The sequence below is a fragment of the Pelobates fuscus genome, chromosome 13 (genome assembly GCF_036172605.1).
Source record: "Pelobates fuscus isolate aPelFus1 chromosome 13, aPelFus1.pri, whole genome shotgun sequence".
NCBI classification, from domain to species: domain Eukaryota; kingdom Metazoa; phylum Chordata; class Amphibia; order Anura; family Pelobatidae; genus Pelobates; species Pelobates fuscus.
In genome coordinates this window covers 58162590-58698331 of record NC_086329.1, presented here as the reverse complement: position 1 = coordinate 58698331, position 535742 = coordinate 58162590, and the positions used below count along the sequence as shown (strand labels likewise).

General features: G+C 42.2%; 663 pseudogenes; 433 read left to right on the top strand and 230 right to left on the bottom strand.

The window, feature by feature from the left end:
• The first annotated feature begins 207032 nt into the window (after positions 1-207032).
• LOC134584488 (5S ribosomal RNA) lies at positions 207033-207151 on the top strand (annotated as a pseudogene).
• A 134-nt stretch (positions 207152-207285) lies between these two features.
• LOC134584245 (5S ribosomal RNA) lies at positions 207286-207404 on the top strand (annotated as a pseudogene).
• Positions 207405-213777: 6373 nt separating this feature from the next.
• LOC134584335 (5S ribosomal RNA) lies at positions 213778-213896 on the top strand (annotated as a pseudogene).
• Positions 213897-215018: 1122 nt separating this feature from the next.
• LOC134584468 (5S ribosomal RNA) lies at positions 215019-215137 on the top strand (annotated as a pseudogene).
• Positions 215138-215271: 134 nt separating this feature from the next.
• Positions 215272-215390, top strand: LOC134583866 (5S ribosomal RNA; annotated as a pseudogene).
• Positions 215391-215767: 377 nt separating this feature from the next.
• Positions 215768-215886, top strand: LOC134583749 (5S ribosomal RNA; annotated as a pseudogene).
• Positions 215887-216527: 641 nt separating this feature from the next.
• LOC134583736 (5S ribosomal RNA) lies at positions 216528-216646 on the top strand (annotated as a pseudogene).
• A 386-nt stretch (positions 216647-217032) lies between these two features.
• LOC134583939 (5S ribosomal RNA) lies at positions 217033-217151 on the top strand (annotated as a pseudogene).
• Positions 217152-219202: 2051 nt separating this feature from the next.
• LOC134584632 (5S ribosomal RNA) lies at positions 219203-219321 on the top strand (annotated as a pseudogene).
• A 134-nt stretch (positions 219322-219455) lies between these two features.
• Positions 219456-219574, top strand: LOC134584425 (5S ribosomal RNA; annotated as a pseudogene).
• Positions 219575-220204: 630 nt separating this feature from the next.
• On the top strand, positions 220205-220323 carry LOC134583636 (5S ribosomal RNA; annotated as a pseudogene).
• Positions 220324-220457: 134 nt separating this feature from the next.
• On the top strand, positions 220458-220576 carry LOC134584254 (5S ribosomal RNA; annotated as a pseudogene).
• Positions 220577-220709: 133 nt separating this feature from the next.
• Positions 220710-220828, top strand: LOC134584407 (5S ribosomal RNA; annotated as a pseudogene).
• Positions 220829-220962: 134 nt separating this feature from the next.
• On the top strand, positions 220963-221081 carry LOC134584651 (5S ribosomal RNA; annotated as a pseudogene).
• Positions 221082-221721: 640 nt separating this feature from the next.
• Positions 221722-221840, top strand: LOC134584253 (5S ribosomal RNA; annotated as a pseudogene).
• Positions 221841-221973: 133 nt separating this feature from the next.
• LOC134584242 (5S ribosomal RNA) lies at positions 221974-222092 on the top strand (annotated as a pseudogene).
• An 886-nt stretch (positions 222093-222978) lies between these two features.
• Positions 222979-223097, top strand: LOC134584294 (5S ribosomal RNA; annotated as a pseudogene).
• A 387-nt stretch (positions 223098-223484) lies between these two features.
• LOC134584490 (5S ribosomal RNA) lies at positions 223485-223603 on the top strand (annotated as a pseudogene).
• Positions 223604-223990: 387 nt separating this feature from the next.
• Positions 223991-224109, top strand: LOC134584436 (5S ribosomal RNA; annotated as a pseudogene).
• Positions 224110-224495: 386 nt separating this feature from the next.
• LOC134584589 (5S ribosomal RNA) lies at positions 224496-224614 on the top strand (annotated as a pseudogene).
• Positions 224615-224747: 133 nt separating this feature from the next.
• LOC134584533 (5S ribosomal RNA) lies at positions 224748-224866 on the top strand (annotated as a pseudogene).
• Positions 224867-225000: 134 nt separating this feature from the next.
• Positions 225001-225119, top strand: LOC134584567 (5S ribosomal RNA; annotated as a pseudogene).
• Positions 225120-225252: 133 nt separating this feature from the next.
• LOC134584552 (5S ribosomal RNA) lies at positions 225253-225371 on the top strand (annotated as a pseudogene).
• Positions 225372-225758: 387 nt separating this feature from the next.
• LOC134584403 (5S ribosomal RNA) lies at positions 225759-225877 on the top strand (annotated as a pseudogene).
• A 133-nt stretch (positions 225878-226010) lies between these two features.
• LOC134584282 (5S ribosomal RNA) lies at positions 226011-226129 on the top strand (annotated as a pseudogene).
• A 134-nt stretch (positions 226130-226263) lies between these two features.
• LOC134583937 (5S ribosomal RNA) lies at positions 226264-226382 on the top strand (annotated as a pseudogene).
• A 134-nt stretch (positions 226383-226516) lies between these two features.
• On the top strand, positions 226517-226635 carry LOC134584532 (5S ribosomal RNA; annotated as a pseudogene).
• Positions 226636-226769: 134 nt separating this feature from the next.
• Positions 226770-226888, top strand: LOC134584566 (5S ribosomal RNA; annotated as a pseudogene).
• A 133-nt stretch (positions 226889-227021) lies between these two features.
• LOC134584540 (5S ribosomal RNA) lies at positions 227022-227140 on the top strand (annotated as a pseudogene).
• Positions 227141-227527: 387 nt separating this feature from the next.
• On the top strand, positions 227528-227646 carry LOC134584402 (5S ribosomal RNA; annotated as a pseudogene).
• Positions 227647-227779: 133 nt separating this feature from the next.
• On the top strand, positions 227780-227898 carry LOC134584270 (5S ribosomal RNA; annotated as a pseudogene).
• A 134-nt stretch (positions 227899-228032) lies between these two features.
• On the top strand, positions 228033-228151 carry LOC134583936 (5S ribosomal RNA; annotated as a pseudogene).
• A 630-nt stretch (positions 228152-228781) lies between these two features.
• Positions 228782-228900, top strand: LOC134584348 (5S ribosomal RNA; annotated as a pseudogene).
• Positions 228901-229519: 619 nt separating this feature from the next.
• LOC134583650 (5S ribosomal RNA) lies at positions 229520-229638 on the top strand (annotated as a pseudogene).
• Positions 229639-229772: 134 nt separating this feature from the next.
• On the top strand, positions 229773-229891 carry LOC134584347 (5S ribosomal RNA; annotated as a pseudogene).
• A 133-nt stretch (positions 229892-230024) lies between these two features.
• Positions 230025-230143, top strand: LOC134584033 (5S ribosomal RNA; annotated as a pseudogene).
• Positions 230144-232997: 2854 nt separating this feature from the next.
• On the top strand, positions 232998-233116 carry LOC134584296 (5S ribosomal RNA; annotated as a pseudogene).
• Positions 233117-233250: 134 nt separating this feature from the next.
• LOC134583891 (5S ribosomal RNA) lies at positions 233251-233369 on the top strand (annotated as a pseudogene).
• A 387-nt stretch (positions 233370-233756) lies between these two features.
• Positions 233757-233875, top strand: LOC134584550 (5S ribosomal RNA; annotated as a pseudogene).
• A 387-nt stretch (positions 233876-234262) lies between these two features.
• Positions 234263-234381, top strand: LOC134584489 (5S ribosomal RNA; annotated as a pseudogene).
• A 376-nt stretch (positions 234382-234757) lies between these two features.
• Positions 234758-234876, top strand: LOC134584478 (5S ribosomal RNA; annotated as a pseudogene).
• A 387-nt stretch (positions 234877-235263) lies between these two features.
• On the top strand, positions 235264-235382 carry LOC134584340 (5S ribosomal RNA; annotated as a pseudogene).
• A 134-nt stretch (positions 235383-235516) lies between these two features.
• Positions 235517-235635, top strand: LOC134583948 (5S ribosomal RNA; annotated as a pseudogene).
• Positions 235636-236022: 387 nt separating this feature from the next.
• On the top strand, positions 236023-236141 carry LOC134584346 (5S ribosomal RNA; annotated as a pseudogene).
• A 134-nt stretch (positions 236142-236275) lies between these two features.
• On the top strand, positions 236276-236394 carry LOC134584417 (5S ribosomal RNA; annotated as a pseudogene).
• An 892-nt stretch (positions 236395-237286) lies between these two features.
• On the top strand, positions 237287-237405 carry LOC134584638 (5S ribosomal RNA; annotated as a pseudogene).
• A 134-nt stretch (positions 237406-237539) lies between these two features.
• Positions 237540-237658, top strand: LOC134584258 (5S ribosomal RNA; annotated as a pseudogene).
• Positions 237659-237792: 134 nt separating this feature from the next.
• On the top strand, positions 237793-237911 carry LOC134584485 (5S ribosomal RNA; annotated as a pseudogene).
• A 134-nt stretch (positions 237912-238045) lies between these two features.
• Positions 238046-238164, top strand: LOC134584362 (5S ribosomal RNA; annotated as a pseudogene).
• Positions 238165-238551: 387 nt separating this feature from the next.
• LOC134584435 (5S ribosomal RNA) lies at positions 238552-238670 on the top strand (annotated as a pseudogene).
• Positions 238671-239309: 639 nt separating this feature from the next.
• LOC134584307 (5S ribosomal RNA) lies at positions 239310-239428 on the top strand (annotated as a pseudogene).
• A 133-nt stretch (positions 239429-239561) lies between these two features.
• On the top strand, positions 239562-239680 carry LOC134584343 (5S ribosomal RNA; annotated as a pseudogene).
• A 134-nt stretch (positions 239681-239814) lies between these two features.
• Positions 239815-239933, top strand: LOC134584404 (5S ribosomal RNA; annotated as a pseudogene).
• Positions 239934-240320: 387 nt separating this feature from the next.
• On the top strand, positions 240321-240439 carry LOC134584353 (5S ribosomal RNA; annotated as a pseudogene).
• A 1126-nt stretch (positions 240440-241565) lies between these two features.
• LOC134584578 (5S ribosomal RNA) lies at positions 241566-241684 on the top strand (annotated as a pseudogene).
• Positions 241685-241818: 134 nt separating this feature from the next.
• LOC134584625 (5S ribosomal RNA) lies at positions 241819-241937 on the top strand (annotated as a pseudogene).
• A 134-nt stretch (positions 241938-242071) lies between these two features.
• On the top strand, positions 242072-242190 carry LOC134584297 (5S ribosomal RNA; annotated as a pseudogene).
• Positions 242191-243818: 1628 nt separating this feature from the next.
• Positions 243819-243937, top strand: LOC134584357 (5S ribosomal RNA; annotated as a pseudogene).
• A 134-nt stretch (positions 243938-244071) lies between these two features.
• On the top strand, positions 244072-244190 carry LOC134583845 (5S ribosomal RNA; annotated as a pseudogene).
• Positions 244191-244324: 134 nt separating this feature from the next.
• LOC134584368 (5S ribosomal RNA) lies at positions 244325-244443 on the top strand (annotated as a pseudogene).
• A 640-nt stretch (positions 244444-245083) lies between these two features.
• On the top strand, positions 245084-245202 carry LOC134584609 (5S ribosomal RNA; annotated as a pseudogene).
• A 134-nt stretch (positions 245203-245336) lies between these two features.
• LOC134583844 (5S ribosomal RNA) lies at positions 245337-245455 on the top strand (annotated as a pseudogene).
• Positions 245456-245589: 134 nt separating this feature from the next.
• On the top strand, positions 245590-245708 carry LOC134584355 (5S ribosomal RNA; annotated as a pseudogene).
• A 387-nt stretch (positions 245709-246095) lies between these two features.
• LOC134583664 (5S ribosomal RNA) lies at positions 246096-246214 on the top strand (annotated as a pseudogene).
• A 638-nt stretch (positions 246215-246852) lies between these two features.
• LOC134584325 (5S ribosomal RNA) lies at positions 246853-246971 on the top strand (annotated as a pseudogene).
• A 134-nt stretch (positions 246972-247105) lies between these two features.
• Positions 247106-247224, top strand: LOC134584385 (5S ribosomal RNA; annotated as a pseudogene).
• Positions 247225-248864: 1640 nt separating this feature from the next.
• Positions 248865-248983, top strand: LOC134584376 (5S ribosomal RNA; annotated as a pseudogene).
• Positions 248984-249368: 385 nt separating this feature from the next.
• Positions 249369-249487, top strand: LOC134583863 (5S ribosomal RNA; annotated as a pseudogene).
• Positions 249488-250126: 639 nt separating this feature from the next.
• Positions 250127-250245, top strand: LOC134583951 (5S ribosomal RNA; annotated as a pseudogene).
• A 134-nt stretch (positions 250246-250379) lies between these two features.
• Positions 250380-250498, top strand: LOC134583927 (5S ribosomal RNA; annotated as a pseudogene).
• Positions 250499-250885: 387 nt separating this feature from the next.
• On the top strand, positions 250886-251004 carry LOC134584434 (5S ribosomal RNA; annotated as a pseudogene).
• A 629-nt stretch (positions 251005-251633) lies between these two features.
• On the top strand, positions 251634-251752 carry LOC134584246 (5S ribosomal RNA; annotated as a pseudogene).
• Positions 251753-251886: 134 nt separating this feature from the next.
• LOC134584252 (5S ribosomal RNA) lies at positions 251887-252005 on the top strand (annotated as a pseudogene).
• An 882-nt stretch (positions 252006-252887) lies between these two features.
• Positions 252888-253006, top strand: LOC134583803 (5S ribosomal RNA; annotated as a pseudogene).
• Positions 253007-254151: 1145 nt separating this feature from the next.
• LOC134583791 (5S ribosomal RNA) lies at positions 254152-254270 on the top strand (annotated as a pseudogene).
• Positions 254271-254404: 134 nt separating this feature from the next.
• On the top strand, positions 254405-254523 carry LOC134584392 (5S ribosomal RNA; annotated as a pseudogene).
• Positions 254524-254657: 134 nt separating this feature from the next.
• LOC134584250 (5S ribosomal RNA) lies at positions 254658-254776 on the top strand (annotated as a pseudogene).
• Positions 254777-255152: 376 nt separating this feature from the next.
• Positions 255153-255271, top strand: LOC134583915 (5S ribosomal RNA; annotated as a pseudogene).
• Positions 255272-255658: 387 nt separating this feature from the next.
• On the top strand, positions 255659-255777 carry LOC134584433 (5S ribosomal RNA; annotated as a pseudogene).
• Positions 255778-256416: 639 nt separating this feature from the next.
• On the top strand, positions 256417-256535 carry LOC134584233 (5S ribosomal RNA; annotated as a pseudogene).
• Positions 256536-256669: 134 nt separating this feature from the next.
• On the top strand, positions 256670-256788 carry LOC134584249 (5S ribosomal RNA; annotated as a pseudogene).
• Positions 256789-259148: 2360 nt separating this feature from the next.
• Positions 259149-259267, top strand: LOC134583815 (5S ribosomal RNA; annotated as a pseudogene).
• An 892-nt stretch (positions 259268-260159) lies between these two features.
• On the top strand, positions 260160-260278 carry LOC134583842 (5S ribosomal RNA; annotated as a pseudogene).
• Positions 260279-260412: 134 nt separating this feature from the next.
• LOC134583949 (5S ribosomal RNA) lies at positions 260413-260531 on the top strand (annotated as a pseudogene).
• A 387-nt stretch (positions 260532-260918) lies between these two features.
• Positions 260919-261037, top strand: LOC134583663 (5S ribosomal RNA; annotated as a pseudogene).
• A 638-nt stretch (positions 261038-261675) lies between these two features.
• On the top strand, positions 261676-261794 carry LOC134583914 (5S ribosomal RNA; annotated as a pseudogene).
• Positions 261795-261928: 134 nt separating this feature from the next.
• On the top strand, positions 261929-262047 carry LOC134584156 (5S ribosomal RNA; annotated as a pseudogene).
• A 629-nt stretch (positions 262048-262676) lies between these two features.
• Positions 262677-262795, top strand: LOC134584248 (5S ribosomal RNA; annotated as a pseudogene).
• An 880-nt stretch (positions 262796-263675) lies between these two features.
• Positions 263676-263794, top strand: LOC134584298 (5S ribosomal RNA; annotated as a pseudogene).
• A 1367-nt stretch (positions 263795-265161) lies between these two features.
• On the top strand, positions 265162-265280 carry LOC134584569 (5S ribosomal RNA; annotated as a pseudogene).
• Positions 265281-265413: 133 nt separating this feature from the next.
• On the top strand, positions 265414-265532 carry LOC134583893 (5S ribosomal RNA; annotated as a pseudogene).
• Positions 265533-265665: 133 nt separating this feature from the next.
• LOC134583820 (5S ribosomal RNA) lies at positions 265666-265784 on the top strand (annotated as a pseudogene).
• Positions 265785-265918: 134 nt separating this feature from the next.
• On the top strand, positions 265919-266037 carry LOC134583635 (5S ribosomal RNA; annotated as a pseudogene).
• A 386-nt stretch (positions 266038-266423) lies between these two features.
• LOC134584460 (5S ribosomal RNA) lies at positions 266424-266542 on the top strand (annotated as a pseudogene).
• A 134-nt stretch (positions 266543-266676) lies between these two features.
• LOC134583720 (5S ribosomal RNA) lies at positions 266677-266795 on the top strand (annotated as a pseudogene).
• A 134-nt stretch (positions 266796-266929) lies between these two features.
• On the top strand, positions 266930-267048 carry LOC134584459 (5S ribosomal RNA; annotated as a pseudogene).
• Positions 267049-267182: 134 nt separating this feature from the next.
• LOC134583839 (5S ribosomal RNA) lies at positions 267183-267301 on the top strand (annotated as a pseudogene).
• Positions 267302-267434: 133 nt separating this feature from the next.
• Positions 267435-267553, top strand: LOC134584039 (5S ribosomal RNA; annotated as a pseudogene).
• Positions 267554-267938: 385 nt separating this feature from the next.
• Positions 267939-268057, top strand: LOC134583819 (5S ribosomal RNA; annotated as a pseudogene).
• A 134-nt stretch (positions 268058-268191) lies between these two features.
• Positions 268192-268310, top strand: LOC134584458 (5S ribosomal RNA; annotated as a pseudogene).
• Positions 268311-268444: 134 nt separating this feature from the next.
• On the top strand, positions 268445-268563 carry LOC134583827 (5S ribosomal RNA; annotated as a pseudogene).
• A 133-nt stretch (positions 268564-268696) lies between these two features.
• Positions 268697-268815, top strand: LOC134584026 (5S ribosomal RNA; annotated as a pseudogene).
• Positions 268816-269200: 385 nt separating this feature from the next.
• LOC134583818 (5S ribosomal RNA) lies at positions 269201-269319 on the top strand (annotated as a pseudogene).
• Positions 269320-269452: 133 nt separating this feature from the next.
• LOC134583892 (5S ribosomal RNA) lies at positions 269453-269571 on the top strand (annotated as a pseudogene).
• A 386-nt stretch (positions 269572-269957) lies between these two features.
• LOC134584457 (5S ribosomal RNA) lies at positions 269958-270076 on the top strand (annotated as a pseudogene).
• A 387-nt stretch (positions 270077-270463) lies between these two features.
• LOC134584616 (5S ribosomal RNA) lies at positions 270464-270582 on the top strand (annotated as a pseudogene).
• A 134-nt stretch (positions 270583-270716) lies between these two features.
• Positions 270717-270835, top strand: LOC134583738 (5S ribosomal RNA; annotated as a pseudogene).
• A 134-nt stretch (positions 270836-270969) lies between these two features.
• Positions 270970-271088, top strand: LOC134583956 (5S ribosomal RNA; annotated as a pseudogene).
• A 134-nt stretch (positions 271089-271222) lies between these two features.
• LOC134583620 (5S ribosomal RNA) lies at positions 271223-271341 on the top strand (annotated as a pseudogene).
• A 134-nt stretch (positions 271342-271475) lies between these two features.
• Positions 271476-271594, top strand: LOC134584456 (5S ribosomal RNA; annotated as a pseudogene).
• A 134-nt stretch (positions 271595-271728) lies between these two features.
• LOC134584384 (5S ribosomal RNA) lies at positions 271729-271847 on the top strand (annotated as a pseudogene).
• A 134-nt stretch (positions 271848-271981) lies between these two features.
• On the top strand, positions 271982-272100 carry LOC134583737 (5S ribosomal RNA; annotated as a pseudogene).
• Positions 272101-272234: 134 nt separating this feature from the next.
• LOC134583955 (5S ribosomal RNA) lies at positions 272235-272353 on the top strand (annotated as a pseudogene).
• A 134-nt stretch (positions 272354-272487) lies between these two features.
• On the top strand, positions 272488-272606 carry LOC134583618 (5S ribosomal RNA; annotated as a pseudogene).
• Positions 272607-272740: 134 nt separating this feature from the next.
• On the top strand, positions 272741-272859 carry LOC134584455 (5S ribosomal RNA; annotated as a pseudogene).
• A 134-nt stretch (positions 272860-272993) lies between these two features.
• LOC134584612 (5S ribosomal RNA) lies at positions 272994-273112 on the top strand (annotated as a pseudogene).
• Positions 273113-273246: 134 nt separating this feature from the next.
• LOC134583644 (5S ribosomal RNA) lies at positions 273247-273365 on the top strand (annotated as a pseudogene).
• A 134-nt stretch (positions 273366-273499) lies between these two features.
• Positions 273500-273618, top strand: LOC134583696 (5S ribosomal RNA; annotated as a pseudogene).
• Positions 273619-273752: 134 nt separating this feature from the next.
• LOC134583793 (5S ribosomal RNA) lies at positions 273753-273871 on the top strand (annotated as a pseudogene).
• A 133-nt stretch (positions 273872-274004) lies between these two features.
• On the top strand, positions 274005-274123 carry LOC134584323 (5S ribosomal RNA; annotated as a pseudogene).
• A 134-nt stretch (positions 274124-274257) lies between these two features.
• On the top strand, positions 274258-274376 carry LOC134584288 (5S ribosomal RNA; annotated as a pseudogene).
• Positions 274377-274510: 134 nt separating this feature from the next.
• Positions 274511-274629, top strand: LOC134583628 (5S ribosomal RNA; annotated as a pseudogene).
• Positions 274630-274763: 134 nt separating this feature from the next.
• LOC134584561 (5S ribosomal RNA) lies at positions 274764-274882 on the top strand (annotated as a pseudogene).
• Positions 274883-275016: 134 nt separating this feature from the next.
• LOC134584453 (5S ribosomal RNA) lies at positions 275017-275135 on the top strand (annotated as a pseudogene).
• Positions 275136-275269: 134 nt separating this feature from the next.
• Positions 275270-275388, top strand: LOC134584611 (5S ribosomal RNA; annotated as a pseudogene).
• A 134-nt stretch (positions 275389-275522) lies between these two features.
• Positions 275523-275641, top strand: LOC134583631 (5S ribosomal RNA; annotated as a pseudogene).
• A 134-nt stretch (positions 275642-275775) lies between these two features.
• LOC134583695 (5S ribosomal RNA) lies at positions 275776-275894 on the top strand (annotated as a pseudogene).
• Positions 275895-276028: 134 nt separating this feature from the next.
• LOC134583792 (5S ribosomal RNA) lies at positions 276029-276147 on the top strand (annotated as a pseudogene).
• A 134-nt stretch (positions 276148-276281) lies between these two features.
• On the top strand, positions 276282-276400 carry LOC134583627 (5S ribosomal RNA; annotated as a pseudogene).
• A 134-nt stretch (positions 276401-276534) lies between these two features.
• LOC134584559 (5S ribosomal RNA) lies at positions 276535-276653 on the top strand (annotated as a pseudogene).
• Positions 276654-276787: 134 nt separating this feature from the next.
• On the top strand, positions 276788-276906 carry LOC134584452 (5S ribosomal RNA; annotated as a pseudogene).
• A 134-nt stretch (positions 276907-277040) lies between these two features.
• LOC134584610 (5S ribosomal RNA) lies at positions 277041-277159 on the top strand (annotated as a pseudogene).
• A 134-nt stretch (positions 277160-277293) lies between these two features.
• LOC134583619 (5S ribosomal RNA) lies at positions 277294-277412 on the top strand (annotated as a pseudogene).
• A 134-nt stretch (positions 277413-277546) lies between these two features.
• On the top strand, positions 277547-277665 carry LOC134583694 (5S ribosomal RNA; annotated as a pseudogene).
• A 134-nt stretch (positions 277666-277799) lies between these two features.
• On the top strand, positions 277800-277918 carry LOC134583790 (5S ribosomal RNA; annotated as a pseudogene).
• A 134-nt stretch (positions 277919-278052) lies between these two features.
• Positions 278053-278171, top strand: LOC134584322 (5S ribosomal RNA; annotated as a pseudogene).
• A 134-nt stretch (positions 278172-278305) lies between these two features.
• Positions 278306-278424, top strand: LOC134584287 (5S ribosomal RNA; annotated as a pseudogene).
• Positions 278425-278558: 134 nt separating this feature from the next.
• LOC134583626 (5S ribosomal RNA) lies at positions 278559-278677 on the top strand (annotated as a pseudogene).
• Positions 278678-278811: 134 nt separating this feature from the next.
• Positions 278812-278930, top strand: LOC134583765 (5S ribosomal RNA; annotated as a pseudogene).
• A 134-nt stretch (positions 278931-279064) lies between these two features.
• Positions 279065-279183, top strand: LOC134584565 (5S ribosomal RNA; annotated as a pseudogene).
• A 387-nt stretch (positions 279184-279570) lies between these two features.
• On the top strand, positions 279571-279689 carry LOC134583587 (5S ribosomal RNA; annotated as a pseudogene).
• Positions 279690-279823: 134 nt separating this feature from the next.
• LOC134584481 (5S ribosomal RNA) lies at positions 279824-279942 on the top strand (annotated as a pseudogene).
• A 134-nt stretch (positions 279943-280076) lies between these two features.
• Positions 280077-280195, top strand: LOC134584445 (5S ribosomal RNA; annotated as a pseudogene).
• A 134-nt stretch (positions 280196-280329) lies between these two features.
• On the top strand, positions 280330-280448 carry LOC134584570 (5S ribosomal RNA; annotated as a pseudogene).
• A 387-nt stretch (positions 280449-280835) lies between these two features.
• Positions 280836-280954, top strand: LOC134583802 (5S ribosomal RNA; annotated as a pseudogene).
• Positions 280955-281088: 134 nt separating this feature from the next.
• Positions 281089-281207, top strand: LOC134584497 (5S ribosomal RNA; annotated as a pseudogene).
• A 385-nt stretch (positions 281208-281592) lies between these two features.
• LOC134584597 (5S ribosomal RNA) lies at positions 281593-281711 on the top strand (annotated as a pseudogene).
• Positions 281712-281845: 134 nt separating this feature from the next.
• LOC134584596 (5S ribosomal RNA) lies at positions 281846-281964 on the top strand (annotated as a pseudogene).
• A 134-nt stretch (positions 281965-282098) lies between these two features.
• LOC134584480 (5S ribosomal RNA) lies at positions 282099-282217 on the top strand (annotated as a pseudogene).
• A 134-nt stretch (positions 282218-282351) lies between these two features.
• Positions 282352-282470, top strand: LOC134584444 (5S ribosomal RNA; annotated as a pseudogene).
• A 134-nt stretch (positions 282471-282604) lies between these two features.
• On the top strand, positions 282605-282723 carry LOC134584563 (5S ribosomal RNA; annotated as a pseudogene).
• Positions 282724-283110: 387 nt separating this feature from the next.
• Positions 283111-283229, top strand: LOC134583752 (5S ribosomal RNA; annotated as a pseudogene).
• A 134-nt stretch (positions 283230-283363) lies between these two features.
• LOC134584443 (5S ribosomal RNA) lies at positions 283364-283482 on the top strand (annotated as a pseudogene).
• A 385-nt stretch (positions 283483-283867) lies between these two features.
• On the top strand, positions 283868-283986 carry LOC134583919 (5S ribosomal RNA; annotated as a pseudogene).
• Positions 283987-284624: 638 nt separating this feature from the next.
• Positions 284625-284743, top strand: LOC134583849 (5S ribosomal RNA; annotated as a pseudogene).
• Positions 284744-284877: 134 nt separating this feature from the next.
• Positions 284878-284996, top strand: LOC134584496 (5S ribosomal RNA; annotated as a pseudogene).
• Positions 284997-285130: 134 nt separating this feature from the next.
• Positions 285131-285249, top strand: LOC134583762 (5S ribosomal RNA; annotated as a pseudogene).
• Positions 285250-285383: 134 nt separating this feature from the next.
• Positions 285384-285502, top strand: LOC134584237 (5S ribosomal RNA; annotated as a pseudogene).
• A 134-nt stretch (positions 285503-285636) lies between these two features.
• LOC134583780 (5S ribosomal RNA) lies at positions 285637-285755 on the top strand (annotated as a pseudogene).
• Positions 285756-285889: 134 nt separating this feature from the next.
• LOC134583625 (5S ribosomal RNA) lies at positions 285890-286008 on the top strand (annotated as a pseudogene).
• A 134-nt stretch (positions 286009-286142) lies between these two features.
• Positions 286143-286261, top strand: LOC134584352 (5S ribosomal RNA; annotated as a pseudogene).
• A 134-nt stretch (positions 286262-286395) lies between these two features.
• Positions 286396-286514, top strand: LOC134583897 (5S ribosomal RNA; annotated as a pseudogene).
• Positions 286515-286901: 387 nt separating this feature from the next.
• On the top strand, positions 286902-287020 carry LOC134583731 (5S ribosomal RNA; annotated as a pseudogene).
• Positions 287021-287154: 134 nt separating this feature from the next.
• Positions 287155-287273, top strand: LOC134584235 (5S ribosomal RNA; annotated as a pseudogene).
• Positions 287274-287406: 133 nt separating this feature from the next.
• Positions 287407-287525, top strand: LOC134584334 (5S ribosomal RNA; annotated as a pseudogene).
• Positions 287526-287911: 386 nt separating this feature from the next.
• On the top strand, positions 287912-288030 carry LOC134584556 (5S ribosomal RNA; annotated as a pseudogene).
• A 134-nt stretch (positions 288031-288164) lies between these two features.
• LOC134584535 (5S ribosomal RNA) lies at positions 288165-288283 on the top strand (annotated as a pseudogene).
• A 135-nt stretch (positions 288284-288418) lies between these two features.
• Positions 288419-288537, top strand: LOC134583778 (5S ribosomal RNA; annotated as a pseudogene).
• A 387-nt stretch (positions 288538-288924) lies between these two features.
• LOC134583801 (5S ribosomal RNA) lies at positions 288925-289043 on the top strand (annotated as a pseudogene).
• Positions 289044-289177: 134 nt separating this feature from the next.
• On the top strand, positions 289178-289296 carry LOC134584413 (5S ribosomal RNA; annotated as a pseudogene).
• A 134-nt stretch (positions 289297-289430) lies between these two features.
• LOC134583861 (5S ribosomal RNA) lies at positions 289431-289549 on the top strand (annotated as a pseudogene).
• A 134-nt stretch (positions 289550-289683) lies between these two features.
• On the top strand, positions 289684-289802 carry LOC134584639 (5S ribosomal RNA; annotated as a pseudogene).
• A 134-nt stretch (positions 289803-289936) lies between these two features.
• Positions 289937-290055, top strand: LOC134584345 (5S ribosomal RNA; annotated as a pseudogene).
• A 134-nt stretch (positions 290056-290189) lies between these two features.
• LOC134583614 (5S ribosomal RNA) lies at positions 290190-290308 on the top strand (annotated as a pseudogene).
• Positions 290309-301715: 11407 nt separating this feature from the next.
• Positions 301716-301834, top strand: LOC134584263 (5S ribosomal RNA; annotated as a pseudogene).
• Positions 301835-301968: 134 nt separating this feature from the next.
• On the top strand, positions 301969-302087 carry LOC134584665 (5S ribosomal RNA; annotated as a pseudogene).
• A 640-nt stretch (positions 302088-302727) lies between these two features.
• Positions 302728-302846, top strand: LOC134584429 (5S ribosomal RNA; annotated as a pseudogene).
• A 133-nt stretch (positions 302847-302979) lies between these two features.
• On the top strand, positions 302980-303098 carry LOC134584300 (5S ribosomal RNA; annotated as a pseudogene).
• A 387-nt stretch (positions 303099-303485) lies between these two features.
• Positions 303486-303604, top strand: LOC134583691 (5S ribosomal RNA; annotated as a pseudogene).
• Positions 303605-303738: 134 nt separating this feature from the next.
• LOC134583603 (5S ribosomal RNA) lies at positions 303739-303857 on the top strand (annotated as a pseudogene).
• A 640-nt stretch (positions 303858-304497) lies between these two features.
• Positions 304498-304616, top strand: LOC134584581 (5S ribosomal RNA; annotated as a pseudogene).
• Positions 304617-304750: 134 nt separating this feature from the next.
• LOC134583607 (5S ribosomal RNA) lies at positions 304751-304869 on the top strand (annotated as a pseudogene).
• Positions 304870-305002: 133 nt separating this feature from the next.
• LOC134583918 (5S ribosomal RNA) lies at positions 305003-305121 on the top strand (annotated as a pseudogene).
• A 387-nt stretch (positions 305122-305508) lies between these two features.
• LOC134584595 (5S ribosomal RNA) lies at positions 305509-305627 on the top strand (annotated as a pseudogene).
• Positions 305628-305761: 134 nt separating this feature from the next.
• Positions 305762-305880, top strand: LOC134583905 (5S ribosomal RNA; annotated as a pseudogene).
• Positions 305881-306014: 134 nt separating this feature from the next.
• On the top strand, positions 306015-306133 carry LOC134584664 (5S ribosomal RNA; annotated as a pseudogene).
• A 386-nt stretch (positions 306134-306519) lies between these two features.
• Positions 306520-306638, top strand: LOC134583633 (5S ribosomal RNA; annotated as a pseudogene).
• Positions 306639-307064: 426 nt separating this feature from the next.
• Positions 307065-307183, top strand: LOC134583795 (5S ribosomal RNA; annotated as a pseudogene).
• Positions 307184-307317: 134 nt separating this feature from the next.
• On the top strand, positions 307318-307436 carry LOC134584327 (5S ribosomal RNA; annotated as a pseudogene).
• A 387-nt stretch (positions 307437-307823) lies between these two features.
• On the top strand, positions 307824-307942 carry LOC134583632 (5S ribosomal RNA; annotated as a pseudogene).
• A 428-nt stretch (positions 307943-308370) lies between these two features.
• On the top strand, positions 308371-308489 carry LOC134583774 (5S ribosomal RNA; annotated as a pseudogene).
• Positions 308490-308622: 133 nt separating this feature from the next.
• On the top strand, positions 308623-308741 carry LOC134584613 (5S ribosomal RNA; annotated as a pseudogene).
• Positions 308742-309117: 376 nt separating this feature from the next.
• LOC134583873 (5S ribosomal RNA) lies at positions 309118-309236 on the top strand (annotated as a pseudogene).
• Positions 309237-309370: 134 nt separating this feature from the next.
• LOC134584428 (5S ribosomal RNA) lies at positions 309371-309489 on the top strand (annotated as a pseudogene).
• A 134-nt stretch (positions 309490-309623) lies between these two features.
• On the top strand, positions 309624-309742 carry LOC134583719 (5S ribosomal RNA; annotated as a pseudogene).
• A 376-nt stretch (positions 309743-310118) lies between these two features.
• LOC134583906 (5S ribosomal RNA) lies at positions 310119-310237 on the top strand (annotated as a pseudogene).
• Positions 310238-310623: 386 nt separating this feature from the next.
• Positions 310624-310742, top strand: LOC134583870 (5S ribosomal RNA; annotated as a pseudogene).
• Positions 310743-310876: 134 nt separating this feature from the next.
• LOC134583581 (5S ribosomal RNA) lies at positions 310877-310995 on the top strand (annotated as a pseudogene).
• Positions 310996-311129: 134 nt separating this feature from the next.
• LOC134584646 (5S ribosomal RNA) lies at positions 311130-311248 on the top strand (annotated as a pseudogene).
• Positions 311249-311929: 681 nt separating this feature from the next.
• LOC134584600 (5S ribosomal RNA) lies at positions 311930-312048 on the top strand (annotated as a pseudogene).
• A 134-nt stretch (positions 312049-312182) lies between these two features.
• Positions 312183-312301, top strand: LOC134584244 (5S ribosomal RNA; annotated as a pseudogene).
• A 428-nt stretch (positions 312302-312729) lies between these two features.
• On the top strand, positions 312730-312848 carry LOC134583716 (5S ribosomal RNA; annotated as a pseudogene).
• Positions 312849-313234: 386 nt separating this feature from the next.
• LOC134584484 (5S ribosomal RNA) lies at positions 313235-313353 on the top strand (annotated as a pseudogene).
• A 134-nt stretch (positions 313354-313487) lies between these two features.
• Positions 313488-313606, top strand: LOC134583855 (5S ribosomal RNA; annotated as a pseudogene).
• Positions 313607-314529: 923 nt separating this feature from the next.
• On the top strand, positions 314530-314648 carry LOC134583826 (5S ribosomal RNA; annotated as a pseudogene).
• Positions 314649-314782: 134 nt separating this feature from the next.
• Positions 314783-314901, top strand: LOC134583882 (5S ribosomal RNA; annotated as a pseudogene).
• Positions 314902-315035: 134 nt separating this feature from the next.
• LOC134583715 (5S ribosomal RNA) lies at positions 315036-315154 on the top strand (annotated as a pseudogene).
• Positions 315155-315540: 386 nt separating this feature from the next.
• Positions 315541-315659, top strand: LOC134583888 (5S ribosomal RNA; annotated as a pseudogene).
• A 134-nt stretch (positions 315660-315793) lies between these two features.
• On the top strand, positions 315794-315912 carry LOC134583930 (5S ribosomal RNA; annotated as a pseudogene).
• A 133-nt stretch (positions 315913-316045) lies between these two features.
• LOC134584515 (5S ribosomal RNA) lies at positions 316046-316164 on the top strand (annotated as a pseudogene).
• A 385-nt stretch (positions 316165-316549) lies between these two features.
• On the top strand, positions 316550-316668 carry LOC134583789 (5S ribosomal RNA; annotated as a pseudogene).
• Positions 316669-316802: 134 nt separating this feature from the next.
• LOC134584546 (5S ribosomal RNA) lies at positions 316803-316921 on the top strand (annotated as a pseudogene).
• Positions 316922-317055: 134 nt separating this feature from the next.
• On the top strand, positions 317056-317174 carry LOC134584531 (5S ribosomal RNA; annotated as a pseudogene).
• Positions 317175-317560: 386 nt separating this feature from the next.
• On the top strand, positions 317561-317679 carry LOC134583611 (5S ribosomal RNA; annotated as a pseudogene).
• A 134-nt stretch (positions 317680-317813) lies between these two features.
• Positions 317814-317932, top strand: LOC134584100 (5S ribosomal RNA; annotated as a pseudogene).
• A 133-nt stretch (positions 317933-318065) lies between these two features.
• Positions 318066-318184, top strand: LOC134583913 (5S ribosomal RNA; annotated as a pseudogene).
• A 134-nt stretch (positions 318185-318318) lies between these two features.
• LOC134583869 (5S ribosomal RNA) lies at positions 318319-318437 on the top strand (annotated as a pseudogene).
• Positions 318438-318571: 134 nt separating this feature from the next.
• On the top strand, positions 318572-318690 carry LOC134583760 (5S ribosomal RNA; annotated as a pseudogene).
• Positions 318691-318824: 134 nt separating this feature from the next.
• Positions 318825-318943, top strand: LOC134583669 (5S ribosomal RNA; annotated as a pseudogene).
• A 385-nt stretch (positions 318944-319328) lies between these two features.
• Positions 319329-319447, top strand: LOC134583787 (5S ribosomal RNA; annotated as a pseudogene).
• A 134-nt stretch (positions 319448-319581) lies between these two features.
• LOC134583745 (5S ribosomal RNA) lies at positions 319582-319699 on the top strand (annotated as a pseudogene).
• A 133-nt stretch (positions 319700-319832) lies between these two features.
• LOC134584594 (5S ribosomal RNA) lies at positions 319833-319951 on the top strand (annotated as a pseudogene).
• Positions 319952-320085: 134 nt separating this feature from the next.
• On the top strand, positions 320086-320204 carry LOC134584592 (5S ribosomal RNA; annotated as a pseudogene).
• Positions 320205-320338: 134 nt separating this feature from the next.
• On the top strand, positions 320339-320457 carry LOC134584479 (5S ribosomal RNA; annotated as a pseudogene).
• Positions 320458-320591: 134 nt separating this feature from the next.
• LOC134584441 (5S ribosomal RNA) lies at positions 320592-320710 on the top strand (annotated as a pseudogene).
• A 134-nt stretch (positions 320711-320844) lies between these two features.
• On the top strand, positions 320845-320963 carry LOC134584562 (5S ribosomal RNA; annotated as a pseudogene).
• Positions 320964-321350: 387 nt separating this feature from the next.
• On the top strand, positions 321351-321469 carry LOC134583751 (5S ribosomal RNA; annotated as a pseudogene).
• A 134-nt stretch (positions 321470-321603) lies between these two features.
• On the top strand, positions 321604-321722 carry LOC134584440 (5S ribosomal RNA; annotated as a pseudogene).
• Positions 321723-322107: 385 nt separating this feature from the next.
• Positions 322108-322226, top strand: LOC134583917 (5S ribosomal RNA; annotated as a pseudogene).
• A 638-nt stretch (positions 322227-322864) lies between these two features.
• LOC134583848 (5S ribosomal RNA) lies at positions 322865-322983 on the top strand (annotated as a pseudogene).
• Positions 322984-323117: 134 nt separating this feature from the next.
• LOC134584495 (5S ribosomal RNA) lies at positions 323118-323236 on the top strand (annotated as a pseudogene).
• Positions 323237-323370: 134 nt separating this feature from the next.
• On the top strand, positions 323371-323489 carry LOC134583761 (5S ribosomal RNA; annotated as a pseudogene).
• A 134-nt stretch (positions 323490-323623) lies between these two features.
• On the top strand, positions 323624-323742 carry LOC134584236 (5S ribosomal RNA; annotated as a pseudogene).
• A 134-nt stretch (positions 323743-323876) lies between these two features.
• LOC134583776 (5S ribosomal RNA) lies at positions 323877-323995 on the top strand (annotated as a pseudogene).
• A 134-nt stretch (positions 323996-324129) lies between these two features.
• LOC134583624 (5S ribosomal RNA) lies at positions 324130-324248 on the top strand (annotated as a pseudogene).
• Positions 324249-324382: 134 nt separating this feature from the next.
• LOC134584351 (5S ribosomal RNA) lies at positions 324383-324501 on the top strand (annotated as a pseudogene).
• A 134-nt stretch (positions 324502-324635) lies between these two features.
• Positions 324636-324754, top strand: LOC134583896 (5S ribosomal RNA; annotated as a pseudogene).
• Positions 324755-325141: 387 nt separating this feature from the next.
• LOC134583730 (5S ribosomal RNA) lies at positions 325142-325260 on the top strand (annotated as a pseudogene).
• A 134-nt stretch (positions 325261-325394) lies between these two features.
• Positions 325395-325513, top strand: LOC134584234 (5S ribosomal RNA; annotated as a pseudogene).
• Positions 325514-325646: 133 nt separating this feature from the next.
• LOC134584333 (5S ribosomal RNA) lies at positions 325647-325765 on the top strand (annotated as a pseudogene).
• Positions 325766-326151: 386 nt separating this feature from the next.
• Positions 326152-326270, top strand: LOC134584555 (5S ribosomal RNA; annotated as a pseudogene).
• A 134-nt stretch (positions 326271-326404) lies between these two features.
• On the top strand, positions 326405-326523 carry LOC134584534 (5S ribosomal RNA; annotated as a pseudogene).
• Positions 326524-326658: 135 nt separating this feature from the next.
• Positions 326659-326777, top strand: LOC134583775 (5S ribosomal RNA; annotated as a pseudogene).
• A 387-nt stretch (positions 326778-327164) lies between these two features.
• Positions 327165-327283, top strand: LOC134583800 (5S ribosomal RNA; annotated as a pseudogene).
• Positions 327284-327417: 134 nt separating this feature from the next.
• Positions 327418-327536, top strand: LOC134584330 (5S ribosomal RNA; annotated as a pseudogene).
• Positions 327537-327670: 134 nt separating this feature from the next.
• On the top strand, positions 327671-327789 carry LOC134583860 (5S ribosomal RNA; annotated as a pseudogene).
• A 387-nt stretch (positions 327790-328176) lies between these two features.
• LOC134583798 (5S ribosomal RNA) lies at positions 328177-328295 on the top strand (annotated as a pseudogene).
• Positions 328296-328429: 134 nt separating this feature from the next.
• On the top strand, positions 328430-328548 carry LOC134584329 (5S ribosomal RNA; annotated as a pseudogene).
• Positions 328549-328682: 134 nt separating this feature from the next.
• LOC134583859 (5S ribosomal RNA) lies at positions 328683-328801 on the top strand (annotated as a pseudogene).
• Positions 328802-328935: 134 nt separating this feature from the next.
• On the top strand, positions 328936-329054 carry LOC134584636 (5S ribosomal RNA; annotated as a pseudogene).
• Positions 329055-329188: 134 nt separating this feature from the next.
• Positions 329189-329307, top strand: LOC134584344 (5S ribosomal RNA; annotated as a pseudogene).
• Positions 329308-329441: 134 nt separating this feature from the next.
• On the top strand, positions 329442-329560 carry LOC134583613 (5S ribosomal RNA; annotated as a pseudogene).
• An 11407-nt stretch (positions 329561-340967) lies between these two features.
• Positions 340968-341086, top strand: LOC134584261 (5S ribosomal RNA; annotated as a pseudogene).
• A 134-nt stretch (positions 341087-341220) lies between these two features.
• LOC134584663 (5S ribosomal RNA) lies at positions 341221-341339 on the top strand (annotated as a pseudogene).
• Positions 341340-341979: 640 nt separating this feature from the next.
• On the top strand, positions 341980-342098 carry LOC134584239 (5S ribosomal RNA; annotated as a pseudogene).
• Positions 342099-342231: 133 nt separating this feature from the next.
• Positions 342232-342350, top strand: LOC134584299 (5S ribosomal RNA; annotated as a pseudogene).
• Positions 342351-342737: 387 nt separating this feature from the next.
• LOC134583690 (5S ribosomal RNA) lies at positions 342738-342856 on the top strand (annotated as a pseudogene).
• A 134-nt stretch (positions 342857-342990) lies between these two features.
• LOC134584302 (5S ribosomal RNA) lies at positions 342991-343109 on the top strand (annotated as a pseudogene).
• A 134-nt stretch (positions 343110-343243) lies between these two features.
• On the top strand, positions 343244-343362 carry LOC134583602 (5S ribosomal RNA; annotated as a pseudogene).
• A 640-nt stretch (positions 343363-344002) lies between these two features.
• On the top strand, positions 344003-344121 carry LOC134584580 (5S ribosomal RNA; annotated as a pseudogene).
• Positions 344122-344255: 134 nt separating this feature from the next.
• On the top strand, positions 344256-344374 carry LOC134583595 (5S ribosomal RNA; annotated as a pseudogene).
• A 133-nt stretch (positions 344375-344507) lies between these two features.
• LOC134583916 (5S ribosomal RNA) lies at positions 344508-344626 on the top strand (annotated as a pseudogene).
• Positions 344627-345013: 387 nt separating this feature from the next.
• LOC134584591 (5S ribosomal RNA) lies at positions 345014-345132 on the top strand (annotated as a pseudogene).
• A 134-nt stretch (positions 345133-345266) lies between these two features.
• On the top strand, positions 345267-345385 carry LOC134583904 (5S ribosomal RNA; annotated as a pseudogene).
• A 134-nt stretch (positions 345386-345519) lies between these two features.
• LOC134584661 (5S ribosomal RNA) lies at positions 345520-345638 on the top strand (annotated as a pseudogene).
• A 386-nt stretch (positions 345639-346024) lies between these two features.
• LOC134583630 (5S ribosomal RNA) lies at positions 346025-346143 on the top strand (annotated as a pseudogene).
• A 426-nt stretch (positions 346144-346569) lies between these two features.
• On the top strand, positions 346570-346688 carry LOC134583794 (5S ribosomal RNA; annotated as a pseudogene).
• A 134-nt stretch (positions 346689-346822) lies between these two features.
• LOC134584326 (5S ribosomal RNA) lies at positions 346823-346941 on the top strand (annotated as a pseudogene).
• A 387-nt stretch (positions 346942-347328) lies between these two features.
• Positions 347329-347447, top strand: LOC134583629 (5S ribosomal RNA; annotated as a pseudogene).
• A 428-nt stretch (positions 347448-347875) lies between these two features.
• Positions 347876-347994, top strand: LOC134583773 (5S ribosomal RNA; annotated as a pseudogene).
• Positions 347995-348663: 669 nt separating this feature from the next.
• LOC134583872 (5S ribosomal RNA) lies at positions 348664-348782 on the top strand (annotated as a pseudogene).
• A 134-nt stretch (positions 348783-348916) lies between these two features.
• Positions 348917-349035, top strand: LOC134584426 (5S ribosomal RNA; annotated as a pseudogene).
• Positions 349036-349169: 134 nt separating this feature from the next.
• On the top strand, positions 349170-349288 carry LOC134583718 (5S ribosomal RNA; annotated as a pseudogene).
• A 376-nt stretch (positions 349289-349664) lies between these two features.
• Positions 349665-349783, top strand: LOC134583901 (5S ribosomal RNA; annotated as a pseudogene).
• Positions 349784-350169: 386 nt separating this feature from the next.
• Positions 350170-350288, top strand: LOC134583868 (5S ribosomal RNA; annotated as a pseudogene).
• A 134-nt stretch (positions 350289-350422) lies between these two features.
• On the top strand, positions 350423-350541 carry LOC134583580 (5S ribosomal RNA; annotated as a pseudogene).
• Positions 350542-350675: 134 nt separating this feature from the next.
• Positions 350676-350794, top strand: LOC134584645 (5S ribosomal RNA; annotated as a pseudogene).
• Positions 350795-351475: 681 nt separating this feature from the next.
• LOC134584588 (5S ribosomal RNA) lies at positions 351476-351594 on the top strand (annotated as a pseudogene).
• Positions 351595-351728: 134 nt separating this feature from the next.
• LOC134584243 (5S ribosomal RNA) lies at positions 351729-351847 on the top strand (annotated as a pseudogene).
• Positions 351848-352275: 428 nt separating this feature from the next.
• LOC134583714 (5S ribosomal RNA) lies at positions 352276-352394 on the top strand (annotated as a pseudogene).
• Positions 352395-353033: 639 nt separating this feature from the next.
• LOC134584482 (5S ribosomal RNA) lies at positions 353034-353152 on the top strand (annotated as a pseudogene).
• Positions 353153-353286: 134 nt separating this feature from the next.
• LOC134583853 (5S ribosomal RNA) lies at positions 353287-353405 on the top strand (annotated as a pseudogene).
• Positions 353406-354328: 923 nt separating this feature from the next.
• Positions 354329-354447, top strand: LOC134583825 (5S ribosomal RNA; annotated as a pseudogene).
• A 134-nt stretch (positions 354448-354581) lies between these two features.
• On the top strand, positions 354582-354700 carry LOC134583638 (5S ribosomal RNA; annotated as a pseudogene).
• Positions 354701-354834: 134 nt separating this feature from the next.
• Positions 354835-354953, top strand: LOC134583713 (5S ribosomal RNA; annotated as a pseudogene).
• A 386-nt stretch (positions 354954-355339) lies between these two features.
• LOC134583886 (5S ribosomal RNA) lies at positions 355340-355458 on the top strand (annotated as a pseudogene).
• A 134-nt stretch (positions 355459-355592) lies between these two features.
• Positions 355593-355711, top strand: LOC134583929 (5S ribosomal RNA; annotated as a pseudogene).
• A 133-nt stretch (positions 355712-355844) lies between these two features.
• Positions 355845-355963, top strand: LOC134584503 (5S ribosomal RNA; annotated as a pseudogene).
• A 385-nt stretch (positions 355964-356348) lies between these two features.
• Positions 356349-356467, top strand: LOC134583786 (5S ribosomal RNA; annotated as a pseudogene).
• A 134-nt stretch (positions 356468-356601) lies between these two features.
• Positions 356602-356720, top strand: LOC134584545 (5S ribosomal RNA; annotated as a pseudogene).
• A 134-nt stretch (positions 356721-356854) lies between these two features.
• LOC134584530 (5S ribosomal RNA) lies at positions 356855-356973 on the top strand (annotated as a pseudogene).
• A 386-nt stretch (positions 356974-357359) lies between these two features.
• On the top strand, positions 357360-357478 carry LOC134583610 (5S ribosomal RNA; annotated as a pseudogene).
• A 134-nt stretch (positions 357479-357612) lies between these two features.
• On the top strand, positions 357613-357731 carry LOC134584088 (5S ribosomal RNA; annotated as a pseudogene).
• Positions 357732-357864: 133 nt separating this feature from the next.
• Positions 357865-357983, top strand: LOC134583912 (5S ribosomal RNA; annotated as a pseudogene).
• A 134-nt stretch (positions 357984-358117) lies between these two features.
• LOC134583867 (5S ribosomal RNA) lies at positions 358118-358236 on the top strand (annotated as a pseudogene).
• A 134-nt stretch (positions 358237-358370) lies between these two features.
• On the top strand, positions 358371-358489 carry LOC134584607 (5S ribosomal RNA; annotated as a pseudogene).
• A 134-nt stretch (positions 358490-358623) lies between these two features.
• On the top strand, positions 358624-358742 carry LOC134583657 (5S ribosomal RNA; annotated as a pseudogene).
• Positions 358743-359127: 385 nt separating this feature from the next.
• On the top strand, positions 359128-359246 carry LOC134583785 (5S ribosomal RNA; annotated as a pseudogene).
• A 134-nt stretch (positions 359247-359380) lies between these two features.
• Positions 359381-359499, top strand: LOC134584544 (5S ribosomal RNA; annotated as a pseudogene).
• Positions 359500-359633: 134 nt separating this feature from the next.
• Positions 359634-359752, top strand: LOC134584529 (5S ribosomal RNA; annotated as a pseudogene).
• A 387-nt stretch (positions 359753-360139) lies between these two features.
• LOC134583877 (5S ribosomal RNA) lies at positions 360140-360258 on the top strand (annotated as a pseudogene).
• A 388-nt stretch (positions 360259-360646) lies between these two features.
• LOC134583609 (5S ribosomal RNA) lies at positions 360647-360765 on the top strand (annotated as a pseudogene).
• A 134-nt stretch (positions 360766-360899) lies between these two features.
• On the top strand, positions 360900-361018 carry LOC134583978 (5S ribosomal RNA; annotated as a pseudogene).
• A 134-nt stretch (positions 361019-361152) lies between these two features.
• On the top strand, positions 361153-361271 carry LOC134583829 (5S ribosomal RNA; annotated as a pseudogene).
• Positions 361272-361405: 134 nt separating this feature from the next.
• Positions 361406-361524, top strand: LOC134583864 (5S ribosomal RNA; annotated as a pseudogene).
• A 134-nt stretch (positions 361525-361658) lies between these two features.
• On the top strand, positions 361659-361777 carry LOC134583739 (5S ribosomal RNA; annotated as a pseudogene).
• Positions 361778-361911: 134 nt separating this feature from the next.
• On the top strand, positions 361912-362030 carry LOC134583828 (5S ribosomal RNA; annotated as a pseudogene).
• Positions 362031-362964: 934 nt separating this feature from the next.
• LOC134583654 (5S ribosomal RNA) lies at positions 362965-363083 on the top strand (annotated as a pseudogene).
• Positions 363084-363754: 671 nt separating this feature from the next.
• On the top strand, positions 363755-363873 carry LOC134584657 (5S ribosomal RNA; annotated as a pseudogene).
• Positions 363874-364007: 134 nt separating this feature from the next.
• Positions 364008-364126, top strand: LOC134584358 (5S ribosomal RNA; annotated as a pseudogene).
• Positions 364127-364513: 387 nt separating this feature from the next.
• Positions 364514-364632, top strand: LOC134583862 (5S ribosomal RNA; annotated as a pseudogene).
• Positions 364633-365019: 387 nt separating this feature from the next.
• Positions 365020-365138, top strand: LOC134584291 (5S ribosomal RNA; annotated as a pseudogene).
• A 134-nt stretch (positions 365139-365272) lies between these two features.
• LOC134584399 (5S ribosomal RNA) lies at positions 365273-365391 on the top strand (annotated as a pseudogene).
• Positions 365392-365524: 133 nt separating this feature from the next.
• Positions 365525-365643, top strand: LOC134583911 (5S ribosomal RNA; annotated as a pseudogene).
• A 387-nt stretch (positions 365644-366030) lies between these two features.
• LOC134584660 (5S ribosomal RNA) lies at positions 366031-366149 on the top strand (annotated as a pseudogene).
• A 134-nt stretch (positions 366150-366283) lies between these two features.
• Positions 366284-366402, top strand: LOC134584342 (5S ribosomal RNA; annotated as a pseudogene).
• Positions 366403-367083: 681 nt separating this feature from the next.
• LOC134584451 (5S ribosomal RNA) lies at positions 367084-367202 on the top strand (annotated as a pseudogene).
• Positions 367203-367873: 671 nt separating this feature from the next.
• LOC134584548 (5S ribosomal RNA) lies at positions 367874-367992 on the top strand (annotated as a pseudogene).
• A 387-nt stretch (positions 367993-368379) lies between these two features.
• Positions 368380-368498, top strand: LOC134584076 (5S ribosomal RNA; annotated as a pseudogene).
• Positions 368499-368632: 134 nt separating this feature from the next.
• On the top strand, positions 368633-368751 carry LOC134583910 (5S ribosomal RNA; annotated as a pseudogene).
• A 134-nt stretch (positions 368752-368885) lies between these two features.
• LOC134584547 (5S ribosomal RNA) lies at positions 368886-369004 on the top strand (annotated as a pseudogene).
• A 134-nt stretch (positions 369005-369138) lies between these two features.
• LOC134584341 (5S ribosomal RNA) lies at positions 369139-369257 on the top strand (annotated as a pseudogene).
• A 925-nt stretch (positions 369258-370182) lies between these two features.
• On the top strand, positions 370183-370301 carry LOC134583950 (5S ribosomal RNA; annotated as a pseudogene).
• A 134-nt stretch (positions 370302-370435) lies between these two features.
• On the top strand, positions 370436-370554 carry LOC134584598 (5S ribosomal RNA; annotated as a pseudogene).
• A 387-nt stretch (positions 370555-370941) lies between these two features.
• On the top strand, positions 370942-371060 carry LOC134583806 (5S ribosomal RNA; annotated as a pseudogene).
• Positions 371061-372034: 974 nt separating this feature from the next.
• LOC134583895 (5S ribosomal RNA) lies at positions 372035-372153 on the top strand (annotated as a pseudogene).
• Positions 372154-372792: 639 nt separating this feature from the next.
• On the top strand, positions 372793-372911 carry LOC134583885 (5S ribosomal RNA; annotated as a pseudogene).
• Positions 372912-373339: 428 nt separating this feature from the next.
• Positions 373340-373458, top strand: LOC134584620 (5S ribosomal RNA; annotated as a pseudogene).
• A 1399-nt stretch (positions 373459-374857) lies between these two features.
• On the top strand, positions 374858-374976 carry LOC134583702 (5S ribosomal RNA; annotated as a pseudogene).
• Positions 374977-375405: 429 nt separating this feature from the next.
• On the top strand, positions 375406-375524 carry LOC134583772 (5S ribosomal RNA; annotated as a pseudogene).
• A 134-nt stretch (positions 375525-375658) lies between these two features.
• On the top strand, positions 375659-375777 carry LOC134584241 (5S ribosomal RNA; annotated as a pseudogene).
• A 134-nt stretch (positions 375778-375911) lies between these two features.
• LOC134584320 (5S ribosomal RNA) lies at positions 375912-376030 on the top strand (annotated as a pseudogene).
• A 428-nt stretch (positions 376031-376458) lies between these two features.
• Positions 376459-376577, top strand: LOC134584619 (5S ribosomal RNA; annotated as a pseudogene).
• A 134-nt stretch (positions 376578-376711) lies between these two features.
• LOC134583712 (5S ribosomal RNA) lies at positions 376712-376830 on the top strand (annotated as a pseudogene).
• Positions 376831-378260: 1430 nt separating this feature from the next.
• Positions 378261-378379, top strand: LOC134583831 (5S ribosomal RNA; annotated as a pseudogene).
• Positions 378380-379809: 1430 nt separating this feature from the next.
• Positions 379810-379928, top strand: LOC134583830 (5S ribosomal RNA; annotated as a pseudogene).
• Positions 379929-380568: 640 nt separating this feature from the next.
• Positions 380569-380687, top strand: LOC134584319 (5S ribosomal RNA; annotated as a pseudogene).
• A 134-nt stretch (positions 380688-380821) lies between these two features.
• Positions 380822-380940, top strand: LOC134584658 (5S ribosomal RNA; annotated as a pseudogene).
• A 134-nt stretch (positions 380941-381074) lies between these two features.
• Positions 381075-381193, top strand: LOC134583838 (5S ribosomal RNA; annotated as a pseudogene).
• A 429-nt stretch (positions 381194-381622) lies between these two features.
• LOC134583771 (5S ribosomal RNA) lies at positions 381623-381741 on the top strand (annotated as a pseudogene).
• Positions 381742-381875: 134 nt separating this feature from the next.
• On the top strand, positions 381876-381994 carry LOC134584575 (5S ribosomal RNA; annotated as a pseudogene).
• Positions 381995-382422: 428 nt separating this feature from the next.
• LOC134583797 (5S ribosomal RNA) lies at positions 382423-382541 on the top strand (annotated as a pseudogene).
• A 640-nt stretch (positions 382542-383181) lies between these two features.
• LOC134583835 (5S ribosomal RNA) lies at positions 383182-383300 on the top strand (annotated as a pseudogene).
• A 134-nt stretch (positions 383301-383434) lies between these two features.
• On the top strand, positions 383435-383553 carry LOC134583750 (5S ribosomal RNA; annotated as a pseudogene).
• A 428-nt stretch (positions 383554-383981) lies between these two features.
• LOC134584411 (5S ribosomal RNA) lies at positions 383982-384100 on the top strand (annotated as a pseudogene).
• Positions 384101-384234: 134 nt separating this feature from the next.
• LOC134583727 (5S ribosomal RNA) lies at positions 384235-384353 on the top strand (annotated as a pseudogene).
• A 134-nt stretch (positions 384354-384487) lies between these two features.
• Positions 384488-384606, top strand: LOC134584408 (5S ribosomal RNA; annotated as a pseudogene).
• A 134-nt stretch (positions 384607-384740) lies between these two features.
• On the top strand, positions 384741-384859 carry LOC134583725 (5S ribosomal RNA; annotated as a pseudogene).
• A 134-nt stretch (positions 384860-384993) lies between these two features.
• On the top strand, positions 384994-385112 carry LOC134583871 (5S ribosomal RNA; annotated as a pseudogene).
• A 387-nt stretch (positions 385113-385499) lies between these two features.
• Positions 385500-385618, top strand: LOC134583589 (5S ribosomal RNA; annotated as a pseudogene).
• A 134-nt stretch (positions 385619-385752) lies between these two features.
• LOC134583816 (5S ribosomal RNA) lies at positions 385753-385871 on the top strand (annotated as a pseudogene).
• A 134-nt stretch (positions 385872-386005) lies between these two features.
• Positions 386006-386124, top strand: LOC134583817 (5S ribosomal RNA; annotated as a pseudogene).
• Positions 386125-388034: 1910 nt separating this feature from the next.
• On the top strand, positions 388035-388153 carry LOC134584618 (5S ribosomal RNA; annotated as a pseudogene).
• A 134-nt stretch (positions 388154-388287) lies between these two features.
• On the top strand, positions 388288-388406 carry LOC134584541 (5S ribosomal RNA; annotated as a pseudogene).
• A 134-nt stretch (positions 388407-388540) lies between these two features.
• Positions 388541-388659, top strand: LOC134583710 (5S ribosomal RNA; annotated as a pseudogene).
• A 387-nt stretch (positions 388660-389046) lies between these two features.
• Positions 389047-389165, top strand: LOC134584406 (5S ribosomal RNA; annotated as a pseudogene).
• A 428-nt stretch (positions 389166-389593) lies between these two features.
• Positions 389594-389712, top strand: LOC134583770 (5S ribosomal RNA; annotated as a pseudogene).
• A 102-nt stretch (positions 389713-389814) lies between these two features.
• On the top strand, positions 389815-389933 carry LOC134583599 (5S ribosomal RNA; annotated as a pseudogene).
• A 134-nt stretch (positions 389934-390067) lies between these two features.
• On the top strand, positions 390068-390186 carry LOC134584412 (5S ribosomal RNA; annotated as a pseudogene).
• Positions 390187-390563: 377 nt separating this feature from the next.
• On the top strand, positions 390564-390682 carry LOC134584635 (5S ribosomal RNA; annotated as a pseudogene).
• Positions 390683-391322: 640 nt separating this feature from the next.
• Positions 391323-391441, top strand: LOC134584373 (5S ribosomal RNA; annotated as a pseudogene).
• A 387-nt stretch (positions 391442-391828) lies between these two features.
• LOC134584633 (5S ribosomal RNA) lies at positions 391829-391947 on the top strand (annotated as a pseudogene).
• Positions 391948-392334: 387 nt separating this feature from the next.
• On the top strand, positions 392335-392453 carry LOC134583884 (5S ribosomal RNA; annotated as a pseudogene).
• Positions 392454-392830: 377 nt separating this feature from the next.
• On the top strand, positions 392831-392949 carry LOC134584430 (5S ribosomal RNA; annotated as a pseudogene).
• Positions 392950-393336: 387 nt separating this feature from the next.
• LOC134584395 (5S ribosomal RNA) lies at positions 393337-393455 on the top strand (annotated as a pseudogene).
• Positions 393456-393589: 134 nt separating this feature from the next.
• On the top strand, positions 393590-393708 carry LOC134583621 (5S ribosomal RNA; annotated as a pseudogene).
• A 133-nt stretch (positions 393709-393841) lies between these two features.
• On the top strand, positions 393842-393960 carry LOC134584662 (5S ribosomal RNA; annotated as a pseudogene).
• Positions 393961-394094: 134 nt separating this feature from the next.
• Positions 394095-394213, top strand: LOC134584634 (5S ribosomal RNA; annotated as a pseudogene).
• Positions 394214-394600: 387 nt separating this feature from the next.
• Positions 394601-394719, top strand: LOC134583586 (5S ribosomal RNA; annotated as a pseudogene).
• Positions 394720-394852: 133 nt separating this feature from the next.
• On the top strand, positions 394853-394971 carry LOC134584380 (5S ribosomal RNA; annotated as a pseudogene).
• Positions 394972-395106: 135 nt separating this feature from the next.
• On the top strand, positions 395107-395225 carry LOC134583687 (5S ribosomal RNA; annotated as a pseudogene).
• A 133-nt stretch (positions 395226-395358) lies between these two features.
• LOC134583588 (5S ribosomal RNA) lies at positions 395359-395477 on the top strand (annotated as a pseudogene).
• Positions 395478-396117: 640 nt separating this feature from the next.
• Positions 396118-396236, top strand: LOC134583741 (5S ribosomal RNA; annotated as a pseudogene).
• A 134-nt stretch (positions 396237-396370) lies between these two features.
• Positions 396371-396489, top strand: LOC134583608 (5S ribosomal RNA; annotated as a pseudogene).
• A 3518-nt stretch (positions 396490-400007) lies between these two features.
• LOC134583840 (5S ribosomal RNA) lies at positions 400008-400126 on the top strand (annotated as a pseudogene).
• A 134-nt stretch (positions 400127-400260) lies between these two features.
• On the top strand, positions 400261-400379 carry LOC134583724 (5S ribosomal RNA; annotated as a pseudogene).
• A 134-nt stretch (positions 400380-400513) lies between these two features.
• Positions 400514-400632, top strand: LOC134583874 (5S ribosomal RNA; annotated as a pseudogene).
• A 134-nt stretch (positions 400633-400766) lies between these two features.
• On the top strand, positions 400767-400885 carry LOC134583753 (5S ribosomal RNA; annotated as a pseudogene).
• Positions 400886-401605: 720 nt separating this feature from the next.
• On the top strand, positions 401606-401724 carry LOC134583583 (5S ribosomal RNA; annotated as a pseudogene).
• A 387-nt stretch (positions 401725-402111) lies between these two features.
• On the top strand, positions 402112-402230 carry LOC134584360 (5S ribosomal RNA; annotated as a pseudogene).
• Positions 402231-402361: 131 nt separating this feature from the next.
• On the top strand, positions 402362-402480 carry LOC134584238 (5S ribosomal RNA; annotated as a pseudogene).
• A 134-nt stretch (positions 402481-402614) lies between these two features.
• Positions 402615-402733, top strand: LOC134584257 (5S ribosomal RNA; annotated as a pseudogene).
• Positions 402734-402867: 134 nt separating this feature from the next.
• On the top strand, positions 402868-402986 carry LOC134583935 (5S ribosomal RNA; annotated as a pseudogene).
• Positions 402987-403120: 134 nt separating this feature from the next.
• On the top strand, positions 403121-403239 carry LOC134584617 (5S ribosomal RNA; annotated as a pseudogene).
• A 134-nt stretch (positions 403240-403373) lies between these two features.
• Positions 403374-403492, top strand: LOC134583783 (5S ribosomal RNA; annotated as a pseudogene).
• Positions 403493-403626: 134 nt separating this feature from the next.
• Positions 403627-403745, top strand: LOC134583954 (5S ribosomal RNA; annotated as a pseudogene).
• A 134-nt stretch (positions 403746-403879) lies between these two features.
• On the top strand, positions 403880-403998 carry LOC134584331 (5S ribosomal RNA; annotated as a pseudogene).
• Positions 403999-404132: 134 nt separating this feature from the next.
• Positions 404133-404251, top strand: LOC134584621 (5S ribosomal RNA; annotated as a pseudogene).
• Positions 404252-404385: 134 nt separating this feature from the next.
• Positions 404386-404504, top strand: LOC134584381 (5S ribosomal RNA; annotated as a pseudogene).
• A 135-nt stretch (positions 404505-404639) lies between these two features.
• Positions 404640-404758, top strand: LOC134583692 (5S ribosomal RNA; annotated as a pseudogene).
• Positions 404759-404892: 134 nt separating this feature from the next.
• Positions 404893-405011, top strand: LOC134584390 (5S ribosomal RNA; annotated as a pseudogene).
• A 377-nt stretch (positions 405012-405388) lies between these two features.
• On the top strand, positions 405389-405507 carry LOC134584558 (5S ribosomal RNA; annotated as a pseudogene).
• Positions 405508-405641: 134 nt separating this feature from the next.
• On the top strand, positions 405642-405760 carry LOC134583665 (5S ribosomal RNA; annotated as a pseudogene).
• A 133-nt stretch (positions 405761-405893) lies between these two features.
• Positions 405894-406012, top strand: LOC134583852 (5S ribosomal RNA; annotated as a pseudogene).
• A 134-nt stretch (positions 406013-406146) lies between these two features.
• On the top strand, positions 406147-406265 carry LOC134583622 (5S ribosomal RNA; annotated as a pseudogene).
• A 134-nt stretch (positions 406266-406399) lies between these two features.
• Positions 406400-406518, top strand: LOC134583947 (5S ribosomal RNA; annotated as a pseudogene).
• Positions 406519-406652: 134 nt separating this feature from the next.
• LOC134584577 (5S ribosomal RNA) lies at positions 406653-406771 on the top strand (annotated as a pseudogene).
• Positions 406772-406905: 134 nt separating this feature from the next.
• On the top strand, positions 406906-407024 carry LOC134583708 (5S ribosomal RNA; annotated as a pseudogene).
• A 134-nt stretch (positions 407025-407158) lies between these two features.
• On the top strand, positions 407159-407277 carry LOC134583706 (5S ribosomal RNA; annotated as a pseudogene).
• A 134-nt stretch (positions 407278-407411) lies between these two features.
• Positions 407412-407530, top strand: LOC134584523 (5S ribosomal RNA; annotated as a pseudogene).
• A 134-nt stretch (positions 407531-407664) lies between these two features.
• On the top strand, positions 407665-407783 carry LOC134583856 (5S ribosomal RNA; annotated as a pseudogene).
• A 133-nt stretch (positions 407784-407916) lies between these two features.
• On the top strand, positions 407917-408035 carry LOC134583990 (5S ribosomal RNA; annotated as a pseudogene).
• Positions 408036-408169: 134 nt separating this feature from the next.
• Positions 408170-408288, top strand: LOC134584356 (5S ribosomal RNA; annotated as a pseudogene).
• Positions 408289-408422: 134 nt separating this feature from the next.
• Positions 408423-408541, top strand: LOC134584437 (5S ribosomal RNA; annotated as a pseudogene).
• Positions 408542-408928: 387 nt separating this feature from the next.
• On the top strand, positions 408929-409047 carry LOC134583593 (5S ribosomal RNA; annotated as a pseudogene).
• Positions 409048-409423: 376 nt separating this feature from the next.
• On the top strand, positions 409424-409542 carry LOC134584231 (5S ribosomal RNA; annotated as a pseudogene).
• Positions 409543-409676: 134 nt separating this feature from the next.
• Positions 409677-409795, top strand: LOC134583804 (5S ribosomal RNA; annotated as a pseudogene).
• Positions 409796-409929: 134 nt separating this feature from the next.
• Positions 409930-410048, top strand: LOC134584285 (5S ribosomal RNA; annotated as a pseudogene).
• Positions 410049-410182: 134 nt separating this feature from the next.
• Positions 410183-410301, top strand: LOC134584292 (5S ribosomal RNA; annotated as a pseudogene).
• A 134-nt stretch (positions 410302-410435) lies between these two features.
• LOC134584256 (5S ribosomal RNA) lies at positions 410436-410554 on the top strand (annotated as a pseudogene).
• A 377-nt stretch (positions 410555-410931) lies between these two features.
• LOC134583709 (5S ribosomal RNA) lies at positions 410932-411050 on the top strand (annotated as a pseudogene).
• A 132-nt stretch (positions 411051-411182) lies between these two features.
• LOC134583604 (5S ribosomal RNA) lies at positions 411183-411301 on the top strand (annotated as a pseudogene).
• Positions 411302-411435: 134 nt separating this feature from the next.
• On the top strand, positions 411436-411554 carry LOC134583763 (5S ribosomal RNA; annotated as a pseudogene).
• A 620-nt stretch (positions 411555-412174) lies between these two features.
• LOC134583899 (5S ribosomal RNA) lies at positions 412175-412289 on the top strand (annotated as a pseudogene).
• A 134-nt stretch (positions 412290-412423) lies between these two features.
• LOC134584371 (5S ribosomal RNA) lies at positions 412424-412542 on the top strand (annotated as a pseudogene).
• Positions 412543-412675: 133 nt separating this feature from the next.
• On the top strand, positions 412676-412794 carry LOC134583878 (5S ribosomal RNA; annotated as a pseudogene).
• Positions 412795-412928: 134 nt separating this feature from the next.
• On the top strand, positions 412929-413047 carry LOC134584655 (5S ribosomal RNA; annotated as a pseudogene).
• Positions 413048-413181: 134 nt separating this feature from the next.
• On the top strand, positions 413182-413300 carry LOC134584573 (5S ribosomal RNA; annotated as a pseudogene).
• Positions 413301-413434: 134 nt separating this feature from the next.
• LOC134583940 (5S ribosomal RNA) lies at positions 413435-413553 on the top strand (annotated as a pseudogene).
• A 376-nt stretch (positions 413554-413929) lies between these two features.
• Positions 413930-414048, top strand: LOC134584359 (5S ribosomal RNA; annotated as a pseudogene).
• A 620-nt stretch (positions 414049-414668) lies between these two features.
• Positions 414669-414787, top strand: LOC134583945 (5S ribosomal RNA; annotated as a pseudogene).
• Positions 414788-414921: 134 nt separating this feature from the next.
• LOC134583944 (5S ribosomal RNA) lies at positions 414922-415040 on the top strand (annotated as a pseudogene).
• Positions 415041-415417: 377 nt separating this feature from the next.
• Positions 415418-415536, top strand: LOC134583943 (5S ribosomal RNA; annotated as a pseudogene).
• A 377-nt stretch (positions 415537-415913) lies between these two features.
• On the top strand, positions 415914-416032 carry LOC134584572 (5S ribosomal RNA; annotated as a pseudogene).
• Positions 416033-416166: 134 nt separating this feature from the next.
• Positions 416167-416285, top strand: LOC134583938 (5S ribosomal RNA; annotated as a pseudogene).
• A 376-nt stretch (positions 416286-416661) lies between these two features.
• Positions 416662-416780, top strand: LOC134584431 (5S ribosomal RNA; annotated as a pseudogene).
• Positions 416781-416914: 134 nt separating this feature from the next.
• On the top strand, positions 416915-417032 carry LOC134583796 (5S ribosomal RNA; annotated as a pseudogene).
• Positions 417033-417166: 134 nt separating this feature from the next.
• On the top strand, positions 417167-417285 carry LOC134583576 (5S ribosomal RNA; annotated as a pseudogene).
• Positions 417286-417419: 134 nt separating this feature from the next.
• Positions 417420-417538, top strand: LOC134584289 (5S ribosomal RNA; annotated as a pseudogene).
• Positions 417539-417670: 132 nt separating this feature from the next.
• LOC134583578 (5S ribosomal RNA) lies at positions 417671-417789 on the top strand (annotated as a pseudogene).
• Positions 417790-417923: 134 nt separating this feature from the next.
• Positions 417924-418042, top strand: LOC134584667 (5S ribosomal RNA; annotated as a pseudogene).
• Positions 418043-418419: 377 nt separating this feature from the next.
• LOC134583647 (5S ribosomal RNA) lies at positions 418420-418538 on the top strand (annotated as a pseudogene).
• A 134-nt stretch (positions 418539-418672) lies between these two features.
• Positions 418673-418791, top strand: LOC134584542 (5S ribosomal RNA; annotated as a pseudogene).
• Positions 418792-419249: 458 nt separating this feature from the next.
• On the bottom strand, positions 419250-419368 carry LOC134583764 (5S ribosomal RNA; annotated as a pseudogene).
• Positions 419369-419502: 134 nt separating this feature from the next.
• LOC134583952 (5S ribosomal RNA) lies at positions 419503-419621 on the bottom strand (annotated as a pseudogene).
• A 134-nt stretch (positions 419622-419755) lies between these two features.
• LOC134584363 (5S ribosomal RNA) lies at positions 419756-419874 on the bottom strand (annotated as a pseudogene).
• Positions 419875-420008: 134 nt separating this feature from the next.
• LOC134583805 (5S ribosomal RNA) lies at positions 420009-420127 on the bottom strand (annotated as a pseudogene).
• Positions 420128-420967: 840 nt separating this feature from the next.
• LOC134584386 (5S ribosomal RNA) lies at positions 420968-421086 on the bottom strand (annotated as a pseudogene).
• Positions 421087-421463: 377 nt separating this feature from the next.
• On the bottom strand, positions 421464-421582 carry LOC134583900 (5S ribosomal RNA; annotated as a pseudogene).
• Positions 421583-421716: 134 nt separating this feature from the next.
• LOC134584526 (5S ribosomal RNA) lies at positions 421717-421835 on the bottom strand (annotated as a pseudogene).
• A 640-nt stretch (positions 421836-422475) lies between these two features.
• On the bottom strand, positions 422476-422594 carry LOC134583784 (5S ribosomal RNA; annotated as a pseudogene).
• Positions 422595-422728: 134 nt separating this feature from the next.
• On the bottom strand, positions 422729-422847 carry LOC134584666 (5S ribosomal RNA; annotated as a pseudogene).
• A 386-nt stretch (positions 422848-423233) lies between these two features.
• On the bottom strand, positions 423234-423352 carry LOC134584553 (5S ribosomal RNA; annotated as a pseudogene).
• A 134-nt stretch (positions 423353-423486) lies between these two features.
• On the bottom strand, positions 423487-423605 carry LOC134584513 (5S ribosomal RNA; annotated as a pseudogene).
• Positions 423606-423739: 134 nt separating this feature from the next.
• Positions 423740-423858, bottom strand: LOC134583781 (5S ribosomal RNA; annotated as a pseudogene).
• Positions 423859-423992: 134 nt separating this feature from the next.
• Positions 423993-424111, bottom strand: LOC134584321 (5S ribosomal RNA; annotated as a pseudogene).
• Positions 424112-425004: 893 nt separating this feature from the next.
• Positions 425005-425123, bottom strand: LOC134583966 (5S ribosomal RNA; annotated as a pseudogene).
• Positions 425124-425510: 387 nt separating this feature from the next.
• Positions 425511-425629, bottom strand: LOC134584336 (5S ribosomal RNA; annotated as a pseudogene).
• Positions 425630-425763: 134 nt separating this feature from the next.
• On the bottom strand, positions 425764-425882 carry LOC134584409 (5S ribosomal RNA; annotated as a pseudogene).
• A 134-nt stretch (positions 425883-426016) lies between these two features.
• Positions 426017-426135, bottom strand: LOC134583660 (5S ribosomal RNA; annotated as a pseudogene).
• Positions 426136-426269: 134 nt separating this feature from the next.
• Positions 426270-426388, bottom strand: LOC134584401 (5S ribosomal RNA; annotated as a pseudogene).
• Positions 426389-426522: 134 nt separating this feature from the next.
• On the bottom strand, positions 426523-426641 carry LOC134584491 (5S ribosomal RNA; annotated as a pseudogene).
• Positions 426642-426775: 134 nt separating this feature from the next.
• On the bottom strand, positions 426776-426894 carry LOC134583676 (5S ribosomal RNA; annotated as a pseudogene).
• Positions 426895-427028: 134 nt separating this feature from the next.
• Positions 427029-427147, bottom strand: LOC134584492 (5S ribosomal RNA; annotated as a pseudogene).
• A 376-nt stretch (positions 427148-427523) lies between these two features.
• LOC134584293 (5S ribosomal RNA) lies at positions 427524-427642 on the bottom strand (annotated as a pseudogene).
• Positions 427643-427776: 134 nt separating this feature from the next.
• On the bottom strand, positions 427777-427895 carry LOC134584400 (5S ribosomal RNA; annotated as a pseudogene).
• Positions 427896-428029: 134 nt separating this feature from the next.
• Positions 428030-428148, bottom strand: LOC134584649 (5S ribosomal RNA; annotated as a pseudogene).
• A 134-nt stretch (positions 428149-428282) lies between these two features.
• LOC134583732 (5S ribosomal RNA) lies at positions 428283-428401 on the bottom strand (annotated as a pseudogene).
• Positions 428402-428535: 134 nt separating this feature from the next.
• On the bottom strand, positions 428536-428654 carry LOC134583615 (5S ribosomal RNA; annotated as a pseudogene).
• A 133-nt stretch (positions 428655-428787) lies between these two features.
• On the bottom strand, positions 428788-428906 carry LOC134583932 (5S ribosomal RNA; annotated as a pseudogene).
• A 134-nt stretch (positions 428907-429040) lies between these two features.
• On the bottom strand, positions 429041-429159 carry LOC134583675 (5S ribosomal RNA; annotated as a pseudogene).
• Positions 429160-429293: 134 nt separating this feature from the next.
• On the bottom strand, positions 429294-429412 carry LOC134583688 (5S ribosomal RNA; annotated as a pseudogene).
• A 375-nt stretch (positions 429413-429787) lies between these two features.
• LOC134583813 (5S ribosomal RNA) lies at positions 429788-429906 on the bottom strand (annotated as a pseudogene).
• A 387-nt stretch (positions 429907-430293) lies between these two features.
• On the bottom strand, positions 430294-430412 carry LOC134583735 (5S ribosomal RNA; annotated as a pseudogene).
• Positions 430413-430546: 134 nt separating this feature from the next.
• On the bottom strand, positions 430547-430665 carry LOC134583672 (5S ribosomal RNA; annotated as a pseudogene).
• A 134-nt stretch (positions 430666-430799) lies between these two features.
• Positions 430800-430918, bottom strand: LOC134583670 (5S ribosomal RNA; annotated as a pseudogene).
• Positions 430919-431052: 134 nt separating this feature from the next.
• LOC134584313 (5S ribosomal RNA) lies at positions 431053-431171 on the bottom strand (annotated as a pseudogene).
• Positions 431172-431305: 134 nt separating this feature from the next.
• LOC134583837 (5S ribosomal RNA) lies at positions 431306-431424 on the bottom strand (annotated as a pseudogene).
• A 132-nt stretch (positions 431425-431556) lies between these two features.
• On the bottom strand, positions 431557-431675 carry LOC134583823 (5S ribosomal RNA; annotated as a pseudogene).
• A 134-nt stretch (positions 431676-431809) lies between these two features.
• On the bottom strand, positions 431810-431928 carry LOC134584277 (5S ribosomal RNA; annotated as a pseudogene).
• Positions 431929-432062: 134 nt separating this feature from the next.
• Positions 432063-432181, bottom strand: LOC134583880 (5S ribosomal RNA; annotated as a pseudogene).
• Positions 432182-432568: 387 nt separating this feature from the next.
• LOC134584654 (5S ribosomal RNA) lies at positions 432569-432687 on the bottom strand (annotated as a pseudogene).
• Positions 432688-432821: 134 nt separating this feature from the next.
• LOC134583769 (5S ribosomal RNA) lies at positions 432822-432940 on the bottom strand (annotated as a pseudogene).
• A 126-nt stretch (positions 432941-433066) lies between these two features.
• LOC134583782 (5S ribosomal RNA) lies at positions 433067-433185 on the bottom strand (annotated as a pseudogene).
• Positions 433186-433319: 134 nt separating this feature from the next.
• On the bottom strand, positions 433320-433438 carry LOC134583671 (5S ribosomal RNA; annotated as a pseudogene).
• Positions 433439-433572: 134 nt separating this feature from the next.
• On the bottom strand, positions 433573-433691 carry LOC134583668 (5S ribosomal RNA; annotated as a pseudogene).
• A 377-nt stretch (positions 433692-434068) lies between these two features.
• On the bottom strand, positions 434069-434187 carry LOC134584551 (5S ribosomal RNA; annotated as a pseudogene).
• Positions 434188-434321: 134 nt separating this feature from the next.
• Positions 434322-434440, bottom strand: LOC134583836 (5S ribosomal RNA; annotated as a pseudogene).
• Positions 434441-434572: 132 nt separating this feature from the next.
• On the bottom strand, positions 434573-434691 carry LOC134583616 (5S ribosomal RNA; annotated as a pseudogene).
• Positions 434692-435068: 377 nt separating this feature from the next.
• LOC134583833 (5S ribosomal RNA) lies at positions 435069-435187 on the bottom strand (annotated as a pseudogene).
• Positions 435188-435824: 637 nt separating this feature from the next.
• LOC134584606 (5S ribosomal RNA) lies at positions 435825-435942 on the bottom strand (annotated as a pseudogene).
• Positions 435943-436073: 131 nt separating this feature from the next.
• On the bottom strand, positions 436074-436192 carry LOC134584602 (5S ribosomal RNA; annotated as a pseudogene).
• Positions 436193-436326: 134 nt separating this feature from the next.
• LOC134583902 (5S ribosomal RNA) lies at positions 436327-436444 on the bottom strand (annotated as a pseudogene).
• Positions 436445-436576: 132 nt separating this feature from the next.
• LOC134583758 (5S ribosomal RNA) lies at positions 436577-436695 on the bottom strand (annotated as a pseudogene).
• A 470-nt stretch (positions 436696-437165) lies between these two features.
• On the bottom strand, positions 437166-437283 carry LOC134584640 (5S ribosomal RNA; annotated as a pseudogene).
• A 629-nt stretch (positions 437284-437912) lies between these two features.
• Positions 437913-438031, bottom strand: LOC134584312 (5S ribosomal RNA; annotated as a pseudogene).
• Positions 438032-438661: 630 nt separating this feature from the next.
• LOC134584379 (5S ribosomal RNA) lies at positions 438662-438780 on the bottom strand (annotated as a pseudogene).
• Positions 438781-439157: 377 nt separating this feature from the next.
• Positions 439158-439276, bottom strand: LOC134584432 (5S ribosomal RNA; annotated as a pseudogene).
• A 629-nt stretch (positions 439277-439905) lies between these two features.
• LOC134583703 (5S ribosomal RNA) lies at positions 439906-440024 on the bottom strand (annotated as a pseudogene).
• Positions 440025-440155: 131 nt separating this feature from the next.
• Positions 440156-440274, bottom strand: LOC134584554 (5S ribosomal RNA; annotated as a pseudogene).
• Positions 440275-440408: 134 nt separating this feature from the next.
• On the bottom strand, positions 440409-440527 carry LOC134583577 (5S ribosomal RNA; annotated as a pseudogene).
• Positions 440528-440661: 134 nt separating this feature from the next.
• Positions 440662-440780, bottom strand: LOC134584301 (5S ribosomal RNA; annotated as a pseudogene).
• Positions 440781-441164: 384 nt separating this feature from the next.
• On the bottom strand, positions 441165-441283 carry LOC134583655 (5S ribosomal RNA; annotated as a pseudogene).
• Positions 441284-441499: 216 nt separating this feature from the next.
• LOC134583811 (5S ribosomal RNA) lies at positions 441500-441618 on the bottom strand (annotated as a pseudogene).
• A 134-nt stretch (positions 441619-441752) lies between these two features.
• LOC134584656 (5S ribosomal RNA) lies at positions 441753-441871 on the bottom strand (annotated as a pseudogene).
• Positions 441872-442005: 134 nt separating this feature from the next.
• Positions 442006-442124, bottom strand: LOC134584364 (5S ribosomal RNA; annotated as a pseudogene).
• A 134-nt stretch (positions 442125-442258) lies between these two features.
• On the bottom strand, positions 442259-442377 carry LOC134584228 (5S ribosomal RNA; annotated as a pseudogene).
• Positions 442378-442511: 134 nt separating this feature from the next.
• LOC134584557 (5S ribosomal RNA) lies at positions 442512-442630 on the bottom strand (annotated as a pseudogene).
• A 134-nt stretch (positions 442631-442764) lies between these two features.
• On the bottom strand, positions 442765-442883 carry LOC134584387 (5S ribosomal RNA; annotated as a pseudogene).
• A 387-nt stretch (positions 442884-443270) lies between these two features.
• LOC134584247 (5S ribosomal RNA) lies at positions 443271-443389 on the bottom strand (annotated as a pseudogene).
• Positions 443390-444260: 871 nt separating this feature from the next.
• On the bottom strand, positions 444261-444379 carry LOC134584642 (5S ribosomal RNA; annotated as a pseudogene).
• An 863-nt stretch (positions 444380-445242) lies between these two features.
• On the bottom strand, positions 445243-445361 carry LOC134583847 (5S ribosomal RNA; annotated as a pseudogene).
• Positions 445362-445492: 131 nt separating this feature from the next.
• On the bottom strand, positions 445493-445611 carry LOC134584576 (5S ribosomal RNA; annotated as a pseudogene).
• A 377-nt stretch (positions 445612-445988) lies between these two features.
• LOC134584641 (5S ribosomal RNA) lies at positions 445989-446107 on the bottom strand (annotated as a pseudogene).
• An 863-nt stretch (positions 446108-446970) lies between these two features.
• On the bottom strand, positions 446971-447089 carry LOC134583846 (5S ribosomal RNA; annotated as a pseudogene).
• Positions 447090-447220: 131 nt separating this feature from the next.
• LOC134584564 (5S ribosomal RNA) lies at positions 447221-447339 on the bottom strand (annotated as a pseudogene).
• Positions 447340-448230: 891 nt separating this feature from the next.
• LOC134584354 (5S ribosomal RNA) lies at positions 448231-448349 on the bottom strand (annotated as a pseudogene).
• A 134-nt stretch (positions 448350-448483) lies between these two features.
• LOC134583600 (5S ribosomal RNA) lies at positions 448484-448602 on the bottom strand (annotated as a pseudogene).
• A 134-nt stretch (positions 448603-448736) lies between these two features.
• Positions 448737-448855, bottom strand: LOC134583894 (5S ribosomal RNA; annotated as a pseudogene).
• Positions 448856-448990: 135 nt separating this feature from the next.
• Positions 448991-449109, bottom strand: LOC134583598 (5S ribosomal RNA; annotated as a pseudogene).
• A 134-nt stretch (positions 449110-449243) lies between these two features.
• LOC134584382 (5S ribosomal RNA) lies at positions 449244-449362 on the bottom strand (annotated as a pseudogene).
• Positions 449363-449493: 131 nt separating this feature from the next.
• LOC134584614 (5S ribosomal RNA) lies at positions 449494-449612 on the bottom strand (annotated as a pseudogene).
• A 387-nt stretch (positions 449613-449999) lies between these two features.
• On the bottom strand, positions 450000-450118 carry LOC134583651 (5S ribosomal RNA; annotated as a pseudogene).
• Positions 450119-450252: 134 nt separating this feature from the next.
• LOC134584064 (5S ribosomal RNA) lies at positions 450253-450371 on the bottom strand (annotated as a pseudogene).
• An 883-nt stretch (positions 450372-451254) lies between these two features.
• Positions 451255-451373, bottom strand: LOC134584391 (5S ribosomal RNA; annotated as a pseudogene).
• Positions 451374-451761: 388 nt separating this feature from the next.
• Positions 451762-451880, bottom strand: LOC134584601 (5S ribosomal RNA; annotated as a pseudogene).
• A 139-nt stretch (positions 451881-452019) lies between these two features.
• Positions 452020-452138, bottom strand: LOC134584599 (5S ribosomal RNA; annotated as a pseudogene).
• Positions 452139-452524: 386 nt separating this feature from the next.
• On the bottom strand, positions 452525-452643 carry LOC134584290 (5S ribosomal RNA; annotated as a pseudogene).
• A 131-nt stretch (positions 452644-452774) lies between these two features.
• LOC134584587 (5S ribosomal RNA) lies at positions 452775-452893 on the bottom strand (annotated as a pseudogene).
• A 134-nt stretch (positions 452894-453027) lies between these two features.
• LOC134584608 (5S ribosomal RNA) lies at positions 453028-453146 on the bottom strand (annotated as a pseudogene).
• A 139-nt stretch (positions 453147-453285) lies between these two features.
• Positions 453286-453404, bottom strand: LOC134583757 (5S ribosomal RNA; annotated as a pseudogene).
• A 134-nt stretch (positions 453405-453538) lies between these two features.
• LOC134584308 (5S ribosomal RNA) lies at positions 453539-453657 on the bottom strand (annotated as a pseudogene).
• Positions 453658-454043: 386 nt separating this feature from the next.
• On the bottom strand, positions 454044-454162 carry LOC134583934 (5S ribosomal RNA; annotated as a pseudogene).
• Positions 454163-454293: 131 nt separating this feature from the next.
• On the bottom strand, positions 454294-454412 carry LOC134583585 (5S ribosomal RNA; annotated as a pseudogene).
• Positions 454413-454546: 134 nt separating this feature from the next.
• LOC134584512 (5S ribosomal RNA) lies at positions 454547-454665 on the bottom strand (annotated as a pseudogene).
• Positions 454666-454799: 134 nt separating this feature from the next.
• On the bottom strand, positions 454800-454918 carry LOC134584187 (5S ribosomal RNA; annotated as a pseudogene).
• A 387-nt stretch (positions 454919-455305) lies between these two features.
• Positions 455306-455424, bottom strand: LOC134584586 (5S ribosomal RNA; annotated as a pseudogene).
• A 134-nt stretch (positions 455425-455558) lies between these two features.
• On the bottom strand, positions 455559-455677 carry LOC134584311 (5S ribosomal RNA; annotated as a pseudogene).
• Positions 455678-456069: 392 nt separating this feature from the next.
• On the bottom strand, positions 456070-456188 carry LOC134584305 (5S ribosomal RNA; annotated as a pseudogene).
• A 385-nt stretch (positions 456189-456573) lies between these two features.
• Positions 456574-456692, bottom strand: LOC134584014 (5S ribosomal RNA; annotated as a pseudogene).
• A 131-nt stretch (positions 456693-456823) lies between these two features.
• LOC134583666 (5S ribosomal RNA) lies at positions 456824-456942 on the bottom strand (annotated as a pseudogene).
• Positions 456943-457076: 134 nt separating this feature from the next.
• Positions 457077-457195, bottom strand: LOC134583606 (5S ribosomal RNA; annotated as a pseudogene).
• A 387-nt stretch (positions 457196-457582) lies between these two features.
• On the bottom strand, positions 457583-457701 carry LOC134584644 (5S ribosomal RNA; annotated as a pseudogene).
• A 134-nt stretch (positions 457702-457835) lies between these two features.
• Positions 457836-457954, bottom strand: LOC134584378 (5S ribosomal RNA; annotated as a pseudogene).
• A 640-nt stretch (positions 457955-458594) lies between these two features.
• LOC134584499 (5S ribosomal RNA) lies at positions 458595-458713 on the bottom strand (annotated as a pseudogene).
• Positions 458714-458847: 134 nt separating this feature from the next.
• LOC134584398 (5S ribosomal RNA) lies at positions 458848-458966 on the bottom strand (annotated as a pseudogene).
• Positions 458967-459099: 133 nt separating this feature from the next.
• On the bottom strand, positions 459100-459218 carry LOC134584448 (5S ribosomal RNA; annotated as a pseudogene).
• Positions 459219-459351: 133 nt separating this feature from the next.
• LOC134584424 (5S ribosomal RNA) lies at positions 459352-459470 on the bottom strand (annotated as a pseudogene).
• Positions 459471-459604: 134 nt separating this feature from the next.
• Positions 459605-459723, bottom strand: LOC134584653 (5S ribosomal RNA; annotated as a pseudogene).
• Positions 459724-459857: 134 nt separating this feature from the next.
• On the bottom strand, positions 459858-459976 carry LOC134584125 (5S ribosomal RNA; annotated as a pseudogene).
• Positions 459977-460363: 387 nt separating this feature from the next.
• LOC134584624 (5S ribosomal RNA) lies at positions 460364-460482 on the bottom strand (annotated as a pseudogene).
• Positions 460483-460617: 135 nt separating this feature from the next.
• LOC134584338 (5S ribosomal RNA) lies at positions 460618-460736 on the bottom strand (annotated as a pseudogene).
• A 134-nt stretch (positions 460737-460870) lies between these two features.
• Positions 460871-460989, bottom strand: LOC134584477 (5S ribosomal RNA; annotated as a pseudogene).
• A 133-nt stretch (positions 460990-461122) lies between these two features.
• LOC134584283 (5S ribosomal RNA) lies at positions 461123-461241 on the bottom strand (annotated as a pseudogene).
• A 130-nt stretch (positions 461242-461371) lies between these two features.
• Positions 461372-461490, bottom strand: LOC134583674 (5S ribosomal RNA; annotated as a pseudogene).
• A 134-nt stretch (positions 461491-461624) lies between these two features.
• Positions 461625-461743, bottom strand: LOC134584628 (5S ribosomal RNA; annotated as a pseudogene).
• Positions 461744-461877: 134 nt separating this feature from the next.
• On the bottom strand, positions 461878-461996 carry LOC134584539 (5S ribosomal RNA; annotated as a pseudogene).
• A 134-nt stretch (positions 461997-462130) lies between these two features.
• On the bottom strand, positions 462131-462249 carry LOC134583658 (5S ribosomal RNA; annotated as a pseudogene).
• Positions 462250-462636: 387 nt separating this feature from the next.
• Positions 462637-462755, bottom strand: LOC134584605 (5S ribosomal RNA; annotated as a pseudogene).
• A 139-nt stretch (positions 462756-462894) lies between these two features.
• Positions 462895-463013, bottom strand: LOC134583756 (5S ribosomal RNA; annotated as a pseudogene).
• A 134-nt stretch (positions 463014-463147) lies between these two features.
• Positions 463148-463266, bottom strand: LOC134584304 (5S ribosomal RNA; annotated as a pseudogene).
• Positions 463267-463652: 386 nt separating this feature from the next.
• LOC134583933 (5S ribosomal RNA) lies at positions 463653-463771 on the bottom strand (annotated as a pseudogene).
• A 131-nt stretch (positions 463772-463902) lies between these two features.
• LOC134583584 (5S ribosomal RNA) lies at positions 463903-464021 on the bottom strand (annotated as a pseudogene).
• Positions 464022-464155: 134 nt separating this feature from the next.
• Positions 464156-464274, bottom strand: LOC134584511 (5S ribosomal RNA; annotated as a pseudogene).
• Positions 464275-464408: 134 nt separating this feature from the next.
• Positions 464409-464527, bottom strand: LOC134584175 (5S ribosomal RNA; annotated as a pseudogene).
• Positions 464528-464914: 387 nt separating this feature from the next.
• Positions 464915-465033, bottom strand: LOC134584585 (5S ribosomal RNA; annotated as a pseudogene).
• Positions 465034-465167: 134 nt separating this feature from the next.
• Positions 465168-465286, bottom strand: LOC134584310 (5S ribosomal RNA; annotated as a pseudogene).
• A 392-nt stretch (positions 465287-465678) lies between these two features.
• LOC134584303 (5S ribosomal RNA) lies at positions 465679-465797 on the bottom strand (annotated as a pseudogene).
• Positions 465798-466182: 385 nt separating this feature from the next.
• On the bottom strand, positions 466183-466301 carry LOC134584002 (5S ribosomal RNA; annotated as a pseudogene).
• A 131-nt stretch (positions 466302-466432) lies between these two features.
• On the bottom strand, positions 466433-466551 carry LOC134583605 (5S ribosomal RNA; annotated as a pseudogene).
• Positions 466552-466938: 387 nt separating this feature from the next.
• LOC134584643 (5S ribosomal RNA) lies at positions 466939-467057 on the bottom strand (annotated as a pseudogene).
• Positions 467058-467191: 134 nt separating this feature from the next.
• On the bottom strand, positions 467192-467310 carry LOC134584377 (5S ribosomal RNA; annotated as a pseudogene).
• Positions 467311-467950: 640 nt separating this feature from the next.
• LOC134584498 (5S ribosomal RNA) lies at positions 467951-468069 on the bottom strand (annotated as a pseudogene).
• Positions 468070-468203: 134 nt separating this feature from the next.
• Positions 468204-468322, bottom strand: LOC134584397 (5S ribosomal RNA; annotated as a pseudogene).
• Positions 468323-468455: 133 nt separating this feature from the next.
• LOC134584447 (5S ribosomal RNA) lies at positions 468456-468574 on the bottom strand (annotated as a pseudogene).
• A 133-nt stretch (positions 468575-468707) lies between these two features.
• Positions 468708-468826, bottom strand: LOC134584423 (5S ribosomal RNA; annotated as a pseudogene).
• A 134-nt stretch (positions 468827-468960) lies between these two features.
• Positions 468961-469079, bottom strand: LOC134584652 (5S ribosomal RNA; annotated as a pseudogene).
• Positions 469080-469213: 134 nt separating this feature from the next.
• LOC134584113 (5S ribosomal RNA) lies at positions 469214-469332 on the bottom strand (annotated as a pseudogene).
• A 387-nt stretch (positions 469333-469719) lies between these two features.
• Positions 469720-469838, bottom strand: LOC134584623 (5S ribosomal RNA; annotated as a pseudogene).
• Positions 469839-469973: 135 nt separating this feature from the next.
• LOC134584337 (5S ribosomal RNA) lies at positions 469974-470092 on the bottom strand (annotated as a pseudogene).
• Positions 470093-470226: 134 nt separating this feature from the next.
• LOC134584476 (5S ribosomal RNA) lies at positions 470227-470345 on the bottom strand (annotated as a pseudogene).
• A 133-nt stretch (positions 470346-470478) lies between these two features.
• Positions 470479-470597, bottom strand: LOC134584281 (5S ribosomal RNA; annotated as a pseudogene).
• A 130-nt stretch (positions 470598-470727) lies between these two features.
• LOC134583673 (5S ribosomal RNA) lies at positions 470728-470846 on the bottom strand (annotated as a pseudogene).
• Positions 470847-470980: 134 nt separating this feature from the next.
• Positions 470981-471099, bottom strand: LOC134584627 (5S ribosomal RNA; annotated as a pseudogene).
• A 134-nt stretch (positions 471100-471233) lies between these two features.
• On the bottom strand, positions 471234-471352 carry LOC134584537 (5S ribosomal RNA; annotated as a pseudogene).
• Positions 471353-471486: 134 nt separating this feature from the next.
• Positions 471487-471605, bottom strand: LOC134583649 (5S ribosomal RNA; annotated as a pseudogene).
• A 134-nt stretch (positions 471606-471739) lies between these two features.
• Positions 471740-471858, bottom strand: LOC134584510 (5S ribosomal RNA; annotated as a pseudogene).
• A 134-nt stretch (positions 471859-471992) lies between these two features.
• LOC134583729 (5S ribosomal RNA) lies at positions 471993-472111 on the bottom strand (annotated as a pseudogene).
• A 134-nt stretch (positions 472112-472245) lies between these two features.
• Positions 472246-472364, bottom strand: LOC134584521 (5S ribosomal RNA; annotated as a pseudogene).
• Positions 472365-472498: 134 nt separating this feature from the next.
• On the bottom strand, positions 472499-472617 carry LOC134584475 (5S ribosomal RNA; annotated as a pseudogene).
• A 133-nt stretch (positions 472618-472750) lies between these two features.
• On the bottom strand, positions 472751-472869 carry LOC134583928 (5S ribosomal RNA; annotated as a pseudogene).
• Positions 472870-472999: 130 nt separating this feature from the next.
• Positions 473000-473118, bottom strand: LOC134584465 (5S ribosomal RNA; annotated as a pseudogene).
• Positions 473119-473252: 134 nt separating this feature from the next.
• LOC134584509 (5S ribosomal RNA) lies at positions 473253-473371 on the bottom strand (annotated as a pseudogene).
• A 134-nt stretch (positions 473372-473505) lies between these two features.
• On the bottom strand, positions 473506-473624 carry LOC134584232 (5S ribosomal RNA; annotated as a pseudogene).
• A 134-nt stretch (positions 473625-473758) lies between these two features.
• LOC134583759 (5S ribosomal RNA) lies at positions 473759-473877 on the bottom strand (annotated as a pseudogene).
• A 133-nt stretch (positions 473878-474010) lies between these two features.
• LOC134583926 (5S ribosomal RNA) lies at positions 474011-474129 on the bottom strand (annotated as a pseudogene).
• A 129-nt stretch (positions 474130-474258) lies between these two features.
• On the bottom strand, positions 474259-474377 carry LOC134583686 (5S ribosomal RNA; annotated as a pseudogene).
• Positions 474378-474511: 134 nt separating this feature from the next.
• On the bottom strand, positions 474512-474630 carry LOC134584508 (5S ribosomal RNA; annotated as a pseudogene).
• A 136-nt stretch (positions 474631-474766) lies between these two features.
• LOC134584536 (5S ribosomal RNA) lies at positions 474767-474885 on the bottom strand (annotated as a pseudogene).
• Positions 474886-475019: 134 nt separating this feature from the next.
• On the bottom strand, positions 475020-475138 carry LOC134583680 (5S ribosomal RNA; annotated as a pseudogene).
• A 134-nt stretch (positions 475139-475272) lies between these two features.
• LOC134584574 (5S ribosomal RNA) lies at positions 475273-475391 on the bottom strand (annotated as a pseudogene).
• Positions 475392-475525: 134 nt separating this feature from the next.
• LOC134584264 (5S ribosomal RNA) lies at positions 475526-475644 on the bottom strand (annotated as a pseudogene).
• Positions 475645-475777: 133 nt separating this feature from the next.
• LOC134583617 (5S ribosomal RNA) lies at positions 475778-475896 on the bottom strand (annotated as a pseudogene).
• Positions 475897-476030: 134 nt separating this feature from the next.
• On the bottom strand, positions 476031-476149 carry LOC134584507 (5S ribosomal RNA; annotated as a pseudogene).
• A 134-nt stretch (positions 476150-476283) lies between these two features.
• Positions 476284-476402, bottom strand: LOC134584370 (5S ribosomal RNA; annotated as a pseudogene).
• Positions 476403-476536: 134 nt separating this feature from the next.
• LOC134584584 (5S ribosomal RNA) lies at positions 476537-476655 on the bottom strand (annotated as a pseudogene).
• Positions 476656-476789: 134 nt separating this feature from the next.
• LOC134583822 (5S ribosomal RNA) lies at positions 476790-476908 on the bottom strand (annotated as a pseudogene).
• A 134-nt stretch (positions 476909-477042) lies between these two features.
• LOC134583717 (5S ribosomal RNA) lies at positions 477043-477161 on the bottom strand (annotated as a pseudogene).
• A 134-nt stretch (positions 477162-477295) lies between these two features.
• LOC134584520 (5S ribosomal RNA) lies at positions 477296-477414 on the bottom strand (annotated as a pseudogene).
• A 134-nt stretch (positions 477415-477548) lies between these two features.
• On the bottom strand, positions 477549-477667 carry LOC134584474 (5S ribosomal RNA; annotated as a pseudogene).
• A 133-nt stretch (positions 477668-477800) lies between these two features.
• LOC134583925 (5S ribosomal RNA) lies at positions 477801-477919 on the bottom strand (annotated as a pseudogene).
• A 130-nt stretch (positions 477920-478049) lies between these two features.
• Positions 478050-478168, bottom strand: LOC134584464 (5S ribosomal RNA; annotated as a pseudogene).
• A 134-nt stretch (positions 478169-478302) lies between these two features.
• On the bottom strand, positions 478303-478421 carry LOC134584568 (5S ribosomal RNA; annotated as a pseudogene).
• Positions 478422-478555: 134 nt separating this feature from the next.
• LOC134583834 (5S ribosomal RNA) lies at positions 478556-478674 on the bottom strand (annotated as a pseudogene).
• Positions 478675-478808: 134 nt separating this feature from the next.
• On the bottom strand, positions 478809-478927 carry LOC134584506 (5S ribosomal RNA; annotated as a pseudogene).
• A 134-nt stretch (positions 478928-479061) lies between these two features.
• Positions 479062-479180, bottom strand: LOC134583705 (5S ribosomal RNA; annotated as a pseudogene).
• A 134-nt stretch (positions 479181-479314) lies between these two features.
• On the bottom strand, positions 479315-479433 carry LOC134584519 (5S ribosomal RNA; annotated as a pseudogene).
• A 134-nt stretch (positions 479434-479567) lies between these two features.
• LOC134584473 (5S ribosomal RNA) lies at positions 479568-479686 on the bottom strand (annotated as a pseudogene).
• Positions 479687-479819: 133 nt separating this feature from the next.
• Positions 479820-479938, bottom strand: LOC134583924 (5S ribosomal RNA; annotated as a pseudogene).
• Positions 479939-480068: 130 nt separating this feature from the next.
• LOC134584493 (5S ribosomal RNA) lies at positions 480069-480187 on the bottom strand (annotated as a pseudogene).
• A 133-nt stretch (positions 480188-480320) lies between these two features.
• LOC134584369 (5S ribosomal RNA) lies at positions 480321-480439 on the bottom strand (annotated as a pseudogene).
• A 134-nt stretch (positions 480440-480573) lies between these two features.
• On the bottom strand, positions 480574-480692 carry LOC134583734 (5S ribosomal RNA; annotated as a pseudogene).
• Positions 480693-480826: 134 nt separating this feature from the next.
• LOC134584504 (5S ribosomal RNA) lies at positions 480827-480945 on the bottom strand (annotated as a pseudogene).
• Positions 480946-481079: 134 nt separating this feature from the next.
• Positions 481080-481198, bottom strand: LOC134584272 (5S ribosomal RNA; annotated as a pseudogene).
• Positions 481199-481332: 134 nt separating this feature from the next.
• LOC134584518 (5S ribosomal RNA) lies at positions 481333-481451 on the bottom strand (annotated as a pseudogene).
• Positions 481452-481585: 134 nt separating this feature from the next.
• On the bottom strand, positions 481586-481704 carry LOC134584471 (5S ribosomal RNA; annotated as a pseudogene).
• A 133-nt stretch (positions 481705-481837) lies between these two features.
• On the bottom strand, positions 481838-481956 carry LOC134583923 (5S ribosomal RNA; annotated as a pseudogene).
• A 130-nt stretch (positions 481957-482086) lies between these two features.
• LOC134584463 (5S ribosomal RNA) lies at positions 482087-482205 on the bottom strand (annotated as a pseudogene).
• A 376-nt stretch (positions 482206-482581) lies between these two features.
• On the bottom strand, positions 482582-482700 carry LOC134584583 (5S ribosomal RNA; annotated as a pseudogene).
• Positions 482701-482834: 134 nt separating this feature from the next.
• Positions 482835-482953, bottom strand: LOC134584502 (5S ribosomal RNA; annotated as a pseudogene).
• A 134-nt stretch (positions 482954-483087) lies between these two features.
• Positions 483088-483206, bottom strand: LOC134583693 (5S ribosomal RNA; annotated as a pseudogene).
• A 134-nt stretch (positions 483207-483340) lies between these two features.
• LOC134584517 (5S ribosomal RNA) lies at positions 483341-483459 on the bottom strand (annotated as a pseudogene).
• A 134-nt stretch (positions 483460-483593) lies between these two features.
• On the bottom strand, positions 483594-483712 carry LOC134584470 (5S ribosomal RNA; annotated as a pseudogene).
• Positions 483713-483845: 133 nt separating this feature from the next.
• On the bottom strand, positions 483846-483964 carry LOC134583922 (5S ribosomal RNA; annotated as a pseudogene).
• Positions 483965-484094: 130 nt separating this feature from the next.
• On the bottom strand, positions 484095-484213 carry LOC134584462 (5S ribosomal RNA; annotated as a pseudogene).
• A 134-nt stretch (positions 484214-484347) lies between these two features.
• On the bottom strand, positions 484348-484466 carry LOC134584622 (5S ribosomal RNA; annotated as a pseudogene).
• A 134-nt stretch (positions 484467-484600) lies between these two features.
• Positions 484601-484719, bottom strand: LOC134584514 (5S ribosomal RNA; annotated as a pseudogene).
• Positions 484720-484853: 134 nt separating this feature from the next.
• Positions 484854-484972, bottom strand: LOC134584469 (5S ribosomal RNA; annotated as a pseudogene).
• Positions 484973-485105: 133 nt separating this feature from the next.
• On the bottom strand, positions 485106-485224 carry LOC134583921 (5S ribosomal RNA; annotated as a pseudogene).
• Positions 485225-485607: 383 nt separating this feature from the next.
• LOC134584501 (5S ribosomal RNA) lies at positions 485608-485726 on the bottom strand (annotated as a pseudogene).
• Positions 485727-485860: 134 nt separating this feature from the next.
• Positions 485861-485979, bottom strand: LOC134584367 (5S ribosomal RNA; annotated as a pseudogene).
• Positions 485980-486113: 134 nt separating this feature from the next.
• LOC134584396 (5S ribosomal RNA) lies at positions 486114-486232 on the bottom strand (annotated as a pseudogene).
• Positions 486233-486365: 133 nt separating this feature from the next.
• LOC134584051 (5S ribosomal RNA) lies at positions 486366-486484 on the bottom strand (annotated as a pseudogene).
• Positions 486485-486615: 131 nt separating this feature from the next.
• Positions 486616-486734, bottom strand: LOC134584286 (5S ribosomal RNA; annotated as a pseudogene).
• Positions 486735-486868: 134 nt separating this feature from the next.
• Positions 486869-486987, bottom strand: LOC134584500 (5S ribosomal RNA; annotated as a pseudogene).
• Positions 486988-487121: 134 nt separating this feature from the next.
• LOC134583681 (5S ribosomal RNA) lies at positions 487122-487240 on the bottom strand (annotated as a pseudogene).
• A 387-nt stretch (positions 487241-487627) lies between these two features.
• On the bottom strand, positions 487628-487746 carry LOC134583768 (5S ribosomal RNA; annotated as a pseudogene).
• A 387-nt stretch (positions 487747-488133) lies between these two features.
• Positions 488134-488252, bottom strand: LOC134583850 (5S ribosomal RNA; annotated as a pseudogene).
• Positions 488253-488883: 631 nt separating this feature from the next.
• Positions 488884-489002, bottom strand: LOC134583685 (5S ribosomal RNA; annotated as a pseudogene).
• A 134-nt stretch (positions 489003-489136) lies between these two features.
• On the bottom strand, positions 489137-489255 carry LOC134584271 (5S ribosomal RNA; annotated as a pseudogene).
• A 376-nt stretch (positions 489256-489631) lies between these two features.
• LOC134583594 (5S ribosomal RNA) lies at positions 489632-489750 on the bottom strand (annotated as a pseudogene).
• A 629-nt stretch (positions 489751-490379) lies between these two features.
• On the bottom strand, positions 490380-490498 carry LOC134583684 (5S ribosomal RNA; annotated as a pseudogene).
• Positions 490499-490632: 134 nt separating this feature from the next.
• On the bottom strand, positions 490633-490751 carry LOC134584274 (5S ribosomal RNA; annotated as a pseudogene).
• A 134-nt stretch (positions 490752-490885) lies between these two features.
• On the bottom strand, positions 490886-491004 carry LOC134583875 (5S ribosomal RNA; annotated as a pseudogene).
• A 133-nt stretch (positions 491005-491137) lies between these two features.
• Positions 491138-491256, bottom strand: LOC134584543 (5S ribosomal RNA; annotated as a pseudogene).
• A 376-nt stretch (positions 491257-491632) lies between these two features.
• Positions 491633-491751, bottom strand: LOC134584349 (5S ribosomal RNA; annotated as a pseudogene).
• Positions 491752-491882: 131 nt separating this feature from the next.
• LOC134583754 (5S ribosomal RNA) lies at positions 491883-492000 on the bottom strand (annotated as a pseudogene).
• A 134-nt stretch (positions 492001-492134) lies between these two features.
• On the bottom strand, positions 492135-492253 carry LOC134584332 (5S ribosomal RNA; annotated as a pseudogene).
• A 630-nt stretch (positions 492254-492883) lies between these two features.
• On the bottom strand, positions 492884-493002 carry LOC134584525 (5S ribosomal RNA; annotated as a pseudogene).
• Positions 493003-493632: 630 nt separating this feature from the next.
• On the bottom strand, positions 493633-493751 carry LOC134583683 (5S ribosomal RNA; annotated as a pseudogene).
• Positions 493752-494137: 386 nt separating this feature from the next.
• On the bottom strand, positions 494138-494256 carry LOC134583851 (5S ribosomal RNA; annotated as a pseudogene).
• A 134-nt stretch (positions 494257-494390) lies between these two features.
• LOC134583767 (5S ribosomal RNA) lies at positions 494391-494509 on the bottom strand (annotated as a pseudogene).
• A 133-nt stretch (positions 494510-494642) lies between these two features.
• On the bottom strand, positions 494643-494761 carry LOC134583591 (5S ribosomal RNA; annotated as a pseudogene).
• Positions 494762-495387: 626 nt separating this feature from the next.
• On the bottom strand, positions 495388-495506 carry LOC134583652 (5S ribosomal RNA; annotated as a pseudogene).
• Positions 495507-495640: 134 nt separating this feature from the next.
• LOC134583682 (5S ribosomal RNA) lies at positions 495641-495759 on the bottom strand (annotated as a pseudogene).
• Positions 495760-496136: 377 nt separating this feature from the next.
• LOC134584259 (5S ribosomal RNA) lies at positions 496137-496255 on the bottom strand (annotated as a pseudogene).
• A 387-nt stretch (positions 496256-496642) lies between these two features.
• Positions 496643-496761, bottom strand: LOC134584211 (5S ribosomal RNA; annotated as a pseudogene).
• A 631-nt stretch (positions 496762-497392) lies between these two features.
• On the bottom strand, positions 497393-497511 carry LOC134584260 (5S ribosomal RNA; annotated as a pseudogene).
• Positions 497512-497645: 134 nt separating this feature from the next.
• LOC134583648 (5S ribosomal RNA) lies at positions 497646-497764 on the bottom strand (annotated as a pseudogene).
• Positions 497765-497898: 134 nt separating this feature from the next.
• LOC134584467 (5S ribosomal RNA) lies at positions 497899-498017 on the bottom strand (annotated as a pseudogene).
• A 377-nt stretch (positions 498018-498394) lies between these two features.
• On the bottom strand, positions 498395-498513 carry LOC134583740 (5S ribosomal RNA; annotated as a pseudogene).
• A 134-nt stretch (positions 498514-498647) lies between these two features.
• LOC134583779 (5S ribosomal RNA) lies at positions 498648-498766 on the bottom strand (annotated as a pseudogene).
• Positions 498767-499153: 387 nt separating this feature from the next.
• LOC134584199 (5S ribosomal RNA) lies at positions 499154-499272 on the bottom strand (annotated as a pseudogene).
• Between the last annotated feature and the right edge of the window lie 36470 nt (positions 499273-535742).

The following is a 535742-nucleotide window of genomic DNA, read 5'->3' as shown; positions in this document are numbered from 1 at the left end:
TTCCAAGTCGTGTAAGTCACACAGCCTCTCGAAATCTTGTAAATACCCGTCAATCTCATCTTTTTCTTCACAAAACACTTTAAATGCGTGATGTGGGATTTTGGGTTTTACCTGTCCGTATATGGAGGCAGTAACAGACTCTGCCCTGGGCGGTTTCTCCGGGGTGCGGTTTGCCGTCAGATAATCCTGTACATCTGACATCAGCACGGTCAATATCTCCAAGGGTACTGGCTGCGGCAGAAACTCCATCCTGGTTCTCAGCTTTCTCTGGTATAGGGTCTCTTCCATGGCTGGTGGAGGTGTAGCGCTGCGAGCTCTGTCTCCCTCCATCAGTTCAATGATCAGCACAGCTTTGGATTTGTTGCTGGCTATCTTACCCCTGGCTTCCAGTAGCTCCTTTAATGTCTGCCGTTTCAGTACGGTATAATCAATCTCCATACGAATTGCCCTTGCTTTCCTTGTTCGGTAGTTTCAGCTTACACGAACCCTGCTTTTCGGCTGTAAGGTTGGATCCCGTCGCTTGCCACCAATTGTAACGGAATGCAGTAGTATAGTCTACGGTTTCCGTTGGTATCACAGGTAATCCACAGTCAGAGTTAGAAAGCAAGGCAATATCCCCAATCCTCCCAATAACCGGACGAAACACAGTTTGGGAGTCAACTAACTGGCTTTATTCACAGCTGGCATATTTATACAGTTCCCCATGCAAGGGGTTTCCATACAGTCATTTCAGGGGATTTCTCCCATCATGCAGTGTAATTCTCCCAACAGGCTTTGCTGCACGAGAAGGATACTCCCACTAAAATGGACGATTAAGTGGATTATCCCCTCGTGCAGCAGAACTGACAATCTATATTAAAATAAGTTTTTTGAGTTTCATTCGGTAGATTAACGTGACCGAACATTCGGTAGATAGCTGGGGTCTGAGTGCATCTTTTGGGAGAATACCGCTCAGCTCCCAGCTGAATTGACCGAACGCCGCATGAAATACATTTAACCATCGAGTTCGGTTTAAAACTACCGAACACCGATGGGGAACGAAATGCGATGAGAGCGGAACTCCCGAACGCTCTGGAAGTCCAGCAGTGTTCGTATCATTGAGTAGCCGTTTTTAGTACCAGGCACTCGACGACCGAACACCGCTGGAGAGACAAAGGATCCAAGATGGCCGACCGCCGCATGGTCGGTAGTCGAACGACGGCCACCTAGGAGAGCCTTTAATTACCAATTGCAACATTGTTGCAATCGGTTAATGAGCGCCACACGACTCTAAGCGTGTGGTCCACCTGGGGAGCCCGTATTCGTTTGGCGAACGGCCCGGATAGCCGCAATTCGTCAAATTAAGCGTTTGCATGCTGGTAGCTTAGGGCTGCCAGCATGCGAACGGCCATAGATAATACACACGTAATACAAAATATACAGTCCCCCTTACAGTCTACGGACAACCTTGGTACAGCATATTCCAGAAGTGGCTAGGTTTGCCACAGAGATTGATTATACTGTATTGAAACGGCAGACATTAAAGGAGCTACTGGAAGCCAGGGGTAAAATAGCCAGCAATAAATCCAAAGCTGTGCTGATCGCTGAACTGATGGAGGGAGACAGAGCCCGCAGCGCTACACCTCCACCAGCCAAGGAAGAGACCCCATACCAGAGAGAGCTGAGAACCAGGATGGAGTTTTTGCCGCAGCCAGTACCCATGGAGATAATGACCGTGCTGATGTCAGATGTGCATGATTATCTGATGGCAAACCGCACACCGGAACCACCGTCCAGGGCAGAGTCCGTTACTGCCTCCATTTAGGGACAGGTAAAGCCCCAAATCCCATATCACGCATTTAAGGTGTTTTGTGAAGAAAAAGATGAGATTGACGGGTATTTACAAGATTTCGAGAGGCTGTGTGATCTGCATGACTTGGAACCGACTTACACGACTTGGAACCCGCAGTATGGGTACCCCTACTGGCAGGCAAACTATCGGGTAGGGCAGCGGAAGCCTACCGCGCTGTACCCCGAGAGGACAGCAAAGATTATGCAAAAGTAAAAAGGGCGATTTTAGAGAGGTATGCCATTACCCCGGAGGCATACCGGCGCAAGTTCAGAGGCTTGCGCAAACCAGAAAAACATTCCCATGCAGAGTGGGCACACAAGCTGGACCAAGCATCACAAGGGTGGATACAAGCCAGCAACGCCACTACTATGGAAGAACTGAGGCAGTTAAGGCTGCTGGAACAATTCTTTAATGGCTTGTCCCCAGAGGCACAAGAATGGGTGAGAGATCAGAAACCTCTCACTCTAACGGAAGCGGCTCGACTAGCTGACCAGCATTTTGATACCAGGAGACATCACGGACCCCTAACTAGGACTTATCCTCGACCCACCGTGTCACCCAGTAATTTTACGCCTACCGGCCTCACAGTACCACTGTCTAGATCACTGCAAGGTAATCCACCGATATAACGGCCGGGCTAACATCCAGTGTCACACCTGCAAACAGTGGGGACATATTTCCCGAGAGTGCACTCAGAACCGGAGCAGACAAGCATGGAACCAAATCCGACAAAATTTGGCACCAAGGGCCGCTGCTCATCATTATCAAGTAGCACCAGCCACCCAGGAAATATTGAGCACTCAGACCGAGGAACCTCTAGGAGTACTACACGAGATGATGTCGGTTCGAGCCACCGACAACAGGCAGCATCATCGCCAGCTAGTGACCCTGGAGGGGAATGAGGTACAAGGGCTCCGAGATTCCGGGGCCACTCTAACTTTGGTAGCACCTCATTTAGTCCCAGGTTCAACACACACTGGCGGATCAGTGGCAGTACGAGTGGCAGGGGGAGCAGTGTACCGACTATCCACTGCCAAGGTACATTTGGATTGGGGTGTGGGAGAGGGGACTGTGGAAGTGGGCCTCATGCAAAATTTACCAGCGGATGTTGTACTGGGGAATGACTTGGGCCAGATGACTTCTGCTTTTATACCACAGGCTCCACACCAGGAAGCCCATCCAGTGACTACACGGCAACAGGCTCGCACCACGGCTCCACCAATACACTCTGAGGCTCAGGTAAGAGACCATGACCCCCACATGACACACATGTCCTGGGATACCCCAACTACATTTGAGGCAGAGGTGAAGTCAGACCCCACCCTACAGGTATAAAGGGACAGAGTACACACCGACCAGGCAGGGTTAGAGGGGGAGCGGTACACATGGGAGAAAGGGCTACTGTACCGCATTGCGGAAAGAGAAGTAGGAGGGTCAGTCACAGTGACAACCAAGCAGCTAGTAGTTCCCCAGAAGTATCGTCAGGAGCTACTTAGGATTGCTCACGATATCCCCTTGTCTGGGCATCTAGGGATGACCCGTACCCGGTACCGGTTAACCCATGCATTCTTCTGGCCCGGGATTTCTAAAGATGTGCTACAGTATTGCACCTCCTATGACGTTTGCCAACGAGTAGGCAAACGAGGTGACCGCCACAAAGCCAAACTATGTCCCCTCCCTATTATTGCAGAACCTTTCAGTAGGGTAGCTGTAGACATAGTGGGCCCCTTACCAAAACCCAGTCCCTCTGGGAAAAGATATATACTAACTGTAGTAGACTGCGCCACCCGGTACCCCGAGGTCATAGCCCTCACTAATATTCATGCCGAAACGGTGGCTGAGGCTTTAATGAAGATATTTTCCCGGGTGGGGTTTCCCCAAGAAATAATATCTGATAGGGGCACCCAATTCACCGCCGAGGTCACCCAACAACTGTGGAAGGTAAATGGCATTAAGCCAATAGTAAATTCTGCCTACCACCCCCAGTCCAATGGGCTATGCGAGAGATTCAATGGTACGCTGAAGCAGATGCTCCGTACGTTTGGAGAAACACATAAAGATTGGGAGCGTTTTTTACCCCACCTGCTCTTTGCGTATAGGGAGGTACCCCAGGAATCGACAGGATTCTCCCCGTTTGAATTACTGTTTGGAAGGAGGGTACGAGGCCCATTAGATCTAATTAGGGAGCACTGGGAAGGAGAGAGTAGCTCAGATGGAACCCCTATTGTATCATACGTACTGGAGTTCCGGGACCGTCTGGAGGCGCTGACTCAGACTGTGCGCACCAACCTCCAGGCAGCCCAACAACGCCAGTGCCGCTGGTACGATAGGGGAGCCAGAGACCGCAGCTTTCAAGTGGGACAGAAGGTGTTGATTTTAAAACCCGTCCGCACAGACAAGCTGCAGGCCATCTGGCAAGGCCCATACCAGGTGGTGGAACAGAGATGTGACACCACCTATGTGATTGGCCCCTGCTCAGGGGTAGGGAAGAGATGCATGCTCCATGTGAACATGCTCAAACCCTACCATGAGAGGATAGAGGACGTGACGGCGATATGCGCCTCAGCCTCAGAGGATCAGGAGAACCTGCCCCTACCTGACCTATTAGAGCCAGAAGAGCAGATAGAGCCCTGCCGGGGGGTTCAGCTGGGGGAGCGGCTAAGCCCTCAGGAACGTGCCCAGGTACAAGAGCTGATCGTAGCTAAAGGGGCTACCTTCTCCAATTTGCCTGGATACACTCCACTGGCCACCCACCGAGTCGAAACCCCGGGACAGCTACCTATGCGACAGGCTCCATATCGTGTCCCTGAATCAGTCAGGACACATATGAAGGCTGAGCTAGACGAGATGTTACAGCTAGGGGTTATCGAGCCTTCGGATAGCCCCTGGGCATCGCCGGTAGTGCTGGTACCCAAGAAGGATGGCACGACACGTTTCTGTGTCGACTACCGGAGGCTAAACGGCAAAACGGTGTCGGATGCCTACCCGATGCCCCGGATAGACGAGCTGTTGGATAAGATGGCACGGGGCCAGTATCTCACTACCATAGATTTGTGTAAGGGATACTGGCAAATTCCACTAGCCGATGATGCCATCCCCAAGTAGGCGTTTGTCACCCCGTTTGGCCTGTACCAATTCCGGGTCATGCCATTCGGGATGAAAAATGCTCCGGCAACCTTTCAGCGGATGGTAGATCGGCTACTGGACGGCTTCCAAGGTTATGCCTGTGCGTACTTAGACGACATTGCCATATTTAGCCAGACCTGGGAAGAGCACCTACAACATATAGGGGCTATTCTAGATCGTATTGGGGAGGCAGGGTTAACACTCAAACCCAGCAAGTGTCACATAGGGATGGCCGAAGTGCAGTACTTGGGCCACCGGGTGGGGTGTGGGCAACAGAAACCCGAGCCAGCCAAGATTGAAGCCGTAGCAAAGTGGCCCACCCCAAGGACCAAAACCCAAGTGCTAGCCTTTCTAGGTACTGCAGGGTATTATACAAAATTCGTGCACAATTACAGTGCCCTGGCCAAACCCCTGACTGACTTGACCCGCAAGAACCTTCCCCGACAGGTTGTCTGGGCCCCCGAGTGTGAGCAGGCATTCCAACAACTCAAGACTGCTTTAACTAATGCTCCTGTACTTGCCGCTCCTGATCCAACTAAAAGATTTCTTGTCCACACAGACGCTTCAATGTTTGGATTGGGAGCAGTGCTGAGCCAAGTTGGAGCAGATGGCGGAGAACATCCCGTAGCTTACTTGAGCCGAAAGTTGTTGCCCCGTGAAGTAAGCTACGCCGCCATTGAAAAAGAATGCCTGGCCATGGTGTGGGCCCTCAAAAAGTTACAGCCTTATTTGTATGGACAACCTTTTTCCCTACTCACAGATCACAACCCGTTGGTGTGGCTGAACCGTGTGGCTGGGGACAATGCCAGGCTGCTGCGCTGGAGTTTGGCGCAGCAGCCCTTCGACTTTACAATCCATTACCGCCCAGGGAAACAAAACGGTAACGCCGACGGGTTATCTAGACAAACTGAACTTGAAAAGTAATCTGTGAGTACTCTCCCGGACATCCCCAAGCCGATCCGTTGGGATCAGACTGTGTATGCCGGCTTGGTTCTGGGGGAGCATTGTGGCAAACCCAGCCACTTCTGGACTATAATGTAGGAAAGGTTGTCTGTAGGTTGTGCTATGTGCTATATTGTATTTTGCTATGTGTATTGGGCTGTGGTAATTCGCATGTTGGCAGCCGTAAGCATGCAAGTGCTTCGTTTGACGAACAGCGGCTATCCGGGCTGTTCGTCAAACGAATACGGGCTCCCCTGATAGACCACACACTTAGAGGCATGTGGCGCTTGTTAACCGATTGCAACAATGTTACAATCGGTAATTAGAGGCTCTCCTAGGTGGCCGTCGTTCGACTACCGACCATGCGGTGGTCGGCCATCTTGGATCCTCTATTCTTCAGCGGTGTTTGGTCATCGAGCGCCTGGAACTGAAAACAGCTACTTGACGACACGAACACCGCTGGACTTCCAGACCGTTCGGGAGCCCGGTGTTCGGTAAGATCGTTCCCCTAAGTACAATCGACAGATTGAGGGGAACTTCAATGCAGAACCGTATTTGTTGCGGCGTTCGGTCATTTCAGCTGGGAGCTGAGCGGTATTCTCACAAAAGATGTGCTCAGACCCCAGCTATCTACCGAACGTTCGGTTGTGTCAATGTACCGAATAAAACCCAGAAAATGTATTTTAATGTAAATTGTCGGTTTTTGCTGCACGAGGGGATAATCCACTTAACCGTCCATTTTAGTGGGAGTATCCCTCTCGTGCAGCAATGCCTGTTGGGAGAATTATACTGCATGATGGGATAAATCCCCTGAAACATCTGTGAGGAAACCCCTTGCATGGGGAACTTTATAAATATACAAGCCTGTGAATAAAGCCAGTTAGTTGACTCCCAGACTGTGTTTCGTCCGGTTATTGGGAGGATTGGGATATTGCCTTGCTTTTTAGCGCTGACTGTGGATTTACCTGTGATACCAGCGGAGATCGTGGATTATACTACTGCACTCCGCTACACTACCTGTTTACCAACTGATTGGACATACTATCAGGTCTCTAGCGTGGGGAAACCTCTGAAAACATAGATTCAATGGATTCCCTTCACTAGAGAGTTGGTCTATTTTGGGGGGAATTTCCCATAAACATAGATTCAAAGTATTCCCTGTGCTAGTGAGCTAGTCTATGTTCGGGGGAATTTCTCAAACATAAACCTGTTTTTTAGTGCATGCGAGACTTGGTTGTCTCACTGTCATGAGGCATCCTAGTTTACCGACCAATTTTGTTTTACGACCTTGTCGTAGGAACAGAACCAGCTGTAAAACAAAAACTTCATGATGACAAAAAGTATAAGTAAGTTTGAATCACTTACATTCTTTTATCATTGTAATAAGTGAAAAATTGAATTTCCCTAGATGATAATAATCAGATAATCTACACTATTTCAGCAACATCAAATAGTAAATATGCTCACATGTGGTTTATATTAGATCCATTATTCACTAAATATTAAAAGCTATGCAAAGATTTATAAGAACAAACAGAAGACTATGGATCAAGTCTGGGAATGAAAACATGTAGCCAGTCTGGATTAAGCATACTACGCTGATTTTGAATGTTTGCCCACCGACAAAGAAATTATCAGTCTATAATTTTAAAGGTAGGTGTATTTTAACAGTGAGAGACAGAATAACAAAAAATAAAATCCAGCCCATATGGTTTAGCTTTCTGCTTCACATAAAGGCATCTGCTCTGCTAGTGTTTTGCACTTAGTTATGTCTAAAGGGAGATCTCATTTCTTATAATCATTGTCCTTTTATTTCATGCAAAATGCTCTAAGCTAACAGAAAACATTAAAGCAGAGATGGCTGGTGTTTTATCTCTGAACATCTTGTATGACATCCCTTGTTACTATCAAATGCACTTTTTGTGTTCAAATTTCATGGCCTCATGAGATGCCTTTAAAAAGTATATGTGCATGGTTCAAAGGCACTGTTGGTCAGAGAAATAATCCCTTTTTGCATCATCATAAATAAACAAAAAGAGGTATTATTTTATTTCCTTTCTTCATCATTTACTGTGGTGAAATGTATCCTAAAATATGACAAACATGTTTTTCTAAGATGATGTATTTTGCTTTTATGTCTATTAAAAAGTTAGTCCACTACATGGAGTAAAATCTACTGTTCGTTGCAAAATTTAAAATGCCTAGAGCCATTGAAATGATCTAAAAGTATATATTTTTTTAATTCTTTATTTTTCTTGTGCATAGATTGACAACAGGTGTGCAGAGCTACGACAGCATCTACATGCATTTCCTTAACATTTCACATTGTGACCGTTTAGACGGCACATTTGTTTATTATATGAAAATATCAAGCTATTAAACATAAATTTTATGGTATAACATGCTAAACTAGACATGCATAGAGCAGTGCTAGTTGCACTTAAGATATGAAGTGGACTAGTTGTTTAAATGTATGCCTTTGCAGCGCATTAAAAATAATAAGGAAAGAGATAAACAAAAAGAAAAGTAAATGCTAGACTATCTGTTTGTTACTTGTTAATTGCTGGCATGAACATTTTTACTGTGTTGGCTAGTCTACATGTTATGTGTGTGTGTGTGTGTGTGTGTGTGTGTGATTACCGCTGGGCATTTATGTAAACTAAGTAAATTATTAAAGACAGAATATATGATGTTCGTCAATGCTGGGTTATTTAGAATAGCATGGTTTTAAATTAGTAGCTTGTGTTATGTTGTAGCCGAAGTTGGTCTATATGTGGTGCTTGGACATAGTGTGCTGTGCATACATAGGCTGCAAGGTACTGCAAGGTACTGTAGTATACATAACATTGCTATGTCTTACCTAGCATTCAAGGTGGCATTCTTACTTAGTCCAAGCATGGTTATTAACTGCTTTGTCAAATTTTAACTGTCCATGGGACCATCAGGAACGGGTTTCATCAGTGTTAATATTATTACCACCAGTCCATGAGGATGTATGAGCATAGTCCATTCGTGGCTTGTGTTATGCTTTAGGGTTCGGGTACTCAGCTGGATTGTGTGCTCGAAACAGTCCAGGATATATTCACCTGTGTGAAGCAGTGTGGTAGGCACTTCATCCTATGCCCAGCGCTGTTAGGACCCGTGGGCTCTTGCTATTATTCTCGTTATAGCGGTCATAGGGCCCGGTATCTCCATTTCAGGGGTCAGCTCCAGGATGTCTCTCAGTGGTGTGCAGTTTCTCGGTCGCTTGTATTGCAGTGTTGGTTGGGGAGTGACGCTTGATGCTGTGCTGGTAGCCGGGAGTAAGATCAGGTGCTTTAGTGCCGTTCGTCACTGTATTTGAGATCTCTGCTTTGCTTGTGTGCGGATGAGAGCGTGTGTCCGAGAGGCCTGGCGCCGAGCCCCGCCTCAAGGCCCTCCGGTATCTATTTTGCCTGACGGCCATCCTGGATGCTCGGGGTACCTGTATGTAGTGCCTGCGTCGCGCTGCTGGTCACATCCATGAGGCCACCATCTGGTCAGCTTGGTGGTGAGTTGCTCCTCGGTTTTGCAGTGCTGCCCTGAGACCAGCGCAGGTCCGGTCAAATATTGTCATGGGGACGTGTGTGTCCCGGAGCGGGTGCTCCGCTTAGGTTAGGTGCCCATTTTGGTTGTACCTCGTGGGTCTGTTGCCCTGCCATATCTCGTAGTCGGTGTGCTCTTGTTCCCTGCTGGTCCGCGTGTGCATCGGAGACCGGGATGTCCACCACCGGTCCAAAAGGGGGGTGTATGCTGAGGTGTAGTTGCTCGTGGGTTCTTGCACCGAGGGGTGCGACCACCTCCCCTCTGCTTCAGCCCCAGTAGGCCGCAAGTGGAACTCAGCTTTCCCGGCATCTACAGGCACCGGCGTGGTGTCGTTGTACTCAGTGGGGCACCCACAATGTGGTTAGTGCACCCTCCGATGGTTGTGGGGTTGTTAGCCATCGCTTGTACCCCGGATTCCGCCCGCTGTATCGGAGCTCGTGGCAGATGCATCTGCACGGCAAGGTGGTCAAACTCCACCCCTCGATGTAAAAGTATTTTAAACCAATAGATGTAATTAATACTATATATTTTAATTGTCATTAGATATTAGGAAGAAATTGTAATATTCCAGACTTTTATTTTCTTTTGCATCCATAAGTCTTTTTTTTTTCAAAAAAATATAATTTAGAAACTGATAGTGAGGAATTTTCTCAGTCCTTTTCCCCTTGCCATGGTCTTTTGTATCAATATGCAAGTCTCTGTATTTCTCCTTGTCCCCAAACCATATATTGAGGAGCCCCAATGAATGAGACAAGACAAAGTAAGGTTCAAGGTGACTTCTGACATTTAATAGACTGTGTAACAGGTTATATTCAGCAGGAAAAAGGGGTGGTTTTTACAAACATTATCCAATCCTAATTAAATCATATTTCTTATCTTAACATCTTAGCCTATAGCAAGCTTGCAGGCATATCTTCATGTTCGGGCCTTGCACAAAAGCTAAGTTTCAATTGATACACATATGCACTTAGAATTACAGATATTAACTACACAGTTCTAAATAACACATTACTAAGCAGTTATGATCAAAGGGAGGAATACATGAAATAAGGCCAGCAGCAGAAACACACAGGATATAACACCTGTTACACAATGTTCTGTAGCTCTTGTCTAGAGTATTTTCACTAAGCATTGGATATAAAGTATATTATTTCAAATAGCCTATATGTTCCAAGTTAGCCAATTTTAAACAGATTGAGCATTCAGTCATCTGTAGATTGAACCTTGGGTCAATATAGGCAAAGTGTATTAGTCCCAACAGTTTCCCTCCTTCGTTCACAACATGAATGCAAATAGTCAAAGTGGTAATAATACCTATCCCCAGGCCAGGTCAAAAACCCAGTGGCAAAAACTCATATGTGAGGGAAAAGCACATCTGGGGAAACCCTGAGTGGGGACCTCGACCATGTAGACATGTCCTTCCCTCACGTTGACACCACTTGTGACTTATAATACCCGCACCTGTGAGTACATAGCTCGGGTATCAGGAGGAATTTGGAAACACTTCTTGATAATGGTGGAGAAAGCCCATTTGCATATTATGATCATAAGGTATATTATCATCAGACTCGCAATTATTACAGTAATTGCAACCAGGACCTTGCGTCCTTTATCTCCTAACCAATTCTCTATTCTAAAGGTCAAATCAAACCCAGTCATACATAGAAACATAGATCTATGTTTCTATGTTTCTATGTTTCTATGACTGACCGGTCGGGCACTTCGGACATGGTCCGAGGGCCCGGCCGGGAGGGGGGCCCGCCGCCAGGGCCGCCATCAGGGGGCCCGGCGGCAGGGCCGGATTGCCCCACCGCGGCCGCGGCATCTGGGGACTGAGCACAATTCCCAGCACAGGATGTTGGAACCGCAAAGGAGCATGAGAGAGAGACATGCTCCTCCCTCCTTCCGTCCTCAGCGTTAGTGACAGACTGACAGGAGTGCCGCCGGACCGGCGAGGCTGCCACCCGGCCCGGCGGCTCCAGCATGTACCGCGGCCGGCCCCTTCTGTCGGTAAATGGGAGGGGGGAATAAAACAGAGAGGGAGAATAGATAGAGGCAGGGGAAGAAACAGACAGTGGGAAAATAGAGAGACAGGGGGAGGGGAAGGAAAGAGACAGAGGGGAGGAGAGAGTGACACAGGGAAATGAGGGAGAAAGAGACAGGGGGAAGAGTGAGACACAGGGGTAGAAAGAAGGGGAATAGAGAGATGGTGGAGGGGGGACTAAGAGACAGAGGGGAAGAGAGATGTGGGGTAGAGAGAGATACAGGGAAAGGAGGGAGAAAGAGACAGGGGGGAAGAGAGATGTGGGGTAGAGAGAGACACAGGGAAAGGAGGGAGAAAAAGACAGAGGGGAAGAGTGAGACACAGGGGGATAAAGAAGGGGAATAGAGAGATGGTGGAGGGGGGAGAAAGAGACAGAGGGGAAGAGAGATGTGGGGTAGAGAGAGACACAGGGATAGAAGGGAGAAAGAGACAGGGGGTAGAGAGAGACACAGGGAAATGGGGGAGAAAGAGACAGAGGGGAAGAGAGATGTGGGGTAGAGAGAGACACAGGGAAAGGAGGGAGAAAGAGACAGGGGGGAAGAGTGAGACACAGGGGGAGAAAGAAGGGGAATAGAGAGATGGTGGAGGGGGGAGAAAGAGACAGAGGGGAAGAGAGATGTGGGGTAAAGAGAGACACAGGGAAAGGGGGGAGAAAGAGACAGAGGGGAAGAGAGATGTGGGGTAGAGAGAGACAGAGGGAAAGGGGGGAGAAAGAGACAGAAGGGACGAGAGATGTGGGGTAGAGAGAGACACAGGGAAAGGGGGGAGAAAGAGACAGAAGGGACGAGAGATGTGGGGTAGAGAGATACACAGGGAAAGGGGGAGAAAGAGACAGAGGGGACGAGAGATGTGGGGTAGAGAGAGACACAGGGAAAGGGGGGAGAAAGAGACAGAGGGGACGAGAGATGTGGGGTAGAGAGAGACACAGGGAAAGGGGGGAGGAAGAGACAGAGGGGACAAGAGATGTGGGGTAGAGAGAGACACAGGGAAAGGGGGAGAAAGAGACAGAGGGGACGAGAGACACAGGGAGAAAGGAGAGAGACACACAAGGGGAGGGGGAGAAAGAGGCAGAGGGGATGAGAGACTGGGAAGGAGAGGGGAGACATGGACACAGAGGAACAGTGAGGGGGAGAAAGAAACATACAGAGGAACTGGGGGAGACAAAAAGGCACACAGAGGGGCTGTAGATATCATTGGTGGGTCCCCCCAGCCGATCTCTCTCCCCGGTCTGCAGGCACCGTGCAGGCAGCCGGCAGGGGAGGGAAGAAGAGAGGACCCGGGAGCTTAGCCTGCAGCTCCTCTAGGTCCTTCTCACGCGAGCACAGAGCATTGCAGTTACCACGGCAACGCTCCGGCTCTCGCAAGAGTGAACTCTAGCCCTGGAGCTATGGGCTAGAGTTCACTCTCAACACTGCGACCACCAGGGATTCCTGGTGGTCGCAGTAGTGAGAGTGAACTCTAGCTCCATAAACACACTGCCCACCCACACACACACCATACACATTCACTCACTGCCCCCATACACACACTGTCCCCACACACACCATACACATGTACACACATTGCCTCACACAAACACATACACTGCCCACCCATACACACACAGACCCCCATACACACAGAGACCCCCATACACAGCCCCCATACTAATATTGCCACACACCCTACACATTCACACACTACACCCCCCCTCACAAACACACACTGAACCTTTCACACACACTGCACCCCTCACACATTGCACCACTGCTCCTATACCCTACTACAGCCCCATATCCCAGCAGACCCCAGGTAAGTTTTCAAACTTTTCTTAAATGGTTTTACTACTTACTCTGGGAGGGGGTCCCGGCCCTCCTGGCACCATAACCACTACACAGAGCTGCAGTGGTTATTGTGCATGAATTATTTCTTTAAAAGTGCCCCCGTAGCCAGCCAGCCAGCCCAAAGGCCGGCCAGCCCGCCCGCCCACAGGCCAACCAGGCCACCAGCCAGCCCACAGGCCAGCCAGGCCATTAGCCAGCCCACAGACCTACAGCAAGCCACATGCTTACAGCCAGCAAGCCCACAGCCTGCCAGTCATAGCCAGCAAGCCCACAGCCTGCCAGCCACAACCAGCAAGCCCACAGCCTGCCGGCAGTAGCCAGCAAGCCCACAGCCTGCCGGCAGTAGCCAGCAAGCCCACAGCCTACTGGCAGTAGCCAGCAAGTGCACAGCCTGCCGGCAGTAGCCAGCAAGCCCACAGCCTGCCGGCAGTAGCCAGCAAGCCCACAGCCTGCCGGCAGTAGCCAGCAAGCCCACAGCCTGCCAGCCACAGCCAGCAAGCCCACAGCCTGCCGGCAGTAGCCAGCAAGTCCACAGCCTGCCGGCTGTAGCCAGCAAGCCCACAGCCTGCCGGCATTAGCCAGCAAGCCCACAGCCTGCCGGCAGTAGCCAGCAAGCCCACAGCCTGCCGGGAAGCCACAGCCTGCCAGCCACAGCCAGCAATCCCACAGCCTTCCAGCAAGCCCACAGACTGCCAGCCAGCAACAGTAATTAAGGTAAGAGGAGCCAACTTGGCCTAGGTATCCGAAAGCTATGTTGTGTTGCTATATTGTAAATAGGAACCAGAGTGTTGGAGAGACCCCCCTCCAGGCCCCCATTAGACTCAATTGTAGTCTCTAATGGCTCCTGGAGTAGATTCTTTCTAACACTCTCTAAAGGACACTGAGATAGCCTCTGCTAGAAAGACCTCCCCTCCATGGCCCATTAGCCCTCAATTGTAGTCTCTACTGGGGCCTGGAGGCGACTGTTTCCAGCAGAGGCTATCTAATGGACGCTGAGATGGCCTCTGCTAGAAAGACCCCCTTCCAAGCCCTCAATTGTAGTCTCTACTGGGGCCTCGAGGGGATTATTGCACTTTTGTTCCTTGTGTCTAAAGATTGTGTAGGGTGTGGCTGGAGGCGGGACAACAGTGGGGCTTGCTGCGGAGCATGGGTGGGGCCTGTAAGGGGACCCTTGATTTATTTTGCCCGTGGGCCCTGAGGGTTCTCAGTCCGCCCCTGAGTGACAGCACCTCCATATCTTTGAATCCCACAATACCAGCCTCAGAAATGGCAATGCAAAGGATGATGCATGAATTACAGCATAATTTACAAACAGAATTTTCCAAGCTTGCCAGGGATGTGCGCCCAGATATTAAAGCCATATGTGAACGCACCACCCAACTGGAAGAAAAAACGGAGGAAATAATATCAGCACACAATAACCTTGCAGCAGGGTATGAAACATTTGAATCACGGCTAACTACCCTTGCGGCAAAAGTGGCCGATCATGAGGATCGCGACAGGCAAAACAACATCCGCCTGCGCGGAATCCCAGAAGAAATCAAGACCGCTGACCTCCAGGAATATGCCACAAAGCTGTTCAAAGCTATATGCCCTGATCTCAAAGATGGAGAATTACACCTAGACAGAATACATCGGTTACCGCGCCCTAAATTCCTTGCACCTTCCACCCCAAGGGATGTGCTGACGCGGGTTTACAACTTCACAACAAAAGAAAAGATCATGAGAACAGCAAGAAACCCAAATGCAATACCAGGAGAATTCACCGGAATACAACTATTCACAGATCTATCAGCAATGACGCTAGCGAAACGTAAGGAGTTTGCGCTCATCACCAAAACTCTGCGGGATGCAGGACTTCAATACAAATGGGGCTACCCCACCTGCCTCATAATCAGGAGAAATGGAGTGGAACACCAAGTCCACACAGAACAAGAAGGAGTCCATCTTCTTACCGATTGGAATCTTCATATCCCCACCCAAGACAAAGACACGGAAGCTGAGACACGACGTAAACCACCAACAATGGTGTCTAAAGACTGCATTACAGTCTCTGGCTATAAGTGAAGGACAGTTCAACAGACAGCCCAGCACAGATGTGCCGGACTCTTTACACCCATCAACTGATGATACGTGAGCATACCTCAATACATATTTGCAGTTAGCATATATGGGAACTGTTTTACTTTAAATTGTTATGCCTTTTTTTTTGTTTTATACTATGTTGATGTAACGTAATCTACTGCAAGGGCTAAACTAAGTTTATGACCACAATGGTCTCGAGAAACAAGGGTAATCTAGGCACCCTAATACCCTCCCCCCACTTAGGCTCAATAGGGCCGTTAAAATACTACCTGACGAAAGACACTTTAGATCTGTACGTCCTCATGTATATAGTTGCCTTCGGGCACCCGACCCACCCAATTCTTCCCCTGTTCCCCAACACCCCCCGAGGTATCGGAAAGTAACTAAAGACAGCTACGTCTACCAATCACTCACACAAACTAAACATGACAATTATATTTATCAGTCGCATAGCTCTGTGACAAAGAATGGCAAACTTTACAATACTATGTTAATATGAAACCCAAGTACAACATACTTTCAGGGACTTGTTGCAACTAGTAGAATCAACACGTGGTGCAAATGAAAGCGAACGAGACAAGCAGGCACGAACACATTACAATGTAGACCGCTGGTGGCTGATGCTCAACCGAGATCTACAGATTAGCAATCACTACCTAGCAGACACTATAACACGCCAATAATGACACTGAACATAATGTCGCTTAATGCGAAAGGTCTTAACTCCCCTCACAAAAGGAGACTTGCTCTGGCTGAAGCCACTAAGATGAAAGCCCAAATTGCGTTTTTCCAGGAAACTCATTTTCTTAAAACTAACATGCCTAAATTTACCTCAAGACAATTCCCCATAGGCTTCCACGCAGGGTATACAAAGAAAAAGAGAGGGGTATCTTTATTGATCAACAAAAATGTCTCATTTAAGCTCCATAAGAAAATAGGGGACAAGGAAGGCAGATTTCTCCTGGTACAATGCACTTTAAATAACGACCCCTACAAGCTATTAAATGTGTATGGCCCGCATGACAATCAAAACGACTTTATCGCCAAAATAATCACCTTGGCCACTAAATATACATGTGACAATTTGATCATAGGGGGAGACACCAACGTTATCCTAGACAGTGCTATAGACACAACCTCCATTCACACTGTGACCCATACGACATCACAAAAGCGCACTAACATAGCAAACCAAATTCGACAGACAATACACAACGCAGGTCTACTAGATATATGGAGAATATTACACCCATCTGAAAAATATTTTACCTTCCACTCGCAAATCCATAATTCATACTCCAGAATAGACAGATTTTTAATACCCACCGCTCTGACCCGTAAAATACATTCTACCCAGATAGGATTAATAACATGGTTGGACCATGCCCCGATACTACTCACACTTCAGGAACATTTCCCAAATAAGGGTCAAGGCACATGGAGGATCAATGAGTCCTTATTGAGAGACCCCCGCATAGTTCATAGTATTAGAGAGGACATCCGCACTTTCTTTGAAATCAACAACACAAGAGACACCTCTGTTGCAACACTATGGCAAGCACATAAAACCGTGATTAGAGGGAGCCTGATTAAATACGCCAGTTATAAGAAAAAACAAAGAACTGCAAAGTACAACGACCTCATCAAACAGATAACAGATTTAACCCATGCAAACAAACAAAGCCCATCCCAAATACAAAGCGAAATTATCAGAACATTACAAACTCAATTGAGAGAAATAGAGACAGAAAAAAACAATTACATTTTACACAAATATAAACATAGATTTTTCGCACATGGTAACAAGTCAGGTGCCGTACTTGCAGCAAAACTTAAAGCACGCATGCCCAACTCTAAGGTAGCATACCTCCTATTCGCTGACAAACACAAAATCCTACACCCGCAACACATTGTAGAAGAATTTTCACGTTATTATAGTACATTATATAACCTCAAAGAGGACAGGAATACACATGTTCCAACCCCTACCCAGATCCAAGATTTCCTAGCGAACGTCAATCTGCCTAAACTCAAGGAGACGGAAATAGAACAGATCACTAGCAAAATAACAGAAACAGAAGTGGCCACAGTCATAGCTAAACTGCCTTTACATAAATCCCCGGGGCCTGACGGCTTCACAAACTTGTACTACCAGACATTCTCAGGAGCAGTAACACCGCACCTGACACATCTTATCAATCACTGCTTCTCCACAGGCACCATGCCGAAAGATATGCTACAAGCACATATATCTACACTGCCAAAACCAGGCAAATCTGCTGACATGTGCCAAAACTTTAGACCCATATCCCTACTGAACTGTGATACAAAGATATATGCCAAAATAATAGCGGAGAGATTAAAAGAGATATTAATGTGCATAGTACATAATGACCAATCAGGTTTTATTAAACAGAGACAAGGGTCAGACAATACCAGAAAAATACTTAATAGCCCATATGGAGTCCCACAACATGGACGCAGAGAAGGCCTTCGACAGACTAAATTGGCAATACATGGAACAGGTTCTGCTCAAATTTGGGTTCCCAACGGCTTTTATTAAAGGGGTCATGGCACTGTATATGCAACCCTCAGCCAGAGTTACAAATGCAGGCTTCGTATCAAGCCCATTCTCTATCATAAATGGGACACGGCAAGGCTGCCCACTGTCACCCTTGTTATTTGTACTCTCCCTCGAACCTCTAGCGCATATAATCAGACACCAAGCAGACATCAAGGGAATACAGATAGGAGTCACCGACTTCAAATTAGCTATGTTTGCGGATGACATATTCATAATCTTATCAAACCCGGACAAATCCCTACCATGTCTCCTAGAAGTCCTCAATGACTATAGAAAGATATCATATTATAAACTTAACCAACTAAAAACACAAGCACTGCCAATCAGACTAAAGACAACAGCAGTACAATCACTAAAGACTAAACATACCTTTGACTGGAGAAATACCCATATAACATACCTAGGGGTGAAAATAGCGGCAACAATCAGAGATATTAACACGCTCAACTTTTCCTCACTCCCACAAATCTGTAAACAGCTTCTGCACAAATGGAAAGATGTATTATTGACATGGTTAGGGAGGATTAATGCTGTGAAAATGGTGATTCTTCCCAAACTCCTATACATGTTTAGAATGCTCCCTCTCCCCCTGTCCACCTCACTGGGCAAGCAAATCCAAAACCTTATATCTACCTATGTTTGGGACAACAAGAAACCACGCCTCCCGAGCACACTTCTCCAAACACTAGTGAGTAGGGGAGGGACAGGCCTCCCTAATATCATACACTATCATAACGCTGCAATATTAGAAACAGCAATCAAACTGCACGCTCCCAAATTTACATTCCAATGGGTAGACATGGAGAACGAATACTATCTAAACAACTCAGTGGTGGACCACATGTGGACGCCCAAACACCTCAGGGAAAAAAATACCCCGCTGCTTCCCACGTCCAAACTCACAGTCCTAATATGGGACTACCTGCACAAACAGCACACAAATACTTAGAAGTTCTCACCATGGGCACCCATAACTACACTGAACTCCATATCCCCGTGGTTATCTCTACACAAATGGAGGGAAAAGGGCATCACCCATATCACGGATATCTGTACACAGGGGACCATAATGCCTTTCCCTGAACTACAACTCAAATTCACCTTACCACCCAACTTCATATTCCCATATCACCAGCTCGAGTATTATTGCAGAAATGGTACAAACTCCAATTCAGCACACATCTATACTAAACCTTGACCTTATCGCATTATACAATAGGTGCCAGAGAGCACCAATTAAAGCTAAGGCTTTGTCCCTAGGATACGCCGCCATAAGGCAATACCCACTACCACTAGAATTTGCTTTTTTGTTTTTTAATCATTCTTTATTTGTCGGATTTTTTGTGTATTTAAATAAACATAGCAATATTCGGGAGAGGGGGTACAGAAAAGAAAAGAGGGAAAGGGTTGGGGTGGGGGCATAACATTTGCATCCGTTCAGATTTGTACCATCGCAGGGTACGCATAAGAATATTATAAAGCAAGCGATGGTATACAGTGATGTATCGGTATTGATTGGTGGTCAGGAATCCATGCGTTCATTCTCGCTCTTTTGGGAGCCAGTAATTGTGTATACCAATATCGTCGCGGTGGGGGGTTAACTTTAGGTTAAGGGGGGGGGTGGGGGTCTGGTCAGGTCGTGAGTCCAGCCAGGGTTAGAGTGTCTAGTCCCGTCGGGGACGTTGTTTGGTTCCTATCTGTCGTGTCCGTCGGGGGTGATTCGTTTAGGGTTGCGTCAGTGAGCTTGCCTGGTTGATCGCCCAGTTGGTATTGGGTGGTGAGGGTGTTGGGGACTCGTGCTGAGGGTAGTCCTGCTGTAGATCCATATGTCGGGTTTGTCCATCTCTTGTCGTTTGTGATAGGCTGTGCGTGGTCTCTACAGTGCCCCATCTGTAGGGTCACAGTAATGGTCTGTACTTGTCGGGTTCGGTAATGTGTATGTTGGTGGGGTGGTCGTCTGTGCGTCCCTCTGATGCGTGGGTGTGCTGTGTGTCTGTTTGTGTTGTGTTAGGGGACGTCATGATGGTGGGATTAGGTAGGTGGGTTGATATCCCTGCAGGTGGTCTTATATGGGTGAGTTGGGATATAGGAAGGGGTTACAGCCTGTGGACCGCCTGGGGCGTTGGGCCCCCCCGCCCGAGCCCCGGGAGGGCCTAGAGTGTGTAATGTGGAGTATGAGTTTTGTGGTGAGCCAGTGTTGTGGTGGAGTGTTGGCGGTTCAGTCTTTACTTATGATGTTGATCGTGTCCCTGTCTGTGTGTGCGAGTCACCAGGGGATAGTCGTGTCCCCCTCCAGCCATGGGTCCCATATTTTGTGGAACTGTTTAGGGGTGTCTCGAATTAGTGCCGTCAATTTGTCCATTTGCGAGCACTCTACTATTTTTCGTGTGATCATGTCTTGTGGTGGGATACGGGGCGTGGACCAGAGTTCTGCAATGGATCTGCGGATGGCCAGTGCGATACGGGCAATTAGTTTGTTTTCTGATCTTGTGAATGGTTCTATGGGTTTGGATAGCAACAGGGCCCAAGGGTCCACCGGGCACGGTTTGTGTAACAGTTTGGTGATTAATTGGGTGGCGCTTTGCCACAGCGGGCGGAGTTTCGGGCACGTCCACCAGCAGTGTAGGAATGTCCCCGTCTCCCCGCACTGTTTCCAGCATGTGTTAGTTGGCGTCTGGTGCATGGTGGCTAGGCGTTGTGGTGTGAGGTACCACCGGAATAGCATTTTATATGCTTGTTCTGAGTGGGTTACGCATATGGACACTGAGGCTATTGCCTCCCAGATGTCGGGCCAGTCCGTCGACTCAGTTGGTGGGCCTAGGTCTCTTTCCCATGCTAAAATGTATGGGAGGGAGCGTTGTGTGGGGTGGTTGGCGATGGTCATGTATAGGTCTGATATTTGGCCTTTTCTGTTTGGGCGGGTTGTGCATTCACGTTCGAATTTGGTGAGCGGAGCCGTCCCCGCTTGCTTGATGCTCGGTGTAGCCGCGAAGCTTCGCAGTTGGATATACCTGAAGTGGTCAAATGTTGTTAGGGAAGAAGATTCTGGGATGTCCGCGAATTGGATGGTAGAGATGTCCCTGATAGAGATGTCCTATTCTGGATATATCTCTTTGCTCAAAGTTGGCAAAGTGTTTGGGGGTGAGACCTGGGGGGAACAGTTTGTTCCTCCAGATGGGGGTCATCGGGGATAGGAAATAGGAGAGGTCATATTTGTCCCTCGTCTTGTCCCACCGGTCCAGTGCGTGGTTAATCGCGGGAGCCGTTGGCGGTGGTAGGGGTCTATGAGGTCTGGGTGTCCACATGTATAGGGACGGGTGGTCGCGTCCAAAGATCAGGTGTTCCAGGTCCACCCATCTTTTCTTTCCAGGCGGGATATGCCATTGCTGGATCTGGGCTAAATGTGCTGCCGTATGGTAGTGTAAAAAGTTAGGTAGGCCCAGACCTCCTGTTTTCTTTGGCACGTATAGTGTGCTCCTTCGCACCCTTGGTCTACGTCCGTTCCATATGAACGTGTCAATAGCTGATTGGAGGGCTTTGAAATCTGGTTTATGTAGCGGGATGGGTAGGGTTTGGAAGAGGTAGAGGAACCTAGGGAGGAGATTCATTTTAATGGAGGTCACGCGCCCTAACCATGATATCCCCAGGGGTCTCCATTTGATGAGGTCCTCATGTGCTTTAAGGAGTATGGGGGTGTAGTTCTTGGCATATAGGGAGGAGACGTCAGCTGGCAATTGGATTCCGAGGTAGGAAATAGCCAGGTGGCAGATCCTAAGTGGGAATGTTTGGCGTAGCCTTTCTAGGCTCGCGGGGTCTAACTGCACGGGAAGGAGTTCAGATTTGTTTAAATTGAGCTTGTAGCCCGAGATGTCGGAGTATTCCTGTACGATGCTTAGAAAGTGCCCTAGGGAGTGTTCCGGGTTGGTCAGAGTCAGGAGAATGTCGTCGGCGTACGCCGAGATCTTGAATGTCTCCCCCCTTACAGTGATCCCCTCCACCTCCCCGCTGGCTCGCACCGCCTGGAGTAAGGGTTCCAGGGAGAGGGCAAACAACAGGGGTGATAGAGGGCACCCCTGGCGTGTGCCGTTGGTGATGGGAAAGCGCGGGGGCGGTATGTGGGGCAGTAGGAGTGCCCCTTGAGGATCGTGGTATACCGCCTGCAAGAATGAGGTGAATTCCGGTGGTAGTCCTATGTGCGTTAGGGTGTGGTGTAAAAAGGGCCATGTCAGGCGGTCAAAGGCCTTTTCGGCGTCGAGTGATATTACTGCAGTTGGAATCTGTCTATGGTTAGCGAGCCATATAAGGTCCACCGCTCGTCGGGTGTTGTCCGCGGCCTGTCTGTGGGGGATAAATCCCACTTGATCTGGGTGGATCAGGGATCCTAGGTACGGGTTCAGTCTATTTGCCATGACCTTAGTCATGAGTTTGAGGTCTACGTTAAGTAGAGATATTGGCCTATAGTGAGAGGGCTCTAGGTGGTCCTTACCGGGTTTGGGCAGGAGGCAGATGTTCGCGCTAGTCATGTCCGGTGGGAGGGTTTCTCCCCTAAGTGTAGCGTTAAATACCCTGCACAGGTGGGGGAGCAGTAGTGGGCTAAATTCCTTATAATATAAGGCAGAGTAGCCATCTGGGCCCGGGCTTTTGTTGGGCTTGAAGGAGCCAAGGACTAACGCCATCTCTTCCATCGTCACATCTTGCCCCATTGAGGCCTTTGCCTCCTGGGTCATCGTGGGTAGGGACACGTCGTTCAGGAATTTATCTATACGGGCGTGTAAGGAGTCTAGGTTGTTCTGGGAATGTCGGGAGTGGTTATAGAGGTCAGTGTAGTAGTCTTGGAAGATACGACCTATGTGTGTCGGGCAATTGCTTGTATCACCTTTTTCGGTGCGTATAGCGGAAATCCGTTTAGCTTCGATTCGTTGCTTGAGGCGGCGGGCCAGCATTGTGTCCGCCTTGTTCCCTTTTTCGTAAAAAGTGCGTTTTAGCCACATCAAGGCTTTGGCGGTGTCTTTTTGCGTAAGGCTTTTGAGTAAGTCCCGAAGCGCTGTTAATTTAGTTAGCGTGTTGGGGTGTGGGTTCTTTTTGTGCATGGTTTCTAGGTGACGGAGCTCCGTCATTGCGTCTGTGATTTGCTGTTGCGATCGTTTTTTCTTATGTGAAGCTAAGCTAATAAGGGTGCCTCTAATGACCGTTTTGTGCGCGGCCCATATCATCGCGGGAGTGGTGTCTGCCCGTGTATTGAGGTCGAAGTAGTCCTTTAATTCCTTTGTGATTTTGTCTTTGATTAGGTCGTCGTGTAAGAGGAGAGGGTTTAGCCTCCATGTCCAATGTTTGTGGATGGTCGGCAGGGTCAAAGTAATAGCGATCTCAGCATGGTCTGACCATGATATGGAGCCTATTTCCGATCTAGTGACCTGGGGTACTAGGTTAGGGGTCACTAAGAAGTGGTCTATACGGGAATACGTGCCGTGTGGGTGGGAGTAAAATGTGTAGTCCCTGATTGTTGGGTGTTGTGCCCTCCATATGTCGATCCGGTTTTGTGACGTTAGGAATTGGTGGAATAAAGCGTCATTTTGCGATGGGCGGGTGCGCGTGTTATGGGGATGCGTCCTGTCGATGGCCGGAGTATGGACTGCATTGCAGTCTCCTCCCACGATGAGGCGTGCAGTGGAATAGGTGTTGAAGTGTGTCGTTAATTGTTGCCAAAATGATGTATCTGGTATTGTAGGTGCATAAACTGAAGAGAAGGCATAGGCCGTGGTGCCCACCCTCCCTTGTATCGTGACGTAGCGTCCCTGTGGGTCCCTGTTGCATACTATATCAGAGAGGGGGCAATTGGCTTTTAGTAAAATGGCAACTCCTTTTGTTTTGGAGTCTGGGGACGTAGCCATATAGCTTTTCGTGTAGTATCTATTTGTTAAGGGGAAGGCTCGTTGGGTTGTGAAATGAGTTTCTTGAATAAGCAGGATGTCTATGTTTTGTTTATGTGCCCATCTGAGTATGCTGTGGCGTTTGGTGGGTGAGTTTAGGCCTTTTGCGTTAATGGATACGCAGCGTAGGTGTGTGGGCATTGTGCTAGTGGTGCTCGTGAACGGTAGCTAGGTGTGGAGTGTGAGCGGGCGTGGGGCCCGCGCCCGGGCGGTCCAAGGCTGTGGGGCTGAGGGGAAGGGAGAGAGGGAGAGATGGGGGGGGGCTCTAGTCCTCGGTTCCCGAAAGGGGAAAAGGGAGAGGGGGGGAAGCCGGGGAGGAAGGGACGGTAAAGGGTAAGCGAAAAGTCGGGGGGGGCGAGCTACTGGGCTTATAGTGTGGCCAGTAGGGAATGGGGGTGAGCGTCTAGCCGCTCCGTGGGTATTCTTACCCTGGTGGTGTTGTGTCGTCTGGGGTTGGCGGTCTCTCTAACAGAGTCGCCGGCAGGCATGTAAGCTGGTGATGCGTATACCTTAGTGTGTGGTGGTCGGTCCGTGTCACTGGTGGTTCCGTAAGGTCTGTAATGTCTTACCTTATGCCAAGGCGTAAGTGTCGTAGGTCAGTGCTGTCAGGTCGTTGGGAAGTTGGTACAGTATCTTGGAGTTGTCGATCAGGTAGCTGTCCGTGTCGTCCTTTGTGCGTCGGTGGGTCCAGTCTTCCATGTTGCTTACGCTAAGTCTAGAGGGGAGGCAGCGTCACAGTGAATAAGACATATAACAATCAAAACATTGAAAACATGGCATGCATAACATAAACAGCTTGAATGTTCCCTAATGCGGTTTAGCTTCATATACACTAAGTCCTGATCTCTAAGAGACCCTGCGCGGGGTTGCAGGCATGGGGAGAAGGGGATGCCAATCATTTGGTGACGGTTTCCCTGTATTTCGCGCCTCCGAGGTCAGGCGAGGTGGCATCCAGTGAGCGTGGAATAAAGCGGGGTGGCCATGGGTCTTGGATTACTCGTATGTCACCCCCCAGGGGCAATGGAAAGTTGCTTGCCTATCCTTTCTTGAGCATCCCCTACATCACCTATTCCCTGTGATGCAGTCATAGGGGTTTAAAGTCAGCTCGAGCGGCTATAGGTGAGGATCTAAGCTATAGGGTTAGGCAATCATGAATACTTTTTTTTTTGTTTGTTTTTTTTTGTTTTGTTTTTTATATCTTATTAGTATTTTAGCATTTTTTTTTTGTATCTTTTCCCTTTTTTTTTTTTTTTCGGTTTCTAAATGTGGGGGGGGGGGGAGGGGGAGGGGGGAGTGTAGCGGGTTGCGCTCAGGGCCAGCGGCTAAGGTCGAGGCTGGTGTTTTATCGTGCCCCTCTAGCCTGTCATAGGGGCAAGGGCTAGGTGTACATGTTCAGGACAAAGTCATATCTTATCTGGTTCTTGTCGACAATTGGCCGGGAAAATGTTGTCTTCTGGTGAGCGTGTCCGTGGGTTCGGCAATCTCACGGATACAGTCCTTATAGTCCTGGTGGCTTATTGATGGTGAGGTTTGTGGAGGAAGTGGTTGTCTAGTTCCTGATGTCTCTCGCATATAATCGTGGTTAGTTGGTGGTTGGGGGACGAGGTCCTCCGGGCGCTGGGTTTCCTGCTAGATTTGGGTGTGGGCCTCTGGCTGCTGGCCTTCCAATGGGTCGCCTGTCTGTCGATTCCGCAGAGAAGTAAATGGCGGGTAGGCCCAGACGTTCTGCGAATTCAGCGGCCTCCGAAATATTGTGCAAGGTGTGGGTTCTGTCATTCCGCCTGACCTGCAGCTTGAAGGGGTGTCCCCTGTTATACCTAATATGTCTTCTGGACAGTTCCAGGGTGAGGGGCCGCAGTTCTCGCCTTTTGCGTAGAGTGCTCGGGGCTAGATCTTGGTAGAAGGATATCTGATGCCCCTCTATCTGCAGTGGGTTGTCTCTAGCCGCCCTCATGAGTGCTTCCTTGATGTGGAAGTAATGCATGCGGATAATAATGTCCCTGGGCTGGGTTGCATTGGGGAGGGGGGCTTTGAGGGCCCTGTGTGCCCTGTCTAGCAGGAGTTCGGCTGGTGAGGCTTCGGGTAGTAGGCCGCAGAATAGTTCCCGTAGCGTGGATGCTAGCGTGTCAATTCCCACTGACTCTGGCACCCCTCTAATCCGTATGTTATTACGGCGGGAGCGGTTATTAAGGTCTTCTTGGGCCTCTTCTAATTGGTGTACCTGCTCTTGTAGTGCAGCAATGGCGGTCTCGTTCGCCTGGGTCCGCGAGGATGTGCGGTCCATTTGATCTTCAATGGCTGTGGTTCTGTGTGTCAAGTCATTGAGGCTCGCAGTGATAGGTGCCAGGTGCCTGGTGAACTCAGCGGCCATGTTAGTGTTGATCTCCTGTAGCAGGTGCCGGAGGTCGTCCTTTGTGAGGGGTTTTGCGGCTGCTGTGCGGCTTGTATCACTTGCCGCGGAGTCAGAGTCCTCATCGCGGCCATCTTCCCCGCGTGTGGAGCTCTCTGCCCTGCGGGCGCGGAATATCGGCGCCACCTCCGTGCCGTGTTTCGATTTTCGTCCTCCACCCATGTCAGGTCGGTCAGGGGCGTTGTGGGGATGTTGTGGACCGAGTGTGGGGGAATTTCGTCGGGTATACTTGCGGTTAGTTGTGCTTAAGAAGCCTGCCGGTACGGAGCTCTAGCAGAAAGCAGCCATCTGCACCGGAAGTCAGGCGCCGCCCCTAGAATTTGCTTTTACAACCCAATGGAACAAAGAAGGTCACTCAAATATTACTGGCGACCAATGGCTAAAATCACTGGGGGCACTAAAATTCATGACCTCATGCTATACACACGTAGAGGCACACAAGAAACTTGTGTACCGATGGTACCTCACCCCAGACAAATTGAGTAAAATATACCCGACAACCCCAAACACTTGTTGGAGGTGCAGCAAAGCTAAAGGCACCATGAGTCACATTTGGTGGGAATGCCCAACTATTATCCCACTATGGACGTAAGTCCAGCAACTAGGCAACTCTATAGGAATGGTAAAAGGTGCGCTCACACCTGCAATCAGTCTTTTCCTACTAATACCAACCCAGACTCCCCTACAGGATAAACAACTATTAATATTGGTGGTACTAGCGGCACGCAATCTCATAGCGTGTCACTGGAAACAAAAGGTCTGTCCAGCACCGACGGTGTTATATCACAAAATACAACAATACCTTCAATACAAGATGCTAACCACATCAACGCCCAAACATAGAGACCTCACTCACAAGAATTGGCAACGATGGTGCGACTACACAGCAAACATCACACACCCACCATAGCCTACTTCGCACAAATAGACAACTATGCACAACCAGGGGACTATACGACGGTACACAATGTATAAGGTGGAGACAGGTGATAAACAAAAATGTATAAAATTGTGAAGTCGAAACACAAAAAGTTTGTAATTACTGGAATGTAGCTGTCTAAAGAACCATATGATTTATGCATACCTTTTTGTACCCCACCCCTTCTTTCCTTCTGTACCCCCCACAAAGTTAATTAGAAAATTAAATAAAACACGAATAAAAAAAAAAAAAAGGTTCTTTGAGATTCACAAATGTCAAGAGAAGAAAATTGAGGGGACACATACGACTCTTAAGGGCAAGTAAAATTTGTACCCTAGAGCAGGGATAGGCAACCTTCGGCTCTCCAGATGTTTTGGACTACACCTCCTATGATGCTTTGCCAGCATTATGTGTGTAAGAGCATTATGGGGGATGTAGTCCACAACATCTGGAGAGCCGAAGGTTGCCTATCCTTGCCCTAGAGCATATAGATCAAGTGCAATAAATATTTTTGAAAAATCGGTAACTGAGGATTTTAAAATATTAGAACAAAATAAAAAAATATTCAAGCAATTTAAGTAAAATGGAATGGAAGGCTTTACAGGATTTAAGAAAAAAATAAATAAATTGTTATAAAGTCATACAAGATACTAAGGACTATTTAGAAGAATGTTTAAAACAATTGAAGGAAGAAAAAGTTTATAATGAATTAAAAGCAGACCCTACTGATAAAATGATTCAGTCTCTCACTGGTCTCTAGAATAAAGGTAAAGAGAAGGGCATACTAAATGAGAACAAATATCCATTTTTGTTACAAGAATACCCTTAAGTGCCTACATTCTATACCCTGCCCAAGATACATAAAGATGTGCAACATCCCCCAGGTAGACCTATCATTTTGGGTATAGGTTCATTGTTTGCAAAACTCTTAAAATATTTAGATGTTTGGCTACAAGATTTGGTGAAATCTATGCCTTCATACGTTCGAGACATCACAGATGTTATAAAGAACATAAAATGGGAGGAGTCATATATTTTAGTGACTAGTGATGTCTCTTTGATATATACATCCATCCTCCATTCTCTCGGATGTAAGGTGGTACGTGACATCTTAATTGAGTCTAAAAAAAATTTGGAGGAACATGTGAATTTTTTAATTGATAGTATCACATGGATTTTAAATAATAACTTTTTTGTTTTTAACTCCAAATTTTATTTGCAACGCCAGGGAACAGCAATGCAGAACAGGTTTACCCCCAGTTATGCTAATATGTACATGTCAGGCTGGGAATCCAAGTATATATATATATATATATATATGAAAGCCAGTCATAGGGGACACACCTGATCTCCTATTGTAGGTGCATTAACGATTTGTTTTTTGTATGGAAAAGTCCAGAAGCTGTTTTAAGAGAATTTTTAACCTAATTAAATACAAATAATTGGGGAATAAGGATAACTAGTGACTGGAGTACCTCTAATATAAATTTTATAGATCTAAATATTTATATTGAAAATGGCATTTTAAAAACAAAAAATATTTTAAAAAAGTAGATGCCAATAGCTATGTATTGTACAACAGCGGTCATTACTCAGCTTGGCTTAATAATATTCCCAAAGGACAATTTAGAAGGATTTGTAGAAATTGTACAGAGGTAGATATATTTAAGGATTAGGTGACTGTATTAAAAGAAACATTTAAAAGGAAGGAATATCCTATGAAACTTATAGATGAGGCATATGAAGAAGCCCTGAAACAAAATCAAGATGACCTGATTTTAAATACTAATAAGAAAACTATAGATTCTAAACATAGGGATAACATAGCTCCTGTGGTATTTGACTATAATAGTGACTGTAGAAAGATCAAATTGATTATAAGAAAGCATTGGCATATTTAATATTAACAATATTGAAATCCAAATGTAACGATTGTAGTAAGATTATGGATGAGCCTTCTATGTGCAACAGTGTCAAAGACCTTACTGAAATCTAGGTAAGCAATGTCTAATGCACCACCATCATCTATTATTTTAGTTACCCAGTCAAATTTTTTTTAAAAGATTAGTTTGGCATGATCTTCCTAAAGTAAACCCATGTTGTCTATAATCTTGCAATCCATGTGATTTTAGATGTCCAACAATCCTATCCTTTAACATGGTTTCCACCACTTTCCCCACTAAGGCTTACTGGCCTATTGTTTCCCGACTCCTCCCTAGTACCTTTTTTGTAAATTGGCACAACATCTGATAATATCCAATCTTTTGGGACTACTTCTGTTAACAATGATTGGTTAAATAAATCAGTTTTGCTAGTACACCACTAAGCGCTTTTAATAACTTTAGGTGTATCCCATCAGGCCCTATCGATTTCATCAGTTATACTAGATAGAAAAAAAAATAATGTGCAGTAATATTAGAAAGTCTGTGAGTATAGTCAAACATACATGGTTGGAAGAGAAGTGTCTCGGTAAAGCGCTTATATAAAAAGTAATAGATATAAAACAGTCTTTGGTGTAGTTACAGAATAACCCCGTATAAAAGGGTATACCTTTAAAATGATATTCTCTTTATAGAGGTACCAGTATTTCTGTATATTCCTTTAAATACAAAACATAAGAATACAAATCATAGTGCAAACTGTATGGTATAATGAATGTGTGATTGATAGTGTCAAATGCCAACTCACAATTTTCTGAGCTAATAAACTTAGCTCAAGTTCTTGCACCTTAGGGTTAGGGCGACCCTCTCCCTCCTTTACGTCCATACTTTCTTAGGATTTTGTCCTAGGTGGTTGGTGTAGAGGAAAGATATATAGTGTAATATATTTTATGTAAAAAATAGGTAATAGAAAGGTACAAATGTGTACTCACAAACCCAGAGCCTTCCAAAAGGCTCACTTCAAACCACATATGTGGTTAAGGACCACAATCCTTCTTTATGCAAGCAGGAAAAAGTAGTGCCGTGTTAAAAAGTATATGCTTTATTACTATATAAAAAACTTTTAATAAGCATATGATACTTAAAAATTACACTTTACGGCTATAGTGCAAAAATAGAGTTTTAAAGGCTCAATGTTCCTCCAGGACGCGTTTCGCCAATAGGCTTCCTCAGCTGGAAAGAAAGTTCTGTGTAAGCTCTTTGGACCTTTTCCTGCTTTAAATATCCTTTTAATTGAAGAATCTTGGTGTGTTGGCTTTAATTGTCACGGGCAATCTCCATAGAAATGGAGACACCCTGAATATCAAGCCTCCTATCGATTCAATCACTTCCGCGTTGTGTGCCGATATGTCACTTCTGGTTTCGGCATTTTCGTGTTTTTGCGTTCCACAGTGCGTTTCAGCGGCCATTAAGTCTATTCTTTCGATGAGCGGCACATTTCCCATAACATATCATATAACTAAGGAGATGCATAGTATCAATAGTGTTCTAACACATCTAGAATGATAGTTTTGTACATAGGACAGATGCACTGCATATCAGGAAAAATTGATTTCTTATTAAAGCTTATAAAAACCTCTAAAAATCTGTGCATATTTCTACATTCTTAAACTGTTTGATTAATAGAAGGGATTATAACTATTACAACTGTTATAAATCTGCTAGTATTTTTTCATTTTCAGATCATTAAAGGAAATTATTTTCACACAACATATTGCTAGATATTTTACAGTTAATAAATAGAATGAGATTATTGATCTATTACTAATCTTAGTAAAAAGAGAGGAAATTCTTTAGTACACATCTAAAAGGTATAGCATTCCCTTTAGATCCTAAAAATTAAGAATATAAAATACGGGTAGATTAAATGGTAGAACTGGTAGAAATGGTAGAATGGTAGAATTAAGGGAGACAAAGAAATATATTAAAAGCTCTATAATAATTTATAAATGTGAGGAGTGGGAAGAAATAAATATGCTGTGAATTAAAAAAGAAAGGGTCTTTTACCATGAAGAGTATAATTAATAAAGAAATAAGTTATCATATTAAGAAGTGACACATTTCAAAATCTTTAGTTTAGACCACAGGGGCACTGTATAAGGTAAATTATATTTTTAGAATAGCAAGTTATGAATTCCTTAATTTGATATTCCGTCCCTTCATTAGATTTGATCTTTTTTACTTGTCTTTTTTTGTTTTCTGTTCTTTTACAGGCTAAACATTGTCCACAACCAAAGAATCCTTTTTCTGTGTTAAAAAAGGTAGCGCTAGAATTAGGTTTTTCTTTTATAAAACTTGAAGTTAGGGATTTACGTAGATTGCTGACTCCCCTATGAATAAAACAGGGATTTTCTGAAAGGAAAGTTCTTGTAGGATAATGGGCCAATATTTGGAGACCGTTTTATTAACTTTATAATTGTCCGAACTTAAATTGCATATAAATGGTGTCTCACTAGTTTTATTTTCTCCTTTATCTTCATATTTCATAAGGCTTTTTCTCTATCTCTTTAATTTCTTGTCATGATTTTTCTAATTTTTCTTATCTAGGTCTGTGCAGTTCCTCCTAATCGTTCAAAATTGTCGACTTGGAGCATTCTCTAACCGTGGAGAAAAAATGCATCTATCCCTACCTATAAAACTAATAGCTTCCACGGTTTTAAAATGATTATGAGTTTTAATAAAATTGTCTTCAATGTATATATGTAGGTCTAAAAAAAACATTTCCTGTTTGCTCCAGTTGCATGTAAGCTGAATTCCCCATGTATTGGAGTTTAAGTAATTTAAAAAGATAGATAGTGTAACTGAGCTCCTAGTACTTCGACCGAGTACCTCTGTTGATTGATTCTCTTAGTGCTTCCTGAGGGCTCCAAGTGCTTCTCCAGACACCATAAGCACTGCAGACCGAACCTCTCTTCCGGCTAGAACGTGAAGCTAGAACAAGCTCTTAAAAGAGCTCAGTGATTATAGCTAGGGGAGTATACAGAGTATAGCAATCCCCCGGTGTAGATGCAGTCGTATCCCCTTAATCATGTTGAGGGTCAAACAGGAACAGACAAAGTTGTGGCTTTGTTGTTCTTATATACACATTTTACACATAAAGTACTACCCACAGGGTTTTGTGGAACAGTCAAGCAAACACGTAAAATACAGTAAAACACTCCCAGTCATTCCAGCAAAATCCTCCCCTCTGCCTGTGATATAATTACTGAACACAATGGGCTAACGTAATTATCACAGGCAGGAAAATACACAGTTTTACACAATATTCATAACTTTAAAAGTATACATCACATTCACTTACATTTTCAGAACCAGCATACTCCAAATACAAGCATACTCAAAAATCAGACAATTCCCTCTAGTGGTTTAAAAGTTAGGTCGAAGTCCTTTGTGACCAACTGCATGCATGGCTTTTCAGCCTAAACCAGTTCCACAGAGTTAGGCTGTGCGAGATAATTGGCTTAACTGGGTGTGGTAAGCCAACTATCTCCAGGTACAGAAAATATCTTTATTCACAACAGCAAAAATACACAAAAATACATAACTCCTATCATACTGAACAGAACCCCCACATTCAACCTATCCCCAGATGGCTTCAATCTGAGCGCTCAATATATCCAAACAGCGCTCAGATCCCACAAACACAGTCAAATCGCCATGGGGTTTAAGTTTAGCATGGGCTGATGAGAGGGGGCCATAGTCATGAGGCAGGAGACTGGCAATCAGTCTTCTCTATAACACATAAGAGAAAATAGGGACAAAAGGCGTTTTTTTAACACAGGCTTCTCCAGGACCCAGTGGCGGGGTTAGTTTTGCCACAGATAGATCTTTTTCTTTCCCCTACCATATTAAGAAGATATCATCTATATAACGACCATAGGTGATCAATTTCTCCACCCAGCTATGCTGGCCATATATAAACTCATTTTCCCAATGGGCCATAAATAGATTGGCATAGCTGGGGGCTAACTTGGTCCCCATGGCCGTACCTTTAATCTGGTGGAAGAATTCTTCATTGTACCAAAATAAGTTATTGTTGAGTATGAGCTCTATCCCCTCTAGAAGGAATTCTATTTTAATAGGAGGCTGATCTGAATAGTTATATAAAAACTGTTTAATCACTTTGTGTACATAGTTGTGTGTGATGTTGCTATATAAAGTCGTAACAAGGAAGCAATTTTCGTTCCATCTACAATTTTCTAAAAGATTTAAAACCATCATAGTATCTTTAATATAGGCTTTGGTACTTTTTACTATAGGTTGTAGATGAACATCAACATACTGTGACAATCTGCTAGATATAGCATCAATCCCTACCACAATAGGTCTTCCAGGTGGATTATTGATTTCTTTATGAACTTTAGGAAGAAAATAAAAAAACTGGAATTTTTGGATATAAATTATTAAAAAAATATTAATTTCCTTCTGGTTTAAAATCTCTAAACTGAATCCTTTATTAAAATAAATGTTGTAAAAATCCTATTGATTTCATTACTAGGGTTGATGGTTAGTTTCTTATAAGTATTTACCGTATATACTCGAGTATAAGACGAGTTTTTCAGCACATTTTTTGTGCTGAAAAACCCCCACTCGTCTTATACTCGAGTCAGTTGTCTGTATTATGGCAAGTTACATTGCCATAATACAGACATGGACCGGGGGCTGTCAGGAAGCTGTAACTTACCTTCACAGCAGCTCCTGTCAGCTCCCTTCTCTCTTCTCCGGTGCGTGCAGCTCCCAGGTCAGCTCCCTCTGCAACTCTCGCGAGAGCTGCGGGGTCAGAGCGTTGCCACGGGTTACCGTGGCAACGCTCCGCGCGGCCGCGAGAGTTGCAGAGGGAGCTGACCTGGGAGCTGCACGCACCGGAGAAGAGAGAAGGGAGCTGACAGGAGCTGCTGTGAAGGTAAGTTACAGCTTCCTGACAGCCCCCTCCTACAGCCCATCCACTGGACCACCAGGGAGTACGAGCCCCCCTCCCTGGCCAGCTAACAAGCATGGAGGGGGGACGAAAACATATTAATAATAAAACAAATAATAATAAGAAAAAAAAAATTAAAATAATAACATAAAAAAATACAATTAATAATAAAATAAAAAAAATAGTTACCTAAAAAAAAAAAAATAACATTAAAAAAAATATTAAAATAATAATTAAATCATAATTAATAAAATGCCCACCCCCCACCAATGCTCTGCACTCACACACACACACACTGCACACACACACACTGCACTCACACATACACACACTGCATTCATACACACACTGCACTGCATTCATTATATACACACTGCATTCATACACACTGCACTCACACACACTGCACTCATATACACACACTGCACTGCATTCATTATACACACACTGCACTCATTATATACACACTGAATTCATACACACACTGCACTGCATTCATTATATACACACTGCATTCATACACACACACTGCACTCATACACACACTGCACTCATACATACACACTGCACTCATACACACACACAGCACTCATACACACACACGGCACTCATACACACACACGGCACTCCATTCATATATACACACTGCACTCATACACACTGCACTCATACACACACACTGCATACATACACTGCATTCATTATATACACACACTGTAAATAAATATTCAGTTAATATATTTTTTTTAGGATCTAATTTTATTTAGAAATGTACCAGTAGCTGCTGCATTTCCCACCCTAGTCTTATACTCGAGTCAATAAGTTTTCCCAGTTTTTGGGGGTAAAATTAGGGGCCTCGGCTTATATTCGGGTCGGCTTATACTCGAGTATATATGGTACATCCATTAAAATTATTTCCGCTTCTTTGTGATAAAATTCTTTAGACATTAAAACTATGCCCCCCCTCCACCCCCTCCTTTATCCGCTGGTTTTATAACGAGATCAGGGTCTTCTTTTAAATCTTTAAGTGCTTCACGTTCTAGTGCGGTTAGGTTTTGATTAAAAGCATCTCTCTCATGACCATGGTTTCAAAGGTTGTCATTTTTTCAGAGACCATTTGTTTTGGATAAAATTGTGATTTTAATTTTAGATTAGTATGTGTATTGTTTTCTTTATCCAGTTGATGTTCTATGGTTTTTTTTTATGAAATAACATTTTTAAACATAGATTTCTTTTGAATCTATTCAAATCTACATAAAACTCAAATTTATTTAGGGGTTTATTAGGAGCGAATTTAAGCCCTTTTCTTAACACTTTTTTATGGTCTTCTGTAAGGACTTTGTTACTTAGATTATGGATACCCTTCATTGATGTTGGTTCCTGTGCAATCTTTCTCGTCTTTCTTTTTTGGGCGTATTTTCCTCCTCTTGTGCCTCTTTGCTTGAATTCCTTCTTCTTTTGGAATGGGTTGTAGTTGTATAATCTTCCTCCCTCTTGTCTCTGTCCTTTCCTCTGCTCCTCTAAAAATCCTGGTCTTCAAACTCATCTAGTACCTGGAACAGATTGCTTAATTTAATTCCTTTCTATATTGGTTATAGGGCCTATACTCTCTTCTTTCATGTCTATATTCAGGTCTTCTTTCTTGTCTTTCATTTTCTATAGATCGGTCTCCTTTCTTGTCTTTCATTTTCTATAGATCGGTCTCCTTTCTTGTCTATCTCTATCATAATATTCTCTTTTCCTCTGTTCTTATTGTAGTTGCGGTTATTGTAATTAGTATAATTATTCTCTTTGTGTCTGAAATTATAACTTTTTTTATTTTTGGGTGTCTGTGTGTTTCTGATGGGTGTCTCTGTATATTCTTATCTCTTAGGTATTTTGGGTATTGCCTCTCTCTCTTCAGGTTTTTTTTTTCTCACTTTCTTCATGGTAGCTTTCAAAATTTGTATTATTATATTTAGAGAAGGTTCTAACTTGATTAATTTTGTAATCTCTAGTATCTCTATGATATTTATATTTTTTTGTTTCTATTACATCTTTTTCCAATTTATCTAAATTACCCTTAATATCCTGAGTTACATCATCAAACTATTCTTGATTTAGGGAATTTAAAATCTCATTTTGGCATTTGCTAATTTCTATATCTAGTTCTTTCACGTTTTCGAATGTGGCCTTAAACCCCTAGGGGTGATACCTTCTTTTAAATCTTTTTCTAATGTCGCTATTTCCCATTTTATTTTTAATTCCCTTTGAAATAGTTTCAAATTTTTTACAACTTTTATCTTGCTCTCTTTTCCTTCTATTCAATGGTTTGTCCTATCAGTTAGCAAATTCTGTTTCCATATCTATTAATGCATTATTTCTCTTATCAAACAGGGACAATTTTAAAACAATTTCTCAGCTGCTAAGTACAGAAGTAAAATATAAAAAATACTTAAAAGATACAGATAAAAATTGTGATGTACTAGCGTTAATTGAGTAATACGTTTTCAATTAATCTTTATATTCTCCATGCTTAAAGAATGCTCCAAGAGGACAATTTTTAAGGATTAGGAGGAACTGCACAGACCTAGATACTTTTGAAATACAGTCCAAAAAAATCAAACACGATTTCATGGAAAAGGGCTATGAAGAAGAAAAATTAGAAAAATCATGACAAGAAATTAAAGAGAGAGAGAGAAAAATCCTTCTGAAATATAAAGATAAAGAAGAAAATAAAACTAGTGAGACACCATTTATATGCAATTTAAGTTTGGACAATTATAAAGTTAGAAAAATGGTCTCCAAATATTGGCCCATTCTCCTACAAGATCCTACCCTTAAAACGTTCCTTCCAGAAAAAACCCGCTTTATTCATAGGGGAGTCAGCAATCTACGTAAATCCCTAACTTCAAGTTTTATAAAAGAAAAACCTAATTCCAGCGCTACCTTTTTTAACACAGAAAAAGGATTATTTGGTTGTGGACAATGTTTAGCCTGTAAAAGAACAGAAAACAAAAAAACACAAGTAAAAAAGTTCAAATCTAATGAAGGGACGGAATTTCAAATTAAGGAATTCATAACTTGCTATTCTAAAAATATAATTTACCTTATACAGTGCCCCTGTGGTCTAAAACTATATTGGTAAAACTACAAGAGTCTTGCATACAAGAATAGAAAAACATGACCGTAACATTAGTAAAGGTTTTGAAAAACATAGCGTCTCCTTGCATTATAAACAATACCATAATTGTGAATTAAAAGGTACTAATGTCCTAGGTATAAATAAAATGAAAAAAAACTGGAGAGGAGGGAATTTTAATTTAAAATTAAGCAGAATAATATATTTCTTTGTCTCCCTTAATGTTTGTTCTACCATTTAATTTACCCGTATTTTATATTCTTAATTTTTAGGATCTAAAAGGGAATGCTATACCTTTAAAATGTGTACTAAAGAATTCCCTCTCTTTTGACTAAGATTAGTAATAGATCAATAATCTCATTTATTAACTGTAAAATATCTAGCAATATGTTGTGTGAAAATAATTTCCTTTAATGATTTGAAAATGAAAAAATACTAGCAGATTTATAACAGTTTTAATAGTTATAATCCCTTCTATTAATCAAACAGTTTAAGAATGTAGAAATATGCACCAATTTTTAGAGGTTTTTATAAGCTTTAATAAGAAATCCATTTTGCCTGATATGCAGTGCATTTGTCCTATGTAGAAAAATATAATTCTAGATGTGTTAGAACACTATTGATACTATGTATCTCCTTTGTTATATGATATATTATGGGAAATGTGCCACTCGTCGAAAGAATAGACTTAATGGCCACTGAAATGCACTGTGGAATGCAAAAATCTAGATATGCTGAAACTGGAAGTGACATATCGGCACACAACGCGGAAGTGATTGAATTAATAGGAGGCTTGATAATCCCGGTGTCTCCATTTCTATGAAGATTGCCTGCGAAAATTAAAGCCAACACACCAAGATTCTTCAATTAAAAGGATATTTAGAGCAGGAAAAGGTCCATTTGAGACACAGCCGTTCTTTTTTTTTTCTAACTTTAAAGTTTTACGCTGTGTCCATGTTCCAATTTGGAGTAGTCTAGACGGTTGGTTATTGAAACCTCCCCACAAACACATACTATTTATTAAAGAATACACCCTGGGGTAATTCAAAAGGCATATTTTGAACCTTAGCGTGGGATCATTTTTTTCTCTAGCTTGTTCCAGGTGTAGTGGTAATGAGCGTTTTTAAATGTATTTTTTTACTTTTTGAAACCTTTTTTACTTTTAAAAACTAATTTTTTTACTTTTGTTTTGCTTATTAATTTTTTTTAAACTTTCCTAAACTTTCTTAAAACCTTTTTTTTTACAGATTAGACATTTTTCCAAGCTTTTTTTTTTACCGTTAACCCCTAACTAGCAGTAAGCAGCACTAACAGTAAATTCCCCATTTTCTCATAACTCCCACCCACCCCAGCTAGCAAAATGTATAATTATAAAATATTTAAATTAATTAATTGATTAAATAAATTGACACCCTGAGGATTAAAAAAATATATAAAAGTTAATCCTCAGGGGTTAAAAAAAAAATCAGATCAGCTGCTTCTCTCCCTACTCCAGAGCCAGTTTAGCAGGATGGCGGTGGAAGGAGGCATGAAATGTGTGAAATACTTAATGTTTATCTTTAACTTCATATTTTGGATCTGTGGAGTTGCTCTGATTGCCCTGGGAATCTACGTTCAGGTTCAGCTAAATCACTCCATATTGATAAAAAAAATGCTTCCTCTTCAGGTGCTCCAATAGTAATCATTTCAGTGGGAGTTTTCATTTTCTTCATCTCCTTCTTTGGGTGCTGTGGTGCCATTAAGGAGAACTACTGCATAATGACAACATTTGCTGTTCTCCTTGTCTTGATTTTCCTGGTAGAGATCGCTGCTGCCATTGCTGGATATGTCCTGAGGGATAAGGCTAGTATGACTCACGACTTCACGAACCCACAAACTACCGAACAACAGCAAGAGTCGAACATAAGGACAACTACCGAACGTCCCCTCGCACCGACTTCAGAGCCCCAGTGCACGCTGGGCCCATACGGTACTCAGGACCACCCAGTAACAACACCTCTGACCGTCCTAGACTAACGTGCTTCCGTTGCAAACAACCTGGGCATCTCATGGCAAGCTGCCCTCTCAACACCCACCAGACCTCCCGGAATTATAACTCCTCTTCTGGTCCCTCTCGTCCTGCCAGGGCACTCTGTGTCAACCAGGAAACCCCTATGGAGGAATATTTGGGACCGCTCCATGAAGCAGACCCGGTATACGCCGCTTCGGATAACCGCCAACACCATCGACAAAAGGTATGGCTCGAGGGTCACCCCACAGAGGGACTAAGGGACACTGGTGCTACGATTACGCTGGTTCAGAGCCATTTGGTGCCGGAGCACAAGCGATCAGGACAGACTGTGGCTGCTAGAGTGGCGGGGGGATGTATATAAAATTCCTACCGCTAAAGTGCATCTTGATTGGGGAGCGGGAAAAGGGTCCGTGAACGTGAGCATAATGGACAATTTGCCTGCTGAACTGTTACTGGGCAACGATTTGGGCACCATGACTTCTGCCTATGCTCCATCATATAACACTGAGGCTAATCCGGTGACTACTCGAGCACAAGCCCAGACGCAGCGAGAACCCTCACCAGTGCGGGAGACACAGGTAAGACTTACCCCAACCTGGACTGACCCCTTGGGTCCCATACCACGGGACACCCCAGCCACTTTTGATACTGAGTCTATGTCCGACCCGACCTTACAAAGATACCGAGAAAGTGCAGAGACTGGAGGGGGCGGGTTAGATAATGAAACATTTTTATGGGAGAAAGGGAGAAAAGGGACAGCGTAGACGACAGCCTCACAAGTACTGACAAGCGTAGACGACTGCCTCACAAGTACTGACAAGAAATACTAAAAGTAGGACATGATATCCCCTTAGCAGGCCACCTAGCTGTGACTCGCACTCTACACCGCATCACTCACACCTTTTTCTGGCCGGGGGTACACGCTGATGTTAGAACATATTGCAACACCTGCGATGTGTGTCAGCGAGTGGGGAGGAGAGGCAATCATCCTAAGGCACACCTGGTGAATATGTCCATTGTAGAGGAGCCGTTCAGCAGGGTTGCCATAGACTTAGTGGGGACACTGGCTACTCCTTGTCCCTCCAGTAAGTGCTACATTCTTACCATAGTGGACTACGCTACCAGGTGCCCAAAAGCTGTGGCCCCATCTAACATCCAAGCAGATACGGTAGCCAATGCACTAGTTCAGGTGTTCTCTCGAGTGGGATTCCCAAAAGAAATCCTGTCTGACCGAGGCACCCAATTTACAGTCGAATTGACGCAACAGCTATGGCAGGTCTGCAAGATTAAGTCTCTCCTGAGCTCCCCCTATCATCCCCAGACTAATGGGCTTTGTGAGAGGTTTAACGGGACACTCAAACAAATGCTCAAAACTTTCACACAGGAGTATAGGGACTGGGAACGCTTCCTTCCGCACCTCCTGTTTGCATATCGGGAGGTGCCCCAGGAAACAACAGGGTTCTCTCCCTTCGAGCTGCTCTATGGACGCAAGGTACGGGGACCCCTAAACCTGATCCGGGAGCACTGGGAGGGAGAGGCTGAGAATGACGGAGTCCCCATTGTACCATACGTTCTAGAACTCCGGGACCGAATGGAGGAATTAGCCAAATCCGTTCAAGCTAACCTCCAGTCGGCCCAGAAGAGACAGAAAGTATGGTATGGACGGGGGGCACGAAAAATAACTTTTGCCGTAGGACAAAAGGTACTGGTACTTAAACCGTTTGAGACCGATAAACTACAGGCCTCCTGGCAGGGTCCATACCAGGTTGTAGAAAGGAGGGGAGACACCACGTATGTTATCGCTAGCTGCCACGACGACAATCTTAGGAAAACCTTCCACATTAACATGCCCAAAGAGTACTTAGAGCGACCCGAAAACGTGACAGCTGTATGTTGTCCCCCACATGAAGACCCGGACAGCTTACCGATCCCGGACTTACTAGAACAGAGTCCTTCACTTGGATCTAGTGACCCAGGTCAAGATAGGGGACTGACTTAGTCAAGATAGGGGACTGACCACAGAGAGGGAGCAGCTCAACCAGCTGCTCCAAACCAAAGGCTCAACCTTTTCCCAAAAACCTGGGTACACTACCTTGACAACCCACCAGGGTTGACAGCCCCCTTACAGAATTCCAGAGGCAGTTAGGACTGAAATGAAGAAGGAGATCGATGAGATGCTCCAACTATGAGTTATTGAAACTTCCAATAGTCCATGGGATTATCGGAAGCTCAATGATAAGACAGTGACGGACGCCTACCCTATGCTCAGGGTAGGCGAGCTACTTGATCGTATAGCCAGGGGAATTACCTTACCACCATTGACCTCTGTAAAGGTTATTGGCAAATTCCCCTAGCCCAGGAGGCTATCCCCAAGTCGGCATTCGTCACCCCGTTCGGCTTATACCCTGGGCACAGCAGGGTACTACAGACGCTTCGTACCGGACTACAGCACTATTGCCAAACCATTGACCGACCTGACTAAGAAAAACCTTCCCCGACAGGTCCTGTGGTCTCCTCACTGTGAAACTGCTTTTCAGGCTCTTAAAACTGCACTTGTTAACGCTCCTGTCTTGGCGGCCCCAGCCCTTAACAAACGTTTTATCGTCCATACAGACGCTTCCATGTTCGGGCTGGGGGCCATCCTCAGCCAAGTAGGCAAAGATGGAAGGGAGCACCCGATTGCCTACATCAGCTGTAAGCTCCTACCATGCGAGGTCAGCTATGCCGCAGTGGAAAAAGAGTGTTTGGCCCTGGTGTGAGCACTAAAGAAACTGACTCCCTATTTGTATGGACAAGAGTTCACTCTGGTTACAGACCATAACCCGTTGGTGTGGCTAAACCGGGTCTCTAGGGATAATGGCAGACTTTTACGGTGGAGCTTATCGTTACAACCATTTAACTTCACTATTACCTACAGACCTGGAAAGCAGAATGGCAATGCTGACGGGTTGTCCAGACAAACGGACTTCAGCCCAGCATAACCACCGGTCTGGACAGCCTTAGTCTGCCCCGAAAAGGGGTCAGACGGTGTCTGCCAGAGTGTTCCACAAAGAGGGAGCACTGTTATGAAACCGCTACAAACAGTTACAACATTGCTCTTCCCTATGTTTCACACAAAACCTTGCTTCGGTACTATAATTTTGTACCCCAACTCCCGAACTGGTTGCCTGCTACTCATTCATTATACGAACAACGGACCACCCGGCCCCTGGCGTGTGCCGCCACTTAACCCCGGCCACCTTTCCAATAACTGAACGGCTGACCACCCTACAAGTGGAACGTGTCTCTAATTAATCACCCAGAGAATTGCGGTCTGCGGTTAACCGCAACCTAATTGATGGCCTCAGTGCATTTACGTTCGTGCCCTATCTCCCGAACTCAAACTACCAAAAGGTTCACGAACAAAGACCACCTACGGACTGGTGTGTGGCCTCAATTCGACCGTTGTTTTTTGCGGTTAACCGCAGGTTAAGTACCCCTTCCCGGTGGTCTCCGTTCATCTCCCGAACAGCGTGGACAACCAGCAAAAGAGCAGGGATTCGTGCAAACCTCTAGCCGTTACTCGTTCCACGAGTGTGAGGTCGAGGTCCTGCTGCCTATTAACGTACTTAAAAACATGGCCGCCATCTCAAGCCGGGACAAAAGACACGAACAGACTTTATAATGAGGAAACTAAGCGTACAGTTGCTGAAGTATTAAAGCTCAATTACCAATTTGAATGCATAAAAAAACATAGCAGCGCACAAAAGCCAACCTGAGGAGAGATACACTCAAACCCCAGACTGGATATTAAAAGGACACTATAGTCACCATAACAACTACAGTTACAGAATCATTCCCTTTAGGCTTTTTGCAGGAAACACTGTCTTTTGAGAGAAAATGCAGTGTTCATATTGCAGCCTAGGGATAACTCCACTGGCCACTCCTCAGATGGCTATTAAAGGCGATTCCTGGGACACTGTGCAGTACTGCCATTACGTGTCACCACCCTCTTCATGCAGAAACTGAACTTTCCTCATAGAGATGCATTGACTCAATTAATCTCTAGGATGAGGCAATGTTTGGCCAGGGCTGTGTTTGACTTGTGCTGGTTCTGCCCCTGATCTTGACAGTCTCAGCCAATCCTATGGCAAAGCATTGTGATTGGCTAACAGAATCACTTCTGATAATGTCAGTAGGCAGTTCAGGGGCAGAGGTAGCAGCTGCAGACTTGAATACATGTAAGATGTTACTATATTTTAGGGGATAAGGGTGGCTAGATTGTGTTTTTTCTAACCCAATAGGGTCAGGAATATATGTTTGTGTTCCTGACCCCATAATATTCATTTTATCATGTTATGAAGAGTTCAAATAAAGGAAGATTCCTTTTGGATGTAAGAAGTCCTAAGAATTCTCCAGTTGTTCATATATAGTGTTTTTTTTTTCTTTTAAATAAGAGCAATGTCTTTTTTTTGGGGGGGGGGGGGAGGGGAGGTGGGAGTAAATATAAACTGATGTCTCCTACCTCTCCAAACAGATGTCTCCTCACTATGACACGTTACCAAATTTTGTGTTTAGTAAATAACTAGGTTGGCATCTATTAATGGTGAAGTGCTCTTGCATGAGATAAAGTCCCTGTATTTGTTCTGAGCAGTTCAAGTGGGTTTAATGACACGTTTGCTCTGCGTTTGCTTATAACTTTTCTGGTGTCTCAAGAAGTAGGATACCAGAGGACAAATGGACCATGAAATAGTATTGTGCATGTGTTTGGAGGATTCTTGTGGGATTGTGTATATATAGAGTAAGCTGATTGTAATGTGTTTTGTGTAAATAGGTCAGTTTCAGTTGTGTCGCATTAGTGGTGTAATATGGGTGTCTAGAGATCATGTGCATATACAGTTATGCTCTGGGAAGCCATGGCCTCACTCACGATATGTGTTAACCACAAGGAGCAAGCCCACAAGACGATGCTCCGGTGGTGTCTCACACCCCTGAGACTGAAACAAATGGGACACGCAGACGGGAATACATGCAGGAAAGGTTGCGAACTCAGGGGTACATATATCCACCTGTTACAAACTGCTATTTGTAACTGGCCCTTTAAATGATACATTGCCCTGCTTCCCTGGATTGTGGAGAAGCCTATTTGCCAGCCTCCTCCCGCATGACTATGGCCCTGGGAGATTGGGCCCTTTAAAAACAGTATTCGGCCATGCCAGAGTGTATGTCACTCATTCTGGCCCTTTAACTACTGTGGGGAAGGATTGGTACTTTGTATGCAGCCAGGTGCAGCCGAAGTGCCGAAGTCGTCGAAGTGGCCGCCATTCGACAAAGGAACACGTGGCGGCGGCCATTTTAATTTAGTTGAACGCGGTCAGCGGTGTATGCTAAATAATCTATGGAACTAAAATCGGCTACGCAAATACACGAACATCGCTGACCCTTACCATCACCTCCACCTCGACACTTCGGTTAAAGTCGAAGTACGTTCGACAATTCGAACATCCTGTTACAATGTGCTATTTGCATGAACGGACCGGTTCGTGCATTCGAAGGGGACTTTTGGGCAGGAAAATGTGCTTGCGGTCGGTCATAAAGGACTTCCGTCTAACTTTTTATCCACTGGATGGATTTGTGTGATTTTTGGTTATGTTTATATATAAATTGTGTTGATTAATAATATGTTATTTTTTATGGAGATTGGATGTATGGTTTTAAAGTTACAGTGTATGTGTAAAAACTGTATTTTTACTGTCTGTGATAATTATGTTAACCCATTGTGTAACATAATTATATCACAGGCAGAGGGAAGGATTTTGTGTGTAATTGCTGGGAGTGTTTTCGGTAATGTACATGTATGATTGGTTGTTTTGTAAAACCCTGTGGGTGGTCCTATCTAAGGGAAACCTGCATAAAAGAAGGTTCTTTTGGTGCCAATAAACAGAATGACTTGACCCTCTAACTTGCAGCCCTGACTCATGTTTTTAGGGGACAGCTATAATCACTACAGGGATTGCTATGCTCTTCATACTCCCTTAGCTACTGAGCTCTTGTAAGAGCTCTTGTTCCTGATAATGTTTCCCTCTACAGAAGGAAGAGGTTCACCTACTGGAACCTGGAGCCTGGTCGTAGGTCCAGGGCGCAGAGCCTGGTTCGTGGAGCCTGCAGTACTTATGGTGGCTACGCAGTAGTTATGGTGTCTACGGTGCTGATGGTCCTTTGGTGAGCGCTAGGAGAATTCTTTCTACGATCCAACTTCCAGCCAGCCTGGAGGCAACCTTAACACCACCCATGTTGGGAGTGCCCCCAGATCTCCCAACTATGTGTTGAGGTCTCCAAACTGGTGGCAAGGCAAGCACTGGCCACCAGACGCATGATCGGGGAAAAATGGGGCAACCTCTGCTTATGGTGATGCTCCAAAAAGCTACAGAAACCATGGTGATGGATATACTGTCGGGCCAGTACATTAGAGAAGGGCCCAGGGATGGGCAACCACCCCCAAAGGAAAACCCTCCCCACGCCCTCACCCCCCAACCCTAACATCCCCAATCCCACCTCTACATAGAATGCATATTTGCTACACTCACTGATAGCAAGTGGGGCAACAGATAGATTGCACCATCCGACAACACAAGAATACCAAAACCCAATATCCAAACCCAGCTAACGGTGACCCATTGGCGACCACGATACACCACCCAAGACACGTGGAAAGTGGTACAGCCCCGGGTACACTACCCATCCACGACATGGGCACCCAACACAATATACTCCACCCCTGATCCGAACTCCCCATGCCTTAACTGACACCCACCAACCCATAACCCAGACACCGTTACACAAATGACTAGAACACAAAAAAAGGCTCACATAGCATATGGAGCTTAATCTCCACCATTAAATATAACGATGCATTTCAAATATCCCAAAGTGGACACCATATATGGAAAAGGCACTTTGGCTATGATAATAAATAGAATAAATGATAAATGTGGAAAGAACTAATGTTATGCACTCAATGCCAAATCTCTTCACTGAGTCTTACCTGAAATGTACAAACAAATAAAAACACTTCTATAGTTCTATCTTATCGAAAATGAAACTAGTTTTCATGCAGGCTGTGTGAGTCACAACCAGGGAAGGTGTAGCTAGGGCTGCAGCAACAAAATTATTTAATTCCGAAATGTCAGAAAATTGGGAAGTGAGTCTGAAGGTCATGATTTATACAACAAAAAAACTGATTTATTAAGCTAATGTTGTTTTGGTGCCTATAGTATCCCTTTAAAAAAAATAAAATAATAAAGAAGATACATTTATGTTCTGTCCTTAATTATTCATTTCTCTACCTGGAAACCATTTTATGCTCTGTTTGGGTAATTGGTTCAATTATTCCAACCATTTCCCACATTAATGATGCTCTACAGAACACAAAGTTTACGCTTTTTATTTTGGGAACATCTTCAGTACATTATTCACTGTCATGGTTTTGCATAGTACTTTTTTGATTTGAGTTAAATGATCGCTGGCGGAAATCCCAAGAAAACACAAAACAGTGTGAAATGAAATTTATCATATACAAATGCTGCATAAAATGTGGTATTTAAATTAATAAATGGTAAGAACAAATAGTAAACTCGGCACTCTTCACAAGCAGGGAAAGTAGAAATATGACCAAAATGTATATTTTATTGATCTTATAAAGGCAATGACAACAGCTAAGTGGTATTGCAGAAATAGTCCATACATAAAGAATGCTCTAATAAAAAATAAATGTTTAAGCAGGTACTGTCACTTCTCACATTTTACAATTGCCCCTGCAATAAACAAATGTGTGCTTGTAAACAATAAAACTAAATGTAGAAATACATGCCTCCATATCTTGCAATTGGGTGCACCCACATTACCTCCTTATCAATCATTGTTAGAAGCTATGTTCTTTTTACCTGGCAGACAGTATAAAGAAAATCTTCAGAGCAGAGTTGTGATTAGTATTTATATAGCCCAACATATGTCATAGTAATATGCAATCATAGAAAGGGAATATATGAAGGACCTGCTCAAACAAGCTAACACTCTATGCAGTGGATAGATTTATGCCACAGAAAACACACTGGTAGAGTGGACTGACTGGAATTTAAATCTGAGTTTCCCCAGTTCTTACCATGGCTCTAACCAATATATACACAATGTCTCTCTTTCTTCTTTTCTTTTGCAGTGTTTCCCTTGCTATGTCTTGTCTGAACTAGATAATGTACTCTGCTAAATCTTTAAAGGAACACATCAAGAACAATAACCACTACAAGATGCTGCAATAGTTATGGTGCAAACAGTGCCTTGGCTCAGGGATGTGTCTATCGCAAGGCAAACAAGGCATTTGCCTTGGGCGGCAATTTCCAGGGGGCGGCAAAAAACGCCGCCCCCAAATTCCCAGGAAAATACCTTGTTTGGCTCAATTTATGGGAGTCCAAGAGCTGGCTGGCTGGCACCCTTTGGGATCCCCCGGGCGGGTGGCGAGGGAGAACTTTCCCCTGAGCTCTCTGCTCAGCTCCCTCGTGCGACCCACAGTAATGCCGGGAGCCGGAATATGACGTCTAGGGCAGCACAAATCCTAAATACACCACTGCCTTGGCTTATAAAATGGTTTGACTTTTTATCTGTAATTTGTCAGGTACCACTTCCATCCTTTGCTACCTCAGCCAGAGGGCCACAACTTGAGCTATTTGGCTATGGTAGTGGAGGCAGGGATCAGCCTTCAGTGTATCCTAGGTAAGAAGTCAAACTCTTACAATGGGGGACTCCTGGCTCAATAACCACTACATACACTTAAAGTGACACTCAGGACCAATAACGCACTTCAGCTTGATGAAAAGCTTTATGTGAGAAGATCGTGTTCTTTTTTTTTATTTTACAAAAAAGTGTAAATTTTAATTGAAATTTACACGTTTGTAATTTAATCTTGTTTTTGAATTTTTTATTTGTAAAAGTGAGTTAAGAAATCACTCAGATACAATATTGAAGGTATTTATATTTTAACTCTACCTTTGTAAGTGGTTTTAACACTATTTTTTTTAAAATAATAGAATCTGTTGTAACTATAACTGGTTTAAGTAGGTGTATGTTGCAATCAGAATATGAATCATAATAATATGTATGATGTATTTATTAAACAATCAATAGATGTGGCAGGATTATTACCACAAAGTATATGTACCTTTAATCATCACAAACCAAATAAAATTTTCTTGGTATTTGAAAACAGATAAAATAATAAAATATTTGATTACATGTATTTTAATATATACATACATATAGTGGTATGGATGTTGAATTTATATCTTTGACATCTTTTCACCTGTTTGCAATAGGTGACCTAAGTTATAAATTTCCAAAGTCATCATGTATATCACCTGGAAGGGTTAATCCATAATACTCTTTTACCTTTCATTGACTAACATTAGCTCTGGCAGACTGAACATGTTTATCATTGTAAATAAAGGTTTGTGATAAGTGAAATAAAGTTTTACTTCACTTATATTAATTAGATTATATTATTATACCAATCTGCAAATTTAAATGAATATCAAGTAGTTTCTGATTTAATAAAAAACATTTTACATTTTCTTTAAAGGTTAAAACATTATTTATTATTGCAGTTGTTACTGCAATCATATGATCTTTAACTATCATGATTCAATTATGTAAAGATACATTGTTAAAATCAGATAATCTGGCCACTGCTTGGATTTTATTTACAAGTACATGTCCAGTAGATATAAAGGAATCTGCATTGTTTAGCTATTTCTTTTTGCTGCAAGACACAGGCATTAATGTATATTCATCTGGATAATCAGCTGTTATGCTCTTATACTTTATGTCTAATGTGTTTGTTTGTAGGCCAGACTGCAGCTGCATATGGAATTTTAGCAATAATTTTCAATTACATTTCAGATACTCACAAAGTCTATCCACCTTTGCAATTAACACATTATATGTTTATTTTATACCATTAATATATTGTCACTGACACATTTCTGATACAGGGAAAAAAATAGCATGATTGCTTTAGTAATTATAATTTGTCTGTCCATGCACCACATTCCTGGAAGTTCAAAATACAGCAAGAATCCTTTGTCTATGGTTCTATGGAGCCATTTAACGTTTTGATTGGTATAGTTATACTAAAAGAGCAAGGAGTACATCAGTAGATTGCATCTGCAACAGAACCATTACAGATTCCTTGTTGTATCAATGTCTCTGTGTTTATGTTTACACTTCTTTTCAGGTATGTACATAATATGTAGAGCTTAAGAAAAGATGCAAATCGTGCTTTAGTACAAGTGTCCCATGATGTCAAGTTTCTGAAAGGTTTTGCTGGCCTTTTATATTCCAATCTCTTGGCAGGGCTTCTGCTCTTAGTAGGCCTGTTTTGTTATTATTTATTAATTGCATCAAGGTTTTTTTAAGTAATTGATGTGTTTTTCTAAATTCAAATTCACATGCCACCAAATGTCATTGTAAAGTTCATTATTACAGAATATGGTTCCAGTATGGTTTTCACTCTAAGCTCTAAGTTTCCTTTAAGCACAGGGCAATACATGATTCCAAGTTAGCCAATTTTAATACAGGACAACACTTATGGGGCCTACAAGCTTGAGCCTTGGAATCAGGGTTCATTCCTTTACAGTCAATCAGGTATGCCAGTACTATGTTTCATCTTGAGAAATAGCTGGGTGTTGACAGTTGTAACGGAACTCCCCGTACTCCGACCAAGTACCTTCCGTTGAACGACGCTTCCTAGCTTGTGCCGAGGACCACAAGCATCGCACCGGACACCACAACCACCACAGACTCCACAACCGCCGTAGCTTAACTGGAGTCTCCCTGTCTTTTGTCCACCCTGGATCAGCTTCTGTCCTCCAGGACCATGTGGGAAAGACCTCTCCTCCAGGAGAGCGTATCAGGAACAAGCTCTTTAAAGAGCTAAGTGATTAAAGTTCAGGGGAGTATGCAGAGCATAGCAATCCCCAGTGTGAGTATAGCTGTCCCCTCCAATCACGAGACAAGACTACCTGTTGAGGGTCAAGAAGAACTGTCTCCACTGAGCATTTAATGCTGTTTTTATGCAGAATTTTACAGGTTAGACACCACCCACTGGACCTTGTGGGACACCGACAATACAGTTACAGCAACCAATCATACACAAGATGACAATAGAGCACACCCAGCAGTTACAGTGAATTCCTCCCCTCTGCTTAGGAGATAATTGAGTTAATTAACTGAATCTACTTAATTATAACCAAGCTGAAAAGTTACACTTTTTATATATTTTCATAACTTTGTGAGTTTACATAACCAGTTTTATAACCAGCATAATTGGGGGACAAACATATCCAAAATTCACTTGAATTGGTTAAGTGGTTCAGGAGATAGGTGGAAGTCATATTTTGACCGAGGAGGGACAAAACAGCCAGTTCCAATTGGTTTGTCAGTGTCTCTGGGACAACGACCTGCTGGAGAACAATGGGACAGGGGTAGGGGAAGAGGCACACCTTCCCCTGGATTCAAAGGGCAGAAAAAGTGTCCCAAAAGATTTAATATGTCCACACACTGTTTTTAAAGGGCCATACACCCCAGGACCATAGTCATGTGGCAGGAGGCTGGCAATCAGTCCTCTCCAATGCCCAGTGGCAAATGGCAGTTTGTCACAACAGTTATCAGTCTTTATTTCTTTTTCCGGTCATCTTCTGTCTGGAAACATAATAGCAATGTCCAGAATTAGGCTGTTTGCGGTACTCATTCAATGATAAACTATATGGCAAAGTATTTTCTTGCATCACCTTCATAGGTGCATCCAAAGTCATTCACAAGCATCTGTCCTGTCTTTTCTGATTTCAGCATGCTTTGCCATCATCGTTGAGTCCATTATTAGGATTTGAAATAGTCCAATCACATCTTTCTCATGTATAATTGTTTTTTGGAATGATCTTCAATAGAGAGTTCTTGGAGGTCGTCCTCACGATCATAGGACTTGTATTATGTACAGTCCAATTCAGATCAGATGCTTCTTGCTTGTTAACATAATCCCAATGCAGTTTTAAAACGACAGCTAGGGTTGATGTTATGATAATGCTGCAGATTGTAAGAAGGAGCCACCATAACCAATTTTCTAGCATCCTTTTGCTTCCATATTTGCATTTCTTTCTTACTGTATAAGATAATTCAGGTACAGTCTGTTTTCTCCAGAGTCTTTCTGATAATGATGTTGATGATTCATTTTTCCTATATTCCATGTATCACGTCTGTCTGTTCATCCTTCTCCTTCACATTTGCAGGTTCAGATGTCAGATCATGATTCAGTCTGTTACGTGGCTATGATTCTAGTGGCTGTGTTCTGGTGGCATTTCTGTCGTCCTCTCTTTGTTTTATCTTGCTTTTTCTTAACAGTATCCATTATGTCAGTCAGTGGTTCTGTGAACATCTTGGAAGTATTTAGCAGGTTTTAAAATATAAAAACGTACTGTTATCTCTTGGCTTGTTCTCCGTAGTTGTGACGAAGTGCCCTTGGCCACTTGTGCTTGGATAGGACTAATAGCTAGCCTTTTGCCTTGTGACTATGGCCCTTGGGAGTTATTGCCATTGAAAAGCCTTTATTTATGTCTATTGTACCTTGGAGACTGTTTCTGGCCCTTTAAATTGTATTGCTTGAATTCTGCTTGAATTGCTTGAATTTTGAAGTGGCACTTCAGATGCAGCCGAAGTGCGAAGTAGTCGTAGTGGCCGCCATTTGACATACCAACACGTGGCAGCGGCCATTTTAATTTAGCCAAACGTGGTAAGTGGTGTTTTCCTGTTGAGCTCATGGAACTAAAATCAGATACTCGACGGCACGAACACTGCTGAACTTTTTAAAAAAAATTTTTTAATATTGCCAGACCAAAGATTTTAAGTTATTCTTGCTTAATTCCTTTTATATTGCACTTATTAATATCTGCTACATGCTAGACGAGAGAATGATATATCGGACGAGCGAAGTGGAACGCAAAGATGCGTTCCACTATACAGAAAATAGAGTTGTGACACACGCGTTCCATCGATGGAACGCAAAACCCGGAAGCGGAATTGCCGTCCGACCGCCCGAGATGAGGTCATCAAAAAAGCGTGAATTATGGACTATTTAAATGGACATTCGCAGAAAGCAACTTAACAGCAACTGAGGAAGCCTCTAAACGAGGCGAAACGCATTTTGCATCAAGAACTATTTCTACAATTTACCTTCATTACTGTAAGGTCTTGTTTTTTATACTTATTACTATTTGTGCACTTTCAATAAAGCACTTTATACATTATACTTACCTTGGAGAGGACATTTGACTACTTGCAATCGCTTGGCAGCATAATGAATGTAGTGGGGACCTAGATATCCCACAACGCTGGAATATTGAGCATTATCCAAAGGCTCCTTCTTTGTGAGTGATATTCCACCCATTTCCTGCACTTTAAATATTATACAGGAAGTATATTGCACTATTATGTGTTTTATTTTGTTTTATCTCTAGGAATATCAATCATTACCATCTGTATTATTAAGAAGATACTCCACCTTATACTGTATGTAATTTCTGTTTGTTGTGAGGTAAAGGGTAACTCACTAAGGTGTTTTGAGTATCTCTTATTTTCTGTGTGTCTCACTGGAATACTGTTACCATTTACCGCTGAACTTCTACCTTATCTGTGACTTCAATGCTTCAACAGTAGTCGAACTGCGTTTTGGATATATTGGTTCCCTAATTATGCTGGTTCAGAAAATGTTTTATGCGAATGTGATGTATAATTTTGTAGTTATAGAAATTGTGTAAAAAGTTTATTTTTTCGCTTGGAGATAATTGAGCTGATACAGTAATTAGCCTAATTATCTCCCTAAGCAGAGTGGAGGAATTTACGGTAATAAATGGGAGTGTTTAACTGCGTGTCTGTAAATGATTGGTTGTTGAGGTTGTGTTTTCAGTACCCAACAAGGTCCACGTGGGTGGTAACCTTGTGGGGAAATGTGTATATAAGAAGCAATAAAGCCTCAGTGCATTCTGTTCCTGCTTAACCCTCAATCTAGAGTCTTGTCTCTTACTGGGGGAATAGCTATATCACTACAAGGGATTGCTATGCTCTGCATACTCCCTTGGATAATCACTACTAAGTTCTGTTAAGAGCTTGTTCCTGCTTCACCCTCTTGGAAGAGAGGTCCACCCACTGGAACCTGGAGCCTTGTCGTAGGTCCAGGGTGAGTAGGAGACAGCGAGACCCCAACCAAGCGTTTTGTGTGGTCTGTGGTGGTTATGGTGTCTGGTGGAGTGCTTGGAGCCCTCTGGAAGCACTAGGACCATCCATCAACGGAGGTACACAGTCGGGGTGCCAGGTGGTCCGTTACAGTAGTAAAAGTTCTTGGAGTCACCCTCTCCAGGACAAACTGGCCAACAGTAAGAAATAGGTGGTGGTGCATAGTGAAGTGGGCTGGAACCCCCCCCCCCCCCCCAATTTCTCTAATAGAACCAATGTTTCTAAGCTCTCCCTGGTGGAGAAATATGATTGTCAGTGAAAAATGTGCAACATTTCATATGGTGTCTCACCATTTGTTTAGTCCAGTATGTTGTGAATGATGATCTGTACCATAGGAATAAGTAGATACCACTGTGTGGGGGCAAACAACTAGTAACTTGGTTAATAGTCATTTACCTCAACATTCCCCGACCACAACCCCACTACTTAGGGTGTGGTTGGGCGCACTGAATTCCCAAAGTAACCCAAATATGGTTGCCCAGTTTTGGATTTCCTTTGCAGTAACTGCAGGACCACCATCCAAGTGGATGGTCCTGGGATAACCAAATGCATACTAAGGAAGTGAGACTAGCAAATGTGGTATCAGAGGTTGCATCTATAAACCTGGTACATGCATCAACACATACAAAAACATATTTATAACCACAAAATGTTGGCAAACTTTCAATATATAGTAATTCAAAAAGTATGTTAGCTATTAATATTTTGCATCAACACATACAAAAACATATTTATAACCACAAAATGTTGGCAAACTTTCAATATATAGTAATTCAAAAAGTATGTTAGCTATTAATATTTTAACAGTATATCAGTAATGTGGCAATAAGCAAATGCTTACGATTACTAAACACATGAACTACAGCATTTCCCATATTGGGCCACCAATATTCCTTTACAGGAGTCAGAAGTACAATACCTCTATCTATATGAGCTTGTCCTAGCCATGAATAAGCTTTTAGGGCAAGTCTCTCTTTCCTTTACAGGAAGAACAACCAACTTATTACCATCAATGGTTATTATATAATTTTATAACATGACAGGAGGCTTCATATTTGCTTAAGTCTCTCTCTTTACTAGAACTCCACAACAGCACAGAAAAAACAACCAATCCGAAAAAAACTCCCCTTGATAGTTCACTACTACAGGGCTACCCACCTACTACGGCTGGTGGACTGGCACACATTAAACTCAGACAAACTTTGGAGGGAATTGGAGAACAACCAAGTGGCCCGCCCGTTACCATCCGCAGTATGGAAAACGCACCCCTTAAAGGACCCCAGAATGACCCAAAATCCGTTTATCCGGGCCACGATGCAAATATGGATTTCCACTCGATTGACAGACGGACTCACCACGAAGCCAGGCCCTCTGACAGCTATAACCCACAACCCTGATATCGTAGGAGGCCTACGACCTGAGGACGTGGTGGGACTCCGGGGCTCAGACTGGACCTATATGAAGCGCGTATGCTCCACAACGGGACTGAAAACACTAAGGGAGCTGATCCCAGAAGGCACCATCTCACTAATGAATAGGTTCCGCTACCATCAGATCCAGCACTTTCACCAAACCACGACGGACAAACACCTGTTCCATAGAGAACTAACCGCCTTTGAACACATGTGCGTAGCCAGAGATCGACCATTGAAAGGAATCACGCAACTTTACTCTATGCTGCTCACAACCATGCCACGCGCACCACCGCCATACATGTCCCACTGGGAACAAGCTACAGACCAAACAATAACAGACCAACAATGGGAGAAGATCCACGTACTAACACACCAAGGCACACTCAGCTCAAAAATCCAGGAACTTAACTACAAAATTATGGTCAACAGGTATAGGACCCCAGCGAAGCTACATCGCATGAACAGAGAAATCCCTGACATCTGCTGGAGATGCGGAGCCGAGGGAGGGACAGATCTCCACATCTGGTGTTCGTGCCCCAAAATCAAGCAGTACTGGAAGCAAATTCACTCCAAAATCAAGAGCATAGCAAACCCGTACCTACCGTTCCAGCCCCTACCGATGCTACTCCACTACACCACACTCCCCATAGCCACCAACAAATGGTCACTAACCAAACACTTGCTTAATGCAGCGAAATCTCTCATCCCTACCAAATGGTGCGCGGCGGAGCCACCAACCGTGGAGCAATGGATGGACCGGGTAGAGGACATATATAGCATGGAATCCCTCACGGCGTCGCTGCACGGCACAGGAGACAAATGCGCTATCACCTGGTTCCCCTGGTGCACCTATATAGCTCGGAGACAAACCGCAGTGGCCAGGGACGGACGCCACCCAGAAGCGGAGAACTAGGAAGGCACTTGATCCCCCCCCCATCCCACAGAGACCACAAAAGATACAGGCACCCTCATACTCCCTCCCCCCTTTTTTTCTCTCTCTTTCTTTCTTCTTCTCTCTTTACTCCCTCTTTCCTATCTCTTCCTTTTCCCCCTGCCTCCTATCCCCACCCCGACCCTTAAACCCCCTCCCCCACCTCCAGTTGGGAGGTCATATGCCCTGCGGGGACGGAACAGGGACGCAGAGGGAGATGAGAACCCAGGGTCCAAATAGGCGTACCTATGGGGAACATAGGGGGGGAGGGGCACACCAGGGAGGGACAGTCAGGGGGGACGGTCACTGAAGTTGGACCCCTGGGCCGGGAACAAAGCTATAACTGATGGGTGGGACGGACAGACGTAACTAACAGGTATCCTGACCAGCCCGGACGTACACACAACCAATCGAAAACCGATCTGAGGGGCTGATCCCTGGGTTGCCCCACCCACCACCAACATGTCTTAGATGGCTCCCCATGACCGCAACAACCAACGACCCCTAGGCATGCTACAACTTGGGAAACACCTCTCCAACCCAATGAAGTAGAGATAACCTTCCCTACGACACTAACCTAACCCCTGACATACACTACTATATCGACCAAACATCCTACAACCATGCACGTAGCCTACGACTATGCTTAACCAGAGGACAACATGACTCAAGGATAGCGGGCCACTAGGAAGTCAGCTCACAACTAGAGGACTTCTCAAATAAGTGCTTTAATGTATTTCATGTTATACTTGGTTACACGATATTAGTTCCCTATGCTCACTAAAAAAGGTGGCCAGCAGAAGTTCTATGAAGAGGTATATCGCATGAGGCCACACCTGATGTGTATAAATTCTAATGTTTCCTTTTTTTCATTCTGTACCCCATACACTTTATTGTCTCAATAAAAAAGTGATTGGTAAAAAACAAACAAAACATTTGTCTAATTGTTCCCATAAACTGTACTGAAATACGTTATTCACCATACGAACACAAACTACCGAACACCGGACCGCCTTGATGCATAAGTGTGACTTCAATTAACCTCCCTGTTCACTTCATTGAATTCCCCATTGAAAAGCACAAACTTATTGTTAAAGTCCTTGGGTGGCTGCAATTTCAGGAGCCGAACACGTGGCGGCGGCCGTGGAGTGTCTGGAACTAAAATTGGACACTCGACTAAGCGAACAACGCTGAGACCTCAGGAGCTATGGAAGAGACTGATAGAAACTCCTGAACGGCCTGCCGTTCGGTAGTTTGAATCCTACGAACAAGGGGATTCATCCGAATGTAAACACAGCTCTGGATGGCATTGAGTTCGGGACTTTTTAGCCACAGAAAAGAGACCGACCGCAAGGCCAAAACTCATGGAACTGTTTTTGGCTTCTGTTGCCTGTGCGGTCGGTCAAAGCTTTACACCTCCATAACTCCCGAACCCATGGTCCGGTTTGGGTGATTTTTGAGTATGTTGCTCACCCAGATCAGGGCTATCAGGGGATACCATATTTAGGGGTGTACCTTATGTATCTGGGGCACATCTAGAACTTGGGGAAAATTGTGTACCTTTTTAATTATGTTAAATGTTTATCTGAGGGGAGGAGATGTGTGGGTTGTACCTTGTACCCGATTGGTTATTGTAATAATTATGGTGGATGTCTCCCTTGCATGGGAAGATTGCATAAAAGCAGGGGTTGTGTAATTAAAGATCAGTTCTACTCCTGATACTGTGTGTTGTCCAGTTATTGGGAAAGGTGATGGGATATTCTTGGGTTATATTACTGATTGTGCCTGCTACTCTATTGGATTTACTACTTGTTCCTTAGCTATTCTAGGATACCAGCGGAAATAGGCTGTGGGAGATCAGCTCTCCGCTACAACAGGAGGCAAGTATTTTCCCTCCCTGCTTCACTACGCACCCTATCTGTTCATTTCCTTTGTATGTCAAAGGTAGGTTTGGCTCTCAATGTTTTGTGCTTATGTTGATGATTGTATTCCCATTAATCTAGAATTCTTACATTATAGTTATTCAGTTATCAGATTGTAGTTTACAATATTCTTCTATGGGATGATGTATACGGTACGTTACTTGGATTTACATGTTCATGACTTTGTGTCTAAACCTGTCACACATTCTCTTTTCAGTTTGATTTATCCCTGAAGACATTTGGTTGTTTGTGTGAAACTCTCTCGAATTTTGATCCTTCGTATTTGATTTGTCCCTAAACACAGTTTTGTTTGTGTAGAATTCACGAAGAAGTTTGCTCCTTCGGATGTTGAACTTAAGAGTTATTGTTTTGCTTGTTATATGTTTACTTCTGCTTGATCTCGCTTTTTGAAAGAGGTCACTATGCCTTATGTACATCCTAATCTCTTGTGATTGGTTCTTTTTTCTATATGTTTTCTTTGCTGCTGTGTAGAACTAGTAAAGATAAATTATGCAAAATACTCGCCTCCTGTCATTACTAAACTTAAGATTATTAGTACACTAAAGCTAGCATAATCTTCAATTGTGCACTTTAAATAGTAGAATACTTATGCTAGTCTAGTGAATTTGGCTGGCTGCTTAACACATCATTTAGTATATTTTGGTTACATTTAAAGCTGTATATGTATTTAACATTTTATTTAAATAACCCTTTCAACAATTTCAGTTTAAAAGTTATCAGAGATCCTGTATAGTTACAATTTTATGTTGTCCTGGTTTATCTTACATATATATTATTTTTACCTATTTTATAAATATTTATTTTTGCAGAACATTTAGAGAAGCAAAGGATGTATAACAACCTGTTACCCTTCTGTTATATATATATTTTTTTATATTAACAGATTTTCTAGGTGGATAGTATAATTTCAAATCTGTTTAGGAAAAAATATGAGCTAGATAGCATATATTACATAAAATAGATGCTGCAGTGTACTGCATTGTACTGCAATGATTTTTTTAAAAGCCATGTCTTTCTCTTTATGGCTGTATGCTATAAAGTTGTTCATAATTTGGAATATAAAAAAAAAACTGACTTCTCAATTCATTGGAATGGAAGTAATGTTTATCTGTCTCTGTATCTCTGCAACCTTGGCTGGAAACTCTAGACTCCAAAAATAGTTATGCAGTTATAATTTCCAGATTTTTAAATCAACTGACATTGTAACTGACAATATGGAAATTAACACTGTTTTATAAAACTTTTCATGTATAGTGGATATTACAATCCAGAAGGCAGTAATGCAATAATTAAAAATCCTGTCTGTCTGTTGCTTCTGTGGCATAAATGTTTTCATTAAGCCATAATGCAATTTTCTTTGCATTCTTGGAATTAGACTTCGAAATCTATTAGTAATATAATAGCAAGTCTTTCATCGCTCTGTCTTATCACTTTTCTTTTGACAACATCTTGCATTATTCTTTCTTTCTGCGCATGCATGCTAAGCAGCTACAAAGAGAACATATCCCCCCTGCCTACAACCCACTGTCTTGGAACTAACAGACCATGCTGTACTGGTGTAATAGGCATATTAGGGAGTTTACCAAATATGTATATTTGTTCTCTTATGATATTAATTAAGATCCACAAATTCAGCATTGTATGATAATTACAATGTACCTGGCACCTGAACTTAAAGTGTATTGGTTGTAGAGTCCAATTATACACATATTTGGCTAGAATGGGTTGCAGATATTGAATCAGCATCATCTGTTAGCACCAACATTGTAAACGCGGCTCGTTCCCTTATTTACCACTATCCTGTCTTAAAGCATAGAACTTAGCAGGGCTAACCATACAGATATCTTAGCCATAATTGTATATAGTTAGTAAGAGATCATCTATTTAACATATATAAAAAATTGAGAATACAATATAAAATAAGGATTGTATTGGAAGCAATAAAGTTTTGTCTTTTAGATATTTATTATATAAAAATATAACTATAGACATATAAAAACCATTACAATAAGTTATAGCAGAGTTTATAAGATTAAACTAAATGCTTGCAGATATCAACAATAGATTAACATACCCTCCTGAACATGTCATCATGTCAGCCTCTCTGTCATTTTAAGATAGAGCATCTGTCTCCAAATCTCTCCTCTGTCTGTGTCTTAACATTTAAAGTACACCTATTTATACCTTAGGTGTCTTCATTTTAGGGTTACTGTAGTTCATATATGAAAAAAACTTCTTTTACTTCTATTTATTTTAGGACCTCCCTTAACTTGGCAAAAATGCAAGGCCATAACTAAAAGGTGTACACGTCATGGAAATTTCCCTGAATTTAGGTCAAGATGGCATCTTAAATTCTGAACATCTGTATCTACTTAGGGTTACCGCAGTATATTATGTACTGAAAGAGTTGTATCATAGCCTTGAAGCTTGTTTATGCATTATTGTAATTTGTCTGGGTTAAAATGTTGTAAACATAATATGCACTGGAGGTAAGTAAGAAGTAATTGCTTAAAGAAACATGTATGAAAAACAATATGTTACATTTTTAACACCTTGCCAATTTGTAATATATCTTAAAGACAAAGGTTGAGGAATAAAATATTTGCATTTGCCCATAACAGCACAGTTAATTAAATCACCATTATGGGGTAGGCAGAGGGAGCTCTAGTGCCATGAATGCAGCTTTGTATTCCTAGCACTATAGTAATATCAGTAAAATTCAAGAACACATTTCTCTAAAGTCAACTAAGTTGCAATTGCCAAGCTGATAATCATGGGAGTCATGGTCCACAGCATTTTAAAGGTTATATTGCTGTACTCAATTATGTAAACACCTCCTAACCCTAAGTACTCCAGACACTAACCCCAACTCTAATGAATAACCCCTACATCTAACCTTCACCATTTTTAACCTTATGCTAAACTCACCTTAAAATTAACTTAATTAACTGACCAGGGAGGAACTTGCAACTGTTACCCTGTTGGTCAAAACAAAAGAGGATGGTGGTTGCACACACAATGAATGATATCCTTGGTATAAAATGAGATCCCTAGGTTCTGTAAGTATAAAAGACATCATAGGGTAATATACCGTATTTCAGAATAAATACAATATAAGAAAACTTGGAAAACTCACAATATTTAGAGCCTTTCTGAGTTGGCTCTAAACTGTTAAAGCAGATGTATCAATCTGGTGCAGGTATTGGAGTGTAGGTCCCTTGGAAACCATCAGAGGTCTTCTTTGTATATAAATCAGGAACCAGGATCACCAGATAAATAAAATGTAAATACTTTTATTAAAGAAAAGAATAAAAATAAAGTGCTTTGTTTTTAGTCTTTTCTTTAATAAAAGTATTAAAGTGTTATAAAGTGACTATACACTTGGGTGGTTTTCTATGTGTGCTGCACTGGTTTTATATATGATATTTTAATATACAAAATTTCTAGCGCCATCTTTTATCTCTGTTTTTTATTTGTACCCTGTTGGTCATGTGCAATCAAATAGATCTGCAGGAGATTATGGTTATGATATCAAATATTTCTGAATGCTCTCTGAGTGTAACTGACACAGGATACTGGAACATTTCCAAAGCTATGCAGATGCTTCATGCATACTGTTTTTGTGACTCCATTGCTATGGATGGCAACTGTCATATATAATTAATGCTATTAGGGTCGTTTATTCTTACACTGTAAACACTTATATACACCTGCACCACAGTGCACGGTTCATGCCCTATGTAATATTGTAGACAGACTAACATTAATTTGTTAAAACAGTAGTGGAGAATTTTAACTTAAATACCATCCAGCAGAAGAAAGAGAAAAAAAATATTTCCAGATGTTTTTGGTAAAGGATTGTCCTCTGATGCATTTTTTTCTATTAACTAATTTGCAGCATAACTATGAGAATAATTCATTAGAATAGATTATAGTCTTTGAGTCACTTTCAAGGATTAGTTAGAAATATGTTCTGTCATGCCATCTAGTGGAACCAGCGAAGAATTATATTATATAATAGAAAAAAAAATAGAAAAAAAAAGAAATTAACAGTAAATTCTTGCCTTTTTCATAAATACCATGACATAGTCATAGTATTGCCTATATATTTTTCTGTTAAGATGGTTAGCAAGTGTTTAGTATTTAAGATGTAAGAAAACATGTATATCTTTAGGATATATTAAAATATATATGTCAAATAATATATTTATATAAAATCATGTCCCCAACTGGCAGCATGTCTGCGTCTCAGCTGATATCCTCTCTGATTTGATCCAAAACCGTTTGCTTTTAGATTAGTGAGAATAATCACAAACCAGATCATATTTTTGTCGGCTAGATGGAGCACATATTTAAAATAGTGTTTCAATGGAATGCATATTACTATTATTGTTAATACTATTATTGTCTAAATAGGCATGAAAAGTTACATTACCTGTATTTTTACAACCAACTTGAAGATATGCAAGATATGCAATAAATAATGGTAGATTTGTGCACAGTGAGAACTCATTTTAAAGAAACCAGTTTTTCTGAAAATATATTTTTCTTGACGACCAAATTTCTGCCATATTGCTGTTAGGTTCATCAGAATTTATGTAACAAAAAATAATTCAGGAAACAAAATTGATGAATAAATAGGGAGTTAAAATTGGCCAATCAATGTATACAGTTGTAATCAACATTATTCAACCCCCATTGAAAATCAGGTTTCAGTTAATTCAATTGAAAATTTACAGAATTTCAGCGGTTTGCAATGAACAAAATAAGTTTAAATAACTCAACACACTTAATTTTTCAAGTGTTTTCTTTCTTAAGGACCAAACTTCTGGAATAAAAGGGAATCATGACATGTCACACATGTCATGTGTCCTTAAGGGGTTAAGCTGTGTGTTACAAAAAGTGAATACAAATAAAAAAAAAATCACAAGTCCTGTGTTTGGGAGTGAGCACATGACTTTTTTTTGTATTTGTATTCACTTTTTGTATCACACAGCTTTGTTACAATGCTGCCGCCCACCCCATGTGTTCCATATTAAGTGTTAATAAGTATCTCATTAGAGATATCTTTGCCAGAAGCTCAAGGAAGCAAGGTGACAGGTCAGAGTAGGACCCACCTGAAGGGGGTCTGCCTTGACTTGTGCAGGCGGGCATTCCCTCCAATGGCCAGTGGAGTAACTAAATTACCTCCATTTGTTTAAATATACATAGGGATTTAGGAGAGAGCGCAGGTAACTTTTTTTTTAAGTCTTATTGCTTGACTGGTGTGCATATTTTTGTTTCACATTGTGTGTATATATATATATATATATATATATATATATGTAACGGATCGACGGGCACCAGTGGTGTATCCTGGTTTTGTGCTGCCCTAGGCAGGACAAAACTCAGGCACCCCCTCCCGCCCACGCCACCCCCATTCAACCCTTCCCCCCGCCCGCACCACCCCACCCTTCCCCTGCCCCACCTTCCAAATACACACACACACATTCACTTACAGATACGCATACACTAGCTAACAGAAACACACACTCGCTAACAGAAACACACACACACTTACAGATACACTCACACTCACTAACAGACACACACTCACTAGCAGATACACACACACGCACTAACAGACACACACTAACAGACATACATACACACACACTAACAGACATACACACTAACAGACATACATAAACACACACACACACACTAACAGACACATACACACACACACACACACTAACAGACATACACAGACACACTAACAGACATACACAGACACACTAACAGACATACACACACACACACACTAACATACATTCACACACACACACTAACAGACATACACACACACACACACTGACATACACAGACACACTAACAGACATTCACACACACACACTAACAGACATACACAGACACACTAACAGACAGACACACACACTAACAGACAGACACACACACACACACACTAACAGACATACACACACACACTAACAGACATACACACACACACACACACACACTAACACACACTAACAGACATTCACACAGACATACACACATACTCACTCACTCACATATTTAACACATTTTTTTTTTTTTTTTAAATTTACCCCCCCCCAGCCTCCTTACCTTTGGGAATGCTGGGGGGGAGGGTCCCATTTCTCCCTGGTGGTCCAGTGGCTGCTGGGCAGTGCTGGCGGGCGGGCGGCCGGCGAGGGAGCACTTCCTCTGAGCTGTCTGCTCAGCTCCCTCGCGCGCTGCACAGTGAGGCTGGGAGGCGGAGCCGGAATATGACGTCATATTCCGGCTCCTAGCCTCACTCTGCGGCGCGCGAGGGAGCTGAGCAGACAGCTCAGAGGAAGTGCTCCCTCGCCGGCCGCCCGCCCGACCGCCCGCCCGACCGCCCGCCCGACCGCCCACCCACCCAGACGGCATGTCAGTTAGCCGCAAGGCTAACAAGGCATTTGCCCTGGGCGTTTGGGGGCGGCTTTTTTTGCCGCCCCCTGGAAAATGACGCCCAAGGCAAATGCCTTGTTTGCCTCGCGGCTAATACGCCCCTGACGGGCACCCCGACTGAGTACCTCCGTTGAAGGATGCTCCTAGCGCTTCCTGAGGACTCCAAGCACTGCAGCAGACACCACAACCACCGAACCGGATAAACATATAAATTCTCTCAAGCATATGAATGCTGTATATAGCCTATTGGACAAATCATGCAAATAGGTTTACACTCCTAGCAGTCAAACTGGAACAGCATACAATAAATCCTCCCCCAATAATGAGACGACACTTCCCTTTGAGGGTTAAGCAGGAACTGGCTGTACTGGCACATACAATCTCTTTAATTCCCAATCCACAAACATAGTACAGCCCACAGGGTTTTACAGAACAACCAATCAATCCGTACAATACACACAGACACTCCCACACAAAATCGAATGGTAAGTTGTTTTTTTCTATTTTTTTTACAGGTTCTTAGTTAAAGGTCCCCCCCTCATTATTTTTAGGGTGAGGGGGGTAGGTAGGGGGATAATTTATTTTTGGGGGTGTAATTTGTATTTAGGGCCCCCACCCACCGCTTAGGTCCCCCCCTCATTATTTTTATGGCCCCCACCCAACGCTCACGGGTGGGGCGTGGGGAGGACAGTAGGTCCCCGCATTGTGATTTATGGCCCCCACCCACTGCGCAGCGGTGGGGGCCGGGGGTAGGACAGTAGGTCCACCCCTTATTGTTTTTTTAGGGCCTTCACCCACCGCTCAGGGGTGGGGGCCGGGGGGGGGAACATTCTTATATAGGGGAATATTCACTAAATGCAAAACATTGTTATATAGGGGAATATTCACTAAATGCAAAACATGTTATATAGGGGAATATTCACTAAATGCCAAACATTGTTATACAGGGGAATATTCACTAAATGCAAAACATTGTTATTTAGGGGAATATTCACTAAATGCCAAACATTGTTATATAGGGGAATATACCAATGTTTGGCATTTAGTGAATATTCCCCTATATACCAATGTTTTGCATTTATAATAAAAAATAAAAATAATAATAATAAAAAAATAAAAATAAAATAATTGCAGCTTCCGAATGAATCTAAAATGGATGCTGTCCAGTAGGTGGGAGGGTCTGCTAGGGAGGGTCTGCTGCTGATTGGCTGTAATGTGTCTGCTGACTGTGAGGTACAGGGTCAAAGTTTACTCAATGATGACGAATAGGGGCGGACCGAACATCGCATGTGTTTGCCCGCGGTGGCGAACGCGAACATGCTATGTTCGCCAGGAACTATTCGCCAGTGAATAGTTCGGGACATCACTAGTCTTTAACACTTAGAGCTAGCCTTGGGCGGTGTAGTGGTTTTAGAGCACATTTGTTCAAATTCTGGACTGTCTCTATTGCCGCTATGTGGGAGGCAGGGTGTCTTCAGGAAGTGTTTTAATTGGAAGATCTGTGATGATTGTGCTACGGTCGGGATTCTTGGTGCCATCAAGTCCTGTATTGTCTTCAATCCTGATTCATCTCATATACTTTCTAGAGGTATGTATGATTTGTTTTCCAAGTTATTTTTTACCGGCAATAGCAGGCCCTGTTAGACAGCCGGAAAGAGCACGTTGGGAGAGATGGGGTATCTAGATGAGGGGAAAGGTGAAATTCCCCCTAGTACCTTCCTCCATACCTGTAAGGGGGCAGAGATTGTAGGATGGTTGGGGGTGATGTAGTCCCCAGAAACAGTGATTTCCAGGGTAGAGCTTGTAGAGGGGTGTCAGAAAAGGATTGTTCAATCGGGATCCATAGTTTGGATATAGGTGGTACAGACCAATCTATGCTCCATGACAAATGTATTGCATTGTAGTAGTGTACTATATGAGGGAGGCCTACTCCTCCCCTGTCTTTAGGGCGTGTGAGAATATTGTACGCTAACCTAGGTTTTTTAACCTGCCCAAACGAGGTTTGAGATGAAGGATTGGAGTGTGTTAAAAAACTTCCCGGGTTGTTGAACAGGGGTTGTATTTAGCAGATAAAGTATGCGAGGAAGGATATTCATTGAAATGATATTTACTCTATCCAGCCACCAGAAATTGGTTTTATTCCACAGCTTTAGGTCAGAGGCAATGTAATGTACCAGTTTAGGAAAGTTTTCCTCGTCTAGATCCCCAGGTGAGGGAGTGATGTTTACACCTAAATATTTGATGGACTTAGCTGCCCATTGGAAAGGGAATGTTCATTTCAAGGATTTCATCTCCCTTTCCCAGACTGTTTATGTTGAGGATTTCACATTTCTCCACAAGTTAGATAATTTACTGTATGCAGTGAGTTCGGACATGAGATGTGGGAGTGAATGTGTTGGGTTGGTTATTGTAAAGAGAAGGTAGTCTGCGACAACAGAGACCTTATTTTTCATCTGTCCTATTTCCATTCCTGTAATCATTTCATTACGTGCCGCCAGCATTAGGGGTTCCAGAAATAGTATAAATAACAGTGGACATAGGGGGCACCCCTGGCAGGTAGCATTTGCAATAAGAATGGGTTGGGAGAGAATGCCATTTTCCTTGACTCGAGCTGTAGGCCTTGAGTAGATGGCTTGAACCCAAGATAGCCATCTCCTACCAAACCCCAAGGATTCTAGTGTCAACATGAGAAAGGACCAGTCCACCCTGTCGAAGACCTTCTCCGCGTCAATTGCCATTATAATGGCTGGTTCGCCCAATTTACGGGACCAATGTGCTAGGTTGATGATTTTTGTTGTATTATCTTTTGCTTCCCATGTGGGAACAAACCCTGCCTGATCAGGATGGACTACCCCTATAATAGAGGTCTTAATCTGGTCACTAGCATTTTAGTAAACAGTTTCATGTCGACATTGACTAGCGAAATGTGGCGGTAGTTCCCACAGTGTTCAGGATCAGCGTAATGATTGCCTCTAAACTCGAATCAGGGATGGGATGAGAATTGGATATGGAGTTAAGTGCCTCCAAGAAGTGTGGCGCTAGTGCGAATGCCTTATAGTAAATGGAAGGGAATCAGTCAGGGCCAGGGGCCTTGTTGGTAGAGGTTGTGCGGACGGCGTTAGCCAATTCCTCCGCTGAAAAGGGTTAACCTAAAGAATAAGATATGGTCTGTGTTACTTTACAGTCTAGGTGTTTGTTTAAACATGTGGTGACGTAATCCGCATTAAGTGGCCCATGTGGTAAATTATATAAAGAGCTGTAAAAGTCTCAGAACGCGTCTGCGATACCCTCAGCCGTGTATACCTTTTCCCCTTTTATGTTTCTAATTTTGGGTAAATACATTTTTTGTTGCTATTTTTCAAAACAGAGGCAAGTAATCTTCCACATCTGTCCCCCTGAGAATAGTATTGTTGTTTAGCCCATAGCATGGATTTTTTAGTGTTGTCATTTAAGAGAATGTTAAGGTCGGTTCTGAGGAATGGGAGTTTATGATAGTCTGTGTCTGATATTGTGTCTTTATGGATGTCTTCTAATCGTTTGATGTCAGCAAGAAAGGTATCTCTAATTTTAGACCATGCTTTGAGGAACGAGCCCCATTTCATCAGCTCTCCCTGTACTACGCATTTATGTGCTTCCCACTGTGTTAAAGGGGAGGTATCACGTGTTTTAATGTCCAGGAAGTAGTGCGCGATAGTCGTGGAAATAGCTTGCTAAATAGATGCATCCTGTAACAAGGACTGGTTTAATTACCAGTTGTACTGCGTAAGTACACAAAATACAAAAGCATACGGTGAAAATAATGAACACTCTGGTGCTTCAATCACCTTAGTGGGCCACAATAAACCACTAAAATAGACACAAGTGATAAAATACAATATAAATTGGTGAGAGCACTCAAAAAGAAAAAAGAGAAAATATTACCCACTTTGAGGATAACACTAAAAGAGAAAAAAAAAGAAAAAAAAATCACAATATAGGGTAATAACGTCAAATAAACGGAAATAAAAAATGAGTAAATTGCACTCACAAACACAGAGCCACTTAGAAGCTGGCTCAAGCTAGGTGCCTTGAACAGAAAAAATCCCAGGGACTGGAACAGGAACAATTCTTGATGGGTGTCTTCCCAAAATTGGTGCAAGAAACAGGAAAGCAGGTTGTAAATTGCACACCAAATTTAATATATATTTATTAAAACAAAACAAAATTGCTTCAAACAAATAGTTAAAATTAGGAAAGTCACAAAAGTCTGGAAAAATGTCTCAAAATGTCCTTAGGGCCCACCTTTTGGCCCAGGAACAGGAACAAGCTCTTAACCCCTTCAGGACGGAGTCAATAGTGCACGTTCTGATCAAAAACAAAACGTAAACAAAAACTAGAATTTGCACTAAATGTCTGTTCACCCGTAGTTCCCCTCTTTCATATTATATGCACCCACACTTATTATATATCATTTTGTTCAGGAGAAACAGTGCTTTAATTTAACATTAACTATTCATATATGGAACATAATTTATTATGAATAAAATAAAAAAAAACTGTGAGAAATTTAATTTAATTTTTAAAAATGTGTAGTTCCGCCTCACATTTTAGCTGTAAATGTCATAATACTGTTAGGTTTTACTGCAACAAAATGCACATATTTGTAATCAGCGATGTCTCACAAGTACAACAGTACCCCCCATTAACAGGTTTTATGGTGTTTTGGAAAGTTGCAGGGTCAAATATAGAACATTCCATTTTCAAATTGAAATTTGCCAGATTAGTAATGTTACCTTTGAGACGGTGTGGTAGCCCAGGAATGAGAATTACCCCCATAATGGCATACCATTTAAAAAAAGTAGACAAGCCAAGGTATTGAAAGTGGGGTATGTTTAGTCGTTTTTAGTAGCCACTTAGTCACAAACACTGGCCAAAGTTAGCGTTCATATTTGTTTTTGTGTGAAAAAAGCAAAAAAACTAATATTTGGCCAGTGTTTGTGACTAAGTGGCTTCTAAGAAAGCCTGGACATACCCCACTTGCAATACCTCGGGTTGTCTACTTTTGCAAATGGTATGCCATCATGGGGGTAATTCTCATTCCTGGGCTACCATACGCTCTCAAAGGCAACATAACCAATCTGGCAAATTTCAATGTGAAAAAAATGAAATGCAAGCCTTATATGTGACTCTCTAACTTTCCAAAACACCATAAAACCTGTACATGGGGGGTACTGTTATTCTCGGGAGACTTCACTAAACACAAATATTAGTGTTTTAAAACAGTAAAACATATTACAACAATAATATAGTCCATAAAAGTTCAGTTAGTTTGTAAAAAATTCAAAAAACGTCACTTTTACTTAAAATCTCATCGTTGTAATACAATTTACCAGTTTGAAACACTAATATTTGAGTTCAGCGAAGTCTCCTGAGTAAAACAGTACCCCCTATGTACAGGTTTTATGGTGTCCTCCCTCTGACGAGCCAGGTCGGGCGAAACGCGCGCGTCAGGGTGTCCTTCAGTACTTCTCCTATGATTTAGTGGGAAGCACTGTAACTAGCGACCACACTATTTTCTAACTATACTTAATTTCGCCTGTATTCGGAGGCTTGGAGTGTGCCTATTTGAGCTATTCTGCAGCGCACCAGTAGTTAGAACCCTCTATTAGTTCCTCGCTACTCTGAGGATAGACATCTCTTCCAGGTGGTGTTAGTTTTGAGGTGCCCTCGAAGGCACAGTTTTCCAGCGTAACGGCAGAGTGACTCTGTTACAGAAGCAGTCCTGCTTTTTACCTAGCGATAACGACCTCCGATATTTACTATCTGTTTTGGTACATCCAAGATACTCTTAGCGACCAAGTGGGATTACTGTTAGGTGCCCATGAAGGCACGGGGACTAGCAATTTCCTCTCTTAATAAGACAACTAACCAACTCCGCTTTATTTACCATATATAACAAATATATATCAAAGTATACTTTATACTCTGTTTGTTCGAGCGGGTTGGGTGTTAGGTGCCCTTGAAGGCACGGGGATTGGCTGTTCCTTTCTCTAGACCATTTATTAACATGGCTTGGTTTTTGCACTAAGTTATTATACACTTAAGAATACTTCAAGATATTCTGTTTGTTAAGTGGAAGTATCGCTAGGTGCCCATGTAGGCACGGGGAGGAACCTCTTTTCTTCCTTAAAACAACTGCTCTGTTTACCGCACTAAACAAGTGTTCATTTGAGGAGTCCGCTATGGTACAAATAGCCGATAATTTATGCTATATCTGACTACCTATGACTTTAGGCTGCTGTTATCATATGGACAGCTCTACCACTGCCACTGTTATAATATATGCTTAAAACAGGAGGTCACAAACTATCTAACAACTAGACCATTAATAACTTACTAATCCAGCTACACTGTGGCAGTTTATACAATCGTGACCGTCACTATCTTCCCGTTGGTACGGTGAGAAAGCGCCTGTTTCCTCTGTCTATCCCTACCTATATATTCCCAATTCAGGACGGAGCCTTATCATATTGGCCTACAATATACGTATTTTTCCCTGTGTTACCGCAAGAAGGGTTTGAGGTTTTTCACACACCTACCCAGCGGCCTGGGGATAACTCAACAGTCCTGATATTCTCCACTATATAGATATATAGGTCCTGGAAGAGACTGTTTTCTTCTATTCATTTCTTTTACTTATTACACCTATGTTGGGATTTCAGGTTATCACTAATTTAGGTTTACACTTTTGTACACTAGCACGTTGTGGTTTTAACATTTTTGATTAAAATTTATTTGTTTTTCTTTGCTTTAATTTGCCGAGCATTTTACCTAAGGTAGACGTTGTCCTACAGTTGAATACTCTGTATAGCTCACCTTAGTCTTCTCTGCATTTACGTATCTTAGAGCAACTACTCAATATACATAGGTACACTTTTGCCCTCTCCTTTTGCTATGTTACTTTTGGGGTTACCCCCCGTTCTCTAAAAAGTGTACTTCCCCTGTGGCTCTTTCGTTACTCCCTGTTGTACTAATATTTGAGTTCAGCGAAGTCTCCTGAGTAAAACAGTACCCCCTATGTACAGGTTTTATGGTGTCGTGGAGAGTTACAGGGTCAAATACAGTGCTTGCGAATTAAATTCTCTGCACTTTCTCCCTGTGTTGTCAGGCATGTCAATCAAATTTTAATTAATCAAATCACATAATTATGTTAAAAGATTACTTAAATATACATGTAGAATTTTAATATATATACATATATATGTATTTAAATTCTACGTGTATACTAATGTAATCTTTTATGTAATTATATGTATTTATCTTTATATATATATTTGCAGTTATTTGTATTTTATATATAGATATATATATATATATATATATATAAATATATATATATATAGAATGTCATTCTAAGTGTATTTTGTTACCAATATATATATATATTAATAACAAAATACAGTTAGAATGAAATTACATATGAATATATAATTTATATTAAATTTTGTTTCAATATTTTATTTATTTATTTTATTATTTTATTTATTTATTATTTTAATTATACGTATATATATATATATATATATATATATATAATATATATATGTAGATCTATTATATATAATATATATTCATATTATATATATGTAACGTCATTCTAAGTGTATTTTAATGCTAATATATATACTTATATTAATATTAAAATACACTTTGTATGACGTTACATATATATAATATGTATATATATATATATATATATTGTATATATATATATATATATATATATATATATATATATATATATATATATATATATACATATTATATATATATATATATATATATATATATATATAAAAATATTTTAAATTAATTTTTTAACATGTTTAATTTATTTTTTTATACTTTCTTACCAGCAGGGGGACTGTCTGATATTTTAGACAGTCCCCCTGCTGGCAGGTCCATAGCCAGCTATAGGGGGCCATGTGATCGCTCTTTGAGAGCGATCACATGGCCCCCAGGGGTCCTCATTTGCTGTGGGAGGGCTGCCTGGGCTGTCAGGCAGCCCCCCAGAAGAGGATCGCGGCGGAGGTAAGTATAACTTACCTCCTGGGGCTCAAAGCCGTTACGACGTTCCATGCCGCCGCAACGGCTTTAAAGCCCATTATAATGGGGATGGCATGGAACGCCGTAACGGCGTTAATGGGTTAAAAGACCTTATAAGTGATTATCCAAGGGAGCATGCAGAGCATAGCAATCCCTTGTAGTGATATAGCTGGTTACCCCCATTAAGAGACAGGACTCTAGATTGAGGGTGAAGAAGAACTGACTCCAATGAGCATTTATTCCTGCTTATATACAACTTTCCCAGCAAGGTTACAACCAACGTGGACCTTGTGGGGCACTGGAACTGTAAATTTAACAACCAATAAAATAAAGGCACATGGGTAAGCACAACCACTTTTTACAATGAGAATCCTCCCCTCTGCTTGGGAGATAATTGAGTTAATTACTGTATCAACTCAATTATCTCCAAGCTAAAAAACATACCGTATATACTCGAGTATAAGCCGACCCGAATATAAGCCGAGGCCCCTAATTTTACCCAAAAAAACTGGGAAAACTTATTGACTAGAGTATAAGACTAGGGTGGGAAATGCAGCAGCTACTGGTAAATTTCTAAATAAAATTAGATCCTAAAAAAAATTATATTAATTGAATATTTATTTACAGTGTGTGTATATAATGAATGCAGTGTGTGCGTATGAGTGCAGTGCGTGTATGAGTGCAGTGCGTGTATGAGTGCAGTGCGTGTATGAGTGCAGTGCGTGTATGAGTGCAGTGTGAGTGCGTATATATTAATTGAATATTTATTTCCAGTGTGTGTATATAATGAATGCAGTGTGTGTGTATGAGTGCAGTGTGTGTGAGTGCAGTGTGTGTGTGTGAGTGCAGTGTGTGTGTGAGTGCAGTGTGTGTATGAATGCAGTGTGTGTGAGTGCAGTGTGTGTGAGTGCAGTGTGTGTGAGTGCAGTGTGTGTATATGAATGAAGTGTGAGTGTGTGTGATGCAGTGTGTGTGATGCAGTGTGTGTGATGCAGTGTGTGTGAGTGCAGTGTGTGTATATGAATGAAGTGTGAGTGTGTGTGATGCAGTGTGTGTTTGTGTATGTGTTGGTGGGGGTGGGCATTTCATATATTATTAATTATTATTTTTAAAAAAATTTTATATTATTATTTTTTTTATATTATTATTTATTATTTAATTATTATTATTATTATTTGTTATTATATTTTAAAAAAAAAAATCGTCCCCCCTCCCTGCTTGATACATGGCAGGGAGGGGGGCTCCTTCCCTGGTGGTCCAGTGTCATTGGTAGTTCAGTGGGGGGGAGAGGGGGGCTGTCAGAGAGTTTACTTACCTTTCCTGCAGCTCCTGTCAGCTCCCTCCTCCTCCGCGCGGTCTGTGCAGCTCCCTCTGTCAGCTCCCAGTGTAAGTCTCGCGAGAGCCGCGGCTCTCGCGAGACTTACACTGGGAGCTGACAGAGGGAGCTGCACAGACCGCGCGGAGGAGGAGGGAGCTGACAGGAGCTGCAGGAAAGGTAAGTATAGCTCTGCCAACCCCCCTCTCCCCCCTGTCTGTATTATGGCAATGCAAATTGCCATAATACAGACTATGACTCGAGTATAAGCCGAGTTGGGGTTTTTCAGCACAAAAAATGTGCTGAAAAACTCGGCTTATACTCGAGTATATACGGTACTTTTATGCCATGTTTGTAACTTTGTGAGTTTACATGCAATATCAATAAAACTTATATTTATTATAACCAGCATAATTTGGGGACAAACATATTCATATTGAATCGATTAAGTGGTTCAGGAGATAGGTGGAAGTCCTATTTTGACCCAGGAGGGACAAAACAGCCAGTTCCAACTGGTCTGGCAGTGTCCCTGGGACAACGCCCTGCTTCCAGGGGAGCAGAACAAGAGGCTTCCAGGGGAGCAGAACAGTTTGGCACATAGAACGCCAGTGGCAAATGGCAGTTAGTCACAGGCTTTATGAGAGGGTAATGTTTTTTTATCACCGTTTCTACTTCTGTGAGCTGTACCGGCATTATTAGAGTGTCCTTCTGTAGGTCAGACAAGGAGGGTAGTTTTACAGTCGCTAAGAATACATCTATCTCTTCTTTGGTAGGTTGGTGAACCTGCGGGTCTTTATTGAGGTTGTATAGCGTACTATAAAACTCTGCAAATTTATTACTGATCTCTTGGGTTTTTACTACTTTTCTCCCATCATTGGACAAGATGTGAGAGATTTTTAAATGAGTTTGCAGGTCCCTAACCCTGCTTGCCAAAAGGGAACTTGCTTCATTGCCTTGCCTTCATTTCCTTCATTGCCTTCATTGCCTTGTCCTCAGTTTGAGAAGGGTTTGTGCAATATTGGCCATATTCAAATAATTGTTCTCTTTTTGGATCTGAACAATGAGTCAGTAAGTGGGAAGCCAATGTATCCTGCAATTTACGCAGGGGGTCCAATGTTTTTGTTTGAGAGAGTTTCTTGAGGAGGGAGGACTGTTTAATAAAGACACCATGGATGACGGCCTTATGAGTCTGCCACACTTAGGGCATGGGCATCTCGAGAGACGTTAAGAGTGAAGTATGTCAACAGCTCAGATTCGATAGTCTTACAAAATTTACCATCATTTAGCATAGTTTCATTGAGCTTCCATTGGTTACCACCTTCGAAATTTTAAGTTGTCTTTGAACGTAGTGACAAGCGGGGCGTGGTCAAACCAATTATGTCCCCCAAGGTACAGGACATAAGTAGGTTTGAGGGGCCCGTCCAAAGTAGCACGTCAATTCTGGAGTATGCTTGTGTTACATCCTGTTCTGTTCTGCGGAGATGTCTGGCCTTGGTTACTGGTATCCAGTACTCTATTTACAATTCTTGTTTAGTTTTTTTGGTTTTCTATTCTATGTCTGGTTTTCTTTATGCTGGGTTTTCTGGGTTCATTCCTTTATTAATTCCTAGTCTCTTGGATTCCTTTAAATGTTTATTTTTTTATTTTTGCCACACCTGTTCCTTTCCCATTAATCCTTTTTGTTTCAGTTTGTTCCTGCAGGCAGTGGCTTCATGTCCGCTGCCCCTTTCTTTGCAGGTAAGTACTGTGTGTGTTTTATTGTTGTTTATTTAGTCATGCATATCTAGGCAGTTAGGACCCACCGTAATTGGAGTACTTTGACACAGTGGTGGGCTGCATGCATCTTGGCCATTTATGTATGTCAAAATCTCCAATGTTTTACATATATAGTACTTAGTTATGTCTCCTCTTGTTTTGCCTTGTATCTCTTGTCTTGTTTTATTTTGTCTTGTATTCCCAGTTTATGTACAGTCCTGTCCTGTCCTGTTCATGTTTCCCTCATGTCTTGTGTACATGTTCTGGGTTCTGCTTTCTGTCCTGCTCTGGTTCTGGGTTCTTCTAGTCTTGCCTTGTTATCTTGTTAGGTGCCTGTTCTAGTCTTGCCTTGTTTCTAGTACTGGATACATTTCTGCTGCAGAGCCTCCCTATCCACTTCCTGGGAGGTCTGCATATCATCAAGCTCCTAGCTCTTGGGATCCGCAGTAGCTGCATCAGGGCCCTGGTATGTGGCCACTCAAACGCTGGTGCTCAACACCAGGGGGCGTGTGTGTGACAAGACCAATCTCGCCACTGTGCATTGGAGGAGCCTGGTTGCCCGCCTGCTGCCTTTAGACTATGGCCCCATGTGTAAATTCTTAATTTTCCCCTGCAAAGACATGAAAGCCGGGTCATTCGGTGCTTGCCCTGTTTGAGCGGTGATAACCCAGATAGCTATGCCATGGAGCCCATTCGTATAATGAAAGACTATGGGAAAGACTTTAGCTCCATGGCAATTGAACTGTATGTATGTGATCTGAGAGCCATTCAGTAATAATGTGCGCTCAGATCTGAGCTATCTGGGGATATGTTGAATGTGCCTGCAGAGGAGAGGATTTTGTGTGGGAGTGTCTGAGTGTATTGTACGTGTTTATTGGTTGTTTTCCAAAACCCTGTGGGTGGTACTAATGTGTATATAAGAACAATAAACACACAGCTCTGTCTGTTCACTGCTTGACCCTCAACACAGAGCTTTGTCACGTTCTTGGAGGGATTTACTATATGCTGTTCCAGTTTGACTGCTAGGAGTGTAAACCCATTTGTATGTTTTTTCCTATTCAGCTGTTTACAGCATTCGTATGGTTCCGGTTCAGCTGTTTACAGCATTCATATGCTTCTCCCGTTCAGTGTTTTGGTGTCTACAGTAGCTGTGCCTGTGTCTCTGGAAGGGAAGATCTACTAAACGGCAGTTTAACCCTTTTATGCCTGGGGGTGCTGTTACAGTCTGGTTACCCTGAACCAGGCCCTGATAGTCCATTTCCATGCTGAGACTCCCATCATCAGGCACTCAGGGGTCCCGGTCTCTGTACCGCCGCCGTGACAGTTTGGTGGCTTTGGGAGTAGACAGAATAGTTTCTATCAGAGGGGTGGGACATCCTCCAGCTGTGATACAATTTAAATTAGAGTAACAGTTGTGTTAACGTCTTACATTGAGTTTTGAATAATTTGTGCCGACCTGTATTTTTTGGCAAAGATGTATCTAATAGTTGGTCTAAAAATGTGATTAATGTCTCTGCAGACAATTAAAGTACCTCACTGTACAGCTGCCACCCTAGACAGTACACCGTGCAAAAAAATGTCTCTGGTTATAGTTGGGAGCGTAAACATTCACTAAAGTAGTAGAAGTAACACCCTGATTTTGGTGTAATTGATCCAGGAGCTGATTCACTAAAAATGGCTATTTGTTGCAATATCACTGGTATAAAAATGTGGATATAATAATACCTATGTTTGAATAAAAGTAAATCACGTATTCCAGGAAAAAAATGTGCAGCAACTATATATGGTGTGTACGTCTTTAAATCTGCTAAAAACAGAATCAATTGAGTACACGCCAAATGTTATACTTTGTGCAAAAAGATATAAATCATATAGAAGAACAGTATTAGGAACTGTTTCCTATAACATAATGAAATTGAATGTGTATAGTATCACAACTATATGTGGTGTGTACGTCTTCTATAGTGCAATAAAATTAGGTATCGCTTAAAACCACTTAAATCAAATAGATTAAAAAGGATGGATAAAAGTGAAAAAAAAATCACAGTTTATTAAACATATTAAATATATAAGAATACTAAAAATACAAGCCAGGAATGGTATGCAAGAATATTACCAGCAGTATTGTTGTCCTTATTCTGAATTAACCACAGGGACCGGCTAGGATTGATGTGGATAGTTCGTAACAGAAAAAGATTTCTCTAGCTGTCGGCTGTCAGTGAGGTTAGCGTGCGTCTCAGACTATGAGCCAATCGGTCCCCAGATGGTGGGATGTTATTCGGTAGATGTAAAATTCTTACTGCTGGTTCAGAGACTGCGTCCGTATCCTGCTCAATCAATTTCAGTCTAACGCGTTTCGTGGGTGTCAGCCCACTTCTTCAGAGACGGAATAGAGCTTTGTTGATCTGCAGTGGTTTAAATATGCATCTGGCTAATTGCCAATAAATTACATTTCCTATATACAACAATTCATTATGATAATTAAATACTAATTCATTAATACTTGATGCACAATAAAAACATAAAGAATATTTATAAAACATATATATATAATATATATATATATATATATATACATATATATATATATATATATATATATATATATATATATATATATATATATATAAAACAATATATATATATATATAAAATGTATATATAAAAAAGGTTGTGTGATGATTTCAATTTAGGATACCTAAAATGTATTACTATACTGCACAACAATATGGAAATGGTGTATTAATTTATATATGCACGTATTGGTTATAATGTGAATATCTCAGAGTTAATACTTTGTTACACATTTATATAACAAGCTTTAAGCAATTATATTTTTTAGATACAGATAGCACAGAAACAACTATATAGAAGGAATAGTACTTAGAGAATGTAAACATTAAAATTTGATTAAAATTAGAAGTTAGAATTCAATTACAATTAAAAAATTAAAAAATTAAACAATTTCATTATTTAACTATATTCAATGCCCAGCTTGGGGATAAGAAAGCAGGGGGAGGTGGGAAGGAAAAAGAGAAAACAAAATTAGTTAAATATTAGTTAAGAATTATTATAAATGTATGAATATATCTGAAGGGTGATAAAAATATATATTAGTGGATAATACAAGTCAATACAGTAAGATATTATAAAGCATTATTAAAAACCTAATCAATTCATACCGAGTTGAGAGCCTATGGTTGTATAATGTAACTTGATACAATGTGTCACACGTAAATAAAAATAAATTTTCTTACATATGTGTGGATATGTTACGGCCATGTCTCAGATAGTCTGTGGATCATTAGGTGAATTATTAAGATACACAGGATTGTGTTGTGATGTTGTAGTGTATCAATTACTGGATATGTTTTAATAATACTACCATCAAATTAATGTTGTATTTACATAATCTATGCTTGGAATCAAGAGAGAGCGATATAGTGAAAGCATCTCTCATGTTTTGTATGGTCCTGGTGTTGTTAGTGGTCGAAAAGGCCATTAAGTGAAATATTCCTAAATTTTAGGAGAAAACTCTAATACAAATTAGAGTAGAATGAAATAAAATAAAAATAAGAATAAAAATCAGAATAGAAATAACTATGTTATCGTCCGATAGATATATCGGCTAGTTATGGTACTCTCTCTGAATTATTTTTGTGTAACATAAACGAGTGGGCACAGGTGTATACAAGTTAACATATATGCAACATGGATGGACACCTAGAGCATATATAGAGATTAGGACAAGTTTTGAAATAGTATTAAAAATGGACTCATGGTGTATAATATATACTCAGGTGAAATAGGATCAAACAGTGTGTGTGAATCTAGAAGTGTGTGTGTAAATATATAAAGATATAAAGATATGCAAATCTTATAGGGGTAATATTTACAGATTATGGAAAGTACAAAGATTAGGAATAAATGTGTTATTTATGTTGACAAGTTCTTGATTACATAAAAAAGTGGATATTGTGAATATTTGAAGGAAGGTGTCTAAGTTAGAAAAGTGCAGCTGTGTACAGTAACATAATTAGAAACATAATTAGAAAACATGGTTAAAAAACATGGATACATCAGGATTTTAACTAAGAGAAAAATAGCAATAAAAATTCCATAAACTTCCAGTAAAAAGCGGATATAAAAAGCGAACTATAAAAGAACGGACTGTTCAAGAGGTATTCCATAGATGAAAAAATACATTCTATGAAAAGGCATTGAGCTCAAAATCTATGTTCAGACCTTTGGGAACTAGAGTCTCTAAGTTGAATATCCACCTTGCTTCAATTTGATCTAGGTTTCTTTCCATGTCCCCACCTCTCCAATGTACATTCACTTTCTCAATGGGTAGAAATTTCAGTCCCGTAGGGTCTCCTCCATGAAATTCCTGAAAGTGTTTGGAGAGATTGTGTGTTTGGAGTCCCCTTTTGATATTGCGGACATGTTCCGCTATTCTGGTTTTCAATGGTCTTTTTGTTTGTCCCACATATTGTTTGGGACAGGGACATGTGATGAGGTAGATTATTCCTACTGTGTCACAACTCATATTGGTTTTCAAATTATATTCCTCCATGTTGTTTGTGGATATACATTTTGTGATTTCCAATTCCAAGGAAGGATTGTTCTTGCATGCTATGCATTTCGTACATCTTCTGAAGCCCCCAGTTGTTGCTTTGTCCTGGATGTTGCAGGAAGATTTCAAAGTTGGGGCCAGCATGAGTTGTAAATTGGGTGCTTTAGTAAAGATAATTTGTGGTTTGGATTCTAAAATTTGTGGGATCATTTCTGAGGATATCCCAATGTTTCTTTAAGATTTTCTCTATGGTGCGGGATTGGTGGTTACATTTTGTTATAAAAGCAGGTGCTGATTTGTATGTCTCAATGGTCTTAGTCTTGTTTTTCAGAGTGTCCTCTCTTGGGATAATCAAGGCTTTCTTTTTGTCTTCAGTCAATAATGTTGTAGGGTATCCTTTGACTAGGAATCTCTGTTCCTTTTTATAGAATGTTCTCTATTTTTTCATCTATGGAATACCTCTTGGACAGTCCGTTCTTTATATCCCCTTTTTACTGGAAGTTTATGGAATTTTTATTGCTATTTTTCTCTTAGTTAAAATCCTGATGTATCAATGTTTTAAATCATGTTTTCTAATTATGTTTCTAATTATGTTTCTTAATATTGTTTTTAACCATGGTTTTAAAACATTTTTAAATATTTTTGCATACACATATTCTTACTGTACACAGCTGCACTTTTCTAACTTAGACACCTTCCTTCAAATATTCACAATATCCACTTTTTTTATGTAATCAAGAACTTGTCAACATAAATAACACATTTATTCCTAATGTTTGTACTTTCCATCATCTGTAAATATCACCCCTATAAGATTTACATATCTTTATATATATATACATACATACATACATACATACATACATACATATATATATATATATATATATATATATATATATATATATGTATATATATACACACACACACTTCTAGATTCACATACACTGTTTGATCCTATTTCACCTGAGTATATATTATACACCATGAGTTCATTTTTAATACTATTTCAAAACTGGTCCTAATCTCTATATATGCTCTAGGTGTCCATCCATGTTACATATATGTTCATTTGTATACACCTGTGCCCACTCATTTATGTTACACAAAAAGAATTCAGAGAGAGTACCATAACTAGCCGATATATCTATCGGACGATAACATAGTTATTTCTATTCCGATTTTTATTCTTTTTTCATTCTACTCTAATTTGTATTCAAGTTCTCTCCTACCATTTAGGAATATTTCCCTTAATGGCCTTTTCGACCACTAACAACACCAGGACCATACAAAACATGAGAGATGCTTTCACTATATAACTCTCTCTTGATGCCAAGCATAGATTATGTAATACAACATTAATTTGATGGTAGTATTATTAAAACATATCCAGTAATTGATACACTACAACATCACAACACAATCCTGTGTATCTTAATAATTCACCTAATGATCCACAGACTATCTGAGACACGGCCGTAACATATCCACACATATGTAAGAAAATGTATTTTTATTTACGTGTGACACATTGTATCAAGTTACATTATACAACCATAGGCTCTCAACTCGGCATGAATTGATTAGGTTTTTAATAATACTTTATAATATCTTACTGTATTGACTTGTATTATCCACTAATATATATTTTTATCACCCTTCAGATATATTCATACATTTATAATAATTTTTAACTAATATTTAACTAATTTTGTTTTCTCTTTTTCCTTCCCCCCTCCCCCTTCTTTCTTATCCCCAACGCTGGGCATTGAATAGAGTTAAATAATGAAATCGTTCAATTTTTTAATTTTTTAATTTTTTAATTGTAATTGAATTCTAACTTCTAATTTTATTCAAATTTTAATGTATAAATTCTCTAAGTACTATTCCTTCTATATAGTTGTTTCTGTGCTATCTGTATCTAAAAATATCATTGCTTAAAGCTTGTTATATAAATGCGTAAAAAAGTATTAACTCTGAGATATTCACATTATAACCAATACGTGCATATATAAATTAATACACCATTTCCATATTGTTGTGCAGTATAGTAATACATTTTAGGTATCCTAAATTGAAATCATCACACAACCTTTTTTATATATACAAATTTTTTTTTTAGACATTCTTTATTTTTAGTTTTTCATTTAAAGGTACACATATTATCGATTTAGTACAACGTTAGCGAAGTGCAGAATTGCGACAATATTATTCACAATCAAACCATTAGATATCACACTAAGGTACCCAAATCAAGGGTTCTAACAAAATGAACAATTGTTTGAGGTGCGTGATTAAATTGTGCGATGTGGGTTGGAGACGTGGTCTATCTTTTTTCGACATTCTGTAGTTTTCATTTTCGTTACATATGATACTTATTTGCGTTTCAATACAGCGGTTGCAAGTTCTGCAGTTAGCAACAATATTTAGTACAGTCACATCAATAATTATTACCACAGGGTGTTCGCTATGAGGGCTCAGGTATGTTATTCAACAGTTTCATGTGTGTTTTGAGGCCATAGTGGCTCGTCTGTAATCAGGGCCGTTCCTATCTCATGTGGGGTTTGCCGAGTGTCGGCCTAGGCGTTTGCGTCCGTGTGGACCGCTAAGTCAGTTTAGTTCGGTCTCGGAAGCCTGTGTCACTGTATAACGATGTCGGAATTCCCTTACCGGTGGGCTGGGGATGCCAATTATCTTTATGGCCGCTATATCTCGGTCATTAATGGTTGTAACGTCGTGAGGTCTATATATATGTTTGTACTGTTTGGTGGGTCTGCTCACCTCATCGTTTCTAGCTGTTCTAGCTCTATCTAGGGTTCGTCCGTCATGTGCTATCTTGGTTGTGCATGCCTCTCGGCAGCCTAGAAGCTGTGTGCCCGGTTTAAGGTTGGTTCTTGTCACCTGGCGCCTCCGCCCTTGTTGTAGCTTGTGTATTTAGTGTAACTATGTGTGTAGCCCTGTTGTTATTTTCTCTTTGCCTTTCATGGCAGCTCCATGTCTGTCTCTATCTACCCTTGTAAAGTATTGTGGTCTAGTTTCTCTTAGTGTAGAGCTATGGATTGGTGTGGGTGCCGTCGGGAGAAGCATCGCCCTGAGTCTCTTATATTTTCGGTTCTTTGTGGGGTGTGAGGGGGTGTATGGATCAGAAGCATGTGGTAGGGTCATATGAGTCAAGCATCCCTATTACTGTCTATTTGTCTGTCGGGGTGGTTGTGCCGGCGCAGGAGCGTCCCCATGTTCTGCCGGAGAGGCCCTTGCTGCTCTTTGCGAAGTGTACTCCATCCAAGGAAACCAGGTAAGGGCACATTTGTCTGATCGTCCCTGCAGGGAGGCAGTCATCATCTCCATGCTGAAGATCGTTTCCACTTTCTCTATCCAATGTTGCAGAGTGGGTACTGCTGTGCTCTTTCACAGTAGTGGGATAAGTGATTTTGCTACTGTGAGGAGGTGTATGATGAGACCCTTTTTATAGACCTTCAGGGGCGTGTGTGTGTGGTTGAGCAGCATTGGCATCGGTTGAAAGGGGATGTCAGTACCTGTGATGTCCTTGATCGCTCGATGTATCATTCGCCAGAACGGTTCAATTTGGGAGCAAGTCCACCATATGTGGATACCGGTGCCCTCCTCTGAGCCACATCTCCAACACTCGCCCGAGATTGTGTCGTGGACATGTCTGAGGATATCCGGCGTTCTGTACCAGCCTGTTAATATTTTATAGTTGCATTCCTGGAACTTCGTGCTTATAGTCCCTTTGTGTGTCAGCTGGAAGATTTTAAGCCATTCCGGTTCTGTGAGTTCCATCCCCGTCTCTCTTTCCCATTTTTCAGTGAAGCCTAGTGGGCTTTTGTCCCCGTTGTTTTGTAGCGCCGCGTATAGGTGCAAGACCCCGTGTGTTAGGTGCTGCCTGGACGAGCATAGGTGTTCCAGGGGAAACAATGGGCGGTGTAAGTGGGCTTTGCCCGTTATGGAGGTCAGGTAGGCTTTCACTTGGTGATAGCGGAATATATCAAGGCCGCTAGGTCTGCGGTCCTGTATTAACATTGCCAGGGGTTTGAGCGCCGCTCTGTTGCACCACTGGTGAGTGTGTACCCAGTCCGCTGCTCCAAAATTCCTGAGGTCTGTGGGTGTCAGTCCCCCTGCTAGCTTGGGGTTATGGGTTATGGGCGTGAGTGGGTTAGGTGACGTGGTGAGCTTCTTAGAGTAGCGGATTCCGCACCATACCCTCAGTGTCGCGTCTATCATCGGGTTTCCCGTATTCAATTCCCTGTATGTTGTTTCCCCGAGCCATAGCATGGCGGGGATCCTTCCCTGGGCTTGTTGTTTTTCCAGGTCTACCCACTGTTTAGCGTTGGGGTAGGCATGCCAGTCGACTAACCTGTGTAGGTGTGTTGCATGGTAGTAGGTGAGGATTGACGGTAAGCCCATGCCTCCTTCCCTCTTTGGGCGTTCCAAGGTAGTTTTCCTGATGCGGGCCGGCTTCTGATTCCATATGAACTGTCTAATGGACGTCGTGAGTGACTGGAAGAACGAACGCGGAAGACTCGTGGGTAGCGTCTGAAACAGGTATAACAGCCGGGGCATGGCATTCATCTTTATGGCATTGATACGGCCGAACCATGATATATATTGGGTTGTCCAGCGTTTCATGTCCTGCTGCAGGGTTGTGAGTAGGGGCGTGAAGCTCGTTTGGTATATTTGCGTTAGGTCTTTCGGAAGCCATACCCCAAGGTAGTGTAGTTTGGTTGGGCATATCCTGAAGGGGAATTGGGTTCGGACATGTCGCTGAAGTGCTGCGTTCTGTATGAGCATCATCGCTTCTGACTTGTCAAGGTTGAGTGTCAAGTTGGATACCTCTTTGTATCGCCGGAATGCATCTAGGAGGCTTGGAATGGATGTTCTGGGCTGCTCCAAGAAAAAGAGCATGTCATCGGCATACGCCGCAACACGGTGTTCCCTTGTGCCTATGCAACTCCCCGTAATACCCCTGTCCTGTCTGACCGCCTCCAGAAAGGGTTCTAGAGTGAGGGCAAACAGGAGTGGGGACAGGGGGCAGACTTGGCGAGTTCCGTTTTTAATGTGAAACGAGCCAGTTAATGCTCCATTAACCCGTATACGGGCTGTAGGTGAGGAGTAGAGCGCTGCTACCCAGGTCCGTAGGTGTGGTCCGTATCCCATGTGTCTCAAAGTTTCTGACATATAGACCCAGTCCACCCTATCGAACGCTTTTTCGGCGTCTGTGGATAGCAGCACCAGTTCCGTCTCGCCAGAGTTGGTGACATGGATGATGTTAAGGGCCCGTATGGTGTTGTCTCTGGCTTCCCTCCCGGGGATAAACCCGACCTGGTCTGGGTGTATCAGGTCTGGGAGCGACCAGGCCATCCTGAGCGCCAGCGCTTTGGCGAAGAGTTTCAGGTCTGCGTTCAACAGGGAGATGGGTCTATAGCTGGCGCAGTTCGTTGGGTCCTTACCGTCCTTGGGTATGATCTTGGGTGTCCTCGTGGTATCGGCCCCCATCTCGTATTGAGTTAACACCTATCAGGAGACGTGGTAGTAGGATGTCTTTGAAGGAGCGCAGGTACGAGGCTGGCAGTCCATCTGGGCCTGGGGCCCGGTGTGTTTTCGTCAATTTCAGAGCCCCTGTTAGTTCCTCGATTGTCAGAGGTAGCTCTAGATCCACTTCTTGATCTGGGGTGAGCTTTCGGGCGACATGTCTTTGTAAGTATGTGGTGATTCGGTCCCGATGTTGTTTCTCCTCTTGTTCGCCTTGCCGTTGTGTCTGGTCATAGAGCTCCGCGTAGTATTTCTGGAAAGCAGCCAGTATGCCGTCGGGGAGTCGTGTGATGGCCCCACCATTTGCGCGTATTTTGTGGACGTGTCGGGCCGTCCGTTTCTCCTGTAGCATCCTCGCTAGCATCCGACCACTTTTGTCTGAGTGTTCGTAATATAACCTGGATGCTTTCCTAGCGGTGTGTAGAATACCTTGCGACAGTATGGCTCTCAGTTCTCGGCGAGCCTCCGTCAGGCGGAGATACGTGCCCTCATCTAGGTCGGCTTTGTGTTCCTGTTCGAGCCCGGCAATTCGTTGTGTGAGGTTCGTGATATGGATCTTTCGGTCCTTCTTGCATTTAGTGCTCACGGCGATAAAATGGCCTCGGATAACACATTTGTGAGCCTCCCAAAGCGTTAGTGGTGCTGTTTCAGGGTTTTCGTTAGTCGCAAAGTATTCGGTCAGGATGTGGGCCGACGACGTCTTTAGTTCCAGGTCGTCCAGTAGGGATTTGTTTAATTTCCATTGTCTCTCATGTGGTTTGTATAGCGGGGAGCTCGTGCGGATCAACAGTGGTGCGTGGTCTGTGTGGTCCATTATGCCTATTTGCGCCTCGTGGAGGAGGTTTAGATACTCTTGTGCCAGGAAGATATAGTCTATGCGGCTATATTGTACGTGGACAGCCGAGTAGTGGGTATAGTCTCGCACTTCCGGGTTGCACGCCCTCCAGCAGTCCACGACTCCTAGTTTGTGCAAGGAGCGTTGTGCCGCTCGTATGCAGTGTGCGGGAATCGCGGTCCTGCCTCTGGAAGTGTCTACACGCGGGTCCAGTGGTATATTTAGATCTCCCGCCAGGACTAGAAGTCCCTCTCTAAATTTCCCTAGTTTGGTCAGTGTCTGGGAAAGGAAGGTGTGTTGCTTCTTGTTTGGGCTATAGAGGCAGGCAAAGGTGTAGGTATGCTCTGCGATGGTGCCCTTTACGAAGAGGTACCTACCGTTGGGGTCTACCTGGCATGCCTTAAGATAGGAAGGTGTTGTCTGGGCAAATAGTATCGCCACTCCCGCTTTTTTGGCGTCTGGATGGTTCGCGTAAAATCCCTGTGGGAATCGTCGGTTCTCCAGCTTGGGTGTGTCTCCCCCCCTGAAATGTGTCTCCTGCAGGAACGCTACAGAAGCTCTTGCAGCCCATAGTCTCCTCGTCAGGTGCGACCGCTTTTCAGGTGCATTGAGACCCTGGACGTTGTTAGACCAATAGGTCAGTTGGGCCGGGGTAAATCCCCGTTGGGCTGTCATATCGACGGTGAGGTGGTGCTCCCACTACGGCACAGGGAGTAGGGGGTACTGGACGTCGGTGAGTGTGAAGTCGTCTAATAGTCGTGTGGTGGTGTACAGTCCGTTCGACCTGTCAGGTGTGTGGGTGTGACGTCGACCCTAGACCGGGTGTTGTTGTTCCCACGTCAGGTTTTTGTCTCTAACGTCGGGAACACCGGTTTTATTTACAGTGTGGGTCTGTCCCAGTGGGGTCCTGTATTGTCACGAACAGTGGTGGTTGTAACGGCTACCCAGATAGAGAGAGGGTTTCTGCCGTTGGAGACGTCCTTTTTCCCTGCAAGCTGCTGTGGAGAAGTAGGCTGATATAATCCCATCCACGATATCCAGAGCGAAAATCAGGTTCAGCTGCAACAGGAACAGAATAACCTTCCCAAACAATCCCCTTTCAAGAACGAGACGAGGCTACGTTATGAAGGGTCAAGATGAACTGAGGACTGGGACACCCAGCCTGCTTTTTATTAGAAAAGGGTACACACAGGACACTCCCAGGGGGAGGATGAAAACAACCAATTATGCACAGGGTAACACCCCCACGTCTCCTCCCCTCAGATAACCACATAATACAATTAGAACATACAATATTTTGCCCCAGTTCTGGATGTACCCCAAAAACAGGGGGTACACCTTTAAATCCGGCACCGCTTGAGAGATCTTCGTTCGGGGAATACTCTGTCCAAAAATCAGCCCGATTGGGTGAACGGTTCGGGAGTTACAGAGTTTCAAAGTTTTGACCGACCGCACAGACCAACTAGCCGAAAATAGTTCCATGAGTTTTGGCCTTGCGGTCGGTCTCTGTTCGCACGGTAAAACGGTATGAAAATCGTGTCATCCATCCGAATCGCGGGGTTCGCTGAAATCCCCATAGGTGACTGAGTGTAACTACCGAATGGTGGGGTGTTCGGTAGTTTCTGTGCGAACTTGTGGAGGTCTGGAGGACTCAGCGGTGTTCGCCTGTTTGCGTATCCGTTTTTAGTTCCATGCGGTTACAGGCAAACACCGCTGTTCGCACACAAGATGGCCGCGACCACGTGTAAAGTCCTGAAATGGCGGCCACCTATATTTCACATACGGACTTCGCACGAAATCAGGCGAACAGAGGCATGAACCGAACAAAAGAAAAGACTAAGTTGGAAGGATCTGTTACACTGCTCCCCTTTTGTGGAACACTCCGGCAGACCCGGATTGATCCTTTTCGGGTCAACTTGGGGCTGTCCGATTCCTTGTTAGGGTAATAGTTCTGTTTGTCTGGACAGACCATCGGCATTCCCGTTAAACCTGCCCGGGCGGTATTGAATGGAAAAGTTGTAGGGTTGCAGTGCTAGGCTCCATCTCAACAAGCGTCCATTATCTCCAGCTACTCTGTTTAACCACACCAGGGGGTTATGGTCGGTGATTAATGTAAATTCCTGTCCGTACAAATATGGGGTGAGTTTCTTTAATGCCCAGACCAGGGCTAAGCATTCCTTTTCCACTGCCGCGTAGCTCACTTCTCTAGGTAACAGTTTCCTACTGAGATACGCGACAGGGTGCTCGCCTCCATCTTCTCCGACCTGGCTTAGAACTGCCCCCAGTCCATACATGGATGCATCTGTATGAACGACAAATCTTTTGTTAGGGACGGGGGCAGACAGGACAGGTGCATGAATCAGAGCATTCTTTAGGGCCTGAAAGGCTGTTTCACAGGCGGGAGACCACAGGACTATCCTAGGCAAGTTCTTTTTGGTTAGGTCTGTTAATGGTTTTGCGATGGTACTATAGTCAGGGACAAACCTCCTATAATATCCTGCGGTTCCCAAAAATGCTAATACTTGAGTTTTGGTGTGGGGTGTGGGCCAGTTAGCTACAGCTTCAATTTTAGCGGGTTCTGGGCGCTGCTTCCCACATCCCACTCGATGTCCCAGGTACTGGACTTCTGCCATGCCGAAGTTACACTTTTCTGGTTTCAGAGTCAACCCTGCGGCCCGAATCTGATCCAGTACGGCCTCTACATGCCTTAAGTGCTCTCCCCAGGTTTCGCTATAAATCGCAATGTCATCCAGGTACGCGCAGGCGAAATCCTGGAAGCCATCAAGGAGGCGGTCCACTAAGCGCTGAAATGTAGCCGGGGCGTTTTTCATCCCAAATGGCATGACCTTAAATTGGTACAAGCCAAATGGGGTGACAAAGGCCGACTTAGGGATAGCCTCCTTGGCCAGGGGAATCTGCCAATACCCTTTACACAAATCGATGGTGGTCAGATAACGTCCCCTGGCAATACGATCTAATAGCTCGTCTACTCGGGGCATGGGATATGCGTCTGTCAGGGTTTTGTCATTGAGACGTCGATAATCGACACAGAACCGGGTAGTCCCATCCTTTTTGGGGACTAGGACCACCGGTGAGGCCCACGGGCTGTCAGATGGCTCTATCACTCCTAGTCTTAGCATCTCCTGGATTTCCTTCCTCATCTCATCTTTTACTGCCTCAGGGATCCTATAGGGAGTTTGCCGGAGAGGGGGTTGACCTGGGGTCTCTACATAGTGAGTTGCTAAGGGGGTGTATCCGGGCTCTTGGGAGAATGTCAACCTCTTTTCAGTCAGCAGTTGTCGGATCTGTCCCTTTTCAGCGGGGGTTAGTCGCTCCCCTAGCTGTATGGTATTGAGCAGGGTCTTAGGTTCCGAGTTAGCTAAAAGGTCGGGTATGGGCAAGCTGTCAGGGTCTTCAGTGGCTGGTATACATATGGCTGCTATATCCTCGGGCCTTTCTTGATATTCTTTTAATAAATTTACGTGAAAGGACTTCTGGATCCTTTCATCTTTGCTGCTGGCAATTACATAGGTGGTGTCACATACCTGTGCTACCACTTTGTAAGGGCCCTGCCAGGAGGTCTGGAGCTTATTCCCTTTGACAGGTCTAAGCACCAGCACCTTCTGGCCTACTTGGAACGTTCGCTGGCGGGCGCCCTGATCGTACCAACGTTTCTGCCGGCCCTGGGCCGCATGGAGGTGGTCCCGTGCCATCCGGGCTAACTGTTCCATGCGGTCCCGCATTTCTAGTACATACGGTACGATGGGGACACCCTCATGTTCTGTCTCTCCCTCCCAGTGCTCTCGGATGAGGTCGAGAGGGCCTCGTACTCTCCGGCCATAGAGCAGTTCAAAGGGAGAGAACCCTGTGGATTCCTGTGGCACCTCCCGATAAGCGAACAGGAGGTGCGGCAAGAATCGTTCCCAATCTTTGTATTCCGCTGTAAAGGTCCGTAGCAATTGCTTTAGGGTACCGTTAAAACGTTCACAGAGACCGTTAGTCTGAGGGTGGTACGGGGAACTAAGTAGGGGTTTAATACTACAAACCTTCCATAGCTGCTGGGTTAGGTCTGCGGTAAACTGGGTCCCTCTATCGGACAAGATTTCCTGAGGAAATCCCACTCGGGTGAATATCCCGACTAGAGCACTGGCGACAGTGTCAGCCTGGATATTCGTCAGAGCGACAGCTTCCGGGTAGCGAGTAGCATAGTCCACTACGGTAAGTATGTATTTCTTACCAGAGGGACTGGGGTTAGGTAGGGGTCCCACTAGGTCGACTGCCACCCTGCTAAATGGTTCCTCGATCACAGGCATAGGTAACAGTCGAGCTTTAGGGTGATCTCCTCTCTTCCCTACCCGTTGGCATACGTCACAAGTGCTGCAGTAACGTCGTACATCCTTTGAGATCCCCGGCCAAAAGAAGGTCTGGGTGATCCGGAAGGTGGTACGGTTACCCCCTAGATGCCCTGCCAACGGAATGTCGTGGCCGATTCGGAGAAGCTCCAACCGGTACTTTCTGGGTACCACTAGTTGGCGCTTCTGTGAAGGGGGACAGCCTCTCTTTTTCCCTTCCGTCAGTCTGTACAACCTGTCCCCATCCCATAGGAAACGTTCCTGTTTGCCCTCCCTACTGTCTGCTAATTCTCGATACTTTTGGAGGGTGGGGTCCTCTCTAGTTTCCCTCCCAAACTCCTCTGGGGTGTCCCAAGCTATGGGCCTGCTTGTTGTAGTGGGGTTACATGTGGGTGCTTGGCTTACCTGGGTCTCCCGGCCTGTATTAGGGTCATCTGTGACACGGGCCTGTGAGCGGGTGGTTACGGGACAAGCGGCAGCAGGTGTGGGCAAATATGCTGAGGTTAAGGGGCCAATGTCATTTCCCAAGACGACCTCGGCAGGCAAGTTGTCCATGATGCCAACTGTAGTTTTCCCCGATCCGACTCCCCAGTCTAAGTGTACTCGGGCAGTGGGCAAGCGAAAAACAGCGCCCCCTGCGACCCGAACAGCAACAGTGCGGGTAGACACATTCTCTGGCTTTACTAGGTGTTTTTGGATCAACGTGATGGTAGCCCCGGTGTCTCTTAGGCCTTGTGCTGTTTGTCCATTCACCCGAACTTCCTGCCGATGATGCTGTCGGTTATCTGGCGAAGCAGCTTGTATGGGATCTGCTTCATACAAAATCCCCAGGCATTCCTCAGGGCCCATTTCAGCTTCCACACAGTGAGCTGCAGAGGGTCGTGATGCAGGGGCCTCCGCGTTGGGAGTTGTGCGTCTCCAATTGTTACTAGTGGATCTTAGGGGACAATATCGAGCAATATGTCCGAGGTTGCCGCAGTGATGGCACGTCACTTTCGACAAATCTCGGGGGTAGTTGGTAGGTCCCTGAGGACAGGGTGGTCCTGGTGGGACTGGAGCTCGAAACTCTGGGCGTGAGACAGTGGCTGGGGTACGTGGCTCTATCTTATGAGCTGGTCGTGGAGTACCCTGGCTTACTCTCCTTGTCTCGGCGTATTCATCGGCCAGCCGAGCCGCCTCATTTAAATTAGCGGGGCGCCGGTCTCGTACCCAGTCTTGTAGGTCCGCAGCCAAATTTTGAAAGAAATGTTCCATTAAGAATAATTGTAATATCTCCTCTCCGGTGTTGGCCTTACATCCTTGGACCCAATGTGATGCCACTCTTTGTAGTCGGTTGGCCCATTCCATGTGGGAGTCCACAGCTTTCTTTTTGGACTCCCGGAAGCGGCGACGGTAGGCTTCTGGGGTTACCGCATACCTGGTGAGCAGTGCCTCTTTTACTGTTTGGTACTGCGTGATCTCCTCTGTAGTGAGCGCTCGAAAAGCCTCACTAGCTTTTCCTGATAGTTTTCCCGCCAGGATAGTGACCCATTGCCCTGGCGGTATTTGATGTAGCGAGCACTGTCTTTCAAAGTCCGCCAAATACCCATCAATTTCCTCTTCATTTTCTGCAAAGGTTTTAAATGCATTGAAGGGAATTTTCGTTACTGTAGTAGTGGGTAGCGGGGTAGGAACTGTCTGTGTAGTGAGCTGTCTGGCTCTTACCAGTTCCATTTCTTGATCCCTCTTGGTTTGGATCTCTTCCCTTGTTTCCCGGAGTAGTTGGGTTATTAGCTCTGTAGACGTGACTGGATACAACGCTAATCTCCGCTGCACAATTGCCGTAATCACATCGTCCTCACTGATGGGTGCCCTGGGTTCCGTTACCTCCATGGACCTATCCATCTCGTCCAGCTCCAGCAGGTCAGCTATCAGCTCCCTCCGTGGTCTGTTGCTGGCACTTCTACCACGATTCTCCAATAAATCCTTTAGTGTGGGTCTTTTCAGCTTAGCATACTGAGACTCCATTCAGCACTTGCTCCTTGGATAAAAGGACCATCCCACCGCTTGCCACCAATGTAACGGCTACCCAGATAGAGAGAGGGTTTCTGCCGTTGGAGACGTCCTTTTTCCCTGCAAGCTGCTGTGGAGAAGTAGGCTGATATAATCCCATCCACGATATCCAGAGCGAAAATCAGGTTCAGCTGCAACAGGAACAGAATAACCTTCCCAAACAATCCCCTTTCAAGAACGAGACGAGGCTACGTTATGAAGGGTCAAGATGAACTGAGGACTGGGACACCCAGCCTGCTTTTTATTAGAAAAGGGTACACACAGGACACTCCCAGGGGGAGGATGAAAACAACCAATTATGCACAGGGTAACACCCCCACGTCTCCTCCCCTCAGATAACCACATAATACAATTAGAACATACAATATTTTGCCCCAGTTCTGGATGTACCCCAAAAACAGGGGGTACACCTTTAAATCCGGTACCGCTTGAGAGATCTTCGTTCGGGGAATACTCTGTCCAAAAATCAGCCCGATTGGGTGAACGGTTCGGGAGTTACAGAGTTTCAAAGTTTTGACCGACCGCACAGACCAACTAGCCGAAAATAGTTCCATGAGTTTTGGCCTTGCGGTCGGTCTCTGTTCGCACGGTAAAACGGTATGAAAATCGTGTCATCCATCCGAATCGCGGGGTTCGCTGAAATCCCCATAGGTGACTGAGTGTAACTACCGAATGGTGGGGTGTTCGGTAGTTTCTGTGCGAACTTGTGGAGGTCTGGAGGACTCAGCGGTGTTCGCCTGTTTGCGTATCCGTTTTTAGTTCCATGCGGTTACAGGCAAACACCGCTGTTCGCACACAAGATGGCCGCGACCACGTGTAAAGTCCTGAAATGGCGGCCACCTATATTTCACATACGGACTTCGCACGAAATCAGGCGAACAGAGGCATGAACCGAACAAAAGAAAAGACTAAGTTGGAAGGATCTGTTACAGTGGTGTTGTCCGGTTTGTAGAGATCGGTACCCGCTTCCCTCCATCGGCACCCAACCTGTATGTTGTGAGTGTAATTGTCCCCACTATGCGTGTTCGGATCGGGGTGGGCATTTGTCGCCCAGGCATCCCCCGTGTGATGTGGCGTGTCGTGCCCTTTCGGTTGAACCTTAGCTCTGAGTGTGCTAGTGTGTCATGGGCCCGTGGTTGCCACTTCTAGTGTCCCCTGCGGCTCCCTCCCCTCAGGTCCTACAGCCTGATTTCTGCACCCGGGTCCTCTTGGTCATTTGGGAAGTCAGCCTGGTCTACTTCCCGTTCTGCGTCAGTTGGGTGTTTTGTCTCTCTCTACCCCTCCTAGCGTGTCTTGCTTGCTGGGGTGGTCCGGGACCAAGGTTTGAGGGTTCCCTGACTAGGGGCTATTGCAGCCACCCTGGGCAATATCAGACCATAGATGTCACTAGTCGTTTTGTGGCATGATGTGTCTGCCCATGTAGTTACGTCTGAATAGTAGATCATATCATTGTTGGTGAGGGTATAGCGCTAGGTGTCCGCCATGTCTGCACTGCTCACGCCTTGTAGTGAGTTTGTTCGGTAATTATAATGTGGTCTGGGGCTACCAGTGGGTGGCCGCTCTCAGGCCCAGGGAGGGGAGGGGAGGGGGTGGGGGGGGCGTCAGTTGCTAAACATTAAACTTTAAACTTTATACATAAGGCATTGCAGACAGAAAACTGCCCACCCGATGGGGCATACCCGATAACATCTCCCCGCCTCCCCCTGCCCCATCCCGTCCACCCCCCAACAGACCTCCCCGACCCCTCAGTCCCCCACCCCACCCAAAGTCGAGTATCATGGCATCAGTTCATGTGGCCAGTTGCTGTTGGCCTCTGGTGGTTCCCTGAGGAGTAGCCATATATTCTCTTCCGCATGTGGCCACCCTCCCCCACCCAACCTGTTGGATACCCCCATGCTCCCCCCATGATAATCGGGCCTTCTAGGTGGGACATTTCCCCTGGTTGCTTCCCTTGTGTGAAGCCCGAACTTACTCCACCTGTCAACTGTCCGCCCACACCCCTCATCTACGACTATCTAGTAACAGTGCATAACAGTACATACCCCCATCTTGGTGCTGTCGGGTGTTTTGTGGTTCGGTGTTCAGCAGAGTCAGGGTGTCCCCAAAGGCTGCACCAGCTAGGTCTGTTGTATCTCGGTGGGCCTGGGGCCGGCGTCTCGTGGCGGCAATTACTCCTCCGGGCCCTCCGGGCCTCCCCTGCGTCTTTGTGGCCTCGGGTCCGGATGTAGGTTGTGTGCCACTTCTGTTGGGCGTACTGCTCTCGCCGGGGGGTCCTCTAAGATCCAATTCGGCACTGTGACTGCGGGCAGGTTGGCTGACTGGAGAAAGCGGGGCACGTCATTTGGCCAGCGGATGGTGTGCCAGATGTTCCCCACACGGGCCTGCAGGCTAAACGGGAATCCCCACTTATATTGGATTCTTTTCTCTTGCAGTAGTCGGGTAAGCGGTCTCAGGGCCCGTCGGGCGTCCAGAGTGATCGTGGACAGGTCCTGGTATAGTGATGTCTCGTGGTAGGCCGTCACGCCTAGGAGTGCGTAGCGCTCTATGGGCTCTTTCGATGCCATATTCGCCTGGGGCAGTTGTTCCAAGCAGGTGTGTAAATAAGCCTGCAAGGAGCTCTTGTGGTATTTCTCCCTCTGCCTCTGGTATTCCCCTCACCCTGATGTTGTTTCGTCGTCCGCGTTTGTCGAGGTCCTCTACCTGGCGGCGGAGGTCCAGGAGGATATTACCCTGCCGCGTGGTCGCCAGGTCTGTGGCCTGCTGGCATTGTGCATTTTGCAGGCGGTCTACCTCTAGGGCATCTACCCTCTGCTCCAGAGCTGTAAGGTCTGTGCGTACCGCCGTAATCTCCTCCCTTATTATGGCCCTGAGTTCAGCCACCATTTCACCTTTGTCCTTGCGGGTCATCATGCTGGCAGATATCGCGGCTATGTCCGCGGAGATTTGGGAGAGGGTTCCGGGCGTCGCTATGTCCCGGTTCGGGTCTGCTATGCTGGAACCTGGGGATTCAGGAGCCGACAGGCTTGTGTCTCCGGTGTCGCGGAGGCCATGCGGCATGGTGAGAAACTCATCCATCGGTCCGGGCTGCTGCTTTAGCGGGGTTGCAGCGGAAAGGCTGGTGGATGTTTGCCGTTTGTTTTTCCCCATGTTTTGGCCCGTATTTGCAGTTGTGGGGCGCTAGTATATTGGGGCTTTACAGGTTGGGGCCTAGGAGCTCGTGCAGCGTGCGTCTCACTCCATTAACAGCCAGGCCACGCCCCTACACATTTTTTATATATATGTTGTTTTATATACAATAAAACATCTAAACTGTATATAATGAGTGATATAAAATAGTACAGTGATGTAGAATAAATTATAAAATAAATAGTTGGCAAAAGTCCAAAACACTTATCATAAGTCCATAATGGTAGATGCCATGTGTAAGAACAGGAATCCTGAAACGTAAAATAGAGTATGTCTTCACAGTAGAGTGCTTGAAATCCAGTAGAGTAAATATGTGGAGAAAAAACAAAAGGAACTCCAATGGCACAGTATATAGATTCATCTATATACTGTGCCATTGGAGTTCCTTTTGGCAACTCCAATGGAACTCCAATGGCACAGTATATAGATGAATCTATATACTGTGCCATTGGAGTTCCTTTTGTTTTTTCTCCACATATTTACTCTACTGGATTTCAAGCACTCTACTGTGAAGACATACTCTATTTTACGTTTCAGGATTCCTGTTCTTACACATGGCATCTACCATTATGGACTTATGATAAGTGTTTTGGACTTTTGCCAACTATTTATTTTATAATTTATTCTACATCACTGTACTATTTTATTTCAGTCATTATATACATTTTATATGTTTTATTGTATATCTTAGGCGCAACCTTATTCTGTTTTGCTCTGTATCTCTTCTTTCCATTAGGGGATTATAGGGGACTCCCCTTTGAGGATTGCAGCCTTATTATCATTACCTTTTTGTGTGGCAACCTAGTGCTGATTTCTCTTTCTCTATTGTTTTATATATATATATATATATTTTATATATATGTTTTATAAATATTCTTTATGTTTTTATTGTGCATCAAGTATTAATGAATTAGTATTTAATTATCATAATGAATTGTTGTATATAGGAAATGTCATTTATTGGCAATTAGCCAGATGCATATTTAAACCACTGCGGATCAACAAAGCTCTATTCCGTCTCTGAAGAAGTGGGGCTGACACCCACGAAACGCGTTAGACTGAAATTGATTGAGCAGGATACAGACGCAGTCTCTGAACCAGCAGTAAGAATTTTACATCTACCGAATAACATCCCACCATCTGGGGACCGATTGGCTCATAGCATGCACCGCTCAGAGTGAGGTCTGAGACGCACGCTAACCTCACTGACAGCCGACAGCTAGAGAAATCTTTTTCTGTTACAAACTATCCACATCAATCCTAGCCGGTCCCTGTGGTTAATTCAGAATAAGGACAACAATACTGCTGGTAATATTCTTGCATACCATTCCTGGCTTGTATTTTTAGTATTCTTATATATTTAATATGTTTAATAAACTGTGATTTTTTTCACTTTTATCCATCCTTTTTAATCTATTTGATTTAAGTGGTTTTAAGCGATACCTAATTTTATTGCACTATAGAAAACAGTTCCACATACTGTATTTCTATTCCATAAGGTTTATATATTTAGTTATTAAGTATAACATTTGGTGTATACCCTACTTATTCTGCTTCTAGCAGATTTAAAGACGTACACACCACATATAGTTGTGATACTATACACATTCAATTTCATTATGTTATAGGAAACAGTTCCTAATACTGTTCTTCTATATGATTTATATCTTTTTGCACAAAGTATAACATTTGGCGTGTACTCAATTGATTCTTTTTTAGCAGATTTAAAGACGTACACACCATTTATAGTTGCTGCACATTTTTTTCCTGGAATACTTGATTTACTTTTATTCAAACATAGGTATTATTATATCCACATTTTTTATACCAGTGATATTGCAACAAATAGCCATTTTTAGTGAATCAGCTCCTGGATCAATTACACCAAACTCAGGGTGTTACTTCTACTACTTTATCTCTCTGGACAGATTTTTTGGTGAATTCCTGTCTGTATCCGGTTTTGAGCAATTCACTACAAGTCAGACTCCCTCATCCCTGTGTGTTGCAGTAGGCATACCAGACCAATTTATTCACTAAAGTATACCGTGCATCATTTAGTAAGCATATAAGAATCAAATACCTTCCCTGTGTGTCAGAATAGAAACCCCTCTAGACTTGGGAATGTGGGCAGAAGGAAATTGACGGGGGAAGTGTTTTATTCCAAATTGGGGTATTTTAGCCTTAGGAAAGTGGGTTTCTTGCAGGCACAGTATGTCTGCTGCCGACTTACGAGCCTCCTTAAGTAACATGTGCCTTTTATGGGACATATTTAGCCCATGGACGTTATGGGAGTAAACCTTCAGGGTGGATAGAAATGTGTTGCCGCTAATTGGTGTGTCAGACACAATCTATGGGCCTCAGTTAGTGAAAGTAAGTGGCAATAAAGCAAATCATGGGTTGCAGGTCAGATTTTTGTAGCGCTAGACAGGTGGGCGTAGGACTTAGAGCTGAGCGTTACCATACTGCAGTTAGTTGTTCTGCTTGTGTGAATCTGAGAAGGGGATATTTAGAAAAGAGTGGCATGTGTTGTGCCTAATCATTAAAGTCATGAAGTGCCAATATCAAAAAGCAATAATCAATTACAATTAAGGTTGTTAGAGATATTGGTGGGAACCAAAACCCTATTCGGGATGAGTGAATTGAGTATTTGAGAAAGGGAAAAACACTGACACCAAGTACTTGTAAATAATAAATACAAACTTTATTGATTAACAGACTTAATCAATAAGTAATAACAGCTTAAGGAAACTGTTAAATATTCAGCTTAAAGAAACAGCTCAAGTATACATCACCATAAGAGAAGCTTGCTGCACTCAACTGAGAGAACCTCTGGCAGTCAGGCTTGAAGAGGACCCTATCTTACTGGGAATCAGCAGAACCAGCAATACACATCCGTATTACAGGTGGGTAGTACTCCAATGAGTGCCAAGTTTTCTCGTCTTTTATAAGTTATACATCAATGGGATGGATAGTCTGTACTTTTCCACCAAATCTTCCTATCCGTGCAGCCCAGCAAAGACCTTGCAAAAGCATTGGATGGAACCTGCAGCTGGCCAGGCTGTTCAGCCCCACCAACAATTCCATGCCAGATCTGTGCAGTAAATTATCTCTTATTTAAAAGCTAGCTACGTTCTCATAATCTCGTGAAGCTATGCATGAGTCATATACATGAAAGTCTGAGCTTGATACAAGGCACTGGATTCAGCACCATACGGGGCTGGGGTTGGAGTTGGGGGCATAGCAGATGGCCTGAGCCGTCCTAAACAGCATGGTGCTAAAGAACATAAAGATCCAAATAAAGAAATATCAGCAAACAATAAACTGATATCAGTGCAGTTTTAAGCAGCAGTGTTGGCACCTCTCTTAACCATAGTGAGGTCATACCGGGGAGCAAGCAGCAACAATGTACATATGGAATAATATAACGGTAAACAGCAACTTATACACCTTTAAGCAGCTTTGTGCTGCATTCAACAGAGCAATATTGATCAAAAATATTTGCAGAAGGTGTATAAGTCCAATTAGGCAAGGGACCAGTCTTTCTCCATTCTTCTGGGTGACTTAGAGGTGTTGGTGGAGCTTGTTGGGGTAAGGTTCCACTGGAATAGAAGTTAGATGCCTTTCTCCACTGTGTGAACTGTCGTCGTTGTCCCATTCCTGGTGACCATTAGCGGATATGAAATGGCTGATTTAGGTTTGGTCTTCTCCAATTTGGCACTGGTGGAGGGTGTAGAGAAGGACAGTTTTCTTTTCCAACTTAAGGTCTCAAGGGATGGCTTTGTGGCAGGAGCTTGCCAGGTATTCAGATGAATAAAGCCTGGTTTTATCATTGGTGGGACGTTCCTGGTTGGAAACTGGGAACCTTCAGGGGACAGGCATTTGGGTATACCCTCCCCAAATTGGTTTTAGAAAGGAAACCTTCATGCCTTGGCAAGTTTGTGTTTTTTTTAAACATTATGTGGGTTTTGGAGTTAGTGAGGTAGGGAGAGGCGGTAGCTGGTGGTGGAGTGGGGGATGAAGAAAGCTAAAACTTGTTGTCAAACAACTGCTATGCTCCTATTAATAATGCAAATACAAATGTAGGACATGGGTACAAGATATATATATATATATATATATATATATATATATATATATATATATATATTTATAGGGCAATTAGCTTAAACCGAGTTCTGGGCTGCCAATATTATGTGTACTGGGGGGGTTCAACTAGCCCACAGCACCCAATAAGCAATATATATTATAGAGTTTAAAGCAGAAACACTGCACATACTAACGCCTATCAACATGACCACATTAAATCACTGAAGTGGTCATGGTGGCTTTGAGTGCTTTTGGGTGCGCTTTGCTTTGGTTTAGTTGTAGGTGTAAAAGCCTGACTAGTATTAGTTAGGCAGGCATCGTTAGTCCTCATTAGGGCTCATGTTAGGAGAATGAGAACTAGAAGTGAAGATTGCACAAACTGGAGGCTTTAGACCAGTTACATGTATGCAGAATTACTCCGTATGCAGCTGGATCCAGTCTGTTTTAACATTGAATTGAACCAGTACGAGTGCTGATTTGGCTGAAAACGATTTTTGATAATAATAATAATAGGAATAGTTGCCATAATTATGTAGCAAGTCTACAAGTCTAATTCTTCCATATATTGAGGTTAGTTGTAACAGATGGCATACCTGTAAAGACGGAAAGCTAGTATGAACTTTGGAAAATATAGCTTTTTGTTGAGTCTAGGGTTCCTAGAGGGAAACAAGGTCCTCTATCCCGGTCTGCAGTTTGGCCATGCTACAACATGGAGGTGAGCTGGCATGGGGAGAGAGGGGGAGGGGCAGGTTAAGGAGTGCATTAACAAATGAAGGGGCTGGGGGAGTTAAGTAGATAACGGGGGGTTGCAAAGCCACTGCCGCAGAGACATACTAGGAATAGCAGATGGATTACTGTAGGATCTGGTAGGCTTAGAGTTCTGGATACAAGGCATATTGCACAGTCTGTTGCTCTACATTATTAATTTTCAGCACTTTCAGAGTCTAATGATGTTATGGAGACAGGCTCAGGCACCAATTGTAGTGGTGTTATGGACACAGGATCAGGCACTGAGTGTAGTGGTGTTGTGGAGACAGGTTCAGGCACTGAGGGTAGTGGTGTTGTGGAGACAGGCTCAGGCACTGAGTGTAGAGGTGTTGTGGAGACAGGCTCAGGCACTGAGTGTAGAGGTGTTGTGGAGACAGGCTCAGGCACTGAGTGTAGAGGTGTTGTGGAAACATTTTCAGGCACCGATTGTAGTGGTATTATAGAGACAGGCTTGCAGACTATGGTGAGGCCTAATATAAAGCAGTTGTTGTCGGGGGATTCTATCATAAGAGGTGTGGAGCTGGACAATAGTGGTCTTGTGAGATGTCTTCCAGGAGCTGCTGCTCATAGAGACATTAGACATATTTGTAATATTGTTAAGTGAGCAAAGCAGGAAGGGGAATTGGATGTACTTGTCCATCTAGGGACAAATGACTTGGCTTGCAATGAGGTTTCAGAGGTAAAGGAAGCTTTTAGTGTTTTTGCCAATGATATATGGCAGATTGCTTCCAAACTGTTATTCTCTGAAGTTCTGCCTAAGCATAACACTCAGAACGACAGAAAGATTCGTATTAGGGACTTTAACTTATGGCTTGGTGAATGGTGTCAGGAGCAAGGATTTGGCTTTATTTCTCATGCTAGCTCTGTTTGGAATGGAAATAAACTGTACAGAAAAGATGGTTTGCATCTTTCTCAAAAGGGAACAAATGTTCTCAGTGAGCAGTTCAGAGGTTTTGCTATAATGTATTTAAACTAGGAGGGGTGGGGGGGGGGGGGGGGCAAAAGGGTGACAAAACAGTAATCCAATTAGAATTTGGTAATCACACAGTAACTTGTGTAGGTATGATTTATAGGCCCCAAGGACAAATAGAAGAGTTAGATAATCTACAAGTTGATGAGATAGCTAAAATGACAATGAAGGGGGGAGTTATCATCATGGGTGATTTTAATCTTCCTCATGTGAACTGGAAAATCAAAATAGCTGCTTGTGCCAGGTGTACACATATTCTAAACTCCCTACTAGAATTGTCTCTAAAACAAGTCGTTAAGGAGCCAACTCGTAAGGAGGCCATAGTAGATTTAGTGTTAACAAATGGAGATTTAGTATCAGATATTATTGTAGGTGAAAGTTTAGGATCCAATGATAATCAGTCAGTGTGGTTTAATGTAAGAACAGTGACTGAGTCACACCACACAAAAACAAAAGTTTTAGACTTTAGAAAAACAGACTTTATAAATTAGAATTTGTGTAAAGGAGTCATTATCAGACTGAAGCAATTTAAATGGAGTCCAAGAGAAATTGGATTATTTAAAAGTTGCACTGCTGAAGCCAACAGAAAATTGCATTATGCTTGTCAGCAAAAAGCAAACACTTCAAGAAACCACTGTGGTACTCAGATGTGGCCAAAATAGTAAAAAACAAAAGGTTAGCATTTAGCAATTATAAAAAAGCCCAGAGTGAGGAAGATAGACAGATCTATACGATTAGGCAGAAAGAGGTTAAGCATGTTATAAGAGCTTCCAAATCTCGCACAGAAGAGAAAATAGCACAGTCAGTAAAAAAGGGGACAAAACATTTTTTAGAAAACAAGGATTAGTTAGATTAAAAAAAAAAGAAGGAAGGTATGCAGAAGAAGATAAATGTCTAGCTGGCTGCCTCAATTAATATTTTTGTTAAGTAGTTACAGATGAAAATGAAGGAAGGGGCCTCAGTTAGGAAAAAGGACAAATTAGTCAATGGGACCTGAAGAAATACACCCAAAGTTATTAAAAGAGCTTAGTGGTGTACTAGCAAAACCATTAACAGATTTATTTAACCATTCATTGTTAACAGGTGTAGTATCAGAAGATTGGAAGTTAGCGAATGTTGTGCCCATTAACAAGAAAGGTAGTAGGGAGGAGTCGGGCAACTATAGGCCAGTAAGCCTTACTTCAGTAGTGGGGAAAGTAATGGAAACCATGTTAAAGGATAGGATTGTTGAACATCTAAAATCACATGGATTTCAAGATCAGAGACAACATGGGTTTACTTCAGGGAGATCATGCCAAACTAATCTTATTGAATTGTTTTTGATTGGGTAACTAAAATAATAGATCAGGGTGGTGCAGTAGACATTGCTTACCTAGATTTCAGTAAGGCTTTTGACGCTGTTGCAAATAGAAGGTTTATCAATAAACTGCAAACTTTAAGTTTGGACTCCAATATTGTACAATGGATAAAGCAGTGGCTGAGTGACATGTAACAGATGGTTGTAGTCAATGGAGTATATTCGAAGCATGGGCTTGTCACCAGTGGGGTACCTCAGGGATCTGTACTTGGACCTATTCTCTTTAATATTTTCATTAGTGATATTGCAAAAGGCCTTGATGGTAAGGTATGTATTTTTGCTGATGATACTAAGATATGTAACAGAGTTGATGTTCCAGGAGGGATAAGCCAAATGGAAAATGATTTGGGTAAACTAGAAAAATGGTCAGAGTTGTGGCAACTGACATTTAATGTGGATAAGTGCAAGATAATGCATCTTGGACATAAAAACCCAAGGGCGGGGTGCGGAGACTGACTGCCAAAGCGAATGGTCGCATGTGTCTGGAGCTCCGGACTGCAAAGCTGATAAACACCCTATTTTCTGATACCCAGACCGGACCAACAGGGCCCGACAGCTCTCCCGGGAGCCCTGAACCCAGATGGGAAAAAAAACAAAAAAAGCGAGACAAGAAGCGCCCCGAATGGGCATGAACATAGGATGTGGCGGCAGGCGCGTGGCGCTCAAGGGCCTGGGATGGCGGCCATTACTGGGGACTGCTCAGACCTCTCGGACGACTTTTCTTGTGGAACCGATGAGGGATACACACCAGCTCCAGCGCGTCCCACGCCGCGGATCCCGACAACACAGCTGGACTCCGCTCTGGTGACGGCTGCACTCTTAAAAGAACTGCTGGCGGTCTTTTCAAAAGAAACTCCAGGCAGACATGGCCAAGCTACGCCAAGAATTGAAAGGCCTGACCGGCAGGATAGGAGCCCTGGAAACCACCTCACTCTCATCCAAACAGCAGATCACTACCCTCCAGCAGGAGGTCCGAGACCTGCGAAAACTAAACGGCTCATATGAAAGGCGCTTTGCAACCCTGGAAGACTCCTCCTGTCAGAACAACATAAAGGTCAGGGGGGTCCCCGACAACATACCCGAAGCGGAGCTCCCGCACGTTGTAAGGAGACTACTCTCGGCCCTGCTCATGCCCAAACTGTCCAAAATGCTAGAGATAGAGGGCATATTCAGGGTGCCCAAACCTGTCCAGGCACCAACCTCTGCCACGAGGGACTTAATCGTACAATTCGTTAAAGGGAGAGACAAGGCAACCCTCCTAAATGCACTGTGTGGCAATTCACCTTACTCCTACGAAGGCATGGACCTGACTTTTAATGCGGATTTGAGCAACAGCACCTTGGCATGGCGCCGGGAGATGCGACCGCTTACCATCCTCCTACAGAAGTATAACCTCAGCTACAGATGGCGCCCCTCACGCGCCCTGTCAATCGCTCACGGGACTACAACTCACATCATCCGAGACCTCCGGGAAGCCAAAACGTTCCTGCAGCAATTGGGCACTCCCCAACACCTCCTCACCACCGAAGCACCGGAGGCAGCACAGCGACCAACCCACGGCTGGAACCCGGAAACTGCGGCGGAATTTGTACCCAGACAGGCCGCCCAGGGCTCACAGGACAGAGCCAAGACCTGACTTTCTGAGAGACGGCCTATCACAGGCCCAGTGCGGGACTCGCTCAATCTGGAGGCCCGATCCACACAAGGCCCTTAGACCCACATACCCACCCACACGTTGAGTATATAGCGCTCATTCACCTCTCTCAGACTGGAGGAAAATACTCACCACGGTTCCCCCCCCCCCTCTTTAAATGGGCTAAAAATGAGCATACCGCCCGCCTGAATTTGCCAGACGGGGGTGTACTAACACCTGCTATCCCCATTCCTCTTAATAAAGACACAAGATACCGCAATGCGACAGAAGCAAAGAGGACACCAGACCCATAACACAATGGGTTGTTTTGTGTTGTTTTGTGTTTTGATTTCTCCTGTTGCATGTTTATTTCACCTCGTATACACTATATATATATATTGTCTCCACCGTAGGTATGCAACATTGCTCCCACACACTACACCCCTCTAGAACAACCAGAGGGCCCCACATGAGAGGCAAATGGCATTGATACGCCTACTCACCCAGCAGCCTTATATGACTGACACTATGAATGGCACACAACCTGACTACACGAGACCACAAAGCACATACTACTGGCAACTTGATCCAGCACAACGCCCTGCACAACGGCATCCACACAGGGGAATTGCTCAAAGTGCACTATTTTGTTTGTCTTTATCCGTTTGATATGTGCAACTAGTGACAGTGATCTGGCAGGGTTGCCGGGCCCAGTGGCTTTATCAGCTACGAGTCACCACTTTTTACTACCAACTATCTACACCCCGACTTCCACACACCACTGTTGTTATCATTTTTTTTTTCTCATTTTCGACAGCACAGGGTATTGCAAGGGGAGAACCACATCATATGTAGTCAACCAACAGAATACCAAGTGGGGCAATGCTTAGAATAGCTTACATTCAAGCAAGTTGTATTGTTTTACTTTTATTTTTTGCCTCAACTATGCTGTACAGGCTTATCGAAATGCTGCTTAACAGTTACGTACTAGCGAGCCGATCCATGTAGCTACATGTCGAATCTGCACATATGCTTAGTCTAATTACTCATTGGGATTGTCTAATTGCTTATTGCCTGCTAGCCGGGCACAGTAAATGCTGGCAGGACCCACCGTACAAAACGTGCACGTTTATCTCTATGTTATTGGAGGCACGTCAGTGGAATAGCATGCTATGCAGTCATGTACGTGAGTTGAATGTTACCTAACTCGGCAGCATGTCACTAACTTCATAAATATCCTTACATCCCTGCTTAAGATCATTCACATAGTCAGACTGCGAACCTATTACGTACCGCTTATGATGCTGCTACACTGACATGCCTCTACTACTTGTCTTAACCCTTTATCTTTAACCCAATCCTACTGTCAGGGGCGGACTGAGAACCCTCAGGGCCCCCGGGCAAAATAAATCAAGGGCCCCTTACAGGCCCCACCCATACTCCGCAGCAAGCGCCACCCATGTCCCGCCTCCATGCACCGCCTCCAGCCACACCCTACACAATCTTTAGACACAAGGAACAAAAGTGCAATAATCCCTTCAAGGCCCCAGTAGAGACTACAATGGGCCATGGAGGGGGGTCTTTCTAGCAGAGGCTATCTCAGTGTCCTTTAGAGAGTGTGTTAGAAAGAATCCCCTCCAGGCCCTATTAGAGACTACAATGGAGTCTAATAGGCTTGGAAGGGGGTCTTTCTAACAGAGGCCATCTCAGTGTCCCTGCTGGAAACAGTCGCCTCCAGGCCCCAGTAGAGACTACAATTGAGGGCTAATGGGCCATGGAGGGGGGGAGCATTCTAGCAGAGGCTATCTCAGTGTCCTTTAGAGAGTGTGTTAGAAAGAATTTCCTCCAGGTCCCATTAGAGACTACAATGGAGTCTAATGGGGCCTGGAGGGGGGTCTCTCCAACACTCTGGTTCCTATTCACAATATAGCAACACAACATAGCTGATACCTAGGCCAAGTTGGCTCCTCTTACCTTAATTACTGTTGCTGACTGGCAGTCTGTGGGCTTGCTGGAAGGCTGTGGGCTTACTGGCTGCGGCTGGCAGGCTGTGGGCTTGCTGGCAGGCTGTGGGCTTGCTGGCTACTGCCGGCAGGCTGTGGGCTTGCTGGCTGCGGCTGGCAGGCTGTGGGCTTGCTGGAAGGCTGTGGGCTTACTGGCTGCGGCTGGCAGGCTGTGGGCTTGCTGGCAGGCTGTGGGCTTGCTGGCTACTGCCGGCAGGCTGTGGGCTTGCTGGCTGCGGCTGGCAGGCTGTGGGCCTGCTGGCTGCGGCTGGCAGGCTGTGGCTTGCTGGCTGTGACTTGCTGGCTGGCAGGCTGTGGCTTGCTGGCTGCGGTTGGCAGGCTGTGGGTTTGCTGGCTTTAAGCCTAACTGGTGGCCTGTAGGCTGGCTGGCTGTCTACTGACCAGCCTGTGGGCTGGCTGGCCTGTGGGTTGGCTGGCTTGCTGGCTACTGGGGCACTTGTAGATTATTTAAAGAAATAATCCATGCACAATAACCACTACTACTCTGTGTAGTCGTTATGGTGCCAGGAGGGCCGGGCCCCCCTCCCAGAGTAAGTAGTCAAACCGTTTAAGAACAGTTTGACAACTTACCTGGGGTCTGCTGGGATATGAGGCTGTAGTAGGGTATAGGAGCAGTGGTGCAATGTGTAAGGGGTGCAGTGTGTGTGAAAGGTTCAGTGTGTGTGAGGGGGTGTAGTGTGTGAATGTGTAGGGTGTCTGGGGCAATGTGTGTACGAGGGGGCTGTGTATGTGTGGCAATGTTAGTATGGGGGGCTGTGTGTGTATGGGTGGGCAGTGTATGTGTTTGTGTGTGAGGCAATGTGTGTAAATGTGTATGGTGTGTGTGGGGGCAGTGTGTGTGTATGGGGGGCAGTGTGTGAATGTGTATGGTGTGTGGGGGCAGTGTGTTTATGGGGCTAAAGTTCACTCTCACCACTGCGACCACCAGGAATACCTGGTGGTCACAGTGTTGAGAGTGAACTCTAGCCCGTAGCTCCAGGGCTAGAGTTTACTCTCTGTAATGGTCACTTATTGACAATATGGATCACAACTGTAGATAACTGAATTTGTTTATTAAATTTTTAAAATTGAAATAAAGTAAAATTCAAGTTGAGCTGTCTCTTTAATTCCTTGTCAGAAAATCAAGCAGCAGCAGGCTTTGCAGAGAAGATTAGGGTGAGGCAATTATTAGTCTGAACAGAGATGAGATTCCAATGTAGAATTGTTAAATGGCAGCAGAACAATTAGTTAGGGTGAAGCAAAAGAAGGTAAGCAGAGATGCAGGATAACAATACTCCTGTTTAGGCAGATGAGTTCTACTTAGCTTTGTAGGGGTGGTAATCCGGTTTGATGAGAGATGTTTCTCAGAGAGGATTAAGGTTGCTGCAGACAAAAGAGTATCCAAAGGCAAGTCCGTGGTCGAGGAGAGGAGAAGGCAGGTAAACGATAAACAGTCCGGGTCCGATACACAGTAGAGGTAAACACAGATACACGTAGCTTGAAGTTTTCGCGGGAGGCTTTCAAATTGATCCAGCACTGAGGTGTTGCCGCGGTCTCCCTTTGTATCCTGGGAGTAACCGCGTCAGAGGAGGGGGAGTGGCCGCGCTCCGTCTACCCGGAAGTCCCCGGAGTACGGATGCCGGAAGGTCTGACAGAACCCCCCCCCATAAGAAGCAGCCACCGGATGCTGTCAACGAGGTCTGGAAGGGTAGCGAGCATGGAACGCGTTGATGAGTCGACGAGCATGCACCGCGGAGGACGACACCCAGGAATCCTCGTCAACTCCGTAGCCTTTCCACCGGATAAGATACTGCAAGGAACCACGATGGATTCGCGAATCCAGGATCCTCTGGACCTCGTATTCTTCCTCACCTTGTACCAGAAGGGGATCAGGAGTGGTAAGAGCATCCCTTAGAAAAGGGTCGGAGCGGTGTGGTTTAAGCAGAGACACATGGAAGACAGGATGAAGTTTCATGTTAGGTGGAAGTTTCAATCTGACCACGTTTTCGTTGATAAGAGACAATATACGAAAAGGGCCAAGGAAGAGAGAACTCAGTTTCTTTGAGGGACGGTTTGTGACAATGTTCTTTGAAGAGAGCCATACGAGATCACCAACATTGTAAGCAGGGGAAGGCCGTCTGCCAGTATCGAAAAACTTTTTCTGAGCAGAGGATGCATTTTTGAGGTTATCACGCAACTTGAGGAAGAGGGCAGACATGAAAGCGTTGTGGTTGGAGACGTATGGATTAGAAGAAGGGAGTCCCTGATCAGGAATCGAAGAGGGATGGAATCCGTAATTTGAAAAGAATGGAGTCATTTTACTGCTAGCGTGTACAGAGTTGTTATATGAGAATTCTGCCATTGGTAACCATGTGATCCAATCATCTTGTAAGTGAGAGCAATAACACCTCAAGTATTGTTCAACACACTGGTTAACTCTCTCTGTTTGTCCGTTGGTTTGGGGATGATAGGCTGAAGACAATTTACGTTGAATACTGAGAGAGGAACACATCTCATTCCAGAACTTGGAGGTGAACTGGGTTCCCCTGTCTGAAATGATTTCCTCAGGAAGTCCATGGAGTTTCACTATGTTGTCGATGAATATTTTTGCAAGCTCCGATGAAGAGGGTAATTTCCTTAAAGGAATAAAATGAGACATTTTGGTGAAACGGTCTACCACTACTAGAATGGTGTTATGATGTTGCGAAGGAGGGAGTTCCACCAAGAAATCCATTGAAATGGACTGCCAAGGTCTCTCTGGGATCGGTAGGCTCAACAGTTGACCGAATGGTGGATGATGGTCAGATTTTGATCTCAGACAGGTTGGACAGGTTTTGACATAAGATTCTATGGTTCTGTCCTGGCGAGGCCACCAGTAATATCTTTTAGACAGCTCCAGTGTTTTCCTTGTACCAGGATGACCAGCCAGAGGGGAATCATGTATTAAGGTGAGAATTTTATTCCTAAACAAGGGAGGAATGTATAACCTGTTTTTGAAGTAGTAGAGACCGTCCTTTTTTGATAGTTTCTTTTGTTTGGGAAGCTCAAGATCTTCTTCTTTAAGATGTTTAATATCATCTATTAATGACGAAATGATACCTATGATTTTAGGTGGGGGAGTTCCAGTCACAGGAAGATCTTGTTGAATCCTGGACAGAGCATCTGCCTTTTTGTTTCTGGATCCAGGTCTGTAAATAATTTGAAAATTGAATCGGGCAAAGAAAAGATTCCATCTTACTTGTCTGGCAGAGAGAGTTTTGTTCGAATGAAGATATTCAAGGTTCCTGTGGTCAGTGTATACAATCACAGGAGTGCGTGAGTCTTCAAGTATGTGTCGCCAGTTTTCGAATGCTGCTTTAATACTTAACAATTCTTTTTCTCCTATAGGATAATTTCGTTCAGCAGGAGACATAGATCGTGAGAAAAAAGCCACTGGATGGAGAGGATCTTGAGGGGATCGTTGCTGAGACAGGACAGCCCCGATAGCGGCGTCAGAAGCATCTGTTTCCATGACGTAGAGAAAATCAGGATTAGGGAGTTGGAGAATGGGAGCACTTGTAAATCTCCGTTTTAATTCATCAAAGGCTGCTTGAGCCTCTTCGTTCCAAGCAAAGGAACGTTTACTGCTGTTGAGCAGGTTAAGAGGATGAGCTACATTGGAGTAATTTTTAATGAACTTCCTGTAGAAGTTGGCAAATCCCAAAAAACGTTGTAAGTCCTTAATATTAGCAGGAGTAGACCAATTGACAATACAATCTATTTTTGAAGTATCCATACTTATGGAATGAGGGGAGATAACGTATCCCAAAAAAGTGATTTCATTGACTTCAAAAATACATTTTTCTGGTTTTGCATATAATTTGTGTGTTCTTAATCTGGATAATACCCATCTCACATGTTTTCTGTGTTCCTCAAGGTTGTTGGAGTATATGAGAATATCATCTAAGTAGATGATGACACAAACATCTAGGAGATCTCTGAAGATATCGTTTATGAAATGCTGAAATGTTGCAGGGGCGTTACAGAGCCCGAAGGGCATGACAAGATATTCGTACAGGCCATATCGGGTCCTGAACGCCGTTTTCCATTCATCATTGGCCTTGATTCTAACAAGGTTATATGCCCCACGAAGGTCAAGTTTAGTGTAGATGGTAGCTGTTCTTAATCTTTCGATCAACTCATTGATCAGGGGAAGAGGGTAACGATTCTTGATAGTTATTTTATTTAATGACCTGTAGTCGATGATTGGGCGTATAGTCTGATCCTTGTTCCTTACGAAAAACATGCTGGAAGCGGCTGGTGAACAGGAAGGTCTAATGAACCCTTTACGGAGGTTCTCATCCAGGTATTCTTTGAGGGTTTTTAACTCTGATTCAGAGAGAGGGTAAATGTGTCCAAAAGGGATAGGAGCACCAGGAACAAGGTCAATCGGACAATCATAAGGTCGATGAGGAGGAAGTGTCTCCGCTTCCTTTTTACTGAATACATCGGCGAACTCAGAATAGATGGAAGGTATGGGGGTTTCTTCAGTAACTAGTAGAATGGGGATGTGTTGTAGACATGTTCCCTTACAATATGCAGAGTTAAAGGTGAGAGAGAAAGGAGCCCATGTGATATATGGGTTGTGAGTCCGCAACCAGTCGAGTCCTAATATAATTGGATAAAGAGGAGAATTTATAACATCAAAAACAAGAAATTCAGAATGGATATGATTGGTAGTAGTTCTTAAAGGGATAGTTTCAGAACGAATGGGCCCAGAGGATATTAAGGAGCCATCAATAACTCTGACAGAGACGGAATTACGTTTTTGAACACAAGGAATTTTATTTTTTGTAACGAAGGATGAGTCCAGGAAAACCCCATTAGCACCGGAATCGATAATGGCATCAGTGGTAATCCTTTCTTTGTCCCACTGTAATATGAGAGAAACAGAGGAGAGATGAGAGGTAGTTTTAGGGGGAAGTACACTCATTACATTTGTAGTAGAACCATGCTTACCGCCTCTAGGACGTTTCAATAGAGGACATTCTGGGACCACATGTTCTTGTGAAGCACAGTACATGCAGAGGTTCATTTGTCTTCTTCTGGTTCTCTCTTCTGGAGTAAGAGGACTTCTCAAAACCCCTATTTCCATAGGTTCTGTGGGAGTTACAGGTTTCTCTGGTGCTCGTGAAGAAGTGAAGGGTTTTTTCCATAGGGAGCTAGTGAGTGACTTCTCAGCTTTTCTTTCCCTAAGTCGTCTGTCAATGCTGATTGACAATTGGATAAGAGTATTCAGGGTAGTAGGTAGTTCTGTCCTGGAGAGCTCATCCTTGACAGCTTCAGATAACCCAATACGGAACTGGTTACGTAGAGTTATGTCATTCCACTGAGTTTCTGGTGCCCATCGTTTGAATTCAGCAATGTAATCTTCGACAGGCCTGTTTCTTTGCTGCAGTGTTCTAATGGTTAAGTCTGCAGTTGCTTGTTTATTAGGGTCCTCGTAAAGGAGAGACATGGCTTCGAAGAATTCATCCAGGGAATCCAATATGGGGTCATCATTCTCCAGGAAGGAATGAGCCCAGGCCATGGGTTCGCCTCTTAAAAATGAAATAACAGAACAAACCTTAGATCTTTCGGTGGGATAAGATCTAGGTTTCAAGGCAATCAACAATTTGCAAGAATTGATAAATTCCCGGTATTGGGACCTGTCTCCAGAAAACTTTTCGGGGTTGGAAACAGCAGGATCACTAGCCGAGTGTGTAACTGTATGAGGAGTGTGTGTTTGTAAGTCCCTTACATAAGTAAGGATTCGTTCATTGGTGACCTGTAGGTCTTGCATGCCTTGAGTAAGCGTATCCACTCTTTGGTTCAATCTTGTGATTTCAGAAGTGAGATCTACTGGATCCATTAAGAGGGCTGGATCAATCTGTAATGGTCACTTATTGACAATATGGATCACAACTGTAGATAACTGAATTTGTTTATTAAATTTTTAAAATTGAAATAAAGTAAAATTCAAGTTGAGCTGTCTCTTTAATTCCTTGTCAGAAAATCAAGCAGCAGCAGGCTTTGCAGAGAAGATTAGGGTGAGGCAATTATTAGTCTGAACAGAGATGAGATTCCAATGTAGAATTGTTAAATGGCAGCAGAACAATTAGTTAGGGTGAAGCAAAAGAAGGTAAGCAGAGATGCAGGATAACAATACTCCTGTTTAGGCAGATGAGTTCTACTTAGCTTTGTAGGGGTGGTAATCCGGTTTGATGAGAGATGTTTCTCAGAGAGGATTAAGGTTGCTGCAGACAAAAGAGTATCCAAAGGCAAGTCCGTGGTCGAGGAGAGGAGAAGGCAGGTAAACGATAAACAGTCCGGGTCCGATACACAGTAGAGGTAAACACAGATACACGTAGCTTGAAGTTTTCGCGGGAGGCTTTCAAATTGATCCAGCACTGAGGTGTTGCCGCGGTCTCCCTTTGTATCCTGGGAGTAACCGCGTCAGAGGAGGGGGAGTGGCCGCGCTCCGTCTACCCGGAAGTCCCCGGAGTACGGATGCCGGAAGGTCTGACACTCTCGCAAGAGCCGTAACGTTGCCGTGGTAACCGCGGCAACGATCTGTGCTCGCGCAAGAAGGACCCAGAGGAGCTGCAGGCTGAGCTCCTGGGTCCTCTCTTCCTCCCTCCCCTGCCGGCTGCCCGCACGGTGCCTGCAGACAGGGGAGGGGGCAATTGCCCTCCTCTTACTCCCCCCTCCCCCTCTTCTTACCCCCCCTCCCCCTCTTCTTACCCCCTTCTTACTCCCACTCTCTTCTTACCCCCTCTCCTTACTCTCCCCCTCTTCTTACTCCCCCTCCCCCTCTTCTTACTCCCCCCTCTTCTTACCCCCTCCCACCTCTTCTTACCCCCCTCCCCCCTCTTCTTACTCCCCCTTCCTCTTTTTACTCCCCCTCCCCTCTTCTTACCCCCTTTACTCCCCCCTCTCTTCTTACTCTCCCCTCTTCTTACCCCCCTCCCCCTCTTCTTACTCTCCCCCTTACTCCCCCCCTTCCTCTTTTACTCCCCCCTCCCCCTCTTCTTACCCCCTTCTTACTCCCCCCTCCCTTCTTACCCCCTCTCTCTCTTCTTACCCCCTCCCTCTTCTTACCCCCCTCTTCTTACCCCCTCTCCTTACTCTCCCCCCTCTTCTTACCCCCTCCCCCCTCTTCTTACCCCCTCCCCCCTCTTCTTACTCCCCCTTCCTCTTTTTACTCCCCCTCCCCTCTTCTTACCCCCTTTACTCCCCCCCTCTCTTCTTACTCTCCCCTCTTCTTACCCCCCTCCCCCCTCTTCTTACTCTCCCCTCCCCCTCTTCTTACTCCCCCCTTCCTCTTTTACTCCCCCCTCCCCCTCTTCTTACCCCCTTCTTACTCCCCCCTCCCTTCTTACCCCCTCTCTCTCTTCTTACCCCCCTCCCTCCTCTTACCCCCCTCCCTCTCTCTTCTTACCCCCTCTCTTCTTACCCCCTCCCTCTCTCTTTTTACCCCCCTACTCCCCTCTCTTTTTTTACCCCCCTCCCTCTCTCTTTTAACCCCCCCTCTCTCTTTTAACCTCCCCTCCCTCTCTCTTTTAACCTCCCCTCCCTCTCTCTTTTAACCTCCCCCCTCCCTCTTTTAACCCCCCTCCCTCTCTCTTTTAACCCCCCTCCCTCTTTTAAACCCCCCTCCTCTCTCTTTTAACCCCCCTCCCTCTCTCTTTTAACCCATCTCTTTTAACAAACCCCCCTCTCTCTTTTAACCCCCCCCTCCCTTTTAACCCCCCTCCCTCTCTCTTTTAACCCCCCCTCCCTCTCTCTTCTAACCCCCCCTCTCTCTTCTAACCCCCCCTCTCTCTTTTAACCCCTCCCTCCTTCTCTCTTTTAACCCCTCCCTCCCTCTCTCTTTTAACCCCTCCCTCCCTCTCTCTTTTAACCCCCTCCCTCTCTCTTTTACCCCCCCTCTCTCTCTTTTACCCCCCTCTCTCTTTTACCCCCCCTCTCTCTTTTAACTCCCCCCCTCCCTCCCTCTCTCTTTTTACCCCCTCCCCGTAGCGTGGCCGAGCTGCTCTGCGTCCGCGGTGCCGGCCAGATTGATAGGAAGGTGCACACACACACTGAGTGTGCACCTTCCTGTCAGTCCGGCCGGGTACAGGAAACAGAAACTCCTGTTCCGCGCGGAACAGGAGTTTCTGTTTCCTGTACCCGGCCGGACTGACAGGAAGGTGCACACTCAGTGTGTGTGCACTTTCCTATCACTCCGGCCGGCACCGCGGACGCAGAGCAGCTCGGCCACGCTACGGGGAGGGGAGGTGAGAAGCTGCAGCCGCCTGAGCGCTCTTAAGAGAGCGCTCAGGCGGCTGCAGCATTTAAAGGGGCGGCCGGGCCCCCTGAGGGCGGGCCCCCCTCCCGGCCGGGCCCTCGGACCATGTCCGAAGTGCCCGACCGGTCAGTCCGCCCCTGCCTACTGTTCATTCTTGTTAATCTATCTATAAAACCAAAAAGGTGCTCTGTAAAAGCTTTACCACTGTTCAATACTGCAAACAATGTCTGGCTAAAAGTGTACTGTAATACCGTGATCTTGCTATGCACCACCAAAATAAAGAATAAAAAAAAAAAAGGGCAGAGTACAGAATATTTGACAGAGTCCTAACCTCAACATGGGATTTAGGTGTAATTATTTCTGATGACTTACAGGTAGGCAGACAGTGTAATAGAGCAGCAGGATATGCTAGCAGAATGCTTGGTTATATAGGGAGAGGTATTAGCAGTAGAAAGACGGAAGTGCTCATGCCATTTTACAGGACACTTGCGAGACCTCACTTGGAGTATTGTACGCAGTACTTGGAGTATTGTACGCCCTTCTCTGATACTTTAGAGAGAGTTCAGAGAAGGGCTACTAAACTGGTTCATGGATTGCAGGATAAAGCTTACAAGGAAAGGTTAACCCCTTAAGGACACATGACATGTGTGACATGTCATGATTCCCTCTTATTCCAGATGTTTGGTCCTTAAGGGGTTAAAGGAACTTAACATGCATAGCTTGGAGGAAAGACGAGACAGGGGGGATATGATAGAAACATTTAAATACATAAAGGGAATCAGCACAGTAAAGGAGTAGACTATGTTTAGAAGAAGAAAAACTACCACAACAAGAGGACAGTCTTAAATTAGAGGGGCAAAGGTTTAAAAATAATCAGGGAGTATTACTTTACTAACAGGGTAGTGGATGCATGGAATAGGCTTCCAACTGAAGTGGTAAAGGTTAACACATTAAAGAAGTTGAAGCATGCTAGGGATAGGCATAAGGTTATCCTAACTATAAGATAAGGCCAGGGACTAATGAAAGTATTTAGAAAGTTGGGCAGACTAGATGGGCCGAATGGTGCCGTCACAATCTTTATTTCTATGTTTCTATGGGGATGTAGGGGAGAAAGAGACCCACACGGGTGCTGGGATTAAAAGACACACAGAGGGGCTGGGAAAGGGTAAAAGGAGACACACAAATAGGCTGGGGGGACAAAGAGACACAATTAGGGGCTCTGGGAAAACAAAGAGACCCAGAAATAGCCAGAGGGTCTGGGAGGGACAAAGAGAGACACAGAGTGATGGGGGGGGGGGGGGGGAGGTGTGGCAAAGACACATAAATGGGCAGGCAAAAGAGACACACAAAGGTCCTGTAGGCTAGAAAGAGATCCTAAGGTGCTGGGGGGGTGGGGTGGGGGGAAAGTAACACACACGGGGGGGAGGAAGGGGAAAAAGACACACAAACTTGACAAATTTAGCTTTCTGAAAAGAAATGCAAGTAGCTGATCATGCCTAGGGTGCAAAATAGCCTTGCAAAAGCCCTGAGTGGGAGCCACTAGATATGTGGGAGTAATTGTAGGTGGGAGTGTGTAATGGGGTAGCTGAAATAGTGTTAGCCTGTAATAGTGGGAGTACATCTAAAGGATTAGTGGGAGCTGTAGGAGCTACAGGTAGATGAGCAGATTCCAGTTCCATGTATTATTGATTGTATTAATAGAGTACAAATTTGTCTTGACTACTTGTTCCTGCCATAGGAGTATCTGACTGAGACATCATTGGGCTAAATAGCCCTCTCTTTCTTGCTATGTCTCAATTTTCCTGTGATTTTAGGGATAGTCCATGATCTCATGGAACATAAACTTGCAGAATCTGGATGTCTGGTCTGGTTTTTGGGCCTAGCAGAAGTACTAAGTAGGGAGTAATCCTTGGTGTTTTCTGAAACGGACAATGTTCTACAGTGAGATATTATAAATCATTGTAATAATATATGTTACCTCCCCCACCCCTCTTTGTCTTGAATTTGCTGGCTAACAATTGCCAAGTGGTGAAAAGCTGTAGAGGTTGGTGACAAGTAAGGCCCAGCTAGGTGCCAAGTGGCTCGCGAATTGCTAGCTATGATTTGGGTTATGGGTCTCAGAACTACTGAACTATGTAGTGGTATACTAGCCTCTTGTTAACAAATGAAAGCTTCTAGATAGTTAGGCCTTGACAGGTAAGGCCCTGATTATACAGGTCTGAAATCAGGCTTTGCTAGGTGCTAGATATGATTTGGTGTGATAGGGTAGGGATGCAGATATAATAAGGACAGTGAAATTAATAATTAAGGGGAATACTTGCAGAAGCTGACGCCTACAAAGTAGAGGGATTTGCCAAGCCCCTGTGCGTTCCCATAAGTCTGCTGAGGCTGATTTTATCTCTCTCCCCCGAAATGAAGTGTGCTACCCAACCCAACCCAGATGATTGAGCATCTACTAAGACATAAGAATAACCCCAGCCAAGCAGCTACTTTATCCAGTCTACCACTGATCTCCGTGTCAGATTCCCAGATGCACTGCTTTTCCGGATCTTGCAAGTATGAATGTCTGTAGTGGATGATAAACTGGTGTGGTGATGTTCCAGAGGAGGGAAATAGCTTGGTAACGCCTTCCTCACATAAGCGCTCGTCACTCTGTCGAAACGGCTGTGACCAAAGTATCCAATGATTTAATCGCTGCTAAATCTCGCGGCCATTACTCTATCCCAATTCTCCTTGGTTTGTCTGCTGCCTTGGGTAACCACCTTCTTTTTTTTGTTATTTATTGAGAAATTTTAATTTTATTAGAGACTAAGACAAAACATCTATACAATAGATAAAGTTAGTATGTATCCTCCTGTGAAGAACTGATTCTGCTGGGTTTTGAACCCTGGCTTCCATGTTGCTGATCCTCTTCCTTACCAGTTCACCAGCCTGCCTTTTGCAGATTTACCTGAGATTTGATAAATTTGACTCTTAAAGCAATGATATTAGTGCAAACTCTCTACAGCTGTGCCAGGTAAGGTGTCTGGTTCTTGGCTATAGAAGCCACTTCCTGTCTCTGTGTCTTTGCCAGATTATTGTGGTTAGTGTATGCTATAATCAAACATATTCCTGTTTCTTCTACTTGTTGCTGAATTTGGACCATTTGACTTTGGTGCTTCTCCTTCCCACTAACCTTGGCTTGCCTTACTACGATTACCATCTTTATGTTCTAGTCTCTTATTCCTGCTTAAGACCAGATGGCCACTCCAGGCTCAGCTACCTGGGTAATGAGTGGCTACTTCTGATATACCGTATATACTCAAGTATAAGCCGAGTTTTTCAGCACATATTTTGTGCTGAAAAACCCCAACTCGGCTTATACTCGAGTCATTGTCTGTATTATGGCAATTTACATTGCCATAATACAGACTGGGGGCTGTGGGGGCTGCAGAGCTGTTACTTAGCTTAGCTCCTTAGCTTAGCTTAGCTTAGCTCCTGACAGCTCCTGTCAGCTCTCTCCTCCTCCGCGGCGGTCCGTTCAGCACCTTGGTCAGCTCCCAGTGTAAGTCTCACGAGAGCCGCGGGGTCATAGTGCGGCCGCGAGACTTACACTGGGACTTACACTGGGAGCTGCACGGACCGGCGCGGAGGAGGAGGGAGCTGACAGGAGCTGCAGGAGAGGTAAGTAACAGCTCTGCCAGCCCCCCTCCTACACAGTGCACACCACTGGACCACCAGTGAGAGCCCCCCTCCCTGCCATGTATCAAGCAGGGAGGGGGGACGAAAAAAAATTAATAAAATAAAATAAAAAGGGGGTAATAAATCCAAATGTCAAGTAAAATCATATGATATAAGTATATCAAGCAGTTGTAATTGTATTATTAAAACGCAAAGTTTGTCTATGCAGTTCTCTTAAAGTAGCAGTACATAAAACACTATAGTTTGCATGAAGTGGTTGCATTTATGGAGACATACAAAAGTTTGACAGGTCTACACTTTAAAACAAATAAAAAATGTGATAATCCACAGATGTGAGATTAAATAAGGATAACCTAAACTAAAGTGGGAATATAATTAAAAATAATAATTAAAAATAATAATAAAATAAAATAAAAATAATCATAAAAAAATTATTAAAATAATTAAAATAAAATAATAATAAAATTGCCCACCCCCCACCAAGGCTCTGCAACACACACACACACACACACACACACACACGCTGCACTCATACACGCTGCACTCATACACACTGCACTCATACACGCTGCACTCATACACGCTGCACTCATACACGCTGCACTCATACACATACACTGCATTCATACACACACACTGCATTCATACACACACAGTACATTCATTATATACACACACTGTAAATAAATATTCAATTAATATAATTTTTTTAGGATCTAATTTTATTTAGAAATTTACCAGTAGCTGCGGCATTTCCCACCCTAGTCTTATACTCGAGTCAATACGTTTTCCCAGTTTTTTGGGGTAAAATTAGGGGCCTCGGCTTATATTCGGGTCGGCTTATACTCGAGTATATACGGTACATTGCTGATATGGCTGCTGGACTCCAAACCTTTGAACATCAATATCATTACACCTCCCTTTTTGATTTCTTATGATTTTTATGCTATTACAATTACATATAAAAAGAGAATATAATATATATATATATATATATATATATATATATATATATATATATATATAGATATATATAATTCATTTAAATCTTATAATGATTTTTACCAACAGACTAAGCAATACATACTACAACACAAGACAATAACTTGAATGTCCTCCACTAATGTACCAAAGAGAGAGGAACTAAAAAAAAAAAAGACACTGCTGTCAGGGTTTCGGTACTCAAGAGTGAATGCAATGTTGTGATGGTTGTCCTGAATTTTCTATGTTTCTGTACTTAAGACCATAAACAGAGACGGTGAATAGATAATAATTAGCATATGTCTCCATAGTTGAACACATTCAAACTATTGAGAATTTTTTCCAGGCTTACATCCTATAAGGAATTATCTCTGGTCCAATTTACACTAGATTAATTGAACAATTGTTCCATCTTAACTTGAAATTAGAGTTGAGCGGATACCTGGATGTTTGGGACCGACGGGTTCGGCCGAACTTTGAAAAAAAGTCCAGGTTCGGGCTCGAACTTGACCCCGAACCTCATTCAAGTCAATGGGGACCCGAACTTTTGGCCACAAAAAAACTCCTGGAAAGGGCTAGAGAGCTGCAAAAATAAGTACAATGGGGGTAAGAGTAGGACAAGTGCCCTGCAAACAAATGTGGATAGGGAAATCACTTAAAATAACATAAAAATTTAAAATACAGCTGAGCCATAAAATAGCACTAGATGGAATCTTTGATTTTAGCTTTGGAAGAACATAAAGCAAAATCTAAAGCATGGCTGTCAGAAGAATCACCAGAATTATCCATTTGAGAGAGGGTTGACGTGCAGGGTATTCTCTTTCATTGTTCAAACTGAGTTCAACTCCTGATAGCGATAGCGATAAAAAACACAAATATGTGTTTAATAAATGTGGGCTCAGGACCAGGTAAGCACCACATTTATTAAACACATATTTGTGTTTATTGCTATAAATCCACACATTGGTCTGCTCTCCTTTTGTATTTCTGAGAATTTCTCCAAGTCGAAGTAGGAGGGTGGTGCTACCATAACAGCACACAAGCCTTAATATGGAGCCAGTGTTTTCCATATACAGGCTCCCTGAAATGTGAGTGTATAAATCTATCACGATACTACTATAATCATTGCAAAGTCACTTTAAGTACCAACTGCAATATATTGTATCTTTCTGCATTTTATTTTGACATGTACTCCATATTGCACCATTGAATGAGACAACGTTTGGTAAGCTATATATGTGTTTGAGTGCTCCACTTATAGGTGTAGGTCTTTGTCACTTACACCGCACCAATAGAAACTCCACTATCGCCTGCTGCTGCTCGCAAAGTCTCATGAGGTGGTGAGCGGGAAGGCCGAAGTTATGCTGCAGCGCAGACAGGCGAGCAGCAGCAGGGTGACAACGCTAAAAGTGTGCACAGCTGCTACAGTGAATGTCACATCCTGACAGTGTCTGGGTCCTGGTCACCGGACTGCCCACCTTACTGTGAAACTATGAATGGATCGTTAAATCTGGTACGAACCCGAACTTTGCAGTTCGGGTTCGCTCAAGTCTATTATGGATCCTTTGATTGCTACATGTATTACTTGGATAACTGGTAATTCTCGAGCTAATACATGCAGACAAGCGCTAGGGGACGGCCGCTCCGCTTTTGCACCCTGCTCCCTCTTATGCTGTGCTGGTGCCTCTGTGCCACAGCGCCTCTTCCTCCAAACTGCACACGTCACTCACATGACCTTTATTCCATGTGGGGTCTAGGACCTCATCATCCTCCACATCATCTTCCAACCACTCCTCAACCGTGCCCTCCTTGCCGGTATGCACACTGCAGAAAGCCACAGCAGTTGGCACCTGTGTTTTTCCAGCATGTAAAGTCTGCAAAGGACATATGGAAATTATTTTAGAATTTCCTCCAGGCAACAGTTTTCCCTATAAACTGACCTCTCAGTTTGACTTGTGAGGGTATTGCCCCAGAATTACAATATTGTTGAAGTACCTCTTAGCTATTGATCACTGGTTTAAATATAGCAGCGTGTTATCTGGTAGTTTCTAGTGTAGAAAATATCAATCTGTTTTCTATCACTTAGATCTGGATAACAAGTGTTGTAGGTGTGAAACAATATTACAAGTGACTGATGTAGTAAATTTGAATCAAAGTCAAGCTTCGATTTGACTCTCAGATAAGAAGTGAACACACCAAATATACCATTTAACGCCAAAAAATAAATAAAAAATTGACTTTTTAAAACTCCAATGTAAGCAGCAGATTAGCAGCAAAACAATTAGAATGTTTAAAAGTGCGCAATAAGCACACTATTAGACGCTTCAATTTGACTCTCAGATATTAAGAACAGGCCCCAAAATGTACTATTTATCAGATTAGCACCCAGAAAATAAGAATGTTTACCACTGCGCTGTAAGCACACTATTAGACGCTTCAATTTGACTCTCAGATATGAAGTGCACCCCACTAAAATACTATTTAGCAATTTAGGACCCTCAAAAAATTTAAGTTTTAAAACTGCAATGTGACAGCAGTATTTGACAATAGTCTATTTGTCTCTCAGATATGAAGTGCACCCCACTAATGTACTATTTAGCACCAAAAAAAAATTACTTTTTAAAACTCTGATGTAACCGCAGTATTTGAAGCTTCTATTTGACTCTCAGATATGAATGGCACCCCACCCCACTAATGTACTAGTTTGCAGAATTATTTCCTAAGCTGTCCCTATCAGTGGCAGCATCCTCTCCCTACATTAATAAGACTGCATGTGTGTGCGGCGCTACGTGACTCCAGCTTATATATAGAGGCTGGGTCACATGCTGCACTGGCCAATCACAGCCATGCCATTAGTAGGCATGGCTGTGTTGGCTTTTTAGGGCACACGAGTCAAATGCTTGTTGATTGGCTGCCCTGCAGCCTTTCAAAACGTGCCATTAAATCGTCGAACACCAAACTCCAATCTGAACATACAGTGATATGTCCATGTTCGGGTCCGGGGTCCAAAAAACCTAATGTTCGGTACGAACCCGAACTTCGAACTATTTTTGTTGCTAAAAATAAATGGATTGTTATTAATGTGTTCAATGTAAACATAGAGGGCCTTTTTAAGTGGAGTAAAGCTACCTCTGGAGATTTCGCTATTTTACAATTAAAGATATTATTAAGAAATTTGTATGTAGTTTCCCAGAGAGTCTTTGTCTAAGGACAGTTCCAACACATGTGCAAATAAGTACCAGTGGTTGATCTGCATCTCCAACATAAGTGATCATCAACAACTTCTTCTCATTCTCCGGATTCTCGGTCTATACTGCTCTCTTGGATACTGCTCTCTGCCGGTTCTCCTCTGACCTCTCCCAGCACTCTTTCATTGTTTGCTTCTCTGGCTCTGCCTCCGCCCCACAATCCCTCACTGTTGGCATTCCCCAAGGTCTTGTCCTTGGTCCCCTACTGTTCTCTATCTATATTGCCTCCCTTGGTAAACTCATCAGCTCCTTTGGCTTCCATTATCGTTTATATGCAGATGACACGCAAATCTACCTGTCCTCTCCCGATCTCTCTCTGCCAATCTTGAGTAGTGTCTCTGACTGCCTCTCCACGATTTCCAACTGGATGACTGCTCACTTCCTTAAACCTGTCCGAAACAGAACTTCTGCTCTTTCCTCCCTCAAGTGTTGCTACTCCTGTGTCTGTCTCCCTCTAAGTAAATGGCACTACCATTACCTCTACCTCATAGAGTTCTCTTTGACTCCAACCTCTCCTTCACCCCCTATGTCCAGTCGATCGCCAAATCCTGCTGCTTCCATCTCAAAAACAAAGCGTGCATCCAATTTAACACCGGACATAGCTAAGGTGCTGGTCTATACCATTGTTCTCTCTCACCTGGACTACTACAATTCCCTTCTCAGTGATCTTACATGTTCCCAGCTTGCACCGCTGCAATCTATAATGAAAATGTTAAACAAGTCTGGTACAAAATGAAACAATTGATGGTTCAGTTCCCCAATCAAATAATAATATGGGTATGTTATTTTGGCAAGTCAGAAGAATCTGAGGGGTTCCTCTTTTATTAATATACTGAAACAATGGGAAAAATCTAGGAAAAATCTTCAAAGTCAGAATAAATTGATCCCATGTCTTTCTTTAAACTATATTGCTGCAAATATAGAGGATTTAGTTTTAAAAAATTGGATGGAGAGGGGCATCTCCAAAATAAGAAATCTGATGAGAGATAACAATGTTAAATATAAGGGTTTCTGTTTAAACATCTGGCTTCGAAATCAGGCTGAATATTCTGGAGAAATTAATGGAAAGAACATCTTCAAAGAGGTTGTATGGAGTTGGGCACTAGAGATCCGGAACTACTTATTAAACCTATTCTTAAGAAATCGGCCTTAAATTTAAATATTACAATTAGTGTTAAAGACTGGAGAAAAGCCTGGAGTGAAACCTGTAGTAATGTTGATTGTCTTAATCTGTTGGAGTGTCAATATAAACTCTTGAATAGTGATGTCGCGAACACAAAATTTTCGGTTCACGAACGGCGAACTGGAACTTCCGCAAACGTTCACGAACCGGCGAACCGGACGAACCACCATTGACTTCAATGGGCAGGCAAATTTTAAAACCCACAGGGACTCTTTCTGGTCACAAAAGTGATGGAAAAGTTGTTTCAAGGGGACTAACACCTGGACTGTGGCATGCCGGAGGGGGATCCATGGCAAAACTCCCATGAAAAATTACACAGTTGATGCAGAGGCTGGTTTTAATCCATAAAGGGCAGAAATCACCTAACATTCCTAAATCACAATGGATATGGATTGACACCTGACATATGGATTGACACCTGTCCTCAGAGACCCTGATACACACTGACACAGAGCAGAATAGGGACTGTTCACCCTACATAGGGTCACTTGGCAGGTATGGATTGACACCTGTCCTCAAAGCCCCTGATACACACTGACACAAAGCAGAATAGAGACTGTTCCCCCTACATAGGGTCACTTTGCAGATATGGATTGACACCTATCCTAAGGATCCCTGATACACACTGACACAGAGCAGAATAGGGACTGTTCCCCCTACATAGGGTCACTTGGCAGATATGGATTGACACCTGTCCTCAGGGACCCTGATACACACTGACACAGAGCAGAATAGAGACTGTTGCCCCTACATAGGGTCACTTGGCAGATATGGATTGACACCTGTCCTCAGAGACCATGATACACACTGACACAGAGCAGAATAGAGACTCTTCCCCCTACATAGGGTCACTTGGCAGATATGGATTGACACCTATCCTAATGATCCTGATACACACTGACACAGAGCAGAATAGGGACTGTTCCCCCTACATAGGGTCACTTGGCAGATATGGATTGACACCTGTCCTCAGGGACCCTGATACACACTGACACAGAGCAGAATAGGGACTGTTCCTTCTACATAGGGTCACTTTGCAGATATGGTTGACACCTATCCTAAGGATCCCTGATACACACGGACACAGAGCAGAATAGAGACTGTTCCCCCTACATAGGGTCACTTGGCAGATATGGATTGACACCTGTCCTCAAAGCCCCTGATACACACTGACACAGAGCAGAATAGAGACTGTTCCCCCTACATAGGGTCACTTGGCAGATATAGATTGACACCTATCCTAAGTATCCCTGATACACACTGACACAGAGCAGAATAGAGACTGTTCCCCCTACATAGTGTCACTTGGCAGATATGGATTGACACCTGTCCTCAGAGCCCCTGATACACACTGACACAGAGCAGAATAGGGATGTGGAATAGTACCTGGGGAGCTGGGGGGTGCCCAACGGGAGCAAGACGCAGCAGCAGAAGAGGACTCAGCCGAGGAGGTTATGGAAGAGGATGGAGTAGGAGGAGTAGAGGAGGTGGCAGCAGGCCTGCCTGCAAGTCGTGGCGGTGTCACCAACTCCTCTGCACAGCCACGCATTCCATGCTTGGCAGCCATCAGCAGGTTTACCCAATGCGCAGTGTAGGTGATATACCTGCCCTGACCATGCTTTGCAGACCAGGTATCAGTGGTCAGATGGACCCTCGCCCCAACACTGATTGCCAGACATGCCATTACTTCCTTTTGCACAATCGAGTACAGGTTGGGGATTGCCTTTTGTACAAAGAAATTTCGTCCGGGTACCTTCCACTGCGGTGTCCCAATAGCTACAAATTTTTTGAATGCCTCAGACGCCACCAGCTTGTATGGTAAAAGCTGGCGGGCTAGGGGGGGCGTGTCCGAACTACTGAAGCGAGAAGTCGCCATGCGTACGCCAGGCATACCGTACGCAACATGCAGGAGGCAGAGGGAATCCTAGGGCAACTGGGTCTCCCCCCGGACTCGCTACTGACATCGAAGCCTCCAACAAACTCCACGCTCCCTCCATATTGGGGCAACGCCGAGGCTCCAACATTTATCCCTAGAAACCTAGCCGGGACATCATGCGCAACTTCAATGGAAAACGGGACTAACAGGTCAACCCTGCTTACGGAGACTCTCAGGTCATTGATTGTGTCAAGAGGAGGGGAACAACTTCAAAAATAGATTCTTGGCAAATTCGCAAAAAAAACGTGCAAACATGAATCCTGAAAGTACAGAAAGACAAAACCACAAGAAGAATTTTTTGAAGACGACAAATAGCTGTGTGATATAATGTAGAAACATTTTATTCACCAGATAAAAAGAAAACAACCGACTTAATACAGTTTTTTACAACTTTGCTAGTTTTGCATTGAATTTTTTAGCCAGTACTTCCTTTAGATATTGCATTGAATATAGTAAACTCTGTAGTATGTTACTTTTAGTTGCCAGAAAAGCTAAATAATAGTTTTCACATTTGGTAGATAGCTTGTGTGTGCTAATATTCATACTTGCATTTTGAAATTTAAGGCAGTATTTCTTTTTTATAAGCAGATTTTAATATTTATATATCTTTTTAAACATATATTTTCTCAAGCCGCTTTGATAGATTAACATTTCTTTATTTTATTAATCAACGTGCTTAATCGTATTGGTGTACTAATTTCCAGTATATCTAAAAATGTTTTACATATTTTCTTATTTTAATTGCCATGTGTACCTTTCGTATGCCCATGTGAAACGTTTTACCATTTAGGGCCCAGAGTGGGGTCATTTAAACAGATCATACCTCGAGTGCAGAGTGTGTATAATCCGACTCGTTAATGTTAGTTATTCACTAAGCTTAGTGAAAACATAGTTGGCTTAAAGATGTTTTCTATTCAAGTTTATAATGCATTGTGCCGCCAAGGTTTCGTTAGACCTGCTCAGCTAAACTAGGACCACATTTTAATTGTATACTTAGTGTAATGTGTAAACGTGGACAATCTCGACATAAATAACTAAAAAATGTGCACGGATTTATGAAAACCCCATTGTTAAAAATGTTGATGATCAGCGTGAGGAATGCTATTGGGGCACCACACGCCTGCTGTTATGATTTTTTGCACTGTAAAAAAAAAAAAAAAGCTAGTGGGCTAATAGTTCGGACAAACAAGCTGTCAGACGCTGGGCAAGGGGGTAACTTTCTGACATTGGCTTCTTACGCTCAAACATGTCCTTGACAGACACCTGACTGTGGGCAGATGAGCGGGAACTGCTCAAGGCGAGAGACGGAGTGGCGGATGGTTGAGAGGGGGCAAGGAGGACAGCAGTGGTTGACTTGGCTGAAGATGCTGGACCAGGAGGAGGATGGCGGCTTTGAGTTTGTGTGCTGCTTGTACTCATGTGTTGATCCCATAGGCGTTTGTGATGTGCGATCATGTGCCTACGCAAAGCAGTTGTACCTAGGTGGGTGTTGGACTTCCCACGACTCAGTTTCTTTTAGCACAGGTTGCAAATGGCATCGCTGTTGTCAGAGGCAGACACACAAAAAAAAGGCCACACTGCTGAGCTCTGCAATGACGACATTCTGGTGGTGGACACAACATGCGTTTATTGGCGTGCTGATGGGCTGACCCCGGGTGCCGATGCATGCTGTCTGACGGTGCCACTAGCTCCTTGCGACGACCTCCCCCTGCTTCCAACTCGTCTCCTCCTCCTCCTCTCTGTCTCCCCATCTGAACTTTCATCCTGTTCTTCTTGCCGAGCGGGCACCCACTTGACATCCATGGACGCATTGTCATCATCAACCGCTTCACTTGTATCTGACAACTCAGCAAAGGAAGCAGCAGCGGGTACAACATCATCATCATCACACCGTACGTCCATGTGTGTAATGCTGCCTGCCTGAGACATAGACCAGATATGAGTGGCACTGTGCAGTGACAGAGGTTGGCAGAGTACACGCTGTAGGCCTGACACACTCGCTTGAAGACAACTAACTGCTATTCAATCTATAACAGTGAAAAAAGTTTTTTGTTTTTAAAGGCACGCTATAGTCACACCAGATATGAGTGGCAAAGTGCACTTGCAGAGGTTGGCAGAGTACACGCTGAAGGCCTGACACCCAGACGCTTGCAGACAACTAACTGCTATTAGCTTACAGTGAAAAACGTTTTTTCTTTATAAAGGCACGCTATAGAGACACCAGATATGAGTTGCAAAGTACACTGGCAGAGGTTGGCAGAGCACAAGCTGAAGGCCTGACACCCGCTTGAAGACAACTAACTGCTATTCAATCTATAACAGTAAAAAAAGTTTTTTGTTTTTAAATGTCAATATTAAGCTATTGTGACACCAGATATGAGTGGTGGCACTGGGCAAGTGGGCACAGTATCCACTGTGAGCCTGACACAGAAGCTGGCAGACAACTAACTGCTATTCAAGCTATAACAGTGAAAAAAGTTTTTTGTTTTTAAAGGCACGCTATAGAGACACCAGATATGAGTGGCAAAGTACCCTGGCAGAGGTTGGCAGAGCACACGCTGAAGGCCTGACACCCGCTTTAAGGACACTGACTGCTATTAGCTTACAGTGAAAAAGTTTTTTTCTTTTTAAAGGCACGCTATAGTCACACCAGATATGAATGGAAAGGGCACTTGCTGAGGTTGGCAGAGTACATGCTGAAGGCCTGACACCCAGATGCTTGCAGACAACTAACTGCTATTAGCTTACAGTGAAAAACTTTTTTTTGTTTTTAAGGGTACGCTATAGTCACACCAGATATGAGTGGCAAAGTGCACTTGCTGAGGTTGGCAGAGTACACGCTGAAGGCCTGACACCCAGACGCTTGCAGACAACTAACTGCTCATCAATCTATTACAGTGAAAAAAAAATGTTTTCTTTTTAAATGTCAAACTTAAGCTATTGTGACACAAGATATGAGTGGTGGCACTGGGCAAATGGGCACAGTATCCACTGTGAGCCTGATACAGAAGCTGGCAGGCAACTAACTGCTCTTCAATCTATTACAGTGAAAAAAAAATATTTTTAAATGTCAAGCTTAAGCTATTGTGACACCAGATATGAGTGGTGGCACTGGGCAAATGGGCACAGTATCCACTGTAAGACGGACACAGAAGCTGGCAGGCAACTAACTGCTCTTCAATCTATTACAGTGAAAAAAAATGTTTTCATTTTAAATGTCAAGCTTAAGCTATTGTGACACCAGATATGCGTGGTGGCACTGGGCAAATGGGCACAGTATCCACTGTGAGCCTGACACAGAAGCTGGCAGGCAGGCAACTGCAATTACATTACACAGAAAAAAAAAGCAGACTGATGTTCTAGCCCTAAAAAGGGCTTTTTGGGGTGCTGTTCTTACAGCAGAGATCAGATGAGTCATTCAGGACTGTAGTGGACACTGAATACCCTAGCCTAGCTATCAATTTCCCTATCTAATGAGCAGCAGCTACACTTTCCCTCCTCTCACTAAGAATGCAGCTTCAGAATGAATCTAAAATGGATGCTGTGAGGGAGGTGGGAGGGTCTGGAAGGGAGGATCTGCTGCTAATTTGCTGGAATGTGTCTGCTGACCGGGAGGTAAAGGGTCAAAGTTTGCTCAATGATGACGAATAGGGGGCGGATCGAACCGCGCATGTGTTCGCCCGCGGCGGCGAATGCGAACGCGCTATGTTCGCCGGGAACTATTCGCCAGCGAACAGTTCGGTACATCACTACTCTTGAATTGTTGGTATCTAGTTTCATCCAGATTGTACAAAATTTTCACACATCATACACACCTGCCGGAGATGTGGAGACTGGAGAGGTGACTATTTGCAAAGTTTATTTATAAAATATTTTACCAGGAAAGATACATTGAGATTTTTTTCATTTTCAAGTATGTCCTGGGTCAACAAATCATTGCATTGTTACAATTAGGGTACAATAAAATACAAAAACAATATTAATACACAATAAATACAAAATTTAACATAGAACAGGTAGGAAATATATAATCAACCATGACAGGTGCATTCTGTTTTGAGGTATGTAGAGAGGGATCTCTTAAAGGACTTTAGGCTGAGGGAAGATTTTAAATTGGTCGTTCCACAATTGCGGAGCTCTGTAGGAGAAGGAGGATCGGGCTGCTTTCTTTTTGTATTGAGGTAGACTAAGTAAATTGTTGGTACTGGATCGGAGGTTATAGGAAGTGGGAACAGCCGGGGAAAGCATTGTGTTTAGGTAGGGTGGGAGTTTCCCAGAAAAGCTCTTAAACACAAGGCTGGAAAGATGAAGGGTGCATCTGGATTCCAGCGACAGCCAGTTTAGTTCTTTTAGCATGTCACAATGGTGGGTCCTGTAATTACATTGTAACACAAATTGGCAGAATGAGTTATACAACTAGTGATGTCGCGAACATGAAATTTTCCGTTCGCGAACGGCGAACACGAACTTCCGCAAATGTTCGCGAATGGGCGAAAACCGGCGAACCGCCATAGACTTCAATAGGCAGGCAAATTTTAAAACCCACAGGGACTCTTTATGACCACAATAGTGATGGAAAAGTTGGGGACTAACACCTGGACTGTGGCATGCCGGAGGGGGATCCATGGCAAAACTCCCATGGAAAATTACATAGTTGATGCAGAGTCTGGTTTTAATCCATAAAGGGCATAAATCACCTAACAGTCCTAAATTGTTTGGAATAACGTGCTTTAAAACATCAGGTATGATGTTGTATCGATCAGGTAGTGTAAGGGTTACGCCCGCTTCTCAGTGACAGACCAAACTCCCCGTTTAACGCACCGCAAACAACCGCAAACAGTCCATTTGCACAACCGCAAACTCCCCATTTGCACAAGGTTGGATACCAAGCTAGCCATGTCCCGTTCCTTGTCCTCACTGATGTCATTGAAGGTCTCTTCCTCCACCCAGCCACGTACAACACCAAGGGTCCCCGAAAGGTGACAACAAGCCCCCTGTATTTTTTTTAAATGTACACTACTCTTACACCAGATATGAGTTGCACTGGTGTGACACTGTGCCCTGGCAGGCCCTGAAACGCACATGTGTGAAGGAAACTGATTGCTATTATATAACAGTCAAAAAAAGTTTTGTTTTTTTTAAATGCAAGCTATTGTGACACCAGATATGAGTGGTGGCACTGGGACCACCTTAAAAATATTGGATATCTCTAAAAATCATGATCACTATATACTTTCTCTACAAACCTCTAAAATGAACCAAACTACTCATCCATCTGCTATACCACTTTATCCCACCTAGAACTAGTGCCCAGTTAAAATACTTGACTCTTACTTACCCACACTCAGTCATGCCACACACATTTCACCACTACTCTCACTGAATCCCTCTGACTACGGCTAAATTCATCTTCTACATCAGAACACTACTCCTAAGATTGGGTTGTATCCATGTCTCGTGTCTTTCATTTAGAATAGGGGCAGCTTCGGTCTCCTTCAACACTGACACTCCAGTGCATATTATTAAAAGATTGGGCAGATGGAAATCCTCAGTCTACAACCAATATATTCCTCATCCCGAGAAAGAAATGAGGAAAGCTTTTAAAAGTTTGGCTTTGTAAATTTGATGCAATAAGTGTGTTTTTCTTTAATACCTTTTCACCCTCTTTGCATGAACCCGATTTACATATATTACTAATGTGTTTCTGAACATATATATTATATTATTCACTCACTCACTCTCTGGGCCGGCCCAAGACATCATGCTGCCTAGGTCCAACAATAAATGACTACGGGGGATAATGTATAATAAACACAGGTTACTGGCTATGGGGGGATAATGTATAATAAACACAGGTTACTGGCTATGGGAGTGATAATGTATAATAAACACAGGTTACTGGCTATGGGGGGGGATAATGTATAATAAACACAGGTTACTGGCTATGGGGGGGGGTAATGTATAATAAACACAGGTTACTGGCTATGGGGGGATAATGTATAATAAACACAGGTTACTGGATATGGGGGATAATGTATAATAAACACAGGTTACTGGCTATGGGGGGATAATGTATAATAAACACAGGTTACTGGCTATGGGAGTGATAATGTATAATAAACACAGGTTACTGGCTATGGGGGGGGGGTAATGTATAATAAACACAGGTTACTGGCTATGGGGGGATAATGTATAATAAACACAGGTTACTGGCTATGGGAGTGATAATGTATAATAAACACAGGTTACTGGCTATGGGGGGGGATAATGTATAATAAACACAGGTTACTGGCTATGGGGGGGGTAATGTATAATAAACACAGGTTACTGGCTATGGGGGGATAATGTATAATAAACACAGGTTACTGGCTATGGGGGATAATGTATAATAAACACAGGTTACTGGATATGGGGGATAATGTATAATAAACACAGGTTACTGGCTATGGGGGGATAATGTATAATAAACACAGGTTACTGGCTATGGGAGGATAATGTATAATAAACACAGGTTACTGGCTATGGAGAGATAATGTATAATAAACACAGGTTACTGGCTATGGAGGATAATGTATAATAAACACAGGTTACTGGCTATGGGGGGATAATGTATAATAAACACATGTTACTGGCTATGGGGGGGATAATGTATAATAAACACAGGTTACTGGCTATGGGGGATAATGTATAATAAACACAGGTTACTGGCTATGGGGGATAATGTATAATAAACACAGGTTACTGGCTATGGGGGATAATGTATAATAAACACAGGTTACTGGCTATGGGAGGATAATGTATAATAAACACAGGTTACTGGCTATGGAGAGATAATGTATAATAAACACAGGTTACTGGCTATGGAGGATAATGTATAATAAACACAGGTTACTGGCTATGGGGGGATAATGTATAATAAACACAGGTTACTGGCTATGGAGAGATAATGTATAATAAACACAGGTCACTGGCTATGGAGGATAATGTATAATAAACACAAACACAAAAAAAAATAATAAAAAAAAATGAATGCAGCTTCAGAATTAATCTAAATTGTATGCTGTCTAGGAGGTGGGAGGGTATGGGAGGGATGGACTGCTGCTGATTGGCTGGAATGTGTCTGCTGACTGTGTGGTACAGGGTCAAAGTTTACTCAATGATGACGAATAGGGGGCGGACCGAACATCGCATATGTTCGCCGTCCGTGGCGAACGCGAACACGTGATGTTCGCCAGGAACTATTCGCCAGCGAACCGTTCGGGACATCACTTTATACAACGTGTTGAGTTTATTAATGTGGGATTGCGATGCAGATGCATATACTACATCCCCATAATCAATGATTGGCATCAGCATTTGCTGTACAATATTTTCCTTTACTGTAGGGCCTAGGCAGGATTTGTTTCTGTACAGGGCAACTCGTTTTGGATAAAGTTTACATGCAAGCTTTTCTATGTGCAGGCCAAAAGATAGATTGGGGTCTAACATCATACCCAAGTATTTGAAAGAGTGGACTGCGGTCAGTGTGCCATTTGAATTTGTTTTGATGGATAGGTGGGAATTGTGTAATTTGTGTAATTTAGGTACTGTTCCAAAGATCATTGTGACAGTTTTGTCAGTGTTCAGGAAGAGTTTGTTTTTTGTGATCCACTTTTCTACCTCTGTAAACTGGTCTTGGAGCACAGCCTCAAGCTGCGGTAGATCAGAATTGCTCGCATAGATTACCGTATCTTCTGCGTACATGTGTACATTTGAGGATTTGCAGACATTAGGTAGATCATTCATAAATAATGTAAATAGTAGGGGGCTGAGAATGGAACCTTGGGGAACACCACACGTAACTGGGCTAGGGAGGGAGTCACTGTCAGAAATGGACACATATTGTGAGCGATCCGATACATACGATTGAAACCAGTTTAGTGAATGATCACCGATACCTGAGTTTTTTAGTTTGTGCAATTAGAATGTCGTGGTCTACTGTGTCAAAGGCCTTTGCAAAGTCAAGGAAAATAGCTCCAGTTAGGTCTCCTTGTTCCATGCCAGTTTGGATGTCATTGCAAACTTTTAAGAGGGCAGTTGTAGTGGAGTGATTCTGGCAAAAGCCTGATTGATCAGGGGTCAGATAGTTTGATTGTTGGTAGTACTCATGTAGTTGCGTATGGACACATTTTTCTAAGATTTTTGACAATACCGGGAGCAATGATATAGGGCGATAGTTAGAAACCAAAGTAGTGTCACCACTTTTATGGATAGGCACTACTCTCGCAGTCTTCCAAAGTTTGGGTATGTATCCAGACACCAAGGATTCGTTAATTAGAGTTGCAACGGGTTTAGCAATTGCCGGCGCACTTAGCTTCAACAGCATTGCTGGGATTTGATCAGGTCCGGACTGGTTTTTCATTTTTAGATTATTAAGATGATTTTCAATGACATTAACAGGTACAGGTCTAAAAATGAACTTGTCTATATTGGGACTTTGCAAATTTAGTGGGACCTGACCCACATTTGTAGTTTCAGGATGCGTGTCATGTATTAGCTTGGCAATCAGGGCAGTAGAGCATCCGACAAAATAATTGTTAAAGGCATTTGCTACATCTAAGGGAAGTTGCAGGGTTTGGTTATCCACTTTGACAGTGGAGGGTTGGGAGTGGATTGGGGGAGTTTGTAGTTTATTTATGACTTTCCAAAAGTTTCTAGGGTTTGCGATGTTATTGTTCAGATTGTCATAGAAATATTGGGCCTTCCAGAAGGCTACCTGTTTCAAATGGCCATGGAACAGCTGATGGAGCTCTGAGTTCTATGCTGGACTGGGTATGTTTAAAAATCAGACTGTTTCAAATGGCCATGGAACAGCTGATGGAGCTCTGAGTTCTATGCTGGACTGGGTATGTTTAAAAATCAGACTGTTTCAAATGGCCATGGAACAGCTGATGGAGCTCTGAGTTCTATGCTGGACTGGGTATGTTTAAAAATCAGACTGTTTCAAATGGCCATGGAACAGCTGATGGAGCTCTGAGTTCTATGCTGGACTGGGTATGTTTAAAAACCGTAATTTTACTTACCGTAAATTCCTTTTTTCTTAGTATAGTGGCAGTACTTACAAGTGGGATGTTCCTTATGGTTCTGGACAAGAAGCTCCCCCTTCTTAGAATTTAATTGCTGTGCTCCGCCTGCTGCCTCCATATAAGCTGTAACCCAGAGTCACATACCAGTAATACAAAAGAACCAAACGGAGACCAATTAATGCAAAGAATTTAATCTATATGAAAGAGGAGGGAAAGCCAGTACTGCCACTATACTAAGAAAAAATGAATTTACGGTAAGTAAAATTACTGTTTTTCCCTTTGTATAGTGGCAGTACTTACAAGTGGGATATAGCAAGATCCCTAAACAAAACAAATGGTGGGAACTCAGCAGGCCACAGCTTGTAGCACCTTACACCCAAAAGCAGCTTCAGATGATGAGAATACGTCCAGCCTATAATGCTTGATAAAGGTATGTAAGGAAGACCAAGTAGCAGCTTTGCAGATGTCTACAGGTGAGGCGGCTGCTTTTTCAGCCCAGGAGGTCACCATAGCTGTAGTGGAATGAGCCTTTAACGGGAAACTAAGGGGAATCCCTTTGGATTGATAAGCCAACCTGATTGTATTTGTCAGCCATCTGGCCAAAGAGGGTCCTGAGACAGCACAACCCCTGTTAGTGCCTTGAAAGTATACAAATAGATGATCTGAGGATCTAAACCCCTGAGTCTGCTGAAGATAGATCTTCAGGGATCTTCTAACATCTAGAAGATGCCACTTTCTTTCCAGATCCGATGTAGGAGATTGACAAAAAGCCGGCAGGACAATAGGTTGGTTAATAGCAGCACTAGAAATAACCTTAGGCAAAAAAGAAGGATTGGTGTGCAGGACCACCTTGTCTTGATGAAAAATGGTGAATTCCGGAGAGGAAGAGCGAGCTCGGATCTCATCTACTCTTCTAGCAGAGGTGATAGCCACCAGGAAAGCTGTCTTGAAGGTAAGCAGCTTGATAGGAACCTCCAGTAATGGTTCAAACAGTGGTTCACAAAGGGCTTGAAGCACCAGAGACAGATCCCAAGTAGGAAAAGGTACTAACTTGGGAGGCCTCTTCAGCCTTATGGATTTAAGAAATCTTCGTATAAGCAGGTTAGAGGCAATGTCACGAACCAGGAAGTGACTTAGAGCTGAAATCTGGCCTTTGAGCGTAGATACTCCCAGGCCGGCTTCAAACCCATCTTGCAAAAAAGAAACAGAAGACCGCAACACGTCACATAAAAGGTCTGAAAGACCATGACCTTGAAGGATCACCCTTGAAACATCTCCAGGGTTTCCACGGGAAGAGTCACATTTTCCAATATTTGAGAAGAGACTGGGAGATGCCAACGTGAGATGGTCATGTTTTCCACTTCTGAAAACCAACTTCTGTTCGGCCAGAAGGGCAGGACTGATAAAATTCTTGCCTTCGCCCATCTTATTTTCTGAACAATCCGTGGTATAAGAGCGAATGGTGGGAAAACATAAGCCATGTCGAAGTTCCAAGGGATCGATAGACCGTCTAGGACATCTGGGTAATCTCCTGTATGGAGAGAAGCAAATCTTTGTACTTTTCTGTTTCTCCTTGTGGCCAACAGGTCTATCTCTGGCCTGCCGAGGCGTGAAACCAGCTCCAAGAAAACTTGGTTTGACAGTGCCCAGTCTGCCTGAGACCAATGGCTTCTGCTGAGGTCGTCTGCAATAATGTTTAGAGACCCTCTGATATGGGTAGCTGATATTGCGAGAAGATTTGCTTGGGCCCAAGACATTATGCGGTAGCAGAGATCTTGTAGAGCTTTCACCTTCGTGCCTCCCTGGTGATTCAAATAAGCCACTGTAGTGGTGTTGTCCGACTGAATCCTCACTGACTGGTGATGGCTGAACTGAAGGAAACCAATGCCTTCCAAACTGCTTTGAATTCCCTGAAATTTGAGGAAGCGCCTGCCTCCACTCTGTTCCAAAGACCTTGATGGAACTGAGAACCTAGATGGGCGCCTCAACCCGTCTGGGAGGCATCTGTGGTTATCGTAATCCACTGTTTCTGTGCAAACGATAGGCCCTTTGAGATGTTGCTTCTGTCTTTCCACCAGTTCAGTTGTCTTTTCACCCTTTCGGATAGGTGGAAGGGAGAGTCTAGATCTTCCTGTTTTCGTGTCCATTGGGAAAGAATGTCCCATTGTAACGGTTTTGATTCTGCCTTTGCCCAGGCTACAGCCAGGATTGCAGAAGTAAGGAGGCCTAGTAACCTCATAGCATCCCTGATTGAGCTTAGGTTTTTTCGCAGCTTTGATACAGCTTTTAAAATCCTCATTTGTTTCACTATTGGTAGAAATAGAGAGAGGGACTGTGATTCTACCCGAAGACCCAAGAATTCTAGACTCAGTGACGGAGTCAACTTGGATTTTTCCAGGTTCAGGATCCAACCGTGATCTTTTAAAGCCTTCATTGCAATCTTGAGATGAAGATTTAGCAGTTGTCTTGATTGGACTTTCAGGAACCAATCGTCCAGGTATGGAACAATCAAGATACTTTTCAGATGTAAAACTGCTGCTATGGGTGCCAGGATCTTTGTAAAAACTCGAGGAGCTGAGGACAGGCCAAAGGGAAGAGCCTTGAATTGTAAATGGAGAATCCTTCGCTTTCTTGTTAGAACTGCAAACCTGAGAAACTTCCTGGAAGATTCTGAAACCGGTACATGGAGATAAGCATCTTTTAAATCTAACTTTGCCATGTAATCTCCCTTTTGTAAAATGTGTGTCACAGACAGAATACTTTCCATACGGAACTTCTGGTACGGTATGCACGTGTTTACTTGTTTCAGGTCTAGGATCAGCCGAAAGGATCCATCTGGTTTTTGAACCAGGAAAAGGCGTGAGTAAACTCCCTGAAATTCCCAACGTTTGGGTACCTTCTCTACCACATCTTTTCTTAAAAGAAGAAAAGCTTCTGCTAGGAGTGCCTCTGTTTTTACCCTTGAAGGATAGCTTGACAGTAGGAAGGATGGACGTGGTCTTGATGAAAACTTTATTCTGTAACCTTCTGAAACGGTTCTTGTAATCCACCCATTTGAAGTACTCTTTTTCCATTCGTGGGCGAAGAACCGAAGGCGTCCTCCCACTCTTTTGGCGTCAAAACTTCCTCTTTTTGTCTTGCCTGTTTTTCCTGTCTAGACCACTGGCTGCTGTTTCCACCATGTTTTGAAACCTGTGAAACCGCCCTTGGTAACGAAAGGACCTCTGACCCTTGTACTGAAATCTTTTATATCCCTGGGTTCTTGATTCCAGAGGTAGGGCTTTCTTTGTTTCCGACATCTGTCTAATAATGTCTTCCAAAGGAGTACCAAAAAGTTTGTTCCTCTCAAAGGGTAATTCACATAAGGCTCCCTTAGACGCAGAATCAGCTGTCCATGTTCGTAGCCAAAGAGCTCTTCTGGCTACTGACGACAAACCCATAATTCTTGCTGATAAACGAAGAAACTCATCAGAGGCATCCGAAAGGAATTCATTGGATAGTTTCAGTAGGAACATGAGATGGGAAGGATCTGTATCTGATTTTCCCATAAGGGAATCTTACAGGGCTTGTAGCCAAATGATCTGAGCTCTGAGAACCGCTGAACCTGCAATTTCAGCTCTGCACTGATATCCTGCGGCCTGGAATATTCTTCTACATGAAGTTTTGACTCGTTTGTCCATTGGGTCTTTAAGTCCTGAGACTTCGTCAATGGGTATAGTGGTTTTCTTTGATAGCTAGGCAATCTGAACATCCACTTTAGGAAGATCTTCCCATTTTTATTCAGACTGTAGCTTGAACAGCAGTTTAAAATGCTTTGAAATAAACGCACGTCTTTCAGAATTCTTCCATTCTCTATGAAGGAGATCCAAGATTTTAGGAGACATTGGGAAACCTTTAACCTTACCCTTGGTAGGTTCAGTTTCTTGTACCGCCATCGTCACTTCTTTAATAAATTTCTTCAGCTCTTCTGATGGAAAATCCTCCTCCACACTTGAAGCCAGGCTGGAAATATCCAAAGGTGAAGAAAAAGAGCATTCACCTGAAGAGACGTCAGACACAGAAGGAGATCTATTCCTCCTACGCTTTGTAGGCAGTTTCTCTTGAATAGCCGGTTCTTTTTTCACAGCATCTTTAAAAGATTCAAATGTCTGGGACAAATTTTCCTGAAACCAGCCCAGGAAGGATGCCATATCAGTCTGCTTGGCTTTTTCTAGCAATTCTGTTGAGCACTGATTGCATGTCTTTTTGCGACATCTGTCAGGTAGAGGTACCACACATTCCAGACAACATAAGTGCTTAGATTTGCTTGTGGCTTTTTTCGGAACAGATGTTGACATCTTGTCTTCATCTGTCTTATCTGGAGATATAGGACTGGACATATCTGTGGGAAAAAACACCAGAATAAAATAATTCTAGGAGCATGCATAATGAAAGGTGAAAAGGGAGAGTTTAAATAGTTAAATCTCACCTCAAATCACCTAAGATCCATGTAGGAGGGCTGGTGACACGGAGAACCAGGACTGTACACCCACCCTTGGGGTCAGGAAGGTCCTGCACAGCAACATAAGTCCAAATTTTGAATTTGGCGCCAAGCAGTGTTTATGCTTTTAAATGTAAGCATGTTTTTGTATGGAGTATGTTTGAGTGAATGTAGGATGTGTGTCTGTATGTGGTGTTGGCGTTTGAATGCAGGCATGCATTTTTATGTACAGGGAGTGCAGAATTATTAGGCAAGTTGTATTTTTGATGATTAATTTTATTATTGAACAACAACCATGTTCTCAATGAACCCAAAAAACTCATTAATATCAAAGCTGAATATTTTTTGGAAGTAGTTTTTAGTTTGTTTTTAGTTATAGCTATTTTAGGGGGATATCTGTGTGTGCAGGTGACTATTACTGTGCATAATTATTAGGCAACTTAACAAAAAACTAATTTATACCCATTGCAATTATTTATTTTTACCAGTGAAACCAATATAACATCTCAACATTCACAAATATACATTTCTTACATTCAAAAACATAACAAAAACAAATCAGTGACCAATATAGCCACCTTTCTTTGCAAGGACACTCAAAAGCCTGCCATCCATGGATTCTGTCAGTGTTTTGATCTGTTCACCATCAACATTGCGTGCAGCAGCAACCACAGCCTCCCAGACACTGTTCAGAGAGGTGTACTGTTTTCCCTCCTTGTAAATCTCACATTTGATGATGGACCACAGGTTCTCAATGGGTTTCAGATCAGGTGAACAAGGAGGCCATGTCATTAGATTTTCTTCTTTTATACCCTTTCTTGCCAGCCACGCTGTGGAGTACTTGGACGCGTGTGATGGAGCATTGTCCTGCATGAAAATCATGTTTTTCTTGAAGGATGCAGACTTCTTCCTGTACCACTGCTTGAAGAAGGTGTCTTCCAGAAACTGGGAGTTGAGCTTGACTCCATCCTCAACCCGAAAAGGCCCCACAAGCTCATCTTTGATGATACCAGCCCAAACCAGTACTCCACCTCCACCTTGCTGGCGTCTGAGTCGGACTGGAGCTCTCTGCCCTTTACCAATCCATCCATCTGGCCCATCAAGACTCACTCTCATTTCATCAGTCCATAAAACCTTAGAAAAATCAGTCTTGAGATATTTCTTGGCCCAGTCTTGACATTTCAGCTTGTGTGTCTTGTTCAGTGGTGGTCGTCTTTCAGCCTTTCTTACCTTGGCCATGTCTCTGAGTATTGCACACCTTGTGCTTTTGGGCACTCCAGTGATGTTGCAGCTCTGAAATATGGCCAAACTGGTGGCAAGTGGCATCTTGGCAGCTGCACGCTTGACTTTTCTCAGTTCATGGGCAGTTATTTTGCGCCTTGGTTTCTCCACACGCTTCTTGCGACCCTGTTGACTATTTTGAATGAAACGCTTGATTGTTCGATGATCACGCTTCAGAAGCTTTGCAATTTTAAGAGTGCTGCATCCCTCTGCAAGATATCTCACTATTTTTGACTTTTCTGAGCCTGTCAAGTCCTTCTTTTGACCCATTTTGCCAAAGGAAAGGAAGTTGCCTAATAATTATGCACACCTGATATAGGGTGTTGATGTCTTTACACCACACCCCTTCTCATTACAGAGATGCACATCACCTAATATGCTTAATTGGTAGTAGGCTTTCGAGCCTATACAGCTTGGAGTAAGACAACATGCATAAAGAGGATGATGTGGTCAAAATACTCATTTGCCTAATAATTCTGCACACAGTGTAGTGTGGTTTTTGAAGGCAGTGGTGTGGTTATATATAATGGTGACGTTGAAATGCAGGGTTGTATTTGTGTGTAGTGTTGGCGAGATTCTGAGATGTATGCACATATACACATACACACACCTAAATACACACTGACACACATGCAGATACATAGACACATAGGAACAATATATAGGGGGTAAGATACCACAATCCAAACTGGGGGGGCACTAAAACTTTTCACTAAGGGATGGGGTAATGTGCTGCCATTGGCAGCATGCAGTGCACGTTGGCATCAGTCAACAAATTTGCATATAATTCACATTAGCCACCCAGATTTCTTGTTCGTGGGCTAGCTGACTTCCTTAACGTCGATCTTTGTTTATCAGATAACTCCCTTATTTGCTATCCTTATGTGGGATTGCCATATTTAGGGACACCAAATAAGGATAAGGGAGCTATCTGCTAAACAGAACCCTAATTTGGTATCTTTAAATATGGAAATCTCACATAAGGACACCAATTTAGAGAATTATCAACTAAACAGCTAAAAGATGAATTAAAAAAAACAACCTTTTCCTAATTTCAGTTGTTTAGTAGATAACGCCCTTATTTGTTATCCTTATGTGGGATTGCAATATTTAAGGACACCAAATAAGGGAGCTATGTACCAAACACATACACATTTATATACACACACAATAACACAATAGGTGTATGTCTGTGTGTATATCTGTGATTGTGTGTGTGTATGTATATATATACACGTGTGTATGTATGTGATGTTTGCGTGTGTATATCTAATTATGTGTGTTTGTAATTGTATGTGTGTGGGTCTGTGATTGTATATGTCTGTGTTTATGTGTGTGGTTGTGTGTATCTCTGTAGTAAAGTGTGTTGTGTGTGTATATATATGTGTATACACACACACACACACACACACTTAACTACAGAGATACACACACACACACACACTTAACTACAGAGATACACACACAACCACACACATAAACACATACATACACAATCACAGACCCACACACATACAATTACAAACACACATAATTAGATATACACACGCAAACATCACATACATGCACACATTTAATAATTAAGAGGTCCACCCAGCCTCCCTACCTTGCTCTGGGAGGGCTAGAGTGGATCCTCAGTCCCTGGTAGTCAGTGGTTGCTGCTGGGATCTCTGTGCTCTTCATGCACACGTCCCTTGCACATCCTGTAATATGACGCAGATGCTTGGATGATGTTATGTGCCGACTCACTGCAGGGCGAAGACAGTCAGATACAGTCAGATGTACACAGTTATACGCATATACTGTCAAATACAGCCACATGCACACCGTACCAAACACATAGTCACTTGCACACTGTCAAACGCACAGCTGCAGGCAGACAGTAACACACACAGTTACAGACCGACAGTCACACACACACAGCTACAGGCAGACAGTCACACACACACAGTCTCACACACACACAATTACAGGCAGACTGTAACATAGTTACAGGCAGCACACAGTCACACACACTCAGTGACATGCAGACAGTCCCAGGTAGACAATCACAGGCAGACATTCATACATACAGGCACAGGCAGACAGTCACACACACAGTCACCAAAAGTCAGTCTCATGCACAGTCACAGGCAGACAGTCACACTCAGTCCCAGGTAAACTGTCACAGGCAGACATTCACACACACAGGCACAGGCAGACAGTCACAGACGCAGTCACAGGTAGACAGCCACAGGCAAACATTCACACACAGTCACAGATAGCCACAGGCAGACATTCACACACAGTCACAGATAGCCACAGGCAGACATTCACACACAGTCACAGATAGTCACAGGCAGGCATTCACACACAGTCACAGATAGTCACAGGCAGACATTCACACACACAGTCACAGATAGTCACAGGCAGACATTCACACACACAGTCACAGATAGTCACAGGCAGACATTCACACACACAGTCACAGATAGTCACAGGCAGACATTCACACACACAGTCACAGATAGTCACAGGCAGACATTCACAGACACAGTCGCAGGCAGACATTCACACACATTCACAGACACAGGCAGACATTCACACACAGTCACAGACAGTCACAGGCAGACATTCACACACAGTCACAGACAGTCAAAGGCAGGGATTCACACACAGTCACAGATAGTCACAGGCAGACATTCACACACACAGTCACATATAGTCACAGGCAGACATTCACACACAGTCACAGATAGTCACAGGCAGTGGCGTACGTACCGCTGCACCCGGGCCCGGCACTCCAGGGGGCCCGGCCGCCCTGCGGCCCCCGCGACCGGGTAGCAGCTGCCATGCTTTGCGGCCCCGGCCCGCGCGGCAAACCGCCGGGGCCGCATGTTAAGGGGCCACCCGATGGACATGGATTGTAAGGGGGCCCGGTCTGCACTGAGCGCTTTAAGAGCGCGACCGGACCCCCTGTGATGAGATCATCAAACACTGGGAGGAAGTGACCGCACGTCACTCCTCCCAGCAAACTGAGAGCCCGCGCGGAAGGAAACAGAAAGGAGGAGGGAGTCAGAGTGAGAACTCTGACTCCCATCAGGCTGAGCCACCACTGGACCCCAGGGAAATCACACATGGTAGTAAACATTTTGTGTCTCTGTATGTGTGTATGTATGTGTGTCTGTGTCTCTGTATGTGTGTATGGATGTGTGTCTGTCTCTCTGTGTGTGTGTATCCGTATGTATGTCTGTGTGTGTGTGTATGTGTGTCTGTCTCTGTGTGTGTGTGTATCCGTATGTATGTCTGTGACTCTGTGTTTGTATGTATGTGTGTGTCTCTGTGTGTATGTTTGTCTGTGTCTTTGTCTCTGTATGTGTGTGTATGTGTTTATGTATGTTTGTGTCTGTGTCTCTGTATGTGTGTATGATTGTATGTCTGAGTCTCTGTATGTGTGTATGTGTGTGTCTCTGTATGTGTGTATCTGTGTGTCTCTGTATGTGTGTATCTGTCTCTGTATGTGTGTATCTGTATGTATGGCTGTGTATGTATGTGTGCATCTGTGTCTCTGTATGTATGTGTCTGCATGTGTGTATGTATGTGTCTGTCGGGTGTGTGTGTGTGTGTGTATCCGTATGTATGTCTGTGACTCTGTGTTTGTATGTATGTGTGTGTCTCTGTGTGTGTTTGTCTGTGTCTTTGTCTCTGTATGTGTGTGTGTGTGTGTGTGTATGTGTTAATGTATGTTTGTGTCTGTGTCTCTGTATGTGTGTATGATTGTATGTGTGTATCTCTGTATGTGTGTATGTGTGTGTCTGTCTCTGTATGTGTGTATCTGTATGTATGGCTGTGTATGTATGTGTGTGTCTGTGTCTCTGTATGTATGTGTCTGCATGTGTGTATGTATGTGTCTGTCGGGGGTGTGTGAATGTGTTTGTGTCTGTATGTATGTGTCGGGGGGAAGGACCCACAGTCAGGGGGGGAGAGGGTCAGGGTGGGGGGGCACGGATCAGATCCGCCACTGGTCACAGGCAGACATTCACACACAGTCACAGATAGTCACAGGCAGACATTCACACACAGTCACAGACAGTCAAAGGCAGGGATTCACACACACAGACAGTCACAAGCAGTTTCACACACACAGTCACAGACAGTCAAAGGCAGGGATTCACACACACAGTCACAAGCAGTTTCACACACACACACTCTCTCTCTCTCTCTCTCTCTCTTACTTACTGGTGGAGGAGTCCAGTCAGTGAGTCCCTGGTGTGTTGGAGTTGGGGAAGCAGGGCCTCCTTCCTGCTTCCCCTCAGTGTGCTGCAGTGAAAGGCAGCAAATGGAGTCTGGCTGTAGCTCCGCCCCCGCATCCGGTTTGGCTCCGCCCCCATTTCTCCGTGCAGTACACTGTACTGCTGAATTCCCAGCCCCTGCGTGTGTGAGCTGTGTGGCTCCCGGCGCCCTGTGCAGCCACACAGCTCACAAAGTCACAAGCCCTGGAGGCACCCCCTTACCTGGAGGCACCACCTTACCCGGTGGTACCCCCCTAACTGGTGGCACCCGGGGCGGACCGCACCCCCCGCCCCCCCTTAGTACGCCACTGGGCTTAATACTCCAATCTGGCTTACAGTGAAGGAGCAGCTTAAATATTAACTAAAAAGGGAAAGAGGTTTATCTAAACTATCCTATGAGATATGGAATCGCTGGTTAAGGCGGATAGAGACTTTATAGAGATGATTATAAAGGTTCATAGCCCCTCTCTTATTAAAGAATCTTGGTGGAATCTTTTATGTATGACTCAAAGAATGGGGGTTTGCTGTTCGTGCTCTCTCTTCTGGGTCTCCTTTTCTTTGTTTTGGTACTTAAAGAATCTGTATGGCCATGTTTGTGTTGTACTGCAGGTTTTTCTTTATATTATATATATATATATATATATATATATATATATATATATATATATATATATATTGTATTTTTATATACTTATTATGTATAGATTGTTATGCTGATTAATGCTTATGGGGCACTTTATGATTAATTGTTGGTTAGGTTCAGTTTTAAATTGAGCAATGTGTTAATGATGCAGACAGAATAAGTGTTGTATATTGTGTCCTGAATTGTTCATGGAAAATAAAAAAAATCATACATTAAAAAAAAAAAAAAACTGAATGCAGAGGCGAGGCTAATTTTCCTGTCCATCCGCACCTTCCATGCCTCCCCCCTCTCAGTCCCTATATTGGCTTCTAGTTAGGTATAGGGCTTAATTTAAGATTTTATTGCTTTCTTACAAGTCCCTAAATAATGCTGCTCCAACCTACCTATCCTCACTAATAAACAAGTATGTCCCGTCGAGACCCCTGTGCTCTGCCGAAGACCTACGTCTATCCTCTACCCGCACTCCTATCTCTGACGCTCACCTTCAAGACTTCTCTAGGGCTTCACCTTTTCTATGGAACACCCTTCCCTTCTCATTAGACTTTCACCCAGTCTCCACATCTTCAAAAAATCATTGAAAACTCACTTCTTCAGGAAAGCTTATCAATTAAACTGTTAGCAGGTTTTCATCCCCCTCATTATTCCTTTTCTGCAACTGTCCAATATAACCTAGGCCCTCAGTGAATACTTTTCTAGCAACCTACTTTGTTACCCCTACTTATACCCTTTGTGTCCCTTTACCCTACTTCCTCTAGCATGTAAGCTCATTGAGCAGGGTCCTCAACCCCGAATTGTCTGGTCGACTTGTGCATCGACTTTTCTGGTCACAATTACGTATCTGTTTGTCCACCCATTCTACAGCGCTACAGAATTTAATTTTGGTGCTATATAAATAATAAAATAATAATGGTAAACTAGGTTGAAAAAAAACGAAAGTTCATCACTTTCAACCTTTTGATCCATTCTTTAGTGCTGTTCATCACAAATTAGGCAAAAAAAAACCAAAAAACAATTGTAGCCATTTTTCATTTGCTAGAAAAAGGGAAAAATCCTTCTTGACTCAATAATGGAATAATCAGATTTCTCCTTGGCTCAACAACCTGTTGACAGACATATTAATTGTATCCGTGAATATTCTGTTTTTGCTAATTTTAAGAATACTGGGAGATCCAACATGCCGTGTGTAAGTATATTAAATAATTATAAACATATACCAGACCTTAGAGTGGCTTAACGTATAAAAGACAGAGAATGGTCAGGGACAAGCCAAAGTCAGGGACTCAAGAAGAAATCCAGAATAGTGAGTTACAATAGCCAAGTCAAGAAGTATAGACAGGAGAATAGTCAGTAATAACCAAATCAAAAACAGAAACACAATGAAAGGTATATAACTCGCTATTGGGTACCAAAATGAGTCCTAGCAAACTATTTATAGTCTGGCAGTTTAACTTGATAGCCATGCCCCCAAATAGTTTGAATTGTCTGATTTTGGAAGGCAACTATTTCATTAACGTCAAGATATTGGTGCGCATGTGCCACTTCAAAAAGGTGGCAGAGTAGGAAGACCTGACAGTAAAAATGCATCAAAGCCTTTTTTTTCAAATACCTCTAAAATCTGATGAGACAATAGGTAGAGAGTTCCACACATTTTTTTGGTTCTTACTTTAAAGAACCATTTCCTCCACAGTAAGCGAGTAAGTAAGCTAATGAACAGGTCAACACTTAACAGCTTATACTGACCCTGTATATTTTTGTATAGTGTCATCATATCCCCTCTGAGGTTTTTTTATAAAGAAAATAAATGCAGTTTTTCTAGGCCTTCTTCATAACTAATGTGTACCATCCCCCTTATTAACGCTGTTGCTTGCCACTGCACTTTTCTAGTTCTGCAATATCCTTCTTTAAAACAGGAGCCTAAAATTTCAACGCACATTCAAGGAAGAGTCTAATCAGTGAATTATAAAGAGGTAAACTTATATTTTGTTCACGTGAATCAATACCCAAATTTAAACATGGTAGCACCTTACTAGCTATTACAATGGCTGACTGGCATTGCATGCTGTTGCCTCGTTTGTTATCTATTAACCCCTTAAGGACACATGACATGTATGACATGTCATGATTCCCTTTTATTCCAGAAGTTTGGTCCTTAAGGGGTTAAAGGACCACTCTAGACAACCAGACCACTTCAGCTTAATGAGGTGGTCTGGGTGCCAGGTCCCTCTAGGATTAACCCTTTTTTTATAAACATAGCAGTTTCAGAGAAACTGCTATGTTTATACTGAGGGTTAATCCAGCCTCCTAAACCTCTAGTGGCTGTCTCACTGACAGCCGCTAGAGGCGCTTGCGTGCTTCTAACTGTGAAAATCACAGTGAGAGCACGCAAGCGTCCATAGGAAAGCATTGTAAATGCTTTCCTATGCGACCGGCTGAATGCGAGCGCGGCTCCTGCCGCGCATGCGCATTCAGCCGATGACGTCGCAAGGAAGAAGGAGAGGAGGAGGAAAGCTCCCCGCCCGGCGCTGGAGTAAGAGGTAAGTTTAACCCCTTCCTCCCCCCAGAGACCGGCGGGAGTGGGTCCCTGAGGGTGGGGGCACCCTCAGGGCACTCTAGTGCCAGGAAAACGAGTATGTTTTCCTGGCACTAGAGTGGTCCTTTAATGTTCCCAAGTACTTTTCATGTAATGCTATCCCAAACCAGTTGTGGAAATACCGCTGGTGCGGCCGGTGTGGCTGCACCTGGGCTGGAAAGTTATGGTTCCTCCATGCACTTAGGGCCACGTGATGAACATCTTTTATCAGGGGCCAATAAGGTCAAGCCAATTCACTTCATACTTGTCACGGTGTAATATCCTAACACGCAGAATATAGGACAGCAAGGGACAAGACTAGGAAATAACATATCACCGGGCCTTAGAATAGCCGGACTAAACGTTAGTCAGAGAAAATGCAAAATCAGAGACGAGACGAGGTCAAGGTAACGGACAGAAAGCAAAAACAAGAACTAGCCAGAGTCAGATGGGCAAACAAGAAAGGAAAGGGTTAAATATAAATTTAGAGTCAGATACAAAGCCAAGGTCAATATCAGAATAAACACAATTGATCAAAGAACACACTATGGGGTACTGAAACAGAACCCACGATAGGGCTAGGAAAGTTTAAATAACTAACATTTGATTGGCCCATGTCATGCCCACGCCCCTCAAAACATCCGCGTGTGGGAGCATAAGAGTGATGAGGGCCAATGGGAGCCTGAATCTACTTTTGGCTCCCACTGCCTCTTAAAGAGCACCCTCGTGGCACGAGTCACGCTCCTAATGCCAGGTCAGTACTCATTGCAGTGAGTGCACACGGCCCGCTCAGAAGGGAAGGCTCAGAGGGCTCGATCTGCGGACACAGGCCGGCCTCCGATAAGGTAAGAACCACCATAATACTAGTGTACCAGCAAGTTGTGTCGGAGAGAGGGGAGGACCAGAGAGGAGTGAGGCTGAGAACCAAGACCAGAGAAGAGGGAGAGCTTTGACCAGGCTCCCATACCATGCCACACCTCAGTCAGATGCCACTGGATCCCTAGGAAGCCACACTTCTGAACCAAAAATGTATGGAAGCAGAGGGGTGGCTAGAAATATGTAATGTGATCTCTGTGTGTATTTGTTATCTGTGTGCATGTGTTATCTTTGTGAGTATATGTTATATGTATGTGTATCTGTGTGTGTATATACCGTGTGTGTGTGTATGTGTGTGTGTGTATCTGCATGTGCATTGTCCAGGATCTTTTGGCAACTGCACAGCCCTCTGGGGTAAGAAAACCAGGTCAAGACAAAGTCCAGGTTCAAAAAGGCCTCTGGCCTGTTTATTTAAAAAGTAACAGGATACAACAAGCAGCAAACCTTCTTTCTCCACAAAACACTTTCTTTCTTTGCCAAACACTTCCCTCACTCCACCCTGCTTTAACTGCAGTTATATAGCTGCTCACAGCCCCTACAGGTGAGGCTAATGACCTCGTTAGTCAGTGAGTCAGAACTCCTTAGAAAATCTGGGCTGGACTCATGCACAGCCACTGTGACAGTGGGTGGAGAATCGTCCCACCCTGCTCTTCCTAATACTACACCCCAGGGATCCAAATAACATCAGAGGGAAAAAAACCTACATTTAAACTTAACTTTCCTTGGGGCTGCATGTGCTTACCCATATGTCAGGATAGTGGCTGTGCAAAAGTCTGACCACCATCCCCAACACTCTGTCACAACACACAGGCGATTTAATAAACACCACACACATAGACTCATATAAACGCACTGGCATCCACAATTACATACACACACACACTATATTAATTTAAATAAATGAAACAGCGTATTTTTTTCCACACACCATCCTGTTCTTACCTTGACAGGGAGAGCTGTAGTGGAACCAGCTGTGCAATGGGTGCTGCAGAGATTTCTCTCACCGACTGCACAGCGCATTGTCGCCCTCTAATGATGCCAGGGCTGGGATAACGTTATATCCCGGCTCAGCAGCATCACCGGTTGCGCAAGGTATCTGGGAAATTGTTGTAAGAGTTCCCAGCAGCCCCTTCAGCAGGGCCGGATTAAGAGCACAGTGGGCCTGGTGCTGACAATTATGATGGGCCTAATTACAGAATCTTATCGACCAAAAACACTAAAACAGTCATACCTCCCAAGCGTCATGTATCTGATGGAGATGGTGCTGGAGGGAAACTCATAGGATGCAGCTATAAGAAAACACATACTCTATGCTCTATGCTTTCAACTTATGCTTTCATCTTTCAAATAAATCCATAACCCCCAACATCAGTTTCCAGTGAAGCAGGAAGTCAATGGGTGGGGTAAAAGGGTGTGCCACTGGCACAAATCACGTGACCAGACCTGCCAAAAGGGGGTGAACATGCCCAAAGAATTGGAAGGTCAGCCTGGCATGAATGCATGTCAGGCTGCCTGCCAATCCTGCAGGCTGTCCAACTAAGGCCATACTATGCAGGCAACACCCCGAGCTTGACATAAATCCTTACCTTCTTACTAGCAGGCAGAAGTTCCTGGTATATAGTCTGAGACAGAGAGAAGGTGTATGTAGTGAGTATAGAAGAAAGGGGACATGCCACAGTGTTAGAGAGACCAACGTCTGCATTACCTAAACTAATTTTATTGTCAGCCAGTCCACACAAGTTTTGTTCCCATACATCCCTCTTAAGCTTCCAAACTTAAATGGACACTATAGTCACCAGAACAACTACAGCTTATTGTATTTGTTCTGGTAAGTAGAAACATTCCATTCAGGCTTTTTGCAGAAAACACTGTCTTTTCAGAGAAAATAACTCCACTGGCCGCTCCTAAGATGGCTGCTAGAGGTGCCTCCTGGGGCAGTACTGTCTAGTGTGCAGCACTGCCATTCAGTGTCTCCACCCTCTGCATGCAGACACTGAACTTTCCTCATAGAGATGCATTGATTCAATTTATCTTTATGAGGAGATGCTGATTGGCCAGGGCTATGTTGGACTTGTGCTGGCTCTGCCCCTGATCTGCCTAGTTGACAGCCTTAGCCAATCCTATGGGGAAGTATTGTAATTTGCTAAGACCACCACTCCTGATGATGTCAGCAGACAGTCAGTTCAGAGGCATAGCCAGCAGCTGCAGACTTGAATACAAGTAATATTTTACTATATTTAGGGAGGCAAGAAGGGGCCAGGGTGGTGGTTTTAACATCATAGGGTCAGAAATACATGATTGTGTTCCTGACCCTATAGTGCTCCTTTAAGCAAGAGTATGTGAAGAGTAGTTAAGGTTGCCACCTTTCTTGGAAAAAAAATACCAGCCTTAATCATTTGTATAATTAATTAGTTATGCGTGACATCACATGATGGAAATCACAAGGAGTGACATTAGAGACAATTCTGTAAAATCACCAACAAACTACTCACAGTTTGATTCTGCTGTATAGTTGGATTGCTCCCAGTGTCTCCCTGTCTCCCAGTGTCTCAGTCTCGCAAGTCACCCAGTGTCTCAGTGTCCCTATGTATCACAGTGTCAGTGTCCCCATGTTGCCCAGTCCCCTAGTCTCCCAGTGTCTCAGTTTCCCTATTTCTCCCAGTGTCCCAATGTCTCAGTGTCACTAGGATACTGGGGACACAGTGAGACATGGGGACACTGAGAGAAATGGGGACACTGAGAGACATGGGTACACTGAGAGACCCGGGGACACAGAGACATGGGGACACTGAGACATTTAGGGAAACTGGGAGAAATGGGGACACTGAGACACTAGGGACACAGACACTGGGAGACTAGGGGACACTGGGAGACTAGGGGACACTGGGAGACTAGGGGACACTGGCTGGGAGACCAACACTTGGGGACACTGGGAGACATGGGAGACATGGGGACACTGGGGCATATAGTGACACTGGGACATATGGGGACACTAGGCACACTGAGAGACATGGGACACAGACACTGGGAGACTTGGGGACACTAGGGACACTAGGGACACTGGCTGGGGGACATGGGTGTGGTAACTTGTCTTCCTTGCATGATCATTTATCTTCCTTTCAGGACTTCCTTAAACAAAAACTAGGTGGGAGGGCTAAGAATCTTTCCTTCCCTCCCACAATTGCTAAAGGAAGTGAGGCATGAACAGGATGTGATGTAAAACACATCATCTCAACTAAGGGCATATAACATAAGGCCAGGCAGGAAATCAGTCTATTGCTTCCTTTTCTTCCTTGGTGGATGTGATGTTGGACTTGCAGCAGTGAGCCATTACTAGATGTGAAGGCCTAACCGTGGGTGAGATCAAACGTGTGGGGAAAGGGATTACTATATGGATAGATAGATTTAAAAGGGTTGTTGCTCCGTGGGTCTGGGCTGTGTGTTTGTGATACATTTATAGTATTGTGTTGTTGCCTTCTAAATAAATACCTTTTAATGTAGACGAACCTTGTGTAATATTTATATTAATTTGGTGATACACCACAATGGGGACATTGGGAGACATGGGGACATAGTGTCTCCGTGTTCCAATGTCTCAGTGTCTCCCAATGTCCCTATGTCTCACAGCATCCCCATGTGTCTCAGCATACCCATGTGTCCCAGTGTCCCCTAGTGTCTCAGTGTCCCCATGTTTTCCAGTGTCCCCAAGTGTCTTAGTGTTCCCAGGTCTCCCTGTGTCTGTGTCCCCATGTGTCCTAGTGTCTCAGTGTCCCCTAGTGTCTGTGTCCCCATGTGTCCCCTAGTGTCTGTGTCCTCTAGTGTCTCAGTGTCCCCATATGTCCCCTAGTGTCTCAGTGTCCCCATGTTTTCCAGTGTCCCCAAGTGTCTCAGTGTTCCCAGGTCTCCCAGTGTCTGTGTCCCCATGTCCCCTAGTGTCTCAGTGTCCCCTAGTGTCTGTGTCCCCATGTGTACCCTAGTGTCAGTGTCCCCTAGTGTCTCCATATGTCCCCTAGTGTCTCAGTGTCCCCTAGTGTCTCAGTGTCCCCATGTGTCCCTGCTGCCTTTCCCCCATCCCTCACTTACCTGAGCTGTAGACCTGCTGTCTGGTCTCTGTGATGTGTTGCTGCTCCCCCACGGATCAGTGAGTAGTGGAGAGAGGCAGGGATATGCTGTAACTTCCTATCCCTGCCTCTCTCCACACAGAGTGACCCCTACTGGCTGGTGCTGGTATTGCAGAGTAATCTCCATTTATTCTGAGAAAAATACCTGCGTTTGTATAGCAGGTATTACTGCAATACAGGCACGGCCAGGCAGCCTCAAATACCGGCTGTGCCAGTAAAATACCATCCAGGTGGCAAACCTAAGAGCAGTGTGTAAAAAAAAAAAAAAAATGTTTTTTTTTTTTTTTTTTTTTTTTAATGGGCCTATTCCATGGGCCTGGGCCTGGAGCTGCAGCTCCATCAGCCCCTATGTTAATCCGGCCCTGCCCTTCAGTGCTAGCAGCTGAGCATGATAGGGGAGTTTTTTTGCTAGGTTTTAAACTATGTATTCTTTCCAGGAATACGTCCCGCAGATCTCTCTCCATTTCACAATACAGAGTAATACAGAGTAAGGAGGATAGAAGTGGATCAGATATTCTGCACAGCACTGTGACTGCTGTAACGATCTGTCACAGCAATCATATGCACTTGCCGCACGGCACCCATGCAAGCAAACTGCCGGTAGGTAGGTCCCTGCTCAGAAGGCAGGGTGATGTGCTGTGCACTCCCTGTCACCTGGGGTGGATGGTCACTCCCTCCTTTAGTACACCATTGGTAAAACCTTTGTTAGATTTATTTTAACAGAAACAAACTGCCATTCTCTCTATTTATGTTCTATATCACTTGTTTAATCCTAATCCTCTGTCTTGGAATTTTTGCCATTGGTTGCTTTGGGTATATTTCAGTTTTTCATAATCACTTTAGAATCAATATAAACACATGACATTGACTTTTGACTTTCTAGTAGATTTGCTATGTGGGTTGTTATTGTGCAATGAGACATAACACAATGCGATACAAACAAAATTGAGATTCTGCATGTTTGTATTATGTTGTTTTTATACAGCTGCTGTTATAATAAGCTATGCAGTTGACTATTGTAAAATCATGTGGATGAATGACCGACTACAGTGAGGCAATGATGTGAATAAAAATACACTTGAAAATAGCCTTTCTGAATAATGCACTGAGTGGCAACACCTTCAGGATTATAAGCTATTATTGTCAGATTTTAAGCACATGAAAGGTGCATTTTAAAATCATCACAACTAATTATTTTCAAATACATCCTTTCCTAAATAGCATAGTGTGTTTCTCTGTTTTTGATTTATTCAGTTAGAATATTCAGTTAGAATAAAGGAATCATTAATTTAAAGAGCTAAGATAGGCGGAGATATTAATAAGAATGAAGACACTGGAGCATTGGCATTGGTAAAGGCCTAACAACACTTGTCATGCCATGTCGTACATAGCTACAAGTGATTACTTTTTTTTTTTCCAACTAAATGCCTTTATATTGCGATGTCCTCACAGGGATGTTTTCAGGTGCAGATATGAATGCTCCATCAATGCTGTGCAGGTCATAAAGGTGGAGGCTGCAAGGATCTATGATGTCACAACTCCAACAGCCTTTTTCTGTCAAACATATATTGTGCATGCTCCAACTGAGTAAGGATATCCACACAAAGATCTGGAAGCTGTGTGTGCAAAATAGCCATTCATTTGCAAATGCCACCAGGCCAAGGGTTGTTATCCCTTCTACGTATGTAAATGCAAGTAGCAATATCTCAGCATATGATTGCTGTGACAGATCGTTACAGCAGTCACAGTGCTGTGCAGAATATCTGATCCACTTCACTCTGTATTGTGAAATGGAGAGAGATCTGCGGGACGTATTCTTGGAAAGAATACATAGTTTAAAACCTAGCAAAAAAACTCCCCTTTCATCACTCTTCCTATAAATTAACCCTTTCCCTGATGTTTGATCATTTGAACCTCGGGGTTAGATGCAATTTTTTAACCCTTAGGGGTTAAATTTATTATGTATTTAAAAAATTATATATTTTTTTCAAGGTATTTTTAATTGCAAAATGTTGTTACAAAATTTAATACAAAGACAAATTGTTTATGCATACACAAAAAGTAATTTAAATACTAGCCTGGCAGCAAGAATAAAGAATGTTTTGTTCTTATTACGTTCAATTCCTGGCTTCTATTTTGTCCAATAGGTTTCTAGTATGCATAAATTACATGTTTTGGACATTACACAAGATATTACAAAAAAGAAAAAATATATGAACATGTACCTGCATAATAAATAGTGATTTCTCTCTTGAACGAATGGTACAGAAGGAGAGGTAGAGGGTTGTTCTGTGCTTACCTAGACTTTTATTGATTCATCCCAAAAACCTATATATCTGAGCTTTCTGTTACTAGGAGTTTGAATATATTTTTCCATGAGTAATTGGTGACATAGTTGGTGATTTATCAAGGCCCAGTCAGGTTTAAATTTTTTTTCCAGTTTCTTGCTATAATTAACTTTTTTGCTGTCAGCATATGAAGCATCAAGATCAAATCCTTTTTTTAAATACGCGGTATATTGAAATGTAAAAGTGTCAGATTAGGTATTTTTTATTTAGTTTGAAACCAACCTTCTGCCATAGTTCTTTGATAACCGGGCACTCCTACCAAACATGAAGAAAATCTGCCATCTCTGCTCCACATCTCCAACACTCATGGGTAGGGAAGATTTTATTAATCTTTTTGGGGGCAAGATGCCATCTATTTAACATCTTGCAATGTAGCTCATTTAGATTTAATCAATGAAGATTTGTATTTAAAGTTTATATTGAGTTACACCAGTCTTCATGAGAAAATTTGTATACCCAAATCTCTCCGCCATTTAGGGTAATGCAGACAGGTAGATTTCCTTTTCCATTTTGTATAATAACTAGTTAGATTTTTAATTTTTTGGTATCTTTAGTGTTAATAATTTGCTCAAAAAATTTACATTTTCCTGTTCATTTGGAAATCTAAGGTTTTTCCATTAGGTATGATCTAACTTTTAAATCAAAAAAAGTACTTATTTGTAAGCCCTGAAAGAAAGATTCTTTAAAAGACAATACCATAACATAGCCAATGCTTATCTTATATGGAATTCCTTTATTATTGCTAGGACAAATGTTACATGGTATGTCTACTAAATATCTACAAGTTGAAACATTCTTTCTATGTTCTTCATTACAAGAAGCCTACTGAGCAATCACATTGAAGTACATTTTAGGAAATACATGTCCTTCTAAAAAGTGGTTGTATTCCAGGGCTCGAGTCCTGCAGGAACGCATGGGAACAGCGTTCCCACACTTTTTCCAAAGCAGGAACGCCGTTCCCATTACAAGTCCTGCAGGACCTGCCCTGCTACCTGCACACAGGGGCCATCACACAATGTGCTCCCTCTCCGGCACTAACTCTCACGAGACCCGCGGCTGTCAGAACGTTGCCATGGGTTACCATGGCAATGCTCCGCACAGGCAAGCCTCGCGAGAGTTAGAGCTGGAGAGGGAACACAGCGTGTGATGGTCCCTGTGTGCAGCAGCTGCTTCCCTCCACCGGACCACCAGGCGATCTCCCCCCTCCCTGACAAGGTAAGAAGCAGGGAGGGGGGAATAAAGCAAAAAAATATATAAACACAGAAAGTAAAAAAAAAATGCTCTCCCCTATCATCCAGCACACACACACACACACATCATCCAGCACACACACACACACACATCAACCAGCACACACACACACACACACATCATCCAGCACACACACACACACACATCATCCAGCACACACACACACAAAGCAAAAAAATATATAAACACATAAAGTTAAAAAAAAAATTCCCCCATCTTCCAGCACACACACACACATCATCCAGCACACACACACACACACACACACACACACACATCATCCAGCACACACACATCATCCAGCACACACACACACAAAGCAAAAAATATATAAACACATAAAGTTAAAAAAAATGTTCCCCCATCATCCAGCACACACACACACACACACACACACACACACACACACACACATCATCCAGCACACACACACACACACACACACACACACACACACATCATCCAGCACACACACACACACACACAATCATCCAGCACACACACACACACATCATCCAGCACACACACACATCATCCAGCACACACACACACACATCATCCAGCACACACACACCAACCATCCAGCAAACACACACACACACATCATCCAGCAAACATACACACACACACATCATCCAGCAAACACACACATCATCCAGCAAACACACACACACACACATCATCTAGCAAACACACACACATCATCCAGCACACACACACACACACACACACCATCCAGCGCACGCACACACACTTCATCCAGCACACACACACTGCATTCATTATACACAATCTGCACTTACTACAAACACACTACATTCATTATAAACACACTACATTCATTATACAGACTGCACTCACTACAAACACTCTACATTCATTATACACATTCTGCACTCACTACAAACACACTACATTTATTATACACACTTTGCACTCACTACAAACACACTGCATTCATTAAACACACTTTGCACTCACTACAAACACACTGCATTCATTATACACACTCTGCACTCACTACAAACCCACTGCATTCACTATACACACTCTGCACTCACTACAAACACACTACATTCATCATACACACTCTGCACTCACTACAAACACTAAATTCATTATACACATTCTGCACTCACTACAAAAACACTACATTTATTATACAGACTGCACTCACTAGAAACACACTACATTCATTATACACACTCTGTACTCACTACAAACACACTACATTCATTATACACACCCTGCACTGCACTATATGCTGAGGAGTGTATTTTTTTTTTATTTAAGGGGGGTGAGGGGGAGGGGGAAATCATGGGTGAGTTCCCACACTTTTTTCTCCAGGACTTGACCCCTGTTGTATTAAATCTTGTTTCTTCCCTCCCCCCCCCCTTTTAGACATTTAGTAGACATACCGTGTAACATTTGTCCTAGCAATAATAATAAAATAAAGGGATTCCATATAAGATAAGCATTGGCTATGTTATGGTATTGTCTTCTAAAGAATCTTTCTTTCAATTTTATTACACATACCCTATTTTCGTATAGTAATTATTTTTGGAATTTATTTTGTTTAGTTTCACCTTTATTCTATAAACTCTATCCTTATGGGTTGCTTTCTTGGAACATTAACTCGGAATTCAATTCAGGGCCAAGCCCTTTTAAGTTGGAGAAAACTATTTAAGGGACCTTATTCCTTTTTTTTTTTTTTAATAAGTCATTTAATAATTCTATTTTAAGAGATGGAAACATTTTCTAAGTCTAGCTTCTGTTTAATTTTATACCAATTTTTAATATCTGATTTAAATCAAGACTACCATGAAAAGAGTTAAATTTTTTAGTTGTTTGATAAGATATCTAAAAAAGTGAAGGTACAGATTCAAAGGGACCTATTCTCTCAGCTTTTAATTTATACCAGCTTTCCTCCCGACATGATTCATGGAGGGTTCATATTGCATGGGTTAGTAGGGGTGCACAGACAAGTGTTGTCAAAGATGGAATACCTAACCCTCCTTCTCCTATTTTTTTTTTCAATATTTTGGAACTTATCCTTGGTCTTTTCTTTGAGTATATGGATTTAGAAAAAGAGGACTGTAACATATGAATCCAACTTAAAGGAATATTGCTTTAAACGAAAGAGCAGTTGTTTTAGAAGTGTTGAGTTTATAATTCGAGAAACGACTATATTTATAAATCACTTCTATTAATTCATTGATTGAGTTTATTGGGTCCTCCAGGACTATAAGTACATCGTCCACATAGAGATTTATTTTAATCTCTACATTGTCATTGAAGCCTTTGATTTTTCCATTGCTCCTTAACTTAAGTGCAGGAATTTCGATAGTCATGACATATAAAAGAGGAGAAAGCGGACAGCCCTGCCTAGTGCCATTTTTTAGTTTAAATGAGTTCGAAGATATACCCTGGCCTATTACTTTCCCCATAGGATTTGAGTAGAGAGCCAGTATGGCTTGTTGGATCCTTCCTGAAAAACCAAAAGCTTGTAAGGTATTTGAAAGGAATTCCCAGCTGACCCTGTCAAAGTCTTTCTCCTCATCTAGTGACAGAGCCAGCATTGGGACCTTCCTTCACTTAGCAATCTTAAAGATGTTTAACAACATGCATATGTGACTTGCTGAGGATCTCCCCGGTATGAAGCCGACCTGATCTATGTGTATTAAATTAGATATAACTGGTTTGATTCTATGAGCCATAATGTCTGAATACAATTTTAGGTCTTCATTCAGAAGAGATTTAGGTCTATAGCTTTTAGCGTCATAAGGTTTTTCTTCTTGTTTTAAGATAGTGACAATATTCCCTCTTAGGATGTCTTCAGGAAGAATTCCTTTTTCTGCGAACTCATTAAAAGCGACTTGGAGAAGTAGTATGAGGTCTTCTTTAAAGGTTTTATAAAACATTGCTATCAGTCCATCAGGGCCTGGTGATTTTTTGTTTGTTTTGTTTTTGTTTTTGTTTTTGTTTTTCTAGTTGTAAAGGAGTTAACTTTCGAAATTCTTTTCCCTGAAAATAGGATTCTACAGTTTGTGGAGGGTCATTTAATACTATATAATCTACTATAATAATCTTCAAACACTTTAGATATTTTATCAGGAGATAAGTAGGTTTCCTTATTGTAAAGTATTTTAGATATAGATTTTGCTTTTTGAATATTTTTGAGTTTATTAGTTAGCAGCTTGTCCGCTTTATTTCTCTTATAATACTGTAAAAACTTCAGTCTTTCTAAAGTCTTAGCAGTTTCAAAAAATATTTTCTCATTTTGTTAGCTTTATTAATACGTGTTATGTTTTCTAAGTTGATCTGAGAGGTTTTTTTCTTTGTGTTCCTTATTTTGGGAGGCTAGTTTTATAAAATGGCCCTGGATCACACACTTAAAGGCTGCCCAAATTATACCTGGGGATATGTCATTAGGTATTTTCTTGCAAGTAAAGGTTTCTGTTTTTTTTTTTTATGTATTTACTATTTTGAGAGGATGCTATTAAGGATTCCTTGAGTTTCCATTCTGGTTGCTTTTTAATAGAATTATCCATTAGTTCCATAATGACTATGTTGTGGTCTGACCATGTGATCTCGCAGATATTTTTTTAACTCTTTGAATAGTATTTAGGTCTGCAAAAAATAGTTGAATCTCGAATAAGCTGAAAATGTTTTTGAGAAGCATGTGTAATCACGCTTATATGGATACAAAATGCTCCAGGTAGCATAAACGGAATTCTCCTGGACAAAGGAGCAACATTTCAAAGCCTGTCTGCAAACATTCTTATCTATCTGTCTGTTTAGCACAGTCTGTTTGTCAATTTTTGGGTTCATTGCACAGTTGAAGTCACCCATCCATATAATGTGGTCCTGTTTTATCTTATTCAGTCTATCCCAAAATTTGGATGCAAATTTAATCGGTGCATTATTTGGCAAATATGTATTGACCAGGGTATAAGGAATATTATTAACCCTACATATCACTATTAAATATCTCCCTTCCAAGTCGTATACAGAATGTCTTATACACAAATCTATATTCCGTGAGAAAAGAAATGCAACACCATATTTTCTCTTATCAATCAGGTAATGAGGATGTCATAATCATGGAAGTCTTTTGAGTTCTTGAAAAAAAAATATCTACACTCTTGAATAGCACTTACATCTATTCTATGGTTTTTTTTTATAATTGGAGGAGAATAGATCTTTTGTGTGTGGAGTTTAATTCCCGCGTATTCAGGGATGCAAACTTAACCATTGTCTTGGGTCCAGCGTTCCATCTCTCCTCTCCCTCCATATTCCACTGTCAAGAGAAAATTAGATTTATACATACAAACATTAAATACATGAAACAAACAATCATAGGAAATAAATCCTATCACAGAGATAATCTCTGTTATCTGGTACTTAAAAAGTATCAACATCTCCATCCTATGCTCCCCCTATGCATTGGTAGAAAATCACAAAAATCCAATTGTCACTTCCCCAGTGGCAATTCTGAAAATCAGATCAGAAGCCTTGGAGTAGAAGGGCCAAAAGAGGGGCATAGTTCTACCTATATTATTTAGAGGAGGGGAGGGAGAGAGAGGGAAGAAAAAAATGAATAAATAAATAAATAATACTTAAATTAATTACTTTCACTCAGAAGAAATTTGCTTCTTGTTGTGTATACAAAGTTAATAGATTAACCCCTTAAGGACGGAGCCAAATGTACACGTTGTGAACGAAACAAAATGTAAACAAAACCTGGCATTTGCGCTATATGTCTGTCCAACCGTAATTCACCTCTTTCAAATTAAATGCACCCCCCCTTATTATATATCATGTTATTCAGGGGAAACAGGGATTTCATTTAATATCAAATATTTAGCTATGAAACATAATTTAATATGAAAGAGATGGGAGAAAATAAGAAATGTTGTTATTTTTTAGTTCTACATGACATTTTAACTGTCAGCGTCATAATACTGTTTGCTTTTACTGCAATATAATACACATATTTATATTCAGTAAAGTCTCACATGTAAAACAGTACCCCCTATGTACAGGTTTTATGGAGTTTTGGGAAGTTACGGGGTCAAATATAGCACATTACATTTGAAATTGAAATTCGCCAGATTGGTTACGTCGTCAGATTGGTTACGACTTTATAGTAGCCCAGGAATGAAATTTACACCTATAATGGCATACCATTTGCAATAGTAGACAACCCAAGGTATTGCAAATGGGGTATGTCCAGTCTTTTTTAGTAGCCATTTGGTCACAAACACTGGCCAAAGTTAGCGTTAGTATTTGTTTGTGTGTGAAAAATGCAAAAACCGCCAATTTTGGCTAGTGTTTGTGACTAAGTGGCTACTATAAAGACTGGACATACCCCGTTTGCAATACCTTGGGTTGTCTACTATTGCAAATGGTATGCCATCATAGGGGTAATTTTCATTCTTGGGCTACCATAGGGTCTCAAAGGCAAGGTACCCAATCTGGCAAATTTTAATGTGAAAAAAATGAAACACAAGCCTTATATTTGACGCTGTAACTTTTGAAAACACCATAAAACCTGTACATGAGGGGTACTGTTGTACTCGGGAGACTTCGCTGAACACAAATATTTCTGTTTCAAAACAGTAAAAAGTATCGCAGCAATAATATCGTCCGTGTAAGTGCTGTTTGTGCGTGAAAAATGCAAAAAACGTCACTTTTACTGGCGATATCATCGTTGTAATACATTTTACTGTTTTGAAACACAAATATTTGTGTTCATCGAAGTCCTCCGAGTAGAACAGTACCCCCCATGTACAGGTTTTATGATGTCTTGGAAAGTTATAGGGTTAAATATTGTGCTAGCAAATTAAATTCCCTTTACTTTCGGCATGGGTTGTCAGGCAGGTCCCGCTAATTGTAATTAATTAAGATACCCAATTATGTAAAAATATTACATAAATATATATGTAGAATTAATATATATATATATATATATATATACGTATGTGAATATATATGTATATATATATATATATTTTTTTTTTTTTTAATATTTTTATTTATATATAGGTATATATATAGTGATATATACGTATATATTTATGTATATAGATATATATATTATTTCGTTCTACGTGTTTTTTTATATAAATATATATATATTAATATCACAATACAGTTAGAATGAAATAACACACATCTATATATTTTTTAATTATTTTTTTTTTTTTTTTTTTTTTTTCAATTTGACAATTTTTATTTTGTCAGCAAATGCGGTTTAAGGGATACAGAAAAGAAAAGAGGGAGGGGAAACAGTGCTTCTGTACATATGTAGGGCGTACATCCCCCAACACTTTGCAACATACAATATACATTATATAACATAGGTGTACAAGTATATGAGAGACACATTGCATGTTAGCTCATTCTTTAACCTGTATCCACCTGTGCTTGTGTTGGCGGGTGTGTTCCTGCCTCTATTGTCTACCCGTTATGGAGGGAATCTATAGAAGGAATATAAACTAAACCTATTTGCGGATGACATCCTTCTCACGCTATCCAACCCAGCAATCTCCCTCCCAAACCTCCACAAAGAAATTCAAGATTACAGCAAACAATCATATTTATTTTATTTTTTTACGTATTTACATATTTAATTTTTTTATATTATATATAAATATATATATATAACAATAATTCTATATATATTTAATCAGTATCAGTCTACGTGTAATTTGATATTAATATATATATATATATATAATTATATATATATATTAATAGTAAAATACACCTAGACAGTGTACGTGTGTGTATGTATATGTGTATATATATACTTAGATCATATACATATGATCCAAGTATATATTATTATTTTTTTACACTTTTAACATTTATTTTATATTATTTTCAGCCAGCAGATGGACCACCTGTCATTACAGGCAGTCCCCGTGCTGGCACTACAGAAGCCAGCTATCCCTGCCATGTGATTGTGAGGTCCTCGCAAGGACCTCACTCTCACATGGCTGGGGGGGACCGGAGGAGGAAGATCTGCCACGGGGGAGCTCCCTGGGAGTCCCCCAAACCACGATCGCCGGCGTGGGATTGCCAGCGTCCGGGTAAGTAAGGAAAGACCGGAGGGCGTACTATTACGCCCTGCGGCATTTAGAGACGCTTTAAAAAGGACGTAATAGTACGCCCTCCGGTCTTAAGGGGTTAATATATATTAACATTTTCAAAGAATGGTTTTTAAAGAAAAGACTTTAAAAGTACCTTGATATTGTTATATCACTCTGAAGTCCATATTACTTATTTTATATAAAAAAAGAAAAATAAGAACCCTTGTATTAATATTTACTTATTTAATAATCCTATTGAGTGCCTTGGCTTAATATATCACTACAGATGTCGTGAACATAAAATGTTCCGTTCCCGAATGGCGAACGCGAATTTCCGCAAATGTTCTCGAACGGGCGAACCTTGCGAACCGCCATAGACTTATAAGACAATAGGCAGGCGAATTTTAAAACGCACAGGAACTCTTTCTTCCCACAATAGTGATGGAAAAGTTGTTTCAAGGGGACTAACACCTGGACTGTGGCATGCCGGAGGGGGATCCATGGCAAAACTCCCATGGAAAATTACATAGTTGATGCAGAGTCTGGTTTTAATCCATAAAGGGCATAAATCACCTAACATTCCTAAATTGTTCGGAATAACGTGCTTTAAAACATCAGGTATGATGTTGTATCGATCAGGTAGTGTAAGGGTTACGCCCGCTTCACAGTGACAGACCAAACTCCCCGTTTAACGCACCGCAAACAACCGCAAACAGACCATTTGCACAACCGCAAACTCCCCATTTGCACATGGTTGGATACCAAGCTTGCCATGTCCCGTTCCTTGTCCTCACTGATGTCATTGAAGGTCTCTTCCTCCACCCAGCCACATACAACACCAAGGGTTCCCGAAAGGTGACAACAAGCCCCCTGGGACGCCTGCTGTGTTTGGTCTTCCACCTCCTCAAAGCCACCTTCCTCCTCAGACTCCTCTTCTTCAAACTCCTCTCTCTGCGTTGCCTCTCTCTGCGTTATTATAAGGTGTGTTAAGTAGTACTATTCCTATCAGTTTAATCCCTGTTACGTCCCCTATGAGGGGACGTGTATATGGCATCGATTTTAGGAACCGGGAGATGGAAAAAGATGCTTGGTTGGTCCTCCTACTTCAAATTTAGGGCACTGTGCGTGCAATCTAATTTGCCACCAGATAGGAGTGGTGTGTTAAGTAGTACTATACTTATCAGTTTAATCCCTGTTACGTCCCCTATCAGGGGACGTGTATATGGCATCGATTTTAGGAACTGGGAGATGGAAAAAGATGCTTGGTTGGTCCTCCTACTTCAAATTTGGGGCACTGCGCGTGTGATCTAATGTGCCACCAGATAGGAGTGGTGTGTTAAGTAGTACTATTCTTATCAGTTTAATCCCTGTTGAGTCCCCCTCATCAGGCCTTTTTTAGTCGAATGTTTCGCCCACTGTCAGTCCCTTCGGGATCCATCCCTCATTCATCTTAATAAAGGTGAGGTAATCTAGACTTTTTTGACCTAGGCGACTTCTCTTCTCAGTGACAATACCTCCTGCTGCACTGAAGGTCCTTTCTGACAGGACACTTGAAGCGGGGCAAGCCAGAAGTTCTATCGCAAATTGGGATAGCTCAGGCCACAGGTCAAGCCTGCACACCCAGTAGTCAAGGGGTTCATCGCTCCTCAGAGTGTCGATATCTGCAGTTAAGGCGAGGTAGTCTGCTACCTGTCGGTCGAGTCGTTCTCTGAGGGTGGACCCCGAAGGGCTGTGGCGATGCGTAGGACTTAAAAAGCTCTGCATGTCCTCCATCAACAACTCGTCTGTAAAGCGTCTTGTCCTTGCCGGCGTGGTCGTGGGAGGAGGAGGATTACTTTCACCTCTTCCCCTGTTAGATTCACATTGTGCTGTGACATCACCCTTATACGCTGTGTAAAGCATACTTTTTAATTTATATTGGAACTGCTGCATCCTTTCCGACTTGCGGTAATTCGGTAACATTTCAGGCAATTTCTGCTTATACCGGAGGTCTAGTAGCATGGACACCCAGTACAGGTTGTTTTCCTTCAGCCTTTTTATACGAGGGTCCCTCAACAGGCACGACAGCATGAAAGACCCCATTTGCACAAGGTTGGATGCCGAGCTACTCATGTCCCGTTCCTCGTCCTCAGTGATCTCACTGAAGGTATGTTCTTCCCCCCAGCCACGTACGACACCACGGGTGCCAGATAGGTGACAATGAGCACCCTGGGATGCCTGTTGTGGTTGGTCTTCCTCCTCCTCCTCAAAGCCACATTTCTCCTCTGACTCCTCTTCCTCACAATCCTCTTCCAGCGTTGCCGCAGGTCCAGCAAGCGATGCTGATAAGGCTGTTTCTGGTGGTGATGGTGACCACAACTCTTCCTCTTCCTCTTCACGCTCATCTACGGCCTGATCCAGCACTCTTCGTAGGGCACACTCCAGGAAGAAAACAAATTGTATGATGTCATTGATGGTGCCTTTGGTGCGACTGACTAGGTTTGTCACCTCCTCAAAAGGACGCATGAGCCCACAGGCATTGCGCATGAGCGTCCAGTAAAGTGGCAAAAAAATTCCCAGCTCCGCAGAGGCTGTCCTAGCATCCTGGTCATACAAATAGTCGTTAACGGCTTTTTCTTGTTGGAGCAGGCGGTTGAACATTAGGAGTGTTGAATTCCAACGTGTCGGGCTGTCGCAAATCAAGTGCCTCACTGGCATGTTGTTTCGCTGCTGAATATCTGAAAAGTGCGCCATGGCCGTGTAGGAATGCCTGAAATGGCCACACACCTTCCTGGCCTGCTTAAGGACGTCCTGTAAGCCTGGGTACTTATGCACAAAGCGTTGTACGATCAAATTACACACATGTGCCATGCACGGCACATGTGTCAACTTGCCCAAATTCAATGCCGCCAACAAATTTCTTCCGTTGTCACAAACCACTTTGCCGATCTCCAGTTGGTGCGGAGTCAGCCACTGATCCACCTGTGCGTTCAGGGCGGACAGGAGTGCTGGTCCGGTGTGACTCTCTGCTTTCAGGCAAGTCAACCCCAAGACGGCGTGACACTGCCATATCCGGAAGGTGGAATAGTACCTGGGGAGCTGGGGGTGGGTGCTGTTGATGTGGAGCAAGACGCAGCAGCAGAAGCGGACTCAGCCGAGGAGGTTATGGAAGAGGATGGAGTAGGAGGAGTAGAGGATGTGGCAGCAGGCCTGCCTGCAAGTCGTGGCGGTGTCACCAACTCCTCTGCAGAGCCACGCATTCCATGCTTGGCAGCCGTAAGCAGGTTTACCCAATGCGCAGTGTAGGTGATATACCTGCCCTGACCATGCTTTGCAGACCAGGTATCAGTGGTCAGATGGACCCTTGCCCCAACACTGTGTGCCAGACATGCCATTACTTCCTTTTGCACAATCGAGTACAGGTTGGGGATTGCCTTTTGTGCAAAGAAATTTCGGCCGGGTACCTTCCACTGCGGTGTCCCTATAGCTACAAATTTTTGCTATTATTTCACAGTCAAAAAAGTTTTTTTTTTTTTAAAATGTACACTACTGTTACACCAGATATGAGTTGCACTGGTGTGACACTGTGCCCTGGCAGGCCCTGAAATGCACACGTATGAAGGAAACTGACTGCTATTATTTCACAGTCAAATTTCTAGGTTTTTTTTTAATGTACACTACTGTTACACCAGATATGAGTTGCACTGGTGTGACACTGTGCCCTGGCAGGCCCTGAAACACACACGTGTGAAGGAAACTGACTGCAATTTTTTCACAGTCAAAAAAGTAATTTTTTTGTTTTTTTTTTTAAATGCAAGCTATTGTGACACCAGATATGATTGGTGGCACTGGGCAAGTGGGCACAGTATACGCTGTGAGACTGACACACACACTGGCAGGCAGGCAACTGAAATTAGATTACATAGAAAAAAAAAAAGCAGACTGATGTTCTAGCCCTAAAAAGGGCTTTTTGGGGTGCTGTCCTTACAGCAGAGATCAGATGAGTCCTTCAGGACTGTAGTGGACACTGAATACACTAGCCTAGCTATTGATTTCCCTATTAAATCAGCAGCAGCTACACTGTCCCTCCTCTCACTAAGAATGCAGCTTTCGAATGAATCTAAAATGGATGCTGTACAGGAGGTGGGAGGGTCTGCTGCTGATTGGCTGGAATGTGTCTGCTGACTGTGAGGTACAGGGTCAAAGTTTACTCAATGATGACGAATAGGGGTTGGACCGAACATCGCATATGTTCGTCCGCCGTGGCGAACGCGAACAAGCTATGTTCGCCAGCGAACTATTCTGGACATCTCTATATATCACTCTATTTGTATATTGTATTACTTGTGTCCTATCCCTTTATTCATTCACATATGATCTTAATGTATAATGTTTTACCTTTTAACCTAGTTTTTGTGTTGTATTACAATTTATAGATCTATTTCTCCTTTTTCACTTCTTTTATTGTGACTAATATTTCTGATGTGCTTCCTGTCATTTTTATATAAATTTTAATTTCTGTGTCTTGTGATTCATTTTCGTGTCACTGTACCTTTTGTAATACTTATTTCCTATCTTTTCATTTTAATCACTTATAAAAACTTAACATTTAAAACACAAAAATCTTTCCCATTAAGTTTCCCATTTCCCATTTCCCGTTTCCTATTTGTCATGTCAAATATCACTTGGGTATTATTTTGTGTTTTCTTCTTCCCCACTCTCTTTCATGTAACTCCATTTGTAGTTGACTCACTTTTTTCTTTCTTCTTTCTTTTGCTCTTTTTTTTAAATTAAACATATGACCCAATATATTAGAATTATTGCAAATGGATATTCTCTTCCCGGTTCTTCTCTTCCTCCCATCCAAATCCTTTGTGTATTGCCTTTCGGTTTCTGAAGTCAAATGTCTCTCTTGTAACCAAGATTTCATTTTTTCTGGAGAATCAATTATGTATGTTTTTGAGTCTTTATATAGAAATAACTTTACAGAGTACCCCCATCTGTATTGGATTTTGTTGGCTGTTAAAATTTCTGTATATTTAGCATAGGATTTTCTTTTAGATCTAGTATAAATTGACAAATCTGGATAAACGGTTATTTTTTCATAAGGAGTTTGAACTTTTCCTTCTCTGAACATCTCTAGGTGCATTTTAAGACATATGTTTAGGTTTGGGTATTCTATGCCATGGTTCCATTAAAGTACCATATTTCTAATTTATTTTTACATTCAAACTGGCAAAAAAATAATTTAGGTGTTTTTCTAATTTTTCCATAATCACTTCTTCAGAAATATTCCTTATTTTTAAATTATTGCGGTGTGACTTATCTTTTAGCTCTGCGTGTTTCTGTTCCATTTGTGCAATTTTGGATTTAAGTTGTTCAAGATCATCTTGATTCTGCGCCAAACTATTTCCCATGAGTTGGAGTTTTTCAGAGTTTTCATTACATTTTTCATTTATATTGAGGAGATGGTTTTTGAACTCTTCTGAAGAGCACTGAATTTCATTTTTAATCTTTTTAAATTGAACTTCCAGAGAGCTGTTTAGTAGGTCTACCATCACACACTTAGTTGTCTTTGCAGCTATCTCTGCCGGTTCTTGATCCAGACTCTTCATTGTGTCATCAAAGAGATTACCCTGCTCCCCTGCTTTCATAGACTGATGTGAGAAAAAAACAAAAAAACAGACGTTTCTCCAGGGATTCAATTTTATTTTCAGATTTGGTTTTGGTATTTTTATTTCCTTGGGTCTTCCTAGTGGCCATTTGCGAGATTAGGAAGGGAAAATAGGAGAAAAAAGAATGGAGAGTAAAAAAAAAAAAAAAAAAAACTAAAACAAGAAAAAAATGCATTAATTTGTGTGTAGGTATCAGTTCTGTTTCCCATATTTTTCCCACGAATTGTACTGGCAACAGGTTGTTTGTGCTGTAATATAGATGGGAGGAATTCTTCTAATTTCTTTTTAGTTATTTCTACCTTCTCTTCCTTTTTCCCATCTCTTTCTTTTAGTACCGTTAATACTTCTTCCCCTTCCTTTTCTGTTCCAGTACAGAACTTGAGTTTATCTCCTCCTTTCTGTCTCTCCTTCCTTCTCCAAAACATTTTTCCTCTTCCTTCTCCCCCTTCACTCCCCTTTCATTTCCCCTTCTCCCCTTTATCTTGTCTTTCTTTACTTCTCCTTTCTTTCCCCTTCTTTTCTTTTTTTCTGTCTCTTCTCTTTTTATACAAATTCTAACAAAGAGCTCAGTGTTTTCAGGGTATTCAGGCAGAATATTCAAACCAAGTTTCAATTAGGGTATTCGGGCAGGTGTTCAAAGTATATTCATACTAGTTATTTATCTTGTCCCGCCCTCCTATTTTTCCCTTACCCTTCGCATTCTATCTCCTTATTTTTCCTTCTATTCACAGATTATATACAGATTAGGTTTTCACTCACTCACGTGTCCTGATTCTGGACAGCAGCCTTACTCTCGTTTGTCAGCTTTTTTCCTGGCTCCTCATGGAGTTCCGTGTCCTCCACAGCTCTGTGTTTTTCTGTTTCTGCCACCGAACAGTTATTTCCAGTTGCATGTTGGCATCTATCAGCCACGTGTTGCTCTGCCCATAATCCCCCATTCTCACTCCTCCAAATCTAGGAGGCAATTTCTGGGTTTATTGTGCTGGAGTGTTACTGTAGGCTTTCTTGTGTCTATGTTAGCTAATCTCCACTTTAAACGCTTCTCAAGCCGCGGCGTTCTCCCTCCATCGACCTTCTCCCGGCTAATAAACCCGCTAGCTTAGCGAGCGTGCTACGTCATCGCTCCTCCCCCTCAAACCCTCTGTGAGAATTTTTTTTAATTTACTGATTTAGTTAGAATTGGTGGTATTTAGTGGGAAATTGTGTAGTTTAGTGTTAAGTTAGTTAGGGGTTAAAAGAAAAAAGTAAGAAAAAGTTTAAACAGTAATATAAAGTTAAAAACAATCAGAGTTAGATTACATAGGGTTTTTAGTGTTAAGATTAAAAGTTTTACAGGGCTTAATGTTGTAATTTGAGGGCTATTTAGGATTATATGGTTTAAGGGTAAAGTTGGGTTAAATTTAGTATTGGAACAGGAAGAAATATCGGTGTAGCGCTCTATAGTGGTAGATATATAGGAAAAAAATTGAAGGGAAACTTTGCTGTACCTTAATGGATATATATACTTATGAATAGTCCCAATGTTTTCAGACTGACCTTAAACAGAGAACACAAATATACAAAACATAGTGTAACCTGTATACAGAATATAAATTGAAAATAAAGTGCATAGGTAACTAACTCACACTTTTCTGAGCTAATGTACTAGCTCAGGTATATGCGCCTTAGGGTCCGTATAGGCGACCCTCACCCTCCTTGTCGTCCAAATGTTCTCCAGGTGCAGTTTCCTAGGTAATAGGTATAGGAGGGAAAAATATAGCGTAGTACAGTTTGCGTATCTAGGGTGTATGTAGTAGGTAATACCAATATACTCACAAACCCTGAGCCAATATATCGGCTCGCTTCATCAGACGTATGTGGTTAAGGACCACATTCCTTCTTTGTAATAGCAGGTAGAAATAAAAGCCGTAAGTGTAAAAAAAAAAATATATAATATATAATTTATTGTATAAAAATATTTTTAATATAACATTAATATAAAAATAATATATCAATAAAATAACACTTGTGGCTATAGTCCAAAAGACAATTCTGTCTGCTCACTGTTCATCCAGGACGCGTTTCACCAAATTGGCTTCCTCATAATTATATATTATATATTTTTTTTTTTACACTTACGGCTTTTATTTCTACCTGCTATTACAAAGAAGGAATGTGGTCCTTAACCACATACGTCTGATGAAGCGAGCCGATATATTGGCTCAGGGTTTGTGAGTATATTGGTATTACCTACTACATACACCCTAGATACGCAAACTGTACTACGCTATATTTTTCCCTCCTATACCTATTACCTAGGAAACTGCACCTGGAGAACATTTGGACGAGAAGGAGGGTGAGGGTCGCCTTTACGGACCCTAAGGCGCATATACCTGAGCTAGTACATTAGCTCAGAAAAGTGTGAGTTAGTTACCTATGCACTTTATTTTCAATTTATATTCTGTATACAGGTTACCCTATGTTTTGTATATTTGTGTTCTCTGTTTAAGGTCAGTCTGAAAACATTGGGACTATTCATAAGTATATATATCCATTAAGGTACAGCAAAGTTTCCCTTCAATTTTTTTCCTATATATCTACCACTATAGAGCGCTACACCGATATTTCTTCCTGTTCCACTATTTTCTGATAGAAAGATAAGCACGGTGACACAGCAGCTCACATCAATCTGCTTGGTATAACCTAGAGTTAAAACTATACATATAAGCGCTTGTACTTTCCATTTTATTAAATTTAGTATTGGTATGAGGTGCTTAGTTTTTAAAAGTAAAGCATTTATCTTCAGGTTTAGGCTTTGAGCACTTAAATTTGGGACTAAGTGATGGGTTTCTATAGGTTTTGTGAGGGGTTAAATTTAGGGTTACGAAAAAGGGGTGTTTAAGACACATCAAGTTTGAAAGGTTATTTGTATAAGTATTCACCCTCCTATGCCTCTGTAGACCAGTCAGTTTTCTTGTATGTACGTAGTGGGGAATCGCGATGCAGCCTAGAACAAAATCTAACCCCATTAAACCCCCCAATAACGACAGACCACTTAGTATGGATGAAACGGGCCACAGCATTTTTTATCACAACTAAATTACTGCATAACACATCCATAACTTTATTTATTAAATCTCTTCTTTTCTGTAACCAAAACATTAGACATAAATAAGCATAAATTAACATATATACATATATAACTCCACCCATAGTGTTATACAGTGACCCAACCGTCCTTGCCAATAAAAACATGGAGTGGTTCCTAATCACCACTCCCTCTCACCTCCCCCCTCGTCATAAAAAATCCTTCCAATGCCTGCCATCAGCTGACCTTATCCACGCTCGATGGGCACGAGACCTCAGGCAACCTAAAGTTAAACCTTTAGAGCAGGGGAGGTTTGAGACCTTAAAAAACTTGTTCATCTCATTCCATCTACTTAAACGTAACCTAAAACTCAATTGGCAAGGACATACCCCCGGCTAGCTGCGACAAAATATAGTATAGGGTGGGCGGGAGGGAAGCTGTTTGCTGGCCCGAATCCCAAGTGGCACTGAGGTAAGACCTCCCCCACACTGTCTTACACAGAACATAATCACACCCACAGACTCTTCCCAACCAATCCCATGCATCTATCCCCACACTCCTACATGTGCCCTTGTCCGCTTAGCTGCGCTATCTCCCCAGGGCCTTGTATGTACGTAGTGGGGAATCGCGATGCAGCCTAGAACAAAATCTAACCCCATTAAACCCCCCAATAACGACAGACCACTTAGTATGGATGAAACGGGCCACAGCATTTTTTATCACAACTAAATTACTGCATAACACATCCATAACTTTATTTATTAAATCTCTTCTTTTCTGTAACCAAAACATTAGACATAAATAAGCATAAATTAACATATATACATATATAACTCCACCCATAGTGTTATACAGTGACCCAACCGTCCTTGCCAATAAAAACATGGAGTGGTTCCTAATCACCAGTCCCTCTCACCTCCACCCTCGTCATAAAAAATCATACCAATGCCTGCCATCAGCCGACTTTATCCACGCTCGATGGGCACGAGACCTCAGGCAACCTAAAGTTAAACCTTTAGAGCAGGGGAGGTTTGAGACCTTAAAAAACTTGTTCATCTCATTCCATCTACTTAAACGTAACCTAAAACTCAATTGGCAAGGACATACCCCCGGCTAGCTGCGACAAAATATAGTATAGGGTGGGCGGGAGGGAAGCTGTTTGCTGGCCCGAATCCCAAGTGGCACTGAGGTAAGACCTCCCCCACACTGTCTTACACAGAACATAATCACACCCATAGACTCTTCCCAACCAATCCCATGCATCTATCCCCACACTCCTACATGTGCCCTTGTCCGCTTAGCTGCGCTATCTCCCCAGGGCCTAATACTGATGATATTAGAGCTGCAGGAGTAATTATACTGTGCACATCACAAAGACCTCCCTCTACTCCTGCTGCAAGGCATTATCTGTCTGAGAAGTTACTAGTGTGCAGATGGTAAGTGATTCCGTCCCCTTCCTGTTAAGCCTTACACAAAGCAACTAAAGGAGCTTAGACATAACTGAGTTTGACACCCTCTAAAACTATCCCTGCAGGTCTGCACTTAAGACTGACTGGACTACAGAGAACACTGACCAAGGCTCCTGGTACTTATATCTCCCCACCAGCCTATTTCAGTTTAAACAGGCAGATTACAAATGCTGAAAACAGGCACTGTTTTCTACTGACTTCAAGCCCTGAACCTGTTTTTCCCCAGATAATTAGTAGGCCCAGATATGATATAATGCTGTGGTTTATGCACTTCGGTGACATCACTAAGTGCTTACAGAATGGTCATTGATAGTATGTTAACCACTTGTATATAGCCAATTTCTACAATAGCATCCCACTACTGCAAATATTAAATTTTCTTTTTTGTCTGTTTTGAGACTGTGGCACTGAAAAAGGTCACACACATATTTCCCAAGGGGTCTAGTTATAAATAAATAAAAGGGGGGGAACAGTGGCACTGAAATATAAAGACAAAAAGGATGTGTTAATGGTAACCATATTCCACAATGAACCAATTCATAGTGTCTCAATCCACGGCAGATGGGAAACCTGACAAGTGCCAGTCTGCATACTTATACAATATGCACATGGTGGATGTAGGCCTGTCCAGTCAACTGTTGCAACTATAATGCATTATGCAAAAAACTTGTGCATGGTACAACAAGTGGGAAATTATATCATTCAAATGGCAACCCACATTGCCTACATAAAGGGCCGACCCCAGGTCCACCCCAGAGACTGCTCACAGAGCCTGCCCCTTAATCCATTGTCAGGGACCAGGAACCAGACAGAGACAGAACTAGATGCAAACACACCTTTATTAATAAATAACAAATAAATAACAAAAGCAAAGTCCAGGAATCAAGCAGGGGTCAGTCACCAGAGCGGGTAGTCAGACAAGCCAGGATCAGGAGCACAGAGAGCAGCGGAGTCAGGAACAAGGCCGGAGTCAGGAACCAGGAACAAACAGGAAACACAGGAACAAGGAGACTTCTGGGAAACAGGAAACCACGCAAGGGCAAGGAGGTTCTGGGATTTGCTGCTTAAATAGGCAGAACTGATTAGCAGCAGGGTTGATTACTACTCTCAGGTGAGTAACCGTGGCAACAAGCAGAAGGAGCTCATAGTAATTGCAGCTGAAAACTCATTCACTGAAACAGAAAGGGTTGCTGTTTAAAATAGCAAAGAAACCCTGACAGTACCTCCCCCTCAACGACTCCCCCCATCTCTGCTGGTGGGTCCGGGCTTCATGGGGAAGCGGGCGTGATAGGAACGAAGGAGGGATGGTGCATGGACATCAGAGGCTGGAACCCAGGAGCGTTCCTCTGGACCGTATCCTTTCCAGTGCACCAAGTATTGGATCTGTCCTCTGAAGACCCGTGAGTCAACGATGCTGCGTATTTCATATTCCTCATGATTGTCAACCAGAACAGGACGTGGACGTGGCACTGAGGTGGTGTAGCGATTACAAACCAACGGTTTCAAGAGGGAAACATGGAAGACATTTGAGATGCGCATGTTAGCAGGAAGGTCAAGTGCGTAAGCAACAGGGTTAACCCTTCGAAGTATACGAAATGGCCCAACGTATCGGGGTGCCAGTTTTTGTGAGGGAACACGGAGGCGTAGGTTGCGGGAAGACAGCCAGACCCTCTCTCCGACCTGATAGGTAGGTGCAGGAAGGCGTCTGCGGTCGGCCTGGAGTTTGTAGTTCTGCATTGCGCGTTGCAAAGAATTCTGAACCTGCACCCAAGTGGAACGGAGTTCCCTGAGATGTTCCTCCAATGCCGGTATCCCCTGTGGCAAGAACGTATCAGGCAACATGGATGGTTGAAACCCATAGTTTGCCAAGAATGGGGATAGCTGGGAGGAGGCATTAATCGCACTATTGTGGGCAAACTCCGCCCAGGGAAGCAGATCAGACCAGTTGTTCTGGTGGTCAGAAATGTAGCAACGCAGAAACTGTTCCAGTGTTTGGTTAGCTCGTTCCGCTGCACCATTGGATTGCGGGTGGTAGGCCAAGGAGAAGGAAAACTGAATTCCCATTTGTGTACAAAAGGCTCTCCAAAATCTTGACACGAACTGGCTACCCCTATCTGAGACTATCACTTTGGGTAACCCATGCAAACGAAAGACCTCCCGAGCAAAAATTGTTGCAAGTTCCTGGGAAAACTTGTGCATGGTACAACAAGTGGGAAATTATATAATTCAAATGGCAACCCACATTGCCTACATAAAGGGCCGACCCCAGGTCCACCCCAGAGACTGCTCACAGGGCCTGCCCCTTAATCCATTGTCAGGGACCAGGAACCAGACAGAGACAGAACTAGATGCAAACACACTTTATTAATAAATAACAAATAAATAACAAAAGCAAAGCCCAGGAATCAAGCAGGGGTCAGTCACCAGAGCGGGTAGTCAGACAAGCCAGGATCAGGAGCACAGAGAGCAGCGGAGTCAGGAACAAGGCCGGAGTCAGGAACCAGGAACAAACAGGAAACACAGGAACAAGGAGACTTCTGGGAAACAGGAAACCACGCAAGGGCAAGGAGGTTCTGGGATTTGCTGCTTAAATAGGCAGAACTGATTAGCAGCAGGGTTGATTACTACTCTCAGGTGAGTAACCGTGGCAACAAGCAGAAGGAGCTCATAGTAATTGCAGCTGAAAACTCATTCACTGAAACAGAAAGGGTTGCTGTTTAAAACAACAAAGAAACCCTGACATCCATGCCCCGTGTCCACCCACAAGGATGCAGTGTGTTTGTGTAGTTTATATAGTGGATGTATTTGTGTAGTGGATGCAGTGTGTATAACGTGGATGTGGTGTGTGTGTGTGTGTGTGTAGTGGATGCAGTGTATAGTCGCTGGGGGCACACAAGAGTTGGAGAGTGCTTCTGGAAGCTGATGATCAATTGTGCTGGCCCCCCTCTGCACTATACAGGCTGCCGGGGGCTTTCAGGGGGAAGTGGTGAAACTAACATAGAAAGGGCTCTTGTGCAAGAAAATACATTTTTTGGACCTCCCTCTAGCACAAAATGCATTTGTGTGTAGCATATACACTGTCACACACAGTTACACACACTAACACAGTTGCACACAGATACACACACTGACACATAGTTAAACACAAAGATATATATACACACAGGTACACACTCATACACTCAGGTGCCTACTGACACACATATACACACAGACACACACACAGATATACACACATAAACTCAAGTACACACAGACACACTGACACACACATGGTGCTAATTTTTTTTAGCCACCCTTCTTTTTTTGGAGAAGCCACATGTGGCAAAATAGGCAAGGGAATATCTAAGGCCAGCTTCCAGCAAAACATCAATAATGTAGGTCTCTTACACAAGGAATAAGGAAGTGTAAAGTCCTGTCAGAGGAAATATGGAACCTGTAATGGGGAATGAGATCTAAGAAGAGGTGATATGAAAATGTTATGAGGTAAAGGGAAACTGTAAATGAAGGAACCTTAATATAAGGAATATTAATGGGGATGCTGTAGTGTGTCATAGAAACTATAAAGGGGGTGATAGAGCCTGTAAAATGGGAAATAGAACATGTAATGGGACAAAAGTGACACGTATGGGCAGAGGGGCCTGGAAATGTGAACATGTTATTGGGTGAAAGTGAGCTTGGAGGGAAGAATGGGCCTCTGATGGGAAATATAACCTGTAGTGAGAGGGGTGGAAACCTCCAATAGGAATCTGTAAAAATACATGATTTTTGACGGCCATTTATTAAATGCAGTGAGCTAGATGGGGTTCATTAGGTAAAGATTACAAGGAGGAGACAGAGTCAGATTCCCAAGGGTGGAATCTGGGCCCCCATCATCTTATATCCACACCTGTCCCATTTGTGCTAGAATGAAACAAGAATACAATATAAGATGTATACAGGGCCGCCATCAGAAATTTTGGGGCCCCTGACAAAGCACAAGGTCTGCCCCCCCCCCCACGCCCTACCTAGTCCGCTGACAATGATGCGGGACTGAATGTGGTGTGTATAGGGAAGTGAATTAGAATGTGTGTAATGGATGTAGTGTTTGTGTGTATTAGATACTGTTTGTGCAGTGAATGCAGAGTGTGTGTTTGTGTAGCGGATGCAGTGTGTATAGTGAACACAGAGTGTGTTTGAGTAGTGGATGTAGTGTGTGTACAGTGATGTAGTGTGTGTTAGTGTAGTGGATGTAGTGTTTGTATGTACTAGATGAAATGTGTTTAGTGGATGCAGTGTCTGTAGTGGATGTAGTGTGTGTATTAGGCGCAGTGTCTGTCTATAGTGAATGCAGAGTGTTTCAATTTGTGGTGGATGTAGTGTGTGTACTGTGAATACAGGATACTTGTGAAGTGGATGCTGTGTGTACAGTTAATGCAGACTGTATGTTAGTGTAGTGAATGCAGAGTGTGTGTCAGTATAGTGAATCTAGAGTGAGTGAGTGCAGAGTGTGTGTTAGTGTGTGTAACGGATCACCTGGCACCCCGACTTGGTACCTCCGTTAATGGATGCTCCTAGTGCTTCCTGAGGACTCCAAGCACTCTGGCAGACACCATAATCACCGAATCCGAGAAACCTTTTAAATTCTCCCAAGCATATGAATGCTGTAGACCATTGAATAGGAACCATACGAATAGGCTTGTACTCCTAGCAGTCAACTGGAACAGCATGCAATAAATCCTTCCCCCCAATAATGAGACGACACATCACTTTGAGGGTAAAACAGGAACTCTGGACTGGCTCATCCAGCCTGGCTTTTATTTCCAACTCACACATACAGGCCACACCCAGGGGGAGGCATAAAAGAACCAATGACATAGATGTTACCTCCCACACATCCCCTCCCCTTAGTGTGACACATAATCCCATTATGCATACAGTGTAAAATATACTTTTACACAACTTTCATAACTTTAAAACCATACATCACATTCACATAAAAATACATATCCACAATCAATCCATTCAGGGGAACAACATATTAAAAAATGGCATGAATCCGACCAGGGGTTCAAAAGTTACTAAAAGTATCTTTTGTTCCTTTCTGGCTGGCAGAAAAACATCCCCACAATGCACCCTGGTTTCCTCCCTTCTGCCCTGGAGTTAATTGGAGAAGTAATCCAATTACCCAGGACTAAAGGCAGACTCCATTAACCACATGGTTGCAAAACAACATAAAACACTTTAAAATACATAAAGTCACATTTACACATAACACACAGACATTTCACCCATCCCCAGATAGCTGGGATCTGCACACACAAAACTACCGAATAGCGCGCAGATCCTACTCACACAGTACAATTGCCATGGAGCTAAAGTCTTTCATTATATGAATAGGCTCCATGGTATAGCTATCTGGGGTATCACATTCCCATAAAGTCTGGTCCATAGTCCAAAGGCAAGAGGCAGGCAAGCAGCCCCCTCCAAGGACACGTGGCGAGGTCGGTTTCGCCACACTTCTCCCCTTTTCCAAATAGACTAACAGGGTATCTGACCTCCTGCTGGTCAGTGCCCTGGTTAGTCCAGCAGCCCACCCACAAAACAGAAACAGCAGTACAGCCCACCCACAATAAACGGTTACTACACCTGGGTAAGGGAGAATCTGGTCCATGTCCAGGTGCCTTACCACGTCTGTGTGGGGGACTGGTAGGCTGCCTTGGTGGGTTGCTGAGGGGGCAGAGACCAGCGGTACTCTGTCCTGGTGCCCGCACTACCACGGGAGTAGTCTGGTTGGAGCCTGGTTGCTGGAGACTGACTGTCTCCCCTTTAAATACACCGCTCTGCTGCTGGAGACCGACTGTCTCCCCTTGAGTTACACCGCTCTGCTGCTGAAGACCGACTGTCTCCCCTTGAGTTACACAGCTCTGCTGCTGGAGACCGACTGTCTCCCCTTGAGTTACACAGCTCTGCTGCTGGAGACAGACTGTCTCCCCTTTGGCTAAACAGCCCTGTCGTGGGGGGGCAGGACCGACCGTCCCTACCCCCTGTGCTGGAAGTGCAGAGACCACTGTCCCATCTGCACAGGTGTGGGGCTTACAGTCTCCCCCTGGTAAATTAAGCTGCCGCTGGGGAGAGGTGGTAACCAGCTCCTCTCCCATTAGAACACTCTGCCGCTGGGGAATGGAGACTGGGCTCTCTATTCCCTGTACATTAATGATCCGCCGCTGGGGAGAGGTGGTAACAATCTCCTCTCCCATACATACTTCCCGTCTCTGCGGAGGGAGACCGACTGTCTCTCCTCCAAGCACAGAGTCCTGCTGTGGGGAAAAGGGGGCTGGGCTCTCCATTTCCTGCTGGATACTCTGCCGCTGGGGAATGGAGACTGGGCTCCCAATCCCCAACAAATCACACTGCCACTGGGGAGGGAGGACGGCCCCTTCAGCTCCCTGTAACTTGGGCGCAGAGACCACGGTCCCATTTGCGCTGGTGTGGGGCTTACTGTCTCCCCTTGGTGTGCTAAGCTGCCGCTGGGGAGAGGGGGTAACAAACTCCTCTCCCTTACACACTTTCAGCCGCTGGGGAGCAGGGCTGACCCTCTGTACTCCCTGTAGGCAGGGCGCAGAGACCACGGTCCCATCTGCGCTGGTGAGGGGCTTACTGTCTCCCCTTGGTGAGCTGCGCTGCCGCTGGGGAGAGGGAATAACAAACTCCTCTCCCTTACACACCTTCAGCCGCTGGGGAGAGGGGATAACAGGCTCCTCTCCCTGCACCGTAGACTGCCGCTGGGTTGCAAGAACGGCACCTTCAGCTCCCTGTAACGCACACTGCCGCTGGGGATCTGGGCCGACTGCCCAGCATCCCTGTAGGGCCGGTAGAGAGACCGCAGTCCCATCTCCACCTGCCATCTGTGGGTCTTCCCAGGACCAATCCGTGAGGCCCCGCAACATTTGTGAGTAAGGGCCCGGTGGAGAGACCTTGGTCCCATCTCTACCTGCCTGTTGTGGTTCCTCACAGGACCAGTCTATGAGGACCCCCACTTCGGGTTCCTCCCGCCGCCTCAGGGAAAGATGGCTAACCTCCTCGGATGCAGCCTCTACTCGGCTGCTGTACCGCTCCTGCTGCTGAGCATACTTCCTCTCTTTTGCCAACCGGAATTCTCGGTCCAGCCTTGTGTTTCGCTCAGCCATGACCTGGTTCCAGATCACCCGGCGTGTCTCCATGGGTATATCATCCCCATACTCGGCCACTCGCTGCCTCACCGCGGCCAGCCAATCATCTCCAGAGCCAGAACCTTCCATACTTGTCTGCTCCCAGGGGCGCTGCACGACTGCTAGCGTTGCCCTCAATTTGTAAATCCAAACAGTGTCTCTGAGCCGCTTTACCTCGCACTAGGACGCCATCCCACCGCTTGCCACCAATGTAACGGATCACCTGGCACCCCGACTTGGTACCTCCGTTAATGGATGCTCCTAGTGCTTCCTGAGGACTCCAAGCACTCTGGCAGACACCATAATCACCGAATCCGAGAAACCTTTTAAATTCTCCCAAGCATATGAATGCTGTAGACCATTGAATAGGAACCATACGAATAGGCTTGTACTCCTAGCAGTCAACTGGAACAGCATGCAATAAATCCTTCCCCCCAATAATGAGACGACACATCACTTTGAGGGTAAAACAGGAACTCTGGACTGGCTCATCCAGCCTGGCTTTTATTTCCAACTCACACATACAGGCCACACCCAGGGGGAGGCATAAAAGAACCAATGACATAGATGTTACCTCCCACACATCCCCTCCCCTTAGTGTGACACATAATCCCATTATGCATACAGTGTAAAATATACTTTTACACAACTTTCATAACTTTAAAACCATACATCACATTCACATAAAAATACATATCCACAATCAATCCATTCAGGGGAACAACATATTAAAAAATGGCATGAATCCGACCAGGGGTTCAAAAGTTACTAAAAGTATCCTTTGTTCCTTTCTGGCTGGCAGAAAAACATCCCCACAATGCACCCTGGTTTCCTCCCTTCTGCCCTGGAGTTAATTGGAGAAGTAATCCAATTACCCAGGACTAAAGGCAGACTCCATTAACCACATGGTTGCAAAACAACATAAAACACTTTAAAATACATAAAGTCACATTTACACATAACACAGAGACATTTCACCCATCCCCAGATAGCTGGGATCTGCACACACAAAACTACCGAATAGCGCGCAGATCCTACTCACACAGTACAATTGCCATGGAGCTAAAGTCTTTCATTATATGAATAGGCTCCATGGTATAGCTATCTGGGGTATCACATTCCCATAAAGTCTGGTCCATAGTCCAAAGGCAAGAGGCAGGCAAGCAGCCCCCTCCAAGGACACGTGGCGAGGTCGGTTTCGCCACAGTGTGTAATGAATGCAGCGTGTGTGTTAGTGTGTAGTGAATGCAGAGTGTGTCAGTGTAATGAATGTAGTGTGTTTGTTAGTGCAGTGAATGCAGAGTGTGTGTAAATGTGTAGTGAATGCAGAGTGTTTGTTAATGTGTAGTGAATGCAGAGAGTGTGTTAGTGTGTAGCGGATGCAGAGTGTGTGTTAGTGTAGTGAATGCAGAGTGTGTTAATGTGTAGCGAATGAAGCGTGTGTGTCAGTGTAGTGGATGCAGTGAGTGTATTAGTGTGTAGTGTATGCAGAGTGTATGTTGTATTAGTGTATGCAGTGTGTGTATCGTATTAGTGTATGCAGTGTGTGTATCGTATTAGTGTATGCAGAGTGTGTGTTGTATTAGTGTATGCAGAGTGTGTGTTGTGTTAGTGTATGCAGAGTGTGTGTTGTATTAGTGTATGCAGTGTGTGTGTTGTGTTAGTGTATGCAGAGTGTGTGTTGTATTAGTGTATGTAGTGTGTGTGTTGTGTTAGTGTATGCAGAGTGTGTGTTGTATTAGTGTATGCAGAGTGTGTGTTGTGTTAGTGTATATTAAATTAAATTAAATTAAATTAAATTACATGTTTATCCCCTCTCCCTGCATACCTGTGTCCAGGGAGGGGGGAGATTCCATGATCCCTGGTGGTCCAGTGGCATGGGGGGCCCCCCGGCTCCCTGTTAACGCAGAGAGGGCCCAGCACACTGCTTCTTCTCTTTTCTTCCAATAACTCTTGCGAGACCCGCGGAGCGTTGCCATGGTAACCGGGTCTCGCAAGTTTTATTGGTAGAGAAGAGAAGAAGCTGTGTGCTGGGCCCCCATGCGATAACAGGGAGTTGGGGACCCGCGGCTGCACACATAGATAGCGATATTCGCTATCTATGTGTGCAGAAAGGGAAAGTGGGGCCTGGGACTGCCACAGCAGTCCAGGCCCCCCAGGACCGCCGGGCCCGTGACCCCTTATGGCGGCCCTGGATGTATATCTCCATCAGTTTAATAGCTCGTATTGAATTTTAAATCTAAGCAGTAAAGAAAACTAAAGACATGATTTTTCTGTAAACTTATTGTAGCGGAGAGCCGATCTTTCACAGCTATTCTCCACTAGAGATCCCAGTGAGGCTCAGGAACAAGGTGATGATAAGTCCACAGGCAAGGTTTCTAGCAGGTAGAGTAATACAGCAATATCCCCATCGCAATCCCAATAACTGGACGACACACAGTTTCAGGAGTAGAACTGACAAGCTTTATTCCACAGTTCCTTATAAAGCCCTCTCCCATGCAAGGGAGGAGGTTCTATCACTTAAGACATTATCCAATCTGTGAACAGTAACCTCCCACACATCTCCTCCCCTCCTCTAGCATCATAATCCCCTTATCATGTACATAGTTTTACCCAAGTTTTGGATGTACCCTAAATACTTGGGGTACATCCACAAATCCAATATCTCCAGATAGCCCTAGTCTGGAGGAACAACATATTTTAAAATCAGCCCATTCGGATAAACGGTTCGTGAGATATGGGGTTCCAAAGATTTGACCGACCGCATGGGTAAAGTATCCGAAAACAGTTCCATGCATTTTGGCCCTGCGGTTGGTCACAGAAAAGGGAATGAAACAGACGAATTGCCTGGGTTATAGAGACTAAGGGGAATTCGCATGAATCCCCTAGTTCGTGAGTTTCTTTCTACCGAACGGCGGGTCATTCGGTAGTTTCTATACAAATTTCTGGAAGTATGGAGGTCTCAGCGGTGTTTGCCTAGTCAAGTGTCCGATTTTAGTTCCAGACACTCGACGGCAAAACACCGCTGTTCAGTAGTTTAAGATGGCCGCCGCCACGTGTTCGTATCCCGAATGGAGGCCACCCAGAGGACAAAGACCACACTGCACGAATAGGTAATTACCCATTTGCAACATTGTTGCAAACGGTAATTGAAGGCACACTTTACACAGGGTGGTCTGGTTGTTCGGTAGTTTCATTCCCTTGTTTCATTCGAATGATTCTATCGAACAACCAGAGGAATACAGTACTTTACACACATTCAACTGCCAATATACCCGGATACAATGATTTCTATGCATGTTCACACACATTAAACTAGCAATATGACCAAATACAATTATCCCCATACATGTTGTAGGACAGCCCGGTACCAATCCGCTACACTGCTCCCCCTTGCCCACAAGCCGGCATACACAGTCTGATCCAACACGGATCGGCTTGGGGATGTCCGGGGGCTCACGGATCATTTCTCTAAGTCAGTTTGTCTTGACAACCCATCAGCATTTCCATTCTGCTTACCCGGCCGGTACTGGATATTAAAGTCAAAAGGCTGTAGCGCCAAACTCCAGCGCAGCAGCCTGGCGTTGTCCCCAGCCACCCGGTTCAGCCAGACTAACGGGTTGTGATCCGTGAGCAAGGAAAAGGGCTGTCCATATAAATAGGGCTGCAGTTTCTTTAGGGCCCACACCACAGCCAGGCACTCATTTTCGATGGCGGCGTAGCTTACTTCTCAAGGTAACAGTTTGCGACTGATGTAAGCCACTGGATGTTCGCTGCCATCGGCCCCGACTTGACTCAGTACTGCCCCCAATCCAAACATAGAAGCGTCTGTGTGAACAAGAAAACGTTTAGTTGGATTGGGAGCTGCCAAGACAGGGGCATTTATCAGTGCATTTTTCAATTGTTGGAATGCCTGCTCACACTCCGGGGTCCAGTTTACTTGGCGCAGAAGGTTCTTACGGGTCAGGTCAGTGAGGGGTTTGGCCAGGGCGCTATAATTGGGAACAAACTTCCTGTAATACCCTGCTGTCCCTAGAAACGCTAAAACCTGGGTCTTAGTCCTAGGGGTGGGCCACTGGGCTACAGCCTCTACTTTGGCGGGTTCGGGGTTCTGTTTACCGCACCCTACTCTATGTCCCAGGTACTGTACCTCAGCCATTCCGATACTACACTTGGCCGGCTTCAAGGTCAAACCTGCTTCCCTTATCCTATCTAGCACAGCTCCTATGTGAGCTAAATGTTCCTGCCACGTATTGCTAAAAATAGCAATATCGTCCAGGTAGGCACAGGTATAGTCCTGAAATCCATCCAGGAGTCGATCCACCATCCTTTGGAAGATGGCTGGGGCGTTTTTCATCCCAAATGGCATGACCTTAAACTGGTACAAGCCAAATGGGGTGACAAAGGCTGACTTCGGGATGGCGTCTGGGGCCAGGGGGATTTGCCAATAACCTTTACACAAGTCAATAGTGGTGAGGTATTGGCCCCTGGCCATTCTGTCCAGTAACTCGTCTATCCGGGGCATCGGATAGGCGTCGGATACGGTCTTCTCGTTCAATCTCCTATAGTCCACGCAGAAGCGGGTCGTACCGTCTCGCTTTGGTACGAGGACTACAGGAGATGCCCAAGGACTGTCTGAGGGTTCAATCACCCCCAGTTGGAGCATCTCGTCGATCTCCTTACGCATGTTTGCCCGTACCGCTTCTGGGATGCGGTAGGGAGTCTGGCGCATGGGTAGTTGCCCTGGGGTCTCGACCCGGTGAGTTGCCAGAGGCGTGTATACATTAGAGAACGTGTCGTGTTTCTCTTCTAATAGTTGCTGTACCTCGATCCGCTCCTGTGGGCTCAGCCGATCTTCCAGCGCAACCTCCCCTAAATCCCCGGACAACTGCCCATCCCCCAGCAAATCGGGGAGGGGTAAGCTGTCAAACTCTTCCGTGTTAGGGGCACAGATGGCGGTTACCTCCTCAGTACGCTCGTGGTAGGGCTTCAGCATGTTCACATGGAGCATGCGTCGCCCCCCAGTCCCTGTGCAGGGGCCGATAATATAGGTGGTGTCACATCTTTGCTCCACCACCTTATATGGGCCCTGCCAGGCGGCCTGTAACTTATCATGTCGGACAGGTTTTAAAATTAGTACTTTCTGCCCGACCTGAAAGCTACGGTCCCTGGCTCCCCGATCATACCATGTGCGCTGGCGGGTCTGGGCCTCCTGAAGGTTTTCCCTTACCGTCTTGGTCAACGCTTCTAGGTGGTCCCGAAAGGTCAACACATATGGTATGATGGGGGTGCCGTCTGTGCTCCGGTCTCCCTCCCAATGCTCTCTAATAAGATCTAATGGGCCTCGGACCCTCCTCCCAAACAGTAATTCAAACGGGGAGAACCCTGTGGATTCCTGCGGCACCTCCCGGTATGCGAATAGGAGGTGCGGCAGGAATCGTTCCCAGTCCTTGTGGGTCTCTGCGAAGGTTCGGAGCATCTGCTTCAAGGTACCATTGAATCGTTCGCAGAGCTGTTCGTCTGGGGGTGGTAAGGGGCACTGATAATAGGCTTAATACCACAGATCCTCCAGAGGTGTTGGGTGAATTCTGCGGTAAACTGGGTACCCTGATCCGAGATAATCTCCCTGGGTAATCCCATCCGGGAGAATATCCGCATGAGGGCATCCGCGACCGTTTCAGCGTGGATATTGGTCAGAGCCACTGCCTCTGGATACCTGGTGGCATAATCTACTACCGTTAAAATATACCTTTTTCCTGACGGGCTAGCTTTATTGAGGGGGCCCAGGTATCGCAAGTCGTGCAATATCTGCGTACTTCCTGGCTAATCCCTGGCCAGAAGAAACTCTGGGTTAGTCTGTACCTGGTGCGACTAACTCCTAGATGTCCGGATAGCGGAATATCATGCGCTATCCGGAGTAATTCAGCCCGGTACCGCTGCGGTACCACTAATTGTCTCCTCGCTATCGAGTCTGACCCCGTAATCTGCTTGCTTGTTTCCCTGTACAAAAGTTGTTTATCCCAGATAAATCTCTCTCCCTCCGCCCCGGGGGTACCCGTGACAACCTTGTCCCTATACACCTGAAGCGTGGGGTCTGTTGCAACTTCAGCTACAAATTCATTAGGTGGAGCCCAGGGGACACATTCTAGAGGGGGGGTAGGGTTGCTTACCTGGACCTCCGGCAGTGTGTTGTGGTCCTGGATGCGGGCCTGTTGTCGGGTGACTACAGGGTTGACCTCCCCTGTGGTGGGCGACTGGGGCTCAAAAGCAGAAGTGAGCCTCCCCAGATCGTTCCCCAATAAAACCTCAGCCGGTAAATGCGGCATCAACCCCACCTCCACTTCCCCTGCCCCCGCTCCCCAATGTAAATGTACCCTTGCTGTAGGTAGCCGGTACACTGCTCCCCCAGCTACCCGGACGGCAACAGTTTTGTTCAGTTTTGCCTGATCTGAAATCAGGTGGCTCTGTACCAAAGTGATGGTGGCTCCCGAATCTCGTAACCCCCGGACTGCTGTACCATTCAGATATACGGTCTGTCGATGGTGCCGTAGATTGTCCACATTGGCCTGGACAGGATCTGCCTCGTGCAGTACCTCCCATTGTTCCACAGTGGTAATGGGGACTGCGGAACCATACGGGGTGGCAACTAGGTCCTGGTAGTGGTGGGCTGCGGCCGCCCGGGGTGGAGGTGGGCCTGGACGAATCCAGGTGGAACGGTCCCGCAGCTGTGGGCATTCCCTTTTATAATGTCCCCACTTCTGGCAGTGATGACAGGGGCCAGCGGTGGGTTGTCGGAACCGGGGCTGTGCAGCGGGTGGTGGTGGTTCCCCCGAACGTTTTAAAGGTTGCTTTTGGAGCTGCAGGTTTTTGTGGCCTGCGTGCATCCAAGTAGTCATCTGCTTTTCTAGCAGCCTCGGGGAGGGAAGTAGGGTTTCTGTCCCTTACCCATTCCTGGACCTCACTGGTTACTCCCTCATAGAACTGCTCCATCAGCAACATCTGTATTACATCCTCCATAGAACGTGCCTTGCTAGCTTGCACCCACCCGAGTGCTGCCCTCTGTAATCGGCATGCCCACTCTGCGTGCGAGTCCTTCTCTGCTTTCTTTAAATCCCGGAATCTCCGCCGGTATGCCTCGGGTGTTATAGCATACCTGGCGAGTATAATTTCTTTTACTTTACTGTAATTCCTTATTTCGTCATTAGGTACAGTCCGATATGCCTCTGCTGCCCTCCCGGTTAACCTTCCGGACAAAATAGGTACCCAGTCCTCTGTGTTAATTTTATGCAGTGCACACAGTCTCTCAAAGTCTTGCAGGAAAGCGTCTATATCTTCCTCTGCCTCCACATATGTTTTAAAAGCCTGGTACGGTATTTTAGGCTTACCTTCCTGTGGCACACTACTTGCAGAGCTTTGTTCTGGAACTGTTGTCGCCTGTGTCCTTAGGATGAATTATTGTACCTCGGACACTGTCCTGGTAATAATGTCTGCTGGGGGGTTTTCCCCATAAAGGGATAGCCTGAACTGAACCTGCCTCTGGAATTCCGATCCTTGTGGTGTTCCTCCCGGCTCCCTCTGTGCCGGAACTGAATCGCCCTCCATTCTGTACTCTGCCATGAGTTCTGTAACAAGTACTGATTTCTTCTTATTGCTGGCTTGTATACCCTTTGACTCTAGGAGGTCCTTTAGCGTGGAGCGTTTTAGCGCAGAAAAATCAATCTCCATCCGTACTCCATTTACGCTTGTTCCTCTGTGAGTTTGCGCTGCCAACCAATGTAGCGGAGAGCCGATCTTTCACAGCTATTCTCCACTAGAGATCCCAGTGAGGCTCAGGAACAAGGTGATGATAAGTCCACAGGCAAGGTTTCTAGCAGGTAGAGTAATACAGCAATATCCCCATCGCAATCCCAATAACTGGACGACACACAGTTTCAGGAGTAGAACTGACAAGCTTTATTCCACAGTTCCTTATAAAGCCCTCTCCCATGCAAGGGAGGAGGTTCTATCACTTAAGACATTATCCAATCTGTGAACAGTAACCTCCCACACATCTCCTCCCCTCCTCTAGCATCATAATCCCCTTATCATGTACATAGTTTTACCCAAGTTTTGGATGTACCCTAAATACTTGGGGTACATCCACAAATCCAATATCTCCAGATAGCCCTAGTCTGGAGGAACAACATATTTTAAAATCAGCCCATTCGGATAAACGGTTCGTGAGATATGGGGTTCCAAATATTTGACCGACCGCATGGGTAAAGTATCCGAAAACAGTTCCATGCTTTTTGGCCCTGCGGTCGGTCACAGAAAAGGGAATGAAACAGACGAATTGCCTGGGTTATAGAGACTAAGGGGAATTCGCATGAATCCCCTAGTTCGTGAGTTTCTTTCTACCGAACGGCGGGTCATTCGGTAGTTTCTATACGAATTTCTGGAAGTATGGAGGTCTCAGCGGTGTTTGCCTAGTCAAGTGTCCGATTTTAGTTCCAGACACTCGACGGCAAAACACCGCTGTTCGGTAGTTTAAGATGGCCGCCGCCACGTGTTCGTATCCCGAATGGCGGCCACCCAGAGGACAAAGACCACACTGCACGAATAGGTAATTACCCGTTTGCAACATTGTTGCAAACGGTAATTGAAGGCACACTTTACACAGGGTGGTCTGGTTGTTCGGTAGTTTCATTCCCTTGTTTCATTCGAATGATTCTACCGAACAACCAGAGGAATACAGTACTTTACACACATTCAACTGCCAATATACCCGGATACAATGATTTCTATGCATGTTCACACACATTAAACTAGCAATATGACCAAATACAATTATCCCCATACATGTTGTAGGACAGCCCGGTACCAATCCGCTACACTTATATATTGATCTTAAAACTGCTGTACACTATTTAATAGCAAATATGTTAATATGTCACAATAATCTTCTTTTAAAGGACCACTCTAGTGCCAGGAAAACATACTCGTTTTCCTGGCACTAGAGTGCCCTGAGGGTGCCCCCACCCTCAGGGACCCCCTCCCGCCCGGCTCTGGAAAGGGGTAAAAACTTACCTTTTTCCAGCGGTGGGCGGAGAGCTCTCCTCCTCCGATCCTCCTCTTCTCCTCCCCATCGGCTGAATGCGCACGCGCGGCAAGAGCTGCGCGCGCATTCAGCCAGTCACATAGGAAAGCATTCATAATGCTTTCCTATGGACGCTTGCGTGCTCTCACTGTGATTTTCACAGTGAGAATCACGCAAGCGCCTCTAGCGGCTGTCAATGAGACAGCCACTAGAGGAAATAGGGGAAGGCTTAACCCATTCACAAACATAGCAGTTTCTCTGAAACTGCTATGTTTATGAAAAAATGGGTTAACCCTAGAAGGACCTGGCACCCAGACCACTTCATTAAGCTGAAGTGGTCTGGGTGCCTAGAGGGGTCCTTTAATGAGTGTTATTTAAAGTATAGCTAGCTTAACTGAAGTTTAACAATCCTTATCTTAAATTATAACAATAAAACTTACATTAAACACTAACATTGTTCATTGAAATGCATTGTTTGTTTCACATTTACAGTTCCTTATCTAAAATTTAGAGATTATAAAGTAAAGTAGATTTATCATTCTTTATTTAACATTTACAATTTTAGCATTACTTAGCAGGATAGCAATGTTGTGGCACAGTTTAAGAAAATTGTTATGGGAAAAGAGGCTTGTGGTACTTGTTTTCTCTAACTCTTAGCAACAGTAATTTTATGACATATAGCGCTGTTTTAATGTGATACTGGATTACAGTTTTTAATTAAGGGGATCCTGGGGGCATGGCCTGACGTCCGACAAGTATGGACGTGTAAGTCCCGAGCTCCTCGCCACCAAGCCAGCATAAGCCGTCGGACACCCGTTAGCCTGCCTAAATGGGATGCACAAAGAGGCAGGAGACCCAACATACCCCCAGGGCAACACCGCTGGCACCGCCGTCAGGCCGGATGGATGGGTACCTGCAAACACCGCTGGGACCGAGCCGCGAGGCGCACGGATCCAAGATGGCGCCTGTCTCCCCAGCTTCCTCCTGCTCGGAGCCCGACCAGCCTACTCTGGCTGATATTGGGGCAGAGATCAGGAGACTGGCAGCCACTATGGCCAATATGGCAACCAAATCTGACCTACAGTCCCTGACAGCCACCCTCACGGCCTCCCTCACATCAGCGGTCACGGCAATGGAAACCCAGGCCCCGGAATCACAGCACCAAGCATCTGCTGCAGATACAGCCCTAACTAGGCAGGGCAACATGCTGCTGGCCATGCGCAGACAGGTGGAGGACCTGGATAATCGGAGCCGCCGCTCCAACATTCGGGTAAGGGGGGTGCCAGAGGGTGAGGGACCGGAAAATGTGGAGGCACTGCTCACTGCGCTCTTCCTCCAAATCCTGGGGACAGATGCACTGCCAGATATACGATTTGAGCGGGCGCATAGGGCCCTGAGACCCAGGATCAGGGATGGGGACCCCAGAGATATCATCTGCTGCTTGCACTCCTTCCCCCTTAAAGACCGCATAATGCAACGGGCCAGGACCCGACACACGTGGCGCTATCAAGAGGCAGAGGTCTCCCTGTACAACGACCTCTCTCCTACCACGTTGGAAGCTAGGCGAGCTCTCAGACCCATCACTACAGCATTGAGGGACCGCAATATCCCGTACAAATGGGGCTTCCCATTTAGCATCCAAGTGAGACACCATAACGAAAGGGTCGCTGCGCGCTGGCCGGACGAAATACCACGCTTCCTCCAAAGGCTAGATCTCCCGCCCATAGCGGTCCCAGACTGGATACTGGAACCGCTGGACCGAGAACCCAGACCCCAGAGACAACCGCGGGCCCCACGGAGAGGCCCCAGGGAGAACCGCATACATGATGCGCCTCCACACCCATTCAACCCAGAGGAGTAGCCATGCCCAGGTGACGCCGGACTCGGCACTACTATGCTAACCGAGACCCGGCTGCTCGAGAAGATATGGACACACGCAGTTACACACAGCTACTATCCATAGATCACAACCCCCTGATTCAATATGTCGACTCCATGGAATGTTTAGGGTGGGCGCACACCTTGAGACCGACACAGTTTGGGTGGGGACTGGGAGGGATACGACATGCACTTGACCACGGGAGATTGATCTGATGGTCACTGGTTTGAAAGGCCCGACTGGCCATGCTGACTCCCACCCTACACCCATTTTTACGCAACCTATGGCCCACGGGGGTGGTACCACCGCAAGACTCTGTTTGGGAGGGGGGAAGGCTTGTGATAGCCACATGGGGAACCCTGCAAGGTTGCAGAATCACGGGCCGGCCCACCTGGCCCGACTCACTACCACGCCTCCACTGTGCCGGCGCAAGAGTCTGATCCGGGGATGAACACCCGTCCTGGCAGGGATATCTCAATCTGGAGGACTCATACCAACAGGTTCAGGGGGGGATGGTGGACGATGGGTGGACCAAGTATTATGGGCTTATGTGGGGAGCGGGTGGGAGGGCGGGACTTACAGAACTGTATATGATTGCAGGAGGGGGGTCTTAGGCCTAGACCAACAGCTCTGGGATGGGGAGGTAAGGGGGGAAGCGGGAGAAATGGGAATCTAGAACCCCTTTGAGTAGATGCCTAGTGCAGATAGATCGTTGATACAGATCGTTGATACAGAGGTTACCGTGAGCAATACCACCCCATACCCTGCAGGCCTAGATGTGATTACAAAAAGACACGCTGGGGTAGGATGAGGGAGTAGCTGAAGGTGAATAGGAGTTGGAGGGAAAGTGAAGGGGACTCATTGCTGTACCTACTGTATATATGCCCTAATATATGTTCTGAATGGGGAGGGAATATACTGTAATGCATGATATGTAATTTTTTTTTGTTTTTTTAATTTTTTTTATTGTTCACCAAGACAGTGGCCGTGACAGCTTCCCCATTGAGATGGTTGGTGGTGACCCCACCCCTTCAAAGGCCCAGCCCAACATCCCGTGGTTCACATGACAAGCACGGCCCATCGGGGCACCGCCCTCCCCACGTTCCCTAGCCTTGACACGACGTGGATCTCGATCCCGGCCACCACTCCCCGTCTGAGATTGACCGTGCAACCCCTAGCTATTACTTTGCCTGGTTACATTACGTTAACTGCACTTCCCGACCGACGATTCCTGATCCCCCGACCGTACGTTGACCCCCGCGGCCATCCGCGCCCTATCGCCCCAGGGGTGGGGACGTATGAGTAATACAATGAGGTGGGACTCATGCCTCCACACCCACATGATATCCCCTTACTAGGCTACAAATAACGACAACACTGAGAGCCGTTGAGGACCCTTGATAAGGTCCATTACTATCACTAACACGAGCAAACGACATCCAAAAGCTCCCATAGTGGTGGCACACCCGATAGGTAATCTCTGACTTATATACCTAAAACGACAACCAGTGAACACATCCTAATCTGGTGATAAAATAAGGATGCGACCACTAACCCCCGACAAGTTCGCGTGAACAAACCCGAACCACGGGGAGTTGATAGTTGGAGGTCGTTAGATACTCTCTGACAGACCCGACTGCCGGCTGCTGCCGTGGTCAAGCGAACTAGCCCTCCCAGGAGGGACTTCCGACACCTACCTATAGGTGCTGTAACCGTTTCCCTCTGGGGACGGAAAATCCATCTTCACCTTAACACCCCCACCTGCGCAGTCGCGCAGACAGGGGTCTTTCCTTATCTCTTTTCACGTTCTTCTCTATCCCCTGCCCCACCCTCCCCACGACTCCGACCCAACCCCCCCCCCAGCCTCCCCACAATTCCCCCTCCCCCCATTGCCTTAGTGCCCGCGAAACTCCAACAGGGACGAGGTACGCCTCGACAGCAGACCCCGCCTGGAAGTACAAACAAACCGCTCCCACCCACCACAAATGGCCTACGAACCTGATCCTTTACGCGTCACAACCATGAACTGCAGGGGTCTAAATATCCCGGAGCGCAGATCGCAGCTCCTTCGGCAACTATCCTCTAGACACATATCTATTGCTTTTCTTCAGGAAACACATTTTAGGGAAGGACATGCCCCGCTATTGAAAAGCAAACACTACCCCAATGCGGCCCGTAGCGACCACCCGACTGCACGTAAGGCAGGTGTGGCGGTCCTCATCCATGCTAAACTACAGTTCCAGGAAGCGGAACGGATGGTTGATCTCAGTTCCAGGAAGCGGAACGGATGGTTGATCTCAACGGCAGATACCTGTACCATACAGGACCGTAGGTACACATTCGCGACAATCTATGCTCCAAACAACAACCAATCACACTTCATACGTAAGTCTCTCTCCAGACTCTCCTCATTTACAGAGGGCACATTGATCGTTGTGGGAGACCTAAATGTACCCCTCGTCCCTCTGGTAGATTCGTCCACAGGGCACAGTAGCATCTCCCAAGGAGCCCTCCGCAGCATACAGAAATCGCTTAAGAATCTTAGGCTGGTGGACTGTTGGCGCGCAATGCACCCGGCGGACAGGGAATACACCCACTACTCAGTGATACATAAGCGATACGCGAGGATTGACTATATATTCCTCCAACAGGAACACCTTGACACCATCCAAAAAGCGGAAATTGGATCGGCAAGCTGGTCTGACCACGGACCTGTGACCCTACAAATGGACTCCCCCAGGGTGCGCCCATCCACTTGGACATGGCGGCTTCAGGACTCCCTACTCTTGGACCCGGCGGTGAAGGAAAAGGTCACCGAGGAACTCACTTCTTATTTTGACCTGAACACCACAGACGATCTCTCCACGACCACGATATGGGAAGCCCACAAAAGTGTGCTCAGAGGTACACTGATACACCTAGCCTCTAAAAAGAAAAAAGAATCCCGGAGACAAATGACGGATCTCCTGACACGCATCGATGTCCTTGAATTGCAACACAAACGCTCCCACCTCGAAGAGACATACAAGGAATTGCTGGAGGCCCGAAGATCGTTACATGCCAACATGACAACCCGATACTACAGCTCCATACAACGTTCGAAAGCCTTCTTCTACCAACACGCCAACAAAGGAGGGAGGCTGTTGGCCAGAATGCTTAGGGGACCTCAGGGGATGACCCAAGTCCATAAGCTACGGACGTCGGATGGAACGACCACACAATTCCCGGATAAAATAGCGTCCGAGTTTCGCTCGTTCTACGCCTCATTATACAACATCCCGGGACCTACACTCCCAGAGGAGATGGCGACCAGACGAGACAGGATACGGAGCTACATCGAATCGCATGTAAGGACGTGATTGCAGCAAGGGGAGTCAGAGTTACTAGATACACCGATCACGGAAGCGGAAGTAGCAGGTGCACTCAAGTCCGCCAAAACACGCCGAGCCCCGGGTCCTGACGGCTTTACACTGGACTATTATAAGAAATTCCGAACCATACTGCTCCCGAAACTCACCACCGCGTTCAACGCTTTGGTAGATGGTGCCCAGTTCCGACACGAATCCCTAGCGGCAACTATAACGGTCCTCCCGAAACCGGGGAAAGATCCTGAACTATGCAGCAGCTATAGACCAATCTCACTGCTGAATGTGGATGTGAAACTTTTCACCAAAATTCTCTCCACCAGAATCGGGAGAATACTCCCGAGACTGGTCCACCCAGACCAGACGGGGTTCATCCCTGGGAGGGAGGCTAGGGACAGCACCCTTAGAGTACAATCCATCCATCACCTAGCGAAGAAGTCCACTGATAAGCTCCTACTACTGTCGACAGATGCGGAAAAGGCATTCGACCGGGTCGACTCGACATTCCTTGTAACCACACTTCGGGAAATGGGCTTCGGAGGGAACATGATGACATGGATTGATGCGCTCTACCACTGCCCCAATGCGAAGGTGAGAGTGAACGGAGCGCTTACCGATTCCTTCCCGATCCACAATGGGACACGACAGGGGTGCCCACTCTCCCCCATGCTCTTCGCCCTGGCCCTTGAACCATTCCTGGAAGCGGTACGCAACTCGAATGCGGTCATAGGCTTCAAAAACGGTAATACAACACACAAAGTAGCGGCATACACGGATGATCTTTTATTCTTTATCACGGACCCGGAGGCAACAATGCCCCACTTAGTCACTATGATCATGGACTACGGGGAGGTCTCAGGATTCAAATTGAACATGAATAAATGTGAAGTACTCAACATCACCATTCCGACAGCCCAAGAAAACACGCTGAAAAACCAGTTCCCATTCCGCTGGTGCTCACACCACATGCAGTATCTAGGTATAGCAATAACCAGAGACCTGGGCGACATGTACCGAACGAACTTCTTGCCATTGATGCGACGAATCCAGCAAGATCTAAAAACGTGGACATACCCGCACATTTCGTGGTTCGGCCGGATCGCAATTCTTAAGATGAATATACTACCACGGCTATTATATCTGTATCAGACGATCCTGCAGGCCCTACCGACGGCATATTTCGCTTCACTCCGGTCCGCGATGGTGAAGTTCGTTTGGAATGGGAAACAGGCGAGAATCCGACAGGACATCTTATGCTTACCTCGAGCGAGGGGGGGACTGGCGCTCCCCGACCTCCGCAAATACCACCATGCGACAGTACTACAACGTGTACTGGAGTGGCATACCCAACCGGCGCATAAACAATGGATTGAACTAGACAAACACCATATCGGCCCCTCCTTTCTGACTTCAGTGTGGAATTCGAAGAGGATACCAAGGGTGACTCTGGAACCAACCTCTACGGTTGCGCAGACACTGAAAGCATGGGATACTATCAGGAGAGCCCCCCACATATCTCAAACACCAAGCCCGATGACTCAAATACCGCACAATCCTCAGATAGGAGGAGGACTGCCGCAGGCGGCATGGTCCTTCCTTGGAGAGGAGGAATCATTCCCCATACATAGGCTGCTAACCAACACAGGCGTGACCCCCCTGAGGGAACTAATGGAGGGCGACCAACCTACCAGCCTACAAACCTTCCGTTATATGCAACTCAGATCATACTATCGGACACTCCCGGACAAGGAAAAGCTACATAGGGACTTAACCTGGTTTGAAACACTCTGTGACCGCAAAACTACCCTAGCTAAGGCAATATCACTATTATATCAACATATGCTAGTAGGGCACCTCACCAACAACGACCAATTCCGCAGGCGCTGGGAACGCATGATGGAGACATCCTTCACCGCGTCCCAATGGGATAAGATCCTCATTTTGCACCATAAATGCTCATCGAGCTCCCAATTTCAAGAAACGAACTATAAACTCCTTTCATTCTGGTACAGAATGCCTGACAGTCTACACAGGATCTTCCCGAATATACCTGACACATGCTGGAGATGTGGGGATGAGCGGGGAACGCCGCTACACATTTGGTGGGACTGCACACTCGTCAAGCCATACTGGGACGAAGTTCTACAGAAAATAGTGGATATCTCGGGGACAGAAGGAACCCTCAATGCAGAGGCGGTCCTTCTACACTCCACGCCTGAACCCATAGGAATATATAGGAAAAACATTCGTAGACACCTAATTAACGCGGCTAAGTCATTGATTCCGCTATATTGGAAACAATCAAATATCCCGACGATAAGGCAATGGATGGAACGTGTGGAAGATATATATAGAGCGGAATCGCTGCAAGCCACACTTATGGGCCTCGAGGACAAACACGTGGAGAGGTGGAGCCCATGGCTACTCTACATGGCGGACCGAAGCACTGCTGGGAACGGTTGCCTGCAGCCCCAGGGAACCTCGCGCCCCCACACGAATGGAGACTAACATCAGACACGATACGTGCGATACCATGGGCACGGGCGATGGGGACCCTCGCCCCACTACACCACCTTGCCGCTTTCCCCTTCCCCTCCCCTCTCTCCTCTCTCTCTTTCTCTCGCTCTTTACTCATTTCTCACTCATCTTCTCTCTAAAATCTTCCAACAATGATTTCTGTACTAATTGAATAATAGCCGCAGCCCCTCTCAACCCGAGATTACTAACGGCTGTGTCACTTACTCACAATCACACATCTAAATAGGAGCAAACATCCTGTGATCCTTCACCCTGCGATCACAAAACGCAAATAAGACACACTTACGACCAGAAACTGACTAATACCGCAGGACCGATACCCTTCATCACCCCGAAGAGTAAGAGGCCTAGAGGTGATAAGGTACCGTTAATGGAACCCAATAGGCAGACACAAAGTCCACACTTACGAGTATACCTCTCCTCGAGCAGCAAACCGGTTACTCATATGACTACCCTAACGTGCTAAAAGTAACCAAATACCATATCTGTATAGTACATAAAATTTCTCGAGTGATGTTCACGCATTCTACGATGGGACCTGCGCGTCCACTATGTTCTGTTTGCTTGTTCAATCTATAGATTCATGCTGTTATACATTGCTCAGGGCACGCCCTGAATTGTTTATGTTTGAATAAAGCCATTTTGAACATTAATTAAGGGGATCCTAATCATATGTTTTTAAGCCAAAAGCAATAGCTTATAAGAACACATAAAGGTTCAAATATCAAGTAAACAAATAGATTTTGTTGATTCGGTGGACTTATGAACCAGTATATGCTAACTCGAATAATTTAGGTGATGAATAAGAAAAAGACCCAAAGTCCAGATCAAAATATTTCTCTCTCCTCAGAGAAATAAGAAAAGGGTGTCTATGATAGTCTGACTGAATTTAAGTTGAAAGGATATACATCTTAAAGTATAACTTTAATGCAAAGTATAATAATAATAATATCTTTATAGCATAACACGTTTAGATAGTTTAGATATTTATATATCTATATATCTCTCTCTCTCTATATATATATATATATATATTTGTGCTTGGAATTTAATACGTAATGGATAGTATCTGAAAGGGCAAAGTTGGTTGTGGTGTGCCGAAACCAACGTACGAGTGGGCCTGTAAATAAAAGAGGGCCCACCAAGGAAAATTTAATGATAACCGGGTGTAGGTGGATGGGGACAATCAACTGGAATGGCAGAGGTTAGTAGAGGCTGGGAGTTTAAGTAGGGGACTTACTCCTCCCACAAATTCAGGCCTAATGGCCTTTCTACTTGTGCTTGGAATTTAATACGTAATGGATAGTATCTGAAAGGGCAAAGTTGGTTGTGGTGTGCCGAAACCAACGTACGAGTGGGCCTGTAAAAAAAAGAGGGCAAAAGAGAAGTTCGAGAAAATACACACTTTATTGCCTTTTTTTACATAACCAAGTTCCTGAAAGCTTGACAAAGCTCTTTTTCTGGTCGTGGTATATATGTATGGTATATGGAGGATTTCCAACGATCCAGTCTCTTGATGATGTGGACCGGGTGTTTGTGCTGGAGGCTGATGAAGCGGCTCCTATGCGGAAGGAGTGCCCAGAGAATGAAGCCGGATTGTAACCCAGTTTGGCTAGTAGTGTTCCGACATGTGTCGTGAATTTAGCCGTGGTGAGCGGGTGCCCTTGTAGTGATAAGAGCGGAGAGTCTGGTAAGTGCGCGTGATGGGTTGACCGTAGGTGGTCTAGCACCTTGACCGGACACCAGGCATTATCGGTAGGGAAGAGAGGAATTATGGTGGGGTGTTGTGAGTGATTAGTTTTAGTTGATGGGATCGTAAGTAAGTATTATTATTATTATTATTATTATTGCCATTTATATAGCGCCAACAGATTCCGTAGCGCTTTACAATATTTTGAGAGGGGGGGGATGTAACAATAAATAAGACAATTACAAGAAAACTTACAGGAACAATAGGTTGAAGAGGACCCTGCTCAAATGAGCTTACAGTCTATAGGAGGTGGGGTAGTGATCCTCCACCTTAGTGAAGTGTGATGTTTTTAGACTGTGCGTGATATCTCCTTGACAAACAACGGTGAACTCTCTGGGTCTGAGAAAACCGTAGAAAGCAAGATAGATAGCAGGTTTGTGTTGGGATTGAACGGGGATTCGTCAAAGAGATTGCAAAGTTATCTAAAGATAGGCCCATCTATAGGTAGTCTTATGGTGGTGAGTGGAACCAAAACCTTTAATATACCTTTCAAGACATTTTTAATGGGATATGATGACAAGAAGGGGGTGTTTTTAGGAAAATTGGTGAGGCTATGGTGCTGCACCCCAGTGAGGTAAAGTTTAATGGTGTTGTGAGAAAGTTTAAGATGTAAGTTGCAGAAATAGGCAAAAGCCACCATGGTTTGTGTAGAAAAGTCGCCTTGTAAACCGAATTCTACAGTGAATTTGTTAAAAATGATAAGTGCCCTATTGTATGAGATAGCTGTGTTAGGTGATAGTGCTTGGTGAGTGAGAGTCCTAGCGTGATGCATTAGTGTGCTCAATCCAGAATTAGTTCGTGGAATTGTGGTGTCCTGGATGGCTGGTGGTGAGCCGTAGGGAGTGCCTGGAAGAATACCTGGAATTGAGAGCGAGAGAGAGCATCAGCGGCCGTGTTGTGGATACCCGGGATGTGAGAACAAACTAAGTGAAACTGGACGGTTGCTGCCAGCCAGGTCAGCTTGCGAATTAGCCGCATGATGGTCAGGGACGATGAGCGCCCCTTGTTAATGATTTCGCAAGCCGCCGAGTTGTCAGAATAGGATTTTACTGCCTTGCCGGACCAGAGATGACCACAGGTGTGTACGGCCACCACAATGGGATACATTTCGAATATGGCTGAGGTCTCCCTGAATCCTGGCAAGGCATCCGTCTCAGTGGGCCAGTGACCCCTTAACCAGTGGTTCCCGAAGATAGCTGTGAAACCAGTGTTGGCTGCAGCGTCTGTGTAAATGATGGGTGAAGAAATGGAGAGAGGGGGGATAAACATGGAGATACCATTCCAATCTGCCAAGAACTTCCCCCACATAGCTAAGTCAGCCTCGGCGTGGGGGTCCAATTAAACTGGGCAAGAGTCTGGTACCCTGTGGAGCAGGCAAAGAAGCATAACATAAAATCTTACCCAACCTAAAAAATGTATACTAACAAACTTAATTCACAAACTATGACAAAATGTGCAAAAAAATAAAACATAAATAGTAAAATGACCAGGAAGTAGATACATTATTTTAAGTTTATAAAACCTTTATGTATCAATATGCTATGTGGTTGATGAGGTAGAGAGGTACAATGGGAGCTCACGGTATAAGATTAAGTAAAGGCATTCACTGTCATTTTCATATCCAATATATATTATACCATATATATACTGGCACTCACTGCCTCTTCACAATATATATTAAACATGTGCAGAAAAGAAAAAAATTGGATTAGCAGAATTTATGTAATGTCACCGTTCGGCTTGGCCCAATCTCAGTACCGAAAAAATTGGAAGCAATTTGAGTAGCAAAAAACTTTTTTTAAATAATGACTTGGCTGCAAAAATGGCTACAATATAGCCTGACCTAATGACAATGCAATATCAAACTTTTGCAATGCCAATTCTAAACTGACAAAATTACATTAATCTGTATTAAAAAATAAGAAGTGAGAGAATTTACTTTTACAATTATTTATTGTAATCTATTTGCTATCTTGTATTAATGGAAAATGGAGAGCAGGAGTCATTTCATGTTTTAAATAGATCTATCCAAAAATGAAAGGAACATGTCAGTGAGCAACCGCAATTGTCTGGGTAAAATAATTTTTACAGGTTTTTTTTCTGGACAAATCCTGCTTAGAAGAATTGATTGTTGTTCTGCTCCTTTTTTATTTCTATTGTCCAGCTGTCACTTGCTTTATAAATAAAATAGTTTACTGACTGGCTCTGGCTATCAATCATCTTATTTTTTAACCTCTTGAAGGAGATACAGCCCGTATGATTAGATACACTTCTTGCCTGTTATAACAACTAAGATTTTTATTTGCCTCCTCCCTCTAAACAAAGTCTCTTCTCCATTCAACCCACATTTTTTCAGGTGCCAGGAATTGTACAAAGACCTCTTAGCAGGTTGAAACATTGCTGCTCTTGTCTATTCTATGAAAACTGCCTGCGCCTTGAACACCCTGAGTGCCTGGAAAATCTTTTTTTTTTTTTTTTGCCAGGAATTACAGTCCAAATCACAAATGAAAGCAAGCATAGTCTGTTTCCCTGAAATTCTAAAATGATACTCAGAAATCAGATTTTTGGCTGATCTCTTGATTGGGCCACAGTTGGTCTAACTGCAGTTTGGCTTGAAACTAATCTCCAAGTCTATTATATATGTTACACATTTCAATTTAAAATAGATATAAATAGGTATGTACATTAAAAAATAATTGCTTGTACGAATGATACATTCTAATTTTAGCAATTTTTTTTCAAAGTAAGAAGGGTGAAGCAAGATGTTTAGGCCACTCCCCCTGCAACTCCCAGATTAAAAATAAATAAAGCAACTGTGATCATAAAGTCATTTAAGACTATATCTAGCAAAAAATATATACTAATTATAGACTGTTTTTCATTCCACTTATTTATCTCCTTAAATAAATTCCATCCTTTATAAGCATGATATTTTCACTTGGTGTTCCTACAGTATTAAAAAAAATGAAAAAAAACTTAAATAAAACTGTACTTTAAACTGTAGTTGGGTAAAATATTTATATGTTTATACCATGCATTCTTCATGTGAGAAGAATATATTATTGATTTACATGGCCTATTCATGGAAAATAAATATTACAGCTATTTATTTGACAATTCTTAAGTAGTGTCCCAATCCATGGCACTTTATAAAGATGAATTTTTATTTTAAGAAAATAAATTGAAAGTATTGAAATTAGGATTGCGTTGTATTACTCAGCCATGTTCCAGTGCTGCCGCTCACCCCATGTTTTCTCAGTTAAGGGTTAATAAGTGTGTAGAGGTTTAGAAATATACCCCTCTCTGTCTTATTCAAGATTTTACCTTTTGGTTATTTGAATTGTTAGTTTAGTAGTCACCTAAGAGGTTTTGCTTTGACATAGCTGGTGAGCTTACACTTAAATGGGCATTGAGCGATACTAAAAAAACTCAAATGATTTAAATTTGCATAGGGATTTGGAATAGTGTGCACATAACTTTTTTCTTTGTTTTTTTTTTACATTTTATGTATAGGGGCTAATGTGTGTTATGGTCAGTGCTGCTGCCCCGGAGTAGTGGAGTTTAAGTGCAGATCCTAATTTTTTAATTTGTATTTGAATTAGAATATATCCAGAAATATAAACATTCATTAATACTTAAAAGTTATTGTATTATTGTACCTAACAAGAGAAGCAACATTTGGATCACCATACAATTTACAAGTAGTATCTACATTTGTATTTTAGTAAAATTCCAGATCTCCTATCACAAATTATGTGATTCAAAAGTATATTGAGATAATTACATAAAAAAAAAAAATAGGTATAATTTTATGTTTAACATCACTAGCAGTTCATTTTGATTTAATTCCAATGCATCTTTGTAGACAGGAGTTATAATGAGTGCATTATTTATCTCCTTTTTAGGCAATAATTGTCAATATTTTATAGAAATGTAATGTGACATTATCTTTATCCATTACCATGCTTGAAAAACATCCAGACTGTTCATGTAATAATAAGTGCAGCCAAAATGTGAGAAATTAATGTGGACAGATATCACAGTGCATTGATACAATTAAGCTTTTGATAATTGTCAGAATAATTTTCAGGTGCTTTTACTGAGTGAAATTAGTGTGTTGTGTTTTAGTTCAGGTACTCAGTTTTGTATAATGAAGTCACTAATGTGGTAGGATGGACAATTAGACATGAGAAGCAGGGTTTTCATCGCAAAGACACAAGAAGAAAATATGTAAGATAATACAACTTAGAGACAAAAAATTAGTGCTCTTCTTTGGGAAAAGACAACAGCAGTTATAGGTAAAATAATATTGACACTTTAAAAAAACATTGTGTTATGGACTATACTGTATGTTAAATTAGATTGATTCAGTCAAAAGGTTACTACTTGCTTATAAATCCCTTTAAATAATGTGATTAGCACAAAGAGATGAAGTAATGATTGTTAAAGAAAATTTGTATTTCAAGAACCAAAGGTTAAACTGGAAGAAGAGTGCTTTTTAGTGATTTCCCGAACAGTTCGCTGGCGAATAGTTCCTGGCGAACATAGCGTGTTACATATGCGATGTTCGGTCCGCCCTGTATTTTTTTTTTGTGGTCTTTCAGACAAATTTAATAATACTAAGTAAAATTACTTAGTATTAGTAAATTGTGCCCCTACTCGCAATACCGCCTCTGGCTGCTCACTGTTAAAAAAAAAAAAAAAGTGTCCCCCCTCCCTGAGCGGGTGGGGGCCCTAAAGTAAAAAAAAGGGGGAGGACTTATAGTCCTCCCCCCTGGCCCCCAACCCTGAGTGGTGGGTGGGGGCCCTAAATACCAATAGGGGGGGACCTATTGTCCTCCCCCCAGCCCCCACCCCTGAGCGGCGGGTGGGGGCCCTAAATTTATTTTATTTATTTATAAAATATTTTACCAGGAAAGATACATTGAGATTTCTCTCGTTTTCAAGTATGTCCTGGGCCCACAAATCATTGCATTGTTACAGTTAGTGTACAATAAAATACAAATACAATATTAATATACAATATATACAAAATTTAACATAGAACAGGTAGGAAATATATAATCAACCATGACAGGTACATTCTGTTTTGAGGTATGTAGAGAGGGATCTCTTAAAGGACTTTAAGCTTAGGGAAGATTTTAATTTGTGCGGGAGGTCGTTCCACAAATGCGGTGCTCTGTAGGAGAAGGAGGATCGGGCTGCTTTCTTTTTATATTGAGGTAGACTAAATAAAGTGTTGGTATTGGATCGGAGGTTGTAGGAAGTGGCAACAGCCGGGGAAAGCATTGCGTTCAAGTAGGGTGGGAGTTTCCCAGAAAAGCTCTTAAACACAAGGCTGGAAAGATGAAGGGTACGTCTGGATTCCAACGACAGCCAGTTTAGTTCTTTTAGCATGTCACAATGGTGGGTCCTGTAATTACACTGTAGCACAAATCGGCAGAACGAGTTATACAATGTGTTGAGTTTATTAATGTGGGATTGCGATGCAGATGCATATGCTACATCTCCATAATCAATGATTGGCATCATCATTTGCTGTACAATCTTTTACTTTACTGAAGGGCTTAGGCAGGATTTGTTTCTGTACAGGGCAACTCGTTTTGGATAAAGTTTACATGCAAGCTTTTCTATGTGCAGGCCAAAAGATAGATTGGGGTCTAACATCATACCCAAGTATTTGAAAGAGTGGACTGCGGTCAGTGTGCCATTTGAATTTGTTTTGATGGATAGGTGGGAATTGTGTAATTTGTGTAATTTAGGTACTGTTCCAAAGATCATTGTGACAGTTTTGTCAGTGTTCAGGAACAGTTTGTTTTTTGCGATCCACTTTTCTACCTCTGTAAACTGGTCTTGGAGCACAGCCTCAAGCTGCGGTAGATCGGAATTGCTCACATAGATTACTGTGTCATCTGCGTACATGTGTACATTTGAGGATTTGCAGACATTAGGCAGATCATTTATAAATAATGAAAATAGTAGGGGGCCGAGAATGGAACCTTGGGGAACACCACACGTGACTGGGAGAGGGAGGGAGTCGCTGTCAGAAATGGACAAATATTGTGAGCGTTCCGATACATACGATCGAAACCAGTTTAGCGAATGATCACCAATACCTGAGTTTTTGAGTTTGTGCAGTAGAATGTCGTGGTCTACTGTGTCAAAGGCCTTAGCAAAATCAAGGAAAATAGCTCCAGTTAGGTCTCCTTGTTCCATGCCAGTTTGGATGTCATTGCAAACTTTTAAGAGGGCAGTTGTAGTGGAGTGATTCTGGCGAAAGCCCGATTGATCAGTGGTCAGATAGTTTGATTGTTGGTAATACTCACATAGTTGCGTATGGACACATTTTTCTAAGATTTTTGACAATACCGGGAGCAATGATATAGGGCGATAGTTAGAAACCAAAGTAGTGTCACCACTTTTATGGATAGGCACTACTCTTGAAGTTTTCCAAAGTTTTGGTAAGTATCCAGACACCAAGGATTCATTAATTAGAGTTGCGACGGGTTTAGCAATTGCCGGCGCACTGAGCTTCAACAGCATTGCTGGGATTTGGTCAGGTCTGGACTGGTTTTTCATTTTTATATTATTAAGATGTTTTTCAATGAAACCAACAGGTACAGGTCTAAAAATAAACTTGTCTATATTGGGCGTTTGCAAATTTAGTGAGACCTGATCCACATTTGTAGTTTCAGGATGTGTGCCATTTATTAGCTTGGCAATCAGGGCAGTAGAGCATCCGACAAAATATTATTTATTTTTTGCAATATGATGTCATAATCAGATCACTTTTTTCCCTATCCAGAAGTGTCTTGTCTTTTGTCGCAACCAGTGTTTGATATTCTACCAACATCAGTGAAATTGCATTCGATTAGTTTTGCCTATGGCCATACCAGTCTGAAAATGCCTGATCTCATCAGATCTCAGAAGCCATCCCGACTCGGGTCTGGTTAGTACTTGTATGGGAGGCCAACTAGGAACCTCAGGTGCCATAAGCTTTTGTTTATTTCTTTTTTGCATTATGATGTCATAATCAGATTACTTTTTTCCCTATCCAGAAGCGTCTTGTCTTTTGTCGCAACCAGTGTTTAATATTCTACCAACATCAGTGAAATTGCATTTGATTAATTTTGCCTATGGCCATACCAGTCTGAAAATGCCTGATCTTGTCAGATCTCAGAAGCCATCCAGACTCGGGCCTGGTTAGTACTTGTATGGGAGACCAACTAGGAACCTCAGGTGCCATAAGCTTTTGTTTATTTCTTTTTTGCATTATGATGTCATAATCAGATCACTTTTTTTCCCTATCCAGAAGCGTCTTGTCTTTTGTCGCAACCAGTGTTTGATATTCTACCAACATCAGTGAAATTGCATTCAATTAGTTTTGCCTATGGCCATACCAGTCTGAAAATGTCAGATCTCAGAAGCCATCCAGACTCGAGTCTGGTTAGTACTTGTATGGGGGACCAACTGGGAACCTCAGGTGCCATAAACTTTTGTTTATTTCTTTTTTGCATTATGATGTCATAATCAGATCACTTTTTCCCTATCCAGAAGCGTCTTGTCTTTTGTCGCAACCAGTGTTTGGTATTCTACCAACATCAGTGAAATTGCATTCAAATAATTTTGCCTATGGCCATACCAGTCTGAAAATGCCAGATCTCAGAAGCCATCCAGACTCGGGCCTGGTTAGTACTTGCACTCGTCCAGTGGCGTCCCTAGGATTCATTTTTAGGGGGGGGGGGGCACATGGTGGGCCAGGGACAAAAGTAGGGGGGCACATTTAACCCCGCCCTCGTCGTAGTTTGACCCCGCCCCTGCCGCATGTTAAGCCCCGCCCCCGACACAATGTGTTTTTTTGTTTTTTTAATGATCCCTGGTGGAGGATTCATTATTTTCCACCAGGGATTATTAAAAAAACAAACATTTCCCTTGATATAGTGCCATAGTTGCCAACATTTGAGAAATTGGGACATTCAGAGCTCCCTGTACAGTGCTGCTTTCTGTATAATACATGGCTGTGTGTATAATATCCTGGGACAGTCAGTGCTCCCTGTATTGTGTTGCTCTCTGTATAATACATGGCTGTGTGTATAATATCCTGGGACAGTCAGTGCTCCCTGTAAATACAGATCTGTTTTTGTATAATATCCCAAGACAGAGAGCAGCACTATACAGGGAACACTGATTGTCCCAGGATATTATACAGACACAGACCTGTATTATACAGAGAACAGCACTATAGTATTATACAGATAGCTGAGCATATACCTCATGTCCCAATCTCTAGACTACAAGTACCTGTCAACAGCAGCTCCCAGATGCGTGTAACAGGGCTAAAGTGTGCGGCAGCTCACACAGATGATTCAGCGGTAAAGCGCACTCGCTGGCAGAGCCAAACTGGAAAGTAGCCCTGGAAAAAAATGTATGCCATTCCTACAGGTCAATATATATATATATATATATATATATATATATATATATATATATATATATATATATATATATATATATATATTTATATATATATTTATATATATATATATATAGTACAGTGAGCACACAAGCTCACTGACATGCGCAAATAGGCTCACTGACAGACAAAAACTCTCTGACTCGCACACAGGCTTACTACAGACAAACTCACTTGTATAAACACAAGGCTCACTACAAAGATGTTCAGGGACACACACATGCTCAATAAATAGAAGCTCACTGACACACACAAGCAGTACCATCTTAACAGTGTTAAGGGCCCCCGGGCAAAGCAGTGCACTGGGGCCCTTCCTACACAACAACTCACAGGAATAAAAATTTTAATTATTGATAGACTGCTGAGTACATACACACAGTACACAAATACGAACACCGAGAAACTTCTGAATACACACACACAGACGTTGCTGAATGCACACAGACGTTGCTGAATGCACACAGGCTGATTTTTACACTTACACACAGACTGCTGAATCCAACACACACACAGCTGAGTCCATACACACAGACATACACACTGCTGAGTCCATATACACACACAGACTGCTGAGTCCATATACACACAGACAGACACACAGACTGCTGAGTCCATACACACACACAGACACAAAGACATACACACAGACAGACAGACTGCTGAGTCCATACACACACACAGACTGCTGAGCAGGGCTGCCATCAGAAATTTTAGGGCCCCTGACACAGCTCAAGATCTGGGCCTCCAGCGCAAGCCCCGAGCTGCCCACAAGGATGAAGGGTGTGTGTGTGTGTGTGTATAGTGGATGTAGAATGTGTGTCATGGATGCAGTGTGTATAGTGGATGTAGAATGTGTGTAGTGGATGCGGTATGTGTGTCATGGATGCAGTGTGTATAGTGGATGCAGATTGTACGTTTTGTGTAATGTTTGTATGCATGCATTAGATGCAGAGTGTGTGTGTAGTGAATGTAGGTGTGTATAGTGAATGCAGAGTGTGTGTTTTTGTAGTGGATGTAGTGTGCATAGTAAATGTAGTGTGTATAGAGCATGTAGTGTGTTTGTAGTGAGTGCAACGTGTGTAAAGTGAATGCAGTGTGTGTGTGGTGCAAAGTGTGTTTAGTGAATGTAGTGTGTGTGTGTGTAGTGCAGAGTGTGTTTAGTAAATGTAGTGTGTAGTGAGTGCAACGAGTGTATAGTGAATGTAGTGTGTGTGTGTAGTGCAAAGTGTGTTTAGTGAATGTAGTGTGTATGTAGTGCAGAGTGCGTTTAGTGAATGTAGTGTGTGTGTAGTGCAGAGTGTGTTTAGTGAATGTAGTGTGTGTGTAGTGCAGAGTGTGTTTAGTGAATGTAGTGTGTGTGTGTGTGTGTGTGTGTGTAGGGCAGAGTGTGTTTAGTGAATGTAGTGTGTGTGTGTGTAGTGCAGGGTGTGTTTAGTGAATGTAGTGTGTGTGTGTGTGTGTGTAGTGCAGAGTGTGTTTAGTGAATGTAGTGTGTGTAGAGCAGAGTGTGTACTTGTAAGGATGCAGTGTGTGTAAAATAGGGGGGAGGGGAGTACTTTTTTTTATTTATTTGTGTATATTTAAATCCCCCCCCCCTCCCTGGTTCTTACTGTGCCAGGGAGGGGGGAGATCACATTCCCTGGTGGTCCGGTGGCATGGTGGAGCGAGCCAGCCGCGTTACATTGAAGAGGGGGCCCAGCAGCACTCACTGTCTTCCTTTCCAGCTCCTCTCTGACTAACTCTCGCGAGACAGGTCTGCGTGCTGTAACCCATGGCAACGCGCTGGCGGCCGCAGGGCATAGGGACGTTAGACAGAGAGCAGCTGGAAAGGAGGACAGAGTGTGCTGCTGGCCCCCTCTTCAATGTACAGGTAGCAGGGGGCCCTCTGTGCACATATATATAGCAAAAATTATATATAAGTGCACATAAGGAATGTGGGGCTCGGACTGCCAGAGTAGTTCGGGCCCATGCCAACCGTTATGGTTGTTATGCCCTGATGGCGGTCCTGCTGCTGCATCCATACACACACACATAGACTGCTGAGTCCATACACACACAGACTGCTGAGTCCATACACACACAGACTGCTGAGTCCATACACACACAGACTGCTGAGTCCATACACACATAGACACACAGACTGCTGAGTCCATACACACACAGACACACAGACTGCTGAGTCCATACACACACAGACTGCTGAGTCCATACACACACAGACTGCTGAGTCCATACACACACAGGCTGCTGAGTCCATACACACACAGACTGCTGAGTCCATACACACACAGACTGCTGAGTCCATACACACACAGACTGCTGAGTCCATACACACACAGACTGCTGAGTCCATACACACACAGACTGCTGAGTCCATACACACACAGACACAGACTGCTGAGTCCATACACACACACAGAGACACACAGACTGCTGAGTCCATACACACACACACAGACACACAGACTGCTGAGTCCATACACACACACACAGACACACAGACTGCTGAGTCCATACACACACAGACACACAGACTGCTGAGTCCATACACACACAGACACATAGACTGCTGAGTCCATACACACACAGACACACAGACTGCTGAGTCCATACACACACAGACACACAGACTGCTGAGTCCATACACACACACAGACACAGACTGCTGAGTCCATACACACACCGACTGCTGAGTCCATACACACACCGACTGCTGAGTCCATACACACACCGACTGCTGAGTCCATACACACACAGACTGCTGAGTCCATACACACACAGACTGCTGAGTCCATACACACACAGACTGCTGAGTCCATACACACAGACTGCTGAGTCCATACACACACAGACTGCTGAGTCCATACACACACACAGACACAGACAGCTGAGTCCATACACACACAGACTGCTGAGCAGAGGCGGCTCTAGACTTTATGAGGCCTTAGGCGTAACTCAAACATGAGGCCCCACTAAAAAAAAAAAAGTGTCACATATACACATTGATGCACAGTACCTGTGTATGTGCCTGAGAGTGTGTCTGACAGAGAGTATCCTTGTGTGGGAGAATGTATGTCTCTGTGAGCATGTTTGCATTTTTGTCTGAGACTGAAGTGTGTTGTGTGTATGGCGGGTGATGGTGTGAGGGGGGTGATGGTGAGAGGGAGAGCGGGGTGATGGTGAGAGTGAGCGGGGGTGATGTGAGAAGGAAGGGGGTGATGTGAGAAGGAGGGGGGGTGATGTGAGAAGGAGGGGGGGGGTGATGTGAGAAGGAGGGGGTGATGTGAGAAGGAGGGGGGTGATGTGAGAAGGAGGGGGGTGATGTGAGAAGGAGGGGGGGTGATGTGAGAAGGAGGGGGGTGATGTGAGAATGAGGGGGGGTTGATGTGAGAAGGAGGGGGGTTGATGTGAGAGTGAGGGGGGGTTGATGTGAGAGTGAGGGGGGTTGATGTGAGAGTGAGGGGGGTTGATGTGAGAGTGAGGGGGGGTTGATGTGAGAGTGAGGGGGGGTTGATGTGAGAGTGAGGGGGGTTGATGTGAGAGTGAGGGGGGGTTGATGTGAGAGTGAGGGGGGTGATGTGAGAGTGAGGGGGGGTGATGTGAGAGTGAGGGGGTGATGTGAGAGTGAGGGGGGTGATGTGAGAGTGAGGGGGTGATGTGATGTGAGAAGGAGGTGGGTGATGTGAGAAGGAGGGGGTTGATGGTGAGGGTGGTGAGGCTGGTGAGGCTGAGGGTGGTGAGGCTGAGGGGGGTGAGGCTGAGGGGGTGAGGCTGAGGGGGGTGAGGGGTGAGGGGTGAGGCTGAGGGGGGTGAGGGGTGAGGCTGAGGGGGGTGAGGGGTGAGGCTGAGGGGGTGGGGGTGAGGCTGAGGGGGTGGGGGTGAGGCTGAGGGTGGTGAGGAGTGAGGCTGAGGGTGGTGAGGAGTGAGGCTGAGGGGAGTGGGGGGTTGATGCTGAGGATGGTGAGGGGGTGATGCGGGTGGTTGGGGTGGGGGGGTGATGCTGAGGTGGTGATGCTGAGGGTGGTGAGGTGGTGAGGCTGAGGGTGGTGAGGCTGAGGGTGCTGAGGCTTAGGGTGGTGGGGGGTGCTGAAGCTGAGGGTGGTGGGGGGTGCTGAGGCTGGTGGGGTGGTGAGGCTGAGGGTGGTGGGGCTGAGGGTATTGGGGAGGGTGGGGAGGCTGAGGGTGGTAGGGGGTGCTGAGGCTGGTGGGGAGGGTGGTGGGGCTGAGGGAGGGTATTGGGGAGGGTGGGGAGGCTGAGGTTATTGGGGAGGGTGGGGAGGCTGAGGGTGGTGGGGGTGCTGAGGCTGAGGGTGGTGGGGAGGGTGGTGGGGCTGAGGGTATTGGGGAGGGTGGGGAGGCTGAGGGTGGTGGGGGGTGCTGAGGCAGAGGGTGGTGGGAGGGGGGTGGGGCAGGGGCTGAGGGTATTGGGGAGGGTGGGGAGGCTGAGGGTGGTGGGGGTGCTGATGCTGAGGCTGGTGTGGGGTGCTGAGGGTGGTGGGGAGGCTGAGTCCATACATACAGACACACAAACTTCCTCACTAGCACACACACACAAGCACATTAAGCCTACCTGTCCCTGGAGCCTGTTGCTGGGGGTCAGCCATCTTCTATCCTTTCCAGCAGCAGCATGGGCTGCTGCTTAACGGCGGGGGTGGGGCTTGTGTGCGGGAGGTGGGGCTTCGTTTGGGGGCGGAGCCTGTGCCGGGGAGCATGTCAGTGCTCCCTCCGGCCACAGACAGCCCCCTGCACAGTTCCAGCTGCTCTGCCCTGCATTCCCTCGGGCTGTGACAGGCTGTTACAGCCCGAGGGAATATAATTTTAACACATGGCATTTGTGTTAATTGCTGGCATTTGGGGGGGCACAAGGGGGGGCACAGCATAATGTGGGGGGGCCATGGCCCCCTCTGCCCCCCCCCTAGCGATGCCACTGATCTCGTCAGATCTCAGAAGCCATCCACACTCGGGCCTGGTTAGTACTTGTATGGGAGACCAACTAGGAACCTCAGGGCACATAAGATTTTGTTTATTTCTTTTTTGCTTTATGATGTCATAATCAGATCACTTTTTCCTAATCCAGATGTGTCTTGTCTTTTGTCGCAACCAGTGTTTGATATTCTACCAAAATCAGTGAAATTGCATTCAATTAAGTTTGCCTATGGTCATATCAGTCTGAAAATGCCTGATCTCGTCAGATCTCAAAAGCCAACCAGACTTGGGCCTGGTTAGTACTTGTATGGGAGACCAACTAGGAACCTCATGTGCCATAAGCTTTTGTTTATTTCTTTTTTGCATTATGATGTCATAATCAGATCACTTTTTTCCCTATCCAGAAGCGTCTTGTCTTTTGTCGCAACCACTGTTTGATATTCTACCAACATCAGTGAAATTGCATTCATTTAATTTTGCCTATGACCATACCAGTCTGAAAATGCCAGATCTCAGAAGCCATCCAGACTCGGGCCTGGTTACTACTTGTCTGGGAGACCAACTAGGAACCTCAGGTGCTATAAGCTTTTGCTTATTTCTTTTTTGCATTATGTCATGATCAGATCACTTTTTTCCCTATCCAGAAGCGTCTTGTCTTTTGTCGCAACCAGTGTTTGATATTCTACCAACATCAGTGAAATTACATTCAATTAATTTTGCCTACGGCCGTACCAGTCTGAAAATGCCTGATCATGTCAGATCTCAGAAGCCATACAGACGCGTGTCTGGTTACTACTTGTATGGGAGACCAAATAGGAACCTCAGGTGCCGTAAGCGTTTGTTTATTTCTTTTTTTCCATTATGATGTCATAATCAAATCACTTTTTTTCCCTATCCAGAAGTGTCTTGTCTTTTGTCGCAACCAGTGTTTGATATTCTACCAACATCAGTGAAATTGCATTCGATTAATTTTGCCTATGGCCATAACAGTCTGAAAATGTCAGATCTCACAAGCCATCCAGACTCTGGCTTGCTTAGTATTTGTATGGAAGACCAACTAGGAACCTCAGGTGCCATAAGCTTTTGTTTATTTCTTTTTTGCATTATGATGTCATAATCAGATCACTTTTTTCCCTATCCAGAAGCATCTTGTCTTTTGTCGCAACCAGTGTTTGATATTCTACCAACATCAGTGAAATTGCATTCAATGTATTTTGCCTATGGCTATACCAGTCTGAAAATGCCTGATCTCGTCAGTTCTCAGAAGCCATCCAGACTCACGCCTGGCTAGTACTTGTATGGGAGACCAACTAGGAACCTCAGGTGCCATAAGCTTTTGCTTATTTCTTTTTTGCATTATGTCATAATCAGATCACTTTTTTCCCTATCCAGAAGCGTCCTGTCTTTTGTCGCAACCAGTGTTTGATATTCTACCAACATCAGTGAAATTGCATTCGGTTAACTTTGCCTATGACCATACCAGTCTGAAAATGTCTGATCTCGTCAGATCTCAGAAGCCATCCAGACTCGGGCCTGGTTAGTACTTGTATGGGAGATCAACTAGGAACCTCAGGTGTCATAAGCGTTTGTTTATTTCTTTTTTGCATTATGATGTCATAATCAGATCACTTTTTTCCCTATCCAGAAGCGTCTTGTCTTTTGTCACAACCAGTGTTTGATATTCTACCAACATCAGTGAAATTGAATTCAATTAATTTTGCCTATGGCCATACCAGTCTGAAAATGCTTGATCTCGTCAGATCTCAGAAGCCATCCAGACGCGGGCCTTGTTAGTACTTGTATGGGAGACCAACTAGGAACCTCAGGTGTCATAAGTGTTTGTTTATTTCTTTTTTGCATTATGATGTCATAATCAGATCACTTTTTTCCCTATCCAGAAGCGTCTTGTCTTTTGTCGCAACCAGTGTTTGATATTCTACCAACATCAGTGAAATTGCATTCGGTTAACTTTGCCTATGACCATACCAGTCTGAAAATGTCAGATCTCAGAAGCCATCCAGACTCGGGCCTGGTTAGTACTTGTATGGGAGACCAACTAGGAACCTCAGGTGTCATATGCGTTCGTTTATTTCTTTTTTGCATTATGATGTCATAATCAGATCACTTTTTTTCCTATCCAGAAGCGTCTTGTCTTTTGTCGCAACCAGTGTTTGATATTCTACCAACATCAGTGAAATTGAATTCAATTAATTTTGCCTATGGCCATACCAGTCTGAAAATGCTTGATCTCGTCAGATCTCAGAAGCCATCCAGACGCGGGCCTTGTTAGTACTTGTATGGGAGACCAACTAGGAACCTCAGGTGTCATAAGCGTTTGTTTATTTCTTTTTTGCATTATGATGTCATAATCAGATCACTTTTTTCCCTATCCAGAAGCGTCTTGTCTTTTGTCGCAACCAGTGTTTGATATTCTACCAACATCAGTGAAATTGCATTCGGTTAATTTTGCCTATGGCCATACCAGTCTGAAAATGCCTGATCTCGTCAGATCTCAGACGCCATCCACACTCGGGCCTGGTTAGTACTTGTATGGGAGACCAACTAGGAACCTCAGGGCACATAAGATTTAGTTTATTTCTTTTTTGCTTTATGATGTCATAATCAGATCACTTTTTTCCCTATCCAGAAGCGTCTTGTCTTTTGTCGCAACCAGTGTTTGATATTCTACCAACATCAGTGAAATTGCATTCGATTAATTTTGCCTACGGCCGTACCAGTCTGAAAATGCCTGATCATGTCAGATCTCATAAGCCATACAGACGCGTGTCTGGTTACTACTTGTATGGGAGACCAAATAGGAACCTCAGGTGCCGTAAGCTTTTGTTTATTTCTTTTTTGCATTATGATGTCATAATCAAATCACTTTTTTTCCCTATCCAGAAGCGTCCTGTCTTTTGTCGCAACCAGTATTTGATATTCTACCAACATCAGTGAAATTGCTTTCGGTTAACTTTGCCTATGACCATACCAGTCTGAAAATGCCTGTTCTCGTCAGATCTCAGAAGCCATCCAGACTCGGGCCTGGTTATTACTTGTGTGGGAGACCAACTAGGAACCTCAGGTGCCATAAGCTTTTGTTTATTTCTTTTTTGCATTATGATGTCATAATCAGATCACATTTTTCCATATCCAGAAGCGTCTTGTCTTTTGTCGCAACCAGTGTTTGATATTCTACCAACATCAGTGAAATTGCATTCGGTTAATTTTGCCTATGGCCATACCAGTCTGAAAATGCCTGATCTCATCAGATCTCAGACGCCATCCACACTCGGGCCTGGTTAGTACTTGTATGGGAGACCAACTAGGAACCTCAGGGCACATAAGATTTAGTTTATTTCTTTTTTGCTTTATGATGTCATAATCAGATCCCTTTTTCCTAATCCAGAAGTGTCTTGTCTTTTGTCGCAACCAGTGTTTGATATTCTACCAAAATCAGTGACATTGCATTCAAATAAGTTTGCCTATGGCCATATCAGTCTGAAAATGCCTGATCTCATCAGATCTCAGAAGCCAACCAGACTTGGGCCTGTTTAGTACTTGTATGGGAGACCAACTAGGAACCTCAGGTGCCATAAGCTTTTGCTTATTTCTTTTTAGCATTATGATGTCATAATCAGATCTTTTTTTTCCCTATCCAGAAGCGTCTTGTCTTTTATCGCAAACACTGTTTGATATTCTACCAACATCAGTGAAATTGCATTCAATTAATTTTGCCTATGGCCATACCAGTCTGAAAATGCCAGATCTCAGAAGCCATCCAGACTCGGGCATGGTTACTACTTGTCTGGGAGACCAACTAGGAACCTCAGGTTCTATATGCTTTTGCTTATTTCTTTTTTGCATTATGATGTCATAATCAGATCACTTTTTTCCCTATCCAGAAGCGTCTTGTCTTTTGTCGCAACCAGTGTTTGATATTCTACCAACATCAGTGAAATTGCAGTCGATTAATTTTGCCTACGGCCGTACCAGTCTGAAAATGCCTGATCATGTCAGATCTCAGAAGCCATACAGATGCGTGTCTGGTTACTACTTGTATGGGAGACCAAATAGGAACCTCAGGTGCCGTAAGCTTTTGTTTATTTCTTTTTTGCATTATGATGTCATAATCAAATCACATTTTTTCCCTATCCAGAAGTGTCTTGTCTTTTGTCGCAACCAGTGTTTGATATTCTACCAACATCAGTGAAATTGCATTCGATTAATTTTGCCTATGACCATACCAGTTTGAAAATGCCTGCTCTCGTCAGATCTCAGAAGCCATCCAGACTCTGGCTTGCTTAGTATTTGTATGGAAGACCAATTAGGAACTTCAAGTGCCATAAGCTTTTGTTTATTTCTTTTTTGCATTATGATGTCATAATCAGATCACTTTTTTCCCTATCCAGAAGCGTCCTGTCTTTTGTCGCAACCAGTATTTGATATTATTATTATTTATTATTATTGCAATTTATATAGCGCCAACAGATTCCGTAGCGCTTTACAATATTATGAGAAGGGATTTAACTATAAATAGGACAATTACAGATAAACTTACAGGAACAATAGGTTGAAGAGGACCCTGCTCGATCGAGCTTACATTCTATAGGAGGTGGGTGTAAAACACATTAGGACAGGAATTTGCAATCAAATAAGGTGGACTGCCCTTTAGGAGAGGGCAAGAGACAGGTATGTGAGGTAAGGGTTAGTCTTGGAGGCCATATGCTTTCCTAAAGAGATGGGTTTTAAGGCACTTCTTAAATGATGCAAGACTAGGGGAGCGTCTGATGGCGGTAGGCAGGCTATTCCATAGGAAGGGAGCCGCCCGCGAGAAGTCCTGCAAGCGCGAGTTCTACCAAGCGATATTCTACCAACATCAGTGAAATTGCATTCGGTTAACTTTGCCTATGACCATACCAGTCTGAAAATGCCTGATCTTGTCAGATCTCAAAAGCCATCCAGACTCGAGCCTGCTTAGTACTTGTATGGGAGACCAACTAGGAACCTGAGGTGCCATAAGCTTTTGTTTATTTCTTTTTTGCATTATGATGTCATAATCAGATCACTTTTTTCCCTATCCAGAAGCGTCTTGTCTTTTGTCGCAACCAGTGTTTGATATTCTACCAACATCAGTGAAATTGCATCTGATTAATTTTGACTATGGCCATACCAGTCTGAAAATGCCAGATCGCAGAAGCTATCCAGACTCGGGCCTGGTTAGTACATGTATGGGAGACCAACTAGGAACCTCACCTCCCATAAGCTTTTTTTTATTTCTTTTTTGCATTATGATGTCATAATCAGATAATTTCTTCCCTATCCAGAAGTGTCTTGTCTTTTGTCGCAACCAGTGTTTGATATTCTACCAACATCAGTGAAATTGCATTCAATTAATTTTGTCTATGGCCATACCAGTCTGAAAATGCCTGATCTTGTCAGATCTCAGAAGCCATCCAGACTCGGGCCTGGTTAGTACATGTATGGGAGACCAACTAGGAACCACAGGTGCATAAGCTTTTCTTTATTTCTTTTTTTGCATTATGATGTCATAATCAGATCATTTTTTCCCTATCCAGAAGTGTCTTGTCTTTTGTCGCCACCAGTGTTTGATATTCTACCAACATCAGTGAAATTGCATTCAATTAATTTTGCCTATGGCCATACCAGTCTGAAAATGCCTGATCTTGTCAGATCTCAGAAGCCATCCAGACTCGGGACCGGTTAGTACTTGTATGGGAGACCAACTAGGAACCTCAGGTGCCATAAGCTTTTCTTTATTTCTTTTTTGCATTATGATGTGATAATCAGATCACTTTTTTCCCTATCCAGAACAGTCTTGTCTTTTGTCGCAGCCAGTGTTTGATATTCTACCAACATCAGTGAAATTGCATTCATTTAATTTTGCCTATGGCCATACCAGTCTGAAAATGCCTGATGTTGTCAGATCTCAGAAGCCATGCAGACTTGGGCCTGGTTAGTACTTGTATGGGAGACCAACTAGGAACCTCAGGTGCCGTACGCTTTTGTTTATTTCTTTTTTGCATTATGATGTCATAATCAGATCACTTTTTTCCCTATCCAGAAGCGTCTTGTCTTTTGTTGCAACCAGTGTTTGATATTCTACCAACATCAGTGAAATTGCATTCAATTAATTTTGTCTATGGCCATACCAGTCTGAAAATGCCAGATCTCAGAAGCCATCCAGACTCGGGACTGGTTAGTACTTGTATGGGAGACCAACTAGGAACCTCAGATGTAATACTCTTTTGTTTATTTATTTTTTGCATTATGATGTCATAATCAGATCGCTTTTTTCCCTATCCAGAAGCGTCTTGTCTTTTGTCGCAACCAGTGTTTGATATTCTACCAACATCAGTGAATTTGCATTCAACTAATTTTGCCTCTGGCCATACCAGCCTGAAAATGCCTGATCTCGTCAGCTCTCAGAAGCCATCCAGACTCGGGACTGGTTAGTACTTGTATGGGAGACCAACTAGGAACCTCAGATGCAATACTCTTTTGTTTATTTCTTTTTTGCATTATGATGTCATAATCAGATCACTTTTTTCCCTATCCAGAAGCGTCTTGTCTTTTGTCGATATCAGTGTTTGATATTCTACCAACATCAGTGAAATTGCATTCAATTAATTTTCCCTATGGCCATACCAGTCTGAAAATGCTTGATCTCGTCAGATCTCAGAAGCCATCCAGACTCGGGACTGGTTAGTACTTGTATGGGAGACCAACTAGGAACCTCAGGTGCCATAAGCTTTTGTTTATTTCTTTTTTGCATTATGATGTCAAAATCAGATCACTTTTTTCCCTATCCAGAAGCGTCTTGTCTTTTCTCGCAACCAGTATTTGATATTCTACCAACATCAGTGAAATTGCATTCAATTAATTTTTCCTATGGCCATACCAGTCTGAAAATGCCTGATCTCGTCAGAACTCAGAAGCCATGCAGACTCGGGACTGGTTAGTACTTGTATGGGAGACCAACTAGGAACCTCAGGTGCCATAAGCTTTTCTTTATTTCTTTTTGCATTATGATGTCATAATCAGATCACTTTTTTCCCTATCCAGAAGCGTCTTGTCTTTTATCGCAACCAGTGTTTGATATTCTACCAACATCAGTGAAATTGCATTCAATTAATTTTTCCTATGGCCATACCAGTCTGAAAATGCCTGATCTCGTCAGAACTCAGAAGCCATCCAGACTCGGGACTGGTTAGTACTTGTATGGGAGACCAACTAGGAACCTCAGGTGCCATAAGCTTTTCTTTATTTCTTTTTTGCATTATGATGTCATAATCAGATCACTTTTTTCCCTATCCAGAACAGTCTTGTCTTTTGTCGCAGCCAGTGTTTGATATTCTACCAACATCAGTGAAATTGCATTCATTTAATTTTGCCTATGGCCATACCAGTCTGAAAATGCCTGATGTTGTCAGATCTCAGAAGCCATGCAGACTTGGGCCTGGTTAGTACTTGTATGGGAGACCAACTAGGAACCTCAGGTGCCGTACACTTTTGTTTATTTCTTTTTTGCATTATGATGTCATAATCAGATCACTTTTTTCCCTATCCAGAAGCGTCTTGTCTTTTGTTGCAACCAGTGTTTGATATTCTACCAACATCAGTGAAATTGCATTCAATTAATTTTGTCTATGGCCATACCAGTCTGAAAATGCCTGATCTCGTCAGATCTCAGAAACCATCCAGACTCTGGACTGGTTAGTACTTGTATGGGAGACCAACTAGGAACCTCAGATGCAATACTCTTTTGTTTATTTCTTTTTTGCATTATGATGTCATAATCAGATCACTTTTTTCCCTATCCAGAAGCGTCTTGTCTTTTGTCGATATCAGTGTTTGATATTCTACCAACATCAGTGAAATTGCATTCAATTAATTTTCCCTATGGCCATACCAGTCTGAAAATGCTTGATCTCGTCAGATCTCAGAAGCCATCCAGCCTCAGGACTGGTTAGTACTTGTATGGGAGACCAACTAGGAACCTCAGGTGCCATAAGCTTTTGTTTATTTCTTTTTTGCATTATGATGTCAAAATCAGATCACTTTTTTCCCTATCCAGAAGCGTCTTGTCTTTTCTCGCAACCAGTATTTGATATTCTACCAACATCAGTGAAATTGCATTCAATTAATTTTTCCTATGGCCATACCAGTCTGAAAATGCCTGATCTCGTCAGAACTCAGAAGCCATGCAGACTCGGGACTGGTTAGTACTTGTATGGGAGACCAACTAGGAACCTCAGGTGCCATAAGCTTTTCTTTATTTCTTTTTGCATTATGATGTCATAATCAGATCACTTTTTTCCCTATCCAGAAGCGTCTTGTCTTTTATCGCAACCAGTGTTTGATATTCTACCAACATCAGTGAAATTGCATTCAATTAATTTTTCCTATGGCCATACCAGTCTGAAAATGCCTGATCTCGTCAGAACTCAGAAGCCATGCAGACTCGGGACTGGTTAGTACTTGTATGGGAGACCAACTAGGAACCTCAGGTGCCGTAAGCTTTTGTTTATTTCTTTTTTGCATTATGATGTCATAATCAGATCACTTTTTTCCCTATCCAGAAGCGTCTTGTCTTTTGTCGCAACCAGTGTTTGATATTCTACAAACATCAGTGAAATTGCATTCAATTAATTTTGTCTATGGCCATACCAGTCTGAAAATGCATGATCTCGTCAGATCTCAGAAGCCATCCAGAGTCGTGCCTGGTTAGTACTTGTATGGTAGACCAACTAGGAACCTCAGGTGCCATAAGCTTTTGTTTATTTCTTTTTTGCATTATGATGTCATAATCAGATCACTTTTTTCCCTATCCAGAAGCGTCTTGTCTTTTGTCGCAACCAGTGTTTGATATTCTACAAACATCAGTGAAATTGCATTCAATTAATTTTGTCTATGGCCATACCAGTCTGAAAATGCATGATCTCTTCAGATCTCAGAAGCCATCCAGAGTCGTGCCTGGTTAGTACTTGTATGGTAGACCAACTAGGAACCTCAGGTGCCATAAGCTTTTGTTTATTTCTTTTTTGCATTATGATGTCATAATCAGATCACTTTTTTCCCTATCCAGAAGCGTCTTGTCTTTTGTCGCAACCAGTGTTTGATATTCTACCAACATCAGTGAAATTGCATTCAATTAATTTTGCCTATGGCCATACCAGTCTGAAAATGCCTGATGATGTCAGAAGCCATCCAGACTCGGGACTGGTTAGTACTTGTATGGGAGACCAACTAGGAACCTCAGGTGCCATAAGCTTTTTTTTATTTCTTTTTTGCATTATGATGTCATAATCAGATCACTTTTTTCCCTATCCAGAAGCGTCTTGTCTTTTGTCGATATCAGTGTTTGATATTCTACCAACATCAGTGAAATTGCATTCAATGATTTTTTCCTATGGCCATACCAGTCTGAAAATGCCTGATCTCGTCAGAACTCAGAAGCCATGCAGACTTGGGCCTGGTTAGTACTTGTATGGGAGACCAACTAGGAACCTCAGGTGCCGTAAGCTTTTGTTTATTTCTTTTTTGCATTATGATGTCATAATCAGATCACTTTTTTCCTTATCCAGAAGCGTCTTGTCTTTTGTCGCAACCAGTGTTTGATATTCTACCAACATCAGTGAAATTGCATTCAATTAATTTTGCCTATGGCCATACCAGTCTGAAAATGCCTGATCTCATCAGATCTCAGAAGCCATCCAGACTCTTGACTGGTTAGAACTTGTATGGGAGACAAACTATGAACCTCAGATGCAATACTCTTTTGTTTATTTCTTTTTTGCATTATGATGTCATAATCAGATCACTTTTTTCCCTATCCAGAAGCGTCTTGTCTTTTGTCGATATCAGTGTTTGATATTCTACCAACATCAGTGAAATTGCATTCAATTATTTTTGCCTATGGCCATACCAGTCTGAAAATGCTTGATCTCGTCAGATCTCAGAAGCAATTCAGACTCGGGCCTGTTTAGTACTTGTATGGGAGACCAACTAGGAACCTCAGTTGCCATAAGCTTTTGTTTATTTCTTTTTTGCATTATGATGTCATAATCAGATCACTTTTTTCCCTATCCAGAAGTGTCTTGTCGTTTGTCGCAACCAGTGTTTGATATTCTACCAAAATCACGGAAATGGCATTCAATGAATTTTGCCTATGGCCATAGCAGTCTGAAAATGCCTGATCTCGTCAGATCTCAGAAGCCATCCAGACTCGGGACTGGTTAGTACTTGTATGGGAGACCAACTAGGAACCTCAGATGCAATACTCTTTTGTTTATTTCTTTTTTGCATTATGATGTCATAATCAGATCACTTTTTTCCCTATCCAGAAGCGTCTTGTCTTTTGTCGATATCAGTGTTTGATATTCTACCAACATCAGTGAAATTGCATTCAATTAATTTTGCCTATGGCCATACCAGTCTGAAAATGCTTAATCTCGTCAGATCTCAGAAGCCATTCAGACTCGGGCCTGTTTAGTACTTGTATGGGAGACCAACTAGGAACCTCAGGTGCCATAAGCTTTTGTTTATTTCTTTTTTGCATTATGATGTCATAATCAGATCACTTTTTTCCCTATCCAGAAGTGTTTTGTCGTTTGTCGCAACCAGTGTTTGATATTCTACAAACATCAGTGAAATTGCATTCAATTCATTTTGTCTATGGCCATACCAGTCTGAAAATGCCTGATCTCGTCAGATCTCAGCAGTCATCCAGAGTCGTGCCTGGTTAGTACTTGTATGGTAGACCAACTAGGAACATCAGGTGCAATACGCATTTGTTTATTTCTTTTTTGCATTATGATGTCATAATCAGATCACTTTTTCCCTATCCAGAAGCGTCTTGTCTTTTGTCGCAACCAGTGTTTGATATTCTACCAACATCAGTGAAATTGCATTCAATGAATTTTGCCTATGGCCATAGCAGTCTGAAAATGCCTGATCTCGTCAGAACTCAGAAGCCATGCAGACTCGGGACTGGTTAGTACTTGTATGGGAGACCAACTAGGAACCTCAGGTGCCATAAACTTTTCTTTATTTCTTTTTGCATTATGATGTCATAATCAGATCACTTTTTTCCCTATCCAGAAGCGTCTTGTCTTTTGTCGCAACCAGTGTTTGATATTCTACCAACATCAGTGAAATTGCATTCAATTAATTTTGCCTATGGCCATACCAGTCTGAAAATGCCTGATCTTGTCAGATCTCAGAAGCCATCCAGACTTGGGACTGGTTAGTACTTGTATGGGAGACCAACTAGGAACCTCAGGTGCCATAAGCTTTTCTTTATTTCTTTTTTGCATTATGATGTCATAATCAGATCACTTTTTTCCCTATCCAGAAGCGTCTTGTCTTTTGTCGATATCAGTGTTTGATATTCTACCAACATCAGTGAAATTGCATTCAATTAATTTTTCCTATGGCCATACCAGTCTGAAAATGGCTGATCTCGTCAGAACTCAGAAGCCATGCAGACTCGGGGCTGGTTAGTACTTGTATGGGAGACCAGCTAGGAACCTCAGGTGCCATAAGCTTTTCTTTATTTCTTTTTGCATTATGATGTCATAATCAGATCACTTTTTTCCCTATCCAGAAGAGTGTTGTCTTTTGTCGCAACCAGTGTTTGATATTCTACCAACATCAGTGAAATTGCATTCAATTAATTTTGCCTGTGGCCATACCAGTCTGAAAATGCCTGATCTCGTCAGATCTCAGAAGCCATGCAGACTTGGGCCTGGTTAGTACTTGTATGGGACACCAACTAGGAACCTCAGGTGCCGTAAGCTTTTGTTTATTTCTTTTTTGCATTATGATGTCATAATCAGATCACTTTTTTCCCTATCCAGAAGCGTCTTGTCTTTTGTCGCAACCAGTGTTTGATATTCTACCAACATCTGTGAAATTGCATTCAACTAATTTTGCCTCTGGCCATACCAGCCTGAAAATGCCTGATCTCGTCAGATCTCAGAAGCCATCCAGACTCGGGACTGGTTAGTACGTGTATGGGAGACCAACTAGGAACCTCAGATGCTATACTTTTTTGTTTATTTCTTTTTTGCATTATGATGTCATAATCAGATCACTTTTTTCCCTATCCAGAAGCGTCTTGTCTTTTGTCGATATCAGTGTTTGATATTCTACCAACATCAGTGAAATTGCATTCAATTAATTTTTCCTATGGCCATACCAGTCTGAAAATGCTTGATCTCGTCAGATCTCAGAAGCCATCCAGACTCGGGACTGGTTAGTACTTGTATGGGAGACCAACTAGGAACCTCAGGTGCCATAGGCTTTTCTTTATTTCTTTTTTGCATTATGATGTCATAATCAGATCACTTTTTCCCTATCCAGAAGCGTCTTGTCTTTTGTCGCAACCAGTGTTTGATATTCTACCAACACCAGTTAAATTGCATTCAATTAATTTTTCCTATGGCCATACCAGTCTGAAAATGCCTGATCTCGTCAGAACTCAGAAGCCATGCAGACTTGGGCCTGGTTAGTACTTGTATGGGAGACCAACTAGGAACCTCAGGTGCCGTAAGCTTTTGTTTATTTCTTTTTTGCATTATGATGTCATAATCAGATCACTTTTTTCCCTATCCAGAAGTGTCTTGTCGTTTGTCGCAACCAGTGTTTGATATTCTACCAACATCAGTGAAATTGCATTCAATTAATTTTGTCTATGGCCATACCAGTCTGAAAATGCCTGATCTCGTCAAATCTCAGAAGCCATGCAGACTTGGGCCTGGTTAGTACTTGTATGGGAGACCAACTAGGAACCTCAGGTGCCGTAAGCTTTTGTTTATTTCTTTTTTGCATTATGATGTCATAATCAGATCACTTTTTTCCCTATCCAGAAGCGTCTTGTCTTTTGTCGCAACCAGTGTTTGATATTCTACCAACATCAGTGAAATTGCATTCAATTAATTTTGCCTATGGCCATACCAGTCTGAAAATGCCTGATCTTGTCAGATCTCAGAAGCCATCCAGACTTGGGACTGGTTAGTACTTGTATGGGAGACCAACTAGGAACCTCAGGTGCCATAAGCTTTTCTTTATTTCTTTTTTGCATTATGATGTCATAATCAGATCACTTTTTTCCCTATCCAGAAGCGTCTTGTCTTTTGTCGATATCAGTGTTTGATATTCTACCAACATCAGTGAAATTGCATTCAATTAATTTTTCCTATGGCCATACCAGTCTGAAAATGGCTGATCTCGTCAGAACTCAGAAGCCATGCAGACTCGGGGCTGGTTAGTACTTGTATGGGAGACCAGCTAGGAACCTCAGGTGCCATAAGCTTTTCTTTATTTCTTTTTGCATTATGATGTCATAATCAGATCACTTTTTTCCCTATCCAGAAGAGTGTTGTCTTTTGTCGCAACCAGTGTTTGATATTCTACCAACATCAGTGAAATTGCATTCAATTAATTTTGCCTGTGGCCATACCAGTCTGAAAATGCCTGATCTCGTCAGATCTCAGAAGCCATGCAGACTTGGGCCTGGTTAGTACTTGTATGGGACACCAACTAGGAACCTCAGGTGCCGTAAGCTTTTGTTTATTTCTTTTTTGCATTATGATGTCATAATCAGATCACTTTTTTCCCTATCCAGAAGCGTCTTGTCTTTTGTCGCAACCAGTGTTTGATATTCTACCAACATCTGTGAAATTGCATTCAACTAATTTTGCCTCTGGCCATACCAGCCTGAAAATGCCTGATCTCGTCAGATCTCAGAAGCCATCCAGACTCGGGACTGGTTAGTACGTGTATGGGAGACCAACTAGGAACCTCAGATGCTATACTTTTTTGTTTATTTCTTTTTTGCATTATGATGTCATAATCAGATCACTTTTTTCCCTATCCAGAAGCGTCTTGTCTTTTGTCGATATCAGTGTTTGATATTCTACCAACATCAGTGAAATTGCATTCAATTAATTTTTCCTATGGCCATACCAGTCTGAAAATGCTTGATCTCGTCAGATCTCAGAAGCCATCCAGACTCGGGACTGGTTAGTACTTGTATGGGAGACCAACTAGGAACCTCAGGTGCCATAGGCTTTTCTTTATTTCTTTTTTGCATTATGATGTCATAATCAGATCACTTTTTCCCTATCCAGAAGCGTCTTGTCTTTTGTCGCAACCAGTGTTTGATATTCTACCAACACCAGTTAAATTGCATTCAATTAATTTTTCCTATGGCCATACCAGTCTGAAAATGCCTGATCTCGTCAGAACTCAGAAGCCATGCAGACTTGGGCCTGGTTAGTACTTGTATGGGAGACCAACTAGGAACCTCAGGTGCCGTAAGCTTTTGTTTATTTCTTTTTTGCATTATGATGTCATAATCAGATCACTTTTTTCCCTATCCAGAAGTGTCTTGTCGTTTGTCGCAACCAGTGTTTGATATTCTACCAACATCAGTGAAATTGCATTCAATTAATTTTGTCTATGGCCATACCAGTCTGAAAATGCCTGATCTCGTCAAATCTCAGAAGCCATGCAGACTTGGGCCTGGTTAGTACTTGTATGGGAGACCAACTAGGAACCTCAGGTGCCGTAAGCTTTTGTTTATTTCTTTTTTGCATTATGATGTCATAATCAGATCACTTTTTTCCCTATCCAGAAGCGTCTTGTCTTTTGTCGCAACCAGTGTTTGATATTCTACCAACATCAGTGAAATTGCATTCAATTAATTTTGCCTATGGCCATACCAGTCTGAAAATGTCAGATCTCAGAAGCCATCCAGACTCGGGACTGGTTAGTACTTGTATGGGAGACCAACTAGGAACCTCAGATGCAATACTATTTTGTTTATTTCTTTTTTGCATTATAATGTCATAATCAGATCACTTTTTTCCCTATCCAGAAGCGTCTTGTCTTTTGTCGATATCAGTGTTTGATATTCTACCAACATCAGTGAAATTGCATTCAATTAATTTTGTCTATGGCCATACGAGTCTGAAAATGCTTGATCTCGTCAGATCTCAGAAGCCATCCAGGGTCGGGCCTGGTTAGTACTTGTATGGTAGACCAACTAGGAACCTCAGGTGCCATAAGCTTTTGTTTATTTCTTTTTTGCATTATGATGTCATAATCAGATCACTTTTTTCCCTATCCAGAAGCGTCTTGTCTTTTGTCGCAACCAGTGTTTGATATTCTACCAACATCCGTGAAATTGCATTCAATTAATTTTGCCTATGGCCATACCAGTCTGAAAATGCCTGATCTCGTCAGATCTCAGAAGCCATCCAGACTCGGGACTGGTTAGTACTTGTATGGGAGACCAACTAGGAACCTCAGGTGCCATAAGCTTTTCTTTATTTCTTTTTTGCATTATGATGTCATAATCAGATCACTTCTTCCCTATCCAGAAGCGTCTTGTCTTTTGTCGCAACCAGTGTTTGATATTCTACCAACATCAGTTAAATTGCATTCAATTAATTTTTCCTATGGCCATACCAGTCTGAAAATGTCAGATCTCAGAAGCCATCCAGACTCGGGACTGGTTAGTACTTGTATGGGAGACCAACTAGGAACCTCAGATGCAATACTCTTTTGTTTATTTCTTTTTTGCATTATAATGTCATAAAAAGATCACTTTTTTCCCTATCCAGAAGCGTCTTGTCTTTTGTCGATATCAGTGTTTGATATTCTACCAACATCAGTTAAATTGCATTCAATTAATTTTTCCTATGGCCATACCAGTCTGAAAATGTCAGATCTCAGAAGCCATCCAGACTCGGGACTGGTTAGTACTTGTATGGGAGACCAACTAGGAACCTCAGATGCAATACTCTTTTGTTTATTTCTTTTTTGCATTATAATGTCATAATCAGATCACTTTTTTCCCTATCCAGAAGCGTCTTGTCTTTTGTCGATATCAGTGTTTGATATTCTACCAACATCAGTGAAATTGCATTCAATTAATTTTGCCTATGGCCATACCAGTCTGAAAATGCTTGATCTCGTCAGATCTCAGAAGCCATCCAGGGTCGGGCCTGGTTAGTACTTGTATGGTAGACCAACTAGGAACCTCAGGTGCCGTAAGCTTTTGTTTATTTCTTTTTTGCATTATGATGTCATAATCAGATCACTTTTTTCCCTATCCAGAAGCGTCTTGTCTTTTGTCGCAACCAGTGTTTGATATTCTACCAACATCAGTGAAATTGCATTCAATTAATTTTGCCTATGGCCATACCAGTCTGAAAATGCCTGATCTCGTCAGATCTCAGAAGCCATCCAGACTCGGGACTGGTTAGTACTTGTATGGGAGACCAACTAGGAACCTCAGGTGCCATAAGCTTTTCTTTATTTCTTTTTTGCATTATGATGTCATAATCAGATCACTTTTTCCCTATCCAGAAGCGTCTTGTCTTTTGTCGCAACCAGTGTTTGATATTCTACCAACATCAGTGAAATTGCATTCAATTAATTTTTCCTATGGCCATACCAGTCTGAAAATGCCTGATCTCGTCAGAACTCAGAAGCCATGCAGACTTGGGCCTGGTTAGTACTTGTATGGGAGACCAACTAGGAAACTCAGGTGCCGTAAGCTTTTGTTTATTTCTTTTTTGCATTATGATGTCATAATCAGATCACTTTTTTCCCTATCCAGAAGTGTCTTGTCGTTTGTCGCAACCAGTGTTTGATATTCTACCAACATCAGTGAAATTGCATTCAATTAATTTTGTCTATGGCCATACCAGTCTGAAAATGCCTGATCTCGTCAAATCTCAGAAGCCATGCAGACTTGGGCCTGGTTAGCAGGGCCGGATTAACATAGGGGCTGATGGAGCTGCAGCTCCAGGCCCAGGCCCATGGAATAGGCCCATTGGTTTTAAAAAAAAAAAAAAAAAAATTTTTTTTTTTTACATTTTTTTTTTTTTTACACACTACTCTTAGGGTTGCCAGGTATTTCTCATGTATTTCTTAGGGTTGCCAGGTATTTCTCAGAAGTATTTCTCAGGTATTTGAGGCTGCCTAGCCGGTGCCGGTATTGCAGTAATACCGGCAATACAAATGTCTGTCTCAGTATAAACATAGTTTATTCTGCAATACCAGCGCCGGCCAGTAGGGGTCGCTGTTTGTGTGGAGAGAGGCAGTGATAAGAAGTTACGGCATCTCCCTCACTACATCTCTCTACTCACTGATCCGCGGGGACCAGTTCTGCACAGAGAGTCCAGACAGCAGCTCCGAGACATGGGGACGCTGAGACATTGGGACACTGGGTAACATGGGGACCCTGAGCATGGACGTCCGCAGGAATTTTTACGGGGGGGGGGACGGGACATAATTGTAATGACATCCATGCTTGGCCCCTTTTTGACAGTGTCATGAAAGGGAAGGAGCATAGTCATTTTCACATAAAGCCAGGGTGAATAGCGTTTTCACAACTATGGTGTCAGGAATATATGTTTGTATTCCTTACACTATAGTGTTCCTTTCATCAAATTACAGGAACATTCTGGTCACCATAACAACTTTATCTAAATGAAAATGATGTGATGCAAGGAGGCCCCTGGGTGCTCTTTCTTTGAAGGGGTTAAACCGCTCTCAAATGGTTTACCCCCAAAGGCTTCCTTCAGCTCCAGATCTCCAGGTCGCTCAGTGGTATTCAACTTCTGAAACAGAGTGTCAGGAAGTGCAGATTGACGTCAGGCATGGGTGCTGCAGATTGGCTAGAGTGGTCAGCTGACCCTCTAAGCCAATCGCTAGTTCCCGATTCATAAAAATGTTTTAAGTTTTTATGAATGGGGAGCTACTGATTGGCTTAGAGTGCTAGCTGACCCATCTAGCCAATCAGCGGCACCCCTACCCAGCGGCCCTCTGTGTTTCCTGACACTCAGTAAATAAAAGTGAACACATTAACACTGATATTGTTTGTTTTTACCTGGGGAGATGAGAAGGTCCAAAGTTTCCCTGCCAGGCCCAGGTACCAACGCCTAATGATGTGGTGTCCAGAATGAAGTGCTCCAATCTCATTTTCTTCTCCTTCATTTGACACAGTCTTCTTTGCCTTCTGAGGCTCCTTCTGCTCCTTTACCTTTCTGCTACTTTCTGCTTATTTTGCGCCCTTCTGCTCTCTTTCTGATCCCTTTCTGCTCCTTGATGGCCCTTCCTGCTTCTTGATGGCCCTTCCTGCTTCTTGCATACCCTTCCTGCTTCTTTCTGCCCCTTCCAGCTTCTTGCAGCCCCTTGCTGATCCTTTCTGTTCCTTCTGATTCTTCCTGCCCCTTCCTGCTCCTTGCTGCCCCTTCCTGCTCCTTGCAGACCCTCCCTGCTCCCTCTTCCTACTCCTTGCTGCCTCTTCCTACTCCTTGCTGCCCCTTCCTGCTCCTTGCTGCCCCTCCTTGCTGCCCCTTCCTGCTCCTTGCTGCCCCTTCCTGCTCCTTGCTGCCCCTTCCTGCTCCTTGCTGCCCCTTCCTGCTCCTTGCTGCCTCTTCCTACTCCTTGCTGACCCCTCTTGCTCCTTGCAGACCCTTCCTACTCCTTGCAGACCGTCCCTACCCCTTCCTGCTGCCCCTTCCTATTCCTTGCTGACCCCTCCTGCCTCTTGCAGACCCTTTCTGCTCCTTGCTGACCCCTCCTGCTCCTTGCTGCTCCTTCTACTTTACCCTCCTGTTCCTTGAAAACCTTTCAACCCCTTCCTGCTTCTTGCTGCCCCTTTCTATTCCTTGCTGGCCCCTCCTGCCCCTTGCAGAACTTTTCTGCTCCTTCTACTTTACCTTCCTCTATGCGGTCTCCCCCACCCCCCATCCCTCACTTACCTGCTCTGTAGGCTGCCTCTGTGCTGCTCCCCTGCGGTTTCAGTCATGAGAGAGAGGCAGGGATAAGCTGTAGCTTCCTGCCTTTCTCCATTCACAGCGCCATGAGATTAGCAAAGGGTATGTGTTTTCTCATAGTTGCATCCTATGAGTTTCCCTACAGCATCATCTCCATCAGATACATGACGCTTAGGAGGTAGGACTGTTTTAGTGTTTTTGGTCAATAAGATTTTGTAATTAGGCCCATCATAATTATCAGCACCAGGCCCACTGGGCTCTTAATCCGGCCCTGCTGGTTAGTACTTGTATGGGTGACCAACTAGGAACCTCAGGTGCCGTAAGCTTTTGTTTATTTATTTTTTGCATTATGATGTCATAATCAGATCACTTTTTTCCCTATCCAGAAGCTTCTTGTCTTTTGTCGCAACCAGTGTTTGATATTCTACCAACATCAGTGAAATTGCATTCAATTAATTTTGCCTATGGCCATACCAGTCTGAAAATGCCTGATCTCGTCAGATCTCAGAAGCCATGCAGATGTCATAATCAGATCACTTTTTTCCCTATCCAGAAGCGTCTTGTCGTTTGTCGCAACCAGTGTTTGATATTCTACCAACATCAGTGAAATTGCATTCAATTAATTTTGTCTATGGCCATACCAGTCTGAAAATGCCTGATCTCGTCAAATCTCAGAAGCCATGCAGACTTGGGCCTGGTTAGTACTTGTATGGTAGACCAACTAGGAACCTCAGGTGCCGTAAGCTTTTGTTTATTTCTTTTTTGCATTATGATGTCATAATCAGATCACTTTTTTCCCTATCCAGAAGCGTCTTGTCTTTTGTCGCAACCAGTGTTTGATATTGTACAAACATCAGTGAAATTGCATTCAATTAATTTTGTCTATGGCCATACCAGTCTGAAAATGCCTGATCTCGTCAGATCTCAGAAGCCATCCAGAGTCGTGCCTGGTTAGTACTTGTATGGTAGACCAACTAGGAACCTCAGGTGCCATAAGCTTTTGTTTATTTCTTTTTTGCATTATGATGTCATAATCAGATTGCTTTTTTCCCTATCCAGAAGTGTCTTGTCTTTTGTCGCAACCAGTGTTTGATATTCTACCAACATCAGTGAAATTGCATTTGATTAATTTTGCCTATGGCCATACTAGTCTGAAAATGCCTGATCTTGTCAAATCTCAGAAGCCATCCAGACTCGGGCCTGGTTAGTACTTGTATGGGAGACCAACTAGGAACCTCAGGTGCAATACGCTTTTGTTTATTTCTTTTTTGCATTATGATGTCATAATCAGATCACTTTTTTCCCTATCCAGAAGCGTCTTGTCTTTTGTCGCAACCAGTGTTTGATATTCTTCCAACATCAGTGAAATTGCATTCAATTAATTTTGCCTATGGCCATACCAGTCTGAAAATGCCTGATCTCATCAGATCTCAGAAGCCATCCAGACTCGGGACTGGTTAGTTCTTGTATGGGAGACCAACTAGGAACCTCAGGTGCCATAAGCTTTTGTTTATTTCTTTTTTGCATTATGATGTCATAATCAGATCACTTTTTTCCCTATCCAGAAGCGTCTTGTCTTTTGTCGCAACCAGTGTTTGATATTCTACCAACATCAGTGAAATTGCATTCAATTAATTTTGCCTATGGCCATACCAGTCTGAAAATGCCTGATCTCGTCAGATCTCAGAAGCCATCCAGACTCGGGACTGGTTAGAACTTGTATGAGAGACCAACTAGGAACCTCAGATGCAATACTCTTTTGTTTATTTCTTTTTTGCATTATGATGTCATAATCAGATCACTTTTTTCCCTATCCAGAAGCGTCTTGTCTTTTGTCGATATCAGTGTTTGATATTCTACCAACATCAGTGAAATTGCATTCAATTAATTTTGCCTATGGCCATACCAGTCTGAAAATGCTTGATCTCGTCAGATCTCAGAAGCAATTCAGACTCGGGCCTGTTTAGTACTTGTATGGGAGACCAACTAGGAACCTCAGTTGCCATAAGCTTTTGTTTATTTCTTTTTTGCATTATGATGTCATAATCAGATCACTTTTTTCCCTATCCAGAAGTGTCTTGTCGTTTGTCGCAACCAGTGTTTGATATTCTACCAACATCAGTGAAAATGCATTCAATTAATTTTGCCTATGGCATACCAGTCTGAAAATGTCAGATCTCAGAAGCCATCCAGACTCGGGACTGGTTAGTACTTGTATGGGAGACCAACTAGGAACCTCAGGTGCCATAAGCTTTTGTTTATTTCTTTTTTGCATTATGATGTCATAATCAGATCACTTTTTTCCCTATCCAGAAGCGTCTTGTCTTTTGTCGATATCAGTGTTTGATATTCTACCAACATCAGTGAAATTGCATTCAATTAATTTTTCCTATGGCCATATCAGTCTGAAAATGCCTGATCTCGTCAGAACTCAGAAGCCATGCAGACTTGGGCCTGGTTAGTACTTGTATGGGAGACCAACTAGGAACCTCAGGTGCCGTAAGCTTTTTTTTATTTCTTTTTTGCATTATGATGTCATAATCAGATCACTTTTTTCCCTATCCAGAAGCGTCTTGTCTTTTGTCGATATCAGTGTTTGATATTCTACCAACTTCAGTGAAATTGCATTCAATTAATTTTGTCTATGGCCATACCAGTCTGAAAATGCCTGATCGCGTCAGATCTCAGAAGCCATCCAGAGTCGTGCCTGGTTAGTACTTGTATGGTAGACCAACTAGGAACCTCAGGTGCAATACGCATTTGTTTATTTCTTTTTTGCATTATGTTGTCATAATCAGATCACTTTTTTCCCTATCCAGAAGCGTCTTGTCTTTTGTCGATATCAGTGTTTGATATTCTACCAACATCAGTGAAATTGCATTCAATTAATTTTTCCTATGGCCATATCAGTCTGAAAATGCCTGATCTCGTCAGAACTCAGAAGCCATGCAGACTTGGGCCTGGTTAGTACTTGTATGGGAGACCAACTATGAACCTCAGGTGCAATAAGGTTTTGTTTATTTCTTTTTTGCATTATGTTGTCATAATCAGATCACTTTTTTCCCTATCCAGAAGCGTCTTGTCTTTTGTCGCAACCAGTGTTTGATATTCTACCAACATCAGTGAAATTGCATTCAATTAATTTTGCTTATGGCCATACCAGTCTGAAAATGCCTGATCTCGTCAGATCTCAGAAGCCATCCAGACTCGGGACTGGTTAGTACTTGTATGGGAGACCAACTAGGAACCTCAGGTGCCGTAAGCTTTTGTTTATTTCTTTTTTGCATTATGATGTCATAATCAGATCACTTTTTTCCCTATCCAGAAGCGTCTTGTCTTTTGTCGCAACCAGTGTTTGATATTCTACCAACATCAGTGAGATTGCATTCAATTAATTTTGCCTATGGCCATACCAGTCTGAAAATGCCTGATCTCGTCAGATCTCAGAAGCCATCCAGACTCGCGACTGGTTAGAACTTGTATCGGAGACCAACTAGGAACCTCAAATGCAATACTCTTTTGTTTATTTCTTTTTTGCATTATGATGTCATAATCAGATCACTTTTTTCCCTATCCAGAAGTGTCTTGTCTTTTGTCGCAACCAGTGTTTGATATTCTACCAACATCAGTGAAATTGCATTCAATTAATTTTGCCTATGGCCATACCAGTCTGAAAATGCCTGATCTCGTCAGATCTCAGAAGCCATCCAGACTCGGGACTGGTTAGTACTTGTATGGGAGACCAACTAGGAACCTCAGGTGCCATAAGCTTTTGTTTATTTCTTTTTTGCATTATGATGTCATAATCAGATCACTTTTTTCCCTATCCAGAAGCGTCTTGTCTTTTGTCGATATCAGTGTTTGATATTCTACCAACATCAGTGAAATTGCATTCAACGATTTTTTCCTGTGGCCATACCAGTCTGAAAATGCCTGATCTCGTCAGAACTCAGAAGCCATGCAGACTTGGGCCTGGTTAGTACTTGTATGGGAGACCAACTAGGAACCTCAGGTGCCGTAAGCTTTTGTTTATTTCTTTTTTGCATTATGATGTCATAATCAGATCACTTTTTTCCCTATCCAGAAGCGTCTTGTCTTTTGTCGCAACCAGTGTTTGATATTCTACCAACTTCAGTGAAATTGCATTCAATTAATTTTGCCTATGGCCATACCAGTCTGAAAATGCCTGATCTCGTCAGATCTCAGAAGCCATCCAGACTCGGGACTGGTTAGTTCTTGTATGGGAGACCAACTAGGAACTTCAGATGCAATACTCTTTTGTTTATTTCTTTTTTGCATTATGATGTCATAATCAGATCACTTTTTTCCCTATCCAGAAGTGTCTTGTCGTTTGTCGCAACCAGTGTTTGATATTCTACCAACATCAGTGAAATTGCATTCAATTAATTTTGTCTATGGCCATACCAGTCTGAAAATGCCTGATCGCGTCAGATCTCAGAAGCCATCCAGAGTCGTGCCTGGTTAGTACTTGTATGGTAGACCAACTAGGAACCTCAGGTGCAATACGCATTTGTTTATTTCTTTTTTGCATTATGATGTCATAATCAGATCACTTTTTCCCTATCCAGAAGCGTCTTGTCTTTTGTCGCAACCAGTGTTTGATATTCTACCAACATCAGTGAAATTGCATTCAATTAATTTTGCCTATGTCCATACCAGTCTGAAAATGCCTGATCTCGTCAGATCTCAGAAGCCGTCCAGACTCGGGACTGGTTAGTACTTGTATGGGAGACCAACTATGAACCTCAGGTGCCATAAGGTTTTGTTTATTTCTTTTTTGCATTATGTTGTCATAATCAGATCACTTTTTTCCCTATCCAGAAGCGTCTTGTCTTTTGTCGCAACCAGTGTTTGATATTCTACCAACATCAGTGAAATTGCATTCAATTAATTTTGCTTATGGCCATACCAGTCTGAAAATGCCTGATCTCGTCAGATCTCAGAAGCCATCCAGACTCGGGACTGGTTAGTACTTGTATGGGAGACCAACTGGGAACCTCAGGTGCCATAAGCTTTTCTTTATTTCTTTTTTGCATTATGATGTCATAATCAGATCACTTTTTTCCCTATCCAGAAGCGTCTTGTCTTTTGTCGCAACCAGTGTTTGATATTCTACCAACATCAGTGAAATTGCATTCCATTAATTTTTCCTATGGCCATACCAGTCTGAAAATGCCTGATCTCGTCAGAACTCAGAAGCCATGCAGACTTGGGCCTGGTTAGTACTTGTATGGGAGACCAACTAGGAACCTCAGGTGCCGTAAGCTTTTGTTTATTTCTTTTTTGCATTATGATGTCATAATCAGATCACTTTTTTCCCTATCCAGAAGCGTCTTGTCTTTTGTCGATATCAGTGTTTGATATTCTACCAACATCAGTGAAATTGCATTCAATTAATTTTGCCTATGGCCATACCAGTCTGAAAATGCCTGATCTCGTCAGATCTCAGAAGCCATGCAGACTTGGGCCTGGTTAGTACTTGTATGGGAGACCAACTAGGAACCTCAGGTGCCGTAAGCTTTTGTTTATTTCTTTTTTGCATTATGATGTCATAATCAGATCACTTTTTTCCCTATCCAGAAGCGTCTTGTCGTTTGTCGCAACCAGTGTTTGATATTCTACCAACATCAGTGAAATTGCATTCAATTAATTTTGTCTATGGCCATACCAGTCTGAAAATGCCTGATCTCATCAGAACTCAGAAGCCATGCAGACTTGGGCCTGGTTAGTACTTGTATGGGAGACCAACTAGGAACCTCAGGTGCCATAAGCTTTTGTTTATTTCTTTTTTGCATTATGATGTCATAATCAGATCACTTTTTTCCCTATCCAGAAGCGTCTTGTCTTTTGTCGCAACCAGTGTTTGATATTCTACCAACATCAGTGAAATTGCATTCAATTAATTTTGCCTATGGCCATACCAGTCTGAAAATGCCTGATCTCGTCAAATCTCAGAAGCCATCCAGACTCGGGACTGGTTAGAACTTGTATGGGAGACCAACTAGGAACCTCAGATGCAATACTCTTTTGTTTATTTCTTTTTTGCATTATGATGTCATAATCAGATCACTTTTTTCCCTATCCAGAAGCGTCTTGTCTTTTGTCGATATCAGTGTTTGATATTCTACCAACATCAGTGAAATTGCATTCAATTAATTTTGCCTATGGCCATACCAGTCTGAAAATGCTTAATCTCGTCAGATCTCAGAAGCCATTCAGACTCGGGCCTGTTTAGTACTTGTATGGGAGACCAACTAGGAACCTCAGGTGCCATAAGCTTTTGTTTATTTATTTTTTGCATTATGATGTCATAATCAGATCACTTTTTTCCCTATCCAGAAGTGTCTTGTCGTTTGTCGCAACCAGTGTTTGATATTCTACCAACATCAGTGAAATTGCATTCAATTAATTTTGTCTATGGCCATACCAGTCTGAAAATGCCTGATCTCGTCAGATCTCAGAAGCCATCCAGAGTCGTGCCTGGTTAGTACTTGTATGGTAGACCAACTAGGAACCTCAGGTGCAATACGCATTTGTTTATTTCTTTTTTGCATTATGATGTCATAATAAGATCACTTTTTCCCTATCCAGAAGCGTCTTGTCTTTTGTCGCAACCAGTGTTTGATATTCTACCAACATCAGTGAAATTGCATTCAATTAATTTTGCCTATGTCCATACCAGTCTGAAAATGCCTGATCTCGTCAGATCTCAGAAGCCGTCCAGACTTGGGACGGGTTAGTACTTGTATGGGAGACCAACTATGAACCTCAGTTGCCATAAGGTTTTGTTTATTTCTTTTTTGCATTATGATGTCATAATCAGATCACTTTTTTCCCTATCCAGAAGCGTCTTGTCTTTTGTCGCAACCAGTGTTTGATATTCTACCAACATCAGTGAAATTGCATTCCATTAATTTGTCCTATGGCCATACCAGTCTGAAAATGCCTGATCTCGTCAGAACTCAGAAGCCATGCAGACTTGGGCCTGGTTAGTACTTGTATGGGAGACCAACTAGGAACCTCAGGTGCCATAAGCTTTTCTTTATTTCTTTTTGCATTATGATGTCATAATCAGATCACTTTTTTCCCTATCCAGAAGCGTCTTGTCTTTTGTCGCAACCAGTGTTTGATATTCTACCAACATCAGTGAAATTGCATTCAATTAATTTTGCCTATGGCCATACCAGTCTGAAAATGCCTGATCTCGTCAGATCTCAGAAGCCATGCAGACTTGGGCCTGGTTAGTACTTGTATGGGAGACCAACTAGGAACCTCAGGTGTCGTAAGCTTTTGTTTATTTCTTTTTTGCATTATGATGTCATAATCAGATCACTTTTTTCCCTATCCAGAAGCGTCTTGTCGTTTGTCGCAACCAGTGTTTGATATTCTACCAACATCAGTGAAATTGCATTCACTTAATTTTGTCTATGGCCATACCAGTCTGAAAATGCTTGATCTCGTCTGAACTCAGAAGCCATGCAGACTTGGGCCTGGTTAGTACTTGTATGGGAGACCAACTAGGAACCTCAGGTGCCATAAGCTTTTGTTTATTTCTTTTTTGCATTATGATGTCATAATCAGATCACTTTTTTCCCTATCCAGAAGCGTCTTGTCTTTTGTCGCAACCAGTGTTTGATATTCTACCAACATCAGTGAAATTGCATTCAATTAATTTTGCCTATGGCCATACCAGTCTGAAAATGCCTGATCTCGTCAAATCTCAGAAGCCATCCAGACTCGGGACTGGTTAGAACTTGTATGGGAGAGCAACTAGGAACCTCAGATGCAATACTCTTTTGTTTATTTCTTTTTTGCATTATGATGTCATAATCAGATCACTTTTTTCCCTATCCAGAAGCGTCTTGTCTTTTGTCGATATCAGTGTTTGATATTCTACCAACATCAATGAAATTGCATTCAATTAATTTTTCCTATGGCCATACCAGTCTGAAAATGCCTGATCTCGTCAGAACTCAGAAGCCATGCAGACTCGGGACTGGTTAGTACTTGTATGGGAGACCAACAAGGAACCTCAGGTGCCGTAAGCTTTTGTTTATTTCTTTTTTGCATTATGATGTCATAATCAGATCACTTTTTTCCCTATCCAGAAACTTCTTGCCTTTTGTCGCAACCAGTGTTTGATATTCTACCAACATCAGTGAATTTGCATTCAATTAATTTTGCGTATGGCCTTACCAGTCTGAAAATGTCAGATCTCAGTAGCCATCCAGACTCGGGCCTGGTTAGTACTTGTATGGGAGACCAACTAGGAACCTCAGGTGCCATAAGCTTTTGTTTATTTCTTTTTTGCATTATGATGTCATAATCAGATCACTTTTTTCCCTATCCAGAAGCGTCTTGTCTTTTGTCGATATTAGTGTTTGATATTCTACCAACATCAGTGAAATTGCATTCAATTAAGTTTGCCTATGGCCATACCAGTCTGAAAATGCCTGATCTCGTCAGATCTCAGAAGCCATCCAGAGTCGGGACTGGTTTGTACTTGTATGGTAGACCAACTAGGGACCTCAAGTGACTTAAGCTTTTGTTTATTTCTTTTTTGCATTATGATGTCATAATCAGATCACTTTTTTCCCTATCCAGAAGCGTCTTGTCGTTTGTCGCAACCAGTGTTTGATATTCTACCAACATCAGTGAAATTGCATTCAATTAATTTTGTCTGTGGCCATACCAGTCTGAAAATGCCTGATCTCGTCAGCTCTCAGAAGCCATCCAAACTCGGGCCTGGTTAGGACTTGTATGGGAGAACAACTAGGAACCTCAGGTGCCATAAGCTTTTGTTTATTTCTTTTTTGCATTATGATGTCATAATCAGATCGCTTCTTTCCCTATCCAGAAACTTCTTGTCTTTTGTCGCAACCAGTGTTTGATATTCTACCAACATCAGTGAATTTGCATTCAATTAATTTTGCGTATGGCCTTACCAGTCTGAAAATGTCAGATCTCAGTAGCCATCCAGACTCGGGCCTGGTTAGTACTTGTATGGGAGACCAACTAGGAACCTCAGGTGCCATAAGCTTTTGTTTATTTCTTTTTTGCATTATGATGTCATAATCAGATCACTTTTTTCCCTATCCAGAAGCGTCTTGTCTTTTGTCGCAACCAGTGTTTGATATTCTACCAACATCAGTGAAATTGCATTCAATTAATTTTGCCTATGGCCATACCAGTCTGAAAATGCCTGATCTCGTCAGATCTCAGAAGCCATCCAGACTCGGGATTGGTTAGTACTTGTATGGGAGACCAACTAGGAACCTCAGGTGCCATAAGCGTTTGTTTATTTCTGTTTTGCATTATGATGTCATAATCAGATCACTTTTTTCCCTATCCAGAAGCGTCTTGTCTTTTGTCGCAACCAGTGTTTGATATTCTACCAACATCAGTGAAATTGCATTCAATTAATTTTTCGTTTGGCCATACCAGTCTGAAAATGCCTGATCTCGTCAGAACTCAGAAGCCATGCAGACTTGGGCCTGGTTAGTACTTGTATGGGAGACCAACTAGGAACCTCAGGTGCCGTAAGCTTTTGTTTATTTCTTTTTTGCATTATGATGTCATAATCAGATCACTTTTTTCCCTATCCAGAAGCGTCTTGTCTTTTGTCGATATCAGTGTTTGATATTCTACCAACATCAATGAAATTGCATTCAATTAATTTTTCCTATGGCCATACCAGTCTGAAAATGCCTGATCTCGTCAGATCTCAGAATCCATCCAGACTCGGGCCTGGTTAGTACTTGTATGGGAGACCGACTAGGAACCTCAGGTGCCATAAGCTTTTCTTTATTTATTTTTGCATTATGATGTCATAATCAGATCACTTTTTTCCCTATCCAGAAGCGTCTTGTCTTTTGTCGCAACCAGTGTTTGATATTCTACCAACATCAGTGAAATTGCATTCAATTAATTTTGCCTATGGCCATACCAGTCTGAAAATGTCAGATCTCAGAAGCCATGCAGACTCGGGACTGGTTAGTACTTGTATGGGAGACCAACTAGGAACCTCAGGTGCCATAAGCTTTTCTTTATTTCTTTTTGCATTATGATGTCATAATCAGATCACTTTTTTCCCTATCCAGAAGCGTCTTGTCTTTTGTCGCAACCAGTGTTTGATATTCTACCAACATCAGTGAAATTGCATTCAATTAATTTTGTCTATGGCCATACCAGTCTGAAAATGCCTGATCTCGTCAGATCTCAGAAGCCATCCAGAGTCGGGCCTGGTTTGTACTTGTATGGTAGACCAACTAGGGACCTCAGGTGACATAAGCTTTTGTTTATTTCTTTTTTGCATTATGATGTCATAATCAGATCGCTTTTTTCCCTATCCAGAAGTGTCTTGTCTTTTGTCGCAACCAGTGTTTGATATTCTACCAACATCAGTGAAATTGCATTTGAATAATTTTGCCTATGGCCATACCAGTCTGAAAATGCCTGATCTGGTCAAATCTCAGAAGCCATCCAGACTCGGGCATGGTTAGTACTTGTATGGGAGACCAACTAGGAACCTCAGGTGCAATACTCTTTTGTTTATTTCTTTTTTGCATTATGATGTCATAATCAGATCACTTTTTTCCCTATCCAGAAGCGTCTTGTCGTTTGTCGCAACCAGTGTTTGATATTCTACCAACATCAGTGAAATTGAATTCAATTAATTTTGTCTGTGGCCATACCAGTCTGAAAATGCCTGATCTCGTCAGCTCTCAGAAGCCATCCAAACTCAGGCCTGGTTAGGACTTGTATGGGAGAACAACTAGGAACCTCAGGTGCCATAAGCTTTTGTTTATTTCTTTTTTGCATTATGATGTCATAATCAGATCGCTTCTTTCCCTATCCAGAAGCTTCTTGTCTTTTGTCGCAACCAGTGTTTGATATTCTACCAACATCAGTGAATTTGCATTCAATTAATTTTGCGTATGGCCTTACCAGTCTGAAAATGTCAGATCTCAGTAGCCATCCAGACTCGGGCCTGGTTAGTACTTGTATGGGAGACCAACTAGGAACCTCAGGTGCCATATGCTTTTGTTTATTTCTTTTTTGCATTATAATGTCATAATCAGATCATTTTTTCCCTATCCAGAAGTGTCTTGTCTGTTGCGCAACCAGTGTTTGATATTCTACCAACATCAGTGAAATTGCATTCAATTAATTTTGCCTATGGCCATACCAGTCTGAAAATGCCTGATCTCGTCAAATCTCAGAAGCCATGCAGATTTGGGCCTTGTTAGTACATGTATGGGAGACCAACTAGGAACCTCAGGTGCAATACTCTTTTGTTTATTTCTTTTTTGCATTATGATGTCATAATCAGATCACTTTTTTCCCTATCCAGAAGTGTCTTGTCTTTTGTCGATATCAGTGTTTGATATTCTATCAACATCAGTGAAATTGCATTCAATTAATTTTGCCTATGGCCATACCAGTCTGAAAATGCCTGATCTTGTCAGATCTCAGAAGCCATCCAGACTTGGGTCTGGTTAGTACTTGTATGGGAGACCAACTAGGAACCTCAGGTGCCATAAGCTTTTGTTTATTTCTTTTTTGCATTATGATGTCATAATCAGATCACTTTTTCCCCTATCCAGAAGCGTCTTGTCTTTTGTCGCAACCATTGTTTGATATTCTACCAACATCAGTGAAATTGCATTCAAATAATTTTGCCTATGGCCATACCAGTCTAAAAATGCCTGATCTCGTCAGATCACAGAAGCCATCCAGACTCGGGACTGGTTAGTACTTGTATGGGAGACCAACTAGGAACCTCAGGTGCCATAAGCTTTTGTTTATTTCTTTTTTGCATTATGATGTCATAATCAGATCACGTTTTTCCCTATCCAGAAGCGTCTTGTCTTTTGTCGATATCAGTGTTTGATATTCTACCAACATCAGTGAAATTGCATTCAATTAATTTTTCCTATGGCCATACCAGTCTGAAAATGCCTGATCTCGTTAGAACTCAGAAGCCATGCAGACTTGGGCCTGGTTAGTACTTGTATGGGAGACCAACTAGGAACCTCAGGTGCCGTAAGCTTTTGTTTATTTCTTTTTTGCATTATGATGTCATAATCAGATCACTTTTTTCCCTATCCAGAAGCGTCTTGTCTTTTATCGCAACCAGTGTTTGATATTCTACCAACATCAGTGAAATTGCATTCAATTAATTTTGCCTATGGCCATACCAGTCTGAAAATGCCTGATCTCGTCAGATCTCAGAAGCCATCCAGACTCGGGACTGGTTAGAACTTGTATGGGAGACCAACTAGGAACTTCAGATGCAATACTCTTTTGTTTATTTCTTTTTTGCATTATGATGTCATAATCAGATCACTTTTTTCCCTATCCAGAAGCGTCTTGTCTTTTATCGCAACCAGTGTTTGATATTCTACCAACATCAGTGAAATTGCATTCAATTAATTTTGCCTATGGCCATACCAGTCTGAAAATGCCTGATCTCGTCAGATCTCAGAAGCCATCCAGACTCGGGACTGGTTAGAACTTGTATGGGAGACCAACTAGGAACTTCAGATGCAATACTCTTTTGTTTATTTCTTTTTTGCATTATGATGTCATAATCAGATCACTTTTTTCCCTATCCAGAAGTGTCTTGTCTTTTGTCGATATCAGTGTTTGATATTCTATCAACATCAGTGAAATTGCATTCAATTAATTTTGCCTATGGCCATACCAGTCTGAAAATGCCTGATCTCGTCAGATCTCAGAAGCCATCCAGACTTGGGTCTGGTTAGTACTTGTATGGGAGACAAACTAGGAGCCTCAGGTGCCATAAGCTTTTGTTTATTTCTTTTTTGCATTATGATGTCATAATCAGATCACTTTTTCCCCTATCCAGAAGCGTCTTGTCTTTTGTCGCAACCATTGTTTGATATTCTACCAACATCAGTGAAATTGCATTCAAATAATTTTGCCTATGGCCATACCAGTCTAAAAATGCCTGATCTCGTCAGATCACAGAAGCCATCCAGACTCGGGACTGGTTAGTACTTGTATGGGAGACCAACTAGGAACCTCAGGTGCCATAAGCTTTTGTTTATTTCTTTTTTGCATTATGATGTCATAATCAGATCACGTTTTTCCCTATCCAGAAGCGTCTTGTCTTTTGTCGATATCAGTGTTTGATATTCTACCAACATCAGTGAAATTGCATTCAATTAATTTTTCCTATGGCCATACCAGTCTGAAAATGCCTGATCTCGTTAGAACTCAGAAGCCATGCAGACTTGGGCCTGGTTAGTACTTGTATGGGAGACCAACTAGGAACCTCAGGTGCCGTAAGCTTTTGTTTATTTCTTTTTTGCATTATGATGTCATAATCAGATCACTTTTTTCCCTATCCAGAAGCGTCTTGTCTTTTATCGCAACCAGTGTTTGATATTCTACCAACATCAGTGAAATTGCATTCAATTAATTTTGCCTATGGCCATACCAGTCTGAAAATGCCTGATCTCGTCAGATCTCAGAAGCCATCCAGACTCGGGACTGGTTAGAACTTGTATGGGAGACCAACTAGGAACTTCAGATGCAATACTCTTTTGTTTATTTCTTTTTTGCATTATGATGTCATAATCAGATCACTTTTTTCCCTATCCAGAAGCGTCTTGTCTTTTGTCGCAACCAGTGTTTGATATTCTACCAACATCAGTGAAATTGCATTCAATTAATTTTGCCTATGGCCATACCAGTCTGAAAATGCTTGATCTCGTCAGATCTCAGAAGCCATTCAGACTCGGCACTGGTTAGTACTTGTATGGGAGACCAACTAGGAACCTCAGGTGCCATAAGCTTTTGTTTATTTCTTTTTTGCATTATGATGTCATAATCAGATCACTTTTTTCCCTATCCAGAAGTGTCTTGTCGTTTGTCGCAACCAGTGTTTGATATTCTACCAACATCAGTGAATTGCATTCAATTAATTTTGTCTATGGCCATACCAGTCTGAAAATGCCTGATCTCGTCAGATCTCAGAAGCCATCCAGAGTCGTGCCTGGTTAGTACTTGTCTGGTAGACCAACTAGGAACCTCAGGTGCAATACGCATTTGTTTATTTCTTTTTTGCATTATGATGTCATAATCAGTTCACTTTTTCCCTATCCAGAAGCGTCTTGTCTTTTGTCGCAACCAGTGTTTGATATTCTACCAACATCAGTGAAATTGCATTCAATTAATTTTGCCTATGTCCATACCAGTCTGAAAATGCCTGGTCTCGTCAGATCTCAGAAGCCATCCAGACTCGGGACTGGTTAGTACTTGTATGGGAGACCAACTATGAACCTCAGGTGCCATAAGGTTTTGTTTATTTCTTTTTTGCATTATGATGTCATAATCAGATCACTTTTTTCCCTATCCAGAAGCGTCTTGTCTTTTGTCGCAACCAGTGTTTGATATTCTACCAACATCAGTGAAATTGCATTCAATTAATTTTGCTTATGGCCATACCAGTCTGAAAATGCCTGATCTCGTCAGATCTCAGAAGCCATCCAGACTTGGGACTGGTTAGTACTTGTATAGGAGACCAACTAGGAACCTCAGGTGCCATAAGCTTTTCTTTATTTCTTTTTTGCATTATGATGTCATAATCAGATCACTTTTTTCCCTATCCAGAAGCGTCTTGTCTTTTGTCGATATCAGTGTTTGATATTCTACCAACATCAGTGAAATTGCATTCAATTAATTTTTCCTATGGCCATACCAGTCTGAAAATGCCTGATCTCGTCAGAACTCAGAAGCCATGCAGACTCGGGACTGGTTAGTACTTGTATGGTAGACCAACTAGGAACCTCAGGTGCCATAAGCTTTTCTTTATTTCTTTTTGCATTATAATGTCATAATCAGATAACTTTTTTCCCTATCCAGAAGCGTCTTGTCTTTAATCGCAACCAGTGTTTGATATTCTACCAACATCAGTGAAATTGCATTCAATTAATTTTGCCTATGGCCATACCAGTCTGAAAATGTCAGATCTCAGAAGCCATGCAGACTCGGGACTGGTTAGTACTTGTATGGGAGACCAACTAGGAACCTCAGGTGCCGTAAGCTTTTGTTTATTTCTTTTTTGCATTATGATGTCATAATCAGATCACTTTTTTCCCTATCCAGAAGCGTCTTGTCTTTTGTCGCAACCAGTGTTTGATATTCTACCAACATCAGTGAAATTGCATTCAATTAATTTTGTTTATGGCCATACCAGTCTGAAAATGCCTGATCTCTTCAGCTTTCAGAAGCCATCCAAACTCGGGCCTGATTAGGACTTGTATGGGAGAACAACTAGGAACCTCAGGTGCCATAAGTTTTTCTTTATTTCTTTTTTGCATTATGATGTCATAATCAGATCACTTTTTTCCCTATCCACAAGCGTCTTGTCTTTTTCGCAACCAGTGTTTGATATTCTACCAACATCAGTGAAATTGCATTCAATTAATTTTGTTTATGGCCATACCAGTCTGAAAATGCCTGATCTCGTCCGATCTCAGAAGCCATCCAGAGTTGTGCCTGGTTAGTACTTGTATGGTAGACCAACTTGGAACCTCAGGTGCAATACGCATTTGTTTATTTCTTTTTTGCATTATGATGTCATAATCAGATCACTTTTTTCCCTATCCAGAAGTGTCTTGTCGTTTGTCGCAACCAGTGTTTGATATTCTACCGACATCAGTGAAATTGCATTCAATTAATTTTGTCTATGGCCATACCAGTCTGAAAATGCCTGATCTCGTCAAATCTCAGAAGCCATCCAGAGTCGGGCCTGGTTAGTACTGGTATGGTAGACCAACTAGGAACCTCAGGTGACATAAGCTTTTGTTTATTTATTTTTTGCATTATGATGTCATAATCAGATCGTTTTTTTCCCTATCCAGAAGTGTCTTGACTTTTGTCGCAACCAGTATTTGATATTCTACCAACATCAGTGAAATTGCATTTGATTAATTTTGCCTATGGCCATACCAGTCTGAAAATGCCTGATCTTGTCAAATCTCAGAAGCCATCCAGACTCGGGCCAGGTTAGTACTTGTATGGGAGACCATCTAGGAACCTAAGGTGCAATACGCTTTTGTTTATTTCTTTTTTGCATTATGATGTCATAATCAGATCACTTTTTTCCCTATCCAGAAGTGTCTTGTCGTTTGTCGCAACCAGTGTTTGATATTCTACCGACATCAGTGAAATTGCATTCAATTAATTTTGTCTATGGCCATACCAGTCTGAAAATGCCTGATCTCGTCAAATCTCAGAAGCCATCCAGAGTCGGGCCTGGTTAGTACTGGTATGGTAGACCAACTAGGAACCTCAGGTGACATAAGCTTTTGTTTATTTATTTTTTGCATTATGATGTCATAATCAGATCACTTTTTTCCCTATCCAGAAGCGTCTTGTCTTTTATCGCAACCAGTGTTTGATATTCTACCAACATCAGTGAAATTGCATTCAAACAATTTTTCCTATGGCCAAACCAGTCTGAAAATGCCTGATCTCGTCAGAACTCAGAAGCCATGCAGACTCGGGACTGGTTAGTACTTGTATGGGAGACCAACTAGGAACCTCAGGTGCCATAAGCTTTTCTTTATTTCTTTTTGCATTATGATGTCATAATCAGATCACTTTTTTCCCTAACCAGAAGTGTCTTGTCTTTTGTCGCAAACAGTGTTTGATATTCTACCAACATCAGTGAAATTGCATTTGATTAATTTTGCCTATGGCCATACCAGTCGGAAAATGCCTGATCTCGTCAAATCTCAGAAGCCATCCAGACTCGGGCCTGGTTAGTACTTGTATGGGAGACCAACTAGGAAACATGGTGCAATACGCTTTTGTTTATTTCTTTTTTGCATTATGATGTCATAATCAGATCACTTTTTTCCCTATCCAGAAGCGTCTTGTCTTTTGTCGCAACCAGTGTTTGATATTCTACCAACATCAGTGAAATTGCATTCAATTAATTTTGCCTATGGCCATACCAGTCTGAAAATGCCTGATCTCGTCAGATCTCAGAAGTCATCCAGACTCGGGACTGGTTAGTACTTGTATGGGAGACCAACTAGGAACCTCAGTTGCCATAAGCTTTTGTTTATTTCTTTTTTGCATTATGATATCATAATCAGATCACTTTTTTCCCTATCCAGAAGTGTCTTGTCTTTTGTCGCAACCAGTGTTTGATATTCTACCAACATCAGTGAAATTGCATTCAATTCATTTTGCCTATGGCCATACCAGTCTGAAAATGCCTGATCTCGTCAGATCTCAGAAGCCATCCAGACTCGGGACTGGTTAGTTCTTGTATGGGAGACCAACTAGGAACTTCAGATGCAATACTCTTTTGTTTATTTCTTTTTTGCATTATGATGTCATAATCAGATCACTTTTTTCCCTATCCAGAAGCGTCTTGTCTTTTGTCGATATCAGTGTTTGATATTCTACCAACATCAGTGAAATTGCATTCAATTAATTTTGTCTATGGCCATACCAGTCTGAAAATGCCTGATCGCGTCAGATCTCAGAAGCCATCCAGAGTCGTGCCTGGTTAGTACTTGTATGGTAGACCAACTAGGAACCTCAGGTGCAATACGCATTTGTTTATTTCTTTTTTGCATTATGATGTCATAATCAGATCACTTTTTCCCTATCCAGAAGCGTCTTGTCTTTTGTCGCAACCAGTGTTTGATATTCTACCAACATCAGTGAAATTGCATTCAATTAATTTTGCCTATGGCCATACCAGTCTGAAAATGCCTGATCTCGTCAGATCTCAGAAGCCATGCAGACTTGGGCCTGGTTAGTACTTGTATGGGAGACCAACTAGGAACCTCCGGTGCCGTAAGCTTTTGTTTATTTCTTTTTTGCATTATGATGTCATAATCAGATCACTTTTTTCCCTATCCAGAAGCGTCTTGTCGTTTGTCGCAACCAGTGTTTGATATTCTACCAACATCAGTGAAATTGCATTCAATTAATTTTGTCTATGGCCATACCAGTCTGAAAATGCCTGATCTCGTCAGAACTCAGAAGCCATGCAGACTTGGGCCTGGTTAGTACTTGTATGGGAGACCAACTAGGAACCTCAGGTGCCGTAAGCTTTTGTTTATTTCTTTTTTGCATTATGATGTCATAATCAGATCACTTTTTTCCCTATCCAGAAGCGTCTTGTCTTTTGTCGCAACCAGTGTTTGATATTCTACCAACATCAGTGAAATTGCATTCAATTAATTTTGCCTATGGCCATACCAGTCTGAAAATGCCTGATCTCGTCAGATCTCAGAAGCCATCCAGACTCGGGACTGGTTAGAACTTGTATGGGATACCAACTAGGAACCTCAGATGCAATACTCTTTTGTTTATTTCTTTTTTGCATTATGATGTCATAATCAGATCACTTTTTTCCCTATCCAGAAGCGTCTTGTCTTTTGTCGATATCAGTGTTTGATATTCTACCAACATCAGTGAAATTGCATTCAATTAATTTTGCCTATGGCCATACCAGTCTGAAAATGCTTAATCTCGTCAGATCTCAGAAGCCATTCAGACTCGGGCCTGTTTAGTACTTGTATGGGAGACCAACTAGGAACCTCAGGTGCCATAAGCTTTTGTTTATTTCTTTTTTGCATTATGATGTCATAATCAGATCACTTTTTTCCCTATCCAGAAGTGTCTTGTCGTTTGTCGCAACCAGTGTTTGATATTCTACCAACATCAGTGAAATTGCATTCAATTAATTTTGCCTATGTCCATACCAGTCTGAAAATGCCTGATCTCATCAGATCTCAGAAGCCATCCAGAGTCGTGCCTGGTTAGTACTTGTATGGTAGACCAACTAGGAACCTCAGGTGCAATACGCATTTGTTTATTTCTTTTTTGCATTATGATGTCATAATCAGATCACTTTTTCCCTATCCAGAAGCGTCTTGTCTTTTGTTGCAACCAGTGTTTGATATTCTACCAACATCAGTGAAATTGCATTCAATTAATTTTGCCTATGTCCATACCAGTCTGAAAATGTCAGATCTCAGAAGCCGTCCAGACTTGGGACTGGTTAGTACTTGTATGGGAGACCAACTATGAACCTCAGGTGCCATAAGGTTTTGTTTATTTCTTTTTTGCATTATGATGTCATAATCAGATCACTTTTTTCCCTATCCAGAAGCGTCTTGTCTTTTGTCGCAACCAGTGTTTGATATTCTACCAACATCAGTGAAATTGCATTCAATTAATTTTTCCTATGGCCATACCAGTCTGAAAATGCCTGATCTCGTCAGAACTCAGAAGCCATGCAGACTTGGGCCTGGTTAGTACTTGTATGGGAGACCAACTAGGAACCTCAGGTGCCGTAAGCTTTTGTTTATTTCTTTTTTGCATTATGATGTCATAATCAGATCACTTTTTTCCCTATCCAGAAGCGTCTTGTCTTTTGTCGATATCAGTGTTTGATATTCTACCAACATCAGTGAAATTGCATTCAATTAATTTTTCCTATGGCCATACCAGTCTGAAAATGCCTGATCTCGTCAGAACTCAGAAGCCATGCAGACTCGGGACTGGTTAGTACTTGTATGGGAGACCAACTAGGAACCTCAGGTGCCATAAGCTTTTCTTTATTTCTTTTTGCATTATGATGTCATAATCAGATCACTTTTTTCCCTATCCAGAAGCGTCTTGTCTTTTGTCGCAACCAGTGTTTGATATTCTAGCAACATCAGTGAAATTGCATTCAATTAATTTTGCCTATGGCCATACCAGTCTGAAAATGTCAGATATCAGAAGCCATGCAGACTCGGGACTGGTTAGTACTTGTATGGGAGACCAACTAGGAACCTCAGGTGCCGTAAGCTTTTGTTTATTTCTTTTTTGCATTATGATGTCATAATCAGATCACTTTTTTCCCTATCCAGAAGCGTCTTGTCTTTTGTCGCAACCAGTGTTTGATATTCTACCAACATCAGTGAAATTGCATTCAATTAATTTTGTTTATGGCCATACCAGTCTGAAAATGCCTGATCTCGTCAGATCTCAGAAGCCATCCAGAGTCGGGCCTGGTTTGTACTTGTATGGTAGACCAACTAGGGACCTCAGGTGACATAAGCTTTTGTTTATTTCTTTTTTGCATTATGATGTCATAATCAGATCACTTTTTTCCCTATCCAGAAGCGTCTTTTCGTTTGTCGCAACCAGTGTTTGATATTCTACCAACATCAGTGAAATTGCATTCAATTAATTTTGTCTGTGGCCATACCAGTCTGAAAATGCCTGATCTCGTCAGCTCTCAGAAGCCATCCAAACTCGGGCCTAGTTAGGACTTGTATGGGAGAACAACTAGGAACCTCAGGTGTCATAAGCTTTTCTTTATTTCTTTTTTGCATTATGATGTCATAATCAGATCACTTTTTTCCCTATCCACAAGCGTCTTGTCTTTTGTCGCAACCAGTGTTTGATATTCTACCAACATCAGTGAAATTGCATTCAATTAATTTTGCTTATGGCCATACCAGTCTGAAAATGCCTGATCTCGTCAGATCTCAGAAGCCATCCAGACTGGGGACTGGTTAGTACTTGTATGGGAGACCAACTGGGAACCTCAGGTGCCATAAGCTTTTCTTTATTTCTTTTTTGCATTATGATGTCATAATCAGATCCCTTTTTTCCCTATCCAGAAGCGTCTTGTCTTTTGTCGCAACCAGTGTTTGATATTCTACCAACATCAGTGAAATTGCATTCAATTAATTTTGCCTATGGCTATACCAGTCTAAAAATGCCTGGTTTCGTCAGATCTCAGAAGACATCCAGACGCGGGACTGGTTAGTACTTGTATGGGAGACCAACTAGGAACCTCAGGTGCCATAAGCTTTTGTTTATTTCTTTTTTGCATTATGATGTCATAATCAGATCACTTTTTTCCCTATCCAGAAGCGTCTTGTCTTTTGTCGCAACCAGTGTTTGATATTCTACCAACATCAGTGAAATTGCATTCACTTAATTTTGCCTATGGCCATACCAGTCTGAAAATGCCTGATCTCGTCAGATTTCAGAAGCCATCCAGACTCGGGACTGGTTAGTTCTTGAATGGGAGACCAACTAGGAACTTCAGATGCAATACTCTTTTGTTTATTTCTTTTTTGCATTATGATGTCATAATCAGATCACTTTTTTCCCTATCCAGAAGCGTCTTGTCTTTTGTCGATATCAGTGTTTGATATTCTACCAACATCAGTGAAATTGCATTCAATTAATTTTGTCTATGGCCATACCGGTCTGAAAATGCCTGATCGCGTCAGATCTCAGAAGCCATCCAGAGTCGTGCCTGGTTAGTACTTGTATGGTAGACCAACTAGGAACCTCAGGTGCAATACGCATTTGTTTATTTCTTTTTTGCATTATGATGTCATAATCAGATCACTTTTTCCCTATCCAGAAGCGTCTTGTCTTTTGTCGCAACCAGTGTTTGATATTCTACCAACATCAGTGAAATTGCATTCAATTAATTTTGCCTATGTCCATACCAGTCTGAAAATGCCTGATCTCGTCAGATCTCAGAAGCCGTCCAGACTCGGGACTGGTTAGTACTTGTATGGGAGACCAACTATGAACCTCAGGTGCCATAAGGTTTTGTTTATTTCTTTTTTGCATTATGTTGTCATAATCAGATCACTTTTTTCCCTATCCAGAAGCGTCTTGTCTTTTGTCGCAACCAGTGTTTGATATTCTACCAACATCAGTGAAATTGCATTCAATTAATTTTGCTTATGGCCATACCAGTCTGAAAATGCCTGATCTCGTCAGATCTCAGAAGCCATCCAGACTGGGGACTGGTTAGTACTTGTATGGGAGACCAACTGGGAACCTCAGGTGCCATAAGCTTTTCTTTATTTCTTTTTTGCATTATGATGTCATAATCAGATCCCTTTTTTCCCTATCCAGAAGCGTCTTGTCTTTTGTCGCAACCAGTGTTTGATATTCTACCAACATCAGTGAAATTGCATTCAATTAATTTTTCCTATGGCCATACCAGTCTGAAAATGCCTGATCTCGTCAGAACTCAGAAGCCATGCAGACTTGGGCCTGGTTAGTACTTGTATGGGAGACCAACTAGGAGCCTCAGGTGCCGTAAGCTTTTGTTTATTTCTTTTTTGCATTATGATGTCATAATCAGATCACTTTTTTCCCTATCCAGAAGCGTCTTGTCTTTTGTCGATATCAGTGTTTGATATTCTACCAACATCAGTGAAATTGCATTCAATTAATTTTTCCTATGGCCATACCAGTCTGAAAATGCCTGATCTCGTCAGAACTCAGAAGCCATGCAGACTCGGGACTGGTTAGTACTTGTATGGGAGACCAACTAGGAACCTCAGGTGCCATAAGCTTTTCTTTATTTCTTTTTGCATTATGATGTCATAATCAGATCACTTTTTTCCCTATCCAGAAGCGTCTTGTCTTTTGTCGCAACCAGTGTTTGATATTCTACCAACATCAGTGAAATTGCATTCAATTAATTTTGCCTATGGCCATACCAGTCTGAAAATGTCAGATCTCAGAAGCCATGCAGACTTGGGCCTGGTTAGTACTTGTATGGGAGACCAACTAGGAACCTCAGGTGCCGTAAGCTTTTGTTTATTTCTTTTTTGCATTATGATGTCATAATCAGATCACTTTTTTCCCTATCCAGAAGCGTCTTGTCGTTTGTCGCAACCAGTGTTTGATATTCTACCAACATCAGTGAAATTGCATTCAATTAATTTTGTCTATGGCCATACCAGTCTGAAAATGCCTGATCTCGTCAGAACTCAGAAGCCATGCAGACTTGGGCCTGGTTAGTACTTGTATGGGAGACCAACTAGGAACCTCAGGTGCCGTAAGCTTTTGTTTATTTCTTTTTTGCATTATGATGTCATAATCAGATCACTTTTTTCCCTATCCAGAAGCGTCTTGTCTTTTGTCGCAACCAGTGTTTGATATTCTACCAACATCAGTGAAATTGCATTCAACTAATTTTGCCTATGGCCATACCAGTCTGAAAATGCCTGATCTCGTCAGATCTCAGAAGCCATCCAGACTCGGGACTGGTTAGAACTTGTATGGGAGACCAACTAGGAACCTCAGATGCAATACTTTTTTGTTTATTTCTTTTTTGCATTATGATGTCATAATCAGATCACTTTTTTCCCTATCCAGAAGCGTCTTGTCTTTTGTCGATATCAGTGTTTGATATTCTACCAACATCAGTGAAATTGCATTCAATTAATTTTGCCTATGGCCATACCAGTCTGAAAATGCTTAATCTCGTCAGATCTCAGAAGCCATTCAGACTCGGGCCTGTTTAGTACTTGTATGGGAGACCAACTAGGAACCTCAGGTGCCATAAGCTTTTGTTTATTTCTTTTTTGCATTATGATGTCATAATCAGATCACTTTTTTCCCTATCCAGAAGTGTCTTGTCGTTTGTCGCAACCAGTGTTTGATATTCTACCAACATCAGTGAAATTGCATTCAATTAATTTTGTCTATGGCCATACCAGTCTGAAAATGCCTGATCTCATCAGATCTCAGAAGCCATCCAGAGTTGTGCCTGGTTAGTACTTGTATGGTAGACCAACTAGGAACCTCAGGTGCAATACGCATTTGTTTATTTCTTTTTTGCATTATGATGTCATAATCAGATCACTTTTTCCCTATCCAGAAGCGTCTTGTCTTTTGTCGCAACCAGTGTTTGATATTCTACCAACATCAGTGAAATTGCATTCAATTAATTTTGCCTATGTCTATACCAGTCTGAAAATGCCTGATCTCGTCAGATCTCAGAAGCCGTCCAGACTTGGGACTGGTTAGTACTTGTATGGGAGACCAACTATGAACCTCAGGTGCCATAAGGTTTTGTTTATTTCTTTTTTGCATTATGATGTCATAATCAGATCACTTTTTTCCCTATCCAGAAGCGTCTTGTCTTTTGTCGCAACCAGTGTTTGATATTCTACCAACATCAGTTAAATTGCATTCAATTAATTTTTCCTATGGCCATACCAGTCTGAAAATGCCTGATCTCGTCAGAACTCAGAAGCCATGCAGACTTGGGCCTGGTTAGTACTTGTATGGGAGACCAACTAGGAACCTCAGGTGCCGTAAGCTTTTGTTTATTTCTTTTTTGCATTATGATGTCATAATCAGATCACTTTTTTCCCTATCCAGAAGCGTCTTGTCTTTTGTCGATATCAGTGTTTGATATTCTACCAACATCAGTGAAATTGCATTCAATTAATTTTTCCTATGGCCATACCAGTCTGAAAATGCCTGATCTCGTCAGAACTCAGAAGCCATGCAGACTCGGGACTGGTTAGTACTTGTATGGGAGACCAACTAGGAACCTCAGGTGCCATAAGCTTTTCTTTATTTCTTTTTGCATTATGATGTCATAATCAGATCACTTTTTTCCCTATCCAGAAGCGTCTTGTCTTTTGTTGCAACCAGTGTTTGATATTCTACCAACATCAGTGAAATTGCATTCAATTAATTTTGCCTATGGCCATACCAGTCTGAAAATGTCAGATCTCAGAAGCCATGCAGACTCGGGACTGGTTAGTACTTGTATGGGAGACCAACTAGGAACCTCAGGTGCCGTAAGCTTTTGTTTATTTCTTTTTTGCATTATGATGTCATAACCAGATCACTTTTTTCCCTATCCAGAAGCGTCTTGTCTTTTGTCGCAACCAGTGTTTGATATTCTACCAACATCAGTGAAATTGCATTCAATTAATTTTGTTTATGGCCATACCAGTCTGAAAATGCCTGATCTCGTCAGATCTCAGAAGCCATCCAGAGTCGGGCCTGGTTTGTACTTGTATGGTAGACCAACTAGGGACCTCAGGTGACATAAGCTTTTGTTTATTTCTTTTTTGCATTATGATGTCATAATCAGATTACTTTTTTCCCTATCCAGAAGCGTCTTGTCGTTTGTCGCAACCAGTGTTTGATATTCTACCAACATCAGTGAAATTGCATTCAATTAATTTTGTTTATGGCCATACCAGTCTGAAAATGCCTGATCTCGTCAGATCTCAGAAGCCATCCAGAGTCAGGCCTGGTTTGTACTTGTATGGGAGAACAACTAGGAACCTCAGGTGCCATAAGCTTTTCTTTATTTCTTTTTTGCATTATGATGTCATAATCAGATCGCTTCTTTCCCTATCCAGAAGCTTCTTGTCTTTTGTCGCAACCAGTGTTTGATATTCTACCAACATCAGTGAATTTGCATTCAATTAATTTTGCGTATGGCCTTACCAGTCTGAAAATGTCAGATCTCAGTAACCATCCAGACTCGGGCCTGGTTAGTACTTGTATGGGAGACCAACTAGGAACCTCAGGTGCCATAAGCTTTTGTTTATTTCTTTTTTGCATTATGATGTCATAATCAGATCACTTTTTTCCCTATCCAGAAGCGTCTTGTCTTTTGTCGCAACCAGTGTTTGATATTCTACCAACATCAGTGAATTTGCATTCAATTAATTTTGTGTATGGCCTTACCAGTCTGAAAATGTCAGATCTCAGTAGCCATCCAGACTCGGGCCTGGTTAGTACTTGTATGGGAGACCAACTAGGAACCTCAGGTGCCATAAGCTTTTGTTTATTTCTTTTTTGCATTATGATGTCATAATCAGATCACTTTTTTCCCTATCCAGAAGCGTCTTGTCTTTTGTCGCAACCAGTGTTTGATATTCTACCAACATCAGTGAAATTGCATTCAATTAATTTTGCCTATGGCCATACCAGTCTGAAAATGTCAGATCTCAGAAGCCATGCAGACTCGGGACTGGTTAGTACTTGTATGGGAGACCAACTAGGAACCTCAGGTGCCGTAAGCTTTTGTTTATTTCTTTTTTGCATTATGATGTCATAATCAGATCACTTTTTTCCCTATCCAGAAGCGTCTTGTCTTTTGTCGCAACCAGTGTTTGATATTCTACCAACATCAGTGAAATTGCATTCAATTAATTTTGTTTATGGCCATACCAGTCTGAAAATGCCTGATCTCGTCAGATCTCAGAAGCCATCCAGAGTCGGGCCTGGTTTGTACTTGTATGGTAGACCAACTAGGGACCTCAGGTGACATAAGCTTTTGTTTATTTCTTTTTTGCATTATGATGTCATAATCAGATCACTTTTTTCCCTATCCAGAAGCGTCTTGTCGTTTGTCGCAACCAGTGTTTGATATTCTACCAACATCAGTGAAATTGCATTCAATTAATTTTGTCTGTGGCCATACCAGTCTGAAAATGCCTGATCTCGTCAGCTCTCAGAAGCCTTCCAAACTCGGGCCTGGTTAGGACTTGTATGGGAGAACAACTAGGAACCTCAGGTGCCATAAGCTTTTCTTTATTTCTTTTTTCCATTATGATGTCATAATCAGATCGCTTCTTTCCCTATCCAGAAGCTTCTTGTCTTTTGTCGCAACCAGTGTTTGATATTCTACCAACATCAGTGAATTTGCATTCAATTAATTTTGCGTATGGCCTTACCAGTCTGAAAATGTCAGATCTCAGTAGCCATCCAGACTCGGGCCTGGTTAGTACTTGTATGGGAGACCAACTAGGAACCTCAGGTGCCATAAGCTTTTGTTTATTTCTTTTTTGCATTATGATGTCATAATCAGATCACTTTTTTCCCTATCCAGAAGCGTCTTGTCTTTTGTCGCAACCAGTGTTTGATATTCTACCAACATCAGTGAAATTGCATTCAATTAATTTTGCCTATGGCCATACCAGTCTGAAAATGCCTGATCTCGTCAGATCTCAGAAGCCATGCAGACTTGGGCCTTGTTAGTACTTGTATGGGAGACCAACTAGGAACCTCAGGTGCCGTAAGCTTTTGTTTATTTCTTTTTTGCATTATGATGTCATAATCAGATCACTTTTTTCCCTATCCAGAAGCGTCTTGTCGATTGTCGCAACCAGTGTTTGATATTCTACCAACATCAGTGAAATTGCATTCAATTAATTTTGTCTATGGCCATACCAGTCTGAAAATGCCTGATCTCATCAGATCTCAGAAGCCATCCAGAGTCGTGCCTGGTTAGTACTTGTATGGTAGACCAACTAGGAACCTCAGGTGCAATACGCATTTGTTTATTTCTTTTTTGCATTATGATGTCATAATCAGATCACTTTTTCCCTATCCAGAAGCGTCTTGTCTTTTGTTGCAACCAGTGTTTGATATTCTACCAACATCAGTGAAATTGCATTCAATTAATTTTGTCTGTGGCCATACCAGTCTGAAAATGCCTGATCTCGTCAGCTCTCAGAAGCCATCCAAACTCGGGCCTGGTTAGAACTTGTATGGGAGACCAACTAGGAACCTCAGGTGCCATAAGCTTTTGTTTATTTCTTTTTTGCATTATGATGTCATAATCAGATCGCTTCTTTCCCTATCCAGAAGCTTCTTGTCTTTTGTCGCAACCAGTGTTTGATATTCTACAAACATCAGTGAAATTGCATTCAATTAATTTTGTCTATGGCCATACCAGTCTGAAAATGCCTGATCTCGTCAGATCTCAGAAGCCATCCAGAGTCGTGCCTGGTTAGTACTTGTATGGGAGACCAACTAGGAACCTCAGGTGCAATACGCTTTTGTTTATATCTTTTTTGCATTATGATGTCATAATCAGATCACTTTTTTCCCTATCCAGAAGCTTCTTGTCTTTTGTCGCAACCAGTGTTTGATATTCTACCAACATCAGTGAAATTGCATTCAAATAATTTTGCCTATGGCCATACCAGTCTAAAAATGCCTGATCTCGTCAGATCACAGAAGCCATCCAGACTCGGGACTGGTTAGTACTTGTATGGGAGACCAACTAGGAACCTCAGGTGCCATAAGCTTTTGTTTATTTCTTTTTTGCATTATGATGTCATAATCAGATCACTTTTTTCCCTATCCAGAAGCGTCTTGTCTTTTGTCGATATCAGTGTTTGATATTCTACCAACATCAGTGAAATTGCATTCAATTAATTTTTCCTATGGCCATACCAGTCTGAAAATGCCTGATCTCGTTAGAACTCAGAAGCCATGCAGACTTGGGCCTGGTTAGTACTTGTATGGGAGACCAACTAGGAACCTCAGGTGCTGCAAGCTTTTGTTTATTTCTTTTTTGCATTATGATGTCATAATCAGATCACTTTTTTCCCTATCCAGAAGCGTCTTGTCTTTTGTCGCAACCAGTGTTTGATATTCTACCAACATCAGTGAAATTGCATTTAATTAATTTTGCCTATGGCCATACCAGTCTGAAAATGCCTGATCTCGTCAGATCTCAGAAGCCATCCAGACTCGGGACTGGTTAGAACTTGTATGGGAGACCAACTAGGAACTTCAGATGCAATACTCTTTTGTTTATTTCTTTTTTGCATTATGATGTCATAATCAGATCACTTTTTTCCCTATCCAGAAGCGTCTTGTCTTTTGTCGATATCAGTGTTTGATATTCTACCAACATCAGTGAAATTGCATTCAATTAATTTTGCCTATGGCCATACCAGTCTGAAAATGCTTGATCTCGTCAGATCTCAGAAGCCATTCAGACTCGGCACTGGTTAGTACTTGTATGGGAGACCAACTAGGAACCTCAGGTGCCATAAGCTTTTGTTTATTTCTTTTTTGCATTATGATGTCATAATCAGATCACTTTTTTCCCTATCCAGAAGTGTCTTGTCGTTTGTCGCAACCAGTGTTTGATATTCTACCAACATCAGTGAATTGCATTCAATTAATTTTGTCTATGGCCATACCAGTCTGAAAATGCCTGATCTCGTCAGATCTCAGAAGCCATCCAGAGTCGTGCCTGGTTAGTACTTGTATGGTAGACCAACTAGGAACCTCAGGTGCAATACGCATTTGTTTATTTCTTTTTTGCATTATGATGTCATAATCAGATCACTTTTTCCCTATCCAGAAGCGTCTTGTCTTTTGTCGCAACCAGTGTTTGATATTCTACCAACATCAGTGAAATTGCATTCGATTAATTTTGCCTATGTACATACCAGTCTGAAAATGCCTGGTCTCGTCAGATCTCAGAAGCCGTCCAGACTCGGGACTGGTTAGTACTTGTATGGGAGACCAACTATGAACCTCAGGTGCCATAAGGTTTTGTTTATTTCTTTTTTGCATTATGATGTCATAATCAGATCACTTTTTTCCCTATCCAGAAGCGTCTTGTCTTTTGTCGCAACCAGTGTTTGATATTCTACCAACATCAGTGAAATTGCATTCAATTAATTTTGCTTATGGCCATACCAGTCTGAAAATGCCTGATCTCGTCAGATCTCAGAAGCCATCCAGACTTGGGACTGGTTAGTACTTGTATGGGAGACCAACTAGGAACCTCAGGTGCCATAAGCTTTTCTTTATTTCTTTTTTGCATTATGATGTCATAATCAGATCACTTTTTTCCCTATCCAGAAGCGTCTTGTCTTTTGACTCAACCAGTGTTTGATATTCTACCAACATCAGTGAAATTGCATTCAATTAATTTTTCATATGGCCATACCAGTCTGAAAATGCCTGATCTCGTCAGAACTCAGAAGCCATGCAGACTTGGGCCTGGTTAGTACTTGTATGGGAGACCAACTAGGAACCTCAGGTGCCATAAGCTTTTGTTTATTTCTTTTTTGCATTATGATGTCATAATCAGATCACTTTTTTCCCTATCCAGAAGCGTCTTGTCTTTTGTCGATATCAGTGTTTGATATTCTACCAACATCAGTGAAATTGCATTCAATTAATTTTGTCTATGGCCATACCAGTCTGAAAATGCCAAATCTCAGAAGCCATCCAGAGTCGTGCCTGGTTAGTACTTGTATGGTAGACCAACTAGGAACCTCAGGTGCAATACGCATTTGTTTATTTCTTTTTTGCATTATGATGTCATAATCAGATCACTTTTTCCCTATCCAGAAGCGTCTTGTCTTTTGTTGCAACCAGTGTTTGATATTCTACCAACATCAGTGAAATTGCATTCAATTAATTTTGCCTATGTCCATACCAGTCTGAAAATGCCTGATCTCGTCAGATCTCAGAAGCCGTCCAGACTCGGGACTGGTTGGTACTTGTATGGGAGACCAACTATGAACCTCAGGTGCCATAAGGTTTTGTTTATTTATTTTTTGCATTATGATGTCATAATCAGATCACTTTTTTCCCTATCCAGAAGCGTCTTGTCTTTTGTCGCAACCAGTGTTTGATATTCTACCAACATCAGTGAAATTGCATTCAATTAATTTTTCCTATGGCCATACCAGTCTGAAAATGCCTGATCTCGTCAGAACTCAGAAGCCATGCAGACTCGGGACTGGTTAGTACTTGTATGGGAGACCAACTAGGAACCTCAGGTGCCATAAGCTTTTCTTTATTTCTTTTTGCATTATGATGTCATAATCAAATCACTTTTTTCCCTATCCAGAAGCGTCTTGTCTTTTGTCGCAACCAGTGTTTGATATTCTACCAACATCAGTGAAATTGCATTCAATTAATTTTGTCTATGGCCATACCAGTCTGAAAATGCCTGATCTCGTCAGATCTCAGAAGCCATCCAAAGTCGTGCCTGGTTAGTACTTGTATGGTAGACCAACTAGGAACCTCAGGTGCCATAAGCTTTTGTTTATTTCTTTTTTGCATTATGATGTCATAATCAGATCGCTTCTTTCCCTATCCAGAAGCTTCTTGTCTTTTGTCGCAAACAGTGTTTGATATTCTACCAACATCAGTGAATTTGCATTCAATTAATTTTGCGTATGGCCTTACCAGTCTGAAAATGTCAGATCTCAGTAGCCATCCAGACTCGGGCCTGGTTAATACTAGTATGGGAGACCAACTGGGAACCTCAGGTGCCATAAGCTTTTGTTTATTTCTTTTTTGCATTATGATGTCATAATCAGATCATTTTTTCCCTATCCAGAAGTGTCTTGTCTGTTGCGCAACCAGTGTTTGATATTCTACCAACATCAGTGAAATTGCATTCAATTAATTTTGCCTATGGCCATACCAGTCTGAAAATGCCTGATCTCGTCAAATCTCAGAAGCCATCCAGACTCGGGCATGGTTAGTACTTGTATGGGAGACCAACTAGGAACCTCAGGTGCAATACTCTTTTGTTTATTTCTTTTTTGCATTATGATGTCATAATCAGATCACTTTTTTCCCTATCCAGAAGCGTCTTGTCTTTTGTCGATATCAGTGTTTGATATTCTACCAACATCAGTGAAATTGCATTCAATTAATTTTGCCTATGGCCATACCAGTCTGAAAATGCCTGATCTCGTCAGATCTCAGAAGCCATCCAGACTCAGGCCTGGTTAGTACTTGTATGGGAGACCAACTAAGAACCTCAGGTGCCATAAGCTTTTCTTTATTTCTTTTTGGAATTATGATGTCATTATGAGATCACTTTTTTCCCTATCCAGAAGCGTCTTGTCGTTTGTCGCAACCAGTGTTTGATATTCTACCACCATCAGTGAAATTGCATTCAATTAATTTTGTCTGTGGCCATACCTGTCTGAAAATGCCTGATCTCGTCAGCTCTCAGAAGCCATCAAAACTCGGGCCTGGTTAGGACTTGTATGGGAGACCAACTAGGAACCTCAGGTGCCATAAGCTTTTGTTTATTTCTTTTTTGCATTATGATGTCATAATCAGATCGCTTCTTTCCCTATCCAGAAGCTTCTTGTCTTTTGTCGCAACCAGTGTTTGATATTCTACCAACATCAGTGAATTTGCATTCAATTAATTTTGCCTATGGCCATACCAGTCTGAAAATGTCAGATCTCAGTAGCCATCCAGACTCGGGCCTGGTTAGTACTTGTATGGGAGACCAACTAGGAACCTCAGGTGCCATAAGCTTTTGTTTATTTCTTTTTTGTATTATGATGTCATAATCAGATCATGTTTTCCCTATCCAGAAGTGTCTTGTCTTTTGTCGCAACCAGTGTTTGATATTCTACCAACATCAGTGAAATTGCATTCAATTAATTTTGCCTATGGCCATACCAGTCGGAAAATGCCTGATCTCGTCAGATCTCAAAAGCCATCCAGACTCGGGCTTGGTTAGTACTTGTATGGGAGACCAACTAGGAACCTCAGGGTCCATAAGCTTTATTTTATTTCTTTTTTGCATTATGATGTCATAATCAGATCACTTTTTTCCCTATCCAGAAGTGTCTTGTCTGTTGTCGCAACCAGTGTTTGATATTTTACCAACATCAGTGAAATTGCATTCTATTAATTTTGCCTATGGCCATACCAGTCTGAAAATGCCAGATCTCAGAAGCCATCCAGACTCGGGCCTGGTTAGTACTTGTATGGGAGACCAACTAGGTACCTCAGGTGCCAAAAGCTTTTGTTTATTTCATTTTTGCATTATGATGTCATAATCAGATCACTTTTTCCCTATCCAGAACCGTCTTGTCTTTTATCGCAACCAGTGTTTGATATTCTACCAACATCAGTGAAACTGCATTCAATTAATTTTGTCTATGGCCATACCAGTCTGAAAATGCCAGATCTCAGAAGCCATCCAGACTCGGGCCTGGTTAGTACTTGTATGGGAGACCAACTAGGAACCTCAGGTGCCATAAGCTTTTGTTTATTTATTTTTTGCATTATGATGTCATAATCAGATCACTTTTTTCCATATCCAGAACCGTCTTGTCTTTTATCGCAACCAGTGTTTGATATTCTACCAACATCAGTGAAATTGCATTCAAGTAATTTTGGCTATGGCCATACCAGTCTGAAAATGCCTGATCTCGTCAGATCTCAGAAGCCATCCAGACTCGGGACTGGTTAGTACTTGTATGGGAGACCAACTAGGAACCTCAGGTGCCATAAGCTTTTCTTTATTTCTTTTTTGCATTATGATGTCATAATCAGATCACTTTTTCCCTATCCAGAAGCTTCTTGTCTTTTGTCGCAACCAGTGTTTGATATTCTACCAACATCAGTGAATTTGCATTCAATTAATTTTGCCTATGGCCATACCAGTCTGAAAATGCCTGATCTCGTCAGATCTCAGAAGCTATTCAGACTCGGGCCTGGTTAGGACTTGTATGGGAGACCAACTAGGAAACTCACCTGCCATAAGCTTTTGTTTATTTCTTTTTTGCATTATGATGTCATAATCAGATCATTTTTTCCCTATCCAGAAGTGTCTTGTCTTTTGTCGCAACCAGTGTTTGATATTCTACCAACATCAGTGAAATTGCATTCAATTAATTTTGCCTATGGCCATACCAGTCGGAAAATGCCTGATCTCGTCAGATCTCAGAAGCCATCCAGACTCGGGTCTGGTTAGTACTTGTATGGGAGACCAACTAGGAACCTCAGGGTCCATAAGCTTTTGTTTATTTCTTTTTTGCATTATGATGTCATAATCAGATCACTTTTTTCCATATCCAGAACCGTCTTGTCTTTTATCGCAACCAGTGTTTAATATTCTACCAACATCAGTGAAATTGCATTCAAGTAATTTTGCCTATGGCTATACCAGTCTGAAAATGCCTGATCTCGTCAGATCTCAGAAGCCATCCAGACTCAGGACTGGTTAGTACTTGTATGGGAGACCAACTAGGAACCTCAGGTGCCATAAGCTTTTGTTTATTTCTTTTTTGCATTATGATGTCATAACCACATCACTTTTTTCCCTATCCAGAAGTGTCTTGTCTGTTGCGCAACCAGTGTTTGATATTCTACCAACATCAGTGAAATTGCATTCAATTAATTTTGCCTATGGCCATACCAGTCTGAAAATGCCTGATCTCGTCAAATCTCAGAAGCCATCCAGACTCGGGCATGGTTAGTACTTGTATGGGAGACCAACTAGGAACCTCAGGTGCAATACTCTTTTGTTTATTTCTTTTTTGCATTATGATGTCATAATCAGATTACTTTTTTCCCTATCCAGAAGTGTCTTGTCTTTTGTCGATATCAGTGTTTGATATTCTACCAACATCAGTGAAATTGCATTCAATTAATTTTGCCTATGGCCATACCAGTCTGAAAATGCCTGATCTCGTCAGATTTCAGAAGCCATCCAGACTCGGGCCTGGTTAGTACTTGTATGGGAGACCAACTAAAAACCTCAGGTGCCATAAGCTTTTCTTTATTTCTTTTTTGCATTATGATGTCATTATCAGATCACTTTTTTCCGTATCCAGAAGCGTCTTTTCGTTTGTCGCAACCAGTGTTTTATATTCTTCCAACATCAGTGAAATTGCATTCAATTAATTTTGTCTGTGGCCATACCAGTCTGAAAATGCCTGATCTCGTCAAATCTCAGAAGCCATCCAGACTCGGGCATGGTTAGTACTTGTATGGGAGACCAACTAGGAACCTCAGGTGCCATAAGCTTTTCTTTATTTCTTTTTTGCATTATGATGTTATAATAAGATCTCTTTTTTCCCTATCCAGAAGTGTCTTGTCTTTTGTCGATATCAGTGTTTGATATTCTACCAACATCAGTGAAATTGTATTCAATTAATTTTGCCTATGGCCATACCAGTCTGAAAATGCCTGATCTCGTCAGATTTCAGAAGCCATCCAGACTCGGGCCTGGTTAGTACTTGTATGGGAGACCAACTAAAAACCTCAGGTGCCATAAGCTTTTCTTTATTTCTTTTTTGCATTATGATGTCATAATCAGATCACTTTTTTCCCTATCCAGAAGCGTCTTGTCTTTTGTCGCAACCAGTGTTTGATATTCTACCAACATCAGTGAAATTGCATTCAATTAATTTTTCCTATGGCCATACCAGTCTGAAAATGCCTGATCTCGTCAGGTCTCAGAAGCCATGCAGACTTGGGCCTGGTTAGTACTTGTATGGGAGACCAACTAGGAACCTCAGGTGCCATAAGCTTTTCTTTATTTCTTTTTTGCATTATGATGTCATAATCAGATCACTTTTTCCCTATCCAGAAGCTTCTGGTCTTTTGTCGCAACCAGTGTTTGATATTCTACCAACATCAGTGAATTTGCATTCAATTAATTTTGTCTATGGCCATACCAGTCTGAAAATGCCTGATCTCGTCAGATCTCAGTAACCATCCAGACTCGGGCCTGGTTAGTACTTGTATGGGAGACCAACTAGGAACCTCAGGTGCCGTAAGCTTTTCTTTATTTCTTTTTTGCATTATGATGTCATAATCAGATAACTTTTTCCCTATCCAGAAGCGTCTTGTCTTTTGTCGCAACCAGTGTTTGATATTTTACCAACATCAGTGAAATTGCATTCGATTAATTTTGCCTATGGATATACCAGTCTGAAAATGCCTGATCTCGTCAGATCTCAGAAGCCATTCAGACTCGGGCATGGTTAGGACTTGTATGGGAGACCAACTAGGAACCTCACCTGCCATAAGCTTTTGTTTATTTCTTTTTTGCATTATGATGTCATAATCAGATCATTTTTTCCCTATCCAGAAGTGTCTTGTCTTTTGTCGCAACCAGTGTTTGATATTCTACCAACATCAGTGAAATTGCATTCAATTAGTTTTGCCTATGGCCATACCAGTCGGAAAATGCCTGATCTCGTCAGATCTCAGAAGCCATCCAGACTCGGGTCTGGTTAGTACTTGTATGGGAGACCAACTAGGAACCTCAGGGTCCATAAGCTTTTTTTTATTTCTTTTTTGCATTATGATGTCATAATCAGATCACTTTTTTCCCTATCCAGAAGTGTCTTGTCTTTTGTCGATATCAGTGTTTGATATTCTACCAACATCAGTGAAATTGCATTCAATTAATTTTGCCTATGGCCATACCAGTCTGAAAATGCCTGATCTCGTCAGATTTCAGAAGCCATCCAGACTCGGGCCTGGTTAGTACTTGTATGGGAGACCAACTAAAAACCTCAGGTGCCATAAGCTTTTCTTTATTTCTTTTTTGCATTATGATGTCATAATCAGATCACTTTTTTCCCTATCCAGAAGCGTCTTGTCTTTTGTCGCAACCAGTGTTTGATATTCTACCAACATCAGTGAAATTGCATTCAATAAATTTTTCCTATGGCCATACCAGTCTGAAAATGCCTGATCTCGTCAGGTCTCAGAAGCCATGCAGACTTGGGCCTGGTTAGTACTTGTATGGGAGACCAACTAGGAACCTCAGGTGCCATAAGCTTTTCTTTATTTCTTTTTTGCATTATGATGTCATAATCAGATCACTTTTTCCCTATCCAGAAGCTTCTTGTCTTTTGTCGCAACCAGTGTTTGATATTCTACCAACATCAGTGAATTTGCATTCAATTAATTTTGTCTATGGCCATACCAGTCTGAAAATGCCTGATCTCGTCAGATCTCAGTAACCATCCAGACTCGGGCCTGGTTAGTACTTGTATGGGAGACCAACTAGGAACCTCAGGTGCCGTAAGCTTTTCTTTATTTCTTTTTTGCATTATGATGTCATAATCAGATCACTTTTTCCCTATCCAGAAGCGTCTTGTCTTTTGTCGCAACCAGTGTTTGATATTTTACCAACATCAGTGAAATTGCATTCGATTAATTTTGCCTATGGATATACCAGTCTGAAAATGCCTGATCTCGTCAGATCTCAGAAGCCATTCAGACTCGGGCCTGGTTAGGACTTGTATGGGAGACCAACTAGGAACCTCACCTGCCATAAGCTTTTGTTTATTTCTTTTTTGCATTATGATGTCATAATCAGATCATTTTTTCCCTATCCAGAAGTGTCTTGTCTTTTGTCGCAACCAGTGTTTGATATTCTACCAACATCAGTGAAATTGCATTCAATTAGTTTTGCCTATGGCCATACCAGTCGGAAAATGCCTGATCTCGTCAGATCTCAGAAGCCATCCAGACTCGGGTCTGGTTAGTACTTGTATGGGAGACCAACTAGGAACCTCAGGGTCCATAAGCTTTTTTTTATTTCTTTTTTGCATTATGATGTCATAATCAGATCACTTTTTCCCTATCCAGAAGTGTCTTGTCTGTTGTCGCAACCAGTGTTTGATATTCTACCAACATCAGTGAATTTGCATTCAATTAATGTTGCCTATGGCCATACCAGTCTGAAAATGCCTGATCTCGTCAGATCTCAGAAGCTATTCAGACTCGGGCCTGGTTAGGACTTGTATGGGAGACCAACTAGGAAACTCACCTGCCATAAGCTTTTGTTTATTTCTTTTTTGCATTATGATGTCATAATCAGATCATTTTTTCCCTATCCAGAAGTGTCTTGTCTTTTGTCGCAACCAGTGTTTGATATTCTACCAACATCAGTGAAATTGCATTCAATTAATTTTGCCTATGGCCATACCAGTCTGAAAATGCCTGATCTCGTCAAATCTCAGAAGCCATCCAGACTCGGGCATGGTTAGTACTTGTATGGGAGACCAACTAGGAACCTCAGGTGCAATACTCTTTTGTTTATTTCTTTTTTGCATTATGATGTCATAATCAGATTACTTTTTTCCCTATCCAGAAGTGTCTTGTCTTTTGTCGATATCAGTGTTTGATATTCTACCAACATCAGTGAAATTGCATTCAATTAATTTTGCCTATGGCCATACCAGTCTGAAAATGCCTGATCTCGTCAGATTTCAGAAGCCATCCAGACTCGGGCCTGGTTAGTACTTGTATGGGAGACCAACTAAAAACCTCAGGTGCCATAAGCTTTTCTTTATTTCTTTTTTGCATTATGATGTCATTATCAGATCACTTTTTTCCGTATCCAGAAGCGTCTTGTCGTTTGTCGCAACCAGTGTTTTATATTCTTCCAACATCAGTGAAATTGCATTCAATTAATTTTGTCTGTGGCCATACCAGTCTGAAAATGCCTGATTTCGTCAAATCTCAGAAGCCATCCAGACTCGGGCATGGTTAGGACTTGTATGGGAGACCTACTAGGAACCTCAGGTGCCATAAGCTTTTCTTTATTTCTTTTTTGCATTATGATGTCATAATAAGATCGCTTTTTTCCCTATCCAGAAGTGTCTTGTCTTTTGTCGCAACCAGTGTTTGTTATTCTACCAACATCAGTGAAATTGCATTCTATTAATTTTGCCTATGGCCATACCAGTCTGAAAATGCCTGATCTCGTCAGATCTCAGAAGCCATCCAGACTCAGGACTGGTTAGTACTTGTATGGGAGACCAACTAGGAACCTCAGGTGCCATAAGCTTTTATTTATTTCTTTTTTGCATTATGATGTCATAATCAGATCACTTTTTTCCCTATCCAGAAGCGTCTTGTCTTTTGTCGCAACCAGTGTTTGATATTCTACCAACATCAGTGAAATTGCATTCATTTAATTTTGGCTATGGCCATACCAGTCTGAAAATGCCTGATCTCGTCAGATCTCAGAAGCCATCCAGACTCGGGACTGGTTAGTACTTGTATGGGAGACCAACTAGGAACCTCAGGTGCCATAAGGTTTTGTTTATTTCTTTTTTGCATTATGATGTCATAATCAGATCACTTTTTTCCCTATCCAGAAGCGTCTTGTCTTTTGTCACAACCAGTGTTTGATATTCTACCAACATCATCTAAATTGCATTCATTTAATTTTGCTTATGGCCATACCAGTCTGAAAATGCCTGAACTCGTCCGATCTCAGAAGCTATCCAGACTCGGGACTGGTTAGTACTTGTATGGGAGACCAACTAGGAACCTCAGGTGCCATAAGCTTTTCTTTATTTCTTTTTTGCATTATGATGTCATAATCAGATCACTTTTTTCCCTATCCAGAAGCGTCTTGTCTTTTGTCGCAACCAGTGTTTGATATTCTACCAACATCAGTGAAATTGCATTCAATTAGTTATGACTATGGCCATTCCAGTCTGAAAATGCCTGATCTCGTTAGATTTCAGAAGCCATCAAGACTCGGGCCTGGTTAGTACTTGTATGGGAGACCAACTGGGAACCTCAGGTGCCATAAGCTTTTGTTTATTTTTTTTTTGCATTATGATGTCATAATCAGATCACTTTTTTCCCTATCCAGAAGCGTCTTGTCTTTTGTCGATATCAGTGTTTGATATTCTACCAACATCAGTGAAATTGCATTCAATTAAGTTTGCCTACGGCCATACCAGTCTGAAAATGCCTGATCTCGTCAGATCTCAGAAGCCATCCAGACTCGGGACTGGTTAGTACTTGTATGGGAGACCAACTAGGAACCTCAGGTGCCATAAGCTTTTGTTTATTTCTTTTTTGCATTATGATGTCATAATCAGATCACTTTTTTCCCTATCCAGAACCGTCTTGTCTTTTGTCGCAACCAGTGTTTGATATTCTACCAACATCAGTGAAATTGCATTCAATTAATTTTGTTTATGGCCATACCAGTCTGAAAATGCCTGATCTCGTCAGATCTCAGAAGCCTTCCAGACTCGGGCCTGGTTAGTACATGTATGGGAGACCAACTAGGAACCTCAGGTGCCATAAGCTTTTCTTTATTTCTTTTTTGCATTATGATGTCATAATCAGATCGCTTTTTTCCCTATCCAGAAGTGTCTTGTCTTTTGTCGCAACCAGTGTTTGATATTCTACCAACATCAGTGAAATTGCATTCATTTAATTTTGGCTATGGCCATACCAGTCTGAAAATGCCTGATCTCGTCAGATCTCAGAAGCCATCCAGACTCGGGACTGGTTAGTACTTGTATGGGAGACCAACTAGGAACCTCAGGTGCCATAAGGTTTTGTTTATTTCTTTTTTGCATTATGATGTCATAATCAGATCACTTTTTTCCCTATCCAGAAGCGTCTTGTCTTTTGTCACAACCAGTGTTTGATATTCTACCAACATCATCTAAATTGCATTCAAGCAATTTTGCTTATGGCCATACCAGTCTGAAAATGCCTGAACTCGTCCGATCTCAGAAGCTATCCAGACTCGGGACTGGTTAGTACTTGTATGGGAGACCAACTAGGAACCTCAGGTGCCATAAGCTTTTCTTTATTTCTTTTTTGCATTATGATGTCATAATCAGATCACTTTTTTCCCTATCCAGAAGCGTCTTGTCTTTTGTCGCAACCAGTGTTTGATATTCTACCAACATCAGTGAAATTGCATTCAATTAGTTATGACTATGGCCATTCCAGTCTGAAAATGCCTGATCTCGTTAGATTTCAGAAGCCATCAAGACTCGGGCCTGGTTAGTACTTGTATGGGAGACCAACTGGGAACCTCAGGTGCCATAAGCTTTTGTTTATTTTTTTTTTGCATTATGATGTCATAATCAGATCACTTTTTTCCCTATCCAGAAGCGTCTTGTCTTTTGTCGATATCAGTGTTTGATATTCTACCAACATCAGTGAAATTGCATTCAATTAAGTTTGCCTACGGCCATACCAGTCTGAAAATGCCTGATCTCGTCAGATCTCAGAAGCCATCCAGACTCGGGACTGGTTAGTACTTGTATGGGAGACCAACTAGGAACCTCAGGTGCCATAAGCTTTTGTTTATTTCTTTTTTGCATTATGATGTCATAATCAGATCACTTTTTTCCCTATCCAGAACCGTCTTGTCTTTTGTCGCAACCAGTGTTTGATATTCTACCAACATCAGTGAAATTGCATTCAATTAATTTTGTCTATGGCCATACCAGTCTGAAAATGCCTGATCTCGTCAGATCTCAGAAGCCTTCCAGACTCGGGCCTGGTTAGTACATGTATGGGAGACCAACTAGGAACCTCAGGTGCCATAAGCTTTTCTTTATTTCTTTTTTGCATTATGATGTCATAATCAGATCGCTTTTTTCCCTATCCAGAAGTGTCTTGTCTTTTGTCGCAACCAGTGTTTGATATTCTACCAACATCAGTGAAATTGCATTCAAATAATTTTGTCTATGGCCATACCAGTCTGAAAATGCCTGATCTCGTCAGATCTCAGAAGCCATCCAGACTCGGGCCTGGTTAGTACTTGAATGGGAGACCAACTAGGAACCTCAGGTGCCATAAGCTTTTGTATATTTCTTTTTTGCATTATGATGTCATAATAAGATCACTTTTTTCCCTATCCAGAAGTGTCTTGTCGTTTGTTGCAACCAGTGTTTGATATTCTACCAACATCAGTGAAATTGCATTCAATTAATTTTGTCTATGGCCATACCAGTCTGAAAATGCCTGATCTCGTCAGATCTCAGAAGCTATCCAGAGTCGGGCCTGGTTAGTACTTGTATGGTAGACCAACTAGGGACCTCAGGTGCCATAAGCTTTTGTTTATTTCTTTTTTGCATTATGATGTCATAACCAGATCGCTTTTTTCCCTATCCAGAAGTGTCTTGTCTTTTGTCGCAACCAGTGTTTGATATTCTACCAACATCAGTGAAATTGCATTTGAATAATTTTGCCTATGGCCATACCAGTATGAAAATGCCTGATCTTGTCAAATCTCAGAAGCCATCCAGACTCGGGCCTGGTTAGTACTTGTATGGGAGACCAACTAGGAACCGCAGGTGCCGTAAGCTTTTGTTTATTTCTTTTTTTCATTATGATGTCATAACCACATCACTTTTTTCCCTATCCAGAAGTGTCTTGTCTGTTGCGCAACCAGTGTTTGATATTCTACCAACATCAGTGAAATTGAATTCAATTAATTTTGCCTATGGCCATACCAGTCTGAAAATGCCTGATCTCGTCAAATCTCAGAAGCCATCCAGACTCGGGCCTGGATAGTACTTGTATGGGAGACCAACTAGGAACCTCAGGTGCCATAAGCTTTTCTTTATTTCTTTTTTGCATTATGATGTCATAATCAGATCACTTTTTTCCCTATCCAGAAGTGTCTTGTCTTTTGTCGCAACCAGTGTTTGATATTCTACAAACATCAGTGAAATTGCATTCTATTAATTTTGCCTATGGCCATACCAGTCTGAAAATGCCTGATCTCGTCAGATCTCAGAAGCCATGCAGACTCGGGACTGGTTAGTACTTGTATGGGAGACCAACTAGGAACCTCAGGTGTCATAAGCTTTTCTTTATTTCTTTTTTGCATTATGATGTCATAATCAGATCACTTTTTTCCCTATCCAGAAGCGTCTTGTCTTTTGTCGCAACCAGTGTTTGATATTCTACCAACATCAGTGAAATTGCATTCATTTAATTTTGCCTATGGCCATACCAGTCTGAAAATGCCTGATCTCGTCAGATCTCAGAAGCCATCCAGACTCGGGACTGGTTAGTACTTGTATGGGAGACCAACTAGGAACCTCAGGTGTCATAAGGTTTTGTTTATTTCTTTTTTGCATTATGATGTCATAATCAGATCACTTTTTTCCCTATCCAGAAGCGTCTTGTCTTTTGTCGCAACCAGTGTTTGATATTCTACCAACATCAGTGAAATTGCATTCAATTAGTTATGACTATGGCCATACCAGTCTGAAAATGCCTGATCTCGTTAGATTTCAGAAGCCATCAAGACTCGGGCCTGGTTAGTACTTGTATGGGAGACCAACTGGGAACCTCAGGTGCCATAAGCTTTTGTTTATTTTTTTTTTGCATTATGATGTCATAATCAGATCACTTTTTTCCCTATCCAGAAGCGTCTTGTCTTTTGTCGATATCAGTGTTTGATATTCTACCAACATCAGTGAAATTGCATTCAATTAAGTTTGCCTACGGCCATACCAGTCTGAAAATGCCTGATCTCGTCAGATCTCAGAAGCCATCCAGACTCGGGACTGGTTAGTACTTGTATGGGAGACCAACTAGGAACCTCAGGTGCCATAAGCTTTTGTTTATTTCTTTTTTGCATTATGATGTCATAATCAGATCACTTTTTTCCCTATCCAGAACCGTCTTGTCTTTTGTCGCAACCAGTGTTTGATATTCTACCAACATCAGTGAAATTGCATTCAATTAATTTTGTCTATGGCCATACCAGTCTGAAAATGCCTGATCTCGTCAGATCTCAGAAGCCTTCCAGACTCGGGCCTGGTTAGTACATGTATGGGAGACCAACTAGGAACCTCAGGTGCCATAAGCTTTTCTTTATTTCTTTTTTGCATTATGATGTCATAATCAGATCGCTTTTTTCCCTATCCAGAAGTGTCTTGTCTTTTGTCGCAACCAGTGTTTGATATTCTACCAACATCAGTGAAATTGCATTCAAATAATTTTGTCTATGGCCATACCAGTCTGAAAATGCCTGATCTCGTCAGATCTCAGAAGCCATCCAGACTCGGGCCTGGTTAGTACTTGAATGGGAGACCAACTAGGAACCTCAGGTGCCATAAGCTTTTGTATATTTCTTTTTTGCATTATGATGTCATAATAAGATCACTTTTTTCCCTATCCAGAAGTGTCTTGTCGTTTGTTGCAACCAGTGTTTGATATTCTACCAACATCAGTGAAATTGCATTCAATTAATTTTGTCTATGGCCATACCAGTCTGAAAATGCCTGATCTCGTCAGATCTCAGAAGCTATCCAGAGTCGGGCCTGGTTAGTACTTGTATGGTAGACCAACTAGGGACCTCAGGTGCCATAAGCTTTTGTTTATTTCTTTTTTGCATTATGATGTCATAATCAGATCGCTTTTTTCCCTATCCAGAAGTGTCTTGTCTTTTGTCGCAACCAGTGTTTGATATTCTACCAACATCAGTGAAATTGCATTTGAGTAATTTTGCCTATGGCCATACCAGTATGAAAATGCCTGATCTTGTCAAATCTCAGAAGCCATCCAGACTCGGGCCTGGTTAGTACTTGTATGGGAGACCAACTAGGAACCGCAGGTGCCGTAAGCTTTTGTTTATTTCTTTTTTTCATTATGATGTCATAACCACATCACTTTTTTCCCTATCCAGAAGCGTCTTGTCTTTTGTCGCAACCAGTGTTTGATATTCTACCAACATCAGTGAAATTGCATTCATTTAATTTTGCCTATGGCCATACCAGTCTGAAAATGCCTGATCTCGTCAGATCTCAGAAGCCATCCAGACTCGGGACTGGTTAGTACTTGTATGGGAGACCAACTAGGAACCTCAGGTGTCATAAGGTTTTGTTTATTTCTTTTTTGCATTATGATGTCATAATCAGATCACTTTTTTCCCTATCCAGAAGCGTCTTGTCTTTTGTCGCAACCAGTGTTTGATATTCTACCAACATCAGTGAAATTGCATTCAATTAGTTATGACTATGGCCATACCAGTCTGAAAATGCCTGATCTCGTTAGATTTCAGAAGCCATCAAGACTCGGGCCTGGTTAGTACTTGTATGGGAGACCAACTGGGAACCTCAGGTGCCATAAGCTTTTGTTTATTTTTTTTTTGCATTATGATGTCATAATCAGATCACTTTTTTCCCTATCCAGAAGCGTCTTGTCTTTTGTCGATATCAGTGTTTGATATTCTACCAACATCAGTGAAATTGCATTCAATTAAGTTTGCCTACGGCCATACCAGTCTGAAAATGCCTGATCTCGTCAGATCTCAGAAGCCATCCAGACTCGGGACTGGTTAGTACTTGTATGGGAGACCAACTAGGAACCTCAGGTGCCATAAGCTTTTGTTTATTTCTTTTTTGCATTATGATGTCATAATCAGATCACTTTTTTCCCTATCCAGAACCGTCTTGTCTTTTGTCGCAACCAGTGTTTGATATTCTACCAACATCAGTGAAATTGCATTCAATTAATTTTGTCTATGGCCATACCAGTCTGAAAATGCCTGATCTCGTCAGATCTCAGAAGCCTTCCAGACTCGGGCCTGGTTAGTACATGTATGGGAGACCAACTAGGAACCTCAGGTGCCATAAGCTTTTCTTTATTTCTTTTTTGCATTATGATGTCATAATCAGATCGCTTTTTTCCCTATCCAGAAGTGTCTTGTCTTTTGTCGCAACCAGTGTTTGATATTCTACCAACATCAGTGAAATTGCATTCAAATAATTTTGTCTATGGCCATACCAGTCTGAAAATGCCTGATCTCGTCAGATCTCAGAAGCCATCCAGACTCGGGCCTGGTTAGTACTTGAATGGGAGACCAACTAGGAACCTCAGGTGCCATAAGCTTTTGTATATTTCTTTTTTGCATTATGATGTCATAATAAGATCACTTTTTTCCCTATCCAGAAGTGTCTTGTCGTTTGTTGCAACCAGTGTTTGATATTCTACCAACATCAGTGAAATTGCATTCAATTAATTTTGTCTATGGCCATACCAGTCTGAAAATGCCTGATCTCGTCAGATCTCAGAAGCTATCCAGAGTCGGGCCTGGTTAGTACTTGTATGGTAGACCAACTAGGGACCTCAGGTGCCATAAGCTTTTGTTTATTTCTTTTTTGCATTATGATGTCATAATCAGATCGCTTTTTTCCCTATCCAGAAGTGTCTTGTCTTTTGTCGCAACCAGTGTTTGATATTCTACCAACATCAGTGAAATTGCATTTGAATAATTTTGCCTATGGCCATACCAGTATGAAAATGCCTGATCTTGTCAAATCTCAGAAGCCATCCAGACTCGGGCCTGGTTAGTACTTGTATGGGAGACCAACTAGGAACCGCAGGTGCCGTAAGCTTTTGTTTATTTCTTTTTTTCATTATGATGTCATAACCACATCACTTTTTTTCCCTATCCAGAAGTGTCTTGTCTGTTGCGCAACCAGTGTTTGATATTCTACCAACATCAGTGAAATTGCATTCAATTAGTTTTGCCTATGGCCATACCAGTCTGAAAATGCCTGATCTCGTCAAATCTCAGAAGCCATCCAGACTCGGGCCTGGATAGTACTTGTATGGGAGACCAACTAGGAACCTCAGGTGCCATAAGCTTTTCTTTATTTCTTTTTTGCATTATGATGTCATAATCAGATTGCTTTTTTCCCTATCCAGAAGTGTCTTGTCTTTTGTCGCAACCAGTGTTTGATATTCTACCAACATCAGTGAAATTGCATTCTATTAATTTTGCCTATGGCCATACCAGTCTGAAAATGCCTGATCTCGTCAGATCTCAGAAGCCATGCAGACTCGGGACTGGTTAGTACTTGTATGGGAGACCAACTAGGAACCTCAGGTGTCATAAGCTTTTCTTTATTTCTTTTTTGCATTATGATGTCATAATCAGATCACTTTTTTCCCTATCCAGAAGCGTCTTGTCTTTTGTCGCAACCAGTGTTTGATATTCTACCAACATCAGTGAAATTGCATTCATTTAATTTTGCCTATGGCCATACCAGTCTGAAAATGCCTGATCTCGTCAGATCTCAGAAGCCATCCAGACTCGGGACTGGTTAGTACTTGTATGGGAGACCAACTAGGAACCTCAGGTGTCATAAGGTTTTGTTTATTTCTTTTTTGCATTATGATGTCATAATCAGATCACTTTTTTCCCTATCCAGAAGCGTCTTGTCTTTTGTCACAACCAGTGTTTGATATTCTACCAACATCAGTGAAATTGCATTCTATTAATTTTGGCTATGGCCATACCAGTCTGAAAATGCCTGATCTCGTCAGATCTCAGAAGCCATCCAGACTCAGGACTGGTTAGTACTTGTATGGGAGACCAACTAGGAACCTCAGGTGCCATAAGCTTTTCTTTATTTCTTTTTTGCATTATGATGTCATAATCAGATCACTTTTTTCCCTATCCAGAAGCGTCTTGTCTTTTGTCGCAACCAGTGTTTGATATTCTACCAACATCAGTGAAATTGCATTCAATTAGTTATGACTATGGCCATACCAGTCTGAAAATGCCTGATCTCGTTAGATTTCAGAAGCCATCCAGACTCAGGCCTGGTTAGTACTTGTATGGGAGACCAACTGGGAACCTCAGGTGCCATAAGCTTTTGTTTATTTTTTTTTTGCATTATGATGTCATAATCAGATCACTTTTTTCCCTATCCAGAAGCGTCTTGCCTTTTGTCGCAACCAGTGTTTGATATTCTACCAACATCAGTGAAATTGCATTCAATTAAGTTTGCCTATGCCCATACCAGTCTGAAAATGCCTGATATCGTCAGATCTCAGAAGCCATCCAGACTCGGGACTGGTTAGTACTGGTATGGGAGACCAACTTGGAACCTCAGATACAATACTCTTTTCTTTATTTCTTTTTTGCATTATGATGTCATAATCAGATCACTTTTTTCCCTATCCAGAAGCGTCTTGTCTTTTGTCGCAACCAGTGTTTGATATTCTACCAACATCAGTGAAATTGCATTCATCTAATTTTGTCTATGGCCATACCAGTCTGAAAATGCCTGATCTCGTCAGATCTCAGAAGCCATCCAGACTCGGGACTGGTTAGTACTTGTATGGGAGACCAACTAGGAACCTCAGGTGCCATAAGGTTTTGTTTATTTCTTTTTTGCATTATGATGTCATAATCAGATCACTTTTTTCCCTATCCAGAAGCGTCTTGTCTTTTGTCACAACCAGTGTTTGATATTCTACCAACATCAGTGAAATTGCATTCAATTAATTTTGCCTATGGCCATACCAGTCTGAAAATGCCTGATCTCGTCAGATCTCAGAAGCCATCCAGACTCGGGACTGGTTTGTACTTGTATGGGAGACCAACTAGGAACCTCAGGTGCCATAAGCTTTTCTTTATTTCTTTTTTGCATTATGATGTCATAATCAGATCACTTTTTTCCCTATCCAGAAGCGTCTTGTCTTTTGTCGCAACCAGTGTTTGATATTCTACCAACATCAGTGAAATTGCATTCAATTAGTTATGACTATGGCCATACCAGTCTGAAAATGCCTGATCTCGTTAGATTTCAGGAGCCATCCAGACTCGGGCCTGGTTAGTACTTGTATGGGAGACCAACTGGGAACCTCAGGTGCCATAAGCTTTTGTTTATTTCTTTTTTGCATTATGATGTCATAATCAGATCACTTTTTTCCCTATCCAGAAGCGTCTTGTCTTTTGTCGCAACCAGTGTTTGATATTCTACCAACATCAGTGAAATTGCATTCAATTAGTTATGACTATGGCCATACCAGTCTGAAAATTCCTGATCTCGTTAGATTTCAGAAGCCATCCAGACTCAGGCCTGGTTAGTACTTGTATGGGAGACCAACTGGGAACCTCAGGTGCCATAAGCTTTTGTTTATTTTTTTTTTGCATTATGATGTCATAATCAGATCACTTTTTTCCCTATCCAGAAGCGTCTTGTCTTTTGTCGCAACCAGTGTTTGATATTCTACCAACATCAGTGAAATTGCATTCAATTAAGTTTGCCTATGGCCATACCAGTCTGAAAATGCCTGATATCGTCAGATCTCAGAAGCCATCCAGACTCGGGACTGGTTAGTACTGGTATGGGAGACCAACTTGGAACCTCAGATACAATACTCTTTTCTTTATTTCTTTTTTGCATTATGATGTCATAATCAGATCACTTTTTTCCCTATCCAGAAGCGTCTTGTCTTTTGTCGCAACCAGTGTTTGATATTCTACCAACATCAGTGAAATTGCATTCATTTAATTTTGTCTATGGCCATACCAGTCTGAAAATGCCTGATCTCGTCAGATCTCAGAAGCCATCCAGACTGGGGACTGGTTTGTACTTGTATGGCAGACCAACTAGGAACCTCAGGTGCCATAAGCTTTTCTTTATTTCTTTTTTGCATTATGATGTCATAATCAGATCACTTTTTTCCCTATCCAGAAGCGTCTTGTCTTTTGTCGCAACCAGTGTTTGATATTCTACCAACATCAGTGAAATTGCATTCAATTAGTTATGACTATGGCCATACCAGTCTGAAAATGCCTGATCTCGTTAGATTTCAGGAGCCATCCAGACTCGGGCCTGGTTAGTACTTGTATGGGAGACCAACTGGGAACCTCAGGTGCCATAAGCATTTGTTTATTTTTTTTTTGCATTATGATTTCATAATCAGATCACTTTTTTCCCTATCCAGAAGCGTCTTGTCTTTTGTCGCAACCAGTGTTTGATATTCTACCAACATCAGTGAAATTGCATTCAATTAAATTTGCCTATGGCCATACCAGTCTGAAAATGCCTGATATCGTCAGATCTCAGAAGCCATCCAGACTCGGGACTGGTTAGTACTGGTATGGGAGACCAACTAGGAACCTCAGTGCCATAAGCTTTTCTTTATTTCTTTTTTGCATTATGATGTCATAATCAGATCACTTTTTCCCTATCCAGAAGCTTCTTGTCTTTTGTCGCAACCAGTGTTTGATATTCTACCAACATCAGTGAAATTGCATTCAATTAATTTTGCCTATGGCCATACCAGTCTGAAAATGCCTGATCTCGTCAGATCTCAGAAGCCATCCAGACTCGGGACTGGTTAGTACTTGTATGGGAGACCAACTAGGAACCTCAGGTGCCATAAGGTTTTGTTTATTTCTTTTTTGCATTATGATGTCATAATCAGATCACTTTTTTCCCTATCCAGAAGCGTCTTGTCTTTTGTCGCAACCAGTGTTTGATATTCTACCAACATCAGTGAAATTGCATTCAATTAATTTTGCCTATGGCCATACCAGTCTGAAAATGCCTGATCTCGTCAGATCTCAGAAGCCATCCAGACTCGGGACTGGTTAGTACTTGTATGGGAGACCAACTAGGAACCTCAGGTGCCATAAGGTTTTGTTTATTTCTTTTTTGCATTATGATGTCATAATCAGATCACTTTTTTCCCTATCCAGAAGCGTCTTGTCTTTTGTCACAACCAGTGTTTGATATTCTACCAACATCATCTAAATTGCATTCAATTAATTTTGCCTATGGCCATACCAGTCTGAAAATGCCTGATCTCGTCAGATCTCAGAAGCCATCCAGACTCGGGACTGGTTTGTACTTGTATGGGAGACCAACTAGGAACCTCAGGTGCCATAAGCTTTTCTTTATTTCTTTTTTGCATTATGATGTCATAATCAGATCACTTTTTTCCCTATCCAGAAGCGTCTTGTCTTTTGTCGCAACCAGTGTTTGATATTCTACCAACATCAGTGAAATTGCATTCAATTAGTTATGACTATGGCCATACCAGTCTGAAAATGCCTGATCTCGTTAGATTTCAGGAGCCATCCAGACTCGGGCCTGGTTAGTACTTGTATGGGAGACCAACTGGGAACCTCAGGTGCCATAAGCTTTTGTTTATTTCTTTTTTGCATTATGATGTCATAATCAGATCACTTTTTTCCCTATCCAGAAGCGTCTTGTCTTTTGTCGCAACCAGTGTTTGATATTCTACCAACATCAGTGAAATTGCATTCAATTAGTTATGACTATGGCCATACCAGTCTGAAAATGCCTGATCTCGTTAGATTTCAGAAGCCATCCAGACTCAGGCCTGGTTAGTACTTGTATGGGAGACCAACTGGGAACCTCAGGTGCCATAAGCTTTTGTTTATTTTTTTTTTGCATTATGATGTCATAATCAGATCACTTTTTTCCCTATCCAGAAGCGTCTTGTCTTTTGTCGCAACCAGTGTTTGATATTCTACCAACATCAGTGAAATTGCATTCAATTAAGTTTGCCTATGGCCATACCAGTCTGAAAATGCCTGATATTGTCAGATCTCAGAAGCCATCCAGACTCGGGACTGGTTAGTACTGGTATGGGAGACCAACTTGGAACCTCAGATACAATACTCTTTTCTTTATTTCTTTTTTGCATTATGATGTCATAATCAGATCACTTTTTTCCCTATCCAGAAGCGTCTTGTCTTTTGTCGCAACCAGTGTTTGATATTCTACCAACATCAGTGAAATTGCATTCATTTAATTTTGTCTATGGCCATACCAGTCTGAAAATGCCTGATCTCGTCAGATCTCAGAAGCCATCCAGACTCGGGACTGGTTTGTACTTGTATGGCAGACCAACTAGGAACCTCAGGTGCCATAAGCTTTTCTTTATTTCTTTTTTGCATTATGATGTCATAATCAGATCACTTTTTTCCCTATCCAGAAGCGTCTTGTCTTTTGTCGCAACCAGTGTTTGATATTCTACCAACATCAGTGAAATTGCATTCAATTAGTTATGACTATGGCCATACCAGTCTGAAAATGCCTGATCTCGTTAGATTTCAGGAGCCATCCAGACTCGGGCCTGGTTAGTACTTGTATGGGAGACCAACTGGGAACCTCAGGTGCCATAAGCTTTTGTTTATTTTTTTTTTGCATTATGATTTCATAATCAGATCACTTTTTTCCCTATCCAGAAGCGTCTTGTCTTTTGTCGCAACCAGTGTTTGATATTCTACCAACATCAGTGAAATTGCATTCAATTAAATTTGCCTATGGCCATACCAGTCTGAAAATGCCTGATATCGTCAGATCTCAGAAGCCATCCAGACTCGGGACTGGTTAGTACTGGTATGGGAGACCAACTAGGAACCTCAGTGCCATAAGCTTTTCTTTATTTCTTTTTTGCATTATGATGTCATAATCAGATCACTTTTTCCCTATCCAGAAGCTTCTTGTCTTTTGTCGCAACCAGTGTTTGATATTCTACCAACATCAGTGAATTTGCATTCAATTAATTTTGCCTATGGCCATACCAGTCTGAAAATGCCTGATCTCGTCAGATCTCAGTAACCATCCAGACTCGGGCCTGGTTAGTACTTGTATGGGAGACCAACTAGGAACCTCAGGTGCCATAAGCTTTTGTTTATTTCTTTTTTGCATTATGATGTCATAATCAGATCACTTTTTCCCTATCCAGAAGCGTCTTGTCTTTTGTCGCAACCAGTGTTTGATATTTTACCAACATCAGTGAAATTGCATTCGATTAATTTTGCCTATGGCCATACCAGTCTGAAAATGCCTGATCTCGTCAGATCTCAGAAGCCATTCAGACTCGTGCCTGGTTAGGACTTGTATGGGAGACCAACTAGGAACCTCACCTGCCATAAGCTATTGTTTATTTCTTTTTTGCATTATGATGTCATAATCAGATCATTTTTTCCCTATCCAGAAGTGTCTTGTCTTTTGTCGCAACCAGTGTTTGTATATTCTACCAACATCAGTGAAATTGCATTCAATTAATTTTGCCTATGGCCATACAAGTCGGAAAATGCCTGATCTCGTCAGATCTCAGAAGCCATCCAGACTCGGGTCTGGTTAGTACTTGTATGGGAGACCAACTAGGAACCTCAGGGTCCATAAGCTTTTGTTTATTTCTTTTTTGCATTATGATGTCATAATCAGATCACTTTTTCCCTATCCAGAAGTGTCTTGTCTGTTGTCGCAACCAGTGTTTGATATTCTACCAACATCAGTGAAATTGCATTCACTTAACTTTGTCTATGGCCATACCAGTCTGAAAATGCCTGATCTCGTCAGATCTCAGAAGCCATCCAGACTCAGGACTGGTTAGTACTTGTATGGGAGACCAACTAGGAACCTCAGGTGCCATAAGATTTTCTTTATTTCTTTTTTGCATTATGATGTCATAATCAGATCACTTTTTTCCCTATCCAGAAGCGTCTTGTCTTTTGTCGCAACCAGTGTTTGATATTCTACCAACATCAGTGAAATTGCATTCAATGAATTTTGCCTATGGCCATACCAATCTGAAAATGCCTGATCTCGTCAGATCTCAGAAGCCATCCAGACTCGGGCCTGGTTAGTACATGTATGGGAGACCAACTAGGAACCTCAGGTGCCATAAGCTTTTCTTTATTTCTTTTTTGCATTATGATGTCATAATCAGATCACTTTTTTCCCTATCCAGAAGCGTCTTGTCTTTTGTCGCAACCAGTGTTTGATATTCTACCAACATCAGTGAAATTGCATTCAACTAATTTTGCCTATGGCCATACCAGTCTGAAAATGCCTGATCTCGTCAGATCTCAGAAGCCATCCAGACTCAGGACTGGTTAGTACTTGTATGGGAGACCAACTAGGAACCTCAGGTGCCATAAGATTTTCTTTATTTCTTTTTTGCATTATGATGTCATAATCAGATCACTTTTTTCCCTATCCAGAAGCGTCTTGTCTTTTGTCGCAACCAGTGTTTGATATTCTACCAACATCAGTGAAATTGCATTCAATGAATTTTGCCTATGGCCATACCAGTCTGAAAATGCCTGATCTCGTCAGATCTCAGAAGCCATCCAGACTCGGGCCTGGTTAGTACATGTATGGGAGACCAACTAGGAACCTCAGGTGCCATAAGCTTTTCTTTATTTCTTTTTTGCATTATGATGTCATAATCAGATCACTTTTTTCCCTATCCAGAAGCGTCTTGTCTTTTGTCGCAACCAGTGTTTGATATTCTACCAACATCAGTGAAATTGCATTCAATTAATTTTGCCCATGGCCATACCAGTCTGAAAATGCCTGATCTCGTCAGATCTCAGAAGCCATCCAGACTCAGGACTGGTTAGTACTTGTATGGGAGACCAACTAGGAACCTCAGGTGCCATAAGCTTTTCTTTATTTCTTTTTTGCATTATGATGTCATAATCAGATCACTTTTTTCCCTATCCAGAAGCGTCTTGTCTTTTGTCGCAACCAGTGTTTGATATTCTACCAACATCAGTGAAATTGCATTCATTTAGTTTTGCCTATGGCCATACCAGTCTGAAAATGCCTGATCTCGTCAGATCTCAGAAGCCATCCAGACTCGGGACTGGTTAGTACTTGTATGGGAGACCAACTAGGAACCTCAGGTGTCATAAGGTTTTGTTTATTTCTTTTTTGCATTATGATGTCATAATCAGATCACTTTTTTCTCTATCCAGAAGCGTCTTGTCTTTTGTCACAACCAGTGTTTGATATTCTACCAACATCAGTGAAATTGCATTCTAATAATTTTGCCTATGGCCATACCAGTCTGAAAATGCCTGATCTCGTCAGATCTCAGAAGCCATCCAGACTCGGGACTGGTTAGTACTTGTATGGGAGACCAACTAGGAACCTCTGGTGCCATAAGCTTTTCTTTATTTCTTTTTTGCATTATGATGTCATAATCAGATCACTTTTTTCCCTATCCAGAAGCGTCTTGTCTTTTGTCGCAACCAGTGTTTGATATTCTACCAACATCAGTGAAATTGCATTCAATTAGTTATGACTATGGCCATACCAGTCTGAAAATGCCTGGTCTTGTTAGATTTCAGAAGCCATCCAGACTCAGGCCTGGTTAGTACTTGTATGGGAGACCAACTGGGAACCTCAGGTGCCATAAGCTTTTGTTTATTTTTTTTTTGCATTATGATGTCATAATCAGATCACTTTTTTCCCTATCCAGAAGCGTCTTGTCTTTTGTCGCAACCAGTGTTTGATATTCTACCAACATCAGTGAAATTGCATTCAATTAAATTTGCCTATGGACATACCAGTCTGAAAATGCCTGATATCGTCAGATCTCAGAAGCCATCCAGACTCGGGACTGGTTAGTACTTGTATGGGAGACCAACTAGGAACCTCAGATACAATACTCTTTTGTTTATTTCTTTTTTGCATTATGATGTTATAATCAGATCACTTTTTTCCCTATCCAGAAGCGTCTTGTCTTTTGTCGATATCAGTGTTTGATATTCTACCAACATCAGTGAAATTGCATTCAATTAAGTTTGGCTATGGCCATACCAGTCTGAAAATGCCTGATCTCGTCAGATCTCAAAAGCCATCCAGACTCGGGACTGGTTAGTACTTGTATGGGAGACCAACTCGGAACCTCAGGTGCCATAAGCTTTTCTTTATTTCTTTTTTGCATTATGATGTCATAATCAGATCACTTTTTTCCCTATCCAGAAGTGTCTTGTCTGTTGTCGCAACCAGTGTTTGATATTCTACCAACATCAGTGAAATTGCATTCAATTAATTTTGCCTATTGCCATACCAGTCTGAAAATGCCTGATCTCGTCAGATCTCAGAAGCCATGCAGACTTGGGCCTGGTTAGTACTTGTATGGGAGACCAACTAGGAACCTCAGGTGCCTTAAGCTTTTCTTTATTTCTTTTTTGCATTATGATGTCATAATCAGATCACTTTTTCCCTATCCAGAAGCTTCTTGTCTTTTGTCGCAACCAGTGTTTGATATTCTACCAACATCAGTGAATTTGCATTCAATTAATTTTGCCTATGGCCATACCAGTCTGAAAATGACTGATCTCGTCAGATCTCAGTAACCATCCAGACTCGGGCCTGGTTAGTACTTGTATGGGAGACCAACTAGGAACCTCAGGTGCCATAAGCTTTTGTTTATTTCTTTTTTGCATTATGATGTCATAATCAGATCACTTTTTCCCTATCCAGAAGCTTCTTGTCTTTTGTCGCAACCAGTGTTTGATATTTTACCAACATCAGTGAAATTGCATTCGATTAATTTTGCCTATGGCCATACCAGTCTGAAAATGCCTGATCTCGTCAGATCTCAGAAGCCATTCAGACTCGTGCCTGGTTAGGACTTGTATGGGAGACCAACTAGGAACCTCACCTGCCATAAGCTTTTGTTTATTTCTTTTTTGCATTATGATGTCATAATCAGATCATTTTTTCCCTATCCAGAAGTGTCTTGTCTTTTGTCGCAACCAGTGTTTGTATATTCTACCAACATCAGTGAAATTGCATTCAATTAATTTTGCCTATGGCCATACCAGTCGGAAAATGCCTGATCTCGTCAGATCTCAGAAGCCATACAGACTCGGGTCTGGTTAGTACTTGTATGGGAGACCAACTAGGAACCTCAGGTGCCATAAGGTTTTCTTTATTTCTTTTTTGCATTATGATGTCATAATCAGATCACTTTTTTCCCTATCCAGAAGCGTCTTGTCTTTTGTCGCAACCAGTGTTTGATATTCTACCAACATCAGTGAAATTGCATTCATTTAATTTTGCCTATGGCCATACCAGTCTGAAAATGCCTGATCTCGTCAGATCTCAGAAGCCATCCAGACTCGGGACTGGTTAGTACTTGTATGGGAGATCAACTAGGAACCTCAGGTGCCATAAGCTTTTCTTTATTTCTTTTTTGCATTATGATGTCATAATCAGATCACTTTTTTCCCTATCCAGAAGCGTCTTGTCTTTTGTCGCAACCAGTGTTTGTATATTCTACCAACATCAGTGAAATTGCAATCAATTAATTTTGCCCATGGCCATACCAGTCTGAAAATGCCTGATCTCGTCAGATCTCAGAAGCCATCCAGACTCAGGACTGGTTAGTACTTGTATGGGAGACCAACTAGGAACCTCAGGTGCCATAAGCTTTTGTTTATTATTTTTTTGCATTATGATGTCATAATCAGATCACTTTTTTCCCTATCCAGAAGCGTCTTGTCTTTTGTCGCAACCAGTGTTTGATATTCTACCAACATCAGTGAAATTGCATTCAATTAAATTTGCCTATGGCCATACCAGTCTGAAAATGCCTGATATCGTCAGATCTCAGAAGCCATCCAGACTCGGGACTGGTTAGTACTGGTATGGGAGACCAACTAGGAATCTCAGATACAATATTCTTTTGTTTATTTCTTTTTTGCATTATGATGTTATAATCAGATCACTTTTTTCCCTATCCAGAAGCGTCTTGTCTTTTGTCGATATCAGTGTTTGATATTCTACCAACATCAGTGAAATTGCATTCAATTAAGTTTGCCTATGGCCATACCAGTCTGCAAATGCCTGATCTCGTCAGATCTCAAAAGCCATCCAGACTCGGGACTGGTTAGTACTTGTATGGGAGACCAACTAGGAACCTCAGGTGCCATAAGGTTTTGTTTATTTCTTTTTTGCATTATGATGTCATAATCAGATCACTTTTTTCCCTATCCAGAAGCGTCATGTCTTTTGTCACAACCAGTGTTTGATATTCTACCAACATCAGTGAAATTGCATTCAATGAATTTTGCCTATGGCCATACCAGTCTGAAAATGCCTGATCTCGTCAGATCTCAGAAGCCATTCAGTCTCGGGCCTGGTTAGTACATGTATGGGAAACCAACTAGGAACCTCAGGTGCCATAAGCTTTTCTTTATTTCTTTTTTGCATTATGATGTCATAATCAGATCACTTTTTTCCCTATCCAGAAGCGTCTTGTCTTTTGTCGCAACCAGTGTTTGATATTCTACCAACATCAGTGAAATTGCATTCAATTAATTTTGTCCATGGCCATACCAGTCTGAAAATGCCTGATCTCGTCAGATCTCAGAAGCCATCCAGACTCAGGACTGGTTAGTACTTGTATGGGAGACCAACTAGGAACCTCAGGTGCCATAAGCTTTTCTTTATTTCTTTTTTGCATTATGATGTCATAATCAGATCACTTTTTTCCCTATCCAGAAGCGTCTTGTCTTTTGTCGCAACCAGTGTTTGATATTCTACCAACATCAGTGAAATTGCATTCATTTAATTTTGCCTATGGCCATACCAGTCTGAAAATGCCTGATCTCGTCAGATCTCAGAAGTCATCCAGACTCGGGACTGGTTAGTACTTGTATGGGAGACCAACTAGGAACCTCAGGTGTCATAAGGTTTTGTTTATTTCTTTTTTGCATTATGATGTCATAATCAGATCACTTTTTTCCCTATCCAGAAGCGTCTTGTCTTTTGTCACAACCAGTGTTTGATATTCTACCAACATCAGTGAAATTGCATTCTTTTAATTTTGCCTATGGCCATACCAGTCTGAAAATGCCTGATCTCGTCAGATCTCAGAAGCCATCCAGACTCGGGACTGGTTAGTACTTGTATGGGAGACCAACTAGGAACCTCAGGTGCCATAAGCTTTTCTTTATTTCTTTTTTGCATTATGATGTCATAATCAGATCACTTTTTTCCCTATCCAGAAGCGTCTTGTCTTTTGTCGCAACCAGTGTTTGATATTCTACCAACATCAGTGAAATTGCATTCATTTAATTTCGCCTATGGCCATACCAGTCTGAAAATGCCTGATCTCATTAGATCTCAGAAGCCATCCAGACTCGGGACTGGTTAGTACTTGTATGGGAGACCAACTAGGAACCTCAGGTGTCATAAGGTTTTGTTTATTTCTTTTTTGCATTATGATGTTGTTATGGTACTTTTTGAAAGTAAACCAAAATGTTCAAAGTCTATCTGTTCCTGTCCAAATCAATAAATTAAATTGCGTATATACGCTGAAGTAATTAAGTCTGACACACGAGGTTCAGGTTAAAATAACTTCGAGAAAGTTTATTGGCAAGTGAAGTAAAAGCGGGCGCGCAGGCCCTTTTAAGAGGCATTTTGCGTCATCATTGATTATTAGAATATCAGCAAATAAACATCATCAATTGGATTAATTGTTAAGTGACGGAGTTAGTGTCTTACCTATTGGTTAGTAAAATTAAGAGGTTAGTCCCGTGCCCACCCATCAGAGGTGGGATTATTCTGGACACGGGTGGGGGACAAGGGGGTCCTAAGCGTCATTTTACACGGTCAATGATATCAGGCTTTATGTCCAGGTGCAAGGTCTCTTATGAATAGAACATTTCATTACTACTGTGTTCTGTGGCCTTCAAACTGTACTATCTTACAAGCTCTAAGGAGTAGCCAGCAAGTCTTAAGGAGTAGCCAGCACCTCCTGGTACTTGTCCTTGAAGGAAACACAGTCTTTGTCTACTGTATTAATTGGGTTGAGAAGTTCAGTCACGTAATGTAGTTTTAAAATGAACAAGTTAAGTCATGAGGACAAAATGGGGGATTGAAGAAGTCAGGTTAGGAGGACAAAATGGAGGACGAAGTCACAGTATAAAGTTAAAATGGAGTTAGTACAATAATTCAATACAAGTACAATAAAGATTTTTTAATAATTCCACATCAGTCCCCCCTATGAAATGTTAGATTCTAAGAGATAAAACTTTATTATGTTAGTATCAGAAGACGTGTTAACCCAAAGGCACAGAAACCCCGTGGCCGCTAGCTAGATGTTAATGCAAAGTGCAAGGCTGTCCCTAGATCTGACCCTAATAGGCTAACCATCCGTCAGTATGGCTCTCGAACGCTTCACACCCAAGGGTATCCCATGGCAGCTAACCCACCACTTCTCCACATGGGGCCTTTACCATTCACTGACAGATGCTGTCCCTAATCTAGTCCCTTCCTAGAATTCCTGCACTTTATCAACAAAGGGGATAAGTTGCAGCGGCAGACAGGGTGAGTTGATGTCTTGAAATTCTTGGTCATCAACTTCGAGATGGGTAAAAGCGGGTGCCGCTTGGTCAACAGTCTTCATGAGGGATTTTCTCAGACATGGGAGGACACAACAAAAGAGAAGAGCAAAAATAAAAAGAAAAATTAGTATAGCCATACCAATCTGCATTAAAGCCTTTTGCCATCCTGTCATCCAACCAAACCATCTTTCCCAGGGATCTTTTATCCCAGAATTCCTTTTTAACTCTTCAGACAGGTCATTTAATTTTTCTATAGCTAGTGTGACTTTACCATTAGGGCCTGTGTTTTCTGGGATGTAGGTACAACATGTCATAGTGTCAGGCAAAATCTTACAAACCCCTCCTTTTTTGGCTAAGATCATATCTAGGGCCATCCTATTCTGAAAAGTCATTTGGGATGTGGCCTGTAACTGTTCGGCCAACCCCTGGAGGGCGTCTCTGGTGTAATTGACAAAACGCTGTTGATTATAATAAATGTAATTTATCCAATTTAGATTCTTGTTTGCGGTAACTATGGTAAAAATTGATTCAAATCCTGCAGCAACTTCATCCCTAGCTTTAAACTCATTGGGCACCCCCCTGGGCACTCCAATGGCATCAATATATACATGAGGATCAAAACTTCCTTTCACTGGGGCGTCACGTTTAACCTTAGTGTGGCTGAACTCATGGGTGTTGAGGTGTGTGTCAGAAATAATATGTATAGGCATGATGGCCTTAGTCAAAGTACACTCTCCCCACCATTCTGTGTCCATTCTGGATCTCAGCTGTAAATCCCCACACAACCAGTAAATGTCTCCTAGTGACCTAGTATGGTGTTGCAGCAAGCGTACAGGAACAGTTCTGTATGTAGCACAATAACCTTTGGAAAAGTTACCCACAAATTTACCAATACCATCGTACATGGCATAGCAAGTGTAATTACCTTTATATACGGTAATACCATCAGGGGGTTTGACATCGTTGGCTAGGAGAGGATACTCCTTTGTCCATGCAATACATATGGACCTGTTAAAATTATAGTGATAGGCAAAAAGGCTTAAAATACATTCTTCTATATCTACAGGTAGGATTAAAGGTACGGTACCTAGGTGAGGCCGGGCACCGCCACACACGTAACATGCAGTTCTATTATGCTTATTAGCATTATATTTCATCCATTCTAACCATAAGTTTACATCATTAAAACCTGTTTCAGCGGCCATGGTATCTTCAAAAGTGGGGTTAGCAATGGCCATCATGTCTTGAAAGGTCTGGATATGAGGTTTTAATGGGTTAGGGACCATATGGGTGGCCCCTTGCCACTCAGAAGAGTTGCACATATCTTTAAGGTAGAAATTCCCTAACTTTTTATAGGAACCCTTTTTCCAATACATCCCCATCACATACTGGTCTGCATCTGTTGGGCTTGGATGCTCAATATTAAGAATTAATTTCATTGGTGTACTCCCCCCGGGCTTTCTCAAAGTCATCCTCTGGAGAAGGGATCTACCATGATCATCTACTTTAGATACGGCACTTTTTGGTTTGTAACCCCAGGCAGGCCCGGCATTCCATCCCGCCGCCCCCCAGTGATCACAATTGTGCCCCCATTGTTTGTCAACTACACAAACATATGGGTCTTTCGAATGAGGGATATCTCTATAGATGCTCTGGATTTGTGGTGTGGGAAATGGGCATTCTACAATATCACAGTAGTCAAAGGTATAAGTAGCCACCTGGGTGCATGATGAATTATACCAGAAGGTGTACCCACTAATGTCTTTGGTAATGGCTACTTGCTGGGCCTTCATAAGGCTAATTAAGGAGAAGATGTACCAGAGATACATGTTTGTGCGATATTCGCTTCCTCTGGGGCAGGAGATTTCTTGCAGTGGGAAGCGTGGATCCAATTTGGCCTACCGGCCAATTTGACGGAGGTTGCGGTAATCAGGAGGACTTGGAATGGACCGTCAAATCTTGGTTCCAGGGTATTTTTCCGCACAAACTTCTTGACCAGGACCCAATCTCCGGGAAGTAGGTTATGGGAACCTGTATCCAATTCGGGATCTGGAATTGAAGAGAAAACTTGGGCATGTATTTTGTTTAGGACATTTGCAAGTTCAGTTACATAGTCTACTAAAACATCTGATTGGAGTTGCAACTGCTGCGGATAATAACAACCTAGTCTGGGTGCTGTCCCAAATAGAACCTCATATGGGGACAGTGAATGCTTCCCTCTAGGTGTGTGCCTAACACTAAATAGAGCTATTGGTAGGCTTTCTGGCCAGGGCATCTTTGTTTCTTGTGACATTTTTAACATTCTAGTTTTTAGGGTGCCATTCATGCGCTCCACTTTACCACTACTTTGTGGGTGGTAAGGGGTGTGGAAGGCTAGAGTCACCCCTAGGGCAGTCCAAATTTCTTTAGTCACAGTTGCTGTAAAGGCTGGGCCTTGATCACTCTCAATAACTTCTGGGAGTCCGAATCTACATACAATATCTGTAAGTAGGCGCTTTGCGGTTGTTTTTGCAGTGATATTGGCCACTGGGTAGGCTTCTGGCCAGCCTGAGAACATGTCCACTATTACTAGTGCATATTCATGGGGCCCACTCTTGGGCATTTGGATGTGGTCAATTTGAATCCGCTGGAAGGGGTACATGGGCTTTGCCAGGTGTTTCGCAGGTACTTTAACTGGTCTTCCTGGATTGCATTTTGCACAAATGACACAGGCCTTGCAGAAGCTATTGATCAATGTTGTGATTCCAGGTGCTTCATAATACTTCTGTATGAGGGCGGCCATCAATTCTTTTGACAGGTGTGCAGGCCCATGTGCCCATTGGACAACTGCTGGATACAAATTTCTGGGAAGACAAAATTTGAAGTTGTTGTAATATATTCCGTCCTTTTGGACAGCTCCTTTCTTTTTCCATTTCTGGACTTCTTCAGGAGTGACTGCAGCTTGCTGTTCTTGTAAAATTCGCAAATCAGTAGGAAGAGTTTGCAGGGCAAAAATAGGGACTTCTTCTTCTTGTCCGGACACTTCTTCATCCACTTCCTGCAAATCCCTGGCCGCTAACTTAGCAGCCTGATCAGCCAAATGGTTGCCCTTTGCTTCATCTGTATCCAATTTCCCATGGGCCTTTACTTTCAAAACGGCCACTTCTTTGGGGAGTAGGAGGGCATCCATTAGCTCCTTGATTGCAGTGCTGTGTTTGACTGGTGTACCGGCGGTGGTAAGAAATCCTCTAGTCTTCCAAATTAGGCCGAAGTCATGTGCCACGCCTAGAGCATATCTTGAATCTGTATAGATGTTGGCACGTTTTCCTTCGGAAATTTTGCAGGCTGAAGTCAGAGCCTGTAATTCAGCTTCTTGTGCAGACATTGCTGGTGGTAAGGATGATGATTTAATAACTTCATCTGTTGTGGTTACGGCATATCCTGTATGATATGTTCCTCCTTCATCGGCATATCTCGATCCGTCCACAAACAGGGTAAAATCCGGATCTGGTAATGGGTTCTCATGCACAGTTGGTAAGTGCACTGTTTCCATTTTCATCTGTTCAAAACAGTCATGAGGTGTTTCTGGGTCATAATCATTCTTTATGACCAGATCTTGAAATTCCTTTTCCAGGAAATGGCGTGGCCATGCTTCTAGAAGGTCAGTTGTTGGGTATTTGACAATACCATTTTCCTGTAGCTGTTCTTCATTCATGGTGGCCCATAGTTTTGCCATGGGCCCAAGATCATTCCATGACCTTGTCTTCAACTTGGTAACAGGAATATGTGGGATAGCAGTATCCCAATGACGGTAAAGGTAGTTAAGTTGTTGAGGTAGCTGGATCAAGACCATACTATTGCCGTCAGAGTCACAATAGAAGTCTTGTGCAGTAAGCTTTACATCGGTCCGGTGGTAAAGCTCATCTTCATAGCAAGGTTCAGGGGTAATGTTTGGTTTGTACCACGTGGTGCAGAAGGCGTGATCTGGGCCTTCACAGAGAGGTTTTTCACCTTCATAAAATGTCAAATGTGGATGCATGACTTTCTTGATACATCCACAGAGCAGGTGAATGTAGGTTTCATCCGTGATAAATCCATAGTAGATACCCCCCTCAGGGAGTGGAAGAAGAGTGGACGGATTAAGCACCTGACATCTTTGGATGGAAATGTTGTCAGGCAAAAGAAGATGACACTGTAAGCGCAGGTGTCTGGCTGGAGACACGTGCTTGAGCTGGACTTGGTTGATGATGGCAGAGATGTCATGAGGGGCCAAAACAACCAGAGGGTGGCCAAGGACCAGGTCTGAGGTCTTCTCTATGAGTTCTCTCGCAGCAAAAACAGCCCTGAGACAGGAAGGAGTCCCTCTGGCCACAATGTCCAGTTGACATGAGAAATATCCAATAGGCCTCTGGCGGCCTCTTAAGTCATTAGTTTGGGTGAGCACTCCTGTTGCGTGGCCTTGTCTTTCAGAGACAAACAATTTGAAAGTTTTGGAGTAGTCAGGGAGGCCCAAGGCAGGAGCAGAAGCAATGGCTCGTTTGAGAGCATTAAAATTGTCCATAGCTTCTTTAGTTAAACAGAAAGGGTCAGACTTAAGTGCGTCATAGAGAGGTTGCATGAGCAGAGAGGCTTCTGGGATCCATGCTCTGCAGTAGGAAATGAGGCCTAGGAAGGCATGAAGAGACTTAGAAGTCCTTGGAGGCGGAATATCCAGCACAGCTCTTACCCGGTCCCGAGTAAGATGTCTGGTACCTTGAGATAGGCAGTGTCCAAGGAAAATTACTGAAGGTTGGCAGAACTGTAGCTTGATGAGCGAAGCTTTGCATCCTTGTTCTGCAAAATAACAAAGCAGACTAATTGAGCACTCTTCGGTAGTGGGTATGTCATCTCCACAGAGCAGCAAATCATCCACATACTGAAGCAGAACAACTTCTGGGTGCTCGGCTTGCCATGGGTCAAGGATGGTGGCCATGGCCTTTGCAAATTGACTTGGTGAATTTTGTGCCCCTTGGGGCATGACAGTCCAGGTATACTGTTGCATCTCATGAGTGAAAGCAAACAGATATTGGCAGGATGGGTCCAGTGGGACACTGAAAAAAGCATTTGCTAGGTCAATAACTGTGAAGAATTTTGCAGATGGTGGGACTCCAGAGAGCAGAGTATGAGGATTTGGTACAAGAGGGGTGTCCAGGACTGTAGCTTCATTAACAGCACGGAGATCCTGAACCATCCTGTACTTCTCTGGCTCACCCTTCGGAGTTTTCTTTTTCACAGGAAATAACGGGGTGTTGCATTCAGATTTACATTTGACAAGGGCACCCTTCTCCAAGAGTGCCTTAATGTGGACAGAAATTGCAGCAGACTGTGCTGGTTTTAATGGATATTGTGGTTTTCTTGGTAATTTAGCTCCTGAAATAAGCTTTACCACCACAGGGGGAACATTTAGGTGACCTATGTCCTCTGGGCCTGAGGACCATAACTTTGCGGGCACCTGTGTTTTTAATTCCTCTGGGAAATTGGACCTTAATTCTGCTGTCTCCTCACGGGGCTTTTCTAAATGCAGCATCAGAGGCAAAGAGCATAGGGCTGAAGTGTCTGATACAGACAGAGGTGTAAACATTTCTACCTGCCCATCCGGGGTAAAGGTGATGGATGCTTGCAGGCGTGAGAGAACATCAGCACCTAACAGGTTAATTGGGCATGTGGAGGATACTACAAAGCGAGCGAGCAGGCTAGAACCAACTCGTAGTGGAGTTGTTAGAGGGCTATGTCTCGGTTGGCCATCCACTCCAACACAAGAGACATCAATATTTGACAGAAAAGATGGGTCTGGCAAGTCTTGTTCTCGTAGAACACTACGGGCTGCACCTGTGTCAACTAGAAATGTGGTGGGGTGGCCTTCAATGGGCAAAGTCACTGTGGCAAGTGGCCCCCCCTTATCCCCTGTAGACACTGCCATTACAGGGGTTACAGACACAGGCTTGCCAGTTTCCTATTCATCGGGTTCCTCAACTATTGGGACCCCTTTTTCGGTCTTAGTGACCGGGGCAGGTCTGGATGGCTTTCTTATCTCTCTTTTGGGTTCCGGGCAATCACTTTTAAAATGACCTTTAGCTTTGCAATTAAAGCAGAAGCTATCCTCTGGTCTGGTGCCCCTGGGAACAGGGATACTGCGTGATACCATAAGAGGAGCAGAGCTTGGCCTTTTGGGGGTCTGGGCAGATTCTAGGCCCCTAGCAACTAAAAGCAGGGTATCCAGGGGAACAACCTTATATTCAGGGCGTGCAGCAATAATTCCCTTGCGTATAGAGTCTTTAACGCCTTGGACAAACGCACCTGACAGCATTTGTGAATGAATTTTGTCAGTAAGATCAAACCCCAAATCTGTGAACATTTGATACAGTCTTGCATGAAACTTTTCCACTGATTCTCCTTTTTCTTGAACAACATCAGTAAGGCCAGCAGCCTGATCTGCAAGTTTGTCCTTAGCCCATTCTCTTAATTGGGTGCAAAAGGTTACCCCGGAGGGGTAATCAACATCACTGGAAAGCAGATCTGTACTGAGGTGACGGGCCATACTTGGCCAATAGGCATCCCCTGCTTTAATAGCACAAATGCTGAGTAGATCACGCCATGCGGCGGAATAAGTCTTTTGAATTTGAACTATCCCTCGGTAAAAAGGCATAGGCTGTTTTTCTGGGTCGGGGAGCGATTTCATTAATGCGCTAGCTTGAGTGGGGTTAAAGGCAACATATTTAGAAGGGGCCTGTTCTCCCCGACCCTTGTGGCCAAAAGGGTCATCGATAGAACGGTGAGTTGGGGCTCCCGCGGCAAGCTCCGATGAGACATGGGACACCCTGTCCATCTCGTCATCATCGAATTCTATGATATTGGCTCTTTTGCGTGGTGCAGGGCCCGAATGAGGTGAAAGGATCGGTGGTTGGGAACGAGCCCCAGATGCAGGGGTGGCTAGTGAGTCATAACCTGGGGATAGGTAGTCACCGGGGATTACCGGCATCAGGGCCGAACTGGGGGCCGCCATATTGGTGGCCGGAGAAGGTGCTACATTAGGGTTAAGGGAAGAAGCGGCGGCCATGTTGGAAGAGGGCACATCCGGGGCAGACTGTGTCGGACTGGGCATGACCGGGACCTGGGGAGTGGCTTGGGGAAGGGGTAGTGGATATCCGGGATAGGGCAGAGTCATGGGATACGGGAAGGGGTAGGGCCAGGCTGGGGAGGGGAAGGAGGTGGGGTATTGGACTGGGGTGGAGATGGGAGGGGGAGGAGTCGGGGCGAGGGTGGAAGAGGTGGTTAGTTGGGCGGATGAGGAGGGGAGGGGGTCATGAACGGAGAGGGAGCGTAGGGAAGGAATGGCAGATGAAATGTTAGGGGGAGGTACAGCAGGTAGCGTAGGGATGGACGAGGATGATGGGAATGTTAGGGACGGGGAGGGGGAAAAGAAAGATCCATCAGAATTCAGGACCGGGCAAACAGGGGAGGTGGCGGGATGAGTGTTAGGAGGATTGGGAGCGGGGAACATAGTCAGCTGGCTATCACCTACTGCTGACTGAACCTTGGGGATAGACGTCCCCTGGGCGCCACTTTGGGGCGCTGGCTGAGGGTAGACCCCAGCAACGCAATTCTGATGATACACAAACAATTTCACACCCTTGTGATTTATTTCTTCCTCAACCCAACCTTCTAGCTGAATAGCCTTCGCTACTCTGTACCATGCTTCAGCAGTCTTTAATAAACCATTATCTGTAAGCTTGCCTTTCATTTCTGCCAGTAACTTACGCCAACTTTCTGGTTGCAATCTTCCACCCGTTGGTACAGTAATTTTACATACCTTTGCAATCTTTACAACACCTTTAACCATCTCCTCACCCTCTCTGTTTTCTACCAAATCACATGCTAACCAGCCCTTATTGGGCTTGCTTAAATCCTGCCCCATAATCCCTTTACCCCTATACCAGCGTCCTAGATATAGGGAGAGAGAAGGAAAACGGAACAAGAATGTCTACAATGCTCGACTGCCACCCGAGAACCGTAAAACTTTCTCAGGTGCGTCTTCCCAAAACGTAGACTAGTCACTGAATCCGCCTACCCGGGGTGGTAGACACGGATTGGAGCGAGGTGAGAAGTGTGTGACCAATCACTTCTCCTTCAAGAGGAATGGGAGTGGATAGTATAATAATATAGGAAGTACAGAAAAGATGAAAGGCAAGGAAAATCCTTAGAGACAGACACAGGAGTTCATGAGACTCCTATTAAACAAACAAGACAACAATACAGTTGAAATACAGTGCATGCATCACAATTCAAATGAAATCAACAATAATTCCTTTCCTTTACTCGTGTGCTTACTCCAAAGTCACCTCCCTCAATCCCGTAGTATCTTACTACCAACGGCCAAGGATAACAGCTAACACCGGTCCGAAATCCATATGCCTCCCTCGTCACAGCAGCCCACTCGTAGTGTCTGCGCTACCCTCACCCTTGTAGTGCCCCTATAAAGACCCACTTTATAAGTCCCACTACTCCGTGGTGATGAAGACAGCAATGCCTGCCCGAATTCACACACCACAAAATAAAAATTGGAATGGCTCCAGCTCAGCGCTCAAAGCTGGAGGGTACCACCACTCTGCAAGCAGAGTAACGTGCACAGAGAAGCTAGCTAGGCTATCAAAGTGACACAAGAAGGATCCCCAGGAAACTATGAGTCTACACAATCTCCACAGATCCAACACACCTCTTTTTCCCTACAGCCCCAGCCACGAGGCTCCTAAAAGAGTTAAACAGGAAAAGATGACCCCCAGGAACACATCCACAGGTCAACCCCCCTTTTTCCCTACAACCACAGCACAGTGGTTCCTAAAAGGAGTAAAACAGGCAACAGAAGACCCAGGCAAATCCCCTCAGGTCCACCCCCCTTTATCCCAAAAGAGGTAAAATACAAACAGATAAACAGACAAACCGAAGACCCAGGCAAATCCCCTCAGGTCCACCCCCCTTTATCCCAAAAAGGGGAAAACAAGCAAGACAGAACCCCAGGCAAAACCCCTGCAGGTCCACCCCCCCTTTATCTCAAAATGGGGAAACAAGCAAACAATTCAAACACACCCAGGCAACAGATAGACTAAAATGCAGGTAAACAAGTGAGTAACGAGACACCGGGCAAGATATTACCTGTCTTTGATGTCCTCCCGGGAAGCAGTCACAGACACGTGGACGGGTCAATCAAAGGGGCCGGAACGTACCGGTGGCTCTGCAGAAGTCTCTACCGTGTATCTGGAGGTGATCAATCTCCCTTCCTTCCCCCTGGATTCCTCCGTCCACCCTTGTCTTCCTTAGGACGGCTCACCGGCCGGACATAGCCCGATGCCCCACGTTGGGCGCCAAGTTGTTATGGTACTTTTTGAAAGTAAACCAAAATGTTCAAAGTCTATCTGTTCCTGTCCAAATCAATAAATTAAATTGCGTATATACGCTGAAGTAATTAAGTCTGACACACGAGGTTCAGGTTAAAATAACTTCGAGAAAGTTTATTGGCAAGTGAAGTAAAAGCGGGCGCGCAGGCCCTTTTAAGAGGCATTTTGCGTCATCATTGATTATTAGAATATCAGCAAATAAACATCATCAATTGGATTAATTGTTAAGTGACGGAGTTAGTGTCTTACCTATTGGTTAGTAAAATTAAGAGGTTAGTCCCGTGCCCACCCATCAGAGGTGGGATTATTCTGGACACGGGTGGGGGACAAGGGGGTCCTAAGCGTCATTTTACACGGTCAATGATATCAGGCTTTATGTCCAGGTGCAAGGTCTCTTATGAATAGAACATTTCATTACTACTGTGTTCTGTGGCCTTCAAACTGTACTATCTTACAAGCTCTAAGGAGTAGCCAGCAAGTCTTAAGGAGTAGCCAGCACCTCCTGGTACTTGTCCTTGAAGGAAACACAGTCTTTGTCTACTGTATTAATTGGGTTGAGAAGTTCAGTCACGTAATGTAGTTTTAAAATGAACAAGTTAAGTCATGAGGACAAAATGGGGGATTGAAGAAGTCAGGTTAGGAGGACAAAATGGAGGACGAAGTCACAGTATAAAGTTAAAATGGAGTTAGTACAATAATTCAATACAAGTACAATAAAGATTTTTTAATAATTCCACATCAATGTCATAATCAGATCACTTTTTTCCCTATCCAGAAGCGTCTTGTCTTTTGTCACAACCAGTGTTTGATATTCTACCAACATCAGTGAAATTGCATTCTATTAATTTTGCCTATGGCCATACCAGTCTGAAAATGCCTGATCTCGTCAGATCTCAGAAGCCATCCAGACTCGGGACTGGTTAGTACTTGTATGGGAGACCAACTAGGAACCCCAGGTGCCATAAGCTTTTCTTTATTTCTTTTTTGCATTATGATGTCATAATCAGATCACTTTTTTCCCTATCCAGAAGCGTCTTGTCTTTTGTCGCAACCAGTGTTTGATATTCTACCAACATCAGTGAAATTGCATTCAATTAGTTATGACTATGGCCATACCAGTCTGAAAATGCCTGATCTCGTTAGATTTCAGAAGCCATCCAGACTCGGGCCTGGTTAGCACTTGTATGGGAGACCAACTGGGAACCTCAGGTGCCATAAGCTTTTGTTTATTTTTTTTTTGCATTATGATGTCATAATCAGATCACTTTTTTCCCTATCCAGAAGCGTCTTGTCTTTTGTCGCAACCAGTGTTTGATATTCTACCAACATCAGTGAAATTGCATTCAATTAAATTTGCCTATGGCCATACCAGTCTGAAAATGCCTGATATTGTCAGATCTCAGAAGCCATCCAGACTCGGGACTGGTTAGTACTGGTATGGGAGACCAACTAGGAACCTCAGATACAATACTCTTTTGTTTATTTCTTTTTTGCATTATGATGTTATAATCAGATCACTTTTTTCCCTATCCAGAAGCGTCTTGTCTTTTGTCGATATCAGTGTTTGATATTCTACCAACATCAGTGAAATTGCATTCAATTAAGTTTGCCTATGGCCATACCAGTCTGAAAATGCCTGATTTTGTCAGATCTCAAAAGCCATCCAGACTCGTGACTGGTTAGTACTTGTATGGGAGACCAATTCGGAACCTCAGGTGCCATAAGCTTTTCTTTATTTCTTTTTTGCATTATGATGTCATAATCAGATCACTTTTTTCCCTATCCAGAAGTGTCTTGTCTGTTGTCGCAACCAGTGTTTGATATTCTACCAACATCAGTGAAATTGCATTCAATTAATTTTGCCTATGGCCATACCAGTCTGAAAATACCTGATCTCGTCAGATCTCAGAAGCCGTGCAGACTTGGGCCTGGTTAGTACTTGTATGGGAGACCAACTAGGAACCTCAGGTGCCATAAGCTTTTCTTTATTTCTTTTTTGCATTATGATGTCATAATCAGATCACTTTTTCCCTATCCAGAAGCTTCTTGTCTTTTGTCGCAACCAGTGTTTGATATTCTACCAACATCAGTGAATTTGCATTCAATTAATTTTGCCTATGGCCATACCAGTCAGAAAATGCCTGATCTCGTCAGATCTCAGTAACCATCCAGACTCGGGCCTGGTTAGTACTTGTATGGGAGACCAACTAGGAACCTCAGGTGCCATAAGCTTTTGTTTATTTCTTTTTTGCATTATGATGTCATAATCAGATCACTTTTTTCCCTATCCAGAAGCGTCTTGTCTGTTGTCGCAACCAGTGTTTGATATTCTACCAACATCAGTGAAATTGCATTCAATTAATTTTGCCCATGGCCATACCAGTCTGAAAATGCCTGATCTCGTCAGATCTCAGAAGCCATCCATACTCAGGACTGGTTAGTACTTGTATGGGAGACCAACTAGGAACCTCAGGTGCCATAAGCTTTTCTTTATTTCTTTTTTGCATTATGATGTCATAATCAGATCACTTTTTTCCCTATCCAGAAGCGTCTTGTCTTTTGTCGCAACCAGTGTTTGATATTCTACCAACATCAGTGAAATTGCATTCATTTAATTTTGCCTATGGCCATTCCAGTCTGAAAATGCCTGATCTCGTCAGATCTCAGAAGCCATCCAGACTCGGGACTGGTTAGTACTTGTATGGGAGACCAACTAGGAACCTCAGGTGTCATAAGTTTTTGTTTATTTCTTTTTTGCATTATGATGTCACAATCAGATCACTTTTTTCCCTATCCAGAAGCGTCTTGTCTTTTGTCGCAACCAGTGTTTGATATTCTACCAACATCTGTGAAATTGCATTCAATTAGTTATGACTATGGCCATACCAGTCTGAAAATGCCTGATCTCGTTAGATTTCAGAAGCCATCCAGACTCAGGCTTGGTTAGTACTTGTATGGGAGACCAACTGGGAACCTCAGGTGCCATAAGCTTTTGTTTATTTTTTTTTTGCATTATGATGTCATAATCAGATCACTTTTTTCCCTATCCAGAAGCGTCTTGTCTTTTGTCGCAACCAGTGTTTGATATTCTACCAACATCAGTGAAATTGCATTCAATGAAATTTGCCTTTGGCCTTACCAGTCTGAAAATGCCTGATATCGTCAGATCTCAGAAGCCATCCAGACTCGGGACTGGTTAGTACTGGTATGGGAGACCAACTAGGAACCTCAGATACAATACTCTTTTGTTTATTTCTTTTTTGCATTATGATGTTATAATCAGATCACTTTTTTCCCTATCCAGAAGCGTCTTGTCTTTTGTCGATATCAGTGTTTGATATTCTACCAACATCAGTGAAATTGCATTCAATTAAGTTTGCCTATGGCCATACCAGTCTGAAAATGCCTGATCTTGTCAGATCTCAAAAGCCATCCAGACTCGGGACTGGTTAGTACTTGTATGGGAGACCAACTCGGAACCTCAGGTGCCATATGGTTTTGTTTATTTCTTTTTTGCATTATGATGTCATAATCAGATCACTTTTTTCCCTATCCAGAAGCGTCTTGTCTTTTGTCGCAACCAGTGTTTGATATTCTACCAACATCAGTGAAATTGCATTCAATTAATTTTGCCTATGGCCATACCAGTCTGAAAATGCCTGATCTCGTCAGATCTCAAAAGCCATCCAGACTCGGGACTGGTTAGTACTTGTATGGGAGACCAACTCGGAACCTCAGGTGCCATAAGCTTTTCTTTATTTCTTTTTTGCATTATGATGTCATAATCAGATCACTTTTTTCACTATCCAGAAGTGTCTTGTCTGTTGTCGCAACCAGTGTTTGATATTCTACCAACATCAGTGAAATTGCATTCAATTAATTTTGCCTATGGCCATACCAGTCTGAAACTGCCTGATTTCGTCAGATCTCAGAAGCCATGCAGACTTGGGCCTGGTTAGTACTTGTATGGGAGACCAACTAGGAACCTCAGGTGCCATAAGCTTTTCTTTATTTCTTTTTTGCATTATGATGTCATAATCAGATCACTTTTTCCCTATCCAGAAGCTTCTTGTCTTTTGTCGCAACCAGTGTTTGATATTCTACCAACATCAGTGAATTTGCATTCAATTAATTTTGCCTATGGCCATACCAGTCTGAAAATGCCTGATCTCGTCAGATCTCAGTAACCATCCAGACTCGGGCCTGGTTAGTACTTGTATGGGAGACCAACTAGGAACCTCAGGTGCCATAAGCTTTTGTTTATTTCTTTTTTGCATTATGATGTCATAATCAGATCACTTTTTTCCCTATCCAGAAGCGTCTTGTCTTTTGTCGCAACCAGTGTTTGATATTCTACCAACATCAGTGAAATTGCATTCAATTAGTTATGACTATGGCCATACCAGTCGGAAAATGTTTGATCTCGTCAGATCTCAGAAGCCATCCAGACTCGGGTCTGGTTAGTACTTGTATGGGAGATCAACTAGGAACCTCAGGGTCCATAAGTTTTTGTTTATTTCTTTTTTGCATTATGATGTCATAATCAGATCACTTTTTTCCCTATCCAGAAGCGTCTTGTGTTTTGTCGCAACCAGTGTTTGATATTCTACCAACATCAGTGAAATTGCATTCAATTAATTTTGCCTATGGCCATACCAGTCTGAAAATGCCTGATCTCGTCAGATCTCAGAAGCCATCCAGACTCGGGACTGGTTAGTACTTGTATGGGAGACCAACTAGGAACCTCAGGTGCCATAAGGTTTTGTTTATTTCTTTTTTGCATTATGATGTCATAATCAGATCACTTTTTTCCCTATCCAGAAGCGTCTTGTCTTTTATCACAACCAGTGTTTGATATTCTACCAACATCATCTAAATTGCATTAAATTAATTTTGCCTATGGCCATACCAGTCTGAAAATGCCTGATCTCGTCATATCTCAGAAGCCATCCAGACTCGGGACTGGTTCGTACTTGTATGGGAGACCAACTAGGAACCTCAGGTGCCATAAGCTTTTCTTTATTTCTTTTTTGCATTATGATGTCATAATCAGATCACTTTTTTCCCTATCCAGAAGCGTCTTGTCTTTTGTCGCAACCAGTGTTTGATATTCTACCAACATCAGTGAAATTGCATTCAATTAGTTATGACTATGGCCATACCAGTCTGAAAATGCCTGATCTCGTTAGATTTCAGAAGCCATCCAGACTCGGGCCTGGTTAGCACTTGTATGGGAGACCAACTGGGAACCTCAGGTGCCATAAGCTTTTGTTTATTTTTTTTTTGCATTATGATGTCATAATCAGATCACTTTTTTCCCTATCCAGAAGCGTCTTGTCTTTTGTCGCAACCAGTGTTTGATATTCTACCAACATCAGTGAAATTGCATTCAATTAATTTTGCCTATGGCCATACCAGTCTGAAAATGCCTGATATCATCAGATCTCAGAGCCATCCAGACTCGGGACTGGTTAGTACTTGTATGGGAGACCAACTAGGAACCTCATGTGCCATAAGCTTTTGTTTATTTCTTTTTTGCATTATGATGTCATAATCAGATCACTTTTTTCCCTATCCAGAAGCTTCTTGTCTTTTGTCGCAACCAGTGTTTGATATTTTACCAACATCAGTGAAATTGCATTCGATTGATGTTGCCTATGGCCATACCAGTCTGAAAATGCCTGATCTCGTCAGATCTCAGAAGCCATCCAGACTCGGGCCTGGTTAGTACTTGTATGGGAGACCAACTAGGAACCTCACCTGCCATAAGCTTTTGTTTATTTCTTTTTTGCATTATGATGTCATAATCAGATCATTTTTTCCCTATCCAGAAGTGTCTTGTCTTTTGTCGCAACCAGTGTTTGATATTCTACCAACATCAGTGAAATTGCATTCAATTAATTTTGCCTATGGCCATACCAGTCTGAAAATGCCTGACCGCATCAGATCTCTGAAGCTATCCAGACTCGGGACTGGTTAGTGCTCAGATCTCTGAAGCTATCCAGACTCGGGACTGGTTAGTACTTGTATGGGAGACCAACTAGGGACCTCAGGTGCCTTAAGCTTTTCTTTATTTCTTTTTTGCATTATGATGTCATAATCAAATCGCTTTTTTCCCTATCCAGAAGCGTCTTGTCTTTTGTCGCAACCAGTGTTTGATATTCTACCAACATCAGTGAAATTGCATTCATTTAATTTGGCTATGGCCATACCAGTTTGAATATGCCTGATCTCGTCAGATCTCAGAAGTCATCCAGACTCGGGACTGGTTAGTACTGGTATGGGAGACCAACTAGGAACCTCAGGTGCCATAAGGTTTTGTTTATTTATTTTTTGCATTATGATGTCATAATCAGATCACTTTTTTCCCTATCCAGAAGTGTCTTGTCTTTTGTCGATATCAGTGTTTGATATTCTACCAACATCAGTGAAATTGCATTCAATTTATTTTGCCTATGGCCATACCAGTCTGAAAATGCCTGATCTCGTCAGATCTCAGAAGCCATCCAGTCTCGGGCCTGGTTAGTACTTGTATGGGAGACCAACTAAGAACCTCAGGTGCTATAAGTTTTTCTTTATTTCTTTTTTGCATTATGATGTCATTATCAGATCCCTTTTTTCCCTATCCAGAAGCGTCTTGTCGTTTGTCGCAACCAGTGTTTGATATTCTACCAACATCAGTGAAATTGCATTCAATTAATTTTGTCTGTGGCCATACCAGTCTGAAAATGCCTGATCTCGTCAAATCTCAGAATCCATCCAGACTCGGGCATGGTTAGCACTTGTATGGGAGACCAACTGGGAACCTCAGGTGCCATAAGCTTTTGTTTATTTCTTTTTTGCATTATGATGTCATAATCAGATCACTTTTTTCCCTATCCAGAAGCTTCTTGTCTTTTGTCGCAACCAGTGTTTGATATTTTACCAACATCAGTGAAATTGCATTCGATTGATTTTGCCTATGGCCATACCAGTCTGAAAATGCCTGATCTCGTCAGATCTCAGAAGCCATCCAGACTCGGGCCTGGTTAGTACTTGTATGGGAGACCAACTAGGAACCTCACCTGCCATAAGCTTTTGTTTATTTCTTTTTTGCATTATGATGTCATAATCAGATCATTTTTTCCCTATCCAGAAGTGTCTTGTCTTTTGTCGCAACCAGTGTTTGATATTCTACCAACATCAGTGAAATTGCATTCAATTAATTTTGCCTATGGCCATACCAGTCTGAAAATGCCTGACTGCATCAGATCTCTGAAGCTATCCAGACTCGGGACTGGTTAGTGCTCAGATCTCTGAAGCTATCCAGACTCGGGACTGGTTAGTACTTGTATGGGAGACCAACTAGGAACCTCAGGTGCCATAAGGTTTTGTTTATTTCTTTTTTGCATTATGATGTCATAATCAGATCACTTTTTTTCCCTATCCAGAAGCGTCTTGTCTTTTGTCGCAACCAGTGTTTGATATTCTACCAACATCAGTGAAATTGCATACAATTAATTTTGCCTATGGCCATACCAGTCTGAAAATGCCTGATCTCGTCAGATCTCAGAAGCCATCCAGACTCGGGACTGGTTAGTACTTGTATGGGAGACCAACTAGGAACCTCAGATGCAATACTCTTTTGTTTATTTCTTTTTTGCATTATGATGTCATAATCAGATCACTTTTTCCCTATCCAGAAGCGTCTTGTCTTTTGTCGATATCAGTGTTTGATATTCTACCAACATCAGTGAAATTGCATTCAATTAATTTTGCCTATGGCCATACCAGTCTGAAAATGCCTGATCTCGTCAGATCTCAGAAGCCATCCAGACTCGGGCCTGGTTAGTACTTGTATGGGAGACCAACTAGGAACCTCAGGTGCCATAAGCTTTTGTTTATTTATTTTTTGCATTATGATGTCATAATCAGATCACTTTTTTCCCTATCCAGAAGCGTCTTGTCTTTTGTCGCAACCAGTGTTTGATATTCTACCAACATCAGTGAAATTGCATTCAATTAATTTTGGCTATGGCCATACCAGTCTGAAAATGCCAGATCTCAGAAGCCATCCAGATTCGGGACTGGTTAGTACTTGTATGGGAGACCAACTAGGGACCTCAGGTGCCATAAGCTTTTCTTTATTTCTTTTTTGCATTATGATGTCATAATCAGATCGCTTTTTTCCCTATCCAGAAGCGTCTTGTCTTTTGTCGCAACCAGTGTTTGATATTCTACCAACATCAGTGAAATTGCATTCATTTAATTTGGCTATGGCCATACCAGTTTGAATATGCCTGATCTCGTCAGATCTCAGAAGCCATCCAGACTCGGGACTGGTTAGTACTGGTATGGGAGACCAACTAGGAACCTCAGGTGCCATAAGGTTTTGTTTATTTATTTTTTGCATTATGATGTCATAATCAGATCACTTTTTTCCCTATCCAGAAGTGTCTTGTCTTTTGTCGATATCAGTGTTTGATATTCTACCAACATCAGTGAAATTGCATTCAATTTATTTTGCCTATGGCCATACCAGTCTGAAAATGCCTGATCTCGTCAGATCTCAGAAGCCATCCAGTCTCGGGCCTGGTTAGTAATTGTATGGGAGACCAACTAAGAACCTCAGGTGCCATAAGCTTTTCTTTATTTCTTTTTTGCATTATGATGTCATTATCAGATCCCTTTTTTCCCTATCCAGAAGCGTCTTGTCGTTTGTCGCAACCAGTGTTTGATATTCTACCAACATCAGTGAAATTGCATTCAATTAATTTTGTCTGTGGCCATACCAGTCTGAAAATGCCTGATCTCGTCAAATCTCAGAAGCCATCCAGACTCGGGCATGGTTAGTACTTGTATGGGAGACCAACTAGGAACCTCAGGTGCCATAAGCTTTTCTTTATTTCTTTTTTGCATTATGATGTCATAATACGATCACTTTTTTCCCTATCCAGAAGCGTCTTGTCTTTTGTCGCAACCAGTGTTTGATATTCTACCAACATCAGTGAAATTGCATTCATTTAATTTTGTCTGTGGCCATACCAGTCTGAAAATGCCAGATCTCAGAAGCCATCCAGACTCGGGACTGGTTAGTACTTGTATAGGAGACCAACTAGGAACCTCAGGTGCCATAAGCTTTTCTTTATTTCTTTTTTGCATTATGATGTCATAATCAGATCACTTTTTCCCTATCCAGAAGCTTCTTGTCATTTGTCGCAACCAGTGTTTGATATTCTACCAACATCAGTGAAATTGCATTCAATTAATTTTTCCTATGGCCATACTAGTCTGAAAATGCCTGATCTCGTCAGATCTCAGAAGCCATGCAGACTTGGGCCTGGATAGTACTTGTATGGGAGACCAACTAGGAACCTCAGGTGCCATAAGCTTTTCTTTATTTCTTTTTTGCATTATGATGTCATAATCAGATCACTTTTTTCCCTATCCAGAAGCGTCTTGTCTTTTGTCGCAACCAGTGTTTGATATTCTACCAACATCAGTGAAATTGCATTCATTTAATTTGGCTATGGCCATACCAGTCTGAAAATGCCTGATCTCGTCAGATCTCAGAGGCCATCCAGACTCGGGACTGGTTAGTACTTGTATGGGAGACCAACTAGGAACCTCAGGTGCCATAAGGTTTTGTTTATTTCTTTTTTGCATTATGATGTCATAATCAGATCACTTTTTTCCCTATCCAGAAGCGTCTTGTCTTTTGTCACAACCAGTGTTTGATATTCTACCAACATCAGTGAAATTGCATTCAATTAATTTCGTCTATGGCCATACCAGTCTGCAAATGCCTGATCTCGTCAGATCTCAGAAGCCATCCAGACTCGGGACTGGTTAGTACTTGTATGGGAGACCAACTAGGAACCTCAGGTGCAATACTCTTTTGTTTATTTCTTTTTTGCATTATGATGTCATAATCAGATCACTTTTTTCCCTATCCAGAAGCGTCTTGTCTTTTGTCACAACCAGTGTTTGATATTCTACCAACATCAGTGAAATTGCATTCAATTAAATTTGCCTATGGCCATACCAGTCTGAAAATGCCTGATCTCGTCAGATCTCAGAAGCCATCCAGACTCGGGACTGGTTAGTACTTGTATGAGAGACCGACTAGGAACCTCAGGTGCCATAAGCTTTTCTTTATTTCTTTTTTGCATAATGATGTCATAATCAGATCACTTTTTTCCCTATCCAGAAGCGTCTTGTCTTTTGTCGATATCAGTGTTTGATATTCTACCAACATCAGTGAAATTGCATTCAGTTAAGTTTGCATATGGCCATACCAGTCTGAAAATGCCTGATCTCGTCAAATCTCAGAAGCCATCCAGACTCGGGACTGGTTAGTACTTGTATGGGAGACCAACTAGGAACCTCAGGTGCCATAAGCTTTTCTTTATTTCTTTTTTGCATTATGATGTCATAATCAGATCACTTTTTTCCCTATCCAGAAGCGTCTTGTCTTTTGTCGCAACCAGTGTTTGATATTCTACCAACATCAGTGAAATTGCATTCATTTAATTTTGCCTATGGCCATACCAGTCTGAAAATGCCTGACCGCATCAGATCTTTGAAGCTATCCAGACTCGGGACTGGTTAGTGCTCAGATCTCTGAAGCTATCCAGACTCGGGACTGGTTAGTACTTGTATGGGAGACCAACTAGGAACCTCAGGTGCCATAAGGTTTTGTTTATTTCTTTTTTGCATTATGATGTCATAATCAGATCACTTTTTTCCCTATCCAGAAGCGTCTTGTCTTTTGTCGCAACCAGTGTTTGATATTCTACCAACATCAGTGAAATTGCATTCAATTAATTTTGCCTATGGCCATACCAGTCTGAAAATGCCTGATCTCGTCAGATCTCAGACGCCATCCAGACTCGGGACTTGTTAGTACTTGTATGGGAGACCAACTAGGAACCTCAGATGCAATACTCTTTTGTTTATTTCTTTTTTGCATTATGATGTCATAATCAGATCACTTTTTTCCCTATCCAGAAGCGTCTTGTCTTTTGTCGATATCAGTGTTTGATATTCTACCAACATCAGTGAAATTGCATTCAATTAATTTTGCCTATGGCCATACCAGTCTGAAAATGCCTGATCTCGTCAGATCTCAGAAGCCATCCAGACTCGGGCCTGGTTAGTACTTGTATGGGAGACCAACTAGGAACCTCAGGTGCCATAAGCTTTTGTTTATTTATTTTTTGCATTATGATGTCATAATCAGATCACTTTTTTCCCTATCCAGAAGCGTCTTGTCTTTTGTCGCAACCAGTGTTTGATATTCTACCAACATCAGTGAAATTGCAATCAATTAATTTTGTTTATGGCCATACCAGTCTGAAAATGCCTGATCTCGTCAGATCTCAGAAGCCATCCAGACTCGGGACTGGTTAGTACTTGTATGGGAGACCAACTAGGAACCTCAGATGCCATAAGCTTTTCTTTATTTCTTTTTTGCATTATGATGTCATAATCAGATCACTTTTTTCCCTATCCAGAAGCGTCTTGTCTTTTGTCGCAACCAGTGTTTGATATTCTACCAACATCAGTGAAATTGCATTCATTTAATTTTGCCTATGGCCATACCAGTCTCAAAATGCCTGATCGCATCAGATCTCTGAAGCTATCCAGACTCGGGACTAGTTAGTGCTCAGATCTCTGAAGCTATCCAGACTCGGGACTGGTTAGTACTTGTATGGGAGACCAACTTGGAACCTCAGGTGCCATAAGGTTTTGTTTATTTCTTTTTTGCATTATGATGTCATAATCAGATCACTTTTTTCCCTATCCAGAAGCGTCTTGTCTTTTGTCGCAACCAGTGTTTGATATTCTACCAACATCAGTGAAATTGCATTCAATTAATTTTGCCTATGGCCATACCAGTCTGAAAATGCCTGATCTCGTCAGATCTCAGAAGCCATCCAGACTCGGGACTGGTTAGTACTTGTATGGGAGACCAACTAGGAAGCTCAGATGCAATACTCTTTTGTTTATTTCATTTTTGCATTATGATGTCATAATCAGATCACTTTTTTCCCTATCCAGAAGCGTCTTGTCTTTTGTCGATATCAGTGTTTGATATTCTACCAACATCAGTGAAATTGCATTCAAATAATTTTGCCTATGGCCATACCAGTCTGAAAATGCTTGATCTCGTCAGATATCAGAAGCCATCCAGACTCAGGCATGGTTAGTACTTGTATGGGAGACCAACTAGGAACCTCAGGTGTCATAAGCTTTTGTTTTTTTCTTTTTTGCATTATGATGTCATAATCAGATCACTTTTTTCCTATCCAGAAGTGTCTTGTCGTTTGTCGCAACCAGTGTTTGATATTCTACCAACATCAGTGAAATTGCATTCAATTAAGTTTGCCTATGGCCATACCAGTCTGAAAATGCCTGATCTCGTCAGATCTCAGAAACCATCCAGACTCGGGACTGGTTAGTACTTGTATGGGAGACCATCTAGGAACCTCAGGTGCCATAAGGTTTTGTTTATTTCTTTTTTGCATTATGATGTCATAATCAGATCACTTTTTTCCCTATCCAGAAGCGTCTTGTCTTTTGTCACAACCAGTGTTTGATATTCTACCAACATCAGTGAAATTGCATTCAAGTAATTTTGCCTATGGCCATACCAGTCTGAAAATGCCTGATCTCGTCAGATCTCAGAAGCCATCCAGACTCGGGACTGGTTAGTACTTGTATGAGAGACCAACTAGGAACCTCAGGTGCCAAAAGCTTTTCTTTATTTCTTTTTTGCATTATGATGTCATAATCAGATCACTTTTTTCCCTATCCAGAAGCGTCTTGTCTTTTGTCGATATCAGTGTTTGATATTCTACCAACATCAGTGAAATTGCATTCAATTAAGTTTGCCAATGCCATACCAGTCTGAAAATGCTAGATCTCAGAAGCCATCCCGACTCGGGACTGGTTAGTACTTGTATGGGAGACCAACTAGGAACCTCAGGTGCCATAAGCTTTTCTTTAATTCTTTTTTGCATTATGATGTCATAATCAGATCACTTTTTTCCCTATCCAGAAGCGTCTTGTCTTTTGTCGCAACCAGTGTTTGATATTCTACCAACATCAGTGAAATTGCATTCATTTAATTTTGCCTATGGCCATACCAGTCTGAAAATGCCTGACCGCATCAGATCTCTGAAGCTATCCAGACTCAGGACTGGTTAGTGCTCAGATCTCTGAAGCTATCCAGACTCGGGACTGGTTAGTACTTGTATGGGAGACCAACTAGGAACCTCAGGTGCCATAAGGTTTTGTTTATTTCTTTTTTGCATTATGATGTCATAATCAGATCACTTTTTTCCCTATCCAGAAGCGTCTTGTCTTTTGTCGCAACCAGTGTTTGATATTCTACCAACATCAGTGAAATTGCATTCAATTAATTTTGCCTATGGCCATCCCAGTCTGAAAATGCTTGATCTCGTCAGATCTCAGAAGCCATCCAGACTCGGGACTGGTTAGTACTTGTATGGGAGACCAACTAGGAACCTCAGATGCAATACTCTTTTGTTTATTTCTTTTTTGCATTATGATGTCATAATCAGATCACTTTTTTCCCTATCCAGAAGCGTCTTGTCTTTTGTCGATATCAGTGTTTGATATTCTACCAACATCAGTGAAATTGCATTCAATTAATTTTTCCTATGGCCATACCAGTCTGAAAATGCTTGATCTCGTCAGATCTCAGAAGCCATCCAGACTCGGCACTGGTTAGTACTTGTATGGGAGACCAACTAGGAACCTCAGGTGCCGTAAGCTTTTCTTTATTTCTTTTTTGCATTATGATGTCATAATCAGATCACTTTTTTCCCTATCCACAAGCGTCTTGTCTTTTGTCGCAACCAGTGTTTGATATTCTACTAACATCAGTGAAATTGCATTCAATTAATTTTGCCTATGGCCATACCAGTCTGAAAATGCCTGATCTCGTCAGATCTCAGAAGCCATGCAGACTTGGGCCTGGTTAGTACTTGTATGGGAGACCAACTAGGAACCTCAGGTGCCATAAGCTTTTCTTTATTTCTTTTTTGCATTATGATGTCATAATCAGATCACTTTTTTCCCTATCCAGAAGCGTCTTGTCTTTTGTCGCAACCAGTGTTTGATATTCTACCAACATCAGTGAAATTGCATTCAATTAATTTTGCCTATGGCCATACCAGTCTGAAAATGCCTGATCTCGTCAGATCTCAGAAGCCATCCAGACTCGGGACTGGTTAGTACTTGTATGGGAGACCAACTAGGAAGCTCAGATGCAATACTCTTTTGTTTATTTCTTTTTTGCATTATGATGTCATAATCAGATCACTTTTTTCCCTATCCAGAAGCGTCTTGTCTTTTGTCGATATCAGTGTTTGATATTCTACCAACATCAGTGAAATTGCATTCTAATAATTTTGCCTATGGCCATACCAGTCTGAAAATGCTTGATCTCGTCAGATATCAGAAGCCATCCAGACTCAGGCATGGTTAGTACTTGTATGGGAGACCAACTAGGAACCTCAGGTGCCGTAAGGTTTTGTTTATTTCTTTTTTGCATTATGATGTCATAATCAGATCACTTTTTTCCCTATCCAGAAGCGTCTTGTCTTTTGTCGCAACCAGTGTTTGATATTCTACCAACATCAGTGAAATTGCATTCATTTAATTTGGCTATGGCCATACCAGTTTGAATATGCCTGATCTCGTCAGATCTCAGAAGCCATCCAGACTCGGGACTGGTTAGTACTTGTATGGGAGACCAACTAGGAACCTCAGGTGCCATAAGGTTTTGTTTATTTATTTTTTGCATTATGATGTCATAATCAGATCACTTTTTTCCCTATCCAGAAGTGTCTTGTCTTTTGTCGATATCAGTGTTTGATATTCTACCAACATCAGTGAAATTGCATTCAATTAATTTTGCCTATGGCCATACCAGTCTGAAAATGCCTGACCTCGTCAGATCTCAGAATCCATGCAGACTTGGGCCTGGTTAGTACTTGTATGGGAGACCAACTAGGAACCTCAGGTGCCATAAGCTTTTCTTTATTTCTTTTTTGCATTATGATGTCATAATCAGATCACTTTTTTCCTATCCAGAAGCTTCTTGTCATTTGTCGCAACCAGTGTTTGATATTCTACCAACATCAGTGAATTTGCATTCAATTAATTTTGCCTATGGTCATACCAGTCTGAAAATACCTGATCTCGTCAGATCTCAGTAACCATCCAGACTTGGGCCTGGTTAGTACTTGTATGGGAGACCAACTAGGAACCTCAGGTGCCATAAGCTTTTGTTTATTTCTTTTTTGCATTATGATGTCATAATCAGATCACGTTTTCCCTATCCAGAAGCGTCTTGTCTTTTGTCGCAACCAGTGTTTGATATTTTACCAACATCAGTGAAATTGCATTCGATTAATTTTGCCTATGGCCATACCAGTCTGAAAATGCCTGATCTCGTCAGATCTCAGAAGCTATTCAGACTCGGGCCTGGTTAGGACTTGTATGGGAGACCAACTAGGGACCTCACCTGCCATAAGCTTTTGTTTATTTCTTTTTTGCATTATGATGTCATAATCAGATCATTTTTTCCCTATCCAGAAGTGTCTTGTCTTTTGTCGCAACCAGTGTTTGATATTCTACCAACATCAGTGAAATTGCATTCAATTAATTTTGCCTATGGCCATACCAGTCTGAAAATGCCTGATCTCGTCAGATCTCAGAAGCCATCCAGACTCAGGACTGGTTAGTACTTGTATGGGAGACCAACTAGGAACCTCAGGTGCCATAAGGTTTTGTTTATTTCTTTTTTGCATTATGATGTCATAATCAGATCACTTTTTTTCCTATCCAGAAGCGTCTTGTCTTTTGTCACAACCAGTGTTTGATATTCTACCAACATCATCTAAATTGCATTCAATTAATTTTGCCTATGGCCATACCAGTCTGAAAATGCCTGATCTCGTCAGATCTCAGAAGCCATCCAGACTCGGGACTGGTTCGTACTTGTATGGGAGACCAACTAGGAACCTCAGGTGCCATAAGCTTTTCTTTATTTCTTTTTTGCATTATGATGTCATAATCAGATCACTTTTTTCCCTATCCAGAAGCGTCTTGTCTTTTGTCGCAACCAGTGTTTGATATTCTACCAACATCAGTGAAATTGCATTCAATTAGTTATGACTATGGCCATACCAGTCTGAAAATGCCTGATCTCGTTAGATTTCAGAAGCCATCCAGACTCGGGCCTGGTTAGTACTTGTATGGGAGACCAACTGGGAACCTCAGGTGCCATAAGGTTTTGTTTATTTTTTTTTTGCATTATGATGTCATAATCAGATCACTTTTTTCCCTATCCAGAAGCGTCTTGTCTTTTGTCGCAACCAGTGTTTGATATTCTACCAACATCAGTGAAATTGCATTCGATTAATTTTGCCTATGGCCATACCAGTTTGAAAATGCCTGATATCGTCATATCTCAGAAGCCATCCAGACTCGGGCCTGGTTAGTACTTGTATGGGAGAACAACTAGGAACCTCACCTGCCATAAGCTTTTGTTTATTTATTTTTTGCATTATGATGTCATAATCTGATCATTTTTTCCCTATCCAGAAGTGTCTTGTCTTTTGTCGCAACCAGTGTTTGATATTCTACCAACATCAGTGAAATTGCATTCAATAAATTTTGCCTATGGCCATACCAGTCTGAAAATGCCTGATATCGTCATATCTCAGAAGCCATCCAGACTCGGGACTGGTTAGTACTTGTTTGGGAGACCAACTAGGAACCTCAGGTGCCATAAGCTTTTCTTTATTTCTTTTTTGCATTATGATGTCATAATCAGATCACTTTTTTCCCTATCCAGAAGTGTCTTGTCTGTTGTCGCAACCAGTGTTTGATATTCTACCAACATCAGTGAAATTGCATTCAATAAATTTTGCCTATGGCCATACCAGTCTGAAAATGCCTGATCTCGTCAGATCTCAAAAGCCATCCAGACTCGGGCCTGGTTAGTACTTGTATGGGAGACCAACTAGGAACCTCAGGTGCCATAAGCTTTTGTTTATTTCTTTTTTGCATTATGATGTCATAATCAGATCACTTTTTCCCTATCCAGAACCGTCTTGTCTTTTGTCGCAACCAGTGTTTGATATTCTACCAACATCAGTGAAATTGCATTCAATTAATTTTGTCTATGGCCATACCAGTCTGAAAATGCCTGATCTCGTCAGATCTCAGAAGCCATCCAGACTCGGGCCTGGTTAGTACTTGTATGGGAGACCAACTAGGAACCTCAGGTGCCATAAGCTTTTCTTTATTTCCTTTTTGCATTATGATGTCATAATCAGATCGCTTTTTTCCCTATCCAGAAGTGTCTTGTCTTTTGTCGCAACCAGTGTTTGATATTCTACCAACATCAGTGAAATTGCATTCAATTAATTTCGTCTATGGCCATACCAGTCTGCAAATGCCTGATCTCGTCAGATCTCAGAAGCCATCCAGACTCGGGACTGGTTAGTACTTGTATGGGAGACCAACTAGGAACCTCAGGTGCAATACTCTTTTGTTTATTTCTTTTTTGCATTATGATGTCATAATCAGATCACTTTTTTCCCTATCCAGAAGCGTCTTGTCTTTTGTCACAACCAGTGTTTGATATTCTACCAACATCAGTGAAATTGCATTCAAGAAATTTTGCCTATGGCCATACCAGTCTGAAAATGCCTGATCTCGTCAGATCTCAGAAGCCATGCAGACTTGGGCCTGGTTAGTACTTGTATGGGAGACCAACTAGGAACCTCAGGTGCCATAAGCTTTTCTTTATTTCTTTTTTGCATTATGATGTCATAATCAGATCACTTTTTTCCCTATCCAGAAGTGTCTTGTCTGTTGTCGCAACCAGTGTTTGATATTCTACCAACATCAGTGAAATTGCATTCAATAAATTTTGCCTATGGCCATACCAGTCTGAAAATGCCTGATCTCGTCAGATCTCAGTAACCATCCAGACTTGGGCCTGGTTAGTACTTGTATGGGAGACCAACTAGGAACCTCAGGTGCCATAAGCTTTTGTTTATTTCTTTTTTGCATTATGATGTCATAATCAGATCACGTTTTCCCTATCCAGAAGCGTCTTGTCTTTTGTCGCAACCAGTGTTTGATATTTTACCAACATCAGTGAAATTGCATTCGATTAATTTTGCCTATGGCCATACCAGTCTGAAAATGCCTGATCTCGTCAGATCTCAGAAGCCATTCAGACTCGGGCCTGGTTAGGACTTGTATGAAAGACCAACTAGGGACCTCACCTGCCATAAGCTTTTGTTTATTTCTTTTTTGCATTATGATGTCATAATCAGATCATTTTTTCCCTATCCAGAAGTGTCTTGTCTTTTGTCGCAACCAGTGTTTGATATTCTACCAACATCAGTGAAATTGCATTCAATTAATTTTGCCTATGGCCATACCAGTCTGAAAATGCCTGATCTCGTCAGATCTCAGAAGCCATCCAGACTCAGGACTGGTTAGTACTTGTATGGGAGACCAACTAGGAACCTCAGGTGCCATAAGGTTTTGTTTATTTCTTTTTTGCATTATGATGTCATAATCAGATCACTTTTTTTCCTATCCAGAAGCGTCTTGTCTTTTGTCACAACCAGTGTTTGATATTCTACCAACATCATCTAAATTGCATTCAATTAATTTTGCCTATGGCCATACCAGTCTGAAAATGCCTGATCTCGTCAGATCTCAGAAGCCATCCAGACTCGGGACTGGTTCGTACTTGTATGGGAGACCAACTAGGAACCTCAGTGCCATAAGCTTTTCTTTATTTCTTTTTTGCATTATGATGTCATAATCAGATCACTTTTTCCCTATCCAGAAGCTTCTTGTCTTTTGTCGCAACCAGTGTTTGATATTCTACCAACATCAGTGAAATTGCATTCAATTAATTTTGCCTATGGCCATACCAGTCTGAAAATGCCTGATCTCGTCAGATCTCAGAAGCCATCCAGACTCGGGACTGGTTAGTACTTGTATGGGAGACCAACTAGGAACCTCAGGTGCCATAAGGTTTTGTTTATTTCTTTTTTGCATTATGATGTCATAATCAGATCACTTTTTTCCCTATCCAGAAGCGTCTTGTCTTTTGTCGCAACCAGTGTTTGATATTCTACCAACATCAGTGAAATTGCATTCAATTAATTTTGCCTATGGCCATACCAGTCTGAAAATGCCTGATCTCGTCAGATCTCAGAAGCCATCCAGACTCGGGACTGGTTAGTACTTGTATGGGAGACCAACTAGGAACCTCAGGTGCCATAAGGTTTTGTTTATTTCTTTTTTGCATTATGATGTCATAATCAGATCACTTTTTTCCCTATCCAGAAGCGTCTTGTCTTTTGTCACAACCAGTGTTTGATATTCTACCAACATCATCTAAATTGCATTCAATTAATTTTGCCTATGGCCATACCAGTCTGAAAATGCCTGATCTCGTCAGATCTCAGAAGCCATCCAGACTCGGGACTGGTTTGTACTTGTATGGGAGACCAACTAGGAACCTCAGGTGCCATAAGCTTTTCTTTATTTCTTTTTTGCATTATGATGTCATAATCAGATCACTTTTTTCCCTATCCAGAAGCGTCTTGTCTTTTGTCGCAACCAGTGTTTGATATTCTACCAACATCAGTGAAATTGCATTCAATTAGTTATGACTATGGCCATACCAGTCTGAAAATGCCTGATCTCGTTAGATTTCAGGAGCCATCCAGACTCGGGCCTGGTTAGTACTTGTATGGGAGACCAACTGGGAACCTCAGGTGCCATAAGCTTTTGTTTATTTCTTTTTTGCATTATGATGTCATAATCAGATCACTTTTTTCCCTATCCAGAAGCGTCTTGTCTTTTGTCGCAACCAGTGTTTGATATTCTACCAACATCAGTGAAATTGCATTCAATTAGTTATGACTATGGCCATACCAGTCTGAAAATGCCTGATCTCGTTAGATTTCAGAAGCCATCCAGACTCAGGCCTGGTTAGTACTTGTATGGGAGACCAACTGGGAACCTCAGGTGCCATAAGCTTTTGTTTATTTTTTTTTTGCATTATGATGTCATAATCAGATCACTTTTTTCCCTATCCAGAAGCGTCTTGTCTTTTGTCGCAACCAGTGTTTGATATTCTACCAACATCAGTGAAATTGCATTCAATTAAGTTTGCCTATGGCCATACCAGTCTGAAAATGCCTGATATTGTCAGATCTCAGAAGCCATCCAGACTCGGGACTGGTTAGTACTGGTATGGGAGACCAACTTGGAACCTCAGATACAATACTCTTTTCTTTATTTCTTTTTTGCATTATGATGTCATAATCAGATCACTTTTTTCCCTATCCAGAAGCGTCTTGTCTTTTGTCGCAACCAGTGTTTGATATTCTACCAACATCAGTGAAATTGCATTCATTTAATTTTGTCTATGGCCATACCAGTCTGAAAATGCCTGATCTCGTCAGATCTCAGAAGCCATCCAGACTCGGGACTGGTTTGTACTTGTATGGCAGACCAACTAGGAACCTCAGGTGCCATAAGCTTTTCTTTATTTCTTTTTTGCATTATGATGTCATAATCAGATCACTTTTTTCCCTATCCAGAAGCGTCTTGTCTTTTGTCGCAACCAGTGTTTGATATTCTACCAACATCAGTGAAATTGCATTCAATTAGTTATGACTATGGCCATACCAGTCTGAAAATGCCTGATCTCGTTAGATTTCAGGAGCCATCCAGACTCGGGCCTGGTTAGTACTTGTATGGGAGACCAACTGGGAACCTCAGGTGCCATAAGCTTTTGTTTATTTTTTTTTTGCATTATGATTTCATAATCAGATCACTTTTTTCCCTATCCAGAAGCGTCTTGTCTTTTGTCGCAACCAGTGTTTGATATTCTACCAACATCAGTGAAATTGCATTCAATTAAATTTGCCTATGGCCATACCAGTCTGAAAATGCCTGATATCGTCAGATCTCAGAAGCCATCCAGACTCGGGACTGGTTAGTACTGGTATGGGAGACCAACTAGGAACCTCAGTGCCATAAGCTTTTCTTTATTTCTTTTTTGCATTATGATGTCATAATCAGATCACTTTTTCCCTATCCAGAAGCTTCTTGTCTTTTGTCGCAACCAGTGTTTGATATTCTACCAACATCAGTGAATTTGCATTCAATTAATTTTGCCTATGGCCATACCAGTCTGAAAATGCCTGATCTCGTCAGATCTCAGTAACCATCCAGACTCGGGCCTGGTTAGTACTTGTATGGGAGACCAACTAGGAACCTCAGGTGCCATAAGCTTTTGTTTATTTCTTTTTTGCATTATGATGTCATAATCAGATCACTTTTTCCCTATCCAGAAGCGTCTTGTCTTTTGTCGCAACCAGTGTTTGATATTTTACCAACATCAGTGAAATTGCATTCGATTAATTTTGCCTATGGCCATACCAGTCTGAAAATGCCTGATCTCGTCAGATCTCAGAAGCCATTCAGACTCGTGCCTGGTTAGGACTTGTATGGGAGACCAACTAGGAACCTCACCTGCCATAAGCTATTGTTTATTTCTTTTTTGCATTATGATGTCATAATCAGATCATTTTTTCCCTATCCAGAAGTGTCTTGTCTTTTGTCGCAACCAGTGTTTGTATATTCTACCAACATCAGTGAAATTGCATTCAATTAATTTTGCCTATGGCCATACAAGTCGGAAAATGCCTGATCTCGTCAGATCTCAGAAGCCATCCAGACTCGGGTCTGGTTAGTACTTGTATGGGAGACCAACTAGGAACCTCAGGGTCCATAAGCTTTTGTTTATTTCTTTTTTGCATTATGATGTCATAATCAGATCACTTTTTCCCTATCCAGAAGTGTCTTGTCTGTTGTCGCAACCAGTGTTTGATATTCTACCAACATCAGTGAAATTGCATTCACTTAACTTTGTCTATGGCCATACCAGTCTGAAAATGCCTGATCTCGTCAGATCTCAGAAGCCATCCAGACTCAGGACTGGTTAGTACTTGTATGGGAGACCAACTAGGAACCTCAGGTGCCATAAGATTTTCTTTATTTCTTTTTTGCATTATGATGTCATAATCAGATCACTTTTTTCCCTATCCAGAAGCGTCTTGTCTTTTGTCGCAACCAGTGTTTGATATTCTACCAACATCAGTGAAATTGCATTCAATGAATTTTGCCTATGGCCATACCAATCTGAAAATGCCTGATCTCGTCAGATCTCAGAAGCCATCCAGACTCGGGCCTGGTTAGTACATGTATGGGAGACCAACTAGGAACCTCAGGTGCCATAAGCTTTTCTTTATTTCTTTTTTGCATTATGATGTCATAATCAGATCACTTTTTTCCCTATCCAGAAGCGTCTTGTCTTTTGTCGCAACCAGTGTTTGATATTCTACCAACATCAGTGAAATTGCATTCAACTAATTTTGCCTATGGCCATACCAGTCTGAAAATGCCTGATCTCGTCAGATCTCAGAAGCCATCCAGACTCAGGACTGGTTAGTACTTGTATGGGAGACCAACTAGGAACCTCAGGTGCCATAAGATTTTCTTTATTTCTTTTTTGCATTATGATGTCATAATCAGATCACTTTTTTCCCTATCCAGAAGCGTCTTGTCTTTTGTCGCAACCAGTGTTTGATATTCTACCAACATCAGTGAAATTGCATTCAATGAATTTTGCCTATGGCCATACCAGTCTGAAAATGCCTGATCTCGTCAGATCTCAGAAGCCATCCAGACTCGGGCCTGGTTAGTACATGTATGGGAGACCAACTAGGAACCTCAGGTGCCATAAGCTTTTCTTTATTTCTTTTTTGCATTATGATGTCATAATCAGATCACTTTTTTCCCTATCCAGAAGCGTCTTGTCTTTTGTCGCAACCAGTGTTTGATATTCTACCAACATCAGTGAAATTGCATTCAATTAATTTTGCCCATGGCCATACCAGTCTGAAAATGCCTGATCTCGTCAGATCTCAGAAGCCATCCAGACTCAGGACTGGTTAGTACTTGTATGGGAGACCAACTAGGAACCTCAGGTGCCATAAGCTTTTCTTTATTTCTTTTTTGCATTATGATGTCATAATCAGATCACTTTTTTCCCTATCCAGAAGCGTCTTGTCTTTTGTCGCAACCAGTGTTTGATATTCTACCAACATCAGTGAAATTGCATTCATTTAGTTTTGCCTATGGCCATACCAGTCTGAAAATGCCTGATCTCGTCAGATCTCAGAAGCCATCCAGACTCGGGACTGGTTAGTACTTGTATGGGAGACCAACTAGGAACCTCAGGTGTCATAAGGTTTTGTTTATTTCTTTTTTGCATTATGATGTCATAATCAGATCACTTTTTTCTCTATCCAGAAGCGTCTTGTCTTTTGTCACAACCAGTGTTTGATATTCTACCAACATCAGTGAAATTGCATTCTAATAATTTTGCCTATGGCCATACCAGTCTGAAAATGCCTGATCTCGTCAGATCTCAGAAGCCATCCAGACTCGGGACTGGTTAGTACTTGTATGGGAGACCAACTAGGAACCTCTGGTGCCATAAGCTTTTCTTTATTTCTTTTTTGCATTATGATGTCATAATCAGATCACTTTTTTCCCTATCCAGAAGCGTCTTGTCTTTTGTCGCAACCAGTGTTTGATATTCTACCAACATCAGTGAAATTGCATTCAATTAGTTATGACTATGGCCATACCAGTCTGAAAATGCCTGGTCTTGTTAGATTTCAGAAGCCATCCAGACTCAGGCCTGGTTAGTACTTGTATGGGAGACCAACTGGGAACCTCAGGTGCCATAAGCTTTTGTTTATTTTTTTTTTGCATTATGATGTCATAATCAGATCACTTTTTTCCCTATCCAGAAGCGTCTTGTCTTTTGTCGCAACCAGTGTTTGATATTCTACCAACATCAGTGAAATTGCATTCAATTAAATTTGCCTATGGACATACCAGTCTGAAAATGCCTGATATCGTCAGATCTCAGAAGCCATCCAGACTCGGGACTGGTTAGTACTTGTATGGGAGACCAACTAGGAACCTCAGATACAATACTCTTTTGTTTATTTCTTTTTTGCATTATGATGTTATAATCAGATCACTTTTTTCCCTATCCAGAAGCGTCTTGTCTTTTGTCGATATCAGTGTTTGATATTCTACCAACATCAGTGAAATTGCATTCAATTAAGTTTGGCTATGGCCATACCAGTCTGAAAATGCCTGATCTCGTCAGATCTCAAAAGCCATCCAGACTCGGGACTGGTTAGTACTTGTATGGGAGACCAACTCGGAACCTCAGGTGCCATAAGCTTTTCTTTATTTCTTTTTTGCATTATGATGTCATAATCAGATCACTTTTTTCCCTATCCAGAAGTGTCTTGTCTGTTGTCGCAACCAGTGTTTGATATTCTACCAACATCAGTGAAATTGCATTCAATTAATTTTGCCTATTGCCATACCAGTCTGAAAATGCCTGATCTCGTCAGATCTCAGAAGCCATGCAGACTTGGGCCTGGTTAGTACTTGTATGGGAGACCAACTAGGAACCTCAGGTGCCTTAAGCTTTTCTTTATTTCTTTTTTGCATTATGATGTCATAATCAGATCACTTTTTCCCTATCCAGAAGCTTCTTGTCTTTTGTCGCAACCAGTGTTTGATATTTTACCAACATCAGTGAAATTGCATTCGATTAATTTTGCCTATGGCCATACCAGTCTGAAAATGACTGATCTCGTCAGATCTCAGTAACCATCCAGACTCGGGCCTGGTTAGTACTTGTATGGGAGACCAACTAGGAACCTCAGGTGCCATAAGCTTTTGTTTATTTCTTTTTTGCATTATGATGTCATAATCAGATCACTTTTTCCCTATCCAGAAGCTTCTTGTCTTTTGTCGCAACCAGTGTTTGATATTTTACCAACATCAGTGAAATTGCATTCGATTAATTTTGCCTATGGCCATACCAGTCTGAAAATGCCTGATCTCGTCAGATCTCAGAAGCCATTCAGACTCGTGCCTGGTTAGGACTTGTATGGGAGACCAACTAGGAACCTCACCTGCCATAAGCTTTTGTTTATTTCTTTTTTGCATTATGATGTCATAATCAGATCATTTTTTCCCTATCCAGAAGTGTCTTGTCTTTTGTCGCAACCAGTGTTTGTATATTCTACCAACATCAGTGAAATTGCATTCAATTAATTTTGCCTATGGCCATACCAGTCGGAAAATGCCTGATCTCGTCAGATCTCAGAAGCCATACAGACTCGGGTCTGGTTAGTACTTGTATGGGAGACCAACTAGGAACCTCAGGTGCCATAAGGTTTTCTTTATTTCTTTTTTGCATTATGATGTCATAATCAGATCACTTTTTTCCCTATCCAGAAGCGTCTTGTCTTTTGTCGCAACCAGTGTTTGATATTCTACCAACATCAGTGAAATTGCATTCATTTAATTTTGCCTATGGCCATACCAGTCTGAAAATGCCTGATCTCGTCAGATCTCAGAAGCCATCCAGACTCGGGACTGGTTAGTACTTGTATGGGAGATCAACTAGGAACCTCAGGTGCCATAAGCTTTTCTTTATTTCTTTTTTGCATTATGATGTCATAATCAGATCACTTTTTTCCCTATCCAGAAGCGTCTTGTCTTTTGTCGCAACCAGTGTTTGTATATTCTACCAACATCAGTGAAATTGCAATCAATTAATTTTGCCCATGGCCATACCAGTCTGAAAATGCCTGATCTCGTCAGATCTCAGAAGCCATCCAGACTCAGGACTGGTTAGTACTTGTATGGGAGACCAACTAGGAACCTCAGGTGCCATAAGCTTTTGTTTATTATTTTTTTGCATTATGATGTCATAATCAGATCACTTTTTTCCCTATCCAGAAGCGTCTTGTCTTTTGTCGCAACCAGTGTTTGATATTCTACCAACATCAGTGAAATTGCATTCAATTAAATTTGCCTATGGCCATACCAGTCTGAAAATGCCTGATATCGTCAGATCTCAGAAGCCATCCAGACTCGGGACTGGTTAGTACTGGTATGGGAGACCAACTAGGAATCTCAGATACAATATTCTTTTGTTTATTTCTTTTTTGCATTATGATGTTATAATCAGATCACTTTTTTCCCTATCCAGAAGCGTCTTGTCTTTTGTCGATATCAGTGTTTGATATTCTACCAACATCAGTGAAATTGCATTCAATTAAGTTTGCCTATGGCCATACCAGTCTGCAAATGCCTGATCTCGTCAGATCTCAAAAGCCATCCAGACTCGGGACTGGTTAGTACTTGTATGGGAGACCAACTAGGAACCTCAGGTGCCATAAGGTTTTGTTTATTTCTTTTTTGCATTATGATGTCATAATCAGATCACTTTTTTCCCTATCCAGAAGCGTCATGTCTTTTGTCACAACCAGTGTTTGATATTCTACCAACATCAGTGAAATTGCATTCAATGAATTTTGCCTATGGCCATACCAGTCTGAAAATGCCTGATCTCGTCAGATCTCAGAAGCCATTCAGTCTCGGGCCTGGTTAGTACATGTATGGGAGACCAACTAGGAACCTCAGGTGCCATAAGCTTTTCTTTATTTCTTTTTTGCATTATGATGTCATAATCAGATCACTTTTTTCCCTATCCAGAAGCGTCTTGTCTTTTGTCGCAACCAGTGTTTGATATTCTACCAACATCAGTGAAATTGCATTCAATTAATTTTGTCCATGGCCATACCAGTCTGAAAATGCCTGATCTCGTCAGATCTCAGAAGCCATCCAGACTCAGGACTGGTTAGTACTTGTATGGGAGACCAACTAGGAACCTCAGGTGCCATAAGCTTTTGTTTATTATTTTTTTGCATTATGATGTCATAATCAGATCACTTTTTTCCCTATCCAGAAGCGTCTTGTCTTTTGTCGCAACCAGTGTTTGATATTCTACCAACATCAGTGAAATTGCATTCAATTAAATTTGCCTATGGCCATACCAGTCTGAAAATGCCTGATATCGTCAGATCTCAGAAGCCATCCAGACTCGGGACTGGTTAGTACTGGTATGGGAGACCAACTAGGAATCTCAGATACAATATTCTTTTGTTTATTTCTTTTTTGCATTATGATGTTATAATCAGATCACTTTTTTCCCTATCCAGAAGCGTCTTGTCTTTTGTCGATATCAGTGTTTGATATTCTACCAACATCAGTGAAATTGCATTCAATTAAGTTTGCCTATGGCCATACCAGTCTGCAAATGCCTGATCTCGTCAGATCTCAAAAGCCATCCAGACTCGGGACTGGTTAGTACTTGTATGGGAGACCAACTAGGAACCTCAGGTGCCATAAGGTTTTGTTTATTTCTTTTTTGCATTATGATGTCATAATCAGATCACTTTTTTCCCTATCCAGAAGCGTCATGTCTTTTGTCACAACCAGTGTTTGATATTCTACCAACATCAGTGAAATTGCATTCAATGAATTTTGCCTATGGCCATACCAGTCTGAAAATGCCTGATCTCGTCAGATCTCAGAAGCCATTCAGTCTCGGGCCTGGTTAGTACATGTATGGGAGACCAACTAGGAACCTCAGGTGCCATAAGCTTTTCTTTATTTCTTTTTTGCATTATGATGTCATAATCAGATCACTTTTTTCCCTATCCAGAAGCGTCTTGTCTTTTGTCGCAACCAGTGTTTGATATTCTACCAACATCAGTGAAATTGCATTCAATTAATTTTGTCCATGGCCATACCAGTCTGAAAATGCCTGATCTCGTCAGATCTCAGAAGCCATCCAGACTCAGGACTGGTTAGTACTTGTATGGGAGACCAACTAGGAACCTCAGGTGCCATAAGCTTTTCTTTATTTCTTTTTTGCATTATGATGTCATAATCAGATCACTTTTTTCCCTATCCAGAAGCGTCTTGTCTTTTGTCGCAACCAGTGTTTGATATTCTACCAACATCAGTGAAATTGCATTCATTTAATTTTGCCTATGGCCATACCAGTCTGAAAATGCCTGATCTCGTCAGATCTCAGAAGTCATCCAGACTCGGGACTGGTTAGTACTTGTATGGGAGACCAACTAGGAACCTCAGGTGTCATAAGGTTTTGTTTATTTCTTTTTTGCATTATGATGTCATAATCAGATCACTTTTTTCCCTATCCAGAAGCGTCTTGTCTTTTGTCACAACCAGTGTTTGATATTCTACCAACATCAGTGAAATTGCATTCTTTTAATTTTGCCTATGGCCATACCAGTCTGAAAATGCCTGATCTCGTCAGATCTCAGAAGCCATCCAGACTCGGGACTGGTTAGTACTTGTATGGGAGACCAACTAGGAACCTCAGGTGCCATAAGCTTTTCTTTATTTCTTTTTTGCATTATGATGTCATAATCAGATCACTTTTTTCCCTATCCAGAAGCGTCTTGTCTTTTGTCGCAACCAGTGTTTGATATTCTACCAACATCAGTGAAATTGCATTCATTTAATTTCGCCTATGGCCATACCAGTCTGAAAATGCCTGATCTCATTAGATCTCAGAAGCCATCCAGACTCGGGACTGGTTAGTACTTGTATGGGAGACCAACTAGGAACCTCAGGTGTCATAAGGTTTTGTTTATTTCTTTTTTGCATTATGATGTTGTTATGGTACTTTTTGAAAGTAAACCAAAATGTTCAAAGTCTATCTGTTCCTGTCCAAATCAATAAATTAAATTGCGTATATACGCTGAAGTAATTAAGTCTGACACACGAGGTTCAGGTTAAAATAACTTCGAGAAAGTTTATTGGCAAGTGAAGTAAAAGCGGGCGCGCAGGCCCTTTTAAGAGGCATTTTGCGTCATCATTGATTATTAGAATATCAGCAAATAAACATCATCAATTGGATTAATTGTTAAGTGACGGAGTTAGTGTCTTACCTATTGGTTAGTAAAATTAAGAGGTTAGTCCCGTGCCCACCCATCAGAGGTGGGATTATTCTGGACACGGGTGGGGGACAAGGGGGTCCTAAGCGTCATTTTACACGGTCAATGATATCAGGCTTTATGTCCAGGTGCAAGGTCTCTTATGAATAGAACATTTCATTACTACTGTGTTCTGTGGCCTTCAAACTGTACTATCTTACAAGCTCTAAGGAGTAGCCAGCAAGTCTTAAGGAGTAGCCAGCACCTCCTGGTACTTGTCCTTGAAGGAAACACAGTCTTTGTCTACTGTATTAATTGGGTTGAGAAGTTCAGTCACGTAATGTAGTTTTAAAATGAACAAGTTAAGTCATGAGGACAAAATGGGGGATTGAAGAAGTCAGGTTAGGAGGACAAAATGGAGGACGAAGTCACAGTATAAAGTTAAAATGGAGTTAGTACAATAATTCAATACAAGTACAATAAAGATTTTTTAATAATTCCACATCAGTCCCCCCTATGAAATGTTAGATTCTAAGAGATAAAACTTTATTATGTTAGTATCAGAAGACGTGTTAACCCAAAGGCACAGAAACCCCGTGGCCGCTAGCTAGATGTTAATGCAAAGTGCAAGGCTGTCCCTAGATCTGACCCTAATAGGCTAACCATCCGTCAGTATGGCTCTCGAACGCTTCACACCCAAGGGTATCCCATGGCAGCTAACCCACCACTTCTCCACATGGGGCCTTTACCATTCACTGACAGATGCTGTCCCTAATCTAGTCCCTTCCTAGAATTCCTGCACTTTATCAACAAAGGGGATAAGTTGCAGCGGCAGACAGGGTGAGTTGATGTCTTGAAATTCTTGGTCATCAACTTCGAGATGGGTAAAAGCGGGTGCCGCTTGGTCAACAGTCTTCATGAGGGATTTTCTCAGACATGGGAGGACACAACAAAAGAGAAGAGCAAAAATAAAAAGAAAAATTAGTATAGCCATACCAATCTGCATTAAAGCCTTTTGCCATCCTGTCATCCAACCAAACCATCTTTCCCAGGGATCTTTTATCCCAGAATTCCTTTTTAACTCTTCAGACAGGTCATTTAATTTTTCTATAGCTAGTGTGACTTTACCATTAGGGCCTGTGTTTTCTGGGATGTAGGTACAACATGTCATAGTGTCAGGCAAAATCTTACAAACCCCTCCTTTTTTGGCTAAGATCATATCTAGGGCCATCCTATTCTGAAAAGTCATTTGGGATGTGGCCTGTAACTGTTCGGCCAACCCCTGGAGGGCGTCTCTGGTGTAATTGACAAAACGCTGTTGATTATAATAAATGTAATTTATCCAATTTAGATTCTTGTTTGCGGTAACTATGGTAAAAATTGATTCAAATCCTGCAGCAACTTCATCCCTAGCTTTAAACTCATTGGGCACCCCCCTGGGCACTCCAATGGCATCAATATATACATGAGGATCAAAACTTCCTTTCACTGGGGCGTCACGTTTAACCTTAGTGTGGCTGAACTCATGGGTGTTGAGGTGTGTGTCAGAAATAATATGTATAGGCATGATGGCCTTAGTCAAAGTACACTCTCCCCACCATTCTGTGTCCATTCTGGATCTCAGCTGTAAATCCCCACACAACCAGTAAATGTCTCCTAGTGACCTAGTATGGTGTTGCAGCAAGCGTACAGGAACAGTTCTGTATGTAGCACAATAACCTTTGGAAAAGTTACCCACAAATTTACCAATACCATCGTACATGGCATAGCAAGTGTAATTACCTTTATATACGGTAATACCATCAGGGGGTTTGACATCGTTGGCTAGGAGAGGATACTCCTTTGTCCATGCAATACATATGGACCTGTTAAAATTATAGTGATAGGCAAAAAGGCTTAAAATACATTCTTCTATATCTACAGGTAGGATTAAAGGTACGGTACCTAGGTGAGGCCGGGCACCGCCACACACGTAACATGCAGTTCTATTATGCTTATTAGCATTATATTTCATCCATTCTAACCATAAGTTTACATCATTAAAACCTGTTTCAGCGGCCATGGTATCTTCAAAAGTGGGGTTAGCAATGGCCATCATGTCTTGAAAGGTCTGGATATGAGGTTTTAATGGGTTAGGGACCATATGGGTGGCCCCTTGCCACTCAGAAGAGTTGCACATATCTTTAAGGTAGAAATTCCCTAACTTTTTATAGGAACCCTTTTTCCAATACATCCCCATCACATACTGGTCTGCATCTGTTGGGCTTGGATGCTCAATATTAAGAATTAATTTCATTGGTGTACTCCCCCCGGGCTTTCTCAAAGTCATCCTCTGGAGAAGGGATCTACCATGATCATCTACTTTAGATACGGCACTTTTTGGTTTGTAACCCCAGGCAGGCCCGGCATTCCATCCCGCCGCCCCCCAGTGATCACAATTGTGCCCCCATTGTTTGTCAACTACACAAACATATGGGTCTTTCGAATGAGGGATATCTCTATAGATGCTCTGGATTTGTGGTGTGGGAAATGGGCATTCTACAATATCACAGTAGTCAAAGGTATAAGTAGCCACCTGGGTGCATGATGAATTATACCAGAAGGTGTACCCACTAATGTCTTTGGTAATGGCTACTTGCTGGGCCTTCATAAGGCTAATTAAGGAGAAGATGTACCAGAGATACATGTTTGTGCGATATTCGCTTCCTCTGGGGCAGGAGATTTCTTGCAGTGGGAAGCGTGGATCCAATTTGGCCTACCGGCCAATTTGACGGAGGTTGCGGTAATCAGGAGGACTTGGAATGGACCGTCAAATCTTGGTTCCAGGGTATTTTTCCGCACAAACTTCTTGACCAGGACCCAATCTCCGGGAAGTAGGTTATGGGAACCTGTATCCAATTCGGGATCTGGAATTGAAGAGAAAACTTGGGCATGTATTTTGTTTAGGACATTTGCAAGTTCAGTTACATAGTCTACTAAAACATCTGATTGGAGTTGCAACTGCTGCGGATAATAACAACCTAGTCTGGGTGCTGTCCCAAATAGAACCTCATATGGGGACAGTGAATGCTTCCCTCTAGGTGTGTGCCTAACACTAAATAGAGCTATTGGTAGGCTTTCTGGCCAGGGCATCTTTGTTTCTTGTGACATTTTTAACATTCTAGTTTTTAGGGTGCCATTCATGCGCTCCACTTTACCACTACTTTGTGGGTGGTAAGGGGTGTGGAAGGCTAGAGTCACCCCTAGGGCAGTCCAAATTTCTTTAGTCACAGTTGCTGTAAAGGCTGGGCCTTGATCACTCTCAATAACTTCTGGGAGTCCGAATCTACATACAATATCTGTAAGTAGGCGCTTTGCGGTTGTTTTTGCAGTGATATTGGCCACTGGGTAGGCTTCTGGCCAGCCTGAGAACATGTCCACTATTACTAGTGCATATTCATGGGGCCCACTCTTGGGCATTTGGATGTGGTCAATTTGAATCCGCTGGAAGGGGTACATGGGCTTTGCCAGGTGTTTCGCAGGTACTTTAACTGGTCTTCCTGGATTGCATTTTGCACAAATGACACAGGCCTTGCAGAAGCTATTGATCAATGTTGTGATTCCAGGTGCTTCATAATACTTCTGTATGAGGGCGGCCATCAATTCTTTTGACAGGTGTGCAGGCCCATGTGCCCATTGGACAACTGCTGGATACAAATTTCTGGGAAGACAAAATTTGAAGTTGTTGTAATATATTCCGTCCTTTTGGACAGCTCCTTTCTTTTTCCATTTCTGGACTTCTTCAGGAGTGACTGCAGCTTGCTGTTCTTGTAAAATTCGCAAATCAGTAGGAAGAGTTTGCAGGGCAAAAATAGGGACTTCTTCTTCTTGTCCGGACACTTCTTCATCCACTTCCTGCAAATCCCTGGCCGCTAACTTAGCAGCCTGATCAGCCAAATGGTTGCCCTTTGCTTCATCTGTATCCAATTTCCCATGGGCCTTTACTTTCAAAACGGCCACTTCTTTGGGGAGTAGGAGGGCATCCATTAGCTCCTTGATTGCAGTGCTGTGTTTGACTGGTGTACCGGCGGTGGTAAGAAATCCTCTAGTCTTCCAAATTAGGCCGAAGTCATGTGCCACGCCTAGAGCATATCTTGAATCTGTATAGATGTTGGCACGTTTTCCTTCGGAAATTTTGCAGGCTGAAGTCAGAGCCTGTAATTCAGCTTCTTGTGCAGACATTGCTGGTGGTAAGGATGATGATTTAATAACTTCATCTGTTGTGGTTACGGCATATCCTGTATGATATGTTCCTCCTTCATCGGCATATCTCGATCCGTCCACAAACAGGGTAAAATCCGGATCTGGTAATGGGTTCTCATGCACAGTTGGTAAGTGCACTGTTTCCATTTTCATCTGTTCAAAACAGTCATGAGGTGTTTCTGGGTCATAATCATTCTTTATGACCAGATCTTGAAATTCCTTTTCCAGGAAATGGCGTGGCCATGCTTCTAGAAGGTCAGTTGTTGGGTATTTGACAATACCATTTTCCTGTAGCTGTTCTTCATTCATGGTGGCCCATAGTTTTGCCATGGGCCCAAGATCATTCCATGACCTTGTCTTCAACTTGGTAACAGGAATATGTGGGATAGCAGTATCCCAATGACGGTAAAGGTAGTTAAGTTGTTGAGGTAGCTGGATCAAGACCATACTATTGCCGTCAGAGTCACAATAGAAGTCTTGTGCAGTAAGCTTTACATCGGTCCGGTGGTAAAGCTCATCTTCATAGCAAGGTTCAGGGGTAATGTTTGGTTTGTACCACGTGGTGCAGAAGGCGTGATCTGGGCCTTCACAGAGAGGTTTTTCACCTTCATAAAATGTCAAATGTGGATGCATGACTTTCTTGATACATCCACAGAGCAGGTGAATGTAGGTTTCATCCGTGATAAATCCATAGTAGATACCCCCCTCAGGGAGTGGAAGAAGAGTGGACGGATTAAGCACCTGACATCTTTGGATGGAAATGTTGTCAGGCAAAAGAAGATGACACTGTAAGCGCAGGTGTCTGGCTGGAGACACGTGCTTGAGCTGGACTTGGTTGATGATGGCAGAGATGTCATGAGGGGCCAAAACAACCAGAGGGTGGCCAAGGACCAGGTCTGAGGTCTTCTCTATGAGTTCTCTCGCAGCAAAAACAGCCCTGAGACAGGAAGGAGTCCCTCTGGCCACAATGTCCAGTTGACATGAGAAATATCCAATAGGCCTCTGGCGGCCTCTTAAGTCATTAGTTTGGGTGAGCACTCCTGTTGCGTGGCCTTGTCTTTCAGAGACAAACAATTTGAAAGTTTTGGAGTAGTCAGGGAGGCCCAAGGCAGGAGCAGAAGCAATGGCTCGTTTGAGAGCATTAAAATTGTCCATAGCTTCTTTAGTTAAACAGAAAGGGTCAGACTTAAGTGCGTCATAGAGAGGTTGCATGAGCAGAGAGGCTTCTGGGATCCATGCTCTGCAGTAGGAAATGAGGCCTAGGAAGGCATGAAGAGACTTAGAAGTCCTTGGAGGCGGAATATCCAGCACAGCTCTTACCCGGTCCCGAGTAAGATGTCTGGTACCTTGAGATAGGCAGTGTCCAAGGAAAATTACTGAAGGTTGGCAGAACTGTAGCTTGATGAGCGAAGCTTTGCATCCTTGTTCTGCAAAATAACAAAGCAGACTAATTGAGCACTCTTCGGTAGTGGGTATGTCATCTCCACAGAGCAGCAAATCATCCACATACTGAAGCAGAACAACTTCTGGGTGCTCGGCTTGCCATGGGTCAAGGATGGTGGCCATGGCCTTTGCAAATTGACTTGGTGAATTTTGTGCCCCTTGGGGCATGACAGTCCAGGTATACTGTTGCATCTCATGAGTGAAAGCAAACAGATATTGGCAGGATGGGTCCAGTGGGACACTGAAAAAAGCATTTGCTAGGTCAATAACTGTGAAGAATTTTGCAGATGGTGGGACTCCAGAGAGCAGAGTATGAGGATTTGGTACAAGAGGGGTGTCCAGGACTGTAGCTTCATTAACAGCACGGAGATCCTGAACCATCCTGTACTTCTCTGGCTCACCCTTCGGAGTTTTCTTTTTCACAGGAAATAACGGGGTGTTGCATTCAGATTTACATTTGACAAGGGCACCCTTCTCCAAGAGTGCCTTAATGTGGACAGAAATTGCAGCAGACTGTGCTGGTTTTAATGGATATTGTGGTTTTCTTGGTAATTTAGCTCCTGAAATAAGCTTTACCACCACAGGGGGAACATTTAGGTGACCTATGTCCTCTGGGCCTGAGGACCATAACTTTGCGGGCACCTGTGTTTTTAATTCCTCTGGGAAATTGGACCTTAATTCTGCTGTCTCCTCACGGGGCTTTTCTAAATGCAGCATCAGAGGCAAAGAGCATAGGGCTGAAGTGTCTGATACAGACAGAGGTGTAAACATTTCTACCTGCCCATCCGGGGTAAAGGTGATGGATGCTTGCAGGCGTGAGAGAACATCAGCACCTAACAGGTTAATTGGGCATGTGGAGGATACTACAAAGCGAGCGAGCAGGCTAGAACCAACTCGTAGTGGAGTTGTTAGAGGGCTATGTCTCGGTTGGCCATCCACTCCAACACAAGAGACATCAATATTTGACAGAAAAGATGGGTCTGGCAAGTCTTGTTCTCGTAGAACACTACGGGCTGCACCTGTGTCAACTAGAAATGTGGTGGGGTGGCCTTCAATGGGCAAAGTCACTGTGGCAAGTGGCCCCCCCTTATCCCCTGTAGACACTGCCATTACAGGGGTTACAGACACAGGCTTGCCAGTTTCCTATTCATCGGGTTCCTCAACTATTGGGACCCCTTTTTCGGTCTTAGTGACCGGGGCAGGTCTGGATGGCTTTCTTATCTCTCTTTTGGGTTCCGGGCAATCACTTTTAAAATGACCTTTAGCTTTGCAATTAAAGCAGAAGCTATCCTCTGGTCTGGTGCCCCTGGGAACAGGGATACTGCGTGATACCATAAGAGGAGCAGAGCTTGGCCTTTTGGGGGTCTGGGCAGATTCTAGGCCCCTAGCAACTAAAAGCAGGGTATCCAGGGGAACAACCTTATATTCAGGGCGTGCAGCAATAATTCCCTTGCGTATAGAGTCTTTAACGCCTTGGACAAACGCACCTGACAGCATTTGTGAATGAATTTTGTCAGTAAGATCAAACCCCAAATCTGTGAACATTTGATACAGTCTTGCATGAAACTTTTCCACTGATTCTCCTTTTTCTTGAACAACATCAGTAAGGCCAGCAGCCTGATCTGCAAGTTTGTCCTTAGCCCATTCTCTTAATTGGGTGCAAAAGGTTACCCCGGAGGGGTAATCAACATCACTGGAAAGCAGATCTGTACTGAGGTGACGGGCCATACTTGGCCAATAGGCATCCCCTGCTTTAATAGCACAAATGCTGAGTAGATCACGCCATGCGGCGGAATAAGTCTTTTGAATTTGAACTATCCCTCGGTAAAAAGGCATAGGCTGTTTTTCTGGGTCGGGGAGCGATTTCATTAATGCGCTAGCTTGAGTGGGGTTAAAGGCAACATATTTAGAAGGGGCCTGTTCTCCCCGACCCTTGTGGCCAAAAGGGTCATCGATAGAACGGTGAGTTGGGGCTCCCGCGGCAAGCTCCGATGAGACATGGGACACCCTGTCCATCTCGTCATCATCGAATTCTATGATATTGGCTCTTTTGCGTGGTGCAGGGCCCGAATGAGGTGAAAGGATCGGTGGTTGGGAACGAGCCCCAGATGCAGGGGTGGCTAGTGAGTCATAACCTGGGGATAGGTAGTCACCGGGGATTACCGGCATCAGGGCCGAACTGGGGGCCGCCATATTGGTGGCCGGAGAAGGTGCTACATTAGGGTTAAGGGAAGAAGCGGCGGCCATGTTGGAAGAGGGCACATCCGGGGCAGACTGTGTCGGACTGGGCATGACCGGGACCTGGGGAGTGGCTTGGGGAAGGGGTAGTGGATATCCGGGATAGGGCAGAGTCATGGGATACGGGAAGGGGTAGGGCCAGGCTGGGGAGGGGAAGGAGGTGGGGTATTGGACTGGGGTGGAGATGGGAGGGGGAGGAGTCGGGGCGAGGGTGGAAGAGGTGGTTAGTTGGGCGGATGAGGAGGGGAGGGGGTCATGAACGGAGAGGGAGCGTAGGGAAGGAATGGCAGATGAAATGTTAGGGGGAGGTACAGCAGGTAGCGTAGGGATGGACGAGGATGATGGGAATGTTAGGGACGGGGAGGGGGAAAAGAAAGATCCATCAGAATTCAGGACCGGGCAAACAGGGGAGGTGGCGGGATGAGTGTTAGGAGGATTGGGAGCGGGGAACATAGTCAGCTGGCTATCACCTACTGCTGACTGAACCTTGGGGATAGACGTCCCCTGGGCGCCACTTTGGGGCGCTGGCTGAGGGTAGACCCCAGCAACGCAATTCTGATGATACACAAACAATTTCACACCCTTGTGATTTATTTCTTCCTCAACCCAACCTTCTAGCTGAATAGCCTTCGCTACTCTGTACCATGCTTCAGCAGTCTTTAATAAACCATTATCTGTAAGCTTGCCTTTCATTTCTGCCAGTAACTTACGCCAACTTTCTGGTTGCAATCTTCCACCCGTTGGTACAGTAATTTTACATACCTTTGCAATCTTTACAACACCTTTAACCATCTCCTCACCCTCTCTGTTTTCTACCAAATCACATGCTAACCAGCCCTTATTGGGCTTGCTTAAATCCTGCCCCATAATCCCTTTACCCCTATACCAGCGTCCTAGATATAGGGAGAGAGAAGGAAAACGGAACAAGAATGTCTACAATGCTCGACTGCCACCCGAGAACCGTAAAACTTTCTCAGGTGCGTCTTCCCAAAACGTAGACTAGTCACTGAATCCGCCTACCCGGGGTGGTAGACACGGATTGGAGCGAGGTGAGAAGTGTGTGACCAATCACTTCTCCTTCAAGAGGAATGGGAGTGGATAGTATAATAATATAGGAAGTACAGAAAAGATGAAAGGCAAGGAAAATCCTTAGAGACAGACACAGGAGTTCATGAGACTCCTATTAAACAAACAAGACAACAATACAGTTGAAATACAGTGCATGCATCACAATTCAAATGAAATCAACAATAATTCCTTTCCTTTACTCGTGTGCTTACTCCAAAGTCACCTCCCTCAATCCCGTAGTATCTTACTACCAACGGCCAAGGATAACAGCTAACACCGGTCCGAAATCCATATGCCTCCCTCGTCACAGCAGCCCACTCGTAGTGTCTGCGCTACCCTCACCCTTGTAGTGCCCCTATAAAGACCCACTTTATAAGTCCCACTACTCCGTGGTGATGAAGACAGCAATGCCTGCCCGAATTCACACACCACAAAATAAAAATTGGAATGGCTCCAGCTCAGCGCTCAAAGCTGGAGGGTACCACCACTCTGCAAGCAGAGTAACGTGCACAGAGAAGCTAGCTAGGCTATCAAAGTGACACAAGAAGGATCCCCAGGAAACTATGAGTCTACACAATCTCCACAGATCCAACACACCTCTTTTTCCCTACAGCCCCAGCCACGAGGCTCCTAAAAGAGTTAAACAGGAAAAGATGACCCCCAGGAACACATCCACAGGTCAACCCCCCTTTTTCCCTACAACCACAGCACAGTGGTTCCTAAAAGGAGTAAAACAGGCAACAGAAGACCCAGGCAAATCCCCTCAGGTCCACCCCCCTTTATCCCAAAAGAGGTAAAATACAAACAGATAAACAGACAAACCGAAGACCCAGGCAAATCCCCTCAGGTCCACCCCCCTTTATCCCAAAAAGGGGAAAACAAGCAAGACAGAACCCCAGGCAAAACCCCTGCAGGTCCACCCCCCCTTTATCTCAAAATGGGGAAACAAGCAAACAATTCAAACACACCCAGGCAACAGATAGACTAAAATGCAGGTAAACAAGTGAGTAACGAGACACCGGGCAAGATATTACCTGTCTTTGATGTCCTCCCGGGAAGCAGTCACAGACACGTGGACGGGTCAATCAAAGGGGCCGGAACGTACCGGTGGCTCTGCAGAAGTCTCTACCGTGTATCTGGAGGTGATCAATCTCCCTTCCTTCCCCCTGGATTCCTCCGTCCACCCTTGTCTTCCTTAGGACGGCTCACCGGCCGGACATAGCCCGATGCCCCACGTTGGGCGCCAAGTTGTTATGGTACTTTTTGAAAGTAAACCAAAATGTTCAAAGTCTATCTGTTCCTGTCCAAATCAATAAATTAAATTGCGTATATACGCTGAAGTAATTAAGTCTGACACACGAGGTTCAGGTTAAAATAACTTCGAGAAAGTTTATTGGCAAGTGAAGTAAAAGCGGGCGCGCAGGCCCTTTTAAGAGGCATTTTGCGTCATCATTGATTATTAGAATATCAGCAAATAAACATCATCAATTGGATTAATTGTTAAGTGACGGAGTTAGTGTCTTACCTATTGGTTAGTAAAATTAAGAGGTTAGTCCCGTGCCCACCCATCAGAGGTGGGATTATTCTGGACACGGGTGGGGGACAAGGGGGTCCTAAGCGTCATTTTACACGGTCAATGATATCAGGCTTTATGTCCAGGTGCAAGGTCTCTTATGAATAGAACATTTCATTACTACTGTGTTCTGTGGCCTTCAAACTGTACTATCTTACAAGCTCTAAGGAGTAGCCAGCAAGTCTTAAGGAGTAGCCAGCACCTCCTGGTACTTGTCCTTGAAGGAAACACAGTCTTTGTCTACTGTATTAATTGGGTTGAGAAGTTCAGTCACGTAATGTAGTTTTAAAATGAACAAGTTAAGTCATGAGGACAAAATGGGGGATTGAAGAAGTCAGGTTAGGAGGACAAAATGGAGGACGAAGTCACAGTATAAAGTTAAAATGGAGTTAGTACAATAATTCAATACAAGTACAATAAAGATTTTTTAATAATTCCACATCAATGTCATAATCAGATCACTTTTTTCCCTATCCAGAAGCGTCTTGTCTTTTGTCACAACCAGTGTTTGATATTCTACCAACATCAGTGAAATTGCATTCTATTAATTTTGCCTATGGCCATACCAGTCTGAAAATGCCTGATCTCGTCAGATCTCAGAAGCCATCCAGACTCGGGACTGGTTAGTACTTGTATGGGAGACCAACTAGGAACCCCAGGTGCCATAAGCTTTTCTTTATTTCTTTTTTGCATTATGATGTCATAATCAGATCACTTTTTTCCCTATCCAGAAGCGTCTTGTCTTTTGTCGCAACCAGTGTTTGATATTCTACCAACATCAGTGAAATTGCATTCAATTAGTTATGACTATGGCCATACCAGTCTGAAAATGCCTGATCTCGTTAGATTTCAGAAGCCATCCAGACTCGGGCCTGGTTAGCACTTGTATGGGAGACCAACTGGGAACCTCAGGTGCCATAAGCTTTTGTTTATTTTTTTTTTGCATTATGATGTCATAATCAGATCACTTTTTTCCCTATCCAGAAGCGTCTTGTCTTTTGTCGCAACCAGTGTTTGATATTCTACCAACATCAGTGAAATTGCATTCAATTAAATTTGCCTATGGCCATACCAGTCTGAAAATGCCTGATATTGTCAGATCTCAGAAGCCATCCAGACTCGGGACTGGTTAGTACTGGTATGGGAGACCAACTAGGAACCTCAGATACAATACTCTTTTGTTTATTTCTTTTTTGCATTATGATGTTATAATCAGATCACTTTTTTCCCTATCCAGAAGCGTCTTGTCTTTTGTCGATATCAGTGTTTGATATTCTACCAACATCAGTGAAATTGCATTCAATTAAGTTTGCCTATGGCCATACCAGTCTGAAAATGCCTGATTTCGTCAGATCTCAAAAGCCATCCAGACTCGTGACTGGTTAGTACTTGTATGGGAGACCAATTCGGAACCTCAGGTGCCATAAGCTTTTCTTTATTTCTTTTTTGCATTATGATGTCATAATCAGATCACTTTTTTCCCTATCCAGAAGTGTCTTGTCTGTTGTCGCAACCAGTGTTTGATATTCTACCAACATCAGTGAAATTGCATTCAATTAATTTTGCCTATGGCCATACCAGTCTGAAAATACCTGATCTCGTCAGATCTCAGAAGCCATGCAGACTTGGGCCTGGTTAGTACTTGTATGGGAGACCAACTAGGAACCTCAGGTGCCATAAGCTTTTCTTTATTTCTTTTTTGCATTATGATGTCATAATCAGATCACTTTTTCCCTATCCAGAAGCTTCTTGTCTTTTGTCGCAACCAGTGTTTGATATTCTACCAACATCAGTGAATTTGCATTCAATTAATTTTGCCTATGGCCATACCAGTCAGAAAATGCCTGATCTCGTCAGATCTCAGTAACCATCCAGACTCGGGCCTGGTTAGTACTTGTATGGGAGACCAACTAGGAACCTCAGGTGCCATAAGCTTTTGTTTATTTCTTTTTTGCATTATGATGTCATAATCAGATCACTTTTTTCCCTATCCAGAAGCGTCTTGTCTGTTGTCGCAACCAGTGTTTGATATTCTACCAACATCAGTGAAATTGCATTCAATTAATTTTGCCCATGGCCATACCAGTCTGAAAATGCCTGATCTCGTCAGATCTCAGAAGCCATCCATACTCAGGACTGGTTAGTACTTGTATGGGAGACCAACTAGGAACCTCAGGTGCCATAAGCTTTTCTTTATTTCTTTTTTGCATTATGATGTCATAATCAGATCACTTTTTTCCCTATCCAGAAGCGTCTTGTCTTTTGTCGCAACCAGTGTTTGATATTCTACCAACATCAGTGAAATTGCATTCATTTAATTTTGCCTATGGCCATTCCAGTCTGAAAATGCCTGATCTCGTCAGATCTCAGAAGCCATCCAGACTCGGGACTGGTTAGTACTTGTATGGGAGACCAACTAGGAACCTCAGGTGTCATAAGTTTTTGTTTATTTCTTTTTTGCATTATGATGTCACAATCAGATCACTTTTTTCCCTATCCAGAAGCGTCTTGTCTTTTGTCACAACCAGTGTTTGATATTCAACCAACATCAGTGAAATTGCATTCTATTAATTTTGCCTATGGCCATACCAGTCTGAAAATGCCTGATCTCGTCAGATCTCAGAAGCCATTCAGACTCGGGACTGGTTAGTACTTGTATGGGAGACCAACTAGGAACTTCAGGTGCCATAAGCTTTTCTTTATTTCTTTTTTGCATTATGATGTCATAATCAGATCACTTTTTTCCCTATCCAGAAGCGTCTTGTCTTTTGTCGCAACCAGTGTTTGATATTCTACCAACATCTGTGAAATTGCATTCAATTAGTTATGACTATGGCCATACCAGTCTGAAAATGCCTGATCTCGTTAGATTTCAGAAGCCATCCAGACTCAGGCTTGGTTAGTACTTGTATGGGAGACCAACTGGGAACCTCAGGTGCCATAAGCTTTTGTTTATTTTTTTTTTGCATTATGATGTCATAATCAGATCACTTTTTTCCCTATCCAGAAGCGTCTTGTCTTTTGTCGCAACCAGTGTTTGATATTCTACCAACATCAGTGAAATTGCATTCAATGAAATTTGCCTTTGGCCTTACCAGTCTGAAAATGCCTGATATCGTCAGATCTCAGAAGCCATCCAGACTCGGGACTGGTTAGTACTGGTATGGGAGACCAACTAGGAACCTCAGATACAATACTCTTTTGTTTATTTCTTTTTTGCATTATGATGTTATAATCAGATCACTTTTTTCCCTATCCAGAAGCGTCTTGTCTTTTGTCGATATCAGTGTTTGATATTCTACCAACATCAGTGAAATTGCATTCAATTAAGTTTGCCTATGGCCATACCAGTCTGAAAATGCCTGATCTTGTCAGATCTCAAAAGCCATCCAGACTCGGGACTGGTTAGTACTTGTATGGGAGACCAACTCGGAACCTCAGGTGCCATATGGTTTTGTTTATTTCTTTTTTGCATTATGATGTCATAATCAGATCACTTTTTTCCCTATCCAGAAGCGTCTTGTCTTTTGTCGCAACCAGTGTTTGATATTCTACCAACATCAGTGAAATTGCATTCAATTAATTTTGCCTATGGCCATACCAGTCTGAAAATGCCTGATCTCGTCAGATCTCAAAAGCCATCCAGACTCGGGACTGGTTAGTACTTGTATGGGAGACCAACTCGGAACCTCAGGTGCCATAAGCTTTTCTTTATTTCTTTTTTGCATTATGATGTCATAATCAGATCACTTTTTTCACTATCCAGAAGTGTCTTGTCTGTTGTCGCAACCAGTGTTTGATATTCTACCAACATCAGTGAAATTGCATTCAATTAATTTTGCCTATGGCCATACCAGTCTGAAACTGCCTGATTTCGTCAGATCTCAGAAGCCATGCAGACTTGGGCCTGGTTAGTACTTGTATGGGAGACCAACTAGGAACCTCAGGTGCCATAAGCTTTTCTTTATTTCTTTTTTGCATTATGATGTCATAATCAGATCACTTTTTCCCTATCCAGAAGCTTCTTGTCTTTTGTCGCAACCAGTGTTTGATATTCTACCAACATCAGTGAATTTGCATTCAATTAATTTTGCCTATGGCCATACCAGTCTGAAAATGCCTGATCTCGTCAGATCTCAGTAACCATCCAGACTCGGGCCTGGTTAGTACTTGTATGGGAGACCAACTAGGAACCTCAGGTGCCATAAGCTTTTGTTTATTTCTTTTTTGCATTATGATGTCATAATCAGATCACTTTTTTCCCTATCCAGAAGCGTCTTGTCTTTTGTCGCAACCAGTGTTTGATATTCTACCAACATCAGTGAAATTGCATTCAATTAGTTATGACTATGGCCATACCAGTCGGAAAATGTTTGATCTCGTCAGATCTCAGAAGCCATCCAGACTCGGGTCTGGTTAGTACTTGTATGGGAGATCAACTAGGAACCTCAGGGTCCATAAGTTTTTGTTTATTTCTTTTTTGCATTATGATGTCATAATCAGATCACTTTTTTCCCTATCCAGAAGCGTCTTGTGTTTTGTCGCAACCAGTGTTTGATATTCTACCAACATCAGTGAAATTGCATTCAATTAATTTTGCCTATGGCCATACCAGTCTGAAAATGCCTGATCTCGTCAGATCTCAGAAGCCATCCAGACTCGGGACTGGTTAGTACTTGTATGGGAGACCAACTAGGAACCTCAGGTGCCATAAGGTTTTGTTTATTTCTTTTTTGCATTATGATGTCATAATCAGATCACTTTTTTCCCTATCCAGAAGCGTCTTGTCTTTTATCACAACCAGTGTTTGATATTCTACCAACATCATCTAAATTGCATTAAATTAATTTTGCCTATGGCCATACCAGTCTGAAAATGCCTGATCTCGTCATATCTCAGAAGCCATCCAGACTCGGGACTGGTTCGTACTTGTATGGGAGACCAACTAGGAACCTCAGGTGCCATAAGCTTTTCTTTATTTCTTTTTTGCATTATGATGTCATAATCAGATCACTTTTTTCCCTATCCAGAAGCGTCTTGTCTTTTGTCGCAACCAGTGTTTGATATTCTACCAACATCAGTGAAATTGCATTCAATTAGTTATGACTATGGCCATACCAGTCTGAAAATGCCTGATCTCGTTAGATTTCAGAAGCCATCCAGACTCGGGCCTGGTTAGCACTTGTATGGGAGACCAACTGGGAACCTCAGGTGCCATAAGCTTTTGTTTATTTTTTTTTTGCATTATGATGTCATAATCAGATCACTTTTTTCCCTATCCAGAAGCGTCTTGTCTTTTGTCGCAACCAGTGTTTGATATTCTACCAACATCAGTGAAATTGCATTCAATTAATTTTGCCTATGGCCATACCAGTCTGAAAATGCCTGATATCATCAGATCTCAGAGCCATCCAGACTCGGGACTGGTTAGTACTTGTATGGGAGACCAACTAGGAACCTCATGTGCCATAAGCTTTTGTTTATTTCTTTTTTGCATTATGATGTCATAATCAGATCACTTTTTTCCCTATCCAGAAGCTTCTTGTCTTTTGTCGCAACCAGTGTTTGATATTTTACCAACATCAGTGAAATTGCATTCGATTGATGTTGCCTATGGCCATACCAGTCTGAAAATGCCTGATCTCGTCAGATCTCAGAAGCCATCCAGACTCGGGCCTGGTTAGTACTTGTATGGGAGACCAACTAGGAACCTCACCTGCCATAAGCTTTTGTTTATTTCTTTTTTGCATTATGATGTCATAATCAGATCATTTTTTCCCTATCCAGAAGTGTCTTGTCTTTTGTCGCAACCAGTGTTTGATATTCTACCAACATCAGTGAAATTGCATTCAATTAATTTTGCCTATGGCCATACCAGTCTGAAAATGCCTGACCGCATCAGATCTCTGAAGCTATCCAGACTCGGGACTGGTTAGTGCTCAGATCTCTGAAGCTATCCAGACTCGGGACTGGTTAGTACTTGTATGGGAGACCAACTAGGGACCTCAGGTGCCTTAAGCTTTTCTTTATTTCTTTTTTGCATTATGATGTCATAATCAAATCGCTTTTTTCCCTATCCAGAAGCGTCTTGTCTTTTGTCGCAACCAGTGTTTGATATTCTACCAACATCAGTGAAATTGCATTCATTTAATTTGGCTATGGCCATACCAGTTTGAATATGCCTGATCTCGTCAGATCTCAGAAGTCATCCAGACTCGGGACTGGTTAGTACTGGTATGGGAGACCAACTAGGAACCTCAGGTGCCATAAGGTTTTGTTTATTTATTTTTTGCATTATGATGTCATAATCAGATCACTTTTTTCCCTATCCAGAAGTGTCTTGTCTTTTGTCGATATCAGTGTTTGATATTCTACCAACATCAGTGAAATTGCATTCAATTTATTTTGCCTATGGCCATACCAGTCTGAAAATGCCTGATCTCGTCAGATCTCAGAAGCCATCCAGTCTCGGGCCTGGTTAGTACTTGTATGGGAGACCAACTAAGAACCTCAGGTGCTATAAGTTTTTCTTTATTTCTTTTTTGCATTATGATGTCATTATCAGATCCCTTTTTTCCCTATCCAGAAGCGTCTTGTCGTTTGTCGCAACCAGTGTTTGATATTCTACCAACATCAGTGAAATTGCATTCAATTAATTTTGTCTGTGGCCATACCAGTCTGAAAATGCCTGATCTCGTCAAATCTCAGAATCCATCCAGACTCGGGCATGGTTAGCACTTGTATGGGAGACCAACTGGGAACCTCAGGTGCCATAAGCTTTTGTTTATTTCTTTTTTGCATTATGATGTCATAATCAGATCACTTTTTTCCCTATCCAGAAGCTTCTTGTCTTTTGTCGCAACCAGTGTTTGATATTTTACCAACATCAGTGAAATTGCATTCGATTGATTTTGCCTATGGCCATACCAGTCTGAAAATGCCTGATCTCGTCAGATCTCAGAAGCCATCCAGACTCGGGCCTGGTTAGTACTTGTATGGGAGACCAACTAGGAACCTCACCTGCCATAAGCTTTTGTTTATTTCTTTTTTGCATTATGATGTCATAATCAGATCATTTTTTCCCTATCCAGAAGTGTCTTGTCTTTTGTCGCAACCAGTGTTTGATATTCTACCAACATCAGTGAAATTGCATTCAATTAATTTTGCCTATGGCCATACCAGTCTGAAAATGCCTGACTGCATCAGATCTCTGAAGCTATCCAGACTCGGGACTGGTTAGTGCTCAGATCTCTGAAGCTATCCAGACTCGGGACTGGTTAGTACTTGTATGGGAGACCAACTAGGAACCTCAGGTGCCATAAGGTTTTGTTTATTTCTTTTTTGCATTATGATGTCATAATCAGATCACTTTTTTTCCCTATCCAGAAGCGTCTTGTCTTTTGTCGCAACCAGTGTTTGATATTCTACCAACATCAGTGAAATTGCATACAATTAATTTTGCCTATGGCCATACCAGTCTGAAAATGCCTGATCTCGTCAGATCTCAGAAGCCATCCAGACTCGGGACTGGTTAGTACTTGTATGGGAGACCAACTAGGAACCTCAGATGCAATACTCTTTTGTTTATTTCTTTTTTGCATTATGATGTCATAATCAGATCACTTTTTCCCTATCCAGAAGCGTCTTGTCTTTTGTCGATATCAGTGTTTGATATTCTACCAACATCAGTGAAATTGCATTCAATTAATTTTGCCTATGGCCATACCAGTCTGAAAATGCCTGACTGCATCAGATCTCTGAAGCTATCCAGACTCGGGACTGGTTAGTGCTCAGATCTCTGAAGCTATCCAGACTCGGGACTGGTTAGTACTTGTATGGGAGACCAACTAGGAACCTCAGGTGCCATAAGCTTTTGTTTATTTATTTTTTGCATTATGATGTCATAATCAGATCACTTTTTTCCCTATCCAGAAGCGTCTTGTCTTTTGTCGCAACCAGTGTTTGATATTCTACCAACATCAGTGAAATTGCATTCAATTAATTTTGGCTATGGCCATACCAGTCTGAAAATGCCAGATCTCAGAAGCCATCCAGATTCGGGACTGGTTAGTACTTGTATGGGAGACCAACTAGGGACCTCAGGTGCCATAAGCTTTTCTTTATTTCTTTTTTGCATTATGATGTCATAATCAGATCGCTTTTTTCCCTATCCAGAAGCGTCTTGTCTTTTGTCGCAACCAGTGTTTGATATTCTACCAACATCAGTGAAATTGCATTCATTTAATTTGGCTATGGCCATACCAGTTTGAATATGCCTGATCTCGTCAGATCTCAGAAGCCATCCAGACTCGGGACTGGTTAGTACTGGTATGGGAGACCAACTAGGAACCTCAGGTGCCATAAGGTTTTGTTTATTTATTTTTTGCATTATGATGTCATAATCAGATCACTTTTTTCCCTATCCAGAAGTGTCTTGTCTTTTGTCGATATCAGTGTTTGATATTCTACCAACATCAGTGAAATTGCATTCAATTTATTTTGCCTATGGCCATACCAGTCTGAAAATGCCTGATCTCGTCAGATCTCAGAAGCCATCCAGTCTCGGGCCTGGTTAGTAATTGTATGGGAGACCAACTAAGAACCTCAGGTGCCATAAGCTTTTCTTTATTTCTTTTTTGCATTATGATGTCATTATCAGATCCCTTTTTTCCCTATCCAGAAGCGTCTTGTCGTTTGTCGCAACCAGTGTTTGATATTCTACCAACATCAGTGAAATTGCATTCAATTAATTTTGTCTGTGGCCATACCAGTCTGAAAATGCCTGATCTCGTCAAATCTCAGAAGCCATCCAGACTCGGGCATGGTTAGTACTTGTATGGGAGACCAACTAGGAACCTCAGGTGCCATAAGCTTTTCTTTATTTCTTTTTTGCATTATGATGTCATAATCAGATCACTTTTTTCCCTATCCAGAAGCGTCTTGTCTTTTGTCGCAACCAGTGTTTGATATTCTACCAACATCAGTGAAATTGCATTCATTTAATTTTGTCTGTGGCCATACCAGTCTGAAAATGCCAGATCTCAGAAGCCATCCAGACTCGGGACTGGTTAGTACTTGTATAGGAGACCAACTAGGAACCTCAGGTGCCATAAGCTTTTCTTTATTTCTTTTTTGCATTATGATGTCATAATCAGATCACTTTTTCCCTATCCAGAAGCTTCTTGTCATTTGTCGCAACCAGTGTTTGATATTCTACCAACATCAGTGAAATTGCATTCAATTAATTTTTCCTATGGCCATACTAGTCTGAAAATGCCTGATCTCGTCAGATCTCAGAAGCCATGCAGACTTGGGCCTGGATAGTACTTGTATGGGAGACCAACTAGGAACCTCAGGTGCCATAAGCTTTTCTTTATTTCTTTTTTGCATTATGATGTCATAATCAGATCACTTTTTTCCCTATCCAGAAGCGTCTTGTCTTTTGTCGCAACCAGTGTTTGATATTCTACCAACATCAGTGAAATTGCATTCATTTAATTTGGCTATGGCCATACCAGTCTGAAAATGCCTGATCTCGTCAGATCTCAGAGGCCATCCAGACTCGGGACTGGTTAGTACTTGTATGGGAGACCAACTAGGAACCTCAGGTGCCATAAGGTTTTGTTTATTTCTTTTTTGCATTATGATGTCATAATCAGATCACTTTTTTCCCTATCCAGAAGCGTCTTGTCTTTTGTCACAACCAGTGTTTGATATTCTACCAACATCAGTGAAATTGCATTCAATTAATTTCGTCTATGGCCATACCAGTCTGCAAATGCCTGATCTCGTCAGATCTCAGAAGCCATCCAGACTCGGGACTGGTTAGTACTTGTATGGGAGACCAACTAGGAACCTCAGGTGCAATACTCTTTTGTTTATTTCTTTTTTGCATTATGATGTCATAATCAGATCACTTTTTTCCCTATCCAGAAGCGTCTTGTCTTTTGTCACAACCAGTGTTTGATATTCTACCAACATCAGTGAAATTGCATTCAATTAAATTTGCCTATGGCCATACCAGTCTGAAAATGCCTGATCTCGTCAGATCTCAGAAGCCATCCAGACTCGGGACTGGTTAGTACTTGTATGAGAGACCGACTAGGAACCTCAGGTGCCATAAGCTTTTCTTTATTTCTTTTTTGCATAATGATGTCATAATCAGATCACTTTTTTCCCTATCCAGAAGCGTCTTGTCTTTTGTCGATATCAGTGTTTGATATTCTACCAACATCAGTGAAATTGCATTCAGTTAAGTTTGCATATGGCCATACCAGTCTGAAAATGCCTGATCTCGTCAAATCTCAGAAGCCATCCAGACTCGGGACTGGTTAGTACTTGTATGGGAGACCAACTAGGAACCTCAGGTGCCATAAGCTTTTCTTTATTTCTTTTTTGCATTATGATGTCATAATCAGATCACTTTTTTCCCTATCCAGAAGCGTCTTGTCTTTTGTCGCAACCAGTGTTTGATATTCTACCAACATCAGTGAAATTGCATTCATTTAATTTTGCCTATGGCCATACCAGTCTGAAAATGCCTGACCGCATCAGATCTTTGAAGCTATCCAGACTCGGGACTGGTTAGTGCTCAGATCTCTGAAGCTATCCAGACTCGGGACTGGTTAGTACTTGTATGGGAGACCAACTAGGAACCTCAGGTGCCATAAGGTTTTGTTTATTTCTTTTTTGCATTATGATGTCATAATCAGATCACTTTTTTCCCTATCCAGAAGCGTCTTGTCTTTTGTCGCAACCAGTGTTTGATATTCTACCAACATCAGTGAAATTGCATTCAATTAATTTTGCCTATGGCCATACCAGTCTGAAAATGCCTGATCTCGTCAGATCTCAGACGCCATCCAGACTCGGGACTTGTTAGTACTTGTATGGGAGACCAACTAGGAACCTCAGATGCAATACTCTTTTGTTTATTTCTTTTTTGCATTATGATGTCATAATCAGATCACTTTTTTCCCTATCCAGAAGCGTCTTGTCTTTTGTCGATATCAGTGTTTGATATTCTACCAACATCAGTGAAATTGCATTCAATTAATTTTGCCTATGGCCATACCAGTCTGAAAATGCCTGATCTCGTCAGATCTCAGAAGCCATCCAGACTCGGGCCTGGTTAGTACTTGTATGGGAGACCAACTAGGAACCTCAGGTGCCATAAGCTTTTGTTTATTTATTTTTTGCATTATGATGTCATAATCAGATCACTTTTTTCCCTATCCAGAAGCGTCTTGTCTTTTGTCGCAACCAGTGTTTGATATTCTACCAACATCAGTGAAATTGCAATCAATTAATTTTGTTTATGGCCATACCAGTCTGAAAATGCCTGATCTCGTCAGATCTCAGAAGCCATCCAGACTCGGGACTGGTTAGTACTTGTATGGGAGACCAACTAGGAACCTCAGATGCCATAAGCTTTTCTTTATTTCTTTTTTGCATTATGATGTCATAATCAGATCACTTTTTTCCCTATCCAGAAGCGTCTTGTCTTTTGTCGCAACCAGTGTTTGATATTCTACCAACATCAGTGAAATTGCATTCATTTAATTTTGCCTATGGCCATACCAGTCTCAAAATGCCTGATCGCATCAGATCTCTGAAGCTATCCAGACTCGGGACTAGTTAGTGCTCAGATCTCTGAAGCTATCCAGACTCGGGACTGGTTAGTACTTGTATGGGAGACCAACTTGGAACCTCAGGTGCCATAAGGTTTTGTTTATTTCTTTTTTGCATTATGATGTCATAATCAGATCACTTTTTTCCCTATCCAGAAGCGTCTTGTCTTTTGTCGCAACCAGTGTTTGATATTCTACCAACATCAGTGAAATTGCATTCAATTAATTTTGCCTATGGCCATACCAGTCTGAAAATGCCTGATCTCGTCAGATCTCAGAAGCCATCCAGACTCGGGACTGGTTAGTACTTGTATGGGAGACCAACTAGGAAGCTCAGATGCAATACTCTTTTGTTTATTTCATTTTTGCATTATGATGTCATAATCAGATCACTTTTTTCCCTATCCAGAAGCGTCTTGTCTTTTGTCGATATCAGTGTTTGATATTCTACCAACATCAGTGAAATTGCATTCAAATAATTTTGCCTATGGCCATACCAGTCTGAAAATGCTTGATCTCGTCAGATATCAGAAGCCATCCAGACTCAGGCATGGTTAGTACTTGTATGGGAGACCAACTAGGAACCTCAGGTGTCATAAGCTTTTGTTTTTTTCTTTTTTGCATTATGATGTCATAATCAGATCACTTTTTTCCTATCCAGAAGTGTCTTGTCGTTTGTCGCAACCAGTGTTTGATATTCTACCAACATCAGTGAAATTGCATTCAATTAATTTTGTCTATGGCCATACCAGTCTGAAAATGCCTGATCTCGTCAGATCTCAGAAGCCATTCAGAGTCGGGCCTGGTTAGCACTTGTGTGGTAGATCAACTAGGAACCTCAGGTGCCATAAGCTTTTGTTTATTTCTTTTTTGCATTATGATGTCATAATCAGATCGCTTTTTTCCCTATCCAGAAGTGTCTTGTCTTTTGTCGCAACCAGTGTTTGATATTCTACCAACATCAGTGAAATTGCATTCAATTAAGTTTGCCTATGGCCATACCAGTCTGAAAATGCCTGATCTCGTCAGATCTCAGAAACCATCCAGACTCGGGACTGGTTAGTACTTGTATGGGAGACCATCTAGGAACCTCAGGTGCCATAAGGTTTTGTTTATTTCTTTTTTGCATTATGATGTCATAATCAGATCACTTTTTTCCCTATCCAGAAGCGTCTTGTCTTTTGTCACAACCAGTGTTTGATATTCTACCAACATCAGTGAAATTGCATTCAATTAATTTTGCCTATGGCCATACCAGTCTGAAAATGCCTGATCTCGTCAGATCTCAGAAGCCATCCAGACTCGGGACTGGTTAGTACTTGTATGAGAGACCAACTAGGAACCTCAGGTGCCAAAAGCTTTTCTTTATTTCTTTTTTGCATTATGATGTCATAATCAGATCACTTTTTTCCCTATCCAGAAGCGTCTTGTCTTTTGTCGATATCAGTGTTTGATATTCTACCAACATCAGTGAAATTGCATTCAATTAAGTTTGCCAATGCCATACCAGTCTGAAAATGCTAGATCTCAGAAGCCATCCCGACTCGGGACTGGTTAGTACTTGTATGGGAGACCAACTAGGAACCTCAGGTGCCATAAGCTTTTCTTTAATTCTTTTTTGCATTATGATGTCATAATCAGATCACTTTTTTCCCTATCCAGAAGCGTCTTGTCTTTTGTCGCAACCAGTGTTTGATATTCTACCAACATCAGTGAAATTGCATTCATTTAATTTTGCCTATGGCCATACCAGTCTGAAAATGCCTGACCGCATCAGATCTCTGAAGCTATCCAGACTCAGGACTGGTTAGTGCTCAGATCTCTGAAGCTATCCAGACTCGGGACTGGTTAGTACTTGTATGGGAGACCAACTAGGAACCTCAGGTGCCATAAGGTTTTGTTTATTTCTTTTTTGCATTATGATGTCATAATCAGATCACTTTTTTCCCTATCCAGAAGCGTCTTGTCTTTTGTCGCAACCAGTGTTTGATATTCTACCAACATCAGTGAAATTGCATTCAATTAATTTTGCCTATGGCCATCCCAGTCTGAAAATGCTTGATCTCGTCAGATCTCAGAAGCCATCCAGACTCGGGACTGGTTAGTACTTGTATGGGAGACCAACTAGGAACCTCAGATGCAATACTCTTTTGTTTATTTCTTTTTTGCATTATGATGTCATAATCAGATCACTTTTTTCCCTATCCAGAAGCGTCTTGTCTTTTGTCGATATCAGTGTTTGATATTCTACCAACATCAGTGAAATTGCATTCAATTAATTTTTCCTATGGCCATACCAGTCTGAAAATGCTTGATCTCGTCAGATCTCAGAAGCCATCCAGACTCGGCACTGGTTAGTACTTGTATGGGAGACCAACTAGGAACCTCAGGTGCCGTAAGCTTTTCTTTATTTCTTTTTTGCATTATGATGTCATAATCAGATCACTTTTTTCCCTATCCACAAGCGTCTTGTCTTTTGTCGCAACCAGTGTTTGATATTCTACTAACATCAGTGAAATTGCATTCAATTAATTTTGCCTATGGCCATACCAGTCTGAAAATGCCTGATCTCGTCAGATCTCAGAAGCCATGCAGACTTGGGCCTGGTTAGTACTTGTATGGGAGACCAACTAGGAACCTCAGGTGCCATAAGCTTTTCTTTATTTCTTTTTTGCATTATGATGTCATAATCAGATCACTTTTTTCCCTATCCAGAAGCGTCTTGTCTTTTGTCGCAACCAGTGTTTGATATTCTACCAACATCAGTGAAATTGCATTCAATTAATTTTGCCTATGGCCATACCAGTCTGAAAATGCCTGATCTCGTCAGATCTCAGAAGCCATCCAGACTCGGGACTGGTTAGTACTTGTATGGGAGACCAACTAGGAAGCTCAGATGCAATACTCTTTTGTTTATTTCTTTTTTGCATTATGATGTCATAATCAGATCACTTTTTTCCCTATCCAGAAGCGTCTTGTCTTTTGTCGATATCAGTGTTTGATATTCTACCAACATCAGTGAAATTGCATTCTAATAATTTTGCCTATGGCCATACCAGTCTGAAAATGCTTGATCTCGTCAGATATCAGAAGCCATCCAGACTCAGGCATGGTTAGTACTTGTATGGGAGACCAACTAGGAACCTCAGGTGCCGTAAGGTTTTGTTTATTTCTTTTTTGCATTATGATGTCATAATCAGATCACTTTTTTCCCTATCCAGAAGCGTCTTGTCTTTTGTCGCAACCAGTGTTTGATATTCTACCAACATCAGTGAAATTGCATTCATTTAATTTGGCTATGGCCATACCAGTTTGAATATGCCTGATCTCGTCAGATCTCAGAAGCCATCCAGACTCGGGACTGGTTAGTACTTGTATGGGAGACCAACTAGGAACCTCAGGTGCCATAAGGTTTTGTTTATTTATTTTTTGCATTATGATGTCATAATCAGATCACTTTTTTCCCTATCCAGAAGTGTCTTGTCTTTTGTCGATATCAGTGTTTGATATTCTACCAACATCAGTGAAATTGCATTCAATTAATTTTGCCTATGGCCATACCAGTCTGAAAATGCCTGACCTCGTCAGATCTCAGAATCCATGCAGACTTGGGCCTGGTTAGTACTTGTATGGGAGACCAACTAGGAACCTCAGGTGCCATAAGCTTTTCTTTATTTCTTTTTTGCATTATGATGTCATAATCAGATCACTTTTTTCCTATCCAGAAGCTTCTTGTCATTTGTCGCAACCAGTGTTTGATATTCTACCAACATCAGTGAATTTGCATTCAATTAATTTTGCCTATGGTCATACCAGTCTGAAAATACCTGATCTCGTCAGATCTCAGTAACCATCCAGACTTGGGCCTGGTTAGTACTTGTATGGGAGACCAACTAGGAACCTCAGGTGCCATAAGCTTTTGTTTATTTCTTTTTTGCATTATGATGTCATAATCAGATCACGTTTTCCCTATCCAGAAGCGTCTTGTCTTTTGTCGCAACCAGTGTTTGATATTTTACCAACATCAGTGAAATTGCATTCGATTAATTTTGCCTATGGCCATACCAGTCTGAAAATGCCTGATCTCGTCAGATCTCAGAAGCTATTCAGACTCGGGCCTGGTTAGGACTTGTATGGGAGACCAACTAGGGACCTCACCTGCCATAAGCTTTTGTTTATTTCTTTTTTGCATTATGATGTCATAATCAGATCATTTTTTCCCTATCCAGAAGTGTCTTGTCTTTTGTCGCAACCAGTGTTTGATATTCTACCAACATCAGTGAAATTGCATTCAATCAATTTTGCCTATGGCCATACCAGTCTGAAAATGCCTGATCTCGTCAGATCTCAGAAGCCATCCAGACTCAGGACTGGTTAGTACTTGTATGGGAGACCAACTAGGAACCTCAGGTGCCATAAGGTTTTGTTTATTTCTTTTTTGCATTATGATGTCATAATCAGATCACTTTTTTTCCTATCCAGAAGCGTCTTGTCTTTTGTCACAACCAGTGTTTGATATTCTACCAACATCATCTAAATTGCATTCAATTAATTTTGCCTATGGCCATACCAGTCTGAAAATGCCTGATCTCGTCAGATCTCAGAAGCCATCCAGACTCGGGACTGGTTCGTACTTGTATGGGAGACCAACTAGGAACCTCAGGTGCCATAAGCTTTTCTTTATTTCTTTTTTGCATTATGATGTCATAATCAGATCACTTTTTTCCCTATCCAGAAGCGTCTTGTCTTTTGTCGCAACCAGTGTTTGATATTCTACCAACATCAGTGAAATTGCATTCAATTAGTTATGACTATGGCCATACCAGTCTGAAAATGCCTGATCTCGTTAGATTTCAGAAGCCATCCAGACTCGGGCCTGGTTAGTACTTGTATGGGAGACCAACTGGGAACCTCAGGTGCCATAAGGTTTTGTTTATTTTTTTTTTGCATTATGATGTCATAATCAGATCACTTTTTTCCCTATCCAGAAGCGTCTTGTCTTTTGTCGCAACCAGTGTTTGATATTCTACCAACATCAGTGAAATTGCATTCGATTAATTTTGCCTATGGCCATACCAGTCTGAAAATGCCTGATATCGTCATATCTCAGAAGCCATCCAGACTCGGGCCTGGTTAGTACTTGTATGGGAGAACAACTAGGAACCTCACCTGCCATAAGCTTTTGTTTATTTATTTTTTGCATTATGATGTCATAATCTGATCATTTTTTCCCTATCCAGAAGTGTCTTGTCTTTTGTCGCAACCAGTGTTTGATATTCTACCAACATCAGTGAAATTGCATTCAATAAATTTTGCCTATGGCCATACCAGTCTGAAAATGCCTGATATCGTCATATCTCAGAAGCCATCCAGACTCGGGACTGGTTAGTACTTGTTTGGGAGACCAACTAGGAACCTCAGGTGCCATAAGCTTTTCTTTATTTCTTTTTTGCATTATGATGTCATAATCAGATCACTTTTTTCCCTATCCAGAAGTGTCTTGTCTGTTGTCGCAACCAGTGTTTGATATTCTACCAACATCAGTGAAATTGCATTCAATAAATTTTGCCTATGGCCATACCAGTCTGAAAATGCCTGATCTCGTCAGATCTCAAAAGCCATCCAGACTCGGGCCTGGTTAGTACTTGTATGGGAGACCAACTAGGAACCTCAGGTGCCATAAGCTTTTGTTTATTTCTTTTTTGCATTATGATGTCATAATCAGATCACTTTTTCCCTATCCAGAACCGTCTTGTCTTTTGTCGCAACCAGTGTTTGATATTCTACCAACATCAGTGAAATTGCATTCAATTAATTTTGTCTATGGCCATACCAGTCTGAAAATGCCTGATCTCGTCAGATCTCAGAAGCCATCCAGACTCGGGCCTGGTTAGTACTTGTATGGGAGACCAACTAGGAACCTCAGGTGCCATAAGCTTTTCTTTATTTCCTTTTTGCATTATGATGTCATAATCAGATCGCTTTTTTCCCTATCCAGAAGTGTCTTGTCTTTTGTCGCAACCAGTGTTTGATATTCTACCAACATCAGTGAAATTGCATTCAATTAATTTCGTCTATGGCCATACCAGTCTGCAAATGCCTGATCTCGTCAGATCTCAGAAGCCATCCAGACTCGGGACTGGTTAGTACTTGTATGGGAGACCAACTAGGAACCTCAGGTGCAATACTCTTTTGTTTATTTCTTTTTTGCATTATGATGTCATAATCAGATCACTTTTTTCCCTATCCAGAAGCGTCTTGTCTTTTGTCACAACCAGTGTTTGATATTCTACCAACATCAGTGAAATTGCATTCAAGAAATTTTGCCTATGGCCATACCAGTCTGAAAATGCCTGATCTCGTCAGATCTCAGAAGCCATGCAGACTTGGGCCTGGTTAGTACTTGTATGGGAGACCAACTAGGAACCTCAGGTGCCATAAGCTTTTCTTTATTTCTTTTTTGCATTATGATGTCATAATCAGATCACTTTTTTCCCTATCCAGAAGTGTCTTGTCTGTTGTCGCAACCAGTGTTTGATATTCTACCAACATCAGTGAAATTGCATTCAATAAATTTTGCCTATGGCCATACCAGTCTGAAAATGCCTGATCTCGTCAGATCTCAGTAACCATCCAGACTTGGGCCTGGTTAGTACTTGTATGGGAGACCAACTAGGAACCTCAGGTGCCATAAGCTTTTGTTTATTTCTTTTTTGCATTATGATGTCATAATCAGATCACGTTTTCCCTATCCAGAAGCGTCTTGTCTTTTGTCGCAACCAGTGTTTGATATTTTACCAACATCAGTGAAATTGCATTCGATTAATTTTGCCTATGGCCATACCAGTCTGAAAATGCCTGATCTCGTCAGATCTCAGAAGCCATTCAGACTCGGGCCTGGTTAGGACTTGTATGAAAGACCAACTAGGGACCTCACCTGCCATAAGCTTTTGTTTATTTCTTTTTTGCATTATGATGTCATAATCAGATCATTTTTTCCCTATCCAGAAGTGTCTTGTCTTTTGTCGCAACCAGTGTTTGATATTCTACCAACATCAGTGAAATTGCATTCAATTAATTTTGCCTATGGCCATACCAGTCTGAAAATGCCTGATCTCGTCAGATCTCAGAAGCCATCCAGACTCAGGACTGGTTAGTACTTGTATGGGAGACCAACTAGGAACCTCAGGTGCCATAAGGTTTTGTTTATTTCTTTTTTGCATTATGATGTCATAATCAGATCACTTTTTTTCCTATCCAGAAGCGTCTTGTCTTTTGTCACAACCAGTGTTTGATATTCTACCAACATCATCTAAATTGCATTCAATTAATTTTGCCTATGGCCATACCAGTCTGAAAATGCCTGATCTCGTCAGATCTCAGAAGCCATCCAGACTCGGGACTGGTTCGTACTTGTATGGGAGACCAACTAGGAACCTCAGGTGCCATAAGCTTTTCTTTATTTCTTTTTTGCATTATGATGTCATAATCAGATCACTTTTTTCCCTATCCAGAAGCGTCTTGTCTTTTGTCGCAACCAGTGTTTGATATTCTACCAACATCAGTGAAATTGCATTCAATTAGTTATGACTATGGCCATACCAGTCTGAAAATGCCTGATCTCGTTAGATTTCAGAAGCCATCCAGACTCGGGCCTGGTTAGTACTTGTATGGGAGACCAACTGGGAACCTCAGGTGCCATAAGGTTTTGTTTATTTTTTTTTTTGCATTATGATGTCATAATCAGATCACTTTTTTCCCTATCCAGAAGCGTCTTGTCTTTTGTCGCAACCAGTGTTTGATATTCTACCAACATCAGTGAAATTGCATTCGATTAATTTTGCCTATGGCCATACCAGTCTGAAAATGCCTGATATCGTCATATCTCAGAAGCCATCCAGACTCGGGCCTGGTTAGTACTTGTATGGGAGAACAACTAGGAACCTCACCTGCCATAAGCTTTTGTTTATTTATTTTTTGCATTATGATGTCATAATCTGATCATTTTTTCCCTATCCAGAAGTGTCTTGTCTTTTGTCGCAACCAGTGTTTGATATTCTACCAACATCAGTGAAATTGCATTCAATTAATTTAGCCTATGGCCATACCAGTCGGAAAATGCTTGATCTCGTCTGATCTCGGAAGCCATCCAGACTCGGGCCTGGTTAGTACTTGTATGGGAGACCAACTAGGAACCTCAGGGTCCATAAGCTTTTGTTTATTTCTTTTTTGCATTATGATGTCATAATCAGATCACTTTTTTCCCTATCCAGAAGTGTCTTGTCTGATGTCGCAACCAGTGTTTGATATTCTACCAACATCAGTGAAATTGCATTCAATTAAATTTGCCTATGGCCATACCAGTCTGAAAATGCCTGATTTCGTCAGATCTCAGAAGCCATCCAGACTCAAGATTGGTTAGTACTTGTATGGGAGACCAACTAGGAACCTCAGGTGCCATAAGCTTTTCTTTATTTCTTTTTTTGCATTATGATGTCATAATCAGATCGCTTTTTTCCCTATCCAGAAGCGTCTTGTCTTTTGTCGCAACCAGTGTTTGATATTCTACCAACATCAGTGAAATTGCATTCAATAAATTTTGCCTATGGCCATACCAGTCTGAAAATGCCTGATATCGTCATATCTCAGAAGCCATCCAGACTCGGGACTGGTTAGTACTTGTTTGGGAGACCAACTAGGAACCTCAGGTGCCATAAGCTTTTCTTTATTTCTTTTTTGCATTATGATGTCATAATCAGATCACTTTTTTCCCTATCCAGAAGTGTCTTGTCTGTTGTCGCAACCAGTGTTTGATATTCTACCAACATCAGTGAAATTGCATTCAATAAATTTTGCCTATGGCCATACCAGTCTGAAAATGCCTGATCTCGTCAGATCTCAAAAGCCATCCAGACTCGGGCCTGGTTAGTACTTGTATGGGAGACCAACTAGGAACCTCAGGTGCCGTAAGCTTTTGTTTATTTCTTTTTTGCATTATGATGTCATAATCAGATCACATTTTTCCCTATCCAGAAGCGTCTTGTCTTTTGTCGCAACCAGTGTTTGATATTCTACCAACATCAGTGAAATTGCATTCAATTAATTTTGCCTATGGCCATACCAGTCTGAAAATGCCTGATCTCGTCAGATCTCAGAAGCCATCCAGACTCGGGACTGGTTAGTACTTGTATGGGAAACCAACTAGGAAGCTCAGATGCAATACTCTTTTGTTTATTTCTTTTTTGCATTATGATGTCATAATCAGATCACTTTTTTCCCTATCCAGAAGCGTCTTGTCTTTTGTCGCAACCAGTGTTTGATATTCTACCAACATCAGTGAAATTGCATTCAATTAATTTTGCCTATGGCCATACCAGTCTGAAAATGCCTGATCTCGTCAAATCTCAGAAGCCATCCAGACTCGGCACTGGTTAGTACTTGTATGGGAGACCAACTAGGAACCTCAGGTGCCATAAGCTTTTGTTTATTTCTTTTTTGCATTATGATGTCATAATCAGATCACTTTTTTCCCTATCCAGAAGCGTCTTGTCTTTTGTCGCAACCAGTGTTTGATATTCTACCAACATCAGTGAAATTGCATTCAATTAATTTATTCTATCGCCATACCACTCTGAAAATGCCTGATCTCGTCAGAACTCAGAAGCCATGCAGACTTGGGCCTGGTTAGTACTTGTATGGGAGACCAACTAGGAACCTCAAGTGCCGTAAGCTTTTGTTTATTTCTTTTTTGCATTATGATGTCATAATCAGATCACATTTTTCCCTATCCAGAAGTGTCTTGTCTTTTGTCGCAACCAGTGTTTGATATTCTACCAACATCAGTGAAATTGCATTCAATTAATTTTGCCTATGGCCATACCAGTCTGAAAATGCCTGATCTCGTCAGATCTCAGAAGCCATCCAGACTCGGGACTGGTTAGTACTTGTATGGGAAACCAACTAGGAAGCTCAGATGCAATACTCTTTTGTTTATTTCTTTTTTGCATTATGATGTCATAATCAGATCACTTTTTTCCCTATCCAGAAGCGTCTTGTCTTTTGTCGATATCAGTGTTTGATATTCTACCAACATCAGTGAAATTGCATTCAAACAATTTTGTCTATGGCCATACCAGTCTGAAAATGCTTGATATCGTCAGATCTCAGAAGCCATCCAGACTCAGGCATGGTTAGTACTTGTATGGGAGACCAACTAGGAACCTCAGGTGCCATAAGCTTTTCTTTATTTCTTTTTTGCATTATGATGTCATAATCAGATCGCTTTTTTCCCTATCCAGAAGTGTCTTGTCTTTTGTCGCAAGCAGTGTTTGATATTCTACCAACATCAGTGAAATTGCATTCAATTAATTTTGCCTATGTCCATACCAGTCTGAAAATGCCTGATCTCGTCATATCTCAGAAGCCATCCAGACTCGGGACTGGTTAGTACTTGTTTGGGAGACCAACTAGGAACCTCAGGTGCCATAAGCTTTTCTTTATTTCTTTTTTGCATTATGATGTCATAATCAGATCACTTTTTTCCCTATCCAGAAGCGTCTTGTCTTTTGTCGATATCAGTGTTTGATATTCTACCAACATCAGTGAAATATCATTCATTTAATTTTGCCTATGGCCATACCAGTCTGAAAATGCCTGACCGCCTCTGATCTCTGAAGCTATCCAGACTCGGAACTGGTTAGTGTTCAGATCTCTGAAGCTATCCAGACTCGAGACTGGTTAGTACTTGTATGGGAGACCAACTAGGAACCTCAGGTGCCATAAGGTTTTGTTTATTTCTTTTTTGCATTATGATGTCATAATCAGATCACTTTTTTCCCTATCCAGAAGCGTCTTGTCTTTTGTCGATATCAGTGTTTGATATTCTACCAACATCAGTGAAATTGCATTCAATTAATTTTGCCTATGGCCATACCAGTCTGAAAATGCCTGATCTCGTCGCATCTCAGAATCCATCCAGACTCGGGCCTGGTTAGTACTTGTATGGGAGACCAACTAGGAACCTCAGGTGCCATAAGCTTTTGTTTATTTATTTTTTGCATTATGATGTCATAATCAGATCACTTTTTTCCCTATCCAGAAGCGTCTTGTCTTTTGTCGCAACCAGTGTTTGATATTCTACCAACATCAGTGAAATTGCATTCAATTAATTTTGTCTATGGCCATACCAGTCTGAAAATGCCAGATCTCAGAAGCCATCCAGACTCGGGACTGGTTAGTACTTGTATGGGAGACCAACTAGGGACCTCAGGTGCCATAAGCTTTTCTTTATTTCTTTTTTGCATTATGATGTCATAATCAGATCACTTTTTTCCCTATCCAGAAGCGTCTTGTCTTTTGTCGCAACCAGTGTTTGATATTCTACCAACATCAGTGAAATTGCATTCATTTAATTTTGCCTATGGCCATACCAGTCTGAAAATGCCTGATCGCATCAGATCTCTGAAGCTATCCAGACTCGGGACTGGTTAGTGCTCAGATCTCTGAAGCTATCCAGACTCGGGACTGGTTAGTACTTGTATGGGAGACCAACTAGGAACCTCAGTTGCCATAAACTTTTGTTTATTTCTTTTTTGCATTATGATGTCATAATCAGATCACTTTTTTCCCTATCCAGAACCGTCTTGTCTTTTGTCGCAACCAGTGTTTGATATTCTACCAACATCAGTGAAATTGCATTCAATTAATTTTGACTATGGCCATACCAGTCTGAAAATGCCTGATCTCGTCAGATCTCAGAAGCTATCCAGACTCAGGACTGGTTAGTACTTGTATGGGAGACCAACTAGGAACCTCAGGTGCCATAAGCTTTTCTTTATTTCTTTTTTGCATTATGATGTCATAATCAGATCACTTTTTTCCCTATCCAGAAGCGTCTTGTCTTTTGTCGCAACCAGTGTTTGATATTCTACCAACATCAGTGAAATTGCATTCAATTAATTTTTCCTATCGCCATACCAGTCTGAAAATGCCTGATCTCGTCAGAACTCAGAAGCCATGCAGACTTGGGCCTGGTTAGTACTTGTATGGGAGACCAACTAGGAACCTCAAGTGCCGTAAGCTTTTGTTTATTTCTTTTTTGCATTATGATGTCATAATCAGATCACATTTTTCCCTATCCAGAAGCGTCTTGTCTTTTGTCGCAACCAGTGTTTGATATTCTACCAACATCAGTGAAATTGCATTCCATTAATTTTGCCTATGGCCATACCAGTCTGAAAATGCCTGATCTCGTCAGATCTCAGAAGCCATCCAGACTCGGGACTGGTTAGTACTTGTATGGGAAACGAACTAGGAAGCTCAGATGCAATACTCTTTTGTTTATTTCTTTTTTGCATTATGATGTCATAATCAGATCACTTTTTTCCCTATCCAGAAGCGTCTTGTCTTTTGTCGCAACCAGTGTTTGATATTCTACCAACATCAGTGAAATTGCATTCAATTAATTTTGCCTATGGCCATACCAGTCTGAAAATGCCTGATCTCGTCAAATCTCAGAAGCCATCCAGACTCGGCACTGGTTAGTACTTGTATGGGAGACCAACTAGGAACCTCAGGTGCCATAAGCTTTTGTTTATTTCTTTTTTGCATTATGATGTCATAATCAGATCACTTTTTTCCCTATCCAGAAGCGTCTTGTCTTTTGTCGCAACCAGTGTTTGATATTCTACCAACATCAGTGAAATTGCATTCAATTAATTTTGTCTATGTCCATACCAGTCTGAAAATGCCTGATCTCGTCAGATCTCAGAAGCCATTCAGAGTCGGGCCTGGTTAGCACTTGTGTGGTAGACCAACTAGGAACCTCAGGTGCCATAAGCTTTTGTTTATTTCTTTTTTGCATTATGATGTCATAATCAGATCGCTTTTTTCCCTATCCAGAAGTGTCTTGTCTTTTGTCGCAACCAGTGTTTGATATTCTACCAACATCAGTGAAATTGCATTCAATTAATTTTGCCTATGGCCATACCAGTCTGAAAATGCCTGATCTCGTCAGATCTCAGAAGCCATCCAGACTTGGGACTGGTTAGTACTTGTATGGGAGACCAACTAGGAACCTCAGGTGCCATAAGCTTTTGTTTATTTCTTTTTTGCATTATGATGTCATAATCAGATCACTTTTTTCCCTATCCAGAAGTGTCTTGTCTGTTGTCGCAACCAGTGTTTGATAATCTACCAACATCAGTGAAATTGCATTCAATTAATTTTGCCTATGGCCATACCAGTCTGAAAATGCCTGATCTCGTCAGATCTCAAAAGCCATCCAGACTCGGGCCTGGTTAGTACTTGTATGGGAGACCAACTAGGAACCTCAGGTGCCATAACCTTTTGTTTATTTCTTTTTTGCATCATGATGTCATAATCAGATCACTTTTTCCCTATCCAGAACCGTCTTGTCTTTTGTCGCAACCAGTGTTTGATATTCTACCAACATCAGTGAAATTGCATTCAATTAATTTTGTCTATGGCCATACCAGTCTGAAAATGCCTGATCTCGTCAGATCTCAGAAGCCATCCAGACTCGGGCCTGGTTAGTACTTGTATGGGAGACCAACTAGGAACCTCAGGTGCCATAAGCTTTTCTTTATTTCTTTTTTGCATTATGATGTCATAATCAGATCGCTTTTTTCCCTATCCAGAAGTGTCTTGTCTTTTGTCGCAACCAGTGTTTGATATTCTACCAACATCAGTGAAATTGCATTCAATTAATTTCGTCTATGGCCATACCAGTCTGAAAATGCCTGATTTCGTCAGATCTCAGAAGCCATCCAGACTCGGGACTGGTTAGTACTTGTATGGGAGACCAACTAGGAACCTCAGGTGCAATACTCTTTTGTTTATTTCTTTTTTGCATTATGATGTCATAATCAGATCACTTTTTTCCCTATCCAGAAGCGTCTTGTCTTTTGTCACAACCAGTGTTTGATATTCTACCAACATCAGTGAAATTGCATTCAATTAAATTTGCCTATGGCCATACCAGTCTGAAAATGCCTGATCTCGTCAGATCTCAGAAGCCATCCAGACTCGGGACTGGTTAGTACTTGTATGAGAGACCAACTAGGAACCTCAGGTGCCATAAGCTTTTCTTTATTTCTTTTTTGCATAATGATGTCATAATCAGATCACTTTTTTCCCTATCCAGAAGCGTCTTGTCTTTTGTCGATATCAGTGTTTGATATTCTACCAACATCAGTGAAATTGCATTCAATTAAGTTTGCCTATGGCCATACCAGTCTGAAAATGCCTGATCTCGTCAGATCTCAGAAGCCATCCAGACTCGGGACTGGTTAGTACTTGTATGGGAGACCAACTAGGAACCTCAGGTGCCATAAGCTTTTCTTTTTTTCTTTTTTGCATTATGATGTCATAATCAGATCACTTTTTTCCCTATCCAGAAGCGTCTTGTCTTTTGTCGCAACCAGTGTTTGATATTCTACCAACATCAGTGAAATTGCATTCATTTAATTTTGCCTATAGCCATACCAGTCTGAAAATGCCTGACCGCATCACATCTCTGAAGCTATCCAGACTTGGGACTGGTTAGTGCTCAGATCTCTGAAGCTATCCAGACTCGGGACTGGTTAGTACTTGTATGGGAGACCAACTAGGAACCTCAAGTGCCGTAAGCTTTTGTTTATTTCTTTTTTGCATTATGATGTCATAATCAGATCACTTTTTTCCCTATCCAGAAGCGTCTTGTCTTTTGTCGCAACCAGTGTTTGATATTCTACCAACATCAGTGAAATTGCATTCAATTAATTTTGCCTATGGCCATACCAGTCTGAAAATGCCTGATCTCGTCAGATTTCAGAAGCCATCCAGACTCGGGACTGGTTAGTACTTGTATGGGAGACCAACTAGGAACCTCAGATGCAATACTCTTTTGTTTATTTCTTTTTTGCATTATGATGTCATAATCAGATCACTTTTTTCCCTATCCAGAAGCGTCTTGTCTTTTGTCGATATCAGTGTTTGATATTCTACCAACATCAGTGAAATTGCATTCAATTAATTTTGCCTATGGCCATACCAGTCTGAAAATGCCTGATCTCGTCACATCTCAGAAGCCATCCAGACTCGGGCCTGGTTAGTACTTGTATGGGAGACCAACTAGGAACCTCAGGTGCCATAAGCTTTTGTTTATTTATTTTTTGCATTATGATGTCATAATCAGATCACTTTTTTCCCTATCCAGAAGCGTCTTGTCTTTTGTCGCAACCAGTGTTTGATATTCTACCAACATCAGTGAAATTGCATTCAATTAATTTTGTCTATGGCCATACCAGTCTGAAAATGCCAGATCTCAGAAGCCATCCAGACTCGGGACTGGTTAGTACTTGTATGGGAGACCAACTAGGAACCTTAGGTGCCATAAGCTTTTCTTTATTTCTTTTTTGCATTATGATGTCATAATCAGATCACTTTTTTCCCTATCCAGAAGCGTCTTGTCTTTTGTCGCAACCAGTGTTTGATATTCTACCAACATCAGTGAAATTGCATTCATTTAATTTTGCCTATGGCCATACCAGTCTGAAAATGCCTGATCGCATCAGATCTCTGAAGCTATCCAGACTCGGGACTGGTTAGTGCTCAGATCTCTGAAGCTATCCAGACTCGGGACTGGTTAGTACTTGTATGGGAGACCAACTAGGAACCTCAGGTGCCATAAGGTTTTGTTTATTTCTTTTTTGCATTATGATGTCATAATCAGATCACTTTTTTCCCTATCCAGAAGCGTCTTGTCTTTTGTCACAACCAGTGTTTGATATTCTACCAACATCAGTGAAATTGCATTCAATTAATTTTGCCTATGGCCATACCAGTCTGAAAATGCCTGATCTCGTCAGATCTCAGAAGCCATCCAGTCTCGGGTCTGGTTAGTACTTGTATGGGAGACCAACTAGGAACCTCAGGTGCCATAAGGTTTTGTTTATTTCTTTTTTGCATTATGATGTCATAATCAGATCACTTTTTTCCCTATCCAGAAGCGTCTTGTCTTTTGTCACAACCAGTGTTTGATATTCTACCAACATCAGTGAAATTGCATTCAATTATTTTTGCCTATGGCCATACCAGTCTGAAAATGCCTGATCTCGTCAGATCTCAGAAGCCATCCAGACTCGGGACTGGTTAATACTTGTATGGGAGACCAACTAGGAACCTCAGATGCAATACTCTTTTGTTTATTTCTTTTTTGCATTATGATGTTATAATCAGATCACTTTTTTCCCTATCCAGAAGCGTCTTGTCTTTTGTCGATATCAGTGTTTGATATTCTACCAACATCAGTGAAATTGCATTCAATTAAGTTTGCCTATGGCCATACCAGTCTGAAAATGCCTGATCTCGTCAGATCTCAAAAGCCATCCAGACTCGGGCCTGGTTAGTACTTGTATGGGAGACCAACTAGGAACCTCAGGTGCCATAAGCTTTTGTTTATTTCTTTTTTTGCATTATGATGTCATAATCAGATCACTTTTTCCCTATCCAGAACTGTCTTGTCTTTTGTTGCAACCAGTGTTTGATATTCTACCAACATCAGTGAAATTGCATTCAATTAATTTTGTCTATGGCCATACCAGTCTGAAAATGCCTGATCTCGTCAGATCTCAGAAGCCATCCAGACTCGGGCCTGGTTAGTACTTGTATGGGAGACCAACTAGGAACCTCAGGTGCCATAAGCTTTTCTTTATTTCTTTTTTGCATTATGATGTCATAATCAGATCGCTTTTTTCCCTATCCAGAAGTGTCTTGTCTTTTGTCGCAACCAGTGTTTGATATTCTACCAACATCAGTGAAATTGCATTCAATTAATTTCGTCTATGGCCATACCAGTCTGAAAATGCCTGATCTCGTCAGATCTCAGCAGCCATCCAGACTCGGGACTGGTTAGTACTTGTATGGGAGACCAACTAGGAACCTCAGGTGCCATAAGCTTTTCTTTATTTCTTTTTTGCATAATGATGTCATAATCAGATCACTTTTTTCCCTATCCAGAAGCGTCTTGTCTTTTGTCGATATTAGTGTTTGATATTCTACCAACATCAGTGAAATTGCATTCAATTAAGTTTGCCTATGGCCATACCAGTCTGAAAATGCCTGATCTCGTCAGATCTCAGAAGCCATCCAGACTCGGGACTGGTTAGTACTTGTATGGGAGACCAACTAGGAACCTCAGGTGCCATAAGCTTTTCTTTATTTCTTTTTTGCATTATGATGTTATAATCAGATCACTTTTTTCCCTATCCAGAAGCGTCTTGTCTTTTGTCGCAACCAGTGTTTGATATTCTACCAACATCAGTGAAATTGCATTCATTTAATTTTGCCTATGGCCATACCAGTCTGAAAATGCCTGACCGCATCACATCTCTGAAACTATCCAGACTCGGGACTGGTTAGTGCTCAGATCTCTGAAGCTATCCAGACTCGGGACTGGTTAGTAGTTGTATGGGAGACCAACTAGGAACCTCAGGTGCCATAAGGTTTTGTTTATTTCTTTTTTGCATTATGATGTCATAATCAGATCACTTTTTTCCCTATCCAGAAGCGTCTTGTCTTTTGTCGCAACCAGTGTTTGATATTCTACCAACATCAGTGAAATTGCATTCAATTAATTTTGACTATGGCCATACCAGTCTGAAAATGCCAGATCTCAGAAGCCATCCAGACTCGGGACTGGTTAGTACTTGTATGGGAGACCAACTAGGAACCTCAGATGCAATACTCTTTTGTTTATTTATTTTTTGCATTATGATGTCATAATCAGATCACTTTTTTCCCTATCCAGAAGCGTCTTGTCTTTTGTCGATATCAGTGTTTGATATTCTACCAACATCAGTGAAATTGCATTCAATTAATTTTGCCTATGGCCATACCAGTCTGAAAATGCCTGATCTCGTCAGATCTCAGAAGCCATTCAGAGTCGGGACTGGTTAGCACTTGTGTGGTAGACCAACTAGGAACCTCAGGTGCCATAAGCTTTTGTTTATTTCTTTTTTGCATTATGATGTCATAATCAGATCACTTTTTTCCCTATCCAGAAGCGTCTTGACATTTTGTCGCAACCAGTGTTTGATATTCTACCAACATCAGTGAAATTGCATTCAATTAATTTTGCCTATGGCCATACCAGTCTGAAAATGCCTGATCTCGTCAGAACTCAGAAGCCATGCATACTTGGGCCTGGTTAGTACTTGTATGGGAGACCAACTAGGAACCTCAAGTGCCGTAAGCTTTTGTTTATTTCTTTTTTGCATTATGATGTCATAATCAGATCACTTTTTTCCCTATCCAGAAGCATCTTGTCTTTTGTCGCAACCAGTGTTTGATATTCTACCAACATCAGTGAAATTGCATTCAATTAATTTTGCCTATGGCCATACCAGTCTGAAAATGCCTGATCTCGTCAGATCTCAGAAGCCATCCAGACTCGGGACTGGTTAGTACTTGTATGGGAGACCAACTAGGAACCTCAAGTGCCATAAGCTTTTGTTTATTTCTTTTTTGCATTATGATGTCATAATCAGATCACTTTTTTCCCTATCCAGAAGTGTCTTGTCGTTTGTCGCAACCAGTGTTTGATATTCTACCAACATCAGTGAAATTGCATTCAAATGATTTTGCCTATGGCCATACCAGTCTGAAAATGCTTGATCTCGTCAGATATCAGAAGCCATCCAGACTCAGGCATGGTTAGTACTTGTATGGTAGACCAACTAGGAACCTCAGGTGCCATAAGCTTTTGTTTATTTCTTTTTTGCATTATGATGTCATAATCAGATCACTTTTTTCCCTATCCAGAAGTGTCTTGTCGTTTGTCGCAACCAGTGTTTGATATTCTACCAACATCAGTGAAATTGCATTTAATTAATTTTGTCTATGGCCATACCAGTCTGAAAATGCCTGATCTCGTCAGATCTCAGAAGCCATTCAGACTCGGGACTGGTTAGTACTTGTATGAGATACCAACTAGGAACCTCAGGTGCCATAAGCTTTTCTTTATTTCTTTTTTGCATTATGATGTCATAATCAGATCACTTTTTTCCCTATCCAGAAGCGTCTTGTCTTTTGTCGATATCAGTGTTTGATATTCTACCAACATCAGTGAAATTGCATTCAATTAAGTTTGCCAATGCCATACCAGTCTGAAAATGCCTGATCTCGTCAGATCTCAGAAGCCATCCAGACTCGGGACTGGTTAGTACTTGTATAGGAGACCAACTAGGAACCTCAGGTGCCATAAGCTTTTCTTTATTTCTTTTTTGCATTATGATGTCATAATCAGATCGCTTTTTTCCCTATCCAGAAGTGTCTTGTCTTTTGTCGCAACCAGTGTTTGATATTCTACCAACATCAGTGAAATTGCATTCAATTAATTTTGCCTATGGCCATACCAGTCTGAAAATGCCTGATCTCGTCAGTTCTCAGAAACCATCCAGACTCGGGACTGGTTAGTGCTCAGATCTCTGAAGCTATCCAGACTCGGGACTGGTTAGTACTTGTATGGGAGACCAACTAGGAACCTCAGGTGCCATAAGGTTTTGTTTATTTCTTTTTTGCATTATGATGTAATAATCAGATCACTTTTTTCCCTATCCAGAAGCGTCTTGTCTTTTGTCGCAACCAGTGTTTGATATTCTACCAACATCAGTGAAATTGCATTCATTTAATTTTGCCTATGGCCATACCAGTCTGAAAATGCCTGAACGCATCAGATCTCTGAAGCTATCCAGACTCGGGACTGGTTAGTGCTCAGATCTCTGAAGCTATCCAGACTCGGGACTGGTTAGTACTTGTATGGGAGACCAACTAGGAACATCAGGTGCCATAAGGTTTTGTTTATTTCTTTTTTGCATTATGATGTCATAATCAGATCACTTTTTTCCCTATCCAGAAGCGTCTTGTCTTTTGTCGCAACCAGTGTTTGATATTCTACCAACATCAGTGAAATTGCATTCAATTAATTTTGCCTATGGCCATACCAGTCTGAAAATGCCTGATCTCGTCAGATCTCAGAAGCTATCCAGACTCGGGACTGGTTATTACTTGTATGGGAGACCAACTAGGAACCTCAGATGCAATACTCTTTTGTTTATTTCTTTTTTGCATTATGATGTCATAATCAGATCACTTTTTTCCCTATCCAGAAGCGTCTTGTCTTTTGTCGATATCAGTGTTTGATATTCTACCAACATCAGTGAAATTGCATTCAATTAAGTTTGCCAATGCCATACCTGTCTGAAAATGCCTGATCTCGTCAGATCTCAGAAGCCATCCAGACTCGGGACTGGTTAGTACTTGTATGGGAGACCAACTAGGAACCTGAGGTGCCGTAAGCTTTTCTTTATTTCTTTTTTGCATTATGATGTCATAATCAGATCACTTTTTTCCCTATCCAGAAGCGTCTTGTCTTTTGTCGCAACCAGTGTTTGATATTCTACCAACATCAGTGAAATTGCATTCAATTAATTTTGCCTATGGCCATACCAGTCTGAAAATGCCTGATCTTGTCAGATCTCAGAAGCTATCCAGACTCGGGACTGGTTAGTACTTGTATGGGAGACCAACTAGGAACCTCAGATGCAATACTTTTTTGTTTATTTCTTTTTTGCATTATGATGTCATAATCAGATCACTTTTTTCCCTATCCAGAAGCGTCTTGTCTTTTGTCGATATCAGTGTTTGATATTCTACCAACATCAGTGAAATTGCATTCAATTAATTTTGCCTATGGCCATACCAGTCTGAAAATGCCTGATCTCGTCACATCTCAGAAGCCATCCAGACTCGGGCCTGGTTAGTAATTGTATGGGAGATCAACTAGGAACCTCAGGTGCCATAAGCTTTTCTTTATTTCTTTTTTGCATTATGATGTCATAATCAGATCACTTTTTTCCCTATCCAGAAGCGTCTTGTCTTTTGTCGCAACCAGTGTTTGATATTCTACCAACATCAGTGAAATTGCATTCAATTAATTTTGCCTATGGCCATACCAGTCTGAAAATGCCTGATCGCATCAGATCTCTGAAGCTATCCAGACTCGGGACTGGTTAGTGCTCAGATCTCTGAAGCTATCCAGACTCGGGACTGGTTAGTACTTGTATGGGAGACCAACTAGGAACCTCAGGTGCCATAAGGTTTTGTTTATTTCTTTTTTGCATTATGATTTCATAATCAGATCACTTTTTTCCCTATCCAGAAGCGTCTTGTCTTTTGTCGCAACCAGTGTTTGATATTCTACCAACATCAGTGAAATTGCATTCAATTAATTTTGCCTATGGCCATACCAGTCTGAAAATGCCTGATCTCGTCAGATCTCAGAAGCCATCCAGACTCGGCACTGGTTAGTACTTGTATGGGAGACCAACTAGGAACCTCAGGTGCCATAAGCTTTTGTTTATTTCTTTTTTGCATTATGATGTCATAATCAGATCACTTTTTTCCCTATCCAGAAGCGTCTTGTCTTTTGTCGCAACCAGTGTTTGATATTCTACCAACATCAGTGAAATTGCATTCAATTAATTTTTCCTATCGCCATACCAGTCTGAAAATGCCTGATCTCGTCAGAACTCAGAAGCCATGCAGACTTGGAACTGGTTAGTAGTTGTATGGGAGACCAACTAGGAACCTCAAGTGCCGTAAGCTTTTGTTTATTTCTTTTTTGCATTATGATGTCATAATCAGATCACATTTTTCCCTATCCAGAAGCGTCTTGTCTTTTGTCGCAACCAGTGTTTGATATTCTACCAACATCAGTGAAATTGCATTCAATTAATTTTGCCTATGGCCATACCAGTCTGAAAATGCCTGATCTCGTCAGATCTCAGAAGCCATCCAGACTCAGGACTGGTTAGTACTTGTATGGGAGACCAACTAGGAAGCTCATATGCAATACTCTTTTGTTTATTTCTTTTTTGCATTATGATGTCATAATCAGATCACTTTTTTCCCTATCCAGAAGCGTCTTGTCTTTTGTCGATATCAGTGTTTGATATTCTACCAACATCAGTGAAATTGCATTCAAATAATTTTGCCTATGGCCATACCAGTCTGAAAATGCTTGATCTCGTCAGATCTCAGAAGCCATCCAGACTCAGGCATTGTTAGTACTTGTATGGGAGACCAACTAGGAACCTCAGGTGCCATAAGCTTTTGTTTATTTCTTTTTTGCATTATGATGTCATAATCAGATCACTTTTTTCCCTATCCAGAAGTGTCTTGTCGTTTGTCGCAACCAGTGTTTGATATTCTACCAACATCAGTGAAATTGCATTCAAATAATTTTGTCTATGGCCATACCAGTCTGAAAATGCCTGATCTCGTCAGATCTCAGAAGCCATTCAGAGTCGGGCCTGGTTAGCACTTGTGTGGTAGACCAACTAGGAACCTCAGGTGCCATAAGCTTTTGTTTATTTCTTTTTTGCATTATGATGTCATAATCAGATCGCTTTTTTCCCTATCCAGAAGTGTCTTGTCTTTTGTCGCAACCAGTGTTTGATATTCTACCAACATCAGTGAAATTGCATTCAATTAATTTTGTCTATGGCCATACCAGTCTGAAAATGCCTGATCTCGTCAGATCTCAGGAACCATCCAGACTCGGGACTGGTTAGTACATGTATGGGAGACCAACTAGGAACCTCAGGTGCCATAAGGTTTTGTTTATTTCTTTTTTGCATTATGATGTCATAATCAGATCACTTTTTTCCCTATCCAGAAGCGTCTTGTCTTTTGTCACAACCAGTGTTTGATATTCTACCAACATCAGTGAAATTGCATTCAATTAATTTTGCCTATGGCCATACCAGTCTGAAAATGCCTGATCTCGTCATATCTCAGAAGCCATCCAGACTCGGGACTGGTTAGTACTTGTATGGGAGACCAACTAGGAACCTCAGGTGCCATATGCTTTTCTTTATTTCTTTTTTGCATTATGATGTCATAATCAGATCACTTTTTTTCCCTATCCAGAAGCGTCTTGTCTTTTGTCGCAACCAGTGTTTGATATTCTACCAACATCAGTGAAATTGCATTAATTTAATTTTGCCTATGGCCATACCAGTCTGAAAAATCCTGACCGCCTCAGGTCTCTGAAGCTATCCAGACTCGGAACTGGTTAGTGCTCAGATCTCTGAAGCTATCCAGACTCGGGACTGGTTAGTACTTGTATGGTTGACCAACTAGGAACCTCAGGTGCCATAAGGTTTTGTTTATTTCTTTTTTGCATTATGCTGTCATAATCAGATCACTTTTTTCCCTATCCAGAAGCGTCTTGTCTTTTGTCGCAACCAGTGTTTGATATTCTACCAACATCAGTAAAATTGCATTCAATTAATTTTGCCTATGGCCATACCAGTCTGAAAATGCCTGATCTCGTCAGATCTCAGAAGCCATCCAGACTCGGGACTGGTTAGTACTTGTATGGGAGACCAACTAGGAACCTCAGATGCAATACTCTTTTGTTTATTTCTTTTTTGCATTATGATGTCATAATCAGATCACTTTTTTCCCTATCCAGAAGCGTCTTGTCTTTTGTCGATATCAGTGTTTGATATTCTACCAACATCAGTGAAATTGCATTCAATTACTTTTGCCTATGGCCATACCAGTCTGAAAATGCCTGATCTCGTCAGATCTCAGAAGCCATCCAGACTCGGGCCTGGTTAGTACTTGTATGGGAGACCAACTAGGAACCTCAGGTGCCATAAGGTTTTGTTTATTTATTTTTTGCATTATGATGTCATAATCAGATCACTTTTTTCCCTATCCAGAAGCGTCTTGTCTTTTGTCGCATCCAGTGTTTGATATTCTACCAACATCAGTGAAATTGCATTCAATTAATTTTGTTTATGGCAATACCAGTCTGAAAATGCCTGATCTCGTCAGATCTCAGAAGCCATCCAGACTCGGGACTGGTTAGTACTTGTATGGGAGACCAACTAGGAACATCAGGTGCCATAAGCTTTTCTTTATTTCTTTTTTGCATTATGATGTCATAATCAGATCACTTTTTTCCCTATCCAGAAGCGTCTTGTCTTTTGTCGCAACCAGTGTTTGATATTCTACCAACATCAGTGAAATTGCATTCATTTAATTTTGCCTATGGCCATACCAGTCTGAAAATGCCTGATCGCATCAGATCTCTGAAGCTATCTAGACTCGGGACTGGTTAGTGCTCAGATCTCTGAAGCTATCCAGACTCGGGACTGGTTAGTACTTGTATGGGAGACCAACTTGGAACCTCAGATGCCATAAGGTTTTGTTTATTTCTTTTTTGCATTATGATGTCATAATCAGATCACTTTTCTCCCTATCCAGAAGCGTCTTGTCTTTTGTCGCAACCAGTGTTTGATATTCTACCAACATCAGTGAAATTGCATTCAATTAATTTCGCCTATGGCCATACCAGTCTGAAAATGCCTGATCTCGTCAGATCTCAGAAGCCATCCAGACTCGGCACTGGTTAGTACTTGTATGGGAGACCAACTAGGAACCTCAGGTGCCATAAGCTTTTCTTTATTTCTTTTTTGCATTATGATGTCATAATCAGATCACTTTTTTCCCTATCCAGAAGCGTCTTGTCTTTTGTCGCAACCAGTGTTTGATATTCTACCAACATCAGTGAAATTGCATTCAATTAATTTTGCCTATGGCCATACCAGTCTGAAAATGCCTGATCTCGTCAGATCTCAGAAGCCATCCAGACTCGGGACTGGTTAGTACTTGTATGGGAGACCAACTAGGAAGCTCAGATGCAATACTCTTTTGTTTATTTCTTTTTTGCATTAAGATGTCATAATCAGATCACTTTTTTCCCTATCCAGAAGCGTCTTGTCTTTTGTCGATATCAGTGTTTGATATTCTACCAACATCAGTGAAATTGCATTCAAATAATTTTGCCTATGGCCATACCAGTCTGAAAATGTTTGATCTCGTCAGATATCAGAAGCCATCCAGACTCAGGCATGGTTAGTACTTGTATGGGAGACCAACTAGGAACCTCAGGTGCCATAAGCTTTTGTTTATTTCTTTTTTGCATTATGATGTCATAATCAGATCACTTTTTTCCCTATCCAGAAGCGTCTTGTCTTTTGTCGATATCAGTGTTTGATATTCTACCAACATCAGTGAAATTGCATTCAATTAATTTTGCCTATGGCCATACCAGTCTGAAAATGCCTGATCTTGTCACATCTCAGAAGCCATCCAAACTCGGGCCTGGTTAGTACTTGTATGGGAGATCAACTAGGAACCTCAGGTGCCATAAGCTTTTGTTCATTTATTTTTTGCATTATGATGTCATAATCAGATCACTTTTTTCCCTATCCAGAAGCGTCTTGTCTTTTGTCGCAACCAGTGTTTGATATTCTACCAACATCAGTGAAATTGCATTCAATCAATTTTGTCTGTGGCCATACCAGTCTGAAAATGCCAGATCTCAGAAGCCATCCAGACTCGGGACTGGTTAGTACTTGTATGGGAGACCAACTAGGAACCTCAGATGCCGTAAGCTTTTGTTTATTTCTTTTTTGCATTATGATGTCATAATCAGATCACATTTTTCCCTATCCAGAAGCGTCTTGTATTTTGTCGCAACCAGTGTTTGATATTCTACCAACATCAGTGAAATTGCATTCAATTAATTTTGCCTATGGCCATACCAGTCTGAAAATGCCTGATCGCATCAGATCTCTGAAGCTATCCAGACTCGGGACTGGTTAGTGCTCAGATCTCTGAAGCTATCCAGACTCGGGACTGGTTAGTACTTGTATGGGAGACCAACTTGGAACCTCAGATGCCATAAGGTTTTGTTTATTTCTTTTTTGCATTATGATGTCATAATCAGATCACTTTTCTCCCTATCCAGAAGCGTCTTGTCTTTTGTCGCAACCAGTGTTTGATATTCTACCAACATCAGTGAAATTGCATTCAATTAATTTTGCCTATGGCCATACCAGTCTGAAAATGCCTGATCTTGTCAGATCTCAGAAGCCATCCAGACTCGGCACTGGTTACTACTTGTATGGGAGACCAACTAGGAAGCTCAGATGCAATACTCTGTTGTTTATTTCTTTTTTGCATTATGATGTCATAATCAGATCACTTTTTTCCCTATCCAGAAGCGTCTTGTCTTTTGTCGATATCAGTGTTTGATATTCTACCAACATCAGTGAAATTGCATTCAAATAATTTTGCCTATGGCCATACCAGTCTGAAAATGCTTGATCTTGTCAGATCTCAGAAGCCATTCAGACTCAGGCATGGTTAGTACTTGTATGGGAGACCAACTAGGAACCTCAGGTGCCATAAGCTTTTGTTTATTTCTTTTTTGCATTATGATGTCATAATCAGATCACTTTTTTCCCTATCCAGAAGTGTCTTGTCATTTGTCGCAACCAGTGTTTGATATTCTACCAACATCAGTGAAATTGCATTCAATTAATTTTGTCTATGGCCATACCAGTCTGAAAATGCCTGATCTCGTCAGATCTCAGAAGCCATTCAGAGTCGGGCCTGGTTAGCACTTGTGTGGTAGACCAACTAGGAACCTCAGGTGCCATAAGCTTTTGTTTATTTCTTTTTTGCATTATGATGTCATAATCAGATCGCTTTTTTCCCTATCCAGAAGTGTCTTGACTTTTGTCGCAACCAGTGTTTGATATTCTACCAACATCCGTGAAATTGCATTCAATTAATTTTGCCTATGGCCATACCAGTCTGAAAATGCCTGATCTTGTCACATCTCAGAAGCCATCCAAACTCGGGCCTGGTTAGTACTTGTATGGGAGATCAACTAGGAACCTCAGGTGCCATAAGCTTTTGTTCATTTATTTTTTGCATTATGATGTCATAATCAGATCACTTTTTTCCCTATCCAGAAGCGTCTTGTCTTTTGTCGCAACCAGTGTTTGATATTCTACCAACATCAGTGAAATTGCATTCAATCAATTTTGTCTGTGGCCATACCAGTCTGAAAATGCCAGATCTCAGAAGCCATCCAGACTCGGGACTGGTTAGTACTTGTATGGGAGACCAACTAGGAACCTCAGATGCCGTAAGCTTTTGTTTATTTCTTTTTTGCATTATGATGTCATAATCAGATCACATTTTTCCCTATCCAGAAGCGTCTTGTATTTTGTCGCAACCAGTGTTTGATATTCTACCAACATCAGTGAAATTGCATTCAATTAATTTTGCCTATGGCCATACCAGTCTGAAAATGCCTGATCGCATCAGATCTCTGAAGCTATCCAGACTCGGGACTGGTTAGTGCTCAGATCTCTGAAGCTATCCAGACTCGGGACTGGTTAGTACTTGTATGGGAGACCAACTTGGAACCTCAGATGCCATAAGGTTTTGTTTATTTCTTTTTTGCATTATGATGTCATAATCAGATCACTTTTCTCCCTATCCAGAAGCGTCTTGTCTTTTGTCGCAACCAGTGTTTGATATTCTACCAACATCAGTGAAATTGCATTCAATTAATTTTGCCTATGGCCATACCAGTCTGAAAATGCCTGATCTTGTCAGATCTCAGAAGCCATCCAGACTCGGCACTGGTTACTACTTGTATGGGAGACCAACTAGGAAGCTCAGATGCAATACTCTTTTGTTTATTTCTTTTTTGCATTATGATGTCATAATCAGATCACTTTTTTCCCTATCCAGAAGCGTCTTGTCTTTTGTCGATATCAGTGTTTGATATTCTACCAACATCAGTGAAATTGCATTCAAATAATTTTGCCTATGGCCATACCAGTCTGAAAATGCTTGATCTTGTCAGATCTCAGAAGCCATTCAGACTCAGGCATGGTTAGTACTTGTATGGGAGACCAACTAGGAACCTCAGGTGCCATAAGCTTTTGTTTATTTCTTTTTTGCATTATGATGTCATAATCAGATCACTTTTTTCCCTATCCAGAAGTGTCTTGTCATTTGTCGCAACCAGTGTTTGATATTCTACCAACATCAGTGAAATTGCATTCAATTAATTTTGTCTATGGCCATACCAGTCTGAAAATGCCTGATCTCGTCAGATCTCAGAAGCCATTCAGAGTCGGGCCTGGTTAGCACTTGTGTGGTAGACCAACTAGGAACCTCAGGTGCCATAAGCTTTTGTTTATTTCTTTTTTGCATTATGATGTCATAATCAGATCGCTTTTTTCCCTATCCAGAAGTGTCTTGACTTTTGTCGCAACCAGTGTTTGATATTCTACCAACATCCGTGAAATTGCATTCAATTAATTTTGCCTATGGCCATACCAGTCTGAAAATGCCTGATCTTGTCAGATCTCAGAAACCATCCAGACTCGGGACTGGTTAGTACTTGTATGAGAGACCAACTAGGAACCTCAGGTGCCATAAGGTTTTGTTTATTTCTTTTTTGCATTATGATGTCATAATCAGATCACTTTTTTCCCTATCCAGAAGCGTCTTGTCTTTTGTCACAACCAGTGTTTGATATTCTACCAACATCAGTGAAATTGCATTCTATTAATTTTGCCTATGGCCATACCAGTCTGAAAATGCCTGATCTCGTCAGAACTCAGAAGCCATGCAGACTTGGGCCTGATTAGTACTTGTATGGGAGACCAACTAGGAACCTCAAGTGCCGTAAGCTTTTGTTTATTTCTTTTTTGCATTATGATGTCATAATCAGATCATATTTTTCCCTATCCAGAAGCGTCTTGTCTTTTGTCGCAACCAGTGTTTGATATTCTACCAACATCAGTGAAATTGCATTCAATTAATTTCGCCTATGGCCATACCAGTCTGAAAATGCCTGATCTCGTCAGATCTCAGAAGCCATCCAGACTCGGGACTGGTTAGTACTTGTATGAGAGACCAACTAGGAACCTCAGGTGCCATAAGCTTTTCTTTATTTCTTTTTCGCATTATGATGTCATAATCAGATCACTTTTTTCCCTATCCAGAAGCGTCTTGTCTTTTGTCGCAACCAGTGTTTGATATTCTACCAACATCAGTGAAATTGCATTCAATTAAGTTTACCTATGGCCATACCAGTCTGAAAATGCCTTATCTCGTCAGATCTCAGAAGCCATCCAGACTCGGGACTGGTTAGTACTTGTATGGGAGACCAACTAGGAACCTCAGGTGCCGTAAGCTTTTCTTTATTTCTTTTTTGCATTATGATGTCATAATCAGATCACTTTTTTCCCTATCCAGAAGCGTCTTGTCTTTTGTCGCAACCAGTGTTTGATATTCTACCAACATCAGTGAAATTGCATTCATTTAATTTTGCCTATGGCCATACCAGTCTGAAAATGCCTGACCGCCTCAGATCTCTGAAGCTATCCAGACTCGGAACTGGTTAGTGCTCAGATCTCTGAAGCTATCCAGACTCGGGACCTAGTTAGTACTTGTATGGGAGACCAACTAGGAACCTCAGGTGCCATAAGGTTTTGTTTATTTCTTTTTTGCATTATGATGTCATAATCAGATCACTTTTTTCCCTATCCAGAAGCGTCTTGTCTTTTGTCGCAACCAGTGTTTGATATTCTACCAACATCAGTGAAATTGCATTCAATTAATTTTGCCTATGGCCATACCAGTCTGAAAATGCCTGATCTCGTCAGATCTCAGAAGCCATCCAGACTCGGGACTGGTTAGTACTTGTATGGGAGACCAACTAGGAACCTCAGATGCAATACTCTTTTGTTTATTTCTTTTTTGCATTATGATGTCATAATCAGATCACTTTTTTCCCTATCCAGAAGCGTCTTGTCTTTTGTCGATATCAGTGTTTGATATTCTACCAACATCAGTGAAATTGCATTCAATTAATTTTGCCTATGGCCATACCAGTCTGAAAATGCCTGATCTCGTCACATCTCAAAAGCCATCCAGACTCGGGCCTGATTAGTACTTGTATGGGAGACCAACTAGGAACCTCAGGTGCCATAAGCTTTTGTTTATTTATTTTTTGCATTATGATGTCATAATCAGATCACTTTTTTCCCTATCCAGAAGCGTCTTGTCTTTTGTCGCAACCAGTGTTTGATATTCTACCAACATCAGTGAAATTGCATTCAATTAATTTTGCCTATGGCCATACCAGTCTGAAAATGCCTGATCGCATCAGATCTCTGAAGCTATCCAGACTCGGGACTGGTTAGTGCTCAGATCTCTGAAGCTATCCAGACTCGGGACTGGTTAGTACTTGTATGGGAGACCAACTAGGAACCTCAGGTGCCATAAGGTTTTGTTTATTTCTTTTTTGCATTATGATTTCATAATCAGATCACTTTTTTCCCTATCCAGAAGCGTCTTGTCTTTTGTCGCAACCAGTGTTTGATATTCTACCAACATCAGTGAAATTGCATTCAATTAATTTTGCCTATGGCCATACCAGTCTGAAAATGCCTGATCTTGTCAGATCTCAGAAGCCATCCAGACTCGGCACTGGTTAGTACTTGTATGGGAGACCAACTAGGAACCTCAGGTGCCATAAGCTTTTGTTTATTTCTTTTTTGCATTATGATGTCATAATCAGATCACTTTTTTCCCTATCCAGAAGCGTCTTGTCTTTTGTCGCAACCAGTGTTTGATATTCTACCAACATCAGTGAAATTGCATTCAATTAATTTTTCCTATCGCCATACCAGTCTGAAAATGCCTGATCTTGTCAGAACTCAGAAGCCATGCAGACTTGGGACTGGTTAGTAGTTGTATGGGAGACCAACTAGGAACCTCAAGTGCCGTAAGCTTTTGTTTATTTCTTTTTTGCATTATGATGTCATAATCAGATCACTTTTTTCCCTATCCAGAAGCGTCTTGTCTTTTGTCGCAACCAGTGTTTGATATTCTACCAACATCAGTGAAATTGCATTCAATTAATTTTGCCTATGGCCATACCAGTCTGAAAATGCCTGATCTCGTCAGATCTCAGAAGCCATCCAGACTCGGGACTGGTTAGTAATTGTATGGGAGACCAACTAGGAACCTCAGATGCAATACTCTTTTGTTTATTTCTTTTTTGCATTATGATGTCATAATCAGATCACTTTTTTCCCTATCCAGAAGCGTCTTGTCTTTTGTCGATATCAGTGTTTGATATTCTACCAACATCAGTGAAATTGCATTCAATTTATTTTGCCTATGGCCATACCAGTCTCAAAATGCCTGATCTCGTCACATCTCAGAAGCCATCCAGACTCGGGCCTGGTTAGTACTTGTATGGGAGATCAACTAGGAACCTCAGGTGCCATAAGCTTTTGTTTATTTCTTTTTTGCATTATGATGTCATAATCAGATCACTTTTTTCCCTATCCAGAAGCGTCTTGTCTTTTGTCGCAACCAGTGTTTGATATTCTACCAACATCAGTGAAATTGCATTCAATTAATTTTGTCTATGGCCATACCAGTCTGAAAATACCTGCTCTTGTCAGATCTCAGAAGCCATACAGACTCGGGACTGGTTAGTACTTGTATGGGAGACCAACTAGGAACCTCAGGTGCCATAAGCTTTTCTTTATTTCTTTTTTGCATTATGATGTCATAATCAGATCACTTTTTTCCCTATCCAGAAGCGTCTTGTCTTTTGTCGCAACCAGTGTTTGATATTCTACCAACATCAGTGAAATTGCATTCATTTAATTTTGCCTATGGCCATACCAGTCTGAAAATGCCTGATTGCATCAGATCTCTGAAGCTATCCAGACTCGGGACTGGTTAGTGCTCAGATCTCTGAAGCTATCCAGACTCGGGACTGGTTAGTACTTGTATGGGAGACCAACTAGGAACCTCAGGTGCCATAAGGTTTTGTTTATTTCTTTTTTGCATTATGATGTCATAATCAGATCACTTTTTTCCCTATCCAGAAGCGTCTTGTCTTTTGTCGCAAACAGTGTTTGATATTCTACCAACATCAGTGAAATTGCATTCAATTAATTTTTCCTATCGCCATACCAGTCTGAAAATGCCTGATCTCGTCAGATCTCAGAAGCCATGCAGACTTGGGCCTGGTTAGTACTTGTATGGGAGACCAACTAGGAACCTCAAGTGCCGTAAGCTTTTGTTTATTTCTTTTTTGCATTATGATGTTATAATCAGATCACATTTTTCCCTATCCAGAAGCGTCTTGTCTTTTGTCGCAACCAGTGTTTGATATTCTACCAACATCAGTGAAATTGCATTCAATTAATTTTGCCTATGGCCATACCAGTCTGAAAATGCCTGATCTCGTCAGATCTCAGGAGCCATCCAGACTCGGCACTGGTTAGTACTTGTATGGGAGACCAACTAGGAACCTCAGGTGCCATAAGCTTTTCTTTATTTCTTTTTTGCATTATGATGTCATAATCAGATCACTTTTTTCCCTATCCAGAAGCGTCTTGTCTTTTGTCGCAACCAGTGTTTGATATTCTACCAACATCAGTGAAATTGCATTCAATTAATTTTTCCTATCGTCATACCAGTCTGAAAATGCCTGATCTCGTCAGAACTCAGAAGCCATGCAGACTTGGGCCTGGTTAGTACTTGTATGGGAGACCAACTAGGAACCTCAAGTGCCGTAAGCTTTTGTTTATTTCTTTTTTGCATTATGATTTCATAATTAGATCACATTTTTCCCTATCCAGAAGCGTCTTGTCTTTTGTCGCAACCAGTGTTTGATATTCTACCAACATCAGTGAAATTGCATTCAATTAATATTGTCTATGGCCATACCAGTCTGAAAATGCCTGATCTCGTCAGATCTCAGAAGCCATCCAGACTCGGGACTGGTTAGTACTTGTATGGGAGACCAACTAGGAAGCTCAGATGCAATACTCTTTTGTTTATTTCTTTTTTGCATTATGATGTCATAATCAGATCACTTTTTTCCCTATCCAGAAGCGTCTTGTCTTTTGTCGATATCAGTGTTTGATATTCTACCAACATCAGTGAAATTGCATTCAAATAATTTTGCCTATGGCCATACCAGTCTGAAAATGCTTGATCTCGTCAGATCTCAGAAGCCATCCAGACTCAGGCATGGTTAGTACTTGTATGGGAGACCAACTAGGAACCTCAGGTGCCAAAAGCTTTTGTTTATTTCTTTTTTGCATTATGATGTCATAATCAGATCACTTTTTTCCCTATCCAGAAGAGTCTTGTCGTTTGTCGCAACCAGTGTTTGATATTCTACCAACATCAGTGAAATTGCATTCAATTAATTTTGTCTATGGCCATACCAGTCTGAAAATGCCTGATCTTGTCAGATCTCAGAAGCCATTCAGAGTCGGGCCTGGTTAGCACTTGTGTGGTAGACCAACTAGGAACCTCAGGTGCCATAAGCTTTTGTTTATTTCTTTTTTGCATTATGATGTCATAATCAGATCGCTTTTTTCCCTATCCAGAAGTGTCTTGTCTTTTGTCGCAACCAGTGTTTGATATTCTACCAACATCAGTGAAATTGCATTCAATTAATTTTGCCTATGGCCATACCAGTCTGAAAATACCTGATCTTGTCAGATTTCAGAAACCATCCAGACTCGGGACTGGTTAGTACTTGTATGGGAGACCAACTAGGAACCTCAGGTGCCATAAGCTTTTCTTTATTTCTTTTTTGCATTATGATGTCATAATCAGATCACTTTTTTCCCTATCCAGAAGCGTCTTGTCTTTTGTCACAACCATTGTTTGATATTCTACCAACATCAGTGAAATTGCATTCAATTAATTTTGCCTATGGCCATACCAGTCTGAAAATGCCTGATCTCGTCAGATCTCAGAAGCCATCCAAACTCGGGACTGGTTAGTACTTGTATGAGAGACCAACTAGGAACCTCAGGTGCCATAAGCTTTTCTTTATTTCTTTTTTGCATTATGATGTCATAATCAGATCACTTTTTTCCCTATCCAGAAGCGTCTTGTCTTTTGTCGATATCAGTGTTTGATATTCTACCAACATCAGTGAAATTGCATTCAATTAAGTTTATCTATGGCCATACCAGTCTGAAAATGCCTGATCTCGTCAGATCTCAGAAGCCATCCAGACTCAGGACTGGTTAGTACTTGTATGGGAGACCAACTAGGAACCTCAGGTGCCATAAGCTTTTCTTTATTTCTTTTTTGCATTATGATGTCAACCTCAACATCTGAGGAAAGGGATTTAGGGGTGATTATTTCTGATGACTTAAAGGTAGGCAGACAATGTAATAGAGCAGCAGGAAATGCTAGCAGAATGCTTGGTTGTATAGGGAGAGGTATTAGCAGTAGAAAGAGGGAAGTGCTCATGCCATTGTACAGAACACTGGTGAGACCTCACTTGGAGTACTGTACACAGTACTGGAGACCCTATCTTCAGAAGGATATTGATACCTTAGAGAGAGTTCAAAGAAGGGCTACTAAACTGGTTCATGGATTGAAGGATAAAACTTACCAGGAAAGGTTGAAGGATCTTAACATGTATAGCATGGAGGAAAGACGAGACAGGGGGGATATGATAGAAACATTTAAATACATAAAGGGAATCAACACAGTAAAGGAGGAGACTATATTTAAAAGAAGAAAAACTACCACAACAAGAGGACATAGTCTTAAATTAGAGGGACAAAGGTTTAAAAATAATATCAGGAAGTATTACTTTACTGAGAGGGTAGTGGATGCATGGAATAGCCTTCCATCTGAAGTGGTAGAGGTTAACACAGTAAAGGAGTTTAAGCATGCGTGGGATAGGCATAAGGCTATCCTAACTATAAGATAAGGCCAGGGACTAATGAAAGTATTTAGAAAACTGGGCAGACTAGATGGGCCGAATGGTTCTTATCTGCCGTCACATTCTATGTTTCTATGTTTCTATGTTTCTATGTCATAATCAGATCACTTTTTTCCCTATCCAGAACCGTCTTGTCTTTTGTCGCAACCAGTGTTTGATATTCTACCAACATCAGTGAAATTGCATTCAATTAATTTTGCCTATGGTCATACCAGTCTGAAAATGCCTGATCTCGTCAGATCTCAGAAGCCATCCAGACTCGGCACTGGTTAGTACTTGTATGGTGCCATAAGCTTTTCTTTATTTCTTTTTTGCATTATGATGTCATAATCAGATCACTTTTTTCCCTATCCAGAAGCGTCTTGTCTTTTGTCTCAACCAGTGTTTGATATTCTACCAACATCAGTGAAATTGCATTCATTTAATTTTGCCTATGGCCATACCAGTCTGAAAATGCCTGATCGCATCAGATCTCTGAAGCTATCCAGACTCGGGACTGGTTAGTGCTCAGATCTCTGAAGCTATCCAGACTCGGGACTGGTTAGTACTTGTATGGGAGACCAACTTGGAACCTCAGGTGCCGTAAGGTTTTGTTTATTTCTTTTTTGCATTATGATGTCATAATCAGATCACTTTTTTCCCTATCCAGAAGCGTCTTGTCTTTTGTCGCAACCAGTGTTTGATATTCTACCAACATCAGTGAAATTGCATTCAATTAATTTTGCCTATGGTCATACCAGTCTGAAAATGCCTGATCTCGTCAGATCTCAGAAGCCATCCAGACTCGGCACTGGTTAGTACTTGTATGGTGCCATAAGCTTTTCTTTATTTCTTTTTTGCATTATGATGTCATAATCAGATCACTTTTTTCCCTATCCAGAAGCGTCTTGTCTTTTGTCTCAACCAGTGTTTGATATTCTACCAACATCAGTGAAATTGCATTCATTTAATTTTGCCTATGGCCATACCAGTCTGAAAATGCCTGATCGCATCAGATCTCTGAAGCTATCCAGACTCGGGACTGGTTAGTGCTCAGATCTCTGAAGCTATCCAGACTCGGGACTGGTTAGTACTTGTATGGGAGACCAACTTGGAACCTCAGGTGCCGTAAGGTTTTGTTTATTTCTTTTTTGCATTATGATGTCATAATCAGATCACTTTTTTCCCTATCCAGAAGCGTCTTGTCTTTTGTCGCAACCAGTGTTTGATATTCTACCAACATCAGTGAAATTGCATTCAATTAATTTCGCCTATGGCCATACCAGTCTGAAAATGCCTGATCTCGTCAGATCTCAGAAGCCATCCAGACTCGGCACTGGTTAGTACTTGTATGGGAGACCAACTAGGAACCTCAGGTGCCATAAGCTTTTCTTTATTTCTTTTTTGCATTATGATGTCATAATCAGATCACTTTTTTCCCTATCCAGAAGTGTCTTGTCTTTTGTCGCAACCAGTGTTTGATATTCTACCAACATCAGTGAAATTGCATTCAATTAATTTTTCCTATGGCCATACCAGTCTGAAAATGCCTGATCTTGTCAGAACTCAGAAGCCATGCATACTTGGGCCTGGTTAGTACTTGTATGGGAGACCAACTAGGAACCTCAAGTGCCGTAAGCTTTTGTTTATTTCTTTTTTGCATTATGATGTCATAATCAGATCACTTTTTTCCCTATCCAGAAGCGTCTTGTCTTTTGTCGCAACCAGTGTTTGATATTCTACCAACATCAGTGAAATTGCATTCAATTAATTTTGCCTATGGCCATACCAGTCTGAAAATGCCTGATCTCGTCAGATCTCAGAAGCCATCCAGACTCGGGACTGGTTAGTACTTGTATGGGAGACCAACTAGGAAGCTCAGATGCAATACTCTTTTGTTTATTTCTTTTTTGCATTATGATGTCATAATCAGATCTCTTTTTTCCCTATCCAGAAGCGTCTTGTCTTTTGTCGATATCAGTGTTTGATATTCTACCAACATCAGTGAAATTGCATTCAAATAATTTTGTCTATGGCCATACCAGTCTGAAAATGCCTGATCTCGTCAGATATCAGATGCCATTCAGAATCGGGCCTGGTTAGCACTTGTGTGGTAGATCAACTAGGAACCTCAGGTGCCATAAGCTTTTGTTTATTTCTTTTTTGCATTATGATGTCATAATCAGATCGCTTTTTTCCCTATCCAGAAGTGTCTTGTCTTTTGTCGCAACCAGTGTTTGATATTCTACCAACATCAGTGAAATTGCATTCAATTAATTTTTCCTATGGCCATACCAGTCTGAAAATGCCTGATCTCGTCAGATCTCAGAAACCATCCAGACTCGGGACTGGTTAGTACTTGTATGGGAGACCAACTAGGAACCTCAGGTGCCATAAGGTTTTGTTTATTTCTTTTTTGCATTATGATGTCATAATCAGATCACTTTTTTCCCTATCCAGAAGCGTCTTGTCTTTTGTCACAACCAGTGTTTGATATTCTACCAACATCAGTGAAATTGCATTCATTTAATTTTGCATATGGCCATACCAGTCTGAAAATGCCTGAACGCATCAGATCTCTGAAGCTATCCAGACTCGGGACTGGCTAGTGCTCAGATCTCTGAAGCTATCCAGACTCGGGATTGGTTAGTACTTGTATGGGAGACCAACTAGGAACCTCAGGTGCCATAAGGTTTTGTTTATTTCTTTTTTGCATTATGATGTCATAATCAGATCACTTTTTTCCCTATCCAGAAGCGTCTTGTCTTTTGTCGCAACCAGTGTTTGATATTCTACCAACATCAGTGAAATTGCATTCCATTAATTTTGCCTATGGCCATACCAGTCTGAAAATGCCTGATCTCGTCAGATCTCAGAAGCCATCCAGACTCGGGACTGGTTAGTACTTGTATGGGAGACCAACTAGGAACCTCAGATGCAATACTCTTTTGTTTATTTCTTTTTTCCCTATCCAGAAGCGTCTTGTCTTTTGTCGATATCAGTGTTTGATATTCTACCAACACCAGTGAAATTGCATTCAATTAATTTTGCCTATGGCCATACCAGTCTGAAAATGCCTGATCTCGTCACATCTCAGAAGCCATCCAGACTCGGGCCTGGTTAGTACTTGTATGGGAGATCAACTTGGAACCTCAGGTGCCATAAGCTTTTGTTTATTTATTTTTTGCATTATGATGTCATAATCAGATCACTTTTTTCCCTATCCAGAAGCGTCTTGTCTTTTGTCGCAACCAGTGTTTGATATTCTATCAACATCAGTGAAATTGCATTCAATTAATTTTGTCTATGGCCATACCAGTCTGAAAATGCCTGATCTCGTCAGATCTCAGAAGCCACCCAGACTCGGGACTGGTTAGTACTTGTATGGGAGACCAACTAGGAACCTCAGGTGCCATAAGCTTTTGTTTATTTCTTTTTTGCATTATGATGTCATAATCAGATCACTTTTTTCCCTATCCAGAAGCGTCTTGTCGTTTGTCGCAACCAGTGTTTGATATTCTACCAACATCAGTGAAATTGCATTCAGTTAATTTTGTCTATGGCCATACCAGTCTGAAAATGCCAGATCTCAGAAGCCATTCAGAGTCGGGCCTGGTTAGTACTTGTATGGGAGACCAACTAGGAACCTCAGGTGCTGTAAGCTTTCGTTTATTTCTTTTTTGCATTATGATGTCATAATCAGATCACTTTTTTCCCTATCCAGAAGAGTCCTTTTTTTTGTCGCAACCAGTGTTTGATATTCTACCAACATCAGTGAAATTGCATTTGATTAATTTTGCCAACGGCTATACCAGTCTGAAAATGCCTGATCTCGTCAGATCTCAGAAGCCATCAAGACTCGGGCCTGGTTAGTACTTGTATGGGAGACCAACTAGGAACCTCAGGTGCCATAAGCTTTTGTTTATTTCTTTTTTGCATTATGATGTCATAATCAGAACGTTGCTTTCCCTATCCAGAAGCGTCTTGTCTTTTGTCGCAACCAGTGTTTGATATTCTACCAACATCAGTGAAATTGCATTTGATTACTTTTGCCTATGGCCTTACCAGTGTGAAAATGCCTTATCTCGTCAGATCTCAGAAGCCATCCAGACTCGGGCTTGGTTAGTACTTGTATGGGAGACCAACTAGGAACCTCAGGTGCAATACTCTTTTGTTTATTTCTTTTTTGCATTATGATGTCATAATCAGATCACTTTTTTCCCTATCCAGAAGAGTCTTGTCTTTTGTCGATATCAGTGTTTGATATTCTACCAACATCAGTGAAATTGCATTCAATTAATTTTGCCTATGGCCATACCAGTCTGAAAATGCCTGATCTCGTCAGATCTCAGAAGCCATCTAGACTTGCGCCTGGTTAGTAATTGTATGGGAGACCAACTAGGAACCTCAGTTGCCATAAGCTTTTGTTTATTTCTTTTTTGCATTATGATGTCATAATCAGATCACTTTTTTCCCTATCCAGAAGCATCTTGTCGTTTGTCGCAACCAGTGTTTGATATTCTACCAACATCAGTGAAATTGCATTCAATTAATTTTGTCTATGGCCATACCAGTCTGAAAATGCATGATCTCGTCAGATCTCAAAAGCCATCCAGACTCGGGCTTGATTAGTACTTGTATGGGAGACCAACTAGGAACCTCAGGTGCCGTAAGCTTTTGTTTATTTCTTTTTTGCATTATGATGTCATAATCAGATCACTTTTTTCCCTATCCAGAAGCGTCTTGTCGTTTGTCGCAACCAGTGTTTGATATTCTACCAACATCAGTGAAATTGCATTCAATTAATTTTGCCTATGGCCATACCAGTCGGAAAATGCCTGATCTCGTCAAATCTCAGAAGCCATCCAGACTCGGGCATGGTTAGTACTTGTATGGGAGACCAACTAGGAACCTCAGGTGCAATAGTCTTTTGTTTATTTCTTTTTTGCATTATGATGTCATAATCAGATCACTTTTTTCCCTATCCAGAAGCGTCTTGTCGTTTGTCGCAACCAGTGTTTGATATTCTACCAACATCAGTGAAATTGCATTCAATTAATTTTGTCTATGGCCATACCAGTGTGAAAATGCATGATCTCGTCAGATCTCAGAAGCCATCCAGACTCGGGCTTGATTAGTACTTGTATGGGAGACCAACTAGGAACCTCAGGTGCCGTAAGCTTTTGTTTATTTCTTTTTTGCAATATGATGTCATAATCAGATCGCTTTTTTCCCTATCCAGAAGCGTCTTGTCTTTTGTCGCAACCAGTGTTTGATATTCTACCAACATCAGTGAAATTGCATTCAATTAATTTTGCCTATGGCCATACCAGTCGGAAAATGCCTGATCTCGTCAGATCTCAAAAGCCATCCAGACTCGGGACGCGTTAGTAATTGTATGGGAGACCAACTAGGAACTTCAGGTGCAATACTCTTTTGTTTATTTCTTTTTTGCATTATGATGTCATAATCAGATCACTTTTTTACCTATCCAGAAGCGTCTTGTCTTTTGTCGATATCAGTGTTTGATATTCTACCAACATCAGAGAAATTGCATTCAATTAATTTTGCCTATGGCCATACCAGTCTGAAAAGGCTTGATCTCGTCAGATCTCAGAAGCCATCCAGACTCGGGCCTGGTTAGTACTTGTATGGGACACCAACTAGGAACCTCAGGTGCAATACTCTTTTGTTTATTTCTTTTTTGCATTATGATGTCATAATCAGATCACTTTTTTCCCTATCCAGAAGCGTCTTGTCGTTTGTCGCAACCAGTGTTTGATATTCTACCAACATCAGTGAAATTGCATTCAGTTAATTTTGTCTATGGCCATACCAGTCTGAAAATGCCAGATCTCAGAAGCCATTCAGAGTCGGGCCTGGTTAGTACTTGTATGGGAGACCAACTAGGAACCTCAGGTGCTGTAAGCTTTCGTTTATTTCTTTTTTGCATTATGATGTCATAATCAGATCACTTTTTTCCCTATCCAGAAGCGTCCTTTTTTTTGTCGCAACCAGTGTTTGATATTCTACCAACATCAGTGAAATTGCATTTGATTAATTTTGCCAACGGCTATACCAGTCTTAAAATGCCTGATCTCGTCAGATCTCAGAAGCCATCAAGACTCGGGCCTGGTTAGTACTTGTATGGGAGACCAACTAGGAACCTCAGGTGCCATAAGCTTTTGTTTATTTCTTTTTTGCATTATGATGTCATAATCAGAACGTTGCTTTCCCTATCCAGAAGCGTCTTGTCTTTTGTCGCAACCAGTGTTTGATATTCTACCAACATCAGTGAAATTGCATTTGATTACTTTTGCCTATGGCCTTACCAGTGTGAAAATGCCTTATCTCGTCAGATCTCAGAAGCCATCCAGACTCGGGCTTGGTTAGTACTTGTATGGGAGACCAACTAGGAACCTCAGGTGCAATACTCTTTTGTTTATTTCTTTTTTGCATTAAGATGTCATAATCAGATCACTTTTTTCCCTATCCAGAAGAGTCTTGTCTTTTGTCGATATCAGTGTTTGATATTCTACCAACATCAGTGAAATTGCATTCAATTAATTTTGCCTATGGCCATACCAGTCTGAAAATGCCTGATCTCGTCAGATCTCAGAAGCCATCTAGACTTGGGCCTGGTTAGTACTTGTATGGGAGACCAACTAGGAACCTCAGTTGCCATAAGCTTTTGTTTATTTCTTTTTTGCATTATGATGTCATAATCAGATCACTTTTTTCGCTATCCAGAAGCGTCTTGTCGTTTGTCGCAACCAGTGTTTGATATTCTACCAACATCAGTGAAATTGCATTCAATTAATTTTGTCTATGGCCATACCAGTCTGAAAATGCATGATCTCGTCAGATCTCAGAAGCCATCCAGACTCGGGCTTGGTTAATACTTGTATGGGAGACCAACTAGGAACCTCAGGTGCCATAAGCTTTTGTTTATTTCTTTTTTGCATTATGATGTCATAATCAGATCGCTTTTTTCCCTATCCAGAAGCGTCTTGTCTTTTGTCGCAACCAGTGTTTGATATTCTACCAACATCAGTGAAATTACATTCAATAATTTTGCTTATGGCCATACCAGTCTGAAAATGCCTGATCTCGTCAGAACTCAGAAGCCATCCAGACTTGGGCCTGGTTAGTACTTGTATGGGAGACCAACTAAGATCATCAGGTGCTGTAAGCTTTTGTTTATTTCTTTTTTGCATTATGATGTCATAATCAGATCACTTTTTTCCCTATCCAGAAGCGTCCTTTTTTTTGTCGCAACCAGTGTTTGATATTCTACCAACATCAGTGAAATTGCATTTGATTAATTTTGCCAACGGCTATACCAGTCTGAAAATGCCTGATCTCGTCAGATCTCAGAAGCCATCAAGACTCGGGCCTGGTTAGTACTTGTATGGGAGACCAACTAGGAACCTCAGGTGCCATAAGCTTTTGTTTATTTCTTTTTTGCATTATGATGTCATAATCACATCACTTTTTTCCCTATCCAGAAGTGTCTTGTCTGTTGTCGCAACCAGTGTTTGATATTCTACCAACATCAGTGAAATTGCATTCAATTAAATTTGCCTATAGCCATAACAGTCTGACAATGCTTGATCTCGTCAGCTCTCAGAAGCCATCTAGATTCGGGCCTGGTTAGTACTTGTATGGGAGACCAACTAGGAACCTCAGGTGCAATGCGCTTTTGTTTATTTCTTTTTTGCATTATGATGTCATAATCAGATCACTTTTTTCCCTATCCAGAAGCGTCTTGTCTTTTGTCGCAACCAGTGTTTGATATTCTACCAACATCAGTGAAATTGCATTCAATTAATTTTGCCTTTGGCCATACCAGTCTGAAAATGCCTGATCTCGTCAGATCTCAGAAGCCATCCAGACTCGGGACTGGTTTGTACTTGTATGGGAGACCAACTAGGAACCTCAGGTGCCATAAGCTTTTGTTTATTTATTTTTTGCATTATGATGTCATAATCAGATCACTTTTTTCACTATCCAGAAGCGTCTTGTCTTTTGTCGCAACCAGTGTTTGATATTCTACCAACATCAGTGAAATTACATTCAATAATTTTGCTTATGGCCATACCAGTCTGAAAATGCCTGATCTCGTCAGAACTCAGAAGCCATCCAGACTTGGGCCTGGTTAGTACTTTTATGGGACACCAACTAGGAACCTCAGGTGCTGTAAGCTTTTGTTTATTTCTTTTTTGCATTATGATGTCATAATCAGATCACTTTTTTCCCTATCCAGAAGCGTCCTTTTTTTTTGTCGCAACCAGTGTTTGATATTCTACCAACATCAGTGAAATTGCATGCAAATAATTTTGCCTATGGTCTTACCAGTCTGAAAATGCCTGATCTCGTCAGATCTCAGAAGCCATCCAGACTCGGTCCTGGTTAGTAATTGTATGGGAGACCAACTAGGAACCTCAGGTGCCATAAGCTTTTCTTATTTCTTTTTTGCATTATGATGTCATAATCAGATCGCTTTTTTCCCTATCCAGAAGTGTCTTGTCTTTTGTCGCAACCAGTGTTTGATATTCTACCAGCATCAGTGAAATTGCATTTGATTAATTTTGCCTATGGCCATACCAGTCTGAAAATGCCTGATCTCGTTAGATTTCAGAAGCCATCCAGACTCGGGCCTGGTTTGTACTTGTATGGGAGACCAACTAGGAACCTCAGGTGCAATATGCTTTTGTTTATTTCTTTTTTGCATTATGATGTCATAATCACATCACTTTTTTCCCTATCCAGAAGCGTCTTGTCTTTTGTCGCAACCAGTGTTTGATATTCTACCAACATCAGTGAAATTGCATTCAATTAAATTTGCCTATGGCCATACCAGTCTGAAAATGCCTGATCTTGTAAGATCTCAGAAGCCATCCAGACTCGGGACTGGTTAGTACTTGTATGGGAGACCAACTAGGAACCTCAGGTGCAATACTCTTTTGTTTATTTCTTTTTTGCATTATGATGTCATAATCAAATCACTTTTTTCCCTATCCAGAAGCGTCTTGTCTTTTGTCGATATCAGTGTTTGATATTCTACCAACATCAGTGAAATTGCATTTGATTACTTTTGCCTATGGCCTTATCAGTGTAAAAATGCCTGATCTCGTCAGATCTCAGAAGCCATCCAAACTCGGGCTTTGTTAGTACTTGTATGGGAGACCAACTAGGAACCTAAGGTGCAATACTCTTTTGTTTATTTCTTTTTTGCATTATGATGTCATAATCAGATCACTTTTTTCCCTATCCAGAAGCGTCTTGTCTTTTGTCGATATCAGTGTTTGATATTCTACCAACATCAGTGAAATTGCATTCAATTATTTTTGCCTATGGCCATATCAGTCTGAAAATGCCTGATCTCATCAGATCTCAGAAGCCATCCAGACTTGGGCCTGGTTAGTACTTGTATGGGAGACCAACTAGGAACCTCAGGTGCCATAAGCTTTTGTTTATTTCTTTTTTGCATTATGATGTCATAATCAGATCACTTTTTTCCCTATCCACAAGCGTCTTGTCCTTTGTCGCAACCAGTGTTTGATATTCTACCAACATCAGTGAAATTGCATTCAATTGATTTTGCCTATGGCTATACCAGTCTGAAAATGCCTGATCTCGTCAGATCTCAGAAGCCATCCAGACTCGGGCCTGGTTAGTACTTGTATGGGAGACCAACAAGGAACCTCAGGAGCAATAAGCTTTTCTTTATTTCGTTTTTGCATTATGATGTTATAATCAGATCACTTTTTTCCCTATCCAGAAGCGTCTTGTCGTTTGTCGCAACCAGTGTTTGATATTCTACCAACATCAGTGAAATTGCATTCAATTAATTTTGTCTATGGCCATACCCAGGGGAGGGCTGGCAGCCTTAGGCCTGGGGGGCAAAACCAGTCAAGTGGCCCATTGCGCCACCAAATCAGTTCACCATCCATGCCCACCTTTTTCTGGTTTTATAACGGATATTGATGTTATGCTAATCAGTAGCTCTTTGCCATACCCGCTCCTTCACGGCTCTGACTTTCAATGTTGTCAGAGCACAGACTGAGAATCTCTGAGCCTGTGCTCTGACTCACTAACTGAGCGCTGGAACCACGAGGGAGAGGATATGATCTGACTGCACCTACTGCTGGTGCGCACCAGTGGACCACCAGCGAATCGTTTAAATTAAATATGCTGGTGTACCCAACTTGTGAGCTGTGTTGGCCGCCGGGCGCCTCTGTTGTCATGGCACCCTGCGTGACCGCACAGCTTGCCCACCCCAACGGCTGGCCCTGCTGACACACACTGATGTTACTACTTAGACATCCCTCAATATTAATACAGAGATGAGAGTAAACACCAATAAACTGTGGAAACAGAGCTGATCCCCCCAAATTTATAAAGGTTTGCTTAGAGGATTTATTCAAGATTAAATCATGCCTCCTCCTCTCTCGCCCATGCGCTGATCTGTAGGCTGGGAGGAAGTGAAGAGTAATCACAGTCTCCCAGCACAACGCCACCTGTGGCTGCATGGGGAACAGCTGTTTAATGTAATGCTTGCAGGACGGCCAGCTGCCGCAGAACCTCTTTGTTTCCGTCTCTGCAAAGGGCTCCAGGCACTGCTTGTTGTGAGTGTGAGCCACTGTAAATTAGGGGCAGAGGGCACTTGCACTGCGGTCAAGACGGGTCTGGGCAGGAGGAGAGTGCAGTGCAATCAGTGCACTCCCCTCCTGTGGGTCACCAGTAGACTGGTGCACCTGCCCAGGATCAGAGCCGGTGCAAGGATTTTTGCCGCCCTAGACAAAATATAAATTTGCCGCCCCCCCCATGTGACATCACAATGCCCCACCCATATGATCTGCCATATGAACTAACACCAGTGCTGCACACAGTGTGTGTTTACATTAAAAAGCCTGCAGAGACCAGCTATAGACACCACAACCACTTCATTAAGCTATAGTGTCCCTTTAATGTGAGGTAAATTATAGATTAGTGTCACTAATAATATACTAGATTGCCTACTTACAATTAGATGAGGATGATGATGGGCTGCAGTTTGGCTCCACTGGTCTGGTGTAGAACAGGACCTCTGGAGGCTGTTTGCAACTGTGGTCACAAAATGCAATGTTCTGGGAGAATTGGAAGCAGCTCCATTTTTTGGGGGCCTCTTCAACAGCTCAAGGTCTGGGCCCCAGTGCCTGACGGTGAGTATGCCCATAAGGCCCACTCATAAGTCCACTTATATGTTCCACCCACCCATGAGCTCGCTCACAGGGAGTGGAGTATGTAGGGGATGTGTTATGTGTTATCTAATATGTGTGCTTATGGTATGTAGTGTATAGGGATACCAGTTTGTGCAGGTGATGCAGTGTGTTTGTGTGTAGTGGAAGCAGTGTGTATTTGTGTATGAGGGATGTATTATGCGTTTTTGGTTGTGTGTGAGGGATGCATTGTGTGAATCTGTGTTTGTATGCATAAGGGATGCAAGGTGTGTGTCTGTATGTGTGTGCATTGAGTGTAAGAGATGCATTGTGTTTCTGTGTGTATGTAAGAAAAACAGTGTGTGTGTTTGCATGTGTGTGTAAAGGTTTGCATTGTATGTTTCTGTGTATGTGTGCAAATGATGCATTGTCTTTGTGTGTAAGGGTTGCATTGTGTGTGTGTGTGTAATGGATGCATTGTGTGTTTCTCTGTGTGTAAGGGAAGCATGTTCTGTTTCTGTGTATGTATAGGGATGCATTGTGTGTGTGTGTGCGCGTAGTGTTAAAGAGCTCCCTGTCTTGCCCCCTGTCCTATAGAGCTGTCCCTTAGAGCTCTCCCCTGCCCCTTAGTGGTCTCTCCTCTCCCCCACCCTCCCCTAGCGGTCTCTTCTCACACTCACCCACCCTCCCTGGGCTCTTCTCATCCCCCCTCCACCCTCCCTGTGTTCTTCTCACTCCTCCCTCTGTATGTTCTCACCCCCCCTGTGTTCTTCTTACCCCCCCCTCCTCCCTGTGTTATTCTTACTCCCCCCCTTGTTCTTCTTACCCCCTTCTTCTTCTTACTTCCCCCTTCTTCTTCTTACCCCCCTTCTTCTTCTTAACCCTCCTACTTCTTCTTACCCCTTCCTTCTTCTTCTTACCCCCCTTCTTCTTCTTACCCCCCCTCTTCTTCTTACTCCCCCCTCTTCTTCTTACCCCCTTCTTCTAATTACTCCCCACTCTTGTTCTTACTCCCCCCTTCTTCTTCTTACCCCCCTCTTTTTCTTATCTCCCCTCCTTCTTACTTCCCCCTCTTATTATCCCCCCTCCCCTCTTCTTACTCCCTCTCTTCCCTCTTCTTACTCCCTCTCTTCCCTCTTCTTACTCCCCCCTCCCCTCTTCTTACTCTCCCCCCTCCCCTCTTCTTACTCTCCCCCCTCCCGTATTCTTACTCTCCCCCCTCCCTCTTCTTACTCTCCTCCCCTCCCCTCTTCTTACTCTCCCCCTCCCCTCTTCTTTCTCTCCCCCTCCCCTCTTTTTACTCTCCCCCTCCCCTCTTTTTACTCTCCCCCCTCCCCTCTTTTTACTCTTCCCCCTCCCCTCTTTTTACTCTTCCCCTCTCCCCACTTTTTACTCTTCCCCCCTCCCCTCTTTTTACTGTCCCCCCTCCCCTCTTTTTACTCTCCCCCTCCCCTCTTTTTACTCTCCCCCCCCCTCTTTTTACTCTCCCCCCCTCCCCTCTTTTTACTCTCCCCCCTCCCCTCTTTTTACTCTCCCCCTCCCCTCTTTTTACTCTCCCCCCTCCCCTCTTTTTACTCTCCCCCTCCCCCCTCCCCTCTTTTTACTCTTCCCCCCCCCCTCCCCTCTTTTTACTCTTCTTACCCCTTCCCCTGTAGGTGGCCGAGCTGCACTCCAGTCCGCGGTCCCGACCGGAGTGATAGGAAGGTGCTCAGTGTGCACCTTCCTGTCAGTCCGGCCGGGTACAGGAAACAGAAACTCCTGTTCCGCGCGGAACAGGAGTTTCTGTTTCCTGTACCCGGCCGGACTGACAGGAAGTGCACACTCAGTGTGCACCTTCCCATCACTCCGGTCGGGACCGCGGACTGGAGTGCAGCTCGGCCACTTACAGGGGAGGGGAGAAGCAGCTGCAGCCGTCTGAGCGCTCTTTACAGAGCGCTCGGCGGCTGCAGCATTTAAAGGGCCGGCCCGCCGCGGCCGGTCCTAAAAGAATTTCGGGCGGCCTGGGGGGCAATTGCCTCCCTGCCCCCCGGCCCAGCCTGCCCCTGGCCATACCAGTCTGATAATGCATGATCTCGTCAGATCTCAGAAGCCATCCAGACTCGGGCTTGATTAGTACTTGTATGGGAGACCAACTAGGAACCTCAGGTGCCATAAGCTTTTGTTTATTTATTTTTTGCATTATGATGTCATAATCAGATCGCTTTTTTCCCAATCCAGAAGTGTCTTGTCTTTTGTCGCAACCAGTGTTTGATATTCTACCAACATCAGTGAAATTGCATTTGACTAATTTTGCCTATGGCCATACCAGTCTGAAAATGCCTGATCTCGTCAGATTTCAGAAGCCATCCAGAGTCGGGCCTGGTTAGTACTTGTGTGGTAGACCAACTAGGAACCTCAGGTGCCATAAGCTTTTGTTTATTTCTTTTTTGCATTATGATGTCATAATCAGATCGCTTTTTTCCCTATCCAGAAGTGTCTTGTCTTTTGTCGCAACCAGTGTTTGATATTCTACCAACATCAGTGAAATTGCATTTGATTAATTTTGCCTATGGCCATACGAGTCTGAAAATGCCTGATCTCGTCAAATCTCAGAAGCCATCCAGACTCGGGCCTGGTTAGTACTTGTATGGGAGACCAACTAGGAACCTCAGGTGCAATACGCTTTTGTTTATTTCTTTTTTGCATTATGATGTCATAATCAGATCACATTTTTCCCTATCTAGAAGCGTCTTGTTTTTTGCCGCAACCAGTGTTTGATATTCTACCAACATCAGTGAAATTGCATTCATTTAATTTTGCCTGTGGCCATACCAGTCTGAAAATGCCTGATCTCGTCAGATCTCAGAAGCCATCCAGACTTGGGCCTGGTTAGTACTTGTATGGGAGACCAACTAGGAACCTCAGGTGCCATAAGCTTTTGTTTATTTCTTTTTTGCATTATGATGTCATAATCAGATCACTTTTTTCCCTATCCAGAAGCGTCTTGTCTTTTGTCGCAACTGTTGTGGACAGAAGAATTAAACCAAAATAGCTATTTACTAATGTCTATTTATTCTGTGTTCACTATGATAAAACTGGCTGCTAGAGTAAATATTCCCTTCCCCCTTTATGGTTCAGTCATTATTTCCTCTGCAAGTTTCTTGTTACACATTCTTGTGTTAATAGGTAGCCTCCTTTGCTAACTCCTCCCCCACTTCCTTTGTGCCAATTCCACGTGCAACAAAATGGAGAATCACTGTTAAAGTAACAAAGAAACTACTCACTTCCCCTTTCTTCATGTATCCAAGCCAGAGCTGGAATATGGGGGGAAGAGCTCTGTAATGATGACATCACATCCTGTAGGGTGGGACCCTTTTTGACTGTTAACCAATTGTTGAATTGATATTGTATGTTTAAACTGTGACGTATTTTTGCTTTAAGAAGGAGACCCCCCTCTGGGGAATAAAGCATTCCTTAGTATTTCACTGATCAGAAACTTTGTCTCCGGTGTGAATTACTTCTAGGGAAAGCGTGCACGCATTCATCAATCAATTTGGAAGGTGTAGATAGACAAATAATCAAAGTTTTCTTTGATCCAAAACACAACCAGTGTTTGATATTCTACGAACATCAGTGAAATTGCATTCAAATAATTTTGCCTATGGTCATACCAGTCTGAAAATGCCTGATCTCGTCAGATCTCAGAAGCCATCCAGACTTGGGCCTGGTTAGTACTTGTATGGGAGACCGACTAGGAACCTCAGGTGCCATAAGCTTTTATTTATTTCTTTTTTGCATTATGATGTCATAATCAGATCACTTTTTTCCCTATCCAGAAGCGTCTTGTCTTTTGTCGCAACCAGTGTTTGATATTCTACCAACATCAGTGAAATTGCATTCAATTAATTTTGGCTATAGCCTTACCAGTGAGAAAATGCCTGATCTCGTCAGATCTCAGAAGCCATCCAGACTCGGGCCTGGTTAGTACTTGTATGGGAGATCAACTAGGAACCTCAGGTGCCATAAGCTTTTCTTTATTTCTTTTTTGCATTATGATGTCATAATCAGATCACTTTTTTCCCTATCCAGAAGCGTCTTGTTTTTTCTCGCAACCAGTGTTTGATATTCTACCAACATCAGTGAAATTGCATTTAATTAATTTTGTCTATGGCCGTACCAGTCTGAAAATGCCTGATCTCGTCAGATCTCAGAAGCTATCCCGACTCGGGCCTGGTTAGTACTTGTATGGGAGACCGACTAGGAACCTCAGGTGCCATAAGCTTTTATTTATTTCTTTTTTGCATTATGATGTCATAATCAGATCACTTTTTTCCCTATCCAGAAGCGTCTTGTCGTTTGTCGCAACCAGTGTTTGATATTCTACCATCAGTGAAATTGCATTCAATTAATTTTGCCTATGGCCATACCAGTCTGAAAATGCCTGATCTTGTCAGAACTCAGAAGCCATCCAGACTTGGGCCTGGTTAGTACTTGTATGGGAGACCAACTATGAACCTCAGGTGCCGTAAGCTCTTGTTTATTTATTTTTTGCATTATGATGTTATAATCAGATCACTATTTTCCCTATCCAGAAGCGTCTTGTCTTTTGTCGCAACCAGTGTTTGATATTCTACCAACATCAGTGAAATTGCATTCAATTAATTTTGCCTATGGCCATACCAGTCTGAAAATGCCTGATCTCGTCAGATCTCAGAAGCCATCCCGACTCGGGCCTGGTTAGTACTTGTATGGGAGACCGACTAGGAACCTCAGGTGCCATAAGCTTTTATTTATTTCTTTTTTGCATTATGATGTCATAATCAGATCACTTTTTTCCCTATCCAGAAGCGTCTTGTCTTTTGTCGCAACCAGTGTTTGATATTCTACCAACATCAGTGAAATTGCATTCAATTAATTTTGCCTATGGCCATACCAGTTTGAAAATGTCTGATCTCGTCAGATCTCAGAAGCCATACAGACTCGGGCCTGGTTAGTACTTGTATGGGAGACCATCTAGGAACCTCAGGTGCCATAAGCTTTTCTTTATTTATTTTTTGCATTATGATGTCATAAGCAGATCACTTTTTTCCCTATCCAGAAGCGTCTTGTTTTTTGTCGCAACCAGTGTTTGATATTCTACCAACATCAGTGAAATTGCATTTAATTAATTTTGTCTATGGCCATACCAGTCGGAAAATGCCTGATCTCGTCAGATCTCAGAAGCCATCCAGACTTGGGACTGGTTAGTACTTGTATGGGAGACCAACTAGGAACCTCAGGTGCCATAAGCTTTTCTTTATTTCTTTTTTGCATTATGATGTCAAAATCAGATCACTTTTTTCCCTATCCACAAGCGTCTTGTCCTTTGTCGCAACCAGTGTTTGATATTCTACCAACATCAGTGAAATTGCATTCAATTGATTTTGCCTATGGCTATGCCAGTCTGAAAATGCCTGATCTCGTCAGATCTCAGAAGCCATCCAGACTCGGGCCTGGTTAGTACTTGTATGGGAGACCAACAAGGAACCTCAGGAGCAATAAGCTTTTCTTTATTTCGTTTTTGCATTATGATGTTATAATCAGATCACTTTTTTCCCTATCCAGAAGCGTCTTGTTTTTTGTCGCAACCAGTGTTTGATATTCTACCAACATCAGTGAAATTGCATTTAATTAATTTTGTCTATGGCCATACCAGTCTGAAAATGCCTGATCTCGTCAGATCTCAGAAGCCATCCAGACTTGGGCTTGGTTAGTACTTGTATGGGAGACCAACTAGGAACCTCAGGTGCCATAAGCTTTTGTTTATTTCTTTTTTGCATTATGATGTCATAATCAGATCACTTTTTTCCCTATCCACAAGCGTCTTGTCTTTTGTCGCAACCAGTGTTTGATATTCTACTAACATCAGTGAAATTGCATTCAATTAATTTTGCCTATGGCCATACCAGTCTGAAAATGCCTGATCTCGTCAGATCTCAGAAGTCATCCAGACTTGGGCCTGGTTAGTACTTGTATGGGAGACCAACTAGGAACCTCAGGTGCCATAAGCTTTTGTTTATTTCTTTTTTGCATTATGATGTCATAATCAGATCACTTTTTTCCCTATCCAGAAGCGTCTTGTCTTTTGTCGCAACCAGTGTTTGATATTCTACCAACATCAGTGAAATTGCATTAAATTGATTTTGCCTATGGCCATAACAGTCTGAAAATGCCTGATCTCGTCAGAACTCAGAAGCCATCCAAACTTGGGCCTGGTTAGTACTTGTATGGGAGACCAACTCTGAACCTCAGGTGCTGTAAGCTTTTGTTCATTTCTTTTTTGCACTATGATGTCATAATCAGATCGCTTTTTTCCCTATCCAGAAGTGTCTTGTCTTTTGTCGCAACCAGTGTTTGATATTCTACCAACATCAGTGAAATTGCATTCAATTAATTTTGCCTATGGCCATACCAGTCTGAAAATACCTGATCTCGGTAGATTTCAGAAACCATCCAGACTCGGGCTTGGTTAGTACTTGTATGGGAGACCAACTGGGAACCTCAGGTGCCATAAGCTTTTGTTTATTTTTTTTGAATTATGATGTCACAATCAGATCACTTTTTTCCCTATCCAGAAGCGTCTTGTCTTTTGTCACAACCAGTGTTTTTTTATATTCTACCAACATCAGTGAAATTGCATTCAATTAATTTTGCCTATAGCCTTACCAGTCTGAAAATGCCTGATCTCATCAGATATCAGAAGCCATCCAGACTCGGGCCTGGTTAGTACTTGTATGGGAGACCGACTAGGAACCTCAGGTGCCATAAGTTTTTATTTATTTCTTTTTTGCATTATGATGTCATAATCAGATCACTTTTTTCCCTATCCAGAAGCGTCTTGTCTTTTGTCGCAACCAGTGTTTGATATTCTACCAACATCAGTGAAATTACATTCAATTAATTTTGCCTATGGCCATACCAGTCTGAAAATGCCTGATCTCGTCAGATCTCGGAAGCCATCCCGACTCGGGCCTGGTTAGTACTTGTATGGGAGACCGACTAGGAACCACAGGTGCCATAAGCTTTTATTTATTTCTTTTTTGCATTATGATGTCATAATCAGATCACTTTTTTCCCTATCCAGAAGCGTCTTGTCTTTTGTCGCAACCAGTGTTTGATATTCTACCAACATCAATGAAATTGCATTCAATTAATTTTGCCTATGGCCATACCAGTTTGAAAATTTCAGATCTCACAAGCCATCCAGACTCGGGCCTGGTTAGTAGTTGTATGGGAGACCAACTAGGAGCCTCAGGTGCTATAAGCTTTTCTTTATTTCTTTTTTGCATTATGATGTCATAATCAGATCACATTTTTCCCTATCTAGAAGCGTCTTGTTTTTTGTCACAACCAGTGTTTGATATTCTACCAACATCAGTGAAATTGCATTAAATTAATTTTGCTTATGGCCATACCAGTCTGAAAATGCCTGATCTCGTCAGATCTCAGAAGCCATCCACACTCAGGCATGGTTAGTACTTGTATGGGAGACCAACTAGGAACCTCAGGTGCCATAAGCTTTTTTTTATTTCTTTTTTGCATTATGATGTCATAATCAGATAATTTTTTTTCCTATCCAGAAGCGTCCTGTCTTTTTTCACAACCAGTGTTTGATATTCTACCAACATCAGTGAAATATCATTTGATTAATTTTGCCTATGGCCATACCAGTCTGAAAATGCCTGATCTTGTTAGATTTCAGAAACCATCCAGACTCGGGCTTGGTTAGTACTTGTATGGAAGACCAACTGGGAACCTCAGGTGCCATAAGCGTTTGTTTATTTTTTTTTGCATTATGATGTCATAATCAGATCACATTTTTCCCTATCCAGAAGCGTCTTGTCTTTTGTCGCAACCAGTGTTTGATATTCTACCAACATCAGTGAAATTGCATTCAATTAATTTTGCCTATGGCCATACCAGTTTGAAAATGTCGGATCTCTTCAGATTTCAGAAGCCATCCAGACTTGGGCCTGGTTAGTACTTGTATGGGAGACCAACTACGAACCTCAGGTGCCATAAGCTTTTGTTTATTTCTTTTTTGCATTATGATGTCATAATCAGATCACTTTTTTCCCTATCCAGAAGCGTCTTGTTTTTTGTCGCAACCAGTGTTTGATATTCTACCAACATCAGTGAAATTGCATTTAATTAATTTTGTCTATGGCCATACCAGTTGGAAAATGCCTGATCTCGTCAGATCTCAGAAGCCATCCAGACTTGGGACTGGTTAGTACTTGTATGGGAGACCAACTAGGAACCTCAGGTGCCATAAGCTTTTCTTTATTTATTTTTTGCATTATGATGTCAAAATCAGATCACTTTTTTCCCTATCCACAAGCGTCTTGTCCTTTGTCGCAACCAGTGTTTGATATTCTACCAACATCAGTGAAATTGCATTCAATTGATTTTGCCTATGGCTATACCAGTCTGAAAATGCCTGATCTCGTCAGATCTCAGAAGCCATCCAGACTCGGGCCCGGTTAGTACTTGTATGGGAGACCAACTAGGAACCTCAGGTGCCATAAGCTTTTGTTTATTTCTTTTTTGCATTATGATGTCATAATCAGATCACTTTTTTCCCTATCCAGAAGCGTCTTGTCTTTTGTCGCAACCAGTGTTTGATATTCTACCAACATCAGTGAAATTGCATTAAATTGATTTTGCCTATGGCCATAACAGTCTGAAAATGCCTGATCTCGTCAGAACTCAGAAGCCATCCAAACTTGGGCCTGGTTAGTACTTGTATGGGAGACCAACTATGAACCTCAGGTGCTGTAAGCTTTTGTTTATTTCTTTTTTGCACTATGATGTCATAATCAGATCGCTTTTTTCCCTATCCAGAAGTGTCTTGTCTTTTGTCGCAACCAGTGTTTGATATTCTACCAACATCAGTGAAATTGCATTCAATTAATTTTGCCTATGGCCATACCAGTCTGAAAATGCCTGATCTCGTCAGATCTCAGAAGCCATCCAGACTCAGGCCTGGTTAGTACTTGTATGGAAGACCAACTAGGAACCTCAGGTGCAATACGCTTTTGTTTATTTCATTTTTGCATTATGATGTCATAATCAGATCACTTCTTTCCCTATCCAGAAGCGTCTTGTCTTTAGTCGCAACCAGTGTTTGATATTCTACCAACATCAGTGAAATTGCATTCGATTATTTATGACTATGGCCATACCAGTCTCAAAATGCCTGATCTCGGTAGATTTCAGAAACCATCCAGACTCGGGCTTGGTTAGTACTTGTATGGGAGACCAACTGGGAACCTCAGGTGCCATAATCTTTTGTTTATTTCATTTTTGCATTATGATGTCATAATCAGATCACTTTTTTCCCTATCCAGAAGCGTCTTGTCTTTTGTCGCAACCAGTGTTTGATATTCTACCAACATCAGTGAAATTGCATTCAATTAATTTTGCCTATGGCCATACCAGTCTGAAAATGCCTGATCTCATCAGATCTCAGAAGCCATCCAGACTCAGGCCTGGTTAGTACTTGTATGGGAGACCAACTAGGAACCTCAGGTGCAATACGCTTTTGTTTATTTCATTTTTGCATTATGATGTCATAATCAGATCACTTCTTTCCCTATCCAGAAGCGTCTTGTCTTTAGTCGCAACCAGTGTTTGATATTCTACCAACATCAGTGAAATTGCATTCAATTATTTATGACTATGGCCATACCAGTCTCAAAATGCCTGATCTCGGTAGATTTCAGAAACCATCCAGACTCGGGCTTGGTTAGTACTTGTATGGGAGACCAACTGGGAACCTCAGGTGCCATAAGCTTTTGTTTATTTCATTTTTGCATTATGATGTCATAATCAGATCACTTTTTTCTCTATCCAGAAGCGTCTTGTCTTTTGTCGCAACCAGTGTTTGATATTCTACCAACATCAGTGAAATTGCATTCAATAATTTTGACTATGGCCATACCAGTCTGAAAATGCCTGATCTCGTCAGATCTCAGAAGCCATCCAGACTTGGGCCTGTTTAGTACTTGTATGGGAGACCGACTAGGAACCTCAGGTGCCGTAAGCTTTTATTTATTTCTTTTATGCATTATGATGTCATAATCAGATCACTTTTTTCCCTATCCAGAAGCGTCTTGTCTTTTGTCGCAACCAGTGTTTGATATTCTACCAACATCAGTGAAATTACATTCAATTAATTTTGCCTATGGCCATACCAGTCTGAAAATGCCTGATCTCGTCAGATCTCAGAAGCCATCCCGACTCGGGCCTGGTTAGTACTTGTATGGGAGACCGACTAGGAACCTCAGGTGCCATAAGTTTTTATTTATTTCTTTTTTGCATTATGATGTCATAATCAGCTCACTTTTTTCCCTATCCAGAAGCATCTTGTCTTTTGTCGCAACCAGTGTTTGATATTCTACCAACATCAGTGAAATTGCATTTAATTAATTTTGCAAATGGCCATACCAGTTTGAAAATGTCTGATCTCGTCAGATCTCAGAAGCCATCCAAACTCGGGCTTGGTTAGTACTTGTATGGGAGACCAACTAGGAACCTCAGGTGCCATAAGCTTTTCTTTATTTCTTTTTTGCATTATGATGTCATAATCAGATCACTTTTTTCCCTATCTAGAAGCATCTTTTTTTTTGTCGCAACCAGTGTTTGATATTCTACCAACATCAGTGAAATTGCATTCAATTAATTTTGCCTATGGCCATACCAGTCTGAAAATGCCTGATGTCGTCAGATCTCAGAAGCCATCCAGACTTGGGCCTGGTTAGTATTTATATGCGAGACCAACTAGGAACCTCAGGTGCCATAAGCTTTTCATTATTTCTTTTTTGCATTATGATGTCATAATCAGATCACTTTTTTCCTTATCCAGAAGCGTCTTGTCTTTTGTCGCAACCAGTGTTTGATAGTCTACCAACATCAGTGAAATTGCATTTGACTAATTTTGACTATGGCCATACCGGTCTGATAATGCCTGATCTCGTCAGATCTCAGAAGCCATCCATACTCTGGCCTGGTTAGTACTTGTATGGGAGACCAACTGGGAACCTCAGGTGCCATAAGCTTTTGTTTATTTTTTTTTGCATTATGATGTCATAATCAGATCACTTTTTTCCCTATCCAGAAGCGTCTTGTCTTTTGTCACAACCAGTGTTTGATATTCTACCAACATCAGTGAAATTGCATTCAATTAATTTTGCCTATAGCCTTACCAGTCTGAAAATGTCAGATCTCAGAAGCCATCCAGACTCGAGCCTGGTTTGTACTTGTATGGGAGACCAACTAGGATCCTCAGGTGCCATACACTCTTGTTTATTTCTTTTTTGCATTATGATGTCATAATCAGATCGCTTTTTTCCGTATCCAGAAGCGTCTTGTCTTTTGTCGCAACCAGTGTTTGATATTCTACCAACATCAGTGAAATTGCATTCAATTAATTTTGCCTATGGCCATACCAGTCTGAAAATGCCTGATCTTGTCAGATCTCAGAAACCATCCAGACTCGGGCCTGGTTAGTACTTGTATGGGAGACCAACTAGGAACCTCAGGTGCCATAAGCTTTTATTTATTTCTTTTTTGCATTATGATGTCATAATCAGATCACTTTTTTCCCTATCCAGAAGCGTCTTGTCTTTTGTCGCAACCAGTGTTTGATATTCTACCAACATCAGTGAAATTGCATTTGATTAATTTTGCCTATGGCCATACCAGTTTGAAAATGTCTGATCTCGTCAGATCTCAGAAGCCATCCAGACTTGGGCCTGGTTAGTACTTGTATGGGAGACCAACTAGTAACCTTAGGTGTCATAAGCTTTTCTTTATTTCTGTTTTGCATTATGATGTCATAATCAGATCACTTTTTTCCCTATCCAGAACCGTCTTGTCTTTTGTCGCAACCAGTGTTTGATATTCTACCAACATCAGTGAAATTGCATTCAATTAATTTTGCCTATGGCCATACCAGTCTGAAAATGCATGATCTCGTCAGAACTCAGAAGCCATCCAGATTTGGGCCTGGTTAGTACTTGTATGGGAGACCAACTAGGAACCTCAGGTGCCGTAAGCTTTTGTTTATTTCTTTTTTGCATTATGATGTCATAATCAGATCACTTTTTTCCCTATCCAGAAGCGTCTTGTCTTTTGTCACAACCAGTGTTTGATATTCTACCAACATCAGTGAAATTGCATGCAATTAATTTTGCCTATGGTCATACCAGTCTGAAAATGCCTGATCTTGTCAGATCTCAGAAGCCATCCAGACTCGGGCCTGGTTAGTACTTGTATGGGAGACCAACTAGGAACCTCAGGTGCCATAAGCTTTTGTTTATTTAATTTTTGCATTATGATGTCATAATCAGATCACTTTTTTCCCTATCCAGAAGCGTATTGTCTTTTGTCGCAACCAGTGTTTGATATTCTACCAACATCAGTGAAATTGCATTCGATTAATTATGCCTATGGCCATACCAGTCTGAAAATGCCTGATCTCGTCAGATCTCAGAAGCCATCCAAACTCGGGCCTGGTTAGTACTTGTATGGGAGACCAACTAGGAACCTCAGGTGCTGTAAGCTTTTCTTTACTTCTTTTTTGCATTATGATGTCATAATCAGATCACTTTTTTCCCTATCCAGAAGCGTCTTGTCTTTTGTCGCAACCAGTGTTTGATATTCTACCAACATCAGTGAAATTGCATTCGATTATTTTTGAATATGGCCATACCAGTTTGAAAATGTCAGATCTCAGAAGCCATCCAGACTTGGGCCTGGTTAGTACTTGTATGGGAGACCAACTAGGAACCTCAGGTGCCATAAGCTTTTCTTTATTTCTTTTTTGCATCATGATGTCATCATCAGATCACTTTTTGACCTATCCAGAAGCGTCTTGTTTTTTGTCGCAACCAGTGTTTGATATTCTACCAACATCAGTGAAATTACATTCAATTAATTTTGTCTATGGAAATACCTGTCTGAAAATGCCTGATCTTGTCAGATCTCAGAAGCCATCCAGACTCGGGCCTGGTTAGTACTTGTATGGGAGACCAACTAGGAACCTCAGGTGCCATAAGCTTTTGTTTATTTTTTTTGCATTATGATGTCATAATCAGATCACTTTTTTCCCTATCCAGAAGCGTCTTGTCTTTTGTCACAACCAGTGTTTGATATTCCACTAACATCAGTGAAATTGCATTCAATTAATTTTGCCTATAGCCTTACCAGTCTGAAAATGCCTGATCTCGTCAGATCTCAGAAGCCATCCAAACTCGGGCCAGGTTAGTACTTGGATGGGAGACCAACTAGGAACCTCAGGTGCCATACACTTTTGTTTATTTCTTTTTTGCATTATGATGTCATAATCAGATCACTTTTTTCCGTATCCAGAAGCGTCTTGTCTTTTGTCGCAACCAGTGTTTGATATTCTACCAACATCAGTGAAATTGCATTCAATTAATTTTGCCTATGGCTATACCAGTCTGAAAATGCCTGATCTCGTCAGATCTCAGAAGCCATCCCGACTCGGGCCTGGTTAGTACTTGTATGATAGACCGACTAGGAACCTCAGGTGCCATAAGCTTTTATTTATTTCTTTTTTGCATTATGATGTCATAATCAGATCACTTTTTTCCCTATCCAGAAGCGTCTTGTCTTTTGTCGCAACCAGTGTTTGATATTCTACCAACATCAGTGAAATTGCATTTAATTAATTTTGTCTATAGCCATACCAGTCTGAAAATGCCTGATCTCAGAAGCCATCCAGACTCGGGCCTGGTTAGTACTTGTATGGGAGACCGACTAGGAACCTCAGGTGCCATAAGCTTTTATTTATTTCTTTTTTGCATAATGAAGTCATAATCAGATCACCTTTTTCCCTATCCAGAAGCGTTTTGTCTTTTTTCGCAACCAGTGTTTGATATTCTACCAACATCAGTGAAATTGCATTCAATTAATTTTGCCTATAGCCTTACCAGTCAGAAAATATCAGATCTCAGAAGCCATCCAGACTTGGGCCTGGTTAGTACTTGTATGGGAGACCAACTAGGAACCTCAGGTGCCATAAGCTTTTCTTTATTTATTTTTTGCATTATGATGTCATAATCAGATCACTTTTTTCCCTATCCAGAAGCGTCTTGTTTTTTGTCGCAACCAGTGTTTGATATTCTACCAACATCAGTGAAATTGCATTCAATTAATTTTGCCTATGGCTATACCAGTCTGAAAATGCCTGATCTTGTCAGATCTCAGAAGCCAGACTCGGGCCTCGTTAGTACTTTTATGGGAGACCAACTAGGAACCTCAGGTGCCATAAGCTTTTGTTTATTTCTTTTTTGCATTATGATGTCATAATCAGATCACTTTTTTCCCTATCCAGAAGCGTCTTGTCTTTTGTCGCAACCAGTGTTTGATATTCTACCAACATCAGTGAAATTGCATTCAATTAATTTTGCTTATGGCCATACCAGTCTGAAAATGCCTGATCTCGTCAGAACTCAGAAGCCATCCAGACTTGTGCCTGGTTAGTACATGTATGGGAGACCAACTAGGAACCTCAGGTGCCGTTAGCTTTTGTTTATTTCTTTATGCATTATGATGTCATAATCAGATCACTTTTTTCCCTATCCAGAAGCGTCTTGTCTTTTGTCACAACCAGTGTTTGATATTCTACTAACATCAGTGAAATTGCATTCAATTAATTTTGCCTATAGCCTTACCAGTCTGAAAATGCCTGATCTCGTCAGATCTCAGAAGCCATCCCGACTCAGGCCTGGTTAGTACTTGTATGGGAGACCGACTAGGAACCTCAGGTGCCATAAGCTTTTATTTATTTCTTTTTTGCATTATGATGTCATAATCAGATCACTTTTTTCCCTATCCAGAAGCGTCTTGTCTTTTGTCGCAACCAGTGTTTGATATTCTACCCACATCAGTGAAATTGCATTCAATTAATTTTGCCAATGGCCATACCAGTTTGAAAATGTCTGGTCTCGTCAGATCTCAGAAGCCATCCAAACTCGGGCTTGGTTAGTACTTGTATGGGAGACCAACTAGGAACCTCAGGTGCCATAAGCTTTTCTTTATTTCTTTTTTGCATTATGATGTCATAATCAGATCACTTTTTTCCCTATCTAGAAGCGTCTTGTTTTTTGTCGCAACCAGTGTTTGATATTCTACCAACATCAGTGAAATTGCATTCAATTAATTTTGCCTATGGCCATACCAGTCTGAAAATGCCTGATCTCGTCAGATCTCAGAAGCCATCCAGACTTGGGCCTGGTTAGTATTTATATGCGAGACCAACTAGGAACCTCAGGTGCCATAAGCTTTTCATTATTTCTTTTTTGCATTATGATGTCATAATCAGATCACTTTTTTCCTTATCCAGAAGCGTCTTGTCTTTTGTCGCAACCAGTGTTTGATAGTCTACCAACATCAGTGAAATTGCATTTGACTAATTTTGACTATGGCCATACCGGTCTGATAATGCCTGATCTCGTCAGATCTCAGAAGCCATCCAGACTCGGGCCTGGTTAGTACTTGTATGGGAGACCAACTGGGAACCTCAGGTGCCATAAGCTTTTGTTTATTTTTTTTTGCATTATGATGTCATAATCAGATCACTTTTTTCCCTATCCAGAAGCGTCTTGTCTTTTGTCACAACCAGTGTTTGATATTCTACCAACATCAGTGAAATTGCATTCAATTAATTTTGCCTATAGCCTTACCAGTCTGAAAATGTCAGATCTCAGAAGCCATCCAGACTCGAGCCTGGTTTGTACTTGTATGGGAGACCAACTAGGATCCTCAGGTGCCATACACTCTTGTTTATTTCTTTTTTGCATTATGATGTCATAATCAGATCGCTTTTTTCCGTATCCAGAAGCGTCTTGTCTTTTGTCGCAACCAGTGTTTGATATTCTACCAACATCAGTGAAATTGCATTCAATTAATTTTGCCTATGGCCATACCAGTCTGAAAATGCCTGATCTTGTCAGATCTCAGAATCCATCCAGACTCGGGCCTGGTTAGTACTTGTATGGGAGACCAACTAGGAACCTCAGGTGCCATAAGCTTTTATTTATTTCTTTTTTGCATTATGATGTCATAATCAGATCACTTTTTTCCCTATCCAGAAGCGTCTTGTCTTTTGTCGCAACCAGTGTTTGATATTCTACCAACATCAGTGAAACTGCATTTGATTAATTTTGCCTATGGCCATACCAGTTTGAAAACGTCAGATCTCAGAAGCCATCCAGACTTGGGCCTGGTTAGTACTTGTATGGGAGACCAACTAATAACCTTAGGTGTCATAAGCTTTTCTTTATTTCTGTTTTGCATTATGATGTCATTATCAGATCACTTTTTTCCCTATCCAGAAGGGTCTTGTCTTTTGTCGCAACCAGTGTTTGATATTCTACCAACATCAGTGAAATTGCATTCAATTAATTTTGCCTATGGCCATACCAGTCAGAAAATATCAGATCTCAGAAGCCATCCAGACTTGGGCCTGGTTAGTACTTGTATGGGAGACCAACTAGGAACCTCAGGTGCCATAAGCTTTTCTTTATTTATTTTTTGCATTATGATGTCATAATCAGATCACTTTTTTCCCTATCCAGAAGCGTCTTGTTTTTTGTCGCAACCAGTGTTTGATATTCTACCAACATCAGTGAAATTGCATTCAATTAATTTTGCCTATGGCCATACCAGTCTGAAAATGCCTGATCTCGTCAGATCTCAGAATCCATCCAGACTCGGGCCTGGTTAGTACTTGTATGGGAGACCAACTAGGAACCTCAGGTGCCATAAGCTTTTGTTTATTTCTTTTTTGCATTATGATGTCATAATCAGATCACTTTTTTCCCTATCCAGAAGCGTCTTGTTTTTTGTCGCAACCAGTGTTTGATATTCTACCAACATCAGTGAAATTGCATTCAATTAATTTTGCCTATGGCCATACCAGTCTGAAAATGCCTGATCTCGTCAGATCTCAGAATCCATCCAGACTCGGGCCTGGTTAGTACTTGTATGGGAGACCAACTAGGAACCTCAGGTGCCATAAGCTTTTATTTATTTCTTTTTTGCATTATGATGTCATAATCAGATCACTTTTTTCCCTATCCAGAAGCGTCTTGTCTTTTGTCGCAACCAGTGTTTGATATTCTACCAACATCAGTGAAATTGCATTCAATTAATTTTGCCTATAGCCTTACCAGTCAGAAAATATCAGATCTCAGAAGCCATCCAGACTTGGGCCTGGTTAGTACTTGTATGGGAGACCAACTAGGAACCTCAGGTGCCATAAGCTTTTCTTTATTTATTTTTTGCATTATGATGTCATAATCAGATCACTTTTTTCCCTATCCAGAAGCGTCTTGTTTTTTGTCGCAACCAGTGTTTGATATTCTACCAACATCAGTGAAATTGCATTCAATTAATTTTGCCTATGGCCATACCAGTCTGAAAATGCCTGATCTCGTCAGATCTCAGAATCCATCCAGACTCGGGCCTGGTTAGTACTTGTATGGGAGACCAACTAGGAACCTCAGGTGCCATAAGCTTTTATTTATTTCTTTTTTGCATTATGATGTCATAATCAGATCACTTTTTTCCCTATCCAGAAGCGTCTTGTCTTTTGTCGCAACCAGTGTTTGATATTCTACCAACATCAGTGAAATTGCATTCAATTAATTTTGCCTATAGCCTTACCAGTCAGAAAATATCAGATCTCAGAAGCCATCCAGACTTGGGCCTGGTTAGTACTTGTATGGGAGACCAACTAGGAACCTCAGGTGCCATAAGCTTTTCTTTATTTATTTTTTGCATTATGATGTCATAATCAGATCACTTTTTTCCCTATCCAGAAGCGTCTTGTTTTTTGTCGCAACCAGTGTTTGATATTCTACCAACATCAGTGAAATTGCATTCAATTAATTTTGCCTATGGCCATACCAGTCTGAAAATGCCTGATCTCGTCAGATCTCAGAAGCCATCCAGACTTGGGCCTGGTTAGTATTTATATGCGAGACCAACTAGGAACCTCAGGTGCCATAAGCTTTTCATTATTTCTTTTTTGCATTATGATGTCATAATCAGATCACTTTTTTCCTTATCCAGAAGCGTCTTGTCTTTTGTCGCAACCAGTGTTTGATAGTCTACCAACATCAGTGAAATTGCATTTGACTAATTTTGACTATGGCCATACCGGTCTGATAATGCCTGATCTCGTCAGATCTCAGAAGCCATCCAGACTCGGGCCTGGTTAGTACTTGTATGGGAGACCAACTGGGAACCTCAGGTGCCATAAGCTTTTGTTTATTTTTTTTTGCATTATGATGTCATAATCAGATCACTTTTTTCCCTATCCAGAAGCGTCTTGTCTTTTGTCACAACCAGTGTTTGATATTCTACCAACATCAGTGAAATTGCATTCAATTAATTTTGCCTATAGCCTTACCAGTCTGAAAATGTCAGATCTCAGAAGCCATCCAGACTCGAGCCTGGTTTGTACTTGTATGGGAGACCAACTAGGATCCTCAGGTGCCATACACTCTTGTTTATTTCTTTTTTGCATTATGATGTCATAATCAGATCGCTTTTTTCCGTATCCAGAAGCGTCTTGTCTTTTGTCGCAACCAGTGTTTGATATTCTACCAACATCAGTGAAAGTGCATTCAATTAATTTTGTCTATGGCCATACCAGTCTGAAAATGCCTGATCTTGTCAGATCTCAGAATCCATCCAGACTCGGGCCTGGTTAGTACTTGTATGGGAGACCAACTAGGAACCTCAGGTGCCATAAGCTTTTATTTATTTCTTTTTTGCATTATGATGTCATAATCAGATCACTTTTTTCCCTATCCAGAAGCGTCTTGTCTTTTGTCGCAACCAGTGTTTGATATTCTACCAACATCAGTGAAATTGCATTCAATTAATTTTGACTATGGCCATACCAGTCTGAAAATGCCTGATCTCGTTAGATTTCAGAAGCCATCCAGACTCGGGCTGGTTAGTACTTGTATGGGAGACCAACTAGGAACCTCAGGTGCCGTAAGCTTTTCTTTATTTCTTTTTTGCATTATGATGTCATAATCAGATCACTTTTTTCCCTATCCAGAAGCGTCTTGTCTTTTGTCGCAACCAGTGTTTGAAATTCTACCAACATCAGTGAAATTGCATTCAATTAATTTTGCTTATGGCCATACCAGTCTGAAAATGCCTGATCTCGTCAGAACTCAGAAACCATCCAGACTTGGGCCTGGTTAGTACTTGTATGGGAGACCAACTAGGAACCTCAGGTGCCGTAAGCTTTTGTTTATTTCTTTTTTGCATTATGATGTCATAATCAGATCACTTTTTTCCCTATCCAGAAGCGTCCTGTCTTTTGTCGCAACCAGTGTTTGATATTCTACCAACATCAGTGAAATTGCATTCAATTAATTTTGCCTATGGCCATACCAGTCTGAAAATGCATGATCTCGTCAGAACTCAGAAGCCATCCAGATTTGGGCCTGGTTAGTACTTGTATGGGAGACCAACTAGGAACCTCAGGTGCCATAAGCTTTTGTTTATTTTTTTTGCATTATGATGTCATAATCAGATCACTTTTTTCCCTATCCAGAAGCATCTTGTCTTTTGTCACAACCAGTGTTTGATATTCTACCAACATCAGTGAAATTGCATGCAATTAATTTTGCCTATGGTCATACCAGTCTGAAAATGCCTGATCTCGTCAGATCTCAGAAGCCATCCAGACTCGGGCCTGTTTAGTACTTGTATGCGAGACCAACTAGGAACCTCAGGTGCCATAAACTTTTCTTTATTTCTTTTTTGCATTATGATGTCATAATCAGATCACTTTTTTCCCTATCTAGAAGCGTCTTGTTTTTTGTCGCAACCAGTGTTTGATATTCTACCAACATCAGTGAAATTGCATTCAATTAATTTTGCCTATGGCCATACCAGTCTGAAAATGCCTGATCTCGTCAGATCTCAGAAGCCACCCAGACTTGGGTCTGGTTAGTATTTATATGAGAGACCAACTAGGAAACTCAGGTGCCATAAGCTTTTCTTTATTTCTTTTTAGCATTATGATGTCATAATCAGATCTCTTTTTTCCCTATCCAGAAGCGTCTTGTCTTTTGTCGCAACCAGTGTTTGATATTCTACCAACATCAGTGAAATTGCATTCAAGTAATTTTGTCTATGGCCATACCAGTCTGAAAATGCCAGATCTCAGAAGCCATCCAAACTCGGGCCTGGTTAGTACTTGTATGGGAGACCAACTAGGAACCTCAGGTGCCGTAAGCTTTTCTTTATTTCTTTTTTGCATTATGATGTCATAATCAGATCACTTTTTTCCCTATCCAGAAGCGTCTTGTCTTTTGTCGCAACCAGTGTTTGACATTCTACCAACATCAGTGAAATTGCATTCGATTAATTTTTAATATGGCCTTACCAGTTTGAAAATGTCTGATCTCGTCAGATCTCAGAAGCCATCCAGACTTGGGCCTGGTTAGTACTTGTATGGGAGACCAACTAGGAACCTCAGGTGCCATAAGCTTTTCTTTATTTCTTTTTTGCATTATGATGTCATAATCAGATCACTTTTTTCCCTATCCAGAAGCGTCTTGTCTTTTGTCACAACCAGTGTTTGATATTCTACCAACATCAGTGAAATTGCATTTAATTAATTTTGTCTATGGCCATACCAGTCTGAAAATGCCTGATCTAGTCAGATCTCAGAAGCCATCCAAACTCGGGCCAGGTTAGTACTTGTATGGGAGACCAACTAGGAACCTCAGGTGCCATACACTTTTGTTTATTTCTTTTTTGCATTATGATGTCATAATCAGATCACTTTTTTCCCTATCCAGAAGCGTCTTGTCTTTTGTCGCAACCAGTGTTTGATATTCTACCAACATCAGTGAAATTGCATTTAATTAATTTTGTCTATGGCCATACCAGTCTGAAAATGCCTGATCTAGTCAGATCTCAGAAGCCATCAAGAATTGGGCCTGCTTAGTACATGTATGGGAGACAAACTTGGAACCTCAGGTGCCATAAGATTTTCTTTATTTCTTTTTTGCATTATGATGTCATAATTAGATCACTTTTTTCCCTATCCAGAAGCGTCTTGTCTTTTGTCGCAACCAGTGTTTGATATTCTACCAACATCAGTGAAATTGCATTCAATTAATGTTGCCTATGGACACACCAGTCTGAAAAAAGTGATGTGATTATGACTTCATAATGCAAAAAAGAAATAAACAAATGCTTATGTCACCTGAGGTTCCTAGTTGGTCTCCCATACAAGTACTAACCAAGCCCGAATCTGAATGGCTTCTGAGATCTGACAAGATCAGGCATTTTCAGACTGGTATGGCCATAGGCAAAATTAATTGAATGCAATTTCACTGATGTTGGTAGAATATCAAACACTGGTTGCGACAAAAGACAAGACGCTTCTGGATAGGGAAAAAAGTGATCTTATTATGACATCATAATGCAAAAAAGAAATAAACAAAAGCTTATGGCACCTGAGGTTCCTAGTTGGTCTCCCATACAAGTACTAAGCAGGCCCGAGTCTGGATGGCTTCTGAGATCTGATGAGATCAGGCATTTTCAGACTGGCATGGCCATAGGCAAAATTAATTGAATGCAATTTCACTGATGTTGGTAGAATATCAAACACTGGTTGCAACAAAAGACAGGACGCTTCTGGATAGGGAAAAAAGTGATCTGATTATGACATCATAATGCAAAAAAGAAATAAACAAAAGCTTATGGCACCTGAGGTTCCTAGTTGGTCTCCCATACAAGTACTAACCAGGCCCGAGTCTGGATGGCTACTGAGATCTGACGAGATCAGGCATTTTCAGACTGGTATGTCCATAGGCAAAATTAATTGAATGCAAATTCACTGATGTTGGTAGAATATCAAACACTGGTTGCGACAAAAGACAAGACGCTTCTGGATAGGGAAAAAAGTGATCTGATTATGACATCATAATGCAAAAAAGAAATAAACAAAAGCGTATTGCACCTGAGGTTCCTAGTTGGTCTCCCATACAAGTACTAAGCAGACCCGAGTCTGGATGGCTTCTGAGATCTGACAAGATCAGGCATTTTCAGACTGGTATGGCCATAGGCAAAATTAATCGAATGCAATTTCACTGATAACCAATAAGTGAGCGCTAGATTCCAATACAGAAAATATGGCAGCGTTTAAAAATACAAAACACAAAAAATGTGAAAAGCAAAATAATAGTTACCAAAAAAACGCGCTAAATAAATCTGTAAACATAAAAAAATCAAATAATAGTGTAGACCATCCGGTAATGGTAATATGAAAAAATAGGAGTTATAGGAGAGAAACTCACTTGTCCCAGAGCCCTATCACCCCTGGCTCTGGGTTTGTAAGGCTCTTTAGAAGAGGGGGTATCCCCACACAGCAGGATCTTCCAGAGGATATATCGACTGATGATTCCGTTGCACTGTGTGTAAGAGAAAAAGGGCAGGACCTCCAATTGAATAATATCGTGATATTATTCAATTGGAGGTCCTGCCCTTTTTCTCTTACACACAGTACAACGGAATCATCAGTCGATATATCCTCTGGAAGATCCTGCAATTTCACTGATGTTGGTAGAATATCAAACACTGGTTGCGACAAAAGACAAGACGCTTCTGGATAGGGAAAAAAGTGATCTGATTATGACATCGTAATGCAAAAAAGAAATAAATAAAAGCTTATGGCACCTGAGGTTCCTAGTTGGTCTCCCATACATGTACTAACCAAGCCTGAGTCTGGATGGCTTCTGAGATCTGGCATTTTCAGACTGGTATGGCCATAGGCGAAATTAATTGAATGCAATTTCACTGATGTTGGTAGAATATCAAACACTGGTTGTGACAAAAGACAAGACGCTTCTGGATAGGAAAAAAAGTGATCTGATTATGACATCATAATGCAAAAAAGAAATAAACAAAAGATTATGGAACCTGAGGTTCCTAGTTGGTCTCCCATACAAGTACTAACCAGGCCCGAGTCTGGATGGCTTCTGAGATCTGACGAGATCAGGCATTTTCAGACTGGTATGGCCATAGGCAAACTTAATTGAAGGCAAATTCACTGATGTTGGTAGAATATCAAACACTGGTTGCGACAAAAGACAAGACGCTTCTGGATAGGGAAAAAAGCGATCTGATTATGACCTAATAATGCAAAAAATAAACAAACAAAAACTTATGGCACCTGAGGTTCATAGTTGATCTCCCGTACAAGTACTAACCAGGCCTGAGTCTGGATGTCTTCTGAGATCAGGCATTTTCAGACTGGCATGGCCATAGGCAAAATTAATTGAATGCCATTTCACTGATGTTGGTAGAATATCAAACAGTGGTTGTGACAAAAGACAAGACGCTTCTGGATAGGGAAAAAAGTGATCTGATGATGACATCATAATGCAAAAAAGAAATAAACAAAAGATTATGGCACCTGAGGTTCCTAGTTGGTCTCCTATACAAGTACTACGCAGGCCCGAGTCTGGATGGTTTCTGAGATCTGACGAGATAAAGCATATTCAGACTGGTATGGCCATAGACAAACTTATTCGAATGCAATTTCACTGATGTTGGTAGAATATCAAACACTGGTTGCAACAAAAGACAAGACGCTTCTGGATAGGGAAAAAAGTAATCTGATTATGACATCATAATGCAAAAAAGAAATAAACAAAAGATTATGGCACCTGAGGTTCCTAATTGGTCTCCCATACAAGTACTAAGCAGGCCTGAGTCTGGATGGCTTCTGAGATCTGACGAGATCAGGCATTTTCAGACTGGTATGGCCATAGGCAAAATTAATTGAATGCAATTTCACTGATGTTGGTAGAATATCAAACACTGGTTGTGACAAAAGACAAGACGCTTCTGGATAGGGAAAAAAGTGATCTGATTATGACATCATAATGCTAAAAATAAATAAACAAAATCTTATGGCACCTAAGGTTCCTAGTTGGTCTCCCATACAAGTACTAACGAGGCCCGAGTATGGATGGCTTCTGAGATCTGACGAAATCAGGCATTTTCAGACCGGTATGGCCATAGACAATATTAGTCGAATGCAATTTCACTGATGTTGGTAGAATATCAAACACTGGTTGCGACAAAAAACAAGACGCTTCTGGATAGGGAAAAAAGTGATCTGATTATGACATCATAATGCAAAAAAGAAATAAACAAAAGCTTATGGCACCTGAGGATCCTAGTTGGTCTCCCATACATGTACTAACCAGGCTCGAGTCTGAATGGCTTCTGAAATCCGACGAGATCAGGCATTTTCAGACTGGTAAGGCTATAGGCAAAATTAATAGAATGCAATTTCACTGATGTTGGTAGAATATCAAACACTGGTTGTGACAAAAGACAAGACGCTTCTGGATAGGGAAAAAAGTGATCTGATTATGACATCATAATGCAAAAAAGAAATAAAAAAAAGCTTACGGCACCTGAGGTTCTTAATTGGTCTCCCATACAAGTACTAACCAGGCCCGAGTTTGGATGGCTTCTGTGATCGGACAAGATCAGGCATTTTCAGACTGGTATGGCCATAGGCAAAATTAATCGAATGCAATTTCACTGATGTTGGTAGAATATCAAACACTGGTTGCGACAAAAGACAAGACGCTTCTGGATAGGGAAAAAAGTGATCTGATTATGACATCATAATGCAAAAAATAAATAAAGAAAAGCTTATGGCACCTGAGGTTCCTAGTTGGTCTCCCATACAAGTACTAACCAGTCTCGAGTCTGAATGGCTTCTGAGATCTGACAAGATCAGGCATTTTCAGACTGGTATGGCCATAAGCAAAATTAATTGAATTCAATTTCACTGATGTTGGTAGAATATCAAACACTGGTTGCGACAAAAGACAAGACGCTTCTGGATACGGAAAAAAGCGATCTGATTATGACATCATAATGCAAAAAAGAAATAAACAAGAGTATATGGCACCTGAGGTTCCTAGTTAGTCTCCCATACAAGTACTAACCAGTCTCGAGTCTGAATGGCTTCTGAGATCTGACAAGATCAGGCATTTTCAGACTGGTAAGGCTATAGGCAAAATTAATTGAATGCAATTTCACTGATGTTGGTAGAATATCAAACACTGGTTGTGACAAAAGACAAGACGCTTCTGGATAGGGAAAAAAGTGATCTGATTATGACATCATAATGCAAAAAAAAATAAACAAAAGCTTATGGCACCTGAGGTTCCCAGTTGGTCTCCCATACAACTACGAACCAGGCCCAACTCTGGATGGCTTCTGAGTTCTGACGAGATCAGGCATTTTCAGACTGGTATGGCCATAGACAAAACTAATAGAATGCAATTTCACTGATGTTGGTAGAATATCAAACACTGGTTGCGACAAAAAACAAGACGCTTCTGGATAGGGAAAAAAGTGATCTGATTATGACATCATAATGCAAAAAAGAAATAAACAAGAGTATATGGCACCTGAGGTTCCTAGTTGGTCTCCCATATAAGTACTAACCAGGCCCGAGTCTGGATGGCTTCTGAGATCTGACGAGATCAGACATTTTCAAACTGGTATGGCCATAGGCAAAATTAATCGAATGCAATTTCACTGATGTTGGTAGAATATCAAACACTGGTTGCGACAAAAGACAAGACACTTCTGGATAGGGAAAAAAGTGATCTGATTATGACATCATAATGCAAAAAAGAAATAAACAAGAGTATATGGCACCTGAGGTTCCTAGTTGGTCTCCCATATAAGTACTAACCAGGCCCGAGTCTGGATGGCTTCTGAGATCTGACGAGATCAGACATTTTCAAACTAGTGTGGCCATAGGCAAAATTAATCGAATGCAATTTCACTGATGTTGGTAGAATATCAAACACTGGTTGCGACAAAAGACAAGACGCTTCTGGATAGGGAAAAAAGTGATCTGATTATGACATCATAATGCAAAAAATAAATAAAGAAAAGCTTATGGCACCTGAGGTTCCTAGTTGGTCTCCCATACAAGTACTAACCAGGCCCGAGTCTGGATGGCTTCTGAGATCTGACAAAATCAAGCATTTTCAGACTGGTATGGCCATAAGCAAAATTAATTGAATGCAATTTCACTGATGTTGGTAGAATATCAAACACTGGTTGCGACAAAAGACAAGACGCTTCTGGATAGGGAAAAAAGTGATCTGATTATGACATCATAATGCAAAAAAGAAATAAATAAAAGCTTATGGCACCTGAGGTTCCTAGTTGGTCTCCCATACAAGTACTAACCAGGCCAAAGTCTGGATGGCTTTGAGATCTGATGAGATCAGACATTTTCAAACTGGTATGGCCATTGGCAAAATTAATTGAATGCAATTTCACTGATGTTGGTAGAATATCAAACACTGGTTGCGACAAAGGACAAGACGCTTCTGGATACGGAAAAAAGCGATCTGATTATGACATCATAATGCAAAAAAAGAAATAAACAAAAGTGTATGGCACCTGAGGTTCCTAGTTGGTCTCCCATACAAGTACTAGCCAGGCCCAAGTGTGGATGCCTTCTGAGATCTGACGAAATCAGTCATTTTCAGACTGGTATGGCCATAGTCATAATAATTCGAATGCAATTTCACTGATGTTGGTAGAATATCAAACACTGGTTGCGACAAAAGACAAGACGCTTCTGGATACGGAAAAAAGTGATATGATTATGACATCATAATGCAAAAAAGAAATAAACAAAAGTGTATGGCACCTGAGTTTCCTAGTTGGTCTCCCATACAAGTACTAACCAGGCCCGAGTCTGGATGGCTTCTGAGATCTGACGAGATCAGGCATTTTCAGACTAGTAAGGATATAGGCAAAATTAATTGAATGCAATTTCACTGATGTTGGTAGAATATCAAACACTGGTTGCGACAAGAGACAAGACGCTTCTGGATAGGGAAAAAAGTGATATGATTATGACATCATAATGCAAAAAAGAAATAAACAAAAGTGTATGGCACCTGAGTTTCCTAGTTGGTCTCCCATACAAGTACTAACCAGGCCCAAGTCTGGATGGCTTCTGAGATCTGACGAGATCAGGCATTTTCAGACTGGTATGGCCATAGGCAAAATTAATTGAATGCAATTTCACTGATGTTGGTAGAATATCAAACACTGGTTGCGACAAAAGACAAGACGCTTCTGGATAGGGAAAAAAATTATCTGATTATGACATCATAATGCAAAAAATAAATAAATAAAAGCTTATGACACCTGAGGTTCGTAGTCGGTCTCCCATACAAGTACTAACCATGCCCGAGTCAGGATGGCTTTTGGCCTCTGACGAGATCAGGCATTTTCAGACTGGTATTGCCATAGGCAAAAGTAATTGAATGCAATTTCACTGATGTTGGTAGAATATCAAACACTGGTTGCGACAAAAAACAAGACGCTTCTAGATAGGGAAAAAAGTGATCTGATTATGACATCATAATGCTAAAAAGAAATAAACAAAAGCTTATGACACCTGAGGTTCCTAGTTGGTCTCCCATACAAGTACTAACCAGGCCCGAGTCTGGGTGGCTTCTGAGATCTGATGAGATCAGACATTTTCAAACTGGTATGGCCATAGGCAAAATTAATTGAATGCAATTTCACTGATGTTGGTAGAATATCAAACACTGGTTGCGACAAAAGACAAGACACTTCTGGATAGGGAAAAAAGTGATCTGATTAAGACATCATAATGCAAAAATGAAATAAATAAAAGATTATGGCACCTGAGGTTCCTAGTTGGTCTCCCATACTAGTACTAACCAGGCACGAGTCTGGATGGCTTCTGAGATCTGACGAGATCAGGCATTTTCAGACTGGTATGGCCATAGACAAAATTAATTGAATGCAAATTCACTGATGTTGGTAAAATATCAAACACTGGTTGCGACAAAAGACAAGACGCTTCTGGATAGGGAAAAAAGTGATCTGATTATGACATCATAATGCAAAAAAGAAATAAACAAAAGTTTATGGCACCTGAGGTTCCTAGTTGGTCTCCCATACAAGTACTAGCCAGGCCCGAGTCTGGATGGCTTCTGAGATATGATGAGATCAGGCATTTTCAGACTGGTATGGCCAGAGACAAAATTAATTGAATGCAATTTCACTGATATTGGTAGAATATTAAACACTAGTTGCGACAAAAGACAAGACGCTTCTGGATAGGGAAAAAAGTGATCTGATTATGACATCATAATGCAAAAAATAAATAAATAAAAGCTTATGGCACCTGAGGTTCCTAGTCGGTCTCCCATACAAGTACTAACCAGGCCCGAGTCTGGATGGATTCTGAGATCTGACGAGATCAGGCATTTTAAGACTGGTATGGCCATAGGAAAAATTAATTGAATGCAATTTCACTGATGTTGGTAGAATATCAAACACTGGTTGCGACAAAAGACAAGACGCTTGTGGATAGGGAAAAAAGTGATCTGATTATGACATCATAATGCAAAATAGAAATAAACAAAAGCTTATGGCACCTGAGGTTCCTAGTTGGTCTCCCACACAAGTACTAACCAGGTCCGAGTCTGAATAGCTTCGGAGATCTGACGAGATCCGGCATTTTCAGACCGGTATGGCCATAGGCAAAATTAGTTGAATGCAATTTCACTGATGTTGGTAGAATATCAAACACTGTTTGCGACAAAAGACAAGACGCTTCTGGATAGGGAAAAAAGTGATCTGATTATGACATCATAATGCAAAGAAGAAATAAACAAAAGTATATGGCACCTGAGGTTCCTAGTTGGTCTCCCATACAAGTACTAACCATGCCCGAGTCTGGATGGCTTCTGAGATCTGACGAGATCAGACATTTTCAAACTGGTATGGCCATAGGCAAAATTAATCAAATGCAATTTCACTGATGTTGGTAGAATATCAAACACTGGTAGCGACAAAAGACAAGACGCTTCTGGATAGGGAAAAAAGTGATCTTATTATGACATCATAATGCAAAAAAGAAATAAATAAAAGCTTATGGCACCTGAGGTTCCTAGTTGGTCTCCCATACAAGTACTAACCAGGCCCGAGTTTGGATGTCTTCTGAGATCTGACAAGATCAGGCATTTTCAGACTGGTATGGCCATAGGCAAATTAGTCGAATGCAATTTCACTGATGTTGGTAGAATATCAAACACTGTTTGCGACAAAAGACAAGACGCTTCTGGATAGGGAAAAAAGTGATCTGATTATGACATCATAATGCAAAAAATAAATAAAGAAAAGCTTATGGCACCTTAGGTTCCTAGTTGGTCTCCCATACAAGTACTAAGCAGGCCCGAGTCTGGATGGCTTCTGAGATCTGACATTTTCAGACTGGTATGGCCATAGGCAAAATTAATTGAATGCAATTTCACTGATGTTGGTAGAATATCAAACACTGGTTGCGACAAAAGACAAGACGCTTCTGGATAGGGAAAAAAGTGATCTGATTATGACATCATAATGCAAAAAAGAAATAACCAAAAGCTTACGGCACCTGAGGTTCCTAGTTGGTCTCCCATACAAGTACTAACCAGGCCCAAGTCTGGATGGCTTCTGAATTCTGACAAGATCAGGCATTTTCAGACTGGTATGGCCATAGGCAAAATTAATTGAATGCAATTTCACTGATGTTGGTAGAATATCAAACACTGGTTGCGACAAAAGACAAGACGCTTCTGGATAGGGAAAAAAGTGATCTGATTATGACATCATAATGCAAAAAATAAATAAATAAAAGCTTATGGCACCTGAGGTTCCTAGTCGGTCTCCCATACAAGTACTAACCAGGCCCGAGTCTGGATGGATTCTGAGATCTGACGAGATCAGGCATTTTAAGACTGGTATGGCCATAGGAAAAATTAATTGAATGCAATTTCACTGATGTTGGTAGAATATCAAACACTGGTTGCGACAAAAGACAAGACGCTACTGGATAGGAAAAAAAGTGATCTGATTATGACATCATAATGCAAAAAAGAAATAAATAAAAGCTTATGGCACCTGAGGTTTCTAGTTGGTCTCCCATACAAGTACTAACCAGGCCCGAGTCTGGATGGATTCTGAGATCTGACGAGATCAGGCATTTTAAGACTGGTATGGCCATAGGAAAAATTAATTGAATGCAATTTCACTGATGTTGGTAGAATATCAAACACTGGTTGCGACAAAAGACAAGACGCTTCTGGATACGGAAAAAAGTGATCTGATTATGACATCATAATGCAAAAAAGAAATAAACAAAAGTGTATGGCACCTGAGGTTCCCAGTTGGTCTCCCATACAAGTACTAACCATGCCCGAGTCTGGATGGCTTCTGAAATCTAACGAGATCAGGCATTTTCAGACTGGTTTGGCCATAGTCATGACTAATTGAATGCAATTTCACTGATGTTGGTAGAATATCAAACACTGGTTGCGACAAAAGACAAGACGCTTCTGGATAGGGAAAAAAGTGATCTGATTAAGACATCATAATGCAAAAAAGAAATAAATAAAAGCTTATGGCACCTGAGTTTCCGAGTTGGTCTCCCATACAAGTACTAACCAGGACCGAGTTTGGATGGCTTCTGAGATCTGACAAGATCAGGCATTTTCAGACTGGTATGGCCATAGGCAAAAATAATTGAATGCAATTTCACTGATGTTGGTAGAATATTAAACACTGGTTGCGACAAAAGACAAGACGCTTCTGGATAGGGAAAAAAGTGATCTGATTATGACATCATAATGCAAAAAAAAATAAACAAAAGCTTATGGCACCTGAGGTTTCCAGTTGGTCTGCCATACAAGTACTAACCAGGCCCGAGTCTGGATAGCTTCTGAGATCTGATGAGATCAGGCATTTTCAGACCGGTATGGCCATAGGCAAAATTAGTTGAATGCAATTTCACTGATGTTGGTAGAATATCAAACACTGTTTGCGACAAAAGACAAGACGCTTCTGGATAGGGAAAAAAGTGATCTGATTATGACATCATAATGCAAAGAAGAAATAAACAAAAGTATATGGCACCTGAGGTTCCTAGTTGGTCTCCCATACAAGTACTAACCATGCCCGAGTCTGGATGGCTTCTGAGATCTGACGAGATCAGACATTTTCAAACTGGTATGGCCATAGGCAAAATTAGTCAAATGCAATTTCACTGATGTTGGTAGAATATCAAACACTGGTAGCGACAAAAGACAAGACGCTTCTGGATAGGGAAAAAAGTGATCTGATTATGACATCATAATGCAAAAAAGAAATAAATAAAAGCTTATGGCACCTGAGGTTCCTAGTTGGTCTCCCATACAAGTACTAACCAGGCCCGAGTTTGGATGTCTTCTGAGATCTGACAAGATCAGTCATTTTCAGACTGGTATGGCCATAGGCAAAATTAGTAGAATGCAATTTCACTGATGTTGGTAGAATATTAAACACTGTTTGCGACAAAAGACAAGACGCTTCTGGATAGGGAAAAAGTGATCTGATTATGACATCATAATGCAAAAAAGAAATAAAGAAAAGCTTATGGCACCTGAGGTTCCTAGTTGGTCTCCCATACAAGTACTAAGCAGGCCCGAGTCTGGATGGCTTCTGAGATCTGACATTTTCAGACTGGTATGGCCATAGCCAAATTAATTGAATGCAAATTCACTGATGTTGGTAGAATATCAAACACTGGTTGCGACAAAAGACAAGACGCTTCTGGATAGGAAAAAAAGTGATCTGATTATGACATCATAATGCAAAAAAGAAATAAATAAAAGCTTATGGCACCTGAGGTTTCTAGTTGGTCTCCCATACAAGTACTAACCAGGACCGAGTCTGGATGGATTCTGAGATCTGACGAGATCAGGCATTTTAAGACTGGTATGGCCATAGGAAAAATTAATTGAATGCAATTTCACTGATGTTGGTAGAATATCAAACACTGGTTGCGACAAAAGACAAGACGCTTCTGGATACGGAAAAAAGTGATATGATTATGACATCATAATGCAAAAAAGAAATAAACAAAAGTGTATGGCACCTGAGTTTCCTAGTTGGTCTCCCATACAAGTATTAACCAGGCCCGAGTCTGGATGGCTTCTGAGATCTGACGAGATCAGGCATTTTCAGACTAGTAAGGCTATAGGCAAAATTAATTGAATGCAATTTCACTGATGTTGGTAGAATATCAAACACTGGTTGCGACAAGAGACAAGACGCTTCTGGATAGGGAAAAAAGTGATATGATTATGACATCATAATGCAAAAAAGAAATAAACAAAAGTGTATGGCACCTGAGTTTCCTAGTTGGTCTCCCATACAAGTACTAACCAGGCCCAAGTCTGGATGGCTTCTGAGATCTGACGAGATCAAACATTTTCAAACTGGTATGGTCATAGGCAAAATTAATCGAATGCAATTTCATGGATGTTGGTAGAATATCAAACACTGCTTGCGACAAAAGACAAGATGCTTCTGGATAGGGAAAAAAGTGATCTGATTAAGACATCATAATGCAAAAAAGAAATAAATAAAAGCTTATGGCACCTGAGGTTCCTAGTTGGTCTCCCATACAAGTACTAACCAGGCCCGAGTCTGGATGGTTTTTGAGATATGACGAGATCAGGCATTTTCAGACTGGTATGGCCATAGGAAAAATTAATTGAATGCAATTTCACTGATGTTGGTAGAATATCAAACACAGGTTGCGACAAAGGACAAGACGCTTCTGGATAGGGAAAAAAATGATCTGATTATGACATCATAATGCAAAAAAGAAATAAACAAAAGCTTATGGCACCTGAGATTTCTAGTTGGTCTCCCATACAAGTACTATCCATGCCCGAGTCTGGATGGCTTCTGAGATCTGACAAGATCAGGCATTTTCAGACTGGTATGGCCATAGGCAAAATTAATTGAATGCAATTTCACTGATGTTGGTAGAATATCAAACACTTGTTGCGACAAAAGACAATACGCTTCTGGATAGGGAAAAAAGTGATCTGATTATGACATCATAATGCATAAAAGAAATAAACAAAAGCTTATGGCACCTGAGGTTCCTAGTTGGTCTCCCATACAAGTACTAACCAGGCCAGAGTCTGGATGGCTTCTGAGATCTGACGAGATCAGGCATTTTCAGACTGGTATGGCCATAGGCAAAATTAATTGAAAACAATTTCACTGATGTTGGTAGAATATCAAACACTGGTTGCGACAAAAGACAAGACGCTTCTGGATAGGGAAAAAAGTGATCTGATTATGACATCATAATGCAAAAAAGAAATAAAGAAAAGCTTATGGCACCTGAGGTTCCTAGTTGGCTTCCCATACAAGTACTAACCAGGCCCAAATCTGGATGGCTTCTGAGATCTGACGAGATCAGGCATTTTCAGACTGGTAAGGCTATAGACAAAATTAATTGAATGCAATTTCACTGATGTTGGTAGAATATCAAACACTGGTTGTGACAAAAGACAAGACGCTTCTGGATAGGGAAAAAAGTGATCTGATTATGACATCATAATGCAAAAAAACAAAACAAAAGCTTATGGCACCTGAGGTTCCTAGTTGGTCTACCATACAAGTACTAACCACGCCCGAGTCTGGATGGCTTCTGAGATCTGACGAGATCAGGCATTTTCAGACTTGTATGACCATAGGCAAAATGAGTTGCATGCAATTTCACTGATGTTGGTAGAATATCAAACACTGGTTGTGACAAAAGACAAGACGCTTCTGGATAGGGAAAAAAGTGATCTGATTATTACATCATAATGCAAAAAAGAAATAAACATAAGCTTACGGCACCTGAGGTTCCTAGTTGGTCTCCTATACAAGTACTAACCAGGCCCAAGTCTGGATGGCTTCTGAGTTCTGACGAGATCAGGCATTTTCAGACTGGTATGGCCATAGTCAAAATTATTTGAATGCAATTTCACTGATGTTGGTAGAATATCAAACACTGGTTGCGACAAAAGACAAGACGCTTCTGGATAGGGAAAAAAGTGATCTGATTATGACATCTTAATGCAAAAAAGAAATAAATAAAAGCTTATGGCACCTGAGGTTCCTAGTCGGTCTCCCATACAAGTACTAACCAGGCCCGAGTCGGGATAGCTTCGGAGACCTGACGAGATCAGGCATTTTCAGACTGGTAAGGCTATAGGCAAAATTATTTGAATGCAATTTCACTGATGTTGGTAGAATATCAAACACTGGTTGCGACAAAAGACAAGACGCTTCTGGATAGGGAAAAAAGTGATCTGATTATGACATCTTAATGCAAAAAAGAAATAAATAAAAGCATATGGCACCTGAGGTTCCTAGTCGGTCTCCCATACAAGTACTAACCAGGCCCGAGTCGTGATAGCTTCTGATATCTGACGAGATCAGGCATTTTCAGACTGGTAAGGCTATAGGCAAAATTAATTGAATGCAATTTCACTGATGTTGGTAGAATATCAAACACTGGTTGCGACAAAAGACAAGACGCTTCTGGATAGGGAAAAAAGCGATCTGATTATGACATCATAATGCAAAAAAGAAATAAAGAAACGCTTATGGCACCTGAGGTTCCTAGTTGGTCTCCCATACAAGAACTATCCAGGCCCGAGTCTGGATAGCTTCTGAGGTCTGATGAGATCAGGCATTTTCAGACTGGTATAGCCAGAGGCAAAATTAATTGAATGCAATTTCACTGATGTTGGTAGAATATCAAACACTGGTTGCGACAACAGACAAGACGATTCTGGATAGGGAAAAAAGTAATCTGATTATGACATCATAATGCAAAAAAGAAATAAAGAAACGCTTATGGCACCTGAGGTTCCTAGTTGGTGTCCCATACAAATACTAACCAGGACCAAGTCTGGATGGTTTCTGAGATCTGACGAGATCAGGCATTTTCAGACTGGTTTGGCCATAGACAAAATTAATTGAATGCAATTTCACTGATGTTGGTAGAATATCAAACACTGGTTGCGACAAAAAACAAGACGCTTCTAGATAGGGAAAAAAGTGATCTGATTATGACATCATAATGCAAAAAAGAAAATCTTATGGCACCTGAGGTTCCTAGTTGGTCTCCCATACAAGTACTAACCAGGCCCGAGTCTGGATGGCTTCTGAGATCTGACGAGATCAAACATTTTCAAACTGGTATGGTCATAGGCAAAATTAATCGAATGCAATTTCATGGATGTTGGTAGAATATCAAACACTGCTTGCGACAAAAGACAAGATGCTTCTGGATAGGGAAAAAAGTGATCTGATTAAGACATCATAATGCAAAAAAGAAATAAATAAAAGCTTATGGCACCTGAGGTTCCTAGTTGGTCTCCCATACAAGTACTAACCAGGCCCGAGTCTGGATGGTTTTTGAGATATGACGAGATCAGGCATTTTCAGACTGGTATGGCCATAGGAAAAATTAATTGAATGCAATTTCACTGATGTTGGTAGAATATCAAACACAGGTTGCGACAAAGGACAAGACGCTTCTGGATAGGGAAAAAAAGGATCTGATTATGACATCATAATGCAAAAAAGAAATAAACAAAAGCTTATGGCACCTGAGATTTCTAGTTGGTCTCCCATACAAGTACTATCCATGCCCGAGTCTGGATGGCTTCTGAGATCTGACAAGATCAGGCATTTTCAGACTGGTATGGCCATAGGCAAAATTAATTGAATGCAATTTCACTGATGTTGGTAGAATATCAAACACTTGTTGCGACAAAAGACAAGACGCTTCTGGATAGGGAAAAAAGTGATCTGATTATGACATCATAATGCATAAAAGAAATAAACAAAAGCTTATGGCACCTGAGGTTCCTAGTTGGTCTCCCATACAAGTACTAACCAGGCCTGAGTCTGGATGGCTTCTGAGATCTGGCATTTTCAGACTGGTATGGCCATAGGCAAAATTAATTGAACGCAATTTCACTGATGTATGTAGAATATCAAACACTGGTTGCGACAAAAGACAAGACGTTTCTGGATAGGGAAAAAAGTGATCTGATTATGACATCATAATGCAAAAAAGAAATAAAGAAAAGCTTATGGCACCTGAGGTTCCTAGTTGGTCTCCCATACACGTACTAACCAGGCCAGAGTCTGGATGGCTTCTGAGATCTGACGAGATCAGGCATTTTCAGACTGGTATGGCCATAGGCAAAATTAATTGAAAACAATTTCACTGATGTTGGTAGAATATCAAACACTGGTTGCGACAAAAGACAAGACGCTTCTGGATAGGGAAAAAAGTGATCTGATTATGACATCATAATGCAAAAAAGAAATAAAGAAAAGCTTATGGCACCTGAGGTTCCTAGTTGGCTTCCCATACAAGTACTAACCAGGCCCAAATCTGGATGGCTTCTGAGATCTGACGAGATCAGGCATTTTCAGACTGGTAAGGCTATAGACAAAATTAATTGAATGCAATTTCACTGATGTTGGTAGAATATCAAACACTGGTTGTGACAAAAGACAAGACGCTTCTGGATAGGGAAAAAAGTGATCTGATTATGACATCATAATGCAAAAAAACAAAACAAAAGCTTATGGCACCTGAGGTTCCTAGTTGGTCTCCCATACAAGTACTAACCACGCCCGAGTCTGGATGGCTTCTGAGATCTGACGAGATCAGGCATTTTCAGACTTGTATGACCATAGGCAAAATGAGTTGCATGCAATTTCACTGATGTTGGTAGAATATCAAACACTGGTTGTGAAAAAAGACAAGACGCTTCTGGATAGGGAAAAAAGTGATCTGATTATTACATCATAATGCAAAAAAGAAATAAACAAAAGCTTACGGCACCTGAGGTTCCTAGTTGGTCTCCCATACAAGTACTAACCAGGCCCGAGTCTGGATGGTTTCTGAAATCTGACATTTTCAGACTGGTATGACCATATGCAAAATTAATCAAATGCAATTTCCCTGATGTTGGTAGAATATCAAACACTGGTTGCGACAAAAGACAGGACGCTTCTGGATAGGGAAAAAAGTGATCTGATTATGACATCATAATGCAAAAAAGAAATAAACAAAAGCTTATGACACCTGAGGGTCCTAGTTGGTCTCCCATACAAGTACTAACCAGGCCCGAGTCTGGATGGCTTCTGAGATCTGACGAAATCAGGCATTTTCAGACTGGTATGTCCATAGGCAAATTTAGTTGAATGCAATTTCACTGATGTTGGTAGAATATCAAACACTGGTTGCGACAAAAGACAAGACGCTTCTGGATAGGGAAAAAGTGATCTGATTATGACATCATAATGCAAAAAAAATAAACAAAAGCTTATGGCACCTGAGGTTCCTAGTTGGTCTCCCATACAAGTACTAACAATGCCCGAGTCTGGATGGCTTCTGAGGTCTGGCGAGATCAGGCATTTTCAGACTAGTATGGCCATAGGCAAAATGATTTGAATGCAATTTCACTGATGTTGGTAGAATATCAAACACTGGTTGAGACAAAAGACAAGACGCTTCTGGATAGGGAAAAAAGTGATCTGATTATGACATCTTAATGCAAAAAATAAATAAATAAAAGCTTATGGCACCTGAGGTTCCTAGTCGGTCTCCCATACAAGTACTAACCAGTCACGAGTCGGGATGGCTTCTGAGACCTGACGAGATCAGGCATTTTCAGACTGGTAAGGCTATAGGCAAAATGTATTGCATGCAATTTCACTGATGTTGGTAGAATATCAAACACTGGTTGTGACAAAAGACAAGACGCTTCTGGATAGGGAAAAAAGTGATCTGATTATGACATCATAATGCAAAAAAGAAATAAAGAAAAGCTTATGTCACATGAGGTTCCTAGTTGGTCTCCCATACAAGTACTAACCAGCCCAAGTCTGCATGGCTTCTGAGATCTGACGAGATCAGGCATTTTCAGACTGGTATGGCCATAGACAAAATTAATTGAATGCAATTTCACTGATGTTGGTAGAATATCAAACACTGGTTGCGACAAAAGACAAGACGCTTCTGGATAGGGAAAAAGTGATCTGATTATGACATCATAATGCAAAAAAAATAAACAAAAGCTTATGGCACCTGAGGTTCCTAGTTGGTCTCCCATACAAGTACTAACAATGCCCGAGTCTGGATGGCTTCTGAGATCTGACGAGATCAGGCATTTTCAGACTGGTATGGCCATAGGCAAAATGATTTGAATGCAATTTCACTGATGTTGGTAGAATATCAAACACTGGTTGAGACAAAAGACAAGACGCTTCTGGATAGGGAAAAAAGTGATCTGATTATGACATCTTAATGCAAAAAATAAATAAATAAAAGCTTATGGCACCTGAGGTTCCTAGTCGGTCTCGCATACAAGTACTAACCAGGCCCAAGTCTGATGGCTTCTGAGATCTGACGAGATCAGGCATTTTCAGACTGGTAAGGCTATAGGCAAAATTAATTGAATGCAATTTCACTGATGTTGGTAGAATATCAAACACTGGTTGTGACAAAAGACAAGACGCTTCTGGATAGGGAAAAAAGTGATCTGATTATGACATCATAATGCAAAAAAAATAAACAAAAGCTTATGGCACCTGAGGTTCCTAGTTGGTCTCCCATACAAGTACTAACCACACCCGAGTCTGGATGGATTCTGAGATCTGACGAGATCAAGCATTTTCAGACTGGTATGACCATAGGCAAAATTAGTTGCATGCAATTTCACTGATGTTGCTTCTGAGATCTGACGAGATCAGGCATTTTCAGACTGGTAAGCCTATAGGCAAAATTAATTGAATGCAATTTCACTGATGTTGGTAGAATATCAAACACTGGTTGTGACAAAAGACAAGACGCTTCTGGATAGGGAAAAAAGTGATCTGATTATGACATCTTAATGCAAAAAATAAATAAATAAAAGCTTATGGCACCTGAGGTTCCTAGTCGGTCTCCCATACAAGTACTAACCAGTCACGAGTCGGGATGGCTTCTGAGACCTGACGAGATCAGGCATTTTCAGACTGGTAAGGCTATAGGCAAAATGTATTGCATGCAATTTCACTGATGTTGGTAGAATATCAAACACTGGTCGTGACAAAAGACAAGACGCTTCTGGATAGGGAAAAAAGTGATCTGATTATGACATCATAATGCAAAAAAGAAATAAAGAAAAGCTTATGGCACATGAGGTTCCTAGTTGGTGACCCATACAAGTACTAACCAGCCCAAGTCTGCATGGCTTCTGATATCTGATGAGATCAGGCATTTTCAGACTGGTATGGCCATAGACAAAATTAATTGAATGCAATTTCACTGATGTTGGTAGAATATCAAACACTGGTTGCGACAAAAAACAAGACGCTTCTGGATAGGGAAAAAAGTGATCTGATTATGACATCATAATACAAAAAATAAATAAATAAAAGCTTTTGGCACCTGAGGTTCCTAATCGGTCTCGCATACAAGTACTAACCAGGCCCAAGTCTGATGGCTTCTGAGATCTGACGAGATCAGGCATTTTAAGACTGGTAAGGCTATAGGCAAAATTAATTGAATGCAATTTCACTGATGTTGGTAGAATATCAAACACTGGTTGCGACAAAAGACAAGACGCTTCTGGATAGGGAAAAAAGTGATCTGATTATGACATCATAATGCATAAAAGAAATAAACAAAAGCTTATGGCACCTGAGGTTCCTAGTTGGTCTCCCATACAAGTACTAACCAGGCCTGAGTCTGGATGGCTTCTGAGATCTGGCATTTTCAGACTGGTATGGCCATAGGCAAAATTAATTGAACGCAATTTCACTGATGTATGTAGAATATCAAACACTGGTTGCGACAAAAGACAAGACGTTTCTGGATAGGGAAAAAAGTGATCTGATTATGACATCATAATGCAAAAAAGAAATAAAGAAAAGCTTATGGCACCTGAGGTTCCTAGTTGGTCTCCCATACAAGTACTAACCAGGCCAGAGTCTGGATGGCTTCTGAGATCTGACGAGATCAGGCATTTTCAGACTGGTATGGCCATAGGCAAAATTAATTGAAAACAATTTCACTGATGTTGGTAGAATATCAAACACTGGTTGCGACAAAAGACAAGACGCTTCTGGATAGGGAAAAAAGTGATCTGATTATGACATCTTAATGCAAAAAATAAATAAATAAAAGCTTATGGCACCTGAGGTTCCTAGTCGGTCTCCCATACAAGTACTAACCAGTCACGAGTCGGGATGGCTTCTGAGACCTGACGAGATCAGGCATTTTCAGACTGGTAAGGCTACAGGCAAAATGTATTGCATGCAATTTCACTGATGTTGGTAGAATATCAAACACTGGTCGTGACAAAAGACAAGACGCTTCTGGATAGGGAAAAAAGTGATCTGATTATGACATCGTAATGCAAAAAAGAAATAAATAAAAGCTTATGACACCTGAGGGTCCTAGTTGGTCTCCCATACAAATACTAACCAGGCCCGAGTCTGGATGGCTTCTGAGATCTGGCATTTTCAGACTGGTATGGCCATAGGCAAAATTAATTGAATGCAATTTCACTGATGTTGGTAGAATATCAAACACTGGTTGCGACAAAAGACAAGACAATTGTGGATAGGGAAAAAAGCGATATGATTATGACATCATAATGCAAAAAAGAAATAAACAAAAGCTTATGGCACCTGAGGTTCCTAGTTGGTCTCCCATACAAGTATTAACCAGGCCCGAGTCTGGATGGCGTCTGAGATCTGACGAGATCAGGCATTTTCAGACTGGTATGGCCATAGGCAAATTTAGTTAAATGCAATTTCACTGATGTTGGTAGAATATCAAACACTGGTTGCGACAAAAGACAAGACGCTTCTGGATAGGGAAAAAAGTGATCTGATTATGACATCATAATGCAAAAAAGAAATAAACAAAAGCTTATGGCACCTGAGCTTCCTAGTTGGTCTCCCATACAAGTACTAACCTGGCCCGAGTCTGGATGGCTTCTGAGATCTGGCATTTTCAGACTGGTATGGCCATAGGCAAAATTAATCAAATGCAATTTCACTGATGTTGGTAGAATATCAAACACTGGTTGCGACAAAAGACAAGAAGCTTCTGGATAGGGAAAACAACGATCTGATTATGACATCATAATGCAAAAAATAAATAAACAAAAGCTTATGGCACTTGAGGTTCCTAGTTGGTCTCCCATACAAGTACTAACCAGGCCCAAGTCTGGATGGCTTCTGAGATCTGACGAGATCAGGCATTTTCAGACTGGTATGGCTATAGGCAAAATTAAATGAATGCAATTTCACTGATGTTGGTAGAATATCAAACACTGGTTGCGCAACAGACAAGACACTTCTGGATAGGGAAAAAAGTGATGTGATTATGACATCATAATGCAAAAAAGAAATAAACAAAAGCTTATGGCACCTGAGGTTCCTAGTTGGTCACCCATACAAGTACTAACCAGGCCAGAGTCGGGATGGCTTCTGAGATCTGACGATATCAGGCATTTTCAGACTGGTATGGTCATAGACAAAATTAATCGAATGCAATTTCACTGATGTTGGTAGAATATCAAACACTGGTTGTGACAAAAGACAAGACGCTTCTGGATAGGGAAAAAAGTGATCTGATTATTACATCATAATGCAAAAAAGAAATAAACAAAAGCTTACGGCACCTGAGGTTCCTAGTTGGTCTCCCATACAAGTACTAACCAGGCCCGAGTCTGGATGGTTTCTGAAATCTGACATTTTCAGACTGGTATGACCATATGCAAAATTAATCAAATGCAATTTCCCTGATGTTGGTAGAATATCAAACACTGGTTGCGACAAAAGACAGGACGCTTCTGGATAGGGAAAAAAGTGATCTGATTATGACATCATAATGCAAAAAAGAAATAAACAAAAGCTTATGAAACCTGAGGGTCCTAGTTGGTCTCCCATACAAGTACTAACCAGGCCCGAGTCTGGATAGCTTCTGAGATCTGACGAAATCAGGCATTTTCAGACTGGTATGGCCATAGGCAAAATTAATCGAATGCAATTTCACTGATGTTGGTAGAATATCAAACACTGGTTGCGACAAAAGACAAGACGCTTCTGGATAGGGAAAAAGTGATCTGATTATGACATCATAATGCAAAAAAAATAAACAAAAGCTTATGGCACCTGAGGTTCCTAGTTGGTCTCCCATACAATAACTAACCAAGCCCAAGTCTGGATGGCTTCTGAGTTCTGACGAGATCAGGCATTTTCAGACTGGTATGGCCATAGGCAAAATTAATTGAATGCAATTTCACTGATGTTGGTAGAATATCAAACACTGGTTGCGACAAAAGACAAGACGCTTCTGGATAGGGAAAAAAGTGATCTGATTATAACATCATAATGCAAAAAAGAAATAAACAAAAGTTTATGGCACCTGAGGTTCCTAGTTGGTCTCCCATACAAGTACTAACAATGCCCAAGTCTGGATGGCTTCTGAGATCTGACGAGATCAGGCATTTTCAGACTGGAATGGCCATAAGCAAAATTATTTGAATGCAATTTCACTGATGTTGGTAGAATATCAAACACTGGTTGAGACAAAAGACAAGACGCTTCTGGATAGGGAAAAAAGTGATCTGATTATGACATCTTAATGCAAAAAAGAAATAAATAAAAGCTTATGGCACCTGAGGTTCCTAATCGGTCTCGCATACAAGTACTAACCAGGCCCAAGCCTACATGGCTTCTGAGATCTGACGAGATCAGGTATTTTCAGACTGGTATGGCCATAGGCAAATTTAATTGAATGCAATTTCACTGATGTTGGTAGAATATCAAACACTGGTTGCGACAAAAGACAAGACGCTTCTGGATAGGGAAAAAAGTGATCTGATTATGACATCATAATGCAAAAAAGAAATAAAGAAAAGCTTATGGACCCTGAGGTTCCTAGTTGGCTTCCCATACAAGTACTAACCAGGCCCAAGTCTGATGGCTTCTGAGATCTGACGAGATCAGGCATTTTCAGACTGGTAAGGCTATAGGCAAAATTAATTGAATGCAATTTCACTGATGTTGGTAGAATATCAAACACTGGTTGTGACAAAAGACAAGACGCTTCTGGATAGGGAAAAAAGTGATCTGATTATGACATCATAATGCAAAAAAAATAAACAAAAGCTTATGGCACCTGAGGTTCCTAGATGGTCTCTCATACAAGTACTAACCACGCCCGAGTCTGGATGGATTCTGAGATCTGACGAGATCAGGCATTTTCAGACTGGTATGACCATAGGCAAAATGAGTTGCATGCAATTTCACTAATGTTGCTTCTGAGATCTGACGAGATCAGGCATTTTCAGACTGGTAAGGCTATAGGCAAAATTAATTGAATGCAATTTCACTGATGTTGGTAGAATATCAAACACTGGTTGTGACAAAAGACAAGACGCTTCTGGATAGGGAAAAAAGTGATCTGATTATGACATCATAATGCAAAAAAAAATAAACAAAAGCTTATGGCACCTGAGGTTCCTAGTTGGTCTCCCATACAAGTACTAACCACGCCCGAGTCTGGATGGATTCTGAGATCTGACGAGATCAGACATTTTCAGACTGGTATGACCATATTCAAAATGAGTTGCATGCAATTTCACTGATGTTGGTAGAATATCAAACACTGGTTGTGACAAAAGACAAGACGCTTCTGGATAGGGAAAAAAGTGATCTGATTATTACATCATAATGCAAAAAAGAAATAAACATAAGCTTACGGCACATGAGGTTCCTAGTTGGTCTCCTATACAAGTACTAACCAGGCCCAAGTCTGGATGGCTTCTGAGTTCTGACGAGATCAGATATTTTCAGACTGGTATGGCCATAGTCAAAATTATTTGAATGCAATTTCACTGATGTTGGTAGAATATCAAACACTGGTTGCGACAAAAGACAAGACGCTTCTGGATAGGGAAAAAAGTGATCTGATTATGACATCATAATGCAAAAAAGAAATAAAGAAAAGCTTATGGCACCTGAGGTTCCTAGTTGGTCTCCCATACAAGTACTAACCAGGCCAGAGTCTGGATGGCTTCTGAGATCTGACGAGATCAGGCATATTCAGACTGGTATGGCCATAGGCAAAATTAATTGAAAACAATTTCACTGATGTTGGTAGAATATCAAACACTGGTTGCGACAAAAGACAAGACGCTTCTGGATAGGGAAAAAAGTGATCTGATTATGACATCATAATGCAAAAAAGAAATAAACTAAAGCTTACGGCACCTGAGGTTCCTAGTTGGTCTCCCATACAAGTACTAACCAAGCCCAAGTCTGCATGGCTTCGGAGTTCTGACGAGATCAGGCATTTTCAGACTGGTATGGCCATAGTCATAATTAATTGAATGCAATTTCACTGATGTTGGTAGAATATCAAACACTGGTTGCAACAAAAGACAAGACACTTCTGGATAGGGAAAAAAGCGATCTGATTATGACATCATAATGCAAAAAAGAAATAAACAAAAGCTTACGGCACCTGAGGTTCCTAGTTGGTCTCCCATATAAGTACTAACCAGGCCCGAGTCTGGATGGCTTCTGAGATCTGACAAGATCAGGCATTTTCAGACTGGTATGTCCATAGGCAAAATTCATTTAATGCAATTTCACTGATATAGGTAGAATATCAAACACTGGTTGCAACAAAAGACAAGACGTTTCTGGATAGGGAAAAAAGTGATCTGATTAAGAAATCATAATGCAAAAAAGAAATAAATAAAAGATTATGGCACCTGAGGTTCCTAGTTGGTCTCCCATACAAGTACTAACCAGGCCCGAGTCTGGATGGCTTTTGAGATCTGACGAGATCAGGCATTTTCAGACTGGTATAGCCATAGGCAAAATTAATTGAATGCAATTTCACTGATGTTGGTAGAATATCAAACACTGGTTTGGACAAAGGACAAGACGCTTCTAGATACGGAAAAAAGCGATCTGATTATGACATCTTAATGCAAAAAAGAAATAAACAAATGTGTATGACACCTGAGGTTCCTAGTTGGTCTCCCATAGAAGTACTAACCAGGCTCGAGTCTGGATGGCTTCTGAGATCTGACGAGATCAGGCATTTTCAGACTGCAAAGGCTATAGGCAAAATTAATTGAATGCAATTTCACTGATGTTGGTAGAATATCAAACACTGGTTGTGACAAAAGACAAGACGCTTCTGGAAAGGGAAAAAAGCGATCTGATTATGACATCATAATGCAAAAAATAAATAAACAAAAGTGTATGGCACCTGAGGTTCCTAGTTGGTCTCCCATACAAGTACTAACCAGGCCCGAGTCTGGATGGCTTCTGAGATCTGACGAGATCAGGCATTTTCAGACTGGTATGGCCATAGGCAAAATTAATTGAATGCAATTTCACTGATGTTGGTAGAATATCAAACATTGGTTGAGACAAAAAACAAGACGCTTCTAGATAGGGAAAAAAGTGATCTGATTATGACATCATAATGCAAAAAAGAAATAAACAAAAGCTTATGACACCTAAGGTTCCTAGTTGGTCTCCCACACAAGTACTAACCAGGCTCGAGTCTGGATGGCTTCTGAGATTTGACAAGATCAGGCATTTTCAGACTGGTATGGCCATAGGCAAATTTAGTTGAATGCAATTTCACTGATGTTGGTAGAATATCAAACACTGGTTGCGACAAAAGTCAAGACGCTTCTGGATAGGGAAAAAAGTGATCTGATTATGACATCATAATGCAAAAAAAATATACAAAAGCTTATGGCACCTGAGGTTCCTAGTTGGTCTCCCATACAAGTACTAACCAGGCCCGAGTCCGGATGGCTTCTGAGATCTGACATTTTCAAACTTGTATGGCCATAGGCAAAATTAATTGAATGCAATTTCACTGATGTTGGTAGAATATCAAACACTGGTTGCGACAAAAGACAAGACGCTTCTGGATAGGGAAAAAAGTGATCTGATTATGACATCGTAATGCAAAAAAGAAATAAATAAAAGCTTATGACACCTGAGGGTCCTAGTTGGTCTCCCATACAAATACTAACCAGGCCCGAGTCTGGATGGTTTCTGAGATCTGGCATTTTCAGACTGGTATGGCCATAGGCAAAATTAATTGAATGCAATTTCACTGATGTTGGTAGAATATCAAACACTGGTTGCGACAAAAGACAAGACACTTGTGGATAGGGAAAAAAGCGATATGATTATGACATCATAATGCAAAAAATAAATAAACAAAAGCTTATGGCACCTGAGGTTCCTAGTTGGTCTCCCATACAAGTATTAACCAGGCCCGAGTATGGATGGCGTCTGAGATCTGACGAGATCAGGCATTTTCAGACTGGTATGGCCATAGGCAAATTTAGTTAAATGCAATTTCACTGATGTTGGTAGAATATCAAACACTGGTTGCGACAAAAGACAAGACGCTTCTGGATAGGGAAAAAAGTGATCTGATTATGACATCATAATGCAAAAAAGAAATAAACAAAAGCTTATGGCACCTGAGCTTCCTAGTTGGTCTCCCATACAAGTACTAACCTGGCCCGAGTCTGGATGGCTTCTGAGATCTGGCATTTTCAGACTGGTATGGCCATAGGCAAAATTAATCAAATGCAATTTCACTGATGTTGGTAGAATATCAAACACTGGTTGCGACAAAAGACAGGACGCTTCTGGATAGGGAAAAAAGTGATCTGATTATGACATCATAATGCAAAAAAGAAATAAACAAAAGTTTATGGCACCTGAGGTTCCTAGTTGGTCACCCATACAAGTACTAACCAGGCCCGAGTCTGGATGGTTTCTGAAATCTGACATTTTCAGACTGGTTTGACCATATGCAAAATTAATCAAATGCAATTTCCCTGATGTTGGTAGAATATCAAACACTGGTTGCGACAAAAGACAGGACGCTTCTGGATAGGGAAAAAAGTGATCTGATTATTACATCATAATGCAAAAAAGAAATAAACAAAAGCTTACGGCACCTGAGGTTCCTAGTTGGTCTCCCATACAAGTACTAACCAGGCCCGAGTCTGGATGGTTTCTGAAATCTGACATTTTCAGACTGGTATGACCATATGCAAAATTAATCAAATGCAATTTCCCTGATGTTGGTAGAATATCAAACACTGGTTGCGACAAAAGACAGGACGCTTCTGGATAGGGAAAAAAGTGATCTGATTATGACATCATAATGCAAAAAAGAAATAAACAAAAGCTTATGAAACCTGAGGGTCCTAGTTGGTCTCCCATACAAGTACTAACCAGGCCCGAGTCTGGATGGCTTCTGAGATCTGACGAAATCAGGCATTTTCAGACTGGTATGGCCATAGGCAAAATTAATCGAATGCAATTTCACTGATGTTGGTAGAATATCAAACACTGGTTGCGACAAAAGACAAGACGCTTCTGGATAGGGAAAAAGTGATCTGATTATGACATCATAATGCAAAAAAAATTAACAAAAGCTTATGGCACCTGAGGTTCCTAGTTGGTCTCCCATACAAGTACTAACCAAGCCCAAGTCTGGATGGCTTCTGAGTTCTGACGAGATCAGGCATTTTCAGACTGGTATGGCCATAGGCAAAATTAATTGAATGCAATTTCACTGATGTTGGTAGAATATCAAACACTGGTTGCGACAAAAGACAAGACGCTTCTGGATAGGGAAAAAAGTGATCTGATTATAACATCATAATGCAAAAAAGAAATAAACAAAAGTTTATGGCACCTGAGGTTCCTAGATGGTCTTCCATACAAGTACTAACAATGCCCGAGTCTGGATGGCTTCTGAGATCTGGCATTTTCAGACTGGTATGGCCATAGGCAAAATTAATTGAATGCAATTTCACTGATGTTGGTAGAATATCAAACACTGGTTGCGACAAAAGACAAGACACTTGTGGATAGGGAAAAAAGCGATATGATTATGACATCATAATGCAAAAAATAAATAAACAAAAGCTTATGGCACCTGAGGTTCCTAGTTGGTCTCCCATACAAGTATTAACCAGGCCCGAGTATGGATGGCGTCTGAGATCTGACGAGATCAGGCATTTTCAGACTGGTATGGCCATAGGCAAATTTAGTTAAATGCAATTTCACTGATGTTGGTAGAATATCAAACACTGGTTGCGACAAAAGACAAGACGCTTCTGGATAGGGAAAAAAGTGATCTGATTATGACATCATAATGCAAAAAAGAAATAAACAAAAGCTTATGGCACCTGAGCTTCCTAGTTGGTCTCCCATACAAGTACTAACCTGGCCCGAGTCTGGATGGCTTCTGAGATCTGGCATTTTCAGACTGGTATGGCCATAGGCAAAATTAATCAAATGCAATTTCACTGATGTTGGTAGAATATCAAACACTGGTTGCGACAAAAGACAGGACGCTTCTGGATAGGGAAAAAAGTGATCTGATTATGACATCATAATGCAAAAAAGAAATAAACAAAAGTTTATGGCACCTGAGGTTCCTAGTTGGTCACCCATACAAGTACTAACCAGGCCCGAGTCTGGATGGTTTCTGAAATCTGACATTTTCAGACTGGTTTGACCATATGCAAAATTAATCAAATGCAATTTCCCTGATGTTGGTAGAATATCAAACACTGGTTGCGACAAAAGACAGGACGCTTCTGGATAGGGAAAAAAGTGATCTGATTATTACATCATAATGCAAAAAAGAAATAAACAAAAGCTTACGGCACCTGAGGTTCCTAGTTGGTCTCCCATACAAGTACTAACCAGGCCCGAGTCTGGATGGTTTCTGAAATCTGACATTTTCAGACTGGTATGACCATATGCAAAATTAATCAAATGCAATTTCCCTGATGTTGGTAGAATATCAAACACTGGTTGCGACAAAAGACAGGACGCTTCTGGATAGGGAAAAAAGTGATCTGATTATGACATCATAATGCAAAAAAGAAATAAACAAAAGCTTATGAAACCTGAGGGTCCTAGTTGGTCTCCCATACAAGTACTAACCAGGCCCGAGTCTGGATGGCTTCTGAGATCTGACGAAATCAGGCATTTTCAGACTGGTATGGCCATAGGCAAAATTAATCGAATGCAATTTCACTGATGTTGGTAGAATATCAAACACTGGTTGCGACAAAAGACAAGACGCTTCTGGATAGGGAAAAAGTGATCTGATTATGACATCATAATGCAAAAAAAATTAACAAAAGCTTATGGCACCTGAGGTTCCTAGTTGGTCTCCCATACAAGTACTAACCAAGCCCAAGTCTGGATGGCTTCTGAGTTCTGACGAGATCAGGCATTTTCAGACTGGTATGGCCATAGGCAAAATTAATTGAATGCAATTTCACTGATGTTGGTAGAATATCAAACACTGGTTGCGACAAAAGACAAGACGCTTCTGGATAGGGAAAAAAGTGATCTGATTATAACATCATAATGCAAAAAAGAAATAAACAAAAGTTTATGGCACCTGAGGTTCCTAGATGGTCTTCCATACAAGTACTAACAATGCCCGAGTCTGGATGGCTTCTGAGATCTGACGAGATCAGGCATTTTCAGACTGGAATGGCCATAGGCAAAATTATTTGAATGCAATTTCACTGATGTTGGTAGAATATCAAACACTGGTTGAGACAAAAGACAAGACGCTTCTGGATAGGGAAAAAAGTGATCTGATTATGACATCATAATGCAAAAAAGAAATAAAGAAAAGCTTATGGACCCTGTGGTTCCTAGTTGGCTTCCCATACAAGTACTAACCAGGCCCAAGTCTGATGGCTTCTGAGATCTGACGAGATCAGGCATTTTCAGACTGGTAAGGCTATAGGCAAAATTAATTGAATGCAATTTCACTGATGTTGGTAGAATATCAAACACTGGTTGTGGCAAAAGACAAGACGCTTCTGGATAGGGAAAAAAGTGATCTGATTATGACATCATAATGCAAAAAAAAATAAACAAAAGCTTATGGCACCTGAGGTTCCTAGTTGGTCTCCCATACAAGTACTAACAACGCCCGAGTCTGGATGGATTCTGAGATCTGACGAGATCAGACATTTTCAGACTGGTATGACCATATTCAAAATGAGTTGCATGCAATTTCACTGATGTTGGTAGAATATCAAACACTGGTTGTGACAAAAGACAAGACGCTTCTGGATAGGGAAAAAAGTGATCTGATTATTACATCATAATGCAAAAAAGAAATAAACATAAGCTTACGGCACCTGAGGTTCCTAGTTGGTCTCCTATACAAGTACTAACCAGGCCCAAGTCTGGATGGCTTCTGAGTTCTGACGAGATCAGATATTTTCAGACTGGTATGGCCATAGTCAAAATTATTTGAATGCAATTTCACTGATGTTGGTAGAATATCAAACACTGGTTGCGACAAAAGACAAGACGCTTCTGGATAGGGAAAAAAGTGATCTGATTATGACATCTTAATGCAAAAAAGAAATAAATAAAAGCTTATGGCACCTGAGGTTCCTAGTCGGTCTCCCATACAAGTACTAACCAGGCCCGAGTCGGGATAGTTTCTGAGACCTGACGAGATCAGGCATTTTCAGACTGGTAAGGCTATAGGCAAAATTATTTGAATGCAATTTCACTGATGTTGGTAGAATATCAAACACTGGTTGCGACAAAAGACAAGACGATTCTGGATAGGGAAAAAAGTGATCTGATTATGACATCTTAATGCAAAAAAGAAATAAACAAAATCTTATGGCACCTGAGGTTCCCAGTTGGTCTCCCATACAAGTAATAACCAGGACCGAGTCTGGATGGCTTCTGAAATCTAACGTGATCAGGCATTTTCAGACTGGTATGACCATAGGCAAAATTAATTGAATGCAATTTCACTGATGTTGGTAGAATATCAAAAACTGGTTGCGACAAAAGACAAGACGCTTCTGGATAGGGAAAAAAAGTGATCTGATTATGACATCATAATGCAAAAAAGAAATAAAGAAAAGCTCATGGCACCTGAGGTTTTTAGTTGGTCTCCCATACAAGTACTAACCAGGCCCGAGTCTGGGTGGCTTCTGAGATCTGACGAGATCAGACATTTTCAAACTGGTATGGCCATAGGCAAAATTAATTGAATGCAATTTCACTGATGTTGGTAGAATATCAAACACTGGTTGCGCCAAAAGACAAGACGCTTCTGGATAGGGAAAAAAGTGATCTGATTAAGACATCATAATGCAAAAATGAAATAAATAAAAGCTTATGGCACCTGAGGTTCCTAGTTGGTCTCCCATACTTGTACTAACCAGGCCCGAGTCTGGATGGCCTCTGAGATCTGACGAGATCAGGCATTTTCAGACTGGTATGGCCATAGGCAAAATTAATTGAATTTCACTGATGTTGATAGAATATCAAACACTGGTTGCGACAAAGGACAAGACGCTTCTGGATACGGAAAAAAAGCGATCTGATTATGACATCATAATGCAAAAAAAGAAATAAACAAAAGTGTATGGCACCTGAGGATCCTAGTTGGTCTCCCATACAAGTACTAGCCAGGCCCGAGTCTGGATGGCTTCTGAGATCTGACGAGATCAGGCATTTTCAGACTGGTATGGCCATAGGCAAAATTAATTGAATGCAATTTCACTGATGTTGGTAGAATATCAAACACTGGTTGCGACAAAAGAGAAGACGCTTCTGGATAGGGAAATAAGTGATCTGATTATGACATCATAATGCAAAAAAGAAATAAAGAAAAGCTCATGGCACCTGAGGTTTTTAGTTGGTCTCCCATACAAGTACTAACCAGGCTCGAGTCTAGGTGGCTTTTGAGATCTGACGAGATCAGACATTTTCAAACTGGTATGGCCATAGGCAAAATTAATTGAATGCAATTTCACTGATGTTGGTAGAATATCAAACACTGCTTGTGACAAAAGATAAGACACTTCTGGATAGGGAAAAAGGTGATCTGATTATGACATCATAATGCAAAAAAGAAATAAACAAAAGCTTATGGCACCTGAGGTTCCTAGTTGGTCTCCCATACAAGTACTAACCAGGCCCGAGTCTAGATGGCTTCTGAAATCTAACGTGATCGGGCATTTTCAGACTGGTATGGCCATAGGCAAAATTAATTGAATGCAATTTCACTGATGTTGGTAGAATATCAAACACTGGTTGCGACAAAAGACAAGACGCTTCTGGATACGGAAAAAAGTGATCTGATTAAGACATCATAATGCAAAAAAGAAATAAATAAAAGCTTATGGCACCTGAGGTTCCTAGTTGGTCTCCCATACAAGTACTAACCAGGCCCGAGTCTGGATGGCTTTTGAGATCTGACGAGATCAGGCATTTTCAGACTGGTATGGCCATAGGCAAAATTAATTGAATGCAATTTCACTGATGTTGGTAGAATATCAAACACTGGTTGCGACAAAAAACAAGACGCTTCTAGATAGGGAAAAAAGTGATCTGATTATGACATCATAATGCAAAAAAGAAATAAACAAAAGCTTATGGCACCTAAGGTTCCTAGTTGGTCTCCCACACAAGTACTAACCAGGCTCGAGTCTGGATGGCTTCTGAGATTTGACAAGATCAGGCATTTTCAGACTGGTATGGCCATAGGCAAAATTAATTGAATGCAATTTCACTGATGTTGGTAGAATATCAAACACTGGTTGCGACAAAAGACAAGACGCTTCTGGATAGGGAAAAAAGTGATCTGATTATGACATCATAATGCAAAAAAGAAATAAACAAAAGCTTATGGCACCTGAGGTTCCTAGTTGGTCTCCCATACAAGTACTAACCAGGCCCGAGTCCGGATGGTTTCTGAGATCTGACATTTTCAAACGTGTATGGCCATAGGCAAAATTAATTGAATGCAATTTCACTGATGTTGGTAGAATATCAAACACTGGTTGCGACAAAAGACAAGACGCTTCTGGATAGGGAAAAAAGTGATCTGATTATGACATCATAATGCAAAAAAAGAAATAAAGAAAAGCTTATGGCACCTGAGATTCCTAGTTGGTCTCCCATACAAGTACTAACAATGCCCGAGTCTCGATGCTTCTGAGATATGACGAGATCAGGCATTTTCAGACTGGTATGGCCATAGGCAAAATTAATTGAATGCAATTTCACTGATGTTGGTAGAATATCAAACACTGGTGGCGACAAAAGACAAGACGCTTCTGGATAGGGAAAAAAGAGATCTGATTATGACATCATAATGCAAAAAAGAAATAAAGAAAAGCTTATGGCACCTGAGGTTCCTAGTTGGTCTCCCATATAAGTAATAACCAGGCCCAAGTCTGGATGGCTTCTGAGATCTGACGAGATCAGGCATTTTCAGACTGGAATGGCCATAGGCAAAATTAATTGAATGCAATTTCACTGATGTTGGTAGAATATCAAACACTGGTTGCGACAAAAGACAAGACGCTTCTGTATAGGGAAAAAAGTGATCTGATTATGACATCATAATGCAAAAAATAAATAAACAAACGCTTATGGCACCTGAGGTTCCTAGTTGGTTTCCCATACAAGTACTAACCAGGCCCGAGTCTGGATGGCTTCTGAGATCTGACGAGATCAGACATTTTAAAAACTGGTATGGCCATAGACAAAGTTAATTGAATGCAATTTCACTGATGTTGGTAGAATATCAAACACTGGTTGCGACAAAAGACAAGAAACTTCTGGATAGGGAAAAAAGTGATCTGATTATGACATCATAATGCAAAAAATAAATAAACAAAAGCTTATGGCACCTGAGGTTCCTAGTTGGTCTCCTATACAAGTACTAACCAGGCCCGAGTCTGGATGGCTTCTGAGATCTGACGAGATCAGGCATTTAAAGACTGGTAAGGCCATAGGCAAAATTAATTGAATACAATTTCACTGATGTTGGTAGAATCATCAGTGAAACACTGATTGCGACAAAAGACAAGACGCTTCTGGATAGGGAAAAAAGTGATCTGATTATGACATCATAATGCAAAAAACAAATAAAGAAAAGCTTATGGCACCTGAGGTTCCTAGTTGGTCTCCTATACAAGTACTAACCAGGCCCGAGTCTGGATGGCTTCTGAGATCTGACGAGATCAGGCATTTAAAGACTGGTAAGGCCATAGGCAAAATTAATTGAATGCAATTTCACTGATGTTGGTAGAATATCAAACACTGGATGCGACAAAAGACAAGACGCTTCTGGATAGGGAAAAAAGTGATCTGATTATGACATCATAATGCAAAAAAGAAATAAAGAAAAGCTTATGGCACCTGAGGTTCCTAGTTGGTCTCCCATACAAGTACTAACCAGGCCCGAGTCTGGATGGCTTCTGAGATTTGACAAGATCAGGCATTTAAAGACTGGTAAGTCCATAGGCAAAATTAATTGAATGCAATTTCACTGATGTTGGTAGAATATCAAACACTGGTGGCGACAAAAGACAAGACGCTTCTGGATAGGGAAAAAAGAGATCTGATTATGACATCATAATGCAAAAAAAAAATAATAAAAGCTTATGGCACCTGAGGTTCCTAGTCGGTCTCCCATACAAGTACTTACCAGGCCCGAGTCTGGATGGCTTCTGAGATCTGACGAGATCAGGCATTTTCAGACTGGTAGGGCCATAGGCAAAATTAATTGAATGCAATTTCACTGATGGTAGAATATCAAACACTGGTTGCGACAAAAGACAAGACGCTTCTGGATAGGGAAAAAAGTGATCTGATTATGACATCATAATGCAAAAAAGAAATAAAGAAAAGCTTATGGCACCTGAGGTTCCTAGTTGGTCTCCCATACAAGTACTAACAAGGCCCAAGTCTGGATGGCTTCTGAGATCTGAGGAGATCAGGCATTTTCAAACTGGTATGGCCATAGACAAAATTAATTGAATGCAATTTCACTGATGTTGGTAGAATATCAAACACTGGTTGCGACAAAAGACAAGAAACTTCTGGATAGGGAAAAAAGCGATCTGATTATGACATCATAATGCAAAAAAGAAATAAAGAAAAGCTTATGGCACCTGAGGTTCCTAGTTGGTCTCCCATACAATTACTAACAAGGCCCGAGTCTGGATGGCTTCTGAGATCTGACGAGATCAGGCATTTTCAGACTGGTATGGCCATAGGCAAAATTAATTGAATACAATTTCACTGATGTTGGTAGAATCATCAGTGAAACACTGGTTGCGACAAAAGACAAGACGCTTCTGGATAGGGAAAAAAGTGATCTGATTATGACATCATAATGCAAAAAACAAATAAAGAAAAGCTTATGGCACCTGAGGTTCCTAGTTGGTCTCCTATACAAGTACTAACCAGGACCGAGTCTGGATGGCTTCTGAGATCTGACGAGATCAGGCATTTAAAGACTGGTAAGGCCATAGGCAAAATTAATTGAATGCAATTTCACTGATGTTGGTAGAATATCAAACACTGGTTGCGACAAAAGACAAGACGCTTCTGGATAGGGAAAAAAGTGATCTGATTATGACATCATAATGCAAAAAAGAAATAAACAAAAGCTTACGGGACCTGAGGTTCCTAGTTGGTCTCCCATACAAGTACTAACCAGGCCCAAGTCTGGATGGCTTCTGAGTTCTGACGAGATCAGGCATTTTCAGACTGGAATGGCCATAGGCAAAATTAATTGAATGCAATTTCACTGATGTTGGTAGAATTTCAAACACTGGTTGCGACAAAAGACAAGATGCTTCTGGATAGGTCAAAAAGTGATCTGATGATGACATCATGATGCAAAAAAGAAATAAAGAAAAGCTTATGGCACTTGAGGTTCCTAGTTGGTCTCCCATACAAGTACTAACCAGGCCCGAGTCTGGATGGCTTCTGAGATTTGACAAGATCAGGCATTTAAAGACTGGTAAGTCCATAGGCAAAATTAATTGAATGCAATTTCACTGATGTTGGTAGAATATCAAACACTGGTGGCGACAAAAGACAAGACGCTTCTGGATAGGGAAAAAAGAGATCTGATTATGACATCATAATGCAAAAAAAAAATAATAAAAGCTTATGGCACCTGAGGTTCCTAGTCGGTCTCCCATACAAGTACTAACCAGGCCCGAGTCTGGATGGCTTCTGAGATCTGACGAGATCAGGCATTTTCAGACTGGTATAGCCATAGGCAAAATTAATTGAATGCAATTTCACTGATGGTAGAATATCAAACACTGGTTGCGACAAAAGACAAGACGCTTCTGGATAGGGAAAAAAGTGATCTGATTATGACATCATAATGCAAAAAAAAAAAAAAAAAAAGCTTATGGCACCTGAGGTTCCTAGTCGGTCTCCCATACAAATACTAACCAGGCCCGAGTCTGGATGGCTTCTGAGATCTGACGAGATCATGCATTTTCAGACTGGTATGGCCATAGCCATAATTAATTGAAAGCAATTTCACTGATGTTGGTAGAATATCAAACACTGGTTGCGACAAAAGACAAAACGCTTCTGGATACGGAAAAATGCGATCTGATTATGACATCATAATGTAAAAAAGAAATAAACAAAAGTGTATGGCACCTGAGGTTCCTAGTTGGTCTCCCATACAAGTACTAACCAGGCCCGAGTCTGGATGGTTTCTGAGATCTGACGAGATCAGGCTTTTTCAGACTGGTATGGCCACAGGCAAAATGAAATGAATGCAATTTCACTGATGTTGGTAGAATATCAAACACTGGTTGCGACAAAAGACAAGACGCTTCTGGATAGGGAAAAAAGTGATCTGATTATGACATCATAATGCAAAAAAGAAATAAACAAAAGCTTACGGCACCTGAGGTTCCTAGTTGGTCTCCTATACAAGTACTAACCAGGCCCAAGTCTGGATGGCTTCTGAGCTCTGATGAGATCAGGCATTTTCAGACTGGTATGGCCATAGGCAAAATTAATTGAATGCAATTTCACTGATGTTGGTAGAATATCAAACACTGGTTGCGGCAAAAGACAAGACGCTTCTGGATAGGGAAAAAAGTGATCTGATTATGACATCATAATGCAAAAAAGAAATAAACAAAAGTTTACGGCACCTGAGGTTCCTAGTTGGTCTCCCATACAAGTACTAACCAGGCCCGAGTCTGGATGGCTTCTGAGATTTGACAAGATCAGGCATTTAAAGACTGGTAAGGCCATAGGCAAAATTAATTGAATGCAATTTCACTGATGTTGGTAGAATATCAAACACTGGTGGCGACAAAAGACAAGACGCTTCTGGATAGGGAAAAAAGCGATCTGATTATAACATCATAATGCAAAAAAGAAAAAAAGAAAAGCTTATGGCACCTGAGGTTCCTAGTTGGTCTCCCATACAAGTACTAACAAGGCCCAAGTCTGGATGGCTTCTGAGATCTGAGGAGATCAGGCATTTTCAAACTGGTATGGCCATAGACAAAATTAATTGAATGCAATTTCACTGATGTTGGTAGAATATCAAACACTGGTTGCGACAAAAGACAAGAAACTTCTGGATAGGGAAAAAAGCGATCTGATTATGACATTATAATGCAAAAAAGAAATAAAGAAAAGCTTATGGCACCTGAGGTTCCTAGTTGGTCTCCCATACAAGTACTAACAAGGCCCGAGTCTGGATGGCTTCTGAGATCTGACGAGATCAGGCATTTTCAGACTGGTATGGCCATAGGCAAAATTAATTGAATACAATTTCACTGATGTTGGTAGAATCATCAGTGAAACACTGGTTGCGACAAAAGACAAGACGCTTCTGGATAGGGAAAAAAGTGATCTGATTATGACATCATAATGCAAAAAACAATTAAAGAAAAGCTTATGGCACCTGAGGTTCCTAGTTGGTCTCCTATACAAGTACTAACCAGGCCCGAGTCTGGATGGCTTCTGAGATATGACGAGATCAGGCATTTAAAGACTGGTAAGGCCATAGGCAAAATTAATTGAATGCAATTTCACTGATGTTGGTAGAATATCAAACACTGGTTGCGACAAAAGACAAGACGCTTCTGGATAGGGAAAAAAGTGATCTGATTATGACATCATAATGCAAAAAAGAAATAAACAAAAGCTTACGGGACCTGAGGTTCCTAGTTGGTCTCCCATACAAGTACTAACCAGGCCCAAGTCTGGATGGCTTCTGAGTTCTGACGAGATCAGGCATTTTCAGACTGGAATGGCCATAGGCAAAACTAATTGAATGCAATTTCACTGATTTTGGTAGAATTTCAAACACTGGTTGCGACAAAAGACAAGACGCTTCTGGATAGGGAAAAAAGTGATCTGATTATGACATCATAATGCAAAAAAGAAATAAAGAAAAGCTGATGGCACCTGAGGTTCCTAGTTGGTCTCCCATACAAGTACTAACCAGGCCCGAGTCTGGATGGCTTCTGAGATTTGACAAGATCAGGCATTTAAAGACTGGTAAGTCCATAGGCAAAATTAATTGAATGCAATTTCACTGATGTTGGTAGAATATCAAACACTGGTGGCGACAAAAGACAAGACGCTTCTGGATAGGGAAAAAAGAGATCTGATTATGACATCATAATGCAAAAAAAAATAATAAAAGCTTATGGCACCTGAGGTTCCTAGTCGGTCTCCCATACAAGTACTAACCAGGCCCGAGTCTGGATGGCTTCTGAGATCTGACGAGATCAGGCATTTTCAGACTGGTATGACCATAGACAAAATTAATTGAATGCAATTTCACTGATGGTAGAATATCAAACACTGGTTGCGACAAAAGACAAGACGCTTCTGGATAGGGAAAAAAGTGATCTGATTATGATATCATAATGCAAAAAAAAAAAAAAAAAAAGCTTATGGCACCTGAGGTTCCTAGTCGGTCTCCCATACAAATACTAACCAGGCCCGAGCCTGGATGGCTTCTGAGATCTGACGAGATCATGCATTTTCAGACTGGTATGGCCATAGCCATAATTAATTGAAAGCAATTTCACTGATGTTGGTAGAATATCAAACACTGGTTGCGACAAAAGACAAAACGCTTCTGGATAGGGAAAAAAGTGATCTGATTATGACATCATAATGCAAAAAAGAAATAAACAAAAGTGTATGGCACCTGAGGTTCCTAGTTGGTCTCCTATACAAGTACTAACCAGGCCCAAGTCTGGATGGCTTCTGAGCTCTGACGAGATCAGGCATTTTCAGACTGGTATGGCCAAAGGCAAAATTAATTGAATGCAATTTCACTGATGTTGGTAGAATATCAAACACTGGTTGCGGCAAAAGACAAGACGCTTCTGGATAGGGAAAAAAGTGATCTGATTATGACATCATAATGCAAAAAATAAATAAACAAAAGTTTACGGCACCTGAGGTTCCTAGTTGGTCTCCCATACAAGTACTAACCAGGCCTGAGTCTGGATGGCTTCTGAGATTTGACAAGATCAGGCATTTAAAGACTGGTAAGGCCATAGGCAAAATTAATTGAATGCAATTTCCCTGATGTTGGTAGAATATCAAACACTGGTGGCGACAAAAGACAAGACGCTTCTGGATAGGGAAAAAAGCGATCTGATTATGACATCATAATGCAAAAAAGAAAAAAAGAAAAGCTTATGGCACCTGAGGTTCCTAGTTGGTCTCCCATATAAGTAACAACCAGGCCCAAGTCTGGATGGCTTCTGAGATCTGACGAGATCAGACATTTTCAGACTGGTATGGCCATAGGCAAAATTAATTGAATGCAATTTCACTGATGTTGGTAGAATATCAAACACTGGTTGCGACAAAAGACAAGACGCTTCTGTATAGGGAAAAAAGTGATCTGATTATGACATCATAATGCAAAAAATAAATAAACAAAAGCTTATGGCACCTGAGGTTCCTAGTTGGTCTCCCATACAAGTACTAACCAGGCCCGAGTCTGGATGGCTTCTGAGATCTGACGAGATCAGACATTTTCAAACTGGTATGGCCACAGGCAAAATTAAATGAATGCAATTTCACTGATGTTGGTAGAATATCAAACACTGGTTGCGACAAAAGACAAGACGCTTCTGGATAGGGAAAAAAGTGATCTGATTATGACATCATAATGCAAAAAAGAAATAAACAAAAGCTTACGGCACCTGAGGTTTCTTGTTGGTCTCCCATACAAGTACTAACCAGGCCCGAGTCTGGATGGCTTCTGAGATTTGACAAGATCAGGCATTTAAAGACTGGTAAGGCCATAGGCAAAATTAATTGAATGCAATTTCACTGATGTTGGTAGAATATCAAACACTGGTGGCGACAAAAGACAAGACGCTTCTGGATAGGGAAAAAAGAGATCTGATTATGACATCATAATGCAAAAAAGAAAAAAAGAAAAGCTTATGGCACCTGAGGTTTCTAGTTGGTCTCCCATATAAGTAATAACCGGGCCCAAGTCTGGACGGCTTCTGAGATCTGACGAGATCAGACATTTTCAGACTGGTATGGCCATAGGCAAAATTAATAGAATGCAATTTCACTGATGTTGGTAGAATATCAAACACTGGTTGCGACAAAAGACAAGACGCTTCTGTATAGGGAAAAAAGTGATCTGATTATGACATCATAATGCAAAAAATAAATAAACAAAAGCTTATGGCACCTGAGGTTCCTAGTTGGTCTCCCATACAAGTACTAACCAGGCCCGAGTCTGGATGGCTTCTGAGATCTGACGAGATCAGACATTTTCAAACTGGTATTGCCATAGACAAAATTAATTGAATGCAATTTCACTGATGTTGGTACAATATCAAACACTGGTTGCGACAAAAGACAAGACGCTTCTGGATAGGGAAAAAAGTGATCTGATTATGACATCATAATGCAAAAAATAAATAAACAAAAGCTTACAGCACCTGAGGTTCCTAGTTAGTCTCCCATACAAGTACTAACCAGGCCCAAGTCTGGATGGCTTCTGAGTTCTGACGAGATCAGGCATTTTCAGACTGGAAGGGCCATAGGCAAAATTAATTGAATGCAATTTCACTGATGTTGGTAGAATTTCAAAAACTGGTTGCGACAAAAGACAAGACGCTTCTGGATAGGGAAAAAAGTGATCTGATTATGACATCATAATGCAAAAAAAAAATAATAAAAGCTTATGGCAACTGAGGTTCCTAGTCGGTCTCCCATACAAGTACTAACCAGGCCCGAGTCTGGATGGCTTCTGAGATCTGACGAGATCAGGCATTTTAAGACTGGTATGGCCATAGGCAAAATTAATTGAATGCAATTTCACTGATGTTGGTAGAATATCAAACACTGGTTGCGACAAAAGACAAGACGCTTCTGGATAGGGAAAAAAGTGATCTGATTATGACATCATAATGCAAAAGAAAAAAAAAAAAAGCTTATGGCACCTGAGGTTCCTAGTTGGTCTCCCATACAAGTACTAACCAGGCCCGAGTCTGGATGGTTTCTGAGATCTGACGAGATCAGACATTTTCAAACTGGTATGGCCATAGTCATAATCAATTGAAAGCAATTTCACTGATGTTGGTAGAATATCAAACACTGGTTGCGACAAAAGACAAAACGCTTCTGGATATGGAAAAAAGCGATCTGATTATGACATCATAATGTAAAAAAGAAATAAACAAAAGTGTATGGCACCTGAGGTTCCTAGTTGGTCTCCCATACAAGTACTAACCAGGCCCGAGACTGGATGGTTTCTGAGATCTGACGAGATCAGGCTTTTTCAGACTGGTATGGCCACAGGCAAAATTAAATGAATGCAATTTCACTGATGTTGGTAGAATATCAAACACTGGTTGCGACAAAAGACAAGACGCTTCTGGATAGGGAAAAAAGTGATCTGATTATGACATCATAATGCAAAAAAGAAATAAACAAAAGCTTACGGCACCTGAGGTTCCTAGTTGGTCTCCCATACAAGTACTAACCAGGCCCAAGTCTGGATGGCTTCTGAGCTCTGACGAGATCAGGCATTTTCAGACTGGTATGGCCATAGGAAAAATTAATTGAATGCAATTTCACTGATGTTGGTAGAATATCAAACACTGGTTGCGACAAAAGACAAGACGCTTCTGGATAGGGAAAAAAGTGATCTGATTATGACATCATAATGCAAAAAAGAAATAAACAAAAGTTTACGGCACCTGAGGTTCCTAGTTGGTCTCCCATACAAGTACTAACCAGGCCCGAGTCTGGATGGCTTCTGAGATTTGACAAGATCAGGCATTTAAAGACTGGTAAGGCCATAGGCAAAATTAATTGAATGCAATTTCACTGATGTTGGTAGAATATCAAACACTGGTGGCGACAAAAGACAAGACGCTTCTGGATAGGGAAAAAAGAGATCTGATTATGACATCATAATGCAAAAAAGAAAAAAAGAAAAGCTTATGGCACCTGAGGTTCCTAGTTGGTCTCCCATATAAGTAATGACCGGGCCCAAGTCTGGATGGCTTCTGAGATCTGACGAGATCAGACATTTTCAGACTGGTATGGCCATAGGCAAAAATTAATTGAATGCAATTTCACTGATGTTGGTAGAATATCAAACACTGGTTGCGACAAAAGACAAGACGCTTCTGTATAGGGAAAAAAGTGATCTGATTATGACATCATAATGCAAAAAAGAAATAAACAAAAGCTTACAGCACCTGAGGTTCCTAGTTGGTCTCCCATACAAGTACTAACAAGGCCCGAGTCTGGATGGCTTCTGAGATCTGACGAGATCAGGCATTTTCAGACTGGTATGGCCATAGGCAAAATTAATTGAATGCAATTTCACTGATGTTGGTAGAATATCAAACACTGGTTGCGACAAAAGACAAGACGCTTCTGGATAGGGAAAAAAGTGATCTGATTATGACATCATAATGCAAAAAAGAAATAAACAAAAGCTTACAGCACCTGAGGTTCCTAGTTAGTCTCCCATATAAGTACTAACCAGGCCCAAGTCTGGATGGCTTCTGAGTTCTGACGAGATCAGGCATTTTCAGACTGGAAGGGCCATAGGCAAAATTAATTGAATGCAATTTCACTGATGTTGGTAGAATTTCAAAAACTGGTTGCGACAAAAGACAAGACGCTTCTGGATAGGGAAAAAAGTGATCTGATTATGACATCATAATGCAAAAAAAAAATAATAAAAGCTTATGGCACCTGAGGTTCCTAGTCAGTCTCCCATACAAGTACTTACCAGGCCCGAGTCTGGATGGCTTCTGAGATCTGACGAGATCAGGCATTTTCAGACTGGTATGGCCATAGGCAAAATTAATTGAATGCAATTTCACTGATGGTAGAATATGAAACACTGGTTGCGACAAAAGACAAGACGCTTCTGGATAGGGAAAAAAGTGATCTGATTATGACATCATAATGCAAAAAAAAAAAAAAAAAAGGTTATGGCACCTGAGGTTCCTAGTTGGTCTCCCATACAAGTACTAACCAGGCCCGAGTCTGGATGGCTTCTGAGATCTGACGAGATCAGACATTTTCAAACTGGTATGGCCATCGGCAAAATTAATTGAATGCAATTTCACTGATGTTGGTAGAATATCAAACACTGGTTGCGACAAAAGACAAAACGCTTCTGGATACGGAAAAAAGCGATCTGATTATGACATCATAATGTAAAAAAGAAATAAACAAAAGTGTATGGCACCTGAGGTTCCTAGTTGGTCTCCCATACAAGTACTAACCAGGCCCGAGTCTGGATGGTTTCTGAGATCTGACGAGATCAGGCTTTTTCAGACGGGTATGGCCACAGGCAAAATTAAATGAATGCAATTTCACTGATGTTGGTAGAATATCAAACACTGGTTGCGACAAAAGACAAGACGCTTCTGGATAGGGAAAAAAGTGATCTGATTATGACATCATAATGCAAAAAAGAAATAAACAAAAGCTTATGGCACCTGAGGTTCCTAGTTGGTCTCCCATACAAGTACTAACCAGGCCCGAGTCTGGATGGCTTCTGAGATCTGACGAGATCAGACATTTTCAAACTGGTATGGCCATAGAAAAAATTAATTGAATGCAATTTCACTGATGTTGGTAGAATATCAAACACTGGTTGCGACAAAAGACAAGAAACTTCTGGATAGGGAAAAAAGCGATCTGATTATGACATCCTAATGCAAAAAAGAAATAAACAAAAGCTTACAGCACCTGAGGTTCCTAGTTAGTCTCCCATACAATTACTAACCAGGCCCAAGTCTGGATGGCTTCTGAGTTCTGACGAGATCAGGCATTTAAAGACTGGTAAGGCCATAGGCAAAATTAATTGAATGCAATTTCACTGATGTTGGTAGAATATCAAACACTGGTGGCGACAAAAGACAAGACGCTTCTGGATAGGGAAAAAAGAGATCTGATTATGACATCATAATGCAAAAAAGAAAAAAAGAAAAGCTTATGGCACCTGAGGTTTCTAGTTGGTCTCCCATATAAGTAATAACCGGGCCCAAGTCTGGACGGCTTCTGAGATCTGACGAGATCAGACATTTTCAGACTGGTATGGCCATAGGCAAAATTAATAGAATGCAATTTCACTGATGTTGGTAGAATATCAAACACTGGTTGCGACAAAAGACAAGACGCTTCTGGATAGGGAAAAAAGTGATCTGATTATGACATCATAATGCAAAAAAGAAATAAACAAAAGCTTACGGCACCTGAGGTTCCTAGTTGGTCTCCCATACAATTACTAACAAGGCCCGAGTCTGGATGGCTTCTGAGATCTGACGAGATCAGGCATTTTCAGACTGGTATGGCCATAGGCAAAATTAATTGAATACAATTTCACTGATGTTGGTAGAATCATCAGTGAAACACTGGTTGCGACAAAAGACAAGACGCTTCTGGATAGGGAAAAAAGTGATCTGATTATGACATCATAATGCAAAAAACAAATAAAGAAAAGCTTATGGCACCTGAGGTTCCTAGTTGGTCTCCTATACAAGTACTAACCAGGACCGAGTCTGGATGGCTTCTGAGATCTGACGAGATCAGGCATTTAAAGACTGGTAAGGCCATAGGCAAAATTAATTGAATGCAATTTCACTGATGTTGGTAGAATATCAAACACTGGTTGCGACAAAAGACAAGACGCTTCTGGATAGGGAAAAAAGTGATCTGATTATGACATCATAATGCAAAAAAGAAATAAACAAAAGCTTACGGGACCTGAGGTTCCTAGTTGGTCTCCCATACAAGTACTAACCAGGCCCAAGTCTGGATGGCTTCTGAGTTCTGACGAGATCAGGCATTTTCAGACTGGAATGGCCATAGGCAAAATTAATTGAATGCAATTTCACTGATGTTGGTAGAATTTCAAACACTGGTTGCGACAAAAGACAAGATGCTTCTGGATAGGTCAAAAAGTGATCTGATGATGACATCATGATGCAAAAAAGAAATAAAGAAAAGCTTATGGCACTTGAGGTTCCTAGTTGGTCTCCCATACAAGTACTAACCAGGCCCGAGTCTGGATGGCTTCTGAGATTTGACAAGATCAGGCATTTAAAGACTGGTAAGTCCATAGGCAAAATTAATTGAATGCAATTTCACTGATGTTGGTAGAATATCAAACACTGGTGGCGACAAAAGACAAGACGCTTCTGGATAGGGAAAAAAGAGATCTGATTATGACATCATAATGCAAAAAAAAAATAATAAAAGCTTATGGCACCTGAGGTTCCTAGTCGGTCTCCCATACAAGTACTAACCAGGCCCGAGTCTGGATGGCTTCTGAGATCTGACGAGATCAGGCATTTTCAGACTGGTATAGCCATAGGCAAAATTAATTGAATGCAATTTCACTGATGGTAGAATATCAAACACTGGTTGCGACAAAAGACAAGACGCTTCTGGATAGGGAAAAAAGTGATCTGATTATGACATCATAATGCAAAAAAAAAAAAAAAAAAAGCTTATGGCACCTGAGGTTCCTAGTCGGTCTCCCATACAAATACTAACCAGGCCCGAGTCTGGATGGCTTCTGAGATCTGACGAGATCATGCATTTTCAGACTGGTATGGCCATAGCCATAATTAATTGAAAGCAATTTCACTGATGTTGGTAGAATATCAAACACTGGTTGCGACAAAAGACAAAACGCTTCTGGATACGGAAAAATGCGATCTGATTATGACATCATAATGTAAAAAAGAAATAAACAAAAGTGTATGGCACCTGAGGTTCCTAGTTGGTCTCCCATACAAGTACTAACCAGGCCCGAGTCTGGATGGTTTCTGAGATCTGACGAGATCAGGCTTTTTCAGACTGGTATGGCCACAGGCAAAATGAAATGAATGCAATTTCACTGATGTTGGTAGAATATCAAACACTGGTTGCGACAAAAGACAAGACGCTTCTGGATAGGGAAAAAAGTGATCTGATTATGACATCATAATGCAAAAAAGAAATAAACAAAAGCTTACGGCACCTGAGGTTCCTAGTTGGTCTCCTATACAAGTACTAACCAGGCCCAAGTCTGGATGGCTTCTGAGCTCTGATGAGATCAGGCATTTTCAGACTGGTATGGCCATAGGCAAAATTAATTGAATGCAATTTCACTGATGTTGGTAGAATATCAAACACTGGTTGCGGCAAAAGACAAGACGCTTCTGGATAGGGAAAAAAGTGATCTGATTATGACATCATAATGCAAAAAAGAAATAAACAAAAGTTTACGGCACCTGAGGTTCCTAGTTGGTCTCCCATACAAGTACTAACCAGGCCCGAGTCTGGATGGCTTCTGAGATTTGACAAGATCAGGCATTTAAAGACTGGTAAGGCCATAGGCAAAATTAATTGAATGCAATTTCACTGATGTTGGTAGAATATCAAACACTGGTGGCGACAAAAGACAAGACGCTTCTGGATAGGGAAAAAAGCGATCTGATTATAACATCATAATGCAAAAAAGAAAAAAAGAAAAGCTTATGGCACCTGAGGTTCCTAGTTGGTCTCCCATACAAGTACTAACAAGGCCCAAGTCTGGATGGCTTCTGAGATCTGAGGAGATCAGGCATTTTCAAACTGGTATGGCCATAGACAAAATTAATTGAATGCAATTTCACTGATGTTGGTAGAATATCAAACACTGGTTGCGACAAAAGACAAGAAACTTCTGGATAGGGAAAAAAGCGATCTGATTATGACATTATAATGCAAAAAAGAAATAAAGAAAAGCTTATGGCACCTGAGGTTCCTAGTTGGTCTCCCATACAAGTACTAACAAGGCCCGAGTCTGGATGGCTTCTGAGATCTGACGAGATCAGGCATTTTCAGACTGGTATGGCCATAGGCAAAATTAATTGAATACAATTTCACTGATGTTGGTAGAATCATCAGTGAAACACTGGTTGCGACAAAAGACAAGACGCTTCTGGATAGGGAAAAAAGTGATCTGATTATGACATCATAATGCAAAAAACAATTAAAGAAAAGCTTATGGCACCTGAGGTTCCTAGTTGGTCTCCTATACAAGTACTAACCAGGCCCGAGTCTGGATGGCTTCTGAGATATGACGAGATCAGGCATTTAAAGACTGGTAAGGCCATAGGCAAAATTAATTGAATGCAATTTCACTGATGTTGGTAGAATATCAAACACTGGTTGCGACAAAAGACAAGACGCTTCTGGATAGGGAAAAAAGTGATCTGATTATGACATCATAATGCAAAAAAGAAATAAACAAAAGCTTACGGGACCTGAGGTTCCTAGTTGGTCTCCCATACAAGTACTAACCAGGCCCAAGTCTGGATGGCTTCTGAGTTCTGACGAGATCAGGCATTTTCAGACTGGAATGGCCATAGGCAAAACTAATTGAATGCAATTTCACTGATTTTGGTAGAATTTCAAACACTGGTTGCGACAAAAGACAAGACGCTTCTGGATAGGGAAAAAAGTGATCTGATTATGACATCATAATGCAAAAAAGAAATAAAGAAAAGCTGATGGCACCTGAGGTTCCTAGTTGGTCTCCCATACAAGTACTAACCAGGCCCGAGTCTGGATGGCTTCTGAGATTTGACAAGATCAGGCATTTAAAGACTGGTAAGTCCATAGGCAAAATTAATTGAATGCAATTTCACTGATGTTGGTAGAATATCAAACACTGGTGGCGACAAAAGACAAGACGCTTCTGGATAGGGAAAAAAGAGATCTGATTATGACATCATAATGCAAAAAAAAATAATAAAAGCTTATGGCACCTGAGGTTCCTAGTCGGTCTCCCATACAAGTACTAACCAGGCCCGAGTCTGGATGGCTTCTGAGATCTGACGAGATCAGGCATTTTCAGACTGGTATGACCATAGACAAAATTAATTGAATGCAATTTCACTGATGGTAGAATATCAAACACTGGTTGCGACAAAAGACAAGACGCTTCTGGATAGGGAAAAAAGTGATCTGATTATGACATCATAATGCAAAAAAGAAATAAACAAAAGTGTATGGCACCTGAGGTTCCTAGTTGGTCTCCTATACAAGTACTAACCAGGCCCAAGTCTGGATGGCTTCTGAGCTCTGACGAGATCAGGCATTTTCAGACTGGTATGGCCAAAGGCAAAATTAATTGAATGCAATTTCACTGATGTTGGTAGAATATCAAACACTGGTTGCGGCAAAAGACAAGACGCTTCTGGATAGGGAAAAAAGTGATCTGATTATGACATCATAATGCAAAAAATAAATAAACAAAAGTTTACGGCACCTGAGGTTCCTAGTTGGTCTCCCATACAAGTACTAACCAGGCCTGAGTCTGGATGGCTTCTGAGATTTGACAAGATCAGGCATTTAAAGACTGGTAAGGCCATAGGCAAAATTAATTGAATGCAATTTCCCTGATGTTGGTAGAATATCAAACACTGGTGGCGACAAAAGACAAGACGCTTCTGGATAGGGAAAAAAGCGATCTGATTATGACATCATAATGCAAAAAAGAAAAAAAGAAAAGCTTATGGCACCTGAGGTTCCTAGTTGGTCTCCCATATAAGTAACAACCAGGCCCAAGTCTGGATGGCTTCTGAGATCTGACGAGATCAGACATTTTCAGACTGGTATGGCCATAGGCAAAATTAATTGAATGCAATTTCACTGATGTTGGTAGAATATCAAACACTGGTTGCGACAAAAGACAAGACGCTTCTGTATAGGGAAAAAAGTGATCTGATTATGACATCATAATGCAAAAAATAAATAAACAAAAGCTTATGGCACCTGAGGTTCCTAGTTGGTCTCCCATACAAGTACTAACCAGGCCCGAGTCTGGATGGCTTCTGAGATCTGACGAGATCAGACATTTTCAAACTGGTATGGCCACAGGCAAAATTAAATGAATGCAATTTCACTGATGTTGGTAGAATATCAAACACTGGTTGCGACAAAAGACAAGACGCTTCTGGATAGGGAAAAAAGTGATCTGATTATGACATCATAATGCAAAAAAGAAATAAACAAAAGCTTACGGCACCTGAGGTTTCTTGTTGGTCTCCCATACAAGTACTAACCAGGCCCGAGTCTGGATGGCTTCTGAGATTTGACAAGATCAGGCATTTAAAGACTGGTAAGGCCATAGGCAAAATTAATTGAATGCAATTTCACTGATGTTGGTAGAATATCAAACACTGGTGGCGACAAAAGACAAGACGCTTCTGGATAGGGAAAAAAGAGATCTGATTATGACATCATAATGCAAAAAAGAAAAAAAGAAAAGCTTATGGCACCTGAGGTTTCTAGTTGGTCTCCCATATAAGTAATAACCGGGCCCAAGTCTGGACGGCTTCTGAGATCTGACGAGATCAGACATTTTCAGACTGGTATGGCCATAGGCAAAATTAATAGAATGCAATTTCACTGATGTTGGTAGAATATCAAACACTGGTTGCGACAAAAGACAAGACGCTTCTGTATAGGGAAAAAAGTGATCTGATTATGACATCATAATGCAAAAAATAAATAAACAAAAGCTTATGGCACCTGAGGTTCCTAGTTGGTCTCCCATACAAGTACTAACCAGGCCCGAGTCTGGATGGCTTCTGAGATCTGACGAGATCAGACATTTTCAAACTGGTATTGCCATAGACAAAATTAATTGAATGCAATTTCACTGATGTTGGTACAATATCAAACACTGGTTGCGACAAAAGACAAGACGCTTCTGGATAGGGAAAAAAGTGATCTGATTATGACATCATAATGCAAAAAATAAATAAACAAAAGCTTACAGCACCTGAGGTTCCTAGTTAGTCTCCCATACAAGTACTAACCAGGCCCAAGTCTGGATGGCTTCTGAGTTCTGACGAGATCAGGCATTTTCAGACTGGAAGGGCCATAGGCAAAATTAATTGAATGCAATTTCACTGATGTTGGTAGAATTTCAAAAACTGGTTGCGACAAAAGACAAGACGCTTCTGGATAGGGAAAAAAGTGATCTGATTATGACATCATAATGCAAAAAAAAAATAATAAAAGCTTATGGCAACTGAGGTTCCTAGTCGGTCTCCCATACAAGTACTAACCAGGCCCGAGTCTGGATGGCTTCTGAGATCTGACGAGATCAGGCATTTTAAGACTGGTATGGCCATAGGCAAAATTAATTGAATGCAATTTCACTGATGTTGGTAGAATATCAAACACTGGTTGCGACAAAAGACAAGACGCTTCTGGATAGGGAAAAAAGTGATCTGATTATGACATCATAATGCAAAAGAAAAAAAAAAAAAGCTTATGGCACCTGAGGTTCCTAGTTGGTCTCCCATACAAGTACTAACCAGGCCCGAGTCTGGATGGTTTCTGAGATCTGACGAGATCAGACATTTTCAAACTGGTATGGCCATAGTCATAATCAATTGAAAGCAATTTCACTGATGTTGGTAGAATATCAAACACTGGTTGCGACAAAAGACAAAACGCTTCTGGATATGGAAAAAAGCGATCTGATTATGACATCATAATGTAAAAAAGAAATAAACAAAAGTGTATGGCACCTGAGGTTCCTAGTTGGTCTCCCATACAAGTACTAACCAGGCCCGAGACTGGATGGTTTCTGAGATCTGACGAGATCAGGCTTTTTCAGACTGGTATGGCCACAGGCAAAATTAAATGAATGCAATTTCACTGATGTTGGTAGAATATCAAACACTGGTTGCGACAAAAGACAAGACGCTTCTGGATAGGGAAAAAAGTGATCTGATTATGACATCATAATGCAAAAAAGAAATAAACAAAAGCTTACGGCACCTGAGGTTCCTAGTTGGTCTCCCATACAAGTACTAACCAGGCCCAAGTCTGGATGGCTTCTGAGCTCTGACGAGATCAGGCATTTTCAGACTGGTATGGCCATAGGAAAAATTAATTGAATGCAATTTCACTGATGTTGGTAGAATATCAAACACTGGTTGCGACAAAAGACAAGACGCTTCTGGATAGGGAAAAAAGTGATCTGATTATGACATCATAATGCAAAAAAGAAATAAACAAAAGTTTACGGCACCTGAGGTTCCTAGTTGGTCTCCCATACAAGTACTAACCAGGCCCGAGTCTGGATGGCTTCTGAGATTTGACAAGATCAGGCATTTAAAGACTGGTAAGGCCATAGGCAAAATTAATTGAATGCAATTTCACTGATGTTGGTAGAATATCAAACACTGGTGGCGACAAAAGACAAGACGCTTCTGGATAGGGAAAAAAGAGATCTGATTATGACATCATAATGCAAAAAAGAAAAAAAGAAAAGCTTATGGCACCTGAGGTTCCTAGTTGGTCTCCCATATAAGTAATGACCGGGCCCAAGTCTGGATGGCTTCTGAGATCTGACGAGATCAGACATTTTCAGACTGGTATGGCCATAGGCAAAAATTAATTGAATGCAATTTCACTGATGTTGGTAGAATATCAAACACTGGTTGCGACAAAAGACAAGACGCTTCTGTATAGGGAAAAAAGTGATCTGATTATGACATCATAATGCAAAAAAGAAATAAACAAAAGCTTACAGCACCTGAGGTTCCTAGTTGGTCTCCCATACAAGTACTAACAAGGCCCGAGTCTGGATGGCTTCTGAGATCTGACGAGATCAGGCATTTTCAGACTGGTATGGCCATAGGCAAAATTAATTGAATGCAATTTCACTGATGTTGGTAGAATATCAAACACTGGTTGCGACAAAAGACAAGACGCTTCTGGATAGGGAAAAAAGTGATCTGATTATGACATCATAATGCAAAAAAGAAATAAACAAAAGCTTACAGCACCTGAGGTTCCTAGTTAGTCTCCCATATAAGTACTAACCAGGCCCAAGTCTGGATGGCTTCTGAGTTCTGACGAGATCAGGCATTTTCAGACTGGAAGGGCCATAGGCAAAATTAATTGAATGCAATTTCACTGATGTTGGTAGAATTTCAAAAACTGGTTGCGACAAAAGACAAGACGCTTCTGGATAGGGAAAAAAGTGATCTGATTATGACATCATAATGCAAAAAAAAAATAATAAAAGCTTATGGCACCTGAGGTTCCTAGTCAGTCTCCCATACAAGTACTTACCAGGCCCGAGTCTGGATGGCTTCTGAGATCTGACGAGATCAGGCATTTTCAGACTGGTATGGCCATAGGCAAAATTAATTGAATGCAATTTCACTGATGGTAGAATATGAAACACTGGTTGCGACAAAAGACAAGACGCTTCTGGATAGGGAAAAAAGTGATCTGATTATGACATCATAATGCAAAAAAAAAAAAAAAAAAGGTTATGGCACCTGAGGTTCCTAGTTGGTCTCCCATACAAGTACTAACCAGGCCCGAGTCTGGATGGCTTCTGAGATCTGACGAGATCAGACATTTTCAAACTGGTATGGCCATCGGCAAAATTAATTGAATGCAATTTCACTGATGTTGGTAGAATATCAAACACTGGTTGCGACAAAAGACAAAACGCTTCTGGATACGGAAAAAAGCGATCTGATTATGACATCATAATGTAAAAAAGAAATAAACAAAAGTGTATGGCACCTGAGGTTCCTAGTTGGTCTCCCATACAAGTACTAACCAGGCCCGAGTCTGGATGGTTTCTGAGATCTGACGAGATCAGGCTTTTTCAGACGGGTATGGCCACAGGCAAAATTAAATGAATGCAATTTCACTGATGTTGGTAGAATATCAAACACTGGTTGCGACAAAAGACAAGACGCTTCTGGATAGGGAAAAAAGTGATCTGATTATGACATCATAATGCAAAAAAGAAATAAACAAAAGCTTATGGCACCTGAGGTTCCTAGTTGGTCTCCCATACAAGTACTAACCAGGCCCGAGTCTGGATGGCTTCTGAGATCTGACGAGATCAGACATTTTCAAACTGGTATGGCCATAGAAAAAATTAATTGAATGCAATTTCACTGATGTTGGTAGAATATCAAACACTGGTTGCGACAAAAGACAAGAAACTTCTGGATAGGGAAAAAAGCGATCTGATTATGACATCCTAATGCAAAAAAGAAATAAACAAAAGCTTACAGCACCTGAGGTTCCTAGTTAGTCTCCCATACAATTACTAACCAGGCCCAAGTCTGGATGGCTTCTGAGTTCTGACGAGATCAGGCATTTTCAGACTGGAAGGGCCATAGGCAAAATTAATTGAATGCAATTTCACTGATGTTGGTAGAATTTCAAAAACTGTTTGCGACAAAAGACAAGACGCTTCTGGATACGGAAAAAAACGATCTGATTATGACATCATAATGTAAAAAAGAAATAAACAAAAGTGTATGGCACCTGAGGTTCCTAGTTGGTCTCCCATACAAGTACTAACCAGGCCCGAGTCTGGATGGTTTCTGAGATCTGACGAGATCAGGCTTTTTCAGACTGGTATGGCCACAGGCAAAATTAAATGAATGCAATTTCACTGATGTTGGTAGAATATCAAACACTGGTTGCGACAAAAGACAAGACGCTTCTGGATAGGGAAAAAAGTGATCTGATTATGACATCATAATGCAAAAAATAAATAAACAAAAGCTTACGGCACCTGAGGTTCCTAGTTGGTCTCCCATACAAGTACTAACCAGGCCCAAGTCTGGATGGCTTCTGAGTTCTGACGAGATCAGGCATTTTCAGACTGGTACGGCCATAGGCAAAATTAATTGAATGCAATTTCACTGATGTTGGTAGAATATCAAACACTGGTTGCGACAAAAGACAAGACGCTTCTGGATAGGGAAAAAAGTGATCTGATTATGACATCATAATGCAAAAAAGAAATAAACAAAAGCTTACGGCACCTGAGGTTCCTAGTTGGTCTCCCATACAAGTACTAACAAGGCCCGAGTTTGGATGGCTTCTGAGATCTGACGAGATCAGGCATTTTCAGACTGGTATGGCCATAGGCAAAATTAATTGAATGCAATTTCACTGATGTTGGTAGAATATCAAACACTGGTTGCGACAAAAGACAAGACGCTTCTGGATAGGGAAAAAAGTGATCTGATTATGACATCATAATGCAAAAAAGAAATAAACAAAAGCTTACAGCACCTGAGGTTCCTAGTTAGTCTCCCATATAAGTACTAACCAGGCCCAAGTCTGGATGGCTTCTGAGTTCTGACGAGATCAGGCATTTTCAGACTGGAAGGGCCATAGGCAAAATTAATTGAATGCAATTTCACTGATGTTGGTAGAATTTCAAAAACTGGTTGCGACAAAAGACAAGACGCTTCTGGATAGGGAAAAAAGTGATCTGATTATGACATCATAATGCAAAAAAAAAATAATAAAAGCTTATGGCACCTGAGGTTCCTAGTCGGTCTCCCATACAAGTACTTACCAGGCCCGAGTCTGGATGGCTTCTGAGATCTGACGAGATCAGGCATTTTCAGACTGGTATGGCCATAGGCAAAATTAATTGAATGCAATTTCACTGATGGTAGAATATCAAACACTGGTTGCGACAAAAGACAAGACGCTTCTGGATAGGGAAAAAAGTGATCTGATTATGACATCATAATGCAAAAAAAAAAAAAAAAAAGCTTATGGCACCTGAGGTTCCTAGTTGGTCTCCCATACAAGTACTAACCAGGCCCGAGTCTGGATGGCTTCTGAGATCTGACGAGATCAGACATTTTCAAACTGGTATGGCCATCGGCAAAATTAATTGAATGCAATTTCACTGATGTTGGTAGAATATCAAACACTGGTTGCGACAAAAGACAAAACGCTTCTGGATACGGAAAAAAGCGATCTGATTATGACATCATAATGTAAAAAAGAAATAAACAAAAGTGTATGGCACCTGAGGTTCCTAGTTGGTCTCCCATACAAGTACTAACCAGGCCCGAGTCTGGATGGTTTCTGAGATCTGACGAGATCAGGCTTTTTCAGACTGGTATGGCCACAGGCAAAATTAAATGAATGCAATTTCACTGATGTTGGTGGAATATCAAACACTGGTTGCAACAAAAGACAAGACGCTTCTGGATAGGGAAAAAAGTGATCTGATTATGACATCATAATGCAAAAAAGAAATAAACAAAAGCTTACAGCACCTGAGGTTCCTAGTTAGTCTCCCATATAAGTACTAACCAGGCCCAAGTCTGGATGGCTTCTGAGATCTGACGAGATCAGGCATTTTCAGACTGGTATGGCCATAGGCAAAATTAATTGAATGCAATTTCACTGATGTTGGTAGAATATCAAACACTGGTTGCGACAAAAGACAAGACGCTTCTGGATAGGGAAAAAAGTGATCTGATTATGACATCATAATGCAAAAAAGAAATAAACAAAAGCTTACAGCACCTGAGGTTCCTAGTTAGTCTCCCATATAAGTACTAACCAGGCACAAGTCTGGATGGCTTCTGAGTTCTGACGAGATCAGGCATTTTCAGACTGGAAGGGCCATAGGCAAAATTAATTGAATGCAATTTCACTGATGTTGGTAGAATTTAAAAAACTGGTTGCGACAAAAGACAAGACGCTTCTGGATAGGGAAAAAAGTGATCTGATTATGACATCATAATGCAAAAAAAAAATAATAAAAGCTTATGGCACCTGAGGTTCCTAGTCGGTCTCCCATACAAGTACTTACCAGGCCCGAGTCTGGATGGCTTCTGAGATCTGACGAGATCAGGCATTTTCAGACTGGTATGGCCATAGGCAAAATTAATTGAATGCAATTTCACTGATGGTAGAATATCAAACACTGGTTGCGACAAAAGACAAGACGCTTCTGGATAGGGAAAAAAGTGATCTGATTATGACATCATAATGCAAAAAAAAAAAAAAAAAGCTTATGGCACTTGAGGTTCCTAGTTGGTCTCCCATACAAGTACTAACCAGGCCCGAGTCTGGATGGCTTCTGAGATCTGACGAGATCAGACATTTTCAAACTGGTATGGCCATCGGCAAAATTAATTGAATGCAATTTCACTGATGTTGGTAGAATATCAAACACTGGTTGCGACAAAAGACAAAACGCTTCTGGATAGGGAAAAAAGCGATCTGATTATGACATCATAATGTAAAAAAGAAATAAACAAAAGTGTATGGCACCTGAGGTTCCTAGTTGGTCTCCCATACAAGTACTAACCAGGCCCGAGTCTGGATGGTTTCTGAGATCTGACGAGATCAGGCTTTTTCAGACTGGTATGGCCACAGGCAAAATTAAATGAATGCAATTTCACTGATGTTGGTAGAATATCAAACACTGGTTGCGACAAAAGACAAGACGCTTCTGGATAGGAAAAAAAAAGTGATCTGATTATGACATCATAATGCAAAAAAGAAATAAACAAAAGCTTATGGCACCTGAGGTTCCTAGTTGGTCTCCCATACAAGTACTAACCAGGCCCGAGTCTGGATGGCTTCTGAGATCTGACGAGATCAGACATTTTCAAACTGGTATGGCCATAGAAAAAATTAATTGAATGCAATTTCACTGATGTTGGTAGAATATCAAACACTGGTTGCGACAAAAGACAAGAAACTTCTGGATAGGGAAAAAAGCGATCTGATTATGACATCATAATGCAAAAAAGAAATAAACAAAAGCTTACAGCACCTGAGGTTCCTAGTTAGTCTCCCATACAATTACTATCCAGGCCCAAGTCTGGATGGCTTCTGAGTTCTGACGAGATCAGGCATTTTCAGACTGGAAGGGCCATAGGCAAAATTAATTGAATGCAATTTCACTGATGTTGGTAGAATTTCAAAAACTGTTTGCGACAAAAGACAAGACGCTTCTGGATACGGAAAAAAGCGATCTGATTATGACATCATAATGTAAAAAAGAAATAAACAAAAGTGTATGGCACCTGAGGTTCTTAGTTGGTCTCCCATACAAGTACTAACCAGGCCCGAGTCTGGATGGTTTCTGAGATCTGACGAGATCAGGCTTTTTCAGACTGGTATGGCCACAGGCAAAATTAAATGAATGCAATTTCACTGATGTTGGTAGAATATCAAACACTGGTTGCGACAAAAGACAAGACGCTTCTGGATAGGGAAAAAAGTGATCTGATTATGACATCATAATGCAAAAAATAAATAAACAAAAGCTTACGGCACCTGAGGTTCCTAGTTGGTCTCCCATACAAGTACTAACCAGGCCCAAGTCTGGATGGCTTCTGAGTTCTGGCGAGATCAGGCATTTTCAGACTGGTACGGCCATAGGCAAAATTAATTGAATGCAATTTCACTGATGTTGGTAGAATATCAAACACTGGTTGCGACAAAAGACAAGACGCTTCTGGATAGGGAAAAAAGTGATCTGATTATGACATCATAATGCAAAAAAAAAAAAAAAAAAGCTTATGGCACCTGAGGTTCCTAGTTGGTCTCCCATACAAGTACTAACCAGGCCCGAGTCTGGATGGCTTCTGAGATCTGACGAGATCAGACATTTTTAAACTGGTATGGCCATCGGCAAAATTAATTGAATGCAATTTCACTGATGTTGGTAGAATATCAAACACTGGTTGCGACAAAAGACAAAACGCTTCTGGATACGGAAAAAAGCGATCTGATTATGACATCATAATGTAAAAAAGAAATAAACAAAAGTGTATGGCACCTGAGGTTCCTAGTTGGTCTCCCATACAAGTACTAACCAGGCCCGAGTCTGGATGGTTTCTGAGATCTGACGAGATCAGGCTTTTTCAGACTGGTATGGCCACAGGCAAAATTAAATGAATGCAATTTCACTGATGTTGGTGGAATATCAAACACTGGTTGCGACAAAAGACAAGACGCTTCTGGATAGGGAAAAAAGTGATCTGATTATGACATCATAATGCAAAAAAGAAATAAACAAAAGCTTATGGCACCTGAGGTTCCTAGTTGGTCTCCCATACAAGTACTAACCAGGCCCGAGTCTGGATGGCTTCTGAGATCTGACGAGATCAGACATTTTCAAACTGGTATGGCCATAGACAAAATTAATTGAATGCAATTTCACTGATGTTGGTAGAATATCAAACACTGGTTGCGACAAAAGACAAGAAACTTCTGGATAGGGAAAAAAGCGATCTGATTATGACATCATAATGCAAAAAATAAATAAACAAAAGCTTACAGCACCTGAGGTTCCTAGGTAGTCTCCCATACAATTACTAACCAGGCCCAAGTCTGGATGGCTTCTGAGTTCTGACGAGATCAGGCATTTTCAGACTGGAAGGGCCATAGGCAAAATTAATTGAATGCAATTTCACTGATGTTGGTAGAATTTCAAAAACTGGTTGCGACAAAAGACAAGACGCTTCTGGATACGGAAAAAAGCGATCTGATTATGACATCATAATGTAAAAAAGAAATAAACAAAAGTGTATGGCACCTGAGGTTCCTAGTTGGTCTCCCATACAAGTACTAACCAGTCCCGAGTCTGGATGGTTTCTGAGATCTGACGAGATCAGGCTTTTTCAGACTGGTATGGCCACAGGCAAAATTAAATGAATGCAATTTCACTGATGTTGGTAGAATATCAAACACTGGTTGCGACAAAAGACAAGACGCTTCTGGATAGGGAAAAAAGTGATCTGATTATGACATCATAATGCAAAAAATAAATAAACAAAAGCTTACGGCACCTGAGGTTCCTAGTTGGTCTCCCATACAAGTACTAACCAGGCCCAAGTCTGGATGGCTTCTGAGTTCTGACGAGATCAGGCATTTTCAGACTGGTACGGCCATAGGCAAAATTAATTGAATGCAATTTCACTGATGTTGGTAGAATATCAAACACTGGTTGCGACAAAAGACAAGACGCTTCTGGATAGGGAAAAAAGTGATCTGATTATGACATCATAATGCAAAAAAGAAATAAACAAAAGCTTACGGCACCTGAGGTTCCTAGTTGGTCTCCCATACAAGTACTAACAAGGCCCGAGTTTGGATGGCTTCTGAGATCTGACGAGATCAGGCATTTTCAGACTGGTATGGCCATAGGCAAAATTAATTGAATGCAATTTCACTGATGTTGGTAGAATATCAAACACTGGTTGCGACAAAAGACAAGACGCTTCTGGATAGGGAAAAAAGTGATCTGATTATGACATCATAATGCAAAAAAGAAATAAACAAAAGCTTACAGCACCTGAGGTTCCTAGTTAGTCTCCCATATAAGTACTAACCAGGCCCAAGTCTGGATGGCTTCTGAGTTCTGACGAGATCAGGCATTTTCAGACTGGAAGGGCCATAGGCAAAATTAATTGAATGCAATTTCACTGATGTTGGTAGAATTTCAAAAACTGGTTGCGACAAAAGACAAGACGCTTCTGGATAGGGAAAAAAGTGATCTGATTATGACATCATAATGCAAAAAAAAAATAATAAAAGCTTATGGCACCTGAGGTTCCTAGTCGGTCTCCCATACAAGTACTTACCAGGCCCGAGTCTGGATGGCTTCTGAGATCTGACGAGATCAGGCATTTTCAGACTGGTATGGCCATAGGCAAAATTAATTGAATGCAATTTCACTGATGGTAGAATATCAAACACTGGTTGCGACAAAAGACAAGACGCTTCTGGATAGGGAAAAAAGTGATCTGATTATGACATCATAATGCAAAAAAAAAAAAAAAAAAGCTTATGGCACCTGAGGTTCCTAGTTGGTCTCCCATACAAGTACTAACCAGGCCCGAGTCTGGATGGCTTCTGAGATCTGACGAGATCAGACATTTTCAAACTGGTATGGCCATCGGCAAAATTAATTGAATGCAATTTCACTGATGTTGGTAGAATATCAAACACTGGTTGCGACAAAAGACAAAACGCTTCTGGATACGGAAAAAAGCGATCTGATTATGACATCATAATGTAAAAAAGAAATAAACAAAAGTGTATGGCACCTGAGGTTCCTAGTTGGTCTCCCATACAGGTACTAACCAGGCCCGAGTCTGGATGGTTTCTGAGATCTGACGAGATCAGGCTTTTTCAGACTGGTATGGCCACAGGCAAAATTAAATGAATGCAATTTCACTGATGTTGGTGGAATATCAAACACTGGTTGCGACAAAAGACAAGACGCTTCTGGATAGGGAAAAAAGTGATCTGATTATGACATCATAATGCAAAAAATAAATAAACAAAAGCTTACAGCACCTGAGGTTCCTAGGTAGTCTCCCATACAATTACTAACCAGGCCCAAGTCTGGATGGCTTCTGAGTTCTGACGAGATCAGGCATTTTCAGACAGGAAGGGACATAGGCAAAATTAATTGAATGCAATTTCACTGATGTTGGTAGAATTTCAAAAACTGGTTGCGACAAAAGACAAGACGCTTCTGGATACGGAAAAAAGCGATCTGATTATGACATCATAATGTAAAAAAGAAATAAACAAAAGTGTATGGCACCTGAGGTTCCTAGTTGGTCTCCCATACAAGTACTAACCAGGCCCGAGTCTGGATGGTTTCTGAGATCTGACGAGATCAGGCTTTTTCAGACTGGTATGGCCACAGGCAAAATTAAATGAATGCAATTTCACTGATGTTGGTAGAATATCAAACACTGGTTGCGACAAAAGACAAGACGCTTCTGGATAGGGAAAAAAGTGATCTGATTATGACATCATAATGCAAAAAATAAATAAACAAAAGCTTACGGCACCTGAGGTTCCTAGTTGGTCTCCCATACAAGTACTAACCAGGCCCAAGTCTGGATGGCTTCTGAGTTCTGACGAGATCAGGCATTTTCAGACTGGTACGGCCATAGGCAAAATTAATTGAATGCAATTTCACTGATGTTGGTAGAATATCAAACACTGGTTGCGACAAAAGACAAGACGCTTCTGGATAGGGAAAAAAGTGATCTGATTATGACATCATAATGCAAAAAATAAATAAAAAAAAGCTTACGGCACCTGAGGTTCCTAGTTGGTCTCCCATACAAGTACTAACAAGGCCCGAGTTTGGATGGCTTCTGAGATCTGACGAGATCAGGCATTTTCAGACTGGTATGGCCATAGGCAAAATTAATTGAATGCAATTTCACTGATGTTGGTAGAATATCAAACACTGGTTGCGACAAAAGACAAGACGCTTCTGGATAGGGAAAAAAGTGATCTGATTATGACATCATAATGCAAAAAAGAAATAAACAAAAGCTTACAGCACCTGAGGTTCCTAGTTAGTCTCCCATATAAGTACTAACCAGGCCCAAGTCTGGATGGCTTCTGAGTTCTGACGAGATCAGGCATTTTCAGACTGGAAGGGCCATAGGCAAAATTAATTGAATGCAATTTCACTGATGTTGGTAGAATTTCAAAAACTGGTTGCGACAAAAGACAAGACGCTTCTGGATAGGGAAAAAAGTGATCTGATTATGACATCATAATGCAAAAAAAAAATAATAAAAGCTTATGGCACCTGAGGTTCCTAGTCGGTCTCCCATACAAGTACTTACCAGGCCCGAGTCTGGATGGCTTCTGAGATCTGACGAGATCAGGCATTTTCAGACTGGTATGGCCATAGGCAAAATTAATTGAATGCAATTTCACTGATGGTAGAATATCAAACACTGGTTGCGACAAAAGACAAGACGCTTCTGGATAGGGAAAAAAGTGATCTGATTATGACATCATAATGCAAAAAAAAAATAATAAAAGCTTATGGCACCTGAGGTTCCTAGTCGGTCTCCCATACAAGTACTAACCAGGCCCGAGTCTGGATGGCTTCTGAGATCTGACGAGATCAGACATTTTCAAACTGGTATGGCCATCGGCAAAATTAATTGAATGCAATTTCACTGATGTTGGTAGAATATCAAACACTGGTTGCGACAAAAGACAAAACGCTTCTGGATACGGAAAAAAGCGATCTGATTATGACATCATAATGCAAAAAAAAAATAATAAAAGCTTATGGCACCTGAGGTTCCTAGTTGGTCTCCCATACAAGTACTAACCAGGCCCGAGTCTGGATGGCTTCTGAGATCTGACGAGATCAGACATTTTCAAACTGGTATGGCCATAGACAAAATTAATTGAATGCAATTTCACTGATGTTGGTAGAATATCAAACACTGGTTGCGACAAAAGACAAGAAACTTCTGGATAGGGAAAAAAGCGATCTGATTATGACATCATAATGCAAAAAAGAAATAAACAAAAGCTTACAGCACCTGAGGTTCCTAGGTAGTCTCCCATACAATTACTAACTAGGCCCAAGTCTGGATGGCTTCTGAGTTCTGACGAGATCAGGCATTTTCAGACTGGAAGGGCCATAGGCAAAATTAATTGAATGCAATTTCACTGATGTTGGTAGAATTTCAAAAACTGGTTGCGACAAAAGACAAGACGCTTCTGGATACGGAAAAAAGCGATCTGATTATGACATCATAATGTAAAAAAGAAATAAACAAAAGTGTATGGCACCTGAGGTTCCTAGTTGGTCTCCCATACAAGTACTAACCAGGCCCGAGTCTGGATGGTTTCTGAGATCTGACGAGATCAGGCTTTTTCAGACTGGTATGGCCACAGGCAAAATTAAATGAATGCAATTTCACTGATGTTGGTAGAATATCAAACACTGGTTGCGACAAAAGACAAGACGCTTCTGGATAGGGAAAAAAGTGATCTGATTATGACATCATAATGCAAAAAATAAATAAACAAAAGCTTACGGCACCTGAGGTTTCTAGTTGGTCTCCCATACAAGTACTAACCAGGCCCAAGTCTGGATGGCTTCTGAGTTCTGACGAGATCAGGCATTTTCAGACTGGTACGGCCATAGGCAAAATTAATTGAATGCAATTTCACTGATGTTGGTAGAATATCAAACACTGGTTGCGACAAAAGACAAGACGCTTCTGGATAGGGAAAAAAGCGATCTGATTATGACATCATAATGCAAAAAAGAAATAAACAAAAGCTTACGGCACCTGAGGTTCCTAGTTGGTCTCCCATACAAGTACTAACAAGGCCCGAGTTTGGATGGCTTCTGAGATCTGACGAGATCAGGCATTTTCAGACTGGTATGGCCATAGGCAAAATTAATTGAATGCAATTTCACTGATGTTGGTAGAATATCAAACACTGGTTGCGACAAAAGACAAGACGCTTCTGGATAGGGAAAAAAGTGATCTGATTATGACATCATAATGCAAAAAAGAAATAAACAAAAGCTTACAGCACCTGAGGTTCCTAGTTAGTCTCCCATATAAGTACTAACCAGGCCCAAGTCTGGATGGCTTCTGAGTTCTGACGAGATCAGGCATTTTCAGACTGGAAGGGCCATAGGCAAAATTAATTGAATGCAATTTCACTGATGTTGGTAGAATTTCAAAAACTGGTTGCGACAAAAGACAAGACGCTTCTGGATAGGGAAAAAAGTGATCTGATTATGACATCATAATGCAAAAAAAAAATAATAAAAGCTTATGGCACCTGAGGTTCCTAGTCGGTCTCCCATACAAGTACTTACCAGGCCCGAGTCTGGATGGCTTCTGAGATCTGACGAGATCAGGCATTTTCAGACTGGTATGGCCATAGGCAAAATTAATTGAATGCAATTTCACTGATGGTAGAATATCAAACACTGGTTGCGACAAAAGACAAGACGCTTCTGGATAGGGAAAAAAGTGATCTGATTATGACATCATAATGCAAAAAAAAAAAAAAAAAAGCTTATGGCACCTGAGGTTCCTAGTTGGTCTCCCATACAAGTACTAACCAGGCCCGAGTCTGGATGGCTTCTGAGATCTGACGAGATCAGACATTTTCAAACTGGTATGGCCATCGGCAAAATTAATTGAATGCAATTTCACTGATGTTGGTAGAATATCAAACACTGGTTGCGACAAAAGACAAAACGCTTCTGGATACGGAAAAAAGCGATCTGATTATGACATCATAATGCAAAAAAAAAATAATAAAAGCTTATGGCACCTGAGGTTCCTAGTTGGTCTCCCATACAAGTACTAACCAGGCCCGAGTCTGGATGGCTTCTGAGATCTGACATTTTCAAACTGGTATGGCCATAGACAAAATTAATTGAATGCAATTTCACTGATGTTGGTAGAATATCAAACACTGGTTGCGACAAAAGACAAGAAACTTCTGGATAGGGAAAAAAGCGATCTGATTATGACATCATAATGCAAAAAAGAAATAAACAAAAGCTTACAGCACCTGAGGTTCCTAGGTAGTCTCCCATACAATTACTAACCAGGCCCAAGTCTGGATGGCTTCTGAGTTCTGACGAGATCAGGCATTTTCAGACTGGAAGGGCCATAGGCAAAATTAATTGAATGCAATTTCACTGATGTTGGTAGAATTTCAAAAACTGGTTGCGACAAAAGACAAGACGCTTCTGGATACGGAAAAAAGCGATCTGATTATGACATCATAATGTAAAAAAGAAATAAACAAAAGTGTATGGCACCTGAGGTTCCTAGTTGGTCTCCCATACAAGTACTAACCAGGCCCGAGTCTGGATGGTTTCTGAGATCTGACGAGATCAGGCTTTTTCAGACTGGTATGGCCACAGGCAAAATTAAATGAATGCAATTTCACTGATGTTGGTAGAATATCAAACACTGGTTGCGACAAAAGACAAGACGCTTCTGGATAGGGAAAAAAGTGATCTGATTATGACATCATAATGCAAAAAATAAATAAACAAAAGCTTACGGCACCTGAGGTTCCTAGTTGGTCTCCCATACAAGTACTAACCAGGCCCAAGTCTGGATGGCTTCTGAGTTCTGACGAGATCAGGCATTTTCAGACTGGTACGGCCATAGGCAAAATTAATTGAATGCAATTTCACTGATGTTGGTAGAATATCAAACACTGGTTGCGACAAAAGACAAGACGCTTCTGGATAGGGAAAAAAGCGATCTGATTATGACATCATAATGCAAAAAAGAAATAAACAAAAGCTTACGGCACCTGAGGTTCCTAGTTGGTCTCCCATACAAGTACTAACAAGGCCCGAGTTTGGATGGCTTCTGAGATCTGACGAGATCAGGCATTTTCAGACTGGTATGGCCATAGGCAAAATTAATTGAATGCAATTTCACTGATGTTGGTAGAATATCAAACACTGGTTGCGACAAAAGACAAGACGCTTCTGGATAGGGAAAAAAGTGATCTGATTATGACATCATAATGCAAAAAAGAAATAAACAAAAGCTTACAGCACCTGAGGTTCCTAGTTAGTCTCCCATATAAGTACTAACCAGGCCCAAGTCTGGATGGCTTCTGAGTTCTGACGAGATCAGGCATTTTCAGACTGGAAGGGCCATAGGCAAAATTAATTGAATGCAATTTCACTGATGTTGGTAGAATTTCAAAAACTGGTTGCGACAAAAGACAAGACGCTTCTGGATAGGGAAAAAAGTGATCTGATTATGACATCATAATGCAAAAAAAAAATAATAAAAGCTTATGGCACCTGAGGTTCCTAGTCGGTCTCCCATACAAGTACTTACCAGGCCCGAGTCTGGATGGCTTCTGAGATCTGACGAGATCAGGCATTTTCAGACTGGTATGGCCATAGGCAAAATTAATTGAATGCAATTTCACTGATGGTAGAATATCAAACACTGGTTGCGACAAAAGACAAGACGCTTCTGGATAGGGAAAAAAGTGATCTGATTATGACATCATAATGCAAAAAAAAAAAAAAAAAAGCTTATGGCACCTGAGGTTCCTAGTTGGTCTCCCATACAAGTACTAACCAGGCCCGAGTCTGGATGGCTTCTGAGATCTGACGAGATCAGACATTTTCAAACTGGTATGGCCATCGGCAAAATTAATTGAATGCAATTTCACTGATGTTGGTAGAATATCAAACACTGGTTGCGACAAAAGACAAAACGCTTCTGGATACGGAAAAAAGCGATCTGATTATGACATCATAATGTAAAAAAGAAATAAACAAAAGTGTATGGCACCTGAGGTTCCTAGTTGGTCTCCCATACAAGTACTAACCAGGCCCGAGTCTGGATGGTTTCTGAGATCTGAAGAGATCAGGCTTTTTCAGACTGGTATGGCCACAGGCAAAATTAAATGAATGCAATTTCACTGATGTTGGTAGAATATCAAACACTGGTTGCGACAAAAGACAAGAAACTTCTGGATAGGGAAAAAAGCGATCTGATTATGACATCATAATGCAAAAAAGAAATAAACAAAAGCTTACGGCACCTGAGGTTCCTAGTTGGTCTCCCATACAAGTACTAACAAGGCCCGAGTTTGGATGGCTTCTGAGATCTGACGAGATCAGGCATTTTCAGACTGGTATGGCCATAGGCAAAATTAATTGAATGCAATTTCACTGATGTTGGTAGAATATCAAACACTGGTTGCGACAAAAGACAAGACGCTTCTGGATAGGGAAAAAAGTGATCTGATTATGACATCATAATGCAAAAAATAAATAAACAAAAGCTTACAGCACCTGAGGTTCCTAGTTAGTCTCCCATATAAGTACTAACCAGGCCCAAGTCTGGATGGCTTCTGAGTTCTGACGAGATCAGGCATTTTCAGACTGGAAGGGCCATAGGCAAAATTAATTGAATGCAATTTCACTGATGTTGGTAGAATTTCAAAAACTGGTTGCGACAAAAGACAAGACGCTTCTGGATAGGGAAAAAAGTGATCTGATTATGACATCATAATGCAAAAAAAAAATAATAAAAGCTTATGGCACCTGAGGTTCCTAGTCGGTCTCCCATACAAGTACTTACCAGGCCCGAGTCTGGATGGCTTCTGAGATCTGACGAGATCAGGCATTTTCAGACTGGTATGGCCATAGGCAAAATTAATTGAATGCAATTTCACTGATGGTAGAATATCAAACACTGGTTGCGACAAAAGACAAGACGCTTCTGGATAGGGAAAAAAGTGATCTGATTATGACATCATAATGCAAAAAAAAAAAAAAAAAAGCTTATGGCATCTGAGGTTCCTAGTTGGTCTCCCATACAAGTACTAACCAGGCCCGAGTCTGGATGGCTTCTGAGATCTGACGAGATCAGACATTTTCAACCTGGTATGGCCATCGGCGAAATTAATTGAATGCAATTTCACTGATGTTGGTAGAATATCAAACACTGGTTGCGACAAAAGACAAAACGCTTCTGGATACGGAAAAAAGCGATCTGATTATGACATCATAATGTAAAAAAGAAATAAACAAAAGTGTATGGCACCTGAGGTTCCTAGTTGGTCTCCCATACAAGTACTAACCAGGCCCGAGTCTGGATGGTTTCTGAGATCTGACGAGATCAGGCTTTTTCAGACTGGTATGGCCACAGGCAAAATTAAATGAATGCAATTTCACTGATGTTGGTAGAATATCAAACACTGGTTGCGACAAAAGACAAGACGCTTCTGGATAGGGAAAAAAGTGATCTGATTATGACATCATAATGCAAAAAAGAAATAAACAAAAGCTTATGGCACCTGAGGTTCCTAGTTGGTCTCCCATACAAGTACTAACCAGGCCCGAGTCTGGATGGCTTCTGAGATCTGACGAGATCAGACATTTTCAAACTGGTATGGCCATAGACAAAATTAATTGAATGCAATTTCACTGATGTTGGTAGAATATCAAACACTGGTTGCGACAAAAGACAAGAAACTTCTGGATAGGGAAAAAAGCGATCTGATTATGACATCATAATGCAAAAAAGAAATAAACAAAAGCTTACAGCACCTGAGGTTCCTAGTTAGTCTCCCATACAAGTACTAACCAGGCCCAAGTCTGGATGGCTTCTGAGTTCTGACGAGATCAGGCATTTTCAGACTGGAAGGGCCATAGGCAAAATTAATTGAATGCAATTTCACTGATGTTGGTAGAATTTCAAAAACTGGTTGCGACAAAAGACAAGACCCTTCTGGATAGGGAAAAAAGTGATCTGATTATGACATCATAATGCAAAAAAAAAATAATAAAAGCTTATGGCACCTGAGGTTCCTAGTCGGTCTCCCATACAAGTACTAACCAGGCCCGAGTCTAGATGGCTTCTGAGATCTGACGAGATCAGGCATTTTCAGACTGGTATGGCCATAGGCAAAATTAATTGAATGCAATTTCACTGATGGTAGAATATCAAACACTGGTTGCGACAAAAGACAAGACGCTTCTGGATAGGGAAAAAAGTGATCTGATTATGACATCATAATGCAAAAAAAAAAAAAAAAAAAGCTTATGGCACCTGAGGTTCCTAGTTGGTCTCCCATACAAGTACTAACCAGGCCCGAGTCTGGATGGCTTCTGAGATCTGACGAGATCAGACATTTTCAAACTGGTATGGCCATCAGCAAAATTAATTGAATGCAATTTCACTGATGTTGGTAGAATATCAAACACTGGTTGCGACAAAAGACAAAACGCTTCTGGATACGGAAAAAAGCGATCTGATTATGACATCATAATGTAAAAAAGAAATAAACAAAAGTGTATGGCACCTGAGGTTCCTAGTTGGTCTCCCATACAAGTACTAACCAGGCCCGAGTCTGGATGGTTTCTGAGATCTGACGAGATCAGGCTTTTTCAGACTGGTATGGCCACAGGCAAAATTAAATGAATGCAATTTCACTGATGTTGGTAGAATATCAAACACTGGTTGTGACAAAAGACAAGACGCTTCTGGATAGGGAAAAAAGTGATCTGATTATGACATCATAATGCAAAAAATAAATAAACAAAAGCTTACGGCACCTGAGGTTCCTAGTTGGTCTCCCATACAAGTACTAACCAGGCCCAAGTCTGGATGGCTTCTGAGTTCTGACGAGATCAGGCATTTTCAGACTGGTACGGCCATAGGCAAAATTAATTGAATGCAATTTCACTGATGTTGGTAGAATATCAAACACTGGTTGCGACAAAAGACAAGACGCTTCTGGATAGGGAAAAAAGTGATCTGATTATGACATCATAATGCAAAAAAGAAATAAACAAAAGCTTACGGCACCTGAGGTTCCTAGTTGGTCTCCCATACAAGTACTAACAAGGCCCGAATTCGGATGGCTTCTGAGATCTGACGAGATCAGGCATTTTCAGACTGGTATGGCAATATGCAAAATTAATTGAATGCAATTTCACTGATGTTGGTAGAATATCAAACACTGGTTGCGACAAAAGACAAGACGCTTCTGGATAGGGAAAAAAGTGATCTGATTATGACATCATAATGCAAAAAAGAAATAAACAAAAGCTTACTGCACCTGAGGTTCCTAGTTAGTCTCCCATACAAGTACTAACCAGGCCCAAGTCTGGATGGCTTCTGAGTTCTGACGAGATCAGGCATTTTCAGACTGGAAGGGCCATAGGAAAAATTAAATGAATGCAATTTCACAGATGTTGGTAGAATTTCAAAAACTGGTTGCGACAAAAGACAAGACGCTTCTGGATAGGGAAAAAAGTGATCTGATTATGACATCATAATGCAAAAAATAAATAAAGAAAAGCTTATGGCACCTGAGGTTCCAAGTTGGTCTCCAATACAAGTACTAACCAGGGCCGAGCCTGGATGGCTTCTGAGAACTGTCGAGATCAGACATTTTCAGACTCGTATGGCCATAGTCAAATTTAATTGAATGCAATTTCACTGATGTTGCTAGAATATCAAACACTGGTTGCGACAAAAGACAAGACGCTTCTGGATAGGGAAAAAAGTGATCTGATTATGACATCATAATGCAAAAAATAAATAAACAAAAGCTTATGGCACCTGAGGTTCCTAGTTGGTCTATCATCCAAGTACTAACCAAGCCCAAGTCTGGATGGCTTCTGAGATCTGACAAGATCAGGCATTTTCAGACTGGTATGGGCATAGGCAAAATTAATTGAATGCAATTTCACTGATGTTGGTAGAATATCAAACACTGGTTGCGACAAAAGACAAGACGCTTCTGGATACGGTAAAAAAGCGATCTGATTATGACATCATAATGCAAAAAAGAAATAAACAAGAGTGTATGGCACCTGAGGTTCCTAGTTGGTCTCCCATACAAGTACTAACCAGGCTCGAGTCTGGATGGCTTCTGAAATCTGACATTTTCAGACTGGTAAGGCTATAGGCAAAATTAATTGAATGCAATTTCACTGATGTTGGTACAATATCATACACTGGTTGTGACAAAAGACAAGACGCTTCTGGATAGGGAAAAAAGTGATCTGATTATGACATCATAATGCAAAAAAGAAATAAAGAAAAGCTTATGGCAACTGAGGTTCCTAGTTGGTCTCCCATACAAGTACTAACCAAGCCCGAGTCTTGATGGCTTCTGAGATGTGACGAGATCAGACATTTTCAAACTGGTATGGCCATTGGCGAAATTAATTGAATGCAATTTCACTGATGTTGGTAGAATCTTAAACACTGGTTGCGACAAAAGACAATACGCTTCTGGATACGGAAAAAAGTGATCTGATTATGACATCATAATGTAAAAAAGAAATAAACAAAAGTGTATGGCACCTGAGGTTCCTAGTTGGTCTCCCATACAAGTACTAACCAGGCCCGAGTTTGGATGGCTTCTGAGATCTGACAAGATCAGGCATTTTCAGACTGGTATGACCATAGGCAAAATTGATTGCATGCAATTTCACTGATGTTGGTAGAATATCAAACACTGGTTGTGACAAAAGACAAGACGCTTCTGGATAGGGAAAAAAGTGATCTGATTATGACATCATAATGCAAAAAAGAAATAAACAAAAGCTTACGGCACCTGAGGTTCCTAGTTGGTCTCCCATACAAGTACTAACCAGGCCCAAGTCTGGATGGCTTTTCAGTTCTGACGAGATCAGGCATTTTCAGACTGGTATGGCCATAAGCAAAATTAATTGAATGCAATTTCACTGATGTTGGTAGAATATCAAACACTGGTTGCGACAAAAGAAGAGACGCTTCTGGATACGGAAAAAGCGATCTGATTATGACATCATAATGCAAAAAAGAAATAAACAAGAGTGTATGGCACCTGAGGATCCTAGTTGGTCTCCCATACAAGTACAAACCAGGCTCGAGTCTGGATGGCTTCTGAGATCTGACATTTTCAGACTGGTAAGGCTATAGGCAAAATTAATTGAATGCAATTTCACTGATGTTGGTAGAATATCAAACACTGGTTGCGACAAAAGACAAGACACTTCTGGATAGGGAAAAAAGTGATCTGATTATGACATCATAATGCAAAACAGAAATAAAGAAAAGCTTATGACACCTAATGTTCCTAGTTGGTCTCCCATACAAGTACTAACCAGGCCCAAGTCTGGATGGCTTCTGAGATCTGACGAGATCAGACATTTTCAAACTGGTAGGGCCATAGGCAAAATTAATCTAATGCAATTTCACTGATGTTGGTAGAATATCAAACACTGGTTGCGACAAAAGACAAGACGCTTCTGGATACGGAAAAAGCGATCTGATTATGACATCATAATGCAAAAAAGAAATAAACAAGAGTGTATGGCACCTGAGGATCCTAGTTGGTCTCCCATACAAGTACAAACCAGGCTCGACTCTGGATGGCTTCTGAGATCTGACATTTTCAGACTGGTAAGGCTATAGGCAAAATTAATTGAATGCAATTTCACTGATGTTGGTACAATATCAAACACTGGTTGTGACAAAAGACAAGACGCTTCTGGATAGGGAAAAAAGTGATCTGATTATGACATCATAATGCAAAAAAGAAATAAAGAAAAGCTTATGGCAACTGAGGTTCCTAGTTGGTCTCCCATACAAGTACTAACCAAGCCCGAGTCTTGATGGCTTCTGAGATGTGACGAGATCAGACATTTTCAAACTGGTATGGCCATTGGCGAAATTAATTGAATGCAATTTCACTGATGTTGGTAGAATCTTAAACACTGGTTGCGACAAAAGACAATACGCTTCTGGATACGGAAAAAAGTGATCTGATTATGACATCATAATGCAAAAAAGAAATAAACAAAAGTGTATGGCACCTGAGGTTCCTAGTTGGTCTCCCATACAAGTACTAACCAGGCCCGAGTTTGGATGGCTTCTGAGATCTGACAAGATCAGGCATTTTCAGACTGGTATGACCATAGGCAAAATTAATTGCATGCAATTTCACTGATGTTGGTAGAATATCAAACACTGGTTGTGACAAAAGACAAGACGCTTCTGGATAGGGAAAAAAGTGATCTGATTATGACATCATAATGCAAAAAAGAAATAAACAAAAGCTTACGGCACCTGAGGTTCCTAGTTGGTCTCCCATACAAGTACTAACCAGGCCCAAGTCTGGATGGCTTTTGAATTCTGACGAGATCAGGCATTTTAAGACTGGTATAGCCATAAGCAAAATTAATTGAATGCAATTTCACTGATGTTGGTAGAATATCAAACACTGGTTGCGACAAAAGACAAGACGCTTCTGGATAGGGAAAAAAGTGATCTGATTATGACATACTAATGCAAAAAAGAAATAAACAAAAGCTTATGGCACCTGAGGTTCCCAGTTGGTCTCCCATACAAGTACTAACCAGGCCCAAGTCTGGGTGGCTTCTGAGATCTAACGAGATCAGGCATTTTCAGACTGGTATGGCCATAGCCATAATTAATTGAATGCAATTTCACTGATGATGGTAGAATATCAAACACTGGTTGCGACAAAATTCAAGACGCTTCTGGATAGGGAAAAAATGATCTGATTATGACATCATAATGCAAAACAGAAATAAAGAAAAGCTTATGACACCTAAGGTTCCTAGTTGGTCTCCCATACAAGTACTAACCCGGCCCAAGTCTGGATGACTTCTGAGATCTGACGAGATCAGACATTTTCAAACTGGTATAGCCATAGGCAAAATTAATCAAATGCAATTTCACTGATGTTGGTAGAATATCAAACACTGGTTGCGACAAAAGACAAGACGCTTCTGGATACGGAAAAAGCGATCTGATTATGACATCATAATGCAAAAAAGAAATAAACAAGAGTGTATGGCACCTGAGGATCCTAGTTGGTCTCCCATACAAGTACAAACCAGGCTCGAGTCTGGATGGCTTCTGAGATCTGACATTTTCAGACTGGTAAGGCTATAGGCAAAATTAATTGAATGCAATTTCACTGATGTTGGTAGAATATCAAACACTGGTTGTGACAAACGTCAAGACGCTTCTGGATAGGAAAAAAAGTGATCTGATTATGACATCATAATGCAAAAAAAAAATAAACAAAAGCTTATGGCACCTGAGGTTCCCAGTTGGTCTCCCATACAAGTACTAACCAGGCCCGAGTCTGGATGGCTTGTGAGATCTGACGAGATCAGGCATTTTCAGACCGGTATGGCCATAGTCAAAATTAGTCGAATGCAATTTCCCTGATGTTGGTAGAATATCAAACACTGGTTGCGACAAAAGACAAGACGCTTCTGGATAGGGAAAAAAGTGATCTGATTATGACATCATAATGCAAAAAAATAAACAAAAGCTTATGCACCTGAGGTTCCTAGTTGGTCTCCCATACAAGTACTAACCAGGCCCGAGTCTGGATGGCTTCTGAGATCTGACAAGATCAGGCATTTTCAGACTGGTATGACCATAGGCAAAATTAATTGCATGCAATTTCACTGATGTTGGTAGAATATCAAACACTGGTTGTGACAAAAGACAAGACGCTTCTGGATAGGGAAAAAAGTGATCTGATTATGACATCATAATGCAAAAAAGAAATAAACAAAAGCTTACGGCACCTGAGGTTCCTAGTTGGTCTCCCATACAAGTACTAACCAGGCTCAAGTCTGGATGGCTTCTGAGATCTGACGAGATCAGGCATTTTAAGACTGGTATGGCCATAGGCAAAATTAGTTGAATGCAATTTCACTGATGTTGGTAGAATATCAAACACTGGTTGCGACAAAAGACAAGACGCTTCTGGATAGTTAAAAAAGTGATCTGATTATGACATCATAATGCAAAAAAGAAATAAAGAAAAGCTTATGACACCTGAGGTTCGTAGCTGGTCTCCCATTCAAGTACTAACCAGGCCCAAGTCTGGATGGCTTTTGCGATCTGGCATTTTCAGATTGGTATTGCCATAGACAAAGTTAATTGAATGCAATTTCACTGATGTTGGTAGAATATCAAACACTGGTTGCGACAAAAAACTAGACGCTTCTGGATAGGTCAAAAAGTGATCTGATGATGACATCATGATGCAAAAAAGAAATAAAGAAAAGCTTATGGCACCTGAGGTTCCTAGTTGGTCTCCCATACAAGTACTAACCAGGTGCGAGTCTGGATGGCTTCTGAGATCTGACGAGATCAGACATTTTCAAACTGGTATAGCCATAGCCATAATGAATTGAATGCAATTTCACTGATGTTGGTAGAATATCAAACACTGGTTGCGACAAAAGACAAGACGCTTCTGGATAGGGAAAAAAGTGATCTGATTATGACATCATAATGCAAAACAGAAATAAAGAAAAGCTTATGACACCTAAGGTTCCTAGTTGGTCTCCCATACAAGTACTAACCAGGCCCAAGTCTGGATGGCTTCTGAGATCTGACGAGATCAGACATTTTCAAACTGGTATGGCCATAGGCAAAATTAATCAAATGCAATTTCACTGATGTTGGTAGAATATCAAACACTGGTTGCGACAAAAGACAAGACGCTTCTGGATACGGAAAAAGCGATCTGATTATGACATCATAATGCAAAAAAGAAATAAACAAGAGTGTATGGCACCTGAGGATCCTAGTTGGTCTCCCATACAAGTACAAACCAGGCTCGAGTCTGGATGGCTTCTGAGATCTGACATTTTCAGACTGGTAAGGCTATAGGCAAAATTAATTGAATGCAATTTCACTGATGTTGGTACAATATCAAACACTGGTTGTGACAAAAGACAAGACGCTTCTGGATAGGGAAAAAAAGTGATCTGATTATGACATCATAATGCAAAAAAGAAATAAAGAAAAGCTTATGGCAACTGAGGTTCCTAGTTGGTCTCCCATACAAGTACTAACCAAGCCCGAGTCTTGATGGCTTCTGAGATGTGACGAGATCAGACATTTTCAAACTGGTATGGCCACTGGCGAAATTAATTGAATGCAATTTCACTGATGTTGGTAGAATCTTAAACACTGGTTGCGACAAAAGACAATACGCTTCTGGATACGGAAAAAAGTGATCTGATTATGACATCATAATGCAAAAAAGAAATAAACAAAAGTGTATGGCACCTGAGGTTCCTAGTTGGTCTCCCATACAAGTACTAACCAGGCCCGAGTTTGGATGGCTTCTGAGATCTGACAAGATCAGGCATTTTCAGACTGGTATGACCATAGGCAAAATTAATTGCATGCAATTTCACTGATGTTGGTAGAATATCAAACACTGGTTGTGACAAAAGACAAGACGCTTCTGGATAGGGAAAAAAGTGATCTGATTATGACATCATAATGCAAAAAAGAAATAAACAAAAGCTTACTGCACCTAAGGTTCCTAGTTGGTCTCCCATACAAGTACTAAGCAGGCCCAAGTCTGGATGGCTTCTGAGATCTGACGAGATCAGGCATTTTAGACTGGTATGGCCATAGGCAAAATTAATCGAATGCAATTTCACTGATGTTGGTAGAATATCAAACACTGGATGTGACAAAAGACAAGATGCTTCTGGATAGGGAAAAAAGTGATCTGATTATGACATCATAATGCAAAAAAGAAATAAACAAAAGCTTATGGCACCTGAGGTTCTTAGTTGGTCTCCCATACAAGTACTAAGCAGGCCCAAGTCTGGATTGTTTCTGAGATCTGACGAGATCAGGCATTTTCAGACTGGTATGGCCATAGGCAAAATTAATTGCATGCAATTTCACTGATGTTAGTAGAATATCAAACACTGGTTGCGACAAAAGACAAGACGCTTCTGGATAGGGAAAAAAGTGATCTGATTATGACATACTAATGCAAAAAAGAAATAAACAAAAGCTTATGGCACCTGAGGTTCCCAGTTGGTCTCCCATACAAGTACTAACCAGGCCCAAGTCTGGATGGTTTCTGAGATCTAACGAGATCAGGCATTTTCAGACTGGTATGGCCATAGCCATAATTAATTGAATGCAATTTCACTGATGTTGGTAGAATATCAAACACTGGTTGCGACAAAAGACAAGACGCTTCTGGATAGGGAAAAAATGATCTGATTATGACATCATAATGCAAAACAGAAATAAAGAAAAGCTTATGACACCTAAGGTTCCTAGTTGGTCTCCCATACAAGTACTAACCAGGCCCAAGTCTGGATGACTTCTGAGATCTGACGAGATCAGACATTTTCAAACTGGTATGGCCATAGGGAAAATTAATCAAATGCAATTTCACTGATGTTGGTAGAATATCAAACACTGGTTGCGACAAAAGACAAGACGCTTCTGGATACGGAAAAAGCGATCTGATTATGACATCATAATGCAAAAAAGAAATAAACAAGAGTGTATGGCACCTGAGGATCCTAGTTGGTCTCCCATACAAGTACAAACCAGGCTCGAGTCTGGATGGCTTCTGAGATCTGACATTTTCAGACTGGTAAGGCTATAGGCAAAATTAATTGAATGCAATTTCACTGATGTTGGTAGAATATCAAACACTGGTTGTGACAAAAGACAAGACGCTTCTGGATAGGGAAAAAAGTGATCTGATTATGACATCATAATGCAAAAAAAAATAAACAAAAGCTTATGGCACCTGAGGTTTCCAGTTGGTCTCCCATACAAGTACTAACCATGTCCGAGTCTGGATGGCTTCGGAGATCTGACAAGATCAGGCATTTTCAGATGGTATGGCCATAGGCAAAATTAATTGCATGCAATTTCACTGATGTTAGTAGAATATCAAACACTGGTTGCGACAAAAGACAAGACGCTTCTGGATAGGGAAAAAAGTTATCTGATTATGACATCAAATGCAAAAAATAAATAAACAAAAGCTTATGGCACCTGAGGTTCCTAGTTGGTCTCCCATACAAGTACTAACCAAGCCCGAGTCTGGATAGCCTCTGAGATCTGACAAGATCAGGCATTTTCAGATTGGTATGGCCATAGGCAAAATTAATTGAATACAATTTCACTGATGTTGATAGAATATCAAACACTGGTTGCGACAAAAGACAGGACGCTTCTGGATAGGGAAAAAAGTGATCTGATTATGACACCATAATGCAAAAAAGAAATAAACAAAAGCTTATGGCACCTGAGGTTCCTAGTTGGTCTCCCATACATGTACTAACCAGGCCCGAGTTTGGATGGCTACTGAGATCTGACGAGATCAGACATTTTCAGACTGGTATGGCCATAGGCAAAATTAATTGAATGCAAATTCACTGATGTTGGTAGAATATCAAACACTGGTTGCGACAAAAGACAAGACGCTTCTGGATAGGGAAAAAAGTGATCTGATTATGACATCATAATGCAAAAAAGAAATAAACAAAAGTGTATTGCACCTGAGGTTCCTAGTTGGTCTCCCATACAAGTACTAACCAGGCACGAGTCTGGATGGCTTCTGAGATCTGACATTTTCAGACTGGTGTGTCCATAGGCAACATTAATTGAAGGCAATTTCACTGATGTTGGTAGAATATCAAACACTGGTTGCGACAAAAGACAAGACGCTTCTGGATAGGGAAAAAAGTGATCTCATTATGACATCATAATGCAAAAAAGAAATAAACAAAAGCTTATGGCACCTGAGGTTCCTAGTTGGTCTCCCATACAAGTACTAACCAAGCCCGAGTCTGGATGGCTTCTGAGATCTTACGAGATCAGGCATTTTCAGACTGGTATGGCCATAGGCAAAATTAATTGAATGCAATTTCACTGATGTTGATAGAATATCAAACACTGTTTGCGACAAAAGACAGGACGCTTCTGGATAGGGAAAAAAGTGATCTGATTATGACACCATAATGCAAAAAAGAAATAAACAAAAGCTTATGGCACCTGAGGTTCCTAGTTTGTCTCACATACATGTACTAACCAGGCCCGAGTTTGGATGGCTACTGAGATCTGACGAGATCAGACATTTTCAGACTGGTATGGCCATAGGCAAAATTAACTGAATGCAAATTCACTGATGTTGGTAGAATATCAAACACTGGTTGCGACAAAAGACAAGACGCTTCTGGATAGGGAAAAAAGTGATCTGATTATGACATCATAATGCAAAAAAGAAATAAACAAAAGCTTAAGGCACCTGAGGTTCCTAGTTGGTCTCCCATACAAGTACTAAGCAGGCCCAAGTCTGGATGGCTTCTGAGATCTGACGAGATCAGGCATTTTCAGACTGGTATGGCCATAGGCAAAATTAATCGAATGCAATTTCACTGATGTTGGTAGAATATCAAACACTTGTTGCGACAAAAGACAAGACGCTTCTGGATAGGGAAAAAAGTGATCTGATTATGACATCATAATGCAAAAAAGAAATAAACAAAAGCTTATGGCACCTGAGGTTCCTAGTTGGTCTCCCATACAAGTACTAACCAGGCTCAAGTCTGGATGACTTCTGAGATCAGGCATTTTCAGACTGGTGTGTCCATAGGCAACATTAATTGAAGGCAATTTCACTGATGTTGGTAGAATATCAGAAACACTGGTTGCGACAAAAGACAAGACGCTTCTGGATAGGGAAAAAAGTGATCTGATTATGACATCATAATGCAAAAAAGAAATAAACAAAAGCTTACTGCACCTAAGGTTCCTAGTTGGTCTCCCATACAAGTACTAAGCAGGCCCAATTCTGGATGGCTTCTGAGACCTGACGAGATCAGGCATTTTAGACTGGTATGGCCATAGGCAAAATTAATCGAATGCAATTTCACTGACGTTGGTAGAATATCAAACACTGGATGTGACAAAAGACAAGATGCTTCTGGATAGGGAAAAAAGTGATCTGATTATGACATCATAATGCAAAAAAGAAATAAACAAAAGCTTATGGCACCTGAGGTACCTAGTTGGTCTCCCATACAAGTACTAAGCAGGCCCAAGTCTGGATGGTTTCTGAGATCTGACGAGATCAGGCATTTTCAGACTGGTATGGCCATAGGCAAAATTAATTGAATGCAATTTCACTGATGTTAGTAGAATATCAAACACTGGTTGCGACAAAAGACAAGACGCTTCTGGATAGGGAAAAAAGTGATCTGATTATGACATCATAATGCAAAAAATAAATAAACAAAAGCTTATGGCACCTGAGGTTCCTAGTTGGTCTCCCATACAAGTACTAACCAAGTCCGAGTCTGGATGGCTTCGGAGATCTGACAAGATCAGGCATTTTCAGACTGGTATGGCCATATGCAAAATTAATTGCATGCAATTTCACTGATGTTAGTAGAATATCAAACACTGGTTGCGACAAAAGACAAGACGCTTCTGGATAGGGAAAAAAGTTATCTGATTATGACATCATAATGCAAAAAATAAATAAACAAAAGCTTATGGCACCTGAGGTTCCTAGTTGGTCTCCCATACAAGTACTAACCAAGCCCGAGTCTGGATAGCCTCTGAGATCTGACGAGATCAGGCATTTTCAGATTGGTATGGCCATAGGCAAAATTAATTGAATGCAAATTCACTGATGTTGGTAGAATATCAAACACTGGTTGCGACAAAAGACAAGACGCTTCTGGATAGGGAAAAAAGTGATCTGATTATGACATCATAATGCAAAAAAGAAATAAACAAAAGTGTATTGCACCTGAGGTTCCTAGTTGGTCTCCCATACAAGTACTAACCAGGCACGAGTCTGGATGGCTTCTGAGATCGGACATTTTCAGACTGGTGTGTCCATAGGCAACATTAATTGAAGGCAATTTCACTGATGTTGGTAGAATATCAAACACTGGTTGCGACAAAAGACAAGACGCTTCTGGATAGGGAAAAAAGTGATCTCATTATGACATCATAATGCAAAAAAGAAATGAACAAAAGCTTATGGCACCTGAGGTTCCTAGTTGGTCTCCCATACAAGTACTAACCAAGTCCGAGTCTGGATGGCTTCGGAGATCTGACAAGATCAGGCATTTTCAGACTGGTATGACCATAGGCAAAATTAATTGAATGCAATTTCACTGATGTTAGTAGAATATCAAACACTGGTTGCGACAAAAGACAAGACGCTTCTGGATAGGGAAAAAAGTGATCTGATTATGACATCATAATGCAAAAAATAAATAAACAAAAGCTTATGGCACCTGAGGTTCCTAGTTGGTCTCCCATACAAGTACTAACCAAGCCCGAGTCTGGATGGCTTCTGAGATCTTACGAGATCAGGCATTTTCAGACTGGTATGGCCATAAGCAAAATTAATTGAATGCAATTTCACTGATGTTGGTAGAATATCAAACACTGGTGGCGACAAAAGACAAGACGCTTCTGGATAGGGAAAAAAGAGATCTGATTATGACATCATAATGCAAAAAAGAAATAAACAAAAGCTTATGGCACCTGAGGTTCCTAGTTTGTCTCACATACATGTACTAACCAGGCCCGAGTTTGGATGGCTACTGAGATCTGACGAGATCAGACATTTTCAGACTGGTATGGCCATAGGCAAAATTAACTGAATGCAAATTCACTGATGTTGGTAGAATATCAAACACTGGTTGCGACAAAAGACAAGACGCTTCTGGATAGGGAAAAAAGTGATCTGATTATGACATCATAATGCAAAAAAGAAATAAACAAAAGCTTAAGGCACCTGAGGTTCCTAGTTGGTCTCCCATACAAGTACTAAGCAGGCCCAAGTCTGGATGGCTTCTGAGATCTGACGAGATCAGGCATTTTCAGACTGGTATGGCCATAGGCAAAATTAATCGAATGCAATTTCACTGATGTTGGTAGAATATCAAACACTGGTTGTGACAAAAGACAAGATGCTTCTGGATAGGGAAAAAAGTGATCTGATTATGACATCATAATGCAAAAAAGGAATAAACAATGTACACATATCTAATGTTAGCCATAGTTTACTGTACGTGATTTCCAGGTTCCTCATATTTGCTTTTTTTTAAAGTTTAGTAATAAGTACAGACTGTGACAAAATCCCTATTTTGCTTTCCACAGATTTATTCTCCTACTCAGTTCAGACATTTCTTTAATATTTTATGCCCCTATTCTGCTACCATTTGAGAAGACTAAGTATCGAACGCCAACCACCCCCTGGCTCATTAAGTTCAAAGAAAACCACAAGAATTAAGTGTTCTCTTTGTGTGCCATCTTGTTGCATGAACGCAGGCAGCAGGACTTATTTGTCGAGTGCCTGGAACACTGAGGCGGCCACTCAACGGCCCAAACACTGGTGAAACCATACAAACGCCTGCTTCTGTTCACGGCAAGCCAGGAGAGCACTGTTCGGCAGGTTTGTTCAACTGGATCTACCAAACAAACCCTGCCCATGAGCCAGGGGACCCGTTTACCTTTTTATTCGGTTAATAACCCTCGAACTAGACCGACCGTTACCTCTGAAACTATGGAACTATTTTGAGCAAGCGTTTCAAAAGCGGTCTGTCAAATCACTTCCTAAATGTGGTATCTAACTGCCTCACAGATGGAAAAGAGGTTTCCCTATGTTGTTTTTGTTGTTTTGCTGTTAGAGGATGGAAGGCATATCTGGTGGGATTGTACCCTGTTTCAATCTGGTTAAAAATGAATTCTCGCAAACATCGATAGGCTTTTAGGTGTTAAGCAAACATGGTTCATATTAATTTACCATCTCTACCAATAAATCAATAATAGCTTCTTGCTATTCATGCAATGCTGATGTTTAAAGACCTGTTCACAGGTCCTGGCAGCTGTACTAATTTTATCTGGCTGCAAGTGTTTGCTCTAGGCCCATGTTTTTATCCAGGGACATCCAGGTTAATCTAACAAAAGCAGCAGAAATCATCATCTTCATTTCATCAAAGATCCTTGGATGCTAAGTATTAAACTGTATAGTTTCTTTGTATCTTTATACCTGTGTTAAGATTAAATTGTTTGGATAGCCTATGATATGTTTTAACTGCAATCATGTGAAATATATGATTAGTGCTGCAAAAGATGATTGCCTTGTTTGTATTACAAGTGTTTAGCTAGAATATGTTTATTAATATTTGTTATATGTTCTCTAATATCTTTTTATTGAACATTATCTTTTGCTGCACCCAGAGTGATTGTCATTTGGATTTTAGCCGTTAGGATATATCTCTGCCAAAATTACTGATGCAGCTAATAATCTAGATTATAGCTGTACAAAATTGAAGGGTTGGTTTGAATGCTTGCAGATATATGTGGACTTCTAGTACCTCTGTTGATGTCTATTGTTAGTGCCGCTAGGTTACCCCAGGACACATGGCTGGTGGTCATCCTGATGCTCTTGGCATTATATATGCTCTTGACATGCGCACAGTCGATTATTCGGCAGGTGCGCTGTTTACCCCAACCCCCCAATAACTTACAGACACCGTATTTCTGTTGGAATATAAAAGTCCACAGCTTTATTTATTTTTATAAACAAGTTAACAAATTAGGGTCATTGCCACAAATGTAAATATACCTCTACCCCCCACCGTACATAAATTACCCCCGGCAATGACCCCGCCCAATAACAATAAATAACATTATAAATAACAAATAACACATAACACATGGCCTACCAAAGAGGCCCCATATCCATACCTTTTTTAACTGTAGGGGTGTACCGAGACCCCCCTACACCACCTGGTTCGACATGGCCTACCAAAGAGGCCCCATATCCATAACTTTTTTAACTGTAGGGGTGTACCGAGACCCCCCTACACCACCTGGTTCGGAGCCACCGATGAGCTCGAACCCACAAACCATTTCACACTCCAGTCTAATCCAGCCTAACCAATTTATACTCCTCCTACCTTCCAATTACCCAAGCCCTATCCCGCCGCTGTGACCAAACGGGAACTCCAAAACAACAGGGAGGGTGGGAGGGACAATTACCAGGCAAGTGTCAGTTTAGTTAAAATGTCCCTTAGTCATAAAATGGCCGCTTAATATACTCCTATTGTCCAACCCCCATTTACCAATAACCACGCCCCTTTAACTGGTTACTCCCCTGCCTACTCCTGGCTCTGTCAAGGCCCACTCCCCTGACTGCGCTGTTCCATGGGCTTCATGACATGCGCACAGTCGATTATTCGGCAGGTGCGCTGTTTACCCCAACCCCCCAATAACTTACAGACACCGTATTTCTGTTGGAATATAAAAGTCCACAGCTTTATTTATTTTTATAAACAAGTTAACAAATTAGGGTCATTGCCACAAATGTAAATATACCTCTACCCCCCACCGTACATAAATTACCCCCGGCAATGACCCCGCCCAATAACAATAAATAACATTATAAATAACAAATAACACATAACACATGGCCTACCAAAGAGGCCCCATATCCATAACTTTTTTAACTGTAGGGGTGTACCGAGACCCCCCTACACCACCTGGTTCGACATGGCCTACCAAAGAGGCCCCATATCCATAACTTTTTTAACTGTAGGGGTGTACCGAGACCCCCCTACACCACCTGGTTCGGAGCCACCGATGAGCTCGAACCCACAAACCATTTCACACTCCAGTCTAATCCAGCCTAACCAATTTATACTCCTCCTACCTTCCAATTACCCAAGCCCTATCCCGCCATAGCAAGAGACTTGAACCCTTAATGTCTCGAGCGACCCCCACCACACATAAATAGGGCTTTAGAAATACCTTCCTGGAAACCTAGATTTAATAGATCACACCCCACATCAGACAGGTGCACACCATCCCGCCTAAAATAACCGGGCAACCCGCCCTCCAATTCAAAGTGCCTCACTGGGACCCCCCCTAGTCTCCTAATAAAGACAGACATGGCCTTATTTACTTTACCACGGCAACGTGCCACAGCCGCCGGGTCCCTGGCATGCCTCCAGTTCAACCGCGGCACCATTTCAGACCAAACTATTGTAACTCCTGGGACCAGAGCCCTCACCCTGTCCAGGTCCCTCTTCATTCTCCTGACCAACACCTTCTGGGGGACCAAACCTAAGTCATTGCCCCCACCGTGAATCAACAGTATATCCGGGGCAAACCCCTTGGACAACATCCCAAAAATTTCACCACTTATACTTGTCAGGGTACCTGAAGTCTCTACCTCCGAGAGAGGTAGAGACTTAGACGTTCATCCGTCCGGACGCCATGTTTCCTCTGTTCCTCGCGGTCGACCCGGTCACACAAACGCCGGCCGCGAGGGAGTCTCTTCCTTTTGTAGCATGGTGCCCGGAGGCCGACGTCATCACGCCAATCCGGAACGACCTGTCACTCAGTCCGAGACAGACTAATCAGGTTTCGTCGGAGGCGTGTCTATCCTCTCTAGCCAGGGTATTTAAACATACTTCGCCCTGTTGCTCATTGCCCTGTCGTGGTTCTAGCCTGTCTAGTCACACAGTGCTCTGGTGTTTCTCAGTTATCCTTTTGGTTTCGACCCGGCTTGTTTCCTTACTCTGTTTACCTCCGTTATCCTTGACCCGGCTTGTTCCTCGCTTACCTGTCTTCTCGTTCCCTCGACCTCGGCTTGTCTCTGACCATTCTCTATACTCTCTGTACGTTAGCCCGGCCATTCTAAGGACCGGTATACGTACCCTGTACCTGTTTGTACTTTGCGTGTTGGATCCCTGTCCCGATCCTGACATTACGACAGGGCCAATGGATCCTGCAGGTACAAACAGTCAGGTTGGTTCCTCTGATTCCAGGTTTGACGCCATGGAACACAGAATGGACCAAATGGCCTTAGCACTACAGGCATTGTTGTCTCGTGCTAATAATCCTCCAGAGGAGACGCGTCCTACTCCTATTTCCTCTGTAGGTTCAGGCCTAGAGGTAGCTACTGTAGGTGCCTCTTCCCGTGTTACTCCACCTGTACGTTATGGTGGGTCACCTGAGAAGTGTCGTGGTTTTTTAAACCAGATCAGCATTCACTTTGAATTGCAACCTCGCTCCTATCCTACCGATAGGGCAAAGGTTGGGTTTATTATCACCTTACTCATTGAGAAAGCTCTGAGATGGGCTAACCCATTATGGGAGAACGATAACCCGTTGGTATACAATTATACTGCCTTTGTAGCTGCTTTTAGAAGAACTTTTGACCCCCCTGGTAGAAAGGTCAATGCAGCCAGATTACTGTTGCGCCTGAGACAGGAGAACCGAACATTAGTGGATTATGCACTAGAGTTCAGGTCTCTGGCGTCAGAAGTTAAGTGGAATGAACAGGCTTATATGGATGTATTCTTGAACGGGTTATCAGATGTTATCCTTGACGAAATTGCTACTAGGGAGCTACCAGAGAATTTAGAGGACTTAATTTCGTTCATTTCTCGTATTGATGAACGTATAAGAGAAAGACAGAACACTCGAGAGAGGAACCTAAGACCTGCCTTTAAATTAGCACCTGCATTTCTAAGTCCTGAGTCCAATACCTCACTAATTCCTGAACCTATGCAGATAGGCAATACTCATCTCTCAGAAGAGGAGAGACTGTACAGGAGAAGGGAGGGATTGTGTATGTATTGTGGAGTCAGAGGTCATTTACGCCTGAATTGTCCTGTTCGCTCGGGAAACGCCCGCACCTAAGTTTCTCTAGAGGACAGGCCTTGGGTGTTTCTATTTTGTCCTCTACGCATAATTACAAAAATCACAGGCTTTTACTACCAGTTTCTTTAACATGGAAGAAGGAAGTACTTAAGACCGTGGCATTGATAGATTCCGGCGCTGCTGAGAATTTTATCGATCAAGCCTTTGCCACTAAGCACACTATTCCTTCCCAGTTAAGAGAGACCCCCTTGGCCGTTGAGGCCATTGATGGTAGACCACTACTCGAGCCTGTTATTACTCGTGAGACTATATCCATGAGCCTGTCTGTTGGTATCTTACACGAGGAGAGTATATCTCTTATGCTTATTTCGTCCCCTTCCGTTCCCATAGTCCTGGGGTATCCATGGTTAAAGAGACATAACCCTACTATCGATTGGGAGTTAGGGGAGATACTCTCGTGGGGTCAGGGTTGTCAGGAGAGGTGTTTACAGAAGGTATCCCCTTTGGCTGTAATTTACACACCTGACACTACTACCCAGCCTAAAGAGAGACAGATACCTCCTTTGTACATGGACTTAAAGGCAGTATTCGATAAAAGGAACGCTGATACTCTACCTCCACACAGGTCCTTTGATTGTAAAATTAACCTATTACCTGGTACCATGCCTCCTAGGGGCAATGTATACCCTCTATCCACTAAAGAGAATGCTGTTTTAGAGGAGTATATTCAGGAGAATTTAGACAAGGGATTTATCAGGAGATCCTCATCTCCTGCCGGGGCTGGGTTCTTTTTTGTTAAGAAGAAGGATGGGTCACTCAGACCTTGTATCGATTATCGAGGGTTGAATAAAATAACCATCAGGAATGCCTATCCTATCCCCTTGATTACAGAACTCTTTGATCGGTTAAAGGGCTCTAAGATTTTCACCAAGTTGGACCTCAGAGGGGCGTACAACTTGGTGAGAATTCAGCAAGGCCATGAGTGGAAGACAGCGTTTAATACCCGCTATGGTCATTATGAGTATACGGTCATGCCTTTTGGTCTCTGTAACGCACCTGCAGTTTTCCAAGATTTGATTAACGAAGTTCTTAGGGAATTTCAACATGATTGTGTTATTGTCTACCTGGATGACATACTCATACACTCTAAAGAGATTGAGACCCACCATCGACAAGTCAGACAGGTATTACACAAACTTTTACAACATGGTTTGTACTGTAAACTTGAGAAATGCAGTTTTGACCAGACCCAGATAGACTTTCTTGGATACGTGATTTCTGGGGAGGGCTTTAAGATGGATCCTGACAAACTCCAGTCTATTTTAGATTGGCCATTGCCTCAGGGACTCAAAGCTATTCAGAGATTTATTGGCTTCTCTAATTATTATAGACGCTTCATTAAGGGCTACTCGTCTATTATTGCGCCCATCACCAATATGACCAAACAAGGGGCGGATACTAAGACATGGTCTACTGATGCTCTAGCTGCTTTCAAGAGTCTCAAAGAACTTTTTGCTTCTGCTCCAATACTAGTCCATCCGGATACGACCTTACCGTTCCTGCTCGAGGTCGATGCCTCTGAGACAGGAGTAGGGGCGGTTCTGTCACAAAGATTGGGGGTAGATAAACCATTGCACCCATGTGGTTTTTTTTCTAAGAAACTTTCGGGCCCTGAGAGCAGATATGACATCGGCGACAGAGAACTCTTAGCGGTCATTAAAGCCTTAAAGGAATGGAGACATTTATTAGAGGGAACCTTACACCCTATTACTATCCTGACGGACCACAAGAACTTGTCCTACATTGGGGAGGCTAAGCGCCTGTCCTCTAGGCAGGCTCGTTGGTCCTTATTCCTGACTCACTTCAACTATGTGCTGACTTATAGACCTGGTTCAAAAAATTCTAAAGCCGATGCCTTATCTCGCCAGTATGAACCTTCTACTGTACCTGAGCCGGTCCTTTCCTCTATAGTTCCGAAATGCAATATTGTTGCTAATACGAATCTCAGGATTCATTCTCCGTTACTGGCCGAGATCGTTAAGCTACAACATTTAGCACCTAGACAGACTCCTGTGGGTCGACATTTCGTTCCTCCTGCTCTTCAACTGGAACTGTTGCAGTGTTTCCATAACAGCAAGATGGCGGGACATCCTGGTATTCGCAAGACTTTTGCGTTGATCTCTAAGGATTTCTGGTGGCCTGCTTTACGTAGGGATACTAAAGATTTCATCGCTGCATGTGAGGTTTGTACTAAGACCAAACAACCTCATACGCTTCCTTGTGGATTCCTGCACCCCTTAGAAGTTCCAGAGAAGCCGTGGTCCTGCTTGGCCATGGACTTTATTGTCGATCTACCTATCTCTAAAAAACAGACTGTTATCCTCACCGTGGTTGACAGATTCACTAAGATGGCACACTTCATTCCTCTGCCTAAACTTCCATCTTCTCCCGAATTGGCCGAGATATTCGCTAGGGAGATTTTTCGCCTACATGGGATACCCTCTCAAATTGTGTCTGACAGAGGTTCCCAATTTATTTCCCGTTTTTGGAGGTCCTTCTGTTCGCAACTTGGTATCAAATTGAACTTTTCTTCTGCCTATCACCCTCAGTCTAATGGAGCTGCTGAACGTACCAACCAGAAAATTGAACAATATTTGCGATGTTTTGTTTCCGAACACCAGGATGATTGGGTCGGTTTGATTCCTTGGGCAGAGTTTGCACACAACAATCTCGTTTGCGATTCTACTCATTCAAGCCCCTTCTTCATGAATTATGGCTTTCACCCGTCTATTCTTCCTTCGGCTTCTCCTTCCCAGGGGGTGCCGTCGGTTGATGTTCATGTTGCTAATTTGAGGAAGTTGTGGGATCAAACTCGGCAAATCCTTACGCACAATTCTATGCTGGTTAAGAAACATGCTGATAAACGTAGAAGGGCGGCTCCGCTCTTTGTTCCGGGTGATAGGGTATGGTTGAGCACGAGGAACATCCGTTTAAAGGTGCCCTCCATGAAGTTCGCTCCCCGTTATATTGGACCTTACAGGGTGTTGTCTCGTATCAATCCAGTTGCGTATCGTCTAGCTCTTCCTGATACCTTACGCATCCCTAACTCGTTTCATGTGTCGTTGCTGAAACCTCTTATTTGTAACAGGTTCTCCTCCACAACAGCCCCTCCTTGTCCTGTTCAGGTGGAGGGTCAGGAGGAGTATGAGGTTAACTCTATTATTGATTCTCGTATCTCCCGGGGGAAAGTACAATATCTGGTCGATTGGAAGGGATACGGTCCTGAGGAGAGGAGTTGGGTACCTCAGGAGGATGTTCATGCTCCTCGTCTCCGCAGGGCGTATCACTCTCGCTTTCCATCTCGTCCCGGTTCTTTCCGCCCGGTGGGCGTATCTGAGGGGGGGGGTACTGTCAGGGTACCTGAAGTCTCTACCTCCGAGAGAGGTAGAGACTTAGACGTTCATCCGTCCGGACGCCATGTTTCCTCTGTTCCTCGCGGTCGACCCGGTCACACAAACGCCGGCCGCGAGGGAGTCTCTTCCTTTTGTAGCATGGTGCCCGGAGGCCGACGTCATCACGCCAATCCGGAACGACCTGTCACTCAGTCCGAGACAGACTAATCAGGTTTCGTCGGAGGCGTGTCTATCCTCTCTAGCCAGGGTATTTAAACATACTTCGCCCTGTTGCTCATTGCCCTGTCGTGGTTCTAGCCTGTCTAGTCACACAGTGCTCTGGTGTTTCTCAGTTATCCTTTTGGTTTCGACCCGGCTTGTTTCCTTACTCTGTTTACCTCCGTTATCCTTGACCCGGCTTGTTCCTCGCTTACCTGTCTTCTCGTTCCCTCGACCTCGGCTTGTCTCTGACCATTCTCTATACTCTCTGTACGTTAGCCCGGCCATTCTAAGGACCGGTATACGTACCCTGTACCTGTTTGTACTTTGCGTGTTGGATCCCTGTCCCGATCCTGACAATACTCTGCCAGCTGAAACCCCTAAAACCAAACCACCGAAGGTCCACTGTGTCCAGAAGAAAACCCAGTTGTGTGCCTTGTCTCCGAACTGCGGCCCTCTTCTCCGCCCAGTAGACAAACGAGTGACCCACCAGCCAAGCGACCAAGCCTGAAAGGAAACAAATTCAGTTAACCGGCAGAGCACCCTTTTCCCACATCCACAACATTCCATTCACACCAACCTTTCCGGCCTTACATATGCACGGAACCTGATGGATTCCCATCTCCCAATCTGCTTTATCCGCTCCTCCCCCAGCCCGAGCCGCGCCGCCTCAGTCGCAGCCCCGATACGGAAGGAGTGCGTACCAAATTGTCCGGGCTGCAAGCCCAATCTCGTCAACCCCATGCGGAAGACTCGCAAGAACTGAAAGCGCGACAGCGCCTTCCCATCCTCGTGAATCAGGAAGCAACCACCAACCTGCGGGCGAACCCGTAAAAACACGTCCCCACACGCAACCGGGCACACCGGGGACCCTGGTAGTGAGGACAGGACAACATTCTTACCTTTTCCGAAGACATCCGTCTTCGAGCGCCGGAGCCAAATCACGACCTTGTCCTGTTCTATAGCCACATCCTCATACCGGAGGCCCGACGCCCCCGACCTATTGGCGCTCACCAATTCGCCAATACGAAAAGCCCCAAAGAAAGCCCACACGAAAGCCACAGAGAACACAGTTACTTCAAATGCCGAACTACACACTTCGTTCAACAACCCCACCAACCCTTGAAGGGTGGCAAAGGACACAGGCCTCCTCGTATCCACAGACCTCCTGCCCTTCTTGAAACCCTTCAAAGTTTGCTTTACCAAGAAATGTTTGGTCAGGTCTTCCCACCCGTTAAACTTGAACAGGAAGGCTAACGCAGACATGTAGCGCTCCACCCTAGAAGGGGATGACCCACCTGCCACCAACCTGCAAAGAAGCCACAACAGCGTGTCCAACCTACCAGCTGCAGAATCGCCTGCTCCCGCCTGGGACAACATTTCCTCCCATTCACACCAAACCTTAGTATAAGCGGTCCAAGTCCCCGGCGCCAGTGAGCTCCTTATGTATCGCCCAAGCACAACGTCCCGAGCCGCCACATCTCCTCCGGGCATGCCTGCCCTGTCGCTTGTGCGTCCGGCGCTGCTTCCCGGAACCGCACCCACTGTGAACGAGACAGAGCGTCAGCGACCACATTCAGCAGGCCCGGCACGTGCCGTGCCCGGAAGACAATGTTCCAAGACATACACAAGAGCACTAGCTGCCGCAACAACCTAACCACTGGCAGGGACGAAGCCGATAGACTGTTAATTACCTGTACCACTGCCATATTATCAGAGTGGAAGATAACTTTCTTGTCCCTGAGCTCCTCGCCCCATAGTGACACCGCTACCACAACTGGAAAAAGCTCCAAAAAGGCGAGGTTCCGAATCAAGGGGCTCTCGGACCGAGCCTCCGGCCAAACCTCGGCACACCACTTGCCCCCAAGGTAAGCCCCAAAGCCAACGCTCCCCGAGGCGTCCGTAAACAGCCCGGCTTCGCCAGATGCCTTCATCACATCCCTGAAAAACACCCGTCCGTTAAACTCAGTGAGGAAGCGGTCCCATATGTCCAAGTCCTCTCTCATACCCACCGACACCCTGATGTAATGACTCGGCAGACGGACCCCACAGGTAGCCCTAGCCAGCAATCTACAAAAAACTCTTCCCATAGGGATCACCTTACAAGCGAAATTAAGGCTGCCGAGCAAGGACTGCAGTCCCCGCAGCGTAACTTTCCTAGCGCCCTTTATCGCGTGCACCTGCTGGCGGAGCACCCTCAACTTCTCCTCCGGCAGCCTACATTCCCCCACGACCGAGTCGATTTCCAGCCCCAAAAAACTCAGACACTCGGTCGGGCCCACTGTCTTGTCCTCGGCCAGAGGAATCCCAAACTGTTGGGCTAACCTCTGGAACACCCGCAGTATTTGGGCACATCTGTCGGACCCAGCCGGGCCCACACACAGAAAGTCGTCCAAGTAATGGACCACCGTACCCCCGCCCGATTCCCTGCGCACTACCCACTCCAGGAACGTGCTAAACTTTTCAAAATACGCACATGAAATGGAGCAACCCATGGGTAGGCACAGGTCCACGAAAAACTTACCCTCAAAAAGGCACCCTAACAAATGGTGACAGTCTGGGTGGATAGGAAGGAGCCGGAATGCTGCCTCCACATCCACCTTCGCCATCAAAGCCCCTCGCCCTGCTCTCCGAACCAACTCGACAGCATGGTCGAATGATGCATACGATACGGAGCACAGGGCCTCATCGATATCATCATTTACTGACGCCCCTTTCGGGAATGATAAATGATGAATCAACCTAAACTTACCCGCCTCCTTCTTGGGGACTACCCCCAGCGGGGATACCCTCAAGTCAGGCAGCGGCGGAGCCTCGAACGGCCCAGCCATCCTACCCAGTTGCACCTCCTTCAGCAACTTGTCCCTCACAACTCCCGGGTGTTCACCCACCGACTTGAGGTTACTGCATAACCTCCCCACATCCCTACTCTGAAACGGTATTGAAAAACCCTCCGTAAAGCCGTGCCATAAGAATTCAGCGTCCTGACGGTTACCGTACTGTTTTAGCCACGGCAGCATCTCGCCTACTTTCACCGGGGTTGCCCCCCGCGGCAGCGGAGGGGGCCGACGCTCCAACGGCTCCCGCTCCTGGTGCAGACTTACCTCGCTTAAAACACCGGCTGGCTCCGTGTGCACCCCCACAACCTGAGCACTCGTGCTTAAACCGGCACGACGCACCCCACTTACATTGGCCCTCGTTAAAGAGCCAACAGAAGCCTTTCTTTTGCCCGGCCGATGCAGGTCCCCCAGGGGCCGCACCGGCCGTCCCTTGAAAGGGCGCAGCCTTTTGCGCCATCATGAGCCGCATCCAGAGGGAAAGGTCCATTTGATCCCACCGCATGCTGGGATTCGCCGCTAACCTCTGGCGAAACTGCTCATCGTACCGCCACCAGGCGACCCCGCCATAGGTCCGGTACGCTTCCCCAATCCCATCTAGGTAGCAAAACAATTGGGAGCATTTATCCGGCGACTTTTCCCCTATCACGCTGGCCAGGATACAGAAGGCCCGCAGCCAGTTCCCAAACGTTTTAGGAATCTTCCGATACCTACGCTTTTTCTCCTCCTCCTCCTTCTTTGCGTCCTTCTTGTCCTCCTCCTTCATGTCTAAGAACTCCTCCAGCGGGAGCAAGGAAAAAACCTCCACAAACTCACCCTTCCAAATTTTCTCCTTGATGTCCATTTTCAGATGACAACCTAATGGGCCCGAAAAAGACACGTGCACGTTTTGCCGCGCAGCGTCGGTAATTTCGCCCCCAATACCTACCTTGTCCCCCGACTCCTTACTAGTTTCAGACACAGATAACCCCACTTCGCTATCCAGCGTTGGGCCCACGGCCCTACCTTGTAACCCCTGGCCTTTCTCACACGTCCACACTCTCCCAAACTGAGGTGAAGCCATTTCCCCACCCGCCCATGAATCTAAGAAAGATTTTAAGCAATTCAATAGTGTTCCTGCGTGTGGTGTAACAGTTGACTCACCGCCTGAGCCCGAAGCCGCAGAAGGCTGTGGGTTCGTTTCCCGTCCGTCCGCCATGCTTGGCTCCGGAGCATCCAATTGGCGCCGACTCCCGTCAGCCTGGCCCTGCCTCAGGACCGCGGGTGTAGTGCTGCGAGACCTGCAAGGAGAACGACACCTGGGTAGTGTGTCCACATGATCACATACCCGCCCAACCTCCTTATGTTCCTGCCTGTAGTTCCGCACCATATCCCGTCTCCCTGCCTGGCCCTCCCGGCCGTAAGCACTGCGCCGCTGACCTGGCGAGCTCCTGCCTGATGACCCAGACGCACTGCGCCGCTGCCTCCACCTCCGGTCCCTTGAGGCCGATCTCCTTCTGCTAAACCTGCTTGCAGACCTGCTCCTCTCTCTACCCCTCCACCCGTCAGCCTGCCTCCTGTCATGCCTGGCACTGACGCCGTGCTGCTCCCTGCTGCGATGCGGCCTAGGGCTCCGCGAGAGACCCCTCGGTCCCCGGGAGCCGCCCCTGCGGCCCTCCCGCTCTCTCCCAGCCCGTCCTGCCTCCATGCCCTGAGCTGAGTCCTGGGAGCTATCCCGACTTGCTGAACCTGGCCCCTTTTGGGCCGCCTTGCGAACTGGGGATTCTGCCTGTCTATCCTGGCGTTTCCTGTCTGCTAAAGCCGCGGGCCCTGCCGGCCCCAATGTACCTGGCTGAGCGGACCCGCCGTCTGCGTCCCTTGTGCTGAACCTGGCCCCACTAGAGGCCGCCCCCGATGTGTCCCCTTGCCCAGGGGCTCCCCCTGCCATCAGGGGGACCGCCTGATCACTAGAGGCCTCCGCTCTGCCCCCCGCCCGCTGCCCAGCCCCAGCGCCATTCCCTGACTCACCGGGCCGCAACCGCTCACTGCTTCCACCATCCGATCTGCTCTGGGTCCTGGCTCCAGCCGCAACCGTCCCGCCTGCCGCCTCCCGGCAGGGCGCACACCGCGTGGTAGGCCTCGGCCTAGCTGCTGCCCGCGCCCGGCCAGCACCGCGTCGGACCGACGGTGCCGGCCGCGGTACATCCACTCCGCTGGGGCCCGCTACCTCATCCAGGGCCCCAACAGACTCCGCTGACGGGCTCCTCCGTCTGCCGACTTCGGGCTCCATGCCCGGGCTCAGCCGCTGGGGCGGTCTCGCCCTCCTCATGGAACGCCGTGCAGCCGCCGCAGGGGTTGTAGGGGGGGGACCCTGAGCCCCCAGTTGCTCGTGAAGCCAGGCCAGTCCTCTATCCCGCACAGCAGCTCTCACTCCCTCCAAGATTTCTTCCATTGATGCCATGATCTGCAAGACAAAAGAAAAAACCAACACAGACCTGCCAAAAACAATTACCAGGCAAGTGTCAGTTTAGTTAAAATGTCCCTTAGTCATAAAATGGCCGCTTAATATACTCCTATTGTCCAACCCCCATTTACCAATAACCACGCCCCTTTAACTGGTTACTCCCCTGCCTACTCCTGGCTCTGTCAAGGCCCACTCCCCTGACTGCGCTGTTCCATGGGCTTCAATTGCATTATAGATAGCTGTCAACCATGTGCTTCAAACAGATCAGTATAGGACGTTAGGTGGGTATCATCCCTTTTGCTTTGATGTCTTCAGACACAATTTTTATAAATACTCGAGTTTCATGAGCCAAGTGATATGCTTTATCAAAGCATATAAAAAGGCCTTGAGCTGAAAAGTAAACATTTTGACATTTATTGTGACTCTCCTCTTATTTTGTCTTTTTCATCTTAAGTGACTGGTATGTAATCCATTGTGTATATGCATTAATTGCCTGCGTATAGCAAGTATATAACTCATAATAATGGATTATTGGTTAAGAATTGAGTAATAGTTAGCCAAAGTTACCTAAAGTATGTCATCATGCCTATATGCATTAAGAAATAGTGTTTGGGTCTTTGTTAAAGGGACACTATAGTCACCAGAAAAACTACAGATTAATGTAGTTGTTCTGATAAGTATAGTAAGAACCTACAAGCATTTTCGTGTAAACACTGCCTTTTCAGAGAAAAGGCAGTTATTACATTACAGCCTAGGAACATTTCTAGTGGCCACTCCTCAGACAGCCACTAGAGTTGCTTCATGAGTCAGTACGTCACAGTGTATAGAGACGCTGAAAATTCCTCATAGAGATGCATGATTCATTGCATCTTTATAAGGAGATGCTGATTGTCCTGGGTGGCGTTTTGGCTCTGCCCACTGGCTTGCTTCCTTGACTGTCATCATCCTATGGGAAAGCATTGTGATTGGCTGAGATCATTCTGAGCAAGCGCTGGCGAATAAGGTGTGTTATTACTATATTTAGGGAGGAAAGAGGGGTCCAGGGGGACTAGAAAGCGATTTTAATGATATAGGTCAGGAATATATGTTTGTGTTCCTGACCCTATAATGTTCCTTTAAGTATTTTGCTAAATCTAAATGTCATTTTGAGTTATTGGTTTCATAATATAGATAACATTATTTTTATTATGTGTGCTCATGTGTTATGTTTTGCTGACCATAAACTATATCAAATTTCCCTTCTTTTATATCCTGTCATTAACTGGTATTATTTTCCCTCCTCACTCTACAAGTACACTGTGCAAAAAAGACCATTTGCATTTGCATTTTGAGACCAATCTCCTGAACCTGTATCTTAATACTTTTGAAGACTATAAATACTACACCTTCTTTAAAAGTCATTAACCCCTTAACGACGCATGACGGAAATTTTCCGTCAAGGCAGACCTACCCTTAAGGACGCTTGACGGAAAATTTCCGTCATTTACTAAAGTTAACGCCAGATCGCCGCAATCGCGGCGATCGTGGGGTTAACGCTGTTGCTGGGTGCCTTGGCGTTTGAGGAAGCCCAGCATCAGCCAATAGCGCTGTCCCAGCACATGTGATCGCTGTGACAGCCAGTCACAGCGATCACAGTGCTGCTGGGATTTACTGATCCTCCTCCCTCCACCTCTGTGTGTGTTTAGAAGTGGAGAGAGACGGATCGTTTGAAATTTTGTGTCCCTGACAGACACAAAGTGTTTAAAAGTAAAAAAAAAACCTTTACCTCCTTTACCTTTGAAAATTAACAAGGGTTTAACCATTTGATCACTGGCAGCAGTGGTCACAATACTGATCACAGTACGGAGATCAGAGTTTTTTTTATAACCCTCAGGGGTTAACTTTATTTTCTTTTTAACCCTTAGGGGTTAAATATATTTAATTTTTTTTTTTTTACTATTATTTTCAGTTAGTTAGCTGGGGTGGATTGAAGCAAGGGGGAATTGGGGAATCTAGCATTAGTGTAGCTAGGAAGCTGAAAAGTTTTAGAAAGTTATTAAAAGTTTATAAAAGTATAAAAAAAGTGAAAAAAGGAAAAAAGAGGAAAAAAAGTTTATTTTAAGTCAAAGCATTTCTGCTTTGCTAGGTGTAAGCACTGTGTTTAGCGGTGATCTGATTTCTGTTTTTACTCACAGGGGTTCATTTTTCTAAAAGTTTTTAGAAGTTTAAGAAAGTTTTTAAGAGTTTTAAAAAAGTTAAAAAAAAGTATTAAAAAAAGTTCAGAAAACAAAAAAAAGTATAAAAAAAGTAAAAAACAAAACAAAACAAAAAAATACGTTATTTAGTTAAAGTTAATTTTAAGCTTTCACCATGCTTAGAAGGTTTAGTGCCGAGGAGGCATATAATATATTAGCAGTCGACTCAGAGGCAACCGACACTGCCCCAGAGAGTGCAGAGGGTGACTATGTGCCAGACACAGATGAAGAGAGTGACGATACCCCTGGCACTGCTCCTGGCGCTGATATCTAGGTGCCCCCTAACAATTTTGTCCCCGACATCCCTCTGTTCACTGCGACTCCTGGTATTCAGGGAGATGTGACCAGCTATAACGCCCAGGATTTTATGAAGCTGTTCCTTAGGGATGATTTTTTAGGGCAGATAGTTACACAAACAAATATTTATGCAGCGCAGTATCTGGCACAAAATGCAACAAGTCACCTTGCCACAAAAGGGAGCTGGTACCCCACCAGTGTGCTAGAGATACGAATCAGTACTGCGTTTTCTGCACTTCAATGATAATTCGAAGTGCCACCCCAAAGATCATCCGCAGTATGACAAACTCTATAAAATCCGCCCCCTAATTAACCATTTTAATAAAGAATTTGGCATAATTTATACTCCCCAAAAGAATATATGTATTGACGAGTCCCTAATAAAATACAAGGGTAGACTGGGGTTCAAGCAATACATCCCAGCCGAAAGATCCCGGTATGGCATCAAGCTATACAAGTTATGTGAAAGTGGCAGTGGGTATGTTTATACCTTCAGAGTATATGAAGGTAAAGATAGCCACTTGGATCCCCCAGGTTGCCCTGATGTAGTTGGGACTAGCGGAAAAATAGTTTGGGATCTAATGAACCCACTACTGAACAAGTACCACCTCTACATTGATAATTATTACAATAGCATACCCCTCTAAAAAATGCCATATTGTTTTGAGACTGTGGTCTGCGGCACTATCCGCAAGACACGCACTGGCTTCCCCAAGACTCTGGCAGAGAACAAAATTAAAAAGTGGGAAACTGCTCCTCTATGCCAGGACGAACTGCTGGCTCTGAAATACAGAGACAAAAAGGAGGTGTTCATACTGACTACCATGCACAGTGAACACACACGCAGGGTCGCAGTCCGTGGCAGACAGGAAACAAGATGGCTGCCTGTCTGCATTAAGCAATACAATAAACACATGGGGGGAGTTGACCCGTCTGATCAACTACTGCAGCCATATCTGATAATGAGAAAGACCAGGGCCTGGTATAAGACAGTGGGCATTTATTTAATGCAAATGGCTACTCACAATGCATTCATCCTTTTCAAAAAGGCAAATCCTCAGCTGAAATGTACTTTTCTTACATTTCAGTTCCAGCTAATTTCTGTGCTGCTCACTGAGTGCCACAGTGTGGGAGCCATCAGCAGGGCCTAGCAGCAGAGATATTCAGACAGGTCACTTCTGCTTTCGGATACCACCAACCCCCCCAAAAAAGACCCCCCAGAAAAGGTGCAGGCTGTGTTACCAGAGAGGCATTCGAACGGAGACCAGTTTCTACTGCCCTGATTGTCCCTCTCAGCCTGGCCTTTGTATTGGGAACAGTTTTAAATTATTTCATACTCAGGGCCAATAAATTCTCAATACAATTAATATTCTTGTTGTAGTTCTTCTGGTATTTAACCACTGACTATATATATATATATATATGTTTACCTTTTATTTAGTTAATTGGGGTGGATGATAGTTCCTGGGAAATTGGGGAGTTTAGTGCGTATGCTAGGGGTAAAAATACAAATAATAAAAAAAAAACACAAAAAAATAAAAGAACATTATTATAACATTGTTTTGTTAAAGTTCTTGTGTAAAAAGTTCAAAATGCTTAGGAAGTACAGTATGAGAATTCTGACAGTGGATTGAGAGGTGACAGACAGTGCCTCAGAGTTTGACCCAAAATGGGACATGGACCCAGCATGCAAATTCAAAGTTTGAAACAAACCTGAAAAGGCCGAGTCTGAAATTTGCCCCTTCAACATCCACATATACCTGAGAAAGGTACACACGGGGGTATTGCTGTACTCAGACGACATAGCTGAGTGACATATGAAGCGTTATACTGCCGTAGCACACCTAAGGATTGTAAACTATGCAGTAAAATCTCAAAGTGTGTGTCAAAAAGGCAGAGAAAATGCTTACTACTACTAGACTTGGTACTCACTAGCGAAAAAATTATTCCACCCTAAGGTTCAAAATGGGCCTTTTGAAATACCCTGGGGTGTCTACGTTAAAAAACGGTAGGCCTTTGTGGGGGAAGTTTGAATTCTCAACCTGTCAAATGCCCCAAAATGGGACATGGACCCAGCGTAAAAAATCAAAGTTTGAAACAGACCGGAAATTGCCAAATCTCAAATTTGCCCCTCCAACATCCACATATACCTGGGAAAGGTACACACGGGGGTATTGCTGTACTCAGACGACATAGCTGAGTGACATATGAAGCGTTATACTGCCGTAGAACACCTGAGGATTGCAAACTATGCAGTACAATCTCAAAGTGTGTGTCAAAAAGGCAGAGAAAATGCTTACTACTACCAGACTTGGTACTCACTAGCGAAAAAATGATTCCACCCTAAGGTTCAAAATGGGCCTTTTGAAATACCCTGGGGTGTCTACGTTAAAAAACGGTAGGCCTTTGTGGGGGAAGTTTGAATAAGCAACCTGCTATTAGAACCCAAAATGAGTCATAAACCTATAAAATTCTGTGAAAAAATTGTGTCAAAGACATACATTGGGGGTATTGTTTTACTCAGAAGACTTAGCTGAGCATAATTAGGGGTGTTTGATCATAGTGGAACATATCAAATATACAAAATGCCCAGCACAAATGTAATGCTTAAGGAAAAAATGCGAAAAATATTTTTTTACCACAAACTTTGACATATAATGGCGAAAATATGGCGACATGCCATATATGCCATATGAGATACCCTGGAGTGTCTACTTTTACAAATGGTAGGCCTTTTTGCGGTTATTGAAACAGTCAAACTGCTATAATGGCCAAATTGATGAGGGACCCGGCGGGGAGGCGGGAGGGAGGGCAGGGAATGTCTGGATTTGCCAAATCAAATGTATCTCATATAACGTTATTATGTTCTTTTTCTGATCTCTTTCTCTTATACTCGCATATAGGTTCCAGCGTACAACACGTTTTAATCTACCATTCTATGTATAATATCTTTAACGTTTGAAATGTTTTGTTCCCACTAAGGGGGAGGAGGGGGACAACCCAGATGGACAAACGACAGACCAGATGGGCTGGAGAGCTCAGAGAGGCCCCACGGAGACTTTCACTGCGGACGACACACCTACTAACTCCACCACACCTCCGCAGGGAACACCCGACCGGACTTCCTACGGAACGTTGGACGACACTCCCCACCGCCTGCTGGCCTAAACTGTAAGTCCAGCAGCAACACACACATACACACAGACTTGAACCCGGCTGGCCCGGGTTGCAGGGACCCACGCCCCTCCGTAATCCCTAAATACCCCCCCTACCCCACCTCAACACCAACCCACCTACCCACTCCCCAAGGGACACCTCGCACACACAGCCACCCAACATGCCAACCCACCTCAAATGCACTTCCATCAACGCAAAGGGCCTCAACTCCCCCAAAAAATGTCACGCACTACTCAGATGGGCCCAGAGACAACAAGCTGACATCCTCCTAGTCCAGGAGACCCACTTCACCGCACTCAAACACTTCCCCCTCACGAACCGGACATACAAAACTAGCTTCTTAGCCAACTCCCCAACGCCCAAAACCAAAGGGGTAGCCATTATATTAAGAGGCACAAGCCCCTTAACAGACATAACCGCACACCCTGATCCCTCAGGACACTTCCTTACAATAACAGGGAGAATAGGCACCAATCAATACTCCTTCTGCTCTTTATACGCGCCTACCCAACCGGACCCAGACTTCTGGAATACATTCTCCGCACACATAGCCACACTATCCAACACCCGCCTCATCATAGGTGGGGACTGCAATGCAGCACACTCCCCACACCTGGACAGAACACACCGCGCACCACCCCCACACCGACCAGCCAGAAATGACACACTATTCCGGCAGTTCCTCTCCTCTCGAAACCTCATAGACATCTGGCGCGCCCAACACCCCTCCACCAAAGACTTCACCTTCTACTCTAACCCCCATAACTCATACTCGCGGATTGACCACTTTCTGATCTCCCCCAATGTCCTCTCCCAGACAAAGTCCACGAGCATAGGTACGATATCATGGTCAGACCACGCCGACATCAACCTAACACTCTGCATCGCAGACATCACACGCCCATGGACGTGGAAACTAAATCCCATACTACTACATGACCTCCCCATCACAGACACCATCTCCAAAGACCTGTCAGACTACTTTGAACTAAACTCAAACCCAGTAGAAACATCCCCCACGACCCTGTGGATGGCGCACAAAGCGGTCATCAGGGGCAAACTCATAAGCTTAGCCTCAGCCCGGAAAAAACGTAGGACACAACAGATTACAGACGCAATAGCCAACAAAATCACGAGCATACGCGACCCAAACCGAAACATGTGCACCCAACCCGACCAAATAGGCTCCATATTCCAATCTTACTACCAACAACTCTACAACCACACGGCACCACTAGGAGACACCACACAGGACGTCTCAACCCTCACACAGACATTCCTAAACGCACTTAAGCTCCCAAAGCTAACCACAGAGATTAGCCAGACACTAACAGATGACGTAACAGTGGAAGAGATGACCCTAGCCCTCCGCGCATTCCAGCCCAACAAAAGCCCAGGCCCTGACGGATTCGGGGCAATATACTACAAAACCTTCAGCCACCTCTTGCTCAAACACCTCTGCCCGGTATTCAACGCCATGCTGCGCGGCGAGAAGCTGCCAACAGACATGGTAGCAGCAAACGTTTGCCTCCTCCCAAAACCAGGCAAGACACTAGACGAACCAGGACATTACCGACCCATATCCCTCCTAAACGTAGACCTTAAAATCCTTACAAAAGTCATGACCAACCGCATAAACCCCCTACTACAAGCCCTAATCCACCCCGACCAAGTAGGCTTCATCCCCCACAGACAAGCGTCAGACAATACCAGAAGGGCCATTGACCTCATTTGGTACACCACCCACAAACACACCCCCACGGCAATAATTTTCCTAGACGCCGAGAAGGCATTTGACCGCCTCCTATGGCCCTTCCTATACCAGACCCTGACCCACTACGGATTCCCCTCACAATTCATCGCCTTCCTAGACGCAGCCTACGCACACTCACAGGGCTCCCTCCTCCTCCCCAGCATCGCCCCCCCCACATTCACCATCTCTAACGGGACGAGACAGGGGTGCCCTCTATCACCTATACTATTTGCCCTATCCCTAGAACCCTTACTGGAAGCAATACGATCTGACTCAGACATTGGAGGAATCACCATCAGAGACCAGACCTACAAGGCATCCGCCTATGCGGACGACATCCTCCTCACCCTCACAAACCCAAGCACCTCCATAAACCACCTTATGGCACTGATCCACTCCTACTCTCGCATATCCGGCTACAAACTAAACGTCACAAAATCCGACCTAATGCCGATACACATACCCCCACATGAACTTACCAACATCAAGGACCAATTCCCATTATGCATCCGCCCAACGGCCATCGACTACCTAGGCATAAAGCTCACAGCTCCACCATGTATCAAACTAATTACACACCCATACTTAAAAAGGCACACGCTGACCTGCAGACATGGGCCCCGCTAGGGATCTCGTGGCTAGGCCGAGTCGCCTCAATCAAAATGAACCTCCTACCACGGATGCTTTACATTTTCCAGACACTACCCATAGCAGTTCGAGTGGCAGACATAAAATCTTTACAGAAAGCGGTTAACAATTTCATATGGAACCACCGAAGGCCCAGAGTAAGGCGTGAAACATTATACGTCCCTAAGCGATCAGGCGGCCTTGGATTACCCAACTTTATGCATTACCTATATGCTGCCCACTTATCCCAAATCCAAATGTGGCATCTCCCGCCCATGGAGAAACGATGGGTGGACATTGAACACTCAATCTTTGGTCATGACCACCCCTCCCAATACATGTGGACCCCCAGACAGCACCGACCACTGCCCCCCCCAACCGCACCCACCATAACACACTCACTCGACCTCTGGGACAAAGTACACCTGAAATACGACCTCTCCTCGGAAATCTCCCCAATGACCCCGATTCTCAGGAATAAACTCTTCCCCCCGGGACTCACAGCCCAACACTTCGCCCAATTCGAGAGGAGGGGAATTGCCAGACTAAGCCACTTATACACGAACAACCAGCCCATCACCTACGAGAACCTACCCGAACCCACCACACTCACCACGTTTGACTACTTCCGCTTCATCCAACTCCGCAGCCTAGCAGCATCACCCTGCATCCAACAAGCAGGCAAATCCCAGCCCACTAAGTTCGAACGAGACTGCACCACAGCCCCGGCCAGAAAGGGACAAATCTCTGACATATTCCTCTCCATAGCAACCCACACAACCCATATCAACCTCCCATACATCCGGGCATGGGAGACAGACCTGGGCACACCAGCCGATACAGGAGACTGGGCTGAAATTTGGGAAGCCACCGCATCACTAACGATATGCGTAACATTTAAAGAACAGGCCTATAAAATGCTATTCCGCTGGTACCTCACCCCCCAGAGGCTGGTGTTATGGTACTTTTTAGCAGTAAACCAAAATGTTTAAATGTCTATCTGTTCCTGTCCAAATCAATAAAATTAAATTGCGTATATACGCTGAAGTAATTAAGTCTGACACACAAGGTTCAGGTTAAAATAACTTCGAGAAAATTTATTGGCAAGTGATTAAAAAGCGGACGCGCAGGTCCTTTTAAGAGACATTTTACGTCATCATTGATTATTAGAATATCAGCAAATAAACATCATTAATTGGATTAATTGTTAAGTGTCGGGATTAGTGTCCTCCTGTCAATATTATTAATTGGCTCAAAAACTAAGTGGTTAGTCCCGTGCCCACCCACCAAGAGGTGGGATTGTTCTGGACACGGGTGGGGGACAAGGGGTCTTGAGCGTCATTTTACACGGTCGGTGATCTCAGGCCTCGTGACCAGGTGCAAGGTCTCTTATGAATAGAACATTTCATTACTACTGTGTTCTCATGGCCTTCAAATTATACTATGTTGCAAATCTAAGGAAAAGTCAGCAATTCCTGTGTTAATCATGTCTTTATAGAAAATACAGTCTTTGTCTATTGTATTAGATGTGCTGGGAAATTCTGTCATGTAAGGTAGTTTTAAAACGAACAAGTTATGTTATGAGGACAAAATGGAGGATTGAAGAAGTCAGGTTAGGAGGACAAAATGGAGGATTGAAGAAGTCAGGTTAGGAGGACAAAATGGAGGATTGTCACAGTATAAAGTTAAAATGGAGTTAGTGCAATAATTGAATACACGTACAATAAGGATTTTTTAAATAATCCCACATCAGTCCCCCCTATGAAATGTTAGATTCTAAGAGATAAAACTTTATTAAGTTAGTACCAGGAAGACGTGTTAACCCAAAGGCACAGAAACCCCGTGGCCGCTAGCTAGGTGTTAATGCGAAGTGCAAGACTGTCCCTAGATCTGACCCTGATAGGCTGGCTCATCCGTCAGTATGGCTCTCGAACACTTCACACCCATGGGTGTCCCATGGCAGCTAACCCACCACTTCTCCACACGGGGCCTTTACCATTCACTGACAGATGCTGTCCCTAAGCTAGTCCCTTCCTAGAATTCCTGCACTTCATCAACAAAAGGGATTGTTTGCAGCGGCAGACAGGGTGAGTTGATGTCTTGGAAATCTTGGTCATCAACTTCGAGATGAGTGAAAGTGGGTGCCGCTTGGTCAACAGTCTTCATGAGGGATTTTCTCAGACATGGGAGGATACAACAAAAGAGAAGAGCAAAGATAAAAAGAAAAATTAGTATAGCCATACCAATATGCATTAAAGCCTTTTGCCATCCTGTCATCCAACCAAACCATCTTTCCCAGGGATCTTGTATCCCAGAATTCCTTTTCAACTCTATAGACAGGTCATTTAATTTCTCTATGGCTAATGTAACTTTACCATTAGGGCCTGTGTTTTCTGGGATATAGGTACAACATGTCAAGGTGTCGGGCAAAATTTTACAAACCCCTCCTTTTTCGGCTAAGATCATATCTAGGGCCATTCTATTCTGAAAAGCCATTTGGGATGTGGCCTGCAATTGTTCGGCCAATCCCTGGAGGGCGTCTCTGGTATAATTAACAAAACGCTGTTGATTATAATAAATGTAATTAATCCAATTTAAATTCTTGTTTGTGGTAACTATGGCAAAAAGTGATTCAAATCCTGCAGCAACTTCATCTCTTGCTTTAAATTCATTGGGCACCCCCCTAGGCACCCCAATGGCATCAATATACACATGAGGATCAAAACTTCCTTTTACTGGGGCTTCACGCTTAACCTTAGTGTGCCTGTACTCATGGGTGACGAGGTGTGTATCAGAGATGATATGTATAGGCATAATAGCTTTGGCCAAAGTACACTCCCCCCACCACTCCTTGTCCATTCTGGATCTTAGCTGTAAATCCCCACACAACCAGTAGATGTCCCCTAATGACCTGGTGTGAAACTGCAACAAGTCCATAGAGACACTCCTGTAGGTAGCACAATACCCCTTAGAGAAGTTACCCAAGAATCTACCAATTCCATCATAATTAGCATAACAAGTGTAATTACCTTTATACACGGTAATACCATCTGGGGGTTTGACATCCTTGGTTAGGAGAGGATACTCCTTTGTCCATGCAATACATATGGACCTGTTAAAATCATAGTGATAGGCAAAAAGGCTTAAAACACACTCCTCTATATCTACTGGCAGGATTAGAGGTACAGTACCCAGGTGAGGCCGGGCACCACCACACACATAGCATGCAGTCTTATTATGCTTATTAGCATTATATTTCATCCATTCTAACCATAAATTTACATCATTAAAACCTGTTTCAGCGGCCATGGTATCTTCAAAAGTGGGGTTAGCAATGGCCATCATGTCTTGAAAGGTCTGGATATGAGGTTTTAATGGGTTAGGGACCATATGGGTGGCTCCTTGCCACTCAGAAGAGTTGCACATATCTTTTAAGAAGAAATGCCCTAATTTACGGTAGGAACCCTTTTTCCAATACATTCCCATCACATACTGGTCTGCATCCGTTGGGCTTGGATGCTCAATGTTAAGGATTAATTTCATTGGTGTACCTCCCCCAGGCTTTCTCAAAGTCATTCTCTGGAGAAGGGATCTACCTTGACCATCTACTTTAGATAAGGCACTTTTTGGTTTGTAGCCCCAGGCAGGCCCGGCATTCCATCCCGCCGCCCCCCAATGGTTACAATTGTGCCCCCATTGCTTGTCAACTACACAAACATATGGGTCTTTTGAATGAGGGATATCTCTGTAAATACTCTGGATTTGTGATGTGGGGAACGGGCATTCTACAATATCACAATAGTCAAAGGTGTAAGTAGCCACATGGGTGCATGATGAATTATACCAGAAGGTATACCCACTAATATCTTTGGTGATGGCTACTTGTTGGGCCTTTATGAGGCTAATTAAGGAGAAGATGTACCAGAGGTACATGCTTGTGCGGTATCTGCTTCCTCGGGGGCTGGAGATTTCTTGCAGTGGGAAGCGTGGATCCAATTTGGCCTACCGGCCAGTTTGACGGAGGTTGCGGTAATCAGGAGAACTTGGAAGGGACCGTCAAATCTTGGTTCCAAGGTATTTTTCCGCACAAACTTCTTGACCAGAACCCAATCTCCGGGAAGCAGGTTATGGGTACCTGTATCCAATTCGGGATCTGGAATTGAAGAGAAAACTTGGGCATGTATTTTGTTTAACCCCTTAAGGACACATGACGTGCCTGACATGTCATGATTCCCTTTTATTCCAGAAGTTTGGTCCTTAAGGGGTTAAGGCACTTGCAAGTTCAGTTACATAATTTACTAAAACATCTGATTGGAGCTGTAACTGCTGCGGATAATAACAACCTAGTCTGGGTGCTGTCCCAAATAGAATCTCATATGGGGACAGTGAATGCTTCCCTCTAGGTGTGTGCCTAACACTAAATAAAGCTATTGACAGGCTTTCTGGCCAGGGCATTTTCGTTTCTTGTGACATTTTTAACATTCTGGCTTTTAGGGTGCCATTCATGCGCTCTACTTTACCACTACTTTGTGGGTGGTAAGGGGTGTGGAAGGCTAGGGTCACCCCTAGAGCAGTCCAAATTTCTTTAGTCACTGTTGCTGTAAAGGCTGGGCCTTGATCACTTTCAATGACTTCTGGGAGTCCGAACCTACATACTATCTCTGTAAGTAGGCGTCTTGCGGTTGTTTTTGCAGTGATATTGGCCACTGGGTAGGCTTCTGGCCATCCTGAGAACATGTCCACTATGACTAGTGCATATTCATGGGGCCCACTCTTGGGCATTTGGATGTGATCAATTTGAATTCGCTGGAAGGGATACATGGGCTTTGCCAGGTGTTTTGCAGGCACCTTGATTGGTCTTCCCGGATTGCATTTTGCACAAATGACACAGGCTTTACAGAAGCTGCTGATCAATGTTGTGATTCCGGGTGCTTCATAATACTTCTGTATGAGGGCGGCCATCAATTCTTTTGACAGGTGTGCAGGCCCATGTGCCCATTGGACAACTGCTGGATATAAATTTTTTGGAAGACAAAATTTGAAGTTGTTGTAATATACGCCGTCCTTTTGGACAGCTCCTTTATTTTTCCATTTCTGGATTTCTTCAGGAGTGACTGCAGCTTGCTGTTCTCGCAAAATTCGTAAATCAGTAGGAAGAGTTTGCAGAGCAAAAATAGGGACTTCTTCTTCTTCTTGTCCGGACACTTCTTCATCCACTTCCTGCAGATCCCTGGCTGCTAGCTTAGCAGCCTGATCAGCCAAATGGTTGCCCTTCGCTTCATCTGTATCCAATTTCCCATGGGCCTTCACCTTCAAAACGGCCACTTCTTCAGGGAGTAGGAGGGCATCCATTAGCTCCTTGATTGCAGTACTATGCTTGACTGGTGTACCGGCGGTGGTAAGAAATCCTCTTGTCTTCCAGATTAGGCCGAAGTCATGTGCCACGCCCAGGGCATATCTTGAATCTGTATAGATGTTGGCACGTTTTCCTTCGGAAATTTTGCATGCTGACGTCAGAGCCTGTAATTCAGCTTCTTGCGCAGACATTGCTGGCGGTAAAGATGATGATTTGATAACTTCATCTGTTGTGGTTACGGCATATCCTGTATGATATCTTCCTTCTTCATCAGCATATCTTGAGCCGTCCACAAACAGGGTAAAATCTGGATCTTGTAATGGATTCTCATGCACAGTTGGTAGGTGCACTGTCTCCATTTTCATCTGTTCAAAACAGTCATGAGGTGTTTCTGGGTCATAATCATTCACTATGACCAGATCTTGAAATTCCTTTTCTAGGAAGTGGCGTGGCCATGCTTCCAGAAGGTCAGTTGTTGGGTATTTGACAATACCATTCTCCTGTAGCTGTTCTTCATCCATGGTGGCCCACAACTTTGCCATGGGCCCAAGATCATTCCATGACCTTGTCTTCAATTTGGTAACAGGAATATGTGGGATAGCAGTATCCCAATGGCGGTAGAGGTAGTTAAGTTGTTGAGGTAGTTGGACCAAGACCATGCTATTGCCTTCAGAGTCACAATAGAAATCTTGAGCAGTGAGCTTCACATCAGTCCAGTGGTAAAGCTCATCTTCATAGCAAGGTTCGGGAGTGATGTTTGGTTTGTACCACATGGTACAGAAGGCGTAATCTGGGCCTTCACAGAGAGGCTTCTCATCTTCATAGAATGTCAAATGTGGATGCATGACTTTCTTGATACATCCACAAAGCAGGTAAATGTAGGTTTCATCCGTGATAAATCCATAATAGATACCCCCCTCAGGGAGTGGAAGAAGAGTGGATGGGTTAAGAACTTGACATCTTTGAATGGAAATGTTGTCAGGTAGAAGAAGATGGCACTGGAGACGTAGGTGTCTGGCTGGAGACACGTGCTTGAGCTGGACTTGGTTGATGATGGCAGAAATGTCATGAGGGGCCAAAACAACCAGAGGGTGGCCAAGGACCAGGTCTGAGGTTCTTTCTATGAGCTCTCTTGCAGCAAAAACAGCCCTGAGACAGGAAGGAGTCCCTCTGGCCACAATGTCCAGTTGACATGAGAAATATCCAATAGGCCTCTGGCGGCCTCTTAAGTCATTAGTTTGGGTGAGAACTCCTGTTGCATGGCCTTGTCTTTCAGAGACAAACAATTTGAAAGGTTTTGAATAGTCAGGTAGGCCCAAGGCAGGAGCAGAAGCAATGGCACGTTTGAGAGCATTGAAATTGTCCAGAGCTTCATTAGGCAAACAGAAAGGGTCAGACTTAAGTGCGTCATAGAGAGGTTGCATGAGCAGGGAGGCTTCTGGGATCCATGCTCTGCAGTAGGAAATGAGGCCTAGGAAGGCATGGAGAGATTTTGAAGTCCTTGGGGTTGGAATATCCAGTACAGCTCTCACCCGGTCCCGGGTAAGATGTCTGGTACCTTGAGATAGGCAATGTCCAAGGAAAATTACTGAGGGTTGGCAGAATTGTAACTTGATGAGCGAAGCTTTGCATCCTTGTTCTGCCAAATAACAAAGAAGACTAATTGAGCACTTTTCAGTAGTGGGTATATCATCTCCACAGAGCAGCAAATCATCCACATACTGGAGCAGAACAACTTCTGGGTGCTCAGCTTGCCATGAGTCAAGGATGGTGGCCATGGCCTTTGCAAATTGACTTGGAGAATTTTGTGCCCCTTGGGGCATGACAGTCCAGGTATACTGTTGCATCTCATGGGTGAAAGCAAACAGGTATTGGCAGGATGGGTCTAGTGGGACACTGAAAAAGGCATTTGCTAGGTCAATGACTGTGAAAAATTTTGCAGATGGTGGGACTCCAGAGAGCAGAGTATGGGGATTTGGTACAAGAGGGGTGTCCAGGACAGTGGCTTCATTGACAGCACGGAGATCCTGAACCATCCTGTACTTCTCTGGCTCACCTTTTGGAGTTTTCTTTTTCACAGGAAATAGTGGGGTATTGCATTCAGATTTACATTTCACTAGGGCACCCTTCTCCAAGAGTGCCTTGATGTGGGTAGAAATGGCAGCAGCCTGTGCTGGTTTTAATGGATATTGTGGTTTTCTTGGCAATTTAGCTCCTGGAATAAGCTTTACCACCACAGGGGGAACATTTAGGTGACCTATGTCCTCTGGGCCTGAGGACCATAACTTGGCGGGCACCTGTGTTTTTAATGCCTCTGGGAAATTGGACCTTAATTCTGCTGCTTTCTCACGGGGCTTTTCTAAATGCAGCATTAGAGGCAAGGAGCACAAGGCTGAGGTGTCTGATTCAGATAGAGGTGTGGACATTTCTACCTGCCCATCCGGGGTGAAGGTGATGGATGCTTGCAGGCGTGAGAGAACATCAGTACCTAGCAGGTTAATTGGGCATGTGGAGGATACCACAAAGCGAGCAAGCAGGCTAGAGCCAACTCGTAATGGAGTTGTTAAAGGGCTATGTCTTGGCTGGCCATCTACTCCAACACAAGAAACATCAATATTTGACAGAAAGGATGGGTCTGGCAGGTCTTGTTCTCGCAGAACACTACGGGCTGCACCTGTGTCAACTAGAAATGTGGTAGGGTGGCCTTCAATGGGCAAAGTCACTGTGGCAAGTGGCCCCCCCTTATCCCCTGTAGACACTGCCATTACAGGGGTTACAGACACAGGCTTGCCAATTTCCTAATCATCGGGTTCCTCAATTATCGGAACCTCTTTCTCGGCCTTGGGGGCCGGGGCAGGCCTGGATGGCTTTCTTATCCCACATCACTGGCATGCATGCACAGACTACCCACAAACCAGTGTTGGAAGCAATGCGGAGAAACAGGCACTTTCCTCCACTGTTGGTGGATGTGCCCAAAACTCCAACCCCTCTGGCACTCCGTGGGAGCAATCCTCACCAGAGTCCTGAATAACCCATGCCACCTCGACCCATGGACCATGCTCCTATCCAAACCAATGGACACATTCACAAGAGCCGAAAACAAATTGATAGCAAGAGTGGCCCTTGCCACACGCAGAGCAATAGGCGAAGTATGGTCCACAACCACAACACCTAACCAACAAACAATACTTAGGAAAATCCAAGACCACATGGACATGGACAGGCTCACAGCCCAAATCCACGAAAACACCAAACAGTTCCACAAAACATGGGACCCTTGGCTCATGGCCGACACATCTTTACCCTGGTAAGACGACACATACCACACACCACAAATCAGCACCAGCAAAATACGAACCACGACCCTCACCTAATCACAAGCCCACCAACACTACTTGAGACACACAACGAGGTGTACCCACCCCCCACCCATCCTCCCCACCCCCTCCCCGGGGGGGCCGTGGGACCCTGCAAACGAACACTCACTCTCCACCGACGATCTGACCCCACCGGACCGACGACCCCCCCACACAGCCCAGACGAGGACACCCCACCCACACCTTGACAGAGGTACCCATCGGCTGTACCACTCCAGTAATCACAGGACCACTCATGACGAAACAACCACACCTACACAGACGAAGTACCCACCCCACGAGACAACCACCTCTCATCCCAAGGACCACCCTGACGAGAAGACCGAAAGGGCCGTACACGGCCAAAACAACTCGAAAAGCTAACTCAGCAACGAAACACAGACCACGCAATGTATATACGCAGACCTGACACTTGCTGTTACATGTCTGGACCCCACAACCTCCCTCCCCTTGTTATTCTTGTATACTGTACCCCTGCCCTTGAATACCAATTCTATAAATAAGGAATTCGAAACAAAAGGGCATCCGTATCCCCTTCATTTCCTATGTTTGTACCCCTCCCTAACCCTTAGATCCAGAGCAGCAACGAATGCTAGATACAGAGTACAAATGTACTAACCAACATCTGATATTTCAACCAATGACAGACCGTACTTAACCTGCCTCTTATGTAAGATTGTCATTCACATACGAAATAAGCTTTGAGATCTTTGTAACTGTAACCTTATAACCTTATTCCCTTGTTTTCTTCTGTACCCCTACCCCAATGACACTGAAAACAATTCAAAATATGACAAATAAAGAATTTAAAAAAAAAAAGAAGACTTAGCTGAGCATAATTAGGGGTGTTTGATTATAGTTGAACATATCAAATATACAAAATACCCAGCACAAATGTAATGCTTAAGGAAAAAATATTTTTTTACCACAAACTTTGACATATAATGGTGAAAAAATGGCAACATGTTAAGGCACAATATATGCCATATGAGATACCCTGGAGTGTCTACTTTCACAAATGGTAGGCCTTTTTGCGGTCATTTGAACAACCAAACTACTATAATGCCCCAAAATAAGACATAGGTCCATTAAATCCATCTTTGAATTTTCTAACTGTAGAAACTGAAATAGTCTGGCCTCTTATATTTCATTGTAGCTTCCCAAAATAGTGGCAAATGCATACAATGGGGGTATTGTTGTACTCAGCAGATGTTGCTGAACACAAAATGGGATTTTGACCAGGAATAGCACACAGCAGGTTTACAAAATACACATTTAAAAAACTTTGTTATATGTGTGTATTTCAAAAAACAGAAAAAACACAATTTTACTACAATATGTAGCAGAGATTGGTGGGAAAATGGCTATGTAAAAAGTGTCAAAATACCCTTAAATAAATAGCCTGTGATGTCTTCTTTATATAAATATATACTTTTGTGTAGCAATTTTGTTTTCTGCTGTCAAACTTACAAGTCAAACATACCAACTTCTAAAAAAATTTCACATTTAAATTCTATATTACTCCTTGTATTTTGTGACCTGTAACTTTTAAAATAAGATGAAATCCTTTACATATTATGCACTTTGAAAAACAAGACACCTAAATTAATTTATTTTAAATTACTTTTCCTAAGCTGGACATATTATACACACACTATTATTGCCAAAACTGTGAAAAAAATATATATTTTTTTTTCATTTTTTTATGTTTTTTTAATAATAAATTAGATTTTATATATGTATAAGTCACATAGAAGTAAAGCCCATCTTGTCCTTTAAAAAACAATATATAATATGTGTTGGTTCAATAAATGAGAGCGATGCAAATTGCAGTTGAACACAAACAGCAGAAAATGCAAAAATAGCTTGAGTCCTTAAGGGTATGTCCAGCTTCTGAAGCTGCGTCCTTAAGGGGTTAAAGCTTAGTTATGAAATCATACAATCTTCATTGAACTGTGTAAAGTGAAATTACAATTATTTTGAAAAAGATTCTAACTGGTAAAGGATCAACTCAAAGACTTGAGACCTTTCTAAACGGTATTATGTTTACTAAATTTAATAAAAAACATATATTTACTCATAATCATTACCAATATCAATGTACACCATAAGGTTTATTGTATATAATGTAATATGTATTGAAGTTTAGTAATACCTGTTCAAGCAGCATTTAAAACACATGAATGGGTCATTCTAAATAAATATCTTACACAAAACTTTGTAATATGCAGTATTAGACTATATTTTGGCCAAGCAAATGTGCTTAAAGCTTTTTCATAGGTCTCAATATGATTTATGGCAATCTACTAAGTCAATTGTATTTTGTGATGACTTATGAGTGTAGTGTCCTTTACGTAGACATAAAATCCTCTAAATTCTCTCCATAAAGGAAAGTTTGAACCTAAAGTACTTTGTCTCTATGTCATCTTCAGGGAAACACTCCCAGTGCTGTCAAACTAATGCCTTAGGCAAGAAGTAATAGAAAAAAAAACACATTACAAGAAGTCTGAATTTGTATCCCTTTCCCTGTGGACATATTTATATTCAGATACATAGCCTATCAGTGCTTGCTTTCATGCTATTTTAGTACACATATGGGGATATGTAGTGGATTATAATACATAAAACAGTGCTTTGATTAAAAAAAACATTATTCGTTAATTTGCATTACATCTTTTTTTTTTTTTACCTAAAATTGGTATGACCCATTGTACATCAGTTTGGAGTACATTTATCTTACTTAAAGGGACACTCCAGGCACCCAGACCACTTCTGCTCATTTGAGTGGTCTGGGTGCCAACTCCCACTACCCTTAACCCTGCAAGTGTAATTATTGCAGTTTTTCATAAACTGCAATATTTACATTGCAGGGTTAACTCCACCTCTAGTGGCTGTCTATTAGACAGCCACTAGAGGTCACTTCCTGGGTTCTAGCACAGGTTTCCTGTGCTAGAGCGTCGCTGGACGTCCTCACGCTGTGTGAGGACCTCCAGCGTCGCTCAAAACCCCATAGGAAAGCATTGAAATTATTTTTCAATGCTTTCCTATGGGGAGACGTAATGCGCATGCGCGGCATTTCCGCGCATGCGCATTAGGTCTCCTCGGCCGGTGAGCGAGATTAGTCTCGCCCACCGGCCGACGTAATCATTAGGAGGAGCGTCGCGGAGGCGGAGACAGCGGCGAGGGACATCGCCGCTGTCCCAGGTAAGTGACTGAAGGGGTTTTCACCCCTTCAGTAACCGGGGATTGGTGGGTGGGAGGGAGAGGGACCCTCCAGTGCCAGAAAAACGGATCGTTTTTCTGGCACTGGAGTTTCCCTTTAAATATTAACATCAGTATTTTGCATTCACATATAATGATTACAAATTAGTTCACAGCAAGAGTATATTTAACCTAGTGTCAATGTTATTCGTACTTATTTTAGTGATCTTAGAATGACTTGACCTTGCACAGCTTCAGACTTGATTTTCTAAGTTACTGCATATGATTAAAACTTACCTAGTATTAAATTAAATATGCTAAATTACAAATCAACATTTGAGAACAATATTGAAAAAAAAAGGATAATAAGAACTGCATACCTTGTTTAAGAAAGGAGAAACTCCAACAGAAGACTTTATATGTAAACAGGAAGAATCACACATGTATTAACTCCAAAATCAAATAATTAAGAAAATTAAACAACAGCTGCAAAGATGTGGGATGCATTTTAAATTCCCCTTTTTAATTGTGCAATAAAATACATATAATTATATATAATTGTAAGTAAGTGAATATGCTAGATTCATTACATGTATGATTATGAAGATTATGAAAAAAGCCTTTGTCACAAACTTTCCTTTACATCTTCATCCAATTTAAAAAATACGCATATATACATATCTACATATTTATTTCTAGAATAATATTTTTCAATGGAAAGGTAACAGCAAAAATAAAAATACCTTTTTGCTATTTCTTATTTCATTTTTTCAGCAACAGTCACTGAACTTAAACTTGTAAAATGTCAGTGAAGTTTCCTTTGTTCTGACCCATGACATTGTCACTTTGAATGTCCAGAAATAACTTGTGTGTGTCAAAAAGGATAATGTCACAGGAGTAACTGTAGAAAAGCAATGTGACAATTCATGGAAAATATAGTCATCTGCAAGCAATAAGAACATGTAAAATGGGGCCATTCATTTGAAATGATCAAAACCATGTTGAGTTTGAATGTTAATTGGACAGACAGTCAAATTGCTTTTCTTGATTATGTAAAACTCTGTAACTTTCCCTCCATAATCATATAGATAATAGAAAAAATAATTTAATTTGAAAGGACAAGTATAATAGCATTATGAATAATTTTATGTGATTCTTGATTTAAGTAATAGCAGGATGAACAGTGGTGGACAACATGGAACCTTCTCATCATACATTATTTTTCTTCTATATGTTTGGAGAAATGTAGTTGAAAAGCATGACTTATGATCTTTTATAAGGGGCCACTGTTTTCAAAGACAAAGCCACATAACACATGGTTTATTTAAAGTATGTAAGCTAGCTATACATTACCTCAATGTATCCTTAGCATAGCAACAGTAATACAATGGGACACTATGCATGCAGTGACATCAGTATGGAGTTGTGCAGGTAAGTTGACATGCAATAGAGTGTGCTAAAGCATCTGATCCAGAGTATCTGTATAATTATTGGTTCCCTTTTACAAATAAATTCATGAGAAATAGCAGCACTAACTGGGGGTTTAGGCAATGATGTAGGACGCATGAGGGCCCTGGGGAAAGAACCACAAGGCTGAGGGGCACAGTAGTGGATGAATGCTGAAGCATTGGATGGCAGGAGCGGCTTAATAATACTGAGGCACTGAGATATCTGGGTCCCTGGCATTTCGGAGGTGAGAGTCATCAGTAGAGACAACCGGGGGGTCCTAAGAGTCCACATAGAGTGACTGGCAGATTTTGCTGAGGCGGGCATGAGTTCTGTATAGCATGTTTGAATGAAGGGACAAGCCGGTATTGGGACAGTAGATCTATATCCATGAAAATTACTACAGAAATATAAAACGTCAAAAGGATAGAGACGTGTAGCTCCTATTGTAAAGTATACATGCTGTAGCAGCACCCGGATAGAGTGAGGGTTTTTTGCCGCCCAGAGATGTCCTTTTTCCCCTGTTGTGAGATGGAGGCTGTAGAGTAGAGCAGGAACAGCTCTCAGAAGAGCTAGTGATTATAGTATTCCAGGAGCAGGGATTGCAGCAGGTATAGCTTTTCCCTACAAGCACGAGACGAGGCTCTGTGTTGAGGGTAAATCAAGAACAGAAGGCTTAATGTGGCACACTGGCCTTTTGTACAGTTTTCCCCACAAGGTTACCACCCAGGTGGACCTTGTGAGGCACAGGGACACAGGATCAACAAGCCAATCAAAACAGTATTTTACATTCAGAAACTCCCATACAGTATACACAATCCCTCCCCTCTGCTTAGGAGATTGTATTAACTCAAAACGAAAAATACAACAATTTAACACATTTTTAGAAATACCCCAAAACATAAGAAATCCCCACAAAACATACATTTCCTGATAGCCCCGATCTGGGGGAACAACATACTCAAAAATCACCCAGATCGGTTCAGGGGTTCAAAAGTTAGCTGGAGGTCACATTTCTGCCCCATGAGGCTACTGCCCAGAATAGTTCAATAAGTTCAGCTGGGTCGGCCTGTCTATTTCAGGGGCAGGGACATACATTAAAATAATGAAATGACTGTTCGTGTATCTGATTCTCCAGTATCTCTTGTTAGTGTGTTTCAAGGTACCGAACGCCGCTGCGTTCATATGAAAAGAAAACAAATTGCTGAAAGTTTGTCACGGCAACGTAGCAACGTCTCCATAGGAACCGCTGTAAATCGGGAGTAAATGTAAGAACCGGACATATCAAGTTATTGAATGTAAAAACTAGTGATCTAGGTAATGAAAGAAATAATGAAA